The 532520-nt window shown below is 36.7% G+C and overlaps 2 protein-coding genes across 5 annotated transcripts; one reads left to right on the top strand and one right to left on the bottom strand.

Moving 5' to 3' along the window:
• Positions 1-49295: 49295 nt before the first annotated feature.
• Positions 49296-339572, bottom strand: PRKCE (protein kinase C epsilon). Of its 2 annotated transcripts, XM_039347470.1 has the most exons (16): positions 337277-339572; positions 198203-198266; positions 132471-132548; positions 130099-130258; positions 128875-128909; positions 124909-124994; positions 123919-124048; positions 119395-119537; positions 116418-116514; positions 114957-115168; positions 110072-110245; positions 82610-82764; positions 69088-69226; positions 67211-67399; positions 63196-63342; positions 49296-56250 (listed from the first exon to the last, which is right to left on the bottom strand). In XM_039347470.1, exons 1-16 carry the CDS (start codon positions 337622-337624, stop codon positions 56104-56106), a joined length of 2304 nt encoding a protein of 767 aa, XP_039203404.1. In that variant the 5' UTR covers positions 337625-339572; the 3' UTR covers positions 49296-56103. The 2 variants fall into 2 exon arrangements, with proteins under 2 accessions (XP_039203404.1, XP_039203405.1); XM_039347471.1 differs by lacking the exon at positions 132471-132548 and having other exon boundaries at positions 56104-56250.
• Positions 339573-355647: 16075 nt separating this feature from the next.
• Positions 355648-513636, top strand: SRBD1 (S1 RNA binding domain 1). 3 transcript variants are annotated; one of them, XM_039347469.1, is made up of 21 exons: positions 355648-355783; positions 357928-357986; positions 359186-359363; positions 360717-361031; positions 362598-362764; positions 364373-364490; positions 366385-366523; positions 368949-369045; positions 371674-371809; positions 380184-380287; positions 381838-381945; positions 394176-394333; positions 396821-396911; positions 397784-397891; positions 418452-418543; positions 441131-441213; positions 486944-487050; positions 490124-490300; positions 492285-492437; positions 508173-508357; positions 512046-513636. In XM_039347469.1, the coding sequence occupies exons 2-21, from the start codon at positions 357928-357930 to the stop codon at positions 512333-512335; spliced, it is 2865 nt and encodes a 954-aa protein (XP_039203403.1). In that variant the 5' UTR covers positions 355648-355783; the 3' UTR covers positions 512336-513636. The 3 variants fall into 3 exon arrangements, with proteins under 3 accessions (XP_039203403.1, XP_039203402.1, XP_039203400.1); XM_039347468.1 differs by lacking the exon at positions 355648-355783 and adding an exon at positions 355805-356048; XM_039347466.1 differs by lacking the exon at positions 355648-355783 and adding an exon at positions 356078-356628.
• The last annotated feature ends 18884 nt before the right edge of the window (positions 513637-532520 follow it).

Below are 532520 nucleotides of genomic sequence, written 5' to 3'. Positions count from 1 at the left end.
AAAGACAAGATCTCTGGTGACCAACTCAGATTGGATCCTGCAAAACACTTTTTGTTGCCCCCATGCAGCCAAATTTCAACAATATATTTGCCTAAAAATTTTCAGATCAGTGTCCTAATGTTTTGATCAACAGAAGAAAGCCAAAAACTGTACTGAAGTCCTCCATAGAAGGGAGACAGTAAAACACACTCACACCATTCCAAAATCTCTATATTCCTGAATCTAGCTAGGTATGCAACATTGGTACTGGCTACTTTGTCTTTTATATACCCCATAATGGAGCAACTAGGCCCTGTCTCCTCAGCAGGTGATAGCACCTAGCCACCCTTGGCTGATCTTACAAGCAAAGCAAGGTCAACCCTGGTTTGAGAGACTCTTGGGAAATCTAAGGGAACTGGCTGAATGGGGAAGGGGAAAAAGAAGGTGGAGTAGGAAATTATCTTCATAACACTTCTAGGAAAACTGCATGGGTGCAGCCATCTGGAGTCAAATTTGGCTTGGGGTGTCTTCTTGGAAAAAAAAGATGGGTAGGCCTAGAACTTTCTGAGGACAGGGGTCTGGGGAATAATGGTGGAATAGTGCCTGGGTTTTCTGTCCCCCCCTTCCTTATGCTATCTTTTCAGAAGCACTGTCCTCCCTTAACAAGTAAGTAAGTGCCAACTGTGTATGGTGACCATATTATCCTGGAAAAAATAAAGGACTCATCTGAAAAAGGGGCAAGTCTGAAATAAGTTCATAAGGAGAAAAACATAGGCAATTGTTTACATTTCTAACTTTGCTATACAAAGGAAAGTTCAAGAGTAAAACCAAGAAAAGCTTTACAAAAACACATATTTAGTAATAGTAGTAAAGTTGGAAGGGACCTTGGAGGTCATCTAGTCCAACCCCCTGCTCGGGCAGGAAACCCTACACCATTTCGGACAAATGGCTGTCCAGTCTCTTCTTAAAAACTTCCAGTGTTGGAGCATTTACTGCTTCTGGAGGCAAGCTGTTCCACTGATTAATTGTTCTCACTGTCAGGAAGTTTCTCCTTAGTTCTAGGTTGCTTCTCTCCTTGATTAGTTTCCACCCGTTGCTTCTTGTCCTGCCTTCAGGTGCTTTGGAAAATAGCTTAATTCCCTCTTCTTATTTGAATAAAAATAAGATGAAAAATGTATTAAATTTACTTTCAAAAAAGGCATTTTTTTCACATGAATGTAAAAGATTGTATTAAGTGATATCAACTGTGTGATAACAGTTAAATATCCAAAACAAGGGACAAAAGTAAGGTTTTGAAAAATAAATAAATTTAAAGAAGAGCTTTCTAAAATAAAGAACTGTGGGGCATTTTTTTAAACAAAGGGTGTCTGATCACCAAATAACTGTGCAACATGTGCTACTATGAGAGCCAAAGTATTGAATGGCACCTCAGCTAAACTCATCAGAAGCTCCCTTACAATTACACTGTTAATAATATTCTAATAATAACATATATTATTTTTGCAGCATATATTTTATGGTTTAGCTCATGGTTAACATGTTGGAACTGGAAACCCTTGTGGAGGTAATTGTGTGGCTTCCAGTTATTCTCTTTCAGCCCAACCTCGCACACAGGGTTTTTGTTACGGAGAAACATGGAGGAGAAAGTACTTCCTAGGATGCAGAGCTCCTAGAGGAAAGGCAAAACGCAAATCTGACAAATAAGTAAACGCTTGGTAGGTAAACTGGTTTTGTTTTAACAATGTCTTTTTAATTGAGTTTGTGTTTAGTTTTATTGTTAGTAGCTTTGGGCACCAATCTTTGACAGAAAAGTAGGGTACAGATTCAAGAATTACATTAAATCTCCCATGTATTTACTTAGCAAGTAAAATCTTATCAGCTCTTATTGTACATAGCTGCATATATTAATTTTTGACCAATTTTTCTATGGCCATATCATCTTTTGCATCCTCTGCATCCTTTTTGCTTTTAGTCTGAGAACTTTCTCTTTGTCAGAATGTACCAGCCCATAGGCAAGCCTGCATTAATACAGGACAGTAATTTATTGATGAAAGGGTGAGATGGGAGGGGAATTTCCCTCACTCAGCCACTAAATAATGGCTCCCTGTTCCCGCTATCCTTTACCGGCTTGACAGTTTCCTGGCTGGTTGAATTTATTAACCAGCCATGCTTTGCTAATGAGATTGTGTCTCCTTGTTTAAGTCAGTCTCGTCTTTCCATTATTCTTCCATATCTTAGAATTTCCAATTTTTGGCTAGAACTCCAGCTATGTCAAGGCATTGCATCCCTTGCAGTTGAAAGGGGCACCAAACACCTGCTGATACTGTTTGGTTGGAAATAAATAATATTACTGTTACCCTAAACATTGGCTTATATCTTCCTTTTCTATCAGTACTATTTGTGTGCATAACTACTTCCCTTCTTCTCCCCCACTGGAACACTTGAGGTTTGTCTTGATTTATTTTCATGCAAAGCTGGCTAAATCCCTTCACCCCATTCCCATCTTCTTTCTGGTTAAGAGAATGTTTGATCCTAAATATGAGGGTCCAGGATGCCTAAACATAATGTCCCTTTTTTGTAAACAATATTCCTCTTAGTAACAAAAAATCATTATGATTTCAACTCATATGCTGAAATTTCAACTCTAACTTAAACAGGCCCGCAAGGCAGCATAACCTCTCCTAAAAATAACATTTAAAAATATACTTTAAACATCCAAAGGTCAAATATCATGACAGGAGAATTGTAATATTATCAACAGTAAAGCAAAATAACACTATTCAAAATAAACAGTTTTTTTGAAAGTCCTAAAATAACAAGGCTTCAATCATCTTTCCATCTAAGGGAAGCAGGCAGACTTGGTGACTTCAACTACCCAGATATCAGCTGGGAGACAAACTCTGCAGTAAGCAGGAGATCAAACAGATTCCTAACAAACCTAGCCAACAACTTTGTCATCCAAAAGGTAGAGGAGGGAACTAGAAGTAAAGTTATACTGGACCTAATTCTTACTAATAGAGAAGTGATAGAGGGAGTTGACGTTGCCGAAATCTTGGGGGAAAGTGACCATGTCATACTGGAATTCAATATAATGCAAACACAAGCAATAGAAAATAATTCAACCAATGTCTTAAATTTCAAAAGAGCTGATTTTAACAAACTCAGAGAGAACCTAAAAAAGATTCCATGGATGGAAATCCTAAAGGGGAAAACAACTCAAGAAGCATGGGAAACTCTGAAAAATGCTATCATAAAAGCCCAATCCAGCACAATACCACTGAAAGAAAAACAAGAAAGTCAAGAAGAAACCAGCATGGCTGCACAAAGATCTCTCAGATAAACTGAAAGACAAAAAGGACAAGTACAAAAATTGGAAAGAGGGACGCATAACTAAGGCTGATTATCAGCAGACAGCCAGAACATGCAAAAACGAAGTCAGGAAACAAAGACTCAGAATGAACAAGACTTGCAACAGAAATCAAGAATAATAAAAAAAGTTTTTTTTTTCAAAATATTAATAATAAGAAAAAAGGAAAGGAAACTGTAGGTCCACAAAAGAGAGAAGATGGAAAGGAAGTAACAAGCAATAGGGAGAAAGCAGTCTTCACACAAAAAGAAATTATAGCACAATATATTCCCCAAAATACTGCAAAAGACAAACTAGAAACAAAAATTAAAATAAGCAAGAAAATGGTAAGAGAACACCTATCTAACCTTGACGAATATAAATCACCGGGACACGGCAGTTTACATCTCAGAGTTCTGAAGAAGCTGGCAGATGTTATCTCAGAACCATTGCACCATATCTTTAAAAAATACTGGAGCACAGGGGAAGTACCTGAGGATTGGAAAAGGTCTGATGTGGTTCCCATCTTCAAGAAAGGGAAAAAAAAAAACAGACTCAGGAAACTACAGACCAATCAGTCTAACATCAATACCTGGGAAGATCCTGGAAAAGATAATCAAAAAACGTATCTGCGAACTAGAAGCAAACAAAGTTATAACTGGTAGCCAGCATGGATTTGTTAAAAACAGATCATGCCAACCAATCTTGTTTCATTCTTTGATAAAGTGACCAAATTAGTAGACCAGCGAAACACTGTGGACACGGTATACTTAGATTTCAGTAAGGTATTGAACAAAGTAGACCACAATCTTCTGCTTGGTAAGCTAGAAAAAGGTGGAATAGACAACATCACCACCAGATGGATTTGTAGCTGGCTGACAAACCGTACTCATCAAGTAGTCCTCAATGGTACTACCTCCACACGGAGAGAAGTAAGTAGTGGGACACCACAAGGTTCCATCTTAGGCCGAGTACTCTTCAATATCTTCATCAATAAGTTAGTTGAGAGAATAGAAGGGGAAATCATCGAATTTGCAGATGACACCAAACTGGCAGGAATATCCCAGAAGACAAGCTCAGGATTAAAAAATATATTGACAAACTTGAACAATGGCTGTATCCAACAAAATGAGTTTTAATGTGGAGAAAAGCAAAGTTTTACATTTAGGCAGGAAAAATCAAAGATATAAGTACAGATTAGGTGAGACCTGGCTCAAAAACAGTAACAGTGAGAGGGACCTAGTGGATGATCACTTGACTATGAGCCAGCAATGTGCAGCAGCAGCCCAAAAAACTAATACAATCCTGGGTTGTATAAACAAGCATAGAATCAAGATAACACGAAGAATTAGTACCGCTTTATAAAACCCTAGTGAGACCACACCTGGAATACTGCAACCAATTTTGGTCACCATACTACAAAAAAGATACTGAGACCTTGGAAAAAGTTCAGAGAAGAGCAATTAAGATGTACCAAGACCTGGAGACTAAAACATATGAAGAATGGCTGCAGGACTTGGATTTGGCTAGTCTAAAGAAAAGAAGAAATAGGGGTCACATGATAGCAGTATTCTAGTATTTGAGAGGCTGCCACCAAGAAGAGGGTGTCAAACTATTCTCCAAAGCACCAGAGGGCAGGACAAGAAACAATGGTTGGAATCTGATCAAAGATAGAAACAACCTGGAATTAAGGAGAAAGTTTCTAACAGTGAGGACAATTAACCAGTGGAATAGCTTGTCTTCAGAAATTGTGGGTGCTCCATCACTGGAGGTTTTTAAGAAGAGATGGGACAGTCACTTGTCTGAGATAGTATAGGTTCTCCTGCTTGAGTGGGGGGCTGGACTAGAAGACCTCCAAGGTCCCTTCCAGCTCTATTCTATTCTAAATCTAATCTCTGAAAGACTGTCACAAAGAAGAAAGGATAGGCTTTTTCCCCTGTTCTTCTACAAGCAGTGTTTCTTAAATATTTTTATTTCAGGATCCTTCCCATTTTTAAAAATTAAAGAGCTTTTAAAAGAACTTTTGTTTGCATGAGTTATATTTACCAATATTTAGTATATTAAACATTACAATTGATGCATTCACTGCTCTTCCGGTTTGCACAATTGTTTAATGGGATTTTAATGTTATATTATTTTTCAAGATATCCTAGCAAATAATTTTGATTTTGCGAACTTCAGAGACACGTTTGAGAAACGCTGCTATAGAGCAACATTTCTCAACCTCTGCAATTTTAGATATATGGACTTCAACTCATAGAATTTGCCATCCATCAGGCTGTGGGATGTGGATGGGGCCGGGGGGGGGGGGATTGTAGGATTTGAAGAGGTTGAAGCTGAGAAATACTGCTCAGATGGCAGAAAATATAGGAAAATACCTGAAATGCATTTAAGAAAATATTGAAATAAACTTCCTAATAGTAAAAGTTGCTTACCTCTGGACAGATGGAAGACTCCCTTCTACTGGAAATACTGAAAAAAAAGCCAAATGGGATACTTGGGATACTTCTAGCATTGTACTCCTAGCACTGCAGAACTTGCAAGAAGTTGGAGTAGATTGCCTCCAAAATATCTTGTAATTCAGTGATTCTGTAGAAAATTTTCCCCTAAGTTGGTGCTTATCAAAAAAGCCCTTCTTTTACTGGATCTAGAATTTATACAATTATGAACAATCATAATTTTAAACCCAACTTTGCTTCCATTGTTTGACCTTTTTCTTCCTACTGTTTTGTTGCAAAATAATAATAATAATAATTAATAATAATAATAAAGTTGGAAGGGACCTTGGAGGTCATCAAGTCCAACTCCCTGCTCAGGCAGGTAACCCTATACCATTTTAGATGAATGGCTGTCTAGTCTCTTCTTAAAAACTTCCAGTGTTGGAGCATTCACCACTTCTGGAGGCAGGTTGTTCCACTGGTTAATTGTTCTAACTGTCAGGAAGTTTCTCCTTACTTCTAGGTTGCTTCTTTCCTTGATTAGTTTCCATCCGTTGCTTCTTGTCTTGCCCTCAGGAACTTTGGAAAATAGCTTGATTCCCTCTTCTTTGTGGCAGCCCGGAGATATTGGAACACGGCTATCATGTCCCCCCTCGTCCTTCTCTTCATTAAACATGCTTTTAGAATTTTGTTTTATTTAATTTAATGTAATACCACTTTATAATGCCTTGATAAAACCACACTTGGAATATTGCATCCAGTTTTGATCACCACAATATAAAAAAGATGCTGAGACTCTAGAAAGTGTGCAGAGAAGAGCAACAAAGATGATTAGGGGACTGGAGGCTAAAACATATGAAGAATGGTTGCAGGAATTGGGTATGTCTAGTTCAGGGGTATCAAACTCAATTTTTATAAATAACTCAAGGTGATGAATAACCTAGTATGCCTTCCTCTTCCTATTTTCCTTATAAAACAGAGGTGTCGAACTTGCAATGTCATGTGACATGTCACGACATATCACAACTTTTTTGCCATTGCTGGCAATGGGGTGAGTGCGATTTTGCTATGATGCATCCGGCCCGTGGGCTGGCAATTTGACATGCCTGCTATAAAAGAACTCTTGGAAGTGAGTTGGGCTGAGAGAGAGTAAATGAAATCCTATGAAATTTATTTCTCCATATTCAGTAATGGTTTCTTCTTTTTCAAAGATGAATAGCAATATAATGCTGTGAATTGTTTTCTTTTAATTATTTTTGTTTTTGAAATCTGTATGCCATCCTTGAAAACCAAATTTTCCCAGGTGTGGCTTCATAAACAATGCTCTCAACATTCATTTGGGAACTAATTAATTTCAGCAATTGCATTATTCATACTTCTTACATCACAAATAAGCAAGATAACCAAATAGCAAATGGTATTCATTAATCTATATGTGACTTCCGGTCTTGCGCAGTAGTGCAGCAGCCAAGGGATTTCGGGGTTCCGTGCCCTTTGACTGAAATTGTTCTTGTTAGGGAACCCTAAATGGGCTAGAAGCCGCCCTGAAGAAGTGGCAAAGAAGGAAGGAAGTCCCGCGGACTACGGAGAGATGGCGGTCGACCCGATCGGTCCAGGAGAAGCTTTCCAGAAACCAACAGGAGAAAGGCTAGCCTAACTTCAGAGTCTAGTCCAAGCTATAAGCAACCAAAGTCAAAAAGCACTATTTTAAGCTGATTGTAAATAACATGTTTGAATCTGGGTAAGATCATCGATTTTCTCTATCCTACTTATTAACTTTTCTGTGGAAAAAAAATTCCCAAGAAACAAAAAACCTCCGAACATGAAGGAGAGGGATTTTTGCCCCACCCTTTTACTAATGGAAGCGGCGAATTAAACCTTTTATGGAGGACCAAAACATATAGAAATGAAATGAAATGAATATGAAACCTAAATCTGGATAAGTTTGGAATTGTTGAATGGTTAAGATTCTCGTTTTAAAGGCAATTTTCTATTTTGATAATTTGAAAAATAAACTGGTGCTGACATCTAGTGGTGGATAAAGACTATGACAGTTATGGCTTTTATACAGGACTTGGCAAAATCTGGAAAAAACTAATCTGTGCTTCTGACCTTCAAAGCTATAACAATAGAGAACAGCTGTGACAAAAAAAGAAAACAATTTGGGTTACAGACAAAGAGAGGATTATAAACTTCAGGAAACCTTTTTGAACCTTTTTGGATTATAAATATCTACTAAACTGTGACTCTAAAGCAATTTGCAGAGAAAAGAAAACCTTGAGTCTTGACCACTATGGAAAATCAGAGATTTGCAGAAAGAACTTATCAAGAAAAAATAAATACCTTTCAAGAGGAGACATATGAGATGCTGCAACTAATTCAAAAAACAATGATTTCAAACCACAAAGAAATCCAAAATAACTTTGAAAACATAAACCAATTCATCTCCAGTTTAACTTTACAACAAAAAAATCCCAGGAAATAACAATAGAGGAGGAGCAGATAAAACAGATAACTGAACACAAATTCGAGGGTAGAGACTCAAAGATAGAACTTAATACAACAAAGAAGTATGATTTAACCCAAGTGAAAAAAAATAACAAGAAATATTGGTTTTGGAAAAGGCAACTTATACTTTAAAACCACAAGACAAATTTGAGGATAAGAAAAGCACTGGTCAGAATGGATTGCAAAGATGTCAGGAACACCACAGAACTGGAGAGACAAAAAATGATAAGAGATACAGAGAGAGAGAAAAAGAAAAAGATTTTCAACAAACATGAAAGAGCAAACGCCTCTTACAAAGATATTGTACTTGACTTATTTTTTATATCTACAGTGACATCTACAAGAATATGGAAAGACTCTTTGATTCAGCAGAATATATTGATTAAAGATATTGGGCAAAAGAAGAAGGCTAAAGTGAAAATTAAGAAAATAGATGATGGGACTTATTGGAGAGAATATTTAAAAAAGAAAAACCTGTTTGAATATGGTTAAAGTAATAGAAAGACTTTGAATATGAATTTTACTTTAAGAGGGACGAGTTCCTCAAATAGCATAGTACTCTCTCTTTCTTCTCTTTTCTTATCTTATCTCTTGATATGAATAATATAAAAGAGTTAGAATGGCTTATACATAAGGACATATTTTAGATATTTAAATGTGATTGATTTTAAGAAAATTACAATGGATTGAAAAAAATGTTTTGAATAACAGTTAAAAGACCAGATGACTAGATTTATTAAATGGAATACTTAAAGATTAAATATATTCTTAATTGTAGTAAAAAAGAATGGGAAAAGTTTGGAAATAAATATGTATTAGCTTAGGGGAAACATGGACTTTCAATAGTATACTATCTTTTTATCCCTCTTTACTCTTGTTCTTTTTTCTCTCTTTTTTAGTCTTATTTATTCCTTAAGTAAGGTAAAAGTTATGGGATGGTTTATATGAGAAAAAATAGAATCAAATATTTAAATGTAATTAACTTTGAGAAAATCTTAACTAGTAAGAATGTCTTGAATATTGTGGGAAAGACAAATGTAAACAAGAACTGTAAATAGGATCTATGATGAAGCAACCAGAATGACTAGATAGAAAAGAAATATTATATTGATGTGATTATTATTTGTGGAAATATTAGAAAAAAATTATATTCAATTGTTATCTATCAAAATAATAAGAATTGTATTAACTTCAAGTTGGTAAAAGAGAACATTATGGGAAGAAGAAGAAATCAAGTAAAGCTATTATGTGGATTATAGATCATAGAAACTAATTGTTAGCGAATGTTTTTTTAAATGTAAACCCAGACAACACACTGTTTACCAAATATTAAGGTGACCATGTTAAAAAATTAATAAAATATATTATATATATATAAAACAATCTATATGTATTACCCACTAATCATATTTTCATGAGTTTATTATGTGAATGAAAAAAACTAAACTAAATAAATAAACTGAATATTAACATGGAAGTTTTTATCACTGACCAAATCAGCCCAAATTTTATATGATGTGTGAGCTTCTTAGCTGAACTTCCCATGCCATAGAGTGTCTAACATTTGTAAATCACTACATTTCATTCTTCTTGAAAGTGAGAAGGGTGGTACCTAAGTCTGACAAATAAATTAAATAAATAAGAATTCCCTAGTATAGATGTGTTCTCCCTTCAAATCATTCATATGTTGTACTTGGATTGATGATGAAAGCAATGAGGAACCAATAATAAATTTTGCTGATATAAAGTTCCTTATCAAGAGCCACGGTGGCACAGTGGTTAGAATGCAGTAATTGCAAGCTAATTCTACTCAGTGTTAGCAGTTCATTTCTCACTGGCTCAAGACTGACTCAACCTGCCATCCTTCTGAGGTTGGTAAAATGAAGACCCAGATTGTTGGGGACAATATGCTAATTCTGTAAACCTCTTAGAGAGGGCTGTAAAGCACTATGAACTGATATATAAATTTAAGAGCAATTGCTATTGCTATCATTGGTCAACACCACCTAAATTCTCAGATTCCCCATACTTGTTTTGTTATAATCGGCAGAAAATCCAGATCAAAAGAGTATCTAATCCAACCTTCTTCCCATGTTGGCCAACAGATGCATCTGGAAAGTCCACAAGCAGAGCAAGAAGGTAATGTCTCCTTTCTCCTCTGGATCAGTGGCTCCTAAAACTTAGAAGCATAGAGCCTGTTCAAAGCTGGTACTCAATGACAGTCTTACCCTATCTGTGATTAATGGTTGATGCATCTTGTTTTGAGACACTCTGAAGAACAGGAGAAAAGAAATACAGATATTTTTAAGTAATGAAAAAGAGCTATTCTACATGAATAGACAAATTTTAGGCTTTGATTTAAAACTGGCTTACAGTCCTGACTTGAATGCATGCAATAAACATAATCCTGGCTTTAGATGTTATAGTAAGTTATCTCTGGCTGGATTGTTTACCAACTTACAAAGCAGGAGCCAATGTTCTACACCAGCAGGAATTTGTGGTTTGATGCAGCCTGGATTCCTATCTTTTTCTTATATGCCAGTATGGTCATTGTCTTGTGGCATTTCTATTTAAATAACATAGCAGTAAATGTAAACTTTAAACAAAAAAAATAAGTTATTTACTTTCTATTCTGAAAACCTAATTTTTACTAAGGGATGAAAATTACGCCTCCTAATCTTTATTCATTATTGGTTATTATCAATATGGGTCTACATTCCAGCAATTGCATTCTCTTTATAAAACATCCAGCAGAATGTTGCTTTCATCTATCAAAAGATACTATAAATCCATATTTGCTTATAAAATTGCAAAAAGCCTCAAAACATGACCATGATATATATTGAAACAGCTGTTTCCTTCTGGAATACTTTTTAAAGAATTGGTTTTCAAGGACCTTGGAAGAATAATGGTGATGCAGTGGTATGAATAGAGAGGTATGGGATAACTTCATTCGCTTCCTTTTTTCATTGTGTTTTATATAATTTGGAAACCACCTTTCTGCACCATGCAAATGTAGAGGTTTAAATGTCAACAAAATTTTGAATAGAATGGGATGGAATGGAATTGAATGGAATCCCTATAAAAGTGAAAGCGTAGATGCTACATGACCATATTAGCCTATTTCAGTAAATGATAAACTCTGTTTTGGACACAAAAAAAGAGAACAGAAGATAATAGGGTATGTCCCTTTCTGACAAAGATTTATTGAAAGCTGCTTGCAATCAGCCGTATACTGAGAAACAGTCTGATCTGAAAACAGAAACAATCTGATCTAATCTGTGCAGGTCCTATACAATGTACAAAATTGCATGTACAATTAGCATTAAACATTTTTCAACCCTCCACAAGTGGAAAGAGATATTATGCTTAAACACTCATCTCATTTCTCCCTGTGGATTAACTTTTATTTTTCCATATTGAGTCAAAACTCTTCACCTAAAATGTTATCTTAACATTCTCAGGCACATCAGGCTGACTACAGATTTCTGAATCTTCCATTTGTAAACATCTTTTGTAGGATTTCCCAGTTCAAGTCCAATTTAAGGAAAAAGAGGAGACAGTAGGAGGTTGAGTTGCCCATCGGGATTTAACAACTGAAGACTAATTGAGCAGACATATTCTCCTGGTCCCAATCTTCTGTACTTTGAAAACATATAGTGTATTTCTATTTAAACAGAACAGAACAGAACAGAACAGAATAGAATAGAAGAATTGGAAGGAACCTTGGAGGTCTTCTAGTCCAACTACCTGCTCAGGAAACCTATATCATTTCAGACAAATGGTTGTCCAGTCTCTTCTTAAAAACTTCCAGTGTTGGAGCATCACAACTTCTGGAGGCAGGTTATTCCAGTGGTTAATTGTTCCACCTGTCAGGAAATTTCTCCTTAGTTCTAGGTTGCTTCTCTCTTTGATTAGTTTCCATCCATTGCTTCTTGTCCTGCCTTCAGGTGCTTTGGAGAATAGCTTGACTTCCTCTTCTTTATGGCAACCTCTGAGATATTGGAACACTGCTATCATGTCCCCCCTCATCCTTCTCTTCATTAAACTAGACATACCCAATTCCAGCAACCGTTCCTTATATGTTTTAGCCTCCAGTCCCCTAATCATCTTTGTTGCTCTTCTCTGTACTCTTTCTAAAATCTCAACATCTTTTTTGCATTGTTGTGATCAAAACTGGATGCAATATTCCAAGTGTGGTTTTACCAAGGCATTATAAAGTGGTATTAACACTTCATGTGATCTTGATTCTATCTCTCTGTTAATGCAGCCTAGAACTGTGTGGCCTTTTTTGGCAGCTGCAGCACACTGCTGGCTCATATTTAACTGATTGTTCACTAGGACTCCAAGATCCCTCTCACAATTACTACTATTGAGTGGGTGGGAGTGGGAGCATTTGTGTAGGGGAGATTCAATTATGAATATTTAACTACAGATTTTTAACGTTGCACACTACCTGGAGTCACTCTGGGAGAATAGGTGACTGTATAAATTTGTTTAATAAATAAATAAAAACTTTATTTCTAATGGATATGCACATGTTCCGCAAAATTCTCTTCTCTTGCCCATCATTTCAAAATAATCTCTAAGCTGCTAAAATAATGTTTTAGCGTACATACTAAGTAAGCCCCTTTTCCCAAGATTTCACTTCTAACAAGCTAACTAAATAAAGCAGTAGTATGTAGTATATACTAACAGGAGCTAATATTAACAATACATTAAAATGTTTTTCTTTAAAAAAAGGTAGTAAAAACAGGATTTCTTATAGCTCAGAACAGAGAATTTAATTATAGTTCTTTTTACTGATCCAATGACAGTTAAACATGCTTCCTCTGCAATGATTTGATTGTGTGGTAATAGAATGGAAAGCAATGTCATCTGCAAATATTGGAATCTTTGGGTAATCAAAATACATGTATGTGCTAGATTTCTAAATGTAGCTCCCAGATGACAGAAGAACAGAACAAGATCAAAGAACCAAGTCACTTATTTCCTAGATTAGCTAACCTTTAGCTTTTCTACTGATCTGAGTTGGATTTAAAGCTTCTCTTCTAGAATAAACACTCAATCTCACAGTCAAGAGACAAGAAAAATATTTCAACCTGGTTTAATGGAAGATGTACATTCAGAATTCAGATAGGCCTGATATATCAGCCACTACTTAGCTCAAGAAGATACACTTCTACTGAAATGTCAGCTCCTATTCTCCTAAATCCTTTGGCCACACTTCAGAAGGAATAAAAATTGCTTGGTAAATTTATAACTATTTCTAAGTATCTGCCACTGAATCTTTTCCTGTCAGCTGGTCTCTATTCTCTGATCATTTTTCCTTCCTTAGGATATACACAAGACCAAGATATAGGTCTGAACTCTGCAAATTGTATGCATACTGCTGAGAGCCATGCACATGTGTAAATAAATAACAGCAACAAAAGGGCTATGGCTGTAACCCAATGATAGTGCACATGCTTTGCATGCAGAAGTTTCCTGCTTCAATACTTAGCTTCTCTAAATAGGTCTGAGAATAACATCTCTCTTCATACAGACTCACTGGGTACAAGATTATCTATCTATCCAGATACATAATTTGAAAATGCCTATTCCTAAAACAACAAACACCCTTCAAAAACTCATTCTGTATCTTGAACAGAGAAGCACTAGCCACAAAATATTCATTTCCTGATCATCTTAATTATGTTACTGTGGCACTGCATGAAAATTATTTAGTACATATAACAGGAAGAAGATGCAGCACACGGGTTTTTAAGTAGTACTGATAGCTGGGGACAAATGATGTCTCTGCTGACATTGGTCCTGGATGTCAAAGCTCTTTTGATGGCCTAGATCACGGGTGTCAAACTCACCGTGTCACGTGACGTGTTGCAAAGTATTGCAACTTTTTTTGCATTGCCGGAGTTGGGGTGGGCGCGGCCTCTGTATGGTACAACCTGCCCACGGGCCAGCAGTTTGATACCCGTGGCCTAGATTATAGGAAGGACTCCATTCTGCTTCTGTTACACTTGCTGCTTTCTGTAATTACTGTTCCAAGACACCTCTCTTATAGTAGCATCTCCATTATGGAACTTCTTCTCCAGATAGTGCTATTTATTTATTTATACACTACATTTATATCCCTTCTGGGTCTAGGAATAAAGAATGGCTAACATCCAAACGAAACACATAAAATAACAATAATCATGTTAACATAAACATAAGAGGAAAGAGCAAACACACATATAAGGATTAAAAATGTCCCTCAGCTCTCAATCTTTAAGTGAATTTTTCAAAAGAGCCAAGACTTTATTGCTCTATGAAAAGATTCATGGAGAGGAAGGGACCCTCCAATTTTAGGAGACAGCATAATATACCAGGAATAGTTATCTAGAAAAGAAAAAAGAAAAAAAAAAAGCTTGCTTTCAGATACACTCATCCTGATCTGTGGAAGACAAGGAATCCATAGCATCCTCTCCTAGACAGGTTGAATGGGATAGGTAGAATCCCTCTGGAGAACTCAGGCCCAGCAGGACTTTGGTTCTAAGCCTTGTAGGCAATTTTATATTTATTAGGTAGAGGATACATTTATCTGATTTTTCCCAAATATCTAACCAGGTTTTTATATTTTTGTGAGTTTTGCATGAACATGATAACTTTTAATTACAAATACTTCCCATCCCCACATATTTTTAATGGAATAACAGAATATTTTTACATTGCTTCTTATTGCTCTTTGATTTGCAATGTGAACCATATTATCTTGTATTTTTGCTGTTCAGGCCTATGTGACTTGTTTTATTTGCCCAAAAAATGTATAAAAAGGACACATTTAAAAAAGAAAAACTGAGGAAGATAGATCTCCTGAAAACAGCCTAATAAAACCTGAGCATGTTCACCACTCTGGGAATACTGTACTTACTGGTTACTAATGGATATGAAAAAGTGAGAGGTGGGAGGACATAAGGCCATGAAAAAGAATAGCTGAATTTGCAGTGAATTTTTGATGCAAGTTTCAGTTCCAATCTATCAATTGCTATATTTAACTTTTCCAATTTTTGTGGATAATAACTTAAAAAACCAAACTAACCAAGAATAAGACCAGCCTAAACTCTTAGCATCTCTATAATCAAAGGCTGTCTTTTTTTTTAATTCTACATATAAAAACTGACATGAATGACAGCTGAAACTTTTCTTTAATGAAGGCATTTTTGCATCATGGAAGAGAATGTCAATTTTGTGGTTTGTAAATTAATAGAGCATAATAAAGATTGCACTTTTATACTATGAAGTAAGACCAAGACCATCTGAATGAGCAGCCAGGCATTCTGTCAATTTTTGGGGTCATTAGACAGGTACTGACACCTGCATCCTCTGTTTTTTTTTTTTTTGCCCAAACAAGTATTAGACAATTGAGAGGAGCTCTCATTTTAATTCCCACAATGCATCTGATGTAATGACACTACGAAGAATTTATTGCAAGGTAAAATGAAAGCCCAAATCTTCTCAGTACTCTCATCCTACTTGCTATTTTTGTCAGATGTTGATTCTGGACCTGGATATCTCAGACAAGGATTCCCAGAGAACATTGGGGCATTCTACAAACCAGGATTTGGCTCTGATAGTAACACTATAGATGGAAAGGAATCCAGAGATGGTTAGCATTATTTCAATTATTGAGGCAAGCAATGTCCAAGGTAAGCTCTTTTTAAGCTGGTTCTGTTTGTTCTTGACATCATCTTCCAACAGTGGGATAATCTTATTTTTCTACTGATCTATTAGGTTATGAGTCACAGCTATAAACTCACCTTTTTGTGTACTGTTGACAAACAAAACAAAGAGGCAAGGAAAACTGACCACACTTCAGGAATATTTACAGAGTTTCAACATGGATTCTATCAGTTTTGGATGATTTACTAATGAAAAATGAGCAAAACTAGATAATCCCAAATGTGTTTCCTATCTCTAAAGAACTAATTATATAGAATACCATTTTAAAGTGACCACAATTATTTAAAATTAAGTAATTCACAGCTTTTGAAATCTTATTTACAGTTTTCCTCAAGCAGCCTGGTGGTTACTATGTAAGAGTCTTACATAACCACATTACTGACATAGCTCCAAATTTAACAACAAATATGAAAGGTCATGTGACTTATGACCTTGTGGTATAGGATAACAAGGTAAAGAAAATGTGACTTTTAAGACATGCAAAATTTCAGAAGTGGTGGTTGAGGTGTAATTTTTCAAGAAAAAATATTTTTTAAAATTAGATGCTGCTGCTGGTCACAGTACAAAACAGTGATAGGATCATGTCTGTAGAATATTTCCCAAAGAATGTTATTGCAAAATTCTATTAGGATCATTGAATTAAATCTTGACATATGACATCACATAAAAAAATGAACTTGTCTAGAACATCTGAGGGTATTAGATTGGGGAAAGGTGATCTCAGACTATCTGTGTCTAAAATCAGCAAAAAAATATAATAAATCATAAAGGGACTGCAGGACTGCTGAAAATGCAGGCCTGTTGCCAAGCAGCTAAAATGAGATCACATGACAAGGCAACCAGTGGATCTTTGAATCTGGATCATATGCATTTCTGGGGAGGAGGTCTATCATAACTTCAAATGGTTGCTAAGCGATCACTTGTAAGTCAAAGACTACCTATATAGTTATTCCAATATAAACCCAATACCAAATTCTAGTTAGCTGCCTAATGGTTGCGTTCTGAATTCAGTGCATATTTCACACTGTTCCTAGAGATTCACTTGCCTATAAATCAAGGTGATGTATGAAACCTCCATATCCAGAAACACTTGATCTTTGAATAAAGCTACTGAAATGCTGCAATTGCAGAGGAAAGCAACATGCTGAAATTCAGAAGACCTTTAGTTTGAACCATTTTAGCATTTACATGACCATTCTTTAAGAGGTAAATTTACATTTTCCAGTTGAAGAAAGTCTATACATTACCTCAGGATAACAGAGCAACAACTTTCATATAAATAGACTGAGCCCATTCTGAAAAATCAAAAGATATGGAGTATGCTATATTTTTGCTGCATTCTGAAGTCCCCCCCCCCATGTTTCTTGTCTTAGTTCATAGTAAACAAGCCTCATCTCTCACCTGAGCTATTGCATAGATGTTCAATTTTTGGTGTTTGGCTTGGTCTTAAATCAAGAAACATAGCGATCATTTGAAGTTATAATAGACCTCCCCAGGGCTATTTATGATAAGTATTTGAAAATTTGACAGCTGCCCTTCCCCCCATGGTCACATGATCACATTTTGGGCACTCAGCAACCAGCCTGCATTAACTGCTGTTTGCAGCATCCTTCGGTCACATGATGGCAATTTACAATATATTTTTTTTTGCCAGAAAACAGCCTTTACTTCCAGTTGCCAACAAATAACATGCATTGCAGACAATGGATTTGCTTAAAGAATGCCATGTTCACTTAAATAGGTCATAAAATAGGGCATGGTCACATGGCATGCTTAACAACTGGCACGACTTATGATCATAATTCCAGGATCAATGATGGTCATAAGTCAATTGAAATTATGAGCCACCAATGATCATTAAAAAGCTCTTATTAAAGGTCAAGAGCAAACTAAAGTATTTCTTGGCTTATTGTGCCTCATATTTTTGCCTGGTTAAACTCAGGTTAACTGTATTCTCTTTAAGCAGAGCAATGGGATGGAGTGGGATAGTTTTCATCCAGTCAATGAGCACAAATATGACCACGTAATCTATTTAAATAACAATGTTTGTGCTAAACTCAATTCTTAAACATACTGTAAGATAATCATGCTATCCAGAGAATTCTGAAGTTATAGTCCAATACATCTGGAGGCAGCAGTTTGAGAAAGTCCTCTCTCTATCTTAAGTAAAATGCTTTCCCCTGCCCAGCACTAACCTTCTAAGTTATGGGAAGAGTAGAGTTTCATATAACTGTTTATTTGCATGTCCCATCGTGAGGAACGCTGGTAATAACCTCCCCTTTTATTTAAAGAGACAAGGATATGTATCTTAGCAATCCATTTGTTGATTCACTTCTGAAAGCAAAAAATATTGGGCTGACCGTCGGCCATCCTTGTCAGGTGTAGCTGAAGAGGTATGAACAACTCAGTTTTTAAGCTGAGTTATATTACTGAGAAGGCTTTATACATTGAACTTCTAAGCAAGTAAGTTAGAACGGGAGCAAATATTATTTTTGAGTAATATGCTCAACAAAAAATGATACAAATTAGATGTCACTAAATACAACTAGCATTGTTATCACATCAAGCTAAGATGAGAAGGCACATGATGAAACAGGTCTAGGCTTCTGTCTGTTACCTTTTTCCAGAAAGTGAAAAATCCATTCACTATTTTGTGTGTGTTCATGCTAGATTCTTGGCTGCAAAATACTTTAATTAACGTAAAGTAATCTTTAAAGTCTCTGGGTCTTGTAAGGACTTTACATAAAATGATGAAATAAAACATGCTAGAACCTGCATTAAACTCCAAAACAATGTTAACTCATAAATGCGCCTCAAATAATGTCAAACTAGATAGAGTATTACTGACTTTTATTGATGAACAGATTAGGCAACAAGACTAAGTAGGGCAGAATTGTATGTGTATGTTGTGCATGTTTGTCTGTATATATGCATGCACATGAATGTAAGGATTTAGGTTAGCATGGCCACATTCATTTGGAATTCTGGCGGTTCAAATACCAACCTAACTAAATGCCTTAGATTGGAGAAGATGAGTATAAAAGATCAAAATATGTTTTGTTCTTTCTCTTCCCAAATCACTTGTTTTCAGCAATGACTATCATACTTAAAACTGGATAATAGTAACCCCTAGTATGTTTAAAAGGCTGGAAAGGCAAAAACTTTAGCAAATTAAATTATCCCTAGCAATAGGCAGCTTCTGACATTTTCAAGGTTCCTTACAGCAATTAAAAATGCAAATTGCAATTTTAGAATTTAAGAATCAGCACAATACGGTAAAAACCAAGACAAATTTAAAATCAGTATCAGAAAATCAAAACTGAATTTGATTAACAATTAGAAGTTTGATGAAAGGTGGGATTTCCCCAGTTTCCTAACTTTTGGAAAAATAGGAGCCAATGTGCCTCCTTGGGCCGTGCCCTTTGGAATGATGTTCACCCGGTTCATCTTGCTCCTGCCTATATTTAGAAAGAAATTAAAGATTTGTTCTTTCTCCTCGGGCATTGGGTCTGGGACTGATATGACTCATTGGATGAGTTTTGTTTCCCCCAGGACTTTATGTGTTTGTATGTTCTGGATTATGTTTTTATGCTTTGTTCTCTTACACAGTTTTTATTAGCTTGTAATTGTTACTGGTGATGTATGCCTCCCTTCCATAGTCTGAAGAGGGCCCTCCCCTATCTTCAAAATAGATAAGCTTTTGTCAGGGTCTGATCTTGGGGAAGGAGGCTGGACAGTTAAAAGCAGATACAAAGATGGCTTATAAGGTCATGGATTATTCATGCTTGATCTAATGGATTTTTGTATTTTAATTTTGTCATTCACATTTCATTTTATTGCTCCTTTCTTTAATGATTTTATTCCACCATTTTTTTGATATTAGTGTAACTCTTGGGTTGCAGCAAATTGTCCCACAGCAAGTTGGCTGCAGTGAGTTGGCCATGGCAAATGATGCTCTGCAACTTCTTTAACATGTATGTGATGATAATTGGGAAAAGGCTGCTGCTATGCCCCTGTATAAAATTCCAGCTAACAGGAATGAGACTAGGAGCCATGGTGGTACAGTGGTTAGAATGCAGTATTGCCGGCTAATTCTGCCAACTGCCAGGAGTTTGATCTTGACCTGCTGAAGGTTGACTCAGCCTTCCATCCATCTGAGGTCAGTAAAATGAAGAGCCAGATTGGTGGGGGCAATATGCTCACATTGTAAACTGCTTAGAGAGGGCTATAAAACACTACAAAGTGGTAAATAAGTCTAAATGCTACAGCAGAATTCTGATTCAAAAGGACTGAGAGAGGAAAATGAGCAAAGTTTCAGAACCACAGAATTACTTTACGCTGGACTGGGAATAGGCAGAAAAGATTTTTGTTGCTCAGTAGAACACCGAGGAATATATGAATGTTAGAAATGAAAACTGTTACTTATTTGTTGATTGTCACACACTTTCTCTTTTCTGACTCATAATAAAATCAGTAGGTTTGAACTATGAAATGTTTTACATGAATATGGAGTTGAAGTTTAGATGCTGAATACAATATAAACAGTATTTGATGAATTAAACCGTGCATGCTTAGGGAATGGTTGAGTATTGAGTTGGGAGTTAACAAGAATGTGTAATGACCCCTTTATTGTTTAATATAGACAAATGTATAAGGAATGATTATTATGACACTAGAGATGTTATTCACATGGATGTGCTTTTGTATGCAGATAATGTTATTGGCTGGAAACCAAATAATTTGCAACAACTGTAAGATAGATTAAATAATTCAAAAAGGCTTATGGATTTTAGCATTAATGTACCAAAGGCTAAACTATGTTTAACTGGAGAAATAGAGTGAATAATAGTAAATACTATACAAATAGTAAATCATTAGAGCAAGTAGAGAAATTTGTATCACTTGGTAAAATGTTTATGAAAGATTGGGAAGTCAATACAGAAATTTTAAGATATGCAAATGGCTGTGTATAAGAATGTATTTCTGCTTATTTCTTTATATGGAAATGAAATTTGGTTATAACAGGAGGACATCAACTAAATTATAGGAATAGGTTATTTAAGAAGTGTTCAATAAAGAACAGGTGTTGAATGAATGTGGATTGAAAACAAAAATGAGTAACCAATAGGGAAAAAGTGTATTGGGGTAATTTGGTCATGCAGAGTGGATGAATGAAGAATAAATTTCAACAAAAATATATAAAGACAGATCGAAAGGGTTAAGATGAAGGAGGAGATTGAGAATGTTGTGGTGAACAGAGTTGATGAGAGCTTCAAAAAGAGAGGTGAAAAGAACCACCTGAGTGAATTTGGATCTATCACCTTCTCTCAGTCCTAGGAAAGAAACAATAGCAAATCACATCTGAAAAACTTTGCTAAAAAAACTGCAGTGACTTGTCCAGGCACTTTCAGGAGTCAAGATTGAATATTATCGGTTTAAACTATATTTCTTTCCCCCCCTCTCATCTCACGTTTAATTGGATGGGGGCTTAACTATTTCTCTTTTTTTATGCTTTGTATAAATTGCTTAGTCCACAAGGGAACAGCGTGATGAGTATTATAGTATGTTTGTTAAAAAAAAGAGAGAATTACAAAATGATGCAGGAGCGAGCGGAAGAATGGAAAAATAAAAAGCAATGAGGAATCAAAATTGACAAATCGTGCATTATTTTTGCAAGATACCTCTAGGAAACTAACCTTTGTGTTATTGTGAGTAGTTTTGACTTCCCCTCCCACTGCAGGAATCTCTTTTGTGACCTTCATGGAAAATGCTGATCAAATGGCGCAAAGACCAAAGAGATATAGAATGATCAACTTATGTTACCAAGCCAAGGAAAAGAGGTGTTAAAAATGGGCAAGGCTGAGAGTTTATCAACTGGCCACCAAATAAATAGCTTTCAAGAGGTGTCCTATCAGCCAGCTATATCAGCAAACAATTACAGATGGTAAACATCTACATGAGTTGGCAGCAAACATTGCAAATATCTATTTTCTGATGTTAGGCTTGTTGCCTTTTGCTAAGTTCGGTTTTGTTGGTTTGCATAGTCATGTGCAGATCACATTTTAGGGTATTATGTGCCATAGGATGATACAATGATTCTATTTAGCCCTATTAAGGAAATACCTTAAATGCAAACCTAATGGACAAAGGAAATGGAATCTATAGATAATAGGATTTAAACACATGGTTATTGATGAGAAAGATGTAGAATAGACAGTATTGTGGATTTGGGATTTTTTCCCCCTCATGTTCAAAATATAACTTCAAAAACAAATATAAGACAAAAGAAGAAACACTCATCAGTTACATAGTATATCAAAAGCCTAGTGCAATATATTAATTATTACATTTCTTCCTCTTTTTCTTCCTCCTTCTTTAGAATTTAGGTATGCCTTTCTATTTTAAGAGGACCACTTGACCCGGGAGAGATACTGCAAATAGAAGAGTAGGAAGGCCATTTTTGCTAATGTCAGCCTCACAGATAGTCCCCTGCAATATAAAAATCTACTGCAGAGGATTGAATAGCTCCCAATAACTAGGTAGAAGGGCTTCAAAGAGAAATGAGAATTACTTTTTCTGCTCTACTACTATTTTTCTATTGACAGAAAAACACTAAATCCAGCCTAACATCATCATCATCATTATCATCATACAATTTTTATGCTATATATTTAGGGCAGTACAAAAAATGATTTGATGGAACACAAGAATCACACAGTCTCATGTAACTATAATAAGGAAAGAGCAGAAGGTCAGACAGGACCATTTCTGCAGATAACAAATGCCAGTACTTATGGAATATTAAGGATTCCAAATATCTATCTATCTATCTATCTATCTATCTATCTATCTATCTATCTATCTATCTATCTATCTATCTATCTATCTATCTATCATCTCTTTCTCTCTGTCTGTCTGTCTTTCTCTGTCTCTCTCTGTCTCCATCTATCTATATCTATATCTATATATCTATATCTATATCTATATCACCTATATCTATATCTATGAATCTGCATCTCAATGCCCTATTCAACTTTGAAGCCCCTAGCTACTTAAAGTTTGAGATTCAGAAGATGGGCATGCACAAGAGGGTCTTCTTTCTCGCACACTTTTGTTGTGGAACATATTTTACAAGGAAGTCAGCATGGCATACTCTTCCCTGTTTTTGTTTGTTTGTTTGTTCTAGAACTCTCACTTAATATTTCTGAGAGTATTTTGGCAATGATCTAATTATCTGAAATATTCAGTATTGAAATATTGAAAATATTTCAGCTGTATTTATTTTTTCCTTGAATTATGAATTTTGTTTCATATCATTGCTTATTAGATTGGTTGCTGCTAATTTGGAGATCAGAGTAAATGTAATTATATAAATTAATAGGCATTCAGATATTCCTTTTTAACAATTGTTTCCTGAATTCATAGATATTTTCTGCATCTTTACGAAATCTTTCTAGCTATGTTAGTGCTGTGTTATGTAAGACAACCTAAATCTCCTTTAGCTAGTTTTCCAGGCCAAGGCCTTCAATTGATTTTCATTTATTTTGCTAAGCAAATATTTGTATTTGTGATTCATCAGGATACATTCATAAACTCCCAACTCACTATCTACAGGGACTAGCAATGTTGAAGATTGACATTTGGCTGATAGAGAAAAGCTTAGCAGGATATCTGTTGCATTGTTCCCTTTCCGCTCCACCTGTGGAGAGGCCTGTGGGCAGGATTTGATTGGCTAGCTCCTGGTGGTATCTATCATAAAGTTAAAAAATAAGGGTAAAGAGAAAGAGTAGGATACATAGCTATAGCCACTGATCCTGCCCCTCTTTTCAACAATTTTGATGCATCAGGTCAGTGTTTCCACTGATGAGTTCCCTCCAGGTGTTACTGAGACAAAACCCCATTAGCCAGAAATACAGTATTTCAGCTTTGCTTTCATTCTTTCCTCAGTGCACTTTTTTTGGGTGGCAAGGAGAAAAAAAGCCAAAATAGTTTATATGTATGTGTCTATGTATACTATAAACAGTAAAATCACTTCTGGTTGCAACTATGGAGGACAGGGAAGTGATGACAAAGTATGACATTTTGATACCTAGTGTGGTGTGGAGGAACCCTCAAAGCTGGATCAAGGTAAGGAAATCTCCCACCCTGCAGATCCACAGATCTTTATTTGAAGTGCTTCTTCTAAATAGAATGTGAGCTGAATTTCCAAGCTCAATAGAAGATCCATGAAAAAGGGAAAAAGGGTAGCACTGATCTTTCTAGTCATGTTATATGTGAATGGCTTAATGAGACATAATCATTTTTCTCATTGCTTCAGCCCCATCCACCATCCATTCAGTCAACAAATTATACATAAGACAATGTGGTGCATCAAAGAAAAAAAATGATCCTCTTCAAGTAGCCTTTCCCACAAAATTGCAGACTAAGTTCCACAGAATTCTAGAACAAGAGATTTGCAGGAGAATAACAGTTATGCTGATGGAGCAAATTCACTTTGAGCTCTGGGGTCAATCTGGATGATACCTTTCACTAATCTCATCCATAATGATAAGACGGTGCAATTGCCCTCTGCTCTGCATAAGTCAACAGCTTGAATCTGATGACTGTGCTTTGATTTTAGCAATCAGTGCTGTACGCTAAATAAACAAAATAAACACATTAGTATTCAGTTTTATTGAATGCTATGGAAGCTGCCAGTCATACAGGAGGAAAAAAAAAAACACACTATTTTCTGTATAGACACATGGTGGTTTGAGGAGAAGTATTGACTAATCTTCCAGTGTGGATGCATGATTGTGAAAGCTGGACATTGAGAAAGACCAAGAGAAAGAAGCTAGATGCCTTTGAATTACGGATTTGGAGACTAAGAGTAAAATGGACTGCAAGAGAAACAAATCTATCAGTCTTGGAAGAAATAAAGACTATCTGCCCTCTCAATCAGCAAGAAGTATTTCTCATTTTTTTAGCCATATGATGCAAATAAATAATGCACTATTATAAGGACAATACAAGTAGTCTTCAACTCATAACCATTCGTTTAGCAACCGTCTGAACTTACGAGGGCACTGAAAAAAAGTGACATATGACTGGTCCTTATACTTACAACTGTCTCAACCTCCTTGTGGTCATGTGATCAAAAAGTGGGTGCTTGGCAGCCAACATGTATTTATGACAGTTTCAGCATCCTATATGGTCATATGATAACCATTTGCAACCTTCCCAGCTGGCTTCTGATAAGCAAAGTCAATGGGGAAAATGCTTAACAACATTGTGAGTCACTTAACAACTGGGGTGACTCATTTAACCAGGGCAAAAGATAACAACCACCTTGGAACTTCCAGTCTCAAGTAAGGTCATACGTTGAAGACTACTTGTGTTGCCCTTATAATAGTGCATTATCCATTTGCATCATATGGCTAAAAAAAATGAGAATTACTTCTTGAGAGGGCAGATAGTACTTGGCAAGACTGAGGAAAGAAAATGAGAGGAAAAATAATGGGTAAGTTTAATGGATAGGATCAGGATGTCACTGGAATGTCCTTTTAAAAAATGGTCAGTAGGGATAGATTGAAATGCCAGGTGTTTGTCCATACAGTTGCCAAAGGAAGGGCCTCACCTGAAATCTATATTATATAACTGACCCAGGGGTCCCAACCCATGGCCCATGGCCCAGTACCGGGCTGTGACATGCCAGCAACCGGTCCACACAAACAAGCAAAGCCCCACCCATGAGATGCAGGCAGCACACAAAACCATGCACTCTCTGGTCCTTGGAAAAACCTTTCTCTACAGAACTGGTCCCTGGAGCCCAAAAGGTTGGGGCCCTCTGACCTAACCTGTCTTTTAAGTGATGAAACCACATGCCAGACAGCACCAGATGAAATAACAATATTAAATGTGCATTTCAGTTCTGAATTTCATTACCCAATAAGATTCTTCCTAAAATATGTAAGATATTTTACTGTATGTGAAGAATACCAGAACCAGAATAATCTTAAGGGCTTTTAAAACAAATCGAAGTCCCTTTCTTAGCACTCTTCAACATGTCATCTGAAAGTCACTACAGTCTTGGCTTGACTTGAAACAATCCAGACACAGAGATGCAGCAGTAATTCATGAAAGGTATGACACATAGGAATGAGAAACACCAGGGATATCATAAGCTTACTCCCCTCAGATGTGGAGTTTGTCTCTTATATTTGATGCACAATCTGGAAGTATTTTAAACTCCACTAAATCCAACTCATTTCGGTGTGCAAATTAAGCACAAAGATCTCTATATTTCCATGAGGAGAATTCAAAATAACAAATATAATATTTAATTTTGTCATGACAGCTGCACTGCAATTTCTTGAAACCTGTTTTTAATGTCTCCTGTTTGTGATTCCTTTGAATTATTTGATAAAGATAGTAGAGAGTAATACTGTTGGATTCCCATAATAATCTTTGACTAGTGATGCTGTCAAGAGAGGATTTGGGGAAATAAATCCCCATTGGCAGCAGACTGAAATATAAAACAATAAAGGAGTTTATGCACATTGTTATCTAATCCTCATCACCTATTCCAAAAAGACCATTGCAGTCATCTATTCCCAAATTCTAATGGTATTCAACCAGAAAAAGTTGAAAGGATCACGTACCTCGGTTCTAATTTACATGGAAGTTGGGACATGACCGTTGAAGTAAAAACAAGGATAGAAAAAGCTCGAACAGCATTCTTCAAAATGAAAAAAAGGTCTTCTGCAGTCACGACATAAGCCTAAGACTGAAAATCAGACTTGTCAAATGCTATATTTTTTCTATCCTGCTCTATGGAGTAGAGAGTTGGTCTCTGACAGAAGGTCACCTGAAGAGACTAGAAACATTTGAAATGTGGATTTACAGGCGGCTGTTATGTATAAACTGGGTTGACAAGATCAGAAATGAGGAGGTGATAAGCTGCCTGGGAAAGCCAAGGGAAATCATCAAAACAATTAAAAAATTAAAATTAGAATATTTCGAACCTGTGATGCGACACCCAGAAAAATACGGCATACTCCATTTAATTCTCCAGGGAAAGATTGAAGGCAAACGAGGTCCAGGCAGAAGAAGAACATCGTGGCTTCAAAATCTAAAGGACTGGTTTGGACAAAACTCAGCAGCACTTTTTTGTGCGGCTGCTGATAAAAACAGAATCGCCAACATGATCGCCAACATCGGATAACGGATACGGCACAAGAAGAAGAAAAAGATTCCCAAATTGCCCCACTATCTTTTAATAAAAGAAATAGATTTAAGACATGATTAACAAATCAATCTGGATTCTTTTATGGATGGGCTCTATCTAAACTGGAAGTACCACTTGTGCAGATTTTATTTAGGAATAGCTTTATTCCTTGCTGATGCCAAGACTTAATTCTAGACATTTTACCTGTGTATGCACGTATAAATATAAATATACATAGCTGCTTCTGGAGGAACTACATTAATTTGGATGGGATTTATTTATTTATTTTTAATGTTATTTTATTTTTTCCTGTCTTTATTATTTTTACAAATAAATCAAAGTGGTGAACATACCTAACAGTTCTTCCTCCTCCTAATTTTCCCCACAACTCATGTGAGGTGAATTAGGCTGGGAGAAAATGATTGATTCAGATTCAACCATGTCTAACACTGGACTAGAACTCACAGTCTCCTGTTTCTAGACTGGTGCCTTAACCATTAGTTTGAATTCTCAAAGTAAGGTACCTCACAAGTGAGTGGCTTGGTATTTCCAGTCTATTACACTTATTAAGGCTGAGATTCACTGATCTCTTTTGCAAGTGTTGTCTGGATCTGAACCCCCCCCCCTCAAAAATGGTATTCATGATTTTAAACTCCTCTGAATGTTAAGGACTCCTAGATATTGCCTTGTTTTTGCCTTCATTCTTGCATTTTGCAGGTCCAAAGTTTAGGCTACTGACGTCACTGCTGGCAAATACAGCTTCAGAATGCACCATCTGGTTTAAAGGGATTAGGAAAAAGACATTCAAAGTTAATGCATCTCTATCTTTGGTTATGTTCTTCCTAAGAGTAACACAAAGCCCTTGAGCAAAGTCCAGTATGCTGAAATGGTATATAAAACCTGGGATCTGCAGGAATTTGAGTGATGCAGATTCCATTGAAGTTAAGTCTTTGAAAGTAAGATGTTTCTTCTACAAAGGTAAACTCTGGTGGAGGAAGAAAATACAATGTCCTTAAATATATTATCTTCAAGCAGCTATTCTGGACCACCCCCTTGTAGGAGAGAAGTTTTCTATATTCCAAGTTTTTTTGTTTGTTTTTTGCCTAGTAAGGGATGATTAACAAAAGATCTCACCATCATCTTTCCCTACATACACATCTGAAATTTACAGTAGTCTGAAATTTTATTCTGCAACCTCAGGGATTCTGCCATTTCATTACAATCTCTTTATCCTACATGTATAAGCCCAGGCTTTAGAGATAAATATAATAAGACTTCTGGAGACAGAGTGTCATTCTGTCCAATGTTTATTTAGCACTATTAAAAAAAACAACGATTAAAACATCCCCTTAATTTTCCGTCAGGGAACTCATTCTGATTGCCATTCTTTTTCTCTTTAAATTCTTTTAAAAAGACCACATTTCATAGGGTATAATCCAGCATATTCTGCATGTGGACAAGATGCAAAGCACCTTTCTATCATTTCCAGACCACCCTGCATCCTGAACTGTAGTTGGCAGTTCATTATTAAGGTAGTGAAATTTAGTAGGATCTGAAGAGCACCAAATTGTGAAAAGCTAGTCGAGGCACAATTTGGGAATGAAGCTTACAGGGTCAATTTCTGGAGCCTCAGTGCAAATCTATTTTAAGCTATTTGATAGATAAGTCTTTGCTTCTAATTCAAGGCACGTTAATAACAATGCCTGTTTCTGTTTTCATACCAAAGATTCACACTGATGTACTGTTTTTAGCCATACCATTCGTACAGGTATTGGCCAATGTCAGACTGAAACTTTTCCCCTAGTTCAAATTTCTCCGAAGTGGGCACCTCCAGTTATGCTGGGACAACTTCCAGAACAGTCATGCTGGCTGAGAATTCTGGAAATTGACAACTTGTCAGGCCTGTTGTAAATTTCTCATATTTGGAGGCCACTATCTTGGAAAGATAATTCAATCTGCACTAAAGGGGAATGGCTGTTGGCCTTTTGGTGTAAAAGTTGCACAAAGTATGAATGCTGTTAGGTTGGCCACAGGCTCACTGGAATATTGAGGAAGAAGACAGCAGATGATAGGAACCTGTTGATCCTGTCAAACTTGTCAAAGTTGTGGGACATACAGGTCTGACCACCTGACAAGCATTTGGAAAATGTAATTGAAGGCTTTGTTTAGATGCCTGGAGCCTTTTTCTTTCTTTCTTTCTTTCTTTCTTTCTTTCTCTCTCTCTCTCTCTCTCTCTCTCTCTCTCTCTCTCTCTCTCTCTCTCTCTTTCTTTCTTTCTTTCTCTCCCTCTTTCCCCTTCCTTGCTTCCTCCCTCCCTCAATATAGTTGCTCTGTTTGTACATAGAATGAAGGAAAAAATAGAGTTCGTTATTTTAATATGCAGTTATTTAATTTTTAAAATATATATTTAATGAAATGCAAACTGCATCATCAATACAAAAATATAACTGTGTGTGTGTGAGAGAAAGAGAGAGAGTGTGAGTGTGTGTGTGTGTGTAGAAACACACACACACACACACACATATACACATGTGGTATGGTTAATGTGCAGTTGCCAACTTCTCTCTCTCTAAAAATCTTCATGTAACTTCTATAAAATAAAAGAACAGGAAAAAAAGAGAAAAAAGAGAAAACAAACTCCTAGCAGTCTGAATGCCTCATAAAAAGAAATACAGTTTCAAATAAAATTGGCAGGTCCTAATTTAAATTCAGAGGTGCACCATTTGAAATAACTATACTTTAAACAAAACTACTTATGACATAATATTTATTGTGGCCTGAGAATTTCTGCCAGAATACTAAATATTGATGGACAATTTCAGTGCAGTTTGTACTCTCTTCTTGTTTTCTTAAAACCCAATTGGAGAATTCTTGGAAACAGAGTGCCTTAAAATAGAAAACTATATTTTGTAAGGTGAAATGTCCAGGCTGTGTTTGCATGTCATAGCCAACCACAAGCTAGCTAACCATATTTTAGTTTAGCATGTGGTTAATTTGTATTCAGAGAATCATGCAATCAAGTAGACTGTTGTTTAATTAATCACGGACAAGCATGTCATGCAAATGCAGCCACACTCACTGCATTTACAATGTCTCAGTAAGGCCACACTTGGAATACTGCATCTGGTTTTGGTCACCGTGATGTAAAAAAAGATGTTGAGACTCTAGAAAGAATACAGAGAAGAGCAACAAAGATGATTAGGGGACTGGAGGACAAAGCATATAAGGAACGGCTGCTGGAATTGGGTATGTCTAGTTTAACGAAGAGAAGGACGAGGGGGGACATGATAGCAGTGTTCCAGTATCTCAGGGGCTGCCATAAAGAAGAGGGAGCCAAGCTATTTTCCGAAGCACCTGAAGGCAGGACAAGAAGCAACAGGTGGAAACTAAACAAGGAGAGAAGCAACCTAGAACTAAGGAGAAACTTCCTGACAGTTAGAACAATTAACCAGTGGAACAACCTGCCTCCAGAAGCGGTGAATGCTCCAACACTGGAGGTTTTTAAGAAGAGACTGGACAGCCATTTGTCCAAAATGGTATAGGTTTCCTGCCTGAGCAGGGGGTTGGACTAGATGACCTCCAAGGTCCCTTCCAACATTATTATTATTATTATTATTATTATTATTATTATTATTATTATTATTATTATTATTTTATTTAAACAGGGTTGGGTTTTGGTAGTCCTTGAATAGAAGACTGGCTATTGAATGGTAGGAAATACCAGAGCCAAAGGTTAGACTAGGAAGTCAAAAATATACCAGAAGAGGGTATAGGGACAAAGTACTTTGTACTACTGCCAGAGAAACTATATGATATATTCATGAATTCAAGAGACTATACTTTATACAAATAATGAAAAAAATCAGCAGTGATGAAGGGATGTCTATAAAGCTAACAAGCTATCTTACTACTTAAGAACCTGTCAGTAGGATTCTGCGGTTTCAGTTGAAGCCCAGGAAATAGGAAGCAGAGCGAAATAAGGAAATGATGGGAAAATGCCAATACCAAATATTGAATATTTTCTTTCTTTCTCTTTTTGATATACTGCAATTGAGTTAGAAATGAAGTAGCTCGGCTTCGAACATGGATTGCAGTTTATGAACACATAGCTCAATTCAGAGACAGTGCAAAGATCCCCCACATGTAAATTTCTAGAAAATTCTTTCTAGATTCAACCTGTCTCAAAGAAGCACTAAGACTTGGTAATAGCTGCTGATGGTTGTTCACTTCTAGGAGGTGAATTGGGCAGAGGCTAGAAAACATTGCTTTTCTATGGTGGTTGTGGCAATTCAGGGATCAGACATGTCTGCTAGTTTTCAGGAAATTATTGAAAACTATTTTGGAGGGCATTCTCTTGATTTAATGCATAATGCAATTCCTATTTTTATTTTATTTTTATTTTACATTGTGTTTCTTGGTTTTGTTGGGGTTTCAGGAGTGTACTTACTGAGGATGTTTTCACTGTTGTCACATTGTCTACCTGCTTGATTGTGGCAGGCTATAGAATAAATAAATAACCATTGTTGTTTGCCATGTTGCTTGGCACCAGTTTTCACTACCATGAAAATGGAAGGATAAAGTGAAAAGGCAACTAAAATCCTGATCATTCTGATCATTTACCTTCATTTCCGCAATCTCATATCTCCTCTGGTGTGTCACTGGAACATTTTGTAATATTTGGTAGGAGGGGGAGCTTCCTTTTCACACTGAATGGGAACTATGGCCAGATAAATGGATTGCAGCACAAATATGAACCATTTCATGAATGAGAATAAATAGCAAAAAGAGCCCTTTACCAAGTATGAGAAAGTCAATTTGATCCAGATGAGAATCATGGTTGCTTCTGCTCTGCAGGTCTTGACAGACTGTTATCAGTTAAAAACATGCTATTACCAAAACATTATCAATTCCTTCATCTCAGGAGCTCATTTTGTGGAGACTGGAGAAGAGTCAGACAGTTGCATAAATGATCCTAACTGCTGGACCTATCAAGAGTTTAACTTAACCAAGCTGAAATGTAGGGGAGATTTGCAAGGCTGATTGACAGGACAGAATGTTGACCTTATATCAACAGTACACATGAAGGCCTTTGGACCTCACCCCATCCAGAGAAGAGTCTGTTTGGTTGGAAAAATCTGAAAAATTAAATAGGATCTGTCCTCAGGGTGACAGGTGAGGAGTTCCAAAAACTGCCTGATAGTGAATGATTGGCCTAATGATAATAGTGTATCAGTAGGAGCAGACAAGACAGGATACAGATAGGCAGACATGGAATACAGGATATCAGAAAATATGCATGTATTTCAGTCCAAGACTGACATTCAGCATTAAGAATATTTTCTTGTTTTCTTCATTTGCTACTATGGGGAAAATCTTCCCAAGAAATGTCTGTGGTAGGCAAAATCACAGAAGTCTAGATTCTTTGAGAATTTTTAATGTTTCCACTAGACCATTCTCTACAACTATAATCACACATGCTTCATTGCAACGATTTAATACTTTTTCTTTATCTGAAATTCAATCTCACAATATTTTATGTGCTTAAAAAACATTAGGAAAATGTTGGCTATAGTCCCTATATGTCTCTTCATATATACTATGTACCCCATTCTTCCAGGACAGTCTTGTGGAGGAGCTTAGAACCTCTGGCTGCCATCTTGCAAATATCTTTTTTCAGTGTACTGTTTGGTTTACAAATATATCTTTAAAAATAGATTGCCTTTCTTAATATGTTATTTACATTGCATACATAATTCTAACTAGAAATGACCGGGATTTCATTGCATGAAGCAGTCCTAAACTTGCTCAGTGGGACTTAAATGAGTTAGTCCATTTATGGTGTATTATGTCAAACTTACCAGGGTGACCAGACAGGGAAGAACAGTAGGATAAGCTAATTCTACTTTATTGTAAAGCTGTATTAACAGAATCTTCCAAGTCTGAAAATATAATTCTCCTGGTGTCCCTTTTACAGTCACATAACTTAGGGAGGGCCCTCCTGACTTGCTATGTAGCTCCGTACCTTGCTCCCTCTTAACTGACCATTCCCTAGGTAGCATCTCTTCCGGGGTCTCCCAAGGTCATTCCCACATACTGTTAGAGTTGTAAGATCCACTGAGCAATTAAGGCAATTAAAAGTGGCAGAACTGATTTGTGAGATAGGAGGTATGTGGTGGAAACACTGGGCACTAACTAACAAAATTAAATTCAATGGTGAAAAAAGCAAGGTTCTACATTTAGGCAAGAAAAACCAAATGCACAAGTACAGCATAGGTGGCACCATGCTCAATAGTAGTAACTGTGAGAGGGACCTCGGAGTCCTAGTAGACACTCACCTAAATATGAGCCAGCAGTGTGCTGCAGCTGCCAAAAAGGCCAACACAGTGCTAGGCTGCATTAACAGAGGGATAGAATCAAGATCACGTGAAGTATTAATACCACTCTTCAATGCCTTGGTAAGGCCACACTTGGAATACTGCATCCAGTTTTGGTCACCACGATGTAAAAAAGATGTTGAGACTCTAGAAAGAGTACAGAGAAGAGCAACATAGATGATTAGGGGACTGGAGGCTAAAACATATAAGGAACGGTTGCTAGAATTGGGTATGTCTAGTTTAACGAAGAGAAGGACAAGGGGGGACATGATAGCAGTATTCCAATATCTCAGGGGCTGCCATAAAGAAGAGGGAATTAAGCTATTTTCCAAAGCACCTGAAGGCAGGACAAGAAGCAACGGGTGGAAATTAATCAAGGAGAGAAGCAACCTAGAACTAAGGAGAAACTTCCTGACAGTGAGAACAATTAATCAGTGGAACAGCTTGCCTCCAGAAGCAGTAAATGCTCCAACACTGGAAGTTTTTAAGAGGAGACTGGACAGCCATTTGTCCGAAATGGTATAGGGTTTCCTGCCTGAGCAGGGGGTTGGACTAGATGACCTCCAAGGTCCCTTCCAACTTTACTATTACTATTAAGCTGTATACAAATTCACATATTTCAAATCCATACTGGATTAAATGAGGTCTATCTTTTCCATGCAGCCAAATCTTTTTGATTTCTAGAGCAAGTAAGATAATTTATCTGTGCATTTAAATGAGTTTTTAATGGGAATAATGTAGATCATTAAAAAAGCAAATGACTGTAGCTCAGTGGAAGAATATATGTTTTTATGCAGAAGTTTCAGGTCCAGTCTCCAACATCTTCTAAACTCCTGGACAGCTGCTGTCTCTCTGAATCTCCATGTTGCTGCCAGGAAGAGTAACTGATTGAACTAAATAATCAGATAATCTGATATAAGGGTATTTTCTGTGTTGATATAAAGGATCTTTTTGTTGATATCTCTGTACTTGGAATAGGAATGGGAATTTTTCCTAGCCTTGGAAAGAACCACCAGTGCTGGGAAATTGGTATCTTTCTGCATAAGAATAAAGACAAAAATGGGATAAAGGTTTGGCAGCAGAACTAGTTAATCCTGAAATAATGATATGTGGGAATATCCCTCCAGGGAAGCTAAGCTGCATCTGCAGAGATATACTCCAGAAGTTAGTAAAACTTGAACCATCCAAAGCTTCCCAGGAACATTTAGTGCAAAGGACTTTAGTGTCAAAGAGGGCAGCCAATATACAGCTTAGACTAATACATGGAAAAAGAAGAAAGAACAACATTAAAAAAGAGGAGGCAATAAAGGATCCCCCCCAGAATTAATTGGACCTAAATTAACTGAAATGCCTTAACATTTTTTTTAAAAAAATAAGTGAATGAATCAATAACTTAGGTATCACGTCCCCTTTCCCTTCATTTTAAGAACAAGCTCCATTAAGCACAAACTAATTGGAAGTCATGCATCATCATATTTTCCAAATTTTCCAATACATGATGGAAAATATGGTAGTGCAGTTTTGGTGCAGTTTGGTTCAACCAGAGACAAATGTCCAATGTAGGTCTAATGTCATTTTTTTTGGGCTCAGGAGAGACTCTGGAATTCAGATCCTATGAATATGTTGATACCTTGCAACATGAGATTGCTGTTTGGAGAAGTGAGATTGTTATGTGATAAGCAGCAGCAATATGCCTTGAAGGATGGCTGCACCTTTCTTCAAATTGTACTTGGCAAATTATTCCAGCCAATGCTATGTACAATTGCTTTATTCTAATTCCTTTTCCTAGACCTTCATGTTTATTTTGGAAAATCCTGAATCTGGAGGTGCATCATATGTTCCCCAAGATTTTTGAACATCAACTTTGGCCATCTTTCATTATCATGTAGTGCCATAGAAGAACACTGAATGTATTCATGGAACACTTTCAGGTTGTCATGGGCAATGTTCAAATCCAGTTTTACATGTGAACCATCACAGGCTGTGCTAAAATATATCCCAGATTTTCTTTTATATATAGAGAGAGGCCATTATATGTAAGAGATTCCTTGAACTTTTTAAAAATCACATCTTAAGGATAGTATACCTAGTTGGGAAATCAGCTGAGCAAAAATCTTATTGTTTGTTTAGCTAATACTGCACTGCATTTATCAGGTATGATGCATAATAGCAGGCTAATCCAGCAGAACAGGAAAAACTCTAAATAGTACAACTGGTAGATACCAGCCATCTTTAGCTTTCCTAAAAATGTACTGTAGTCTTCTAATTGTACAGTACTACAAACAAGGCACAACACTAAAGATATCAAAGGAAACAAGGTAGGGAAAGCAGGCTTATGACCAGCATATAGACGGATGAAGGACTATCTGCATAGTGAAGTGTGATATACTGGGGCATTTCTTATATTAGGGAGCCCTTAAAACTTGCCTATACATTATACAGGAATAATGTTCCAGTTAGACACCAAAGACAGACAATTGCCATCCAATTTTCCATAATGGATTGGAAGCATGATTAGAAATTATAGTGACTGCTTCGAGAACATGGAGATTCAGAGAGATAGCAGCTGTCCAGGATTTTAGGAGATGTTGGAGACTGGACCTGGGACTTCTGCACAAATATATATATTCTTCTATTGAGCTACACTCATTTGCTTTTTTAATGATCTACAGCAAGCTTGTCAAACTGTCGGCCCGCAGGCTGGATGCATCATGCCGAAACCGCACCTACCCCATTGCCAGCAATGGGGAAAAGTTGCGATACGTTGCGTGACGTCACGTGACATCACAGGTTTGATCTACAGTATTCCAATTAAAAACTCATTTAAATGCACAGATAAATTATCTTACTTGTTCTAGACATCAAAAAGATTTGGGTGCATGAAAAAGATAGACCTTCTAGAAGCATCAGTCTGATGCTCATTAGAATTTTTTATGGGTTGAAAAGTAAGTGGCAGACTTGTCAAAGTGATACTCCAACACCTTTGGATAGAACAAAGCGGGTATCGATAGTGGATTTGCAGAGAGAAACCAGTTGTCTAAAGATTATAAGCTAACTTGAGACTGATAGTTTTTATCTTTCACAGCACAGTATAAGTAATTATGGGACTGATTCTCTGAAACCATGTTCAGACTGAGAAGGTTTACTTTTAGTATTTTTTGGTTAAAAGGGTGATACTGTATGTTTTTTGCAAATAAAATTGAGTTGATTTAATAATTTGGAAAACCGTATATTAAATATTATTTTTATAATTATAATTATTTGTATATTCAGAAAAAGATTTGTGCAAACCATTCAGAAGGATTTCACAGCCAAATGATATTCTTGCAAAGTCTCTGCATTTCTCCCCTTTTTCTGATCAGAGCAAATTAGTCATTGCTCTGAACGTATATTTAGATTTTCAAACCAAACAAGAGCTATTTAGGGCACAAACTGATTTTTCTTCCTGATTAAACAAACATCTGCTACTGGCCCCTGAAATTCACTATTCACAAATATTTGAACAAAACAGAACACCAACTGATGAGAGAAACAGAAACTGGTACTCAAATATTTTAGCATACCAAGCCCATGTTCCTGTGCTATTTTTTTTAAATTCCCATAGCCAGATATGAGTTTTCCAGTTATATTGTGACAATATTCAAGAAAAAGGATTATATTTTACTCAGATTCTAGCTATAACTATCAAGTGCCATGTTGATTGAACTGTGGGGTCCTTGATGCTCGCTGAGCTTGGTTATTGGTGCTCACCGACTTTGATTGTTTTCTTGCAGATGTTTCATTATCCAACTAGGTAACATCATCAGTGTTTAGAAGGAAATGAGGTTTGCTCTCTGTTTACATACAAGTGATTTGCCCTATCAATGGTGGTGGGAGTGTTTTTGGTGGATCCTTGATTAGGCAGGGCTTTTTTTTCTCATAGAATGCCCAGAACGGAGTTCCGGCACCTTTTTTGGATGGAACCTTGTAGGGTAAGCAAGGCGGGTTGTATTATGTGTGTGAGTTCCGGCACCTTTTTTTTTTTTTTTTTAGAAAAAAGCACTGTGATTAGGTATATTGTTTATATGCTAGAGAATCCCTGAAAGCCTGGCATTTAGACAAGTCAACCATCAACAGACCACATAGAGATAACTGGGTAGATAATCTACCCATTATTCAAAAGAGACAATAAAAAGCACCTCCTTGCCAGCAATCAACACCCAGATAAAGCAAAGATTAAAACCAAGATTAATACTAGACCAACAGACAAACTATAAATAATATCTCAATCAAGGAATTACCAACTCAGACAAACAAGTTAACAGTAAATGCCTGATCAACCACCAACCACCTGACTGGTAAGCCATTTGTATATAAACAAAGAGCAAAATGCACTCCCTTCTAGAACTGATGATGTTACCTAGTTTGGTAATGCAATGTTTGCAAGAAAAGAATCAAGCTCAGTGAGCACCAAGGATACTACAGAATATTATTAATCCAGGACATCTTGAAATGAGCACTTTCTATTTGTTTGTTTGTTTGTTTAGTATCCCATCTTTGTTATTATTATTATAATAAGTTATTATAACTCAAGGTGAACAACATATCTTCATGGAGACTTTTGCTTTAGTTTTGCCCAGAGAAAAACAGAAATGTTACAGATGAAAGCCTACAATAACTGGGCAGCAAAAATTAGAGTCCCCCCCTCTCTCTTTGCTGCCATCTAGTGGACATCTGGAGTTTTGTATCTATGGTGCTATAAAGTGTAGATTCTACACCAGGCATGTCAAACTCGCGACGTCATGTGATGTCGCACGACGTATCGGAGCTTTTTTGCCATCGCCGGCAATGGGGTGGGCACGGCTCCGGTATGATGAAACCAGCCCGCAGGTCTGCAGTTTGACACCCCTGTTCTACATGCAGCACAAAAGGCTATGTTTGGTCTTGTTGCATCTAGAAGCCCAACTTGCCTTGTTAGGGCATCATTTATTTATTTCAATTTATATAGTTGCTGTCTCATTAAAACAACTTTGGGCAGTCTTTTAATTAGTACAACTAGAATTAAACCTGGTAATCTCAAAGATGTCTGGGTAATTCAGTGATTTGGAAATTTGCAAAAAGATACATGGAATGTTTTTAGAAAAGTAGAAATAGAAGCAGTTCCACTCATCCAAGCTAAAAAAGTGGTCTGTAAAGTGGCCTGCTGTAAGCATATTGTGCTCAACATTGAAGCTGCCTCATATTTTGGGCAGTGGGGGAAGGTTAACATGATTGCTCCCAAGGATGTGCTTGACTCTATGTGTGTGTGTGTATGTGTGCAGTCGCTCTGATTTGTGAGCACTAGCAGAATAACTGGGGACAGCCTTTGAAGCAACCATGCAAGCTCTGCAAAAGATATGACTCCTTTAAAGCTTTCAAAAGATTCTTTGTTCATGTTACATACTTCCTGTGCTCCCCTTTTGAATGCTTCATATTGCCTAATGGCAAACATAGAAAACCAGTCCATACACAGTAAACCAGTGATCCATATCCCGAATCATCTGAGATTCCTTAGATTTACTTTAAGATTATTGTGGTTTTCTGTCATACACAGCCAGTCCTTGGAGTTACCAACTTTGTTCAGGGTACTGATACCCAGGAAAAGTATTAGCAAAGCAAGTTATGAACTTAACTTGATTAATCAAAACTATAATATGGAGCTTTTTTCCATTCTTTGCCTCAGTCTAGGCTTGTTGGAGATAGATTTCTATCTTCATTATAAGCTTTCCATGTGCTCCTTTTAGACCCGTTTAACCTTTCTATGTGCACTTTTTTCCTCACACCATTGGGATGTTGATGTCAAACAGAGCCACATTTTCAATGAAGAAGGGAAGCTTGTCATGCCAATGGGGAACAAGCACAACATAGCAACAAAAATCTCTTAACCCTGGTTACTATCTCTTAAGCAATAGCATCAACCTTCCTGTCAAAGAATGCTAATCTTTTAAAATACGAACATTTTCCCTCCCGTCTTACTTCAAATGTGTCCTCTTTCTTTAAAGAGTTCATTATAGATAACTCTCAGCCAATCATCAAATCTGTCTCTTTTTCTTGAACAAATGGCAGATAGTCTTAGGAATGGAAAAAGAGAAGATATAGGCACTTTCTCTTTCTAGAGACACACTCAGTTACTGATGTTGGGTCTCCTAACCTATGTTTCTTTCAGCCCATTTAAGCAGCCTCTGAGACGCCTTCTGCTCACAACATTCCAGCCTGCATTCCTTGGGGAATGCAAAAACTATCTCTGAGGTTCAAAAGCCTTGAGGGGAATGTCATGCAGGCTTGGGTTGGCTTTTTAGGCTCTTTTAACTGGGGATGTTTAGATTGGTCTAATGCCAATTTACATAAATGTCACAGGTTTTAAAAATTATTCCTCTTGGTTGATAATTAGGACAACTTGTCTTTGTTCTCACGTATATCTTCCCTCTAAAATACAGAGTTTTGCAACTTTCTCCCATATGTGCTTTAAAAATTCCACCTTTCTGTTAAGGAAATCAGTAAGCAAAAGGAATATATTACTGCAGATGTACTTTCCAAGGGCCCAGGGAAGAAACTGAACTCAGTACCAAAACTGAACAGATTCCCTTGTTCCATGATGCTGAAATAGGTTCGTTTGCTGAGATTAAAGATATTAGCAGCCTCTCTAAAAAGACATTGTGTAACAAATGTAGCAGTTGTTAAGTCTAATGAAAATGCATGCGCTGAAGATGCACTGTATATTTTGTATTGAGGGGATTTTATTTTCCATTGAACATCACTACATAATCCTTTAAAATTTCAGTTGAAAGAAATAAAAGAAGCAAAAGTCATGTCTCTATCTTTTAGAAGTTAACTTCTGGGAGGTGGAACACATGGTAGGTTGTTGTTTGAAGTGTTGAAGCACTTGCTACTAAGTCAATTTTAGGTTTTATATTTATTTATTGGATTTCTTTGGGTTGCCCAATTCCAGAAAGACTCAGGGTTGCTTACAATATGTCCAATACATATATTAAAAACACAATTTAAAATACACGACTGCCTGAACTAAAACAGCATGCAGGAAAACCTCAGCCTCAAGATTCCTCCACAAACACTGTCTAATCCCATAACAAGAAGCACTGTTTCTGTTGGTATCATTGTGAAGGAACCCACTGAAGCATCTGAGCTTGACTCTACACTACAGTATAGCCAAGGAAAGCGTAACAAGTCAACCTATTACGGTACCTGCTTCATGCTATGTAACCTACTGAAAACTTCATGACAGGAACTCCAAAATTTATCTAGTTCAAATGCAATTGTAAGCAATGTGGCTAGAGGCTGAAGTTGGGTGAAGTAGGCTTCATTTTTTGCTTCTGCATTTGCAGCCTGATGCAAAGGAATTGCCAATTCAGAATGTAAAACACATGATTCTAGATTAGCAGTTAAAAGGGGTTTGCTTGAGGGAGTATGCCTGTGTGACTGTCTTACTGGTGCTGCTCCTCCCCAAAAGACATATACTATAAATATCTGGTGAAATTGTCCAGTAAGTGACTGTAGGCATAAACATTTAATTTACTTGAATTTTATATTTTACTTTTGGGGAATGAATACTTTATCATTTTTTTATGAACTGCTATGGTAACTTTGATAGGAAGCATGTAAGATATAAAAATATGAAAAATAAGGACAATTTGATTGTTTCTTTTATGCAGGACTAAAGCACTATAATTTACCCCTATTTTTGTATGTTGTTTCTTGTTCTCTTCATGAGATCTGTACATTTTGCCTTCTCATGAAAGATAAACTCAGTTTTATTGGGAAATCATTTGCTTGGTTCTTGCATTTTCTTCCCTATGATGTCTTAGGTTTACCTACTAGATTAAGAAGGCCTGGTCAAAGAGTAATGGGATAATCTGTGACATATTGGGCAGTATTGGTTGGGAAATTCTAGTTTTATTGGGGATTTTCTGGTTTTTATTATTGTGAGCCACCCTGAATTATTGTATATAATATGAACAGAACTATAATTCAAACAAACAATTAAATAAAAAATTACTTATGAATAATAGAGTGCCTTTCAAGAAGCACAGAGAGGCAAAAACTTACATTACCATAATATTTTAATTATTTTTAAGGCAAATAACCTGCCTGGTTATATATAACAGGATGACTGTTAGTCATGTAAACTCTGAAGGTATCCTCAGTGTGATTTCAAGCTATTTGTCATCCTTTGGAGGGCAGGTGCACCTTTTCCAGCTTCCACACATATACTCAAATATAAAATCTGGGCTTGGAGTATTTTTGAACTCAGAATTTGAGTTTCAGTCTAGCTCTGAAGAGCGCTGCTTTTATTCCAGCCAGGACAGCAGGATATTCAGCATCCTGGGAAGAGGACTGATCAGCAGTCACGGCAGCTACAGGCAGCTTCCCAACTATTTATACAAAGTCTCTCCCCCTCCTCCATAGAAAGATCTCTTTTGAAAGCAGTTCAAAGATTCATTTGGTGTTTCGTCACTGGGCATCTGTGACAGAACATGATGGCTGAATCAGAAACTTGTTTCCAGGGTCTTCCAGAGCTGTGGCACAAAAGCTGATGGCTTCCTATATTGTGCTGGAAACTGTCTTTCAAAGCCAAGGAAGAGGCATAGGATGGTCTTTAGTCTCTCAATCAGTGACTCCCTTTCCAATATCCAACATGGTACATTCCAAAGGGACAAACTAATGTATGAAGTGCAACCCTGTAATAGCTTGGATAGTCAGATGCTTTAGGAAATCTGCTTCCCTTAATTTCATCATTCCTTTTGCCATGTGTGAAAGAAATGATGAAAAAATGCCAGCTTTCTCTTGGCTATTTTCTTCAGTGTGTCCTGCCACCTTTTAAAAAAATAGTATAGGCAGTGTATAGTATGTATTCACAAAAGCAAGAATGCAGGATTTTTGATAGGTATAGGTAGATGATGATGATATAGATAGATGATAGATAGAGTTTGTTTGGGTTTGGAGCTAGGCAGAATCAGATCTGATCAGAAATATTAAAGCAGCAGGCTGAATTTGGAATTTGGAAAAAAAATCTCAGAAGGCGGCAAGGATGAACTAAATCCGCACTAATTTGAAGGAGACTCTACTTCCTTCGAAAGGCTTGAATCATGGATTTGTGGATGTTCATTGTCAGTAGTAGAAACATGTAGTAACATCTGGAATCTGCTTTGTGAGATGTCAGTAAATTTTCATCACCTCCCTGCAATTTGGAACATTATCTGAGCATCAGCCTTATTGCCAGGCATCTCTCCTAGTACAGTTACAAAAGGGACTCTGGCTATGCTGAATAAACTGGAAAAAGTCAACAAACAAAATATACAAAAATTGCAGATTAGCTTTTTTTTAATGTAATCCCAGCCTTTAGGTTTGTTTATGGTTTATTGTACCGGAAGACCCAGAAACAATGCTTTACATTTACAGTTAAGGGTATTATGTGTACATTGCTTAAATGAACTTCACTAGGAAGGGAGTCATGTTATGCTGTGAAAAATGAAGAGGTGCCACCTTGTGAGATACGGGTAGAACATGATTATTTACTTTATGTACCTTGCTGGCTCTCAATTAGAACATGCTTGTGTGGGAAATGGAAGAAATATTTTGGTACTTTGACTTTAATAGTAAATGATGAACAGTTTTGAATTTGTCCATCTACCTATCAGGCACCAGGACCAGAATGGATAAATACTGTAGATAATACAAATTCTTACTTCTGGAAACTTGCTGATTTAAAAACTCACAATATCTGAGTTGTGGAGGAATCTTCATTGTTGATACTTTTTCCTCAAATCTATATGCCTGATTTTACATATTGAATGAATCCTGTTAGATTAGTTAGATCCTAACGGCTCACGTGCTAATTGCATATGATACTGTATATAGATCTGTTTTTTAAAAAGGCAAATGTTGTTTTGAAAAAAATGAATAATGCTGAGGATTGTTAGCTAAGCTTTCAAAGCTGGTTCCATCAGTGATCACCAGAACACACAGGAACAATTGCGATTGCTGATTTGAAAATGATGGGCTCTTTTGTGGTTGCCTAATCATTCACAGCAACTATTAAGGGTTATATCAACTGATGCTTTCTCCCCCTTATTGTTCACTCATTTTATATTTAATCCATAATAAGTACCTACTCAAATTTGGCTTGATCTTTTCTTATATTATCACACACACTTCTTAAATAATCTAATCTCATAGCACTGAACATTTTAGGTTTTTCCTGACAACTCTCATTTCCATGTAAGAAAATGAATAAATGCTCACACTAACATATACAGCTATTTCCATTTACTTTAACAAACATTTCTCACAACAGATCACATGATATCTGCTATCTTTTTATCAGCATAAGTATATATTAAACTTTATCCATTTTAGTAAACAGTCTACCAATAAAAATCGTTTTATTTGATTTAGTTTTTCACCATTTATATGTATAACTTGCCATCCTTCATTCAATTCATTCTTTCAAGCATATCTTATTCTTTGATACAATAATTTTAGAGTCACACACCTTAGCATATCATTCAGTCTATCTAACACTCATGGCTAAGAGTTTATATTGTCCACCAATAAAACAGCTTTATCTACATAAACATCCATATCCCTAACCAATAGGCTCTAGCATTGTCATAAGTATTCTATTATTTATCCATAAATACATTTAATAGTCAGGGGGACATCCTCATCTTTTTACTACCTGTTCACTTTTGAAATATTTATTAAATATTCCGTTTATTCCAATTCATGCTTTATTCCCATTATATACTACTTACATTTAACAACAGAACTTCAGTTCCATAGTGAAAAAGTCAAGTAAATCAAGCTTCATGTTTTCATACCCTTTGTCTAAATAGAGGAGTGTACAATACGCTTTCTCACACTCCTGCAGTCTTTAGTAACCAGCAGAAGAGCAATGTTGTTTGCACACCCCCTGCCTGACATAAAACTGAATTGCAGCCCCCAAAGTTTGCTTTGCTCTTTTTCCTTTTCCCAAATGGAATTCTGCCAGGTGAACTTTACCAAATACTGCAGGCCTTCTGTAGTTTTTGTATTCACTCTCACTACTTTTCTGTTTGCCTACAGAAACAATTACAGCAATTTTCCAATGAGCAAGCACAGCGGCAAGCTTCACGTTAAAGAAATTGCACAGCCGCTCCATAAATAAACTACATCCATATTTCAATGTTTCTCTAGTTATACCATCTGCACTTTTTACTAACATCTTCATACATAAACATTGTTTATTGATTCCTTTCATACCATATTAAAGACAACAACTTGGTTTTTGTTATCTGTCTCCAGGTTCACAGGCAATTTCAGTTTGCCTGCTTTGTCTAATATCTACTTCAGCAGCGTATATGTAAGGATATCAAATTATTTGTGCTCTACAACATGCACAAACCTCCATTGCTACTGCTGAACAGTTTATGTAAACATTGCTTAAGTCAAAACTCAAGCAAGCACCATAACCCCTATAGGTGTGTTCAGGAATTAGATTGTTACAGGTAGTCCTTGACTTACCTTCTTTTATTGAGTGTTCAAGTTACAACAGCACTGAAAAAGTGATTATGACTGTTCCTCACTCTTATGACCATTGCTACATTCCCACAGTCACACGAGCAAAATTCAGGTGCTTGGCAACTGGCATATATTCACAACAGTTGTAGCATCTTGGGGTCATGAGATCATCATTTGTGACCTTCCCAGTTGGCTTCTGACAAGCATAGTCAATGGGAAAGCTGAATTCACTTAACAACTGTGCAATTCATTTAACGACCATGGCAAAAAGGTTGTAAAATCAGGTGATGCTTCACTTAACAATTGCCTTGCTTAGCAATGGAAATTCTGATCTCAGTTGTAATTGTAAGTCGAGGGCTACCTGAAAAAGGTCAAAGACAACAAGCTCAGGGAATATAGTCAGTGAAACACTAATGCCAGGCCTGTGTGGATGTTTTTCATTTGATTCACAAACCTCTCTCTCTCTCTCTCTCTCTCTCTCTCTCTCTCTCTCTCTCTCTCTCTCTCTCTCTCTCTCCTGCCTCAGGCAATTTTAGTGTGTTCAAGTGGAAGCTAGATAGTTTTCTATTTTAACAGCTATTTCTTCATTCAGCAGAATAGAATGGAGTCAGTGGCTTAAATCCAATTCAATCCAGTCCAATCCAATCCCACCTCTGTGATTTCTCCAATTCCAATTCCAATTTCATCATTTTGTCCTTTCTTAAAGCTCTCATGACAGAAGGCTTTCCCAGATACTGTGGGCAAGAAGGCCAAATGTTGTCCTAGTGATGCATCTCAAGGTCTCCCATTCTTCTACTTCCAGCTTCTGGTTATTTAAGGAGAGAATTTATGGCTAGGCTTAGTTTTTGCCTTGAAATGGTAGAGTTCTAAGGAAAATGCATGGAATCTTTTTTACAAGCAAGGATCAGGGGGTCAGGTGGGCACAAGAGGAACTATAATACTATAGTTGTACTCTGCCTATTTTTGAATCATCATTTAGCTATAAACTCCACTGCTTTCAGGGTCATTTTATTTCACACAAAGTTATGTGTGTGAAATAAATTATCCCAGATTTGGCTGCTCAAATTTTATATAAAATAAATACAGCACAGTTCCAGAATGTGACAAAATTCAAACCCTCTAAAAATATTAAGATGCTTTAATTATCAATTAAAAGCTGCTTGATGAACATTATGCTTCTTGAAAGTATGGCTGATGTTCACTTTCAGTCAATGATGTCAGAACCTTTTCAGTACAGATTAGCATTTGAGTGCAACATCACCAGGAAATTCTGGGCTACAGGCAATAATGGAAAGTTGGATATATATAAAAAAATCTGGAACAAATTCTATACAGCATTGGATGTGCCCATATAGACACCAAGAATCAGATTCATCTCAGAAGAAACTTTACCTTTAATGTCTGAATCAGTAACTTCCATTTCAATGGGTTATTTATTTAATATAAGGCATATCATACATGGACTTGCAATATTAGTCAATTCAGAAATATGCAGATTTATACCACACATGTTAAGGATGCTGGCAGCTACAAGGTGATCCTCACATCCTGCATATGCATAAAAGTCAACTTCATGCTTTATTCAGTACACATAAACACCAAGCAGAGCTTCAATTGCACCCTTGCAACTTCCTTCTTGATTTCTTTTTATCATACCCTGTAAATGTTCCTGGCCCTCAGGGGTGCCACAGAACCAGGGAGTCCTGTTTCCTCATTTATTTCATATATCCCTCAAGCAGGGATATAGGAATGCCGCTTCTGCAACTGACATGGCAACTTCCTTTCCATCCTTAACCAATGTCTGTGGAAGGAAGGTAAAAGAACATGCCCTCTTCTCTATATCTGCATTGGACACTGCTCCACTTAGTCTCTCTGATCACTGTTCTCCCAAATCTCTGTAGCATCCATTGCTGTACAAGTTTAAAACCAAATACAGTTTCTACTCAGCAGCTCATGATTTAAAAGATAGGACATGAAAGGCAAAAAGGGAGTCAAAGAGACCCTACAAAGCTAAGATAGCTTATTGCTCTATGAGAAAAACAGCAATATACTTCAAGGCTTTTTAAGAGGGCAATGGCTGGAATTTGGTAAGATTTAGATGCTGGCAGTCTCTCCAGTTTTAAAATAGATAAGCTGAGGAGTGAGTTGGCAGGATTTAATGTCAAACGATTGTTGGGCTGTCTTGAAGATAACCTGATTTCTGTAAGGAGAGTTAACAAGGCAGCTGTTATCCAACCGCAAATTCTCTCCTAGAGAGCTTTAGCTGAATGATCTTGCTTGCTTGATTTGCTTATAGCTTTCCTCTGTGGACATCAATCTGTCAGAATGAAAGTTGGTAAACTTTGGGTCTAGAAGTCAAGAGGACTTCTTACTAAATCTACATAAATATGCCAATATATTCAAGGTTATGCCTCTTTTTACACACTTTCTTCAATAATATTCTATGTTTTCTCATTATTTTATGAGGTACAAGTTGCCATCTTATTTAGGGATAAAAACAACTGAGCTGGATATTAAGGAGTTGATGGTTAGAGGCAACATGCTGCAGAGCAGTTTCTCAGCCTTGGCATTTTTAAGATGTGTGGATTTCAATTCCCAGAATTCCCCTATCCACACATTTTAAAGGTGCCAAGGTTTAGAAACACTGCCCTAGAGATGCATTTCAGCTATTTTCTTACATATTAAATACATGCATAAAGTTATCAGTACTCTCACTCTTATCTCCTTGCCAAAAAAAACCAACCCCCACAGGGAAGCATTTTTCACGAATGAAGGCAAATATACGTGTCCCAGAAATCCAGTCTGGGTCAGCCACTGGGACCAGAGGTTTTTGTCTTCTGACCTTTCAAACTCAAGCTAGAACTCATCTTCAGGGAACTTCTCTCTAGCAGAGTGTGTGCTTGTTCTCTGTGTGGCATTTATATGGTGCCTGTTATATATGGCTTTTTAGATGGTGATTGGGGTGTTGATGGATGGCTAGTAAGTCGTTGGCTGTCATTTGCTTGTGTTGCCCAGTCCTTGCCTTCTAAGTACTTGATAAGCTGCTGGTAAATCAACACTCCTGTTGATTGATAAGCAGCTGTTTTCCACACTTCAATCACTTCCCTGGCTGTTTTTGTACCTGCTCACCCAACAATCTTAATCATCTAAAAAGCCACATACACAGAGCAGCACACACTCTGCTAGAGAGAAATTCCCTGAAGATGGGCTCCCAGCATGAGTCCAAAAGCTCAAAAGACAAAACCCCTGGTCCCAGTTGGATCCTGCAAGCATTTTTTAAATCCATTTTAAAATAAAGTTAATAATGTATGGTAGTCTGTTGTAGGTGGCAGTGTGAAAGTTTATAACTTGTGTTCAGTCCTTCAGCTCTTTCACTTCTCCCTTTTATCCTTCTCACTCTAGCCACTTTAAAAAAAAATCCATTTTTTTCTGCTGCTTGTTTTGGGGCTGAATAAAGCTCCTTTACTGCATACAGTGTTCTTTCTGTTAGATTGTTGCAAACCGTACATATTTTTACATAATACAGTATTATACACACAATAGTCATATTACACACACTTCATTGATTTTTAAAAAAACAGGACTGCTCCACAAGGCAGCACTATATCAGCCCCAGAAAAGGCTAACCTTGCTAAAGAGCCACATCAACAAATGTGTCCATCCAGGAAAACAAATGGTGAGAAGATCGTGGATTCTTCCATCTTTCTTTTTTTCTTAAAAATTCTGAATATTTTTCGGGTTAAGGTAGGACACTGTCCACCTTGATCAATAAATAATAAAGGCACTCTTGGTTGATTTATGTATCCTGGAAGTTTTGCTGGACTCTGAGCCTATCCAGCAATATGGTTACCCTGAGTTTAAACCAGATCATCAAGTTAGAAGGAAATAGTATTTGGATGGAGCACTAATAAAAAATTCCAGAGAAGTTTAAAAATATCGAGGAAGAAGGCAATGACAAACCACTTTTGTATTGTTGCCAAATCAGTGGAATGGATCTATCCGTGTGACCACCAGGAGTTAAGATTTAGTTGAAGTTCTTTTTACCTTTTATAGGAGTAGGATTTCTGTGTCAGGGAGTTGTAATGGGGCTCTTAAAGAGTTATGCTCTTTATGAATATTCCCTATTGTATCATTCACTGCTTGAAAAAGTCTTTGTTCTCAATTCAAACCACTTATGAAAACTGCAAAACATTCTTAACATCATAGTATTTATTAGCTTCTGAAACAATACACATTCACATACTTGAGAATACAGTACATTTGGCACAGTAATAATGGCTACAGTGAAATAACCCTAATGAATGGCAAGAGATTTAAATTACAACTGTAGGAAAAAGTTTGTACAAAAAAATCTCACAAATAAAGAAACAAAACAAAACAAAAACAAAATACTACCTGGTCCTGTAGCACTCAGTAAATTTCATATTTTTTTTAAAGCCTTTCCAGAGAGACAGCATTAGTTTTATTGTAGAGAGAGAGGCAATACTATCCCCATGGACAGTGACTTCAAAAAAACAAAGCAAGAAAAAGTGGTCTGTTGTGATTTCTTCCCATTTTTTCATTTGGCATTTTGCACATTTTTTACGTATCCTTCTCCCATCACTTCAGAAGGATAAGGAAAAAACTTTACAAAAGGAAAAAACTTTTAATCACCTGCTAATTTTTTTGAAAATTTGAGGAAAATGAGGAAGTTGCTAAATGGACCATTTCAGGAACAGAACTCACCTATATGCTGATGGCAGCAAGAGGTTTTGCACGCAACCAAACTGCTTCAGTTCTGTTGGCTTTCAGTTCAGTTGGTGTCATGCATCCTCTTTAGTGGCCTTGCATGCTGATAGATTCACCCATTTCCATAAAAAAAATAATCCGAACATTAACCCAGACAACTAAATATACATTCAGGTTCAGGTATCATGATACAGCCTGAGATATACTTGTTAGCCACATATCTGCCATGGGCAAAAGCCATCAAAGTTTAATTGCATGGGTTTCTGTTGCAGGATCAAGGTGGACTTCAGGATTACAGCTGAAATATCTTTGCATGCAAAAACATTAATTTTTCCCATTCAGCATCCTAAAGAGAGAAATGCAGGAACTGGGGCATTTCTTATTAGCATAAATGTTTCTCAGAAATTGTGCATGCCAGGAAAGGGAAGTCATATACTCCACAATTTTGCTTACAGAAGCTTTGTGGAATGCATGTTTCATTTTCTTATAAAGAACCACTAATCTCCATTTTGCATAAAGACCTTTGCATGCCATGCAAACAAGTGCGCTGGACAATCATTCTGCAGTTTAGCCAACCTACAAATAGTTTTGGGAGGCCTTTTGCAATCTCCAAAGTTTCCATTCATCTATAGAAAACACTACTTGGCTTTGTTCATTCTTGCACTGGATGTTCAAAGTTAACACCAGAAAAAAAAATATACAGAACAGATATGAAACTTCAAAAACTAAAGGACATTTTTACACTCTTTCCCTCTAAAATGAAAATACAATGAGATGATGTGTCCTTTGTGATATTTCTGTGCTTTCACTCTAGAAGCCAGAGGGTGAGGAGATGCAATTTATTCCCCCTGCCCCAGCCCCTTAGTTTTTATTAAAAATAAAATAAATTATTTAACAATGTTTGATACTTTATTACTTTGGTAAGCCAGACAACACATGACTTGGTGTAGCATATTTAATATTCTGAAATCCTCATATGAATACATACATATATGTATATATATTTATATATAATAATAATTACACCTGAGTTTTAAAAAAAAACACAACATAAGGAAATTAAATTTCTTTGTCAGCAAAAGTGGCTCTGAACAGCTGCACACAAAACTGATGTAACCTAATCTGTCCCTTTAAAAAGATGCCTTGCACCACCTTTTCAAGCTACTTTGAGGCCTGGGAATCACTCTATGTGGCTTCTTGCCACATTATGGGAAGTTACAGGCCACATGGGAGAAGCCCATGACAGGTGCTTTTTCTGGAAATTGGGGCATGGTGTCTATATGCTATGGATTGTATGCCCTGAGGCAATCCTGCTTTGGTTGGTGGGTTCCTCTGGACTCATCTGAAGGCACCAATCTGCTACAATTTGACCAATTTTATCCATGTATCAAATAGTTAAGTCTTGCTCTTTGTAATTTACCACATAATATTTTATATGACAGATTATCCTTGCTCAAACTGCTGACAAAGCATTTTTAAAAGGGGCTTCAGAGCAGGCTTCTGTAACTGTTCAGGGATACCCGGTTTGGATGCTGTTCCTGTCTACTAGCATGGAAGGTCACTTTTGATAGCCAGGAGGTTCTATGTTCTCTGAAGAAGAAACCTTTCTGCAACAATTTTCTTCTCATAGAGATCACATGAGATGGGGACATGTGCTGAAAGATGTGCTTTGGTCAATAATGGTCCCTTCTCTCCCCCTCTCCCCACTCTCTCTACCATTCCATATACAGTTTAAGAGAACTATACAGGAGAATCATTACAGCTTAATATAGGTTTACATCTGTCCTATAACAAAAAAAGGGAGGGAAATTCATCTTTGACAATAACTTGAACCAATACACAAATAGAGTATTGCACATGGACATAATCATAATTATTCTTTCATAGGCTAATTTTAATAATATGCCTGAACATGCAGCAATTGATACCTCTATATTCATTGAATTCCACAGGCCTTGCAATAAACATCTATATACAAATCCTCACTTGTACAGAGAGAGAGAGAAAGAGAGAGAGAGAGATCCTCACTTGTACAGAGAGAAAGAGAGAGAGAGAGAGAGAGAGAGAGAGAGAGAGAGAGTTGGGAAAATGCTTTATGACTGCCACTCTATCTCCCCATATCCAAAAGTCAGGCTCCATAGCCAATACACTTTAAGCACAGACAATATGCTTTATTAATTTTTTTTCAGAGAAAAAGGTCATATATTATAAATGACAGATGTTAAATGACTAAGGAAGAGAAGAAAATTACAACCAATTCAAACATTTTATGTAATTTTTATAATAAAGTGTCTATGGGGCTTCACTTTTGGTACACCCTGTATGTAAGTGTGCATGTACGTTTGTGTGTGTGTATATGAAAAATCCAAGTGCAACAAATAAAAAAGATTCCCTTAACTGCTCATTCAGTCTATATATATAGACTGATCTATACACACACACATGTATATATATGTGTATATATATATATATATATATATATATATATATATATATATATATGAATGATACATATATAAGCACGCATGTCCACGCTCACATATACAAAAATGCAGTATTCCCAGAAATATGAGTAAATAACACTATCAGCATATCTACAAGCAGTAACTTCACATTTCTTTCTTAATGTATTTTCCATATGAGTTACCAGTTTGTCATGATTACACAAGAAATCCATTTACAACCTTCAACAATGTCAGTTTTTGAATCTTGAACTTAGTCTCTCCATCCTTTTTCGTTTCATGAATGGCTTTGCTTTGCGGTATTCCTATTGACCAGAGTTATCATGTCAGCTTTTCACAACCAAACAGTAGTACTACTGGGCTGACCCACAGTACAGTAGTATGGCATTCCAGGATCTCCGTCTCCAACCCTCTGCTGTTGACCAGGGCCCCTTTACATGGGACCCCAGAAGAGGACAGAGGTAACTGGAGGTGAGCACTCAGCAAAGAGAAAGGGAGGACAGAGGCTATGTACAATGAAAGATGGGTCGTCCCATTTTTGTGTGTAAAAGCCTGCAAAAGTAACACACTGCTATTGAAATTAAAATTAAATAAGCAAAGCAGATAACCATTCAGGTTCAATACATGAAAAAGAGGCTCCCCCTCCTCCTTAAGTCTCCTTCACACCTGTCAATGCACCAGTGACATAAACGATTTAGGCACACGTTTTTAAACAGTTTTTACTATGGAAGGATTATCATGAATATGGCAAAGCAGCTGTAACAACTGTAGGAAACCTATGCTGCTTTATTAAAGCTAGTATAGGCTTTTGGAGAATTTGTCCATTCTTAGCCCTTTAAACACCTGTCTTTGTAGCATTTGTGTTAGTGATTTTTTTAAAAAAAATTAGTTATAATTTCTAAATAAAAACTCTTAAAAAGTCATGTATTCTTTAAAAAAATAGCTTTTTCCTGAAATGTTTTCCATAGCATTTATTATTTTAATCACAATGCTTTCAGTCAAGACTATTTGTTTTTTCAAGACCCACCCTTGCAACAAAACACTTTTTAAAATATACGTTTTTGGGTGAGGTGGAAAATCGTTTTGCCCCATTCACTGCAGTATCACCGCATGGCTTGTTAATGTTTTAGCAAGCTGCTCTACTATAAGTATGGATGAGACCCATAGAAAAGAGAGGAGTAGGATTTCTTCCTGTCAGTTACTTGCATTTCTAGAAAAAAAAAAAACAGTTGCAAGAAACAGATTTCAAGAAGAACATCATAGAGTTTCTAACTATGTTTTCAATGAGTGTTTGCTTAATAATAAGTTCCATCGTGTTTGAGGTTTACTTGTGGGTAAAAGTGGCACAGTTCAGCCTCACAATCATAATATGGAAGTCCTGCATAGCATACAATGGCTTTTTCATCCTAATGACACTCTCCTTCTAGGCTCCCATCAGAATTAAAAGGAAACAATCCCCAGCAATTGACTGCCTTATTCCTGGGCAGCCATCAACTCAGAAGCTTAGAGCAGCCCTTGCCTCACTAAACCCTGGTTCTGACTATGGACAGTGTAAAACCAAGAAGCAGCTAAAGGAAGAGTTGGCCTTGGTGTATCCATCACTAGCATTTTCTCTGCAACTTTCCCATTTTCTCTGCATCTGATGCAGCTTAATTAACTCTGAAATAAGTCCATATATCATGGCAACTTCTGATTGCATGTGGAACACTGTCTTTTCCTTTGATCTGGTTGTGAAGCAGATTAGGGCAGATAATCTTGTTCACATCTTTGAATTCTGAGAATTCAAATAAAGAATTCTGTCGCTTCTAATCGCAAACAGAGCAGGAGTTTTCAATCGACCAAGGCAGTGTATTTTTTTTAATCCAAGTTCTGAAAAATTGTAGTGTATCAACATTTCAGTTACCTTTTCATTTAGCCTGGATGAAAGCCAGTCTGAGTTCAACTGAGATCTCAGATGCATGATAAGCTACCAAACAGAAACTGTTTTCAGTTGCTTTTGTGGATTTCAGCCTCTACACAGTGGACTAAACTACTTATGTGTACTAGAACTAAGTGAGTTTCTAGAATCTCTTTCCTCACCAGGTAAAGAGCAAGCAGTGTGGCAACAATGCCTTGTGACAGCAATTAATGAAGGTGTACATGACATTATACCTGGACCACCAATTAGGAGATATATTGACCTAGACAGATCTCAGCTCTCATATATTTAAAATGCTTGCCTTTCAAGGGTAAATGCTTCATTCAGTTTATTTTGAATATTGGAAATCTGGCATCTCCATTCTAAGCACATGAATTGAAAAGAAATGATTACGTTGGGTTGTATAAATTACTTGCATGATTAGCCCAAACATGTAGAACTTTTAGCCTAGAGTTGGAGCCAGACAAACTTAAAACACGCCTAATAAAGGAACTGAATTGAAATTAGCTGAGCAAGATGAAATCTGAATTATTTCAGTGAGTCTAAGGGGAAGAATATGGGGGGTTTGTTCCCCATCAGACTAAATAGAGTTGCTTATATCTACAGTAGAAACTACAATCCAAATTAGGATAACAGCAGGAGACAAAAAGTTAAAGCCCCCCCCCCCAATTTATTCTTGTTATGTTTTTAAAGCAATCTTGAGCCTAAAATTTTAAAATATGTAGTCCTAAGAGTGGAGAGGTGCCTACCACTTAACTTAGAGCAGCTGCTTTTTCCTCTTCAAATGGTTCCCAGAGGTTTTGCCTCTCCAGATAAGATTTAAAATCAGTGTTTATCTTCTAAGACATAGTTTTTCAATCTCAGCAACATTAAGATGATGTGGTCTTCAACTCCTGCATGCTGGCTGGGGAATTCTGGGAGTTGAAGTCTACACATTTTAAAGCCGCTGAGGTTGAAAAACACTCTTCTTTTTTGAGGAGAAGGTTAGATATTTTGAGGAGAAGATAACATTTGACAGATTAGGGGCATATTTCTCTTGCCTGACACTAAATGCAAAAACTTCAATTTCCTAAGATTGCATTCCATGCAACGTAACATGGAAAGAGCTGTCTATTGAGGAATTGAAGGTCACTCCAAATTTATCCATTTGAATGTTAAGGGTGCAAGCTTAACCATTCCTATTGACAATCTATTGAAATCAATGACAAAAGGGTTTTATGTTAAATCTCCCATGCTTCATAAGGCCCCGGGCAATCATCACAGAATGCAATGAGCTGATTCCAAGCTCAGTAAATCTTATGGCTGATTTATAGATTCATATCTGAGTTGAAAATAAGTCATAAAGAAGTATTCCTCTCTCTCCATAATAATATAACACATATACTTATCCCTCTAGCACAATGTGATGAGATACCTATTTATGGCATCTTGGAAAAAAGTTATCTAATCTTCACTACATACTCTAGACCATAATTTTAATCATTAAAAATGAAGCTAAAATTCCTAGTGATTTTTAAATGTTAAAAATGGTCGAACAAATTACTTTTGACAGTGCTAGGTGATTTTAAAAAAGACAAAGCCTTACTGAAAATAAAAGAAAGTGTGAATAGAAAGAGAGAAGGAGAGAATGAGACAGCAGCAAAAAATAACAGCAATGTGTTACCTTTACAGTTTCTAATACAAAATATTTTGCATTGCTCTGTAAAACAGCTATTATGAGTGCCTCCAGATCAAAGAAATATAACAATAAATAGACAGTAGAAAGTAATGGGTTTAGGCTCATGGTCAGAGAAGCAGTTCTTGATGGTGTAGCTGGAGGATTTTTCAGAACACAACTTGCAGCATCTGTGATCTGGCGGTTCCAATTTAGGGGTTGGGGGAAATATCTTATGGCAGCAGCTCTTCTCCAAAATATGAGAAGCCTTTAAATTCTTCTTGGTTGATTTGCTTTATAATTGTCTCATCCACCGGTGTTAATATTGGGTCTTCTCGTGTAAAGTCTTGATCAAAGTTATTTACATCCCTTTTGGTTTTCTGAGAAACAAAAGCAAAAGATGAAGAATGAGTGGTGTTCTTGCACCAACAATCAACTTTTTTTTTCTGGGATTTGAAAAGAGTGATAGTGTATTTGGCTTCTAAAGGAAGGCAGATTCATTTCATACACACAGATTTCTCTCTCTCTCCCCCCCTCTCTTTCTCTCTCTCTCTCTCTCTCTCTCTCTCTCTCTCTCACACACACACACACACACACACACTTCATACAGGAGAAGAAGTGAGGGTGCAGAAGCAAAAAATGGTCCTGGATAAGCCCAATAGCCTGTAACTGAGAAGTTGGAAGCAAAATGATGGTATACCAGATAACGTAAATTATACTATACTGCAATAATTTGGATAAATGAATCATGAATTCAGACAGATCTTGTCTGGAAATGGCATAATGGATTGATCACAAATATAGGGGTGAAGCATATGATCTGTATTTCTAATGATGAATCTAACATAAGGTAAGCAAAATCTCACAAATTCGCAGCTTTTGCATCTTTAGGATCTAGCAGTGATTATTTTTCACAGATATAGAATTTTCACAACCAACCTGTGGAAGATCCAACATCTACAGTCCTAATATGCTAGTGCCAGTTCTGATCGTGACGGCAGCTATTATATATAGAAGCACATATTTATGCTATTGCTGCCGATATATACCTCATCCCAGCCAAGAGCAAAATCCCAGTTCTAACCTAAAAGGAAAAGAGATGGATAGCCAGTTTTCCAAATATCTCCTTCTTGTTACAGTCCCTTTGCTATACCTGAGAAAAGCTTGTTATAAAACCAGACCTCAATCATTAATTTACTGAGTTTAGAAAATATGACAGATACCAGATAAATGTTTTACTCTGCTTTTACTCACATTCAGGCACACGGACCTCCTTCTCTTTGCTTATGAAGGCAAGCCATGGATTGTTTTCTGGAGTAGGCATGAGTCTGTGAAAGGGCCTAAGAAGTTATGGCTGGATCATTACAGATAGTCCTTGACTTATGACCACAACTGAGCCCAAAACCTCTGTTGTTGTGCAAAACAGTTGTTAAGTGAGTTTTGCCCCATTTTATGACCTTGCCACAGTTGACTTGCTTGTCAGAAGGTCGCAAAAGGTGATCACATGACCCTGGGACACTGCAACATCATAAATACATGCAAATTGCCAAGAATCCGAATTTTGATCATGTGGCCAAGGGGATGCTGCAACAGTTGTAAGTGCAATCACCAGTTGTGAGTCACTTTTTTTCAGTGCCATTGCAACTTTGAATGGTTACTAAACAAATAGTTCTAAGTTGAGGACTACTTGTATATTATGTCCACCTTTTGTCCACCACTAATCTCAAATGGTTTTCTATAATTACTGAAAGTAAAAAAGACATCATTTGATTAAAGTTTCCCAAGCAAGAAGAAATCACAGTGTTTTCATTATAGTTCAGTAGAGAATTAAGCACAGAAATATAATTAAAAAAACTGGAGTGTGCAATGTTTCCAAGGAAATTCTTCCCACAGAAACTTTCTTGCAACTATTAGCATTGTATATCCCACAAGTTGTAGGGAAATGAATGAATTTGCATGGACTTTGGAAGCCTGTACAAAACATGCATTGTCTCAGAGATTTTTGTACAACCTTCACGATAGTCTTCTTCAAAATGATGCTATTCAAATGTCTATGGAAATTCTCAGTCATCCAGGTCATGGTTGTCCCAAAGGTGCTTTTTCAAGAGGCAACTGGACTTTCTTGTTTTTCTTTGAAGATATTTCGCTTCTCATCCAAGAAGCTTCTTCAGCTCTGACTAGATGACTTCCCTCCAGTCAGAGCTGAAGAAGCTTATTGGACAAGAAGCGAAATGACTTCAAAGAAAAACAAGGTTGAGTCTAACGCTGCTGCTTTGTGCATTGTCTCAAGGCTCTACTTTCTTGCCATTTCTATTTACCATCTCCTTGAAGCTGCATGGGGTACAGTATCACCAGTATGCTGCTTTTACTGTTGTATATCTTTATGCTGGGTCAAACAAGTGTTGCAGCTAAGGTCCTTTCCCAATACCCACTCTTGCAGCTCCACTTGTGTGAGCAGCGGGCACTCATACTTGTGCATGAAGCTTCATTGGTGGGCGCATGTGGATGCTGCTTGTGTGGAGCTGCCTGTACTCATGTGCATGCCTGCCGCTCACATGGAACCATCCCCATCAAGCCAGAAAGGTGAGGGACTGTTAGGGGGCCTTATTCATAGTGACTCATACCTCAGTCACCTGCCATTTGGATGACTGTAATGTAGTCTATATGATGAATACATGGAAGCTGCAACTAGTCCATGCAGCAGTATAGGAAGTTTTTGGAGTTTTTTGCTACGCTCATATAATGCTACTGCTTTGCAAGCTGCTCTGGCTTCCAGTAGGCTTCTGAGTGCAATTTAATATGCTGTTGTCATCTATAAAGGTCTACATGGCACAGGGCCTGGCTAGATTTAGGAAAAATACAGCTCTCTTCTATCAAACAATGTCGTTTTTTTGGAGCCTGGACTTGCGTTCTCTCAGTGGCAGTGCCTGCCCATGAACAGCATCTTCTCAGAGAACTGGATGGCCCCGACTCTTTTGGCCTTCCTCAGCCATCTGGACCAGGAGGTTAGATGAGCTCTGTATTGGTGTGGGTTTCTTTTTACTGGGATGCATGGTTTGTCTCAAGTGCCATGGCACTTGAGACAAAGTATTTGTCAAGTATTTTTTGCATACTGCCCACAATCATTGAAGTAAGATGGGTGGGTCATATAGATTACATACATACATAAATACATGCATGCATACATATAGTACATACCTACTTAAAACAGTTGCTTTAGATATATCATCAAAATGATATATAAATGTAGATCTCACTATCATCAAAAACCTCTTATCAAAGGGACAATCAAACTTAGTACTGTAAACATTACAAGCAAGAGAACTAGAATCTCTGGATGGCTTCAGCCTGCACTTTTATAGTGCAGGCTATGATGATCAGAGGAATGCTGTGGACATAATTTACTTGGACTTCAGTAAGGCATTTGATAAAGTAGATCACAACCTACTACTTGACAAGATAGAAAAATGTGGGGTAGACAGAACCACCACCAGATGGATCCGTAGCTGGCTGACCGGCCGTACTCAGCGAGTGGTCCTCAATGGAACTGCATCTATATGGAGGGAAGTGTGTAGTGGGGTGCCCCAGGGCTCTGTTCTGGGCCCAGTACTCTTCAACATCTTCATCAACGATTTGGATGAAGGGATAGATGGGGAACTCATCAAATTTGCAGATGACACCAAGCTGGCAGGAATAGCCAACACTCCAGAAGACAGGCTTCAGACACAGAAGGATCTGGACAGACTTGAACACTGGGCACTAACTAACAAAATGAAATTCAATGGTGAAAAAAGCAAGGTTCTACATTTAGGCAAGAAAAACCAAATGCACAAGTACAGCATAGGTGGCACTATGCTCAATAGCAGTAACTGTGAGAGGGACCTCGGAGTCCTAGTAGACAATCACTTAAATATGAGCCAGCAGTGTGCGGCAGCTGCCAAAAAGGCCAACACAGTGCTAGGCTGCATTAACAGAGGGATAGAATCAAGATCACGTGAAGTATTAATACCACTCTTCAATGCCTTGGTAAGGCCACACTTGGAATACTGCATCCAGTTTTGGTCACCATGATGTAAAAAAGATGTTAAGACTCTAGAAAGAGTACAGAGAAGAGCAACAAAGATGATTAGGGGACTGGAGGCTAAAACATATAAGGAACGTTTGCGAGAATTGGGTATGTCTAGTTTAATGAAGAGAAGGACAAGGGGGGACATGATAGCAGTATTCCAATATCTCAGGGGCTGCCATAAAGAAGAGGGAATTAAGCTATTTTCCAAAGCACCTGAAGGCAGGACAAGAAGCAACGGTTGGAAACTAATCAAGGAGAGAAGCAACCTAGAACTAAGGAGAAACTTCCTGACAGTGAGAACAATTAATCAGTGGAACAGCCTGCCTCCAGAAGCAGTAAATGCTCCAACACTGGAAGTTTTTAAGAAGAGACTGGACAGCCATTTGTCCGAAATGGTTTAGGGTTTCCTGCCCGAGCAGGGGGTTGGACTAGATGACCTCCAAGGTCCCTTCCAACTTTACTACTATTACTAAATTACTAAAAAATTGTCCTAAAATCATGTCTGACTCGATTTGCAATTGCAATGACTTACAATGGAAATTCTGGTCTCAATTGCGGTCAAGAGTTGAGGACTACTTGTATATTCTTCCTAGCATTTCCCCACAACTGCAGGGTCCACTTTTTGGGGGATTAACCAAGTTATCCAAAGATATACATAAAATTTTGGGGTTTGATGAGGTTTGATGAAAAAGCAATAATGGAATTGGGTTAGGAATAATCATATTTACAAGTGATGTACACAAAATTAAAGTGAACTGGCCATCCTTAATCAAATTCTGTAGAGTTGTCTTTATTTACAATGTAAAAAATAATTCTCTGGCTATATTTTCAGGCAGGAGATTAACTTGGGATGTTGAACCTGGTAGCAGAAAGGCAAATTTCTTTGCGGACTTGGCAATATTCTTCTGTGATTTTACACCATAACAAAATGAACATGATAATCTAACATAACCCAATTACCTCAAACAGCAACAGTTGATTAGAAGACAGCAATTAGAGGAATAGATCCCTGAGCAGCCTCTATGAATAGGTATTTTGACTTCATAAAAGAAATCTACTACAGGTTTTTAAAAATTCATTTTGCAATCCAATAGTCCAGTAATGAATGCCGATTCATCTGTATTCACCCTCCTGTATTTCAGCCTTAACACTGAGCACATCTCAGTGTCCTCCCTTTCCATTATTCTCCTTGACATCATAAGTATCTAGACTTTAGCTTAGAAGAGTATCTCTAAGTCAATGAGATGATCATTGAAAGCTCCATCTAGCTATATACTGGTGGTATACGCTGAGAGTAAAAACTTAGTGGAAGCAATTAATTGCCTACAAAATGTCTACACTATTTCAACGATTAGCCGGAGAAGCAACAAAAGTATAAACAGAAGAACAACACATATCTGTGTTAACCACTTCTTCCCTCTTTTCTTGCAAGTCTGAAATCAGTGCAATATTTGACTATTATTAATTTGGCTAAGAATGATAAAATATGAAGGAGAAATAATAAAATAATGCCAGCAAGTAGCATACTTCATCCTCAGAGGAAAAGAGGGTATCAATACAAGAAAATGCAAGTGTTTTACTCTATGTTCAATTTTTGTCAATCTTTTAGTGAACACTAGAGAAAAAAGAAAGTTTAAAAAACTCCCACATTTAAATGGTATGAATAGATTGCCTTGGAATTAAATAGCCTCAATTCATTCATTTATTCAGAAATTTTATATGGCCACTCAACTCACTTTTGGTGATTCTGGGTGGCTTAAAATAAAACCAAAATACAAAACCCAATAATTCCCTACCCACAATCAATATTCAAAACATATATAAATAACATACAAAAAGAGCTAGAACTGAGTGAGAATAATTCAAATTGTGTCAAGGGAACAGAAATGAGGCCCCACTTTAATATGCATGTTCTAATCCCCCATCATTCAAGATTTCATGGCGTTTTATCTGTCAGAGAGAATTCTTTCAGATGTGCATGGATTAACATTAAGTACTGTGAAAAAGAGCACTTTATGAGAAATATTCTGAATGGTTCACTCAGCCACAAAAGTAAGTTCTTATCTGATAATCATACATAGACACAGAATAAATGGGAATCTTTTTTAGGAAAATGATATTGGACATTTGTTGATGAACTTTATTACTGGGAAATATATTCTTTTGAATAAATAAAATACATTTTGTCAGTACTATATATTAATAATATTAGGATCTTGAATAAGAAAAGAGACCATAAATTGGATTTCACTATAGCACCTGCCAAATCCCCAGTGAATCATGACTAAGGAAAAAACAGCAAGGGGATTGAAAGAAATAATAATCCACATTTATTGCTTTATAAATAACTTAAGGCATTGAACATACTAATACTTCCTCCACCTTCTGTTATCCCCAAAACAATAAATTCTATGAGGTGAGTTGGGCTGAGAGAGAGTGACTGGCCTAAAATCATCCAGTCTGCTTTCATGCCTAAGGTAGGACTGGAACTCACACTCTCCTGGTTTCTAGGCCAGTGCCTTAATCACTACACCAAACTGAATTTATTGAGTTTTCATAGAATTAGAATGTATTTATTTAGAAAATTTATATGTCTGCCTGCTCACTAACAGTGACTTTGGGTGGCTTACAAAAAATAAAAAACCCAATATATAACAATAATAATAAACAACATACAACAATAAGAATTCAGAGTTACTAGTTGTATTACTTAACAATCTCATTCAATCTGAAACAAGAGTGCAGCATCTAGCATCTAAGCAAAACAATGTATGACAGTCATAAATATGATTCCCAGTTGATGCAGGTATTGATATATTACATGAACGAATATATATTCCAATATGAATTTTGGATACTGAGGGTGCCTTCACATATTTAGATTAATATGTGGCACATGATTATCTTAGCTGTGTATTCAGTGACAATAGGTGGTAATAAGACAAACATGGTAACTTATCATTCCATAACACAAAATTAATGATTTTAGATATAAAGGTTATCAAATGATAATGGCAATATTTTCTGTGATTTACTCTCAAAAACAGCATAAGCTCTTGATCATTTCCACATTCAGTGCTTCATTAACAAGTACGACACATAGTTCTAAGGAAAATAATTAATTCACTTTCTTTGGTATGGCATAAATTTGACCATGTTATCAGTTCTATTGCACTTCTGCAACCTTACTATCATAAAGGTATTCAACCAGTTTTTGTTATCCAAGTTCTCTTGCACAACTCAGATCAATACTTACAATCCGAGGTTTGAAAGGTGGCTTAATTTTCCTTTGTTCTAGAAGAACCCAGTCAATTTCTTTGAAGAATGGATGCTGTTTAATGGCATCTTCACCGTTCTGAGATGCCACACAGCCCAGACGTTTGTTTGGGTTTTTTGTCATGAACTGCATGAAAAAAAAAAAAAACCTTCAGTTACATAGTGGAAAAATTATATAAGGTGGCAAAATACAGCAAGACAAACTCTAGAAAAAGCAGAGATATCTTACAAAATATTCTATTTGCATTAGTCTTTCTGATGCCTTTCCTAACTCAATATGGTTCTGACCTTTCTGTTATTCTATGGTAACTGCAGTAGTCTTTATTGAGCTAGTGCTAGACCATTTCAAAACATTATATAGTAATAGCTACAACAAATCTTAAATCAGATTACTATGTACTTAAATCCATGTTATGTTTCACTGTGCTTTTTATTGTATTCATATTTATATACAAGGGATAAAATTTTAATGTACAAAGGAGTGAGAAAAAAGAGTGCATATGGCTAATATAATAGTCCAGAATATGATCCAAACACTGTGCAACTTTTGAAGGCGAGAATTGACAAATTCACTAAATATTTCAAAGCTGAATGTCACCATTTTACTACTTTTTATTAATGGGTTCATAGAGAGCATATTGTTTGATCACTGAGAATGCAAACAATTGATAGATCTATAGCATAAACAAAGGAAGAACAGGACCATCCGAATAAAACAAGCAATCTCGTGTATTTTCTTTTAATTGAGATGGTGAAATCCAAGCTGAGCTACTTACAAAACCATGACCTCAAAAACTGGGGCAGAGTATATCTTGGTGTAACAAATGCCATAGATGAAATTGACGGTTCAAGAAGATGGGTATGAAGACTCAAAAACAAAAACCACAGTAGAACAAAAAAAAAAAAAACCAGCAGGTGTTGTAAAGGAAAAAAACCAGGCAATTTTTCAATTAACACAAATACATTTTAATCAGCACAAAATGTGTTTGACCTAAACAGGTTTTGAAACTAAAAAAGCTACTAGGTTAGTGACATCAATAGAAGAAAAGCAGGATTGAACAGCAGACTCCTTAGAGGAATGAACCCTAACTAGAAGCTTGGCTAGCATTCCACATTCCCCTTGAAACAAAGAAATAAACCATCATGGAAGGGCCAGGACACTGAAATGATTATTTTTTTAACATGTGATATGGCTGATAGAACAGACTATGCTTACATTTAGCACTTCTTGTAGGGATAGAGATAAGGCAAAATTCACCTGTGACATGGGAACATAAGGAAGTGCTGGAGATTGGAAGAAATACATATGCAAAGAATCTTGTTCTATCTTAGTATATTGTGCCTTTTAAACATTAAACAAATGTCAAACCGATCCATTTATTAACTATACTGCATATTAAAGAGGTAACTGCAATCCCTGTCTGCTTCCATGTAATCTGGCAAAAAATTATTTACATTAAAAAATATCTTCAAGAAAAAGATGCTATATCTAAACACCTGCCCCTGAATACAGCAGCACCCCTGTGCTATTCATTACATCAGATACATGTTTTTATATGAACATGAAAAAATATGATGGTGCTTTAAAAATGGCACTAAAGTTAAGATTCCTTAAAGCAATAGCCTCCTTTGTTCAGGCTTTATTCAAGCCAGAGAAAAGTCGAGTTGCTTGAATGAATAAGGAAGAGATACTGTGCTTTACAGAATCATGTTCAAAGAGTGCCCTACTCTTCTGAAAATTTCTCGTTAATCAACACATTCTATTCCAGACAAGATTGGAAAAATCTGGAAAGCAATTACAAATCAATATAGAACATATTGCTGAGGGATCTAGAATAGGATGCTTTAAAGCAGGGATGTCAAACTGCCGGCCCGCGCCGGTTTCATCATACTGGAGCCACGCCCACCCCATTGCCAGCAATGGCGAAAAAGCTCCAATACGTCGTGCGACGGCACGTGACATCACGAGTTTGACATGCCTGCTTTAAAGAGTTTCATAAAGCTTGGGAAGGTCAGTTCCTTATTTAAAGTATTCAGTGATAAGAGCAAAACTCTCAAAACATTTTTTCCTTATTTCAGTGATTACCAATTCATTATATACATCACAAATATATGAACTGATGTGGACAATTTTGGGGAGGAGAGGACTGAACTGGATAAAATTTCCAGTCTTTCTTTCCACTTCTGGAAGGTTTTTTGTTCCCCTCCCACTCTAGGCTTTAATACTCTTAATTTTTTTTTAAAAAGAAACTTCCTGCCAATAATTGATGGGAAATTACATTAATGTTTGGTTGTTTGCCAGAAAATTATAGTGGTACAATCTTAGTGGTCTCTAAATGCTGCAAGAAAGGTGATTGGGCAGCTTATGCATGTTACTTGGCAAGGCCTCTCATAAAGCCTGTAATACAGATTTGCTTTAATCAGAGAAGAAGACAACTGAACCTACGTTGTTTGGAATGCAAAGTATATTTTCCACTGCCAAACTAAGGCTCCTTTATTTCTCATTTTGTCTTATTTTCAAGGGAACTAATATTAAGCTTTAAAAAAGTAAAAGTGTTTTTGAATTCCACAAAGTGTAAACATTCTAAAAATTCAGATCTGTAGCTTTCACAAAACCTCAGAAATTAATCCATCGTCCCAGTACTGAATATCAGTTCAGAGAAATTAAACCCCAGGTTTCCCATTGTTGTTTCTGCCACCCTCCCCAAGTTTCAAAACATCTTCAGTTTCAGAGTCTGGATATTTTTTGTTTGGAAACTGTAAATAATTTGCACCATAAATAGTGTAATAAAATAAATAAAATTGAGTAGAAAGCAAAGATCATTCTGCCAAAACTACTCAAAGTACTTTTAAAAATCTTAACAGAATTCCAATTTAAAGTGCCTGAAGAACAAAGCCCTCATCTAACAGTACAATGTAAGGAAACAAAGCGTTCCAAAGCTAATCCCTTGTTAATATTCAGCAGTCAAGCACATAGACGCCCCTCCATTTCCTTTGCTTTTCCTGCTCTTCGGTTAATTCATATTGCTAAAGAACAAGATTAACAACCCAAGTTTCAAACATTAATCTAAGCCTAAAACTCAGCCTAGAGAAATTGTTGTAGGATGCTATTTGCATAACTGGACATGGACTATCAGGGTATAAATATTCAAAGTCCAAACCCTCAGGAAATTGACTGGCTACATTCTTATCCCCAGTATGACTTCCCATTCCACATACAGCCTTTTTTAGCTGCTTTGGGGAGTACTGCCCCTAATAATTTATTTTTCCCAAACAGTTTTCACTAGCTTACTAATCTTCCCCCTATACTCAGTTGTTTTGACAATGTAAGGAACAGCATGTATATATATGGCTGTTACAATATTTTGTTTTGAGCAAAGTACAGTGTTACCTATTTCAGGGAATTAACTGGCAATTAACTTTTGGTTAGGAACTGATCCATTGAACATAATTCCCTTGTAGAACCCGATAAAGATATGAAATGTATTGAAACTAACTTCATCCTTATTTTTCATTCTTCAAGATGAAGAATTTTTTTTGAATGCTAACCAATAAAATTCTAACTGACATTTGCCCAGAAGCTCTGGTGGTCAGAAACACAGAATTATCTCCCAGTGAAATCAGTTGACTGATATCATTTTGTTAAGTGTCTTTTGGATTGGGGCCCATCTGTGTGGGATTTGCATTCTCAGTTGCATAATTCTGTCTTCAGTTTAGCCAACCATACAATTTGAGTATTCAGCTTGACAAGGCATTTCAGTTTGCTTGTGTTTTTGGTTCTTCCTGAAACATGATTCTCAAGTGCAGGCATGTATATAGATATTCAGATGCAAAGAACACAAACATTTTGTCTCTTTCCCACAAGAAGTTTAATTCATCCCAGAACCTTGTATACTGACAATGGCACTCTGAACTGTAGCTGAACTCCCAGAGGTGGCTGTTTCTCAAGTGTTCTAGGAAAACTCAAATTTAAAAAGAAAAATAGATAATCTTACAGCTTTCAAAATGCTGACAGCTTCTTTGCTAAGCCATACTGGATATAGTACATCATCATGGAGGATAGACTCAAAGAGGTCATCTTCATTATCAGCTTCAAAGGGAGGCTGTCCGGCCATCATTTCATACATGAGTACCCCCAGTGCCCACCAGTCTACGGAAGGACCATATTCTAATTCCTGGAGGATCTGTTAGGGGAAATCATGAAAAAGAAAGAGAGAAATGAATGGATAAAAATGCACAATATGAACAATTTACATTGCCTGCTATTTGAAGCAGAAAGAATGCAGAAAAGAGCAACAAAGATGATTAGAGGTCTGGAGGCTAAACCATATGAAGAATGGTTGCGGGAACTAGATATGCCTAGTCTAGTGAAGAGAAGGACCAGGAGTGGCATGATAGTAGTTTTCCAATACTTGAGGGGCTATCATAGAGAACAGAGGGCCAATCTATTCTCCAAAGCACCTGAGGGAAGGTTAAGAAGTAACAGGTGGAAGATTATTAAAGAGAGATCTAATCTAGAATTAAGGAGAAATTTCCTGAAAATTAGAACAACTAATCAGTGGAACCACTTGCTTCCAGAAGTTGTGAGTGTTCTATCACTGGAGGTTTTCAAGAAAAGATTGACCAACCATTTTTCTGGAATGGTATAGGGCCCTGCTCAACCAAGGGGTTGGTCTAAAACAGTGGTTCTTAACCTGGGCGATATTGCCCCCCAGGGGGCGATTTCAGTTTTCAGGGGGGCGATGGAACCAAAAGGGGTGACAGGGGGGCGAAGGAACCAAAAGGGGGCGATATGGGGGCGATGGAGCGAGATGTTTTGGGGACACTTTTGAGACTTTTTCATACAGTGAATGGCTGTATGTCTGTCGTACAAAAACATCAGATCGCTCGCTATTAGTGGATTGAATTGTGTTTTCAAATGTTCTTCTTCTTCAGCACAGAATGCGGTACATATGTGAATACGCATCGCTTATCTTCATGCGCGTTGCGCAGCAGCCTCTACCCATACAGTGACACTCCATTGACCAGAATATGGGAGATATGGGAAAAAGACTGGAAATAAATTATTTGCATTGATATGTCCTGATGACAATTTTAAAGAAAACAAAAAAAGTGTTTGCATAAATTGAAGAATTATTTCCTATGCTGTGATTGAGAGGTTATGTTGGGGGAGGGGGGCGATGACAACTTCCTCATTGGCTCAAGGGGGCGATTCGTTCAAAAAGGTTAAGAACCAATGGTCTAAAAGACCTCCAAGGTACCTTCCTACTCTGTTTTTCCACGATTCTATGAAATTATTTTTTTAAAAAAGCCAGTTTCAAAGAAACATACTTGTACCTTAAATTAAAACCTATACATTCTTTGAAAACGTTTCAGTATGACACATCTGCTGCAGGATTCACTTAGAAAACTGTTAACTTACAGAATTTCATATCAAATGATATGATTAAATCTGATGATGGACATCAGCTAATTCTACTCCAAAGGAAGCTAGCATATTCATGTGAAAAAAAAGGCTGAAAAGTCACTGATACTATTAAATTCCTATCATGGTTGTAAATTTTATGGTTGTTGGCTGCAATATGAAAAAAAAAATATTAGAAAAGATAGGCCTTCATTCTGCTCCAACAGAGTTTTTCCTGTGTTTTATGTGTTTCACAACATGGGATTGTTTTCTGAATGGTACTGGAAAATTTGTATCACAAGCACAAATCTATCCTATTTTCTATTGTGATGTACTACAGTCATCAGCATACTCAATCTTAAATAGGATTACAGAGAAAGAATTTGGTTTCAGTTTTTTTCATGGAGGGATAAGTAAATTAGCATCATAAAAATAGAGTTCTATATACTTCAATGCATACTATTATACCTCTGGAGCTATGTAGTCTGGTGTTCCACAAAAGGTAGTAGTTGTTACTCCACTCAAGATTCCTTCCTTGCACATTCCAAAGTCAGCCAGTTTGCAATGACCTTCTGCATCCAAAAGAATATTATCCAGTTTCAGATCCCTTGAATAAGAAACAACCAGGAAGATCTTAGCAATAAATAAAGGGATGGGGGAGGGAATGAATGTATTCACTGTGAAAAGAAACAGGTTCCTTTGCTATACTCTAATAGAGAGATAAAAGTGTTAAACAGAGAATCTGGAGTACTCTCAAACTATATCCTACTTCACAGTATTTTAAGATAGAACTCCTTTGGAAAAAATGGAATCTATTTATCACAATTGTAATCCCATAGTGTGGACACACAAACACATCAAACTAATTTCATCAGAAAATTGGGGTTTTTAAAAACACTTTGCAGTCAGAATTTTATGAGCTAAAAGCTTCCTGAAATCTGCTTAAAGGAACATCCAAATATTCTGTTAACAGGGAGAGTGCAGTTGTATGCAAAAATGTAGTACACTTTTATCAAATTGCATATTTTAAGGAAACCCCAAGAAAACAAATACTAACACAGTTTCTACAGATTTCTATAAGTTTGAACGTATACTTTCTTTATAGAAGTACAGTTCTTTACAGAACTTAAATAAAATAGTGAATATGGCAGATATCAAATTCTGAATAACCTTTCAGTACTTTGTAAAACCTCCAAACATTTCCTGCAGCACAATAAGAATTTTTCTATTTTTGCTTATCATTGTTTCCCCCCTTCTTCCTTGCAGAATTCTTCTAGCTCAGAAATATTCTTAGGTCTCCTTGCACCCGCTGCACATTCGAGGTCTCAGTGACATTCAGATCTGAGACTATGAAGGCCATTCCAAAACATTTTTTTCTTTCTTGCTATTTTAAGATTGAAATAGTTTTCAAGTTTAATTTCTTCACTGGATTAGGATATTAATTTCAAGGATAAACTAACATTCTTCCCTTCCCCTCACACAGTATTTTCTCTGCCACTGGCTGCCATGCAACTCTAAAATATAATAGAACCATCCCCATGGTTAAAATTAGCAAGGTGCTCTTTTTAAAAATTTCACTTTTTTTTCTTGCCTAGTTGTGATCAAACAGTTCAAATTTTGTTTCACCTGTCCAAAGTACCTAGTCCAAAATGTTTCAAGTTTATCAGTTTTCATTTGCATATTACAGATTATGACTTTTGTGATGAGATCAGAAAAAAAATTCCTTCTGACAACTCTCCCAGATTATTATTATAAACTTTTGAGTATTTCCAGTGAGGTTCTGTTTGTTTTCTTGGGGGTTTGTTTTGCAAATCTAACCACTGTGGGACAGTTCTAGCTAAGGTCTGATTTAAGAAAACTGAAGCTGAATACAGCTGTTGGCTGTTTCATAAGACAATTGTCTGAAACATACTTTTAAAACAACGTACTAACAGGAAAGAAAAATAAAGGTTTTGAAATGGCTTTCATATACATAGGCTTGAATATTACTGAGAATTTATGGGATGTACTGAAACATGCAGTTTGAGGAGGGATGCCTAATTTTGTATACAACTGCATGTCTGTCTCAAACACCTAAAGAATTATTTTTTCCCTTTATTTGGTTCCTGTATACTGATGATAAATACCAGTCTTTAAATCTGTATCCACAAAAATCCATAATGCTGGTAGCTTAGACGAAAGTAAGCTTTTTCAAACATTTCTAACTTGGAAATCAAAAGAGTCAGCCTTAAATAAGCAAAAGCAAATTCTGTCCAGTGACTAATTTCAAATGATAACAAACAATAGTGCAAATACCAAATGTTTAACAATCACTTGAAGTGGTTGGAGCAACTTCTATGTAGGTGCTATAATGTTTCTATTTTTCTTCTTTCTGTCTTTTATAGAATATATTCTCTAATGTTTTAGTAGTCTACTTCTCCATTGAAACTTCAGTGGGTTTAAATAAGGATAAGATGAATTTATCCAATGATAACTTTATTTTTAAAAGGTATTTTACATTAGCTACAAAGGTATCTGACTGTAAACTGTCTTGCTGTAATTACAAAGCAAATAAAATAAAAGAAATGAATAGAAGCAGTGAGGTGTAAGTTAATTATACACTGTGCAAGATAAATAAAAAACCTTAATCCTTTACAGTAAAACAGCTTATTTTTTTATTTGAAAAATGACACGTTATGGAACAATGGTATGAGATTATTAAACTACAATCTGATCAAGTTCAAAGATTGAATGCTTCAAAAGTAAGATTAGACAGGTCTTCAGAGACCATATTTATTTATAGACATTATTGCTGAGTTTACATGCAACTGAGTTGTAAAGTTTAATTTAACTTATCAGACACACCATTGCTTGTTCAGTGCTTATTCAAGTATTTTCAGATAAATGCCAAATGAGTGTATCTTGAAAATAAAACAAATACAAATGTTGAAAAAAAAACATATCTACTAACTGGGTTTCATGAGCAAGATTATCTCAGATCACTTTTTCTAGCTTGCCACTCTCTAGGAGGATATCAAAGGCCATTGTGGCTGGGGATGACAGGAATTGAAACCCAAACACATTTCGAAAACATCAGGTTAGTGGAAGTGGCCTTACACATAAACTAGAGTATCTAGGAATTTTAAACCAATGTTGATTTTACCCCAATTTTTAATGGGAAAATACTGAAAACAAAGCACACACACTTTCCCAATAGTTTCATACTGATATTCTGTTACATGGAAGAACCTCGTGGAATACTATATAGCAGTGGTCAGTGTGTCAAGTAGAATCTATTCAACATTGCCTTCTGAAACTGCCTTTGGGGAAATGCAGCACAATATTATTCAGTTTCTTTTCAGAAGGATGAACTAGATACAGGGGTTCTCAACCTTGGCAACTTTAAGACTTGTGGACTTCAACTCCCAGAATTCCTCAGCCAGCTTTGTTGAAGTCCACAAGTCTTAAAGTTGCCAAGGTTGAGAACCCCTGAACTAGAAGGATACTATGGTTAAGCACTAAGAAATCCAGCCAAACTAACAGAATTACATTCTCCTTGTCTAGTTCCCAGCACAGATCCATCAAGGTGACTAAAGCTGTCTCCTTTTTATAACTGCATGCAAATCAAGACTGAAATGAACAGGGATTCATCTTGATTAATTATCAGTTATCAAGATAAACTCTTAACAATAGGCTCCTTGATAAAGACCTCATCAGAGTTCTTCAGAAAAAAGGTAAAGAGATTAGACAGACAGACAGATATAGAAATAAATATATAACAAAGTGAATAACTTTGAAATTAAGGGAGACTCATTACTAAAACACAAGCTGCACTGGATGGATTTTGACTTTGAAAGTAACCTTTACTTTACTTGAGAGGGACCTCGGAGTCCTAGTCGACAATCACCTAAATATGAGCCAGCAGTGTGCTGCAGCTGCCAAAAAGGCCAACACAGTGCTAGGCTGCATTAACAGAGGGATAGAATCAAGATCACGTGAAGTATTAATACCACTTTACAATGCTTTGGTAAGGCCACACTTGGAATACTGCATCCAGTTGTAAAAAAGATGTTGAGACTCTAGAAAGAGTACAGAGAAGAGCAACAAAGATGATTAGGGGACTGGAGGCTAAAACATATAAGGAACGGTTGCTAGAATTGGGTATGTCTAGTTTAACGAAGAGAAGGACAAGGGGGGGGACATGATAGCAGTATTCCAATATCTCAGGGGCTGCCATAAAGAAGAGGGAATTAAGCTATTTTCCAAAGCACCTGAAGGCAGGACAAGAAGCAACGGGTGGAAACTAATCAAGGAGAGAAGCAACCTAGAACTAAGGAGAAACTTCTGACAGTGAGAACAATTAATCAGTGGAACAGCCTGCCTCCAGAAGCAGTAAATGCTCCAACACTGGAAGTTTTTAAGAAGAGACTGGACAGCCATTTGTCCGAAATGGTGTAGGGTTTCCTGCCTGAGCAGGGGGTTGGACTAGATGACCTCCAAGGTCCCTTCCAACTTTACTACTACTACTATTATTATTATTATCATGTGGAGATGTGAAAGCATTCTATGCCTCCCTATGTCAAATGAATTTAACCAGGTTTGTATTATAAACTTTTAAAACATTTCTAATAAAGAATGCCAATTCTGATATTCAGAATAAATATGGGATTAAAAAGTTCCATTTACTTTATGAATAAATTTTAGAATATTATTGTTATTATTATTATTATTATTATTATTATTATTATTAGTTTATTATAGTGAAAATTTTATTATATTGTATTTATGAATTAGGATTTTAATTTGTTTATATGATCAAGTTTATTTGCAAATTGTTTATTCTGTTTTAAAGGGGAGTTAAAGCACATTATATTTGTTTATATAGTTGGTTAACGTTAGTTAGATTATGATTATGATATTTGTTACCCTGTATTCAGCTCTGGGAAGTGGGGGAGAAGGAGGGGAGGGGGGGTAGGGTGGGTGGGTTTTGGGATATATTTTGTAATTTTTATAAAACTTTTTAATAAAAAAAAGAATGCCAATTCTTAAATAAGATTAAGATTACATATGGATGTGAATCTACAAATTCATAAGCCTGTTTCTGAACCACTGGTATTTAAAAGAGAAGAATCTGAGATATCTTTTTTTTTTTTTTTTGGCATGCAATTGATACTTTTTGCCAAGTGCTCCATTCTCCTAGGAAAACACAGTAAGAAACCAAAAATCTTGCTACAATGAAACACTACAGGTAACCCTCAACTTACAACAGTTCATTTAGTGAACGTTCAAAGTTACCACAGCCCTGAAAAAAGTGATTTATGACCATTTTTCAGTTACAACCTTTGCAGCATCCCCATGATCATATGATCAAAATTCAGAAGCTTGGTAACTGGTTCATACTTATGAACACTGCAGTGTTCCTAGATCATGTGATCACCTTTTGCAATCCTCTGATAAGCAAAGTCAATGGGGAAGCCAGATTCACTTAACAACCAGGTTACTAACTTATCAGCTGCAGTGATTCACTTAATAGCTGTGACAAGAAATGTTGTAAAATGGGACAAAACACACTTAAGAAATGTTTCACTTAATAACAGAAATGTTGGGCTCAATTGTGGTCGAAAGTTAAGGACTACCTGTATTGTGTTATTATTCTTTCCTTTTCTTTGGTCTAGTTTGCATGTTGGTAAAACCAAACTGTGATGAATTAAGTTACCAAAAGTATATTGTTCCCATCATACTATCCCAGGCTAAAAAAGGAAATAAATCTCAGCTGTGCTTTCAAGAGTATCCTCAAAAGGATGAAACAAATAGTTTTTAGTCAATAATATTTCCTCCCCTAACAAATTTCTGCTACTGAAGGGGGGACTTAAAGAGATTTTTGCAATTAAAAGTCTTTCCATGGGCAAATAGAACTGATTGTTATATAACAACTGTTATTTGTATTATTTATAGAGCAACATATCAAGTACATTGTACCATAATGAACTGTTGACATAAGTACTACTGGGATGAAGCTTTTAATTTCCAGTAGTAAAGTTCATGCTCCTTTGCTTAGTCTATGTGCATACTTTTTAAAAAATAAAATGTGTTGTTAGAGACACGTTATACTAAATAAGTTTTTAGTATTACCAATAAGGCGGCTTGTCTGTCTATCTGATAGATCTCTACTTTATAAAAATGTTTATAAAATGTTATTCCTCTATTATGATATAAAAGGGAATGGGGTTCAATCAAATAGAATACTGGTTTTAAAATACCAGTATTATATGGTTAGTTGAAAACCTTTTTGCTCTCTAGGGCAAAAAGGTAACAATCTACCCATGCCTTGTTCAGATCCAGCTGAATATTTATACAAGACTCACAAAAGATAAGTCTTCTCAGTCATATAAAGGATTGGAAAATATATTTGTAGACAGCACAATCATCAACTACAGCTCTCTCCTTCTATACAATTTTATCACCTGACTCCTGCATGCTTCTGTTGCAACTGGCTCATTCTGCCTACTGGTAGAGCCTATTCTGAGTAGGCTTATATCTTATAATATAGAAATAAATATGCTATTTTTTTGCTAATCCCATCTATGTGTGCTGGCAACTAAGTTTTCTAAGAGTTATATGAAAATGGAAGGTGAGTCAAGCTCTTAGCAATTGCAAAGCTAGCAATCTGGTGAAATAACAACAACAACAACAACAACAACAATGTTGGAAGGGACCTTGGAGGTCATCTAGTCTAATCCCGTGCTCAGGCAGGAAACCCTATACCATTTCAGACAAACGGCTGCCCAATCTCTTCTTAAAGACTTCCAGGATTCCCAGCTTCTGGAGGCAGGTTGTTCCATTGGTTAATTGTCCTAATTGTCAGGAAGTTTCTCCTTAGTTCTAGGTTGCTTCTCTCTTTGGTTACTTTCCATCCATTGCTTCTTGTCCTGCCTTCACGTGCTTTGGAGAACAGCTTGACTCCCTTTTCTTAACTGCTACCCTTCCATCCTTTATTTTTGACTCAAAACTGGCAATTGCAGATGGTACCTCTGAGAGGACAGATTTCAGTCAGGGACTGTCAGTTTATAGTTTCTGAAGAATTAAGCCTCCCAAACTGCATAGCAGAGATAATAATGTTAAGCAATTTAATATATCATGTTTGGAATATTGAAAGCAGTTGTGCATTTCTGTGATGATAGAAGGCTTGAAAAAATACATAGACTATTTGCTAAATACTGGCAGGTAAAAATTGTACAGTCAAAGGGGATCAATAATGATTTTTAAAAAAGATTTCAAACACAGCCTGAACTAATAGCCCTGGAAAAGCTCAGGAGATCTGATGCAGAAAAATAAGATGCAGCAAAAGTACTGCTTAAGCTCATAGCTACTTAAAATAATTTGAATTATTGGGCTCTGAGCTTTGCACAATAAAACATCATACAATTTTAGAGAAGGTGATTATTGTTCCCATGTGAAGAATGATTAGGGAAATCCTAACAATATGATCTGGAGAAAAGAAGAGATCTAAAAGTGTTGATTCTTCTCCAGTTTTCTTTGAGTGAGATAAGCATTGCTAACTGAGGGGTGCCACTTCAGATACATCTCTAGCACCAGGAATAAAGTGTGGTTGTTGTGGATACCAATGAGTAAATGACAAACAGATTTTCTGAGAACCCAAACCTTAAACCTAACTAACCGGGTTCAAAATTTGTGGCAATATAGCACTTCCCACAATGTATTATATAAAGTCCTTAATACCACATAGGATTCATTGGTTTACTCTAACAGAATAGCTCCTTCTACAGTGAGATGGTTAACATTTCATATTGTTGTTCGTCCATCGATTTTCGATGAAGACCTTGACATCTTGTGGGTTATGGGCCATCAAGAATGTGTCCGTAGGTGGCTAATAAGACCGATGTTAGCACGGAATGTTTTGCCACATACTGAACAAAGAGATGTAGACACTGTTACTTCAGCATTTGCAGCTCTGGCTTTGTGGAGTGCTCGCTTTTCTTGTGCCAAGATTGTCCTTCTGTGTTCATATGTCTGGCAACTCTGGTACACCAAGGTGCGCCATGTCAGTCGATCATGCGCCAGAAGCTCCCGAGAGATGGTGTTAATATCCAGGGACTTAAGAGAAGCTTTCAACGTGTCTTTGTATCGCTTCTTTTGTCCCCCGTGCGATTGCTTTCCTTGAGACAGCTCACCATAGAAGAGCTGTTTAGGGATGCGAAGATCTGGCATCCTTACAACATGGCTTGCCCAGTGCATCTGGGCTTTCATCAACAGAGTGTAAACTGATGATAGGCCTGCTCTGGAGAGGACATCTGTGTCCGGTATCTTATCCTGCCACCGGATCCTTCTATGAAGGCAGGTCATGTGGAAGTAGTTCAGTTGCCTAACGTGCCTCCTGTACACTGTCCAGGTCTCACTAGCATACAATAGGGTAGTTAGCACTGTTGCCTGGTAAACTTTAAGCTTGGTAGCAAGACTTATCCTACGGCGGTCCCACACATTAGTCCGCAATCTGCCAAATGCAGAACTTGCCTTGGCAATTCTACAGTTGACCTCGATGTCAATTGTCACTGCACGGGAGAGGGTACTACCAAGATACGTAAATTGGTCCACTGCTTGCAGCTTTTGTCCCTTTACTGTGATGGTAGGCTCTTGATATTGGGCTTTTGGAGATGGCTGGTACATCACTTCAGTTTTCTTCGTGTTGATGAAGAGGCCAAAGTTGTCACAAGCGGCTGCAAATTTGTCCATGCTGGCTTGCATTTCCTGCTCCGATCCTGCATTAAGAGCACAGTCATCAGCAAAGAGGAGATCTTGTAGCACAGTCTCTTTTATCTTGGTGACAGCCTGAAGTCTTCGCAGGTTGAACAGTTTCCCATCGGTTCTGTACCTCAGATTAACTCCAACTGAGCTGTTCTGAAAGGCGTCTGACAGCATGGCTGAGAACATCATGCTGAACAGGGTTGGTGCCAGCACGCAGCCTTGCTTAATGCCATTAGTAACAGGGAAGGCCTCTGAGGCTCCAACGTTACTCAGAACATGAGCCACCATGCCATCATGGAACTGTCGTACCATCAGAATAAACCTGTCAGGGCACCCAAACTTCGACATAATGCGCCATAGTCCTTCATGACTAACTGTGTCAAAAACTAACATTACATAGACACTGATCAGAGTGACTCAGTCTCCTAAAGGTCAGGGAGGGCCAGCAGGATCATCTATACAGCCACTATTCTGACTTTCTGATAGATAAAGTCATGTAAATCAGCTCTGGTTTGAATTCTAACTGGGCAGTCCAGCTGAGGTGCCTAGTGCCTGCTTTTGTTATATGATCTAAGTTTGAACTGATGACTATTAATAAAATGGCCAAGATTCTCTGTGCTCTCAGTTTGGCCACATGTTCATTGGACCTGACCACCTCCTGATTACAAAAGCAGCCAGGGAGTTGCCAGGTTTAGATCAATGTGTGATGTTGGCCTCTTTGAGAGTCAGGGTAGTGCCTTCTCCCTTGAAGGAGACAGTATTGTAGCCCCTCTTGGACCCAACATTCTTAGGTAACTATAACCATATCTCCAGCTTTCCCATTTTATGGAAGGTTATTGAGAAGACAGTTTGTCTGCAGTTGATGAGAAGTCTAGAAGTGGATTATCTAGACCCCTTAAGAATACTTAGGTTGCCTTCATTCTTGTCAGGATATTTCAAATTGTTGCAGGAAAAAAAAACCAGTCCCTACTGTCATTCATTTTGGATCCTTGTGAGGAAAGCAAAAACAGTTCTAAGTTGTTCTGGCCTCACTTCTGCTGCTGCCTGAACTATTACTTCTAGCCCACAGCAATGATGAGTATGTTATTCCAAAGAGAAGATCTTGCAACTAATCCTCTATTCACCTAATCACTACTAGTAGATTACCAACAATGTATCTGGATTTCAAGCCATACAAGTGTTTAACTGTAAAAGATTAAAATTGTTCCAAAGCATCTGGATGAAATGGGCATAGCACAGTAAATATTTAAATTCCTGATGATAAAAAATATCAGTGCAAAAATACTATTTTAGCTCAAAATTTTAAAGGTCAACTACTAGGTATGGTGAAGAAATGTAATTCTTCTTCAGTTCTCTTGATACCAAACTATTTCACAAGCAGTCTTCATTATTCTCCAGAGAAATATTAAAGGGAAGTTCTCTCTCTCTCTCTCTCTCTCTCTCTCTCTCTCTCTCTCTCTCTCTCTCTCTCTCTCTGTGTGTTTGTGTGTGTGTGTGTGTGTGTGTGTGTATAAATAAATAAGACATATGTGCTTCTGTCCCTTTCTGTATATAAAAACATATATTTTTCAGCTCAGCCAGGGAATACAGGCTCATTTTTAGTTTCTTGTTAAGTAAATATAACAACCAAATAAACTAAAATAATTGACGTTTAAACAGAAGATAAATACTGCTTCCCAACTTCCTCTTCGTAGAATTAGTGTTATCAGGCAGAAAGCACTGGTCCCCTTCCTACAAACTCTACAGGAAAACGACTGCCCTCTCAGGAATGTAAACTTGGCATGCTTCTTGGTTGCCTTCTTCGGTTTCTCCTTTTCCCTTTTAACAAAAGGCCCACCCTATTCTTCCCATGTTAATGTCAAGTCCCTATTTTCATGATGATCTGTTTACATGATGCAGATGAATATTAAGGAAGGTATAGCTCTTACAATGGCACAAGTGCCACTCTCCAGTAGCCTTTCCAGTTGGAGGTACAAAGGGAAGGTAATTTGGAATGGGCCAAATTCTAGGAACCCAGAAAACTCTTCTTCAAATGTCACCTCAGCCAAAGGCTTACTGGGCTAATTCAGATGGAGTTGCTAAATCTTGTTTTGATGACTGTGACCTCCAGGCATGTGTACTTCAATTTATTATCTTTCTTCTATTGAAGAACTGCAGTTGGCATCAATATATGAAAGGCTCTACATTCATGAAAAATCCTTGAGGTTTATGTTTCCTTGTTTATCTGTTCTCAAGAACCAGGCTATGGTGACTGCAACCTGAAAAGTAGTTGCTATTTGTACATCCTACAATAAGCCTTCATCCACATTAAACATTTTTTATGTGTGTCAGTTATATTTCAGAGATACCAGTAATGCAAAATTATTTGGGGAGAAAGGGCCAGAGTTGCTGTAGTTACATTCTTTCAAAAAAAAAAAAATCATATCTTCTGAAGTGCTCGGAATTCAAGGAAATGAAAAAAATGGCTTCCTTCTTTGATATTTGTTAAGGACCCTTCTCACAGTCATCCACGCCATGGTCACCTCCTGTTTGGACTATTGTAATACATACAATAGGGCACACATTGGGCTGCACTTGAAGAGTAACCAGAAGCTTCAGTTGGCTCAAAAATGCACATGATTTTGTGCAAATCCAAAGAGAGTGTCATCTCTTTTGCAGGAACAACATTTGTTACTGATTTGCTTCCAGGTGTTGACTATCACCTTTAAAATCCTACAATGGCTTGAGATCAGGTTACTTGATGGGCCACCTCTCCTTAATTATATCTACCAGTAAATCCTCAGTTTAATGGACACCATTCAGCTTAAACAGATATTCTTCCTTCTGTAAAATCCAGTAAAATCAGAGAGTTATTTTATTGTTATAAAGAGTGATACAACACTGAAATTCTCAACTAATTCTTTTTTTTTTTGCCAGTCCCCTAGTTTTTCATCATATAAGGAAAAGGCATGAAGACAAAAGCCACTCTTGGTTTCTTTCCATTGGAGAAGAAAATGTTCATGGAAATTTCCACATTGCATGACATTGATCCTTTCTCTCAGCAGGAGAATGCAATCTTTGGCACTCCAGATGTCACTGAATTACAACTACTAGTAAGACTAGTAATCTTTGCATTTACACAGGCAATGCAGAGAAGAGGTACTTTGTTTGGCAGCTGGCTATCTGCTTCTTAATTATAGCGATGGGAATTTTGACAGATAGGAGCAGATCCTATTTGTCAACTTTGTTAAAAACAGCCATATTCTTTCTGTACAGTAGCACTAAATCGAAAATAGGTCATGGACACATTCAAGGCCATTTTTTTTAAAAAAAGTTTTGATTGTAAATAATTTATTTGTGTTGAGTACACAACACAAAAGATATAGGCAACACTTCCACTTGCTCTTTACTGATTGGTTCTATGTTTCTAAGATTCCATGACTTCATCTCTGTTCTGTTTATTTTCAGCTCAGCTATATTGTATGTTACACTGCTAAGAAACTAGTCTGTGCCCTGAAATACTGTGGTTCTTAGGCATAACAGTTGTTTCCATTTGAGAAAATCTTAGTTTTATCTCACTTCTTAGTTCTTTGGCTGCAACCATATTAGCAAATCCTTCAAAGGAAATGGTGGCTTGGCAGCTTTTCAGCCTTGCCTCCTCATATGATCTATTTTTTGTGGTCAAACTTTTTTATGGACAGACATATGAACACACAAGAAGTGAGTGTGTTTCAGATGCAGATAATTTATTGTAGTTCCCTTTTATATGATGTGGAGTTGAGGGGGATTGTTGTTATAGGACTTTTGGCAATTTGAGAGAAAGTAATTATTTTTGCTTTTCGTTCTCAGCATTTCTGAGTATGTGATGTAAACACATACAAATACATATTGTCTTCAAATTGCTTCAGAGGGATTGGGAAATGGAAGTATCAACAGCATAGAAATCAAATTTTCCAAAGTAAGTACAGAATCAGAATTTTTCTAGGAATTTTTACGTACCAGGGTAAGATTTTTTTTCCTGAAAAGAACTGAAAGACGAAGAGGGGGAATAAAATACTGTTTATAGAATCCTTATTAAAATTTTTCTCTTCCTCTTTTTCTCTGGAATATAGTGTGTATTATGTATTATGTGTGACTTATTTTGCTCTTAAAATATTGTAGTAAGTTTTAAGTTGCTTAGCTCTCTTTCAAAGGAATAAATGGACTGACGTACATGACACTGAATTCCCAGTACACTGACTTTCAAGCTGACAAGATACAGATAGGAAAAGCAACAAATTCTTAATTTTCTCTCCCTTCCAATACATATTACTATGTGCTTCCAAACAGGTATTATTTTTCTGCTTCATTTTTACTGGTAGTTGGCAATGATACTGTATATCTGCAGCAACCTCCCTGTGAATAGTGCTTTGTGACTGCCTTCTTCAAGTACTTCATGAAAGAGAAGTGATCCCACAGCCAACTTCCCTTACTGCAGTTTCTTCTGTATATGCCTGCCAAATTTTATCTGAAGTCATGAAAAACTGCCAGTTTCTTTTCTTTGTTTTTGTTTTAAAGGGAAAAGAAGGAGAGGAAGAGTGAAACGACAAGATAAAGGCCTTAATAACATATGAGAGATAATAGGTGAAAATGTATTAAGAAGTTCCTTGTTTCTAATAATAAATATTTATCTCTAAGTGTATTCTTCATGGCATAAGAAAAGTTAGCAATTCAGATTTTGTTATTGTTCAGCCAGATGCCAATCAGGGGCTACAGGGAACAAATTCAAGTTGTCTCCAAAGAGGTTCTTCCTGTTAGTGGCTGAGCCTTCACCCTCACCATCAAGACTTTGTGTACAAAGCCTCATCAAATGATTATCCCATCTCAGACTGGAGACAATTAAGACAAACAAACCCAGGAAGTGGCAGGGAGTTCCGAAATGAAAGGAAATCCATGGCAGAAGAAGAAAACTGAAGAGATTGCCCTGATCCACAACCAAAGTCAACGATGGGTCACAGCGTGCCAAGTTTTTAAAATAAGCGTTGCTTGTTTTATAATACAAAACTGGCACCCACAGCTGGCAAGGTCTGCAGAGACGATTCAAATGCTAACATTCAGAATGATAAACAGTCTTCTCCCCACCTCAAAAAGAGTAAGAAAAAAAAATTCTGTGTTAGCAAGCAGAAACTAACAGCCAATACGGTTGCTAAGAGACCTTGGACTTTAGCCAACACCAATGAAATGAAGAGCTTTAATAATTCTTTTTTTATAACCTCTGAAAGAAAAGTACCTGTAGATGACGCCATGTTGATGTAAAAACATGAGTGCCGATGTGACTTCTGCTGCATAGAAGCGGGAGCGAGGCTCGTCAAATTTGCGTGAACGTTGAATCTGAAACATTAGGTCTCCTCCATTGACATATTCCATGACGAAAAATAGGCGGTCCTAAAATTCACAAAAAATAGAGCCATTTCATTGTTTTTTGCCCGAGTTTCACAAAGATGCTACTATACATTCACGGCACATCAGGAAATTAGATCTTTATCCAAAAATGGAAGAAACAGCAAACTACAGCTTTCTGAACAAGAGGAGCAAATGCTTCCAAATTAAAGTATGGGTACTTCAGCTAATGCAGAGTGGCTAAAAAAAATTATAGATTTGTCTTTCATATCGAAACTTTTAGTTTTTTTAGTTTTTAAAGGAAAATATAATACATGTATGATGATCTTTTGCTTAAGTGTAGCTTTAGCAAAACAATTCATATGACATTGTTTATTTGCTATGAAAAAATGTCTACTTCACCTCATTTTATTTTACTTTATTTTTTTAGTTTTTAACATTATGAAATAACTCAAAGCCTCATTTTGGCTTTGCCAATAAAATTCTTGAACTGGAAGAAAATTTGTTTGCAGATACAAAAGAAAAGAAAAAGACTGCTCTTACAATTCTGGGTCAATGGATGAATATTATAAAGTCACTTTTTGTCATTTTCCTTGGTTCTCTAAAGCAGGGATGGGCAAGTTGTGACTTTTGTGGCTTGTGAGCCACAGGTTATCAGCTTAAACTGGAATCAGCCAAACTACATTAGGTTGAGTTTGGGGTGTATATCCTTTGACAAATTAATCACTGCTGGTTGCATATTACTGAGAGGTCAATAGGCGATAATAAGAGAATTGGAAAAGTTGACAAGAAGAATAAAGAAAGATTAGGTCAAATTCCTATATTTTATAAAGACAAATGGGGTATATTTGATTTAGAAAACTGTATGCATTCAAACGTTACAATTATATATATATATAAACACAACAAGAATTCATTGGTGATGGGGGGTTATAACAAATTTGAATAAGGTAAATCTTAGGAATGGGGAATCTGGGGCCCTACAGATGTTGCTAAATCACAGCTGCCAGCATGCCTAATCAAGCTGTCCAATGACTGGAGATACTAGTTCAGCAATATCTAAAGGACATTGATCCCTCATTCTATAGATTTAATGCTGAAAAACACAATTCTCTGCTGTACCAGAGACAGAAAGTTTCACCTTCTGATATTTCTACAGCTTAATTACAATTCATTTTAATTCAGTTAGCTAGTTTGCAGAGACATTTTCACTGCTTGCACTTTATTCAATAATAAGATTAGGGTGTTCAAGGTATACAATTATTTTAAAAGTTTGTTTTGCTTTGCTTTTTTCTAATACCTCTCCAAGTTCCATCAAGAAGCATTCAGTGTTCTGTATGGTTTCCCACCGGTTGGTGACATGCAAGTTGCTTAATATGTCCTGTTTATGCAACACAATGGTAATACAAGTCAGCACTGAGCTAAAACAGAACCAAAAGAGACTGGATTGCGGTAAGGATAGTGAGTTTTATGCTGGTCAACTCAAGACCAATAGTAACTTAAATTTGGCAAGAGGAATAACCTTAGAGTCAGTTATGAGGATTCTCAAGATCTCTTCAAAATCAAAACACTGAAGAGCCAGAGGGATAACTATATGGGGAAATAGTCTCAGGGTGTTAGAGCCTCAGTCTTGCAGGGTTTTTTACTCCAGTATATAAGATAGAATTGTTCTGTTCCTTCACATGCTTTTTTCAGTTATTACCGGATCAATGCTTCCAAATGATTGACTAAAATTTTAGCAGAAATGAGCTGCACTTCCTTTGAGGGTAAAATAATTCTTGATTAGGCATATATAAGAGCTTTTGCATCCATTGAATTGGATGTGTTGTAATATCTGGGGAGATTACTGAGAAGAATGGCTAGACCAGGGAAACAAAGAACTGTCTGTGTACAGTTCATTCTTCATTATCAAGTCATTTTTGTAATAAGATCTCTTCTATAATATTTGGTTGACTTAGCCTTTCCTCAGAACCTGTACTTCTGCCCATTTTTAATTTTTCTTCTCAAAGTGTCCCTTTCCTCCAGGCTCTTTTATATTCATTTTGTAGTTTCCAACTGTTCTAAACAAAACCTTACTTTTTGAATTCATCTACCAAATAAGACTTTGGTTCCTCCATCTCTAAGTTCTTTTTGCTTGTCTTACTTTCTTGATGCCATATGCCACACATCAGATTTGAATAATGTACTCTATGACCCTCATGCTGAATGCAGTCAACGTCATGTTCAATAAGACTTTCTTCCCTTCTATCTGCTGGGGACTGCCAAAATAACAATAACTGACAGGCTGTTAGCCTCAGGTAGGTTTTTCTAGAAATTTATGTATTTTTTATTGCAGCTTATATTCTACTACATTCCTAAAGATAATTTTTTATAAAAAGCTAAATTCTTTTTTTATTTATGTTTGGAGGAAAAAATAACTCTTTCAATTAAAAAGAGAGATATTTATGCCTTTACAAACTTTTTAGACACATTTGCTAGCTTTACACAGAACCTATCCTGAGAAATAAAAAAAGTGTAAACTTCCCAGGACTGTTTTGGGTGTATAGCTCTGTGCAAAACATGCTACTTAGTACATATCTCATGAAGAGTTCATAAGTAAACATGCAGATACATTTAAATAATACTATAATATATAAATGACTGTGAAACATACATTGTTAATTGTGCAAGCAAACCGGAACAGAAAGGATTGAATAGAAGAAGGAAATTGAATCACAACTGTGTCGGCCTTCAACCAGTGAGCAATGAGGTACTTGAAATACCACACTACTCCCTTCTCCCAATGTACAATTCTGAACACAATCCTTTGGGATTATAATAATCTATAAAAACTTTTAATAAATGAATAAACATGGAGTTGACATTCCCTATTTTTGCAAGCCTGGACTTGCAGATTTTAAAGTTATTGGAGTTTATGCTCATGTATTTTAGTATACAAATTCCAAGTTGAAGAATGGTTTAAGTAGGTGATTCCTCTCTCCTACCCCACTTCAAAAATTCTTACTGTTGTACAATTATTGGCACAGGACTGCCATGAAATCTCTTTGTGATCCTTGATTGTGCTTTGCCTTAAAAAGAATTTACTAAACTCTCAACTCATTATACAATCCATTACTTCTTAAATCTCTCTCTCTTTAATTCTGCTGCACCGAACTGTCCAGCAGAAGAAAGAAATGATGGCTTTAGTGCTTACAGTAGCTCCACCCTTTTATCAGTTCTTTGACAGATTTAATCAAAGGGAGATTTGTGAGTATTCCTACTGTGAGATAAAACAAATCTATTTATGGTACAATAAATCACTTAGGGAGCAGCATAACCTCGGGAGCAGCTGAGCTACTAAATCTTACCCTGGGAGAAGTAACATTTCTGCCACTGTTTCTTTGAAGTGTGCTAGAACTAAACATGCATCCCTACAATGATTATTGTGGTAGGGCATTTAAGAATTCTATGAAGAATAGTTTTTATGAGTGCATTGCTCTTCTCTGTACATCTCAATCACAGGGTCTCCTTTAAACCCCAACTTCATCTTCACATCCATGAGAAAGTGTTGAGTACATTATCTTTGTTACCAGAACTACCCAAATGTAAACCATGAAGAACAAGTTTGGGAACTCCTCATGAGAACTTGTGAGTGATGGCCACAGCTTCCTGTGAGGAGAAATAAATCCTCAAACTACTTGTTGTGTGTATCTAAAAATGACAACTGAGCATTTAATGTTTACATTTGGAAAGATATTATCAGTGGGGAAATGAAACTTCATGTAAATTCCAGACAAAAGGTAATGTCTTTGATGTATTGTGTTCAGCCTGAGAAAATCTGCATAAAGAACTTTCCCTCTCACTGGATTCTAGCAGAAATCAATTCATCTTTTCTTCTGCTTGTTTTTTTTTCACTTTTCTATGTAATGATTACAGCTAAACAAAGATACTGAGTAGCAGACCAAAACATGAATTGAGAAAAGCCAAGACGGACAATCTTCCCTTGCTTTCAGTTCAACACTGAACATTAGGCAGCCTGTCAGATAGCCAAAGAGAGTTTAATTGGCTGAAATATCACAAAGCAGAAACGAATCACGCAATACATTTTTCACTTTCAAATCTCAGACATGTGTCCGTGCTATGTGTCAGGCAAGCAAAGGGTGTCAACACTGGTCCTAAACTTCAGGAGCTACACTTGTACACGATTCAAACACCCAAATCAGGAAAAGCATCACATACACACCCCTCAATCACTAGAATCCACAACTGATAAGACTTATCAGTATTTTCCAAGTGGTATTTTTCTTTTTATATATTTCGCATATAAATGAGTGTGAAGATTTTTTTCCCCTGATTCCAAGAAATCTTTAAACTTGGGTTTGCTTTGTCAATAGATCCTTTTTTTCCTTCCTTCTTGGAAACCAAGTATATTACGTTTCTTCTCCAAATGCTAAAATTGTTCATGAAATAGAAGTATGTCTGAAATCTGAATAATGGGAGCTCCTGGCAATCGGAGTCCACACACTGGCAATCTAACAGGAGTTCAAACTAAGGCTGTGGTGAATTATCACCCTTCTCTGTGGAAATGGAGAAAACATTCAATGGATCAATTCTAAGAATTTCAGGTGTTACTTCAAATGATTTGTTAAATACTGAAGCCAACCATCATTTTTTCAAAACATTTCCTGGGAGCAATGATACTGTATAACCTAGTGCCATTCCATTGATATGCTTTATGCTTGGAATGCTGCCAGGCTCTTCAGAATAGCCACACAACTATTTGAAGTGGGAGGAGAGGAGAGGAAAGGAGAGGAGAGGAGAGGAGAGAAATAACAGAATAACAGATTTGGAAGGGACCTCAGAAGTCTTCTAGTCCAAATCCTGCTCAGGCAGGAAACCCATACTATTTCAGACAAATGGTTGTCCAATCTCTTTTTGAAAACTTCCAGTGTTGGAGCATCCACAATTTCTGGAGGCAGGTTGTTCCATTGGTTAATTGTTCTCACTGTCAGGAAGTTTCTCCTTAGTTCTAGGTTGCTTCTCTCCTTGATTAGTTGTCATCCAGTTCTTCTTGTCCTGCCTTCAGGTGCTTTGGAGAATAAGTTGACCCCCTCTTCTTTGTGGCAACCCCTTAGATATTAGAACACTGCTAACATGTCTCCCCTAGTTCTTCTTTTCATTAAACTAGACATATCCAGTTCCAGCACCCATTCTTTATATGTTTTAGTCTCCAGTCTCCTAATAATCTTTGTTGGTGTTCTCTGTACTCTTTCTAGAGTCTTTTTTACATCATTGCGACCAAAACTGGATGCAGTATTCCAAGTATGGTCCTACCAAGGCATTATAGAGTGGTATATCAATGCTGATTAGCAAGAATCATGATTAAGTACATTGTATGGAATACTTTATAACCTTCATCATGTTTGTTTATTTTAAGAAGCTCAAACGCCTTACACTCAGAAGGTCTCACAAGGCAGGGAACAGAATCTTACATGTACATCCATGTAACAGAACCTTAGCAGCTTATAAGAAAAAAAGTAACTCTGGAAGGGAAAGTCTGAATGAAGAGCTACTGGGTAGAGAGGTGGGTATGCAACTCCTTATTGCTTCTCTGATCCAAATCTCTCTCTAGTGCTGTTTTTCCTTAGTGATATGGAAGGCTGCTCCATTTCTATAACACACTCATGTAATATGTAGTTCAGCTTTATAGACAAGCTGCCAGAGCACTGCTACCCAAAGCAGAACTCATCTCCATCCCCCTCCTCTATGACTATGTGAAGTGCTTCAGCAATTCCCATGTACTTATGCACAAAGGTCAGCCAGTGACAACAGTGGGCTCCAGCTTCACAGCACAGCAAGAGACTTCTAAAAGGAACTGTGATCATCTTGAATGGAAAATTTCAAAAAGAGTCCTGCCGGGTCACAAACTTTAGCCTAACTCTAAGCAGTGGATTATTTTCATGATTTATTTGAACACAGTGTTCTCAGTAACTTAAAATTCATTAAATTTCCATAAAGGCAGATTTCTCTTAATGACCTGATACATTCTGCTGGGACAAAAAGTTAGCCTAAAAGAAATAGCTGGAATGTACAAGGGCTGAAACCATGCATGATTTACTACAAAGTATCTCCCCAGATATTAATAGCATAATGGGCCTGCTCAAGAGATCTGCAGCTGAGGTCTCATTGATTTCCTATTCACAAATCATAGAATAGTGTTAAGGCTTCAATATCACTATATTCCATGCTAGATCTGTTGTACTTCTTAGACAGTTATTGTCTAAGTTAGAGTTTCTTTTGAAAAAAAAAATAATTCCAAACAATGAATTGAAACTTCATTGCATTTTTCTACCCTAGAGCTTTTATGCCCTTTGTTGTTTATGTTTATTTTTTAAAGTATTCATTGTTTCAATATGGATCTATAGGTTGGAATGCAAAGGTACACCTTATCCAGACTTTGTGAGATAAAACCATTTAGTAGGTTTCAAGATAAAATTATTTACAAGGGACTTGTAAAATGGAAGAAAGAAAGGATAGGAAAAATATGCCCTTCAAAATTCATGTTCTTCAGGATTTTAAGGTTGTTTTCAAGTAAAATAATAATAATGTGCCATTCAATAAAAACAAAAAAAAATATAATTCACAGCTGTATGTCTTACAGGAAAGTGTGCACAAAAAGTATATGTTGATGGAAAGAAAGTATACAGTTTTCAGAAATGTTGGCTTGATATACAAAATGCATATATTAAGAGCAATGTAAGAAATACAATTTTAATGCAGTTAAAAAAATTCAAACTGATTCAAACTGAGCCTAAATTCTAAATGCTGATTATTTAAATATTTAAAAATCGTTTTTCCTATTATTTTGCATCATGTCATTCTATACTTGGAACTGAAAAACCTAAAGGCGAAAAGTGAATTTGCATTTTTAAACAAGCATCATTCATATAAGGGCGGCCAATAACAAAATATTGCATTGCAGTGTATTCCTAGAAAGTCTGCAACCCATAACTAAACCCTTTTCCAGGACATTGTGTTTGCTGCCATCTTACCTTGTTCCATCTGTTTCATTCTCTTGTCTAGATACTGAGCTGTCTATAACCAATTTAACATGCTCAATGTACTAAGTGACATTTGCAGGGAAAGTTGATTCCAAAAGAGCATAGTTATGTTTCTGAAGCTTGTTAAGGTTTCTATCCTCTGTTGTGTATGGATGATATGTTTCTGACTCCATTAAGGTGATCACTTGGAAAACTGATTTGCAATTCTTATATCTAATAAGAGACTACTTGCCAATTTTTGATTAAGAGACAAATTGACTCTATGTTAGATTCCTGGGGAAGCTAATGTTCTACCTTTCCCTACCCCCAACAAGTGTTTGTGTGTGTGTGTGTGTGTGTGTGTGTGTGTGTGTATTTTTCTTTAAAAAACCTTGGCCTTAGTATAATCTTCTGAACACAGAAGGAGCTAATTGCTTTCATTCCAAAAAAGTTTATAAGTGCTGATTAGGATCAAATAATATAAAAACCATTATGTTTCAGTTCCCTAAATAACTGAACTAAGAGGGCACTTTAAGATGAACTTAATAAAGCAAGATTTACAATCTAAATAACTTCATAATACTCAGACTCATTCTGCAAACCGGAAGTCTACTTCAAGCTCAATATAGTTCATATTTAATGTCATGGAAGTTTTTTTTCTCTTCATCATCTACAGTAGATAGGAAAAAAATAAACTTGAAATTAATTCACACAACCTCAAATGCCTCTTAGACAACCAGTTCCGCTCTCTCATCAGGTAGGCTTTTAAAAAGTCTAGCCAAAGAAAACATGTCTCTATGTCTATGGTGAGCGAGAATAAAACAATAAAAAATTATTTCAGCTGTTGCAGCTCAGGAAGGAAAACAAAAACATTACACAGGAGCAAAAAGAAAAAAACATATTCCTGGCTTTCAGACTCCTTGTTTTCTTTTGTAAATGATTGTCCAGCTCTTAATATAGGAACCAGGCCAAAGTTGAAAGTATGTCTTTAGAAAGACAAAACAAATAAAACCAACAAAATAAACAAAACAGACCAAGTTTGGTTTTTAATCTAAATCCAGTCTGCAATACTCTGGAATCAGAGTATTTAAATCAGACAATTATATATATATTATATGTAGCATGCATTAATTGGCATCTTTGCCTTCAAAACAAACCTGCTCGTCCAGAGGAGTTCAATGAGATATCCCTGCTTTTTTTGCATTTATTCTATTTCCCCTCCCCACTTCTTGGTATTTATCTCTTTTCCAACTGATATACAATAGAAATAGAATTACATCTAAACTATCAGCTTAGGTATTTGTATTTGTATCAGCTTTGTATTTGCAAAAAAAAAAAAAAAAAAAAGTATGAATCTGTCTTCAGCTATAAATTTTTTTCCCAAAGAAATGCTGAAGTTCAATATTACATAAACATAGATGGGTTTGACTGAATATTTACTTATTTTCAAGCAAAAAAAGTATTTCTTTCAAATAGTTCATACACATAGAATAATGCCAGGATGATTCTAAGGAATAATTTTATCCCCAATGAAAAAGCAATTGAAAGGCATCTTATTAAAACTCTAAAGTCTACCACACAACTGCAATGATTTCATACTGAGATGAAAATCAACCAAAAGGGCTTGCAAGCCAATTTCTCTGCAATACCAGATTCTGGATGGAAAAACATGGCTACCATTTTATTCTGATAATGCCGATCACACTGTTGAAGCAATTCTGTATGTGACTTGCATGTTTCCAGTAGCACCAGATTAACCATTGTGGGAAACAGAGTTTTAGGCTAACCGAGTCATCTCAGGATTCTTTCTAGATCATCTGACCCTCTGGGTTTATTCAGAAAAGGAGTGCAATTCCTGCTCTTTCCTTTCAAATTAATGGATCACCATAAAATGTTTAGAAAATTAGCTCATGTGAATTTGGGAAGATGAATGAGATAAAACATGAGAGGTGTTACAAAAATGATGAATCATAATTTTGGGAGGTGGAAGGACAAGGTGAAGAGGATGTAGCACTTCAATGTTAAAGAAAAAAAAAGAATTAAAGCCAATATTCAGGCATAGTCTTCATTTTCAAGTTTAAAAGATATTGCTGTAAATATCTAGGGAAACATTACAAAGGCGGCCGCCAATGTAGGAAAGCATGGTTAACCTTGACCAGAAGGAAAGGGCGAATTTCAACAATAAGCATTTTCCTTTTTCTAAACAGCTGGTTTCTTGAACTTCACTTAAGCAGAGGAAATACTGTAATGTTGTAACATTCTGTTACAAAGACTTTGTTAACTCCCCCTTTTTAAAATGTGGCTATAACAGAGGATGATGGTAAGAAGACTTGTATATTCTCACAAAACATCCTTTGTAAACATGCATGCTTTATGCATTTTAAAGACTGCTAAGGCAGTCTTTTTAAAAAACTGTACTGCAATGATCAGCAAGAAACTTTACCAATCTTCAAAACAAATACTTCAAAATACACCATCCTCGAACATTTCAGAAACAGTTAGAAGTCACATTAACAAACATATGGTCCAAACTAAAGAAACATGTGTGCATATGTGTCCATGTATGTGTGTATTATTCTATTTTATTTCATCAGTATGTTTCATCACACAATAATATCTTTCATCTTCCTCAATAAATTCCTAATCAAGATAAGGGATATCTTCAATGTTTGGTCAAAAATATCACCATACCTTAAAAAACCAGACAGGGATTTGATCACATTGTCATGATTACTATATTAACTTTTTTTAAGCATTATGAATTAATATTAATGAAAATTTAATGCATTCTGATGATTGGAAATTAGCAATCATCGCTGACATTTATATAAGGAAATAAGTGAGCTTTCTTGGAAAAAGTAGCAGAGAGTGAGAAAGTGCCACTCTTAATAAGAACAAAACAGCTACATATTTCTTGGGAGAAAAGGAGAACTTTGGCCAACTATTGTAATATTTACTTTGAATGACTGCCCACCTGCCCTTTGTTAAACAAATGGCAAGGGAAAACAGGGTGTGTTGGATGATTGCATACCAGCCACTATGCCTTTTGTTCAAAAGTGCAATCTGATGTGAGGTATAAAAAAGATTTTTTTTAAAGACCAAAGAGTTCTTAAAAGGAAAACTTCACTTGTTTTTTTGATGATGTAGATCCTGTAACTTTGCTGGCAACTAAATAGGATCTTAGTTCCCACACAAAAGCTTGTTGATGAGGGAAATGTTGCGTCTAAAGGACATCTAAGTGCAGTTCATACGTACATGATTGTGAATTATGTTGACTGACGGTTTCACAAGGTGTAAGTGCAAACCTCAGATGTTTTAGAAATGTCCAGCTTATTTACTCATCTACTGTAGACCTGCAGCAGACTGTCTGTCACAAACATGTAGCACAAGCATGGCAGAATCCATTCATAAGAACTCTACTCTCCCATCCCCTCTACTTCATTTCTGGTTTATTTGGGTGTTAATTGTCTTCCCAGGTGAAAAATAAGTTAAGTTGCCCCCAGACCTCTGGAATCTGAATGGCCAGAACAGAAGAATTTCCCATTCTTCAGCAGGAGCCCAACTTTGAAAAAAAACAAAACAAAAAAGAACAATTAAGTAAGCACCTAGAAAATAAAATAGATGAACAAGTTATAGGAGACTTAAATCTACATACAAAAACTAGTAACCACTTATCAGCAGACAAAACAATGAAGAAATAGTAGGAGAGAAAATGTACGCAAGGTTAAACTACACAACTGACTAAAGCAGCGCTGAAGAGACAAAATGTCCCTGATGGTTCTGCCTAATGCTTATCCCTGAAAACTTTACCATGGTGGCTCAATGTTTTTGGGCTTAGCACCTAAATCACCAAGCCCAGTTAGAAAATCTGCTTCTATGTGCTATTCTGAGGAGCTGCAGCCAAGATGTGTCAGCGAAAAAGGAAACGTCCAGTAGCTATTCCCAGTTTGAACCCCGCCTCTGTGTCTCTCATTGAAAAGGGTCAGTGACTTTATAGAATAATACCCATGATGAAGTTGCAATTCAAAATATATTGCCTAGTTTAAGTTCAATACAGTGTTTAACAATAATATTAAACTATTTAATAAATGACAAATTCATTCTTTATATGAAAGTAAGTGTAAATTTTAGATTTAAAAACATGAGTCTGGTGAAATATACACTTCTAAGAATTCTGAACTATAGTTTAATAATACAAAAGTACAAATGAAGTGTAGGTATTGGGAGATATAAGCATGAAATTACATGCACAAAAGTAGATACAAGCATATTTTGTATGCTCAGATATCTGTAAGATCATCTATTTCAAACAGAGATTTGTCTAGTTTATTTATCCCATATAGGGATATTGAGAATAGCCCTTGTGAGATTGTGGGGTGGGCTAGACAAGATGCTTTGGGGGTATGCCCCAGGACTATGTTTACTTCCAGATATTCATTTTTATTTATTATTATTTTTTTTGTGAGCAGCTTATCTCTGGTAGGCAGCTTACCTCCAGAGATTTACCATATTTTTGAAGAGCAGTTAAGACAGCTTTTCCATAGAGCTTTTCACTGATGAAAAGCTAGGGAAACTGCTTTCTGTATATTGATTGGGGGGGGGGGGAGTGAATTTTGGAATTTTCAAGCAGTTTGTTTGGCATGTTGTAAACCATGAGGAATTCTTCTGAAGTGGGCAGCATACAAGTATCACAAATAAACAAACAAACAAATCTCCAAACTCTGGAAACAATACTTTTAACAATAAAATTCATGGGCTTCTGTTCACATTTAAAGAAAGAACCAAGCTAATTCCACCTGCTGCCAAATTCTACCAAACAATGGCAGAAAGGAAAAAAACAAACACTGGTTGTGCAAACTTATTCATCATGCTGTCAGACTCCAGGTCAATGGTGGAAATTTCTGTTTATTTTACTGAAATATATTGATGTTTCTGGAAATGGGATATCTATGACTTCCCTCTGGACACTTACTATGTTACCAATTTGAAGGTCATTGGTTTTCAGCTCTTTTTATACATACAAAGAAATCAAACTGGACAAAACATGGCCTCAAAAGAGTTATTTTTGAATATCATTTAGAAAGGAAATGTCAAAGAACTATGTTAAACCTATCATTAATCTATTGTTGCCATCATCTTCATCATAATACAGTTCTTCAGCTGCCAAATGTAAGTAATATGATCTATTTCACATGGTTATTGTAATATAAGTGCATTTATAATTTATTTTGAATCAGGTATAGTTTTACTTGAAATGATCTTCCCTGTTAAAGACAAGGTCATATTTAAATAAATTTGGAGAAGACAGGAATATTAGAAGCTATTACTCTTATTAGCCATATACCACTTGGAAACCATTATTTGCTCTTATATGCTGTTTGTGAGCTTCACACAGAAAATATGTACAAAAGTCCATTGTGCTGAGGATGTAGGATTTCCAAAGCCTTGTTGGACATAAGCAGCAATTTATTTATTTATTTAAAAAAATAAACCTGAACTGCACAATCCAAATTCTCCATTTACCTTGCTCAAGGGAAGAAGGGGGAAGTAGGAGTGAGAGAGGATGTCCTTGCAAATGGCAGGACATGCATGTTGAATGTAGCATTTTTCATGGAAGAACACTTTGTGTCTGATTATTTTACTAGATAAAAATCATGGCTACTATTTTCTCCCTTTTGCTCCTGCCTCTTGGACACATATAGAGTAATCAATCATTATGAACAGAAGCTGACAAAAATCTGTTCTTTATACCCTACCTTCAAAAAATTGCTAGGAATGCAGTTGGCTATTTTCAATTTAAACTTTTGTTAGTCTCTTAAATAAGTCCATCAAGTTCTCGGCAGAAGGTTTGAAAACCCTATAACAGAGGACCAAACATATGAAAGGGATGCTGTCCTTAGGTCTTTCCACCAGAATTTGGTTGGACTGCTTGATTGGAATGTGGGACAAAACAGTAGGAATAACACAATTTTGTTCATTTTGCAAATCAACTAATTTTGTCCTTCCTAGAGTATAGTCAACTTTTGGAAGGCAAAAGTCTTGCATATTGAGAGTTTCATGCTATCTCATTGCAAAGTATGACTTGCTATCAATGAAAAGGAACATATAGGAATTTGGCATCCTTTGTGGGTCTTTCTAAAATCTACACTGTCATCCTAAACAGGAGTTATTCAGACAAAGGAAAACAAAGTATAGATGTTGGATTACTCGCATGGTTGAGTTCACAAATCAGCCTTAAGGATATATGAACTACACCATTTTTTATATATATACATAACAATGCACCTTCAATCTAAACTAAACAGATGGCAATTAATCTTCTTGGGCACATCACCAAGAACAATTCTTTCTCAGTATTTCCCACAGATTGATCATTTCAGATATCTACAAAAGTCAGTGGTTTCATCTAATGAAAATTTTCCAAGAATCAGTTCTTCAACAAAGGCTCAAGAGCTATTGTCTAGTTTGGACATTTCACACTAACATTAGTTGTCTATACTTTTCAAAATTTAGGGAAGGGAATTGAAAACATATGACTAAAACTAAAAATGAATAGTATTTTTTCCTACATGGATCGCAAGATACATCACCTGCCTACAACTACAAATGTAGTATTTACAAATAGATAACAAGATATATCTAATTATTTTGTCAGGAATACCAATTTCAAGCCTATTCTTTCCTCTTAAATTCATCCAGCCTATTCATGATTGGTGTCATATCTCCTTGAGGCTTCTTCACTGATATAGCAGCTCTTTTTACATTCAATATTCCCTCCAAACAACCTCTCAACAGACTGGTAGCACAACTTTAGAATCAGCTGTCCAGTTGCTGCTGAACAACATTTAGGTTTTTTATTCCATGAACCGAGAGGTATGTGCAAAGCACCATATCAAGTACCTTCTCTCCTCAACACCAACTTCACTGCAAATGACCGATAACTTGCACTAAATGCAGAATCACAATTACAATATCAGCTGAGGCTTGTGGGTCATATAGAATTAATCTTCATATAACTCCTTTATTATTTTTAAAATGAAATCCTATTAGCTCTTCAATGGTTGGTTTAAAAAATCTTATGGAATTAATTTTTGGACAGAAAAAATGTGATATATTTGCGTTTGCCCTTTTAATCGAGGCAAAAATAATTTGTGTTCTGTCAATCAATTTAAACTCTTGGTTTTTTATGTAAGTTCCTTTGGAAAAAGTATTTTGAAAGACAGGATGGAAATGTCTCAGACATTTAGAAACATACAGACATGCATATCTTTTGACTGTTTAAGGCAGAGGAGAATTTTTATAATAAAGAAATTCTTGTAGTGTAAAACTATTAGTTTCTCTAGCTTACTTCTGCCTCCTTCTTGCAATGGCTCTCTTTTCTAGTCCCTACCAACAGCTATCAGGGATAGGATTGGGACTATTTTCATACAAAGTAAATCTTTACACCAAGTTCTGCTATCTCCATCTATGAATGATACAGGTGATATCTAAATAGCAGTAGCGATAACACTTAGAATTATATACCACTCCATAGTGCTTTACCAATCTTTGAGTGGTTTGAAGTATCAGCTTATTGCCCCCAACAATCTGGATCCTCATTTTACTGATCTTGGAAGGATGGAAGGCTGAGTCAACCTTGAGCTGGTTAGGATTGAATTACTGGCTGTTGGCAGAATTAGCATGCAATACTGCATTCTAACCATTGCACCGTCATGGTTCTCTTAAATATAACAGATAGATAGATAGATAGATAGATAGATAGATAGATAGATAGATAGATAGATAGATAGAGTCAAAGTAAATACCAGAAGCAATCACAATAGCTACCACCCAAACATGTATTGTGACTAAAAAAAAGATTTGAGTTCCCAAGTTGACAAGAGCAATCTCTCTGCATTTTGATTATTTGCAGAAAGAGGCAGCTTAAAGCCATGTCACCTCTATAATCCCGCACAGTTCCAACTGTGGGGACCACAGCTTCTTTCAAAGATCTTCCCTAGTTACTGTTATTTTAAAACATAGCACTTCAAAAGCTAGTAGGACTTGGCATATGCAAACCATGTAATCCACAAGAGAATTAGCCCTTCTTCTGAAAGAGAAACAAAGTATCTGTCCTTCCCAACATGAATACCTTTACATGAGTGGACTAATTCCCCAAATTCCAAGTCAGCAGGCCATTGATAGGAATTCTGGGATTTGGTCCAGAGAAACGGAGCGGTAAATCCAGGTTGTAGAAGGCTGCTCTAAGTACTCAGCTATTGAGTATTTTTGATTTATAGACATGCAGTTAATGAATGCACAGACAGAAGACAAAGGGGAAGTAATTAACCTGAAACTTGGCAAAACGAAAATATTTGACAAACTGCCTAAAACTATAGAATGCATTAATCTTAAATTATATTCAGAGGAAGAAGCTCCAGAGTTTCGCCATAACAAAAAATATAGCGTTTCTGAAAATTTTGAAACACTGGAAAAAAATGCTGTTTCCAGCAAACTGAAATTCACCCATGCACTTACGCACATACACAAACACACAGGCACAAACATACTCCTTTTTTTAAAATGACCACTACAGATTTAAATACTATACATGAATGTGGTTGCCACTATCTTCTTTGTGTGATGGAGAACTGATGTCCATATTAAAAGTTGACAAAAGAACACCAGCCCATGAATATTCAGTCCTCCATTTAGAAAATATAAGTTGATGCTCCCTAGAGAAAGAAAGGGATTTTTCCTTGCATTTAACAATCACACTGTATTTGCTAATCCTTTCTGTAGAACAAATATAATAAGCTGATACTTAAAAAACAATACATAAAAGCCTATTACAATGTTTTGACTTCCGGTTTTGACATCGTGATGATGCAGATGCAGGAAGACGGGCTCTGTCTTTCATGTTTGGTTTCGCCATGCTGGGGGACCCTGGAAAGAGTCAAAAGTCGCCCCATAGAGGCAGCAAGCAAGGAGGAGACTCTCGTTGATTTGGGGGGGGCAGCATCCCTCCTGTTTGATCTGAGGAAGCCCTTCAAACCAGCGGGGGAAAGACTGGCTGCATTCATGTAGCCAGTCCAAAGCTGCTGACAGTGGAAGTCAACAAGCACTACCAAGCAACTTTACAGCAACATAGATGAAACTGAGTGAGACCTGATCTTTTCTTTATGATTTTAAGATCTCTTCCTGAAAATCTGCCCAAAGCACGCCCCTTGATGAAAGAGGGCAAGGGAATTTCCACCCCATTCCCTCAGAAAAGAAAAGCAGCAAATTAATTACTTGGGAAAAATGGCAAAATCTGTAAGACTTATCTAGAATTAATATATACATACAGCTTGAAAATTGGGGGGCTAAAAGTGTTTTTAAGATCTTTTAAAAAAAAACTTGAAAAGTTTACAATGTAAATTTTGGATTTAAAAACTGGAAAGCAGTGTTGATGGCATCTAGTGGTGAATTACGGCACTACAACTTAAAAAGAAACTTGGCTTGAAGCCCAGAATTAGATAAGACTTTGGCTGGCCTTGGAAGCTTTTACTATTGAGAATTGCAGCCGAGAAAAAAGGAATAGGCTTGGGGGCTGCTTATCTGTGTGGCAGAGATAATAACAAATATTCTAAATTTGGCCTGTCTGAATTCTGAACATAAATATTGACTTTCAGAACTGTATTGTGAATTTATTTTCTTGCAGAAGAAACATATGGAACACTTTAGATTATAAATCTTGATTGTTAAACAACCTTCAATGGTTCTTTTTTCTCCCTGGACAGAAATTTCTTACTGGACAGAAAAATTTGAATGTTACTTATATCTGCTTAGGGGAGATTCAGGAATGGACAGTTGGTTGGATAAATCTATAAAGGCTACTTATTAAAAAATGGATGTTTCACACTCAGCTTTAAATAGTAAAATGCCATTTTTAACCTGTGTTCCCAGTAGCCTTAATTTGCCATATCATCAAGAAAATACTGATGAAACACAGAAAGAAATTATCTCCATGTTGGAATTAATACAAAAAACAATTACTTTAGCTTGTGAGCAGGTTAAAAATAACACAAAGGAGATAAAAGAACAATTTTCTAATTTAAATCTACAAACTCAGAAAACAACTACAGAGAAGGATCCAGCAACCCAGAAAATAGAAGGAAAACTAGAGAATGGTGACACAAACATTGAAAATCTAAAGGAAGAAATTAATGACCATACTCAGATAAATAAAATCTCAGAAGACACAATGATAATATTGGAAACAGAAAAAAACATTTTATAAACCAAGGTTTCAGAACATACTGGATGACAAGAAAGGCGAGTTGATGGAATGGAAGATAAAGTCGTTAACAGAAGTGTGGGGAACTGGAAAAGGAGGGAAGCGGATAATAATAATAATAATAATAATAATAATAATAATAATAATAATATTGGAAGGTACCTTGGAGGTCATCTAGTCCAACCCCCTACTCAGACAGGAAACCCTATACTATTTCAGACAAATGGCTGTCCAGTCTCTTCTTAAAACCTTCCAGTGTTGAAGCATTCACAGCTTCTGGAGGCAGGTTGTTCCACTGATTAATTGTTCTAACTGTCAGAAAAATTCTCCTTAGTTCTAGGTTGCTTCTTGTCCTGCCTTCAAGTGCTTTGGAGAATAGCTTGATTCCCTCTTCTTTGTGGCAGCCTCTGAGATATTGGAACACTGCTATCATGTCACCCCTCGTCCTTCTCTTCATTAGACTTGACATTCCCAATTCTAGTAATCATTCCTTATATGTTTTAGCCTCTAGTCCCTTGATCATCTTTGTTGCTCTTTACACTTTCTAGAGTCTCAACATTTTTTGTACTTGTGGTGACCAAAACTGGATGCAGTATTCCAAGTGTGGCTTTACCAAGGCATTGTAAAGTGCTGTTAACACTTCATGTGATCTTGATTCTATCCCTCTGTTAATGCAGCCTAGCACTGTGTTGGCTTTTTTGACAGCTGCAGCACACTGCTGGCTCATATTTAAATGATTGTCCACTAGGACTCCGAGATCCCTCTCACAGTTGCTACTATTGAGTAATGTACCTCCTATACTATACCTGTGCATTTGGTTTTCTTGCCTAAATGTAGACCTTACTTTTTTCACCATTGAATTTCATTTTATTAGATAGCATCCAATGTTCAAATCTGTCAAGATCCTTTTGTATCTTAACACTATCTTCTGGAGTGTTAGCTGTTCCTGCCAGCTTAGTGTCCCTCATCCAAATCATTGATGAAGATGTTGAAGTGTACTGGGCCCAGAACAGAGCCCTGGGGCACCCCACTACACACTTCCCTCCATGTAGATGTGGTTCCATTGAGGACCACATGCTGAGTACGGCCCGTCAGCCAGCTACAAATCCATCTGGTGGTGATGCTGTCTAACCCACATTTTTCTATCTTATCAAGTAATAGGTTGTGATCTACTTTATCAAATGCCTTACTGAAGTCCAAGTAAATTATATCCACAGCATTCCTCTGGTCCACTAATTTTGTCATCTGGTTAAAGAATGCAATAACATTTGTCTGGCATGATCTGTTTTTGACAAAGCCATGTTGGCTTTTGGTAATGACTTTGTTTGTCTCTAGGTGTTTGCTCATTCTTTGCTTGATTATCTTTTCCAAGATCTTCCCAGGTATTGAGGTCAGGCTGATAGGTCTGTAGCTTCCTGGGTCCATTTTTTCCCCCTTTTTTGAAGATGGGAACTACATCAGCTCTTTTCCAGTCTTCTGGTAGTTCCCCAGTGCTCCAGGATCTTTGAAAGATATAGTTCAATGGTTCTGAGATCACATCTGCCAGTTCCTTCAGAACCTTAGGTGTAATCCATCTGGTCCTAGGACAGACAGGTGCTCACTTACCATTTTATTTCCTGTCTTAACTTGTGTTTCTAATCTGTTTTTTACGGTACTGTTTTTGATAGGTTGGACTATTTTTTCCCTTTGTGTAAACACAGATGCAAAAAATGAGTTCGGTAGTTCTGCTTTCTCCCTGTTGCTTCTCACCTTCTTGCAAATTTCTCCCACTAGTGGACCAATCATTTCATTAACCTTTTCCTTGTTTTTTACATATTGAAAGAAGCTTTTTTTGTTATTTTTTACTTTTGTTGCAAGCCTTAGTTCATTTTGAGCCTTAGCTTTCCTCACTCCATCTTTGCAGGCTCGGGCTATTTGCTAATATTTTGCCTTCGTTATGTGCCCCTCTTTCCACTTTTTATATTTGTCCTTTTTGTCTTTCAATTTATCAGAGAGTTCTTTATGCAGCCATGTTGGTTTCTTTTGAGAGCTATTTTTCTTCTTCGTTGGTATTGTGCTAGACTGGGCTTTTATAATCTCACTTTTCAAAATTTCCCAAGCTTCTTGAGTTGTTTTCCCCTTGAGGATTCTCATCCATTGAATCCTTCCCAAGCTCTCTCTATGTTTGTTGAAATTAGTTCTCTTAAAGTCCAAGACTCTAGTTTGACTGTGTTCTATTGCTTGTGCTTGCATAATGTTGAATTCCAATATTGCATGGTTATCCCCCCCCATGTTCCTAGTGGTTTCAAAATCTTCTATCATTTCATCTCTGTTAGTGAGAATTAAGTCCAATAGGGCTGATCCTCTCATTCCCTTCTCTACTTTTGGGGGGGCAAAGTTGTCTGCTAGGTTTGTCATGAGTTAATGAATATCAATGGGCTAGTTCAGGGGTAGGCAACCTTGACTCTGGCCAAGGTTCCCTACCCCTGGGTTAGTTCTTCCAAAAATACTTTAACCAAATTGTTTCTCTTGTTTCAAATAATATATACAAAAATAGAGGAACAATTATTAGATGATCCAAATGCACTGACTTGGAAAATTAGTTGGCAAAGAAAGAAAACTAGAGTAAGACTGAAGGAAACAGAAGCTTTGACCTGTTAGAGGGGATGCTATATTATTAATTAGAGGTTTGAATATGGTTAAGAATAGATTGTTAGAAATAGAAGTATTATTATAACTAGATAGTTAGGATTATAATCAGAATATTATATCTTGGTATGAAAAGGGAAATAAGAATATGTTAAGAACTTTGAATAAGGGATGGTTTTGGTTGTCCAAATATAACTTGTTTTGAAATTATAAATGATTGGGATATTTTGAACATGGATGGGAAATTAAAATTAAAAAAGCAAAAATAGGATATGGATTAAATAAGTGGAAATTGAGTGCAAATACAATTAACATATGCTTTGGCTAGAAAAGATATTTTGAATTGATATTATTGATAGTATTAAAAATATAACAAATGTTGATATACAATTGCATGTTTACTAACAATCATAAGAATTGTATTTGCTTAGTGCGGAAAAATGGTTATTATCAGAAGAAGAAGGGATGTACTGCTGGGTGTAATATTGGACTTAGTTAGAAGAAGCTTATATGTACCACAGAATCACTAATGGACTCAGTCGTTACATTGTCTATTGAGCACTTGTTTGTGAAAATAGAAAATTAATAAAACATTTATAAAAAACCTATTACAATGTTTTTAGAAATCATTTAGGAAAGTAATAGTGGGTAGCAATATATATTTCAATACTCCATTTTATGTAAAAAAAATTTTTTTTAAAGTCTTAGTATTTCCTAATTGTTATAACTGCTTTTTTAAATGCAGCAACAGAAGAGAATCTCTCCTGTTTTCCTTCTGTTCCTTTGCTACCTTAGTGCAATGTCAGAGTAACTGGTTCATTTGTTAAGATTTTTTTGCACAGCTGTATGGTCCAAACTTCCTAATATTTCCCATAACCTGTTAGTATATACCAGTGATGGTGAACCTTTTAGAGACTGAGTGCCCAAACTGCAACCCAAAACCCACTTATGTATTGTCGGATGCCAGGTGGGTGTGGCCCATTGGGTGAACATGGCTGCAGTGGTAACGGCAGACTGGGTGGGGCTAAAAAGTTCAATCAATCAATTCCAACTGTGCAAGATCTTTTTTTCCTGCGAGAAATTGAAATTGATTGATTGATTGAACCTTTTTTTTTTTGCACATGGCAGAAGAGGCCTAAAGCAAAAAAGTTTTATAAAACTCAGCTGAAGGCCTAGGACTGGGGCGATGTTATGCGTGCCCACAGAGAGGGCTCTGTGGCATGCATACCATAGGTTCGCCACCACAACTATATACCTATCTGAACAAGATGTTCAAGCTGTATCTTTGAAGTTATTCTATGTAAGCAATTAATATGAAATTGTACAAAAATGCAAATGTAATTACCAACATTTGTATCAGAAGTCAGAAAATTAACATTTCATATGCATACAGCTAAAAGAATCAAGATTTCTAGAATTGTTAAAACAGAGATTATTTTTATACTGGACATGAAGTTCAGGAAACATACCTGGGTTTCTTAAACAGAGCTACATATAGTTATATATGAATAATCATGTGATTATTCTTCAGAAAGACACAAAAGCCTTGCAGCCTACCTCACCAGTAGCATAGATGCCAGTACTATTACTAATGCCATGCATATTTGAATCACTCTAGGATGGATTCCACCTTCCAAGAAAAAACACAAGTTGTATTTCTATATTAACATTATAGAAATTCTGGTGGCAGTAGTATTCTGTTATGAACACAACCAAAAGTTCTCCACTCTTTATTGTCATGTATCAGTCATTATTGAGTCACATCCTAAAATTATTTCCCTAGAACTTTTTAGGGATTTTCTTTTTTTTAAAAAGGAGGATATTTGTGAGCTTAAATAGAAATACCCCCACCCCCAAAAAATCATTATAATATAGAGATACTTGGCAATCCTAAATGATCCTCACTGTGGTACAGAACATGAAATAGAGCCTTGACAAAGGTCTTACATGACACATGGTAGAATTATCAGACAATGTAAATGCACTTTAAGTGGATTACATCCATATAACAAAATCTTCACAACAGGTTTAGCTGCCTAGCAACCTACACAATAGATGGTTGGATAAAACGGATTACAAGCCATTGATTAGTCCCAGACAAATATACGGCCAGCCAGCCAGTCAAGCTAATTTTTACTCTAAATCACAAATGACACATCTTAGCCCTCTGGCCATTATTACTAGAGAAACCTGGACTGCTGTCAGTACAGATTGGTGACTGGAAAGTTGTTATAGCATAGTTTGTCAATGGGATCTGAATATAACTGCAAGTCCAGAGACGTTTTTCCTAGGAGAAACTAATCCATTTGTCATAATGAGATGAACACACTCATTTGAGATGAACCTAATTTGTACTGCTATGAGGTATCTATATAATATCCATTTTATCCTAAATTTATTAATATTGCCACTTTTGAGAAATTGTTTTGGCCCCACCATCCTACCACTGTCTGTCTCTCTTCACCTTTAAAAAAAAGATACATAGAAAAGAATCAATACCCATTTTTTGTCAGAACTTTTTCTATGTACAGATTTTGTATACAACTTGATGTGTTTTATATATTTGTAAATTGCCCAAGAATCTATATATTAAATATCTATTTTTCTGCTTAGGTAAATTAGAAAAAATGTTTAGAAAATGGAGTTTGTGTATATGATATGCCCCCATATAAGTTATTTTAATGCAATTTGCAAGGTGTAAGTTGCTCTTTAAAAAATTGAGTACAACTTATTCTGTCTCTCATAAACAAATGATATATATACTTTTTTGATTTAAGAAATATAGGACTCTGTACAATCTTTGATGTTCTCTGAGCTTGGTTGTTTTCTTGCAGATATTTCATTATCCAATGCTGTTCATATACAAACAATAAAGCAGTAACTAACATCCTAATCAAGGAACTACCAAGAAGAAAACAGCTCTCTCATCAACACTGACAAGGCAAGCCACTGAATATAAACAGAGAGTAAATTCAAGTCCCTTCTAGCACTAAAGATGTTACCTAGTTGGGTAATGAAATGTCTGCAAGAAAACAAGCAAACTCAGAGAACATCAGGGACCATATAGTTCAAATCCGAGCAAAAAATATTCTCTTTTCTGGTCAATGCTATGAATGGATTTTGTGGCCAAATTCATTTGGGTAGATTTTTTAATTTCTTAGTTACAAACCAGGATTTTAAATTTTTCCAAAATGTCCAATAAATTATTTATTTGAAGGTTTCACGATTTTAGGAGAAAGACTAATCACTGCCTTTCACTAAGACATTTTTGTTAGAAAGTCTGTGACATTCACTGACCTTCATGAAAAAAAAAAGCTATTTTGAACAAAATTCTCCAAATATTCTGTTTGAGGTCTTAGATGATGCTGAATAGCTTATTTCCCTTCTTTCCAAAATACTCCAAGATGAATATATCTCTGGAGCATTCACAAAGAGGTAAAACGGTAGCCAAAATGACAAAAGTATATTTGCTGATACCACTTGAAATAAAAAAAACCCTCAAAGACAAAATAAAATAATAAATAAATAAAATAAAATACACTTTTGGTACAAATTGCTGTGGTGAACTAACTGTCCTTTTTTCCTGTTCCTGATGCACAAGATCAAGAATTTTGTAAAGCTCTGCCCTGACATAGAGAGTTTTGACCTGACAAATTGGCTTATTGGACTGAGAACAAGAGCTGTGCTCATTAAGAAATTATTCGTAAAATAAGCCAATGTTAACATTCCTGTTGAAAGATACAATAAATATTAGCGGGTGGGGCAGTAGTGGAGCTTGTCACTCTTCCAGAATGAATGGTGTAACTGAATTTCTGATGGTCACAAAGCTTTTGGGGAAGGAGACAGACAAGTTAATGTAAATATGAAATCCCTAATAGGTGTTCAAATGTGCTTATGAGCAGTTCCCTTGGCACCCACTAAACACCCATCCTATTTAATTTTTTCTTAGATTACTTTGACTTGAACTAAATGTTATATGCTAGAACAATCTTTATCTTCAGGAAGGCTTCATAGGAGGGTTTAGGACAGGGGTGGGGAACTCTAGCTGGCTCAGGCATTCTGGGAGTTAAAGTCGACAACTCATAAAGGGGTCATAGTTTCCCACCCCTGGTTTTTCAAATAATGAAAATGCCCTTGTGGTTTGTTCAGAAATATGCCCTCCTAGCTAGAAAAAATTCAGAGGCGAGGTATGATTGAACTTTAATCTCCTTGTGCTTAAAAAAAAACCTAGGCAGAATGAAATTTTTTCGGTTTATCTTCTGTTTTTTTAACTGCTAACTGCTGAAGGGCTAAGTACCGTGCAGTATCCATTTTCTTGGGAGAGCCCACAGCATGCTCTCAAAAAATCAAATATGCCCTCAGTGTCCAAATGGTTATTGATGCAGAAAAACATTTATCCTGCCATCTTTCTTTCCTTTCAAAATTCCAGAAGTTGAGTCAGCTTGGACACTGAGAAAAATTTTAACATACATTCAATGCCACTTTTGTTATTCCACCCACAATACAATAAAAGGACTAAGAGCACTGTGGATACATAAAAATGATAGCTGGAAGCTACCTGGCAGAAGCCAACCAAAAATGTTTTGACAAACCATTGTTTTTGTTTGTTTTAAGAGGGGTTCTTCGTGCTCTCTGAGTTGGTTGTTTTCTTGCAGACATTTCAATAACCAAACTAAGTAACACTAACAGTTTGTTTTAATTAAAGAGTGTTTAATTAAACACTAAGCTTCAGCACTAATCCTTGAAATTTTGGACTCTGGCTTTTGCCTAGAATGCCGAATGCCAAATACCAATGTTGGTATTGACCCCTATTTTTATTATTATGAATAATTTTATTAAAAATTAAAATTACAACAATAAAAACTAATACAAACTTTAAAAAAAGAATAAAAAGAAACATTGAAGGTACAGAAAAGAGAAAAGAAAAGGAAGAAAAATAAAAAATATAGTAAAGGAAAATAAAAAATAAAAAAAATGACTTTCTCCTTCATCACAACATATAAACAATTTCAGTAATTTCTCCTAAAATACAACAAATGATCTCTTCTTCCCATATCCTGACGTTATAAACAAATCTTTAAAGCCTTGTCATTTCAGTCCCAATGTCAGCAAAAGTCCATTAAAGGTTACCAGAGACAACAACAGCTTTTTGTGGAGCTGTCTTCAATCTGCCATTTTTGGCTGCTAGACCAGTATTTTTATTAGCTACTGTTATTGCCTGGTGGACATCTTAAGGTTCCTAGTCCAGCTCACACTTCTGGGACTGCCTTCTAATCACATAGCTGAAATTAGCAAAATTCTCTATAATTTTGAACAGAAAAAAAGAACATCTTACAGTCTGGAACCTGCAACTGGATTAATGTTGTTAAACAAATGCATATGAAATGTTATTAAAAATATAAGGGAATAAAGACAATTCCATCTTTGAGTTAAAAAAAAAGTAGCAAGTCTCCACCTGCTTAGCATTATCAGCCTGAGACCTTCGCACTCAAAGACACCTATGGCCTCTTGATTCTAAACCTAGTCTATCCCTGGTTTTAATTATGTACTATACTGTAGTAGTTTGGACTGTGATTTGGAAAGTTTCCAATTCAAATAGGACACCAATATTTTTTTTACTAGACAGCCAAATCACAATATCTCAAAACAGTAGATGTTGCAGAATATTGATCTGCTTACAAGACTGTACTTCATACAGTATATGTGAATCACTAGAAAGACTGATACAGCTATATAAACTACTAAGTGTTATGCTTTTCTGAGGAATATTATTGCATCTACTATAAATGAGATACGTAGATTTAAAAATCTGAAAGGCAAATTTCAAACATTCTGATTAAGGAATTCTTTCTACATAAGTTTAATAACAGAAATTTCATTATGCTCGGCACAGCACTCAATTCCATACAAGTTCTGTGATATTCTTTTGCCTGCAGTTCAAAAAAAGCATTTCACACCAAAACATTTAGAAGGCAATCTAAAATGAAAAACACAACAGAAATCCACAAATTGCAGCTATTATCATTTCCCCAGGCTTTGAGACTTGAGAATAATAAAAAAAGTCAATTTAACTTTTTATATTACTAACATTATTTTAATCTGGAAGCTTTTAAAAATCTATTCTAATAGATTTTTAAAAATGAAATGTGTAAATTTACATTTATATCTCTACATCCTCATCAAACCTCTTAATACTTTTTCCCTGAATTTGCCCAGCCCTAAAATGATAGTGGGAAATTCATGGTCCCCCTCTACTCTACCCAAGCACGACTAAAATATAACAATAAATATTATGGCAACAAGTTTGATTTTTTTAAAGCCATTTTCATCAAAACACATATCCAGTCATGAAAACATGAAATTTGGTGGAGACCATTCTTTTGTGGTCATCTCAGTATTTAAATATTTTTTAAATAAAGGCATGACCTCAGCCAGGTTTAACAGTATCACATTTTTTTCAAATATAAGAGTTTTCAGATCTTTAATATTAGACTATATCTATTTGCTCTCGAGACCCATGGCACCTGAAATTTCCTAAAAGCAGAACACTCAAATTTACACCTAAGATAAATCAGGTTGGAATGCTTACGTTTCTATTGAACCAGGGCTCTAAAGTGACATTTTGCCAGCCCATATCATAAAAATCACAAACTTTGTTTATTCTGAAAGTTTAGAAATTTAATTTGCTTAGAATGCCATACTTATCAATATTTCTATGAAGTTATGTAACAATTTCAAAAGGAGAAACAGAACTGGAAGAATTCTCTTTTTTGTATTTTTTTTTTGTATCTTTAGTGCCGCCTTCTGGCATTTCAGGAACAATACACTTATTTTTATATTAAAATCTATTAAATTCATTTGTAAAGGAGTTTACAGTACAGAATTAGGTGGAATCATTGAAATAACTTTCTAAATATGGTTTAAAAAATAAGTTTTCAATATCTAAGTGCAGAAAATCCCAACAAAGAAAGGAATTTCTACTTAAAATTTCACAAAATAGGCAAATGAAAGCAACCTTCAGCAAAACACAATTTTGGGAGAATCTTAAGAATCAACCCCTCCCTGGGAATGGATGAATTAGTCTTCCACCAATCTATATCATCGTAAAATGTGAGACAGACTCTCAAGCTTCATGCAAGATACATAAAATCCATGATTCTGTTCCATTTCAGTTCTCTGCTTATGTAATTTTAAAAATGAGAATGCAACTTTGCACTTAATTATATATTTCAAAAATACCTGTTAAAATATTTGCATTTCATAACTTATCTTTCCAGATGTCTAATTCCTCTCCTACTAACATGTTTTGACAATCGTAAATGTTAAGGCATAATTAAATTATTAATTGTATGACCATCCAGGTGGTGAGTATCATTCAGCTCACAGGAGACTTCAAACACCTTGACCACATCTGTAGTTAGGTATGGGATATATCTAGATAGCTTACCTTGGTCTGGAAGCAGCAGTAGAGCTGTGTTAAATAAGGATGCTTTCGTGCTAATGCCAGAATCCGCTTTTCTGTCATTGTACAGTCCACATCATCATCTTGAAGAATGACATCTTTCTTTAAGACTTTCACAGCATATACTTCATCTTTACCTTTGAGTTCCGCCAGCATGACCTAGAATCAAGGACAATGTCCCATTTATAAAATACATTTCACACTTTTCAAAAGTTACACCAATAACAACTGGGGGAAAATAAACAATCGCAAGCAACCTTGAAGCAAAATATTTTACAAAGGTCCTATGATCAATATCTATCTGCTCAACTGCACACAAATTTGTACATACAGTATCACTTAACAATTCAAGATGTAGTTTGACTTAGAGCTGTGAGCCCAATATAAAAAAGTAAGCAGTATCAGCTCCAACTGAGAAATCAGCTTTTCATGAAAGATATAGAACCAAATTCAGTACTCGTCATAGAGTTTAGTATCCATGTGAACAAGTAGACCCATTTATTGTCAGGGTACCTTTATAATTTAACATGAAGAAATTCTTGTGAATGATGAACCATGAAGAAATTTTTGCACATGTTCAAACAACTTCTGGACAGCTCCTATAGATGAGAGTATATTTGTAATCAATAGCAATATGCACATTCACACACTCAGAGTAGGGGGTTTCTATTGTTAATAATGCATTATTCTTAAATAAGTAAATGGAGTACTCCTACAAACCTAATTTTGAGCAATTGTAAAGGAATATTACAAAAAAGAACATATTTTTATCTTTAGAAGGCACTTATAAGCCAGCAGGAAAATGATACAGGGATACACATATAAGTATTTGTAATCCAGGATCTCTGGCACTGATTAGAAAACCAAGGATAAACACAATGATTCTGCTTTGAACCTGACTGATAAATTTCTGGTTTCAGTTCCATTAGAGGTCTCTCCAAGTAAACCAAGGCACATGAGGCTTATAAGATTTGCAAGTAAACCAGATAGCAAGCCTGCTTTATCACGTCTTACATACAGTAGCCATAAACTTTGGCCCCTTTGCCAACGTGGTTCAACATTCATTTCATTTCCTTGGTATAGTTTCCATTACTATACCAAGTCTTTCTGCTTCTGACTGCATGATCCTTATCCACTTGTTCATGAACTGACTCTGGAATGGATAGGGTGTGATGTGAATTTCCTCCTTAGTAAGTTTCAGTCAAATAGTTTGCATATTCCTTGCACCACACAATTTCAGTCTATGAATGCAATTATAACTGGAATAATCAAACTAGGTATTAGCTAGGTATAAACTGAGTAGACCACTATAGAGTTCTGCAAAGTCATTGTGTGATGACTTCATAAATAGACCATTAGTTGATCTAAGTCCCATAGATCACATCAACACAAAACAATTGCAAATAAAGTTATTGGACATGTAGTAAATAGTGTTCTTTAATTATGTTCCGTTAACCATATTAGTATTTAATAACAAATGAGATCATCAAAGACATTGAAAAGCTTATAAATTAGCCTTTACATTTATACTTCACAATACAGATGACAATGTCATCAAAACCAATCTACATTCAATATGGACCTAGATTTTGCTGCAGATGAGAGCCAAGATCAAGGCTTAGCAAAATTATACACTTACCAAAATTATACACTATGGGTTGGGACAGCCTACAGCCAAGTGATTCCTCTTTACCATAGCAACTTGCCTATTCACTCAGGCATGATAGTTGGTGACATGAACAGACACTGTAGTATGAAACTTATTGCCAGTACTCAACAGCAGTAGGAATGATAATGAGGAAGACGTTGAGCTGCAGCAGCTACCCTAAAGAACATGGATGCAGCATTGTCCAGATACATCAATGTTTGCAGTACAGTACTAGAACAAGCAGCTTTCTCCAATCATCTGGTTTCTAGTTTGACTAGAAATAACATACTTCCTAATCAGCAGTTGCAGATAGAAACATATAAAGGAAGTGAACCCGGAAAACATTCAAAGAATGTACCCTCACACAAGTGAGGGAATCATGGCAAAGTGAGATCTCTTTTTAAAATCGCACAGGTCTTCTTGAGTAAATACAGTATATTGGTCCCAATGAAAATGTTTGGCTCATATCTCTTCACATTTAGAATTGTAGGTATCCCTGATTATCTTGCATAGAGCTGAAGAAACCTACAATGGTTCTATAATTATAAAAAGTGAGATTTGTCATTACTTTTTTTCACTATTCTGTAACTGCTTTATAGGGTGTAGTGATTGGAGCTAGAACAAATACAGTCTAATATCTCATGCCATGTTATATTTACATGGCTGGTAAGTTGAAAAAATAAGCAAAAATTTGAATTGCAAGATCAGAAAAAACAAAATAGGAATCATCTACACAGAGAAGAAATGTCAGTCACCTGACAGAACACTTTCTGCAGTTTGGCTCATTGACAAACATAATTTAGCACTTCAATAAGTAGATATGTATTCAACTCACAGTATAATGCTGACATTTAAAAAAAAATCAAACTTTGAAATGAGAAACATTTCTACCACAGGATTTGAGGAAATTCACAGATATAGATTCCTGCTATAGTTCTTTTCTGTACATAGATGGCAACATATTCTTTTATAAGAACAAGTAAAACAATACAATATGATAAATTGTAATGTGTACAAAGATAGCAACTGAACAGAATGAAGATCTTGATCTTCTGCAACTACATCTCCAACATCAGGTTTTGTCAAATTACTCTCCTGAAGTTATATTGGCTTATGATTTTATCTAAGGTCAGAAATTCCTAGAAGGCATCATGCCTACGTTATCTATTGATTCAAACTAGCTCACAAGGCAGCAGCATCTGAAGGAGACTGAAGTCAGGATGATCTGACAACAATCCATTGTACCTACCAGCTTAGAACTGAAACCACTTAATGGATCATCAAGTTTGTCTGTGCAACCAAGTTTCTAAAATCAATGCACAAAGTATATTTGTACTGAGTAGATAGGATAGAAAAATTTAACAAATAGTGTCATAAACAACTGGAGAAACCAATGTCAAATTGTAATTTATTTGTAAGATTTATACAATGGCAGAGATTGGTCTCCTGTTGAGAACGATCACATGACTTTACAAATGACTCCCCCAACTACTTCCAGATCCCCAAATCATGGAAACAAATATCATCAATGTAGGCTGGGTATAGAGTGCTATGAATTTCCTATAATATTTCAGGCATGCATTTAGCTTTTCTTGTCATTCTATTGGATTCCTTTCTGTTCTATTTTTAAAAAGTATTTACATTTAAATCCCTAGAGATTTTGGGCAATGTACAAGCAAGAAACAAGGAAAAATAATATAGGAATAAAATCAAAACATAAATTAAGACCGATGACTGATAACAATGAATGAGCTGCCAAAGACTCATGAAATAAAATGGATTTAATTGGTTTTAGAATGTCAGCAGTTGGGCCTCGTGTACTTCTGGGAGCAGAAGGTCTGAAGGATGGGGGCCACCACAAAGAAGATGGTGTTTTATCCTTATTTAATGGGGAATGTATGGGGGGTGATTTTTAACAGCCCTTCTATAAGTGAACAAACTGGACAAGACAATCTAATACTGATAATGTGATGCCTGATAAATCCTATTTACTGAGCTACATATTTTGAAGGAAATAAAAGCACTTTGAACTGGCCCCAGAAGTCTAATACCAACTAATAGATTGATATTAATATTATTCTATATAGATAAGTATTAACAAGGCACAGTAATACAGTCCTGTGTAGTATAAACAGAGGCATAGAATCAAAATCACGCAAAGTATTAGTATCACTTTATAAAACCCTATTAAGACCACACCTGGAATACTGTAGCCAATTTTGGTCACCATATCACAAAAAAGATGTTGAGAGTTTGGAAAAAAAAATCAGAGAAGAGCAACTAAGATGAACAAAGGCCTGGACATATGAAGAACGGCTCTGGGGCTTGGGTTTGGCTAGTCTTAAGAAAAGAAAAAATAGCAGAGACATGATAGTAGTATTCCGATATTTGAGGGGCTGCCACAAAGAAGAGGGAATCATGTTATTCACCAGAGCACCAGAGGGAAGGACAAGAAACAATGGTTGGAAACTGATCAAAGAGAGAAGCAACCTGGAATTAAGGAGAATCTTCCTGACAGTGAGGACAATTAATCAGTGGAACAGCTTGCTTCAAGAAATCGTGGGCACTCCATCACTGGAGATTTTTAAGAAGAGACTAGAGAGTCACTTGTCTGAGATAGTGTAGGTTCTCCTGCTTGAGCAGGGGGCTGGACTAGAAGACCTCCAAAGTCCCTTCCTATTCTATTCTATTCTATTCTATTCTATTCTATTCTATTCTATTCTATTCTATTCTATTCTATTCTATTCTATTCTATTCTATTTGCAACTTCTGGATCATGTTCAAAGACATATGCCATTCCAAGGCTGTTTTTGGCAAAACAGAAGTTGCACATCCTGACCTTAATTTCATGTGACAAAGAATGTATTTGTATATGGACAGTAATTATAATGGTACATGAGAAAGATTTAGAGAGGATGAAGAGATGGTGCCTAAGGAACAGTCAGATAGGGGACCCCATAGCCTGCAGCTGGATAATAGATGAAGAAAGAGGCTCAGAAGGGACCCTCCCAAGCTTCTCAAGCTGTAAAGGAGAATGGGCAGGAGTTCTCTACTTTCAGACTTGCAATATTCTGTTAATGTTTCCTTACAATAAAGTAAAATTCGTTCATCTGATCATGTTATCTATCTAGTCTACCTGAGAAGCCTGTAATATTTTAAACTTAGGAGTCATGATGAGGCATGTGACCAAGAAGAACCAAGTAGCAATTGTAGGGTGCTCACCTTTCCAAAGCTGCCTTTTCCTAATACTTTAATGAAGTTAAATTCCTCAAGGCCCATTCGCTTTGTCTGAGCTTTGACTTCTCCATTTTCCCCATTCTCCCCAGGTGTGTTAAGTTGGTTGTCAGTTGAGCTGGTTGCTGCTCCCCTGTGTTCTTCTCCCCGATTGTCAAATGATAATGCTTTCCTAATGTTATTTTCAAGCTCTTTGATTTCTGTGTGAAGACAAAAAAAGTACTGACAGGCAAGATATTTTACAAAAACCTCTGCAGGATTTTATATTAATTTTAGAGACAGATGAATTATATCAGATGCTTTTTGAGTCACAAACAATGAGAGATTATGGTCCATCCCAATTTTATGCATACTTTCTTGACTGAATTTAAACTGGTCTAGGTTTATGGGGAAACGTATGCCTCAAGTAGAGAGCAGCCTATCAGATTTTGGCTCTGCTCCAGGATTCCTTTGGGAGATTCTGAACCCTTGAAAGATTCCCTGACACTGCACACTGGAGACTTGGGATGTGACATAGAATTGGGTTGTTTTGTCATTTTTAGGCAGCAATGATAAACTGAGGCTCCAGGGCTATCTATACCTCCAAAATGTCTTCTAAGTATTAATATTGATAACTAGTGGTATAATTTTTTGCCATTTTGAAATTTAAATACAAATAAAAAGCTCTAAATGCATCATAAAAAAGAAGAAATAATCGAGTGACAACTATTTGTCTCTTAACTCCATTCATTGTGGACACACAAAAGACACTGCCAAACTTTGGTTTTTCTTGTTTGAGATTATTAATTATTAATGGTTTAATCATTGGGATTTTTTAAAAAATAGTTACAATGTTGGGTCAGACAAGATTTTAAGGCTTTTTGGAATGCTATCAGCATGGGAGGTATACAATGCTTAAGGGGACATCATACCAGGCACTGCTACAAGAAAAATATGCTTCCTGTATCCCAAAATATGACACTGCTTAATTGAAGGGATCTGAAATAGGCCCACTCTGCCAAATCATATTGGGCAGGCAGCAATCACAGAAGATAGGCAGTCCTGCAAATAGGTAGACCCTGTGCCAGGTAGGGTTTCACAGGTGATAACCAGGACCTTGAATTACACCCGGAAGCACAATGGCAATCGGTATAGCTGAAGAAGCAGAGATGTCACATTAGTGTGCTGAGACAAAGCAATCACTGCTAATTCTGGACCAATTGAAGCTTTCAGGGAAGGGGGGTGTCTTCAAGGGAGCCCCATGTAGACTGCACTGCAACAATCACACTGTGAAGTGTCAAGGGCACGAGTGACTATCTGAAGGCTGACTGATTCAGATTATGATATTGTTTAAAGGTTGAGTGTTCTTTAAATTAGAACTGGTGGAGCTGCATTTTTAAATGACTTAGTTTAGTCAAACTGTTAAGGTAAATGCAATTTATTTATTAGCAAAAAAATATGTTCATGAACCTTGATCACATGGGGAAGTTGGTGCTGACTTTGATCTGTCATCTTCTCCTGGTGAGGATCCAGGAACTGGCGGTTGAGATTCTGCACCTGGAACAAGCTAAGAATAATCCAACAAAAAAGATACTTAATCATGTGCTCTTCTGACATGGCATTTATGAGACAATAAAGATGTAACTTCACATAACAATGCTTTTCTGCACTGGAGAAAGGCAATTGAAAATACATTTTATCTTTAATCAAAGTTTAAATTTGGAGTTCATCTTTAAAAGGTATTCAACTTTTAAACCTCTTTAAAAATGTTAACTTTTGAAATAGGATTTTAATAAAATCTTGATGGAAGCAATAGATATACTTCTAACAAAATATTGATGACATATGAAACTGTGCAAGACTAAAATCTGAGTGGGTTTTAGATAGATTATGTTCACCAAAGCATAAGGATGCTGATTTAATAATTTTTGTAGGCACATGAGCCAAAAGGAAGATACAATTTCATGCTAAGATTTAAACATATATAGCTTGATCAGAAATCATCACTGAGCCCAAAGTACCCAACAGCAATTTCAAGACTATGATAACCATTAAGAAATCTGTGCTGTTTTTTGTGCAGAGCCTCTCTTGGAAATGCTCAGTGTTCCATATAAAAAAGATGTGAGAATTTATTATCAATAAATATATTTTTCTGTGTCAGCCCCTCCCCCTTGCTTTGTGGTACAGCTTCCCTTGGAGGACTGGTTAGCACCAGTCATGATGTCATTCTGCAAGGCTAAAGAGAACTCTTCCTTAAGACTTTTCAATTTTGATATTGTGTTGCTATGACTGGTTGGCACCACCTAGTGTTATTATTTTTCTGTTTTTATTGTTCTATACTGTTCTTTGATCCACCATTTTATTTGTATATCTGCTTTATGTTAGAAGTGACTGTGAGTTGATCCATGCTTGCTAATATTAAGTTCATTAAATAAATATATATATGACAATATTAAGTGAAAAAGCAGCACATGCATGCTATTTCTCCTTCACTATTAAAGTCAATGAAGCAACTGCAAAAAGCAATGTTTTCAATCCTTTAGACACCTAGCTGGGAGAAAGCCATACTATCCATAATAGGATTTACATATTGGTGTACACAGATTGTATTGAACATATATCTCTTGGTACAACTAATATATTAGCTGTATGTATGTTATGCTTTCCAACTGATTTGTATTTGTGTGGAAGGATCAGTTTTGCAAATATCTACTGAATTGTTTCAGAAGAATGTTATTTTGCTGTGTTTCCATCTGACATCATTGTAATAGCATGGAGGGCAGAGAGTTTTTCAACTAGATAAGAATATTTACATTTAAGAGTATTTACATTCATGTGTGTTCTCAGAAAGGGACTTCAAAGCAGTGGCTATGATGTTTATGTGGCTTCCTGACAAGAAATGTTCTTTCTAACAATTGATAAAAGAATGCAACCATCTGTGACTTCACTGCTACTAAGGTTAAATGAGTCTAAGGGACAAATTGTTAATAATTGTCCCTTCATATGTTTCATATGCATGATGCAGCTTCAGGTTTTGATTATAATTTAATTAATTACAGAGATGGAAGACAGGAGAAATTGGGGAACTGGAAATTTATATCTTTCCTTCCAGTATGTAGAGACTTTCTCACCCAAAACTCAGATCCTTTATGATCTGATTTATGATAACCATAAATTCATTTCTATTGGATTACTTCTGTGAGGAAAATTGTTCACAGCTAGCAAGAGAACAGAACTGTACCCTCCCATTCCTGTTGTGCTGCAAACACCTACCCTTAAGATTTTTAATCGGGAATAAAGGGCTTTTTGTCTGATGTCACATATATTTTCAGGGTATCCTTTAGTTTTCAGTCTCTTCAAAGAATTAATCTGGTATTGTTGTTCTAAAGCAGGACATCGGGTATTTACTTGGGCCATGTAATTTAACAGAAGGGAAGAATAAATGTGTGGACGGTAATCATATTCATTTTCTTTAATTAAAATAACTAAACTTATTTGTGTTAACCTACAACATGCCAGTCAAAGGGTTAAAGTGGCTTCAGATTGAAACAGGTTATGTACCCTGATTGATGGTGCTTGTGTACAGAAACTCTAGGTGAAATGCAAATTCATGGACTTCAAATTCAATGTCAAGCCTTATTCAGAGGTAACTTGATACAGTTACTACGGTATGTCAAGAAAAACTTAGAATTTGTTCAAAATGCAACAGTCTAAATCTAATTTCTTTCTGTCATAATTATTTAAAGCCAGAAAAAAATACAGTATACTATAGTACATTATACGTGATGCAGGTTTGTTGTAGCAAAAGTCATCTGCAAATCAGGAATTCAGCAATGATTAAAACACCCCTGTCCAATTTTTTATCATCTAGATACATTATAGATGGATTACAGCTCTATAATTTAGATATCACCAAATTAAAGAAGGTTATTTTAAATACTTACCTTGACTTATGACAGCATTATCTGTTACCACTCCACATTACTGGCTGCTATTTTGTAAAGAAAGGGAGTAGGCCAACATTTTCAGTGGCACCAGAAACACATAATTGGGATGGATGAAATATTTCCAGGTCATTGCTACTTTTACACGTTTTATCCAGATAACACAGAAGCATTGTACTGTCATGCTTTTACATTAACTTACAAATTTCTCTCTAAAAATGTATTCTAAATGTATATTTTAAATTGCTGAAGTCTTTTCAGCAATTCGTTGTTGTGAAATCTGATAGACAGCTGAAGTCCAATCTGCCCATTGGTTTGTGAAGGTCAATATCAGGTCATTTTGTTTAAGAATTGACCAATACAGTCCTTGAGGATCCTTAAATCAACCAGAATATATAGTTATGCTCTGAAATTCAAACTAAAATAAAAGGACACAAGATGTCTCCATGCTTCACAGTGCAGAGCCATTATTAGTTCATATTTTAAACTGTTTCCTTGGTTACCTTCTTCCTCCTTTGTCCGCTATTAGTGATCTTATCTGGAGTAACGCCGAGATCCGCAAGTACTTTAGCTATCCCTCTGGCATCTACTCCACAGTTGGGTGCTACGTTTGTTTCACAGCGTCTATGTACATTCATCTTGCAAACTGTAATTTAAACCAACAGAAGGGGAGAGGGCAAGAGAGATCCAGGTTAAATAAGATTAAGCTGTCCTGATATATTACTATCTGTTATTTATCTTTATTATTTATGAAATCCTCTTTATAGTCCCTGTAGCGAGAATCTGGTTTAAGTGAAAATAGACTAAACAGATTTGTGACAATTCAGATATGTTTTATTCTATAAAGAACTGGCTTGCAGGATCAAACTAAAGAGTAACTCAGGGATGAACAATACTCTCCTCATTTTGGGTCTTACAGGGCCCTTCAGATTACTGCTGAATTTGGGTAGGATCCAATCCAATTCATCAGTACAATTTTGGGGCCATTTACAACCCCCCCCCCAATATAGAAAATAAGCTCAATAATTGTTCCTTACAAAACAAATTTCCTAACTCACCAAAAATGGTAAAGAAACTTGGGAAATTTTGACCTTGCATGACATTATGGTTGCTTAGAAAAACAGAACACTGCTGGGGGGGGGGGGAACAGAAATTAAGCATGGAGTCTGATTGAAAAAGTTCTTTAATCTGGCCCTGTTCTCATTGCAATCTTTTGTACAACAGCAGTCAAATAAATACACTCTAGGGACTTGTTCCTGTCTCTCCTTCAAATGTTTGGCTACAAAGGTTCAATAGTAGTCTTTCTGGAAAATAAATCAACACATCCATTGTGGTACAGAAATAAGAAGGATCATGAAGATCCAGGTCACATTGTCATGAAATTCACAAGCTGACTCTTCAGTCGAACCTAGGACTTTTGTGAGGAGGGAACTACTTGAACCTGCTTGAGTTCCTGAAGGAAATATGGGAGACAAATGCAATGAACAAGGAAAAGAAGAAAGCAAAACAAGCAAGATTTTGTAAGATTGTAGAGTGAATTATATATAGCTAAAATCAATATGAGGACACTTCAACATTTTTGATAACTCAAAGAGTTTTAATATTGTTAAACAGAACAATATTTTGTTGCCATTTTTTTTAAAAGCCAGTTCTAGTAACTTTGGTGCATATTCCTGATTCTCTACCTTCATTCACAGAAGTCTTCACTTATCTATAAGTTCATCCCGTTCTCTGGGCTTTTATCTTATCCTCTTTTGGACACAGCATGTTTTCATTTCAGCTTACCACTTTGATCATCATATCTCAGTCACTCCTCCAAGATCTCCCTGAAGTCCCTTCTTTCAAATTCCCCTTATTTTATTTTCCCTCCATCTCTATATCACAGCTACCTCTGAACTCCATTTCCTGCTTGCTAGAGGTCTCCCTTTGCACATCCCTATAACCCTCTCATCCTCTAATCACCCCATAGTAGTCTTCTTGTTATTTCTGTGCCACAACAGCTCTCTGAAACTATGTTTCAGCTTTCATTTCTTTATTTGGCTTAGTTTAATTCCCCTTACATTATCTCTGTGTTTCCTCTGTCGAGATTCACTTGTTCTCTTTGCCATCTAACCAAAAACCTTTACTCCCTGAGTGGAAAATAACTGACAAGCGGGGCTGTGCATATAGCTAACTGGCTTTCAATAAATAGGGATAACTGGCAGCAACTCCACCAGTTATAGCTGTTACCATGGTCATAGGAACACAAGCATTTCCCACATCATCCTGCCTGTTTGCAGAAGAAGCTGCAAACAACCCTTAAATTAAGACAAAAAAAGAAATAATATGCTTCACATAAATATATTGATTTCAAATGTACAAGTAGAAGCAGCTAATAAATGGGAAGAGATTATTTAACATCCAACCTCTTTTTTGGGGGGGGGGATCACTGTCATTGCACTTGTTCAAGTGCTTTCTTGAGGAGGAAATTGAGATAACATATGCAGATTTTGCAGAAATGAAATAAAAAGGTAAGGAAATTTGTGGGAGAAAATTTCTCTGTACCAAATTGATGCACAGATTGCTACAAATCCGGTGGAAAAAAAATAATTTGAGTATCTTTATGTCCATCTTACAATCCTATTCTTTCCTGTTTTGTTCTCATTATGACTGGAGCAATGCCACAGAACGAAAGAATATTAAAAAGCTGAGATTTCTGTTTGCCCTTTTACCCAAAGAAAAAGGTCATTGAGTTTCCAAAACAGCATCCTTCTAGAATGCCCCTTCAGTTATTCAGAAATCAAAATTCTCACATGATTGATCTCTGTTTTTTCTAAGTCTTTATTGAGAAAAAGAGACCAAAGCTTACTGTGAAACCTAACATGGCCCAATATTGCATTTTATTAAAACACTCAGGTTACTAAGGAAAAGTAGAAATATCTCCCACCCAGATTCGAAAAGGCCAGTATGAAAGATGATAGCAGTGGTTGAACATGCCTATTTCCCCTGGTCTTTCTCTTTGAAATATTTGAGATTCTTTCTGTGCTGTTTGCAGTGAGAAAGAAATAAGTAAAGGGAATATCTGAAGTAGTAAACTTTTTCCCTTACGTGTGCTTTGGCAGATATAACAGAGTATCAATGCAAATATATAACACCCATTATGAAAATGAAATGGCAAAATAGAGAATGCCATGACCTTGACCACTAAAAATTTTACATTGGAGTCAAAGTTTATAGCATTTCTCTGTACTCTAGCATAAATTCTAATACTGGCAGAGATGTTTGGACAGGTTTTCAAAGAAAGTTATTTATTGCTTTTATTTTCTAGTTTTCAAATGCATGCAAAGTTCCATACAAAAATGTATATTTTAGAAGAATGCATATAGTTCACGTTTTCATGCTGAGTTGCGTGGTGGGATATATGCATACCTACTGATGCCATAATAAAACAAAACAGGTTCATGGATCTATAAAAATATTAAATTGGTGCAAAGATCTGTGGTAAGACTATGCTGTTAAATATCTAATGTTGGCTCTCTTCCCAGTCCAACAAAAAACATTAATGTCAGCATTTAATAATCAGAGATTTTTGTTTTAGCTTTGGAATATAACCTTGGTGCTCTTGGATTTATATTTTAATGGAAAGACAAAAAATGAAAAGAAACAAATTTGGGATATTTTGGTTTAAGTTGTGTGTTTGCCATGCGTTCATTATTTCATTTCCATCTCTCTGTTTTTCCACCTACAAAATAAGGTAGTGTCCCATTTCCTACGAATTGAAGTAGTGACTATATTGCAAATTCAAACTGATATGTAAGTTATAACCAGGAATGGATGTGCCATATGAAAGCTAGATAATGTTATTCCTAATAAAATTTAAGAGAGATCTTAAGTTTATTTAGCAAGTATGCTAGTTCACATCAGATGTCCTCTCACCCCATGAAGCTCATGTGGGGATTGTGCTAATTTAACATCAGTTGTAACTAGTGAAAAGAACATACCAACGAGAATAGATTAAATGCACACAACAAATACATGGTTGTGTATACAGAGTCAGGAATTATGTTAGAGAATATAATAACTTTTCTGATGTTCTCTTTGCCTTCGCTATGTGATCCCAATTGTCCCACACTACAATTTTCCTCTCCGTATTGATCACTATCAAATAATGCCATTAACTTAGGGAGATTTATATTTTTGCATATCACTTTCTGAATTTGGCCAAATTGTCTGCCCTGTGCATGCAATTTATACTGCTCATATGGACAAAAATTCCCAATGAAAATGAAGAATTTTATTCTAACATGCAACAAATGGGTAGGAAAGCAATTGGGACCTAATCAACCACACAGGTTGAGAGTTAAATCTGGAAAACATTTCAGTCTGGGGAAAACTTTCTCTGAATTCAAGGCCAGAACTATATTTCAAATTATTCCATTAACTGGGTATTACATAATTTTCTGAGAACCCTGTTTTAGTTGTCACATGCAAATTAGTGCATTACTGTGTAATTATACATGGAAACTTGTCTATAATAAATAGGCCTATAAAGCTTGATCTTCCTCAAGGCTACTGACTTGAGCAGTGCAAGGACATTTGACTCTTAAGGTTTAGGTTGCACTTTAGATCATTTACTTGTAAGAGCTTAATTACTTTAATTACATAATAGTGTTGTACCAACGAAAGGGGAAGAGTAAATTCTCTCAATCCTCTAAGCCAGGGCTCCTCAAACTTGGCCACTTTAAGACTTGTGGACTTCAACTCCCAGAATTCCCTAGCCAGGCTGGCTGGGGAATTCTGGGAGTTGAAGTCCACAAGTCTTAAAGTGGCCAAGTCTGAGGAACCCTACTCTAAGCTCTATTTTGTTTCAGTTTAATGTCCTACAGGTGCTTTTTCAAAAGGCAACTGGACTTAGGGATAACCATGACCTGGATGACTGAGAATCTCCATAGATGTTTCAGTTTAATGTACATCAAGATAGACATGAATGGGAGTAAGCTATAACATTAATAGCAAAATCCTGCTTTTAAAGAAAAAAAGTATCTTACCTTTGCATTGTAAACCTTGTCTCAGAAGACCCCAAAGCAATGAACCACAGTGGTCACAGAAGGTGGGCACTTTGTAATTGTGAATGCTAAACTTATGAGGCATGTTGACACTGAAACGCTGAGAACCCACCTGGAAGATAAAAAGTGCAAAAGGACCAAAGTTAGCATGCTACTGTTTAATCCAGTGTGGCTGGTTGGTGAATTATGGGGGATGCAGTCCATCCATCTTACAGTTGCCAAGGTTAAGAAAAAATAGAATTAATCTCAACTACTAGAAAAATAAAGTTACTACCCTCTCAGGTTTTTTTAAGTTTCCTATTGCACTTAAAGATATATAGTATTAATCACATTGACACAGAAGCAATTTTGATCTATCCTTGGGTAAGTGGTATTGTAGATATGGACAAGAAACCATTGTGTTGAGGCAATGGCTCAGATATATCACTGCAATATATATCAGCCCTATGCTTGAAGGGACAGACTGTATGATCACTGGATAACCTACCATCGTGTAGGATCCTTCCTAACAGGATGCTGACATAATTATGAAAACCAGTAGGATGGCATGCAGCATTAGGAATTAGGAAAATAAAGTGATGGACATTTGCCACATGGGAAAGCACTAGCAATTTATTATCTTTTATTTTTGTGAAGAAGCCAGGAGAATGAGCATTTAGACATGGACTTGAGGGACAAGGCAAGTGACCAGCAAACAAACACTGACTGGCTAAAAGTCCACTGTGGTCAGTCATTGGTCAGAAAAGGCCATAGCTAAGTAATTTCAGCTCCCTAAGAACTCTAGACACATCATGTCTGTGCTCACAGCATCTTGATGTCTAGATCTAAAGAGAGTCAAAACAACCTAGATCAGGTTTATGTGTATTTTAAATCGAGAGATGGAAAGACTGGTGGTTTGGAAGAACCCTGACTTAAACACATTAACTCTGCACAGTTTCCTTTTATTTAGGCATTCCTTCTGTAAATATTTACCTCATCATGGGCTTCCTGCTTCTTCAAGCCAGCACACTTTGTTATTATAAGCTCATGGCATCGCTTGTGGACTACGCAAGTACAAACTGTAAACAAGAGATTATTTTATCCATTATGAAAAAGAAAAAATAAATAAATGAGAAATTGTGGGGGATTCATCCCTATCCTCATTCCTCTTCAGGAGTCTCCTAAAAGGCCTAAATTAGATTATGGTCTGTGTGAAAAGGGGGGCTGGACATAAGGATAGTCTAGGTCTAGGAATTCTATTGGAATTGTGAGCAAAGAAAATTCTCAAAATGTTAAGAGTAAAGGTAGTTCATATTCTTATGACTCTATCACATTTTAAATAGTTTCAAAATATCTGTTTTCACTTTCACAGAAGAGAAATTAAGCTTTGAGGCTCCATAAACATTCTAAATCAATGAAATCATATTGAACAATCTGGAAAAGGCAACAGACTATTCCAAACTACCATATAAGGAAATATTTCTAGAACATAATTGCCTCTTGTTCAAAATGAGCTGTTACAGTGTTATTGTCCACTGGTTTTGTGGATGTTTATTGCTTTAGAATTGTAAGCTACTTGGAACAGACTGAGTAGATGGTGTAAAATAATACAAAGAAATATAAAATTTCATACATTAAAAACATAAGAGTTCCTTTGGACATCTTCAACCTTAATGCAGTGATACTTGGACTTGCACCCTTCCGCCCTTGGCATGAGAACAAAACATCTGAAGTGTTTATTTCTGTTTAAGGTTATTCATAATTTGCTGTGTCATCCAAAGCCAAGCAAATTGTAGTTAACCTTAATTATACCTATCTGAAACAAATCAACTTCTAATTGTGTATTTTGACTCATCACAGTAATAATCAATCACTGAGGTGAAGCTAGGTAGCATCCAAAATTTTAGTTATTCTGTAAAAATACTGATCAGTTTATTTGAAGGAGAAAACTGGGTAAGTTGTAGAAGCTTCTACACATGAATGACCCGATTTTACCAATTGTTCTGCAGCAGTTATTAAACAAACACCACAGTTGTAAAGTGAACACAGTGGGTATTAAGATATCAATGCGGTCCTATGGGAAGTTTTTGCTGGAAATTGACCCAAAGACCAGAAACTGACAAAATACATTATAAATCATGGTGATATGACTCCAGAGTGCTACAACCAATTGTAAAAGAGAGCTGGTTGCCATGTGCCCAAAATGTAGTCATGTGACCATAGGAGGGTCTGAACTTCAGAACTGGGTCATAAGTATTGTTTGGGAAAGTTGTCAGAACTTTGAATGGTCATTAAGCAACCAGTTGTTGTTAACCAGTTATATTTGCTTGCTGTCAAACCATCATGGATCACCATATCAATACACTAAACTTACAACTACAACTACAGTTTGGCACTTGAAATATCTATTGTACTTAGCTTCTGAGTCTTAGTCTTTTAAGGTTCCTTGGATTCTAACCTCTTTCCTGTATAATATTTTCAACATACTATCTTTCTTTCATTTTCATTTTCTTTGAATTGGCCAATTCTTTGAATTGGTTACTTCCTGTCCATTGTCATCCTTTAGCATATGAATTTGAAGTGGGAACCTTTTTCTGAGTTTAGAGATCTTTTGGAAGACTATCCTTATGTCTATTCCCATCTTTAATGTCATGTTGTTGTACTACTGTACTGCTTCTTGTCTTTTCTAATAGCACTTTTTGATACATTTCTTTCTGAGATTTTTGTCTTTCTTGACTTTGGCTCCTCTTGTCTTCTTGATAATATCCATGCTTTGTATTGATGTCTACTTTTTTTCTTCTGTTTGTTCATCTTTGGCAGTCTCATATTCATTCTCAATTACTTCTTTAAATTCATTCCAGAGTAAGTCTGGTTCTCTATCAATAAGTTTTAGTACTTCAAAGTGATTCCCAATATTCTTCTTGAAAACGGTATGTATATATTGAAGATCATATTGTGCAAATTAATTGGTTTTCTTCTTCTTTAGCTTAATTTGGAATTTGTTCCACAGTCAGCACCTAGTCATGTCTTTGATGCTATAACTAAATTCTTCCATATCCTGTTGACAATGATATAGCCAATTTGATTTCTATGTATCTGGTAATGTCCATCTACAGAGGTGTCATTTCAGATTTTGGAGGCTATGTTTGCTTTGAAGATATCCTGCCAGTGACACTCTATGAAAGTGAAAGTTGGACTTTGAAGAAAATGAACAGAAAAAAAATATTGACACTTTTGAAATCTGGTGTTGGAGAAGATGTCTGAAAATATCATAGCCAGCCGTGAAGACAAAGAAATGGATTGTTGAAGAAATTAACCCAGAGTTTTCATCCAAGACACAAATGATCAGGCTCAAATTATAGTATTTTGGAAATATTATGAGTTAACAATCAATTGATGACTCATGATAAAATTCTGAGTCTTAGTAGGAATGAACAATCTTGTTGTCAGAGTCTACGCAAGGAAATCTTTAAAAATATTAAAACCTACAACAGATAACTAATCTTAATGCCAAAAGGTATATTAATATCAAATACTATGTCCAAAAGCAGCTAACAATTCTAGATATGCACTGATGATGTTACCTAGTTTGGGTAATGAGAGCACCAAGTTTGGGTATCAGAGAGCACCAAGGACCCCTCAGATCTGTGTATCTTAATAATATAAACCAGAGGTCCCCAGCCTTTTGGGCACCAGGGACCAGTTCCGTGGAGAGAGGTTTTTCCAAGGACCGAAGGTTGCATGATTTTGTGTGCTGCCTGCATCTCACTGATGGGGCTTTGCTTGTTTGTGTGGACTAGTTGCTGGCATGCTGGGCCTGGTACTGGTCTACATACCAGGGGTTGGGGATCCCTGATATAAACGATACAACTATAATTTTCCTATTGGTTTACCTACAACTTTTAAATGAAGAATCCAATAACAACTATTTTTGTGTTATCAGTTTATCCTGTCTGCACTAACACCTTCTGTATATTCTGCATGTTTTCTACTCACAGAGTAAGTTGAGAAGGGGTGATAGTAATGTCAGTTGCATGTAACCACAGACTGTATGCTTCTGAAAGACATCTGACCAGCCACAGTGGGCAGCTGTTAAAACAACACTACTGTATTGTACTTTAACCAGGACTCAATGTTTATAAGGGCCATCTGGGGATTTTTATTAATTGTATGTCATTTTGTGTTTATTCTCTAATTTTGCTCTGTTGTATGCTGCGCAGATGAGATCTGCATTATAAAAACTGTGAAAGAAGCAGACAAACAATGTTGCTGGATTAAGACGAATGTATTCAGCAAGGCTCAACTTTCATCCAAAATCCATGGAAGCTCTTCTGGGGGAAGCACCAGAATATCCTTCATTATTCTCTGTTCCCAGACATCTCAGGTGCTCCGTACTCAGAACAACTTTTGTGTTTGCTGAAAAGGATTGAAAAAACAGGTTGACCATATACACTTTTTTCTTATCCATGTAGGGGCTTCCAAAATTATGGGGAATTTAGAAAAAACTGCAAGAAAATTATTTCCTCTAAGTCCCTAATGTGGTTGGATGCCATGGCATGCCAGCAACCGGTCCACACAAACAAGGAAATCGCCATCCGTAGGATGCAGGCAGCACATAAAACCACACACCCCTCTGGTCCATGGAAAAACCTCTCTCCACGTAATCGGTCCCTGGTGCCCAAAGGTTAGGGACCTCTGGCCTAGGGAATGATCAGATAAGAGATGCCATACCCCACAACTGTCTAATAGGCAGAGAAAGAAACTCAGAAAGGAACTTCCTTAACTTATTAGGCTGTAAAAGAGAGGGCGAGGGATTTTCAAGATTCTGTTAAGGTAGCTTTACAATAAAGTAGAATTAGCTCATCTGATCAGGTTTCCTGTCTTAAGAATCCTGACACCTAATAATCAGGGTTCCTTATAGATTCCATACTTATTCATAAAATGTACAATTTTTCTTACCTTGACATTGGTACCCTTGTTTTCCTATTACTCCCCTGTTGTTGTTGTTTTAAAAAAAAGAATAGTAGAGAACACATTAGGGATAGACCAAAGATGTAATTTCACATTTTCATTTATCATACAGTGAATGGCTAAGAATGAATTTACAGTATGGAAGACCATGCTGGCTACATTTCTATTTATGCACGAATATTCTCTTTGAATTCCACCGATGCAGTTAAATAAATAACTAAAGTGATCAAACTTACTTTGCCTTCTTTCTATCTTAGATTTTTTGAAATGCCACCAAGCAATTTTCTTTGCATTGTCTCTGCTAACTCATATATCTCCTAGTATTGATAAGACTTTGCCAATCTTATCCCTAACATCTTCATTATCTGTGAAACTTCAGAATGTTTGGCAAGGGCTACCTTTGTTTCAGCACTGCAGAAACCGGAAAAGCTATCGCTGAACTCTCTTTACCACATATCTATTAGAAGTGCAGATGTAACACGATGAGGCCCTATAGTCCAAATTAATCTTACATTAATCTAAACATGACCTTCTGCTGTGCTTCAATTACAGTTCTAACAACAAATTAGATCCCACTGATGATTGCTTCTATGTAAAGATATATGGATCAAGTTCAGACAAAGTGTTTCTACCTTACACTGAGGATGGTTGCTTAGCAATAGAATCAGATGGGATGAGATAAGCTAAAGGAGTTCACTGAGCTACAGTTTGTGTAACCCTCTAATGTGGGAATGCCACAGTAGTGGCTATGAAATTCACTGTGGCTGAATATTCTTGATATATTTAATTCCTTTTCACTCTTTGGAAATGAGAACATCCAAATCAAGGAAAATCTATACTAATTGCCTTACAATGCAACTCTATACATGTCTCCTCAGAAGCAAGTCCCACTATATTCAGTGAGTCTTACCTCAATAATGTGTTCGCCTGATTACAGTCTTAATTTTTTTTACTAGAGTACAAAGAATTTGATATCCACTATATATGCTTGCATAATGTATAATTATTTAAAAGGTACATAACCACAAAGTTACAGGAAGCCTTTGCATATCTCAATGTATAAAATAATGACACCATTATTTCATTAATTATTACTTTCCTGAAAGGATTAATGCAAACAATTTCCAATAGCCAAAACAGAATGGTAATCATGTTACCATGAAAAAAACAAGCCAGATGATATGAGAAATGTCTCCATATAATAAAATTTACCATATAAAGTCTCGGCAGTGTGAACAATAGGTTGGTTGTCTAAGATAGGTGGCCATAAACTTGTGCCCATTAACCTGATGGACCCTGCGTCGCACTGCCCCCTGGCGCTTCCTGGGGCGCATCCGTTCCCTAAATACTCTTTCTTCATTGTCTTTTGGTGCTGATGGGAATAAAAAAAGAGAGAGAGAAAATGGAAGAGATTAACGAAATTTAATATTCCAGCACAAAGCTGAAGAACAGAAATAAAAAAGCAGAATGCACAACTTCAAATCAATTCTCATATATCCATGTTTCTATACGTATTCCACCATACCTCCATACTCTTTTCTGATTTTAAGTATTGTAAATCCATTTGTTTTAAAGCAAATTTTTAATATGTATGATTGTATGAATAGGCTTAAATGTATGCAGAAACTTCATTAATCTAGTGTCTTTGAATGCGCTGAACTTCAACTCATTCCCAATGGGCATATTGATTGGAGAGCAATGCATCCAGAGACCACTAGGCTGGAAAAGGCTGGTGAAATATTTGAAATCATAAAGGATTCAGTGATGGATATATAATTTTGAATTCTTTGGGGATTAATAACTGATAGTTGGGAGGGAGAATTCTGAGGTATTAAATTAAATCTACTATGTTCCATCTTTCCTACTGGAGTTTAAGAAGATTTACATGGAGATCTTTTTTCCTTTTATCCTTACAAAAATAGCCCTATGAGTATGTTAGGCTGAGAGAAAGAGAGTAGCCCAAAGTCATTTAACAAGTTTCCCTGGCTGAGGATGGATTTAATCCAGGGTATCCCCAATTCTTGTCCAATACACTGATCGCTACACCACAATAGCATATTTTCAAAAGCTTGGGGCTCAGTGGATTTCGTTAAGAGACCTCTCCACAATTGCTTGGAAAGGTATCGATAATAGATCTTGCTGGAGTGAGCCCTTCTGAGGATTCAATGTGCTGAGGGAAGCTGTCTGCAATTTCAGTATGGAAAAGCTGACAAGGCTGAATCATAACATTGTCACCTACACCCGTGTCCAAGGTCCAGCACCCAATCCCTTCATGACCATTAATTCTCAGAAGTCTATATATTGATTGATTGTAATAAAATAAATCACATTATATCTCCTCCCTTAATGAAATTGCAGGATAATAATGCAAATTAAAACAGCATGAATGTAAAGCATCAGCACCCTAGCTGCATTAGATATATTGAAAATTAATTATTGCAGTGAGGTAAAAGCTAATTCTATCAATATACCTCCTTTTAAAGGAATAAAAATCAGCATTTTTTTTCTATAGTTGCTTTAGGCAAGTAGGATATAAGAGTGAACCAATTTTTCTTGTTGAGAAATTCCCATTTGTATATCATAATACTGGGTTTTTGCACTTTTCATTTTTTGTTTTTTTAATGGAAATGCAGCACTTTCCCCCTTTATCTTCAGCAATTGCATTAATCACAGTTGCTGTAGAAGCCATGACGTGTAGAGATCTTTCTCTCATACACATATGCACGTTTTGGCTACCAGCTGTGTTCCCAGCATCAAAGCAAAGCCACGCTGATGCTATGCTGCTGCTTCTCGCTGTGTTACATTTATCTGAATAAGAATCTCACAGCAGTTTCAACCCAGTTTTGCTCTTTGGGTTTGCAGGAAGGAGGGAATTATAGGAAGGATTTGCATCATCCAGCCCAGTTGAAGAGGGATATCTGTGTGAGTAAACCCAAAGGATTCAACCTGCAGGTGATGAACTCAGAAAGCTGCCTCATGTCAGAATGAAATATATAGGATGAAGAGGGATCAGGAAATATTTCCAGACTTGATACTTTGGGTTTCAAAATGGCCAACATTCGGTTAATCCTGAGCTAACACTATCAAAGCCTTAATGCTCTTAGGAAAATTGTGAGTTAACACAATGTGAAGGGTAACATACCTAAAAGTTTTTCGTAATTACTGAGATCTGCCTCTGAGATCCTGCTTTAGTCTAAATGTGTGGCGTATGACACCCTTTGGTGTTCTAAGTTTTTACTGAGGCAACTTAAGTATCTCAGAGCACCACAGCAAGACCTCTGGTAAAAAAAAAAAATCCTCTGGAATATCTATTATCTTGTATTTTCTTTAATTTTGTTCAGATACACAATAGTTTTAGATCAGAGATAAAATGCAAAGTTTGCATGAGTTTGATCCATGGACTTTCCAGCCAAAAGAACTGGTAGCAGCTGAGGAGGAGTATGCCTGGAATAAATTAGCTTTTCTATGGATTATGATGGCTTGCAATTATAACCTAACAATTCTGGAAGTTACTTGGTAAATAATCTGATTCAGCTCAAAATTTGACTCAACTGAATAGTGAGATGTTAGAGGTAACAACTCACAGATGATTGAAGTTCCTCTTCTTTGAGTGGGACTCCAATGTACAGAATTTGATCTGCTATCTTCTGAAGTTCCTTCCCCTGATGTTGTAAGACAAGATAAGCAACAGTTCAATGTGCAAGAAAAAAAATGGACAATCTTGGTAATTTTTTCCTGCTGTGTCTCTTTAAATTACTACTGAATATTACAATTAGCTCTAGACAAGGTACCATATAAGCTGTAGTCTAAAATATCAAGAAAAAAACTGGTCACATCCTTTTTTTTAAAAAAAAGTAAAAATCATTGATAAGCAGCTGGACCAATTCTACTTTCAGCATGTGAAAAGTTTACTGCAGCCCATCTTGGAGAATATCATGGCTCATAGTGGAGAGAGATTATAGAAATGCAGAAATGTAGGGAAGCTCTGAACAGGAGAGTCAATAACAGGATGCAAATCATTGATCCAACTCAGCAGAAGAAAATTGAAGTGCCCGTATCTCCCTAAAATATGTTCTCTGTCTTCTTTTCTCAAAATGTAGTAGGTTGCTCTATGTAGGTGCCAGATTTGGAATATGTATGCTATACTTTACTTAAAACTGAAGTAAACTAAAACTAAAGAAATATAGAGCAATGTATTTCCAACCTGTTTTATGGAACTCTAAAGTAGTCACTTGAGCCATAGCAAAATCAATAATCTAATGAAATTTAATTTAATTTTGGGTACACACTCAATGGAATTTAGGAAGGAATTTAGTAACAAAGTTTGATCCAGCTAAGAGGTGCCAAAATGCATTAGCTCAAATCTAGATAAAGCAGCTGAGCTGAAATGAAGTAATTTAGAATTAGAAGTCAATTATCATTGGGCAAAGGACTGAAAAAGAGTGTTGCTTGCACCAAAAATATCTAAATCTGATCCAAAGATGAGCTAGTCTAAGTCTCACCCCATTTTAGAATGCAGCATAGCAGCAGGCCTTGTGATGGCATTGTTCCAGGATGCAAAACAGAAATGGATTATTTTGGAAAAGTCATGCAAGATGCACTAATTCTGATCTTTATGTACAAGTTGACCAGGGGAAGACTGACCATCTCAAGCATCTATACTATAGATCACTTAAAACATATACTATAACCCATATATTAAGAGATGTAATATTTTTAAAAATGTTTTAGTAATCAGACAGATCCTGTCCTTCTGCTGGCTGGGAAGTCTGAAGCTGTAATTCCTATACACCTAATCAGATAACAGTTATTTATGTTATCTGATTTTCAGGATTTTGGACTTGCGATCCAGTTATTCTCCAAGAATACTTGCAAAAGGAAAAGTGATGCATTTTCTTTTACCCAATGAAATGCCTTCTGATTGTTCTTGCTGCAACTATTGTTTTGTACATGAGAACATTTTCTGAAATTTCTCCAATATATTTATAAGGCTACAATCTAGACAAAATTAATACAATTACTATGGTTGAAAAAATAACTTTCAGAGCAAGAAAAAGGTCCATTTTATTGGAACTTAGGGGTAAAAAAAATCAAGCTTCTCCATTTAAATATAAACTAACTCTTCTTGACATATACTCTGCTTTGGCCATAGCTCACCAAAGTAGTAGGCAACCTTTTAAATTGAGCACTGTGCAGTATTTAAAGCTCACAAAATGGCTGCCCCTGGAGGACTTGCCTACAGTATTCTCTAAATGGCTGCCACTGTCAATATGTTCAGTCACAAAATGTCCTTTTACTAGAGAGTGAGCTACTCCCTCTGTTGATATTTTCTAAATCTGGTGGATTTTTTATTGGGCTCAAACATATTCTTACACACAATTAAATATGATGCTAGAAGCTAGTGTTTTGCTTTGTAGCATGGAAGTTTATTTAATTTATTGTTTGCTATTAGTATATTTTTTTAAAAAAAAAATCAGGTAGGACAGAAAGTCTGAGCTAGCTGGAGGACAATTGAGTGTCCATGGGTGCCATGTTGCTTATCTGTAGATTTACTTGGTTAGCATGATGTCCAAGCAAAGCCAACCCACCTGAGTGATATTGTATATTATGTACCTATACCCTGTGAAGATTCCAAACACACATGTTGATATCATATGGGCACAGAAAACTGTTCATTCATTTTCATTTAACGTATTTATTTCTCAAGATTTCTCTTCTGCCCAAATTATAAGGCATGTGCCTGAAATAAATTCTGTGGGTTTGCATGACATTTCCCTTTTCCCAGCCACTGCAGAAGGGCTGAGAGAAAAGCAAAGGATGGAAAGCCATCTGGGCTACAGAAAGGTTGGTTACTGCTGCTGACTGTTGCTGACTTAAAATGTTGTTTTGTTGTTGTTGGTGGTTTTTTTTTAAAAAAATCAGCTTGTTTATATAGCTTGTGCACATAGCTTAATTAATTACCTCCTAATTTTATCACATCACAATTTGTCTACAAATTAGACTAGGATCACCCCTCTGCAGGCAAAGGACTAATTGATTAAACCAGACAGTAATTTATTAAGACTTGCATTCAAAGAGAGGAAGGAGAAGTTGCAGAGAAACAGAAAAGTATAAGGATAAGGTTCAAGCATTGCTTTGGGGGTCTATGTTAAAGCTGGGGACTAGATTCTCTCAAATCCATTGGGGCTCCCAAGTCTGTTGGTCAATATAGCAGAAATCTGGAAGAACCAGAATGATGTCTGTACATATCCTTGTACTTGGAGCATGCATGTAAATCCTTGTACTTGGAGCATGCACAACTTTTTCTGGGTTGGCATGAGGGCTGCATTCCAAGCAAATTGATAGGGCCAGGATAAAACCAAAAATAGTTTTAATTCATATTTAAATAAACTTGAACAAGCTAAATACCATCAATGCAACCATTTACAGTTAATAATTCTACCTTCTATTACAATTTGAGGGCAACTTTTGGAGAGGTCCTTAGAGCAGCAGCAAAACTTTTGAGGGCCATTGGCAGCCCAGGACTTCCAACTGGGTTCCCCTGTTGTTGTGGTGCTGGTAAGTTTTTTTTGTTTTTTGTTTGCTTTTTAAACATACAGTAAGAACATTATTTGGTCACTGTTAAGCACTTTGAAGTTTCATTAATTCCAACAAAATCTTTCCTGTTCAAAATAAGGAAGCTGTTATATTTTCCCAGAATGTGATTGATGTTTAATATTAGCTGGATTATGTCCCAAGTCACATTATTACACTGTTACTAATACCACAAAAAAGTTCGACAACTTGTGCTTCAATTTATGCTCCTGTGAATAAAGTGGCTGGATTTAAGGCACTTTGTGTAATTGACGTGTCAAACAAAAGGGAATCCAATTCGAGAGACACAAGGCATTTAGTCTCTCTAATGTTTTTAACTATACGTAAACCCCCATAAAAGTATGAACAATACTTATGATAAAACTATAAATCCTGTGGACAAATGTAGTTATTAATTGGGAGCCAGCAAAAGTGTGTGTGTGTGTGTGTGTGTGTGTGTGTGTGTGTGTGTGTGTGTATTTGTACAGTATACATGTTTTAAAGTAAAGCAGGATTACAGGAATACCTGATGAATAATCATGGAGAAAAGAAATTGAAATGGGAGTAGCAGATATTTCAGAAGAAACAGAAATTGGTATCATATGCAGACTTGACTAAAGTGTAATGAACCCAGAGAATTTCCATTTAATTTGGCTTTAAAATGCAAAGCCTACAGGTGGAAGGTATGACACAGGCATAAAATGATGAAAACCAACAAAAATACACTTAGTTTTGTCTGTAAGTATAAATCAGAAAGTAGTGTAAAATCTCTTTTCTTGACCTCAAAATCTAAAAGATACTATAAGGAACCATAAGGAAAATACATAACCATTGAACTTTTTGAAATTATGGATTTTAGTTTTTAATCAAAAATTGATTCTGGACTATATTTACTGATAAGCTTATTGTGGATATTGATTTTTGTTAAATGTAGGGTTAAGTATATGAACACTGGTATCCAATATATTTAATTGATAAGTTACTCTTATATACAAAGCATAACATACTTAATTTTAATAGTGACAATTTAGATACTCTGGAGAGAAACGTAGAAACTGTAAATAAGTGGGGTGGCTGGTTTGAAGAGCAGAGAAAGATGACAAGCATTCCTAATCTCACGAGAGTTGGAATAGGGAAGAAGCAGACAACACATACTTCAACAATGGAACCAAGCCCAGCTAGGCAAAGATCCCTGGAAGAGGTGACACAAAGAGATAGTGCAAACTCCTGTAAAGATTTGCAACTAATGTTGCAATCAATGCAAGAAGTGATGTGTAAAAAAAGAGATAAGGGGAGTGAGAAATGATACAGGGGAACTTAAGGAAAAGATGAGGTCTATGGATGGGAAATTTGAGTGCTTTCAGAAACATCTCATGAAAAACGAACAAAAATTACAGGAAATGAAAGAAAGAATGGGAAAAGAAGAACAGAGAGTAGATGAAATGAATGAGAGATTAGTTCAGGAAAACAGGGAATTAGAATTGACAGTTATTTCCCTGGAAGGAGAGAAGGCTGCCCATTACCTACGGATCCAAAATATTAGAGAGACGAAAGGTGAAGATTTACCAGTAATGGAGACAGATATTCTGGCCAGGGCCCTGGGGACTAGTAAAGAGGAATGGCAAATGAGATCGATGAGACTTATAGAATCCACACAAACTATGCAAGATGGCACAATCTCCCCAGAGAGGTCCATATCAGATTCGTTAAAAAATCTGTCCGAGATGAAATATTATTTAGGACCAGAGACGATCCACTGGAATACCAAGGCAGACAACTAATTGTGCTTAAGCAAATACCAAGAAGGGTGAGAGATATGAGAAAACCTTACCAACAAATAACCTCTAAATTGATAAGAAAAAATATTAATTTTAGATGGTTGGTACCGGAAGGGATTATGGTCGTGTGGCAGGAAAAGAGGTTTCGGCTGGATACAATAGACAAAGTAGAGGAATTCTATAGACAAAATTTTGGAAGTGAGGAGGAATTAGTTGAAAGACAGGCAAGAGAAGAAGGTGAGATCCTGCCACAGGCCACAGAAGGAAAGGAATTACAAATTAAAGAGAAGGGAACTGGGAGAGGTGATGATATAGAGACTGAAAAAGACAATGGGAAATATGATGAGGATAAATTTAAAGCAACCAAAGAGGTTAGATCGACAAGGATGCCAGTGGAAAGAGAAGTACAAGCTAAAGAGTCTAGGCCGACAATAGTAACAAGATCTAAATATAGATAAAGAGGCAAAAGAAGGAATTGAGATTATATCCCTGACCGTTAATGGTTTAACTGCTCATTAAAGAGGATTTTTTTAAAAATAAACTGGGCAAGATGAATTTGGACATAATAATTCTGCAAGAAGTGCATATTAAAAAACAGCATCAACATTTATTAAATTGCCCCAAATTGGAAAAAATGTTTGCAGCGCTCTCGCAACAAAAAAGCAGTAGTAGCATATATTAATGAGGAAATTCCAACAAAACATATATATATATAATGCTGAAGATGGTAGAATCTTAATAATAGAAGTAACTTTGAATAAAATAAAAATAGCTCTTGTGGGAATCTATGCTCCCAATGAAAGTCAGAAACAATTTTATAAAAAACTACATAGCATTATTAGTGAGTTTGATTATGACAACATTTGCATAATGGGAGACTTCAGTGCGATCAAGGATAGACAATTGGATTATAAAAGTGATAAGACCAGAAAAGGAATTAGACCAATATTACCTAGTACTTTCTTAGCAATGGCGGCGGAGTTCAACATTCAGGATATTTGGAGGGAGAGGAATACAGGGAAAAAGCAGTATAAGTATTTTTCGGGGTGACATCTCTCATGGTCCAGGATAGATATGGCGTGGTTGTCAATAGACCTAAATTTGGAAGTGGAAGATGTCATAATTGATACAAATTCGTGGGCTGACCACAATCCAATTAGAATTAAATGGAGAGGGCAAAAGAAAATGAGGAGGTGGACTCTAAAAAGAGCAATTTTAAACCACAAAGAATTTAAATTGAAATTGGAAGATCAAATGGGCCTATTCTTCTAGATGAATAAAAAGGAAGATACAAATTCTCAAAACTTATGGGACACAGCCAAAGCCTACATGAGAGATGTCGCAATTGCTTATACGGCTAAAGAAAATAAAATTAAAATACAGCGACAAAGAAATCTTGAAGAAAAACGTAGCAGAGTAGAGAAAAATTTACAAAACGAACTACAAAGTCGTGACCTGAAACAACAAATAGATTTAATTAAGCATAAGATAAAAAGAGGATTAACAGACTATACAATGAAAAAGGAGAGATGGTTTATTAGAATGAAAGGACGAAAATGGTGGCCTATGAGTTTTATAAGAAATTATACAAAGATGTAGAACGGAAAAACAAGGATGATATATTAAAATATTTGCAATTAGCTGATCTACCGAAAGTTCCAGAGGAGATTAAAAATATGTTAAATAAAGAGATACCACCTTTGGAACTATTTGAGGCAATCAAGAAACAAACAAAAAAAACACAATAAAGCCCCAGGTCCGGATGGTTTACCAACAGAAATATACAAAATTATGTAAGAATCTCTAAGTCCAATATTAATAGATCTATTCAACGAGGTTCTGAAGAATGTGAAAATCCCGATCTCATGGGAAGAAGCAACTATCAGTTTGATCCCCAAGGACAATTCAGATTTGGCGTTCATTAAAAATTACAGGCCCATTTCATTACTAAATTCGGACTATAAAATTTTCATGGCCATAATGGCTAAACGTCTTGAAAGATTCTTAGTAAAATTCATACATACGGATCAAAATGGTTTTCTATCCAAAAGATATATAAGAATCAATGTTAGGATTATATTGGACGTATTGGAATATTATGAAGTCCACAATGAAAAATGAATGGGATTAATCTTTCTTGATGCACAAAAGGCATTTGATAATGTTAAATGAGATTTTATGTTTAACCAATTGGAATACATGGACTTTGGGGAGAACTTCATAAACATGTTCAAAGCAATTTATTCCAAACAGGTAGCTAAAGTAATAATCAACGGAGAAACTACTAAAAGCTTTCAAATCCAAAAAGGCACAAGGCAAAGTTGCCTGTTATCTCCACTATTGTTTATATTATCCCTGGAGGTACTAAACAGAATGATTCGGAAAGATAAGTTTATTAAAGGCTTAGAGATTAAGAAAGAAATTTTCAAATTGCAAGCCTTTGCTGACAATCTTGTTTTCATACTCGAAGAGCCTTTACAATCAGGGACAAGGCTAATGGAAGTACTGGGTGAATATGGTGAAATGGCACGCCTAAAGATAGATAAGGAAAAAGCCAAAATGCTTGTGAAGAATATGATTAGAACACAGAAAAATGAATTAGCTGATATTTTAGGCATTCAGATCACAAAGAAAATAAGATACTTAGGGATACACTTAACAGCTAGGTGTGTAACAATTAAAAGAGACAATTATGACAAATTAATGGAACAGATTAAAACGGACTTGGACACCTGGACAAATCTCCAGCTCTCTTTCATGGGTAGAATTGCCGTAATTTAAATGAACGTACTACCTAAAATATTATTTCTATTTCAATGTATACCAATTAGATTAGAAAAGGAATTCTTTCTAAATTTCAACCAAACCATATTTAAATTCATTTGGCAAGGGAAAAAATCAAGGATTAAATTAAAATTATTACAGGATGCTAAGGAAAGGGAGGGTCTTGGCCTCCCCGACCTGGAAAAATACTATCAATCTACAATTCTACTATGGGTGCAGGATTGGATTCGACTGGAAAATTGGAGATTATTAAAATTGGAAGGTCATGACATGCAGACTGGATGGCATGCCATGTTATGGGATGAGAAACATAAAGTTCACCAGTACTTCTGGAGGCACCACATTAGACGGGCGCTAATAGATGTATGGACCAAAATCTGGTGACAGAACTATAGGCAAGTTCCCAATTGGATTTCAACACTAGAAATGTATATACACCCAAGGTTCATGCAGTTGAGGAAAGTAATAACCTATAAAAACATACTAGATGAGAGAGGAGAATTAAAATCAAGGAAAAATCTCCAAGATGCAGGGATAGAATTACAATGGTGGGCATACCTCCAACTACAAGCAAGATATAGGAAAGACAAAAAAAAGTGGGGTATAAAAATGGAACCGACAGAACTAGATAAAATTTTATTAGGTCCTGAGGATAAAATGATTAAAAAAAATATCACTTTTTTTTAGATCAGGCAATGTATGAAGAACAAGTCAAGGAGACTATGTTAATTTGGATTAGGGATTTTGATTTCAGTATCGACCTGCATATTTGGCAAGAACTGTGGGAAAGAAATAGGAAACTCACTCTAGCTACCTCGTATAAGGAAACTCTGTACAAGATGTTCTATAGATGGCACTTCCCACCCGTAAGGTTAGCCAAAATGGGTTCAAATATCTCACCCCTATGCTGGAAATGTAAATCAGCAATAGGATCATATTACCATATGTGGTGGGAATGCCCAAAGACTCATGAGTATTGGAACAGGACACGAAGCTGGTTGAAAGATATATTAATATTGGACTTAGAGATAAAACCTGAACTCTTCTTGTTGGGAATAACTACAGAGAAATACGATAAGGGAACAATCTACTTGCTGCTACACATCTTGACTGCAGCTGGGCTTGCATTTGCACAAAAATGGAAGAGCAAAGAAATCCACACAGAGGAATAGTTACTATATAAGATATTAGCATGTGTGGAAAGGCTCACAATGGCATTGAAAGACAAGTGTGGATCAGTTTATTTCGAAACCTGGGATAAATTTTACCGCTGGAGGGATTCGAGGAGGATGGTTTGGATTAAAGACTAGTATTAAGATAGAAATATATGTTATTTTAGAATAAGTACTGTATATAAAACTTAGATGTATATCTAGAAATGAAGAATCGATTGTAAAATGTGGAATGATTTGATAAGAATGTATATACTGAAGAATGTCACGTTATATCCAATGCTTTTTAATTGTATTATAAATACAATTTTGAAAAAAAGAAAAGAAAATCAACAAAAGTCCAAATTCTCTACCTTATTCCTAACTCCATACCAGAAGAAATGTTGCTAAAAGGATGCTCCTTTTCTATAATTATACAAATATATGAACCCTACAGTTATATGATTATTTATAGCAAATATTCATGCTGGAGTGGGACTATACAATTGTTACTTCAAACCCACACAAGTGAATCATTTCCCTCCAGGCAAACAATTTAAATAATTCCTTCACACCACTGGGGGTCGCTTTAGTCTGGAATTTAAAACAGCCTCATCACATGTTTTTCTTTTCCATTATTAGATTTTGAAGCCTTAAAAGCCAATTTCCCAGTAGCAGGCACCAAGAATGGACTTTCACACAAAATATATGAAAAAAAAACCTGTTGAAGACTCAATCGTGTGTAGGAGAAAGTCTAATTCTAAGATTTGGTCAAAAATATCTATCTACAAAATATATACTATATTGATTTGTGAATTCATAAAGTGTGTGTGTGAGAATGTGAGTATGAGTGAGTGAAAGAGATAGAGTCAGTGACAGAGAAAAAGAGATTTTGTTATAATAAATTGTCACTCAGTTTCTGTCATGAAAACCTTAAGATGCTATGCAACAAGTATCAACAGAGAGACCTTAACAGCTAAGAACACAAAAAGACCCTTTTTCGTTTATAAAATGTTGGAGAGACTTAAACTGCAATATTAGCATTTTCATTTTCTATTATTACATGCTTTCCTGGGCATCTGCTAAAACCAAAAAAACCAAAAAACAAACAAAAACCCCTCCCACTTTGAGAATAGCTACACAAAAATGTTCAATTATTTTAGGGGAGATCCAAAATATCCATATTTAATATTTCTATCAAAAGACAGAAATACAGATGGAGACTATTGTTTGTACTGTAAATTTGCTGATGCAGGTAAACAGTGAGATCAAATGTGAACAAAATATGGCTCAAGAATTTTTCAAAACTCTTTGCTGCTGTCCCAAATGTGCTTTTCAAAACGCATCTGAGTTGGTTTTTCCTTGAAGACATTTCTCTTATCATCCAAGAAGCTTTTTCAGTTCTGAATGGTGGGGAATGAAAGAATTTAAATCCTTCCATTCCCCACCATTCAGTCAGAACTGAAAAAGCTTTTGGGATGAGAAGTGAAACATTTTCAAGGAAAAAAACTCAAGACAGTCCAATTACCTTTTTAGAAAAGCATCTTTGGGACAACCATGACCTAAATGATTGAGAATTTCCATAGAAACTTCATTTACATTTCCCAAAATACCTTCTAGAATGACATTATTTGGGGGATGTTACAGAAAATGAAACAGCAACTTTCAGATCCCACAAAGGAGAGTGATGTTATTGATAATTTTTTTCCAATTATCACTATTTGGTAAGTAGATTAGTAGGTGGAATGTGTGTGGGTTGTATAAGTATAGTATGGGGAGGGAGATAAATGATGGCCCTTTTATGACTTGTGGACTTCAACCATGCTGGCTCAGAAATTCTGGGAATTGAAATCCACAAGTCATAAAGCAGCCTGTTGTTCCCCATTTCTGTATAGGAGAAGGCCTATAACATACCCTAAAAATACTCCCTAAAAACCTTGAACTGACATTGATTTGTGGCTTGGACCTGAATTATTTTCTTACACTGAATTAGCCTTCCCTAAGGATTCATTTTATTCTATTTTTATTTTGCCTGTTTTGTACTGGTATGTGAGGAAGATTTCCATTATTGCTCAGAGATAGCTGGGAGTTATTTATTTAAAATTATCTCTTGGTTTTTTAGTCTGTAACTTTTATTTTTTCAAAAACAGCTTACATAAGATCAAAATGCAGAAAAACATCAGTGAAAAACAATCAAAGCCGAGCTAGCAGTCAAAATCAACAGAATAAAAGTAATCTTTGGCAGGTCTGAGTAACAACTGTATGCCCTGAAAATTTATTTGCATTAAAAAAAGTTATGTAAAAATCATTATCAAGTTAACCTGATAGGCCTTGTTTAGTTGGGGAACTCCTCTTAAATGTTCTGCCCTTCACTGGAAAGATATATGAATTCAAATGAAAAATAAAAAACGTCTTGGTGTTTTTATTCTTTTGAAAACCTTGGTGATCCTATGGTCACCATACCTTGATGAAGCTATCTCTGTGCACCAATGGTGTAGTTTTGGCTACAAGTAGGAATGATTGTAGCCTGAATTATGGAAACAGAAAATAACTCAACAATTATAGAACAGAACAGAATAACAGAATTGGAAGGGACCTTGGAAGTCTTCTAGTTCAATTCCTTGCAGGAAACCCTATACCATTTCAGACAAATGATTATGCAGTCTCCTCTTAAAAATCTCCAGTGGTGGTTTCTGGAGGCAAATTGTTCCACTGATTAATTGTTCTAACTGTCAGGAATTTTTTTCTTAGTTCTAGGTTGGTTCTCTCCTTGACTAGTTTCCATCCATTGATTCCAGACTGTGCTGTTCTTAAAAAAAAAAATCTGTGTAACTAACCAGCTCCAAAACAAATCTAAAAATTAAAATATCTGCTGAGATTTTAAAAAATAACTCTACAATTAGATTTCCTTCCATCGTATCACTAAGTACTCCAACTACTACACTGTAGAAAAAGAATTAGATTTATTTATTTGTCAGTGTGAGTGTCTATATGAGTCTAACTCTTACATTTCACAACTCCCACCTGAAATCTTACAAAATAATATTTCTTTTCAGGAGGAATTAAATGCTTTTCTGGCATGTCAACTACCAATTCTGCTTTATTTTGTACATTGCTTGGCTCTCCAAAACACTGCAGCTGTTATCGGAGGCGTCATGGCTGTCTCTATGTTTGGTAACTGCATCATTGGCAGATTTCACTCATCTACCATCATTCTTTCCCAAGTATCCTGACATCAGAATAGTATCTGCTGTGAGAAAACACAATCCCAGCCGCAGAATTTGGGGAGTCTGCTTAGCTTGACAGCCCTCCCTAATATTCTCTTCCATTTAGTCCTATGTTGGTAAGCCAAGCAGTTGAAAGTAAGATGACTCAGGAATGAGAAGATAGTCAGGTAGCCTCTCCCTTGAGTTGGTCTTCTCCTTGTTCACTGTTGTGAAAGCCTACTAGTAAGTATGAGGAGAGATGTGCAACAACTGAAATAGAAGGGTCATTTTGGAACTAAATGCCAATTGAAAGCAAACAAAGTACTGTAAAAGCTGGATGAGTTCTCTTGTAGTATATGTTTCCTGGAAAGCTGCTAATATTTACTGGGCAATAAAAGTATTTATAAGACTTATATCTGGTCTTGTTTTAAGAAACAGCTAGTACTGCCTATCTGTATGTGATGTTAGTCTCAGATGTGTAAGAGGAAAGCTTTGTCATACCTGGATCCATCTAACAATAATAATAATTTATTAAATTCATATGCCACCCAACTCCCAGTAGCTCTCCTAGTCCATATTTAATTTCCAAGTAACAGAAGAAAGATTAACCAACTCTTCTACTTTTCTTCCACTCATGGATCTACAAGTGGATGTTCATAGCTTTAATTTGGATTCAGAGCTAGATGACTGTAAGACATTAAGCTGTATTGGGCAATGTGAAGTTATAGAATAATCATCTGCTTCTACTTTTCTTCATTTTAATTAGGTCTGATTCTCAGAGACTGCCTGGACAAGTCCCTGGAGTTTTCTTTTTCAGAAGTGATTTGACATTCCTCCTTTCCAAAGCTGAGAGAAAATGACCAGCCCAATCATACCCAGCTGGCTTTGTGCCCAGGGCAGAACTAGAATTCATGGTCTCCTGTATGTTTCCTTTCACTGGAGGTCTTCAAGCAAAGGCCAAATAGCCATCTGCCTGAAATGTTCTAACAGATCCTGCATGGAGCAGAGGGTTAAAGTTTGGGATCAATATCAGATCTTCATTTCTGTGAGTCTATGAAAAAAAATCTTAATATTCATTTGAGCTAAAACCTATTGGCCTTGAAGTAGATTTCTCAGCAGTGGATCTTAAAGCACTGGTAAAAGCATATAGGACTGGCCCAAATAGGTATGTTCCAACATTTCAATAGACAGTGCCCAAACAATTTCACACCAAAGAATGAAAAAGCCAGGAAATAAAACAGATGTTTTAGGACAGTTACAGGAGATGGTTTGGCAGAGCACAACATTAGACCTAACAGCTTTTCAACAAGAGCAATATATTCTCCTCCTATGCCATCCCTTCCTTACTTTGAAAAAGATACTCTGTCTATATCTTGGTAACTAGCCAAATCATACCTCAACAGCAAACAATGATTTAACCAAGCAAGTTCCGAATGAAATGAATATTCAGTGTTTCTTAAGTATGAAACTGCAGGTGTGCCGCAGCTGCTAAAAAAGCCAATGAAGTCCTAGACTGCATTAAGAAAGGAATAGTATAAAGATCACATGAAGTGTTAGTATCACTATATACTGCCTTGGTGAGACCACTCTTGGAATACTGTATCTAGTTCTGATACAAAAAAGATATTGAAATTCTAGAAAAAGTGCAAAAAAAAAAAAAAGCAACAAAAATGATTAGTGGGCTGAAGGCTAAAACAATGACGGCCAGTTGCAGGAACTGGCTATGTCTAGCCTAACAAAGGGGTGACATGGTAGCACTTTTCCAATATTTGAATCTGTTCTTCAAAACACCTGATGACAGGGCAAGATGTAAGGAGTGGGAGATTATTAAAAAGAGAGCCAATCTAAAATTAAGGAGAAGTTTTCTGTCAGTGAAAACAACTAATCACGGAATGGCTTGCCTCCAGAAGTTATGTGTGCTCCAATACCGGAATTTTTAAGATGAGATTAGACAGCCATTTGCCAAAATGGTATAGGGTCTCCTGCTTGGACAGGGGGTTGGACTAGAAGACCTCCAAGGTCCCTTTCAACTGTTATTCTGTTAAGTAAGTTTAAAGTATATGGATGGGCACCTCTGAACCCCCAGGGAAGACAAGAATGGAACACAAGTGCTTGGCTGGCTTCTTCCTCCAACTCTTTTATTTTTATGTTTTAAATGGAGCCATCTTTACCTGCATGTTAGAGAGAGAGAGAGAGAGAGAGAGAGAGAGAGAGAGAGAGAGAGAGAGAGAGAAGGAGAGGGAGAGGGAGAGGGAGAGAATTCCCTTTCAAACAAATATATATGTGCCTCACAATATACCACATTTCTCCTTATCAAGTCTCCTATGTAACAGTATGGCAATGAAAATAACTGAAAGAAGGATAATGGAAAGTGGAATAATTTAAAGTGGGATACTTAAGTTCATATTGTCTGTAACTGTAACTTCCCCAGTAAACTCCCTGAAACGTTAGAAATTGATGTACGACAGGCTCAGAGTCTAAGATTATGTCCTCCCCCCCCTTTTTTTTTCTCACTGAAACACATTCATCTCACATGCATGCACAAACTTTGCATAATGGCTGCTATAAATGGTCAAAAATGCACTGGAGGCAAGTTACCCCAGATAACCATAATCAAAGTGGTTTTAGAAATAATGCAATTTATTTACTTCATTGATTGGATTTACATCCCATCCTTATCTAATCTTGGGAGAGAAGCAACTGCTGGCTATAAAATCAACAACAGTGCCCTTCAGATCCATGTGATCAGAAACACACATAAGGTACATTGTTAATAACTTTCTAATTCTTGTATTCAGCACTGAGCCAGATTATGTTAGAATGTAAGAAGACTCCCAAAGCTTGCCTACCCCAGCAAACAGATGATTCTGGGAAGCCCATAGGCAAAAGATAAAAGCAAATACACTTTTCCATTAGTGCATGCTAATGTACACTTGCTCTGATACTGGAGGTAATATCTATCCCCAATGACTAGTAGACAGCCTTGCCTGAAAGTCCTTGAATTTAAAAAGGATTTTCTTGCTCTCTTATCTAAAAAGGGTACCAGCTACCACATCACAGCTCTATTCCCAAAGATGTGGGAGTCACAATGATCCATAAACATTAGTGTAGTCAATTGGAATATTTTCTCTCCCTTTGTGCCATCAGACAGGATGAGATTAAAATCTAAAGAGCAGAACTCAGGAACCAGAAATCTTTGCAACAGGAGTTTGATTTAAATGCTACTTGTGTCTAAAAGAAGGGGAAAAAACAGCATAAACTTTTGGTGAACTGCAAACATGTGCCATTCACCAGTGTTTGGTTCTTTTCGTTTTTGCAGGGTTTGAGCCCTGCAGAGAAAAAAAAATGATATAAGTACATTTTCTGTCTTTTTAATGGATCATCTTTTTCAGAAAACCTGAACCACATGAGAGAAACAAAGGCCAAATATTATTCTTTAATTCTAACCAGTAGTTTGAAGACATGACAGAGCTTATTAAATATGGGCCTCTGGAGGCAAAAGAATGTTCTGTGGCTGACTTGGACTAAGACAGCACCATGGTTTATAACAAGACTGCATTTCTGATGTTTACATAGCCACTGAAACAAAAAAAGCACCGCATAACTTGCAAACTAGCACAACAAAATCTGTACATACAACACCTCTTAAAAAAAACAGAAATAAAACATACATGTACGGAGGAAACAGCCAGGCATCGCAAAGCTTAATTACTCAACTTTCAGCTAAGTTCATGACCTTGCAAACAAACAATCACCAATATTTGAAGGTTTAAAAATGTTTCATGGCTGCAGAGCTAGGGGTATATCAAAACTAAGATGGAACATTTATATAATGATATAAGATGAGTGATTCAGCAAATACACAGTCTTGTCTTCTGGAGAAAAGTTATCTTTCTTAAATGTACCATCAATAAGCAAAAATAATAGTCTTTATCTGTCCAGAACCAACATGAATTTGGTAAACTATGAAATTAACATGAAATTCCTATACTTATTTTTTCCTCACAGTGAACTGACAGTGGTAAATAGACACAAGTAAAGTGAGCAAATTACACAAAGGCTAACACCAGTATATGGTTTTAAATCTTACTGGTATTCTACACATTATGTTGAAATAGATTTACATCCTAGCTGAGAATTCTAGGAATTGCATTTTCAATGTATAAAAAATGTTTCAGATTAGGGAAGGCTGCTTTTAGCTTTTGCAAAAAGTATCTTGCAGAGAAAAGATTGCGAAGACAGAGTGAACACGCATGGCCCCAGTATAAATATAATATTTATTATGGACATTAAAACCCAGCAACTCTTGCAAGTGCAAATAACCCCTACTCTTTTCAGGCAGGCTTACAAATACACTTTAAATGATATCCAAATAATATTATTTATATAAAAATAGACATGTATTAAACTAAATGCTTTAAAATGGGAAATCAAAAGGAACAAGCATTGGAACTATCTAAATCTAGAGGTTAATAACTTATATAAGTTATAACTGTTAGAAGTTACTTATAACAGTTATTAGGCATTTGACAAAAGAACTGTATCCCTATTCTATTACGGTTTTCCTATTTTGATTTACTTTGGGGCCTCTTTCATATTATGGTTGCTTATTTTTCATTTGTAAACAATTGTTGAAATAAATAATACATTAAATACAGACATTTAAATGTTTGTCTTTCAGATACAATCATATTACCTGAAAAAAAAAAGGAAAACAAAACCATCAATGCACATACATTCACCGTATCCACAAAAATGCTGTAACTGCTACTGTTTTCTTGAAGAAATGCTCTACATGTTACTGGCACATCGTGGCTTGCGTGGGCTAACTCTGCTTTCTGAAAATTTCCCATCTGGCCTATGAATCTAGTAACCTTTGCTTGTTCCAAACTACCTCTTCTTCAGAACTAATTAGTAATAAAAGGGTGCAGTTGAAAATAGTCTGAAAAATGAGAGAGGTCCAAAATGTGCAGTTCAATAGCATCCTTTTAGCCTGTACCTTGAGCCTGAGAGTACTCAGCAGAGCCACTGCCAAATTTTAGCCATCCCACTAGAGGGGTCACCTGGAACCTGACATGTCTGCTTTGGGAATGTGTTCCTTGACATGCAGTACAAAATATAGAGCTAATACAAGTTTGACACTCCTGTTATATGGCAAAGTGTGACTAACCCTACAAGACTGATCTCCTGGATGTAAGAGCTGGGCATGTGTCAAAACCAAGGTTTTGGCTAGGTTTACAGGATAAATCCTAAACTCAGGGTAATAAAGCACAAATGCCATATTCATATGTGCCCCAAATAATAAACTATAATGTAGCGTGAATGCTGCTTCACCTAACATACTAAAACATCATAAGAGGCTGAAATATAAACTTCCTAATCCCATTTTAATGGATTCTAATACTTACACAAAGTCAGCCACTACAGATACATATTATCCTTCCCTTTATGCCAGCTGCCTCCAATCTAGTATTCTCCAGATGTTTTAAAACTACAATCTCCACTATCCACAGCTAGTTGAGCCATTGTGTCCTTTACAATTAACTTTGACCTTTTTTTAAAAGAATGCAGAAAGTCCTAATGGCTGATCTGGTTGGGGAAACCCATCCTAGACCTGAGAATAACTGTCTTCGGCACCAACAGATATTTGGCAGCTTTTGACTGCTGGGAATGAGAGGCTACCGACGGTATGAAAACAAGAAAGTCAGTAGATTATTAGCTATTTTGAGATTCTCATAATGTTCCAAATTTGGAGTGGTGATGAGATAACTAAAACTTCTTATAGTGGTACTTCCTTTTTCCCCCTTAATGAAGATCCTGGTGGTGCCATTATCTTGAACACTGCTGGCAGCTGGGTGTTCTACTTTTTTCCGATGTAAAAGACTTTTCCAAGTCTTTTTGCAGCTTGAGGCAAAGAAGTGTCAAGCTTCCCATAGACAAGACCAAACAAATCAGAACCCTGAGGCTTGAAATTTTCTCAAATAACATGTTTATTGGTTACATAGTATTGGCACTGTCAAAAGTGAAACCAAGTCTGAAATCCTCTTCAAAGAGAAACAATATTACAAAGTTAAACTTCCTACCCCAGTGCTATGCAATCAGCTACGTTCCCCATAGAATGGTTTGGAGGGCTTTCTAACCAAATACTCACACCCTCCATCTAACAGACAGAAATGATCATGGTTCCCATGGGACAGTAAAATGTTTAGACTAGTAAAAATCCTCCACACCCCCTCCCATTCTGGTGGCAACCTAGAATGAGCAGAATGCCTGCAACCAGGTTTGTTGTAGAGTTGACAATGATATTCCAGGTAGCAAAGCAACTGAACAGAAGCTAAAACTAACTCTGGTGACGGAACAGTGTCCTTCACAAAAGTCCAGGTAACAGTTTAGTTTGGGAAGCCAAGGACAAATCATGTGGTATACAAAGCTAGCCAAAGCCTCTGTAGTATTGCCATATCTCATACTTTATGTGAAGTATGTTTGCTCTAGCTAAAAGTAGGTATACGTCTCAGTCCTTTGATCTACATTAGCTACTTATGAGATATTAAGTATCCTATAAAAGTTAGCTGACCAGAAGATAAATGCATGCATGCAAACCATTTACAGGTAGTCCTTGACTTATGACCACAACTGAACCTAACATTTCTGTTGCTGAGACATATGTTAAATGAATTTTACCCCATCTTATGACTTTCCTGCCACAATTGTTAAGTAAATCACTCCAGTTAGTAACACGGTTAAGTGAATCTGGCTTCCCCGTTGACTTTGCTTGTCAGAAGGTTAGAAAAGGGGATCACATGATCCCAGGACACTGCAACTGCCATAAATATGAACCAGTTGCCAAGCATCTGAATATTAATCATGTGACCATGGGGACGCTGCAATGGTCGTAAATGTGAAAAATGGACATAAGTCTGTATTAGTGCCATTGTAACTTTGAACAGTCACTAAATGAACTGTTGTAAGTTGAGGACTATCTATATACCAAACAGGAGGATCAAAACTGCTATGAACAAAGCAGGCTGCCAGAATCCTGCCATAGGATGGCAATCCTGGCACTAAAGACAAAATATTTTAATAAAACAATAAATTTAATTACAAGTATGATGGAGAATGCATTTTCAGAGGTTAGGAGAGATGTTTGTTTTTATATACCCATTAGCCAGAACAGATGGAAGATGAGCCCAAGGCAGCCTTTAATTTCTAGCAAGAAAGGCAGAGGCAAAGACATAAAAAAAATAGACAAAGGCCATGGGGAACTAGAATAAAAGTCTTCTCGTACATCCGACATGCAATTAATTTTGAAAAAAAGTTTTAGATTAAAAAATACTATAAAATAATTCAGCTACAACATATGCTGCAAAGCAGCAAAAGTCCAAATAATATAATTATCAGCAATTTGGGGATTAGAAAACTATTAGAAAATTATTTCTGCTGGAAGTTATGAAGAAAGAGAGCAATAATCATTTCTTTTCCTCTGTGCCATCCAGACAAAAGAAATCTACTGTCAAATATGTCCAATTCAGGGACAGCTGCTGTCTCAAAGCCGTATATAGTTTTATAAAATAGAACAAAGATAAAGGAAATGACAGGATTATAGTGTTTTAAACACTACAGCCATAGAACAATATCTTTATTAGTCATTAGAGATGTCTCTGGCCAAGACTACTTTTCCTTAAAAAAAAACAACTGGTCAGGAACATCCCTTATGACTAATTTGGTTATTTCAGACTAAAGCATTGCAAAATGATCAAGCATGAAGTAATAACCATTCTTGGATCATTCCATTATTAACAACAATGGCTCAGTCTGGATACAGTTGTGAGTACAGCAGCAATGCAAAGGTGTGCTCAACATGTCCCTTTCAATAGATATGCTTCTCAACTTGTATTATAATGTATGCTTCTCCTTGAAGAGAAGTGGATGTCTTGCATATCAAGCAATGCTGTAATGCAGTTGTTAATCCAAATAGAGATCACTCTCCTGCTATTATAGATGGTTTATGATTTACAAGGGATTTTTTCTTGGATAAGGAAAGATTCTAGGAACTGCTGCAACTACAGAGTCCAGACAGGACTTTAGTAATACATTTTTAAAGTGAAATAGCCTTGACAGATTAAAAAAAATGTTTATGGAGATAGATTTTAAAAACTCTCAGTGTTAAAAGTAGAATAAAATAGAAGGAACTGAATCCAAGTTTTCTTTTGTTAACTGTATAATTGAGCAATAATTAATCTGACAGTCACATTCAAGAGTAGATGAAACAGTGTATGAACCCAAAGTTTATTCATAATGGCCCACTCAATGGGTGAATGTGGACAATTGCATCTTGATGTGCATTTATTTCACGTCTCTCTTCAGTGAAGACTCACGTCAGTCAAAGAATAGAATAAAAGGATTAGATATTGGACAGTAAAGGTTTTAATTTAAGTTCCAGCTTATTGAGATCCCTCTAATTCAAATTATTCATGTCATTTATATTTAATGTACCTGACAACAAGCATCTGTAGAAGTTCTAGAACTCCTTCATACATTTTGCAGCATTTAAGGCGTGTTTTCTACCTCATGCACATATAGCTGAGAAAAATAACACCCACATTGCCAGGGAATATAATTGTGTAACACATTCATTTACCACTTCCATAGAGTTACGTAAAAGATTTTAAATATACATGATAAAAAACAATGGATAGCAGCACCATTAAGTGACATCAATCTTCCCGCACTCTCCAGATTTTCTTCAAGTTAGCATAGACCACTCTGGGGTTTGTAATACACAATAAGGAGCATCAATTTAGACAAGGCTGTTGCATAGATAACACAACATTCATTTTTCTCCTCCCCAGTAAATAGGCACAGAAATCTACCTTGAAGAGGACATGACTTTTGGTCTACAGTATATAACTTGGTATGAGGTCCATTAACCAGTGGTGGTTCTCTAGGGATCCAGTGAAAAACATCACCCAGGTCTTTCTAGATATACTAAAAAGTTATCCTTAAACATTCAGTATCATCCATATGCTTTTTTCTTTTCACATAGTAAATTCTTTTTCTCTTTGATAGTCTTCCTCATTATGTTTAAACCAAAATTCTGCCCATGCAAACATTTGATGTTTCTCTAGTGTTTTGATTACAATGCAATCAACACTGCTCTTTTTGTTTAACACCCCCAGCAGCACCTTTCATTTATATAACCTTTTATTAAAGGAGAGCATCTTAGTTGTTACACCAGCAGCATGGCTAACGTCAACACAGTTCTCAGAATAGAATTTATTAGCTACATGAATGTCAGAGGGCCAGCAATGGAAATACACATTAATGTATTGATGTAATCCATACTAACAGAGTGACTATGGTTTCTGCTAGTCACTGGCTGAGGAAGCAGGGATGCTCCAGGTAAACTCAGGATTTCTTTGCATGAAATCAAAGGGCTGGAAACCATTGACTGCAAGGTGAGGGGAGATATCTTGGCAAATCCCACAAATAAAACACAAATCTTCCCAGAAAAGAACTAGGAACAAACCAGAAATGCTGGAGAACAAAGTATGTGATACAAGCAAACAACCTAAATGTAAAGAACCAAGCACTAAACTGGGGGTGATGTGAGATCATAATTAAGAAGGAGATATGAAAACAAATACAAATATTACAGATTCTGTGAGGGTAGGATACAGGGGTAGCCCAATAAGACCTGCCTGAAGTGGGAAGAGCATCTATTGCACCACTGGTGCTTCCACTCTGCATTCTTTCACCAATGAGAGCAGCACTACCACTCACCCTTTGACTGCTGTCCTACAAATCTCTTACTAATAGCACATTATGGAAAGCAGCATGCCTTAAGTACAATGAAGCAGCTGTTCTAAGCAGCAATTGGGAACAGTTGTCTACAGTAATAGTAGTGTGGTTCTGCAGTCAGACAGATTCCCAAAAGTCTTGCTTGGGTCAAAAAAGTCAATCTAGTGAGCAAGGTATTTTACTGAGAGGTGTGCTACCTTCAATTCAGTAATTCAACAGATGAGACAGCTACAGTAATTCCAGCTCTGTGTTCTTTCAACTGCAAGAGAGCTCAAATAAGGGACTTGAATTCTAAGTCCATTTGTTGGGCATGAGTAGACCTCTCCATCAGTTTGAAATCTGATATCAATAGAACTCTTTTGACTATGACATAGTTGGAGAACTCAAGAGGTGGGAATATTACACACAGTAAGATAGAAAGTGAAACTGAAATGGGACATATGTGTCCTTAGTTTTATGCTTCAGACATTCAGGATAATAAAAGAACAAAGCTTTAAGTCTTTACTGTTATTTGCCAAAAAATTCTGAGGGCCAAATGTGACCTAACTTATTAAAGAGAGTTGTACTAGAGTAACAGATTGGTTTAGGATTATGATATCAGGCAAAGCATTTAACAGTTGCTCAAATAAAATTACATCCAAACCGCTCAAAAGCATTGAAATCTCTGAAAATGAGGAAATAATTTTAATTAGGAAAATATGGAGCCACCTATATTCACCTTCCTATAATCTCTGCATTTTGCTGGCCTGAATTATAACATATATTAGTATCTCATCTATTTTGGAGGGTCTCAACTGTTTGGCCTACATGTGTGAACTCCTGAAAAGCATTACTAGCAAAACTGAACATACTATTGGGTTCCAGCTGATACAACAAGCAAGTAAGCAAATCCTCTTCTCACAATGTAAAATGAACCTGTTTAATCTAAATATTTATTGAGACTTTCATTTTTTTACCTTTTTATACATTAATAATAAAGGGCTTTCAGATCAGTAGGCAGGCAATTAAAAAAAAGCTTGAGCTGATTTATAAAATACATCATAAATTTGCTTAAAGAATAATCCATTTTCTAGGAATACCTAATGGTTTTCTTTCTCTGTATTGATGAATGTCTAGTTGATCTAGACATGAATATGAGAGAATCAGCTGCAATAGCTTTTGAAACGTCAGTGCCTCAGAATGGATTCTATGCTTTGCTATTATTTCCTGCAGCATCTGATATTTGCTCATTTTAAGACTGAACAAAGCATGCTTGCAAAACATATAAGCATGAGTAAAGATTTTAACAATTTGTAATGCGAATGTGGCTGCTTCCAAGGCTCAACCAGTCTGTTTCTATCTGTGTGTACAAACACTTCTGCTTCACTTTGCACGTAGTCTCATAGTGGCAACCAAGAATTTAAAAAATATATATGAAGATTTTTATGGAGAAATTAATATGTTTTCTGAAAACCTTTGGTACATATTTTTCAACAAAATTGTATAGAACAATGGTTTCCAAGATGTGATAGAAGGATAATTAGTGCTTGTGACAGTAATGCAGTTTCCGGTGCAGGTGCCACAACAAGAAAAATGCCTTCAAAAACGGACCCAATTGACAAAGCTTGCAAGATGGAGTTTCTCATTGAAATGTATATTTTATAAAATATATTCAAGCAGTGATTGGATTAATGCCATCAAAGGCTTTTGCCATAATCTGTTCAAATTCTTACAAGACTTTTTAGCAAGAATATTAAAATATAATCAGATAATGGAAAATGTAACAAAAAAGTAACAAAATAATAAGATTTATAAACTGAAGTTGAAAAAAATTGGAAGAAAAAAGTCAACCATAATACTAAGAGTAATTGCAGGCTTTGGAATGATACCAAAGTGTTATTCCATATATTGAAAGTGCATGGACTTTAAATGAGTTTGACTTGCAAAAACTATTTTACTAGGAACTTTCTACATACATACTATGGCAACACCTCCAGGTTAGAACACCAATCAGTGGAAAATGCCTATCTAAATATCACAATATTTGATGGATGAACAGATAATAACAATAGATGACAATCTAGTGATTTGCATGAAGGAAACTTTTGGGAATCACTGAGATAAATGAACATAAATAAGTAGAGCTATATAAAATCTATTATACCCTATAAATGGAATATAATAAAACAAGGTATTATTGGAAGTCACATCCGATAATAACACTTTGCTGCTTGTGACCTACCAAGTTTAATGTACCTTGCCAGCAACATATCACACCACACTCAATTGTTTTATTTCAAATAAGGTGAAAATGAAGAGGTTTTTCAAGTTCCTGTTGGACTGCCATACTTGGATTGCAGGTAGCAAACTGTGAAAGCTTCTTCTAGAAGTACTGTTAAATACAATTCACAGATATATGTAAATTGTATTTAGCGGTAACTGATTTCCATTATGTAGATATTCATGGAAACTATTTTGAATATAGATGTACTTTGACATATTTTGAATATTTAAAAACCAGAGGAGAAAACCCTTCACAACCCTAGCCTAATTCACTGTAGCTTTCTGTGAACAGAACAAGACCATCTAATCTTAAATACCATTAATTTAAAACAACAATACCGATGTGGAGGTGGGCCTTTTCCCCAAGAACATTGCCTGTATGTGATATTCCAAGCATTGTGGATTAGCATTTCCATAGCAACAGCAGCTGGATAAGAATTTAATTTTCAAAGCAATTCTTAAATAAAACAAGTTACAAACTGCAGACTGTATGCCTACAAAGAGAAGAGAAACTAAACCTATGGCAATGAAGGGGAAATTGATGAAAGAGCATATTTTTATTTGGATGGAATGAAATGCCCTGTGAATGCTCTGATTGCAATGCAGCTGACCTTAGTCAGAAGCTGGTGAAAACCTTGGTAGGGGGCATACCACATTTAATTCACCAGGGGCCACTTCTGTAAAATATGTTTAGGATTGTCCTTTAAGCCTCAGAAACCAATAGAATAAATTAGGGCCAAATTAGCGTAGCACATGGCTATGTAGCAATAGCACTTAGACTTATATAACTGCCTCAAAATGCTTTACAGCACTCTCTGGACAATTTACAACATCAGCCTATTGCCACCAACAACCTGGGTTCTCATTTTACTGACCTTGGAAGGATGGAAGCAGTGGTGGGATTCAAATATATGAACAACCGGGTCTCTGTGTGGATGCCGCTACTGGAAGACCGGTAGCTAATTTTTTGGGCAACAAAAAATTAGCTACTGGTTCTGCTGAAGTGGTGCAAACTGGCTGAATCCCACTGCTGGATGGAAGGCTGAGTCAATCTTGAGCTGGTCAGGATCAAACTCCTGGCAGTGGAATGCAGAGTTAGCTTGCAATACTGCATTCTAACCACTGCGCCAGCACAGCTCAATGTACCCTCTGTCATGACAGAAAAGATGATTAGCTTTCAATCCAATCACACATAATGGAAACTGGGATGAAATGTATAGAAGGTTATTCCTAAGGCTTGAAGATCAATGCTACTCATATTGCTTTCTCTCTGAAGAAAGTCTGAATTCTAAGAACAAACTCTAGTAGTCATATTCTCACTGTGCTTCAAGCCACACTTGAAAAATACAATACAAAACAATACTCCAGCTAAGCTAAGGGACATGATCAAAGCCTAGATGAGCAAACCATTAAGCTACTTAGTGGTTTGCACTGCATTGCACTTTTAACTATTCCCTTGTTGATACAAGAAACATATCAAAATATAACCTAATGCACTGTCCAGTAGTTGGGGGAAAATACACAGCTAAGTATTGCCTGACACAATAGAATAAACAGAATGTTTGTTGTTTCAATTTTCAGTAACATGAAGAAAACTTTTCACCAAATACACAAACTTAGCAAGATACAAAACACCTTTCTTGGTTAATACAATTAAATTAGTCTAGACATATTATCCAGTTACTTCAACTATTCATCATATGTTTCAGCCTCTAGCTCTGTAATCATCTTTGTTGCTCTTCTCTGCACTCTTTCTAGAGTCTTTGCATCTTTTCTTTTTGTACTGGATGCATAATTCTAAGTGTGGTCTCACCAAGGCAGTATATAGATCTTTATACTATTTCTTTGTTGATGCAGCCTAAGACTGCATTGGCTTTTTTGGCAGCCAAGGTGAGTCAACCCCTGCTCGAGCAATGTAGATTGATTTGGAAATAAGCTAATTAAAAACACCAGAAAATGGTTCAACTTTTTAAAAGAGCATTCTAATTCAAGGCAATTCCCTTCTAAATTCAATTTTAAATAATAATCTCTCTCTGTCTGTTACATCTTACATCTTACATAATCTCTCTCTGTCTCTCCCTTACAAGAAGCAGTCAAGCTATTCTCCAAAGCGCCTGAAGGCAGGACAAGAAGCAACGGATAGAAACTAATCAAGGAGAGAAGCAACCTAGAAATAAGGAGAAACTTCCTGACAGTTAGAACAATTAACCAGTGGAACAACCTGCCTCCAGAAGTGGTGAATGCTCCAACACTGGAAGATTTTAAGAAGAAACTGGACAGCCATTTGTCCGAAATGGTATAGGGTTTCCTGCCTGAGCAGGAGGTTGGACTAGATGACCTCCAAGGTCCCTTCCAAATTTTTATTATTATTATTATTATTATTATTATTATTATTATTATTATTATTGATCATCGCACAGTCAGCCAGATGTTCAGACTGGATTTGGCATTTTGTCTACCTATCGAGTCCTTACTCAGGACCTGGGATAGGCAGATGTGGATGTTTGATGGTATTACAGATATCGTCGCAGGATGGAAGCAGTTCCTAGTAAGGCCGCCTTTTGCAATTGACTAATAGCAAATTTGTAAATGCCAATGGTGTTCAAGTGGTGCTCCAGTTGTTTTGGGATTGCACCCAAGGCGCCTATTACTATTGGTACTACCCTTGCTTGCTTTTGCCACAGTCTTTCTATTTCTATTTGTAGGTCTTTGTATTTTGTTATCGTCTCCAGTTCTTTCTCATCTATTCTGCTGTCTCCAGGCACTGTCACGTCCACTATCCAGACTTTTTTGTCTTTCTTATTGACAATTGTTAAGTCTGGGGTGTTATGTTGCAGGTGCTTGTCTGTTTGAATTCTGAAGTTTGTCCAATTCTGTTTCTGTGAATACTTTATTTCGTATTATAAATCGGCATTGATCTGCTAGTCTCTGTTCTGTTATTTCTGATTCTGGATGTTCTTTCCAGAATTGGTGCATTCATTTTAGATATCCTCTTCTTGTTGGATTTGATCTGTAGTAACAGATCATTATTTCTTTGTTTTCAATCACTGTGTATCTGCGACGGGTAGACACCTTTTCTTCCAGTAGTTCTGCAGCTGCTGGCCCTGGTTGCTCAGCCAACAGTCCTGAGTTCTGTAACCCATTTTTCACCAGATATCCAGGAACTCCAATATCTAGCGCGGACCTTGTTAACCCGGGCGACATCCGAGCCGGTATGGCATTCTGAAATTTACATCTCACCATATTTTTTATGGGAGAGACACTCTTTGTCTGACTCCTCTGATGAGACCTGTCCAGTATGGTTGAACCTCTGGCATAGCTCTCATCTTCCTCAGAGTACACAAGCCCCACAACCACGTCAAGGTAGTGCCTCATTATTATTATTATTATTATTATTATTATTATTATTATTATTATTATTATTATTATTATTATTATTATTATTATTATTATCTCTCATCTCTCATCCAATACACACACACACACACACATAAAGGAAGCATTACAACTTGATACAGTCCTGTCTCTAATACCAGTTCTTCAAATTTCAAATCCTTGGAGCAGACCCTTTTGGGAACAGAGGAATATATACAGTAGATACAAAGAAGCAATCTTTCATACTAGTGCTGTATTTACCACTTAAATAAAAATAAATTGATTTTTTGTCAAGTGTCAGTTATTCATGTACTTCTGCTCACATAATATTGCCTTTTCCTTCAAAATTATTTGCTTAAAACTCTTGTGTATTCTAATGTGCATCACAAGGCAAAACCTTTTCAGTCAAGATACCTCAAATGGGTTAACTTAAAAAATGTATTTAAAAAATCCTCAATTCATAACTCCTGTGGAATTGAAAATTGGCAATTTTATGACATTTTATGCATATTATCACAAAACATTTCCTGATATTTGACTGTGCTGTACAGTTCAACATTGGCTACTTTCAAGTGAATACATCTCCAAACATCTCCCTAAATTTTATGAACTTTTCAAATATATTAGAAACTCTTCCGTTGTTGAAGGACTTGAGCAATCTGTTGAAGAATATCTGCAGGAGAAAGATTGGTAAAACTTGGGGCAGAGTGGGAAGGGGGAATCTGCCTACAATCATTACATAGCCACAAGTGAACTCAGTCCAACCCACTTCAAGTGCTATTGGCCCTTATCTAACTCTAAGTAGGTGTCCACCTTTAGTTGAGAAGATTCTTATGCATAGGCTTTAGCAATACATCAGTTTAATTGAACCTTCACACGTGGACCTGGTCATTTGTCATCTGACAATAATTCTGAATTAATGACCCCATGGGAAATGGGTTGTCTAGTAGTTCCTGTATATACAACTAACGTGTTTTGATAATTTTTATTTTTCCGTTTCCATTATAAGATAATCCCACTGATTATTCATAGCATAGTAATAGTTCAGTAAGAAAGTGGGGGGAAGACATTGTCTTTGTACTTGAAGCAGACCATTTAACATAAGCAGATTCCTGCTCAAATTTTATGCTATATTATTCCCCACCTTCCCCTCAGCACCCCTTAAGAATAAGCTTTCTGACAGCAATCTCCTATGTTGATCCTCTGTGAAGACTGGGCCTGAAGAAGAGACAAATATGGTAATATATTAATGAGAACTTCTTTCCAGAGAGAGAAAGAGAAATTAAGAGCGAGAGAAAAAGCAGCCGCTAGCAGAGATTTCAAACACTTGGGGAGTGGGGTTGTCATATGGCAGAGTGCAAAAGGAAGGAAGGAAGGCTGCTTGAAGAAAAACAGCTTTTTAATAATTTTTTGTGCTGAATTAATTAACAAAGGACACACACACACACACATACACACATACAGCAGCATGTTAATAACATAACTTCAAACACAGTAATACAATCATAGTTAAAAAAGGAGGAAGAAAGGAAAAAGAATGCCGAATTATGTTGCAGCCAGAAAAACTCCTACAACTTTAAAAAGGTTGCTTGAAAACTACTTTGTCAGAAAAAAATCTAATTCAAATAATGAGAAACAACATATTATCAATAATCAGCTACTGAAAATTAGATATAGATTTCTCCTTCCAGTGTTATATAATAATGCTTTAAGACTGTGTGTTTCAAATTTATCAATATTAAGATGTCTCCTTTCAACTCCATGAATTTCCCAGCCACGATGCTTTAAACCAAAACACATGCCTGAAAAAAAAAATCACAGTTCTTGATATCTTGAAAAGTATCACGTAATGGAATATATCTATGAAGAACATTTTCATGTTTAATGCTTAGCAATTATCCATTTTCATTTTAATAGTCCTGTTGGCCTCAAATCTCACAGCAATACGACAATACTACCATGCTTATGAATTATTGCTCTGAGCTACAGTATATCTCCAACAGATCATAACCAACATTTATTAAACATTCTTCATTTCCACTATGTATAAAACAATTTTATGTTATTGTGTTAACTTTATTTTAAGATAACAGAAACTAATATTTAAACTAGTCTTTCATTGTTTACCATGAAAAAGACTCTAAGCTCACATAAATTCATTAACTTTCTATAGAAATGGTTGCTAGTTTAAGAGCTACAGTCAAATACTCCAAAAGCTAAAAGCAATGTAGCAACTGGATGATATAAACCTATTAATAAATGTTTAAGCTAATTTTACTGTCAAGAAGCACTCCAATATAAACCAAATTCAGTTTTTAAATTGTTGTAAAGAATTTAAAGTACTTTCTCAAACTAAGCTGATCTGAAATAATGTCAGGAGAAGTTTACAAAAAAAAACAAACCAGCGCTAGATGCCATTTTTACACCAGGGTGATACCACAACGTAAACACTTTGTGGTAGAATGAGTTTAAATTATATCTGCAGCCCGGTCTTTCCAAAGTATTTCTTGCAGCATTAAGTACAGAAGTTGAAATAATCTAAACAGAGCTGAATTCCTTATTACAATCAATAACCGAAAAAAGATACTCAGACAGTCATAAGCCTGAAAATTTTGGTAGTTAAACCCACCTGTCTCAACTGGTATAATGAAAATTTTGTAGAGTGTCCTTACCAAATAAATTTTTCAATTATGAAAAATAACTAAATGCCTTGGGAAGTAAGGAATCTCTCAAAGAAGCATGAATCTGTTTTAAATGAAAACTGTTTACTTTTCAGTAGCAGAAACTGCACTTAAAAGAATAAAGGATATTGACAATAACAATGGCTAGAGATGCAAGGATGTAAGATAAAAGATTGTGGCCCCTTTCCCTCTTTCATTCAAGAGGTTGCATTTAATGTGACCATTTACTTTTGTTTGTCATCCAAAAATCATGCAAATTCACATTATTTCTTATGGAAGAGTGGGCTGCCATATTTTCGTGGTATAATTTTGGAAATTCAAGAAATGCCTGTGGATTGCTCACCGCTGGTTTAAGCCAAGCACTTTTTCTTCCATGAAAAAGCAAATTCAATTTTTCTTATCTTCTCCAGCAACGTCTTTTGTATTTTTTTTTCCTATTCACTGTTTACCTTTTCTCTAAATCTTTATGGGGATTGTAAACAATTTCTTCTTTTTTGTGAATAGGGATAAGCGATGATTAAGTTGGAATATACTTAGAATTTTATGTCTAAAATTCTAGGTGGAATAGAAATTGGCCATTGGGGTATTAGTAATAGTCCTCATCATTCCTGGTCATGGACCATGGCAGAAATGACCAACCTATTAAAAAAATGTTATTTGTATAGAAAAGATGCAACACCATTCTGACATTTCAAAAGAGCCTTAAGACCTGGCTCTGCCAGATGGCTCGTGGACCCATATTGAGCTAGTTGATTAATTAAAATCTAATTCCACCTTTCTACCACCTGTGTATCCACAGGTGGATACTCTCACCTTTCCCATCTAGTTTTAATGGTTTGTAATTGTCAATGATTTTATCTGCTATGTGTGATTTTAATGTCTTTTCTGCTTTAAAGTGTTATAATGTAAGTGGCCCAGAGTCGCTGAATATGAGATGGGCAGCAAATAAATTTTCTAAATAAATAAATAAATAATAAAATAAAAACATCTGCTTATTGGGAATTGTGAGAGAGTATAATACCTGTTACTACTTTTTAAAATATATTTAAATAAATATCTTTAAATTTATTTCCTGACAATGAGAGCTATTAATCAACAGAATAGCTTACCTACAGAAGTTGTGGGTGCTCCATCAGTGGAGGTTTTTAAGAAGAAATTGGATAGACATTTTTCTAACATGATATAAGATGTCCTGCTTCAGCAGGAGGTTAAACTAGAAGACCTCCAAAGTCCTTTCCAACTTTTATTCTGTTAAATATTCTTTCACACACAGCAGTCACATCTAAGGATATGCAAGTAGATGAATCAGATTACATTTCTAAGTATGAAGAATCAACCAAATGAAGTTTCCATGCAATTCTGCAGATTAACAATAAAATGAATTAAAAAGTCCTAGCTTTCTTTTATTTATGAAAGGCAGAGATCTAAAATAAATTCATTAGAGAGTTCCATAAAAGTAGATTTACAAGTTCTGTCCAAGTGGACTTTGCTATAGCACAGATGACAATACTGAATAAAGTTTCCTAGTATCTATCTTTTTTGTTTTTTGTATAATTGCAAACCCCCTCCCTTGTTTTTTGTCTGATAAAGGACATGCAGTTATAAAATGTAGAAGCTTTTTTTAAAGCTTCTGTTGTGGAAATTTATATAACCAAAATGATTATATATAACCCTTTTTTAAAAAAGTAAAGTTCTTTTTTAAAAAAAGTTCTGAATTGGGCATAAGAGGAAGTATGCATTGAAAAACTCAATGGGATTAATTACGTTTCTTTTTTAAAGAAACAATACTAACAAGGACAACAAAAAATATTAGATATTTGCCAGTCAACGGTGATGTTAAATAAGTCTAAATCATTCAGGCTTAGAAACAAAGGAAAGTACTTAATATTTTCTAAGCAAATCTGAAGTACACCATTACTTTCCCACTTTGCTACCAAGCACCCCACCTCACATGCACCTGCTTGATTTATTCCTGGTTGCATTGGATATGCCTCTTTTCTGCTATTATATTTTTAGATTTCTCATTCAATACAGCTGTTGATTTCTATTGCTTGGGTTTCAATGTGAAATTTCCCTCAGAATATGTGTATTTGCCCTTAAAGCAGTGGTTCTCAACCTGTGGGTTGGGACCCCATTTGGGGTCGAACGACCATTTCACGGGGGTTGCCAAACAATTCAGTCCACCATTTTTTCCCCCTTTTCCTTAGCTGTGCTATTCCCTTTTATTCTATTGGCTTTTGAAAGCCAATAGAATAGACTCTCTTAAATAGAGTCTAATTCTATTGGTTTTCAAAAGCCAATGGGAATTGTCCAGGCTGTCTCTGCCCTGCTGAGCCCGCCAAAAGTCCCATTCTGCAAACGGTGCTGCACCAGTTGAGTAGTCCTCGACTTACGACCGGTTGAGTAGTCCTCAACTTACGACTGGTTGGGGGTCGCGGCATTAAAAGGTTGAGAACCACTGCCTTAAAGGGAAGAATATGGTTGAATTTATTGGCGCATATAATTCCATGATGAGATGTTTTTTATGTTATTTCCTTTCTATAACAACTATTTATGAACCAGATATTCTAAATTTCCAAGGAAGTTCAGTTAAGTTTAACTTAACTGAATTGTACTATTAGATGCAGCACTTGGTTATAAGCAGCTCATTATGTATAAAACTCTGAAAGACAGAAAAACTGTTCTTATATTTTGATGTGGCATTTCAAATATATTTATATCTCCCACAAAAAATCTGCTGTTAAATTTAGTTCATGCTGAGGCACTGACAGTCTGAATACTTCCAAGGACTAGACCAAGTTATTTCTGATAAGCCAATCAGAGTTTGGAGACATTTTATTTTCACATCTATCACACACATTTTCCTTTTCTGGACTCATCCAATTCGAAGTTGCTTTAGCTCATTCTTCTTCCAAGTTTTTTTTCCTTTAACATAGTTGACAAAGATTTGGTTCAAAGTGGAGAAGGCTCTACAAGCCTTATCCATTGTGAAAATACATTCAAATCCTTATGCAATGAAATAAATTCTAACTAAACACAAATCACAGTTAAAGTTTACTTATGGGACTTCCTGTACTGTTATAAACAAGGAGCCATTACAGAATAACATGTATCCTGAATTCGGGAAACTATTTCTTTCTATGTTTTATCCTTAAAAAGGAGTGGGAAGATCTTCCCCAAGTGAGCCCTATGGCACCCACTCTTATGGTTTTCACAAAAAGCATTAAAAAATAAATAAAATGAATAATAAATTAAAAGCTCTGAGGAACAGTTAATTTATAATTGAGCTATGTTTTAGTCACTCGTAAGAATTGGGTATTTTATGGTCTGATTTTAAGTGAAGGATTTTATTTTGTGGTTCATTAGCTTTCTATTTCCAGGAACTAGTCCAGTGGTGGTGAACCTATGGCACAGGTGCCAGAGGCAGCACTCGGAGCCCTCTCTGTGGCCACATGTGCCGTTGTCCCAGCCTTGCCTTCCCCCGCGATCCCCTCCTCTCCAGCAGCCCCCCTGAAGTAGAGTTGCCCTTGAGCGTGCCCACACGGAGCAGAGCAGCAAGGACATGGCAGCCAGGCAGCATAGACAAGACTCTGCCCTCACACGCCATCATGCAGTTAATGCTGTAGGGCGCGGGCAAAGGATGTGGCCGCCATAGTGCTGCTGGGCTGCCTGGGCGATCTGCAACGGGCTGTGGAGGCAGTGAGTGGTCCTGTGGGCAGGGTGGTGGGGGATGGGGGGCAGAGCAGGGGTGGGGCAGGAGGATGGAGTGGGGGTGGGGTCAGTTTTTGGGCACTCGATCACTAAAAGGTTCGCCATCACTTATAATTATGGTTTTACAGAGACACAGTCTCACATAGTAGTACCCTAGAATCACTTTCTAAAATCATTTAATATTGTTTTAAGGGGGCTTCCAATCATACAAGGAGATAACTATAAGGAAGAAAATTTGATGCCAACCAAAACCTTGCATTTCCTTCCACTAAATTAAAGATGAGAAGTGTCTTGTCAGACTGAACAATGGCTTCCCTTTCTTTACTCCTCACAAATATGGAGAAATGCAGAGATATTTGGCCATAGCATGAATTAATTTATTTCTCAAAGGGATGATCTTTCATGGACAGAGCAACTATATTACAAATAGTTCAAAAGGGACTGCTTGTATAATGTTTTTTTTGTGTGTGTGATTATTGACTTACATCCATTGTGGAAAAAGGTTAATGTTATTTTATTGCATATCTTCTTTTTAGGAAACTAGCTAGTCCATTAATCTCATCTGGGAATGCACAGAAACTGTAAATACATGAATCAAATGTTCATTGATACGATTATTACTGAAAAATGGGTTGGGGAACCCTTGGGAAAATAGTATAATTGAAGCTTCATTATATCTTCTTTCTTAAAAGCTAATGGATGTTACTATCCAAAATGAATAATGAATAACGGAACTGTTAAAAGAATCACATCAAAGTATCACTACAAAAGAAAGGAGTTGGCCTGTAACAAAATTGTAAACCATTCTTCATTCCAAAGGTTCTTCTAGAAAAAGCTGTTTCTGGAACTGAAAATGTTGATATAATCCCTACAACTTTTTCCAAAAGAAAGAATTAATAGTGATTAATGGTGATAGTATAAGGACAGCCTTTATTTTCCAGGTTTACAATATATTTCATTTAAAAATAAATTAATTTCAAAATATTAAGACTGGTTACAAGTGTATGGATTCTGGATGGGAAATACAGAAACTTTAGAATACAGGAGCCTTTTTCTTCTGTCTCTGGAGAGGACAGTCTTGTGTTTTTTTAAAAATTTCCTGTCAAAGAAGAAGACATTTTTAGAGAAATTCTCATGGGTGGCATGTAGTGTTCTTGCTCTTATTTATTTGATAAGAGCCAACTTGTGTTGTGTGAATGACTGCCTTTTACTGGACAATTCTCTCTTCAGCAGCCTACAACCCATCAGACTTCTATGCTTTGGTTAAATCCCAAGAGAAACAACAAAGCAGAGCTCCTTAAACTGGTCTTTTTTCACTGGTGGTGTTATTGGCATTGCTAATGGACAATGATGCCTTTGGGAGATAAAAAAATCACTCCCTTTCTTGGAGAAACAGAAAACGTTCAATCAATTTCTCTGCCTAAAAATTAGGTGGAGGGTTTGAAGAATGTCTGGTCATTTTACACCTTCATTTTTTTCAAGAGAATCTAATGAAGCTTTACCATAACCTTGCCTCTTTTAAATTGGTAGAATAATTATGCTTGTTTATGTGGATTTCTTTTTTTGCTCACAAATGATAGCAAAAATGCCATTATCCAAGACTTTAACAATCTCCATCTTGCTACAATTCTCATGTGCATACTAATTCCTATTTGAGATTTTGGTACAATTAATATTTATATTTTTATTACCTGTTTATCTACCCACCATTAGAAGGAACATCCCCAAATTTAATTACTCTTTCTGATTTTTTTGTACATAGGTCAATTTTTTAAGAGTTGCCTAGCAGATTTATAAACTGGCTAAATAATTAAATTATCTACTTTTTTCTTATCAAGTCAGGAATAGGTATCAGCTGATGAATAAAGAGCTGGTATTTATTTTAGCATGGAAGCATACCTGATTTATAATAAGTGCTAAGCTAGTGAAAAGCCTAGAATTATTAATAGGGAAATTATTATTAGATCTGTCCATTGAGACACTGACGAATATACAAACAGCATTAAGAAGACTGCGGATGGGGTATCTTTTTTATATATAAAACTTTATTAAATGTTATAAAACCCATTTCATTTCTCTAGGTTTAAATAGATGGAAGCAGATGTAGAATAACAAGGAAAGTCTTCCAAAATATCTCTGAACTGAGAAGGAAGCTCTAATCTCGACTCAAAGGCTAAAGGGCATCAAAGTATATAGATAGGAATTGATTCAAAGAAAATCAAATAAAGACTGAGGTGGCTACACTAAAATTCTGTACAGTAGACATGTCAATATCCAAGCTGTCTTACAATATATTGTTTATAGGAATCTCTGCTACTAGAAGATGAAGTTAGATCAGCACTCTAGTTGTAACTAAGTAAAAAGGATGCAGGAATTTATTGCTGAAATAAATTTATTACAGAAATATGCAAGCAATAGAAGAAGGATCAGTAAATGTTGTAAGTATTGATGTTTTTTAATTTTGATGTTGGACAAATCTCCTGAGAACAGCATGGACAGTGTAGAAGATAAACAAATGGATCATAGAATAACTCAGTCCCAAGTTTCTGAGGCACAACTGAACAAACTCAAATCATTATAGTTTGGACACATTTTGCAAAGATTTGGCTGTCTTGAGAAGTTTATAATTCTGGAAGAAAAGAGAATGACCATAGCAATGACTCAATTACAGCAGCAATATATGCATCATTGGAAAACCTGAGGGGCCTTGTTGGGCACAGATTATCTTAGAGAAAATTTATCTATGTTGTTGCTAAGAGTCCTATATGGCTCAGGGCCAGGCTATTTGCGAGACCGCCTACTACCTCATAGTTCCCTTCATCCGGTTAGATCCCACAGGCTGGGCCTCCTTCAGGTCCCGTAGGCCAAGCAGTGCCATTTGGCGGGGTCGCGGAGGAGGGCTTTCTCTGTGAACGTCTTGGAACCAGCTCCCCCAGGAGATTAGGACCGCTCCCACCCTGTTGGTTTTCCGAAAGCTGCTTAAGACCTGTTTTTTCCGGCAGGCCTGGGCTTTATAAAATCTGACCCCTGGATGACTGTTATTGTACTGTTTGTTTTGTCATGTTTTATGGTGTTTTAATTGTTAGCCGCCCAGAGTCCTGCGGGAGTGGGGCAGCTTATAAATTTTAAAAATAAAATAAAATAAATAAAATATAAGAGTCAACACCAACCTGATGACTTATATTTAATCAATCAATTTGGAATAGATAAGTATCAGCTATCAAATTTAAATCTGCAAAGAGATATCTAATTAAGTCATTACATGTCATATTATGGATGTGGTTTGTCATCTTGTCCCAGGATTATAAAAGCATAATTCTTGGCAAATGTGTTTGTTTCCATTGAGATTATGGTGCTAATTTTTACTGCAATCACAGAGAGAGAAAAATTCTCATACTGAAATACCTTTTACTGCCAATTGTAGCACGGAGGTAAATTTTGTGATTAAAGTTCCCTCTGTGCACTATAGTTCTGATAGAAACTTTGGTACTTCAAACACAAAAACTAATATTCAGGTTAATAAAAATGACATGTCCTTGAAACTTAAAGATATTTACAGGTGTTGTCATTTTTTTATGATTCCAAGGCACTGGTATTTTATTTGGCAGCTTAGACATGATTCAGTATTTGCTGTGGCCATTATACTGGTGCCTTGAGTATCATTTCTACAAATGGTTCTGCTATGCTTACAAATGTGTCTCACCACATCTCCTGATGCTTTAATTTGATTACAAAATTTGTTTCCCAGCCATCTGACTATATCTAAATGAATCTCAAATTCCCTAAGGATTCCTCAAGAGCTATTATAGAGAGAGAGTGAAACTCCTCTATTGACTGCTGCTACCTTTAATGGATTCATTACATTAAATTCATTGTGACCTCTACAATTCTACTCTGAAGGTTAATCCTTCAATATGCAAGTGCAACACTTGGGATCCAAGATGACAAAAACAGAAGCATAGGAAATTGCCTTATATGAGGTCAGAGTATCAATCCATGTAACTTGCTCTTATTTACTCTAATTGGGTATGGGCCTGCAAAGGTTTTAATTTTACTTCTTTGGACTGGAGATGCCAGGATTGAATCTGTGACCTTCTGCCCATAAAACATGTGCCATATCTCTGTAAAAGAGTCCTTCTCATAAGCAAGGATATAAAAAGACTGCTCCTGGTCAAGAAAACTGGAAAGACTATTTTGGCCATTCAGAAGATACCATTACTGCCACTATAATTTATCTTTCATACAATGTGCTCAAGTCAACATACATTTTTATTATCTTAAAAATGGTCTTGAGGAGTAAGTCAGGCTGAAACATTGTTCACTGAGTAAACTGGGAATGGAATCTGAGTCTCCCTAATCTAATTCTAAGACCACGACTAGAACATTGCCTCACATACTATGATGATGATGATGATGATGATAATGATGATAAAGTTGGAAGGGACCTTGGAGGTCATCAAGTCCAACCCCCTGCTCAGGTTGGTAATCCTATACCGTTTTGGACAAATGGCTGTCCAGTTTCTTCTTAAAAACTTCCAGTGTTGTAGCATTCGCCATACTACTACCTTGCTCAATAGTAGTGAGAGGGATCTTGGAGTCCGAGTGGACAATCAGTTAAATATGATCCAGAAGTGTGCTGCAGCTGCCAAAAAAGCCAACACAGTGCTTGGCTGCATTAACAGAGGGATAGAATCAAGATCATGTGAAGTATTAATACCACTTTACAATGCCTTGGTAAGGCCACACTTGGAATACTGCATCCAGTTTTGGTCACCACGATGTAAAAAAGATGTTGAGACTCTAAAAAGAGTACAGAGAAGAGCAACAAAGATGATTAGGAGACTGGAGGCTAAAACATATAAGAAATGGCTGCTGGAATTGGGTATGTCTAGTTTAATTAGCTTTTGATAAAATAACACACAGCAAACTATTAGAAATCCTGAAACAAGGGGGACTAGATGACAAAGACATCCAAATAATAAAGAATCTGTATTGGCATCAGGTAGCAAATGTGAGACTAGGCCAAAAATACTCAGCTGATGCAGAAATAAGAAGAGGGGTCGGACAGGGATGTATTCTGTCTCCACTGTTGTTCAATATCTACTCTGAGTCAATCTTCAACGAGGCACTGGAGAACATTGATGCTGGCATCAAAGTAAATGGTGTTTGGATCAACAACTTAAGATATGCTGACAATACAGTTCTGCTTGCCAATAAGCATGAAGACCTTCAGCTCCCCATCAACAGAGTCACAGAAATATCTGAAAAATACGGCTTGAAGCTTAACACCTCAAAAACCAAGATCATGGTTATCAGCAAACAACCCGTTAATTTACCACCAATAAATTCAGAAGGAATACCACTAGAAAAAGTTAAAGGATCACACACCTTGGTTCTAATTTATATGAAAGCTGGGACATGACTATTGAAGTAAAGACAAGGATAGAAAAAGCTTGAACAGAATTCTTTAAAATGAAAAAGGTCCTCTGCAGTCACGACATAAGCTTAAGACTGAAAATCAGGCTTGTCAGATGCTATATTTTTTCTGTCCTGCTCTATGGAGTAGAGAGTTGGTCTCTGATAGAAGGCCACTTGAAGAGACTAGAAGCATTTGAAATGTGGATTTACAGGTGGCTGTTACGTATAAGCTGGGTTGACAAGATCAGAAATGAGGAGGTGATAAGCCGCCTGGGAAAGCCAAGGGAAATCATCAAAACAATTAAAAAATGAAAATTAGAATATTTCGGACATGTGATGTGACACCCAGAAAAATACGGCATACTCCATTTAATCCTCCAGGGAAAGATTGAAGACAAAAGAGGTCCAGGCAGAAGAAGAACATTGTGGCTTCAAAATCTAAGGGACTAGTTTGGACAAAACTTTTTCGTGCGGCTGCAGATAAAAACAGGATTGCCAACATGATCGCCAACGTCCGATAATGGATATGGCACAAGAAGAAGAAGAAGAAGTTTAATAAAGAGAAGGACGAGGGGGGACATGATAGCTGTGTTCCAATATCTCAGGGGCTGCCACAAAGAAGAGGGAGTCAAGCTATTTTCCAAAGCACCTGAAGGCAGGACAAGAAGCAATGGATGGAAACTAATCAAGGAGAGAAGCAACCTAGAACTAAGAAGAAACTTCCTGACAGTTAGAACAATTAACCAGTGAAACAACCTGCCTCTAGAAGTGGTGAATGCTCCAACACTGGACATTTTTAACAAGAGACTGGACAGCCATTTGTTCAAAAAGGTATAGGGCTTCCTGCCTGAGCAGGGGGTTGGACTTCCAATTATTATTATTATTATTATTATTATTATTATTAATAATAATAATAATAATAATAAAAATTCTTATATTCATATAATATGCTTTATCCCCTAACAGCAAACAAATTAATGAGAAGGCTCACTTCACACAGCATGCTAAGATAATACCCTCAAGTTGCTAGATCGGGTATTAGCTCCCCAACATTGTCTGCATAAGAAGCTAGATGAACAAATAACAAAATGTGTGTTCCAATACAAAATTTGTTCCATTCAGGTTTGCAGCATGATAGCATACCAAGTATTAAAAAGATATAGCTAACCTTATGACTTAGCAAACTGCATTTCATTTTGATGAAATCTCAATTTGTTACAGCCTCTCTCCAATGTTTTTTTTTAAAGACAGAAATCTGAATATGCTCTAATATGGGACAACAGACTAAGAATGAGTGACATAGAGCCCTCTGGAGCATATCATCTGTTTTACCCCAATCCAACCAAGAGAAAAAGACCTCAGAAAATGACAATTGTGTCCAAATTTCTATTTGCAAATTTAATGTACTTTGACTTGTCATCTCATACTAGTTTTATCCAGCAACACTACAGTAAGGGCTTATCATATGACACTAAAAGTAACAAGCATTGAAAATTGCCATAAAGCATCAGGCAAATGAGTTAATATTAACTCAATGCTTATCTTAGCAAAACAATTTCACTTCTGCTGCAACAGCATTAGCTGGTTTCACTGATTTCTTATGTAAGAAATGTAAATGTCATTGTGCTTTACAAAAGTTAAAAACATATTCTCTTTGCTATGGCAATGCAATGGAACATACAACACCATCTCCCCTCCTGCAACTACTAATTGAAACATACTCCTGTTTCTACACCTGTTTTCAGTTCTTTAAAACAGAATGATGGGGAAAACAAACCTATCCTCTCTTTTACATTTTAATATAGAAAACATGCAGTAATCTAATACCTAAAATAACAAGAGGTATCATTACAAACATGTAATTAGACTTCTGCTCTTCAGTTGACTCTGGGCAGAAGTGAAGCATCCCCAGAGATGGCAACCCAGTAATTTTCATCACTTTGCAATATACCTTTGTTGCCAGAAAAAAAAAACTCAATGTCCTGTTTGTGGTATAGAGTTGTGTATACCACTGCAATGGAAGTGAGGAAAAAGCAGCCTTGAAGTGGAAGCATACACACCTGGCTGAGTTTCTTGAGACATGAGAGATGATACCTGCTTTATTTTATAGTTCTTTATTTTATATTTCTGATGCAATATATCAGATCAGTTCTCTCCAGGGGCTTATGGGGCCTACTGAAGTCAAAATGTGAGACTGTCATTTCATGGAGGGCTTTGTTCTGTTCTGATTCAGCAGATGCTTTTCAAATTTCATTCTTTCCAAATCCAATCTGAAAGAACTTATGAGTTGAATCCAAAATATCTTGCATGTAAAGTATGTAGTCTACTAATTTTCTCTCTCCAGATCTTTGCCATCTTATCAGGACATAAGTCTGCACTCTAGTGCATATCCTGGACCAGTTGTTTTATTTTTTCCTCTGCAATCTCTAAAAAGTTACAGGACAACTGTCATTTGTAAAAGTGATACCGTATGATTATAGCTTAGTTTTTTTTTATCATTCTTACCAACTTCCAAATTAAAAGATTTATGCAAGCCAGGCCAAAGGGGACACAGTTGTGAGTTATATTAGAATGAGCAAAATCTTGACATACTAACAGTGAAGCTTCTTTGGCGACTTGGAATCAGATTTTGTCCCTTGGACCACAAGGAGATCAAATCAGTCAATTCTAAAGGAAATTAACCAACTCTTCTTTGGAAGGACAAATGCTAAAGCTGAAGCTTAATATTTTGGCCACCTAATGAGAAGAGAAGATTCATTGGAAAAGACTCTGATGTTGGGAAAAATTGAAGGCAAAAGGAGAAGGGGACAGAAATGGATGAAATGGTTAGATAGTGTCATTGACGCAATGAACATGAATTTGGCCAAACTCAGAGAAGGAGCCTGGTGAGCTATGGTCCATGGGGTTGCAAAGAGTAGGACACACTTAGCGACTAAACAACAACAACGGCACCATTTACTTCTCTCTAATGCTCCACCTGACTAGGGAGCATTAGCTGACTACTTGAAAGTCATACCATTTTCTGTAAACTAGGATCTAGACCAAACATGGGTAAAAGATCCTGGACATAACCTATTTTGGCTTTGTTAAAGTGATTGTTTTTTCAGTATGCTACAAAGAAGTATAAGAAATGACTGAATGATGGATTCTGGGCCATCATATCATGTTGACTCTTAGCAATCACTGAAGATAGAGCTTCCCCAGAAAGATCTATCCCCACATGGTCCTTCAGGCCTTTCAAGAGTGGCTATCTCTACTGTAACTGAGTCCATCCACTTTGCTGCTGGTTGTTCTTTTCTTCAACTGGAAAAAAAATATGCTAGTTTTTAAAAATATTGCGACCTAAAAAAACCCCATGATTTGATGGTCTGAGTGCATCAGCCTCTAGCATCAGCTTCCAAAATGAATTGGGGGCATTAAAAAAAGGTTTGAAATATCTGTGCTAAATACACCTCCATTTGAATGCAACACTAAAGTGTCCTCTGGATAGTTTGATTTTAAACAACACATTTGGTACTTGCTGAAAATGCAGATGTGAAGAAACTGTAAACCACATATCATCCTCTAAAATAAACTTCCCCGAATGACCTGAAAACTTCTAGCTAATTGCCACAATCAGCAAACATTTTTTTTAACGACCAGAAAGAGTAACTGCAGCTTTGCTTATCCAGAAACCTGGTTTAAAAATGATTCCTCGGCCCTCTCTCCCTTCTTATGCCACATGCAATAAAACAAGGTACAAAATAAATACCCTCGCTTTTTTTTTTTAATGAAAACTGTGTACTATGTCAAAATTTCTTGCACAATGTTACGCCTGCCACTATGTCAGAAACCAGGCTCTTTTGAGGTACCTTGCTGAGCACAATGTGCTTTTTTGTTTTTATTTTTATTTTTTGCTTTAGTCGTCCTGTTTTCCACTAGGCCTACATATAATTTGCTTCTTGGGACAATCACCATATAGGTCTAACAGTGCAAGACATTTAAATAATTTGTTTACATCATTATGTTTACACTGAGAAATAGAGAAGTTTTTACAGTCCACTTTTTGGGAAAAGCTTCAAAGGCCACATTCCAGTTTTGGTGGAACCAAAGTTAAAGAAGAATCCAAAATAAACTAGGAGCCTGCTTAGAAATAAGAGAGGGTGTCAGTAGAATAATTAGAATAATTATTCAGGAGTGAGAAATCATCCTGGGAAATGATTACTGAATTCATTGAGATTCATTCTTCTGTGGGCTGATTAAATACTTTGTTCTATCCCTACAATTATACTAGTACAATTGAATACATAGCATGCCTATTCAGATATGGACCAGCTAGGCTGAAGGTTATGATGGTAGAAGGGCTGAAGTCCTCTTCAACAGAGATAAATATAATAAGTTATTTAATAAGATAATACTGACTGCATTTGCAACTTTGTGGCAGCTTATAAAAGTAAGATACGTTTTATTTGCTTCCTTCTATAGTTATTTATAATATATAATGCATTCAATAAAGAAAAAATGCATTTATAATTTGCCCCTGAAGTTGCAACCAGAACTTTATCAGGGTAGCTAGGCTGATCTACCAACCTCTTTGTTTAGTTCCTAACTATTGCTCAAGCAAATAATAAATCTTGAGATTGTGGATGCAAAGAGAAAACGTGAATTTCTATTTTCTGAATCACCCAGAGGGCATTCTCCAGTACAGGACAGCATCTCCTCCCAGAGCTAATAAACAGAGTATAATTTTAATGAACTCTCCGGGGAGGTGGTGTCCTAATTCCCAAACTAGATTGGGAGAGTTCAGCTCCATTTAACTTAAAATAAATATTGAAAGAAAACCTTATAAAATAAATAACAAAATAAAATGAGGTATTAGAATTCAGGAAACACTCTAGGTCAGGGCTTTTCAACCTTTTCACCCATTGTACCACTTTTAGGATATGGCAATATCCGAGTACCACCAGTCGCCTAGCAAGGTGTCAAAAACTTGATGACCCCCCCCAAAAGGAAAAAAAGTGATAAAGTACAGGTAGTCCTTGACTTACAACAGTTCGCTTAGTGACTGTTCGAAGTTACAATGGCATTGAAAAAAGTGCCCCCCCCCCAAGGCACAGCTGAGCAAGAGACCTGCCTGCCCACCCGGCGGTGCTCTTCCTCCTGTCCGAGGTTTTCAGTGTTGTGAGCATTTCTGTTGAGGATTGGCAGTGGGGGTGGGGGTGGGAGGATGTTTGGTTTTTATTCCCCCCGTTTGATGGGTGGTTGCAGCAGGGTTTGGTCACTTCACATGACCCTGGGACATTGTGACCGTCATAAATAGGAATCAGTTGCAAAGCATCTGAATGTAAATCACAAGACCCTGGAGATGCTGCAACATTCCAGCTGATTGGTTCTTATTCTGGGCTCAGTAGAAGGGCCAGGATCAGTGCCGAGCTCCAGCTAGAGCCTGGCGCTGATCTTGGTGCTTCCACTAAGCCCTGACAGCCCCGAAGTGCTGATCCTGGTGCTTCTTCTGAGCCCTGACAGCCCTGCAGCTCCAGCCATCTCTCGCTCAGGCTTGTGCGTTACTGCTACTGGTTTAGCTCATTCCCCTCTCCCGCTACCACTTTTCTAGGATGGTCACGTACTACCTGCCAGGTGCCAATGTACCACAGGTGGTACCCATACCACTGGTTGAAAATCCCTGCTCTAGGTGAAGAGGGAAAAATAGAAGAAAATCTCCGTAACTCTCATCCATAGACATGGCATACGTTTGAGCCTGAAATACCAGAATATTCCCCAGAGAGATTCTAGACTTTGAGATGTGTCAAAATAATATTAATTTAGGATTCGAAGACTGATATATTACATTATTAGTATTACTTTCTGGAAAAATCTGCTGACCAAAAACTAAACTAACCTTCATTGTAAAGGGAAGTTTAAATCTAAATAGCATCGAACCTTACAGAACATCCATAATTTAGGTTGAAAAGAAGGTGTCCCCAGTTTTGACAACTTCTTAACCAGTCTTGTAGCCACCAAGGAACTGTCTTCAGTATGAATAAACTCACCAATTCATTCAGAGGGGAAATCCCATTAGTGCTGTCAATACTGAAATTAGATTCTGGGAAGGGAACCTATGAATCACAAAAAGATAAAGCAAGACATATTTTTCAAAAACTTACTCATATAGGAGTGAGTAGAAAAAGGCTTTTTCTGCCTTGCAGAATAAAACATTATTAAGAAAGATGGCCAGATAGTGCAAATATTCAATTCACTGACCCCAAGGAATGCCAGAAAAGTATCTGTATTGAGAGAACCCACAAGATTCAGCCAGAACAGATTCAGAGGAAAGCATTGTCTGCAGAATTTTCCCTCCTGTGATAAAGGTCACTCCCAGAATAAAGACCTGTGCTCTCCCTTATTAAGGCTTAAGACATGATGTTTTCAAAGTGCATTTGGTACCTGAGGAATGAGCAGTAGGTGTAGTAGAATGAATGAATGAACTAAATATTATGACTGTTATGAGATTATTTTGACACTACTGTGTACATTAAACAGTTTGTTTCTGATAATCTGCTAAATTTCCTTTGAAAACTTCTTAAATTCAATTGACTGAAGTGGTATAAAAGTGCATATAATGAATTAATATTGACAACCAATGCGTTAAGGTCTTAAAGAACTTTAAGCATGTGTCTTATGGTCTTGAACAGGGTTCTTCAAACTTGGCCCTTTTATGACTTGTGGACTTCAACTCCCAGAATTCCTCCGCCAGCATGCCTAGCTGAAGAATTCTGGGAGTTGAAGTCCACAAGTCATAAAAGGGCCAAGTTTGAAGACCCCTGGTCTTGAAGATGAGATTGATTCAGCAAAAGATCTTTTTCTCATTGTTTATTGGACACTCATGGGAATTTTACAAAAGGATTTATACAAATTTATACAAAACTTAACTTTATATGATTTTGGAGAAAAATATATAGTTTTAAAGGTGTGAAAACAACTATGCATTATGTACCCTAAATTTGAAATCTATCAATGTATGAAGAATTGTGGATCATAAGATGTGGCTGAAATGATTCAGTGATGATGGACAGACTGTGCCACTTAGATTGATGGATTACATGCGTTTGCTCTTTCCTTTCAAACTAGCCATCTATCAACAAAATGAACAATTAATTGATTCTATGTGGTCAATGGTTAATGAGGTATTTTAAAATATAAAATGGTTTATTAATGCTGTATTTCTTTTTAAAATGATCTTTTTATTGCAAGTATTGCAACAAATTGCCAGGAGTTCAATTCTTTTGATTCTCACTGGCTCAGGTTGACTCAGTCTTTCATCTTTCTGAGGTCGGTAAAATGAGGACCCAGATTGTTGGGGGCAACAGGCTGACTCTGTAAACCACTTAGACAGGACTGTAAAGCACTGTGAAGCAGTATATAAGTCTAAGTGCTATTGCTATTTTTCTTTATCTTATCTTGTGGGGAAGGGGTTAATTCTTTCTGTTTTGAAACTATTTTTCTTTATAAAAACTAAATCCAGTATCAGGTTCCTTAGGAAGAATGTGAGTTTTTTGTGTTTGTTTTTCTCCTGGGATCCTTCCATAGCATGGCTTTGTCAGTTTGACCAGATTGGAAAATCAGTTTTAATGCAGCCAACAGAACTGCTATCACAATAAACTTTTTTTATTCTGATCTTAGGATTTCAAGGAATAGGAACATGAAGATCTGAAGATGTCCACTGGTCACTGGATGATCAGAACATCCATTTTGCTTGTTTCTGGATTCAGAAACCTGGAGAAATATTGAATTTGAACATTGTCCTTGATCATTAACAAATATTGTGTGCCCTTATTTAATAACAAATTCCATTGAAATCAATATGTTTACTTTCAATGAGGAGATATATATATTCTAAAATTTGGATTGCTAGCAAAGAATTAAAGGAGAACTGGAATAGCTATTTCGAACTCTTTAGTTCTTATCAACTAGACATACCTTTTCTGAGATTCGAACCTGGGCTGTCTGCATGTTAAGCAGCTATGTTTAACCTCTAGGCCACAGGCTCTTTCTCACTTTGCCAGCTGTATCAGGGAGGGAAGAGACAGGGGAGGAGAATTATCTTGAGTGCTATTTGATACACCCTGTCGACACAAATATGGGAGAAAGAAATCTTTTGCCTTGTATCAGCTCAAACTAGAGCCATCCACAGGCATGTCAGTCACAACTGCGACATCGTATATATTCTAATATTTGTTAGCTAGCAAAAAATGCACGAATATCAGGAAATTATAAAACTATAAAAAGTTTTAATAAGTTAAAATACCAAGCTTTCGCTGGTGCCTGCCAGCATCGTCAGGGTAACTTCCAGTCAATGGGGGAAGCTATTTATAGATGTGGCGTTCTTTGCGCCCGGCTCCTAGACCTTGCTACAGGTCCCAGCCACATCTATAAATAGCTTCCCCCATTGACTGGAAGTTACCCTGACGATGCTGGCAGGTGCCAGCGAAACCTTTGTATTTTAACTTATTAAAACTTTTTATAGTTTTATAATTTCCTGGTGTTCGTGCATTTTTTGCTAGCTAACATACGTTTACCCAGGAATCACAAATAGGCCGCACAGTAGTCCCATTTAAATTTCAAAAGTTGCTTTGGCTTAGTGGGAGACAGATATATGGCTAGTATATGTCTGCTACTTTTTAAAGTAGCTATGTCCTTTTGATGCAGCTGCTTCTAAGAATTGTGTTTTAGGGCTCTGAATGCACTCTTCTGTGCTCTAAACTATATTTCAATCCAACATACTATACAGCATTTACATAAATTCATCTTCTTCACCTGAATGGTCTCAATTCAATTTTTCTGAATATTCTTATAGTAAGACCAATTCTTCATAACTCTAATCAGGAGAGATTGGATGCAAAGGGTTAAGTTTTTTTTTTCAGATTTTGCCCCCAACCAGTATAGCAAACCCATTGTTTCCAAAGCAGTCCAGATAACTGAAATAACTTATTTTTGTAAGTCAATGTATGTCAAGTGCATAATTACATAGTCATAATGTTTTAAACCAGGGGTCTTCAAACTTGGCCCTTTTATGACTTGTGGACTTCAACTCCCATAACTGAAGTCCACAAGTCATAAAAGGGCCAAGTTTGAAGACCCCTGGTTTAAACGTTTAATGAACTTCTCTTGCTAACTCAACAATCTTTCCATCCTTTCAAAGTTATTTCAGAATTATTATGATACTGCAGAAGGCAAGAGGGTACTTAAAAACTACTATGGACTCCTGGTGATGGATGCTCTGCTTTGGACACATGGCTTCATTATGTCCATGCTGACAACTGAAATCTCTGTTTTGTCATCAGGCCTCTATCACACTCAAGCATTTGAAGATTTCTTTGTTAAAGCTATCTATGTACAAGTGTCTGGAGCTTGGAAGAAGAATCAAGAACATAAGGGCAAGGAACACAAGGCTACGGTAGTGCATGGTGTTCTTATAAAATGTAAAATCTATGATACTCACTCTCTGTAGTCATGTATATATTACTGCAGCCTTAAAAAACTACATATATTCATTTTTTGTCTTATCTCCCTTTTTTATTGCATGCTGTTATTTTATATTATGAAGTCATGCCTTGAGAGGACTGGCAATAAAGTGCAGAATGCTGTTTCTACCCAATTCTTTCTAGAAGTCAGTTCAGCTGGTATCTACTAACAGAATAATAAACAAAAGTGGTTAATGGAAGACCAAGAGGATGGGGTCAGTATCCTCAGAGGAAGGATACTTGAAAGAAATTTGCAAAATTTAAAGGAGCCACATAAACTACCTAGACATATCAAACAGGAACTGAAGATATGAATATGGCCACAGAAGACTGGATGTCTAGTAAGAGGTGGGGGGCAGGAAGAAATTGGAAGTGAGCATCCTGGGATGGACTTGGGTGGTGGAAACCCTGAAAAGAACATTCCAGACATTATTTTCTTCTCTGCAGAAGCTCCCTCTCTTGAACCTCATTCTTGGCCAGTTGTCCTTCCTGTGGAATAAATGACCTCAATACCTGGGAAGATTCTGGAAAAGATAATCAAACAACGAATCAGCAAACACTTAGAGGCAAACAACGTCATTACTAAAGGCCAACATGGGTTTGTCAAAAACAAATCATGCCAGACAAATCTTATTGCATTCTTTGACCATGTGACAAAATTAGTGGATCAGAAGAATGTGGATATAATTTACTTGGACTTCAGTAAGGCATTTGATAAAGTAGATCACAACCTACTACTCAATAAGATAGAAAAATGTGGGTTAGACAGCATCACCACCAGATGGATCTGTAGCTGGCTGACCACTCAGCATGTGGTCCTCAATGGAACCACATCTACATGGAGGAAAGTGTGTAGTGGGGTGCCCCAGGGCTCTGTTCTGGGCCCATCAACATCTTCAACATCTTCAAAAATGATTTGGATGAGGGGATAGATGGGGAACTCATCAAATTTGCAAACAACACCAAGCTGGCAGGAACAGCTAACACTCCAGAAGATAGATTTAAGATACAGGAGGATCTGGACAGACTCAAACACTGGGCACTATCTAACAAAATGAAATTCAATGGTGAAAAAAGTAAGGTTCTACATTTAGGCAAGAAAAACCAAATGTACAGGTATAGTATAGGGGTACCTTGCCCAATAGTAGTAACTGTGAGAGGGATCTCAGAGTCCTAGTGGACAATCACTTAAATATGAGCCAGCAGTGTACTGCAGCTGCCAAAAAAGCCAACACAGTGCTAGGTTGCATTAACAGAGGGATAGAATCAAGATCACGTGAAGTATTAATACCACTTTACAATGCCTTGGTAAGGCCACACTTGGACTACTGCATCCAGTTTTGGTCACCACGATGTAAAAAAGATGTTGAGACTCTAGAAAGAGTACAGAGAAGAGCAGATGATCAGGGGACTGGAGGCTAAAACATATAAGAAACGGTTGCTGGAATTGGGTATGTCTAGTTTAATGAAGAGAAGGACGAGAGGGGACATAATAGCAGTGTTCCAATATCTGAGGGGCTGCCACAAAGAAGAGGGAGTCAAGCTATTTTCCAAGGCACCTGAAGGCAGGACAAGAAGCAATGGATGGAAACTAATCAAGGAGAGAAGCAACCTAGAACTAAGGAGAAACTTCCTGACAGTTAGAACAATTAACTAGTGGAACAACCTGCCTCCAGAAGCGGTGAATGCTCCAACACTGGAAGTTTTTAAGAAGAGACTGGACAGCCATTTGTCCAAAATGGTATAGGGTTTCCTGCCTGAGCAGGGGGTTGGACTTGATGACCTCCAGGGTCCCTTCCAACATCATCATTATCATCATCATTATTATTATTACTTATCATATCTTATTCTTGTTATCACTGAAATTCTCCTGCCATCCATCTCTACTCCTCTGGAATACGCAAGCAGGAATTTACAAAGCTGTTACTTTATATTATAGCACCCTAATTTTTTTCCTTATCAGTTTCTGAAGTGGAATTATAGATTTTTAACAACAACAACAACAACAACAAATCTAATGCAAAGTTGAACTGATCATTGTCCAAAACCATTTTGAGGTAAAGATTACTTAGAAGGAATACTAGAATGCCAGTATGATTTTGTTTTGGGCCAGGTATTATCCAACACTAATAAAAAGGAGCTGAAAATCACTGCAATGTTATTCTTCTTGTCTGATAGCAAAAGAAAGCTACCTTTGTGCATTTGTATCAATAGGTGTGAGAGGGGCGCGATGGCTCAGCAGTGAAAGATGCTGGGTTGTTGGCTGGAAAGCTGACAACTCAGGTTTGAGACATGATTACTGCATGACAGGGTGAGCTTCTGTTACTTGCCCCAGCTCCTGTCCATCTAGCAGTTTGAAAGCATATCAATGCGAGTAGATAAATAGGTCCGCTTTGGTGAGAAGGTAGCAGCGATCTGTGCACCTCAGCATATAGTCATGCTAGCCACATGACCACGGAAGTGTCTTCAGACAATGCTGGCTCCCTCGGCTAAGAAATGGAAATGAGCACCGCCCCCTGGAGTCGGACATGACTGGACAGGGAAAACTTTTACCTTACCTAGAGTATACACACAGATACATGTGTATATTCATCTATTCGGATGATTACTGGAGGGTGTGGGATTTTTTTCCTATCACACAAACAGAGCAGATAAAAACTTGTTCACCTAAAGCACATAAAATTTCACAGCGTTAATTGCAGTGGGAAAGCAGCCATCGACTCTCTGCTGTACATTAATTATGCTGATCAGATGGATGCAGGAAAAGGAGGTGCAGCTCAAAATAGACTGCAGATTACCCATCCCTCTGTCTTTTAAGAACCATGTTTTAAGAGTCTAATTATAATGCAGGTGATCAATATTTTGAATTTGTGTGAACAATATGTTAATGCATAAATAATTGAAAAGATTATTTGTTGTGTGAAGCCGGTCCAAATTGATTTGCATTTACATCAGAGAGGTAAAACAGATAATAAAACAATTAGAATGAGGATTCATAGAATTTAGAGCCTTTTGCACACAGGAGAGAAATAAATGAAATAAAAGGGACATTAATTTGGAAGAATGACTATATCCATAGGCCAAAGGTTGCAGTAGATCTAATGACAAATAGCCACTGTTCTGTTTCAGGGCCTGTAAGTGAGAAAATAAAACTCAACTATTGAATGGCTTTAAGAGAGCAAATAAAATTAGCTTTGTTGAAAGAGGAGTAAAGAATTGTTCAATATCATTTGGTCTTCTACTATTTTATTAGACCCTCATCTTCATCAATATATCTTTCAACATTTTACAATATGTGTTAGAAAGGAATGAATAATGGTGTAAAAGAGTCTTGAGATATTTTAAGGAGGGGAAGGATACCATACATTGATGGACACAGAGTTTGATGCAATGATATAAAGCTTAGAAGCACTATACTGTTTCAAAATTCCAGGAATTATCCAAACTTTAGTGAGGGCACTAGGATGAAGAAGGCTCTTCGACATCAGTGTAGAGCAACTTGAGGGAGTATAGTGTCAGAAAAATACTTCATTCACAGATAGATATAATTAGTCATAATTAATTTTAAACCCTTGAGATCAAGTCTGGTTAATCACTGCAAATATTAAATGCCAATTGCAGGAAGGAGTGGCATATCTATGATGGCTTCTGTGCCCAAACATGGCGATGATTATACATAATTCACAGTAGGTTGTTAAACTAAGAAGAACATCCCATAAAAAGACATTGGCAAACAATTGACAAGCTGCTGCCAAGAAAACTGCATGGTAGTGCTCATGCTATCACCAGAAATTTAGCTCAATTCAAGGGCACTCTTTGTTTTCTTTGAGTTGCTCCCTTGAAGTTGAACTTCAGACTACACTTGGCTAGCCAAATCAATATCTGGTTCAGTATAAAGCAGCAACTTCTTAGGGCAGGGGTCTGCAACTTTGACAACTTTAAGACTTTAATTCTGGGAGCTGAAGCCCACAAATCTTAAAGTTGTCAAGGCTGCATACCCCTGTCTTAGGGCATCAAGCTCACACTGGCTGTCCTACTACTCATTAAATGTATAACACTGCACTGCACTTAGTATTTCGCCATCCATAAAACAGAAAACAAAAGCCAACCTCTGCAGGCCCTCCCCCCAAAGAGTTCCTGATGCAAAGAGATCTTAACCATTAAAAGGTAATTGTAGAAATCTAAAAAGAAGGAAATATTCATAATCCATTGGGTAAACAACAAAAAAAAGACCGATGCATTCCTTAAGTTCTGGAAAGGGAGACAAGATTAAGAGTTTCAGGCTGATTCTTCTCTAACTTAGTGGGGTCCAAGGGGGAAGGGAGAAAAAGCACAATCAGACTTGGAAGATTAATGTAGCCCAGGCATGTCAAACTGCCGGCCCACAGGCCAGATGCGTCACGCCAAAACCGCACCCACCCTGGCAATAGGGAAAAAGTCACAATACGTCGCGCGAAGTCACCTGATGTCACAAGTTTGACATGCCTGATATAGCCTATCTCAATAGTCTCAATAGCCTATCTCAATAGTTATAGTCTTCCAGTGGAGTTGGTTTCCTTTTCTACCTTGTGGGGCTAACAGTAATAGAAGGAAGTTGGAAGTCATTTTTATTTAGTTCCACAATAAAGGGGCACAAGGAGAAAATACAAAATACAAACAGACTATGATTTATTGCAATATTGCTAGGCATATGCACAGAATCTTATTTTCTCATTATTCAATGGAGAGCCTGCATTAAAAATTAATTATGTTAAAGTTATAAAGTTATATAAGTGTATTTGAAATGCAGACACACTTATATAATGTTTGCATTAGATAATTACATATAGAATTGTAACTACTGTTGTAACAATGTATATATATTTCTTCTTTTTACTTATTTTTAAATACTTAGTATATTTATAATATAAATATCTTTGTGTTTTGTTTCAGTTTTTTTATTTTTCTATTATTTTAAAAACAATTTTTTAAAAATGAAGGCCTGAACTGACTTTTCCCAGATTTTGCAAGCAATGACAGTTCCCTGCCAGACCATAATCTCTTTCTTGAGATTTACCGTTTCTCAAGTAATAGGGCAAATTAGGAAATTTTATGTTTCCAGTTGTTTGACAGTCAGTAGCCAAAAACAATGTTACCCAAATACTTAGAAGGACCTCAAGATTTACTCCTGCACTAGAGTTAGCAAAGAACACAGAACAAGCCATGATAATATAATTATCCAAATAAACATGCAAAAAATCCACCCATGGTTAGAAGAAGCCAAACTCAAGTCTAGCTGCATTACAATAAGCAAATTATTGCTCCTAAATTACTCCGACTATTTCTGTTAAACATTTCAGTCTTGTTCCCTACTTATTATGCAACATTGCAAGACTTCAGCAGCCAATGGAATTTTATTATCAACAATTTGTCCCAAAGGAACAAGAAAAGCTACATGATAAAGCTTTTATCATCTGTACAACCCTTAAAAAGTACAAGAGTGCAGTCTTTCCTATCTTTTTATTTAGCAGATAAGTTTGTTTTAGAACAATAGTGTCCCCATCCAAATATAATTTAACAACTCTCCGAAACTTACAAGTACTGTCACTGGATGATTGAGTTAGTCAGACGTTGACTCCAGATTTCATTGATTTCATGATTTCACTTCATTTGAGGAGCCAGTGTTATTTCTTTTATTATTTGCTCTGCATTCGTTTATTTGAACCAGAGAAAGTTGGCTATTTTCTGCATTACTTACAGCTGAACAGAGCTTATTGGCAGTTTGTATTCTCACTGGCAAGAACTCAGGCCTTTCCTAGTCTCCAGCTCCTGGGCTGAAGTAAGTTTTAACTCTTTCCTCTCCATCCAAGAAAGACTTAGCATCTCATTTTTTAAGCCAGGAATTCGTGATTAATTAAGGTTGCAATGGAAGGGTGAGAAAGAGGTACTGGCAAGATGACTATATGAATAACTACATAAAGACAGAGCAGATACAGACCAATTCATACATCATGGTCCTATGCTAGGGTCTTGTTCTGGTATAGATTCTTAAGAGATTATGAAGTAAATACTGTATATAACTGCTGGCTGGGTGTAGTTAGAAAACTAATACTCTAAGCTCCAATACAAAGATATCTCGGCTTCTACCCAGTTATTAGTCTATTGAAGCATTTCTCAACTTTAAGATGTGTGAACTTTAATTCCCAGAATCCCAGATTGAGAAATACTGGTCTAATATATATAGTTTTCATTTCAGGGGTCCTTGGTGCTCTCTGAGCTTGGTTGTTTTGTTGCAGACATTTCATTATCCAAACTAGGTAGCATCATCAGTAGCTTGCTATCAACCAAGCTCAGAGAACACCAAAGACCCCTCATTCAATCCTAAACTAGAAATGTTTTCTTTTATTGGTAGTTGTCATTTCAAATATGAACAGCTTATTTAAACAACAGTTATAACAGTAAGGCATCCCCAGTTGATGGCAATACATTTCAGGGACATCTTAGTTGGCAGGACACTAATTCAGCTTGCAAAGTATTTTTCAAACTAGAGGTACTAGTTTGCATAGAACAGAATGGGTATGATTAGATCAGTGGTTCTCAACCTGTGGGTCAGGACCCCATTTGGGGTCGAACGACCATTTCACGGGGGTCGCCAAACAACGCAGTCTGCCATTTTTTCCCCCTTTTCCTTAGCTGTGCTACTCCCTTTTATTCTATTGGCTTTTGAAAGCCAATAGAATAGACTCTCTTGAATAGAGTCTAATTCTATTGGCTTTCAAAAGCCAATAGGACTTGTCCAGGCTGTCTCTGCCCTGCTGAGCCCGCCAAAAGTCCCATTCTGTAAACGGTGCTGCACCAGTTGAGTAGTCCTCGACTTACGACCGGTTGAGTAGTCCTCGACTTACGACGGGTTGAGTAGTCCTCGACTTACGACCAGTTGGGGGTCATGGCATTAAAAAGGTTGAGAACCACTGGATTAGATAAAGCTGAGCTTTGGTTGCACTTCTGGCATACTTGCTCAAACGTGCCAAAACTCACTGACACTGTGGTTACGTATAGCAGGGAATATTGCATTTGTCACAAGTGCAATCAAGGTTGGTAACGTGGCTTATGCCTTCTCTGTTTCCTTAGAAAGCATTATATCAAGGGTGTCAAACTCGATTGTGTCATGTGACATATTGTGATGTTTTTTATAACTTTGCAAAGCCAGGGTAGGTGTGGCCTACACGTGACGCATCCGGCCCTTGGGCCACCAGTTTGACACCCTTGCATTATATGAAAGTCTGCCATTCTATCCTTAGCATGAGGATAGCAATGTCAGAGCTAGCAGAAGGTTTTTTTTAATATAAGGGAAGGAATGGCATTTGGCTTCTGGCCACTCCGTATAACAACTGGTCATATTGGTTAATCAATGGCTTAAAAATGGTCACAATTTATTTTTTTAACACCAACTAATCCAGGGACTGTATTAGCTCAAAGGATGAGATACAATTTGAGTCACATTTTGTGAACTTTTAAACTATCAGTTTGACGAAGAACTGACTAGCTAACAGAGCTGCTTATTTTCTCTTTGCATTTCAAAGTCAGCAGAATGGAAGACAACTGATGGCCATCTTTAAATTGATTTTTAAAGGAATTGAGGTGGACACTGAAATCTACCATGTGAAAATGTCCATGATTTCTGTTATTGTCAGGACTACCCCATGGAAGGAACATTTCAAAGTGTTATTTTCTGAATAGCTTACATTTCTTCTAATACTGTATAAAGTTTGGATGAGTTATCAGAAACAGTACTTATTTTTTAATTTAATGGTGAAATCTCTGTATGTGCTTGCATGAACATGTGCAACCACTAACAAAAAAGATAGTGATTATATAGTGAAAAAAAGAAAGCCTAGATATACAGTATTCAAGTGATTAAAATAAACTAAAAGTGACAAAAAAGGAAAATTAATAGGAAAAAAGAAAAAAATCCATTTCAGTTCCTGTTTGAATTAAAGAATTGTGGTTAATATCCTGTATTCTGTACAGGATATCAGCCAATCTCAACAGGCTTTGCAGGATGGATTTGAAAGAAAAAAAAGCAATTAGCAGTGCCTTAATCTTAGAAATTGTAGGCAAGGGAAACAGATGGTTTCTCAGTTTGAAAAAGAAGGCACAGGCTGTAAGTAACATTTACTGAAATACTCTGAGTAGGAATCAGACAAAAGTAGATGTAGATGAGTTATTTATTATTCTACCCTTTAGTACCCGTTTTCTTTAAAAAAAAAAAGTCTCTTAGCAACTGCAGCAGCTAACACAGGTATCTGGAATTCAGTTAGATAGTTCCCATGGCCTACCATGATCCTTCACAATAAACTTTCTAAAACAATGTTTCTCAACTTTAAGATGCTTCTCTTTAAGATGCATGGATGTCAGTTCTGAGAATTCCCCATGCTGGCTGAGGAATTCTGAGAGTTGAAGTCCACACATCTTAAAGTGGCCAAGATTAAGAAACACTGCTCTAGATCATTCCCATTATTCACTAACAGCAGTCAGAATGTAAATAATCCTATTTACAACCTGCATGTGTTTTTGCAGCCCTGGTTTCTGACAATAATTGACTGTCTAATACGAAGCAAGAGATACTGTTAGTTTTATTAAAAATGTGTGCTTTTAAAAAATATCCTATTGTTAATCAGAGACCTAGAAAGGTTGCATATCCTGAATAAAATAGATTTTTTTTTAATAATCTAAGTGATCAGTGGTGTCCCTGCTTTTCATACCTAAGATCCCAAGTCCCAATCTTAGTATTTTCACCTTTAGGAAACTATGAGCAGGAAACATTTTCCTTCAAGGTGATGGGAAGCCTGTGCAATTTACTGGGATAAATTTTCTAACCTTTACCTAGGACAACTTCTCTTTTTCTAAATTCTGCAACACTCAGAATTCTATTGGATGTATGACAACAGAATATTTTTTAAAAGTTAAAATAACTGAAACTACCCACAACAAAAAGTTTTTTTATTTTTTTTAATAAATGGGCATTTTAGAATATCCACAAGAAGATCAGTTCCTTCTGTTCAATAAGGAGCATTTTCCAGGAATTAAGAATTATAGAAAATAGAAGATACTAAATGATATGAACAGTAGCCATCTTGATGTGAACAGATGTATGTGCATGATCTTGAGTGTTGGAGGTCATCATGCTGATGGAAATTTTCAAGAAACTGGAATGCATTCAGACACATATACATTGCAGAATATCACCCAAGCAATACTGGGCTTGCTTACCCTTTCTCCATTTTAAACTTTGGATCCAAAACAAGGTCCATTTAACTTGCTCTACATACTAAAATTATAATGTGCCTTTCACATTTGGTGTTTACTGTTTTCATTATGTACAAAAAAGGAGCGCTGCCAGAATTTTTAGGCTGTTGTTCAATACTTAGATGTAACCTGCGTGGTATCTGAAGTGGGAAACATTTTATCCGTTTCACAGAATGTAATAATTATCCTAAATGCATGGTGGGAAAAAAAGAGTAGGCAGTAGGTTCTTTGGGTAAAGGAAATGCACCTTAGGGATGCACAATATCCATTTTAAATGACTTTCTATTAATAAGAATTCTTAAGAGGGCACTCCATAATAGTTGGTATGACAAACTACAATTGTTGTGATACTTTTTGGATATTGGACATCCTATAAAGGTGCTATGCAATGGTTCAGTGAGTGCAGGTTAAAATGAAACAGTTGTACTAAAGCCATGATTTGAAAGTAAGGAAACTGTAAGATTTCAGTGTGCTGGTGACACGTAACTATCCCACCTACATCTCTGAACTATGATATTTTATTGAAGACTAACCTTCCCACTTGTATGCTGAAATCAATTTAGCACATGCAACAAGACAAACATAATCCATTGCCTTCTCTTTCAGCATTTAATGAGAAGGCATCTAATTCTCAAAAACATGCATACAGAGGAAGAAAAAGATGCAAGTTGAAAACCGCTATATAGTTTTTCAAGCAACTGTAGACAGGAAGAAAATGGTCATATAGTCTCAAACAAAAGGAATTACTTGTCTATAGCCAAGAGCATTTTTCCAGAAAGTAAGTAGGTAAACTCCATTCATTGGAATTAATCTTATAAAATAAAATTCTTAGTCAGATTTCCTAGCTATTCTAGCCAGGGGCACATATATCCCTAAAGAATTAAGGGAGACGAGAACTCATTTACTTTCTGAACAAAATTTAGAAAGAAGATGTGAAATTCATGACCACTACTGAATTTGAACCAGACCTTTCATTAGACCTGAGCTAAGAAATGCTTATTTTAATGATGGGTGGTTTCAAGACCCATTATTGTTGTGGGTTTATGTCTATTGTCTATGGGTTTGTGGTTTATTATTGTCATATTAATGTAAGCCTAAGGGATTGAGAAAGATTACAGAAGTAGTTAGCAATTGAATTTTGGTGGCTGTTTTGTTACTGGCAGAAAGCAAATTTATAATGTCTGCTAATCAAGGAGACAGATGCTCCTGGAATTTCCTTCAGTTCTTGAAAAAGATCTTAAGATGCAAACACTATATATTCAAAGTGTAGCCTTTCTAATATAATGTCCCCAATGTGTTCTACTGAATTTTCAAGGACCATGTTGCTATGGTCTTCAATCTTTTATTTAAGAAATCTCAGTGTTTACAAATATAAAGCCTTCAACTTGTACAACACTTTCACTAATTGCTGGTTTGTTTCTGGTCCCAATTTAAAATTCTGATTATCACTTTATGTACATTCAGTGACTAAAACTCAGAGCACTTTAATAGTCTGTCTCACCCCATCTCTCCATTGTTAGAACAATCCTTCAAGACATCTTATCACCAACACTATTTGCTAAGAACAATATGAAATTTACCTTTCTGATGGCAACAAGAAATCTGTAAATAGCCTGCTCTGAAAAACAGGCTTATGACCTATCATGATTGGTTTTCTTTTGTGAAATAAAGAATTGGGGAAAAATTGATTTGTCTTGGGTTTTATTTTATACTTTATACTATTCTGCTCTCTTATTGTTTTTCTTTCTTGAGTCATTATGGGGAGGTTCAATTGCAGGATTTAGAATCCATATTGTCAGACACAAACAACCTGGGTGAGACTAGATAAGGTTCAATGGCATTTAGGGGTGTGTGTGTGTGTGTGTGTGTGTGTGTGTGTGTGTGTGTGTGTCAGTGTCAGACTGTACCCTCTTGTGCCCACAAATGAATTCTAGACTAATTCCCCACTTGATTCCTTCCCCCTGGCTTAGCTAGTCTCTCTCTCTACCACATATATGGAATTCTATGTTGTGAAAACTAGTTACCATTTAAATTCTTCTTTATCCAAGTTAGAAGATGGCTAATTTTGTGACAAAAGAGAGGCTAATACAATTAAATGTTACTTTATTTTAATTCCATGGCACAGAGTGACAAATGAGGGCTGTACATGAGAGCACAGTGGGATTACAGTATGTGCACATGCACAGAACAGAAAGTTTAGATTGAGGTTTCATACCAAAGCCACTTTTTAGGATGGATACCCCAGTAATGGGTCTTCTGTGCTTCTAGGGAAGAGCAGCATTAATAACATGACCTGCCCTGAGCAGCCTAAGGAGATCTGCAATCTCAAGGTACCAAAATGCAAGAAGTGGCTTAAAAGGCACTGCTTTTTTAAAATCTCTGGACACCTTTCATTTAAGAAATAATGCTTACCAAAGAGGAAAGTCAGCTTACTCCAGAAAATCAATGTGTTCTTGGGATAATTGCCAACCCATTTAAAAAGTGAGCTAAGAAGAAGAAATAACAGTTAAGACTATTGTCTTCTTCAGAAGAGAAGCAAATGGGGAAGTACTTTATTCAAACTGCTGACTCAAAGAGAGCCAAAACTGATTATTATTAAGGTCATACAGGCTCAAATCAATGTCCTCAGGAGGCACACAGAACCAGGAAAAACACCTTCCATAATGAGACAAAAAGTTTACCCACAAAAACATTCAGACTAAGACAGAATGACAACAATGCTACTATGGATAATGAATGAGTTGAAACTGTTTCTATGCTTATCTTTTCCTTCTTAACGGAAGTACCACTATAGAAAAATTGGATGGTTATAAAAAAGGATATATATCTGTGTGGAAGGTTAGAATTTCTTTCAGAGCTGCTATAACTATCACTTACAATCTTGATCAATGGAGGACAGGGGTCAGCAGAGGTCAACAAGACTTTATAGGATGTTTCAGAAAGAAACTTACAATATTAATCTAACATATAATACTGAAGTCCTTTTTGTTCAGCCTGAAAACCAGACTCTTATAATTCTTTTTATTAATACAAATTAGAAACAGATGTTTACCCAGAGTTTCCCAAGACCACTGAATTATATACCAGTTAAAATCTCTCTGAATCCATTCTGATCCACCCAGATACAACATAGGTTTGTACTAATGAATAATGAAGATGAGTAAATGTAATAAGGATAGCATTTATTTTTTAAAAAAAAATAGATTGAATATGTTATTGAATTGCATTTTACTAAAATAATTCTATACTGTCCTTCATCCAAATGGATCTCATAGCAGATGTACAAGACATACAAAACTCTTTGAATTATAGAAAATAGCATATATACATTAAAAATTAAAAAAAACCAAACCCAACTCATGCTTTGGATGCAAAACAGACCAAATCATTATAAGAATAAAAATGATTAAGCAAAACTGATCCAGTAATATTATAATGTTAGTGCTAATTATAATTCAATTATTTAGAAAACTTACATGGCACCTTGTGTTGTACATGATAATTGTAAGTAGTTCACAGCAATAGTCCATAAAAAATGAAATATAAAGCCACAACATGCAGTACATCATTCTTCCCACCAAAGTACCAAAACATCTCCTCAACTCCACTTTCGCTGGGCTCACTTCCATCCTAGCCTAGTGCTTGCATGAACAGGCAGGTCTTCATGGCCCTCAGGAAGGATAAGAGGATGGGGGAAGAGCTCAATAAGATTCTGGATATTTCTGTCTGCCTGAAAAGTGAAATCTGATGTGGTGGTCAAGCAAATGATAGGATGAAATACATGGTTGGTTGCTGGATTGCATTTTGTGCAGATCAAATCTAATGTCAGGTTATGTCACCTCTTCTCTTCTAGCCAAATGAAGGAAGGGGAATAATCTATCACTGTCTCTATAGCTTGTAGAGGACAAAAGGTATTGAATGATGCTGATTGCTCTTTTGATACCACCAGAACGATCACTGTCAGTGGTGTAATTCCTGTTCATTAATACATTAGAAACTTCAGCATTTCAAATATGAGAAAGAAGCACCAGAGTAATCAAAGAAGGGGTGGGATTTCAATATTGCTGTTAAAATTTACTTAGTTGAAGTCTAGCTGTTGCTGAAGTAACAATGCTCTTGTTGGACAGCTCCCTTCATGAACCTGAGTAATCTGATCTCTGACCTACCACTTTGATAAAAGCAGAGGTTAAACCTTTTGGCCAGAACAAGTCATATGTATATTATCGCTCTTCTACTTTCCAACAAGAATATTTAAACTCCAGTATAAAAATTCAGAGATATCATAAGCAACCTGTCACTATGATTCCAAAAAAGCTACTTGTGAATTTAAAAATTAGTAGCTCGTTAGACAAATTGAAAGTTCTTCCAAGAGTTGACTGCTACTTCTAACCCATAGAGTCTTGCTAAAATTCTGAAAATTGCAACTTTCTTTTGGAAAAAGAAAGTTCAGCTCTTGTGAGTACTTGCTGTGCCCGTATCACTCACTACAAGCAAAAATAGAAAGGCATCCATTTGTTTCCAAATGCAAAACATACTATTTTTAAATGTTCAGAATTGCAGAGGCTCTGCAAAAACCATAAATTTGCAACTTGCACAAAGATACATTTTCAGTTAAAAAAATGAATAGAAATGTCTCATATTGAACAATTAACAAAGTGTGAAGTTAATAGTAAAGAAACAATATTCTGCTCATGTAAATATTTGTGATATTAAGGAGGCTAAAATCCTAAAATAACAACCAGATTAGTTAAATCAATTTGTCTTGATTCATTTGTGGGTTTTTTTAAATTTCCAGGTTCTGTTCAACAGAGACATGTTTTATTCATCCTTTTTATTTCATATACTTCTAAAATGTTCATTTTAAAAGTATCTGACATCCAGGGGTATGACTGGAAGTCAAAAGATGCCCTCTTTTTCTTTTTTTTAATTCTTAAACTTTAAAAATTTAACACTTAAGCAGTGTTCTTCCCCTGAAGTTGAAGGTTGCTATATTTGCCCATTTTATTTGTCTTCATGATGGAATATCATTCTAGAAGGGTTCTGGATATAGGTGCCATGAGCATAAAGTCTCTCTCATCTGGCCACAAGTGCACTAAGCCTCGTTAGTTTTCAGCATCATTTAAATACATGGCTGACTCCATGCTCATGTGTCATTTAATGCAGGGGTCCTCAACCTTGGCAACTTTAAGACTGGCTGAGGAATTCTGGGAGTTGAAGTCCATGAGTCTTAAAGTTGTCAAGGTTGCGGACCCCTGATTAAATGTGTACCATAATTCTGATTTCTGGCTTAACCTTTGCAATTTGGTACAAATTTAATTTTTTTGAATTGAAGTGAGTGTCCTGGTTAAAATTATTTCATGTTCTGCTTTAAGATTACTACTATATGATATTGCTTTTAGGATTGTGTTAGTAAAAAATTGACTATAAATATATAGGGACACACAAATACACAACATAAACTGTAGGAAAGGAAAAGGGGAGATAAGAAAACACTGTTCAAACAAGCATACTAGAATAATACCATGTCCCTGGAGGCTGCTCATTGCAATTATAGAAACACATACTAAGGAGGAACAATAGAACTTAAAAATAGAAGGAAAGGAAGAAAGGCAGCTACTCCTTGTCTCCTGGAAAATTTTATATCCCAGTTTTAAATCTATCTTTTCCCCTTCTCTAAAATGGCTAGGGAAGGAGTTTGCATGAGTTGGGATAGGCTTCCTGTTTGGGTCTTCTCGTAAGGCCAAAAGTCCACTTAATCCAGCACTTTGTTTCTCTCAGTGGATTGCCAGAAGGCTCTGGGAAAGCTCACAAGCAAGACAGGAATACAAGAGTGGGTAAAAGTGTGTAAGTTTACTCCCAGACATTTCAATGTTTGAAGCCAAGGCAAGGCACACTCTCAAGTGAAGTTAAGTCCGAGTATGTTATTTTGGCACATGGGACAGAAAATTCCACGAGTGCCTTTTCAATCTCTGGCAATAACGATACAATAATAGCAATAATAATTTAGTTTACAAATTGCTTCTTTTTTGTTATCAATACTGGCTGCTTAATGGGTCTACTGCTTAATTTGCCTAATAACAGGATTGATCTGAAGATAGGCCCAGAAGTCTACATACTGATTAATATTTGTGAGTAAAAGTACCACTATAATCAAAACATTCCATTTTAAAGAGCCAAGCAAATATACCTTACTTCCCCCCCCCCCGAGTGATGCCTATGTGAATGTAAATAATACCCATCTAGAAACAGCCTGTTTACAAAATACACAGACATTCCTACTTGCTGACTGGGTAAAGGACAAAAAAAAAAAAAAAATGCTTACATCAACATTTGAAATCAAAACACTCTTAGCTTTTTAATAAATATATTCCAGCAGTTCAAAACTCTTCTGGAGATTATTATGAAAGAATAAAATCCAATGTACTTTTATTTACAATAAAATCCAGATTGTTTTTGATTATGCAGAAGCAGCTAAAAAAAACAGGTGTGTTTGCAAGAAAGTGGGCAAATGAGGGAATATAAACTTCATTAGCCACTGACCATTAGCCAATATACATATAACGGTATGTGTGTGTGTGTGTGTGTGTGTGTGTGTGTGTAAACATTATTGCTTTTAAAACTTGTTAGCTGCCCAAAATTATTTCATTAAAATGGGCAATCATATATATTTGTATAATAAATGTTAGAGATTTGTTTTCAAATCAATATGCTGGTTCTATTTTGCTTCTATAGTCTTATGGTCATAATAGTATAAATACCAAGTTCAATAGACAAATCATGCAAATACAGTTCAAACTAGTTTATGTTCCAAATGATGATCAATGAACCAATGCATTCAGTTTCTCTGAAAAATCTTATAGACTGTTAATAACATTCTACTGCATGGTTTGGGTAGGGGTGTATGTTTTGGGTCTGTGTGTATATTCAGGCAAATAGCTCTGAACTTTCTAAAAAAAAGAGAATAAAATAATCAGCATTGAACATGATACACGTATATCCTGACAACATGCTGTACACTCATTATTGTGATATATATATTGTCAGTCAAAACTTGTACCATCTCCCACAATAATTATTATTTTATTCTCTTTTTAAAGAAAGTTCTAAACTACTTGCATGAAACTTTCAAGGTTGTCCTTTAGGCATTGATCAAGGGTACAATCTCCTGACTGCAGAAAAACACAGAAAGAAACACAGTATCAGATTTATTCCATCGCTGGCTGAATATAAAAAACTAACCTGTGGCATGCTGCTATAGCAGAATCACAGAGAAGAAGGAGCCATTTAGGCCAGACTCTAACCTCTTGTTCAATTAAAGCATCTTTAACAACTGGTTATTTAATTTCTGCTGGAATACATCCAGTGCCCCGGCACTTCTCTAATAGGTTCCCTATCTAAATGCTCTTTCTGCTGGGAGCTGGGTTTTTTTTTTCATCTGTCAATCATCTGGGAACTTTGTCCCAAAAGTGCTTTCTTTCAATAAGCAACTGAGCTTTCTTGTTCTTCTGAAGAAGCTTCTTGGATGAGAAGGGAAACTCTTCAAGCAAAATAAGAAAGTCTAGTTGCCTTTTGAGACAACCATGACCTGGATGACTGAAAATCTCCATAAACATCTGGGAACTTTCTTCTTAGAATGTGTGCATGCCCACACATATAAGGGAGTCCTTGATTGGCTTAGCTTCCTGTGCCCCAGACACACAGAAATCTGTATATTTGGATAAAGAGCTTTTGATCAGGCTGAAATATATGTGTATATCTTTAAGTGAATACAATAAAATCTAGCAGTCTTACCTTCACCTGAAGAGCCTGAAAGATCTATGATGACGTACACTCTTCCTTCTGGCTCCAAATCAATCTGCAAGAGAAAGGAAGCAAATATTTATTATTAGAATTCCACTGTGTTCTTTTCATAGGGTGTGTTGTTTTCCTGAGAATTCTTACAGGATTCTTAATGCACTCTAGGCAGGCATTCGCTTAAAGGATTTGGGAAGAAAAAAGAATAGATGCCATTGAAGTATCATAAACCAACCTTAGAAAAAGTAAAACTATAAATATTTAGCTACGTTTCTGGATTTGGATCTCATAAGGCCATTTCCTTATTTAGAAAATGAGTAAGGATAATACTTCAATTGCTTCAGTGTATAGTTTTACCTGTTCTAGAATTTTAGAGGAGATAATACAAATTAAAACTCAAATTTAAATAATGCAGACCATGATATGTTACAATAATGAAAACAACCGATGGCAAAATCTTCATAACTTTTGTCTGTTTAAGAGTGGTTGTCAGAGATCTGCCCAAACTTTTTTTGATAAATGAAAAATGGGTCCAACTTTTTATATCGGAACTGTTTAAAAAAGAGATTATAAAGACTCATGCAGGCATTGTCACATTTCTACAAATAAGGTATTTATGGAGCTCATCCCTGATGGGCTCTGCAAATATCTGTTTGCTTTTACAAATGCTAAATCTTTCCTTCTAGGTTTAAGGACAGATAATTTCCACCAGATATTACATGAGAGGGATAAAGATATGTAAGTATACATTACTATGCTGCTTTATGCCTATACTTGATAGATGTCAGAAGGAAAAATGTGCAGCGTAAAAATACCTTGGAAATGGCATAGACAAGGAGCAACTAAGGAAAACATATCTTTAAATGATTTTTAGATGCCTTCTGTTGGCACACAGTTGGTAGTTTCTTTCTTTCTTTCTTTTTGCTGACCTTGGAGATTTTGATGGGACATGAGAGACATTTGAATTTCATACGTTATGGCTATTTTTCAGGCATTTAACACAAGATGTGTGCTTATTTGTCATCAATATATGGTTCCTGCAAGGTGCAACCAATGTCGCAAAAAAAATTCTTATTATTATTGTTGCACTTTTATATCAGGAATGGACATTTTTAAAGCTAGTGTGATCTACTAATTCTATGGTTCACCAACCAGAATCAAATTAAAAACAAAGCCATCGAAGCTGAAATGAAGGAATGAATAGATTATTATGTTCATAGATCAGCATAGACACATTCCAAATAAAAATCAAATATTCATATACAAACTAGTTTGGAAAATCAGTAAAAAAAATAGAAATTCAGGTAGTCCTTGACTTATGACTACAGTTGAGGCCAAAGTTTATGTTGCTAAGTGAGAAATTTGTTATGTGAGTTTCTCTCATTTTATGACTTTTCTTGCTACATTTGTTAAATAATCACTGCAATTGTTAAGTTAGTAACATAGTTGTTAGGTGAATCTGGTTTCCCCATTGACTTTGTATGTCAGAAGATTGCAAAAGGGGATCACAAGACCCCAGGAAACTGCAACTATCACAAATGTGAACCAGTTGTCAAGCATCCAAATGTAAACCACATGACCATGGGGATGCAACAATGGTCATAAGTGTGAAAAATGTCATAAGTCACTTTTTCAGTGTGGTTGTAACTTCGAATGGTCACTAAATGAACTGTTGTAAGTCAAGGACTACCTGTAAACATAATACATAAATAACCATCTTATGAACAGTTCTTTTTATTTTGTTACCTGAGCAGAATTCTTAGCCAAAATTTAGCCATGAAATTGCCTAGCTTCTGTTTCTATCAGTTCTTTCTAAATTGCTAGTGGCTTCACATAATCTTTCAGCCAGGAAAAAAAAGGTGTTTTACCAGCTGCTGCCTGGCTATAGGCTTTCTTTACCTCTTTTGGAGTGGAGAAACTGCTAGGTTCTGCTTTTTCTTTAGTTTTTAGAGTTCAATAAAGAAAAGAACAACCTTCTCTGAAACCTGCCTCTCTTTGATCAGGATGTTCTCAGTTATAATCCAGTGCAAATTCACAGTCCTCTGCTGCATATAGCAACCTAAAATGGTGATGTAGAGAGTATAGAGAATGGCCTTGAAGGACAGTGGAAAGATCTGTTATCAAGGCAATAATCAGACAGGTGGGGCTTAAGTCCATTCCAAGAAACTAATTTGAGAAAACAAGTCCCTCACTAATTCACATGAAGATAAAGTGAAGGAGGAGAGAATTTAGAATTGCAAAATTCAGTCTCTATACCTGTTCTAATCAATTGTGACTCTATACCTGTTTAAACTGATAAGGCATTTGTTTTTTAGTCTGATCCAACCTATGGGTTGATAAGTGAAGACAGGAATTAGAAGCAGTGGGTGAAGGATGTGAGGCTCTGACTAAAGAGTTGTAAATTACCAGAACAGAACTACATATCTGGATCAAGAGGCATATATCAATTGGTTTCTTGTCTCTCTCAGGGCCTGCCTTTTTCTCAGTCCATTATAATTGTTTATATGTCTTTTAAGAGATAGCACATCTTGTACTGAATGAGGGGACTATTTTTACATTCTCTAAACTATATTCATTTGTTTCTTGAATACCTGACATTCATTGTTAAGTCATGATTGGTCAAGGAGGGACCAATTATTAACAATTATATAAGCAGATCTAATAAAAACAGATAAAATTGACTGAAAGAGCTGCATCAGAATGACAAGAGACAATAAATTCTTCTTCCAGAATATCTAATTGTAATTGGTATGCAACATACCCAGACCCTTAAAGTCTCCAATGTTGTCCTTGGATTCCCTGAATCATTCTACCTCTGTGATGGTTGCAAATATTTCAATAGCATATTGTCATTCAAACCTAATCTGGCACTGATTAGGATCGGTTTCACCTTGGCTGGCAGACAAGAAAGCCCAGGAATACATAAAAACAGTGAAGCAGGGAAGGAGACCAGTCACTGAATACATTGAAGAATTCAGAGAACTGACCAATCACCTTTGCTGGCCGGAAGACATCCTGGTAAGCTGTTTCCAGGATGGACTCAACAAAGAGCTATATAATGCCTGCGTAGCTTGCGGAGCCCCGGGACAGCTGTACAACTGATGCCTGCTAGCTGAGGAAGTAGAGATCGATCAACACAAGCACCTATATTGCCTGGTGAGACCCTGGAGAGAGATCTCTATGGATTTTATCGTGGAGTTGCCTGATAGTGCTGGAAACATTATAATTTGGGTTGTAATTGATTTGTTCTCTAGATAAATTCATTTCATTCCATGTCCCAAGATCCGAACTGCAAAAACTTTAGCTCTTTATGCAAAACTCTTTGTGCAAAATGTATATCATTTTCATGGGGCCCCACAACTTATAATTTCAGACAGAGGGGTTCAATTCACCTCTAAATTCTGGATTTGATGGGTTCTAGTCAAGGGTTATCATCTTTGCCTCATCCTCAAATGAATGGGGGGACAAAGAGACTGAACTCAGTTCTAGAACAATACATGAGATGTTTCATTAATTATCAGCAGGACAATTGGTCTGACCTGTTATCATTTGCTGAGGTGGCTTATAATAATGCTGTGCACTCCAGTACAGGTTTCACTCTATTTCAAGTAGCTAATAGTGAAACATTTGTGGCCATGCCTGAACTTCCTATCAAAGAGCCTGAAATCCCTTCCTTGCAAGAATGGATTAAACAGTTAAAAAATACATGGCCAGAAAAGCTCTGGATGAAGCCAGAGAAGCCTATAAGACACAGGGCGATAAATGGAGGGTGGAGCAAAAACTATATAAAGTTGAAGACTGAGTATACCTCTCCATGAAGTATTTGAAAACTTGACAGCCTTCTAAGAAATTAGGCCCTAAATTTGTAGGACCTTTCCCTACAGAAAATCCACCGTTTTCCACTGCAGTTCACTCAAATCAGAGGTTACTTCTAACCTTAGGCCTCCTGTGCCTCAAGCACCCACACCTATCATGATTGAGGGTGAACAACACTTTGAGATTAAGGACATTTTGGAATCTCGAATACACCATGGGGTGACACAATACTTAGTAGCTTGGAAGAATCTCCCTTCTGCCCAGAATGAGTGGGTGTACAAGAAACATGTTAGACCCCCTAAACTTCTAAGATGTTTTCATTCTCAATATCCTGATAAGCCTAATTAATATGCCTGTATTGTTTGTTCCCCTCCCTTTTTGTCTTTTAGGTGGATTTCCCATTCTTTTAGGAGGGCCATATGTTAGGTCCCTAAATCCTTATTGTCTTCCTTGCATATATACTCTTGTGTTTTTGCTTTGGGGCCTGCCATTCTCCTGGGGGGAGGGGGATATTTGCTTTCACTTGGGACAACTTTCGCTTTCTGTTTTTCTTCTCCCACCTCTATCCACTTGAGAAAGGAATGTGTCTCCCTTATCAGGGAGACAGTTACAGAGAAACAAAACTGGAAAAGATCTTGAGATGCGCACCAACTATACCAGTTACCCACACATCGTGCCACCTGTGGATTGGCTGGATTTCAAATGGACATTATGACTTTGGTGGGAGGAGGAATATTGCTAGTTTAACTATAGCATTAAGTGGGATTTCCCCCAGATCTCACCTTGACTTCCCTACTGTCACTAACCCCTAATAAAAATTTCCTTTTGAGACAATGCCTGTTTCAACAGTTCTGTTTTCTTGGGTGGTTAGCTGAGATAGATTCTTACACTTAGTATAGCTGGATGGGAAGTGCAGCTGAACATTATTAAAGTAGATTTTTGCTTTTGACCAGATTTGTACAACTCAAGGATGATGGTTGTTAAGCAGTACTGTATACTATATATACATTCTTAAAGAGCAAGCTATCATGGGAGAAATTTAGGGTGATAGGTTATACAAAAGTATCAAATAGATGTAATGGAATGATTATTGTTTAGAGACTGAGATATGGACATCCAAGATTGCATGAAATCTCACTTATTCTGTTCCAGGAACTGTGAAAAAAGAAAAAGGTTTATAATCCTCAGTATACGAATCACTAATTGCCAATTAAACAAAAGCAGCAAAAGGTAATATAACTCCTGAAGATAGGGTGTCCTGTTCAGCCCTTCCATCCAGTAGTATTCCAGGAGAGCAGTCACAATGATTTAGGTAATCTTACAAATCAACTGGGCCTTTCAGAGTTATAGAAAGGAGGGCCCTATATGTCATGCTTTGAACTAGGCTGGAGGAATCCAGCATTCTTAAAGAGCAATTAGATTTTTTGGGATCTTTACCAGTGGTGGGATTCAAATATGTGAACAACCAGTTCTCTGTGTGGATGCCGCTTCCGGAAATCCATTCAGGGCTTGGGCAACAAAAAATTAGCTACCAGTTCTGCCAAAGTGGTGTGAACCAGCTGAATCTCACCACTGATCTTTACTCTGTAGCTATTTATTCATACAGTCACAGGCACATAGCTCAGTTTGGAAAAAAACATGCAGATAGAGAGTTTGACTCATCCCTGGGGCAGTTAAGGAAGAGCAAAGACGTATTCCTGTTAAAGATCAAGAAATGAATGTTTTACCTTATGAAGGATGGCTGAATCATTATGTAAATGAGGTGACTAGATACAATTAGGCTCATGCCAAGTCAGGTTGCGTTCAGCTATATCGTCACCATTTAAGCAGGGAACAAAGCAGACAGGTCTGGTTTAGCAGACAGAGCTCAAGAAGGCTTAGGTGGATGGTTTGACTGCCATCACGTAACTTTCAGCTTTTAGATTTTAGAAGGCAAAAAGCTCTGTCTGAAGCCAGAATTTAATGCCTACTACATTCTTGACTCATATAGAGAAATGAGCTGCATAGACCAAGCTATATCCAAGTTCCTTTGGATTTTTCTATTACCTTTGTTATATAATTAGAATCCCAAAATCTTTGGGAAATAATCTGCAAATCATCCAGTGAATTTACACCCAAGTCTATCTCCCCTTCACCCTACTTTACGTCATAAACACTGTCAAAAATGTAAGACAGTCTTTTTTGTCTTCTGGGTTTTAATTCAAGTAATACTTTGAAGGACTTGGAATCTAATTTCCCTTTCTTCCCTTTCTTGAACAGTCAGCAAACATCTTTGCCACCAAAGGATCCCTAGCAGAATTTGAAAAGACTCTACAGTAGAGAAATATGTTTTAAACAAAGCAGGTATTTAAAAGCTTAATCTAAGAGAGGGAGAAAATCATTCAAAGCAGGTCCACATATACTCTCAAGTCCCTTTATTGACTATGATTATTAGGCCTCCTAAGGCATAATATGGTCTGGGGTTTTGCTTAATGTATTGTGTGAACTTAGCTATAGTTGTTTGAAAATCATTCTTTATGATCTTTTGTTGCCTGAAGTCCAGCTGTGGTTTATTTAGTAAAGGCCTGTTAAACCAATCATGTTTATTTCATTGTGGGGAATCAGCCACTGTGTATTTTTTCTCATGTACCCTGATCTGAAGGGAAAGGATATCTTTATTATTTGATTTGTGATGGGTAAGCTTTCCTGAAATTTCCTGGGAAAAGGGATCAATTAATTTTACGGTAATGAAGTTCAGGTCTAAATTTGCTCATTGTAAGATCAGATTCATCCCAAATTCCATGTTTTGTTGAACTATTATGTCATTGGCATATTAATAGATTTTGAGGCTTCCTATCCTAGTTCCAAACATCCTTCCATTACTAGGGAATAGTAATACTCCTCCAGCTGTTCTATTATCTTCTTCCCAAAATGTGCATACTAGTGACAGCAAGAGTGATGCAGCCTTACTGCAGGCGACAGGCCCCTTTAGGCATTCAGTTTCTTAAGTCATTAAGGAATTGTTCAGATTTTTATTAGCCCTGAGCAATTACAATTCCAGATTTCCTGGCACAACTCCTAGTGCCTTGTGAAATCCATGGCAACAATCTCTTATTCACTCTTACTACAGTATATAGATAAATTCAACAGGCTGCATGATGGGTACAGTAGTAAACTCAAACTTCAGAGCTTTGCATGCAATCTGCAATGTGCCACATAGTCCAAAATGTTGTTATTCTGAAATCAAACATTCCGAATGTTGTCTAGTTAATATTCAAAATCATAAGGTTCCCCTTTCCCGTGAGCCATTCCACTTAAGCAGGTGAACAAATATTCTGCTCTGTATAAGTGAAAAGGAAAGAATTATAACCTCTTTGTAGAAAACAATGGCACCAACGACATTCAATAAAATATCACTATTTTAATAAAAAAAAGGCAGGCAACAAGAAAGTTGAAATGCTCACTTGTTCTCTTTTGCAAATGTTTTAAGTGAAGTCTGTTAGAAGATTAGAAGAGCAGGGTGCTAGGTAAATGTTTTGAAGTCAGAGATGATGGTTGTTTTTGAACCGTATCAGTAATATTATGCAGATGGCCTCTGGGAAAGGCAAAGAGGGGAACTCTCTACTCATAGTTATCCAGTTAATGCCACACAGAGATATTTATAAACACAAAATGATTGTACTGTGCTGTATACGCAATTTCAAGGCAGAGGGCCAACTTGCACTTTAAATTACAAGCACGTGAAACAAGTCCCATTTTCTTAGGAACAGTGGATAGTTTCTAGCAGAGAGCATAGATGTTCACTCCTATGGACAATCAGAGTAAGGTTTATCTGACAAATGTGTGAATCTGGAACACAGCACCTCAGCTTGACTTTCAGAGGGGAGTTTAAAAAGTCTGTTTGAGAGACATAACGTGGGTCTATATTATATCTGTGCATCATCTTAGAATAAAGCCTGAAATCATAGCAGTTCAGATCAATTTAGAAGAGTATCTAGCTCCAATTTACCTGTCCTAATCCAGCATTCTTCATGAATCTTGTCCTAGCACTGTGCTCCATTGGAAATAGCAATGTGCAACACCAAAAAATAACATTAAAATTATGTTGGTTATATAAATGAGGGGGTGGCTTGAGGTATAGAGTATATAGATTCATCTAATTTGGAGAAATATATCTATGAAAGCCTCATGTTGAAGATAATCAGAAGGGTGAACAGATGATTTTATATTCTGCTTGGAAGCTTCCCAGACCAGACCATCTTAAAAATGTGGCTGTATTCCATGGCTTTCAAATGGCCTTATTTAGAAGAGATTTTCCATGGGTTTTCATATAGGAGTGATGTTTAAAGCTCTGGTTATTACCAGGGCCAGGGATACTTACAGAGCCAGCAAGGGATAATGAAGAGGGCACTTCCATGCACACCTGGGCCAACTGAGCCCATTGTAAAAAAAATTCAAACAGCTTTGTGTTTCTCTTGACATTTCACTGAAAGAATTAATATCCTCAGACTTATTAAAGATGTGGCTAAGGTAAAATATCAAAACCTGGAATGTTTCAAAAATTTTAAATGAGTTTTTTATTCTGAAAAGCCTGAGATAAAAATAAGTACTTGAGAAGAAAATCGAAATGACACAACAGCCACCTTAATTGTTTCCTCTTCTAGCTCTTCTCAGAAGACCTCACTCATTGAATAAAGGGATTGATAGCAATCTGGAATTAGTATTAACTTACAGCACTAAAATAAAATTGACCTTGCTTGCTATTGTTTCTGTCTTCCTCTGACATTCATGATCTATGTGAAGCCATAAAATTAAATGGACCTGACCTCAGCCATAGCAGCAAACACAAATAACCTCCTCTCATATGGATTATATGCTGCTTTTTTTCCATAGAAGATTCTACTTGTGTGACATTAATGCATCATGCAAGGTTACGTCTGAAAATTCTGGGGCATTGCAGATGACCGCATTAGTAATGTTGGACTGCAACCTCTCAGAATATGTCTGATTAGAGCATGCTAAAAAGGCAAGGTTTCTTTGTGGACTAAATAAATGAATTGCTACTATATATGAAAATGCTTTTCCAGATTGAAATTAGAGTGTCTCTCCCTCCCTCCCTCCCTGTGTTTATGTGTGTGTAGATAGATAGATAGATAGATAGATAGATAGATAGATAGATAGATAGATAGATAGATAGATAGATAGATAGATAGACAGACAGACAGACAAATAGATAGGCAGGCAGACAGACAGACAGACAGACAGACACACACACACACACACAGAGGGTCAGGGTCGCGTCAGAACACTATTTCTGAAAATACTTCAGTTGAACATGTTTTGCCATATTCTTCCATTCTACAAAAGGAGTCATACAAGTGACTGATGTGGACACAGCTACGGTAATGCTCTCATTAAACTGTCAGATTTATCTGGAAGCAAGGTTTGACATCCTGGATTTCACTACAGTTGCTACTTCACACTCTCAGAGATCTAAATGCTCTGATGCAACAGGTATTTCCATCACCCTGGCTCACCTGCCATAATGAATAAGAGTCCAGGTGAAAAAAACACATTTGGAAACATAGATGCCACTGTAGAAGGAGAAAATCAGTTAGGAATAGGTAGATCTTCAATATGTGGCTGCATCATGTAGGGCATCATGTAGATGGAATCACTTCTAGATCAGTTCCGAGTTGAAATCTGATGAAACTAAAAGTAACTAGAAGGGTTTTTTTTTAACCTAAGAACTATACCTTCAGAGCAGTACTGTATAACTTGAGATGAGGTTATATTGCTTAGGAATCATTTTAACAAAAAGAAAATTCATAAGCATTTGATTACATAATGTTTAACTGCAGAATAGACAATCCAATCTACTCAGATGTTGGTTGAAAAGAACATGACATATGCTTTAGCACCTGGTAATCTGAACTTGAGAATCTCAGTTTTTTGCATCTATAACAGAATACAGGATGCATTCAGTTGCAAACCTATGGCTATCTCTTAAGGTAGGCAGGATATATGGGAAAGTAACAAAATGTATTGATATGACATTATTTATTACATCATCTTGTTTTACTGGACCTAATGTTTTCCACAGACCTGGAAACAAATGCTTTGATTGCAATATATGATGAGAAAATACTTTGTTCCTGGTCAATACACATCAAATTTAATGATTAAATGACTGAATAATTTATGTTTCCTACTTCGGTTAGATGGAGAGCTAGTTATGTCAGCTCCACAAAGATCCATGCAGTCTTTCCTATCAACCTCCTGGATGAACAGATAACTAAGAATCTAGATAACAGTTCAAGCACCAACAAGGCCTTCTTCTATTCAAAGAACACAGGATATTCAGAAGTTCTTAGAAACTTGACTGATCCAGCAGGTATCTTGGGGAAAAAACATTATTGTAGCAGAGACACATACATTTTGTATTATTATTCATATTATTAATCATCATACTGATGTGAAAATTCCTGTATGACATGCTACAATGAAGCAACATTTTGATACTCTGTGACTAAACCCTTTTCCTTCTGCAGCTATGCAGCCTGCCACCCATTGCCAAACATTTTTCTTGAATTTTTCATCTTCAAAGTGTTTGCATGAATAATACAAAAGCCACTAATTGAATAAGAAGAACAGGAATCAGAATACAGCAATTACAATCAACTTAAACAGCCTGTGTTTCATCTCTGCCTCCACCTGAGAAAGACGTTTTAAGGCATTTTCACTGAGGAAATATAAATATTGCTTCAATTTACATTGCAACGCAGAGATCAAGTTCAGACAGGCCAGAATCTCAGTTTGTGCAATGTAAGTAATAACTCAAGAGACCAAACAAAATAGCACTGGATTGGGAGGAATTAAAAGCTGGTTTTAGTTCCGCACAAGAGCACATGTTAGTAATGATTCTTAGCAATCACATAGATAGGCCTTCTCAAGATGAGTTGAATTTGTTCCTTCAGGTCTTCCAGTGGTTCACCCATGTTCTTCAACCTTACTGCTGGTCATTCTCTTTTCTTCCATTTTTCCTGGCAGTAAAATTAGATCTTACCCTAAAGTGCCCCAAACATGACAAATTGAGTCTCAGGTGGTAACTCTGGATTGGTTTGTTCTATGATTCATTTAACTCTTTTTTTGGGGGGAAATTCATAATATTCTTAAGAATTTTGTCTCAAGGTTTAGGGCTGGATAAAGCTCTAAGATAAAGTGAGATTTCTGCAAGTGATCTCAAAGCATTTTCCTATATAAAATGACTTACTCCCCCTTCATGAGGGACATTCAAGAACATTAGTCTTGTGCTGCATGTTAAGTCAAAGATGAGGCTCATGAACTAGATGAAGTCATATGTTTTTTTTCACTATAGTTTCATCCTGGTTTATTGAACCACAACCGTAGTTTGCTAGTTAGCCATAAATTGGTAATGGCTATATTCAAACATATACTCAAGCCAAAACTAAGACAATCACATTTTATGATTTTGATGATTAGACAGGATAGATGTAGAAACAAGAGTCATGGTGTGACTTTAGAAAGAGAAGGTAAAATATAATTCTACTTATAATTACTGTGACAAAAAACAGAAGCCACTTTTTTATAGCTTCCTTTGTCTTTTTCTTTTTTATATATACTTTCTTTTTTTCCCTCCATTTTAGTTTGTACCACTTCTTACTATTGCTGTTAAAACTTCCATATGTGTGCATGCGCGTATGTGTGTGTTTGTATGAACCAGGCCCTAACACTAGATGGGATGATAATCTCAAACTCTTGGTTTACTATCAGAAGTTCTCAGAGAGTGAGTGAGCCGTTCAGGTCATTGGCAAGAGTAATCTAGCTTCCCTGGCAACCAAATGGGCAGGGATGAAGAGAAAAATTTAATTATGCAACACCCAAGCCCCCAGGAGAAAAAGGATCCTGACAGCTTTTGAATTCAATTTAATTTCAGTAATGTGTGACCAGCCACTAATAGGCCTCCATGAAATTCTCCATACCCCTCCAAAAATTGTCTCCTTCCACAACTGTCATTCACTGGTACATTTCTTAAAAGTCCCAGCTGACAAACTGCAAAGTAACTGGACATGGAAACAATTACTCAAAGAAAGGTGAAATATTTGTAAGTCCAACTGTGTGTATCTTTTTCTCTTACTGAGAGATAACTGGAGCCTTCTGAGAGGGAATGGTACGATTGCAAGGCAATGGTATAATGTATGCTGAATATGAATAACTTTGGAATAAGATCTTAGTTTTTGTTAGGTGCCAACAGAAATTCTACAAGTACAACATTTTGATTGAATCAGGTTTTAAAAAGCAACAATGAATGATATGCCTCTGGAGTATTAAAACGTCTTGAGAAAGAGGAAACTTTCCTGTTAAAATGAATATTCCTATTTTAGGGTAAAATGGCTCCTGGATAAAAACATAAGAACCCAGCAAAACCCAGTTTCATCCAGAAAAAGAATACAGTCACTGATATGAATTGTAGCAACACAAATTACTTAGGTTGAAGCTACAGTAGACATTGCGACAAGTGTAGCAGATCCATGCTTTGTCTCCCATATAATGGGGTTCCTGGCTACATTTCCAGCAATGCAGTCTCCTCCTGTCCTTGAGACAAAAACAAGGTGTACAGCTGTCTCTGCCGTGTTTCTCTTCATTGCCTCCTTCATAAGAATATGTCCTCAGCAAATACTAAGCAAATACTGATAGGCTGGGACAAGAAGAGTGTGAGATGAACCAAGGAACTAGTTTCAAAATGAGCTGCTGCAGTAGCTGATTGACCTTCCAGTTAGGATCTGGAAAGGAGAACTAGACTAGATTGAAAAGTTGGGGGGGGGGGAAATGGGAAGAAGAAAATGGCAAACACCTTTCACACTATTGCCAAGAGAAGTACAGGGAAGTGCCCTTGAAGTCCCAAGTTGGAAGTCTTTATTTGTTTTATACACAGTGTATGCTGTACTTGTACTACAATTACAGCTTCTCTTAAGTGAATGCCAATGCAATAGCTTTCATATCTATTGACTAAAATGTGTATTAAGTATGTCTACATTACTAATCAGAAATGCATTATATACAGTAAGAGAACCATTTGAATGGAGAGAACCACTCATCTTTGTCTGTTCTGTCAAAGTTCCCTGTCCCCTGTTCCTTCTCAAGACTGGCAATAGAAAAGCCAAAGCATTACCTTATGATGCAGTAATACATTATTATTTCAATTCAGTTGAGAATATGTTTCAAATCTTGCTAGCAAAAAAGGAGACAAGAGAGAAAAGCAGCTGCAAGAAAAGCAGGATAATTTTCTATGTGGCACATTGTGCTTCATGATTGCCAACACGTTCATCAACAAGATAGGTAAATGAAAGACATCTGCTAATTATGTGCCTCACAAAATTCCAAATTCAGCCTTCCAACATTTTCCCTTTAGTTTTGTTAACTTGAACAGAGGGGCCCAATCTCTTTCTTAGCCAGCATTTGATAGCCAGCCAAGGAAGTAAAATAGACTGTATGAATGCAAACATTTAGAAGTTTCTTCATAATGTACTCCTTTCCATTTCCATCCATTACTGCAATGAGAAATGATTTGAATGTATTGAAATAGATTGTGAATTACTGATATTCAGAGCCACAGCCAACTTGCTTGCAGGATTTAACTGGTCTATTAGGTTAAAAACAAAACTCAGGAATTTACTGGGATGACAGAGTTGGAGGTGTAAGCAGCTCCTCTTTATGAACAACAAGAGCAAAAACTATGGAAAGTGAATGAGGCACTACTACTGAAATGCATTTAACTATGCACTTAAAATACAAAACAGAAAAGCATATAGGCTTCCTAAGTACTTATATACAAAATTTCTCTTTGTGTTTATGAAGGCTGAAGCCATAAATTTACTCAAACCAAACTGTTTCTCCAAGCTCTTCAATATGCAACAAGGGTTTAAAGAGAAAGACAAGCTTTTAAGCCTACACTAAAATAAATATTAATAGTTTTAAAATAAATATCTAATGATATACAATCAGAGCAGTGACAGAACAGAACTTCCAAGGGACTGTTTAAGCAATGTATCCTTCTCTGCAAATATTTGGACTCAGGCACCCAGCTGTTTGCCAAGCATTTAACTGATTTACATGCTCTTAAAAACATCTGTAGCCAGCATTAATATCTATGTTTCTTATGGAAGGAAAAGGAAAGTGGAAAGCTAAATTTATTTGTAGGATAAATTCAGCTTTCTCTCCCTTTTTCAGTTCACCACAAAGTGGCTCCTAATGGAACAGTCTTCTTGAACTCAGTCCCCTCCAGATGAGTATGATTCTAACTTAATATATGTATGTTCTTCATAAAAAATATATATACTATACTAGTCACAGGAAAGGGATAAGAAATAATAAGCCCAAGACATTAAAGGCATAGAATAAGAAAGAGAAAAGGAAAGAAAGCTGAAATTAATTTGTATTAACACCATTCAAAATACCATGTCTTCCTAGCCTTACAAATTTTCTTTGCTTATATTATGCCTTTTTACTTCTGGCTGAATGTAACATGTGTGTGTGTGTGTGTGTGAGACAAAGGCTGAAACTTTAGTCTATGCCTTATCTATCTTATTAAAAAGCATTGTGTGATGTTTGCAGCAAAAAGCATCTTTCTAATAAGCATTCACCTAATCCAGTGTTTCTCAGCTCTGTCAAATTTAAGATGTGTGAACTTTAACTCCCAGAATTCTCCAACCAAATTTTCCCAAAACACTGGCTAGGGAATTATGGGAGTTAAAGTTCACACATCTTAAAGGTGCCAAGGTTGAGAAACACTGCCCTAGTTAACTGTGTTGAGAATGGTTTCAAAAGACAGGAAATTTAGAAAATTACTTTCAGGTAGAGTATGAGCACTTGAGTAATATTTAAGGACTTTTAGACTAGTTGGACAACAACAACAATACAAAAAAACCTGGAATGTCAGTAATTCAAAATGTTACATTAAGTGAAATGTCTCCAAAGTCCTAATCATCACATGCACATATTTTGCATGTCTATGCTCTGGAGTGGTTAGCTCTAAAAGTGAAGATATTATCACTCCTTCCAGTGAATGTATTTTTGAAGATTACACCCTCTAGTATATCTTCCTCCCAATAACAAAAGTTGGACTTGAAAGCTGTTCTGAGATGTGTCAATGGATCACTTCATTATCTTCTTTATTTACACAGCTTTTCTCTCAGTCTGAAGCTGGTGTGCTTTTGTTTACTTTAGAAGATTAGAAAAGGATTAATGAAGCCAATTCTCTTCACAAAATAGACCTGTTTGCCACACATTGCAAATTGCTGATGATTCACTACTGCTTTTTCTCCAGTTCCTCAGCCATAACAAAACCCAAGCAATCCCCTGTCAACCAACTGGGGCTAAATAAGAATTTCCTTCAACTGGTGCTTAAGGACAGGTTGGAACAGCTGTTCACTGTCGAACACCAGCTGCCCTAAAATGCTATAAGCAATTTAACAACACATTGGCTATGAGGCAACATTACATTTCATAACTGGGGCAGTAGAAAGCAGGTATCAAAACAATTAAAAATGTACAGCCTGGAGGTGTACTGATTTCAGAGAAAGAAAAAAAATATAAGATTAAGTAATCATTAGAACACAGAATGACAGAGTTGGAAGGGACCTTGGAGGTCTTCTAGTCCAACTCCCTGCTTGAGCACCATTTCAGACAAGTGGCTATCCAGTCTCTTCTCAAAAGCTTCTAGCGATGGGACACCCACAACTTCTGAAGGGAAGCTATTCCACTGATTAATTGTTATCACCGTTAGGAAATTTCTCCTTAATTCTTGGTTGCTTCTCCCCTTGATTAATTTTCATCCATTGTTTCTTGTCTTGCCTTCTGGTGCTTTGGAAAATAAGTAGACTTTCTATTCTAGATTGAAATAAGTAATGGATATTCTAGACTGAAACTTTTCAGTTGACATAGAATTATCTTATGCTAACAAGGAAAAAAATGAAAGAAGACTAAAGACAACATTATCAGACTGGGCATCTGTGTAGTTGAGTTACTTAGCCTTTTAAAACAATCAAATGAAAAGCTGTATGAAAAGGATCACCATAAGTGATACTCTGATGAAGCAAATGAGTTAGCTCAGCATCTTAAGAAACAGACAAATAGATAGCAACTAATTTTAATAGTTTTAAAAGAGGATGAGGCAAATTTGGAAGATAAGCCTATCAGTGTCTTGTGTACCATCAAGATCTGAGTCAACATGTACCCACATATCTTAACAATGGGACTTCAGGCTTCCCTTGGTCATTGTGAGAAGAAAATGCTGGTTTACACCTTTACTCTGAGCCCACACGGAATTCTTATGTTCTTAAGGCTGGAACAAAAGTGTAATGGGGGGGAGGGGGAGAATTCAGCCAGAAAGTGTAAAGAAAGTTCACTGTAGGTCTAAATGGTTTCCTGAAATGATTGGATTTGGAGGAGTTCCATGGTCATAAACCAACAGCATCTGATACTTTATTACAATTTCTTCCAAGTATAACACAGTTTAATCTAAGCTAGGGCTGTCATACAAACTATTTTCAGTACCAAGTCTCAACCTCACACCTATATCAATCCTTCTTTGGAAGAATCATTTTCTAGTCCCCACTAACGCTTTACCATATACAGCTAATTCCTATTCTATCTAAGGAGAAATGTTTCATATTCACATGTGGGGCCAAGTTCATCAATAATTTATGATAAAGATTGGGATGTGCCATTTCAGATAACAGATCATATGCTCCTCTACATTTTAAAAAAAATCAAACTCTATATACATACCTAGAGATCAGGAAAAAAAAGAGCTTAGTTTTCTCTTTGCTTTTTTGTCTTTGTCAGTGTGTATGTGTGTGTGTGCGTGTGCATGTGTGTGTATTTAGGATCCTTCTCCCTGCAAAGATAGTCAAGGCTTCAGTTGTGTAATTTCCACTTGCTGTTTAAAGTACTGCAATCCCCAAACAGTCATTTTATTTCATCTGCTTTGGCTAAATCGTATTACCAAACATATTAAATACCATTTACTTTTGCACAGTTATGTTAGTTTATACAGCTGGACAATTTTCCATAGCTAAAAATTCTAAATAGGCTTATAAAAATGATTATTTAGTCCCATATCTTATCTTTGAATGGATCTTCAGAACAGTTAAAAAAAACCCTGAGAATCAAGCTGTTCAAAAATTCTATCTATCCATGGATATGCAAAGCCAGTTTATTCTAGTGCAGTGGTTTCTCAATCTTTTTAATGCCGCGACCCCCAACCGGTCGTAAGTCGAGGACTACTCAACCGGTCGTAAGTTGAGGACTACTCAACTGGTGCAGCACCGTTTGCAGAATGGGACTTTTGGCGGGCTCAGCAGGGCAGAGACAGCCTGGACAATTCCTATTGGCTTTTGAAAGCCAATAGAATAAAAGGGAGTAGCACAGCTAAGGAAAGGGGGAAAAAATGGCGGACTGTGTTGTTTGGCGACCCCAGTGAAATGGTCGTTTGACCCCAAATGGGGTCCCGACCCACAGGTTGAGAACCACTGTTCTAGTGGCTAAGGCACCAAACTAGCAAGCAGAAGACCATGAGTTCAAGTTTCACTTTAGCCAAGTTTATCTTAGGCCAGTCACTCTTTCTCAGCTCAATGCAACTCTACAATGAACCTGGCTGCAGCCATCTTGCTCGTTCTAGATTGCCACATTTATTTATTTATTTATTTATTAATAAAATTTATATGCCACCCAATCCCTAGGGACTCATCCCTAGGGACATGAAAGGGAGGGGGGATGGGAGTATCTCTGTTAGTCTAAACAATGCTGTGTCCTGTGAAACCAAGGTCATTCCTTCGCTGGGGAGAAGAGGGTTGGGTGTTTTGTTAGAATGCCTGCCAAACTGCTCTATTGGGTAGCACAATTATTGCGTAGCCCTGGGGTGTGAACTTTTACTTTGTAATAATGTAACTCTTTGGAGGGAATTTCAGACTTGGTTCCACTTTTGACTGTGCTGATATTTTATATCCAATAAACAAGTTTTTTGAGGAAGATTCAAGCCTAGGAGTTCTGATTTATTCAGCTCTATCGGAACCATAACATTCAACCCATTTGACAGGGTTCTTGTTGTGGGGAAAATAGGAGGAGGCAGGAGTATTAAGTATGTTTGCTGCCTTGAGTTATTTGTAAAAATAATAAAGATGGGATACAAAACAAAACAAACAATGTATGGAAAGGGAAGAAGGGCTCTGTCCACTGCCCCTGAATTTCTGTCATCCCATCTGACCTGTAGAACAGCTTTCACCAATGTAAATATGTACATAGCATGCTTCCAAGCTATCCAATGCAAAAGGTATTTCATAAAAAATAAAAAGGGGGTCCAGTTAACATTCACATTTCATTATATTTTCCCATATTCAGATTTCACTTTAATATTGAAATTCACTGAAAACTATAATTAAAAAAAGCAGCCAGCTATATCGTATGTCTTATTTTAATTCAAGGGTCTGGAGAACTCTGGCCATTTTTATATGGTTTCAAATAGAGAATTCAAGAATTGGAAAGGAAAGGAAAGCTAAAACCTCAGTAAAGTACTTTAGGTTGTTTTGAATTAATGATGGGGAACAGATGACATCTTTTCAATTTTGTACCTCCTACCTCCCACCATTATTAGCATCACTATGGAGCACTGTGAGAAATTACATGGTGCCCAGAATGATCCAAAAGTAACATGATAGATAAGCAAGTGCACAATAAATGAAATCTCAGGCAGCTATCACTGGAAATTTCTGCCAGAGAACAGGCAGTTACCTTAAAATGTTTTATTTTGATTTACACATAATTTTGGTTGCTTTTTATCAAATAGCTAATGAGAGATTGTGTCCTTGCAAGAACTTTTCTCTGCACCCCAATCCTTTTTAAATCTAAAATGACCTGATTTAACTCCCTCATTCCAAAATGAAAAGAAAAAAAAGCACCTATCATGGATTTCTCAGAATTTTATACTTACTGGCTGTGTCCACACAATACATGAAAACCTAAACTTGGGATAACATAGTTCAGTTGCTTTGTTCACATATCTTGCTATCCCCAAACAACTGAACCATATAATGGCTCAATGTAAAGGCCTTATTGTACAGCATGGTAAACAAGGATGGATTTCTGGAACATGTTTAAACACAGATTACTAATGCCATTGAAATACTGTTGCATAAATGACCCACAGTAGGCTATGGATAGAGATGGTATGACCTCAGTCTTCATACATAAACAGAACTTTCTCAGCTTTCTCCAAGAATATTCTCTCTGATAGAATCTAACTCTGACAAATACAATCCCAATTTATCTGGAAAATGCCAAGTTGAAGAACATATTTATCAGAGGATTCTGATGAATAATACATATAAAAACCCTTAGGCATGTGCATGGGCCTGCTCATTATCAGGGCAAACTTCTTTGAATAAAGTCCTAAGAGGAACTTTACAGAAGTCAGTGGCACATATTAATCATATGAGTGTAAGCTTTGGACCAATTCAATGTAAGTTACACTGACCAGTGTACTGCTTGTAGCCATATTCAATATACAGCATGCTAAACATTTCCCATGAGCTTGTAACATTTACTCTTTGTTCTTGGCTCCTCTTGATCCTCAAAAATCCAGCTGTTTCTAAATGCCTTTAGTCCATTAGTTACTTTCCTTCCCTTGCTCCAGATTAGAAAGAGTTTGTCATTCTCACCTCCATAAGCATCCTTTTAATTTTTAAATAAACTTATTTTTATAATATATTTATTTTTTAATCACTGAAAGAAATTTGAGAAGGCATTTAAGGAAGTTTAGTCATCTATTTAGATTACCAACTGTCCTATGATAACATTTATTGAATTCTCTTCAATTTCTTCTGTTTAACATTTTTGTATATTCCTCTTTGAATAATCTTTGAAACAATTAGTCTCTCTTGCCTCATTTTTGAGGCTGTTTTTTCCAACATTTACTCAAAAGAAAATTGGTCTGCTTACTTTGTATAAAGCCAAACCTGATTCTGAAATATTTAAAGATAAAAATAAATAAATCTGCCCCACATTTCTACAAGAGTCATGTAGGGATCTGTAAAATAGATTTCACTATAATAGGGACAGTATAATAACAGCACTGAATAAAGTCCCTTAGCACTCATCTTCCCCTGGTTAAAATTCCATAAACATAAAGTGTTTGTGAAGTATGGACCCTCCCTATTATGTATTTCTAAAATGGTTAGGCACAGTTGAAAGTTTACCTCAGGAGCATTTATGAAACCAACCATGTTAGAGATAATCACATTCTTGGAGAATTTACACTGATAACAGTATAAATTAAGGGGAAGTTGTGCATCCTGTGAACAAAAAAAAGAGAGAGCCTTTTTAAAAATTCTCTAAGCCCCCCCCCCCAATACACTAGAATATAATAAGCAGAAAATATATTCCTAATTCAGGCCTATTTCTAATTTCCCCTGATTAGCAAATTTTAAAGTATAACTAACAGAAATTAAACAGTGCCAACTACTGTACATACCTAGGTTTAAATAATTTGATCTAAAATCTATTCTAATCCAAAATATACTTTAAATTTTATCCCCCCAGGATTCTTTATTTTGGGGCAAATTCACCAATTTGTAAAAAGCCAGTTGTGGTTGAATAACCATTTTCAATATATGTCTTCATTTTATAAATATTTCCAAAAGAAACAAAGAACTAGAGAAGATATATCACAACTAATATACTGCTTTATAAAAGGAAATCCAAATATGTTGATTAGCACTCACAATCTCATAAAACAAGAAGTAAGTATTGTGCACTATTTTTGTGAGAAAGCAACTGAGATAGAACTTCTTTTCTAGCAGGAGCAAGTAGACAGTCGCCTCATTATGGAAATTGTGATTTGGTTAAATAATTGCAGAATAAACTTTGTAAGAGGTGATCCTTCTTTGGCCTTTTTCAAGCACAAAAGGGGAGTGGGGATCAACTTTTTACTGAGTATATTAGATAGGAACCCTACTCCATGAAGAGTTAGTGCCAAATATAGAAATTTAATTAAACCATTCAGGCGGAAAACAGAGTGTGATTCATTCTATTTTAAATAGAAATCTTAATACAACCATAATCTATCAAATTACTGTTGTTCTTTGTTACCTCTGGTAAAAGTTGAAGGATTCCTACTTAGACCATTATATGCATTTTACATGCACTATAGTTTAACTCACCTGGTGTTATGACAACTATAGGAACTAAGAAGATTCGTGTTAGTGCTGGTGGTGGGATGGTAGACACATTTAGAAACGTGGTATAAATATTTTTTCAATTCTCTATCACAATAGATCATATTTCTTTGTCCTTTCTCATGTGGATTGGTAATAATATGAGAAGAAACTTATGAAAATAGCAGTCCATCTACATCTGCCCTTATGAATATTTCATCAGTTATAAATAAAAGTCCTCAGAGAAAATTTTTTTGTAAGATTCCAGAAGTGTCCTCCGACAACAGGTAGAGGAGCAAAAAAGAATTTTTGAAAGTCTACAGTCATCCTCAAGATGTGGTTACCTACAACTAACAGGAACCACAGTCAGCAGCATGAGTGATGCTGGGAAGTGCAATTCAGCAAAATTCCTGCTGTATTCAGCTTGGCAGAGGCTATATTGGGCTGCAGACAATCTACTGCAAACCTAGATGGAGATGCCATTGATATTGCTGATTGGATCTGAGCCACTGAATTTTTTAGTGTATAAAGCCTTTGCTCTGCTGCAAAGCTGTAGCTCTCCTGGAACTTAGATATGTTAAAAAAAGCAAACAAGGATATCCAATTGCCAGAAACAATATTTGAATTCCTTATTTGCCACAGGCAAAGGAGGTGGAGGGCAAGACACTATATCTACCAGATCTATCCAGTAAGACACAGCCAAACACAGCAGGGTTCCCACATCTTGGATTAGTCTAGTCCAACCCCCTGCTCAGGCAGGAAATCCTACACCATTTCAGACAAATGGCTGTCCAGTCTCTTCTTAAAAACTTTCAGTGTTGGAGCATTCACTGCTTCTGGAGGCAGGTTGTTCCACTGGTTAATTGTTCTTACTGTCAGGAAGTTTCTCCTTAGTTCTAGGTTGCTTCTCTCCTTGGTTAGTTTCCATCCATTGCTTCTTGTTCTGCCTTCAGGCGCTTTGGAAAATAGCTTGATTCCCTCTTCTTTGTGGCAGCCCCTGAGTTATTGGAACACTGCTATCACGTCCCCCCTTGTCCTTCTCTTCGTTAAACTAGACATTCCCAATTCCAGCAGCCATTCCTTATAATAAGGCCCTGTCCCAACAGATCTTTCAGATGGTGAGAAGGTGCACTCTCTTTTGATCCCAAAGAAATCCTGATCGGAAATTTAAAAAAAATGCCTGAAAGAGGATTTGGAGAAGGAAAACTGACATTTGGTATCTCTGGAAAATTGCAGGTGGCACCTAGGATGCACAATCTACTAACCCACAGACAAGCCATATTAGGGCTTAACATAATGTGGAAATTTGGTTTATGCTTCTGAATCTCTTATTCACATATCATTTGAATCACACTAAATAGGATCCTATTGTTTACAATTTAAAATATAAATGGGTAGTTTTTGTATTTGCGTGTGGAATTCTCCCATTCTGAATGCTGAAGATTACTTCTGGAAGAAAAAAGAAGAAGCATAAAATTGTCTCTGCCCAAGTGTGATGTTAACATCACGCTGGCATAATTTATGGTTTACCAGCAATGTATGGTTTACCAGCAAGGACTACAGTAATAAACCACATTTTTTCAGCTCATTCTATATGAGTTCCTTTTTCAGGATTACCTAACAAGATATCTGAAGATTACCTCTTGTCATCTGTAAACCAGACTTGCCTATTGCACAAACAACAGTTTCAAAGCAAGTCGGTGCTCTGCAAAGGTTCCTGTGATGACCTAGGGCCCCAAACGGAGACAAAGCAATTAGCTGGTCAGAATAATTGTCTTTGTAAGCACTGCCAACATTCACCCAACAGCCCCCACATATGCTGGCACAAGTTCAATAAAACAGTCACCGGAGTTAAACAGTTCTTTAAAGTAAAACAGATAAGAAACAAATTATGATCTTTTCAATGCCTAGCTTGCCTGTAACCAGCAAACTGCAAAACTGAAGACAGCAAGGAAAACTCAGCAGGAAACAGACTTGATCCAAAATACAAAGAGTCTAGGTACAAGGGCTCACATCACAAAAGTTCACGTTTGTTCCGGAAAATGCCCCACTCCACAGCATCTCCTTAAATCCCTACTCCCCATGTGTGCCTTGTGAAGTGGGGCATGATGCTTTCCTCCGTTGTTCCCTCCTCCTCTCTGCTCTCCTTGCTTTGGGATCAGGTGGGGAGGGGCCTTGCTCCTCGTCTGAGCTCTGCCTTCCCTGTTCCAAACTTGAAGGGCCCTGGCCTGCTTCAGCCTGCTCCTCCCCACAGTCCTCCGAAGCCACAGACACCCCCTCCTGGGCCTCAACAGGGAATTCCATGTTGTCCTCAGGGAGGCATGACAGTTCCCATGACTTTCATGAGTAGCTGAAAAATCTTGTGCCTACATAGACTTCTTTCTCTGCATTATGACCTCTGGAATCTGGCCATTCTGCTATCTAAGTTGGTGTGCTGTATAACTTCACATTTTCTTAAATTCTTAGTGCCATAAAACCTCTAGGCCTGGGGACCTTAAGCTTCATAACCTCAGACTTCAATGGGATGTAGGTTCACATCCATGTATAGTCTAAATTCAGAAGAAAGCCCCAAGTAAGTGCAAGTAGATGTTCTTATCCATCTGGCTTAGTACAGTTAGTCCTCAACTTACAACAGTTCGTTTAGTGACTGTTCAAAGTTACAGTGGCACTGAAAAAAATGACTTACAAACTGTTTTCCACAATTACGACCTTTGCAGCGTCCCCCATGGTCATGTGATCCAAATTCAGACACTTGGAAACTGGTTCATATTTATGACTGTTGCTGTGTCCCAACGTCATGGGACCCCCCCTTTTGCAACCTTCTGATAAACAAGTCAATGGGGAAGCCAGATTCACTTAACAACCGGGTTACTAACTAATCAACTGCAGTGATTCACTTAACAACTGTGGCAAGAAAGGTCGTAAAATGGGGCTAAACTCACTTAACAAATGTCTCACAACAACAGAAATTTTGGGCTCAATTGTGGTCGTAAGTCGAGGACTGCCCATATTGACTCCAAAAGGCAACAGGTCTTACAAGGCAGGCTTTCACATTATTGCCCATCTAATTCTATTTTAAATGGACATGTTAAGGACTGAACTTGTATTTAATACCATGGGCTCTCTCACAGATGCATGGCCATCTACGTTTTCATTTTCCAAATTACAGACTTCCCCATCCTGGTGGCTTCCAGATGTGGTATTTGCCATTCATAAATAAATGTGAATGAATGAATGACAAAAAGTTGTAATCCAATACATCTGGAGGCCCACCATGTGGATGAAGGGTAACCTAAGCAATAGAAAACATGATGGCAGGTAAAACACACTCAGAGCTGCCAAATGTTTTTTGATACTGTGGGGATGGTGCAATTTTACCACAGAATACTGTTAGGTTTTCTTATGTTGGACCATAAGAAAGGCTGAGCGACAAAGAATTGAGGCCTTTGAACTATGGTGCTGGAGAAGACTCCTGTGAGTCCCCTGGACTGCAAGGTGATCAAACCAGTCAGTCCTAGAGGAGATCAACCCCGACTGCTCTTTAGAAGGCCAGATCCTGAAGTTGAAACTCAAGTACTTCGGCCACCTAATGAGAAGGAAGGACTCACTGGAGAAGAGCCTAATGCTGGGAAAGATTGAGGGCAATAGAATAAGGGGACTACAGAGAATGAGGTGGCTGGATGGAATCACTGAAGCAGTAGGCATGAGCTTAAATGGACTCCAGAAGATGGTAGAGAAAAGGAAGGCCTGGAGGAACATTGTCCATGGGGTCGCGATGGATCAGACACAACTTTTAGGTGTATTATTCCTGCATGTAGGATACTGATACTCTTCAAAATCTCTTCTAGGCAGAGAGAGAAAGAAATATTGCATAGGAGATGGTGCCAAGTACCAAAGCTGGAATCTTCCAATATTAGCCAGGTGCTCTGCAGCTGAGCTATCAGCTATCCTCCCTGGAAAATATTTCTCTGTATTTTTCTCCCTTGAGAAAGAAAGGGTGTGTGTGTATGTGTATGATTGTGCAAAAGTTAAACAGCAAGAAACCTCTGGGACTTTTTCTTTCATGCTTTTTTTTCCTCTGAAGTGATCCATACTTGGCAGCATATGTACAGTAGTAGTTCACAAAGACAATTGCAACACAGCAAAATAAGTACCTGTCTGAAGCACACAACAGTGTGTTCATAATACCATCAATTAATATTAGATATGTGGAATTTTGAACTAACCTCTGTGGTGCTTTATAAAGAACTGTATATATCGCCTCCTACAACATGCTATATATAATAGTTTAAATTCACCTTTGCAGTTACTGCTTTTAATGACCTGGGGTTTTTTCCCCTTGCTTTCTTTTAATCGTTTTCCTTTCTTTTATAGGCTACTCTCTCTCTCTCTCTCTCTCTCTCTCTCTCTCTCTCTCTCTCTCTCTCTGTGTGTGTGTGTGTGTGTGTGTGTGAAACAATCTAAGTGATCAGATTTAAAGAATGCTGTTCCCAGGACAGAAGGATTTGGGTTAGTTGATGCAGTCAAATAAGCAAGTAGATACACAGGATACTCACTATATCAAGATGTAATTGCAAACATCCAGTTGGATAGTTATAAAAAGGGATTTAGCAAATTCACGAAGAATTGATCTCACAGTTGCTAATTGTCTTAATGGCTGTGTATTATCCCCAGCATTAGATAGAAATAAACAGGAGAGGGTTTATGGTTCTTCACAAGTGTCAACTAGTCAAGGCGGGAACAAAATAAGGATTAGATCAATATTTCACAAGTTCTGCAACTTCTACTGAACTTCTACTTCATCTATATACTATATACTACTAACATTCTTGTGTTTGTTTATTTGTAACTTTTAATTGCTTCATAGACCAATGTACCTCAAATGGGTTAACTTAAAAATGTGTCCAAAATCTGGGGCCCATGATTTCTATGGGACTGAAATTTGGCAAAGATTTAGCCCCTTCAGTGCTGCTGCACTGCTGCATACAACTGCAGTCAAGTGATAATCATTTCCAACACTCCTTGCCAGCTTATAACAAGGAAAGTCAATGTGAAAGCCAGCAGGAAGTTGGAAGTTGTTCCCAATCCCATTGCTTTTTTTTTGCTTGCCTGTGGTTGTTCTATTTCTCTGTTTAGGTAAGAAATATCTCTGAAACAATTACCCAATGGGTCATGTGCTGTTTAGTACACATTAAAACACTATTTTACAAAAAATTAAACAAATAAAAATGGTAAACTCTTTAAATCACTGTATGTCACCTATTTTTTATTTTAATGAAGAGAAGGAGGAGGGGGGACATGGTAGCAGTGTTCCAATATCTCAGGGGCTGCCACAAAGAAGAGGGAGTCAAGCTATTCTCTAAAACAAGAAGCAATGGATGGAAACTAATCAAGGAGAGAAGCAAGTCTGTCAATGTCACTGCGTGGATGAAGCGCATGATTCATTGTCATTATTTTTCTGGTCTTCCTATCCATTGCTTTTAGTTCTGCTTGAGTCCAGTCCACTATTCCAGCTGTGTACCTAATGACTGGAATTGCCCAAGTGTTGATTGCTTTTATGGTATTTCCTCCATTGAGTTTGGACTTTAAGATCTTCTTCACTTTCTTGATGTATTCACCTCTAATCTTTTTCTTGACTTCAGTGTGCTTGATGTTGTCAGCTTGAAGGATACCCAAGTATTTGTAGTACTCTTCCTCCTCCAGACTCTTAATGTTATTTTCGTGGGGCATCTTGATTCCTTCAGTTTTCATTATTTTTCCTTGTTTGATAGTAAGTGTGGCACATTTGTCCAAGCCAAACTCCATTACAATATCTTGGCTATATATACGGACAGTGTTGAGCAGCGATTCTATTTCAGATGATGTTTTTCCATACAGCTTCAGATCATCCATGTAAAGGAGGTGAGATAGTCTGGTAGATGTTTTTGATGTTTGATAGCCATGTCCTGAGTTATTCAGTATTGTTGACAGAGGAAACAGTGCAATAACACATAGTAATGATGACAATGAATCTCCCTGAAATATTCCTTTCTTGATATTAACCTCTCCCAGTCTCTCACCATTGATCTGCAACTGTGTCTTCCATTGTGCCATCGATCTTTGCACAAATTTTCTGATGTTTCTACTGACTCCTGTTATTTCTAGGCACTTGATTATCCAGTCATGTGGCAGAGAGTCAAATGCCTTTTTGTAGTCAATCCATGCCACATTCAGGTTGGTCTTCCTTTTCTTGCAGTTTTTCAAGATCATTTTGTCTATTAGGAGTTGATCTTTTGTTCCTCTGCTATCGGGGAGGTTTCCTTTCTGCTCAGGTGGAAAGAGATTGTTTTCAACTAAATGCTGTTGTACTGCATCAGTTACCACACCAGTTAGTAATTTGAAAGTTGTTGGTAAGCAGGTAATTGGCCTGTAGTTGCCTGGTGTTGCCCCTTTTGCTGGGTTTTTCATTATTAGGTAGGTTTTCCCAGTTCTTAGCCACTTTTCAATTTCTCCTCCTTGTAGTATATTGTTGAACTGCTTGGCAATGAGTGGATGTATAACAGTTAGATGTTTCAACCAAAACCCATGCAGTTCATCTTCACCTGGTGCTGACCAATTTTTGGTTTTCCTTGCTCTTTTTTCTACCATTTTTGTTGTTATTACTAGTTCTTTCATTTCAACTTCTGTTTTATTTGCATCCACCTCTTTTAACCAAGCCGCATCCTTGTTGTATTTCTTTGGTTTATCCCATATCTGCTTCCAGAACTGCACTGTTTCTTTCTTGTCAGGTACTGACTGATTCCTTGCAGTTTCTCCATTGATGGATTGGTAGAAACGTTTCTGATTGGATTGAAATTGCAGGTTCTGCCTATAGTTTGCAATTCGAGCTTCATATCTACTGATTTTCCTGGCTATAGCTGTTATTTGTTGCTTTATTATTTCCAGTGCTTCCTTGATCTTCCTTGTTTCTAAGTGGTATTTCTTGATTAGGTATTCTTTGGTATTCTTGTTCTTCAGCTTCTTTTCTTTCATCTGTTCTAGATTGCTTGCATGTGATCTTAACTTGCTGATCTTATTTTCTAGTCTAACCTTCCATTTTTGTGGTGCACTGTTTGTTTGTTTTTCTTCTTTGTTGATTTTGCATCCCAGGTATTCAGTTATAACTGCAGCTGTGCTGTACATTAGTTTGTTTGTTTCTTGCAGTGAATTGGTGCTTATACTTGCTATTGCAGTATTTGCATCTTTTAATGCTTGTGCTAGCTGTTTCTTTGAAACAAGCTTCAATGCAGGCAGCCTTATTCTGTTGTTTTTGTGCTGTTCTAGATGCTCAGTTATTCTTTGTTTCAATTCTTTTATTTCTTTATTTAGAGGGTTTTGTTCTTCCTGAGGTAGAGGTGCCTGGTTTCCAAATGAGAACAGTTGTATATCTCTGCTGGATTCCTTCACTGCCAACTCCCCCTGGTTTGCCTCTACGTTCTGAATTACTTCTGGTAAGGCTTTGATTTCTTTGCCCTGGGTAAACCTTTGCAGTTCGTCCAATTCTGTTTCTGTGAATACTTTATTTTGTATTATAAATCTGCGTTGATCTGCTAGTCTCTGTTCTGTTATTTCTGATTTTGGATGTTGTTTTTTCCAGAACTGGTGCATTCATTTTAGATATCCTCTTGTTGGGCTTGATCTGTAGTAACAGATCATTATTTCTTTGTTTTCAATCACTGTGTATCTGCGATGGGTAAACACCTTTTCTCCCAGTAGTTCTGCAGCTGCTGGCCCTGGTTGCTCAGCCAACAGTCCTGAGTCCTGTAACCCATTTTTCACCAGATATCCAGGAACTCCAATATCTAGCGTGGACCTTGTTAACCCGGGCGACATCCGAGCCAGTATGGCATTCTGTAATTTACGTCTCACCATATTTTTTATGGGAGAGACACTCTTTGTCTGACTCCTCTGATGAGACCTGTCCAGTATGGTTAAACGTCTGGCATAGCTCTCATCTTCCTCAGAGTACACAAGCCCCACAACCATGTCAAGGTAGTGCCTCACTGGGGGTTGTTTTTTTTATTATTATTATTATTATCGATCATCGCACAGTCAGCCAGATGTTCAGACTGGATTTGGCATTTTGTCTACCTATCGAGTCCTTACCCAGGACCTGGGATAGGCAGATGTGGATGTTGATGGTATTACAGATATCGTCGCAGGATGGAAGCAGTTCCTAGTAAGGCCGCCTTTTGCAATTGACTAATAGCGAATTTGTCAATGCCAATGGTGTTCAAGTGGTGCTCCAGTTGGTTTGGGATTGCACCCAAGGAGCCTATGACTATTGGTACTACCCTTGCTTGCTTTTGCCACAGTCTTTCTATTTCTATTTGTAGGTCTTTGTATTTTATTATCTTCTCCAGTTCTTTCTCGTCTATTCTGCTATCTCCAGGCACTGCCACATCCACTATCCAGACTTTTTTGTCTTTCTTATCGACAATTGTTAAGTCTGGGGTGTTATGTTGAAGGTGCTTGTCTGTTTGAATTCTGAAGTCCCAGAGCAGTTTCATTTTATCATTTTCTATGACTTTCTCTATTTTATGATCCCACCAGTTTTTGCTTACAGGCAAATGATATTTTTTTCAGATCTTCCAATGCACCATTGTTGCTACTTTGTCATGCCGTTGCTTGTAATCAGTCTGTGCAATCTTCTTGCAACAGCTTACCAAGTGGTCCACTGTTTCTTCAGCTTCTTTGCATAGGTGGCACTTACTGTCTGTTGCTGTCTTCTCAATTTTGACTTTGTATGCATTTGTCCTTAAGGCTTGGTATTATTATTATTATTATTATTATTATTATTATTACTATTATTATTATTATTATTATTATTATTATTATAGTAATTCCTTGGCTGCCTTGCAGGAATCCTCAATGCATAAGAATCTCTTTTCTCTTCTGAATAATTTAAAATTAAATTATTTAACAATTGCTAATTGTTATATTCTATTTAAGAAATTAAAACATTTTTTTCAAACTGGATCACAACTAATAGGAAAAAATACAGGTTTCTTCCAGAATTTTGCTTGATCTTTAGAATCTTAAGACTTTCCCTCCCTGGAAACTTTGAAAGGCCATCAAGTGGATAGGGGCTTACTTGCGGTAAGGAAGCTGTGGATTTTTTTTACTCCAATAGAAGAGAATCTATGTAGCTCAGGGCTGAACTGTGGAATCTTTCACACTGATAAGGTTACCTAGTTGGGTAATGAAACATCTGCAAGCAAATAACCAAGCTTACAAAATACCAAGGACTCCACATTTTCTTTTCTACTGCGAGTTTTGGTTTTATGCCAGGACCATAGCATTCCAAGGGAGAGGTAATAACAGATCTTATTATACTTGTATCTGAAATCCTTTTCCCTTGTTGCTTTTCATGTCTTGTTGGTTTGCTGTTGGCTTCTTTGGATACCCTAGTTTACTCTGCAGCACAGTCAGAAACTATATTTTAGTCCTCTAGTAAGTACACAGACTGGCTGCTTTTATACTGTCTTAGTTTTGAGCACTTTGTGGTTAGTTGTAATAAGAGCATTTTGCAGATCATTTGTTTCACATTGCATTTCATGGGACTGTTCAGTAATCCAATTGCCTATTTTTGGATTCTTCAGAAATCCCTGTTCTCATTTTAATCTTTTTTTTCTTGCCATGTTTTGTGCCATTCCATTCTTTTAATTTGTGGAATGTACAATATAGTTCTCTTGGCCATTTTGCTCTGCTGCTCAATGAAATAATGTATTTTAAGACTTTTGTCTTTAATTCAACAACTCAGATTTGGGCTCTGATTTCAGTGACACTGGGTAAAATCATAGTTTTTAATACTTTATCTAAGCAGTGTTTAATTACTGCAACTTTTTTATAACTTGTGTTTCTCCTTTGCGGTTTTCCTACAAAGTCAATTTATTAATAAGGCTTGATTTGAAACAAGAAGCCCTTTGCTATATTGCTGTTGCTCCAATGGCCAAATCTTTGATGACATAAAATGAGAATATAATTTTCCTGCAGAATAGGTTAGTTCTACAAAAGTTCAAAAGCAGCATCTAGACAGTATCTCCCACTTCCAAATCTAAAGACAGAGATAAGAAGTGCTTTAATAATAAATATTTGGAAGAAGATAACTTTGATGGAGATATAGCACTTCTACTGAAAAAACTTTCAAGTAATCATGTTGGGGAATACATACAAGCTAGGAAAATGAGATTGTTTTTAAAAAATAAAAACATAAAATGGATTTTGAATGCATTACAGTATAACCGCTTGGACTTTGGAAGAAAATGGACAGAGGTTAATGTTTGAGTCTATGTTCACTGAACATTTTAACTAAGTCCTTTATATAAAAAAGGAATGGGTGTGTTATTTGAATATCAAATGAAGATGAACTCCAGCATGAGTCCAAAAGCTCGGAAGACAAAACCCAGATTGGATCCTGCAACATTATCCTGGGACACATATAAGTATTTGCCTTCATTCATATGAATAAATTATGGATTGTCAAGAATTAAAGATGGGGATTTGAAAAATAAGCCCTTTTAAGGGTACAGGTCATGCATTCAACCCTGGTGCAATTAGAAGTTATGGAATATTATTTATGACCACATACATAATGAGGAACACTCTTGCATACAGGTACTTTTCAACACAGAGAAAACTTTATAAATGCAGTTACACAATGATCTCATCTTCTGATGTTCAGATAATGGGAGGAAGCAGGCACATTGCTTCATCACCACATTCAATTAATGTATAGTGGGGAGGGAGAGATATCCGTAAATTCTGCCTATACAGTAGCCAATCCATAGCAAATTGACTTTATATTTTGGCTAATTCACCTGTACTTCACTAAGTCAGAATGTAGCTTGGTTATGGTTTAACATGTAACATGAACCCAGCTAATTATGGCTTATTTAGCAAACCAATATTACACAAACAACATTTCAGAAGTCAGGACAATATGCATTAAATTACAGCTCAAGTTTTGAGTAAGATATGAGTCACTGTGCACCAAAAATGAATCATTAACTGTTTTCCAGGTATATCAAATCTGACAATGTAATACATGAAATAAGCTCCAACAGAATATAATTAATTCTAGACAACTGCCATAGCCTTGAACTAATTTTCCTATTATGGTTGGTCAGAACATACAATGGATTTTGACTACTAGGCAAAAATCTGTTTATGATTTCACATTTCAGCTGCTTGACTCAGTGCTTTAGCTAAGCTCCAAATACTGTATAGTGCAAGTAAAGAAGGGGAAAGAGAATCAATAATAAATAAGGATTCCTTAGAGGTCAAGCATGGAGTAACAGCTGCCAATTGCTGGGTGAAATGTTCTTATTAATGAAATAATAGTATGCACAGAAGGCTAGATAATCAGGAACTCCCAGAATTGTAGGTCAGACTGGGAAATAAAATCAGTGACAACATAGTGGCTGGATTCATGTATGTTAAACCAAAATGTGCTCTCGTCTTCCATCTCTCCAGAAAGGTTAAATTTCAGTTCTCACAATTCCTAGGTGCAGAGCAAATGCTTAGGAATTTGGGGAAATAAAATAAAGAAATAATAAAATAAAAATTAAATTAAAATTAAAAATTGGTCTTATAAAGGGAACTTAGGACAATCTGCCATTTTCAAGAATAGTCCCATATTATTGTAACATACAGTTTTGCCCTATAATCCAACGATTAAGATGAAGGTGTGCAAAAAAATATCATAGGATAGCTAATATGGAAGATTATTCACTGTATACTTATTTATTTGGGGCCAAATTTTAGGCTACCAATAACATTTAGTGGGATGGCCACTGGATATAATGGTCAGCTACACTGTAAACCTGTTGAACATATAGCCACGGACAATTAGCAGCTCCAGCAGCAGGTTGTAATATAGGCAAAATGCTACTGATTAGAATATATCCAAAGTATATATTAAGTAAGTACTGTGTCCTGGCAAATATTGTTTCTAGTAAGTAACCAGTTCTGTCATCAGGAACAATAAGTGGAAGGATGTGGTTGAGGCATATCCTGGGATGAACGATATACCAATGTAACCTGGTATAGAACGCAATGGAGTAGCACTGGGCTACATGTTTTGAGGAATCAGCAGTGGCTGAAAACTAACATTAAAGCACAGATGGCATTGATGGTTGACAGCCTCCAATATGGGCAGTATTAAAAACAGCAGATTATGGAAGTCACTAGCAAAACTTCCAGTTGCCTGATAGTTCCTGAATTGAAAACTGGTTATTGTACTGTAGTAAGTATTGTACTGAAAACTCAAATGGTACATAATCTGCATAAAAATCTTAAGGCCAGTAGACTTTAAACAAAAGATCTTTAGGAAGGTAACGAAGATATTACTCTGAACTGGATTTGGCATTTTATCACCTGGTTCCAATGAAAACTGAGAGCTGCTGAAACCATTACATCACCTGTGGTATAGGCAGACAGAGCCCAATTCTTCAGAGGGTTGATGGTTTGCATGTGTATTCACCAGGACCTAAGAAACATCAAATCCATCCTCCCAAATACAATCCATCAACCATATAACATGGTATTAAAAAACCCCCTTGATATATTTCCAAAATTTACTGTGTGTCTAGGTCTGTGAGAAGAGAACAAAGCAGACTATAAAACTCAATTAACCTTCTTTGGTTAATTGATTAGGCTTTGTTCAAACCACATTTACATCTATAGACTTTGAAATATTTATCACAGTGAAAGACCGGGACAGCATCTATGGACTTGGCTGACTGTATCTGCCTGGGTTAAGTAGCTAAAGTTAAAAAGTGTAAATGTATTTTATTTGAATAAATTAGCCATCCAACCCTAATAGACTTTATGATTATATAATAAATATTACATAACTGATCATTATATTGTAAATATTTAAAATATTTTAAACATTTGATCCCAATCATAACTGAAAACTAATAATGGTTTTGAATTATCACATAACAAAGGCCATTTGCATCATGCTGAGGCAATGCAAAAAAGTCGTGATATGTACAACATGTCACGTGATGTGGTGAGTTTGACACCCGTGCTGTAGTGGATCTCTGCTCAGAATAAGGGGTTAGAATAGATGATACATTTCCAGCTCCATGATTTTATATAGCTGATTCCAATACATATACTTCCTGAAATATAATTCTTTCCTTTGTATTGGAAGGTAAGGTAAGAGCAATTATTCATTTTAAAGCATCACACAAAGACTTGAAAAGCTAGATTGCATTACTAATAAATGATGTGCACATGTACTAACACAAAAATAAAATAAGTTTAAGTGTAAAACCCTTCAGAGGACTTGGATAAAATATGTCTTCCCTGTGGTTTTAGATCTCAGATTCTGCTAGTGGGATTTTATTCCAAGCTGGAAAGAAATGCAGTAGAATTATTGTTTCCATATCTTGTAAAATTGTAATAATCACATGAATACTTTTCTCTTCTTCAAAGCCTTTGCTTGTGATAATCATACTCTGATCTTTGAGCTCATGCAAATATTTTTCTTTGCTGGTAGAAACCTAGTTATTTTCTATGGTTCCAAAATTAGCTTGTCATAAAATTTTGCAGGTCAAATTTTATGATACATATAGAATATGCAGGTCAACTAGCTGCAAAATAAGAGCTATGATTTACATTTCTATGGAGATTCTCAGTCATCCAGGTCATTGTTGTCCCAAAGGTATTTTTTCAAGAGGCAAATGGACTTCCTTGTTTTTCTTTGAAGACATTTCACTTCTCATCCAAGAAGCTTCTTCAGCTCTGACTGGATGGTGGGGAATGGAAGGATTTATATTCCTTGCAGACAATTGGTCATTTAATAAACTTCCAGAATTCTTAATTATGCTCGATAGTAAATAAAGCTAAAGGGATCAGAAAGGAAAAAAACTTGCTGATATTGGCCATTTAATGTACATTTTGCCATTGCCTTATGATGTAACAAAGGATGAGATTGTATATATTCAAATTAAGCTCTCGGAATGCTCTGATGGTGCCAAAACAAAGGATTATCCCTTGAGATGAAGAAATAAATGATGACTATGGGTTTTTAAAATATAAAATCTAGATGTTATCTAGATCTCTCTATATATTTGAGTAAGAGATGAATTTTATTTTGTCAAAAACAAAAGTTCAGACATTGCTTACATTTATCTCAGCATCTTTGGAAAAAACAGTAGCAAAATAGGTGCATCAAGAAACATTCCAGCAGCAAGAAAAAAAAAATCATTTAGGTGATTGAAAGATTCTCCCATAACTCATTATTAGACAATGACAAAATAAAGCTTCTTGGCTTTAGCTTGGCCTGCTTCCTCTCCTGACCCCTGATCCCACTTTATTTATCTAGTCCAGGGGTAGGCAACCTCGGCTCTTTTATGACTCATGGACTTCAACAAGCTGACTCAGGAATTCTGGGAGTTGAAGTCCATGAGTCATAAAAGAGCCGAGGTTGCCTACCCCTGATCTAGTCCCAAAATGAAAACCTTTGCAGTACTTTGCAGTCCCCTGGGAGAGACTAGTCCCATTGTGATCCTTTTTATTAAATTTCTTTTATGTTGTCCCATTTGAAAAATTAACAATAGAATACAGATAAAATGTAAGATTATGGTTAAAGCTAGAAAGATGTCTGGAAGCACTCACCAGATTATACATCCAAGTCAAGTAAGTTTGGAAACTAAATGATGGCCTGAATATAAATGTCTGTGCATATTCAATGGAAAGACAACAAAAACATTTATTAGCCTTCCTTAACAGGGAGCTTCAGAATCTGGGAACAGATACTGGAAAATTCTCCACTAACTCCCAACCAATGTGTCTTCATGATGAGGATAAGAAAAAAAAGTCCCTTTAGAAAAAATACAGCTTTATATGATCATCACTGAGTATAAGCTTTATGTGCAGAGAGTTTCTAATATGTATATTTTTTAAAAGAAAAGATAGTGATTGGAAATACCAAAGATCCTTGAGCATTCTCAAAATTAATCAGTGTTATCAATCAGTCAATTGATAATGAGTGAAATGCTACACTAATGGGGAGGAAGACAACCTCTGCTGAACCTATGATAATTCTTAGTTTGTTGAATATTAGGAAAACCAATTTTCTAAGAAGTGGGGAAAGGAGGAGGGTCTTTTCCTGGCTGGAAGGGTTCAAGCAGAGGTTGGACAGCCATCTGCCAGGAATGCTTTAAATTCAGTTTAAACTGAATTTCAGCATTGACATGGCCTGGATCTGATGCCCTAAATGGGCTATTGTAACTCTATGAGTCTTACAAATGAAGACAGTACTTAGACCTTCTTAATTAATGTAATGGTGCTATGAGAACCTCTGGTGTCACTCCAGAGTCCCTGTAATAGTTACCTATATGTCATTATCATATCTGCCCATCTCCTGTTTTTGCTCCTGAACAACACTTGCCAGCAATTTCATGCTAGATTCACCTCCCTGATTTAATCTTATCCTCTTTAAACCAACTGCTTTTCCATATGGATGCAGCGTAATTGCGATGAAACATGACTTTCCATTTTCTGGTTGCCTAAACAGTGTAGGCAGAATCCTTGTGTGGGAGACAAGATTTAAAAGAATACCAAGTCATTTGCTTGTTCAGGGGAAGGGGAAAAAAAGAGAAGAATTTGGTTTGAGTAGAGAAAAGCAATGACATTTGCAACTGATAGCACACACCTCCTACATGCAACCTCATAAAACAGACAAAAAACAGCCAGGACATGGAAAACTGTATACTGAAATGACAGAGAAGGCAGAGTAGGAAAGAGCTGGTGGAATAAGAATTAGGAAACCAAAGATGGGCATGTCAAACATACATTGTTTGCTCTTCTCTTCCTGGTCAAAGGAAGAAATAGAATTCATGACCTTCTGGGTAGCAAACATGAAGAAGAATGAAATAAAGAAAACAATATCTTTCTGAGAATCAATTTTAGAAGTAAAACTTTAAAATCATATTTTAAAAATATAAATGAAAACAAACATAAGCACATATGGACCTAGAACTATAATCTTATTCTACATTTTTAAAAATATAGGAAACAAAGTTAAAATACAGGCCTGAACAAATATATCTTGCAGCTGCTATAGGTACTTCCAGAAGGCATCAAAATATTGAAACATTTATTTAGTCCAACTCACCAGAAAAAGAGAATCCCACAAATATTTCTGTGAGGTATAATTAAATAGTTTACCTGTTACCACAATTGTTTTATAGGACTCTGTTTATAGACAAGGCAAATTTTGTTAAAATCAAATGGCATTCCAAAGGCATCACTCAAGAATAATGTTCATTTAGTTGTGTTTTAAGTATTTTTTATTAACATGTGTGGTAGCTATCTGGTGATGAATATTCATGTGTGTAAATTACATTGTTTCAGTTCTTGTCATCAATGTCTAGATTTTAAGCTTTTCAGAGACTTTCTTTCATGTACTATCTGAAATGCACTGGGTAGTAATTAGATGTAAGTATTTGTGATAGATTTCTTTCCCCAGAATAGATCATCTGATCTTATCAGGGTTTGTATCTGTAAAAAAAATGACTGTTGTAATTTGTATTTTGTTGTATCAGTTTTATCCTCTGTCTATTGTATGAACTATATATTTCATAGATCCTGCATTTATTTTATAAATATTTAATGTACAGTATCCATTTTTCTTTAATTATATGTTCAATTTACTTTGGTTACCAAGAAGCATTTAACCTAAAAATGAGAAGTATTTAACCAAATGCTGAGAAGCATTTAACCAAAAGAAATGAAATAAATGCATGTATCATTATTATAGGCAAATGTGGTTGTAATTCTACCTTACTTCAAGACTACTGTTTTTTACTTAGTGCGGAAAAATCCTTCCCTTTCTGCCTCTAATGGGAGAAAAATCAATGTATTGAAGTGACCTTTTCCTAAACTCAGCTTTCATCTGTTATTTAAACTAGCTCTGCACTTCAGTTAGACTCTGATATAGCTTCTGTAGGTAATTAAATGATTCTAATATCATCATAAATTCCATTTTTAAACAAAGAAAAGAGGAATGAAATAATCTCTGAAGAGCTGGTTTCATGTAAGATCAAGCACTGTTCAGTGTTATGGAAGCTAAATCAGAAACAGGTGGGGCATGCAAAGCAAGACTTATAGACATAAGCAGCGACCTTAAATAAAGATTTGGAAGAACCAAAAAAGGAAGACAAAATTGAGACAACAGATGTTCAGTGGGTGTTCAAATCATATCACATCATTATCCCCCCCCCCCAAAAAGCCTATCTTCATTATTGAAATGTACAGATCTTGCCAGGCTTTTGATTTTCTGGTTGCCTAAACATGGCCAGATGTTTCATTGCAGATATAACCAATGCACTGGTAATGAGAAAGGCTGTGGGTGCCCTTTCACTTTAAAAGGAATCAAAAGGAACAGCTACTTTGTTATGCTATATAGTGTTAGCCTCCTTAGAAATGCACTTAATTTACTGAGCTACAACAATCTGTGAAGCATGCACTATTTCTACGTGGGTTCATAGCCATTTGGCCATCTATACTTTTTGTTTTATTTTGCAAAATATTCCTGCCCTTTGGCTCAGTTTTCCCTTCCAATTCAATCCTCAAAACTGCTTACCTTAGTAGGTGAGTAATAAGCTATTCATCCTTTGCATTGTGTCCATTCAATATTACCCAATCCAACTTTATCACAAGTTGGGATAAGGGATAAAATGAAGCAAGCATTTCCAATAAAAGAGAAGGCAGGAGGATAGGACATCTGCAGGCCCATGTCATAGTAATTAGCATCATCCCCTAAGCATTTATGTTTATTCCGTGGTCTCTAATTAACTGGGGTAATCAATCCAATGACACCAATGGGGAATAAAAATGACAATGTAAAATGTTTTGCCCCAAGTCTCTAAGGAAGCCCTGCAAATACTAGCATACTGTATATCACAGAAGACAGGCCAATAGCTTTACTGGATGAAATGATGTATGGCAGAACTGAAACTAGCATGATGTTGTGGTTCCGGCTAATGAAACATTCCAAAGAACTTCCAGGCATTTATTTTCCTAAAAGTCTTTTATTGTTACAAAATGTGGCACAGGCACAACAGAAGGATGCTAGGATCTAAGTTCTCTTCCTCTGAGCAATTAAATTATCAGCATGTTCCCTCCCTAAATTAGCCAGTCATATCTCACATTATCCAATTAGTGTGAAGGTCAAATGTTTTCTTCCTCTTTCTTTCTCGGGCTTTACCCCCAACCCCCCTTCTGCTCTGTATTAACCCCATAATTATCAGACAATTCTACATATTGTCAAAAGCAAGAATATACAATATTTGCAGCGTTGACATCATGGCTTTCACTTCTCAAAACCTTGTAATGACTGCAGCACAGGAAAATATTTTGGGCAAGGGAATATACTTGATATTTTAAGAGAACACAGTATCCATAGGATATTTGCTGCTTCCCAACTGGCCATTCATAAAATATGTATTTTCCAGTTAGGTTGAAGTTGAGCAACCTTAACAGATGAGTTTCCTCCTGACAATCTTCTGGTTCGCAGCATACTTATTTATCTGAGACTGGATGCCACATTTCCAAATAAAGCATTGGTGTTGTGTATGTGTTGTGTATGTTAAAATCTGCAAGATGGCTCAGAAAGGAACTCTTGCTTGAAGAATCCAATCCCAAGAATAGCCCTAAAAATGGACCTGTGCTGAACTATCATAGGAACAAATATTATTTAGAGGCAATATTAAATATACTTCATAGTCCTATATTTCATTTTATTTAAATGTAGTTGAAACTATTGTGCCGTCAGGATATAGTATGCAGAATTAGAATTAGTCATGACTCCATGTATAGCATACAATATATTATTACATCATCTCTAATCTCTATTTCATCTTGGAAAAAGGAACTTTACTAAAAGACTTTGAATAAGATGGACATTTTTTCAAGTATAATAATCAAAGTTATAGTTGACCCAGGGAAAGAAGTACAAAGCAAAAATTCTGGATTTACTTTTCTATCTACTGGCGAAACAGATATTACAGCCTCGTGGGAGTATAAAAGCATCTCCCAATAATTCCTTTTTATCACCTTGAATAAGAAAAGGATTTGCTGATACAAGGGGAATGAGGAAGGCAGGGCAAAATCTCCTTTCCCACTAGATGGCAGTGTTGTTTTCTTTGGGGGGAAAATAAACTAAAAAATAAAACTTGCTTATAAACAGTGAATGAAAGGAAAAAGAGGCTATTCTATGAAAGTGAAAACTGAGGATCTGGAGAGAAGGACAGAAGAGAACAAGTGCATATTTCCAACACCAAGTTCGCCCAACAATCAAGAGCCAATAAATAATTAGTTCAAACAATGCCCAAGATTTTGCAAATTGGATAGTTTTAATTAGGATTCTCTAGCCATGCCAGCCGATAATTCAAGTGATTGTAGTATCACTAAACCATCAGTTCAATGTCTCACATGACATCACAATAGGTGTGAATAGCACCACTGAATCTGCAGAATCAACTCCAGGAGCAAATTATCTTGATTCACACTTCACCTCTCATTGTGATTTTTGGCAGCTGGCTGAAGCATAATTTATAGAGTTTCACAGGATTTAACAGTGCTATATAGAATTGTGTTTAGAGAGAAAACTTCAAGAAAAAGAAATTGAGAGGAAGAAAAAGGAATGAGGTTTCCAGGTTTTAAAATATTCGGGCATTAATTCAAAATGTTTTTATCCCTTTCTACTACTAATAATAATATCCAAAGCAACATCAACAATATAAAAAAGATGCATGAGCAGCACTGAGAGCCAGTTTGGGGTAGTGGTTAAAGGCAGTGGGTTAGAAACCAGGAAACTCTGAGTTCTAATCTTGCCTTGACTACAAAGCCAGCTCAGCCTAAGAAGACAAACATAAGCCACTTTCAAAAATTATACTAACTAAATTGCAGGAAATTATCCAGGCCGTCACCAAAAGTCAACATTGATTCCACGATATGTGAGTTCACACACACAGAGCAGCAGCACTAGAAAACAGAACAGGGAATAAAAAGCAACAAGCTGTTTAAAAGGATTCAAGAAAATAAAATGCCTATGCAGTGAGATTTTTCCTTTTCCGAATTACCACCTATTTTATTTGGGGCAGGGGAATCTAGAGGATTTGGGGCAGGGGAATCTAGAGGAGTTAACCTCCTACAACTTGATGATACAATATTATTTCAAGTGTGATCCAGCTATTCAAACCCCAGATTCAGAGTACATTTGAAGTTCTCTTCAGGATCCCATCTGGGAGTCAATTAGCCTTTTTTGGTTGTAGCATGAAGCACCTGCTTACTGCTCACCTAGTACTCACTCTGATGTTCTCAAGGCCAGCTGAGGATTTCTTCTCAATATTTGCTATTTTATCCAATCAAGTAACAGATTTAAATGGTTTGGCCCAGTTTGTTAATGATAGACATTGTTTTGGGTGGTTTCCAAGTATATAGACACAAGGCATCTTTTGTAACTGAAAAGGATTTCTCCCCTCCTTCGTTCCTAGAATTCCCTAAATCCAACCAATATGCTCTCCAGAATAAAAAAATAATATATGGAATACTACGTTACAGGGGTTATGCAACTGCCCAAAATTGGAAAGAGGATTTTTATACCGATATGGTCTAATATGTCAAATATTTTTTCCAATTTCAGGGGAATTTGCCTGCACTGGATACAAGTTTTTTCTTGTTTTATTGTAAGTGTCAGCTGTCCCAACTTGGTCAGTTAGAAAAGAAAGACACTTGAACCCATTGATAATGAAGGTACACTTTACTAAAGCCAAGTACTTACCATGTAGCAAAGCCGGATCTGAACTTTCATGCCCAAAGCATCTGGTTAAGTTTTCCCTTCTTCCCCCCTTCCCCCCTGATTATCTCTAGCTGTCCAATTACATTCAAACAAATTGTTTTGGTAACAGTCCCTGGCTTGGCTGACTGGAAGGTGTTGCATTCCATTGTGTGAACTTGGAATAGCCGGCGCCTCTCACGGGATGCCATGACAAGTAGTTTCAATTCCCCTTATGCTAGCCCCCCCCATCCTACCCTGCAGCTCCCTTCCCCTGTTGCATATGGCAGACTGGCATCTAGTGAAGCAACAGCATGGCAGTCCTGACAGTAACGTTTTCTAAGTGTTTTTTTTAACTATTTAGCTCCCTAGCTGCATGGAAGAGGACTTCATAAATTTCCTAAAAGAAATAAATTAACAAAATGAGGAGAATCTCCATTGCACTGGCAAACAAGGCAACTCAACTGAAAAGTTGGCAGGAATAGCCAACACCCCAGAACAGAAGCCTGGGATCCAAATAAATAAATCAATAAATCTTGGCAGACTTGAACAATGGGCCCTATCCATCATCATGAAATTTAAAGAGGAGAAAAGGTTTTACAGCTAGGCAGAAAAAAAACCAAAGGTACAAGTACAGATTAGGTGAAATCTGGCTCAAAAACCATAACTGTGAGAGGGACCTTGGCATCCTTGTGGATGATCACCTAAATATGAGTTACTGTAGCAGTGTGCAGCAGTAGCCCAAAAAGCTAATAAAATCCTTGGTTGTATAAACAGAGGCATAGAATCAAAATCACATGAAGTATCGCTTTATAAAGCCTTAGTAAGGCCACACCTGGAATACTGCATCCAGTTTTGGTCACCATATTACAAAAAAGATGTCGAGGCTTTGGAAAAAGTGAAAAAAAGAGAAACTAAGATGATTAAAGGCCTGGACACAAAAACATATGTGTCAACTCTACAAACGAGCATGGCTGCAGCCATTTTTTCTACTCATTTTCGGTTGCCACATAGAATGGATGGAGGGGGAGTTGTCCAGGTGTTTTGCTAGTCTAAATAATCTTTGGTCCCATGGGAACCAAGGTCATCGGCTGCTCCTGTGACTGCAGGCTGGGCGTTGCGTAAAAAGCCCACCAAGGAGATGTATTGGGGAACATAGTTGCTTGCACAGATTTAGGGTAGGATTTTTTAAACTTTGTATTGGGGAATTGTTATGTGTGTCTCCAGATTTGGTTTCACTTTTGATGTGCTGATACTTTGTAACTAATAAACATGTTCTCTGAGGAATTTGCAAGTCTTGGAGTTCTGCTTTATTCGTTTCTGTCTCTCGGAACCATGACAATATGAAGAACAGTTGCAGATTTGGGTTTGGCTAGTCTAGAGAAAAGAAGGACTAAGGTTGACATGACAGCAATATTCCAATATTTGAGAGGGTGCCACAAAGAGGAAGGGCCTAACGTATTTACCAAAGCACCTGTAGGCTGGACAAGAAACTAATCAAGAGTGAAGCAACCTGGAACTAAGGAGAAATTTCCTAACAGTGAGGAAAATTAGCCCAAATTAGCTTACTTTCAGATGTTGTGGGTGCTTCATCACTAGAGGTGTCAACCTCCGGCTGAAAAGCCCAACTAAAGCAGAACACCAGAGCCATTGCATTTTCTAATGTATACTTTATTGAGCAGATATAAACCGGCAGGGTTAAAAGAAAGCTAACTCTGAGGAAATGGCAGGAAGCAGTTAATGAAAAAGATGGAGCTTTCCCTCCCCTCTCTGACAGGTTCGGGTCACATTGTCCAATACATCGTTCAGTAATTATTATGAGAAGAAACTTTAGTTCACCAAAACAACTCTTCAACAGCTCTGGCTCTCACACTGAGAAGAAACCTGTGGATTGAAAATTCTCCCTTCTCTCCCTCCCATGCTGTTGGCAAGATAGAAGCATGTAGTGGTCTTAAAGACCATAGGCTTCGTAGCTTGACAAGAGGTTTTTAAGAAGAGGCTGGACAGTCACTTGTCCGAAATGGTATAGGTCTCCTGCTTGAGCAGTGGATTGGACTAGAAGACCTCCAAGGTTCCTTCCAGCTCTATTCTGATTGATTGATTGGTTGATTGATTGATTGATTGAAAATAGCCAGGGTCTCTCTCCCTTCCTCCCCCAAAAACTAATATACATGGAATCTGCTTGAGAAGGAAAATGCCTCTTCCTCAGCTACTCTCCTTCACTTTTTACCTTAAACCTTCCCAACCAGCTCTTCTATTTTGCTCACCTTATCAAAAGCAAAGAACCAAAATTGACTAATTTCATTTAGAATTTACCAGCCTTCCCCAACCTTCTATTCTGACTGTGTTGGATTTGTCACAGAATTTAGATCCAATGGGGGAATCTGAGTATAGGTACGTTGTTAGACAAGGCAATTCTGTGGAATCATTATTTCATGTACATTAAAAAATCTATAGCACATACCCTGTGGGTTGCAGGACAGAATGCAATTTTTTTAAAAAAATGAAACAAAATACAAACTTGCAAATTTGTAGAAGCATTAAAGCGTCATACAGATAGTCACTAATTTAATAAAGATTTATATGCTTCTGCTCTTTCTGTATATAGTATGACATAGTATATATACAGAAAAAGATACTGTGATATCTAAGTTACCTTTTATATATGTTCTGGTTTGAAATATATCTTTCTGGGTGGTGTTACAACTGAAAATATTTGGGAATCTGGTAATGCAGGAAATGGCTACATCAGAATATTTCTGGCTGAAAAAGAACAGTGGAATTTTAATGCATATACATAGCATAGGCACTATGCTGCATCAGAGGGCAAGAATTTTTTAATCAAGTACCTCAAATAAGCTAACTTACTGAATGTGTCCAAAATCCAGGACCCCAAGGGACTGAAATTTGGGGATGTTGAATAGAATAGAATAGACTAGAATAGAATAGAATAGAATAGAATAGAATAGAATAGAATAGAATAGAATAGAATAGAATAGAATCTGGAAGGGACCTTGGAGGTCTTCTAGTCCAGGCCCCTGCTCAAGTAGGAGAACCTATACCATCTCAGACAAGTGAATATCTAGCCTCGTCTTAAAAATCTCCAGTGATGGAGCACTCATGATTTCTGGTCAGGAAGTTTCTCCTTAATTCCAGGTTGCTTCTCTCTTTGATCAATTTCCAACCATTGTTTCTCATCCTTCCCTCTGGTGCTTTGATGAACAACCTGGCCTCCTCTGCCTTGTGGCAGCCCCTTAGATACTAGAACACTGCTATCATGTCTCCCCCATTTCTTCTTTTCTTTAGACTAGCCAAACCCAAGTCCCGCAATCTGAATGGATTCAACCTCCAATGCTCAACATTGTACTTTCATTTCAACCTATAAACTTCCACTCTGCTTAGTGACTTTGAGCTCATTCTGAGATGCCCTAATAAAGATATTGCTGTAATGGGTTTTTTATTTTTTTTATTTTTTGGTCAATTTTTAATGACTATGACAAATAGAAAGTTAAAAAGGTTCCAAATGAAACTCTTCATTCATCAGTTCACAATGTTCTGTGATGCTGATTAAAGTGTAAGAACCTCTTCACACAATTGGATGGCCAGTGCAGAAATTATATGGTACTCAAATGGTTCTGTGAAAAATTGGCACTTGATATATGGAATCTTCCAAATGCATGAGTCTAAGGGGAATACAAACAAATTCACAAAAAGTGTTATGAAAAGATTAACAGGAGAGCACCCTCTATTGGGTCAGCTGTAACTATCTGCCAACACTTCAGCTTCTATTCTCCATGGGATATTTGAGTCATCAGCTATTCCCATTCTGGCTTCACCAAGGAAAGAGGTAATATAGCAAGGATGGGACCAATTGCTCCTTCCAGAAATATTTTCCCCAATCAGTCACTGTGAGACTGTATACTGTATATCATGTTTAAAAGCTGCCTCCGAGTTGTTCGCCTTCTTTTCCCCTTATGATTGTTTTTGCATTTTGTGTTATGCCTGTAGACAGAATAACCTCGAGAAAAAATTGACTCTTTAATATAGTACAACAAAACAGATAAAATAACTCGAAATCAGGAGATTGGTGGCACCTTTTCTGATTAACACATTTTACTAAAAGCATAAGCTTTTGTGAGCTACAGCTTATGCCTTTTACAAAACTTGTTACTTGGAAGTGGTACTACCAGGCTTTTGATTTTAACTATCATACATTAAGATGATTTTTTTCCTATACCATGGGTGTCAAACTCGCCACATCATATGATGTGTCACGACATATCATAACTTTTTTGCACTGCTGGAACTGGGGTGGGTGTGGCCTCTGTATGATGCAACCGGCCTGCCGGCTGGCAGTTTGACACCTTGTCCTACATGGTATAAAATGATCTGACAATTTACGATCAATATCTGAACTGGCTGTATAATTCTATTATGGGAAAAATTAAATCACATATTCCTTACATGCCATGATATGCTATTTGGCTATATGCAATGGTGACCACGGATCAGCTTTCACTAAATTGTCTTATCACTGAAATATAATATTCCTTACCCAAGCAACTGTGATTTCTTCAGCCTACTGTCCTCCAGTTACGGTACATCTTGGGCTATTTTATCATTTGACTTCCCAGATAAACATAAACTTCTCCAACGTTTAAACTGAAGTTGTACTTTCAGACAAAAGCATGATTTTTCCCTATTGCAAGACCATACATTCTAGACATTGACAATGATCAGTACAACTCCATTTAAGGGCATCTGCAGGAAGTAATTGGCAAAGGATTATTGCAGATTTACACAATCAGAACCCCTCATAGCTGGCTCAGGAATTCTGGAAGTTGAAGTCCACAGGTCATAAAGGGGCAATAGTTCCCTACCCCTGTCTTACTGCTTCAGAAGTGAAAGAGATTCTGACTAGATGGCTTGTCTTCATATACTGAAGATGTGCTGAAGCCAAATCTCTTTTTTCCTACCAACCAAATCCCTATTTGTGAGGATAGAGATGAAGTGGGAGTGGAAATACATGCTTCTTCCACAGAGCTAAGACTGGCTGCCATGGAAATCCCTGTATATTCTCTGCTGATCCTAATTGCCTCCTCACAATCACCCTCTGTTTCAAACATGTCAGAGGCTACATTTAGATAAAGTCATGGCTGATTATAATTATTGTTAGTTGTATTTGTTTTTAGTGATATTTACAAATCTTGTTCTCATTTGAGCTTCAGGAGATAGAAGGAAGAACTAATGACTGGCATGCATGTGTCAGTTATTTGCATTAGACCAGCAAGGTTTTTGCTTCAACCTTTTTTAAACAATAGCATTAAAAAGTTCTCCCACCTACCCAGCCCACTCACTTCTAATAACACAGTTAAAACCGAAGGTTGGGGTGAAACATTTTTTGTATTCTGCTGAGGGGAGGGAGGTTTTTTATATGTCTCTGACCAGAAAAATGATATGTACCTCAGATATAATTTGGTACTTGGTTCTGTTGATAGATCTTGGGACCATTTTTTTCAGAGGCCATTCTCTCTTGAGGCTTTACAAAGTGCTGTCAATGAAGTCTTACTGAAATGGAGTCATCCTTTTATATTTGTATATGATAATTTAAACCTCCCAATCTAATTTAATCTTTCTACTACTAATTATATGTCATCAACCTGGTGTCAACTCTTAGCAACCACATAGATTAATTTTCTATTTTGTTCATAACAATTTGTCCATCACCTGATCCTTTAGATCTTCCAACAGTGTACCCATCACTGCTATAATTGAGTCCATGCAACTTGCTGCTGGTCATTCTCTTCCCCCTCCCCCCATTTTACTGATTTCAGCTTAATGTACTTTTTTTTTCTCTTCCAATACTCAGCCTACATTGTGAAAATCTACAAGTCCCTGCATTTTCTTGACAAGGTTTTTCAAAAGTGGTCTGCCGTTGCCTCCTTCCTAAATTTGAGACAAAGTGACTGTCTCAAGGTACCCAGTTGGCTTTGTGTCTAAGATGGAACTAGAACTTATGCCTTAACCTTTATACCTTGAGGTTGAAAATATTTCTTCCAAATCATTTTTTTTCTGGAACTGGCTCATATATTCTTTTTAAAAGAATTTAATAATAATATATTCAAATATGACAATGTGAACTTGGTCATTTGTTCCATCTATGCCTTGAGTAAGACCTCTAGGTTGATTTGTTTGAAGATCCATTTGTACATTCCTGATATTCTCAGAAGTTTTCTTTCCACAGCAAAGTTCAAACACTTTGACTCTCTTTCAAAATCCAACTTTCACTTACAGTCTGTCACAAGAAAAACCGTTGCCTGTACAATTCTGATCTTTTTAGGCATGAACACACTATGGCCTTTTAAAGACCTTTGTTTCTACTCTACAAGTCCTATCTGTAATGCATTTCTTGACTACTTGTGTCTTTAATATTGATAGTTGATTCTAAAAAGGAGAAGCTGTTCACCACTTTTGTATCATCATCATCAATACTAAAGCTGGTTGCTGTACTTATTGTCATGAGATTGGTCTTCTTTATATTTAAACATGATCTTATTTTTTTTCACCATTTTTGATTTTTTTACAAAAGCTTGCATTTGCTTCTATTAAAGTTGCATCATCAGTTTAGGGCAAATTATTTGTTTCTTCTATAAGCTAAATTATAGATTACAAGGACTGCAAGTAAGTCCTTATTCAACTTAAAAATGTTTATTATACCATGGTACCATTTAATTACAAATAAAAAATGATGAGGATAATAATAAAAACAGCAACCTAGTAACCAGCTAGCACTTGACCATTAGTCAGAGATGTTGTAGCATACCACTGTAGACTAACGTGCTTTCCATTTAATAATCTGGCAAAACAGGAGAAATGCACTGCATTTTTTTTTAAAAAAAGTGATATTCCTGGAAGTTAGTATTAGGAGTATGATTTAAAAATGATTTGGAAGAAGTATTTTAAACCTCAAGAGAATGCAGAGTGCAGTACTGTACTGTTCTGTTATTCATTAAAGCCATCTGATGTTGTTTCAGGATTTTGCATAGGCCTGAAAAAGAAGACATTATTTTAGGAATCCCATCAAAGACATGCTGCTTTAATGATTCCATTTAATAAAGCAATGGGTTTTTTTTTTCAGCAGATCCAGAACATTGAAAAAATATGTCTGTGCTTTAATGAATAGCGAAGAGGCATTTTGCACACATGAGCTCCAAAGCATTTCTTCCAAATCAGGCTGAAGTGTGCATTGCCATAGATTAAAAATTGTTTTAGATGACAAGCCAACATGAGTTCACTTAAAGCAGAAAGAACAGAACCAAGGATCTGTACAATTCAATGAATTGTATCCTGCCAATATGGTTTAGAACAGTGTTTCTCAATGTTTGTGTGACGGCGACCCCCGTCACACGAACGTGCCGCGCATGCGCGGGGCCGCCCATGCGCAGCGCGCATGCGCAGCGCCGCCCTGTGTGCAGCCCGCATGCACGACGCCGCCCCGAGGGGGGGAAATGGCGGATCGCATTGTTTGGCAACCCCCATAAAATGGTCGATTGATCCCAAATGGGGTCGCGACCCATAGGTTGAGAACCGCTGGTTTAGAATATTATTCAAGCATTGAAATAAAAATCCACAATGTATATTAGGTGCAGTTCTTTATCAAAGTATGACAGTATGTTCAGAAAGAAACTTCGTAAACTTCTAAAGACAATTCATTAAATGTTGAAGTTTATTTGTTTATCAAATTAATATGACATCTCATAAGAAGTGATTCTGGATGGTATACAACAAATAAAACAATATATAAAAACAATTATTATTGAAAAATCTAAAAATATTTTTTTAAAAAAACACCAAAGAGTAAATTAAACACAACGATGGAGCCATAGAAGAATATCATCAGTCCACTAGATATGATAACACACTCAGTTTTTGAAGGATTTATGGAACATCAAGGGGGATGGATAGGGAAGGAGGACAATGTTCCATTCAGCAAGAACCATGGCAAAGAAAGCCTAATCTGCCTGATCTATTGGGACAGGCAAATGTAGGGGAGGGGAGAGGGGAGGGAAGGGGAGGGGAAATGGGAGGGGAGAAGAGAGAAGAGAGCACGAACCCTGTGTGGCACCCCACATAGTAGCGGCCGAGGGTAGGGCCTCTCCTCTCTAATCACCAATGATGATCAACCAGCACAACACTGTGCCTCCCACCCCCAAGCTAATCCAAAAGGATACCATGGTTGATGGTATTGAAAATGTCAGAGAGGTCAAGTAGGGCAAAGATGGATGCACAACCACCATCTTCCCTTAGCCCGAGGTCATGAGAAAATGCAACCAATTCTAGCCCATGCCTGGGCCTGAATCCCAAGTGAAAGGAATCCAGATAATCCATTTTTCCAAGATCCTCTGAAACCACCTTGGCAATCATCTTTGCCAACAAAGGAAAGTTAGATATTGTATGAAAATTGTCCAGTAGGGTAGGATACAATGTTGTCTTCTTGAGGATGAGGCAAACCAAAGCTTCCTTAAGAGGTAAAGGAACAACTCCCCTTATTCAAAGAAGAATAAATCACTGCTAGAACCCACTCACACAACATTTACTTTTATTAAATGAATACATACAAGAGAAAAAAGCAAGTATAGGATGATTATCAGAGGGAAAAGTCCTGGAAAGAAATGAGTTATGGTAAGAAGCATTCAATCTTATTGGGCTAGATTTGTAGGAAGGGGAAAGCTACCAAAAAAAAAAAAAACCTAGCAACAAAGCTTCCAATGCTACAATCAATACATTACATCTCTCTCCTTAACAAATTTGCTGCAGAAAAAAAAGATTAAAGAAATGGTAGGAAAATCTACAGTAAGCTATATCAGTTGTATTCCCACAACAAAATAATTGCAAGAGCAAACCAGAACAAAATACCCCTGTTTGGAAGGATGTCATATGCCTATATCTATAAATAACTAAAATACGGTGGATATATCCTCTGTTTAGGTGCAATCCTACACATACATCAGTATAAGAACAATCCACAAATTAATAGGTTTTCCAAATCCAGATGGGTGATTTTGGGCCAGTCACTTTCAATAAATCAGAAAATATCTGGAAAGGACCTTGGAGTTCTTCTAGTCCAACCCCATGCTTAAGCAGGAAACCCTATACCATTTCAGACAGGTGGCTGTTCGGTCTTTTCTTAAAAACCCCCAGTCATGAAACACCTACAATTTCTGAATACAAGCTGTTCCATTGGCTAATTATTTTCACTGTTAGGAAGTTTCTCCTTAATTCCAGGTTGCTTCTCTCCTTGATTAGTTTCCATACATTGTTTCTTGTCTTGCCTTCTAGTGCTTTGGAAAATAAGTTGACCCCCTCTTCTTTGTGGCAGACCCTCAAATACTGGAATATTGCTATCATGTCATCCCTAGTCCTTCTTTTCTCTGGACTAGCCAAATCTAAATCCTGCAACCATTCTTCATATGTTTTTGTCTCCAGGCCTTTAATCATCTTAGTTACTCTTCTTTGCACTTTTTCCAGTCTCAACATCTTTTTTGTAATGTGGTGACCAAAACTGGATGCAGGTGTGGTCTCTCTCAGACCTACCCATATCACAGGTTTGTTGTGGGGAAAATAGGTGGAGGAAAGTGTGTTGTTTATTGCCTTATTTGTAAAAATAATAAAGGTGGGATATAAATAAATAAATGGATTCACAGTTGGGTCCATATAATACTAAACCAAAACAAATAAAAACTCGTCCCCACTCCTGCTTAACGTTATATTTGAACCACATGCTTACAAGAAACCTGCAAGTAAAACATGGTTTCAAGGATTATGATTCAGATTTCACTGAATCCAGTGGGGTTTATTTTTGAGTTAACATGTACAAAATTATATTAAGCTTTTCAAAAACCATTCACAATATGATCATTGTAGTCACAGATAGCCATATACCTACACTATCCAGAAGGCTGCTCCATTGAGTTCAACAGGGTTTACTTCTAGATAAGTGGACATCTGATTGTAACCTTAAGCTAACAATTACTATTAAATGTCATAACTGACTATAGATAATGTGAAAAACTAATATTTTATTTGCAAGTTTTCTTAGTAATTTAAAAACTCATACAGAGTGTTTTATCTAATTTATTATAAGAGAAGAAAGCTGATCACCTGCATCTGCAACCAAAATATTTCTTACACTTGACTAAATGAAGAGGTCAAGTAAGTAGGATCATTTAAGCCAGTCTTTGCTTGATGACCATCCACCTGAGCTGAATGTGGAAACGTACATCTACTAAGAGATATTGTCACTGACTTCCATAGAAACAACTTGAGAGTCACAGGTTTCACTACTGTTTATTTTCTTCTAAAAATAGTCAGATCAAAATTAGCTATGGTTCAATTGGTGAGAGAATCTGAAGATTCTGCATGTAAGAAGACAATTCTTCTAGGTTTAAACTCTTTAATTCTTTACAAGAAAATGGAGCTGGAAAACTGAACTTTTATCTGCTATGTCTAATTTAATGAAGTTGCAGGATGGAAAACCTTGGATTTAAATGGAATGTATAAAAATAAGAAACCCGGAATGATCCATTGAATGTGCTCATTAGGCAAATGATTAAAAAAAATATACCAACAAAAGTATAGGATAGAATATTTGTACCTTTTTGCTACTGTCTTTGGCAAGCATACTTTAGCCTAAGGCTATTGCTTAGTCTGGGCTTCTTTTATAAACAGAGTAAGTCGCATCAGTGGCTGAGCATGCAGCTAATATAGGCAGTCGTAATTGGAACAACAAGCCATCTTTATGTATCTGTGAACCCAGTCTCAAGGTACTATTGACCCCAGAGCCAGAGAGCCACTTTTTACCTTAGAGTTACACTGGTTTATCTACTTTGGACCTTGGACTGAAGACATGGCTCAATTTGCTTGGAATGGAAGTAGATCTGTTGTTTCATATTTCTGAGCTTTTTTCTCCTCTCTACCTTTGCACCTTTTCCTCTTATTTGCAGGAAAATATGGCATCTGACCTAATGCCTGCCCACACTATAAAGGCTGCTAACTCAGCAGGCAGTAAGTAATGTAGTGTAAGATTCTCCATTTACAGATCCAGACATTGCTTCTTGATTCCTGCTAGTAGGTTTGGTTGCTTGCATCTGCTTCCTAGTCACTAAAATCAATTCCTTCCAAGTTCAATTTCCCTAAAAATGATGCATTTCAGTTTATCACCCCAAGTGGCACACACTACAAAATTCCACAGACTATTTTGTTGGAGTAAAATCTCCCAACACTGCATAAAAGCTGAAAATTGTACTAATAATTTTGATTGTATGCTTTTAAACTTCATTACTGCTTTCAAGCCAAATTGGAACACCTAATTCCTAACCATTCTTGGCTTTTATAAAGCCTTCATTAGCCAACTAATATTTTCAACTATAATTTTATTTTGGAAAGCTTTCCAATCATAAGTGTATTTTTTTTTCAAGATTCAAGATACAGTAGCTTAAAAAATCTCAAAAATCAGTCCTGGGTCCGGACTTCCGGTGGATTTTGCGTGCGTGATGGCGGCTACTTTGTAGCCGTCCTCCTGGGTAAGTGTAAGAACCGCTATGAACAGCAGATATCAGCTGTTCAGCGGTTCAAAATCCCCCTCCCGGGCAAAGGGGGGGGGGTAGAGAGTGTCTGAATAGTGGTAGAGCCTCTTTCGCACCCCCCAAGTTTTTTTTTTTGGGGGGGTGAAAGGAGTGCTCCCACGGAGTTCAGACTTGTCTCCGCTTCCCAGCTGTTTTTGTCCTCAGGGACAAAACGAGCCGCCGCAAACACCTCCGTGCTTAAAGAGAACTGGTGAGTTTTTTTTTTTAAATGGACAGAGCTGAGTAGAGGATTTAGTTTTTGCTTTCTTTGACTTATTTGGATTTTAAGTTTTAAGATTTGTTTCTATTTTTATTCTCTCTTTTTATTTTTTTTCTTTGTTGAAAGGGAAAGTAAAATGGCGATCGGCAAACTCCTCGGTGTTTTTTTTTCTGGAAGTTAGAATGCTGACCGGCAGGCTTTTTGGTGTTTTTCTTTCTTTCCTTTCCCTTTCTCTTTTTATTTCCTTATGATTGGAATGGTTGTTTTTGGTATCTCTAAGTATTTTTTTTGGAACGGACTTTTTTTATTTAATTATTTTTTTTTTCCCTTCTCCCTTTTTTTTCCTTTGAACTCCCTTTTTTTTTTTATTGTAATGACCCTTTTTTGAAGGACTTTTTTTCTGTTTAATTTTTTGTAATTTTTAAGAAGGAGTAAAACTTTTTTTTAATTCTTTTTCTCTTCCTTTTTTTCCCTTTTTTCTTTTTATTATAATGACCTTCTTTGGAGGGAGTTATATTTTTGAAGGAATTTTTATAATTGCTTAAGAAGGACTAAAGGTTTTTCTTTAAGATGGCTCCAAAGCGTCCAGGGATTTCTACAGCTTCTAAATCAACAGTTTCACCCTCTTCTGGGGGTCAGCTAATAACTATGAAGGACTTGCAAGACATGATGGGAGATGTTATAATTCAAATTAGGGCAGAAATGAAAAAGATTTTAGAGGAAAACAATAAGATCTTGAGACAAGATTTTGTTTTGGCTTTAGAAGGTGTTGCTTCTGTTCTTGAAAAGGTGAACTCCCATGTGGAAGAGGTAGCTGAAAAAGTGGACATAATGGAGGGGAAAATTGAAAGTATGGAAAAAGAAATGGAAAATGAGATTCTTATGCTTCAATATGGACAAATGGAATATGCCTTAAGAATTAGAGGTCTGGGAGAGTCTTTGCAAGGAGATCTGAAGGAGATGGTTGCAAAGGACTTTGCATTGATTTTGAATAAAGAAAAAGAGGGAATACTTAATGAAATTGAAAAATTATTTAGGGTTAACTCTGTGGTGGCAGCACAGAAGAATCTGCCAAGAGATGTGGTAATTTACTTTGGTAAAAGATCTTTACGCAATGAAATTGTGCAAGCCTATTATAAGAAGAGATTTCAAATTGCTTCACAAGATGTTATAATTTTTAAAGAGATCCCATCTAAAATTTTAAGAAGAAGAAAGGAGTTTGCTTTTTTAGCAAATGAACTTAAAAAGAGAAAAATTTCATTCAGATGGGATGTTCCGATTGGAATGGTGGTGAATTACCTGGGGACATGTTATAGACTTAATACTGTTTCTCAAGCAAAAGATTTTTATACTTCGGTCCTGGGGGTATGTGCATCGCCATCAATTAAGTTTAAAGCTTTGGAAGAAAAGAATGTAGAATCACAGTTTGAAGAGCCTATATTTATGAAAACTGGAGAATCTTTGTGTGAGAGGCCTCAACAAGTCCAGGTTGAGGAGCAGAAGACAACTTGTGCAGTATATAATCCCAAAGAAAAGCAGCAACAGAAGAAGGTTAAGGAAGTTTCATATTTAGTGGTTTCTGAATCTCTGGGAGATGTTAGACCTACAAAGTCTTTGGAGCAATCTTTAAGGGTGGAATTGTTGCCTGAAATGGAAACTGGGAAATCTCAGTCTGAGGGGCATCAACAAGAGAGGAACGGGCAGAGGATAACTTGTACAACTTACAATTGTAAAGATCAATACAAGGAGGAATTTAAGGAACCCTTATTGGCTTCGGAGTCGATGGGAGATTCAGGAATTTTGGAGCAGTCTCCTAAGGCAGAACTTGCAGCATTTCTTACGAGTTTGATACAAGAATGGAGAAGGGAAATGGAAGAATGGAAGAATGGAGAATGGAAAAAACTGGAATGTGAATAATTAATAATACTAATATAATTGAGATTGATAAGGATGTAGTTTTTTACGGATGGAATTAGTTATTGGTGAAGATTGAAATGTTTAATGTGTTTATTAACTTTGTTGTTTTAAGTTTTGAACCTTTAATGATAATATTGTTTAAATTTGTGTTTTGAAGGGATTATAATTTGCTTATTTTAGTGAGTGGATTCTAATATTTTAAATTTTAAAAATTTGTGGTTTTGGAGGGAGTTTATATAGAGTGATGATTGTATTTAGATTTGTTTAGGATTTAAAAGTGTTTTTAGTTTTTAAATATTATTATTAATATTTTTAAGACAAAATAATTTGTTTAATTAAATGTGCTTAGATTTGTTTAGGACTTATAGGTTTTTTAAGTTTTTTGTTTTTTTTTTTTTTTCTTTTTGGATAGGAGAGAAGATTATGAAGATTGAAGGAAATATGTACTTACTTTAAGTTCTTTAAGAGTATTTAGCTTTAATGGTATAACAAAGATTTGTATGTTTATTTTTTCGTTTTAGGATAAAGAAAGAGGGAGAAATTAGATTTTATATTATAGATATAGATATTCAAAGAAAGTAATGTTTAAATTTGTGTTTTTGGAGGGAGCTTATATAGAATGATGATTGTATTTAAATTTGTTTAGGTTTTAAAAGTGTTTTAAGTTTTTTTTTTTTTTTAATTAAGCCTGTACTCAGCTCTGGGAAGTCCAGGGGAGGGTTTGGGAGGTTGGGAAGGGGGGGGGTGAGGTAGGGGGGGGTATGGGAAGGGGATTTGTTTTTGTAAAATGTAAAAATTTTCAATAAAAAAAAAAAAAAAAAAAAAATCAGTCCTGGGTCCTATCTGCACTTCAAGCAAGAGTTTTAATCCAAGAGGGTCCCCAAATTGCATATAGCAGTGGTGGTGAACCTATGGCACGCGTGCCAGAAACAGCACTCAGAGGGCATGCGCACCATGTCCTGGAGATGACAACTGTCCCTCTTCAACCAGCTGCCTGCTAACTCACCGAGGTCCCCCCTCCCATCCTTCCTGGCCTCACATGCTCTCTTTTTCCTGGGCACGACCCACTGCATTACTTCCTCAGTTGTCGGCCGGCTGGCAGGCTGTGGCTGCTGACGGATATTGTCAGCCCCCATGCGCTTGCTGACCTCTGTGTGCAGGGGGCCAATGATGTCAGGCAGCAACTGCCCCGGCCCCTGCCTCGCCTTGCCCTGCAACAATGGCACCCCCGCCCTGCCTCGCCTTCCCTCTCCTCACCCCTCAGGATCAGCCTCCTGCCCACTGCTCCACCTGCCAGAGACCCCCTGGATCTTCCCCAACCTTGCCCGGCCCCCACAGGCATCTCTCCCGACGAGCAACATCGAGGTGACCACACCCACCTTGACCACACCCACCCAGTCTGCCATGACCACAGCCACACCCATCCAGTGGGCCATGCCCACCTGGCACCCAGCAATAAATAAGTGGGTTTTGGGTTGCAGTTTGGGCACTTGGTGTCTAAAAGGTTCCCCATCACTGGCATATAGGCTCCGAATGGGAGATTATAACCTTACTCAGAAGGAAGGAAATTCTCTAGTCTTGGGAAGAAAGCTTTCCTAAAATGAAAGACAATAGGAAAGGACAGTCAATTAATAAAAAGCTTGCTTGCACAATTGAGAGAGATTAAACACACCATACACTAGCATACACAGAAAAAGGCATATGGCCATCCTCCCTTTTTGCAAACTCTGGCTTATTTAATTACTAGCCTGACCCAATTTCCTTTTTCCAAACAATTAGTTTCAAGTACTCCTTCTTGCCCCTACTCCCATGAGTACTGACTCATACAAAGCTGAAGCTGAAAGTAGATTGCCCAGCAGATGTTTGCTACAGTATCCATTACTAGCTGAGCTAAATTCCTTCTCGTGTTTATAATTTGGTGAGGATTGAATGAAAATTATTCAGCATAACAAGTAATAACTTCTCCCATTGCTATTACCAAGTTACTATCATTTAAGAACAAAATAAGGAAAAACAAAATGCAGGCAGTCAGGAAGGAAGGGAGGGAGGGAGGGAGGGAAGGAAGGAAGGAAGGACTGACTTATGCTAAAATAAATTGAAATAACTGATGCTCTAATAGCAATAGCACTTAGACGTATGTACCACTTATAGTGTTTTACAGCTCTCTCTAAGTAGTTTACAATGTCAACATATTACACCCAACAATCTGGGTCTTCATTTTTCTGACCTTGGAAGGATGGAGGCTGAGTCAACCTTGAGCCAGTCAGGATCGAACTCCTGACAGTTGACAGAATTAGCCTGAAATACTGCATTCTAACCACTGCGTGACCATCGCTCTTGACTACATGTAATAATGTAATATTATAATGATTGAATTTTTATCAGCACCAGTAAAAGGCAAGCTCACATGTAGAAATGTTTTCATACAGGATTTTAAATCAGTTGTAATAAGGGTCTTCTTCAAGGGTAAAACAATCTTTTTAATTGCAGCTCCTGCATGATAATTCTAAAGTTCTTCATACTTAAAACAATTTCCAAATTTTCAGGATCTAACTGAAAATCCTGTTTGCATCTTAAACCTGTTTTTCTTTTCTTAACAGTCTGTTAAAAACCTTATGAATATTAGACCCCAAATGGTCCCAGTACAGTCCAAAACATATGACTCAGTATCTCCTGTGAAATATTACCCTCTATTACATAGAGTTTGAAGCCCAGCCCAGACTTTACTGCCCATCCTCTGGGGCTTCCACAGAAAAAATATTTCATTGAGTTAATCAGTTCTTGAAAACACAGGATACTAATTTAATACACTTTAAAACTCTAGCCCACTGTTTTATTAAAATAGGATATTTCCGTTGACTTTTTCAAGTTGCTTGCAGATAAACACACATACAGTATACACCCCTGCAGAAAAAAAATTGTTTCACATGACTGAAAACCCTGAGTAAAAACATTTTTACATATTAATTTTAGTTGTGGATAAAAATTAATGGTAGATTTTAGAACTTTCAAAACTTTTTCCAATACTTTTAGTAGTTTAGGAATTTCAGATCCTGTAAACTGTTTAGAGCCAAATTGTAAAATCAAAAGATCAAACATATTGCCATTTAGTAATAATCCAAATTCTTTCTGCAAAACAATGAATCTCAATAGCCATAAGCTGGTACAAAGTATCAGCTTATGGCTTTATCCAGGAAGAAATATTTACTATCAATTTTTCAGATTGTCTGAAATGTCTGATTCTTGTAAGAGTTAGAATCAAATTTGAGACTTCATCTCATCATCTATACATGCCTTATGGTGTTTAATGAAAAAGCACAACTGATTTGTAATTAAAGCAGGAACCAAGTCCCTACCAAGTATTTATGGATAGAGATAATTACTAGTGTCCATGAAAGCCATTTTGAGATGAAGAATACTATAAAGCAGTAGACATCAAAATATGATCAAAAATACAGTTGGAAATTAATAAAGTTTAAATCTATCCCTTCATATGAAATTTGTAATTTAGAGTAAGAAAATTTAGAGGTTTGACCATTTCATAAAAATATTCTCAAAATCTTATCACGCTGTTTCGATTATTTATCTAGTATTAACATAGGGTTATTTCTAAGAATATATCAGTCTTGAAATAACATTTATTCTTCCCAAAGACTCATGGACATTTTTTTAACCATCTATTTGTATAGTACTAATCTGAGATAGAAAGATGAACCTTTATCTTCTCTCTTTGACAAACTCCAATTTGTGGTATATTGGAAATGACAATGCATGCTTTATGTACTTCTAATTTTCAATGGCAAGAGAAATGCTCTTCTGGGCAGATTTAAATTAAATACCATCTTGCTATTGCCAAATCTTTACCACAGCCTCTTCATCAGAATGAAGGCAATTTTAATCCAACAATAAGACATCAGATGTATGGAGTGAAATTGGAAGGGCAGAACACAGTGTTTCTCAACCATGGCAACTTTAGGATGTGAAGTCCACACATTGTAAAATTGCCAAGGTTGTGAAACACTGGCATTACAGTATTAAAGCAAATCAAGCTAGCAAATCTATTTGTCAACAAGATCAAATGCTTTACAATATCTTCAAAAGAATACCCAAGAATCATGGAAGAAGCCTAGAATTTAAACACTATAACAGAAATCTACATACATGTTTTGACAGAAATGGACAAATCAGTACATATGGTTTTTGTTTTTTTCTTGCCTGAGATAAGTGTCAGATTCTATCAGAATCTTGTGCCAAGACAGCAAAATGAGTAATAAAAGGTTAAGCATCTAGAAAACCAGTATCTATAACTAGACCTGGCATGATGATCAACATTAGATTGGAAAAGAATATCTACAAAAAAGGTAAGTTTGCATGATTTGGTTTCTTCTTATAAAGGTGTTCAGAATGGAAGAAGCTTTTTGGATGAGAAGCAAAACTTTTTCAAAGAAAAAACAAGAAAGTCCAGTTGCCTTTTGAAAAGCACCTTTGGGACAACCATGACCTGGATAATTGAGAATTTTCATAGACATTTGGACACTTAAAAACCTACAATCTTTCTCTCTCAATTCTCATCAAATTTAGCAATCTACTTCCCCTCTTCCCCTAACGGTCAAAGCAATAGGTTGTTTTCCAGTGACTCTTGTCTTTGCATTTTTTGTGTTCAAAAAATTTAAGCTTTAACTTTTTATTTGTGCTTTCAGTGAGCATTTGATACTAATTTCACCTAATAATGAAAAATATGTATCATACTTTCCAGTGTATAAGACGACTTTCGCAAGCTTTAAAATTGGCGCTGAAGACGGGGGTCGTCTTATACGCCGAGTCATCTTATATGCCAGAAATAATGGTATTTTCCGGCATATAAGACGACTTTCTAGGCATGCGACTCGGTGCCGAAGACGGGGGTCGTCTTATACGCCAGGTCGCCTTATACCCCAGAATATATGGTACGTCTTGCTGTCCAAGTTATTCTCAAATGTTTTGTCCAGTATCGTTCAAAAATCAATACACTTTGTTCATATTACTTTCTGATGATCAAACTTTCATAGCCATATATTACAACTGATGTGATCATCACAAGAAAAGTTTTTAATATTTCCACATATGAACTGATCATATCCAGTCCATTGGTCGCTGTTGGGTTTTTAATATCTGCTTACAAACCATAAGTTGCAATTTCAGTGCATCATTATACAAGATCGTTCTGTTGGTATTTTATCAACAACTGCAGCCATCTTGTCAGCAATATTTTTAGAGCCAATTACACTTTCTAGAATGTCAGGCTTTAATTCAGTGAACAAACATTCATGCAACAAGTCTATTTATTTATCTGCTGCCATGTATCAGGTGGTGATTTGGAGTTTTGCAACTCGTATCTGATTGCTAATTAAAATTTTAAGCTGTATTATTTTTAGATTTTATTATTCATATTGCAAGCCATTATAGCTTCCTACCTGACATGTGATAACAAGCCTGTAACTACAAATACAAGACCAATGTATATGTAATTGGCATCAACCTTTTGCCACTGCTAGTTGAAGAATTTCATTTAAAAGCACTTTATTAAATAGACTATTGTGAGAATTCATTAACTTACTTTCCACTTTTCCAAATTCCTTCCTTTGTGTTTTATAATGAGCTATTGTCTTGTCTTGAGGATATTCAGTTTGCTATCAATGTGTATATGGATATTCTTTCGTTGCTGTGGAATCACCAGAGCTGACTGAATATACAATGGTGGGGAAGAATTCCATGAATAAATCAAGCCTTAGAAACAATAAGATACAGATGGCTTTTTTCTTAGTTCTGCCAGGATGCTGTACAAGCCAATTTCATGGGATTCATTAATCCACAATAAGCAAATTGCCAGTAGCATCATCCAGCATGTATATCTTCAAATTACATTATATTTTTAATTAATGAATGTTAACAGTTAAATATTGTCTGGACCACCTACTAATCACTAAAATTTGCAAAGCTTTTCAGAAAGGAGCACATATGAACCCAGTCCTTAAAATGAACGCAACTGCATTATTTTCAAGGCTATGTGAATACATACATGAAGAGACCCACCCAGAAGCAGATTTCGACAGAATTGTGCAAGCCTTGCAAATGTATGTTGTTATACTATATATGTTGTATCACTACTGTACCTTCGAACAATGCCTTCAAAAAGTGCATGGCCCTATATGTTATGAAGTAGCCTCCTGAATTCTTGACACAACCTTAGTAATTATTCCAACACACTGGAGAAAAGCAGGGGTATTCGATTGTATTTTCTGAGAAATTAGATGTCTTAGTTCAGTGGTGGCAAACCTATGGCATGCGTACCAGAGGCGGCACTCGGAGCCCTCTCTATGGGCATGCGCACCATGCCCCAGAGATGGCAACTGTCCCTCTTCAACCAGCCACCTGCTAACTCACCAAGGTCCCACATAGCCGGATGCATCCCAGCACGGCTGGTTTCCCTTCCCCCATCCCATCCCTCCTGGCATCGCATGCTCTCCTTTTCCCGGGCATGACCCACTGCATCGTCTCCTCAGCTGTCGGCCAGCCGTCCAGCTCAGTGGCGGCTTCTCTGAACTGCTGGTGGCGGGCTACAGAGCCCCAGAGTGCTGCTGACGGACACTGTCGGCCCCCATAGGCTCACTGGCCTATGTGTGCGGGGACTGATGATGTCAGGAAGCCACCTTGGCCCTTGCCTCGCCTTGCCCTGTGAAAATGGCACCCCAGCCCTGCCTCACCTTGCCTTGCCTCAGGCCACAGGATGAGTCTCCTGCCCACTACCCCACCTGCCAGAGACCCCCTGGATCTCCCCCAGCCCTGCCCGTCCCCCACAGGCATCCCTCCCCCATAAGCAACATCAAGATGACCATGCCCAACTTGGCCACACCCACCCGGTCTGTCATGACCACCACAGCCATGCCCACCCAGTGGACCACGCCAACCTGACACCCAGCAATAAATAAATGAGTTTTGGGTTGCAGTTTGGGCACTCAGTCTCTAAAAGGTTCGCCATCACTGTCTTAGTTCTTCTCGGTTATTGCTAATCTGGAAGTTATTTCACAAAGCTACCATATGATTTCATTCCAGATGATTACAAGAAGTATAAATGTAACAACTCATAAACTCAGCCAAGGGTTTTTTGTTTTACTCCTCTCTCCTTATTCATTTTCATTGTCTAACATACTTTTAGAATGGAAGCAAACAGAACTCTTAGAAAATGGATCTGGGTATCTACTTTAGCTTACAAGTAATATAAAATACATGATAGATGCAAAAAATGTTTCCTTCTCTTGCCACCATTCACCAAATCCACCATATCTATTCAGCCTATAAGGCAATGACCTTTTCATCTGACATTTGGAAATATCCTTCTCATATAATGCTTCAAAACAGAATTCAGATCAAAGCTCTAGTTGCTTTTCCAAGTGGAGTGCATGATGACTACAAGATCTGAGCTGCAAACTCCAGATGCCCCCAGGCAGAATGCAGTGAAGAATTAGACTGAACCATAGATTGCCCTCTTGCTAACGCACTCTCCCCCTCCAAGTTTAATTTTCTGCATTTCTTTTCAGCCTGGATTGCCTGGATTTTTGCAGCCCATACCTGAGAACCATATACTACATGCTACTGCAATTTAAGGAATGGTGCCCACATTACAGCAGCTATTCAGAGGGCAGTTCAAAGCAACCTATTGACCAAAGTTAATGGTGTAAATCAGATTTTTGTTTCGTGTAACTCAGGACATGGGGTGACATGGTAAAAACTGACAGATTCTTAAGAGCATCATGTGATCTCCACTGGGTATGATTTAGAGTCACCTGAATGCAAAATGAACTTGGAGGATTCTGGACTCAATCATTTTGAATGCTCAGCTTCCCCAATCCAGCATTTTCTTGGACATGTTGAGTCTGCAACTTCCAGAGTTATTAGTCACCATATTTTAAAATCAATGAGTTTTTAAACACCCTCTCATCTAAATATGCAGTATATGGATGAAGAACATTAATGACTGTGACATACCAAAAATATTAAACAAAAATAATATAGATCAGATTACTTTCCCCATAAGTGCCTATCAATGCTGATGAAACTTTTTTAATGCAGATTGGGTTCACACATCATGCTAAGTAGTGGATTGCTTAAGCATGGTTTATTGAATAAACAAGAGCTGACCAAACTCCCACAAGTCTTGAGCCATAGCTACAAACAATGGATAGGGTTGCAGAATATGATAAACTAAACCTGGCTAAGCATGATAGATGAAGTAATTCAGCAAAATATACTAGAAAGGACCATCAATGCTAATGTTTGCCAAATAATCACCATAAACGAGTAAATATTGGACACCAGAGATACCTACACATCTGAAGATTTAAAAAGCAGCAAGGAGGAGACTGGGATCCATGAATTCAAGACTAGAGACATCCGTAAGGGAGAGGCCAAATTCAGGATGGTAGCTGTGACTAAACCTCTTCCCATATGCATTGCAGCTATCATCTTATTAGCAGAGGACGCAGCATTTATGCTTTATGATGGAAAAACATTTCTACCTTCACTCACCTGGGTCAGATCAGATCATTCAAACTACCACCTGCATGCAATATAAAACAACCTGGTCTCCTAGTATACAGAAATCTTTTACAACTATCCCCCCAGAGATCTGAGAGTGACATGGAACACAATATGGTATATTCTTATATATCTGAAATCAAGGGACCACTATGGCTGCTACTGACTCCACTCAAAATGTGCATTTGAGCTAAATTAATATGAGTAAAGGATTTTTGTATTTTATATTCAGAGGAACCATGAAAGTAGCTACTCCTGCCATTCCAAAAAACACATAACCTATATCCAATTGAACTGTGTCATTTCAGATGTGATTTGCAGTTGAAGTCAACTCTTTAAATCAACCACTTCCCCACTCTTTGCCACCAATCACATTCCAAGACACCTTTGGGAATCAAACCCAAATGGCCCTACTATGTAATCAAATCATCCAAACTGTTTTTCAATATTGTTTCAAATACTCTTCTTTCTAATGGGATGTTTTTTCAGGATTATTTGGAAGAAAGAACTGGAGGGTAAACCTTAGATTTATCAGTTTATCTGAGAGACTGTGTTTAAATGTAAAGAGATTAGGTTTGCCTGTAGAGTGATGGGTGAATATCTGCATCCAACAATTGAAAAACTGCCATTGTTGTATCCCAAGACTAAGGGGAAGGAAAAAAAAGATTGAAAAACTACAAGAGGATTAACTTGCTATATGTGTCTGCATGTTTGGCAGAATATGAAAGGTGAGAAAAAGCAAAATTGAGGTACTGTCCTTTGCCTTCATGCTGGGCAGAGATACTGTAAACTTTATTTTTGCTCTTCTTCAAGTCATCAAGAAATAAATGAATGTGAGAAGGAAAGCTTATGATACATTTGTTGATTAGAAAATGTGTATGATAAAGGATGCAGGGTTTAATTAAACTAGTGTTTCTCAACCTTGACAGCTTCAAGATTTTGGGAGTTGGTCCACATATCTTGAAGTTGCTATGATTGAGAAAGACTGAATTAAACAATGTCATGCAGAAATATGAAGGTTAGTTGCTGAATGGAACAAAGGCAGTATATGATGGATGTAAAATGCATGAAATTAAATGCAATCATTAGTGAATGATTCAACACTGAGCTGGGAGGAAAACATGTGATGTTCCTGGGAATTTAAGATATTTACGGATAAATATGCAATGAAACCTTGTATATGTAAGTTGGGAATGGTGTTTATGTATATTTTCTTTTCTCTTACCTCATGCCTTTAATTTCTTCTGCTTTCTATTTCTTATTCTATTTTTGCTATCTGCATAAGATTGCTTATAATAGTCAATGGAATAGTGCAATGTAGCATGCTTTAAAAGCATGCTGCTCTAATTTTGTCTGTGACTTTAGATGTAAACCACCTTGAAAGGACTGTATAGTCCCAAAAGCATAATATAAATACTTCACTAAGTCTATTATATTTCTGCAATCAAAAGCTCATTTCTGGTAAGGAAAAATGTCATGAAATGTTAAACACATTTATTATTGTATAAAAGAGTTTGTTGCCATAACAACTATATTAGTTTTTAAAGGGCCACAAGACTATTCTGTTTGCTATGGCTAATTCTGTCTCTGGGTTTCAAAATGCCTCCCCCCCCCCAGATACTGGAGAGTTTATCTGAGGGCAGATAGCAGGTTATAGACCTGGATCTATTCTGAAGTTCTATTTATTGTGGAGGTGAAAAATTACATACATTTGTTTTTATAACCATCCTCTGAGTGCAGGCTAGTATCTTATTGGTCAATGATTTTGAAAAGTAGAACAACTAACACCAGTAAACACTGATAGTCAATTATTAAAGACTATTATAAATGGTAATCGTTGAAGGTAGAAAATTATTAAGAAGCCAGTTTCATCTAGCGGTTAAGGCTTCAGAAAGCAGGAGACTGTCAGCTCTAGTTCCACCTTAGCCATGAAAGCTAGTCGGGTGATCTTGGGCCGGTCACTCTATTTCAGCCCAACCCATCTTACAGGGCTATTGTTGTTGGGAAAATAGGAGGAGGAGGAGGAAGGTGTCTTGGATATTTTCGACACCTTGAGTTATTTGTAAAATAATAAAGATGGGATACAAATAAATATTCTTAGTAACAGAAGCAATAAACTTCTCAAAACAAGTTGCAGGGAGGGAGTGCTACTGTCTTTACTGTCCTTTTTAGGGGGCTAAACCGACTTTTCATCTTGTACAGTTTTCCTGGTTTTGATAGATTGGCCACATTTAAAAGTATTTGATTTCCAAGTATAATGGGAAGCTTAGGAGAGCAATTCCCTTTTTTCTGCAACTCAGTTGTGTCTTCAACTTATGAGCATTTACATTGTTTGAATGAAAAAGAATCAAGAGGTAAGGCCAAGGGAAAAAAATAAAACATGGCATCTGAAACACTAATTAAAGTATTGTGACATAAGCTTTTAGAGGCTACAGTCAGTTGACAGGATAATAGCTGACTGGTGTTTATGTTTATGTCTCACTGTATATATACACAAAAAGGGAAGCGTGGATAGAGAAGAGGAAAAATCAAGAGATCAGGAACTAAAGATAATCGAAAGTCAGTGGTAGTACCTGATGCATTATCAACTTGAAGTAAGTTCTGTAGAAGACAGATGTAGTTCAGTAATAATCACATTAATCTTGTTAAAAGGTTCTAAGTAGTATGTTCCCTTTTCCACTCTTTTTACTCAGTTTGACACATGTGGTATCCTTGCCTTATTTAGTTACAAGTACTCCATGAGAGTTACAGTCACGCCCATCTGGAAAGCAAAAAAATTGTCAGCCTACAATGATAATTGTCAGCCTATGGTGGACAATATAAAGCAGCTTCCTAAATTCCTAAGGAGTTAGAGGGATCATTTATTTTACAGTTGTATCTTAAATAAAGAAGTGTTAGGGTTGGGGGGACAGATAAAATGTCATTAAAAAAATGCAAACTCTACCCTTTGGTATTTGCATCAGGATGCAAGTAGGAAAAGGAAGAGTTTGTACCATGATGCTGCAAAGCACATTATTTCATCATTTTTAATTTTATTTTATGTGTATCCTGCCTTTTATCATTTTTACAAATAAGTCATATGCAAAACACCTTCCTCCTATTTTCTTCACAACAACCCTGTGTGGTGGATTGGGCTGACAGAGAGTGACTGGCCCAAAGTCACCCAGCTGGCTTGCATGGCTAAGGCAGAAACTGAACACACATTGCCTACTTTCTAGCTTGGCTCTTTTGGCACCAATGTGGATAGGAATGAAATGGTTGAGACAACAGGCTAGGATAGTAATTTGTCTTGAGCTGTTTGTGTGTTCCTCTACTGTTCTTTGTTTTTAAAAGTTAAAAACCTCTTAGAAGAAGGTTCCTGGGAAGTAAGTTTTGGATTTATCAGTTTCCCTGAAAGGATATGTCTGAAATGGAATTCTAGTAAGCAAGGTTTGTGACTGGGTTGTAGGTATGGACTATCAATATGTCAAAGGTGTGATTACACCTTTGACATGCACTGGTAAAAAGTCTATTATGACAGGGGACTTTTTAACTGTCTTAGTCTAAGAAAGCTTAGTGGCATATCTGTTTGAACACCTTCTGTCAATGCTGGAAGGCAAACACAACTGAATCTACACAGTATTTATGATCATCCTCCTCTTCAAGTGATCTAAATTAATCTGCTTATTTTGTAGCTTAAATCAAACTGCATGCATTTTTATTTTTGTTTCTGAACAGTGATTGTAATAAAAACAAACTGAATGCAAATTTATATTTTTATGCTAATATATATTGATTTTGTATAGATAGTTAAGGCAGGATCTGATTACCAACAGTAATAAGTAATTACTTCATTTTTCTGACTATACCTTGCAAGTTTTCTTCTTCCAATGGCATGCAGATTAGCCATCATGGGAAGTAGCAGTTTTACTTAATATAGGTTGTTAATGTGATACATATGATTTTGGCTTAGCATGCTGTTTGAATCTGGTCATCATGATGTATGAACCATGGTTGATGGTTTACAACAATGCATGAATTTATTCAACTGTAGCTTACACTATAATCCATGGTTCGACATTAGAATGTCAAATGAGATGAGCTTACAATGACCCAACACAGGCAGTTCTTATGCTACCCATTCAGGAACAGCTTGTTCAATTTGCATTCATAATTTGAAAACTTGACATTTTGCAGAACCTGCAGGCGTTGACAAGGAATATTTTAGTGTCTGAAAGAGTAACAGATATAATTGAAATTTAGGTAGGGTATGTATGTGTAGGATGTGTGATTTTTGTGATAAATATTCAACATGGGTTCAAGTTTTGTTCTTGATTTTTTTTTCTCTGCAGACCTATGCCCTATAAAACATTCCAATATTACAGGAACCAACTATATGCAATTCTAGCATGGCTACAGTAAAACGTGTGTTTGATTTTAAAGAATCTAGATTTCTTCAAAGACACACATTACAGCTGGTTTCTTCTTAATTCCCTGCCACACTGCAGGTAATTAAGGGAGCTCTAGAATATTTGGTAAACATAGATTGAGGAACACTGGCCAACAGCCAAACAGAACAGAAGCATTATACAGTATAGGGGGTACCTTGCTCAAAAGTAGTCACTGTGAGAGGGATTTCAGAGTCCTAGTGGACAATCACTTAAATATAAGCCAGCAGTGTGCTGCAGCTGCCAAAAAAGCCAACACAGTGCTGGGCTGCATTAACAGAGGGATAGAATCAAGATCACATGAAGTATTAATACCATTTTACAATGCCTTAGTAAGGCCACACTTGGAATACTGCATCCAGTTTTGGTCACGATGATGTAAAAAAGATGTTAAGACTCTAGAAAGAGTACAGAGAAGAGCAACAAAGATGATTAGGGGACTGGAGGCTAAAACATATAAGGAACGGTTGCTGGAATTGGGTATGTCTAGTTTAATGAAAAGAAGGACGAGGGGGGACATGATAGCAGTGTCCCAATATCTCAGGGTCTGCCACAAAGAAGAGGGAGTCAAGCTATTCTCCAAAGTGCCTGAAGGCAGGACAAGAAGCAATGGATGGAAACTAATCAAGGAGAGAGAAGCAACATAGAACTAAGGAGAAACATCCTGACAGTTAGAACAATTAACCAGTGGACAACCTGCTTCCAGAAATGGTGAATGCTCAATACTGGAAGTTTTTAAGAAGGGACTGGACAGCCATTTGTCCGAAATGGTGTAGGGTTTCCTACCTGAGCAGGGGGTTGGACTCGATGACTTCCAAGGTCCCTTCCAACTTTATTGATCATCGCACAGTCAGCCAGATGTTCAGACTGGATTTGGCATTTTGTCTACCTATCGAGTCCTTACCCAGGACCTGGGATAGGCAGATGTGGATGTTTGATGGTATTACAGATATCGACGCAGGATGGAAGCAGTTCCTAATAAGGCCGTCTTTTGCAATTGACTAATAGCGAATTTGTCAATGCCAATTGTGTTCAAGTGGTGCTCCAGTTGTTTTGGGATTGCACCCAAGGAGCCTATGACTATTGGTACTACCCTTGCTTGCTTTTGCCACAGTCTTTCTATTTCTATTTGTAGGTCTTTGTATTTTGTTATCTTCTCCAGTTCTTTCTCTTCTATTCTGCTGTCTCCAGGCACTGCCACGTCCACTATCCAGACTTTTTTGTCTTTCTTATCGACAATTGTTAAGTCTGGGGTGTTATGTTGCAGGTGCTTGTCTGTTTGAATTCTGAAGTCCCAGAGCAGTTTAATTTTATCATTTTCTATGACTTTCTCTATTTTATGATCCCACCAGTTTTTGCTTACAGGCAAATGATATTTTTTGCAGATCTTCCAATGCACCATTGTTGCTACTTTGTCATGCCGCTGCTTGTAATCAGTCTGTGCAATCTTCTTGCAACAGCTTACCAAGTGGTCCACTGTTTCTTCAGCTTCTTTGCATAGGCGGCACTTACTGTCTGTTGCTGTCTTCTCAATTTTGACTTTATATGCATTTGTCCTTAAGGCTTGGTCTTGTGCAGCCAGAATTAGTCCCTCGGTCTCTTTCTTCAATTTTCCTGCTCTTAGCCATTGCCAGGTCTTGTTAATATCTGCTTTCCCAGCTATTTTTTTAATGTATTGGCCATGTAGTGCTTTGTCTTCCCATGCCTCTATTCTGTTCTTCCAACTTTATTATTATTATTATTATTATTATTATTATTATTATTATTATTATTAATAATAATAATAATAGATGAAAGCTTTTTTTAGTAGCAATATTTCTTCAAGATCTTTCTTTTTCTCCTTTAATCTTCATTTCCTCTCATCTTGGATAATCAAGCAGTAATATAGTCATCAGCTTGGGCTGTTCTATCACCAGCCTGACATCCATCTGTGCTGACATTGTACATCAGCCCAACAGGATGAACTAATCAGTTGCTATCTCTGCCCCATGCATGAAATATTGGTATTTACCCTGTTTTGATTTGTCCAGAGTCCTATAAACAGAGGCATTTTAGGATACAAAGAACTTCTGGATTGTTCTGAAAATTCTGCTTAGAAATGTGGAATGTGAGTTAATATGGCTCTGCTTCTTAGATAAATAATGGTAAATACCAAGAATATTACTGCTAATTCTTTAAATTATAACGTAGTATTTTTTCAGAGAGTGAAAATGGGCATTCCAATTTCATGAACCAATGACAGTTCCTCCGGTTCATCCAAGCTCATTGCTAACTATGTGCCTTGTCCTCCCTACACCAACATAGTAAGATTCAACCCCAACGTATAAGATTTAAAGAAAAGAAAATTAGGGGGGGGATGTCTAGGAACATATAAAGCTGTGTGTATTCCATAGTGATGCTTATATTATTCAACAGATGCTCAGATGGAAGGGAAAGTCACCTTTTAGCTAGTTGTTGTCATGCTTGTAGTTCTTCTTCCTATTCCGCAATGTTATTCCTTCATCCCATTACAGAGTATGAATTAAGAAGATGAAGAGGAGAATGTCTATGGAGACTCTCAATTATTCAGGTCATGCTTGTCCCAGAGGTGCTTTTCAAAGAGCAACTTTGAACTTTCTTGTTTTTTTTTCCTTGAAAAAGTTTCACATCTCATCCATGAAGCTTCTTCAGTTCTAAAAACTAAACTGAAGAAGCTTCTAGAACAAGAAGCGAAATGTTTTCAAGAAAGAAACCTAAGAAAGTTCAGTAGCCTTCTGAAAAACATCCTTGGGACAATAAAAAGGAGAAATAGAGCAAGCAAAAATTATGAATTCTGAGCATGCTGAGAAACTAACTTACTAAAAACAACAAATAAAACCAGTCTGGCAGAGAGTCTGGACTGAAAAAATTGAAAAGTTGATAGGACCACTATGATTCATAAAATTAAATTAACAAGGACCACTTACTAAAATAATAATAAGTAACAATATTTTATGAATACAGTTGCTCCTAAGTCTTCCTCTTTTCAGATTTCCCAGCTCAAGAGCTAAACTACCTCCTTCCCTCCAGAACATATACTCTAATTGCAATATGACCAAGTACTGGTTAAATTTGTGGGTGGAGGAGGGATATATGTGTTTCACTGCATAGTCACTTATTTGCACCTAATACCATGTTCTAAATGTTAGCTAGCAAGCAGCACTGTCTCATTCAACAATACCATATGGAATTAACATCTGATACTGCTTGCGCAAGATTCTCTTCTCATTGAAAACACATCAAACAGTGCGGTAGATTACACCGTGGTATTTAAATAATAATAATTTGGATGTGAAATCTAAATTAAAAATGTGTTGCACATTAGAAGCATAAATTCCTCCAAGTATGGATGGAAAAATACCAATTAGTCACTTTTAACAGTAGAAGCCAAGGTACACAACTGAGATCCTCTGTAATCTATTATAAAATCCACGCTTCTTTTTACCTGAAAGAACAATGAAATTTAAGTTCTAGTCCAACACATTATTAAGTATGTTCCTGATTGTATATGCTGCAGAATAACACCAGTTTTATGATGGATTCAGTATGGAATTCCCAAGACACTACAGTAGAGTTTTATTTATTCATAACAATGTCCCATTTGCTTTTATAAATTATGCTTAAATCTTAAATCTTTCTATATATACTTCTGCCAGTAAAGAGGAATTAAAACATTTTTGTTGACTAGAAGTGATGTATTCTGAAATAAAAGGTATCTATAACATTAAGTATGAAACTTCCTCTTCATGCTTTCACTTAAATATGACTGTGACCAATGAGCCCAAATGGCTGTGTTAATTTGTATACCATGCAAAACACAGCATCCCTTGACTCACACACATGAAAATCTTTACATTTATCCACAATGGCTGAGAAGAAGGTGAGATAAAGGAAGGGTAACTACTCATGGCATTAAGGAGAATATAAGCAGCCTGAGTTCATTATTTTGAGAACCAAGACTGATAAATCAAACAGGTATCCAGTTGATGGATCCACAAAAGGGAAGGCATCTTACCCACTGTTAATTTAACATTGTCTCAAAGTAATACTTTTCATTTATCTGTGTGGGGTCTGAATGCATTTTACAAAAACTGCCAAACCTATGAATGGGAGGAATGGTATTCAGCTGACGCAACTGAAGAGCGAGGGAAGTTTTCATCCTTTTCCTACTTGCCATTCTGGATTCTTCACCCATGTTTGCACACATATTTACGGTGAGGAAAGCTTCTGGCAGAAGAGCTAGTGAATGGACAGGAAACCAATCAGTATGACTTCCTTATTACCATTTTGCCATTTTTTATTATTCCCACTGGAAGACATACTGAAGTTCAAAAACAACTTCATCTTGAAGTTATGGTTCTATCAATAGAAGACATGGCTTGGGTGTAAACACCTAAAGGTATCTTAATCTATTAGTACAAGCACAGCTGACAAACAGGCATTGTTTATATTGTTCACAAACAAGTAAGAATTCACATGCCTCATCAAAATTTATGCAGAATTGAATTCTTCATTACAGAAGCATTCCCCTGAATAGTTTCTGTGGGGCTATAAAATTTCCAGAGATGATGTCCAATGGTTATTTTGATATTGATAATATGACAGAGGTCTGATTTTGAAGGTCCTCGATATCATTTTAAACACAGTAGTGAATGCTGACAATTGCTGGTTAATGCAGCTACAGTTTGTAACTATTAATACTTGTAAATGTTTACTATGTAGTTAAAGGAGATTTTTTTCAATTTTTTATATCATAGGGACTTTGCGACCGTATCGTTCGTTCCAGGCCTAGCCTACCTTTGTGAAAAACAACAAACATATTATAAATCAAATTACTATAATATTCTGAGACAAGCGTTCCCAAGTCAGAAGAAATATTCTATTTTCCTTTAAAAAAATAAAATGCCCTAAGGAAAGTCTAAAACAGCAGGCAATTCTATTGACAAACTCTTCGGAACCCCATCCAAGAAAGATGAAATAATCTGCTTCATTATTTTCTTCATTCTCTCATTTCCTCCCCCATGCTGATTTGCCCCAAACAACAATAAAACAAAAAAGCTGTTTATCACATAATTCACTTGCCAAGCAGGCCATCAAGTATACAAATCTTCTGTTACTCTGGCACTGTGGAAAATGACATCACCTTGAATCTGGAAGAAGGCTCGGAAGTGCCGTTTCCTCCATTATTCCCTAGTGTTATTGGTGACCGTGGTACTCTGTTGCAGTTCTTAACCTAAGTCAAAATCTTCTTCACAAGACTAATGTAAGACTAAAAGTCTCATACATGCACCCTAGTCTGCCTGGGTGAAAGTAAAAATAACTATTAGAAAATTTACATTCTGTATTATAGCCAGAGTCCATTATGGGTAGAAAACTTTATTTATAGACCTGTGAGTCTTTAGCAACACCTTTTCTCCAACCTATGATTGCTAACAGTAAGAAATTAGTCCTAGTGGCAGCTACTCTGAAAACCCATTTTGTAAATAACTTTCTCTGCGTGCTCCTGAAATCCTTCATCCAGAAATGCTAATATCTACACTTGGGACTTTCTGCATCAACAGTGATCTCAGCCCAAGAATTATGTATACAGCTTTAATAAACTACCACCAATGTAGCCACCATTACAGACATAAATAATTTAGGATATGGCCTGGCTGGGTCTTTTAAAAAGCTGCTTCATACAGTATCTTGGCTTTATTTGTCTGTCTCACCCAGTTCACAGAAACTCTCCAGTTTTTCAGAACATGATGATGATGCTTTTTTTCTTAAAAAAAAAAAAAGCAATACCATTATCAGAAGAGAGATTGAAAATAACATTCAAAAGACTGCAATGTTTTAGTAAAAATCTGTGATGAAGGTGCAATTATAATCCCATGAATAACTTGGACCACTAGTTCACAATACCTCATAGGGCTGGGGAAAAAAACAGGATGAACTAAATGAACCAGGGTCTGAATGAACTTTTTTAAGAGAAGCTGTTATAGCATCAGAGGGAGGGGATTGCTCAGGGAAAAAATGTAAATAGAACAGGGGGAGACAACCTTTTAAAAAATGGAGACTTTTCTCGCTTTTTCATATCTACAATCCAGGAATATCCATTAGAGAAGATTCTGGATAAATAAAAGGAAGTCCTTCTTCACAAAGCACATAATTAATGCATGAAATTTACTACAAGACATAGTAATGGTCACAAGTTAGAGATGTTTAACAGTAAATAAGACGGTTCTGCATAGTATAAGGTTATGAATGGCTACTCCTTTTGATGACTGCTTCTCATATTAGAATCAAACCAATCTCTATGAGATGCTGGGAACATGAGTGGCAAGCTGGTATTGCTTGTGGACATCCCATAGGCATCTAGCAGACCAGTCTTCTACTCCAGAGATATGGACCATCTCTCAGAATCCCCAGAGACATGCTGAAGTGCACATATCTGGAGGGCATTTATATGGATCAAGGATAAATCACATTATCTTCTCAGTTTAAACCTAACATGGTCATGAAGTGCCTTATACGGGTGGTACAAGTGACAGGTACAATTTCTTCCATTCCTCTATTTTAACTTGTTGTATATAGGTATTGTAAGCAATGTTCTCTTTATGCAGCAGTTCTCATGCTGGAAGTCAGAGAAAACACTGTCTAAAATCCAATGGTGAATGGAGCAAGTAATAATGGGGAAAAGCTTTTCTTCTACCTCCCTTTTCTGTGTAAAAAAAAAAAATTCATTCCCTCCGTGATATCTATGGAAATAGGACAGGCAAGTGGATGAAAGACACATGGCAGAGCCCCTTTCATTTCTCAAAGCTTTCAAAAGGCATTTATTGAGGCTCATAAAAATCTACAGCATGTAATGGAACTGTAGATAACAGCATGAAAAAGAAATTTCTCAAAAAGTCACTTAGTTTATAATAATACTTTAATACTTTCAGCTGCTGCACTCAGAGAGAGAGGGGGGGGGACATAAGAAAATTGCCTACCAAAATTTGAATTTTTCTAATGAAATCCAGAACAAGTGGTCTCTAGGACTCTTTCTCTGTCTCATGCACAAAATACACAGAACAAGGCAGCAGAATCAAGATGCTGTCAAACCAAAACAGAAATTTCTCTCATCTGCTATTTAGAATAGAACAGTCAGGGTTAGTAGGTCTCCTGTCAACTCCAATTTAACCGTCCAAGGTTGTATTGGAGACTTCACATTCTGCACATTTGTACCTAAATGGAAAAGATTAACCCAGAAATTCTTAGTGACCAATATGCCAAAAAGAATAAGTGTTCAAAAACCCAGCTTCTATACTGCAATCATTAAATTGTCTTTCCCTTATGCTGGTATACTGCTTATTTTCTAAAAGAAAACTTCCTACATTTCTTTTGAGGTCTCTGTTTGGGAGATGCCACCACAGTCTTCCCATCATAATTTTTTCATATAGCAGAAATTTTAGTTTGCTTCTGTAAGGGCTATTAATAACATTTTTATCAACACCTACAACAGACCACCTCTGTGGTAAGAGACTCAACAGCTGCAGTACACGTAGAAAAATCATAAGGAGCCAAGTCTGGAACTCAGCAACCCAGCCTTCAGTGCTGAATTTCTAATGCCACTGGCACTCCTAACAGGCTGCACACTGTAAGGCAAAAGCACCCTGTCGAATGAGGCAATGACCTGAAGGCTGTTAGCTGGCTTAGCAGAGCAACGTAGATACTTCAGGATGCATCAAACCTTCTTTCCAGGCAACTCCAAGAATCAGAGTATCTTAAGATGAATAAAGCAGTAAAATCTTATTTTATATTCAAGTTGTTAACAGAGCAATAGTAACTATGACTTCATGTCTTGACTCTGCTTTTGTGCGTCTAGCCAAAGTTCTTGGCAAGTAAGGCTTCAGCAGTCACATGCTAAAGTTCTTTCCCATCCAGTATATACCACTGAGGAAGGGGAGCATTAGCACAAAAGACCAGTAGAAATGATCTTCTTTTCCAACTCTAGTCTTCACAACTTGATTGTGGCCTACATGCTGTTGCAGCATACATACCCTAACTGTGTATGACTCATGATACTGTCCTGGTCCAGACAGTATGGCCTTAAAGACCCATGTTCCAGGAAGAAACAGAAAAACCTTAATAACTTCAGAATTTCACCCGGAAAAACCAGTAAGGCCATCTTGATGCTACAGATGTAGAGACATCAACTGACATTAGTGCCATTTGAGCTAGTGTGAGGTTGGGCTCTCAGGAACTTAAAGAACCCAACTTCTAGGCAGGTTGTTGGAACAACATTCTTATATGTATCCCAAAGATACTTTTTCCGAAAGGCAATCGGACTTTCTTGGTTTTCTTCTTTGAAAAAGTTTCACTTCTCATCGAAGAAACTTCTTGTGAACTGAAGAAGCTTCTTCGAAGAGAAGTGAAATGTTTTCAAAGAAAAAAAAAACAAAGTCCAGTTGCCTTTTGGAAAAAGCTCCTTTGGGACAACTATGTTGATTGACAATCTCCATAGACAGTCTCATGTGTGCTTCAGACCTCAGATCCCTACTATTGCTGGTCTCAAAAGTCTTGACTTTCAGACTGTCACCTAGATATGTTGCTTACTAGCACCCATGATCCCCTTATATATTTATTAAATTTACAACCTCCTTAATCAATCTTAGTTGTTTACAATAAATACCATAAATGACAATATTCACAATAAAAATATAACTCAAAACATCACAAAGATAACAGTAAGAATACTAATGACTATTTACACCATCAAGGATGTCCTCTATAAACCCTCCAAACTTTTAAATATTTTTTTAGAAGGCTGATTAGGTGGGGCAAATCTGATTTACAGAGGGGGGTATTACATAATACAGGCACAGACCCTGAAAAAACAGCACTATGAGATCAATCTGCCAAAATTCATGGAAGTGGGAGGCCACCAAAAGTTTCTTCTGGGATACACAGGTTAGGTCAGTGTGTCCCAAACTTGACAATTTTAAGGCATGAGGACTTCAACTCCCAGAATTCCACAGCCAGCGTTGCTGGCTGTGGAATTCTGGGAGTTGAAGTCCTCATGCCTTAAAATTGTCAAGTTTGGGAAACACTGGGTTAGGTGAATCAATAGCAAAGAAGAAGGCAGTCCTGCAAGTAGTTTGGTGCCAAAGCCTATAGAGTTTTATACATAACTCTATACTCTAATTTGTAACCAGAAGACAAGAGGAAGCCTTTGAAGGACCTTAAGCATCAATATAATGTGTTCACGATGGTGAATGAAAACCAGTGACAGAATCATTGCATTCTGAGCTATCCCTTCCCTTCCTGATATTTATATAGACTCTGTGTGAGTTAAAAAAGGTCAAAACATACAACACAAGGCCACTTAATGAAATAAGAACACATATATAACGTATCTAAAAAAGTAAATTCAAACAAAATTATTTTTAGTGTTTGTGAGAAGCCAACAAGATTGAAGACATCTGCCCTGTTCAGGGGAGGATATTTTAAAGAGAGAGGGCATCATGGAGACCATCTGTTGCACACTGAAGTCACTCAGCTGAGTAATGAAGAGTGCATGAGTCACTATTGTGAGATTCTCCCACTCAAGGTAGGATTACAACAGGTTTACCAACATATGCCCCTTTGGCCACAAACTTTTCCCTTCCATAAAACAGTAGCCATTACTCCAAGAGGAACTTCAGATCACAAATCTGCTCTTGCTGGGGCAGCTATTACCCAAACTAGAGATAATACAAGATCTATTTAAGAACTTGAAGGTCTATACTAAAGGTTTGGTCTTAGAAATTGGAACAGAGTTGTCTTCTTCTCTTGTGTTACTCTCTTAGTGGACTGATACTTCTGCTATGAACCTAGAATATCATTTGTCAAGAGAATGATTCAGAGAAGAATGGTATACGCTGAATCTACAAGAGAAACTGGCTGAGGCATTAACATTTGAAAGAGAAATACAGATAGTCCTCGACTTACAACAGTTCATTTAGTGATTGTTCAAAGTTACAACAGCACTGAAAAAAAGTGATTTATGACCATTTTTCACACTTACAACCATTACAGCATCCCCATGATCATGTGATCAACATTCAGATGCTTGGCAACCAGTTCATACTTATGACCGTTGCTGTGTCCCAAGGTCATGTGATCACCTTTTGCAACCTTTTGACAAGCAGAATCAATGGGGAAGCCAGATTTAACAACCGTCTTCTTAAGTTATCAACTATGGTAATTCACTTAACAACTGTAGCAAGAAAGATTGTAAAATGGGGGAAAAATATTTAATAGCTCGAGTCACATAGCATACTTAACCTGATTACTGAACTACCCACTTTTGAGTTTACTCGGACAGTAATCATAAAATAACTAAACAGGCTTGGTTTAGGCAACTGGGTAAGACATCAAAAACTTCTAATTAATCAAGAACTCAACATCTAGCACACACTATTGCAATATCAAGCAACACTTGCCTTTAGGAAATCCTCACAATCCTAGTTTCTACTTCCCCATAATTTAAAGTTTTATGGTTCTAATCTTGACCTATGAACAAAGAAAAATTATTCTGCTCTCTGTCCTCTGCATTGCAACATTTCAGATATTTGGAAAACAATCATAGCTCTTCTTAATAATTCCACCATTAGCATTAACAACATATCACAGTATAACAAAAATTAAGAAGTGATAGCTGCATAGTCCCACATTATTTCACATCAACTATTTGCTAAAATGTACAGACCAAAAGTTTAACACCCATCAATTCTGAAACAAAGAAAAACATTGGAAACATTTTAGAAACAAGGACTTGAGTTTTCAGAAGAAAACTTTTCCCCAAAACATGTATTTTACCTATTTCAGGCCAAAACGTCACATTTTTTAAAAAAAAAAGTACATTATTTTTGTTAGCCAGACGTGTTTGATAAAGCTATAGTTACAAATAAATACATTATGTAATTGTGATTTGATAAACAATTTTATCACCTCATGGATTATACTTCTGTGTGTTATGTTGGAGGCCCTGGCTGAAAAGCTAGAAATATTAATATTATTAAATATATCATTAAGTGAATGAAAGCAAGCATATTCTGACGATGTTGTTAAGCTTTTCTCCATTAGCGGTTTTGCCAAAATAAGTTAGGTATTGGGCTATGGGGTTTACAAAACTGTAAATCAAAATAGAAAACACTCAAACTAACGTGAAGAGCAGCACTATTACTATCGAGTACTTACTGTGTTGTCATAAATGGCCACCACATTTTGTAAATAAGTGAGGGAAGGAAAAGGCTTCAGCTTTTATAATCAAAAGGGAAGTGAATTCTTCATGGAGACAACAGCCTACCATGCAGGTGAAGCCCAAATACTCAGAAATCATAAGGCTATTTTTAAAAGATCCGGCTTCCAGTTCAGTTTTGAGGGAGTGGGAGAAGCACTGGCATCCACAATCAGCTTTTGAAATTGCCCTTCCAATTATCTGGATCAAATTATTTGGCTAAAGAGTAACTGTGCAATCTGGATTCGGAGAAAAACCAATTTCTCCATGATTAGTCATAGAGAAACATAACCATAGAAAACATTCCATATGGTTTGCAAAATATATAAAAACCAGTGGGAAGAGAGGACAGGAAAATATGGTACAATTAAAAAAATATACCCTCAATAAAGAAATTTAAGGTACTCTATACCAAGAGGTTTTAGATGTGTGAACTCACTCTAAGGACTACCGTACAGATGAATGGTGCTTTCCAGTAGGTCCCATTGGCCAGAACAGTGGTGATACCTCAACAGCTGAAGTGGTTGTAATTAGAAATGGATTATCTAAAAATTTTGGAGGGTGGCCTTCAATGAGATAACAATAGCCAAACAAAGGATTGGATTTTGACCAAATATAATGTTGGGAAAATGCCCAGCAAGATAGGGATCATGACTCAAGCAGGGAATTAGCCTTGAATCATTGCACAGTTTCAAGAGGTCCAAGACTGACCCCACCCCCCACACCAGATCCATAGAATCTTATCTGTCTGTTCTCAAGAGAAGGCAAGAAATCTGGGGAGATTCCTAAGTAACAGGCAGAACATAATAAAGTAGTTAGTTTGAACACTACATATGTGGATCTTGTTGTTTGTGCCTGACATATAGGCCTACCATGTACTTTTTGATGGCAGAAATAAAACATTATAAAGCGCTAAAGTTATTTTTTACTGTTTAAGTGACAGGCCCACCACTGGGAATATCCGGATAATTTTTTACTTGAAAAATTGCTTGATAAAATTTGGTTTATTAACCTGTTTTAAAAAAAATTCAATAAAATTCACACACTTAAAAATCAAAGTGGAAAATTATTATTAGAATTGCATTTTATCTGTTTTAGAAATGATAAACTGATCATTGTGGTATTTAAATGGTATTTAAATGTCCAGTAGATCTCATTGGCCAAACAGTGAGGATACCACAATAGATATCAACACTGTTGTAACAACTGGTGTCAAGCTCAAATTAGTCACCTGCTACTTTAAGGGTTCCATACTGCCTTGATATATCACCACTCTGTAGCATTGCAGGAACATCAAAAAAGGGATATTTACCCAGTGGAAGCGCAAAACCACAGAAATGCGAGTCTTAGCATTAAGCTCTTCACAATTACTCTACTCACACTGGGAGCAGCCACTGGCTCTGAAACTATAAGTGCTTACAGTCAATAGTTGTCAAGCATTGCTCTGTGGCTGAATATGCATATCATTTGCATAAATCCATCTTTCTATAAGGCTTTACAGAGAACCGGAGAGATACTTTAACCTGAATCACATTTTTCAAATGAAAGTATATTACTTCTAAAAGTTGGATCTTCTTTGTTATGATTTTAATTATTGATTTGTTAACATTTATATCATTTTTTCCTGTGGTTCTAAGATGATCCACAAAGCACTCTCCATTTATTTTATTTCTGCAGTGTAACCCCATGAAGTAGATTGAGCTAAGAGAATGAGACTGGCTCAAAGTCATCCAATGAGTTTCTTTATCAGTGTGGATCTGAAGCTGGGTGCCCCCATCCACCACTCTTATCTTTGTCCTTAGTTTTAAGCTTCAATTATCATATGAATTCCAGTAACAATCCAGTGTACCTATACATTCATTTGGAGAACACCTATAGTACATTCAACCCCAATTATAATTCAAACTTGATAGCAGAATCACCCACAGCCTTGGGGCTACTGCATAAGAGACAGCCAGAAGTATCATATACGCATGCAATAACTGCATGGATCCTATTGTGCCATGGAATATCACCTTAGACACAATTCATTAATGGTGCATTGGGAGGACTGGAAAGTATGTTAAACAGAAGGAGGTAAGTGTACCGTTGATCTCCATATACATTTTTTCTTTTACACAATTCTTTCAGCGATTCTCCCCCTTGCTATCAACCATTCAATTTCCCCATTCTTACCCCCTAAGTTGACCCTATAATTTTCCAACGAATATAACATTGAAAGAAAAATTAACCGCTGCGCTCCCATACTTGGCTTGTATTAAAGGCATACACATATACTGTATCAATGCATAATTGTTTCGGTCTTTGGTCTCTGAAATCCTATATGGCTTACACTAATCTCATGGACTTCAATGGAAATTCCAAGAATTGAATGATACAAGTACCTAAAACTCCCACCATTTTAGATTATTTATTGAATATGGTTTCACACCTCCATTTATGGAACACTAGCAGCAGCTATTTCTAAGGTTCAAATGTTAATCCCACACAGAGATGGCTGAGCAGTAACACATGTCTTCCATCTTAGCTATGGAGACTCATGCTCAGGATATTTTGAAAGTATTCTCATTTGGGAATTTTGCCCAAAATATCCATAGCCGATGCTTACATGAATGCCCATCTGTTCGTGGTTGGGTGCCAAGCCCAACCATAGATACATAGAATCACTATCTCTCCCTGCACCAAAAAAACATATCTTGGATTCAGAGTCCAGTTATGTTGAATAAACAACAGTTCTTTGGTAGTATATGAATGAAGAATGCTGCTGGAAGATTGAAAAATTATGAACTGTGTAAGCAAATCTATACAAACATTCATACTTCCTTGAATGATATAGAGGTAGAACAAGGATGTAAACTTTATATAAATCTGAGCTTTGAAGATGACCTGCTGTTTCAGTGCCCATGAAACAATTATTTTGGAGAGTATTCACTGTTACATTCCATTCAACAGATTGCTCTATACAGCAGATGCTTCTCAGTGTGGCTAGCAAATATTCAAACAATAAAGAGATACAAAAAATGTCAAAAAAAAACAACAACAGAGCACCAGTAGGTAAACAAGCCAGATTAGGACACAGGTTTTGGCACCAATAACCATAATAGCAACAAGTGAAGGCTGAATCACCTTCGAAACAGACTGATGGGGCATGATTCTTAAAGCAACCTGCTTCAAAGGTATTTAGGGCTTAAAAAGTTAAACTGGGCTCCAAAACGGAACAAGAAAATGTTTAATGAAAGCTATTGGGATATCACGGCTGCTGCAGCAGACATGTTTAGTGGCTTTCCAGTTGGTGAGAGGATAGATCAACTTCTCAACTCACATGCTGTGATTCCCTCCTGAAAATAACTCTGCTGTGCTTACAGCAATGAGAAAAAAGACAAAAATAACAATGTGCTACTTATTAAATATAACATGTAACTTTGCCTTTCCTTTTAAAATGTGTGTTGATATCCATTTTTTTCTGTAAACATCTAGATACAACAGGTAATCTGAAAAACAGATCTTTGCAGTTTATACTGTCAGATGGACTGAGCCGAGCTATTTATGTTTTATCTATCATAACCATCATAATTATAATTTTCTTCTCTACTTTAATAAACTAGACTCATTTTTACAATTACAATCCTACATACAGTACATTCTTTTACAGTCCTAGAAGTCTTTCAAAAATTAAAAAGAGCAAATGGTAGTTAGCTTTCTTTCAGAATTATGAAGAATGTACAGAAGACATATAGAAGATTAAAGGAAATAATTTAATGCTTACCATTTCTCTACCCTAAAAAAATTGTGTCTTACTTTACTTTAGTGAAACATATTAAAAGGCTGAATTACAAAACAAGAAGAGATTCAAATCCAAAATCACTGACACATTAGGAAAATTTAGGAAAGGCATTCAGCCTTTGATTCCTTACCTGTAAAATAACTTAAGAACTTAACAAAAGAGTGAGTTTTCAAATAGAGAGAATAATCATTAAAATCACCTACAAGGCAGGGCTGAGGGAACTGTAACTCACAAGATATTCGCAAACCAATTTTCATGAGTCCAATCTTGCGTGGTTGGGAGTCAATAATCAGGGGAACTACACTCAACAGCTTGTAAAAGACTACAATCTCCAAACATGTATGGTGAATAATGAATAAAGTTTATAATAAATAATAGTTCTAATGAATACTATTTTATAACTTTACTTCCCAGGGTATATTCCCCATTCTGAAGTTTAATATATAAACTTTGCAAGGGAAACTAGATTCCTTTTATTGCAAATCTCCTCTTATATTAAAAAAATGCAAAAAAGTGTTGTTTTTTATTGGCACAATCCCACCTGCAGGTGCAAAAAATCTTTTAGAAATTGTTTTCCAACTATCTCCTTTAAAAGCAGACAAATAGATTCATGGTTATATCCATGCTGGCTCAAGCTTTTTTTTTTAAGAGATGACAAACATAAAATTTATTTATTCACTCATCATTTTAAAATACTTTCCCCCTAAAACTACAAGTTAGGTTTTTTCAAAAAGAAACTGTTTTTACCATATTCATCCAAATACACTTCTCTTCTATTCTTCACTGCTTTCAGCCGTAACATTACTGGGGATTTCTGCATATCTATCACAAAACCAATAAATACTATAGAAGATTCTGGAAGTGGGAAATAACTAGGCTGAACTACATACTTTAAGAAAAATATTACAAACTCTTCTTTGCCAATTAGTCCCAAGACTGGAGTCTAACTATCTGTAGAGCTTTAAGAAATGACAATCTCTGAAGATCTTTACAAGGTTAGACTAATATCTGTCTTACAAAGCATGTATTTTCTGACATGTTGTGCAAACAACTTTCTCTTTCGAAGCAAAAAAATATTTCAACTATTCTCAATAGTGAAGATTTAATTGTGGATATGGACAGAGAAAGAATCACAGGAATACTGAGAAAAAAAGTTACTATGGAGTTCTTTGTTTTAAGAGAAAGTAAAGCTGGGTGTAGTCAAATGTGTATCTTGGATTTCAAAAGAGCAAATTGTGATAAACTCAAAGCAATGATAAATAGATTTCCATGGCTGGAAACACTTATATGGAAAAGAAGTCCTGATGTTGGGAATTGCTAAAACTGGAGATCTAGAAATGGAATTGCAAACAAATTCATTAATAAGAAAATGAAGGACAACAGAAGAAAAAACACAGCGCACAGCAAAAGACAAGATAGCTGCACAAAAAGCTTAGTGAAAAATCTGGAAAAAAAGGGACACATATAGAAGACAGAAAGAAAGCTAGGTCAACCCGAATAACCACATTTAGTTCATTGACACTATGAAAAGGTGTCAGAAAACTAAAGCTCAAAATGAACTCAGGTTAGTGAAATATGCTCAGGACAGAAAAAGGTGTTTTTCCCAAAAAAAATATGAAAAGGAGGAAAAAATCAATATACCAGATACTTCATGAATATGGCAAAATACTAATGACAATGAAGAAAAGTCAAAGAGTCAGTGAAAAAGGAAGTAAAACTCAACTCCTATTTCAGCTCAGTTTTATTCCAAAAAGGGGACTATGCATTCCATCAAGTAGTTACGAAGAGAAAAATGAAGGTATATGATAGAAAATCAGTCAGGCAGTGCTCTTTCTTACCTGCAATTTTATAGATATAATGAAAGGTGACGATATTCAGAAGAATGGAATAAGATCTCCAATCCATTCCTACTGCTCAAGCATGAAAAGTTGGCACCTGCTGGTATGTGGACTCCCCCCCCCCGATATTTTTCCATATGTATCAAGCAGGATCCTTTATGTTAGTACCCAGAATGCAAAAGCATAACTAAGTACAGAATGGGCAATATAAGGCCCATCTGATGTTGCTAGAATGCAACTCCCATGATCCCTCAGTCCTAGCCATACAACATGGTTAGTAGTATAGCCACTAGGAGACGTTTGTCTTACTTGTGTTGTCAGAGAAAGTCTACTACGGATCTCATCAGTCAAAGAAGTCTGACTATCGTGATCTAGAAGAAGAGTTTTCTCTATCACAACACCTGTCCTCTGTAACATCCTACCCTCTAAAGTAAGATTTCCCCGCACCACCACCACCTTATCCTTCTGCAGGTGCCTGAACCTGGTCCTGCTGGCTGGCATGGGGATCAAATGGGCAAGTTCCATGCTAAGGTGACTGCTGAACTGATGGCAGATTTGACCTCCCCCACCTTGCTCCCTATTCTCCACCCATCCTTTTTGTTACACAGATGTATTCTCATTATTTTCGTTTTTATTGTTTATTTTAATGTTTTATTAGTTTACTTCTTTTTGTTTACTTTCTTTTCATTTCTTCCTTTTTATTTTTGTAAGCCATCTAGAGCAGAAGTCCCCAACATTTTGGGCACTAGGGACCAGTTCCACGGAGAGAAGTTTTTCTGCAGACCAAGTTTTTCTGCTTGCACCTCACAGATGGGGCTTTGCTTGTTTGTGCGGCCCAGTTGCTGGCATGCCACAGCCCAGTACGGTCCACAGACTGGGAGTTGGGGACCTCTGACCTAGAGTAGCCCCTCGGCAAGAAAGATGGCAAATAAATTTAACAATAAATAAATAAAAACAGATGGAGAGCTACATGTTGCCCATTCTCAGTTTAGCATTGTGCATGAATACAGTCAGTATTTGCTGCATCCATAGAAAGCAGCACTGGGAGGAAGACAAAATAATGAAAGGAAAAAGAAGGCCTATAGGAAACTGAAATCAAAGCTCCAAGTTAGATGCCAGATGTCTCTCAGGGCACATACTGTATAGTAAGAGACAGCATGACCAGCCTGGTTGGCAAACTTCTAACTCAATTACTCCAGTTAAAGCTGGCTTAATGCTGGCATTAATTTGTACCCACTAACTTGTCCCTTGTCATGCATTTATGAAACCACATTCTAAGAATTACTTTTAGTTTGGGTTACAAATTGGTTCAGGGTTGCTGTTAAGTCATCAGTTGCTTGTTGAAAGAATATTTAAAATTGAGTGGTTTTTCACTTTAAAAACCAACAAAATGTAGACGGCTATGTATGCTGCCAATAAATTCCATAACTCTTCTCTGTCTGATAGGCTTAAATAGCCACTAGGATGGATGAAATCCATCTTCTGAAATGTGAGCTTGAAGTGCACAATGCAAAAGCAAAAATGGCACAAAAGGGCTAGATGCTTTCTTGACTATAGCAGACTTTGTTGCAGCATCTTCCCACCCCAGTGTACTTTTCACTAAAAGAGATGCCAATAACAAAAGCGAGCATGAGGTATACCATATGTAATGAAAACTCTATCCCTGTTTCTGAGTCCCTCTGTTATTCTCACGCACTGTCTGCCATTCACTAGCAGTCTGTTGTAAGTATCTGGTTTCACTAGAATCTGCAGAGACACAATTCTTTTACTTTACACATTCCTTTGAGTTGGGGGAAAGTCTCACCTGTGCCTCCCTTCCATGAATGAAGATTTGGTTCTTTCCAGTGCCCCCACTTCAACCTGTAGTTTGCAAACTCTGACAGCAGAGAGAACTTGTGCCTGCTATTAAATCAGCTGGCATTCTAAAGGTGTTGTAGTATAGTCAAGAGAAAAGAATGACTGTAGAAGAGAGAGTACAAGGAACTATGGTGTAAGTTTGAGTGGGTGGAGGAAAAGTTTAGTCCCCATCATTCGTGTCCCTTGCTTATAAAGTTGCTCCCCACAACTTACCTTTTCATGTGATAAAGCAGACACAAGAATCTAAAGATAGGTTTGCTGCCTTTGTATTTAATTTGTGCTCCACTCTCACAAAATACTAGCTATCACCCAAAGGGCAGTACATCTTTATAGCTGAGGAAAAAATATATATCTACTTAGATAGACATGTATAATTGAAACTGAAAGGCTGTGTGTAGGAAGAGACTTCAAACAATTCAGTAGAGCCATGGAGTCCTTCCTTGACAACCCCAGTAATGGAAAAGAGCTCTGCTTGACAGTCTGCTGAACCTGTCAGTCAGACAAGAAACCTAAGAAGAAAATAGTTTGGTACTTTATATAGCTATTTTTCTAACCCCATATTGATAATGTGTTTTATAATGAATCACTAACATAAAAATTAGCCTTGATTCAAAAGGCTAGATATACTGTATTTTTCCATGTATAAGATACTATTTTTTCCTGCAAACACCCTGTTCAAAAATCAGATGTGTCTTATACAAGTGCAGCATCTTATACATGGAAAAATAATGGTAACCTCCGCAGCCCAGGGCATGCCTATGCGGGTTGCCATGCTGCCTGGTGCAGGTGTCAAGCCCCTGTGGGCTTGCCACTGACGGGAGAGGGGAGGGGGCAAGATCATCGGCCAGCTGAACTTCCGGATTTGCCAGCTCAGCTGTTTGGAGCTCCAACGAACAGCTGATTGGCGGAGAGAAACTCACATGCAAGAGCGTCTTATACAAGGGTGCGTCTTATAGATGGAAAAATATGGTACTTCTCAGAGAAAATGGAATTACATGCTTCCTAAATTCTTCAGTTTTTCTAACATTAAACATCCAGGTATATAGATATGAGGAGGGAAGCAGCCTGAGGCCTGATTTTCAATTGTGAGGAAAAACCAAACAACAACTAAGCACTGAAAGAATGTAATTTGTATTAGCCCTTCTATGTACCCTCTTACTATCTCCATATTGTTATTCTAGATCAAGGGTGTCAAACTGCCAGCCACGGTCTGGATGCGTCACACCAAAACCACACCCATCCCATTGCCAGCAATGGGGGAAAAGTTGCAATACGTCACGACACATCACGTGATGTTGTGAGTTTGACACCCCTGTTCTAGATAAATCACTGTAACATTCCATCTCAGCCCCATGACTTAATTTTGTAGCAGAATTCTGACAAGACGCATCAGTGATATAATCTGCTCAATATTCCAATACTAAAAAAGGAATGGATGAGTGAGAACACAAGAGTTAATGTCATTTTCATCTGTCAGTATATTCATACTGTTGTTTGATTTCTCTGCCATTTCAACTTCAGAAAATGAAAATAACTTTATAACCAATAAAGAATTCTATTCTATTTTTTTTTTTAGATAGCAGTGGTTGATAATTTGGGAAGAACTGTAGAGAGAAATAATGGCAATTCAGTCATCAACTTATGACCACAATTAGGACCAGAATTTCTTTCATAAGTTATTGAGGTTGGAAATTGGGAAAAAAAAAGACCACAAAGTGTGGTCATTAAGATACTGGACTTGTTGAACAGAAAGTTGGCAGTTCAAGATCTAAGTACCATGTGACAGAGTGAGCTTCTGTTACTTGCCCAACTCCTGTCCACCTAGCAGTTTGAAAGTATGCAAATGCATGTAGATAATTAGGTACTACTTCAGTGGGAAGGAAATAGTGTTCCATGCACCTCAGCAAATAGTCATACCAGCCACATGATCACGAAAGCATCTTCGGACAATGCTTGGCATCCTTGGCTAGGAAACAGAGATGAGCATCATCCCTAGAGTTGGATATTACTGAACAGGAGAAACCTTTACCTTTTTTTTTAACCACAGGATGGTTGTAAATGCAAGCCAGTTGCCAAGACTCAAAATTGTGATCACATAACCTGGAGTAGTATGATAGTTATAAGTATGAATACAGATTATAAATCACTTTTTTCAAGACCTTCATAATTTTAAACCATCATTAAACCAACAGTGGTAGGTTGAGGTCTACCTGTATAGGAATTCTGTTATTGCTTATTTTTTCCAACTATTACCATCTACTAGCTTCAGTTCCCCATCTTTCATTTGCTATGAGGAAAGCTAGCTTCTTATATTAAAGAATCGTGTATAATATCTGGTTTACCAAGATTTGGAACTTTTAAAATCCTACAAGGCTCAGAACCTGGTTGTCTATGAGGTCATCTTCTCACAATGGCTCTGACTAGCCTATATGATCAGGATCCAGATTCCTTCTTTGAGGAATTGTTATCTTCAGAGGCCGCAGAGTCAAGCCTTCTCAACTCCATTTCTTCTTCTCTGGAATAGTTTACCACTGGGATCAGAGTAGCTCCTATCCTGTTGAGCTTCTGGAAAGCTGTTTAAACTGGATTTCTAAAAAAAAAAAAAACAGCCTTTGGGATAGGAGAACCAAAACCCCCTTTATGGGTGTTTTTTAATATATGAGTGCTCCTAGGTTCTAAATGAACTCATATACATACACGTTGAAAAGAAATTTCAAGCTATGCAATAGTTAAAATTATGTTTAATCTCCAATAACTGAAAACATCTGGAAAACATTACAATATGAAAGTTTAAAAAAAAGCTGGAACTCCAAAAGGGGAAGCCACTGTGCCAAACTCTCTCAACCTGTACTGCAAGAACCTGAAATGGAAAAACTGGAGAACACCACCTGATATCTTGCAATACCAATTGCAAAAATGCTGCTGATTTATTTGACAACTCTGTATCTATTGTAGCAGCCAATCAATTTCCATCAGAATCACAAGGAGCCTGTAGACAAGTTGCGAGTTACAGATTTCCTCTTGCATTCTTCTCAGCAATTAGTGATGGCATGACACCAAAATTCAGACTGAACTGGCTCAGAACGTACATTTGTCCAGCTTGTAATGTGTAGCAGCACTGTGAACTAAGTGCCATTTCCTTGACAAGTTGTCTGGCTTAGATGGTAACTGGAGCATCTGCGCCCCAATTCCTAGTACTGTGAGTGCTGTGATGAAGAAAAATATTTGCTCAGGATGCTTCATCCTGGAAGTTAAATGATCAATATATTCAGCCAGGAGGGAAAGGAACAGGAGTTTTTGGAATATCCTACAACTATAGTAAAATTGCAAAGGGCCTTTAAAAATTGCTTCTTAGTCTTCCAGATAACAAGGAGAAAAATTCTGTAAAGGGAAGTCGGCAGCTGCCAGAAATGTGGGAAGAGGTGAAATAGGAGGCCAAGGTTTGGGGGAAACAGAGAAGCAAACAGGCTGTCTTTCAGCTTATTATCCCAATGAGGTACAATCAAGCACACTGGAATCTGAATTCTGAACTGGTAGTAAGAACAAATTTAATCACTATCCTGAAATTAGGAGAAAATAGCTGGATTTGCCAGTTTCAATCAGAGCCAAGTCAAGAGAGGATCAAACATCCCTAATAAGATTTTTATGAGAATAAGAACTGTATTGTTAACTGCAGCTAGTATCAGTTTTGAAAGGTGGATGCACAATAGGCCATAATATAGAAAAGAGAAAGACAAGTGTTAACTGTCACTTTTACAGCCTCTTCATGATTTGGGCAACAAAAGATCTGGCTACAACTGCAGAGCTACCAGCCAGGTCTCTTCAATCAGGTTCCCCCATTTTTCCCCTGTCAGCTACAAGGAGTTGCTATGATAGCATTGAATTCAATGCAGCAAAATAATGGCTTTATATTCCACATCCTGGAGGAGATGCTGTGCAATTGTCAAACCCCCCTTCAGAGAAAAATAAAAATAAAAACACAGAGCAACTGGGCCAAGAAATAAACTGAAACCAAATTCATCAAGTCAATTCTGGGGGATAAAGGGGAAGATTAGCATATGCTTACGTCCATAAGAAAATACAATCCTTGATTGTTTAACAGAATAGAAACAAGAAGGCCTGAAAGAAGACTCTAAATTCAGGGCATTAAATCTCTGACAGGTAGACATGACATTTATAGCACAATTCAAAGGTGCCAGACATACAGCAGAATTACACCTTAAGGCAGACAGGTTATCATTTGCTGCTGCTCCAACTGTGAATGGAGGAGAGACAAGATTAGTGCTTCTCAATCAGAAAGAACAAATATATATATCATGGCATCATAATAAGCCATAGTATGGTCTGAGTTTAGCTTAGCATATTGGTTAAATGGTAGTTTGCTGCAGTGTGTAAACTTTTTTTTTTTTTGCTTTGCTGGCTGAGCTAATAAACTTTAGTTTGCTGTGTAGAACTTCACTTTTAGACATATGATGTAATCCAACAATCAATATGAATATATTCTAGTCAAGAAGCAGCTGAGGGGCCTTTGGTTCATATCTTCAGCCCCAATAAGAGAATAAGAGAATACTTGCAGTTATTTCAGTCGGCAGCACTATGAGACATTCTCTTGTCTACTTCTGTTGCTGTTGATGAGGAAGTTTATCAGATGGCACTCTTCAAGGTTTCCACTCACAAACAATATTGGTCCCAGCTCTACTTATATTCTCCTTTTTATTTACAGTACTTAACTTCTGATTATCTCCATGCAAATACTAACTCAGCTTCAATAGTAACATTAATGGGCTCTCAGAATATTTATTGCTATTGAAGAAGCATCATATTCCACCTTTTCATTCTTGGCATATTTTACCTTTATCATTTTTTGATTTTATTACAACTTGATTATTATGAGTAACCTAGAGTCATTGAGAGTTTAATAAATCATCATTATCTTTATACATAATTGATAAATGTCCTTAACAACATGAGAGTCCTTAACTAAGGCTGCAATATAGAAATGCTAGTTCTACCTCCATTAACAATCTATTATTCATAATAACCATAGCAAATAATCATTACAACTTGAGGTAACCAACTGGAATAACTTTAGGCAGGTGCACTGCATTGCACTGCACTGCCTTCAATAGTTGCATCTCAGGGCAATGAACAACAAAGCAAGAATAAAGGAAAAAACTAATAATGCTGAAGCTACTCATATATACCCAAATGATGCACACAACTGAATTAGATTAAAGGTATTATATGGTTCATCACACAGTCTGACAGAAGTTCAAAGGATTTGGCATTTTTTTCTTCCTATTAAGTCCTTCCCAAGGACCTGGGATAATCAATCTATCTATCTATCTATCTATCTATCTATCTATCTATCTATCTATCTATCTGTGTCTATGTGTCTATCTCTCTACCTATGTGACTATGTGTCTGTCTGTCTGTCTGTCTGTCTATCTATCTATCTATCTATCCTTTGCTTTTATTGTTTTTTTAAATAATTCAAGGCAGCAAACATAGCTAATACTCTTTCTTCCTTTTATTTTTCCCATGCTAAGAAGCGTGTGAGGTAGATTGAGCTGAGAGAGAGAATAACTGTCCCAAAGTCACCCAGTCAACTTTCATTCCAGGGTGGGACTAGAACTCATGGTCTCCTGGTTTCTAATCTGATGGCTTAATCACTAGGCCAAACTAATTGGGTTAAAAAAAAATCCTGTTTTTATAGCTTTATGAATTCAAGCAAGTAGGGGCTAAAAAGCATTTCTAGGGGAGTAGATTTCAGAGCATGAGAGCCAGGAAAGAACACTGTTTTATTGCTATTTATGCATATATCTTTTCCAATAGTAATATACACCTGATCTCCTTAATATTTTGGACAGATTCTCATCAGTCCCAGCCAGTGTGGCCCATAGCAAATGACAAGTGATTTTGTACATCATGTACTTTTGCATGGGTGTGTTTGCAGGTGTTTTCTTTGAGGTCATTCATGGGTCATGTCTGGATCAGTGTGATGTTAATCCATTTCACTGTTAGCTTCATAGCACAGATGTCCAGTCCAACCATTTTTCTCTCTGGGGTTTTAATTAAAAAATCAAGAGGAAGAAAAACAGCTGGTAGAGGGTTACTTTTAAACATGGCTGAACTGCTGTGGCTCTTGTTGTTTTTTTCTTTTAAAAATAATGTGCTATGCAATCATTGCAATGTGAGCTATATGCAGCAGCTTCTTCCCCTTTGCAGCTCTTCCTTGAATGACCAGATCAAGGCCTTTTTCCTATCATGCATCATCTGCTGAAAAGTAGTCTATGCTGTTGAAATTAAGCTGTAAATTTTGCTTTTACTGCTTACCACTGTAGTAAAAAACAGAACCAGGAAGGATGATTTGCCATGTGGCTGTCTGGGAAACAGCAATTATTGCCGATATGACTAGTTTCCTGATTCTATGCCATAAACAGCTGAACCTCAAGGAAACTTAAGGTATTGTTGTACGTTAAAACATCAAGAAATTGCAATACATACTGTATTGTTTCGTGTGCATTTGATGTCCTCTTCCTAATATTATTGCTTGTTACATTTCTATAGAAACTTTAAGGAATAAATATACAAATTAGAAACCAAAGCAGAACAATACCACATGCCACAAATATGGAGCTAAAGAAAAAGTTCATGAATCAATAATATAACATGCAGATGTCCAAACTATGCAAACAAGTATCTTCTCTTTGGAGAAACAAGGGCAAGATTCACACCCAAGTCCTTAACAGGAGCCCACTTTCAATACAGCATCTTGATAAATTCAGGGGAAAGACTCTGCTGGGCACATGTGCTCTTTTGCTTGGCATGTGCATAACTTGGCATCTCAGCATAACTTCTGGAAGGATAGAATGCATGTGTGATTAATCCAATTGCTTGACATGCTTCATTGTTTGCCATCAGACACAATCTAGAACTGGTTGGCTGTGATTGGACACTTAATAGGAACAAACACTAGCCCTAGGTCATGTGAACACAAATCAGGTGCTTGGCAAGTGGCTCGCATTTACGATGGATGCAGCATCACGCAATCAATCACTTGATCACGATTTGCAACCTTCCCTGACAACTTCTGACAAGCAAAGTCAGTAGGGGAAGCTGGACTCAATCATGGCATAATTCACTTAATTCACTTGATTTGCTTAATGACCATGGTAAAAATGTTTGTAAAATCTAGTCCAGTCGCATGATGACTTGTTTAATGATTGCAGTGCAAAGTGACTGAAATTCTGATCCTAATTCTGGTTGTAGGTCGGGGCTACCTGTAGTTTTAAAGCAGCAGCTTTCTAGGATTTCAGCAAAAGATGTTTCCAATCATCTGTGATATTTTTCACTGAAGATATTTATTTATGGTATTTATATACTATTGATTCCCTAGGCTTCTGGTAATTTACACAATTCTTAAAATCCATCCATCAAGCAAAACAGTTACATAAAAGACTTTACATATATAGCAACAATTTACCTCAGCACTCTAAATATAAAAATCTGCAGAAGATCTCCATCTTAACTACCCTCCTAAAGTTTATTCATTTATTTATTTGTTTGTTTTATACTGCCTGACTCTCAGCGACTCTAGGCAGTTCACAGATAAAAATTCCCAGAACAATAAAATAATACAATGATGAAGAACAGAAGATGGCACAAACTGAACAGTAACCAAAGGAAACCTGTGTTACCCACAAAGGGGTTCAGTCACCCCGATCTGAGGCCTGAATGAACAGGGATCTCAGGGAGAAAACTATCTCGGAGGGCAGGGGCTATTGGAATATCCAGGAGAGGCCATTCCACAGAAAGAGAGGGCATACTGAAAAAGATTGTCTCCCAGTTTCCCTCTCTTCCCTTGCCCTGACTCCCAATTCAGGAAGAGCAAATTGGGTAAGATGGTGTTACTTGAAGGAGGCCAACTTGATCAACAAGCCATTTTGAATGGTTTTAGCATGAATCAGTAAGGAGGCAGTTCTTTTTCCTGAAAATGACTGAATCTGCAGATGTCTGTTTATAAAATCATCTCCTGAATACTTATCAGGCTGAAAATCCACCCTCAGAGGCTGCCTGCAGGGTTCAAAAGACCCAGTTCAAAAGAGAAAGACAGTATGGACAACCGCAATCATGTTTTTACATACCAGTTGGTTCAATCCCCATATTTATTGTACCAACAGAATAGTGAATCTTGTACTTTGTGCAGTTCATACAGTGCTTCAGAAGATACCTGGATGAATCAAAATAAATTAAAGAAGACAGATACGGCATTGTTTATGGAATATGTTACTATGGGCTCCATAGAGAGGGCAACCACTCTATATTTCTAAGCAATCTGGCATTTATCCCAATTTTACAGGACTTCATGTACCAGGGCCAAGATTTCAATTATAAATAATAATAAAAAAATTATTAAGAGAACAAGATGAGTCACTTGCACAAGATTCTTGCTGATCTTGGCAACTGATCCTGCTGCTTCTATGTTTTTAGAAGGGCACATCAGCACTTTGAGAACTTCACAGGATAATTACTTTGCTTAAGTGACTTGCGAATCTGAAACTGCAAGGAATGGTGCTTCCATTAAAGCAAAGACCAATTTTCGTAGTGCTTGTTCACCCACAGCCTCGAGGATGGAAGGAAAAAGGTTGGAAAGAAGCACATTCTTCTTTCCTTCCTCCTCCCTCCCACATTTAATGAAACAAAGCTTCTATTGCAATCTAGCCAGTGCCCTTCTAAATCTTAAAAATACATAAATAAAATTGTTCATTTCAGTAATATAATGGCTAGGTTTATATACTGAGTTAAGTCATAGGTCTGCTTTTGGTTTAACCCATTATGGGAATTTAGCCATCATTTGTAAGCTATGGTTTATGGATTCAATATGAAGTCAATTGAGATGAGTGGACTTCAACTCCCAGAATTCCCAGTAATAGCCATTTTGACTGGGGAATTCTGGAAAATCAAATCTACACGGTATAGAGGGTGTCCAGATTGAGGAAGGCTGTTTCAATACTATGTTTGAATCCAGTCACTCTTCTGTAAATACTACAAGTCTTCCAGGACTCACAGTTATTTTTGTTTTTGTATATACTCTAGCTTAAAGATTGGATTTAGAAGCAACTACAAATACATGTTTGACCTTTGGATTAATTTCTTAATATATTTCTTTAATCAAGGAGAGAAGCAACCTAGAACTAAGGAAAATCTTCCTGACAGTTAGAACAATTAACCAGTGGAACAACCTGCCTCCAGAAGTGGTGAATGCTCCAACACTGGAAGTTTTTAAGAAGAGACTGGACAGCCATTTCTCTGAAATGGTATAGGGTTTCCTGCCTGAGCAGGGGGTTGAACTAGATGACCTCGAAGGTCCCTTCCAACTCTAATATTCTGTTATTCTTTGGATGTAAATCTAATAATTTCAATGGAATTTACAGTATCCTTATTTAAAGTTTATGGGATAGTTTAATTTTTTGTTTAAAAATATTAAAATTATATTTTAAGGATTTCACACATGATAAGTTACAAACTTCAAAGAACTATATATTTGACAAATAGGGAAGAAGATTTTATATATCTTTTATCTGCCTCAACCAACCAAACCATTGAGGCCAACACTATTTTGCTAAGCAGTGATGCATATTCAAGGTCTCTTTTGCTTGTAAAAAATCTGGAAAGTTTTCATAAATTACACTGAATCTATTTGATGTTCAAATGTATTTACTGCATAAACATTAGGGGTGCAATTACATGTATGCTTATGTAAGCATGACTTTATAAACAAAGTAAAAATCTAAGAAAAACACATTATTAAGACATATACATTCCTTATTTGGATAATCTTGGCAAGATAATATTAAAGCAAACTATTTCATCATTTCCTTTATTATTGAAAACCAATCTACAAAATTTTACACTTGAAATATTAGATGTAAACCTTTAAAATGCAAAGATGACTAACTAATCAGAGGCTTTTTAAGAACTCAAGTGTTGCCTTTTGTAGCTTTGAAACTGGTAAAATTTATCACCTCACATAGTTTCCAACTCCAATTTCTATTTCAAAGAAGAAAAAATGAACATGTAAATGCCTAAATTAAGGCTCATATTCCTGTCCCTTCCCTTGATTGATTATTTTTAAAGAAAAGTAAACTATTTTTCCTAAGGAGGCCTTAGTTTTATCACCCGGTATAAATATAACCTGTATGCATAACAGCAACTGTTTTCTATTTAAATCATTAAAAAATCCTAAACAATAAACACAGTTCAGATCTGATGCATTTGGGCTGCAGGCATTTAAAAATCAGAAAACACTGTAGAACTTAAAAGTCCAATGTTTTATTAATGTACTACAATTTCAGTTTCCTCTAGCAGTCTATTGTAAAATTAATTAGAAATACTGTTCCTGCTCCTTTTCCTTCTATTTCCTAGAATATAACTTCCTTGTCCCCTGAGTAATTTCCTACGGACTGTTTCCATAACCTATTCTGTACCAGGATGGTTTTTGTTGACACAAAAATCCCAGTGAGGTCACTCAGGAATTCTCTTTAACAGAAGCCAATTCTGTCCATCAAGCCCCAGGGATGCCAGGAGAGAAGCCCAATGGATTTCTGACATTCTCAATAAATGATCATGTAAAAAACAGCCACTATAATAATTGTTGTACTGAACTGGTATTTGAGCACAAAGAATGAATACATTCGCTAGATCATTTATTCTGTCCTGTTTTTTTGGATGGCAGTGAATTACTATTAGAAGGAAAGAAAGATGTGATTAATGGTGGGAGCACTACTAGAGCTCCCAATACTTAAAATAAGTTTCTGAATAAGCCAAAAATGTTCTTGAGGTCCATAAATGAACAAATGACAGCAAAGAACACCCTTAATTCACCCCTAAGCAAAATAGGTACTAAAACTGTTCATGGACAAAACCTGCTCAAGTGCAGTTGCGGATTGTGGCTGATTGTGACTTTCATTTTTAACTCATATGTTTCTTTTTAAGAAATGTCAGCAATCTTGGGATTTCCTTATCAATAGGACAAAATGGTACAATTCCATTTAAATTGTTATGGATGAAAAATATGTAAGGAATAACTTCCACTACTTTATTCTCTGTTCCTCTCCAAATTTAGACCTCTGAGTCATGAATTCTACTAACCCAACAGCTTAATTATAAGCCTTTTATTATATATTTTGTTTTACTAAGTGTTGCTCAAATCCCAGAGTTAAAATGACTAGAAGTAACCTAATGCTCACTTATTAGATCACTGTTTCTCAACCTTGGCAGCTGGAAGAAGCGTGGACTTCAACTCCCAGAATGACTTTGCCAGCATTCCAAGGTTGAGAAACATTGTTAGATTGAAGGGCCATTCAAAAGCTCCAGCTATAAGAAGGGCTCTTTGTAGCATCCTATTCTCCAGCAAAGATTTTTCCGAAGAGTCTGTTTTCTATATATCACCAATGGCATAGTTGCAACTGGCCATGAAAGCACACTGATTTGAAAATGCCAGGATAATGAACAGAATACTAATTGGAATATTAAATATTAACCATTCCTGAAATCTTCCCTACTCTGCCTGAATATTTTTCTTATTATTTCAGGCTGGCCTAATGCTGAACCTATGGTGTTCTCTTTGTATTGGAATACAAATCCAACATCTTTTTGAAATTATTTTCACAGTTAACAGAGAGACATAAATAAATACTTTCTTTCCAAATGCTCCATTGAAAAGTAGTTTTCGGTCTGTTGATTTCCAGTTCTTTAATATGCCACACAGAAGTTGGGATTCCGTGAGAGCTAGAGTTCAGATATGTTCTTGGGGCTGTCAATCAATTCGGTAGCCTTGGGGCCAAATCCAATAACAATTTCTCTTATGTAGCAATGACCTTATGGTTCCTTTGGATACCTCCCCAAGGCAACTTGAAGAGCAAAAAAAGTTTTTTTAAAGTGAAACTGCAAAAGATATGCATTTGGGACATTGTTTGTGTCTAAAACTACACCATTCACATGAAAAAAAGAGTTGCTGTGGTCACTGATGATGGTGGCACTCCACTTTCTCTAATTAAGCAAAATTTAAAACTATTGACTTTACCAGTAGGATTTATAAACTGCCCCCTATACATCAAACATATCTACACCATGCCAGCATCTGCATATCCCTTTACTGATAATTCACAGGCAGGAAAAGAGCCTTTTGTGCACACACAGTTTTGATTCTTCATTTCTAAAGAATCCTAGTGGTCCAAGGTTGCATATGGAACTGAGTTCCGAAGGCTATCTGAGATATCCGAAGAGTGGGCCTCTGGTTAAGCAAATGTCAAGGCAGAGCTGATGGTGAAGATGCTACTTCTTCACATGTCTGGTGAAAACTTAACAACTTTACTATAGAGTAGTGGTTCTCCACCTGTGGTCCACAGAGCCCTGGGAGTCCACATGGGGGGGGCGTAAAGGCCTGAAGAAATGTTATGATTTAAATCTTGAGTTAAGTCTTGATGTCCATGGCCATGGTCTGTGGCCATAAAATATACTTAAAGGTTCCGTGGTGAAGAAAAAATTGAGAACCACTGCTACAAAGCATAATAATGATCTTACTGTACAAAGATAATGTCCTTCCTCAGCACATTCCACAGGGCTTTATTTTTCCTCATTTCTCAAGCATAATCAAGCACAGGACATAAGCCAATACTCCCAATTACAGTCACTGCTGCTATTAATACCCCCAGCAATTCACTCAACCTAATACCAGGCTAGTACTACTTAACAGCACAGCTACCTGCCAGCCAATCACTATTGTTATAAAAGATTCAGTGAATGCATCAATTAACTCTGAAGCTCAAGGGCTAATTCAAATGTTGAACCTTACACAGATTACATGAACATGATGTAAAAATATCTACAGCACTTTGACTCAAAGGGTACAGTTTTCAAATGGACATTTTGGGGCAAAGCAATCTGCCCAAACCATTACATAATATATCCTGACTAAAATCCATATTTGGCGATCCTGCATTTTGAAACGGATACACAGCCATGATGAACCTCATTCTGAAGAGAAAAGGAATTCCTGTTCAGTTAAGGTCATGCGTCAGAAATACCCTTTTCTGCACATCAGGCGTTTGAAAGGCAGCATCTCAGTTCCTGCCCTCATCGGCAGTCACAGTATTTTTTTAAAAAACAAAAACAAAAAACATAATCATGAGGATTTAGAATAACTTTTAATTTACTCCACAATATGTCTAAAATTATGGTTAGGTCCTATAGAAATTTTATAATTTTCTTTATAAACAACACACTTAAAGATAGTTATTGTTTATAAATTTGTTAATTTATTGTAAAACTAAAAAATATGTTTTTAAAAAATCAAACTAGTTACTTATTACTCAGGCAAAAATATAACTGAATGCTTTTCTCCTTTTTAAAAATCATCTTAGGGAAAAGTGTTGGAGAAACTACTGATTTCTGTACTTTGAACAGCATACTAAAAAAAGAGAGGATCAATATTTTTATGTTCTTAAGTTCTTTAGTGAAAAGAGAAAACTGAAAAAAAAAAGAAAGACCATAATATTTCTTTTAGATGTATTTTTTGTTACTTTTTAATTCATGAATGTCCATCTTGATTAAATTAAATCATTACTATAATATATTCTGAATCTTGCAATCTTAATTGCAATCTATGGACTGCTGCCTTGTTTATATTCATTTATTTCATTGTCTGAGTACCAAATAAAAAAAAACACAAATACTTCAGTGCAAATATATGATTTTTCTCAAAGACTCCTGGGAATTGCAATTATGGAAATTATGGTCACAGTCTAGTATTATCAGGTATTTCTAGCCTCCAACTCAAAGAATTACAATTCTCAAGATTATCTGAAAAGATGTGTGACTTTAAAATGACTATTTAACCCTTTATGTTTTCAAGTGCAAATGCATAAAAATGGTTAAGCATCCCTTTAAGTGAGTACACTGAACATTGCTTCAAATGATACCCAATATTTCTAGCATTTTAGAAAATGAATCTTTAATTCATACTGGTTACCTTCCATTTCATTTATACTGAACATAATTGTTACATAATAAGAATTATGACCAATATTGGGAGAAGGGGTGGCAACAAGCAGCTGATGGTAATGACAGCTTGTGACAAGGCAAGAATAATTACTCTAATCTTGATGGGACTCCATGCAACAGAGCAGCAAGGTCCGTATACAGTATTTCAAAAGCTGCAGGCTACCCTACATGTGCTTTGTTTATTGCTCACTTATCCCGATCTGCAGGGTTTTTCAACATGCAGATGATTTAGGAAACAGGGGTTTTATTTTGTTTTGTTTCCTTTTCTTTTCTTTGATGGCTTCAAAAAAAAAAAAAATCTCTCCCCTTCAAGAGAGCTAAAGCCAAACAACTGAACCACAGAAAACTGCTGTTTGTCTGTGTGATAATTGAAGCCCATTTAATTCAGTTGACCTTTCTTGGCCTTAAAATAGCTTGTCTTTTCCTTGTGAAAAAGTATAACTTCTAGCTGATCTGGAAGCATAATTCTTTATGTAGAATTACCTTTCCAAGAACACCTTAAGTTAAAAAAATTGAACTAATAACAAGATTTAAAGACCACTTATGCTAAAATCAACGCTGAAGTGAACCTGGTTGACCCTCAACTGTATTATGAGGCACTGAGATAACAACCCCCTTTGAGGTTAATTGATTCCCATCCCCCACAAATTATAATTAATCTATTTTAGAAGCTGGCATTAGTTTGGGCCTTTTGTTTTTCTTTTGCCCTTCATTAAATGATCATCTTAAATCAGGATAAAACCAGGCAAAGCAGGCAGCCCTGTAAAGATGCCTGAAGCACAGTACTGGTATATGCATTTAATTACTTACATATTTTATTGGAAAACCAGTCTTATCTTTTAAAACTAATACATAAAACATATGCATGTATTTATTTATTTGTCATATTTAAGAACTGCCCACCTCCCTCACAGAGGGACTCTAGGCGATGTGTAACGTAATATGAAAAGCATAAATGTAAAATTTAAAAAAGGCAGGAAATGATTTAAAAAAAAAAAGATTAAAAGGCAGGGTGATGGGGAAGGCTGCAGGGTGGCCAACCAGCCCCAGAGCTGCATCCTCATCTGCAAGCCCCAGGCAAGAGTGCAGAGCTATGTTTTTAAGCCTTTACAAAAGGCCAAGAGAGTAGGGGACCACCTCAGCTCCAGGGGCAGAGCGTCTGCAGGGCAAGGGCAGAGAAGGCTTTCTTTCAGATGGAATTGTTTGACTGCCAGGTCTGCAGTATACCTTCCCTGGCTAACCAGGTGGGGAAGGGATGATACAGCACAGAGATGCCCCCAACCCCCAGTCCGTGGACCAGTACCAGCACAAACAAGGAAATCCCCATCCACAGGATGCAGGCAGCACACAAAACCATGCCCCCTCCGGTCCATGGAAAAAAACTCTCTCCACGTAACTGGTCCCTGGTGCCCAAAAGGTTGAGGACCTCTGATATAGCAGGACGAAGATGATTCCATAGACAACTTGGCCCCATGCCATGTAGGGATTTAAAGGTTATAACCAACACCTTGAACTGGGCCAGGAAGTAGACTACCACTCAATGCAGCTTGCACTGCATTGCCAACCCATCCTTCTCTAACCTGACGACTTCCTAAGGCATTTCTTTTACAAGTGTGGGACTACTACTCAGCCTATCTGAAGGAAAGACTGCTACATAAAATAATATTTTAACCATAATTTATAGTTTTTTTATAAAATTACTGCATAATAAAAAAAAATCTTTTGATGATTTTATAGTCATAATATATCCATCTCTTTGCTTTTAAAAGTTTATTTTTAAAAAATAGATTGAGAATATATACAGTTGAAAGGCCATTATTTAACATCTGGTCTGCATAATAAAACAATACTGTAGCAGGAAATCATTATACTGTTTGCCTGTCAAGATTGACAATTATTTAAATTTAATTTTGGGATATATTTAATAGCATTTCAGCAATTGCATTCCTTTTAAAAGAACAAATACCAAATGCTGAACTTTTTTTTTCACTTTCTGTTTAAATACTGTGTGAGTAACTTGTCGCAAAGAATCCTTGCAGCTTAGTCCAAACTTTAGATCAGAAGCCAAGTTTTTTCAAAGTAAAATTTGAAGTATAAAAAGGTCATTTGGCAAAAACTGCAATATGTGAAAAGCTGGGATGAAAGTTGGCGTGCAAATGAATCAGAAGGCTTAAAAGGTGCATACTCTTCAGGCAAGCAAACATAAAGCTTAATCATGATACACAAACTGTTTTCAAATAATGATTTTAGATCATAGTTTGTAGTGAGTTTGCATCAGGGGTCTTCAAACCTGACCCTTTTATGACTTGTGGATTTCAGCTCACAGAATTCCTTAGCCAACGTTCCAGATTGAGGAATTCTGGGAGTTGAAGTCCATAAGTCATAAAAGGACCATGTTTGAAGAGCTCTGGTTTACATATTCAAACCATGCTTCTGAATGTTCAAAAATATTTCAAAACAGGGTTAAATGCCTGTGCAGAACCAGAAGGAATATCAGATTATGATAAATGAGTCTCTACCTTGCATATCCCCTCCTCCCTACACAGACTACTTGTAGCTCCTTTTGATTTGAGAAAAATTACAGCTTCTTATATCTAATTTAATGAAATGTGAACCCTGAACAAACCAGGATTATTAACCAGCTCTTGGAAGTCAGAGTTTACCTATATATTATAACTAATGCCCTCAAATTGTTCTTCTTAACATGATTTCAGCATACCATTTTAAATATCCTGAAATATTTGATGACCAATGACATTCACCCTTCTTAGTAACAGGTTTGTTACATTTTGCTCTAAAATATTATACTAATTTTCAATTTTGGCTTGTACAGAGAGAGCTTCCCTGGTGAAGGGAAGCTTTGTTTTCAGTTTTGTTTTGTTCAACATCAAGGCTACTATACTTCTGAGAAAGGTTCAGTAGAATCTCTTTTTTTAAAAATATTTCTGGAATAACTTTCTTTGAAGTATTCCATTTTTAAAAATATCTTTCAATTAAGATATACTCCAGTTAGAACAGAAACACTATGGCAGTCCTTAATTGAGAGCATCTAATGCTGCCTACATGGTAACTGAATTGCCAAGAATACGCCATATGCTGTTGGACAGTGACATTTTCATATTTCTATTATAACAGGCATTCTGGAGGGGGAGGGAGATGCACATTTTGCTCCTCAAATTAAATAGGGGCTAAAGCAGGGATGGGCAACTATAGTAACATTATGACCTGTGAACTTCAACTCCCAGAATTCCTGAGCCATTCCTGGTTCGGAAAATTGTGGATCAACTCTATGCATGACATGTAATTTCTGTACTGATTTAGTAGAGGCCTAAATTTAAGCAGGCTGAGAAGAGGGCAAGTGTTTTATGGTAAGCATAAACCACTGGAATCTTGTTCATGTAAGAACCCACTTAAGGCATTATATGGATAACTTGAGTAGACTACTGTTTGCTCAGTTACAGCCACAAAACTGTTTGAAAGTCATTCCAAACAATTTCACTATCTGAGAAAAGTGGAGGAGCCCAAAGTTTCTGACATTTCCTGCTTTCTAGGGAGTTTTTTCCCCTCTTGTGGAGGGGAAAAAAATGAGGCTATTGAACCTGGGAGAAAAAAGTTGTCAGTGCTTTTTTTAAGTTTTTGACTTTCCTCGCTGAACAACTTGTTTAGAATATTTTAGTAATGTATAAGAGATGTGTGTTTCTTTTTCCAAAAATGGATGTACCACAAACGCTAATATAATTCCAGAGCTGGCATAGTTTTCAAACTCTTATGGACTAGATACTTCTCTAAATATATTGATAAGCTTGAGATGTCTCTGTTCATGGGGAGCTGCATTGATACTTTTAACTTTACAATTTCCATCTATAAACAATAGCATTTGGCTGATAAACTGTTTACTTCATAATTCTCTAATAAACCATATTTATAATTTCTAAAAAAATCTATCAAAATTTGTCCCTTTATAACATGTTTCTTGTCAAAACAAATCATATAAACTATAAAAAACCCTGATAGGTTCTTCTCCCCACATTTTTATTCTTCCAATAAAAGCTTAGAACGCTTTCCTACGAATCTGCCACCAGAGGTGGTTAACCTGAGTCTAGGGGTTTATCACAGCAGTAATACAGCAGACATGACAGACTTGTATTTCTGAGAGAGAAAGAGAGAAGAGAGAGTGAGAGGGAAGAGTATGTGAGAGAAGTATATTTGCACATACGGAGTTTGCATACAGTATTCAAAGAAAGCTGTGTTGATGGGATAAAAAAGAGTTAAGGCACTGCTAACCTTGATTCTTGCTTCCAGAATTCTAAGAACATCTGGCACTGATTTTAGGTAATCATGGTGTCTCTCTGTGTGTATATATGAGTGTCTGAGTGTGTACAAGAGTAACTCCATCACTTTTTTTTTAGAAGAAGGAGTGATGATGTCATCTTTTGGAAGGCCAGAGTAACTGACAGATTGCCCTTGTTCTTGCAAGTGAATGAAGTGATCAAAATGTTTTCCATTTTTTATTTACATTCGAATCAGAATGGCAGACAGAAAATCAGACCATCAGGAAAATGGCTGAGATGCTTTTTTGCTTTTCTCTGACAGAAAGAATTTGGAATTTGTCATTTAAACAGTGACAGTTCTTTGTAAGATAATTTGGCAACTGCAGCTGAAACTAAAGCTTTTCACTTTAGCTATTCAAAACTCTTTTCTTAAAGTTCAAAGTGTGTTAATAGCTGGAACTGACACAGCAAACTCAGCAATTGTGTTGAGTGTAATAAACTGATTATCATAGACCTTTTTTGGAGAGGGGATTAGATTGTAAATATACTGCCAGAGGAGTACCTACACTTATCCAGAATTACTTCACTGACTGAAGCAAAGGAAGAAGCAAATAAATTATAACATTCACTGACTGTAGGAAATAAAATGCTGAATATAAACTTATCCTTGGTTCTAACATTGTATTAGTTTGCTTGCTTGCCTCTCACAATATAATTGTGAGAACTTAAACCTAAATCTGTTTTATACCGTTATAAAACAAGATTAGGAGAACAATGCGAGTAAGACACTAAATAACACCAGACCATAAATTTAGTTTAAGGCTTGGCAAAACAGGTACATTCTTAATGTATCGCAAATGGCGTTCAGCATGAGCCATAAGTGAAGAAATTTCATAAGCTGGGCATTCATAGTCATCTGAATGCGTACTTACAAATATGACATTGTTTTGATTTCCCCCATAATTACTTGGATGAAAGAGGAAGAAAAACCTTTTCTGCCATGTTATTTGTCCAGTCAAATCACCTTGGTATTCTTTGACCTATTTAAAAAATACAAGACAATCTCCTCGCCTTCCAAACTGGGCTCTCGTATTGAACATTTAATCAAAACTTTAAAAGAAAGAGGTTGGATTGGATATTCCCTTTCGTCTGGACATTACAAGGAAAGATTGCCGATTTTCCATCAGGGAATGTAGAATAAACTTAAAGCTGCGGGTATCTTTGTTCTCATCCTCCCTATCTGGATCTTCCCATCTCTTGCCTTTCAACGATAATAGCAGAAAAGAACAAGACAAAGGAACCCTTGGCAGGCCAAGTCAGGAACAAGTCAGCAAGCGGAGTTTGCAACCTGAGATAAGTAATGCTTTAGAGGAGATTTTGGCAAGCTAGACAAGTTTGCTTCTAAAGCCATCTCTTCCCCAATTTTGAAATTCAACTCCACCCTTATTCTGTCTGTCATGAGTGAAAAGAAGGGAAAAGGAGAAACTGAAACTAAGAAATCCAACTGATTTAAGCTGTATCTAATCATAAAAGAAAATTGCTGGTGTTAAGAGTTTTATTCTATTTCCTTACAAAATTGAAATCTTAATATAGTATCCATTTTAATAATTGTTAGTAAATTCCCCAAAACCAATAAGAACAGCAAAAAGTCTTAATTGATCATATTGAGGGTGATTCCGGTATCATATTCTCAGTATTTATGTCCGTGCAACTTTTTTGCTTTGTGACCTGCACTGGTTGCCAGTGTACTTTTAGGTGTGATTCAAGGTGCTGGTTATGACCTACAAAGCCCTACAGGGAATAGGGCCTGGTTACTTGAGCGTATCTGTCTGTCTAACCAATTTGAGCTGGCAGGGTTGGCATGTTCTGGGTTCCTTTGATTAAACAATGCATCAATCAGGACCTAGGAAGCACACCTCCCCTCTCACAGTGCCCACGCTCTAGAATGAGGCTCCTCCGGAGATTGAGATGGCTCCCATCCTATTGGCATTCCAAAGAGCAATTAAGGACTGGGTATTCTCCTTGGATAGGATAGCTAGTACCCCTTTTGTTGGATGCCAGCTGTTGGTGTAATGCTTTGGAATTTATACTGGGTGTGCCATTTTTGCTCTACCTTTTCTTGGGTGGCATCAAATAAAATGAATGAGTCAATAAATAAATCCCACTTTGGAAGTTCAAAGCAAGACATATTAGCTGTATCCTATAGTGATAATTTAAAAGGAATCTATCACTTATCAAGTGCAAAATTTACATTATTTTGGAAATGCAAATAACAGTTTATAACGTAAATATGAATATCTCCGGTGAAATAGCTGACGTTCTTAGGGATACCACTTTGTATACTAAGAAAGATGTTTGTCCTACTTACTAGAGGTCCCACTTCCAAACCCAAGAGTTTCTTAGTCCTTAGTCTTCCATTTCTTCTTACAATCTATACTCTACCTATTCCTTCTGAAGTTAAAAACTGAATAGAAATAATCTCTGTTTAAACTGTTATCTATCTATCTATCTATCTATCTATCTATCTATCTATCTATCTATCTATCTATCTATCAAACAGGGTTGTCATTGTGGGGAACAATTCTTATTCCCATCTCAACTATAAGTACATGCCAATTAAAAATATGAGTATTAATATTACTATTTTTTCAATTGGCACTAATATGATTTTTTTATTTGATTCATATTGTTGAATTGATTCCATTTGAACCGGATATCTGATTTAGAAAACTGGCTCAATTCAATTCTGAATGCAATTTTTGAGCCAAGAACTGTGCTACGAAAACTCAGAGCAATGTACAACCCAAAGGATAATTGTGTTTTGATCCACGTATAAATCCAGGAATTGCAAATTCAGTCAATTTGCTTCAAATGTAGATCAAACAAAATTCTCTAGCCCAAAGGCCTTCCAGAACTTGAAACCTGTACATGAAAAGATTAGGATTCTAGATGAGGCATGTTTCAAACAGAAATCTGTAACACATTCCAGCTCCAGCTATTTCATTCAGTTTATGCTGCAACTGAATACATCTTGGATGGATGTAAAATGTGTAGTTACTCATGCCCTACATTAGGATAAGAACATATTCCATATTAATCCCTGAACACTATAAAATCTTCTGTTTTCTTTCCCCCTGAATTTATTAACATACAAGGTGCTCTGCACTCCTGATACAATGCTGAGCTTTTATTATGATTCCATTTGTCAGTTCTCCTTAGACTCAATAGAAAGGCACCTGCTTTATATACTAGAGGTCTTAGGTTTGATCACTGGTATCTGTAGTGAAAAGTATCATAATTAGCTGTTGGTATGAAAGATCTCTGCCTGAGAGTCTGGAAGAGCAGAGCTTCTGACTAAAGTGGATTAGATGAACCAAGTAATCTAGCATAAAGAAGTTCCCTATCATCCAATATAAGGTTTGCTTATTTTTAAGCAGATGCTTAATGTATATAGCACATGGATTCAGGTGGATGTCCAAAGTAACATTTTTCCATATGATGTGTTGAACTTCAAAGCTCCTGATTCCCAGAGGGTATGGTCTTTGTTCATGGCTGGGGATAATGGGAGATGAAGGGCATTTGCAGGGCTGAAGAAAGGAGAAGACTATCCTTAAGATATAAAGTATTGGTCAAGAGACTGGATTAACTCATCCCATATGCTATAATTTATTTATTTATCCAATTTATATGGCCATCTATCCCAACATGGGACACTGGGCAGTGAACAGAAATAATAAATAAATAAAATAATAAAAATAATAACAAATATTATTGAAGTTAAAATACAGGCAGTCAAGAAACAACCCAAATAATGAGCACAACCAAGAAGTGGATCCCTGGAGACAATTAGGGCCCCAGACTTGGGCATAGAATCAGGTCTTTAGGGCCTTAAAAAGGCCAGCAGTCAGGATCACCCTGATCCTTTTTCATAAGGTGTACATGGCAGAAAAGACATGTCTTCTAAGCCCCACTAACCAGTATTCTTTTGGTCAACAGGACCTGAAGCATGTCTACCCAGCCTGACCACATCAGATAGGTAGAAACAACTGAGAGTGATGATCCCTCAAGTAACCCAGTTTTAAGCCATGAAAGAGTTTAAAGTTGTAATGTGTAAAAAAAAAAAAAAGCAAGCCAAATGGCTATCTAAGCTACAAATCATCTTACTGGATATCTCTCAACCCCCGGACTTATGCAATCCATGGATCTGCATTCTAAGTGGCAGATATTTAAAAGAAATTTAGTGTGGCTTGCAGAAGTTCTGAAAATACACTAGGATTATTTGGAAAAGGATTAAAAAGAAAAGTGTTTCTGGGTTCGTGCAATGTGCTTGAACCATATTATGATTTGTTTGTAGCTTGAAATATTGTGAAGACTTAACCATTACATTAATAATCATGTTTTATAATCTGTAGATATATAAATACTTCCTATCTAGATCAATGTCTTAACACAGTTGTATAGTACAGTTTATAAAAGTACAGTTCTGGGTTCACTGTTTCTAAATGATATTGAGCTAGTATAGTTGACCAAAATCTCCTCAATAAGTTGACCTTACAATAAGGTTTTACAATAACTTTTATATTGGAACAGTTTAGGCAAAGATGGACAATTATTTTGGTTTATTTTGTCTCTGTCTGTGTTTATGTATGTGTGTATTTGCAAGGTTCAGTTGGCAAAAGAGTAATGGAAAGATCCTATTCCCATCTGTCTTAGCCATCACTGAAGAAGTCTAAGCTTCTGGAAATTTGCAGCTTTTCACCTTTGCTCTAGTCTACAGTCCTAGAACTCAGGAACTTCAACATTTGAAATAGCACAATTTAGCAGCAGAATTACAGAAGGCAACAGAAACCTCTTGCATCCAAAATAGCCTCTTTATTATCTCCTCTGTTGCTTTTTTATCACTTTTGTTTGTACCAACGCCAGGTTGTGCCCTTTGCTGGCCAATGTTATTGACATTTTGGTACTGGGAAAAGAACTGTTTAATTGCCTGGACATTTCAGCATGTAATCTTAGTTAGCCTTTAGGGCAGTTTAGTTCATTCTGCTGAATTTTATGGATTTGTTTTTAATTATTACTTTTCTTGTTTATTTGTGCAGAAAATATTTCACTGGATAGCTGGCAAAGCAGCTCTCTGAGCAGTTTGGAGAGATCTAATTATGGTTAGGTGCACAGAAAATACTTATTGAAATAAGAAAGGAACACATGATTTTACAGGAAGATCTGTAACCAATGGTGGGTTGTCTCTCACAAAGATGGATATCTTATATCCATAAGGCAATGTATGCAGAACCCATAGCCCATTATTAGACTTATGTACTGTTTTTATTTATAATAGTACTCCATTCTTCCTATTTTCTCCACAATGACAACTTTGTGAGACTGGTTGGGCTGAGAGAGAATGACTGGCCCAAAGTCACTGAGACACCTTCCACGCTTTTAACAAATTACTAGAATTTACAGTCTCCTAGTTTTTGTCTAGCACCTTAACCATTGCACCATGCTGTCTTCCATTTCACAGTCATCCACAGAAATCACCCTATGACATTATGGCAGTAAACCATCCAAAAGTGAGCAAATAACCAAAACAGTGCATAAACCTTTATTTTTAGCTCTATATGAAAAAAAACCTCTCTCCAAAACTTGAGATGTCATCACTCCCATGCCTACACTGTTGTTTTTGATTATCTGATTAAAGTGATGCTCACTTTGATCTACAGCTTACGATCATAACTGTCACGTGGAAAAGAAAAAAAAATACTGCTAAGAAGATGTAGCTATTAGCAGGGAAGGGGCACTCTCTACTTGGTGCCAGAAATGAACTACAACTGAAAATAGCTTCCTTTCAAGAATATACTGCCATGATTGTTACGATAAGTCAGCCACAAGTGTTGTGGAACCAGAGCAACAAGGGAAAAGAAAGGGATTCTGCCAAGAGTCAGAAGGAATCCAAAGAGGCAAGTAGACATCACAGTAACACTTAAGATACAGAGAGAATTTATTGCGATACATTATGTACTTATTAACGTATTTCAAAACTAAATAAAAAGGAATTGCATGCATATATACAGAGAAAGAAAAAAGTTATATTCATGTTGTACTATATCAAGTTTTCCACAATGGAAAGTAATTTATAATGATGTGAATATTGGGCAAGAGCACTTATTGATTGTACTGCATTTTACTTGTCATAATCCTGAAGCAAACTCGTTCTGAAATATGTGGGGTATAGTATGGGAACCCTTCTTCACATGAACTTGCACAAATTCTCATGAGTCCATCCCAATGCTTTAGATTAAGCAAGGACTAAGACTTGAAAAATAACTTATTTAGTCATTCTGCTTCACTTTTGAACCTCTTTCTCAGAGAAATATGCCTGGAACCCATTTTGCCTTTTTGGTAACAAAGACCTGCTATTTGTCCAAAAATTAAAATGCTCTGCTTTAGAATTATTTTACAGCTCTGATCAATTTTTACTGACTTCTATGCTGAAACTCCTCCGCTTTGCATCTTTTATATGTATTTCACAAAAATACACGTTTTCAGACTTAAATTGTACATTGTATGTGGCACATTTCTACTGCACCTATTTAAAGCTACAATATGTACTTTTCTCATATGCATTAGAACTCAGAAATATAAACATTCTGAATGATATCTTCTTTATTTATTGTGGAAGAATTTATTAGACTCCAGCTCACTTCCAGCTTGTCTCCCTATTGGCTTCTATTTCCTTTTAATAGTGATTTAAGATGCTGAGGGCCAAAGCAGGATTATAGCCAAAGCAGGACTACTGGAGAATGGAGCATCACAATTGTTTCATTCATCCCAAATTTTTCAGAAGTAGGTGAGAATTCCCAATAGGAAAGAGAATTGGAGAGTGAGTGTCCTTCCTGGCTACAATGTGACTTATGAGAGTACAGTAGGCAGAAACAGAAAAATGGGATGAAGCAGACATTTTGGACACAAAGAATTATGGACAAATGTGTGGCTGATTAGAACATGGACCAGGAGTTCTACTTCATTCGTTTTTCTCAATTCAACTGCATGGAAATATGCAAAATGTTCTTAATGTAATCAATTTGTCCTTATCAGAAGTATTCTTATGCTATTTTTTGTTCTGGCCACTTCTTAAACCACAGAATGCGGTAGGAGCATTTGCAATAAGATCAGAACACCTATTTAAAACTCATAGTAGGATGTTTCAAACTTGTCACCTTTTAAATTTGTTTAGCACAGCACTACAAATAAAGAGCTTTGTCTATAAGTCCTTGTCTACTATATTAATGTTTCTTCTGTGGCCATAAAATCTGATTCAAGTCATCAGACCAGAGCAGGTTTTTAACCAGAGAAATGTTATGGAAGTGGGGCCAGGGAATGATAAAGCAGTATTTTAGATATCAACAGTATAGAATGTGTCTTGTGCTAATAGGAAATAACAAGTCAAGTGGTCCCAAAAAAAGTTCCAAGTCAGTTTGTCTCTACATTATCTTAATGTTCTTATTTCTGCATCTTGCTATAGAGATGCCTTTATTTTTCCCTTATATGCCTGCAAAATCTTTGATGCATCTCTATTTTAGCAATTTGCCTGATTCCAACATGGACTAGCTAGCTATGAGCTGCCTTGATTCATGATAGTTGCCAGACCCAGGTACATGTTCTCTTAAATGTTTAGTTTGTTGCTACACTACACAGCTAGATCTGGCTTGCAAAAACCCAGATATCATTGGGAGGCAGCAGAGATACAGAAAAATCTAATACTTCATTTTTTTTCTAGCAGCTGTCCAGATTTTTGGAGTCCAAATCTGGTAGCCCTATTGCTGGCCTAACTCTTTGATTAAATTGCAACAGTAACAGATTTAAAAGCATTGCCATATATATTAAACTAAATGCATAAAAAGAGACAGAGTAATTTAAAAGGAAATGCACTCCTAAATCTGTTACCAATAGACCATATTAAATATAAAAAGTTAATGTGTCAGTTGACCTGCGCTAAAAATGATGGCAGTTTAATTCTGTGCCTTCTACTTAACAAGAACTTTATAGTGAGTAATTCCAGAATTCTGGGAGATGTAATGCATGAATTGACCTTTAGAGTTAAATTAGGCGACATAACAACTCTACTGGCTGCACTACATTCTTTGCGAGAGGTATTGTTATATTCTCCAAATGAATGTACTTTATCTTACCTTTACCCCCATTTTATTCAGTCTGTTGTACAATGAGGGCCTATTATTCTCAGTGAAAAGTTTAATTTAGGCAATATAAAATAACATTGGGGGATGCAATAAAAGAGCACTGAATAGCAGATTCTGCAGACCAATGTCAAAGTATGGCATTTTAAAATCCAAGTGGAACAAACAGCTCTTTTCAAGCCTTTTTAAAGGTATTTCATTCAATTCTCTTCCATGCTTATCAATTCTGAAGCCACCAAATAAGTTTAGTCTTCTCTGGGTTATTTGGAGAAGAGTTGTTTCCTTAGTTTTCCTTTATTTGTGTATTTATTAAATGTATAAGCTGGCCAACTCTTCTGCTTACTCTACTTTTGCAAATATTGAGAATCTTCCAAGAATCTTAATACTTGCCTCTTATTTATTAATTTAATCCTCTTGGTTGCACTGAAATGGAGTTCTGCTGGCACATACATCATATTCTAACACTTAATATGTTGTAAAACTGTTCTGAAGGGTATAGCTTGTTAATCTGAGTTGCAAAAATCAAGATGACCACTAGATAACAGCAAAGAAATTTGGTTATATTTCTTTGTTGCTCCTTAGTTGTCCAGGTTTTTACAGCTCACATTCAACAACATTAGCTGTACTTGTTATTGGGGGGAATATACAGGTCAAATCTAAAAATCCCAAATCTGTTTTAACTTGGTCTACACTATTTTATACTCTTTTATATGTTTCTTAAGAAGTAGGTAAGGGTACATAGAGACTCAAGGTCAGAATGTCTTGGGTATGTGATTTGAGCAATAGCTCAACATGTTATATTTTAATTTATTATCAATATTGCTATTTATATTCTTCAAGATGATTATAAAAATAACAAAACAAATAAACAGAAGTTACAAGACACAAAAAGCACTACAGAAACAGTAAGATTAAAATTGAACTTATCAAGCTCATTTTGTCTAAAATCGAATGGAGATTCTAATGGGGCAAATGAATCTCTCAAATTTTTCTCAGTTTAGAACACCTTTTGAAGATCTTACAAATAGTGAACTATATAAGCAATAACAAAGTATTTCAAATTCTATGCACCCCCTTCAAGTAATTCCTTTGTCTATAACTTTATGAACAGTTTTGATGGAGAGCACATAAAAGGAACTTAGCTCTAGGACTATGATAGGAACATTTCATGTGCTGAATTTTGACAATTCAATCCTCTTAAAGTGAAAGGAAGGAGATATGATATTTCATTTTCAAACCAATGAGTTACTCTGTTCCAAATAACCTTTCCTTAATTTAGTGAGAAGAGCTTGTTCCTAACCATGCTTATTTGGAAGGAAATGCTTATTTTATTTGTAAAGACAGCATCCTGACATATGGTTCAAGAGGTACATAGCTCAAAAAAGAAATGCTAAAAGGACATTGTAAACACAGAAAAATTCTGAAGGTGTTAATAAAAGTAAATGTTTATATGGCAGAAGGAAAATGTTTCTCAGATATAGAATATATCATTAAAATCTTGTCTTTATCCATTCTCACTTATCCCCCAAAAAATGTCAGAACAAAAAATGGTTGTAGCTGCTTAAGATTTAAACAATGAAAAATAATTTCTCCAGGGGCTTCAAAAATCTCTGCAAGTTAAAATCCTGCAGGAAGACAGGAAAGCTTGGTGCAACATATGTAAAAAAAAAGGGGGGGGGGACGGGACTTGATTGAGAAGTTAGGGCTGCCATTTTGAGGTTTTTTTAAAACACCCTCTGATAGGGGAATATGTGGAGTGAAGATCACCTGAGTGAAAAAAAGACTATGTAGGGCAGGGATGTCAAACTCATGACATCATGTGACGTGTCGCGAAGTATTGTGACTTTTTTCCCATTGCCGGCAATGGGGAAGGTGCAATTTTGGCATGACACATCTGGCCTGCGGGCCGGCAGCTTAACACCCCTGATGTAGGGTGTCATGTTTTACTGCTTTCTTGTTCTTTAATTGTTTTTCCAAAGGAGAGGAAGGGGAGGGAGAGGGAGAGAATGAGAGAGAGAAGAATTTCATAGGTTGTAAGAGAAAATCCCATCTTCAGTGCATGCAGATGCTCCCCATACTGTACAAAACATATCCAAATGATCTGCCAACTGTACATCTATAAATTATATTAGCCTCTACTCCTAAATAGGATGATTCAATCCAGTTATATTCTCAGGGCTGAACTTAAAGTCCAGATATGGGCCAGTTTTATGTCCCACCCATGTTACTTTTGCATGTTTTATGCATAAATCCATTTAGTTCTGATCCCCATGTTAATTCCTTTTTTAATACTCTCAAAGCATGTATTTAAAAATATTGTTCTGCCTCATAATAGCTACCTCAATGTACAATTTGAAATTGGTGCTGAGAAGCATTAAAGTTTGTAGTCTGGAGAAGAAGCGCAATTCCAATTCATTCGTACACAGAGAGAAATGAACAAGTGCGCAAGCATCTCTCATTCAGAGTGATATCACGATACACTGGACCTTCACTTCACCTTTCAACACAGAGAACTTATTTTGCTCTTCTCCAATTTGGCACTTTCTGGAGATTCTAGGATTGCAACTCCAAGAAATCTCTCATTAAGACACAGCTCAGATTACTAGGACTCATAATCCTAACATCTCTGAAGGATGCCAGATTGGGACAAAGAGACTTAATTTGTTCTTCTGCTAATCAGAGCAGTCATAAATAAAGTAGTCCAGAGTTATCATGTTTATGCTGCAAAAATCTGGATGACCATTAGATAATAGAAAATATTAGTTGTATTATTGTTTGTTGCTAATAGTTATCCAGAAGTTTGCGGCCCAGATCTGACAGCCCTAAATTAAGGACATTACCATTATTTGTTCATGCATCATTACCATATACGTTTTCAGTGCAAAGAAATGGAGTTGAGCAATCCTATCCTATCACTAAATAAACCAGACAGAGGAGGAAAGCAGGCCACAGATTGAAAGGATAGAGCCTTGCTGATTGTCTCTGGAGCCAGCAAGAATGTGGCAAATAGCTACAAAAGCTGGAGGGTGTGTGTGTCACAGTTCTGAAACAAAACTTAACTAACAAGCTTCCCTTCCTCCATCTCCTCTCTCAAATATTCCAAGATGGGAAGCTCCTTCTTTTCCTAGAATTTAAAATCAGGGCAGCATATAAAGCTTAAGTTCAAGCTTTATTGCATTCTTACACAGAAACCGGAGGAATGTACTATAAAAACCTGTGGTAACTCACTTTAATTGGAACAAGCAATGTGTTTGCATTGCAGAAGCTCCATCGTCAGAGGACCTGTACAGATTTTTTTTTATACACACACACAGTATATCAAAAGTCTACCTCCCACAGGCCAATTAAGATATGCTTTATTAATTAATTTTTTTCAGAGAAAATTTACTGTGCTTAGGAATGTTCAAAAACTATGCATCAAATGAGTAAGAGCGTGTGTAGAAAAATGGCAACTTATTCAAACTTTCAAAGCAATTCAAATAACACGCTGTCTATGGCACTGGACTTTTGGTGTCTATCTATCTCAGAGTTGATGGTGTTAAAAATTGGCCTTAGGCCCCCTGAAAAAATCACTGCCAAGCAGAACAGCTTACTCCTCCCTCTGTTCTCTCTCCCTGCTGCCTGTTGTTCAAATGCCCTCTCAAAGCTATTTAACAACCTCAGCAGTAAGAAAATGCAGCAGCCTCTCTTGTGGGGTAGTAGTGCAGGCTGGACGTAAGGCAAATGAACAAACAGGTATGAGAATGTCAAGATCCACTTGCTTTCCACAAAACATTTACCCTCTTCAATAAAAAAGAATGTTCCAATTAAGATTTCTTAATGAGAGGGGATTGGATCAGGGACAGTATTCAAATAAAGTAGTCCTGTAGTGGTCTCAGTCAAAAGTCTCCTCCCAGAAAGTTGCATTATGACTTTCCTTCTCTTTAGGCATTTTTGCCTTTGTGGTTCCCTCCCACCATAAAAATAATTGTAGTACTATTATAGTTCATATGATTTTTCAATATTTTATTTAGCCAATTTATATGGCAGCCCATCTCAACAAGTGATTTTAGGCAACCAACAGAGTTAAAATGAAACAATTATAAACATTTCAAAATTTAAAATACAATATCAACCCAGTTCAATAGAATTTAAGGAAACAGAAAACAAAGGAACAGGAAATAATAATTATAACATAGGCAATAAGAGCTAGTTTGGACTTGTGGCTAAGGCACCAAGCTAGAAACCAGGAGACTGTGAGTTCTAGTCCTGCCTTAGGTGTGAAAGCCAGATGGCTTTGGGACAGTCAATCTTTCTCAGCCCATGTTGTTAGGCTTTGAAGACAAGCTGGTCAGTCAATTCCTGTCACAATGGATTAACACTTGGTTGATGAAAAAAAATGGACCCATAAGATGCTAGAAAAAAAACAAAAATTAATAATATCCACCTGTTCCTAACTAATTATATCTGTTGCAGAGTGAACTGTAAACTCTACTAAATTTTAGTATTTATGCTATCCCAGTTACAAATAAGATTATCAGTTTGATGTTCAAGTTGTATATATTTCTTACCTATTTTTTATTAAAAGATACAAAAATAAATAATTATTAAATGACACAGAAATAAACTCTATTTCATTTGTATTTTTCCTGATCTTAAAAAAATAAAATATTTTATTTGGCTATAGGCACTGTGCCTATTGTACCAAATGGATAAGCTGGTCTTCCTCTTCTAGTTGCAGCAATGAAATTTGGGACTACAATTTGCCAATGGAATTTGGAGGCAAATCACTGTTGTAGCACTTGCAACAATTGAGTGTATCTGGATTTGCTTTCTTGCAACACTTTGGGACTGGTAGGATTTGGGAGAGGGAGATAATTCATTTTTCCCACTGGCCCAGTCCAATTTGTCATCCTGGCTGTTGTGACTATGAGGGTATCTTGATTCTCCAAAAATTACAGTAAGTATAATAAAAAAGTAGATACCATCCCTCTGGATAATAAATTAATCAGAATAGTAGGTAATTAGAAGATAATAGTTACCATTTGTAGAATTGGTAGAGGTGATCTAATTTTTGTATACTGTTTATAAATAATAAGGATCAAAAAAGGTCATATTAGATATATAATATTATATACGCTAGACCAATCAATTGCAGCAATTTCTAAACACATTTTATTATTGCAAACCGGTTTAGCCTCCCCCAGTCTGGTGCCTTCCACATGTTCAAAATTCAGAGTCATTTTTCTTTAAAATATATTGCAAAAGTGATTTGCAGCTTTCGAATATTAAATTGAATGTTCCCAGATGCCTTATCAGTACTATTAATAGTTCCTCATTAGGTAATACTTTCCAAATGGTTATACAATTTTTCTAATTAGTGCTTTTTGTTTGATTTTTTTTTGAAAAAAAGTTGTTCCCAGTTTACAAAATTCTAGCTTTAGCCAGAACATATAAAATGTGTTTTTCTTATTTTCTAATGGAAAATAATTAGGGATAACTACTGGATTTGACCAGTCCCTAAATCCTGGAACAGAATGGGAGAATCAGAACAAATTTCCATTTCTTCAAGATGGAGCATATAGGCAAGAATCTGTTCTGATCTAGTTCCGCAACTCCCTATGAGAACCATTTATTGTTGTTATTTTGTTGATTGTCCGTTTTAACTCTAACTCCAAGATGAAAAGGCAAAACATGGTAATTCATCTGTGAATACAAAATTCAGCACATATAACAATAGGCTATATTATTTCTGTATAATTTAAACTCACTCTTTGGCAGAATATCTATGCTTGCCACTGTGATCAAGCTAAGCAGACATCAGCCTGACTGTCCCCAGATGGAAAATGATTGGAATATGGTTATGACTAGGCTGGAGCCCCAAATATCTGTTTTAAAACTGCTTCACGGTTATTGTAACAATCCTATTTATTCTTTTTAAAAAGTATATCTATGTAGCAATTATTACAGATAGTAATAATTACTGAAATTAATTTAGCATGAGTGAAAATGACTCAGAAATATATATTTGGCACCTCTCAGCTGTTCATTAAAGTACCCAGTCTTTTTTTTTTCAAGCTTCTATACAAGACTAAAAGAAGACGAGGCTGCTTTAAGGAGATCAGTTCTTAACACCAACTGCTGTGAAAACTTAAACAGCAAGGTGACTTTATTGAATGGCAGGAGGAAGCTGCACACATGACAGGTCAAAAGCATGACTTTCAAATCTTTTTCAAAGCCCTGTTACTGATACTGAAACTGCAAAAGATTAAACATGAAATATATTATTAATAACTCCATTATATAAACAGAAAACATGGAACATGTCATTAACACATTCAGTGTGACTCAAGATTATATACACTGTTTGTTATAGGGATGAACAGCACTTCAAAATTAAAGAAAAATAAGGTGTTTTGGAGGGGCATGGGTCTATATATTGCTTTGTGATCTGCACTGCTTGCACAGTTTGTTTCTGGGGTAATTCAGGGTCCTACCTGTTATCTATAAAGCCCTTAATGGCATAAGGCCTGCCTCCTATAGCATCTGCCTGGCCAATGCAGTTTTGCAGGATTGGCATATTCCAGGTTCCTTGATTAAACACTGTCATCTCTCAGGATCCCAGAAGTACATTTTCTCTGTGGCAACATCTGTCCTCTGAAATGAGGTTCCCCTCCAAATCTAGACAGCCCACACTCTGATGTTTTTTAGAAGAGCTATGAAGGCTTTTGGTGAGATCCTTTGCTTCATTCCATCTCATTGTCATTCTTGCCATCTTTTATCTTTGTTTTCCTTTTGTTGGTTTTATTATATATTTTTTCATTCTTCTGAGCTGTTCAGTGTCATTGGGAGTTATATGGCATACAAGTTTAATTATTATTATTAATAACCTCCCACTGGTAGTCCCCATGAGACACTACCTTGATGTGGTTGTAGAGCTCACATGCTCTGAGAAGGACAAGAGCTATATCAGAGATCAAACCATACTGCACAGGTCTCATTAAGGAGCCAGACAAATGCATAAACAATATGGTGAGATGTAATTTATAGAACCCCATACCAGATTGGTCGTTGTCAAGGTCAACAAGGAGTTGGAGTTCCTGAACATCTGGTGATATAGGACTCAGGACTGTTGACTGAGCAACCAGGGCCAGCAGCTGCAGGATTACTGGAAGAAAAGTTGTTTACCTATCACAATATACAAAGGTCAAAAACAAAGAAATAATGATTTGTTATTACAACTCAAGTCCAACAAGATGAAGATATTTGAAAAAAAAAAAAAAGCACTATTCTGGAAAGGACAACATCCAGAATCAGAAATAACAGAACATAGGTTAGAAGGTAAACATCAATTTATAATACAAAATAAAATATTCACAGAAGCAGAATTGGAAGAACTACAAAGGTCTACCCAGGGCAAAGAAATCAAAGTCTTGCCAGAAGTAATTCAGATTGTACAGGCAAACCAGAGAAGTCAGCAACAGAAGCTAGTATTGTTACTGAACTATATTCATTCCTAAACCAGGCATCCTTTCCTCAAAATAAACAAACTCTTCTAATTACAGAAGAGATATTGAAAGAAGAGAATAACTGAGCATCTAGAACAGCCGAAAACAGAATAAGGTTTGCAATGAAGCTTGTTCCAAACACACTAGCACAAATATTAAAAGGTGTCAATACTGTAATATCAAATATAAGCACCAGTTCACTGCAAGAAACACACCAATGTACAGCAGAGCTGCAGTTATAATTGAATACCTTGGATACAAAATCGAAAAACAAGAAAAGAAGTGCACCACCAAAGTGGAAGATCAGGTCAGAAAACAAGATCAGAAGCAAGAGAGATAAAAAAGAAGAAACGAAAGAAGCTGAAAAACAGAAAGAACAACCAATCATGAAATCACTTAGAAAAACAAGGAAAATGAAGGAAGTACTGGAAATAATAAGGCAGCAAATAACAGCTATAGCCAAGAAGATCAGCAGATATAAAGCTCAATTGCACAATACAGGCAGAATCTCCAATTTCAGTTGAATCAGAAATGTTTCTACCAATTCATCAATGGAGAGACAATGAATCAACACTCAATGAACCAGTCAACATGTAACAAAGAAGAAACAGTTCAGTTCTGGGCACCAAAGAAATATAACAAGAATGCAGCTTGGATGAAGGATAAATAAGAATAAAAAGAAGCTAAAATGAAAGAACTAGTAATAACAGCAGAAATGGTGGAGAAAAGTCAGAATAGATCAATATTTGGTCAAACATTGGGTAAAGATGAACTGCATGGTTTTTGATTGAAAACATCTGACTGGTCTGCACCCACTCACTGCCAAGCAATTTAACAAAATATTGCAAGGATGTATCATTAAAGATAGGATAACAACTAGCAAAATAATGAAAGGACCAACAAAAGGTGTTGCACCAGACAACCCAGACCAATTACCTGCTTTTAAATTGCTAACTGGTGTGGTAGTTGATGCAGTTCAACAGGATTTAATTGAAAAAAGTTCTTTCCACCTGAGCAGAAAAGAAATTGCCCAAACTGCAGAGGAACAAAACATCAGCTCTTAAATGACAAGATGATTCCAGAAAACTGCACGAGAAGGAAAACCAACTTGAATGCAGCATGGATTGATTATAAGAAGGCATTTGACTCCTTGCCAGATAATTGGATAACAGGTGCCTAGAAATGCCTTGAAATAACAGGAGTCAGTAAAAACATCAGAAGCTTTGTGCAAAAACCAATGGCACAATGGAAAACACAATTGCTGGATAATGGTGATAGACTGGAAGAGGTTAGAGAGGAATCTTTTAAGGAGCCTCACTATTACCACTAGTGTTGGTCATTGCATTGATTCCTCTGTCAACCATATAAAACAAATTAGGCCATGGCTATCAAATATCAAAAACATCTGCCAGGCTATCCCACCTTTTTTACATGGACCATCTGAAGCTGTATGGAAAAGCTATCTGAAATAAAATCGCTGCTCAATGTTGTCTGAATATATAGCCAAGATATTATAATGGAGTTTGGACTGTACAAATACGCCACCCTTACCATCCACAGGAGAAAAATAGTAAAAACTGAAGGAATCAAGATGCCCTATAGAAATAATATCAAGAGTTTTGATGAAGAACATCACTATAAATACCTGGTCATCTTTCAAGCTGACAACATCAAGCACACTGAAGTCAAGAAGGTTACAAGAGAATATTTCATCAGAGTGAAGAAAATTTTAAAGTCCAAACTCAGTGGAGGAAGTACCATCAAGACAATTAACATTTGGGCAATTCCAGTCATTAGATAGTGGGCTGGACTCAAGAGAACTAAAGGCCCTGTATAGAAAGGCCAAAAAAGCAATGACAATGAATAATTCCCTTCATCCATGCAGTGATGTTGACAGACTTATTTATCAATGAAATAAGTGGATGTAGAATGTTTCAAACACATCAGAGAGTTGAAAAAGAAAAAAGGGCATTGGAAGTATATCTGAAGGACAGTGAAGAGAATGCATTGAAACTAGTACACCGTGAAGGGTTACTCAATACCAGATAGACCAGACTGACCTACAAGAAAGACCAAATAAAGAAAAGAGACATGGCAAGGCAAAGTTTTACATAGTCAGTACATTAAAAAAAAACAAGCAGGCAAAGCATATAACAAGACATGGTAATGGTTAAAACAGGAAAATTCAAGAAAGAGATAGAGGGTTAATTCTGGCTGCACAAGACCAAGTTTAAGAACAAATTTACACCAAGCCAGAATTAAGAAGACAACAACAGACAGCAAAAGCTGTCTCTGCAAAGAAGCTGAAGAAACAGTGGGCCACCTGATTAGCTGCTGCAAAAACATCTTAGACTGATTACAAACAGGGGCACAACAAAGTAGCAACACTGATGCACTGGAATATCTGCAAGAAATACCATTTGCCTGAAAGCAACAACTGGTGGAACATAGACAAAGTGATAGAAAAAAAAAGAAGCTAAATTGCTCTGAGACTTTAGAATTCAAACAGACAGGCACCTACCACATAACATCCCAGCTGATAAGAAAGACAAAGTCTGGATAGTGGATGTGACAATACCTGGAGACAACAGCATAGAAGAGAAAGAACTGGAAAAAATAGAAGTGGAATGACTCTAGCAAAAGAAAGTAAAGATAGTACCAATAGTGATAGGCACCATGGGTCCAATCTCAAAATATCTGGAGTACAACTTAAATATCATCGGCATTGACAAAATCACCATCAATGGCTAAAAGAAGTTTTACTTGGAACAGCTTAAGTCCTGCAACAATACCTTTGACACCATCAAATCTGCCTATCCCAGGTGCTTGTGAAGGATTTAACAAGTGAATAAAAATGCCAAATTCAGTCTAAATATCTGACTATGTGACCAATAATCATCATAATAAGTAATAGTAGTAGTAACAGCAGTAGTAATAGTCTGTGGCTCTTTAAAGCCTCTGTGCCTTTTTGGGGCTCATGCAGTATCTCTGGAAAATATGTATTGGAAATAAAGAGACACCAACAGGTGTGACCAGATGCTTAGGAATGGGTGTGGAGGTGCAATTGTTACCCCCTTACTTCAAAAGCACATTTTCCTGGAATCGTATTGCTACCATGAGAACCCAACTAAAAAGAGATGTTTCTTTAAGATGATGCCAACAAGTATAATCTATGCACTCAGACCCTGTCTGAAGCACCTTTTCTGCTTTGAATCCAAAATGCTGCTCTTCCTACAAATCAGATGGCTTACACTGCAGACTTGCTTTTACTTCATGCTAGCTGTTTCCAGGAACTAGAGATCAAATTGCCAACATACGCTGGATCATGGAGAAAGCTAGGGAGTTCCAGAAAAACATCTACTTCTGCTTCATTGACTATGCAAAAGCCTTTGATTGTGTGGATCACAACAAATTGTGGCAAGTTCTTAAAGAGATGGGAGTACCAGACCATCTCATTTGTCTCTTGAGAAACCTATATGCGGGTCAGGAAGCAACAGTGAGAACTGGACACGGAACCACTGATTGGTTCAAAATTGGAAAAGGAGTCCGGCAAGGCTGTATACTGTCACCCTGCCTATTTAACTTATATGCAGAGCACATCATGAGAAAGGCAGGGCTAGATGAATCAGAAGTTGGAATTAAAATTGCCGGGAGAAATATCAACAACCTAAGATATGCAGATGATACCACTCTAATGGCAGAAAGTGAAGAGGAACTAAAGAGCTTCTTGATGCGGGTGAAGAAGGGAGTGCAAAAGTTGGCTTGAAACTCAACATTAAGAAAACCAAAATCATGGCATCCGGCCCTCTCAATTCCTGGCAAATAGATGGGGAAGAAATGGAGGTAGTGACAGATTTTATTTTTCTGGGCTCCAAGATCACCTCAGATGGAGACTGCAGCCAAGAAATTAAAAGACGCGTGCTCCTGGGGAGGAAAGCTATGGCAAATCTAGACAGCATTCTAAAAAGCAGAGACATCACCCTGCCAACAAAAGTGCGCATAGTCCAGGCCATGATTTTCCCAGTTGCAATGTATGGCTGTGAAAGTTGGACCATAAGAAAGGCTGAGCGCCAAAGAATTGAGGCCTTTGAACTATGGTGCTGAAGAAGACTCCTGCGAGTCCCTTGGACTGCAAGGCGTTCAAACCGGTCAGTCCTAGAAGAGATCAACCCCGACTGCTCTTTAGAAGGCCAGATCCTGAAGTTGAAACTCAAATACTTTGGCCACCTAATGAGAAGGAAGGACTCACTGGAGAAGGGCCTACTGCTGGGAAAGATTGAGGGCAATAGAAGAAGGGGACGACAGAGAATGAGATGGCTGGATGGAGTCACTGAAGCAGTAGGTGTGAATTTAAATGGACTCCAGAAGATGGTAGAGGACAGAAAGACCTGGAGGAATGTTGTCCATGGGGTCGCGATGGGTCGGACACGACTTCACAATTAACAACAACAACAAGCTGTTTCCAAGGACAGTATATTTCTTTTTGCATAAGAGCTTACTTTTAAATAAAAATGAACAAAGCATTAACTGTATACTTCCATCATATTAGGTAAATATATCTAAAATACTTTAACTGCAGCACATCAGGCTTGCTGTTAGTGCTTCAAGCACAAAGATAACATCACAGGCCTAGGAATTTTAATTTCTATAGTTATCACATAATTACAAGGCATATTAGACAATGGCATCAGTAAAATAAAATAGTATGACAATTATCCCTCCCATCTGCAGTGGATAGGAAAATAATACAGAAAAGATAGAGGACATATGTGAATTTGGTAATTATGCACTACTGTGTTGGAAGAAAAATCCGAATAAAAAGTTAGAAAAGTGAGACAACACCAAACATGTATTCTAGTAATATATTGTAAGATAAATTATCCAACATCTTTGTGTCATAATTAGGATGAAATCATTATAGGAGATTTGAAATTCTCATCCATCCTGTATTATGGCCCTAAACCTTAGCCGTACTGTTCAATTGTTCACCATTATTGAGATCACTGTCCAAGCAAAAAATAACATTCAAGCTCTAAAAAAGTAAATCCATTCCAACATAACAGTGTAGCCTATAAATTACTTTTTAGCACTTGTTTCTCATCAAAGGGGCCACTTAATGGGAAACTCAGAAGTATGTACAAGAAACAGCACTATAGAACTGCTTTTGGAGAATGCTGGAAGTTGTAGATCCAGAACATCTGGAGGGAGCAGGTTAGGGAAACTGCCCTTAAACACTGCTGGGTGTCTCTTCCCACCATTAACTATCTGAAACACTGGAACAATCATATTACACAAAGCCCCCCCCCCACTGATTATACTTTCGGAGATACAGATATAAAATGGCCAAGGTAATCAGTAAAGGGGCTACATTATTTGGCAGACTGCTACATATTCTGTAGCCTACACTGCCTTTTAATAAATGTTCTCTCAGTGCAATTGTGATTTCTAGCTCCGTATTTGTGTATTGTTGCAAGCATTTGCTCTGTAACCATGGAATCAATCTACATCACAGCCCTAACTGAGAGGAAAATAGCTAACGTCTCCCTACAGGTGAAAAACAAACATGCTATGATCTTTAAAATTACTGGTGTTTAATGTGCAGGATGTGACCTTCTCTTTCAGAACATCCAGATGCAAAGTACCAGTGGTATAAGCTTCCTTTTTTTTTGTTATTTATGGGAGGAGCATGGGGGGGGGGGTGAGAAGAAAAGGAATATTCAAATGTAAGAAGATTTAAGATATAGAGCTTCTTACATTTGAATATTCCTTTTCTATCTATCTATCTATCTATCTATCTATCTATCTATCTATCTATCTATCTATCTATCTATCTATCTATCTATCTTACAGATCACAGGAACAGAACTTAAGATGAATGTGATTACTAATGTGATTCATGGTGCTGCTTGCAGTGAAAAATGTCTATGATTCCAAAATTTGATTATTTACAATTAGTTTTACAAATAATTCAAGTTGGCGAACATATCCAACACATGTTCCTCCTCTTATTTTCCTCACAACAACCACTCTTGTGAAGTGAGTTGGGCTGAGAGAGAGAGTGATTGGTCCAAAATCACTCAGTTGACTGATGGCTAAGGTGGTAGTTGAACTCATGGTTTCTTGTGTTTTAGCCTGGTGCCTTAACAACTTAAAAACTGTCTCAGATCACCTATTACAACAAGCTTAATAAGCTTTGATAACTAAAGCAGGAGAATCAATTAACCAAGAGCTGTGCTGTCACTACCAACAAAACCATTCCTAAGTAGAGAAGACATATAGTTCAAAGTTCAACTGTTGAATTATTTGTGATTAGTTCCCTGTAGATGTTACATTTTCAAGGTAGATCATATCATCAGTACTTGGGAGAATGAACCTTGATGGTTGTTTTCATGTAAGAGGTTGCCCTGCCACTCTTGGTTAGGATACATTGATGCTGTTACCTAGGTTGGTATTGAAATGGCTACAGAATATGACCCAAAGAAAATGAAGAACCCAAACAATACTGTGTTACTTTTAGTATGCAGAATAGACTCTGATGCTATTCTACATACAGGTTCTTCACAATTCTTCTATGATACAGAAAAAAATAGACATTTGTGATTGGGAAAATTCTGATCATTTGGGAATGATTAGCCACCTTGAGTGTCTATGAGAAGAAAGGTAGAATATAAACTGAAATGATACAAATAATAAGTCAATGACACCTTAGGTCCCCCCATTGTTCCAGAGTCGTTCCCTCATTGTTCCGGGTCCCTCCATTGTTTCAGAGCCAAGACCCTAAAAATGCCTAGCTGTGCTTTTAAAGAATATTTTAATTTATAAACACAATAGCTTGTAAGTAGTTCTGGGAATAATATTATCCTAGAAAATGAGATAGAGATAATTACAATTAATAAATGTTTTAAATGATCCAATCACTACATTAATCAGTAAACTAAACAAGATAAATGAACTTCTCAAGGCATCTCAAAATTTCTCTTTTGAACTTCCCCCATGCCTTGCCACACCTATCAGGGGTTCCCAGAAACCTTATTAGTTCTGCAAGATAAAGAAACAAATATATTTAAAGGAGAGCAGCTATCCTGCCACAATTCAAATGACAAGAAAATAACTTAAATCTAATACCTTCCATTAACACACACACACACACACACACACACACATATATACATATATATGTTTTCTGAGGTTTTCGCGGGTGTTTGTATGTAGGTCTTTGGTTGTTCGGGTTTTCTCCCGCGTAAAATTGGAACTGTCTTGGCGACGTTTCGACGAAGTCCTATTCGTCATCTTCAGGCTGGTGCTTTCAGCTTTGTGCTTCGAGGAGCAATGTGTTGTCTTAGCTGTTTCTTCCTTTTAACTGCCAGTTGGGGTATGAACTGATTGGGTGGGAGCTTGGCTGTGTTCTGATTGGGTGGAGGTGTGTTCTGATTGGTTAAGGGTGTGGCTGTGCTCTGATTGGCTGGGGGGTTGGCTGTGCTCTGATTGGCTGGGGAGTGTTCTGTTTGGTTGTGCTCAGGTTAGTCTGAGTTGCAGGGGGGTTTAAGATTTTGGGCTGCCTTGCTATTTTTTGGCTTCACGTTCGTGGTCGTGCCTCATCTTCATGGAGGGTGTTAGTTTGCTTCATGTATGGATTGGAGGGGTTTAAAGTGGCTAATGGTACAGCTGTGGTCTGGCTTCCGGTTTGTGGTCGTGCCTCATCATTGGTGTGGCTTTGGGTTTGTTTTTTGCGTGGATGTGTGGTGGTGACATCCTGTGTGGTTTTTGTGAGTGTGGGTCTGGTATCATTTTTTGTGTTAGGGAGTCGTTTGTCAATAAGGGCGGGTTTCCAAATGGCTGGTAGGTGGGAGGTATCATCTCTCTTGTTCATGCTGTGTGGGCGTTTTTCTATCTTGATGGCTTCTCTGATTATTCTGTTATTAAAATGTTCACTTTTGGCAATGGTTCTGGTATTTTTAAAGTCAATTTCATGTCCTGTGGCTTTAAGGTGTTGGACCAGGGAAGATGTTGGTTCCTCTTTTTTGACTGAGTTCTTATGTTCTTCAATGCGTGCACTTATTCTTCTGTTTGTTTGTCCGATGTACGTGTTGGGACAAGCAGTGCATGGGATTTCATATACTCCTTGATTTTCTAAGTCAATTTTATCTTTGGGGTTTCTAAGGATGGTGGATATTTTTCTGTTTGTGCAGAATGTTGTTTTGATGTTGTGTTTATGGAGGATCTTACTGATTCTGTCTGTGGTGCCTTTTATGTATGGGAGAAGGGCTTTGCCGTTTTCTTGTTCTTTGTCTTGGATTTTAGTGGGGGTTTCTTTTTGGATTAGGTTTGTAATCTTATTTCTTTGGAATCCATTGGATGTTAGCACATTGGTGAGAGTGTGTAGTTCGGTTTTTAGGTGTTGTTCGTCAGCTAAGCGTTTTGTTCTGGAGATGAGTGTCTTGGCTACGGAATTGATCTGTGCTGGGTGGTGGTGTGAGAGAGCGTGCAGATAGCGGTTTGTGTGTGTTTTCTTCTGGTAGATGGTGTGTCCTAGGGAGCCATTGGATTTCTTGTAGACTAAGACATCCAGGAAGGAAGTTGGTTGTTAGCTTCTGTTTCCATGGTGAACTGTATTTTGGGGTGTAGGCTGTTGAGGTGTATGAGGAAGTTGTCCAGTTTTTCTTTCCCATGTGGCCAGATTATGAAGGTGTCATCTACGTATCTGAGCCAGAGTTTGGGTTTGTGATCCGATTTTTCTAGAGCTTGGGTTTCAAAGTGTTCCATGTAGAGGTTTGCAATGACAGGTGAGAGGGGTGATCCCATGGGTGCTCCTTCTGTTTTTTGTATTTTTGTCCATTATAGATGAAGTATGTGTTGGATAGGCAGTGGTTGGTCAGATCTAAGATGTGTTTGGGGGGGTTATATTTGTTTTGGATAGCTGTCAAGGCTTCTTTAATAGGCACTTGGGTGAAGAGGGATATGACATCGAAGCTCATGAGTAGGTCGCTGGGCTGTAAGTTTTGTTTCTTTATGATCTCTATAAACTGGAATGAGTTTTTTACGTGTGAGGTGATGGATTCTGCATAGGGCTGTAGTTGTTTGGCGAGAAATTTGGCTAGGTTTTGTAGAGGTGAGCCGATGGAGCTGACTATAGGTCTGAGTGGGGTTCCTTCTTTGTGTATCTTGGGGAGACCATAGAGTTTGGGGCATCTGGATGATTTCTCTCTGGGAATGATTCTTTGCTGGATCTCTTCGCTAATGGGGGAGGCTTTTATTTTGGATCTGGTGGTTTTTTCCAGGTAGGTGGTGGGATCTGTATTTAGGTGTTTGTATGTGGAGTCTTGGAGTAGGTTGGTTAATTTGGTTTGGTAGTCAGATGTGTTCATAACCACCGTGGCGTTGCCCTTGTCTGCTGGTAGGATTATTATGCTGGTGTCTTCTTTCAGGTTACGTAGTGCTGTCTGTTCCTCTTTGGGTAAGTTGTTTTTGGGTGGCTTGCTGGTGCAGAGGATGTTGGTGATTTCGAGTCTGATTTTGTTGGCGTCGTCGGGGTTGATTTTGGTCAGGCTGGTTTCAACTCCACATATAATGGTTTCAGTGGGGATGTGTTTGGGAGCGACTGCAAAGTTGAATCCTTTGGAAAGGACATGGGTTTCGGCTTTGGTGAGGATCCTATCACAGCCACACATGAAACAAACAGTGCATAACATCTCAGATAGGATCCTCACCAAAGCCGAAACCCATGTCCTTTCCAAAGGATTCAACTTTGCAGTCGCTCCCAAACACATCCCCACTGAAACCATTATATATGGAGTTGAAACCAGCCTGACCAAAATCAGACTCGAAATCACCAACATCCTCTGCACCAGCAAGCCACCCAAAAACAACTTACCCAAAGAGGAACAGACAGCACTACGTAACCTGAAAGAAGACACTAGCATAATAATCCTACCAGCAGACAAGGGCAACGCCACGGTGGTTATGAACACATATGACTACCAAACCAAATTAACCAACCTACTCCAAGACTCCACATACAAACCCCTAAATACAGATCCTACCACCTACCTGGAAAAAACCACCAGATCCAAAATAAAAGCCTCCCCCATCAGCGAAGAGATCCAGCAAAGAATCATTCCCAGAGAGAAATCATCCAGATGCCCCAAACTCTATGGTCTCCCCAAGATACACAAAGAAGGAACCCCACTCAGACCTATAGTCAGCTCCATAGGCTCACCTCTACAAAACCTAGCCAAATTTCTCACCAAACACCTACAGCCCTATGCAGAATCCATCACCTCACACGTAAAAAACTCATTCCAGTTTATAGAGATCATAAAGAAACAAAACTTACAGCCCAGCGACCTACTAGTGAGCTTCGATGTCATATCCCTCTTCACCCAAGTGCCTATCAAAGAAGCCTTGACAGCTATTCAAAACAAATATAAACCCCCCCAAACACATCTTAGATCTGACCAACCACTGCCTATCCAACACATACTTCATCTATAATGGACAAAAATACAAACAAACAGAAGGAGCAACCATGGGATCACCCCTCTCACCTGTCATTGCCAACCTCTACATGGAACACTTTGAAACCCAAGCTCTAGAAAAATCGGATCACAAACCCAAACTCTGGCTCAGATACGTCGACGACACCTTCATAATCTGGCCACATGGGAAAGAAAAACTGGACAACTTCCTCACACACCTCAACAGCCTACACCCCAAAATACAGTTCACCATGGAAACACAAGCTAACAACCAACTTTCCTTCCTGGATGTCTTAGTCTACAAGAAATCCAATGGCTCCCTAGGACACACCATCTACCAGAAGAAAACACACACAAACCGCTATCTGCACGCCTCTCACACCACCACCCAGCACAGATCAACTCTGTAGCCAAGACACTCATCTCCAGAACAAAACACTTAGCTGACGAACAACACCTAAAACCCGAACTACACACTCTCACCAATGTACTAACATCCAATGGATTCCATAGAAATAAGATTACAAACCTAATCCAAAAAGAAACCCCCACTAAAATCCAAGACAAAGAACAAGAAAACGGCAAAGCCCTCCTCCCATCCATAAAAGGCACCACAGACAGAATCAGTAAGATCCTCCATAAACACAACATCAAAACAGCATTCTGCACAAACAGAAAAATATCCACCATCCTTAGAAACCCCAAAGATAAAATTGACTTAGAAAATCAAGGAGTATATGAAATCCCATGCACTGCTTGTCCCAACACATACATCGGACAAATCAACAGAAGAATAAGTGCACGCATTGAAGAACATAAGAACTCAGTCAAAAAAGAGGAACCAACATCTTCCCTGGTCCAACACCTTAAAGCCACAGGACATGAAATTGACTTTAAAAATACAAGAACCATTGCCAAAAGTGAACATTTTAATAACAGAATAATCAGAGAAGCCATCGAGATAGAAAAACGCCACACAGCATGAACAAGCGAGATGATACCTCCCGCCTTCCAGCCATTTGGAAACCCGCCCTTATTGACAAACGACTCCCTAACACAAAAAATGATACCAGACCCACACTCACAAAAACCACACAGGATGTCACCACCACACATCCACGCAAAAAACAAACCCAAAGCCACACCGATGATGAGGCACGACCACAAACCAGAAGCCAGACCACAGCTGCATCATTAGCCACTTTAAACCCCTCCAATCCATACATGAAGCAAACTAACACCCTCCATGAAGATGAGGCACGACCACGAACGTGAAGCCAAAAAATAGCAAGGCAGCCCAAAATCTTAAACCCCCCTGCAACTCAGACTAACCTGAGCACAACCAAACAGAACACTCCCCCAGCCAATCAGAGCACAGCCAACCCCCCAGCCAATCAGAGCACAGCCAACCCCCCAGCCAATCAGAGCACAGCCATGCCCCTAACCAATCAGAACACACCTCCACCTAATCAGAACACAGCCAAGCTCCCACCCAATCAATTCATACCCCCACTGGCAGTTAAAAGGAAGAAACAGCTAAGACCACACATTGCTCCTCGAAGCACGAAGCTGAAAGCACCAGTCTGAAGATGACGAATGGGACTTCGTCGAAACGTCGCCAAGACACTTCCAATTTTACGCGGGAGAAAACCCAAACAACCAAAGATCTACATACATACATACATACATACATACATACATACATATATATATATATATATACACTATATAAAAAAATGGAAAAATAACCTTCTTAGTAGGAACAAAAGAAATAGCTGTATATTTCCACTGGTCTATCTAACTCAGCAATGTTTATATTCACTGGCAACAGCTTTCCAGAATAGGATAGACCAGGGTTTGGTCCAAGATCTCTCTGCATGCAGTAAAAGTACTGCTCAAATGAACCTCAGCTTTCCTTTATAAATCTTATTGCAATAACGTTGTCAAAGAAGTGGTTACAAAGTAATACACATTTAAACAAATCCTAACATAAAAGAAGAATGAAACAGACCTTGGAAGCTTAATAAGTATGGATTTATCTTTTCAAAATCTATTTTTTGTTATTTGAAATTATTAAGTGAAAAGATCCATGTAAAATGGATGTAATAATTCAAAGTATGTATATATGTATGTATGTATGTATGTATGAGGTTTTCGCAGGTGTTTGTATGTAGGTCTTTGGTTATTAGGGTTTTCTCCCGCGTAAAATTGGAAGTGTCTTGGTGACATTTCGACGAAGTCCCATTCATCATCTTCAGGCTGGTGTTTTCAGCTTCGTGCTTCGAGGAGCAATTGTATGTATATATGTATGTGTGTGTGTATTGACTAATGCAACTTGATTCAAATCATCTATATTTGGATTTTAACATGAAATTTATTACAATGTAAATACATGCTAATATGGGCCTAGGTTTGCTTTATATATGGGACATAGCTGTTCAGCTTGTCTACTGGGGGGGGGGGGTGACGGAGACCTGTTTCATAGGCAGATGTAAAGACATAATTACAGGCAGAATATGCAGTGCATCACTTTCAAAGGTTAAAGGAATCATTATGGCCAACTAACATAATTATCTGCCAAGGAAGGCAGAATCAGAAATGGAGCAAAATACCTTAAATGTCACTAGTTTCTTTAAAACGATTCATATATATCGCATATCAACATATGTTGACATCATTTATTTCTTCAACTGATTTTAACATATTGGTCTAGCACTGAATACCCAGCCTAGAAATATCTGATTTATCATTATTATTTTTTATTTTCAATCAGGAAGCTACTGTCAGGAAACCATAGTTATAATTTATTTCAATAACAGACCTGAAAAAACAGTTACTGTTTCTCTTTCAAGACCTGGAATTGGTGTTATAGATTTAAATAAGCAATTATGGTAATATGGTGTTGAAGCTCATATATCTATTTCCTTTTGCTCCCTGTTAAGAACAATTTTAACTACTCTCATGATTTCTTTAAAACCATTTCATTATATCTGCTTTGTTCTCTGTTTCATTGTGCTAACATTGTTGAGCATTTGCTAAAGATTAATTCATATACTATAGTTGTATAATTTTTTAAGTATACACCAACAAATATAACACATCAAAATGTTATATAATTCAGTTTTACTAGGATTGGTTGTAATTCTTTGCTGAATAGAAATCAACCCCAGATTTCACTCTGCACATCCCATGGAGCAGCTCTATTGCCTTATATCTAAACTGTCACACATCACAGAACAATTAAGAACCTGTACACTGAATTGCCAGGCTGTTTCCTATCCCCTCCCTGGTTAGATTGACAGTTTTAGCAAGGTGGCTACAGCACATGTCTTCAGCCATGTGATGGTTAGAGAGCTCTCGACAAAGGTTCCAGAAGCCATGTTTCCTCTGACTTCCATGAAGTGCTTTCTTCATCATTACCTGTCCTGCAGTTAGTTTCTAAAGACCGAGATATAAACTTAAACTGAAGCAGCAAGTCATTTTGTAAAAAGGAAACTCCTGCAAGCCACAGCTTCTTTGTGCTTCATGTGAAATGAGAACATGGCAGATAAACCTAAGCAAATACATTTGTTGTTTCACCCTCAGTTCTGCCATACCTGCAAAAGCAAACTGAAAACATTTCTTTAAGTTTGTGGACTATCACTTCTCCAAAACACTGATTCCTTGCCATCTAGAGTCTACTTGAACTCTTTGAAGTATTACTGCATGGCTCATTTAAGATGGGTCTTTTTCCTTTGAATCTTTGATATTTTTTTCTTGTACCCAAAAGGAAATTTTGGTCCCAAGGAACAGAGAGCATAGGCTTTATAATCAATCCATTTAAAAACAATAGTTACCTAGTTACATGATTGGGGAAAGCCTTTGCTTCAGACTTCGGCAAAGCCATTCTCAGTCTGCTGAGAGAACAAAATAACCCAAATATCACAAGGCTCAATTTTTAGTTGCAGCTTCCTGAGAATCTATATTAATGATCCCTGACCCAGAACCCATGTACGACTTCACCCAGCATCATCTGTTTTCTTGTAAATGTTCCTGAAACACTACATTTGAAGCTATAAATCAGTGCTTGGTAACATCCTTCTCATTGGAACTTTATGCTATTGTAAAAATGCACTTCTTTGCAACTGGGCTTGGAAAGCTACTGAGGTGCAGGAAGAGGAGTAGACTAATGTTGAGCAACCAAATTCAGTCTCTCTCTGCTCATATCATCATCATCATCATTATCATCATCATCATCATCATCATCACCATCATCTTCCCTGGTCCTTGGGAAGCAAGGTGGATAAAAATGCCAAATCCAGTCTAAACATCTGGCTGACTGTGAGGGGAACCATAATAAATAATATGCTGTGTAATATTACAATGTTATAAAGTCACTCTTGGGATGGTTTCAAACAAAATATTACTAATGCTACCCATCAAAATATGTTATTCTGTTTCTTTGTATTTTCCCTTTAGTTATTTTGTGTGTGTGTGTGTGTGTGATGAGAACAAAAGATGGAAGAAGCAGTAAAAAATATCATAGGAGGTTCTAGATAGAAGATATCACTGTCTGGAGCACCCACCCAAGAAAAATAGGCACTGCCTGACAAAAAGCATCATACTTTATTAGTCTTGGCTTCAGTTCCCCCATTTATAAAATAGGAACAGTGATGAGTCCTAGCAAAGGATTCCTAGGTGATTAAAGATTGCAAAATGTTTGTGCATCAGATGTGTCATACACTTAATTAATGTCATCAATAATGACTTCTAGAAGATTCTAACAAATTTTAGTTATTTATTTTAGTTCAGAAGTATGCACATGTCACAGATGTGAAGAATGAGGTTTGTTCTGCTACCTTAATAACATTCTGCAAGTTCAGGAAATCAGAATTAGTGCTCTCATACCAGTTTGAATTTTTGCTGACTTTTCAGCTGAACCCAAAATATACTACTCTTCAGATAAGAATTCAATAAATGCATCTAGTCAAGTGCTGGAAATAGTCCAAGAATAGTCCAAATTGAACTTACTCAATTCTTCTACCACTGAAATTATCATCTGAGCTTTAAAACCTTTTGAACAGATATACACATTTTATATAATACAAAGAACTACTTTAAAAAACAAACAGGAATTACATCAGAGGCTTCATCTACTTCCCAATGGATACTCACAGCAGTCTTCAAGAACTTTACTTTTTTTACAGCATACAATCACTTTTAATTGGTTTATATCAAATATTATATTTTCTTATACCCAATTTTATTTGTGTTCTTCTGTACATCCACACTACCAGAGTTTATCCTTCCCTATATTGAATTTGACCCAAAACTATCTTCACTCGTGCCAAATGCAAAAAAAAAACAACCATACCATGATCTAATCTGTATCCAGCCTCTTTCCTTTTCTGATCAATAAAGTGTAAACGCCCTCTTCCAATCTGTCTCTCACTCTGTATTAGCAATTGTGATAGACAAAAGCCATTTCATCCCTATTCTCAGAAAAATGGAATAACATAACTGTTAATGCCCCCTCCTCTTATTTATATTTTTTCCGTGCATTTACTGGTAAGTATCTTTCCAGTTGTCTGCAAAAAATCTAACAGACTATTTGGATGGCATGAGGGAAGATCAATTGTAAATAAATATGAACAGAAGCATTGAAATATTCCAAAGTCTTCCCTATTACTTTGTCAGCAATCCTCTATTATACTCAGCATCCCTGTGAATTGTGAAAGTAAAATGCAACCAGTCATTTTCCCCATTAGTCTTGACCACAGATGTATCTTGCTATGGTAGAGAAGATAAGTTTTAAACATTTTGTACAGGAAGAGAAGCTCTGGGAACTGGACACTGGACCTCTAATTGTAAAATTTCCCTTAAGATTGGTATTTCTAGCAAATTGGAAACAATTATACAAAAATGGGCAAAGAAATATTGTGAGACTGTCAAATTTGAAAGTGATCCCAAGATGATGCAAAACAGCACTGTGGAACTGTCCATAGTTATGCTGTATAATCCTTGTCAAAATCACCTAGAACATGTTATGCTTGTCTATTTAAAATGTTACTTCTTCTGTATGAGATTCTAGTGCTTTCTCTATCCCACATACTATATGGATAGAAACAACTGAGGGATGTGAAGATCTATGCTGATCTCCCAGTTCATTTGTTACTCTCTACCCAAAGCGAGGTTAATAAACAAATGGACATATAAGCTCAAGTATTTTTAATAAGGTTACCCTATGTAGAATCTCTGGGGCAAATGGATCTGAAAGAAGCTCTGCCCAAGCTCTTGCTTAGCCTGAAACAAGATCATAATTAATTTACTTTCTAGATTCATATCTAAAACCAGTGTTCATATTCTATCAGTCAGTCCCACCTTACTATGCGGTATTCGATAAAGTTTGTCAACCCAATCCTGTTGCATCATGACTTCCTGAATAGCTAAATAAATGTGTTGCCTGAGTATAAGTTACAGTACTTTCTAACTGTCAGCCTGTCCATCCTGATGGCTAAAAACAAAGCAGATGAAGGATATCTCAGAATCTGGAGTTCCTGTTTTTCTTTCCTGATTAGGAATACATGCTATGCATGAAGGGCACAAAAGAGAGAACCTCCAGAACCTTGATTTTACAACCAGCGCTTAAAAAAGCTGAGCTGGGTTGCAATGGCAAAAAAATTTCTTAGCTTTGGGAAGCAAAAAGAGCAAATGTGACATCTTGATCCTCAGAAGATGTTAGGTTTGGTTCAGGGGGAGGGACTTATTTATGTCTGGATACTTTATTTATATTGTTGTGGAGAGTTGCGTTATGAATATGTTTGTTAACTGCTGGGAGTCCTAGCAAATTACAGTGGGTTAGAAGTTGAATGAATAGATGATCAAATAAATAAATGGCAACAATCCCTAATCATACTGAGGCACTAGAGAAATAGAAAATTTAGCTGAATGTATTTTGGGGTATTTAAGTCGGTGGCAGAACTGAGGACCCTAAATCCTGGCTATCAAGATTCAGCTACATTGTGTGTTTTTCTTCTTAAAAAAATAAAAGGTGCATCTTCATTTTCACAAGGCAGATTTGAGACACCGCACCTCACATACTTCCAAGCATGTTTCAGCCACCTGCTTGAGCCCTCCATCCAAGATAATTGTGTAGCTGAGATACATCTGTCACACAAAAGGATAACCTTCATCTAGCTCAAAGCCACAAAAACAACCTGACCCCGGTATGGACACACTCTGGAGCACTCACCCAGTCCTCGAAGTGCCGGCTCCCGTTCTGCAGCAAGTCCTCAAACTGGATAGTACAGTTAGCTACAAAATCGTCGTACCCGATGGGGGCATCGTGGAAAACGGCCATTTCAATCTTCCTGCCATTGCTAACATCGGTAACAAATTCGTCGTTCCAGGCAGGGCTGTTGGTTTTCTGCTTGGTGGAGGTCTGCCCGATCCTGAAATCGTCCACATTGAGGGCAATGTATGGGTCCAGTAAAAAGGTCTGTGGCCTTGGACCCACCGCATGCCTTAGCGACCAAGGGGTGGGTTTGAGATTCACCGCTTCGCAGATTTTAATTTTCAGCATGCCATTAAAAACCACCATGGTTAGATGGCTTCACTTTTCCTTGGGATTAAGCACGCTCCGGAGCCAGGAAGGTTTCTAGGAGATGTCTCAATAAATAAGAAGGCAGGTTTAAGTGAAGTGGGGGGTGGGTGGGTGTAGGGGGCTCCTTTCGGTGGCTTTGGCTAGTTTTTCCTCTTGCGACACCCAGTGAATGCATACAGGCATACATATATATATACACACACATGTGTATATACACATGCATACAAACACACACGCATATATTTAAGAGAGATTGGCCTGTGTGTGTGTGTGTTAACGGAAAAACAAAGCGGGGGGCGAAGGGAAGGGGAGAGGGATCGCGTTCCTGCTTGCAGAAATCCGAGATGCAATCGCAGCACATTCAAAAGATCCTCTGAGCGGGGGATACAGGAGTGTATCTATATCTATATGTATATGCATATATATTATTTTTCTTAAAGAAAGACTTCCCCACCACCACCACCACCGGTCGTCTTTCTCTCTTTAGAGCATAATCCTTGAGCAGTCCTCCGCTGAAAGCAATCCGGCGCTCACGCTCTGCTGCTGACTTGCCTGTGCGGCGGCGGCGGCGGCGGCGGCGGCAGGAACAACAGGGGAGGGGAGGGAGGGGAGAGGAGAGGAGGGGGAAGGGGGTCGGAAAGAAAACCAAACACCCAGGAACACCGAACCTAACGCGCAGCCCTGCCCACTTCGCAGCCTTCCGACTGAAGGGGAGGGGGGAATCACACAGTCCGAGGAACCTTACATCCGCCTCGGCTGTCGCGGGAGCTTCCTCGCCTTCTCCGCCTCCTCCTCCTCCTCTTCCAAGGCCAAGGATCCAGGGGATCGAATCCAATGCATGAGGAGAAACTGCTCCCGATCGACCTGCTCGGGAAAGGAGGGCGGTTCTTTTCTGTTGTGTTCAGAGGATCAGTTAAAAAAAAAAAAAATCTCACGCCGTCAAACGAGGTTCCAGCCCTTCCCTCCCCCCTCCCCAAGGCCGCTGGTCTGGCTTGTGCCACAGGCTAAGCTTGCCTGATGCTGGGCGAGGAAGGCTCCCCCAGCTGGCCCGCTCGCTCCCTCGCTCGCTCGCTCGGTGTGTCTATCTCCCCAATGCAGGAAATGCGCAAAAGACGTCAGTGTGTGGATCTGTGTGTGAATAGAAAGTTTTGCCTGTTGGGGGAGCAATACGCTGCAAGGGATCACCGGCGAGAACAACAAGAGCTTTCCCTGCCGCCGCTCTTCGGGATCGTGGCTTTGGACAGAGACACACACACCCTTCCCCCCCCCCACACACACACACGCTGCCCCTTCCTCCTAGCGCAAGGACTCGGGCTGGGGCGCTTCTTCCGCCGCCTCCTTCCAGCACGCCCAAAGCTCTTCGGGCGTCTATGGGGAGGAGGGGCTGGCCAGTTCGTGACACTGCTGTCCCTCTTCCGCCTCCTCCATTGCCGCCTCCCCCCCCCCCAGTCCCGCGCGGGGAGGCAATTTTAAAAGTCGCGCTGCTTATTTTGCTTCGTTTGCGCCTCATCTTTCAGCCCCGGGTCGGAGCGGCGGCTGGCGAGCGCTTCAGGCTAAGGCCGCCTCCATGACACTCCAGGTAAGACCAAGACACAACTCGGGACATCCAAAGTCTCTTTCCCGGCGCCAGCGGAGCCGTCTTCAAGCTGGAGACTCTGCGTCGGCACATCTGGAGACCACCAGGTGGGGGAAGGATGCGCTGAAGCCTCGAGGTCATTCCTTCAATGGATCGGAGCCGCGGAGGGGACAGAATGCCAAGCTGGACAGCAAATGCTTGATCTGGTGTCCCGGGATACATTTCCATTGTCAAGGGCTCGGTCCATTTGCACTGTTCCAAACAGTGGGGTACAGGTAGTCCTCAACTTACAACAGTTCGTTTAGTGACCGTTCAAAGTGAAAAAAGTGACAAGTGCAGCATCCCCATGGTCATGTGATCAAAATTCAGATGCTTGACAACTGGTTCATATTTATGACAGTTGCCATGTCTTGGGGTCACGTGATCAGCTTTTGCAGACTTCTGACAAGCAAAATCAATGGGGAAGCCAGATTCACTTAACAATTATGTTACTAAACAACTGCAATGATTCACTTAACAATTGTGGCAAGAAAGGTTGTAAAATGGGCCAAAACTCACTTAACAAATGTCTCACTTAACAAATTTTGAGCTCAGTTGTGGTTATAAGTCAAGAACTACCTGTATATAGTTATTTTAGACAGTGCACTTAATGGTCCCTGGAGGAAAAGGAAAGTCACTTTCTTGCTGGGAGATTCACCAAATGAGCCTGCGTATTCCTGGGTAGGGGCAAGACTGACAGTACTCTAATAGTCTAGAACCGAACTAAATATCTAAATCAGTGGTTCTCAACCTTTTTAATGCTGCGACCCCCAACTAGTCGTAAGTCGAAGACTATTCAACCGGTCGTAAGTCGAGGACTACTCAACTGGTGCAGCACCGTTTGCAGAATGGGACTTTTGGCGGGCTCAGCAGGGCAGAGACAGCCTGGACAATTCCTATTGGCTTTTGAAAGCCAATAGAATTAGACTCTATTCAAGAGAGTCTATTCTATTGGCTTTCAAAAGCCAATAGAATAAAAGGGAGTAGCACAGCTAAGGAAAAGGGGAAAAAATGGCAGACTGCGTTGTTTGGCAACCCCTGTGAAATGGTCGTTCGACCCCAAATGGGGTCCCGACCCACAGGTTGAGAACCACTGATCTAAATGATATTAGCAGTCTTTCCAAAGGCACAGTTTCTCTTGCGGATACCACATGAGAATAAAATGTTTTTAAATATAATTTTAAAACATTAAGCATTCTTTGCTTGACTATGTATGTACAATATATATTTATAGCAAGTAAGGATAATGGATCCTACACTGTGGGTCTTGGGTCTGGCCTCAGTGGCTGGCTTTACCTGTGTTATATGGCTCAAGTTGTATTGGGAGCTATGGTGAGATTTCTGGCCTTGTATGTAATTATTCCTGATGCAGTATATAAAAATACCTCGGAAAAAAGATAAGTTCTTTATGCCTGCATTTTTCTTCACAAGTGCTTATTGTATGAATTTTTCCCATATGTGGATCCACATTGCCTCATTTCTCATGACACAGTGCAGTTTTCATAGTCCAAGTAAACCATTGCACATAAAAATGACACTGTAAAGATACATATATATGTTGTTAAAAACTGGGCTGCAGAATGCACAAACAGTACAATGCAAAACAATAATTGTATTCCCGTTCAGCTGTTTCCACAGGAAGCTCAGGTGAAATGGATCCCTATCACTACAGTATATGAACTAAACCAGTTTTGCTGCTCATCTTTAGAGTTCCTAGAATTGGGAAACTAAGACTAGTAGTGTTTGGACGGGAGACCTCTAGAGCAGTGTTTCTCAACCCTGGCAACTGTAAAATGTGTGGACTTCAACTCCTGTGGATTTCAGCTCCCATAATTCCCCAACCAGCTCTAGAGAACAGCTCTAGAATGGCTGAACTGTAAATTGGGAAATCAAAAACATCCAAGAAGAAAATAACTTCCCTACTGTTGCCAAGAAAATTATATGAAGATTTCCATGGAATCACCAAGAGAGGTTGACATGGGTGGATGTCAACTCTCAGCATTCCTTAGCCAGCATCTTAAACTTGTTGAGTTTAAGAAATACTAATATAGTCTACAGGATGGATATAAAATCAAATAGTTATAAAATAGTTATTAAGTCTATTTGAGCATGCACATACCACATACACAATATGCCATATACACATTTTTCATACAATCTTTCCATTTTTTTCAGGAATGAAATGTCTAAATAACATTATATAATGGAAAATGGCCAGAGCCCTGTGCTATTCCTAGCCAAAACAAACACAAAAAAGGGGAAATCACTTCATGAAATAAGAACATATGCTAATTTAAGTCATGCTTTAGTTTGAGATAAGAAATTATAGCAAAAGAAATAAGCAATGGCTTGAAATACAGTACTTCAGTAAACTCAGCCTTTAAGATGCTTTTTGTTCTCATTGTGAAATGTCTGAAGGAAAACTTGCATCAGAAGTAACAATGATTTGATACATGTTTATCTTGAACTAAATGTCATTTATTTAATTGTAAATATTCACACAAACTGACTCAAGCCCTGTAAATGAAGAATATTATGTATCACTTACAATATTTTAATATGTGGGTTGGGAAAGATTAAATAATTTAGTTTACTTCCATTTATCATGTAATTGTATTTATTTATTTGTTTATTTATTTAATTTCTATGGCTGCCCAAGTCAACTGAGTGGCTATATATATATTATATATATATTATATTGTATATGCAGGTTGTCCTTGATCTATGGCCACAATTGGGACTTAACAACTTTCATTGTTAAGCAATTCAATCAGCAAGTGCCCAATTTATAGTCATTAAGCAAAGCATGTGGTTGTTAAGCAGATCTGGCTTCTCCTATTGACTTTGCTTATCAGAAGTATCCAGGGAAGGGCATAAATGGTGATCATAAGACCCCAGGATGCTGCAACTGTCATAAATACATGCTTGATTGTCAAGCACCAGAATTTTAATCACATGACCATAGGGCACGGCAATGGTTGTTAAATGCAAGGGCCACTGATAAGTCACTTTTTTCAGCACTTTCCTAACTTCAAATGGTTGTTAAATGAATGTTCATAAGTCAGGAACTAGCTGTAGTGTTCATTTCTGTTTTAAGTAATTTGCTTAACCTATACAGTGCCATACTATAGGAAATTACAGGGAATAATAATAATAATAATAGTAATAATAAGTCCTTGGGAAGGACTCAACAGGTGGATAAAAATGCCAAATCCAATTTAAACATCTGGCTGGCTGTACAAACAAAAACAACAACAACAATAATAAGCCCATCTTCCCCTGTAAACGTCTCCAGCTAAGGAAAATATGACAATATGTTGGGATTTCGATGCTCCAGACGTGACTCGCAGCTACTTGATTATTAGAAGGGGCAGAGCTTTGGCTTGGCTGTGACTGAAAGAATTTCCTCAGCTCTCTCCCCCTCGGTGCCTGGGAAGTAGAGAGGAAACCAAAGGAAAACTTAGTTCCTCATCTGGATCCAAGGCAAGGAGTTTGAACCACTCTCTCCTGGGAGAGATGTTGAAGGGAGGAGGAGAAATGCTAGCCCACAAAACAATTCAACAGGATGACCTGGAGTTTCCATTAGTCCCCCCCCCCCCGTGTTCAGCCGTGACACTGGTGAGGAAGCGTTGTTCCAGTCAGAAGATACTTAGGCAATTGTAATAAAATATTACTTTCATGTCAAATTATTTTTAATTGATTGATCAGATAAGTTCAGAGATTTTTAACTCCTTTCTCTTCCTTTCCTGTGGATGCTGGAAATCTGTTAGGCATCACAGCAGTTCACATAAAAAAAATTTAAAAAAGCAAAACAAAAGCTTTTTATGTATCTCAGTAGCGTTTACTCCATCAGTGCCAAAGTAAATGTTAAAACCAGCATTTTGTATGGAAATGACTAATTCCAGGCAAGGCCACTAGGAAGGGTCCCTTTAACGGAGACATTTTCTGTCAAACTCCTGACAAATAGAGAACCTGCATTATGAGCAGATATAGAAAATTGATTCTAAATTGTGTGTGTGAGAGAGAGATTAAAGATGGGGGGGAATGGTCCAGTGGACTGGCATCATATTATGAAAACCAACCTTTTAGTCAGTGGTTTTGTTAGTCTTTTTGATATTCCAGCATCACATTATGAAAACTTGGCCTCTCCTATGGGTTATCCAGCCTCACTCAGTATCATAAAAATAAAACAAGACCAAATCTAACATTTACAATATTCCCAGCATTGTTTCTATGAACAACCCATGAGAACCTTTGATTAAATGAATTATTTTTAAAAATGTAATGATGTAATTTTAAAAAACCATTTAATACACAGACACATTGTGTATTAAAGACACACTGAACAATAAAAAACCATCTTAGAAGTACCATATCTTCATGTTGTTTTACAATGTGGGTTAGTACTTACTGTATGATGGGTGTGTTGTTATATTTACTAACCTTCCCCAACCTGGTACTTGCATGTTTTACACAGGACGGCATAAAGTTCTGTCATTTCCAAATATCTGAGCCTCTGACTGATGGTTTCTATTTATGAGAACTGAAGACCAACTCAAGTTGATGTACTAGGCTCGGGAAATAATACTCCATGATTAGTGGATTTTTTTGTACCAGTTTATGACAATTACTATGTAACTAAAATGTGGCTGCTAAGAAAAAAAACAGTATTATCATGCTCTGGAATACTCAACAAAATCGAAACAAAATCTTTAGGCTACTACAATGTATTTCCTTTTGGGGTGGGGCACAGCAGGAGAAGGAAAAATAATGTAAAGGAATAATAGGCGTGGTTGGCTTGAACATTAAATGAAAGCACCCAAACTGTAAGATTTTGTTGCAGGTCCCACTGAGCTAAACAAAGAATATATGCCTTGTTCGTAATTACAGGTTTACAAGATTTCAAGTAAGAACATGGCATGCATATTTGATAAATGCATGTGAGTCACAGTTTAAGATTTTCCTCTCTAGGGACAATTTTATATTTCTAATGGCATAATGTTCTCTGCTGCAAGTCATATTATTGAAACATGCCAACCAGTACTTTAGATACCAATCAATCCACACTGATAATCTCTTAAATATGCTACTGATGGAAGAGAATATTTGTTGAATTGTGGGGTCCTTGGAGCTCTCTAGGCTTTGTGGTTTTCTTGCAGACATTTCATTACCAAACTAGGTAACATCCTCAGTGCTAGTAAGGAGTGGAGTTTGCTTTCATTTTATATACTATTGGTATTGATGGGAGTGGACTTTGTGTTTTCTTGATTAGGATGTTGCTTATCATTATAGTTTGTATTATTATAGTTTGTCCGAGCTGCTGGTTCCTTGATTGGGTATTGTTTACTTCATGATTGTTGCTCTAATGTTAATCTAGGGTGCTCAGAGTTTCCCAGGTGAAACCATAGTTAATTCTATCTATATATTGTGAAATTAAGGAGTTTTCATCATACTTTCTGCTAGTTGGTGTTCATGCATGTGCTCTGCTGGACTTCTCCGTTTTTCCTACACAGTGGCTCTTGCAGCCCTTACACTGTATGTTCATGGTGAGATGGGTGGCAAACAAATTTAATAAATAATCATAATGTTTTAGATGACTCCTGTCTTTTTTTCCTGGGGCTGTTTCTCCTCAACCAGTAATCAACAGCCAGATGAGCAGAGGTGACAAAAGCTTTCCTAATTTCTGTGTAATCAACAAGACCATAAAACATAGTCCAAGGGCTATATTTTGGTGGTGCCTTGTCTAGATATGCTTCAACTTCTGTGCCTAAAACTTTTGTTAGAAATTATTGAGTTAGACAAATGAATAAACAGCTGAACTTAGGAAAGGTGCCTTCATATATCCATTTAACATAGACACAAGAAAATGAAACCTGCCAATTTTATTTCTTGGGAAAATTAGGCTATTTCTTCTTACCTTTAATGTAGAAGTCTGCAAACTCAGTTAAATCATAACGGGTTTACAAGATTTCAACTAGGAACAGGCAACTGTATTTAAACTGTAATTTAGAGAGATTGGCTTTTACTTCCAGCCCCTGACCTTTGCATGGCCTTTAAATCCAAACCAGCTGTGTGTGGGGGAACAGCATCCCCTAGTGGAGGGAGTATGCAAACATCCAACCTCACTCCAATGTTGTGGACATTTTCCTTATTCACGGCCTGCAATTTGACCACATATATTTAGTGCTTCCCAATTACTGATTGCAAGCAATTCTTCAGACACACCCACAACAGTCTTTCATTTATATTTGTAAATCATCTTTCTAAATCCCAACTAAAATATTTTTCAAGCCACCAGTAAAATCTGAAGTATTAAAACCAAACAAATAAAAGCAATTTCAAAGGCAAAGTTTAAAAAATGTGTCACAATGTTTTTTCTCCCCTAAAAGACTAGAAAATACAGAGAAGTCAAAATTATAAGTAGAATAAATATTGCAGTTTTCAGGGGAACACAAACTGACAACTGAGCTTTTTGCAAGTCTTTTCTGATGTCTCCATTGTCACTGACAATGTGATTAATACATTGTTTTCATAGGAAATGTCACTGCAAATAAGATTCAGTTCCTAAATAAGAGAACAGACTCCCTATTTGCTGGTAGATTCTCAACCTATGCTGACCCTCTCCTTTGTAGAAAAGACACAGGATGTGCATGAACCATCTCGACTCACATGGAAAGCTCACCCAGAAAATGCTGACAGTCAGCTCAAAACAAATCAGATATAGGTGATGCTAAATATTACATAATTATAATAATTAGATTTAATTTGCTAAACCTTTATTTACAGATTTCCAATTGCACCGTATCATCATGTTCTACTTAAAATTGCACATTTTCTTTCATAATACAGAGAGGTATCTTCCACCTGAATCAGGTTGACATTCAACAGGTTCATAATCCTTTTTTCCACAACAGAAGCCCTGTCTTTGGAATGTTAGCCTTCTTTAGTGTCCTTTCTTTAGTGGGTTGTAGGAATCATTCAGTGATAGTCAGTCTATCCATCTTTGCAGTTTTGCCTATCCCCACAGTCCAAATTTTTTAAGATAAAAGGGGCTAAAGGAATAGTAGACACAAAGCAGGTCCATAGTATAAAGATACCTCTGGGTAGAACTTTTTTTTTGTTTTTGCTCTTATAATCAGTTTCACCACTGATAATAAGGTGACATAAAAATGCGGCCACATGTAGATTTTAATTTATAGGCAAACTGTATGTAAGGTCATTATTCCCAATCTTAAAAAAAAAAAAAAAATACTACCAGCATTTTGAACTGGGCCCTGGAATATTTATTTCTTTACTTAACCTGATGTTTCTAGCTGTATGTCTTAGTTCCAACAGATGAAACTCTTCAAAAGAACTTCGAGGCATTGTTTACCTTAAAAGAATCTTTGATTCGAGAAGCAAAGTATCACCGCTACATAGTCGAAACCAAAAACTGAATCACCCTCCCCTGGATACAAAGTAACAAAGCACAATTCCCTCCTCCAATAAACAATCATAAATCACATTCCCCATTTAGTTTGAAGCGCGGGCTTTCTCCCCAGCTCTCCAGCCCAAAGCCCGCCAAAACTCTATCGACTCTGGGCCCAATGACCTTGGGTTCCCATGGCTGAGTTATTATTGTTATGACTAGCTGGACTCTCATCCACATTCCCCCTCCCAGCATCAACTAACTCTAAAAGCAATAGAGAAAATGGCTGCATTTCCATCTGTCCTCAAAGCAAGAACATCCAATGTTAGCAGTGTTGACACTGTAACTGCGCATTTTAGTAAGTAGGCATTTTGTTTCCTACTTTGTGCACACACACAATTTAACTATTGAATAATTTTTAAGATCAGTGCTAGTGATTAACACATTCCTAAATCAGCCTAGATATTAACTCTTCCATTATCTGCTCAAGGTTGGCAGGAAAGCATATACAACCGTGGGTTTCGGCTCCATAGCTATTCCTAGCCGAATACTAATTAATATATGCCTTGAAGTAAGCCTTGCTCATCTTAATGTGATCTATCTTTACTGAAATAGGCTCTGGTCAATATTTACTCTCTGCAGACATTGTACAATATTTAGAAGTCTGACCTTTGCTATGGAGCACATCCTTTGCGTGGACAAAAGGTGAAAAATAATTATTTGCAGATGCTTTCAAAGCACTCAATCCTTTGGCCATAATATATTTTCCTTCTCTGCTCTCTTGGCCACTTCCAATTATTGATCAATGCTGGCTTAACTGATTTCATAAAGAGAAAAGATAGGAATTAGGCATGAGCAGACACAGAATTTTGCCGCTCATAGAAGCAATGATAGTTAGAATGAAAAGCAACTTCTATGATAAGAATCTGATGCTCTTATATACTGTATGTATGCCACAACATTTAAATCCTGACCTCCTTTCTCTAGTACCTGTGTAACAGATTGCTTGAACTTCATTTCTCACACTGGCCAGGTCATTTTACTTATTCCAGGCTTACCAAATAATCTTTATTCCATAACCCACCAACTCTAACCTCCATAGATGATTTGAAAAATTGCCCCTGGTTACCTAACACTCTCTCACTCTCTCTCTCTCTCTCTCTCTCTCTCTCTCTCTCTCTCTCTCTCTCTCTCTCTCTCTCTCTCCCCCCCCCCCGCAGCTTTAGTCTTTAACAATGTTTTATGCAGGTTTTAAAAGCATCTGTGAAATTTATTGATGGTTCAGTTGGACTGCCATTACAAAGAATTTTCCTAGGTTCCAACTAAATATTGCTTTGGGATTGTTGGAAAATGATAGAGGGTCTCTAAAGGAAACAACAAGTAGAGTAGACCAGCCTGGAAAGCCTGCCTTTGAAAACAAGTATTTTTAAACAGTTTTCTAGAGAAGAAAGTTATTGTTCATTTATCCTCATCATAAACCATTCACAGCCTTGAAAATCATCAACAGCTTTGAATTGCTGCTTGGAACCAACTGAAAGGCAGAACAACAGAGCAGGTAGTTGTATTCTGGATATCTCAAAATCAATTGCATGCAGAATGAACTCCAAAAATCAAGATGATATAATTAACACATATCACTTTAGCCTGAATTGCATTCACTCTTGTTAAATAATGCCTCTGTTGCCATTTTGAGTGCACTACATTAATTCCAGTACAAGTATTTATTGATTGGACCCTCATATACACATAACACTACTATATTCTACATTTAATAACTCACACAGACGTGCTGGCTCAATCTCAATTCCAACCAGGAATTAAACTGGTTTTATATAATATTAAAACAGATTTCAACTGCAAAGCACTGCCGGAAGTTGATGACGCACACAGCTATTTGGAGGTGTACACAAGCCTTCAATAATACATTTTAACAAAATATAAAAATAGCTACATCATTTACATTTACAACTTAGGCTATTTATATTCACACATTGTATTTGCATACCTACAGAAAGATCATGAATATATTTTTGTTCAATACAAAGATTATATTTGGATAATTTACAGTTGTTCCTACAACTTTAGATTTGCCTAATTCTAAAATGTTACAGCAGACATAAATCCGTAGTTATGCATTGATATTTGTTCACAATACGAAAATATTTTTAGATTATTTATTAAGAACACAAGTACAGAATCCAATTAAAAAAACCTTGGCAATCCTGCCAGTGGTCTACATATGATCAATTGCTGAGCTGATACACTATGTCATTGTTTAATGAATAGGCTGTGGTTGATATTTATCAATGGCTTCTTGAACACTCCAACACAACTGACATTTATGTCTTAGGACCTTTCTCCAGTTCCAATAGCATTATGCAAACTTGATTTCACAACATGAAGTCCATGGCCTTCTTCCATGGCCTTCTAGGGCTTCAACTTATGTCCAACCCTTGAATGAGACAGCCAAGTTATTTAAAGTTGAACTGGTGATAAAAAAGTCCCCCCCCCCACTACTTTCCCCCTGCTGTACTGTTTCATTGTGTTGGTAGGCAATGGCCGGGGGGGGGGATGTTCCTGGGAGGAGTGAACAAAGAATGCTGGGAATGTACACCAAGAATATATATTCCTAAAAGGTTCACCCAAGTTATGAAGGTCATTCCAGCTCCCCAGCAAAGGTAAGAGGCATCTACTTTGGATAGCAATGATATAAGAAGATATCAGCAATAAATGATTACTTTTGTAACTATGGCAAAGGCATCAATTTATGCTGTGAAGCAAGTAATGGTAAACTACTCCTGTACTTTTACCAAGAAAACCACATGGGTAGAAATTATACAATTAATAATGTAGTGTTGGATGACAGGTCCCTCGGATCTAACGGCATTCATTGTTGTACTGAGAAAAGGCTAAAGATATTTTGGAGTACTAATGATGTGTATGACATCAGTAGATAAAGCTCTTGGAATAGCTAGTTCCTGAGGGCCAGTCTGGTTTAGTAGTTAAGGCGCCAAGCTAGAAAGCAGGAGACTGTGAATTCAAATCCTGTCTTAGCCATGAAAGCCAGATGGGTGACTTTGGATCAGTCACTCTTTCTCAGCCCAATCCACTTCACAGGTTTGTTATTGTGGGGAAAACAGGAGGAAGGTGTTGATCACAGGAAAGCTCAACATAGTGAAAGATGAAATAACTACAAATTAACATGTTAGGCATTAGCAAATTGAGATTGGACATTTTCCATCAGAGGATCACACAATTTACCACTTTGGATATGATAAACAAAGAAAGAACACTGAATATTTTTATATTTAGGAAAGATGTAGAAAGAACAATACTTCAATCAATGACCAAATCTCAATTAAACTTTATGGACAACCCTTTAATATGATGATTATCCACGTTTATATATTAATTCATGAAGAAGAAGAGGCTGATGATTTTTATGATCAAGTTCAATTTAAAATTAACAGAACATCAAAACAAGAGACTGGAATGCTAAAGTTGGAAATACTAAAGAGGAAAGTGTATTGACATTATATGGCGTAGGAAGCATAAATGAAGCAGAACAAATTACTATTTTCTGCCATTCCAATGATTTCTTCATAGCTAACACTGTCTTTAGCTAAGAAAACAATGATTGTATACATGGATATCACCAAATTGGCTAGGAGGTAGATGAGCTCAATTATAACATCAAAAGCATGACTAGGTGCTGACTGTAAACATATCACAAATGTCTCATGTATAAGTTCCAAATTAAGCTAAAGCAGAATGAAAAAGCCCACCAACTTCCAGATTATGAGCATATGCCCATTTTCAAGGAGAACTTCAGGAATTGCTCTGAAGTCCTGGACCTCATTCATAGACAACCCAAGTAACTTGGAATGAGCTTAAAGAGGGTTAAGGATAAATACTGAAAAATACTGCCAGAGATCAAGAAACAGGAAAAAAACACAAACTGAATATCATGACAAACAATGCAAACTATGACCAAAAGAGACACCAAAGACAAAAAGAACCTCAGAAAGAAACTTAACAAAGAGTTCCAAAGAGCTATTAGGAGAGATAACAAACAGTATTAGAAAACCATCTTGAAAGACATTGAAGATGAAAACAAAGGGGAAAAAACAAGGAAAGCCCCCCCCCCACAAAAAAGGCTTCTGAAGAAAATTCATACCTCAAATTAATATGCCAAAGAACACCAATGGACAGCATGTAATTGATTCAAAGGAGATCAGAAGAAGATGGAAGGCGTATACTGAAATACTGTACAGTAGAGAGGTCAGTATCAAAGATAATGAAAGATGAAGTTATATCACACTCCTGTCATTACCAATTCAAAAAGCTATTGGAACTGATGGAAACCCACAGAAATAAGGCAAACAAAAGAAGAAGATTCAGTAAAGATTCTAAACAAGCTATACCAGCAAATCTAGAGAAGAAAGAGTCACCAATACAAATAAAATTAAAAGCAGAAAAACCTGGTACCAGAGCTATACTTCTCTGATGAATCCATATTTTTTTTAATTGAAAATTTTTACAGTTTTACAATAAAATAATCCCCCTCTCCCACCCATCCCTTCCCTCCCTTCACCCTCCCCCCCTTCCCAGAGCTGAATACAGGGTTAATAAAAACTAGAAAAAACCTTACAACTTAAATAAACATCAAACAATTATAAATACATTCAAAAAACAAAATTTTAAAATACTTTAGCTCCAATATATAAAACCAAAACAACAATTCTAATCGTTACCTTAAACATAAATTATTCAAAAGCTAAATAATACTTTTTAATCTCATATTTATGCTGTATAAAATTCACCCATTTTTTCCACGCCAAAAAATATTTCTCTTGTGATTGATCTTTCAAATAAGCCGAAATTTTTGCCATTTCAGATAAATAAGAAACTTTAAGAAACCATTCCTCTAAAGTAGGCAAAAACTCCTTCTTCAGTATTGCCCTATCAACAGCCTTGCCGCTGTTATTAAATTCAACATTAAAATAATTTCTTTATCATCACAATCAACAATAATACCTAACAAAAACAATTGTGGTGTGAATTTTATCCTTCTGTTAAAAAATTTTTGAATGTTCCACCAAATCTTAATCCAAAAAGCCTTTATATTTTTACATGACCACCAAATATGATAGTACGTTGCATCCAAACAACCACATCTCCAACATTTAGGCTGCAGATTTGGATACATATGAGACATCTTTTGTGGATCAAGGTGCCATGAATCCATATTTTTGTTCTACCCCTGACCTCATCCTATCCCAATGCCAAGGATAAGAACCAGGTTTTAAACGTTCTCCAGAAGGACAAGGGCAGAGGCCTGTAGGATTTTGGGTGTGTGCGTGGGTGTCTTCCATAGGATATAAACTGCACTCACAAGATGGCAGTGTTTAAGGGAAGTAACCTGGATATACAAGTGTCTTATTCATTATTGTGAGATGGACAGATGTCTTTAAGGGGAACTTAACTAAAGACTTAACAAAATGCCCATACTATCATACAATATACTCAATTTCACATGGTAGCAAAATAAGACTTAGGATTGTTTAAGGCAATTAGAGCCCTATATGTAAAAGTTGATGCCAGATGTTCAAGCTGGCTTTCGAAAAGGCCAAGGAACATGAGACATTATTGTTGATGCACATTGGATAATCGAGAAAGCCAAAGAAAACCAGAGAGTCATTATGTGTTTTATTGATTATAGAAAAGCTTTGGATTGGGTTGGTCAATGTTAAGCTGTGGAATGTGCTTAGAAAAAATGGAAATTCCAAAATATCTCACTGCCCTTATATCAAACCTATATATCCTCCTATGAAGCAAGTTGGGAACTACAGTATGGATTCAGCATTGTGAAACAGGTTGGCAAAGAAGTGCTTGTATACTCTCTCTTATTTATTCAGTCTATATGTTGAGCATATACTGAGGATCTAGATTTGAAGAAGATGAATGTTGTTTTAAAATTGGAAGGGGAGACCATAATTTAATGAAATTAATAATATTGAAAAAATGGTGGAAGAAACATTAATAACCTACACTATGCTGATATTATTTTGTTAACTAATAATCAAAGTCAAGGACTAAAATTAAATATATAGAAGATCAAATTAATGATAACAGATAGAACAATCAGCCTTAAAATTGACAATGATAATATTGACATGATAGATAGCTGTTGCTTTTTGGGATCTATTTATTTATTTGTTTGTTTGTTTAGCATACGGCATCTACAGCGGTGATGCAATTATTGATATACAAATTTAGTTTAAATAAAGCATCAGCAAATGTATATGTAAATATGTATATTTGAATATGTGGACAATATAATATAGGAAATAATATATTAAATTAAGATAAAACCATAATAATATCACCATAATATGGAGCCATAAAATTGCAATTGGATAGATGTTATAATTCAATATCCAAGAAAGCTAACCATCTAACAGCTTCTGGTGTAGCTGTGATGCTTATCCCTGGTGCCTTGAGATTTCCTGAGGAGACATTCTTGAACTATACGTGTTATAGTTTTGTTCTGGTGTACCAGAGTCACACTGTGGTCTCTCAGCCATTCCCTACTTAAAGAGCTTTGCCTTCTGGCATAGCCTGTCCTGATTCTATTCAGGTAGCTCCATATTTTTCAGGGCAACTGCATTCCTGGAAGTATTTTTTTGGGATCTGTGTGACCTCTTTGGCTGTGATTATTAAAAGTCACCCATCTTAATCATCATTCTTCATCTAAATCGTAAGACTGGATCAATCATCAACAACAAATACCTTGCAGATAAGCACTTGGTAGAGGACCCAAGAAGGTCTTGGAAAAGATACTCAAATGTCATGATGTGTCCATATTTACAACAATCAGAATACCATAAGCAATGATATTCCCTGTACACTGGAAGCAAAAACTGGATTTGAATAAGCAGAATAGGAATGGTATTAACACTTGTGAACTTTGGTAATAGAAGATTCCTGAGAAAAAAGTCAAGAAATGGATCAAATGGATCATCAAACAAATCAACACAGAATTCCCACTTGACGTACAAATGACCAGGCTAAAATTTTCTTACTTTGGAAAATTTATGTAAAGATATAGCTCCCTGAAGAAGGCTCTAATTCTGGGAAGGGTGGGAGAAAAAAGAAAACCAGCAGCAAACTGAAAGGACTCAGTTAAATAATGATAGGTGCACAATTGGGAAACATGAAAGATGCTTGCTCCTGGGGAGGAAAGCTATAGCAAATCTAGACAGCATACTAAAAAGCAGAGACATCACCCTGTCAACAAAAGTGCGTATAGTCCAGGCCATAGTTTTCCCAGTTGCAATGTATGGCTGTGAAAGTTAGACCATAAGAAAGGCTGAACGCCAAAGAATTGAGGCCTTTGAACTATGGTGCTGGAGAAGACTCCTGCGAGTCCCTTGGACTGCAAGGCGTTCAAACTGGTCAGTCCTAGAAGAGATCAACCCCGACTGCTCTTTAGAAGGCAGATCCTGAAGTTGAAACTCAAATACTTTGGCCACCTAATGAGAAGGAAGGACTCACTGGAGAAGGGCCTAATGCTGGGAAAGATTGAGGGCAATAGAAGAAGGGGACGACAGAGAATGAGATGGCTGGATGGAGTCACTGAAGCAGTAGGTGTGAACTTAAATGGACTCCAGAAGATGGTAGAGGACAGGAAGACCTGGAGGAACGTTGTCCATGGAGTCGCGATGGGTCAGACACGACTTCGCAATTAACAACAACAAAATCATGGAACATATCTATGTGGTTAATAAGAGTCAACAGTGACTTGATAGCATATAATGATCAATTGGTCAGTCAATTTCTTCTTGAAGCAATTTTCAACCAGTGGCAATAATAAAGTGCATAACATCTGATGTGTTTTTGTTCTCCATTCTGGTGGTGATGAAATCAGGTGGTTGATAGCAGACAGGATCTACCCAGAATTTACTGAGTAGTTTTAAATTAATGCAGGCCTTATCCCTCCCCTCTGATTCCCAGGCAGCTCCCCCTCCCCCCCCCGCCCCAATGTTTCCTTGGTTCCAGACAGTGAGATGCTGTTTTTGAGCAAAGGAGCCCCAGCTGGTACTTTTTCTTTCCAGCTTCTGTACAAAACAGAGCTGGGTTGTGGAGACTATTGTGTTCAGCTGATTTATGGAGTCAAGAGTTGGGAAATAGCATAAAACCTGTGCCTTTTTCTTTCGCCAACATTCATGGTAGGTCTTCGATTTCTCCTTTCCCAAACCCATTGTTGTAAGACAGGGGTCTCCAACCTTTCTTGGCTGGCAGCCCGGTGCAGGTGGGGATGAAGATGCCTTTATGCATGCACGCATGCATGCACGAACGGGGCCAGGATTGCATGCGCAATACAAATAGGGCCACAAGATCTTGAGTAACACCAGCGTCCACACGATGCTGCAATGCTAGCGCGAGTGGGGGAGTTCGCAGCAACAATAGAGCCCAGGCACCGCTAATGCTAGTGCAAGTGGGGGTGCATGTGTGGTGACGCTAGCTAGCGCCTGTATGATGCTCACAGTATCACTAGCATGAATGGGTGTGTGTGCATGGACACACGCAAATGCACTGGCCAGCGACTCAAGTGGCCCAGTGGCCAACAGCCCATGGTCCAGTAGTGGGCCGTGGCCCACAGGTTGGGGATCTCTGCTGTAAGATGAGTAAAGTAAGAGAGAAGGAAACCACCGAGTGACTCTGAATTTGCCAACTGTTGTTTCAACCGTCTTGAACCTAGGAATAACACGGACACGGGTGTTGAACTCTTGTTGAACATGCGAGATGTACACCTATTAAATAACTAACGAACTGATGGTCCAGACTGGAATCCTGAGTAAACAGTAGCACCTAGTGGCCAAACGGGAAAACAGCAGAAATATTTTTCTGTTGGAAGTCAGCTTTCTCGCGAGTCTTCCAAGACATGCTTATTAGTTTATTAAATCACATCCAATGAACGCAGCAGAGGAGGATTCTTTCCATCAGCATCGCGTTAGACTCCGCTTCGCTGGAGCGTCTGCGGAAAATCAGGGCGTGCCGCTCCCGCCGCCTTTATGTCATACGCCTTCATGTCGGAAATTCTGGGAGTTGAAGTCCATACATTTTAAAGGTGCGAAGTTTGGAAAACACTGGGCTAATCCGAAGAGGAACCGACTAACCGGGACTTCATTGTAACCGAAGGCTGCCGGAGGTTCTTCGATGCGTACTTCCTGCTCCTCCCCTCTGTCAGAGTTGCCGCTTCCTCAGCTTTGAAAACCTGGATTTTGCTGCAGTCGCTGCTGGAGCCGGTTTTAAATATTAACGCAGGTTTATAAAAGGGAAGGCGAAACGAGCAGCGAAATTTCGTATTCTCTCGTAGCCAAAGCTCGAAAAAGGTGAATGGGGAGGTTCCGGCGTTCGGGGACGTGCCGAACGTGGAAACCTCTAGCCTGCTAGGTTCATAAGAGTTGCTATCCATCTGTTTTGATTTTGTTTTTAATATTTATTTTCGTTATCCTTGCAGTTCGGTGTTACAGGATTTTTGCCGATTTATGAAATATCGAATTTGAGAAAGTTGGTCTCGGAGCAACCACACAACTAGTTCATGGTTCTGTTTCTTTAAAATTGGTTTTCAAATATTCTGGACCATGCATATCTGGACAGGTGTATGCATAGTGATAAGGCACACATATTAACACAACATGCATATTAATACGACATGCATTCCATAGGCTACAAAGGCTCTTTTTCCTTAAATATGCAAAAACATGCGAAATGCCAGTCTAGATCATGGCAAAGGCCCATCTGGTTAGTGTTTTATGTTGTCCAAGGCCCATTTGCAGTATATCTGTACAAAGCCCAAATCACTTATTTACTTACTTACACACGCACATAGCCCTTCTTTCCATACCTACAAGCTTTTTTAAAATGGCTACAATTCTTTGTGCTTCCCTTGCACTCTCTCTACTCTGTAAGGTAAGGGTACTTGTATCTTTTGTTATCTGGCCTTCTCTTAGGGCTAAGTGAATTCATATATTTAGATTAAGTCAAAAATATCCACCTTCGATTGTGTTGTTGCCAAATGTGTGGGAGCAGTGAACAGCTTAGGTAAGAGTAATAGTTCTCAATGTATAGTTTGGAGATCCCTGGGGGTTCCCAAGGCCCTTTCAGGGGATCTGTGAAATCAAATATTCTTAAAATTTGTTTTAATTTCTAATAGAGTAGATATTGGTATTTAAAGCCCTCATAAACCAAAGCTTTTTTTTGGGGGGGGGGGTCCTCAATCATTTTTAAGAAAGTAAGAGTCCTGAGACCAAAAAGGTTGAGAATTGCTTTGTAGTAATCCAAAATCATTATTGCTCCAACTTTGTTTTCTCACACCTTATTCATTAAATACGTTACTAAAATGAAATAATGGGAATCCTCTTGGTGTCTTAAGCTTTCAAAGGCTGAATTTGACAATGCATGCATAGATATAACTATATAGTAGTCTGTGTGTGATGAGCAACAAAAAAATTAAAATGCAAAATGCATCTTCATTCTCCTCTTCTGGCTCTTTTCCTTCATGATCTGCATTTTATGATCACTAGTCATTTCTCATTTTTATTAGGTTGTTTTGTTATCTGACCCTTTAGACCAGGGGTGTCAAACTGCCGGTCCATGGGCCGGAGGTGTCATCCGGAAGCCATGCCCACCCCATTGTAGGTAACGGCAAAACTGTCCTGATACATTGTGTGACGTCATGTGACATCGTGAGTTTGACATGTCTGCTTTAGACGCACACACACACACACACACACACACACATCATGCAAACGTTGAAATTTCTTAATTTATTTCTTATTTCATTTAAGAAATAAGGTATTTCATGTTACATTCCCCAAAATCCAGTGAAATCTGTTAGGCTGACTTGATGAATGGAGATCTAAATTTCTCACATTCTCCATCTAAGACTTCAAACATGGCCCAAGAGTGATTTTTCCTTGCTTATAGCTACTTCTTTCTTGTACATTGATGGTACTAGTGATTACTTATGGATCCATACACAGATAACATAAAATATAATGAAAGATAAGGGGACATTGTTCCTATGAAATTGCTTTCAGATATATACAAAATCAGCAGAGTTTTCAATTTCATGTGTAGAATCTGTAGTTGATACAGATGTTCAAGGATGCCTGTTAAAAAATGTCAGATTTGCAAGTGCAACGTCCAACTGTATTTTTGCAGTCTCTTAGGAATGAGGAAAAACAGGTACGCTTTTTCTTTTCTCAGATGTCAGCATTCTCTAAACGGACAAGAACTACAATTGAACTACCTTCCTTCTTTACATCGTGAGTTAAAATTTATGATCGATGTGTTCTAATTTCTGTTCAATTTTTGTACCTGGGGATGGTATTAGGACAATATCTAGTGATATTTCTAGCATTTTGGGATTGGCTGGAGTTTACAAGCATAGGTGTGTACATACATTGATAACACCTGTTTACCTGACTTGTTTGATTTGTGCATAAAGCCTAACAAAATTAAAAAGTTTGAAAGAAGAGTGATAATGTCAGATGAATTAAGAGAATCGTGTGTATGTTGATTCACTATGTTCACTGTTCCTGATTTTGGCCTTTCCTCTCCTATGAACTCACAATTTGAAAACAAGAAAGGAGAAAAATGGATGAACACAAATATGAAATTTATCCATGCAAATTAAAATGTCGTAGATATGGAATTTAGGGATGGAATTGCAAGAATTGTTGCTTTTGTGTACTTTATATTTGTCCAGCCATATTAAATAAAAGGTTGCTGGTTTGTTACGTTTTTTTATTCATTTAGTTTTGTGAAATCTATGCAGAGAAAGTTTGCTGTGGGCAGATTGGAAAAATGCTTGAATCCATGGACTGATTGCCAGCTCCAAATACAAAACCAGGTTATGAGTAACTGCTTAAAATTGTGTAACTTTGTATAACACTGGAGTGCTTTTCCAGCAAGATTGCTAGTAGCAATATTGTATCAACAATGCATTGGTGCAATTTCCTTCTATCTAGAGCAGGGGTGTCAAACTGCCGGCCCGTGGGCCGGATGCATCATGCTGAAGCTGTGCCCACCCCATTGCCGGCAATGGCAAAACAGTCCTGATACATTGTGTGACATCACGTGACGTTGTGAGTTTGTCATGTCTGATCTAAAGCGTTATGGGAATGTTGAGAAAACAGGTGTTTCAGGTGTTGGGAAAGACTGTTCTAAAGATAGGCAATAATGTACACAAATTAAATGTAATTGGCATTCTGTCACTTGTTATAAATAAAAGGCGTATTTCGTTTCACCATGAATTTTGATATTTTTGTGTCATAAATTCATTTACTGATTGTGGATTTAGGCTATGTAACTGTGAGCTATGCAAGTCTTTTGTCTAGGATAGCATATACATTTTGGTGTATAAATGCATGCAACTTTTTATTTAAATGTGGAGGCCTGCATATCTTAAGGACAGCGCTCTATATAATTCCATTTATTACAAACTTTCCCATATCTTGTGCAGATCTTCAGAATCAGAAGATGAACAATATGAAGAGGAATGGGTCCCCCAAAAGGAAGTCTCACGTAAGGCCAAAGTGCCAAAACCAAAAGTGCCAAGAGTTGAAAAAAAACCATTGACCAAGAAGAAAACCACTGTAGCTAAGAAAGGTACTAAGAAGCTAGTGATAAAAGAGGAGCCGGTAAGTAATTGAAGCTAGGAAGCCATTTAGTTTTCAAAACATTTGAGAGAGAGTAAGAGAGGGCATAAATTATTTTGTGAGATTTATCTGTATTTGTCACTGTTCCAATTTCCTCTGATTTGGTTCAGTTCTTTTGCATAGATCCAACAACCTGACTTACCTAGAAACTTCTAAATTATCTGATTTATTGGAATGGAAAAATGGGAATTCCAGATGCATGTACGCTGTGCTATATGCAAGAAAAATCTGCCCCTATTTTTTTTCCATGAGTCAGATTAACCTCTGTAATTTATCCAGCATATTTGATGTGAAGTATGTTCCTTGAAACATGCATTTATATTTGTATTTGAACCTTCAGGATGTATGTTGGAGCTTCTTATCATAAATCAAGTAGAAATAATAATTTGTTCACATTGTACTATCATATTGTCTCAAGGAACAACTAAAACTCAAGTCCTGCTAGAAGGGATCCAAGTAGTCCTCAGTTTACAATAGCAGCTGTTGTATTACCATTACTAAACTAAGTGGTAGTAAAGCGGAGTGTCACGTGACTACTCTGCTTATCAATGACTATTACAGCAGTCCTATTTGCCGTGATTGGGCAAGGACCAGCTTTCTGTAGGCTTCCCTGTTGACTTGTGGGAAATCAGTAGGGAATCTCAGAAATCACAATAACATGATTGGGCAGGTTTGTGTGTGCGTACTGTGATGGCCAGAACTCCCAGGACTAAGTCCCCTTTGTTCAGCGCCATCGTAACTTTGCACTGTCGCTGAACAAATGGTCATAAGTCGAGGACAACCTCAAACAAGGGGACAGGCAGCAACAGAGAAACATGGACCACCGTTGTCTTCCCTTCTCTCCGAGTAAGGACCCCTTTTAGGTCTTATTGGATAGGCAGCAATTGTTGAGAAAAGGCAGTCCCAAATAATCCTGCTGGAAGCTACACATGTGGTGCATAATACTCTTAATTGCAATCTGTTACCAGAGAAAGCAAATTTTATTAGGGCAAATTCATTTTTTGTTCTAACTTTGTGACTGAAAACTGATCTTGAATCTTGGATTAAAGGAGAAAATAGGTTGGCTTTAAGAGCAGTTATCTTTGGGTGCTTCTGATTGTTTATCTGTAAGTGACAGTAACAATGGTCTTTCCTGAGGCACTCATGTTTTCTGCAGTTGCATTTTACTAAGCAGGATGCTGATATCTAGTAGCTTTTTCCCCACTTGATGACATTTGTTCCATTCCTCCATCATCCTAAAGGATATGATATGTAGTAAGTCATTGGTGCTATTTATGTTCAGACTAGCTGTGGTCAGTACTAATATCTCTTAATGTATTTTGATGGATTGAGTAGGACTTATCTTTGCCTATTGCCGTACCTGGAGGAACAGAAAAAATGACAGAGGAAGATGTCAGTGTGAGCTGTTCAACCAAAAAGCTCCCAGTGAAGAAAGTTGGCAGCATTAAAGGTGAACCTGGCTCAGTAAATGCAGATAAACCATCCACAAGTTCTACAGTATCTAAAAGAAAAATTAAGATGGAAGAAGATTTTACATTTGGTGAACCTCCCTTAAAAAAAAAAAAAAGATGTCCTCAGGAGAAATGTGTAAAATATGCCGCAGTTGGCAAACTGAATGGGGACCATAAAATGAACTGGGACATTGTACAGGTATGTAATGTTTGTTTATAATTCTGGAGGAAACTCTCTAGAGTGAAGTACATTCATTTTATTTCTGATATATATAATATCTCATTTGGAGGTATTCCAAAAAAATGATTGAGTCTGCCTTTATTTTTATAAAACAAAGCACATTGTCTTCCCTCTTTTTAATGAGAATTTATCCTGAGCCTTAGCTATGGTAAGGAAGGTTATAGTTAGTATTACATTTCACAAAAAAAGTCAAAAATATTTTGTTATGTGTAAGTAAAAGAAAAATTATGAAATACTTTTTTTTAATTCTGACTCTAACTTTTACTTGTCAAAGATTAGAAAACACTCCAGGATTTAAAAAGTGGTAATTTGGTATATGCTGTGCTAAAAATATATTCCAGCCTCAAGGAAATATTTTTATTATACTGAAATGAAAGGCATGTTTCAGTTTTCTGAGTGCTTTGGGAAACATATACAGTTTTTTTTAAAAAATTGGGGAAGAAAGGGTTTATCATTGTTGTATCAGATGAAAGAGGGTTCCTTCTATTTCTTTTTTGTCTTGTAATTTATAAGAAAAATACTAATTGTTGCTGTTTTTAGTGTGTGTGGTAAAGCTCTTTGTTCATGTTTCCAAGAGCATGGTAGGCAACTTGATGCTATAGGCCCCCATTAAATAATAAACATTTTTCTCAGTTGCTGAAACTGTTTAACTTTATTTTTTTAAGGTAATTTTTAAAGGAAGCTGCCATTCTAATAAACATCTTCATCAATGATTTTATTTATTTCTATGAAGTTTAAATTCCTCTCCCCCTTTTTTCCATTCTAGCAAATATCTGCTTCAATGATTTTATTTATTTTTATGAAACTTCTAATCCTCTTTCCTCCCTCCCTCCCAACATTGATTAGTTACAGTAGCCCAAAGTGCTGGGGAAAGAGAAAAGTAAGTGGAAGCTGAAATGTAGAAACTGCTCCTCTAGTAAATGGATGGATGCTTGCTCCTGACCACCTCAGCTATAACAAAAATTTTGTGGGTATGTTAGGATTATTTCAACAGTTGGATTGTGGCTTTCAGTTCAAAAGTCTTACTTTTGAAACTGGGCTGACAATACCTGTGAACATGTTTTTCTATTAGAACCCCAGGAAATACAATTAAGATACTGTGCTTAAAGGTTCACCTCTCAGATGAGTAGCAACCACAAGGGTTTTTTTCCCCCCATTCTCTTTTTATAAAGTATCTATTACCTGGGAAAGGAATATTCAAGTACGTTTTTATAATGGTGAAGATCTTCCCAAAAATATTTCTTAGAGTTTTGCTTCCTTTCCACTCTTCAGATTTTCAGGAATTCTAGAAAAAAGCTGGGCTGAATGATTCAGGCCTAGTTTTCTTGTCAATCGTTTTGGGGATATGGTTTTAAGAATGAAAAATGAGTAAAGTTTGTAAATAAACATAGTTATTCTCAGATGTTTGCCTTATTAAGCAGATTGCTGTAAGATGATAGCCATAACCATTTCTTCTCCAAGCTTAACATTTTCAGAATCTTTTGTGAGAAATTCATACTTGGGCCTTTTTACTGTTCCTTACAGATTTTGTCACAAAGGACTGATATTGAAGAATGGGTGTGTGCCAATATAGTCAAGCTTTTCAATGATGATAATACAATCCCTTTTATTGTTCGGTATCGGAAGGAACTTATCAATAATCTGGAAGCTGATGTGCTGCGTGAGGTGCAACAAATAATGGAAGAACTACAGTATGTATTAAAGCATTGGGATGGGGGGGTTAGGAAAGGAGAGTTACAATGGAAAATAATATAACATATAATATAAAATAATACAATAAAATAATATAACATCTAAAACATATAAGGAATGGTTGCTGGAATTGGGTATGTCTAGTCTAATGAAGAGAAGGACGAAGGATGACATGATAGCAGTGTTCCAATATCTCAGGGGCTGCCACAAAGAAGAGGGAGTCAGGCTATTCTCCAAAGCGCCTGAAGGCAGGACAAGAAGCAATGGATGGAAATTAACCAAAGAGAGAAGCAACCTACAACTAAGGAAAAATTTCCTGACAGTTAGAACAATTAATCAGTGGAACAACCTGCCTCTAGAAGTTGTGAATGCTCCAACCCTGGAAGTTTTTAAGAAGAGACTGGACAGCCATTTGTCTGAAATGGTATAGGGTTTCCTGCCTGAGCAGGGGATTGGACTAGATGACCTCCAAGATCCCTTCCAACTCTATTATTATTATATATATGAATTCTGAGTAGATCTAAGTTGTCTAGACCAGCCACATTTATGATGTCTAAAGGAAGGTGCTGTTATTAACCTGAGATCCCATTTCAGTACTGGGAGCTCATTTCAGTGGGAGAAAGATTTCTCAATAGTGAACAACTGACAGCCTGAGAACTGTAGCACCTTATTATTTACCTTTAAATTTCCTCAAGTGCAAAAAAAAAAAAAGTTTGCATTCCTACCCATTTCTTCAACTCTTATTGTGTAATGATTAGCCTTTCTCTGCTGCTCTTGGTCTCACTCTAGCGAGGTAAGGCATCTGATTATGTTGGATAAATATACATTCACAATTTTCTAAGGGAACATTTAAATGAGCACAATTTAGCTGGGAATCAAGAAAAGGAATTTAGAGACTGAGAGATAGAAAAAAGAGAGAGAATCTCCATTCATGCCTACATAGGAACACATTGACTAAAAACAAGAGAATGGAGCTCTGTCTTTAACAAAAAAGTTTGGAAGCTTCCTAGCAATTCCTCAATTCTTGAGACAGAGGTGTCATCCAGTAATATCTATCAGCAATCCCATCTCTGCCTACAGAGCAAAACTTTAGTTTTTTTTTAAATTCAAGAAAACTGAAATATTTTTTTTAAACTCGATCATATAAGTGAGTCAAGATTTGAGTATAATGTGAAACTGAGTAATCATCAGAATCCAAATCTTCAATTTTCTTCTCGAGAAATTGACAGTTTTAAGAATGTCTATGGCCCATCTAATCTTCCCATTGTGACTTTTAATAGCTCTTCATTGTGTCTTTTAGGTAAATTTAAATAAAAGGTTCATTATCATTTAAGTGACTGACTTGAAAACTCTTTCTCAGTGAAAACTGTCTTAATTGTGTTTCTGCAAGAAAAAGCTACTCATCCATTGGTTATGATTTTCACATGAGAAAGTGCCTTTTCTATTGAGCCAATGGAACAGTTCAGTCTGAGAGCAATATACTGTATATGGAAAGTTTCACAGTGAGGTGATACTGGCTCAGGGATGCAGCAAAGTTAGGAATAGTATTTATATAAATGTGCTATTAAATACAAATTTTTAATTCTACCACCTATGCTTGGTTTTAGGACTTTAGCAAAAAAGGTTCATGTCTCAATACAAAAACTTGAAAAAGAAGGAAAATTGTCAGAAAGTGTTTTAACCTCATTATTAAACTGTAAAACTTTGGAGGAGCTGGATCATGTGGTTAGTATAATATTTTAATGTAAATTTTCATATATCTTACTGTGCGTTTGATTTTTTTCCAAACATTTGCAGATCTTTTTATGGAAATTGTGGCCATAACCTCTTAGAAGCCATTTTATGCTAGGTTAGATCATTACTATATTATCTAATAACAGTTCTACACACTTTAAGATTTTAATTTTCCCAGTCTTATTTGGAAGTGCAAACAACTGAGACCGCTTAACGCAGCACATGTACTGAGCCACTGAAATATGGCTCAATCCTGGTTCATATATGATACAAGCTATTTTCTCAGTCAAGAGAGTATTATAAAGGCAGCTTACCAAAAGCAGAAAAAGGAAGGAAGAGGCAGACTGGTTACTGGTAGTGCAGTAAAGTCTCCTTTTAATGGAAGAAATGGAAGAATCTGTTATTCAGCAATGTCCATTGAATTAGGGCATAGGGCTTTTGATATTAATGCCAAGTACATTAATTTTACATTATTTGCATCATTACAACATTATACAAGTGATGAAAAGCACAGTCAAAGTTTGATCTGCCTCATTAAGCTTTGGTTTCACTGTAGTTATTGTTATTTTCTTTGAATTTGAATTTCTTTGAATTTCACCCAGGCATTTTGTTTTTTGGATCCAAAATCTATTATACCGATTGGAACTAAAATAGATCTGAAGTGGAAAGGATTTAAGGCAATTATAAGTGTTCCATTTCTTTGCTATTTCATATAGTGAAAATTGAGTTAAGACTGTTTCAGCCTTAGCTGAAATACAGTATTTCTTTCCTTTCAATAAGTATAGTATGTACAGAAACGTGAACATTCTTTACTTTTGAAGAAAGCATTTGCTCAAAACATTCTCATTTCGTAATTGCTTTTAGTCAACAGTTTGAAGCTGGCTTTTATAACTCATTAGATTTGAGACCCACATTTTTACTCCCTGTGAATTGCTATCCTATTCCCCTCAGTGGGATATTTTCATAAGTATATAGAATTACGCTATAAACATGTACTCTAAAAATTAGACTTGAAATATCCTTGGAGTTATGAATCATAGGAGAAGATTAAGGATTACAAATCAATTCCTACCCAGGAAAGATTGTTAGCAGTTACTGACCTTTTCATTGATAAAGACTTCCTAAAGTTTCAGGAAGTCTGGGTTTCATTTTCAGCATACACTCTTGGTCGACCTTATTATATAATCCCAATATTAGAAATAATGTTTAGTGAATTTCAGTAGTGTTTGCCTCTAGCATTAGAGTCTCTCTCACACACACAGTAGTCAATGTTTATTGAATAAGTGACACTCAGATTCTCACTTTATGCTAAATATAAAACATGGGTTAAATATTAGGTTGGCTGGTTTCATCAGCACACTAAGCTGAGCAAAACCAGCTATGTCACAATTCAGCATGTGTGAACTAACTTAATTTAAAAGAAGAAAGATGACTATAACTATTTTTTCATATTTTAAATAAAGCAGATTAAGGATAAGTTACAAGTATACTGAATATGGCAGGCTTGCTCACTGTGTGAGTCAGGAGGGCTTTGGCTATTCTGGCTGGCATGTCCAAAACAACGAAGAGGCAAAAATGTAATGATAGATTTAAATTAAACAAGGTAGGTTCCAATTGAATGTTAGAAAAAAAAAACCTTGAAATGCTGTATAGGTAATCAATTACCTAGGAGGCTATTGGATCAGTTAACATCTCTGATAACTGTGATTCTATATACTAGATATCATTACCTTGTTTGCATCCTGAGGACAGAAAAATTTGAAAACTTGGGACAACAAAATTATGTACATACACATGCATGCACAAACACAGACACAATGTGTGTGTGTGTGTGTGTGCGTGTGTAGCCCTTATGTTTAGTCTCATACAGTATTATCTATTATAGTATGCACCATATAAAACTGGAAGCAAAGGAACTAAAGCACAAAGAGCTAAACAGTTGGGCTTGGAACAGGCAGCCAACTTGCTCCTTGAGAATCCGAAGGAACTCAACTTATTCTTTTATGTCAAGCCCAACGTCGAAGGTAAGCGTGTATCTTTTAGAAGCATTAGAGTATATAAACAGAAATATTTTACTGAGTAGGAGTGGCTGTGTAAGTGTGGTTCTGCAATTTGGTGGAAAGGCATTTGTAGGCAGTGGTCACTAGGCCCTTTGAGAACAGCAAAAGGCTTTGTTTGCAGCAGTTCCTGCCTTTTTCTGAATTATCTATTGTCCTGGTTAGAAATTCTGGAGGCCTGGTGATAATCAATAGAGACAGTACTGGGTAAATTAACTTGGCTTGAGATAATATTCTCAATGTGTCTTTTCTTCAGATGCTTGCTGAATATGAATAGAAACTAGGTAGATTGGAGAACTCTTCCCCCCATCCCAATTCACTAAACTTCTCTTTGTTATTTTAAAATACTGTATACTGTTGGCTTTACAGTAGGAAAGCTACTTGTTCATGTATAACATTTCCATTCTTCACCAATAATCCTCAGGCTTATTCAAGCATACAAAAGTTTTTAAATATGCTTAATACTGTTGAATAAAATGACTTGAGATTTATTATGACAAAGAAGTTAGTTCCAATAAAGTTGGAACTTGTTTTCTGGCAGGCTGGTAAAAAAACATGTGCTGTTTTCTACCATCCCTAGAGATCTCTATGGTGGAAAGGCTGAGGTAAATCAAGAATATATAAATATCTTTGATCCCAAATGAGCCTCAACAACATCATCTTCCTCCTGATTAGTGAAAATACTTAGAAGATACTGAAGCCTGCAGCCATGTTTTAGTATGCTGCCATACATACATACATTAAAACTACAGGAGTTTCAATACATTGTAATATAAAATATAAAAAGATTAATGACTGTGCTTAAAAAGAGATAAAAAAGAGGCAAATCTGAACTTAATCAATAAGGGGATGACTGAAAGAGATAGATGTCAGCTCTTTGTGGAAGACCAAGTTAGGCAATAGGCAATGTAAAGATTGTTGGAACTCTACCCTATAGTTGTAGGTCTGAAAATAGAATCTTTAAAGCTTAGCAGTTTTCCCCTGTCATGTCTTATACCAAAGTGGCTTTTTAAATCTCATTTTCACACTTTTTTATTTTCTCCCCCCCCCCCTCTTGCTAATGGTACTTGGATATCTTTGCTTTATCTCTGTTTTCTTCTATAGTAGGACAGGATGGTTTGGGAAGGAGTTAAGGAAAGTGTGTGGGTCTGTAATTCATTCCCAAAACACTGTTCCAGGGTTTTCTTTGCATTCAGGAGGGGGGACTGAGTCTAATAGAGCACAGATATATAACCTTGGATAAAATATGCAGTGACTACTAGTAAAACATTAATTTAGATCAGGGAAACAATAATGCTTTGTGGCAAAATGAGAAAAACAGTGTTATCATAGATAAGATAATCTCTACATCTGCTTTGTCTTAAGCCAGATTGTCCAGGACTGGGGAGTCAAGGAGTCATGGATTGTAATAATCATATTATTTACTACTTTCCCCACAGAACAGTTAGCTTGTTAATCATTTCCATTAAGGTTTTTGTTAATTTAAATGCTAGGATAATAAAGCTGATGGGCAAGTGTTGTAATTCACTGCTTCTGACCTCTGAGACAGAAGAAAATTAATTTTGAAAGAGATTTGTATTTCATATGTTAGACTATAATGTGTATACATGTTAGAGTATAATGTGTATAATACATTAGAGTATAATTACAGTTCAGTGTAATTATAGATAAATCTGTGGGGGGCAAACTTAGATAGCAAAATGTACTGATTTTTTTTATATATATGCTTCTTATAGAGAATGATCTAAACAGTGTTTCCAGTCCATCTTTTAACAGGATTTTTCTTTTTGGGAAAAAATGCTTTACTAACATTTTGTTAAAATAAAATTCTGTAGCTGGGAGGTACTGTTAACTGAACTTTATGATAGTTTCCACAAGACCTCCTTGTTGATTTTAGCAACAGGAACATTATTGGTTCACACTTTTTGCATAACTCTCTTGATGTTTTGTCACCAGGCTAGGTCTGGCACTCATCAAAAAGACAAGAGGTGTCTATTCTGAGTGTATTTTAATGGGCAGGAAGTGGGTTTGAAGCCATCAGCTGTTGTTACACATATGCTGTCTGTGAAAGGGTAATTATATGGTTGAGTTAGCTGTGAAATGTTTCAGTTCAGGTGCAGCATAGACGACAAATGTGCAACATTTTTTTTTTTTTTTTTGTGATTGGGAAAAGGATGTGAAGTGCCTGGAACAGTTAGGCCTGGTGTAAGTAGAAGTGTGACCTTCTCTTGCTTGACGTCAGAACAATTCTTGCTGCATGGTTCAGTCTTTACTGTTATATAACTTTTATCTTCAGTTGATTTTTGGATTTTGTAAGCTCCCCTTAAAGCTTCGCATTGTCATGTTTGCAGGGTATTCTATTTGGTATTTTAAAACAAATATTTTCCTTTAGGACTTTCCACCAGTGAGGAAGTAAAATCGGGAGTGCAGCATATCCTGGCCGACATGATTGCTAAAGATAAAGAAACACTGGATTTTATCAGAAATTTGTAAGTAATTTTGTCAGAGACATATCCTTATCTTAGAGATTGGTAACATTGCATTTTGCCAGTCCTATAGATTTGATGAAAGTCTTTGTTCCTGGGTTGAATATATTCTTCCATATGATCAGACACATTTTTTTGAGGAAGAAAGGAAGACTTTTGACATTTATTGCCAGTTTCCCACAAGGAAATTCAGTGGGGAAACTGACAGGAAGTCAGAAATTGTTCCCACTCCCATTGATTTTTTGCATTCCTGTGGTCATTCTGTTGTTTGGATGGATGGATGGATGGATGGATGGATGGATGGAAGGAAGGAAGGAAGAAGAAATGGATAGAAGAAGTGGACAGGAGCGAGCAAGGAAGAAAGAATGGAACGGAGGGAGGGAGGAAGGAGAGGGAAGGAAGGAAGGTTTCCAATCTGCCTGCCAGATTCCCACAAGGAAATGCAATGGAGAAGCTGGTAGGAAGTCGGAAGAGGCTCCTGCTCCCACTGCTTTTTTGCCAGCCTGTGGATATTCTGTTTCTCTATTTAAGTAAGGAAATGTCTCTGAAATGATGTCCCAATGAAGCATGAGTTGTCTAATTCTTCCCTAAAAGAGATCAAGTTGCCTTAAAAGGAGCTATTTAGCCAATGCAGACAGGGTGGCAAAATCCTCTTCTCTTCTCTTCTCTTCTCTTCTCTTCTCTTCTCTTCTCTTCTCTTCTCTTCTCTTCTCTTCTCTTCTCTCCTCCCCTCCCCTTTCCTTCCCTTCCCTTCCCTTATCAGACCGTAGCCTCAGTGGAAGCTTGTATCAACGTCCAGTCAGGATAAAGCAGGAAGTCCTCTTGGGTGTTTTCTCCATCATTTCATCTCCCTGAATTCCCCAATAAACTAAGAGGTTGTATTGGTTCTGCATTTTGGGCACTTTGGTGCAATCCAGTCCAATGATCTTTATTCCACTGGGCAACCTGATCTTTGGTCAAACTGCCCACTAGATTCTCAAGAAACTCCCCAAAGAGCCCTCTGAAAACCCATAGGATTTATTGGAAAGCCTTACAAATGAGGCCTCACATCTATGGAGATGCATAGAAACATAGAAGCATATGAAGAGCTGTGGTAAGGCAGTGGTTAGAATGCAGTATTGCAGGCTAATTCTGCCCTCAGCCAGGAGTTCAACTGGCTCAAGGGTGACTTCCATCCTTCTGAAGTTGGTAAAATAAGGACCCAGATTGTTGGGGGCAATATGCTGACTCTGTAAACTGCTTAGAGAGGGCTGTAAAAGTACTATGAAGCGATATATAAGTCCAAGTGCTATTGCTATTGATTGCCAATTTAGCTATTCATCCCTCTGATGCCAAATCTGAAACCTAAGTCGGCAAATTACTGAGAGTGGAACTCTTTCCTCTTCCACCACCCAGTTTTCAGAAAGATAAGGCAGGCTTGCCCTTCAATTAAATTGAAGACCAGGGATTAGTCCATAATCCTCACAGGATCTAAGTCAGGTGAGATCTCTAAATTCTTCTGCAGGAAGCCATGATATATATAGTTTGACTTTGGCTTACTATACTATGAACAACTATTTTGTTTGGTTTGTAATTTTTTTTTTCTTGGAGAGGTTTTAACCTAAGACAAAAGCACAATCCACAGGATCACTTAGTACAGGGTATTTTTTTCTGGATTGAAGACAATGCTTCGATTATAAGGGTCATATCACAAAGGTCTATTCCAAAGAGTAAAAGATAGGATCAGGATGAAAAAAATAAAATAAATTTCATTCATTTATATCAGTGGTTCTCAACCTTTTTAATGCTGCTACACCCAACCGGTCGTAAGTCGAGGACTACTCAACCGGTCGTAAGTTGAGGACTACTCAACTGGTGCAGCACCGTTTGCAGAATGGGACTTTTGGCAGGCTCAGCAGGGCAGAGACAGCCTGGACAATTCCTATTGGCTTTTGAAAGCCAATAGAATTAGACTCTATTCAAGAGAGTCTATTCTATTGGCTTTCAAAAGCCAATAGAATAAAAGGGAGTAGCACAGCTAAGGAAAAGGGGGAAAAAAATGGCGGACTGTGTTGTTTGGCGATCCCCGTGAAATGGTCGTTCGACCCCAAATGGGGTCCTGACCCACAGGTTGAGAACCACTGATTTATATCTAATTAAAGTTAAATGTGATAGTCATTAAATATAGCTGTACATTTAATAATTTATGCTATCATGACATTAAAATTTCTATTTTCATATCAAATGTCTATAGAGATTCTCAATCATCCAGGTCATGATTGTCCCAAAGGTGCTTTTCAAAAGGCAGCTGGACTTTCTTGTTTTTTTCTTTGATAATGTTTCGCTGCTCATCCAATACTTCTTCAGTTCTGGCTGAATGATGAGGATTGGAAAGATTTATATTCCTTAGCAGTCACATGGTCATTAAATTTTTTTTTGGGGGGGGGGTTATTGGTTTTTGGAAAGCACCTAACACATTTCTAACTTGGCATTATGAATGAAATATATCAGATTAATTTTGTAAAATAAGTTTGTTCTAATATACTATGAAATTTAGAATGATAAAGAAATTATTTCTATTAATGTTGCTATTATTCAGATGTACAGAGAAATTTTCTTGACTAAAGGATTTTGTTTGTTTTAAAAATATAGATGTCAAAGAAAATACGTTTGCATTCAGTCATGTTTAGCAAAAGTGACTTCTAAAAACATCAATGAAAAAAATGTCAACAAATTTCATCTGTACCAAAGTTTTTCTTGCTGCATAAAAAGCATTCAACATCACCAGGTATGTTTGCAAATTTTCTAAAGAAGTACCTCTTATAAGAAATAAGAAAACAAAAATATATATTTCTTGCAAGAAATTTGTTACGTGCTATGGTAGTTAAAGTATTGACTACTAGTGGGGAAACCTGGGATCTAGTTCATTCTTAGCCATGGAAACTTAGTGAGTCACTTTGAGCCAGTCACTCTCTGGCAGCCCAGCCTACCTCAAAGAGTTGTTGTCTTATGGGGAAAAAGAGCAAGAGAGTACTGCACCTGGAACCTTGCGGTCCTGAATGAAAGGCCAGATATAAATATAGTAGATAAAATAAACAATCTAGTTCTTGAATTGTTTTCCTGTTGCCTAGGCAGTCTTGTGCATGGAAAGGAAAACATGTTTTGTTTTAAACCTGAAGCAAGCAAATTGTGGCTTTGAAGTTTCCCTGTACTGTTCTCGATCAGTCTCAGCTGGCCAAACCAATATTTGGTGCATTTGGATTTTTCCAGATTTTAACTGTAACAAATTGTGGAGAGGTCTTTTTTTTTTTTTAGATATCAATATATTTATTAAAACTGCTTAAGAAGTGGCAGGACAAAGGGTTGGCCGCCTCAGAGTAAAATGCAATCAGTTTGTAATGTAAGCCTTTGCTTTGGAGAAATTTGAAGTTCATTTATTTAACTATAAGCTGTTGAAAGTGTTTCTTAACACAATACTTCTTTCTATTTTTTTTTTTTAATAATTTTTTATTTTTCCAAACTCTCCCCCATACATATACCGTAATACTTATCAGGTATTAACATACATTCCCTCCACACTCACATACAGATACTTTTAACAAAATGAAATAAATACATACACATAACTTTGGTGTTGCTCGCCCATTTCCCCTTTCACCGTATCCACACTCCTTCCTCTTTACCTTCTTTCTCCCTTTCTTCTCTTCCCTACTTCCCTCTTCTTCGTCTTGTGGAGAGGTCTTAAGGTGTGAGTAGAGATGAGTTGGTGTGGCTTGCCCTTCTCTCCTTCTTGCCAACCTGCATCACTTTTGAAGTCAAGCTTGGTAGTTCATGAAGAAGACTCAAGTGAACTGGTTGGATGTACAGTACCTTGTTTGTGTGTGGGGGTAAGCCAGGGGCTATGCTCCATGGGTTTCAGGTCATGATAATATCACGATAAACCTGATTTGTTTTTCCTATATTTTATAGAATAAGCCATAGAGGCTCAGTAAGCTATACAAACCACAATGGCTGGGTTTTCACATGATAATAATGTAAAGATGAGTGGAGAGAAACTATTTGGGAGTACTTTATTGTGGTCTCCTCAGACTGACCATGTTCCTATAGCTTTAGGAAGAGAGGGATTCCATTCCTTCCCTTTATTTAATGATTTGCTGCCTTTCGTCTCTTACATTCTGCAGTGCAGCCCAGCCATTGATGCCAAAGATATGGCTCTTTGACAGGAATCAGAAGTAAATGGCAAAAAGTAGAAGTAAAATTCTACTTAGGCTTAGCAATCAGGGTCTGGAACAGCCAATGCCAACCAAGGGGCTCTTGTGGTTTCATGATGAGCGGATAAATTGAATCTGTCATTCAAAGAATTTCCTAACTCACTATCTCCTCTCAACTGAGTTCCTGAACAAGGGATATAAATAGAGGGGGCTGACTTCAAAGAATCTCTGTGGGAGGGATTTGGGATTTCGATAGAAGGATGGATATAGTGAAGTTCTGCTTTCTTACCCAAGTATAGCTTTCTACTGTCTGAATAAATGGTTTAAAGCAGTCCTGTCCACAAGAAGTGAATCGTTAACCTTATCTTCACAGATAGACAAAAGACTCCACTCTCTAATGTTCAGTCCTATAAATAAGCTCCTTCTTACAAAAATACTGCCTTGCTATTCTTACAGCACCACAGTAGAGATTTTTTTTAAAAATGGAAGTAGGTTGTCATCAAAATGGTTTTTTAAAAATGTGTGGACTTTGCTGCTGAATTTTAGTTTAAACTCCTATTGTAAATATATGTAAATATATAATGTAGTGGACTATCCTACTGGATTACCCCCAAATGCCTCTTCCTTCCCTTCTCCTTTGATGGCAGGATCCCAGCAAGGCGCCAGGCCAGTGTTGGAGATCCTGACAGTAAGGGTTATATAAACAAATTCCTTCCCCCAGACATACTTGCTATATAATTTCTGTATTTAAGGAGTGAATACTAAACAGCTTTGCATGGCAACATAATATTAGTTTATACCAAGCATTTTTAAAATTCAGCTGAAATTTACCTACCAGTAGTCCTTGACTTACAACAATTCAGCGATGTTTGAAGTTATGGTAGTGTTGATCCATCCCCATAGTTACAGTTGTTGTAGTCACATGATAGCAATTCTGGCACTTGGCAGCCCACCAGCACTTAAAACTGCAGGGGTGCTTCAACTTCCCCTCGCACCTATTTCCCGCCATCTGTGGTCTTTTGGTCCCCTGTACTCTGCAGCCTCTGCTGTCCTAGCTCACTTTTTGTCATCTGCTCTTGCTGCTGACTATGCCTGCCTGCCCTGACTTTTATGTGGTAGCTACTAACCACCAAGGCTTTGTTCCTGAGGTCTTGCACTACAGTTTCTTGTGAGACTTGAGGAAGATATTCTCTCATGTGGTCAGCAAAGTATCAGGATGGGCATGTATCCTACTATCAAGAAGATGTAGGACCAGATATATAGTAATCATACCTCCATTCTCCACCTCTAAGGTGATCAGAAATACCAGTTTCTTTGTTGAGATTTGTGCCTGAAGGAATATAGGTTCTCCAATCCAAGCCCAAATTGTAAACCTCATTGGATTTTTCAAATCTGCTGTCTGATTTTTTTTCAAATCTGTCTGTCTGATCAACCCCTACAAGAGTTGTTCCTGAGATCAACCTGTGCTTTCTAAGGTTTTTGGAAATTGACTTATTGAGTCACTTGACCATTTTGAAACATATCTAGCCTATGGACATCAAACAAGGAAGGAGAAAATGCAGCTGTGGTCTAAAAGGGGGTACATTTTCCTGTTAAGAGTTGTGGCCATTAGCCAAGTGAAAAGAGTTGCATTAGGCCTTTTCACAAAGAGAAAATGTTTTCTCCAGAGATAAAAGTGAACTTGTACCTTTTATTCTAGGATAATGGCTGAGGAAGATGGAAACATTGTAGATTTCCCCTTGGGATCGACAAGAGTTCAAAATGTTTTCTTTGCTCTTCCTGCCCATGTTTTGAATTATGCCCTGAATCCCATACAAAGTTTCCAGTTGTTTCACTCTTTTCTAAGCGTGACTATACGGAATCATATTATTTGGTCTTGCCTCTCTTCAAGGTTTTATGGAACACTAATAAGGAGGGGGCTACATGAATTTTAGAGATCTCATCCCAAAGAAAGGTACCATAACAGAGAAGGCATGCTTTCTGGGTCTTGGAAAATAACACTGTTTAGTGAAAGGAACCTGGAGAATACTAGCTCAGCCAACATGTCCTGGCTGGGCAAAGGCCATAGGAGATAGATAGTCTTTCAAATAAGCTGGTCGTATGCCATATAGGGCTTTCATAGGAATATAGGAGGCAAAGGTATTAAGTATGTTCCCTGCCTGGAGTTCACCAAATATATTTTAAAAAATATTTTTTTAAAAGGTGAGAAAAAATAATAATAACAACATCGCTTTGAATCACACCTGGAAGCATACTGACAATCACTGTGGCTCATAAACCAAATCACCTTCCACTAAGAAATACTGAACCAGATTTTTTGGGCAATCACGGAAAATGGAGATCCTGACATCACTCTGCAAGAGGTTCCACTGTTGTAATCTGGAGCCCAGTAGTTCTGCCTTACTCTTAGGCAATTTCAAATCCCTGACCAGGTCATTTAGTTCACTCTGTGAAATTAGATGTGGTTCAGGAGGAACCTAAGGTGGGCTAAACTTTGGGTCTACTGACATCAACGGCCCTGGATCAGCTGCATCCCGCTCATCATCTTTATCATCCTCTGAGTCTAGAGAATAGGATTCTGGTGGATCTGGAATTGACAAATCCTCACTGTGTGGTATAGGACGCAGTGCGGATGGAATGTTTGGATATTCCATGGTCCATTTCTTCTTTCTTGAGATCCCTTTTGCAATTGGGGGAACCATGCAAAATAGTCGCTACTATGATTGGTGGTTCCCTCCATACCACTGGGACTGCAAAAGCATGGACTTTTTCTTGTTTAGCCAAAGAGGCAGATAATTTGCACATGTAACGCAACAATAATGAGGGGCCCAACTGTTGTCCTGATCCCTATTTTTTTTTACCTTTTTTACCACTACCGTCATACTGTATTTTTGAGATGCAAATGTAACCACGCCACAAATGTAACAGAAATTATCTGCATTGTTTACACAGTTTTGAGTCATCTTGGCTTCTGATAGGGGAAAATATCATACAACTGTTCCTTGGAAATGTTAGGCAATGACACTTTCACAAGCCACCAGATGTAACTGTGTGATGTGTAGATCTGACCAAGACAAATGTACCTTCCAATAAAAGAACAGTAAATTACAGTTAGTTAATAATCTTTAGTCACAAAGTGAAGATAAATTTATACACTTCCCTGTGGTACCATTTTTATTGTTCTATCGTACTTTGTCAAGAAGTTATGAGGCATCATCATCATTAGACACCTCCCTCCCTTGTAGGCAAATATACTCACCTATGTATAAATCGTTATTGTGAGCTATCTTTTTTTTTATTGAAAATTTTTTAAAAGTTTTACAAATAAACGACCAACCCTCACCCATCCCTCCCAACCCCCCCCTCCCTCCCCCCTCCCCGAGCTTCCCAGAACTGGATACAGGCTTATTTAAAATTTTAAAAAACCTAAACAAATTTTTACAACTTATAAAATAATTAATAATAAAATATATATAACATAAGCATTAAAAAAAATACTTAAAAAAGAAAGAAAAAAAAAGAGAGGAAAGAGAGAGAGAAAGAAAAAGAAAAAGGGATAAAAAAGAGAGAAGAAAAAAAAAGAAGAAAACAAAAGACGGGAAAAGAAAAAAAGAAACAATCTGTAAAATATCAAAAAAATTTTATACAATTTATAAAAAAGCTAAATGATATTTTTCCATATCCAAATTATATTGTATAAAATTTATCCATTTTTCCCATACAACAAAAAATTTCTCTTGAAATTGCTCCTTTAAGAAAGCCGAAATCTTTTCCATTTCCGCCAAATAAGAAACTTTATAAAACCACTCTTGTAGGGTAGGCAAAGATTCCTTCTTCCAATATTGTCCTACTAGCAGCCTTGCTTTTATATTTTTACACGACCACCAAATATGATAATAGGTAGCATCCAAACAACCACATCTCCAACATTTAGGCTGTAGATCAGGGTACATAATAGACAATTTTTGTGGGTCAAGGTGCCATCTATAAAACATTTTATAAAAATTCTCTCTCTCTTGTGAGCTATCTTGAAAACTTCAGCCAACCAGCACTTTTATCCACTGTTTTCTAATTCATCTAATCAAAATATGTAAGAATTAACACATTTTATCTTGGAGGTCAATAATTTCCCAAAATTTGTAGATCAGTGTAATGAATTACAGATAGATAGCCCCTGTGACACATGTATCAAAGATCTTTTAAATTTATTGTAGCTCCAGCATATAAATGATGAGAGTGAACCTTTTATAAATGTTCTCTGAGTGATTCAAAAGACTATAAAATTTTTTCCTTGCTGAAGTAGTTGGTTTTAAGTCATATAAAATAAATCTATTGTCCTTTAAAACTAAAACCAAGGTAATAGAAGATACTCCAAATCTGTATTCCAAATTTAATTGTTGCATATTATTCATATTTATTTTTGATGTTTTTTTTAAAAAAAATCTAATAAAACATAGCCAATGTTACTTCAGTAGAGGCTTTCTCCAACAGTCTTAATGTCTTTGAGGTTTCAGAGACTGGTGATGCCCATGAATTGCGCCTGTTGAACTGTTTTGTCTTAAAATGTAACCTTTGATGTCATTTGAGAGAGGTGTTTTAGTTTTCATCCCTCTTGTCACAACGGAATAAACCTGGCAGCACTTTGCTTGGGGACGTGCCTCCTCTTCCTCCTATTTGCCCTTTGTTTTGGCAGTCTGGGTACCTGATGTTAAAATATTTCACATGCAATTTTTATTGTTTGCTGTACTGTTCAGTGATATGTCAAGCCTGGTATGTCAACAAGCACTAGAAAAGCTGAAGAATATAAATTGGTGTGATGTCTTCAGGTCACTTTTTAGACCATTGTGTTTAACATATGTGACATGTCTGAGTTAGCTAGTGATTGAATTAATGTTCATGATGGACAGGGAATGCTTGCTTGTGACAGGCAGAGGCCTATAGCATCCATCAACGTGTGCAATGACATGAGTATATCAACTTTTAACAGCTTTTTAATGGTTTTTGCAAGTCTAATGTATTAAAAATGCATGGTTTTGTTAACATTTAGGCGCACATGGACAGCAAGTGTACACAGCAATCATCTGCTTTCTCTCTCTTGGCAGTTTAAATGCATGTTTGTTTTATTTAATGGAAATCTTCCATCAAGTGAATCAGAAAGCGAACATAGAGAGCAACCTTATACAATTTTACACATTCTAAATGTTTTGGACAGCAGTTCTCATTATCACCCAGTCAGCATGGCCGTTCGGATGATGTTAGTTGTAGTCTGACATATCTGAAGGATACTGGTTAGGGAATACATGCAGCATAGTGGTTAGCTTGCTGAACAAGGTTTAGGCAGGCTTTTTCTCAGAATAACCAATTGGTATACTTTGTGACAGTCACACTATTGTAGCTAAAACCAATAAGTTACGATTGTTCTGAGGGAAAATAGGAAAAAAATGGATCTTGAGAGAATTAATAAAGTAACTGCTACATTTTAGCAATTTCTTTGAACATGCAGTATTGTAGAGGATATCACGTGCAAAATTTAAGAAGAAAATTAGAGTTAAATTCTTTATCAGCGAAATATCTGGAAAAGAACCAAAATATGTTTAAAGGAACACTGCACAGCTATTGGGAATATGATTGATCTATGTAAATGAACAGCAGAATAATGATATCTGACCAAAAATATTTAAAGACCTGAAAAGATTAGATTAGATTAGATTAGATTAGATTAGATTGTTTGCTCAATGGTGTAATTTGGTAGTATCACAACTTTCCTGTGAGCATGTTGAGCCATTGAATTCTGGATCAACTGAAATCAACAAGGACAGCAAATTACAGCAATATAACTGACAGTGGTCATGGGCAGAATTGACTGTATCACAGTATCCTAGTCCAGATGAGCAACAGGTGCACCAGCCATAGCTGAGCATTACACCATTGTTGCAATTTTGCCTGCTCTTTGACCAGAAGCTAAGAATCTAGGAAGATTGTGAGTCTGCTTTTTCTGGAAAAGCACGAATCCATTGAAGAGTAAAGTTGGTACAATCCTGGAATGGTAGACTTCTGAATTCTTTTTTGCTTGAGTTTGTTTTAGCCCATTCAGATTCTGCCAATCTCTAGACACTGAATTAAGACTTCTCATTAGGTTCAGGGTGAAGTTAGACAGCATCTTGACACTTTAACCTAAATCAACAGCTTCCTGATGTTGGAAGATGGAAGAAAGATTCAAGCCCTGAGTCACCCCATAATAGAATGCCTGTTGGCATATCCTCTTATCCCCTGAACAACTGCTAACAGGACCTGCCTCAAAATGATGCCTTCAATCCCCAATTCTCACAAGCAGCCCAGAAGGATACTATGGTTGAAAGTATCAAAGATTGCTTAGAGTTCTAGGAGGAAATGTTCCTTCTCTCCCTTCAAATCCCATTATAGGTCATCCATGAGAGTGACCAATATAGTTTCCATGCTATGCCCGAAACCAGACTGCCCCAGGTCTAAATGTTCCATATTTTTCAGAGCTGTAATTGCCACCTCTTCCATAGTTACAATCCCCTAAATGGAGAGGTTAGAGATTGGAGGATAATTGTCTAGTTTCCTTGGATCAAGGATTAACAGCTGCAGCTATGCCATGGATATATATCCATACAAAGCCTGCAATCTAAGTATCACAGACTTAATTCCAGGAAAAACTGGATTCTGCCATTTATGTATATTATGCAAATTTAGCTGTATAGTTTATCTTCAATTGTCAATGTTTTATTTTGCAATTTTGTTGTGGAAGAAATGATAACTGAGCATATCATCACTTTTCTTTAGTTTATCTCGTAACACAGATTTATAGGTTTTGGAGTTCAGAAATATTGATTGGCTGACATTTTTAATCTTTTGGCTATCAATCTATCAGTGTATATCTCTATCTCTATATATCATAAATTCTTGCTATTTATATTTGGGATTTAGATTCTGGCTATTAACCGAGGAGAGAATCTGAAAATCTTGAAAGTAAAGGTCAACATTCCTGATGGAGTGAAGAATGAATTTTCTAGGTGGTGTGTAAATGAAAGGTTTGTATAGGGGTATAAATATGTCTATGTCAATGTTTTGTGGTTGTTCTCATTAATGAAGCATACTGAATGCATGCATTTTTTAAAAAAAATCATCTGAATTTGAGTTTTTCAAGATGAGGATAGGCAATTGTATTCTGGCTATCTGCATGGTAGAGATGCTAGCTTCCCACATGGAATAGGGAGTTGTCCATCATTAATTCTAAGCCGCGTACAGGTAATCTTCAACATATGAACCTGAAATTACAGTTGTAACTTCTTGTGGTTGTAAATCAAAGCATCATATGATCAGACCCAATTTTTGGGGACATTTTGGGGGCAGTCATTAAATGCTGCAGTCATTAAGCAAATGTAGCAGTTGTTAAGCTAATACATCAACTGTTAAGCAAATCCAATTTCCCCAATGGGTTATTTTTTTTTTTTTTTTTTGCTAGAAGCCAAAAGTAAATACCGGAAACTGATAAAAACCCCATCACAAATTGCAATTATGTGACTGTGGGACAGTGCAAATGGCTGTAAAGGTGACTTAGTCACTGCAAATGGCTGTAAAGGTGACTTTGTTGCCGGACACCCAAAATATCATGTGATTATGGGGGCAACTTACACATTTTCTGTATAAGTTTTCTTATCTACTTGATTCTAGTACCAAATATTAAAGTGCCAAGAATTAGACACATTGGATGATACATGGATGCTCTGAAAACATTATTTCAGAATTTCAAATTATTAGTTTTAATTTTGTAAATGCTGTAGTATACAGTTTAGGCTGTAAACTCATAGATTTGTCTTTTTAATGGAAGACGTTCCACTAACTACATAGGGGTTTTGAGTCATATGTTGCTTATTTTTAAATTGTTTATTATGTCTTCTGTGAATATTTGTATATCTTACTTCTTGAATCACTGACATTTGTATGTGATATATCATAAACAGACAAATTATTCCCCCACTCCCAGTTCACTGTTAGGTATATTTTTTGTTCTTTAAGGTAGATTTTTGGGCCTGTAAGAAATAAGTGTAGAACAATTATTTTTCAAATGTAGTAAAAGATTTTCTAATGAATGCTTAAGTTATCCAAAATTAGAACTAAACACTCGGCCACATTCATGTTTAACATTAAAAAGTGTTCTATCTCAAATAAGGAAGAACAGTAGTATTAGGGCTGATAATGGGATAGGATAGGGATAGGGGATGATGAAGGAAAAGGGGATGGGGATAGAAATAAGGATAGGGATAGGGATAGAACAGATCCTCAAGAGGTTGGTCGAGATTTGAAGTGGCAACTGCTAGCTCACAAATGCTACCCATACTGCTCTTGTATTATATCAGCAAGAATTACCTGGATTGATTTTGGATTTGTAATCTAAGAAAAGACTTGACAGTTCCATAGAAATTAATGATTGATCATTGTCATGGATATTATAAAGAAAAGCACTTCTTGAGTTTACTTAGTGGGTTTACCTATATACCTGTTGTTATTGTTATTTTTGACATGGTTTGATTTAAAAGATTGCCAGAGTGACTACAATTTAAAATTTTCTGATTTACAGATGGAGACCAAAGGCCTATGCTAGTCCTGAATTAATGGAACTACTACGCTATTCAATAGAAGATTCATATAAACGTCTTATTTATCCCCTTCTCTGCAGAGAGTTTAGGTAAAACAATATATCTTCATTATTAAAAGGATAAGTAAAAACATAGTAGTCCTTAATAGTCAGACTACAAACTTAGCAAATCTAGCATCCTGTTTTTCATAGAGGCTAAACTAAATACTTATGAAATACTCACATTTGTCTTCCAAATCCACAGAAGACATCCAAGAAGGTCTTCCATTCTTGCCTTCCAAAAAATGATAGTCAGTGACATACTGCCTTTTGACATGTGACTTTCTAGATAGTCATCATGGCTATGAGCTTAACACATAGAGGTTTCTCTAATTTTAAAATAATTGAAGCTGGATAGTTTTGACTGAAATGCGTATGCATTCTCACTGAAAGTGAAAACCCTGTGTATTACTGGTGTTCCATGCAATCATGCAAAGGGGTATTGACTCTTTGACTTTGATACTTGGGAGAAATAGATGTTAAGAGATACCATATCAAAATTCCATATGACTGTTTATCAGTCATTTAATCTAGATTTTGCTATAATAATGTATTCTTACCAATAGTCAATTGATATATGTTATATTTTACCCAAGTTTATCCGGACACACAATGTTTAATGTTCACTAAAACCCATAGGATTTATTTCCAAGGAGGTTTATCTAGGATTGAGATAGCAGAAGGATTTTTGACACATGTTGTTTTTCCATGAACAGTTTCATGTCAGATACTTAGAATATGCAAGCACTGGCAAGTTAAAGATATTTTTTCTTGGTAGTGCAAAGGATAAAAAGAAAAATGGGAAATGGGAAAAGCTGACAGTTTGTGTATCCAATCTGCAATTTGCTTATGTTTTTAATGATCATGTCATATTGTGTATTTTTTCTCCTCTGCTATCATTGAGTAAGATTGTTCTAATGGTCTTGATGCAGACTGCTGAGTTGCTAAAATTGTTTTCATTATATCCATTTCACAATCGCTGTTTCAGTAGTGCTCTCCATCATGTTGATCTAATCCAGTGCTTCTCAAATAGTGGGGCGCGCCCCCCAGGGGGGGCGCGAGGCTTCGTAAAGGGGGGCTCGTTTGACCTCGGCAAATACTGTCATATTGGATTTCTAGATCAGATCATCCGACTCACTCGCAAGCGGCAGCCCGACGCGGAGGACAACATGACTGCCAACGCACGTGACACATGCAAAGGACCCGATTGGATAGACATGATGCTCTATCCTGATTGGCCAAACCCTCCCGTGTGACTTTTAGACCCGGAAATCGCTCCTCTGTACAGAAAAAAATTTTTTACAGTCGCGCGGGGGGCGCGAAATGTTTTCTTCTTCCTAGGGGGGCATGACAGAAAATAATTGAGAAGCACTGATCTAATCCCATTTGTCATACTTCTTTTAAGAGAAGTGGGGAGACTAATTGCTCCTGCTATAAATACCTTAGTGTCTGTCATTTTTCACTCTTAGATTAACAATCTAATTGGAATAATATTGGGCTCAACTTTGCTATGTAATGACTACAGAGTCGGAAGCCATCTGTTTTGTCAGTGACAATATAATGCCTTCTTTTACTAGCTGAAATTGCAATTTTTGATATTGTAAGAATAAATTGTGATTTCAGGTTCATTTATGGGCACAGGTGTTTTTGTGGGTCCTCCTCCCTAATAGGTGAGAATTAAAATAAAGCTTCATTTGAGTCAAATTCAACAATCAAATGTCTCTCATATGAATATGTCCAGGTGTATTTGTTTATGAAATAAACTAAGAGAAGAAGTCAGAAAAGGAACTTTTCAATGAGAATCAAAAAATACTATTTTGCATATTTATGAAAAACTCAACTTTTCTCCAGCATGGAAAAGAATGGAGAATTCACGAATGGGTTAAAGAAGTCCTCTAGCCCAATCAGACCAAATCAATCAAGTTGCCACGCCCCTGCTGGACTGGACCTTGCCCCAGTTTCGATTTGGTTTCAACCCAGACGTGAAAAATTGACTCCCAAAGGAGACTTTTAGGAGGACAGGTCATATTTATTTTTATTTGATTCCCATTTGTGGATTTTTCATTCTTTTGCCATCGGATCAGTGCTTTTCCAGTTCGGCAAGTGTTTCAAAAGAGGTTTCTTAGCTTCCCTGAGGCAGTCTCCTCCCTGCATTGTCAGCTCCGTTTTAAACGCGACGCAACAGGGCTTTTTTCCTCCGGATTCATGCTGCCTTACTAAACCTCCTTATTTTGCAATTCGTCCTTCTTTCTTATTAATTACCAGGCAGAAGGCTGTTCCCTTTGTTTTTTTCAATTACTGCTTTCAGTTATTTACCTGGTAGAAGGAATTTGGACCGCCACATGGTCCGCGGCCGTCCTAGTTTCTGTTTCCTTTTTCCAGTTGTTTTCGCTCTGGCTATTAATTTATTGCTTCTTGGATTCCTCAATTGTTTTCTCTGTGGATATTATTTTATTGCTAATTGGATCCTTCAACCTGTGCTGTAGAGGTGATTGATTCAGCCCCCACAGTGTGATTGACAGGGCAATCCTTCTCGGGAAGTTGCCTTTTTGGCAGGAACACCCTGCAATTCACAGTAATCTGCACTTAAAATAAACACTACTTACCTCTCCCAGCCTTGAATTGTTCCATCTGTCAGCTGGGCTCAGTTGACTATTCAATCACAGCCTGTTACCGCTGTCTGCATCTAGTGGACCGACCACTCCTTGGTTATAGCCACCACTAAGTGAGACACGAAGGATCCGTCAATAAATAAATAAATAATAATAAATAAATAATAATAATACTAACTGACAAATTGTGATCCACTGGAGAAGGAAATGGCAAACCACTCCAGTATCTTTGCCATGAAAACCCCATGGACAGAACTAAAAGGCAAAAAGATATGACGCTGGAAGACGAGCCCCTCAGGTCGGAAGGTGTCCAATATGTTATTGGGGAAGAGCAGAGGGCTAGTACTAGTAGCGCCAGAAAGAATGAAGCGACTGGGCCAAAGCCGAAAGGACGCTCAGCTGTGGATATATCTGGTGGTGAAAGGAAAGTCCGATGCTGTAAAGATTTTTTCTCCATAGGAACCTGGAATGTAAGAACCATGAATCAAGGCAAGCTAGACGTAGTCAAAAAAGACATGACAAGACTGAACATCGACATCTTAGGAATCAGCGAACTAAAATGGACAGGAATGGGTGAATTTAATTCAGATGACCATCAGGTATACCACTGTGGGCAAGAATCCCTCAAAAGAAATGGAGTAGCCTTCATAATAAAAGAATAGGAAAAGCAATACTAGGATACAATCCCCAAAATGACAGAATGATCTCAATTCAAATCCAAGGCAAACCATTCAATATCACAATAGTCCAAATCTATGCCCCAACCACTGGTGCTGAAGAGGATGAAATTGACCAGTTTTATGAAGCCCTACAGCACCTTATAGAATTAACACCCAAAAATGATGTCCTTATCATCATGGGGGATTGGAATGCTAAGGTAGGAAGCCAAAAGATAACTGAAATAACAGGCAAGTTTGGCCTTGGAGTACAAAATGAAGCAGGGCACAGGCTAATAGAATTTTGTCAAGAAAATACGATAGTCATAACAAACACTCTTTTCCAACAACCCAAGAGACGGCTCTACACATGGACATCACCAGACGGTCAACATAGAAATCAGATTGACTATGTGCTCTGCAGCCAAAGATGGAGAAGCTGTATACAGTCAGTAAAAACAAGACCAGGAGCTGACTGTGGCTCAGATCATGAGCTTCTCGTTGCAAAATTTAGGCTTAAATTGAAAAAAGTAGGGAAAAGCACTAGGCCACTCAGGTATGAACTAAATCATATTCCTGATGAATATACAGTAGAGGTGACAAATAGATTTAAGGAATTAGATCTGATAGACAGAGTGCCTGAAGAACTATGGATGGAAGTTCGCAACATTGTACAAGAGGTAGCAACTAAAACCATCCCAAAGAAAAAGAAATGCAAGAAAGCAAAATGGCTGTCTGAGGAAGCTTTGCAAATAGCTGAGGAAAGAAGGGAAGCGAAAGGCAAAGGAGAAAGAGAAAGATACACCCAATTGAATGCAGAATTCCAGAGAGTAGCTAGAAGAGATAAGAATGCCTTCTTAAATGAACAGTGCAAAGAAATAGAAGAAAACAACAGAATAGGGAGGACCAGAGATCTCTTCAAGAAAATTGGAGATATGAAGGGAACGTTTCATGCAAAGATGGGCATGATAAAGGACCAAAATGGCAGAGACCTAACAGAGGCAGAAGAGATTAAGAAGAGATGGCAAAACTACACAGAAGAACTATACAAGAATGAGCTTAACATCCCAGATAACCACAATGAGATGGTCACTGACCTCGAACCAGACATCCTAGAATGTGAAGTGAAATGGGCCTTAGAAAATCTGAGCAACAACAAAGCTAGTGGAGGTGACAGTATTCCAGCTGAGCTATTCAAAATCTTAAAAGACGATGCAGTAAAAGTGCTACACTCAATTTGCCAGCAAATTTGGAAAACTCAACAGTGGCCACAGGATTGGAAAAGGTCAGTTTACATTCCAATTCCAAAGAAAGGCAATGCCAAAGAATGTTCAAACTATCGCACCATTGCACTCATTTCACATGCTAGTAAAGTTATGCTTAAAATCCTACAAGCTAGACTCCAGCAGTATGTGGATCGAGAACTACCAGAAGTACAGGCAGGATTTCGAAGAGGCAGAGGAACTAGAGATCAAATTGCCAACATACGCTGGATCATGGAGAAAGCTAGGGAGTTCCAGAAAAACATCTACTTCTGCTTCATTGACTATGCAAAAGCCTTTGATTGTGTGGATCACAACAAATTGTGGCAAGTTCTTAAAGAGATGGGAGTATCAGACCATCTCATTTGTCTCTTGAGAAACTTATATGCGGGTCAAGAAGCAACAGTGAGAACTGGACACGGAACCAGTGATTGGTTCAAAATTGGAAAAGGAGTCCGGCAAGGCTGTATACTGTCGCCCTGCCTATTTAACTTATATGCAGAGCACATCATGAGAAAGGCAGGGCTAGATGAATCAAAAGTTGGAATTAAGATTGCCGGGAGAAATATCAACAACCTAAGATATGCCGATGATACCACTCTAATGGCAGAAAGTGAAGAGGAACTAAAGAGCCTCTTGATGCGGGTGAAGAAGGAGAGTGCAAAAGTTGGCTTGAAACTCAACATTAAGAAAACCAAAATCATGGCATCCGGCCCTCTCAATTCCTGGCAAATAGATGGGGAAGAAATGGAGGTAGTGACAGATTTTATTTTTCTGGGCTCCAAGATCACCTCAGATGGGGACTGCAGCCAAGAAATTAAAAGACGCTTGCTCCTGGGGAGGAAAGCTATGGCAAATCTAGACAGCATACTAAAAAGCAGAGACATCACCCTGCCAACAAAAGTGCGTATAGTCCAGGCCATGGTTTTCCCAGTTGCAATGTATGGCTGTGAAAGTTGGACCATAAGAAAGGCTGAGCGCCAAAGAATTGAGGCCTTTGAACTATGGTGCTGGAGAAGACTCCTGCGAGTCCCTTGGACTGCAAGGCGTTCAAACCGGTCAGTCCTAGAAGAGATCAACCCCTGACTGCTCTTTAGAAGGCCAGATCCTGAAGTTGAAACTCAAATACTTTGGCCACCTAATGAGAAGGAAGGACTCACTGGAGAAGGGCCTAATGCTGGGAAAGATTGAGGGCAATAGAAGAATGGGACGACAGAGAATGAGATGGCTGGATGGAGTCACTGAAGCAGTAGGTGTGAACTTAAATGGACTCCAGAAGATGGTAGAGGACAGGAAGACCTGGAGGAACGTTGTCCATGGGGTAATCGGACACGACTTCGCAATTAACAACAACAAATACTAACTAAGGGAGGTCTCCTCTCCCTCCTAATATATATATATATATATATATAGATATATATATATATATATATCTATATATATATATATATAGCGTGTAGATAGCGGTTTGTGTGTGTTTTCTTCTGGTAGATGGTATATATATGTTTTCTGAGGTTTTCGCGGGTATTTGTATGTAGGTCTTTGGTTGTTCGGGTTTTCTCCCGCGTAAAATTGGAAGTGTCTTGGCGACGTTTCGACGAAGTCCCATTCGTCATCTTCAGGCTGGTGTTTTCAGCTTCGTGCTTCGAGCAGCAATGTGTGGTCTTAGCTGTTTCTTCCTTTTAACTGCCAGTGGGGGTATGAACTGATTGGGTGGGAGCTTGGCTGTGTTCTGATTGGGTGGAGGTGTGTTCTGATTGGTTAGGGGCTTGGCTGTGCTCTGATTGGCTGGGGGGTTGGCTGTGCTCTGATTGGCTGGGGGAGTGTTCTGTTTGGTTGTGCTCAGGTTAGTCTGAGTTGCAGAGGGTTTAAGATTTTGGGCTGCCTTGCTATTTTTTGGCTTCGCGTTCGTGGTCGTGCCTCCTCTTCATGGAGGGTGTCAGTTTGCTTCATGTATGGATTGGAGGGGTTTAAAGTGGCTAATGATGCAGCTGTGGTCTGGCTTCTGGTTTGTGGTCGTGCCTCATCATCGGTGTGGCTTTGGGTTTGCTTTTTGCGTAGATGTGTGGTGGTGACATCCTGTGTGGTTTTTGTGAGTGTGGGTCTGGTATCATTTTTTGTGTTAGGGAGTCGTTTGTCAATAAGGGCGGGTTTCCAAATGGCTGGTAGGCGGGAGGTATCATCTCGCTTGTTCATGCTGTGTGGGCGTTTTTCTATCTCGATGGCTTCTCTGATTATTCTGTTATTAAAATGTTCACTTTTGGCAATGGTTCTGGTATTTTTAAAGTCAATTTCATGTCCTGTGGCTTTAAGGTGTTGGACCAGGGAAGATGTTGGTTCCTCTTTTTTGACTGAGTTCTTATGTTCTTCAATGCGTGCACTTATTCTTCTGTTGGTTTGTCCGATGTATGTGTTGGGACAAGCAGTGCATGGGATTTCATATACTCCTTGATTTTCTAATTCAATTTTATCTTTGGGGTTTCTAAGGATGGTGGATATTTTTCTGTTTGTGCAGAATGCTGTTTTGATGTTGTGTTTATGGAGGATCTTACTGATTCTGTCTGTGGTGCCTTTTATGTATGGGAGGAGGGCTTTGCCGTTTTCTTGTTCTTTGTCTTGGATTTTAGTGGGGGTTTCTTTTTGGATTAGGTTTGTAATCTTATTTCTATGGAATCCATTGGATGTTAGTACATTGGTGAGAGTGTGTAGTTCGGGTTTTAGGTGTTGTTCGTCAGCTAAGCGTTTTGTTCTGGAGATGAGTGTCTTGGCTACAGAGTTGATCTGTGCTGGGTGGTGGTGTGAGAGAGCGTGTAGATAGCGGTTTGTGTGTGTTTTCTTCTGGTAGATGGTATATATATATTTTCTGAGGTTTTCGCGGGTGTTTATATGTAGGTCTTTGGTTGTTCGGGTTTTCTCCCGCGTAAAATTGGAAGTGTCTTGGCGACGTTTCGACGAAGTCCCATTCGTCATCTTCAGGCTGGTGTTTTGAGCTTCGTGCTTCGAGCAGCTGCTCCTCCTCCTATTTCATCTACAGTGGGGGATCCCTGTCCCTCGTCCTTTGTGTGGGCTTGGTCTCCAGAACAGAATCTAAATCAGGATCTCTCACCTGGGTTCAACCAGGATCACCTTTCTCTTTTTGAGCAGGATCTAAGAGTGCGGACCCAGGATCCACTACCAAGGGCCGAGTTCACCCCTCCCACAGTGGCAGGTGGAGTCTCGGAGAATTTTTCCCTCGCGGGTCCATCTCAGGCTCCGTCAGCTTCATTCACTCCTACAGTGGCGGGACTCCGCCCCCTGGAGCAACCTTTATTTATGGACCAACTCCAGGCCATGATTTCTCAGGCTGTTGCTCAAGCTATGGCTTCTTCAGCACGTTCCTCAGCGACCCCGAGGACGTCACACCCTCTCCCTTGTGCAGGGACTTCATGGTCCAGGGATTATCAGTACCCGGATCCGGCTTTTCCACCATATTCCTGTGGGAGCGAGGTATCTGAACATTTGGAGCAGGTCCTCGAAGAGGGTCAGTGGTCGAATGATGAGGAGGCACATATGGAGGCACCTCCCTTGTTTGGTTTGTTCAACCCTACTTCTTTCTCTTCTCTCTTACGTAAGGCTTGCACCACTGGGAAGATTGAACCGGAAAAGACTCCGCCCCCCCCTTCAGACACCCGGTCAGGTTACCAGCCCGCTGTTCTCGGAACCTATAGCGACACATCAACAGATTCCTTGTCCTCCCATGTTTCTGAAATCGGTGCGGGATCAATGGGGTTCCCCAGGCACCTTTTCTGCCCTCGGGGGGGATTGACTATAAACTCATAGATACGGTTTCGACCCTGAATGAGGCGTTGGAGGTTCCGGGAGTGGACAAGTCCCTTACTCCCATCCTTTCAGAATCCAAGATTCCAGGCGACATGTCGGAGGCACTGAAGGCCGAGGACAAAAAATCAGAGGTTTCCTTCTGTAGGACATACCAGGCCTCGGCCTGGGCAGTAAGAGCTTCCACATCAAATTCCTTTTTCACCAGGATCTCTCTAATCTGGCTACATGAACTTCAGTCCAGAATCTCCCCAGAGGAAGTAAGGATACACTAGGATGTGACCAAGTTGCGGGCAGCCTTGGAATAAATGGCAGACGTGTCCCTCCAAGTGGCTAGGTTCTCTTCCCGTTCCATAGCCTCCAATGTCGCCGCATGTAGATTATTCTGGCTTAGGAATTGGCATGCCGACACCAAGCATAAATGGAGGGTGGCTGCGGCCCCATACCAGAGTGGTCGCCTCTTTGGAGAGCTCTCACTCCGTACCTGGTAGAAAACAGGGAAAAGAGAAGGGTACTTTACCATCTGTCTAAAAGATCGGGCAGAGGTTTCGCTCCATATAACCGTCGTCCTCCCTTTTGATCGGGATTGGAACCGGTCTCAGGTAATGTATCACAGCCCTTTCCAGCAGGACCGGACCGTTCCTTGGATAGGTCTGGTTACAGAGACAGGCCCAGACAGCAGGTCCCGAACAAACGTCCTTTTAAAGGCAGAGGAGATCGCCCCTTCCATAGGTCAAGGTGACTTGGAGTGGATCCCTCCCATAGGCGGCAGACTGACTCATTACATTCGCAAATGGGAGGACACCACCACGGACGCTTGGGTGCTCACCACCATCAGGGATGTCTTGTCCCTGGAATTTGTGACAACCCCCCCTCAACGCTACATCACCTGTCCCCAGTCGCGGAATCTTATAAAAAAGGGCCTCATGCAGGAAACCATTCAACATCTCTTAAGCATAGAGGCCATCGATACTGGACTTCAAGGTTCTAAACTTGCATCTGTCGTATCGCAGGTTCAAGATGCAGACACTTCAATCCATCTTGGCCAGCGTACGGCAGGGGACTTCCTGACATCAGTAGACCTTACAGAGGCATACCTTCACATCCCCATTCATCCGAATCACAGAAAATTCCTCAGATTCAGGTACTCCAACCATCACTTCCAATACAAGGCTCTTCCGTTTGGCCTATCTTCGGCCCCCAGGGTCACACATCTGAGGTCGGTCCCAATTCGTGTTTAGTGTTACTTGGACGACATCCTGATCCAGTCGTCCTCTGCACCGAACGCACTGACGGACCTGTAGCTAACCATAGGGACGCTTCAAGGTCATGGGTTTTTAATCAATTTTCAAAAGAGCCACTTGGTTCCAGCCACTCGTCTATTGTACTTAGGCACTATAATAGACACAACACTTTTGTCAAGTATTCCTATCGCAGGAGCGCCAAGTCAGCATCCGTACTCTGGTCATCAAGGTCCGCAGGGAACAACGGGTGACCCTAGCCCTGCTCTCCCAACTGTTGGGGAAACTAATTTCCTACATTGCCATAGTTCCTCAGGCCAGATTTCACACACAACAGCTACAGTGGTTCTTACTTCCCTACCAAAGGCAGGGCATAAGCTCTTTTCCCCAGAGGGTAAGAGTTCTAGCACAGACACTCAGATCCCTTCTCTGATGGCTCTCCGCAGCTTTGTCCAAGGGGTCCCTTTTCAGAGAGCCCATTCGTGTGACCTTGACCATGGACGCCAGTTTATTCGGCTGGGGGGCACACCTCCAACTTCAATTCGCCCAAGGCCGGTGGTCCCAGCGAGACCTCAGACAAAACATCAACTGGCTGGAACTCAGGGCTATACACCTGGCACTTTCCCACTATTGCAGAATGATTGCGGGGTGCCACATGTTGGTCCTGACAGACAATGTGGCGGCAAAGGCCCATGTCAACTCGCAGGGAGGTATTCGATCGCGGGCTCTGATGTCCGAGGCCCGGTTACTGGGATCATGGGCAGAGCGGAATCTTCTTTCCCTGAAGGCAGAGCACATTTCAGGGGAGGCGAACCGGCAAGTGGATTATCTGAGTTGCTCTACGGTAGACTATTCAGAATGGAGTCTGCATCCACATCTCTTCAGAGAGATCATGTAGCGGTTCGGTCAACCGAGTGTCGACCTATTCGCCTCCCCGATGAACACTCAGATCCCACGGTTCTTCTCCAATTTCCCCTCCCAGGGGTCGGAGAGAGTAGCCGCTCTCCGCACCTCTTGGCCTGGGGGACTGCTATACGCCTTCCCACCGTTTTCCCTGATTCCGGCGGTCATCAGAAAACTTACAGGAACAAGTGGAACTGATATTTGTGGCTCCACACTGGCCGAGGCAACTATGGTTCGCGGATCTCGTGAGCCTCGCCATAGCTCTTCCGTGGAGGATTCCTCCAGAGTGGATAATCCTGCTACAGGGGGTCATACCACATCCAGACCCGCAGTGGCTCCAGTTGACCGCCTGGCATCTGAACACCAGTTCCTGACATGGGTTCATACTCCTCAAGAGTGATCTCAATGATCCAGGCCTCTTGGCGGCCGGCGACAAATCGGATCTCCGATGCCACCTGGCAGAATTTCTGTCACTGGTGTGACCAAAATAGTTTGTCCATTTCTTCTGTTACTATTCCGAGGATACTCGAATATCTCTTGGAAGGCGTGGATAAGGGTCTAGCACCCAACACTATCCGTAGGCAGGTGGCGGCTCTCTCCACGGTTTTCACCTGTGCCAACTCTGTGCCATTGTCTCAGCACCCAAGGGTTCGATCCTTTATCAAAGGGGTTACAAACAGTAAGCCTCCTGTAGTCAATCGTTACCCCACTTGCGAGTTACCACGGGTTCTTCAGGCTCTTACAGGAATCCCTTTTGAACCCATCAGACCTTGCATTCTACAACTCTTGTCCCTTAAAGTAGCCTTTTTAATAGCAGTGACATCGGCAAGGCGCGTCTCGGAATTAGCAGCTCTTTCCGTGAGGGAAGACCTATGCACCTTTCATCAGGACAGAGTGGTCTTACGGTTGGACCCCTCATTCATTCCCAAGGTTAACACCTTAGTCCATAGGGCACAGGAGGTTGTATTACCGGACTTTTGTCCTAACCCATCACACGACTTAGAGAGGCAATGGCATGCTCTAGATGTATGCAGGCCCTGCGATATTACATTAAACGGACAGCTGCCTTTCATAGATCGGAGGCGCTCTTGGTATCTTTCCATCCAGCTTCTAAAGGTCAGAAGGTCTCTTCCTCTACTATTGCCAGGTGGATCAAGATCTGCATCGCGGAGTCGTATCGGGTACGCTCCCTGCCTGTTCCAAGCCATCTGACAGCACACTCCACTCGCAGTGCCTCTACATCAGCTGCGTTGCACACTCAGGCTTCTATTGTTGACATTTGTAGGGCGGCGATGTGGTCTTCACCTTCCCCCTTTATCCGTCATTACAGGCTTGATAAATTTGCCTCTGCAGAGGCCTCCTTCGGCTGCCGTGTTTTACAACAGGTAGTTCAGTCAGCATCGACACTTGACCAGCCTGTTTCCCACCCGTAGGGTCACATGGGCTTTGGTATGTCCCATTCGTGGATTCTCCATTCTTTTCCATGCTGGAGAAGGGGCGTGTCTTACCTGAATGCCTTTTCTCAGCAAGAAGAATGGAGAATCCACTCCCTCCCCTTTTTGAAATTCACAGTCAGGTCAGTGTCAGTAGCTGGGAGCCAACACGTCACACAGTTTTTAGCTTCGCCCTTTTTGAAACTGGGGCAAGGTCCAGTCCAGCAGGGGCATGGCAACTTGATTGATTTGGTCTGATTGGGCTAGAGGATTTCTTTAACCCATTCATGGATTCTCCATTCTTCATGTTGAGAAAAGGCGTTCAGGTAAGACAACGCCCCTTTTTCTCCCTTATCAGGTCAAAACTAACTTCAGATGCTGAAAAGGAATCAGTAATGATGTTTGGAAGGAATCTTCGTCAGTTGCTTCTAACAAGCCCTGTGAGAGGGCGAACATTGATGGGAGTTGACCCTGGGTACACACATGGCTGCAAACTAGCAATTATTTCACCAACCAGTAAGTCTACAGTGCCATCTGAGAGAAATGCTACTTTTCATATGGGTATAAAATATATTTCTTCAACTGATGTTCTCCAGATTTATTTGAACTTAGCCTCTTCCATTCAAACATAGAAACTTATATCTTTGATATGGAAAACTAAATATAGTACATTAAGTCTATCCATATTAAAGCTGAGAGTTTTTAGACTTGCATCACATGTTAAAGTGATGTATTGACTGATACTCAGTAAATGTGGCTACTATGAACTTCTTGAGATAAAAAAGAGTTTGATAACATTTAAAGATCTCTCTCTCTCTCTCTCTCCTTCCCTCCCTCCCTCCCTCCCTCTCTCTCACTTTTGGATAATGAAATTGCCCATACAAAATCTTTGCTCATGAGTTTATCAGCAAAAGGCAGCTTGAGTTAGACATCCCTCATTGTTACTGGAGAAAGGCCTGTGCCCCTTCTTAATGCATTCTGTAGCAGAAGACAATGAATAATTATAATTACTACTTGCTCCTAGCATTTTTACCAGCTGGGCTGCCTTCCTGGAACAGAACAGAAGCACATGCAATATATTTGAGAAATGCATATGAGTGTGATTTAGACAATAACTGATTCCAATGATATTTCTTCATGTTTGCTTTTTCAAATGAGAAATATCAAAGTTGTTAAGCATATTACAACAATTTGTGGTATGTGATAGGACAGTGATGGCGAACCTTTTAGAGACTGAGTGCCCAAACTGCAACCCAAAACCCACTTATGCATCATAAAGTGCTGGGTGGGTGTGGCTAATTGGCTGGGCATGGCCAATTGGGTGGGCGTGGCCCATTGGGTGGGCGTGGCTGCGGTAGTAATGGCAGACTGGGTGGGACTAAAAAGTTCAATCAATCAGTTCCAACTTTGCAAGATCTTTTTTTTTCCCTGCGAGAAGTTGAAATTGACTGATTGAACCTTTTTTTTTTTTTTTTTTTTGCACATGGTGGCGGAGGCCTAAAAAGAAGAGGTTTTATAAAACCCAGCTGAAGGCCTAGGACTGGGGCAACAGCGCGTGTGCCCACAGAGAGGGCTCTGAGTGCCACCTGTGATAGGAGTTTTGATTGGTGTTGACCCTGCTAGCCTTAAAGAAAGTACTAAAAGCCTTGTTTTTCCCCTTGGCATTTCAGCCTGGATATTAGATGTGCCCATCTTAGGAGATAGTATGATGTGTTTGATAGTTAGAATGCATGTTTGTTTTTCTTTGTTATTGCTGTTAGCATTTCATGTTAGTTGCCCAGAATTGCTTTAGTGAATTAGGCAGCTGTATAAATTAAATAAAACAATAATTAATATTTTTAAAAACTTGAATAATTTAAAAAAATGTGATTCACAACAGTATTAGTAACAGGGATTCTTAAAAGCTATAGTGCCAGATACCCCAAAAAATATTCAAATAAGTTTGGCCTTTCTTATCACCTCATATCACAAATTCAGGACTCATCTAAATAATAATATTTTAACCAAATTGAAACTCTTGAGCAATGGCATGATTTTCTAATGAAAGACTAATAAACAACATCTTGCAGATAAAGCAGCATAGCATTTCTTGAAAATAAAAGGTTAGAAAAATGTTCCTTTTGCTTTTTTCGGAGAACTGAAGACACATGGGAAATAATTTGATACCCCACTTGATGTGTATGATAAAGCATGAGAAGAATGTCTTCCTTATTTAACTCTTCCCTTTTCTAATATTGCTGACATTGTATACAACCAAATAATTAAAACAATGTGAAATATTTTATTAGTTGAAGAGGCATCAGCTGCAATCCTAAATCTAAGTGGCCACACTTCTGTTAAGAATGTCACCCTGTTGATAAGCACTCAATGCTTTTCCTCAGATTCTGCTGAGCTAAACAAGTATATGTATCCATAAAATAATGGGAGAAATTTTTGTCCATAATCCACAGTCATGCACATTACTTTCTACTACAAAGAAATGAGTATATGTTGAATGTTTCATTCATATTTTCAATAGAATTGTAGCTAAATCCACATGTTCCAGATGGGTGACTTTGGAACAGTTTTTTTTTCTCTCTCTGCATGGTTGTTATTGAGGGGAAAATAAGAGACAAAAGGCCCTTATTATGTATATCACCTTGAGTTGTACACAGTAAAGGCAGGATATAAATGTAATATAAATGAATAAATACAACTGGACCAGTTGGCTAGATAACACTCTTGGTAACACCTGGGTAAAAATATCGGACAAAGCAACACTTGAACAAAAACATGGCACCATGATGATAAAATGCCAACTCCCATTAAATTCATTTGTATGACATTTGTTGAGGAAGGTGATATAAATTCTTTGATTGCTCTTGATTGATTGAATAATAAAGTGGGAGGTGGGAACTGGAGAACATAGATGCCCAAGGCTTCTTGAAGTTTGTTCCCACTATGTTCATAGTTGTTACTTGATCCTAGGAAAATAAATTTACATTTCTTTTATTCTCACCTTAGGTCAGATACTCTATACAGATATTGTCTATTTGCATTCTGGTAACGGAATCCGTGAAGCTGAGAAGATACGGAAACTTCTGTTGGATCACAAGTATGTTCTTCTTCATGTTGTTTTTCCCTATACAGTGTGTATTACTGCTGATCTGCAGCATAGAAGACAAATTAGCTTGCTTCTGATATTTTAGAATCTTTATAGGAAGTATTTGGAAGAATATAAATGCATTAATGAGGTAACAGGGCTACTGTTCCTTGTCAGGCTCTGCTAATTTCCCAGAGGGAACAAAATGGTGAAATTAAGTTAGAGCCTTCTGTATATAGTTCAGGAATGCCACAAATGAAAGAGAGACGGGATTACAGATGAAGGCAAAAGGCCTGTTTATATTTCATCTGAACCAGAATAGTGAGTTTGGTCCTTTGAAAAGGAGGTATTGCACTTCCTCCCTACATCAAAGTAGAAAAGTTTTCAAATTGCTCCATTAATTTGGGAGCTAGCCAGGTAATCTGTGGTTAAGAGAGTAGCAGGTCTCATATTCCACCTTCTTTCTCTAATGTGAATTCCCCGTCCCTTCCCATATTAACAAAGCAGCTTCTAGTTGCAGGGGTTCATCTGCAACATGTATTAGGTCTATGGCCAGCTACTGGCTGCCTTACCTTTAAATGTCAAGAATAGATGTAAGTGCATTTTGGTTTCATTCCCATTGCATGTTCATACGCCTCATACCTTCCTCACTTGTGTATTACTCCTATCAGAACTCTGATAAGAAAAGGAAAAAGTATATAAAACTCCTTTTGGAGTTTTTAAGGCAAGCAGATTTCCTTTTCCATATTACATTGGAAGAGGTTCTGTGGGAAAGGAAACAAAAATGTAAGAAGGAGGATGATGGCCTTAGATGACTTTAATTTTAATGCGCTCTCTCCCTCTCTCTCTCTCCTTCCTCCTTCCCTCCATCTCTCTCCTAAAAGCTGTGTCACTATTGTGATTGGCAATGGAACAGCTTGTAGGGAAACTGAAGCTTACTTTGCTGACTTAATTATGAGGAGATACTTTGCACCTTTGGATGTCACTTACTGGTAAGAAAATATATAAAATAGTATTTTGTTATTTTCATTGGAGTCCAGTAGAATTCGTTTTTATGGAAATGTTTTGGGATCATAATTACTTTACCTATCATATCACCATCTAGTCCACTGGGCTGTTTTTTAACCAATAATCCATTCCTGTGCTCATACAACTTGCCAAAATTACAGGCAATTACACCAAAATAAGGCATCCCCTAATAGCTTGATTCACATAAGAGTGCGTCAGTTCCTATAACACATTGAACACAAATAATTCTGGCTAATATATGGACACTGTCTTTAAAGTAAATGTATATCTAAATAATACCAAATCAGACTGCTTTTTTTCTTTTTTATGTTTTTTGAAATATCTTTTTTGTTGAAAGACTAAAAAAAAAAAAAATGTCCATTTCTTGTGACTTTTGAAATGTCCAGATAAAGAGATTGTTTATACAAAATTCATATACAAGTCCATGTTTGTTTGTTTTTAGGATATATTGTATTACATAATGTAGAATAGCACAAAGGCTAAAAATGGAAACTGCATACAAACAGAGAGTATATTTGGTGATGTTATTTGGTGGATCTCCTTAGATTTTGGGAGGGATTTATTAAAGTAGCCCTACCAACTATTGTCAGCATTTCTTCCTTATCCCAGAGTAAGACATGGCAGAATTAGTTTCTCTTCCAAGAAGAGTTAGAGAAAAACAAATAGCAGCTATCGCAGGCATTGATGATTATTATTATGTTTTCTACAGAGGGTCTAGTGTTGGTGATAGCCTTGCTAGAATGTTTGACCCCCAAGAACTTCCTGATGCCATCACCACCTTGTATTAGACCTAGTGCTGGAACCCAACAAGGAGGAAGACTTGCACACTGGATAGATATTTGGCATGTAAAGGATGTCTCAGTCCATAGAGGAGAGGGAGGGTAGGAAGCATTTCAGAACACCCCCTCCCCTAATTTTCCATAGAGTAAAAGGAGAGGAGGGAGAGTTAGGTTGGTGTAATGGTTAAGGCATCAGACTAGAAATTAGGAGACTCTGAGTTGTGGTTCTGTTTTAGGCATGAAATTAGCTGGGTGACTGCAGACCAGTCATTTTGTCTCAGACCTAGGAAAAAAACAATGGCAAACCACTTTTGAAAAACTTTTCCCAAAAAAAACGCAGGGACTTGTCCAGGCAGTTGTCAGGAGTCAAAGTTGACTTGAAGACTTACACAAAAGAAAAGGAGAGGAGAAATATTTTCAGTCTTGCAAGATTCTATTAATGTAAACTTATAATAAATATAGAGTTAGTATTCATTGTTTTGCTTTTAGTCTGTACTATCTTGAAGGGCAAGAGATAACACTGATGCTAGCAGAGAAAAATGATGTACAAATTTTCTTGCTTTCATTTGTTTGGTATAGGCTAAATTCTTATTTTATGAATCTGGTTTTTATAATTGTTCATTGTTTAAGGATCTGAGCATAACAATAAAGTACGTGTAACTAAAAAATAGGTGCAAAGCTTTTGACACTGTGGTTAAGAAAAAGACTAGCGGGAAGCAGGCAAGGTTATTGTGAAGACCAAATATAATTTTTAAAAAATAGAAAGTTGAATATTAAAGATTGCAGTCTGTGCTTTCAAGATACCTTGAATTATTAATCCCATAATCCTTGTTGTGTATACTGAAATTTGTGGCGGCAGTAGTCACAAACATCTACCTCCCCTTCTGCATATATGTTCTGAATTAGCTCCCACTGATCTCAGTGGACAGTCTTAGATGAGTCTAGATTTAGTCTAAAATAAATAATTGTATATATTTATTTTAAATAAGAATGAATCATATGTACCATGATTTGTAAATCTCTTAAAAGATATTAAGCTTCTTCCTACATACACTCAATGGTTTCTATGATACATTTTTAAAAGTATTTTTCTTGACTTATAATTAATTAAAATCATGTTGAAGTGTATTTATTTGCTTTATTTATTCAATTTGTATACCACATGATTCTGGACAGCTCGTAACAATAAATAACATAAAAAAAGCAGAGTACAAAAAATAGTTCAAGTACATTACAAAAATAACTACAAAAAACTTAAAAAGCAAATACAAATAATAATAATAATCACTAAACAGGAGAGTCCCATCCCTGTTTGCTTATAGGCTTATATGTAAGACCCTGAGGGACTTATATATCCTATTTACACATAAAAAATGAAATTACGTAAGGTTAAAAATGCAGAACTTAAAATACAACATTTATATATTTATTAAATGTAGAAGGGCATCCAACAGACTCAGGACAGCACACAAAATTAATTATTAAAACATGAGGAGAATAGTGTACAATCAGATGAACAGTCCAGCTAGCTGTTAAATCCTGTGGGAGCATGATGCCCATCATAGCCTAAGGTCTAGGGAAAGACTTTGTACTGATTTTTCTGTAATCTTTTCTTATTTGAGATTATTTTTGTTGTACTATTCATTTTAAATTTTGATCAAACCTTTTTCTCCCAATCCCTCCCCCCTCCCTGCTGCTCTAGAAATGGGCAACTATTGATCATCTTTTATCTTGCCAAAATTAAGCAAACTGCACCTAAGAACTAGTTTCCAATAAACTGTATTCAACTGCTTTGGTGTTTCCCAGTGGACTTGCTTCTTGGCTTTCATACGTGGCCTTTCATTTGCAAACATTTTGGTTTAATGTTCTAATTCTCTGACATTTCATAAAACCCTGTCTAAACCTTTGTGCACCCATTTTGACTCTAATGTGTGCTATATTGCTGAAGATCTGCCTCATTCTCTCTGGATTTTTAAGAAATGCCACTTTCAAGTCCTCTTGCTTCCTCTATATCTAGTATTTCAGCTCCTAGCCTAATTACCTTTACTTTTCTGCTTCACAGCACTCTCTCCATTTGAATGGCAACTTAACATTTAGGTTCACATTATGATAATTATATTTCAAGACTGTGGTGGGAGGGATTAAAAGGTCTTTGCTCTGGTTGCAGATAAAAAGGGTTCAGATCCACTTGTAAAACTAGATTGGTTAACAGCCCATAGTTTTCATTATGTTTGCTACTCATGCGGCATTAATTCTTAATTCATCAGGTACCCAGGGTGCTGTAACTCTAGAGGTGACCTTGGGACTTGATTTACCTCCACTCGGTTTTCTTTGTTAATGTACCATGAAAGAAATACATGAAAGATAGCCAACTTCAAAGCTCCTTTTAAAGTAAAATGGCTGATACAAATCCCCTGGCGTTTAATGATGTCTGTCAAATATTTCAGCTGTCTTATATCCTTTTACAAGCTTTTGCTTGCTACAACTAAATCAGTTTGTTTCATGTTTGGATGGAGGTATAAAAGGATCGAAGAATTTTTCTTTGACATTTTCAAAATTATGGTGAAAATTTATTAAGAGTACAGTCTCTTTAACATTGCCTAGAAAATTTGTTAAGAATACAGTCTCTTTAACATTGCCTCTCTTTAACATTGCCACTGAATTTAATAGGGCTTTCTTGCAGGTAAGTGTATATGGGATTGTAGGCTAAGATTTACTTCAGAGTAAATATCCAGTAGGTGTTGCAGTCAACATTATTTGATGCTTTGTAGGAAGCCATATTAAAATTAGATGTACAAAAATGGCAAATAAATGTATTAGTAATATTTTTAAATTGGGAATAGATTATTATAAATCAGTGGCATCAGGGACCGGTTTCATGGAGGACAATTTTTCCATGGACCAGGAAATGGTTTTGGTTTCACTTGGTCACCTGCTGCTCACTTCCAACTGTGCAGCCTGGTTTCTAAGAGGCCACAGACTGATACAGGGGACTCCTGTTATAAATGACAGCAAATCTTAAATACAGATTTTGTTTACCAGTATTTAGGACATTTTGGAATATTTTATTTTTAAAAAGGATGTTCAAATTGAAATCTGGCTGTTCTAAATCAATGTGTTACAATTATTAAGACCATTGATTGCACAAGCCCAAGACATGTTATGAACACATGTGCTACAGCAACCTTTCTGAAGCAGACTATATTTGTCTCTGGATGAAAGATTATCTGGCATTCCAAGGCTTCTCAAGTTGAATTCCATCATGGAAGAAATAAAATATATAGATGGAATAAAAGGAGTAGTATGCTGACTTTCACTTCCTGACAGGAATACCCAGATGGGTCATACCATTGCATTATTTTTTGTTTCTTGTAAATGTGAAAAAATAGAAATGTAATTGAATGCAAGAAGAAATATTCCTTAGCAGAAGATTAGTGGGAATGTAAATAGTGGTCTTCCATAGTAAAAGATTGGTGTGTATTGCTTTTCAACCTTGCATGATAAGGTGCATCCCCAATTTCTCTGTTTAGAGTTATTAAAAAGAGCATCCACCATTCTTCTCCTTTTTAGCCTAATTATTTAACAGCATATGTGAGGAAAGCAATCACAAGAAAACCTTTGCATATATAGTGATGATATAAAATCAAATTAAAACTGGCACAAGGTTAAGAAAAAAAAACTAGGCATCAACCTGGCTGGGTGTTTTGAATTCCTTGGATCCCAGAACTGATTCACAATTACTTGATATTGGGGTGGTAGCTATGGCTAAAGGATCCTTTAGTACAGGCATGTCAAACTTGCGATGTCATGTGATGTCGTGCAATGTATCGGGATTTTTTTCCCCATTGCCGGCAATGGGGTGGGCACAGTTTCGGCATGACGCATTTGGCCTGCGGGCTGGCAGTTTGACATGCCTTGTTTAGTATGTCAGTGTGCCTCTTTGGGGATTGGTAGGCCTGCTCATAGTCACTCCCACTTTAGTCACCTCCCATTTAGATTCCTGTAATTTGTTCCACATGGGGCAGCCCTTAAAAGACTATCCAGAAGCTACAGTTGTTCCAGAATGCAGCAGTTCAATTATTGTTGTCACTCCTTGCCATGTCTATATGACACCACCACTCTGCAATCTGCACGAGGCCCTAATTGGCTCTGGATAGGTACTAGTTATCTCCTTTAAAACCCTACATGGCGTCAGCTAGTTATTTGAAGACCATCTCTTCTGAGTATCTATATGGTCTGATAGGAAAGACACACTTCCATTATTGAAACAATGCCATCTTGTGGTAACCAGGAAGGACCTCTTTTAGGTGACAGGCCCAAATTTATTGAATTGCCTTCCTCCTGATATATGGTTGCTCTCAACCCTTTATGCTTTAGAAAAACCAGGGCTTTTTTTGTCATAGAATGCCCAGAACAGAGTTCTGGCACCTTTTTTGATTGGAACTTTGTAGAGTAGGCAAGGGTTGTATGACATGTATGAGTTCCGACATCTTTTTTTTTTTTTTTTTACAAAAAAGCACTGAGAAAAACTATTGATACTTTGCTGCCTTGGGGTCTGTGTAAGGCAGTGGTTCTCAACCTTTTTAATGCCGCGACCCCCAACCGGTCGTAAGTCGAGGACTACTCAACCGGTCGTAAGTCGAGGTCTACTCAACTGGTGCAGCACCGTTTGCAGAATGGGACTTTTGGCGGACCCAGCAGGGAGAGACAGCCTGGACAATTCCTATTGGCTTTTGAAAGCCAATAGAATTAGACTCTATTCAAGAGAGTCTATTCTATTGGCTTTCAAAAGCCAATAGAATAAAAGGGAATAGCACAGCTAAGGAAAAGGGGAAAAAATGGCAGACTGCGTTGTTTGGCGACCCCCGTGAAATGGTCGTTCGACCCCAAATGGGGTCCCGACCCACAGGTTGAGAACCACTGGTGTAAGACATAGGTGTCAAACTCACCACGTCACATGACATGTTGTGATATATCGTGACTTTTTTGCATTGCTGGAGCTGGGGTGGGTGCTGTCTCCATATGATGCAACTGGCTTGCAGGCTGGCAGTTTGATACCCCTGGTGTAGGGAGTCATGGAGATAATCTTGGACAGGAAATTCAAAAGTTGTTAGGTCAGTAACAGATATTGAAGTAGGCTTTAAGCTATCAGGAAAGTATAAGAGATTCATATTGATGCCTCCCTGACTAATGGGGATATAAGTGGGTGGGAAGAAAAACTATAGCCCAGAGGTCTTCAAACTTGGCCCTTTTATGACTTGTGGACTTCAGCTCCCAGAATTCCTCAGCCAGGCATGCTCAAGAAACTATAATTCTAGTTTTCTGATGAAGTCAGCTTCCTGATCAGGTCTATGTTGTAGGGTTGACTGTAATGTGTTGGAGCCCTGATTGGATGATGATGTTATTTATGTTTGCATTGCCAGTGTATTTTTTTTATAGTTTAACTATTTTTATAAGATCATATACTGTGGTTTTGTGTTTTTTCATTAAATTTTATTTAATTTTTTTTATAGATTGCTTGGAGTTATTTTGGTGGAGTTGGGCAATCAAAATGTTTTAAATAATTGACCTTCTACTACAAGGAACTTTCTATAAAATGAATACCATCATGAAAAGTCACTGTTAATTATCTTCAGTTTATTAAATGGATTACATTAGTAAAACAAAAAATAGATGAGGAAGGATGTGGGGACTCCACTTTATTTGAGTAGAATTTGAGACTAAGGGCCCCAGTGACTATGATAATGATGCAGATTGATTGTGGCCATATTATATAATTGGACAAGACTAGGATTTCCTGTTTTGCCATGTTTCTTGGGGGGGAGTGGGAGTGATGTTCATCAGCAGATTTCTGATGAAATGGTGAAAATGGATTAATACCATGCACCTGGACCATCATTGATTTCTCCATATGGTTGAAGTGCTTTGGGCTAGTTGACTAATATCAAAGTCATTTTGGCTGACAACTCATCAGAAGCAATCAGAGCTTTACAAATTGAGGTTTTTTTTTTTTACCCTTCACTTGTTACAAATACAAATAAACATGTTATGTGTGATCCTGATTTTCAAAAAGCATCATCTTGAAATGTATATTATAGAAGTTGAAATTGTTGTGTGACATGATGCAGAGAAGTTGATGTGCATTGTTGTTAAGTTAATATGCTATTCTTAAAAGATTTCACATAGCAGGCTATTTGAAAGTGTGTCTGCATATGTGTTGTAAGAAAGATATAGGCTTTTTACTTACTTCACAATGTAATCCTGTTTCTAAGTAGCTCAGATATAGGATGTGAGTTTTGCCCTTTGAGGTGGGGTTGGGGATAAATCCAAATCAAAATGTCTTTGGCTCTTCCTCCAGATCATGACAGAGTTGGATAGTCTTATACATTTATTAAATAATATTTTTCATTTGAATCAGTCTGTGCCTTATATTTCAATCTATCATTAACTTTCTTTTTGGGATCAAAAAGGACACATATGTTTTAACTAAATATTACATGGCATTTTTTAATTATTAAAAAAGGCAGTGTTTTAAACATCTGAAGAAATAATAAATTATACCTTGCCTCAGGTTTAAAAGATTCTCAAAAAGTCATCCTCCATGATGCCTGATCACCAATATAAATTTCTTACAATGCTCCGACTAACACCATAATGTAGGATAATCTAGCCATGTGGGAAATTTTTAAATGGTGGGTAACTGAGTATCACTCTCAGTTATGTGTCTGTTTAGGGTACATGGTCTCTAGTTACTGTTGGCATATGTTATGTTGTGTTATGTTATATTACGTCATGTCAAGTGTTAATATTTTTCTTCCAATCCATTTCTGTAGTCTAAATCTCTTGTAGTGCTTTTCTATAAGTGAAGCATAGGGGAAAAGTACTTAAATTTGAGAGGGCATGGGAAGACATAATCAAATGACTTACCTAGCATCAATTCTGCTTGACTGCAAAGAGCAAATAAAATAAATAAATAAATAAACAGAAATGTGGGGATCTTAATTATGGATTTTACATGTCATGTTTGGTAGGAGTCAGTGGCTGATCTAGTTCAATATGGCATTGTTCTATTTCCAGGCGTATCTGCCTATGCCTCACGTATGTAATTTCCTAAACTGCCTTAAAAGAATGTCTGAAGATCTACCTGATTACAGTAAATCTATGATGTCATTGAAACACCCTGGGCTAATTTAACACTGCTTTAATGTGAATCTCCCAAAGCAAGGTTGTATCTCTGCCGTTCTGTCTTGAAGATCAGGGCATTAAGGATTCTCAGATTACCTGATATTTGGGGTCAGTTTGGATTCAGATCTAGATCTGTCATGACAGCTGCTGAACATATGTAACTGGGGAAAAAAACATTTGGTATTGTGACAAGGAATAGCAGAGAAGACAAGGAAAGAGGCTGCATATTTTCAAAGCTTTTCATAAGATCCATGTATCTAAAATTGGGTGATGGGGACATGGTGACAATAGGTCTGTCAGGTTGATGAAGAATGATTCAAGTTCTGCTTTAAGCATGTATTTTATAAATATGTGCTTAGAGGTTGGCTGTCCATCAGTTAGCTGTCTATTAATGTAAGCTTCAATGTTATTTTATTTTTCTAACTGAAGATGCAATTTATATTTTGAGCCTGGTATTCAATTGCTGTTCTGCTGACTGTTAAATATATTATCTGGATATGCTCAATCCCATTACTGCCTAAAAGTAAACAGCAATATATTTATAATAGATGAGACAAGGTTTTTTTTAAAGAAAATCAGTGGTATACACATGCTGTAAGCAATAAAAGAGTTATTATATTATCTTTATAGCATTTAGTAAGCAAAATAATATAAAGAATGTAAAATGTGAAATATATACTATATATCTTAGAAAGATTTAGGAATTACAATGTAGAAATTAATGAAGCATACAAGAATTAAATATTTAATATATATACAAAAAGAGGGAGCTATACAGAGACTTTGGAATGCATGGGAGCACCTATGCAGCACCTGTTTTGAAATTGTTAAAACAATTATGTTTTTTTCCAGGCTGGTGTGATTCGTTAGGAAATTGCCCCTGTGTATATAGGCATAGCCACTTCACTTTGCTGATAAAAATATGCAAGTGGACACAACTTTCAAACCAGTTGTGTGAGCTTGAAAAAAGACACTTCTTCACATTACAAATTTCCTCTTTCAAAGGATTTGCATAGCCCTACTAAGCATCACATTTTTAAGTTATAACACCAGAACTTTATTTTGCAGATTCTTTGTTATGATAACAGCATCTTTGTTATGATAACAGCATCTGGCCCCAACTGATTTAACAGATTCTGAGATTTGCTCTTTTCAGATATGTATTGTACAGCAACCAGTGTGCCATTCTGACATGGCCACATACTGCTGGTGGTTTTTCTGCCTCTGAGCACCACATGTGAAGCTAATGCTCTCTGACACCTGCCATTTGAACCCCTTTCTTACACAATGAAGACAGATATCTGACCGTTCTTCTCTTTACAAATACATGCTGAGGACATGGTTCATAGATGAATGGATAAAGGATTCCAGTGTCACAGTTGCACAGTTTGTTTTTATGTGGTGGAACTGAAGAACTTACAGGAGAGGTTTAGTTTTATAATAGTACTAAAATTGTTCTGCTGTTTCCACTTATTTGTCTGAGAATAAATAATTAACAGTGTGGAAACTGTTGTTTTATTACACTGTTTCTTAAAAAAAGAGTGGAGTCAATGAAATCATGTAATGTTTTTGTAATAGTCATGTTACAACCTAATAAGCTGAATATTATGAATGAGCTTTCTATTAGGCCTTGCAGTTCTTTTCCTCTTTTCTTCACAGAAAGGCCAAAAATAAAACCAAATACTTTCTATCATAGTTTGAAATTAAAATATCATGGCTGATCTATTTTGAGGAAGAGAAAAATTATGGTTAACTAAAAGCTTCAATTTCATTTTTAATGATCTAAATGAAAAGAGGAGCTATGAATTTGCAGACTTGGAGAAATGGATTCACATCTCAGTTTGTGAAGGAAAAATATTATGTTTTGAGCTGAAAATTATCTGTCATAGTATAAAGTGCCCATTGTGCTTTCTGTCACGCCTGAAAGAGATGAGAAACTGATTTCACTCTGCCTGCAGTCTCGCATGAAAATCCCATGTGGAGCATGGCTGTTACTGGTTAACAATCAGTGAACTATTAAAACAAAAACATACAATGTCAGCATCACTCATTCTTTAAATTTATGCTTTGTGCATAACAAGAATTTGAAAACTGCTTGACAGTTGCTATGGCTTCTTTAACACTTAAAAGCAACAGATCAATTATGCAGGGCATAGTTTAGACCTGCAGAGCAAGCTTGCTACTCCTGTTGGTGCAATGAAGAGAGAGAAAGCAAATCCTTGTAAAGGACTGCAATTTATTTATTGTTTCTTTAAGCCAATGATGGTTCAAATATTTAAATTCTGTTTTTCTTTTAAGAAAACCTGTTGTATCTGAATATATTATTTTATTTGTTTAGTGTTTTGCTTACAATGCCTTGTAGAATCATAGAATGATAGGGATAGAAGGTACCTTGGAGTACTTCTAAGCCTGCCTTGAGCAGAAATCCTTAGACCATCATAGACAAATCTCTGTAAAATCTTTGTTTGAAAACCTCTGGTGACTAACCATCCACAATTCCAGAAGGCAAGTGTTTCATTGCTAAATAGTTTATTTTGAACAATTACTACTTAGTTTAAGTTTATTATTCCTTATTTAGAGTTCAAATCTCTCTTTCTAAAGCTTCCAGCTATTGGTTCTTGCCCTTGATTGAGGCACTGCAGAGAATGAATCTACATCTTTTCCCCTGTGACAAGCACTAGAAGACTGCTATCGTATTTTTCCTTAGACATCTCTTTTTTAGGCTAAACATACCCAATTCCTTTAACTATTTTTCATAAGATTTTTACCTCCAAACTGTTTACCATCTCTTTGCTCTTTTTCCCATTCCCTGGCATTCTTCTTGTGTTGTGGCAACCAAAACTACACACAGTATTCTGGGTATAGTCTGACCAGTGTAGTATAGAGCAGAACTGTTATTTTCTATGATCTGAACATTATACCTCTATTAGATTTACTTCAACATTGCATTTGCTCTTTTGGCAGCTGCAGTCTACTGCTGACTCATGTTTGATATGTGGTCCACAAGGACATTAGATCCTTCTCACAAATCTATTTAAACCAGGTACTTATTTTATACATGTACATCTGATTTTGCCTACCTAAGTGCAGAAATCTACATCACTTGTTACTAAACTGCATTTTCCTGGATAAGGTCCATTGTACAAGCCTAATAAGAGCCCTTGGAACCCAGATCCTGTCTTCAAAGGTTTTAACAATCCTCCATCCCCCCATCCCCCTGTTTGCTTTCATCTGAAAATGTATTGAGCATCTCTTCTATCCCATCATATAAGTCATGTATAAAAATGTTGAATATTCTGGACCCAGGACAGAATTCTGAGGTATCCCATTCCATATATATTTCCATGTAGACATACATCCATTAAGCCCCATGCATTATTGATGAAACTTCTTGTAATTATTTGAATATCAACATACCTTCTTCTTGCCTAAACAGTGTCTAATACTTTACTATTTCTTATAGGACCATAAAGGGTAAAGGTATTAGGAAAAATTCATTCTGTGGTATTACTATAAATTCATGACATAACAGTTTTCAACTCCTTTTACTCAAAGAACTTCTATGGATTGGCCATCACACCATCTTTCTATTATTTGATAAAAGTAAGATCTAGATAGTTGGGTTTTTCGCCACCTCCTCCTCTGAAGCAGTTTAATTTTCTGTGGAAATAAAAAAGGAATCAAATAATTTTTATAATTTATAATTTTATAATATATAATTATAGTATAAGAAATACTATTACTTATTAATGATAGCTTTTTTTCAAATTCATAAATTTGTTGCTTGAATGGCTTACCTTGACTGTTAAAAGGAATCCTGCACTCTTTTAGTACAACCTATACCATTCCAGACAAGTGGTTATCCAGTTTCTTCTTAAAAGCCACCAGTGATGAAGCACCCACAACTTCTGATGGCAAACAATTCCACTGGTTAATTGTTCTCATTGTTAGGAATTTTCTCCTTAGTTCTAGGTTGCTTCTCTCCTTGATTAGTTTCCATCCTTTGTTTCTTGTCTTGCCTTCTGGTGCTTTGGAAAATAGACTGACACCCCCCCCCCCGTCATTGTGGCTGCCACTAAAATATTGGAACACTGCTATCATGTCACCCCTAGTCCTTCTTTTCACTAGGCTAGACAAACTCAATTCCTGCAACCATTTTTCATATATTTTAGCCTCCAGCCCCCAATCATCTTTGTTGCTCTTTTCTGCACTCTTTCCAGAGTCTCTATATCATTTTAATGGGGGACATGGGAATATGGGGTTGTTGGTAGGACAGGAGAATATACTATGCAGGGAGCTGCTGAGGAGAGAGGGGATGGTGTTGCCTTGCTCACTTTAACCAAATTGTGGTCTTCCTAAAACCTGGAACAACCAAAGCATTGGTCTCAGGAAACTCCTTCATAAAAATGGCAATAAGTACAATTCATTACTAACCTGTACAATCCACAGTTTACAACATTTACAAAAATAGGAAGCTGTTGCAGTACATAAAGATTGTCACCATTGTGGGTACTAGCATTGCAGAACATATGAAGTTAAAAAAAGTGGTTATTTTCTGTTCAAGCGTGACCTCTTGCAGAATTCTGGTTAAGAAAGACCTAGTTGAGGAAATCTGGATTCTGGAGAAAAAAAAAGATGTCCCGGCATTCAGGGGTCAGTCTTTTCCTGCTCCCTGTATCTAGCTCTATAGGTTCAGTGGCTTTCAGAGTCACTTTAGCTCAGCCTCCTTAGAAGAATAGGCTATCTGAAAGGACCATGACATTAATAGGTCAGCTTGTTGAAATTGACATTTATCATGATGTTCAGATGTTTGTTGGGCTGGTATTTTTTTTAATCCAATGCATTTTGAATTTTGATTGCATCTGATGGATTTTACCATACACACACACACACACACACTATGTTTTAATTTATGTTGAAAGCTTTATCATCTTCTGTGCTTTGTGAGAATTGCTCACAATGGCAAGCAGTAGCATTAGAAATAAGCTCTACATTATTGCAGTTTTCATGTTGCTTTTGACTGAGGGTAATATTGAAAATCTGTCCTCCTTTTGTGTATGCATAGAGATACATAGTTGCAAATGTGTGTTCTTTTCACTCACCTGTACAACATTTACAGGGCATAATCTTGGAAACATATTTTTGCAAAGCGTTTGTATTGCTTTATGGGGAGAATAATGAAAAGTGATGAGTGAGCTCAAGTAGGGATTTAAATCCAGTTGAGCATATATGGGAGTGTGTTTGTTTCATAAGAGGGATTTTCTTTTTTAATTTAAAGCTTTGAGAATCCACTCAAAGAAAAGAGATGAATGAGATGGAGTGATATTTTGGCATGTGCACAGAGGATGTTTCTAACAGGGACTCTGAGTTTTGACCAAGCAAATGTGCTTGTTAGGGGCAGCTAAAATACATTGAAATGAGAAGTGCTATAATATCACATAGTAAAAGAATAAGATGTTGAGGCGCTAAAGAAATTATCAAAATTGAGTGTGTGGTGTTTCATTTACCTTGTATATAAAAAAGGTGTTGTTTTCACAATGATGACAAATGAAACTGACTACTCACATTAGGACTGCTGTTGAAAACCACCTGGAAACTAAATTGGTATAGAATGCTGCAACCTGCTTGCTAGTGGCCAGCATTTTTCAGGACAGTACATACAGTATACTGCAGGCTCTGAATGTAGTGCCAGTGGCGGTGGGTGTTGTTTATTGGCTTGGTCTTTTCCTGGCTATTGCCAGGACAAGTCCCTGCAGTTTTCTTGACAAGATTTTTGGAAATTGCCATTGATTTCTTCCTAGGGTAAAGAGAGAGCAACTGGCCTAAATTCTTGCCATGTAAATCCTTTGCCTTGCCATATCTCTTTTCTATTCTTCATTTGTTCTTTCTTGTACACCATTCTCCATTATTCAGTAAGCCTTTATGGTATACTAGCTTCAGTACATCTTCTTTACTGTCCTTCAGATATTCTTCCAATGCCCTATTTTCTTCTTCAGCTATCTGGTTCATTTGCAACATGCCCACCTAATTTCTCCACTGAGTTTGGACTTTAAGATTTTCTTCACTCTCATGATATATTCACTTCTAACCTTGGTGTAGTGGTTAGAGTGCAGCATTGCAGGCTAACTCTGCCATAGCCAGGTGTTCTATCCTGACTGGCTCAAGGTTGACTTGGCCTTCCATCCTTCCAAGGTCAGTAAAACGAGTACCCATGTTGGAGGCAACATGCTGACTCTGTAAATTGCCTAGAGAGGGCTGAAAAGCACTATGAAGTGGCATATAAGTCTAAATGCTATTGCAATTCTTCTTGATTTCAGTATTTTTGATGTTGTCCTCCAGAATCTTTATGATATTTCCATAAGATATCTTGGTTCCTTTAGTTTTCACTGTTTTTCCCTGGTTGATGGTAAGGGAGGAAACATTTTTTTCAGTCCGAACTTCATTGAATATTTTGGCTGTATATCCAATTTTGAATAGCAAGTCCCTTTATTTTTCCATAAAGCTACAGATCTTCCATGTAAAGGATGTTGGGTAGCCTGGCAGGTGTTTTTGATGTTTAATAGCTGACTTTTCAGCATTGTTGATAGAAGAATCAGTGCAATGGCAACCAGTAATGGCAAGACTGAGTTTGAAAAAAACAAATTATATACATTAATTAATTAATTATGGTTTCATAAAAATATTTAGTATTTAAATAGATACAACTTAAAACCAAAAAGTACAGTCAAAAATGTGGATGGGGTGCAAGTTAATCTAAAATAGGATCTCCATATTTTAGCAAAGCATGCTATAAAATTACATCAGTTGTTAGAAATAAGATTTATACAGATGACAATAAAACATAGTATTTTATTGCAACATATCAATATGGTAATAGAGATATTCCTTATAGAATATAAAATTCTCTTTATAAAATACAAGGTTGTTTTGATACCATTCCTGTATATGGGAAATATTTTTTTAAAAAGTGATGAAAGTGATACAGAGGAAGATTTTGCTTAATAAATTTAGTTTAAAAGCAGTCTTGATGGAGAGTAAATTGCATTAGTTTGGTAGTTCATGTATTTATAAACCAATTTGTCCAGTGCTGATCTTAAATATTGAAGCACTCCATGTTTTCGTAGTATTGTAGTTAGTCACCAGATGGTGCCAAAACAACACTTTTAGATATCTAAACTCTGATATAACCATTATTCTCTTCATGCCAGTGTTTTTTGATTTAGCTTCTTTATGCATTATTCAAAAGGAAATTATGTGAAGGTGTTTGAATGAATTTTAGCTAAACAATAAGTGAAAGTATGACTTTGAAATCTTGTGTAGGTAACACGTCAAATGATGCAAAGGACACCAAATATGGGCAACAAACTAAATATTTATTCTTTAAAGAAAAATACAATATTAAGTATACATTTCAAAGACTCCAACATTGTTGTATATGTGTAAAAATAGCTTTGGAATATATTTTAAGAAGAAAACAGGAAGAACAAATTGCCTTAGTACACATATGAAATCCAATATCACATTAGAGTTCTGGCAATGGATTTTTCTTCTCCCCACTTTCCTGAAATCCTGGCCCTTTGCTCTGAAAGGTTCACAGAGAAAGTAGACAGTGTAGCTACAATGATGTGTAATAATTTTTATTTTGCATTTGTGTAGTCCAGTCACTATGTCATCCACATGTGTGGTGATCATTATAGAGAACATATTGATTACATTTTTCTCACCACTGTTACAAAATACATTTCACACAGAAGAGTTACAGCTAATAGCTTTTTGTTATTTTTTTCTCCCCTTTCTCTAAGCACGCATATCTTTGATGACCATACAAATGGATTTATAGATCTGTAGGAAACTTTTTTTGATGAAATGTTTTCTCAAAGCTATTTTAATTCCATAGGTCAATTTTTGATGTCACATATATTGTCATTTGAGGACATGTCTGACAGAGCAAACCAAGCAATCATATGCATTAGGTATGGCATTGCCATTATGTAAACTTTTCAATGGGACACTATATTAGACTTCGTTTACAAAATTCTCAACTCGCATGGCCTTTGAATAATAATTTTGAATAAGTTTTATGTAATACAAAAGTTATTTATTCCATATAATGGAACTGATTCCAATAAATATTTTCTACTTCACTGTTTTATATATTTTAACTTTAACTATGAGTAAGACATACAGAGAATGCCAAATTCATCCTCAATTTATTTTGCCATTTTAAAACAGATTAAAACCCAGGTGATATACACTTTTTTCTTGCATTATTGCTAAAATTTATTTAAATGATTGTCTTCCACTTATTGAACTTTAAAGTTAAAATATATATACTGAATTAATTCTAGAAACCTGAAGACTTAAAGTCTCTTAAAAGTCTAAACTGTTATTGTTTGTTTATCACTTGTATTCTAATGTGTGAAGTGCTTTATCTTTATCTCATTTCAATGATCTGCAGTATTATCTTCATCAGTATCTCTCTGCTGAGGGCAAGCCATGTTCCAAACACAAGATTCTGTGCTTGAATTTCTCAGACCAGATATATCAGTAGCTCAATACAGAAAATAATCCTTTGCTTCCAGCAGTTGAATGCCTTGAATCCAAAATAAATGTTGCCTGATCCTCTCTTCTGGGTGGTGAAGGAAAGCTTTCCACAGTGATTATAATAATTTAGTACAGATTTATCCTGCTCTTCCTCCAAAGAGCTCTGATTATAAATCTGAGTTCTCCACACCCTGCTTTCAATTAATCCTACTGTCAAGTAGAACTGGATCGAGATGACCTAAAAGTGTTACATGTAGATGAGGATTCTGGTCCTAGTTCAAAGCTATTCAGTATCATGATTCCGCAATTGGATGTTTGAACCATAATTTGTAAAATTTCCAGTCTAGTTATTTAAGAATTGGAAGAATGATAATCCCAATAAACATGAAGAGATCAAGATGAGGAAGATTGCTCTGGAGACTGTCCCAAAGGTGCTTTTTCCAAAAGGCAACAGCATTCTCTTGTTCTTTTTTCTCGGAAAATTTTTCACTTATCATCCAAGAAGCTTTTTCAGCTTAGTTCAGAACTGAAGAAGCTTCTTGAATGAGAAACGAAATGTTTTCAAAGGAGAAAAACCAAAAAAGTCCAATTGCCTTTTGGAAAAAGCACCTTTGGGATAACCATGACCAGAATGATTGAGACTCTCCATAGACATTTTGGTTTGGAGACTGCTGCTTACCAATAATAATTTTTATAACAGCATTCCATGATTTTAATATCCTGTGGAGTTTGTCATTCTCTGATGAGGAATCAAAAAATATATACACACTTTTAAAATACAACAGCATAGTATTCTTATAATTTATTATCAAGCCTGCAAATATCTGCTCTTTGATAGTCAATTTTCCTGATCCTTTTTTTTGTTACTCAGTTCAGTTCTTAATGTTTCTAATATCTTAGAACCACAGGAAAAGAAATTAGAAGAGATGGTATACTTTCCAGTTAGATTTAGTTGTATCCACTGAAAAAAAGTCAAAATGTCTAATTCCCAAGTTTCATCCTTCCCATGTTTTATTCCACTTTAAGCATTACCCAGGATCAAAAGATTGCCATCTGTGATTGCTGGTATGTTGCTGGAAGCATGTGTAATTGATAACTGTAATCAAGAATAGTTAACCCTCCTTCTCTCTCCCACCCCCATCCCTGCCTCAGTTGACATGGGCAGGTTTACCTATGTGGTTTGGAAATAAATCATGGTAAGCCTGTAAAATCTTGGCTTAGGAGGGGATGAAATTAATACATATTTTTTATAAATGTGCCCTTCTATTCACAATATCATCCAGTTTCATGGGAGAGTTTTCAAATTTGTGCGGCAATAAATGTAATTACTTTGGAGCTCGGCATACTTTTCATCAAAAGTTATGAAAGTTCCTGCTCAGTATTATTTTTATTTTTCCAGCTAGTAATTGGGCGAAATAATTAACATTTCTATATTGTATTTGCTACTGTGCATTTTGATATACCAGTTGCATGTTATGCATGTTTTGCAGAATAAAGTAAAAATTGCATTTCTAGATTAGAGTATTTTAAAATAATTTACATTCTTTGCTTGAAAGTATGTTCCATTTGTTCTAATGTTTCACATTTGAAAAATTGGAAGAGTCAATATGATGCAATTAGGAAACTTAATATAAGTTTTATAAAGATATATAATGGAAATATAAACAATGTCTATTTCCATTGAAACAGTCCCTGTTCTTCTATTTTATCATTCTATTAATGTTTATTATGAAATTTATTTAATTTGTCATGAGTAGTAAAATAACATGTTTAAATTGAATAACTTCATTATTTAGATTTAGAATAACATGTGTATAAAATCAAGTGGCTTGGACTTTTGTTTACTGGTTTGGTTTTGTTTTTAAAGCATTCACAACTGTGGCAATAGTGATGTGAGGATAAAAGGACCTTATTATGAGGAATAGTGATTTGATTATTTTTTTTTGCTATTGTGTTAATCTGCGGATTCTCTTCTTATATGCTTTATTTAAAAGACAGAATGTATTTTTGAAAGCATTATCAGCTGTGTTCAGAAATAATTGACAATATGCTGAGAGAAATTACTGAAAGGTGATTCCTTTTAGACTTCCTAAAGAAAATCTTAGGACACATTTTCTGTGCAATGGTTTTAATACTGCTGTGTCGGCTCTTTTTATTCATCATAATTCAACAAAAGTAATCTGGGTTTTAGCAGTCTAGAGCAATTTTAAATGTGATACTAGAATCTTTTTTTGTAAATTGTAGCACAAGGTAGCTTGTAGAAAAAGGATTTTCTGAAACATAGTAAATGCTTTGATCAATGTTGAGTACACTTTTTATTAGCAATTTGGAAGGGCAAAAGCTAAACAAAGCAAAACAGGCAATATAAATTAATTAAATTAATGACAAATGGCTAATTATTTCAGTAACTTGTAAAAGTTAATTTTTCATGTCATTTTTTTTACAAGAATAAAATGCAAGGTAACTGGATCATATTCCTTAGGTATTTTCTTAAGTAATCTTAGCTATTGAGAAGAATTTCATACACACACAAACACACAAATTATTTTTTAAAAACAAGATTTTAGTTTTTTCATGCACCTCTGTGATTTTATATGCCCCATACATTTGTTCAGAGGCAGTTTATATTATTTTATATTGTATTAGTGTATTATAATATTTTGTACTATAACATTTACACTTAAAATATTTAACAACAAATGCTTCTTTATCAACAGAAGCAATTGTATGCAAGTTGTATTTTCAGTAAATGGATAAAATTGAGTCCAGTTGCCTCTGACCCATAAAACTTGAAGGGCTGGTTCTTTTCTATGAACAGAAATGCCATTGTTTTCTTTCTTGTGCATTCAGCCTGAAAGTTTGCACTAGTAGGTGAAAAGGAATTCATCTTGTCTTAGCCAATCCCCTCTTCTGGATTTCTGTGTTAATCTTTTTAAATAAGATTCAGCTCTGATCCTTATTTCAGTTCCCCTTTGCATCTGCCTCTGTCTAAAGCTGTAGAGGCATTTGAAGGCATCTCAGCAGTGGATAACTGATAGTCATGCCATGTAAGTTTGCATTTTGTGTTTGTAACTTCAGCTGTTAAGGCTGGCCTTCAGTGATGCTGTGATTCGGATAGCTTTCAGAGGAGACTTGGTTAGCTTTTGAAGGAGATAGTGGTGGGAGTTATTGTAGAGACTACGAAGAAGTAGTTGGTTCTATCCTAATTTAGGAAAGGCATGTTTAATTTTATATTGGGGGAATGTTGTAATATAAATATAAGTTATATTTGTATAACCTTGTTATGTGGATGCGTACTGCCTTTTTGAAGTGACAGGCGTGTTATTGCTGCAGATGAAGAGCTGCTGTTAACATTAGAGTTACCTACAATTACAGAACTATAGTTCAAAATTCTAAATGCATCAATGAGAAACTCAGTTATTAAATGTTCTGATGAAAAGGAACCTGTGCTTGTCACAATCATGTCATTCTGGCTTTTAGATAGTGGCCTAAATCTATAAAATAATACAACTTGAATTTAGTTAATGATTGCCTGCTGTTTTGTTCTTTTCAAAGATTGTATTTATTTTATCTAGAGATCTATATTTCTTCGATCTGTTTTACTTCAACTACAACTACATATTTGATGTGTTCCAAATACAATGTTCACTTAGAAATAGTATGAAAGTTATGTAGCCCAAGATATTCTAAAGCAGGATGTAATGTTGTCAGATTTGTTCACAAATCTTACTGAAATAAGGCCATCTACGCAAGTGAAAGTATTCTAAACAGGTGATATTCACATGAATTTGGTGTTTCGTATTCAGGTTGTGAAGAATGAAAATATACCACATATATTTAAATTTGGGAATACACACAAACAAACACAAATCTTGCCAAGTTTCTCTTTTAGATAATGGTTGGTGCATTTTTGTCTCTAAGAGAACTCTGTTTTTCTCAACCTTTGGTTTTTGTTGCTCATTTTTTTCATCAGTTATTAAAATAAAAGATATGTTCTATGCTTTTTATTTTACAGCATTACCAATGAAGCAGGAGCCTCCATATATAGTGTTAGTCCAGAAGCTTGTAAAGAGATGCCTGATTTAGATCCTAACCTACGAAGTGCAGGTAGCTATTGCTTATATTTTTACTCCTTTCAGAAACAGAATATATGTGTGTTGTAACCATTAAAAGAGTGACTTGAGCTTTAGACATAGAGATATTCTCCTTTCGTGAGTATTTACTGAATATGAAATTCTGAACTAATACTTTTATAAAGCCATACAAATAAATTATAGGTGGAATAATTTCTTTTGTTTACAGATCTTGACTACATTTGTTGGCTAATCCAACATATGCTTGGGAGAAAAATCTCATTGTTTACATGCTGTTACATGCCATTTACATATAGCAAAATGTATCTAATCCTATTATACATAGCATAGCATATCTTCTGTCTCCCATTGTAAAGGACTTAAGTACACAATATTTTTATTAGACTTTATTTTATTATACCTGCTTCTTAAATGGGAATAACTAGAATAGGGAAATTAATAGAGGACGGATGAATGATGAGTGATACATTTTTCTTTCTGTTTTAATAAGGACACTTGAGACCCACATACTTTTATAATAATAGAAATTTTCAGTCTTCCATTCTTTTTTTTTTATTTGCTTCCTTTGAAATTTTGGCAGATTTAAATCAGAAAAAATAGACAGTACAGAACGAGCTGAGGCATAAATGACTTGTAGTTTTGTAAACCAATTTCAACTTGAGTAAAGAAAGTTTTGTAGGACTCTCTCCTTTACATAAGCACTATAATTTTTTCTTAGTATTTCCACTGGCAGTCAGAAACATACGTGAGCTTACATAATGTTATTGAAATTGTGGTTAGAACTCTGTATCTTTGAAGTTTTGCAATTTGTTTCTACATTTTTCGTGATATGTTTCTAGATCTATCTCTTTCAGCAGTTTCTAAACTGGAAATTTATATATAAACATTATTTTAAGCCATAAAATATTTCCTCATCCATTATGTAGTCTTCTTAAGAAGCTATTTAATTCCCTTCTAAATCAAAATGCTATTAACCTTTTGGCTTTGATTCTCTATTCTAACCCTAAGTTCTCTTCTGGCCAACTATATTATTTTTCTTTTATATATGTTTTTATTAAAAGTTTTAATTTTAAACAATCCATGAATGAATGAGGCATTACTTCATAACAGAGGCAAAAATGGAAGATGCCTGCTATGACCTGTGTTGTCAGAGAGATTGGAAAGAAGTCCAGAAGTTACGTTTAGCATGCTTTTTCTGCCTTATTATGTATTGAGCTGTAGTGAACATGCATACCTGGCTGAATTGGCTTTCAGATATGTGAATATTTTAATCACAGATATAGACTTTACCGTGTTTTTTAATTAAAACTGAATAAATATAGAATATATTAGAATGTATGAGTTATTTAGTTCTATTGATTTATCTCTCTTCAGGAAGATTTCATAAATGGAACTTAGGGAGTTTAAGGTCAAAATACCAGTTTACTTCTGCTGCCAGATAAACTGATGCACTCAAACTATTTGAGTGCTTTGTATTATTAGTGATCTAGAAGCTCCTGCTTCGGTCCCCATTTCCTCTGTTTCTGTAGTTCAAACCTAATAGCTGCTAGGAATCCAGATAACAGGTGTAATGTGCTGTGCTCTATACCATGAATATTAAAGTTCGAATGCTTCTTGTAACGATTAGGGATATGGAAGTATGGTGGAAGAAGGAAATAGCACATGCCTTATCTAGACAGAGCTGAATGCCGACCAAAGATAAACAGACAAATTCTATGACCCAAGAAGCCTGGAGACACCATTTTAATGTTGGGAGACTTGTGAGAAGAGGTAGAAGAAAGAAAGGATGAATAATTAATAGTTGTAGAAAACTGGCTTGAAAATTATTATTTAGTAAAAGGTACAGTACATCCCAAATGTTTTTGTTCACAGATTTGTAAATTTCTGAAAGAGAATGAAATTTCTACTAATTTGCAATCATATAGATGAGTGTGCTGTAATCCCAAACAACTGTTATATGAGAGTAACAAATATGAGAATTTCTTCCTACATCATTTCTGAAATCTTAATTAGCATCTTTCTTCCAGATGCTGGTGATGTGTTAGTGATTCCAAACTGCTTTTACTTGAAAATAAAATAATCATTTTTTTAATCTGGAAGTAGTTAATAAGTAGGTATAAACAAAAGCATTCCGAATGGACTGTTTTAATTTAGTTGGATTAATTACCCTGAAGCACCATTTATTTTCTTTCTTTCTTTCTTTCTTTCTTTCTTTCTTTCTTTCTTTCTTTCTTTCTTTCTTTCTTTCTTTCTTTCTTTCTTTCTCTCTCTCTCTCTCTCTCTCTCTCACACACACACACACTCACTCTTTCTTTTCTTTCCTTCCTTCCTTCCTTCCTTCCTTCCTTCCTTCCTTCCTTCCTTCCTTCCTTCCTTCTTTTTCCTTTTTCCTTTTTCCTTTTTTTGGGGTGGAGAAAGGAACAGAACCAGTGGAAAGATTAGATGTAAACCACATTCTTAAAATCCTGGCCTAATTCAGAAAGGTGAAAAACCCACAGTACTCAGAAAAATCATAGACTTGGGGAAAGTCTTGAGCATTCTTTTGTCCAGTCTCCTGCATTCCCTGAATTTTTCTTTAAAGACAAGGAAAAGTTCACTTTCTTGATAGGAACTTGGGTCTCTTTTCAAATTGCTATTACCAAGATCCTAACATTTCAACCAAGATCTTTCCTCCTTTGATTAATATCATTAGTTGTAGTTCTGCTTTTTTAAAGAGTGAAATATATCTACTCAGATCCTGGAGGTAAAGATACAAATAATGGGTAACTCTTCAGCTATTTGATGAATGCTGTTGTGTCTGTCTTCAGGGTTCCCCTTTTCATGCAAAACATAGTTGGTGCCTTCAACCTGTTCCTATAGGATTTGTTTTCCATATCTCAGACAATATTAAATTATATATTCTACCTATATTCCATGTCACCTATGCCACAGTTTTCAGCATAAGAAAATGAAAACATTATTTCCATCTTTTAAAAAGTCATGTTTTCATTTAACACAATCTAAAATTTTACATTAGCCTTTTTTTGTAGCCATATGCACTGGTTCGTGTACAGTTTATGATTAGTTGTAATATCACAGTAATAAGGCAGGATCATAAATACATGCACACTACCATCATCCTCTGTAATCCATTCTCCATACTTACAGGACAAATGAGAAAACTAATGCCAAAAAGTCAGCTGTGTGCACTGCAAAAAAATAATAATTTGTGGCCACTTCTTGTCCTGATCCACATTTGTGCTAGTACAACATACAACTTAAAAATACATTTTCAGTATTAATACATTTATATGGCTGTGCTTGAAAAATATTGGAATAATTCCCAAGTTTTATTTTAAAAGCTCCATGATTGCTTCTCTTGAAAAGAATATAATATACTTGCAAGCACTGCATAGTATGTGTTTGGTTCTATAGGATAGAGAACAGATATATAGTGAACTAACTTCTCTGCTTACGTAATTTCAGCAGCAACTGTTTAAGTGGTGCATTTGTTTTAGCTACTGAATACAGAAAATAACTTTTTTTTTAAATTATTCTTTTATTTTTTCACCATAATAACCTGAAGCAGTTGTACTGCTGCCAAATCATGGAGATGAGCTGCCTTAAAACTGAATGTGGTAATGGCTGTTATGAATTAGTAAAATTATTGAAAAATTGCCCTGTGTGTTTTGATTGGCAGTTTCTGCATTGGTTTAAGAATTCTTGCTATCTGAAGAGTTTTTCAGCACAGTTTTCAATTTTGTTTTACAGAATAACAAATGCCACCCTTTCCACAAATTTCTGCATGTGCTTTTTTTAATATAAAAAACCAAGCTAGCAACTCTGTGCTTCATTGCACTAAATCATAGAAAATAATATGGACAAGCCACAGTACAAAATTTTCTTCAGACTTGGATAGGAAAGGACATTTCCTCTTAGTGACAGTGACATTTATGCTAGCCTGTCTCAAAAATAACTCCTTGGTAAAGCTTGTCTATGTTACTTGTATAAGTCAGTGCAATGAAGCACGGGGAATACTTTCATTTTAATTTCCATTTCACTAGTTACATCAGAGATTGTACTGTATACTTTTCCCCCTTTGTTTCTCCCAACTGTGATGCCTGCAAGATGAACTATTTTTTAAAGTTAATAATGAGAACTGAGGTTTAGGTCCGGTATTAAAACAATGTATTCTCTTACAAGGTCTCTTTGGTGATATGCCTTCTTTTCTGACAAGTAATATTCATTGCAATTGTCTTGGAACTGTGTTCAAAATTTACCCAGCATGCTTTTTATTAAGAAAACATGTGTTTTCTTTAAAAGAATTATGCACAGATGCAGTATCTAAGATGTGGTAATTACAACAGCAACAATAACAATATATTACTACTAAATGCAAATTTGATACCTGCTCTCCCTGATCCTTGTTTGGTATGTTTTTAAACTGATTTGCATTTGGAAGCAACATGTGAACATATGACAAAAACATACAGTTTGATTAAAAACATGGGTCATCTTCTAGTTAAATCTCTTGCTCAACTGAGTTTTGCAATGCAATTTGTTTTGTCCAGGGCACTTTCAGATATGCGGGCTCCCAGAATTTCCCATACTAGATTTTGGGCAGTTAAACGCTACATAGATGGAGGGCACCCATGGTGGATAAGGGTGAGCTTCTTCGTTCTGATGTTGCCCTTTGAGATTCCCCTTGTAAATTCTCCAGTACAGAAGAGCTTTCTGCCTCCCAAGTTAATCTGTGCTACATACTGGTAGGGAGTGACTCCTAAAGAATCTGCAAAATGTTTTTTCTTCCAATTTTTTAAATTAATCCTATGAATTAGCACAGAACAAAACTGGTCATCTTCTTCATACTAACCCTCAGCTAAGTGGCAGTGTTTGTCTTAATCTTAATCTTAAAATTAATCTTCCTTTGCTTGTGCCCAAAGTCAGTGTAGGTAGCAGTATCTGAAAACATCACTGCAAATGATGAAAGACAGTTTGGTCTAGTGGTTAGAGGACCAGGCTAGAAAGTAGGAGACTGTGAGTGCAAGTCCTGCCTTAGGCATGAAAGCCATCTGGGTGACTTTGGGCCAGCCATTCTGTCTCAGCCAAATCCACCTCACAGGATTGTTGTGGGGAAAATAGGAGTAGGAAGATGTGTTGGAAAAGTTCGCCACTTTGAGTTATTTATAAAATTAATAAAAGTGGGATATAAACAAATAGCAGTTTGCCCAATAATTGCTTCATGAATATACCCTACCACATAGAATTACATAATGTTAGCTTATTAACATTACATAATGTTAGCTTACTAATCTGCCCTTTCCTCTACTTGGGCAAATGTTTCTTAGCAAATTTCCTTTAAAAAAAAACAATATTTTTGACAATCTAGCAATTTTGATTAAGAGACACTTTTAATTCTTCTGGTAGGGTGTCTTCATTTCATTCTATCATATATAATTGCAGTTACCAGGCATCTTAAAGTTTTCATTCATGTAAGATTTGGTTTGTTTTGCTATGATATGATAAAATAATAAATGATTATTTATTATTTTAGATGTAACATTTCTTTCTCCATTTCTCTTTCTGCATTACGTATACAGTGTTATAGGGATTGATTGTTCATGTTCATTTGCAATGTTTTAAAACTAGACAGCAATGTGTGTCAAAAATAACTCAAAAATATCACATCAGTCTTATGAATTAGAAACATTTGAAAAGTGAGAGAAGTGAGGAACAGTGAAAAGTGTAATGAATATATCTGCAGAATTCTTTATCATGAGACATAGTGATGGCCACTAATGTCAATAGTTTTAAGAGAAGATTGGGCAAATGTTATTGAGGTCATGTTTATCTGGTACATTGAGTCTTGAACGCTCAATGAAACTTTCAGATTGAGAGTATTTTACCTCCAAATTTCTTTTGCAAGTTAACTATGGTACATCTCCATATTTTGCTTTTGAGCAATCCAGAGGCATCTTGTTGACCATTATGAGGCAAGGTTATTCATGTATTCTTATATAAAACTTGGCATAGCATCAGTAGGCGAATGGTAGGGCGGAGCTATCTGAAATTTATCTGAAATTAGAAATGTTAATATTTTTGGGGTGCAACAGAGATGAACGTATATAATTTTTCTTTGTCTTGACGCTGTCCTGCATCAACAGAGGGATACTGTCAAGACAACAAGAAGTGATCGTACTGCTTTACACCACACTGATGAGACCACAGTTGGAATACTGTGTCAAGTTCTGGTCACCATGATACATAAAAGATGTTGAGACCTGGAAAATGTACAGAGAAAAGCAACAATGCTAAATAAAGAGGCTGAATCGTACAATGAGTGGTTGAGGGAGCTAGGTATATCTACTGAAGAGAAGGATTAGGGGATACATGACAGTTGTCTGCCAGTACTTGAGGGGCTGTTACAAAAAAGAGGGAATTGACTTATTCGCTAAGAAATTAGAGGACAGGAAAAAGAAGTAATGGGTAGAAGCTTGTTAAAGAGAAATCCAGCCTAGAAGTAAGGAGAAATTTTCTGACAGTGAGAAAAATTAATCGATAGAACAGCTTGCATCCTGGAGTTCTGGGTGCTCCATCACTGTAGGTGTTCAAAATTAGATTGAACAAACATTTGATTGGGATGGTTTAAGCATCTTTGAGCAGGGAGTTGGACTAGAAATCCTCCAAGTTCCCTTCCAGTCCTATGATTCTACAGTAACACCTTATAGCTGGAGATTTGGATGAGAATTGCTGTAGTTTAAAAGGCAGCTTTTGAGTGAAAGAAAAAAAAAAGGAGAGCAAAAGGTCACACAAGACAGCTTTGCTCAGGATTGTCAAGTCCCATCTGCTTGTCTTCTCTCCACAGGGCAGAATTCATTGGATTATTGTACACTCAAAAGTTCAGCAAACCACTTGTACTTTTCATTGCAAGAAAATGCCTTTTAGGTATTTGGGGCTTGTTGGGACTTTGAAACTGTCATGCTACAGGGGTTTATACCCTTGGGTGCTTCTACAGATAGAGACATACTGTTCAGAGCTGTCACATTGCCCCAAAAATGGAAGGAAAAGATTGGAGACAATATAATTTCTTCTGACTATCTCAGATAAAGTAAAATTGTTTGATGATTAGATGTGTGGAACATAGTGCCTTTATGTCTACTTGAGCTAATTTCTTTAGCTTCTTTCAAAGATCATTGCTCCCCTTTGGCTGCTCCAAAGCAAAGGTCACTTTTAGAAAACTTTATCACTGAAAAAGCTATAGACTTAACATCGAACTGGAGAGGGGTTGTTATAAGTGGATGAAACTTGTAGGTAACCATAGAGTGCCAGTGTGAATTAATGCAGGATTAGAAATACATTACCAGGATTTAAAAATATTATTAGACAAAAAGCTGAATAACTTGCTGTCATGTGCTATCAAGCATTTTCAGCACAAGTGCAAAAATGTAGTAGTTTCTTTGAAGACAACAAGAGTACATGTGGACATTTTAATACAGAAAAACCTTTAAAGATAGCCCCATGTAGAGTGCATTGCAGTATTCCAGTCAGGAGATCACTAGAGCATGAATGAATATTGAGGAGGACCTCCCCATCCAGGAACAGGCACAATTGATACACAACCCATAGCTGTGCCAAGGCTCTCCTAGCCAAGGCTGACTCTTGAGCATGAGCATAGGACCAGGAAGATCTCCAGATTGTGCACCAATTCTGTCTGAGGCAGTTCAACACCATTCAGAACCAAAGATGGATGGTCCCGTCAGCGTTCGCAGATAGAGCAGATAGGAAACAGATCAGGTGAGCTAATTCTCATCTACATTAGCAATCTTGAAAGAGTGAAAATACATCTCTCCCGCCATTTTACAGTCTGATAGGTTACGGCAGGGGTAGGGAGAATCGTTTCTGAATTTCGTTCTCTGCCTATTATCCAGGTGTGAATTCCTCCCCCCCATCTGATTGTTCCTTAAGCAGCATCTCTTCCCCAAATCTCCCAAGGTCATTCTTACATACATTACAGGTTCCTAGAACTGTCTAAAATGCAGAGGTACTCAGTTTCCTAGGGTTGCAGGGTTAGGCTACAACCAGTTGTGACCCATCCAGACCCTCACAGCTTCCAGGCATTGAGACAAAACCTCTACAGCATTACTCAGATGTCTTGGGGCAGAGATAGAAAGCTTGATAACCGTGCTCAAAGGAGAATGTTCCACCTTTTTTGAAATGTTGGCTTAGATAAGCTTTATAGGAAAAATCTTTACAAACATGAAATATGCTGCGAAACTTAGACTAATAATAACATTTATATCCCTTAAAGTACACTGCTTTTTTTGAAGATTTGGATAGTTAGCCCATTTTTGCTGTATTATACAGAGGCTACAGTACAGTTTACTCCAGCCTAGCATCCCTCAGCTATGTTAGAATTACGATTCCCAGAATTCTCACCCTGCTTACCCAGAACTCTGTGGGCTGGCTATAATAGGAATTGCAGTACCAGTTGGAGAAAGATTAAGAATTCTGAAATCTTATCAGACATTAATTATTTATAATGTGTGAGATTGTGGTGGTAGATAAATTGCATAAATCAAGCTAGCCAGTTTAGCTTAAGTCCAAAGAACAATGAGCAAATTCTGTTAGCAGAATACAGCTTCTTTGTTACTCTTGCAACTCCTTGCAGCCCTAAAATTCTGTTTTCAGGATAACTTGTGGTGCAGTGCCTTTAATTAAACCTTGGCAGCAACTATTGGAATTCTGTTGCTCCATCCATTGCACAAACAAGAATGTATCCTGCTTTTTTAAGGTACCGTACTTTCTGGATCCAAGCTATTGTATATATTTAATAAGCTGCAGTGTAAAGACATTCTTACTTGAGTGAGACTCATATCATCAAAATAAGCATCTGGTTTCTGCCATACTGTATCTAAATTCCTTGGACCCAAAAACAGAGGTTTATACCCTTCAGCCAGCACTGGAGGTTATCAAGACTAATTAGAATATTGCAATGTATTAACATTAGTTGTGGTACATTTGTATATAACTAAGCGAATGGGGTTGATTTTATACTGAATGCTCCCTTCAGACAAATTAAATGGGAAATCATTGTGTGTCCTGAAGCAAAAGCTTAATCCAAATCATATGAGACAGCTCTCATTCTGAAAACAGAGTTTTGAATCAAAGTCTATTGTGATTAAATTTGCATTCTTTGGAACTCATAAGAGTTTTTCCTATGGTTCCGTTGGGTAGAATCTGTTCTGCATAATTATTAGAAAACCTCAGAGGGAGTCAAAATATTGAGTATAATTTACACTTATGGTAGGGAGAAATAAGGCAAGAATCTTGACAAAATAAAATTAAATGATCTGTCCTAGTAATAGGATAAGTATTTTGCATATGCTACTATTCCCAGTATTGCAGCCTGCCACAAACGCTATAAACTTTGTAAAACGGTATTCACTTTTCAGATTAGTTTTACTGGTAATTTTGTCCTGAGTTAACAAAACTTACCAACTTGAACTTAATTTTGGATCCTTGTGATATTTAGATGGTTACCAAGAACAACAAATACTATCACCGATATGCTGCAAAATGTTTAAGAATTGGCTCTGTCAGCTCTGTTGCTGCCAACTGCAGAACAGCTGATTGGTGCACTAGGTTTCAAGGCTCAACATTTGCCTCAATTAGCTCACAAAATTCCAGAAAAAGTAACAATTGGCTCTTGCAAGCTGGTGAAAGCTGGCTCCAACACACTATTGACCAATATTATATGCATATGTTGTTCCAATTCCATTTTATTCTGCCAAAATATCATGCTGGAAAATTAGATTTATCTCCATTTAATTGGAGTGAGCAATGTGCAAACCTTCAAATGTTGAATTCCAGTTCATGTCAGCATTTGCCAATGTGTCCATTGGTGAAAGATAATGGCAGCTGCAATCCCTGCCAGAGAATATTCATAATAACTTTGAGTCAGTATGGGGCAGTTATATGTCCAGATGTCATTGATTTATAACTCCAGCATTCTTCAATCCCATTAATATGGCTGGGATTGCCATTTAACAACATTTGAAGAACCACAGTTTTCCATTCTTGCATTTACAGACTCTTGGATATTGACAGGAAAAATGAGACCTAAACATAATAATTAATTAATTATGAATCAAGTACAAAAGCTACTTTGGAATCAGAATGAAAATGATGCATTAGTAAAGTGCTAAAAGTTAATTAAGATGATGGTGCTATCTCTGAAAGAATCTGCTGGGAAAAAAAAAAACTATTACCAGAACTTGTACATATTAACTTGAAAATCCAATGTCTCCAGTAGGAGTTATTCACCATTATTTCCTGAAATTAAACAATAAGGAGAAATAATATTTTAGTTGGCATAAGTCAGAGGTATTGCTAAATTTAAATTTTCTACATTATAATTCGTCTTTAAAAATGTATTGTGATCACTCTGTTGAGAATGCTTAAATGTCAATATTTCATTTTGAAACCACGAGTAAAAATACACATTTTAGAGAGTTTTGCTTTAAAGCATATGGTCTGTATTTGTACAAAAAAGTGTCAAAGTTTACATAATAGCTTTGTGTACTTTATTTTTATTTGTGACTGTTTTGTATTTTATTAATTCAGGTTTTTTTCTCAAATTCATATCAAGAATTAAACCATAGTCATATTATATTGTAAACCATAAACCATAGTCATATTATATTTTATTGATTTTATCATGTCAGAGATCATCCAAATAGAAACTTAAAAATTATTGAAGAATTTTGAACAAGCTATAGATTTTGGGCAGTTGCTTAAATTAAGCCTTTTTGGTCCACTAGAATTCAGATTTGTGTCTATAATCCTGTCGTACAGAGAAAAAAATTCTTAACATGAAAATTACTATATTCTACTATATAATAATAAGTTGAAATTCAAGTCTACAGGAATTGAGCATTCTGGTTCACAAGATGTTTGAGCAATAAATAGTGAGTAATATCATTGTGCACTGACAAAAATTTCCCTGAAAATTGACAAATGAGAGGAGAAGCTGTGATGGATACTACATTATTCCGGTCCATATCAAATCAGCTCTCCGTTCCCATTTGAAAGCTATATATCTTCTTGTCTTTCTTTTCACAGAATTCCCCCAGCCTTACCTATCTTTTTTCTCTCAAACACATTTTATCTATGGGAATAAATGGCAACTATTCATTTATTTAAGAGAGAGAGAGAGAGAGAGAGAGAATAAGACTGGGTGACACTCTAGCACTATATACAGTTTTGGGTGTTGTCCTTTAAGATGGCTATAAATGCATTAGAATGTTTACCTCATATAAACACAGATTTAAGGAATTACATAGAAGAGAGGTTTACCCAGGAGGACTAGGGAGCAGTCTAAAAAGATTCCAGCGCATTTTACATGGAAGAAGGCAAGTACCTGCTTCATCTTTGCTATAAATAGCAAAACTCCCTTTTAAGAACACATGTCAGATAAACATTAAAAGAAATTATCAATGAGAGCCCATCTTACTTTTATACCAATAATCAAAAGGATGCGAGTCCATTGTTTTTCATTGCTTTTAATATGCCTGAAATCTTTAGCCTGCCAATAGATATACTTAATAATGTATTTATATAATCAGTCAGAAGTCACTTTCTTTCATAACAGAACAAATCTAATCAGTAACTGAAATGAAATAACATTGAATATGTCATGGATGGATTTGAGATGAATTCTTGAGTTAAGATATCTGGGTCAGATTGGATTACCACCCCCCCAGAAAATGACAGCCCTTTATGTGACAAATTGATTATGGACAAGTGCAGGATTTCATTGGTCTTTCTGTTAAAAGTTCAGAAAAAATGAAAAGAATTGTCCTAGCTGTTGAGAAGCATTTGGAATTCAATCTGTTCTATCATGCTAGAATACAGAGATGAAATAAGGAGGAAATAGGATAGAATACTGGGTTCATATCTCTCCTTATAGTCTGATATTCATTTCAATCCCAAGTAATACTGTCTAAAATTATACCAAATTAAAATATAGTCTGCAAAAATTATTTACTTCTTTTAAAATTTTTTGGGTGTGCCCAGATCCAAAGACATTGGGCAGTTTACATGATGTAAACCAGGTTGGGCACCAGGGATTGGTTCCATGGACAGAAGTTTTTCCGTGGACCGGAGAGTGCATGGTTTTGTGTGCTGCCTGCATGTCGCGGATGGGGCTTTGCTTGTTGTGTGGACCAGTTGCTGGCATGTCATGGTCTGGTACAGGTCCACGGACCAGGGGTTGGGGACCTTTGATGTAAATAACTGTTCTTTTTTCTCTCTGTACTCTGTATATAGAGAGTTATTTAAGAATTCTTTTAATGGCAAGCTAGATTTTTACAGTCAAGGAAATACAATCCACAGGCAATGAACATATATGCTGAACTGGAACACTTCAGCATAAAAAATTCAAGACTTTAAAAAAAATACAGAGTATTCTTCTTTGGGGGAGATTGAGGTTGAACTAATTATATCCTAACAACTTGTGGTTGACATATATTTGTTTATATGGCCATTTGTAAAATATATGCCCATTCTGCTAGCATCTGGAAAGTTCATAATATTTAAAATATATAGTTCTTGTTGGGTTAAAATGTTGAAGCCATTTTGATGTTGCTTGGAAAATAGAGTAATTATGTTTAGAGCATTTGGTTTATGAAAAAGCACAACTCAGGAAGATACTTGATTGCAAACATTTGATCTGTCCTAAAGAATTAATAGAGGAGAGAAAAATAATAAACTGGCACTGTTTCTCCCTATGGAAACTCTTTGCTATGCTTGTCTTAAATATCCCAGGAATTTAAAAGGAAATCTTATTATTTATTTGTTTGTTTGAATTTATTAGTAGCTCAACTTCTTGAATTCTGGGCAGTGTACAATATTGGAAAAAAACATAAAAAAATGGCTAAAACATTAAATCAGACAGATAGCCCAGACTAAAATGATCTAAAACAATCTTTGTTTTTTAAAAAGGCATAATGCTTATTTTTTAAAAAGGGATAATCCTTATAAAAGCACCATGATCAGTAAAGGCATAGATCCTATGAGCCAACTAATTAATTAAGCTATTGTAGGGATATTTTTCCTATTTCTGCTGCCAGTTAGATTTATTTATGAGTAATCTATTCTGATTTTTTTATTAAGCTCTCTTGATGACTTCCAGGTCCCACTGGAATAATATGATATTATGGAAAATATATGTGAACCAAATTGAATGAATTTATTGCCTGTTTAATATGATTGAAAATACCTTTTAATATTTATTTATGTGTTTAATTTCTTAGCATTTTAAGATAAATCAAATCCATACCATTATAGTAAAAATGTTCTTCATTCTTCCTCCACCTATTTGCAGCTAATGCTTTATGTCAGTATTTTATACATTGTTTTGGGGAGGATTTGCATATCTCTTTTCTGCTTCTTAAAATGACATAGATTTAGTTTTTTAATGTATCATGCATGTTAGAATCAGTTTTGTTCTCTTTTTTTGTTTGGTTTGGTTTTTTGTTTGTATGCTATTTGGTATCATTTGACTTGATTTTCTTGGCGGCCCTGAACCTTTTAATGAAATAACAGCTTTGCTGTTGACATATACTGCTCTAAACAACTTGGAACCAGAGCATGTGATATCTGGTTACATTAGAAGAAGAAGAAAAAACTGCAGTAATTTGCAGGAAACCCTTTTTTTTGTAGCACCCATCATTCGGAATTTGTTCCTCCTTGAAATAAATGGGGCACCTACAATTGCCTCTTTCAGTCATCTGTTGACTATTGGATAAATATTTCCTTTTGGTCTTTGTCTCTGCCTGCATTTTTAACGAACATGTTTTTAAATTGTTTTGATTTATTATTTTTATTTTTGTATTTCAAATTATTTTATTGAAAACCCTTTTGAATGGAAATGTGTATAGATGGGCCAAATAAATGGGTAACTTTAGGCCAGCACTCCCTCTCCCTCGGACCCTCATTGCCCTCCAGATGTGCAGGGTTCCAATTCCCAGAATTTTAGTCCACGACAACTGAAAGAATCTTAACAAGCAATCATCTTCACTTTAAATCTTCAGCACCTACATCGATGTAATTAATATTCCTCCTTAACAAAATACACTGGATATAGGGTGCCTGTTCCTGATTACTAGAAAACTGTTGCAATATAAAATAAAATTGGTGTGGCTTCCCTTCCTCACCCTAAAAATGTGAGTAATGCAGTCCGTTTAAAAACAATATATAACACAAATGAATAATGAAAGTTTCAGCTTTGGATGCTTCAAAACGTCTCAAATGATAGGCTACAGGAATTGCTGCTGCCAATGCAAATAGCTGCCACTGAACAGTTCAGTAAATGACTCTTTCTCACAACAGGATGCTGAATATGCCCAAGTCTAAAAATGGCTTGAGAAACATGTATATACCACATGCATATTGGATATGCGATATTGGTGATATTTATTTTTTTTTCTCTTTACCATCAGCAGCATCATAACTGTCTGAAAACAGACATACTGCATACTATGTAATAAGATTAACAATAACAAAGCCTTGCCTGCAGCTAAACCATCTGATCGAATGTATAATGGGAAGGAAGGAAGGAAGGAAGGAAGGAAGGAAGGAAGGAAGGAAGGAAGGAAGGAAGGAAGGAAGGAAGGGGGATGCTGACAAAGCAAGGTGGTGAGAGTAATTCCTCCATTTATAATAAAAAGTTGGTTGTCCAAAATATAGAATTATTAATTAATGCCATGTGAGCTATGGAAACATTTGCAGTTCTGGTGTTGGTTTTCATACTTTTGATTGTAAGGTATTTTGTAGGATCAGTTACTGTTATTGTTAAAAAATAAGTTAAAATGTTAATCTATATTATTCTGGTTAAGTAGAACTTTAGGAAAGAAGAATATAACTTAATTTGGTAGCTGTCATAATAGACATAAGCAGCCAATATTGTTTGGTTTGTTTTGAGTTTAGTTTTTTTTTTTTACTTTTTACATAAAAGAGCTTCTGCCCCTGCCCACTCCTTCCTATCTCCTACAGCACTGTCATTGCACTTTACTGTTTATTGGCAAAAACATTATGCTAGATAGTGGCTTTGTCATATCAGATTTGCAGCAGGTAGTGGGCTGAGACCACCATACTGATGTTGAATTGCTTATTTGAAAGGTGGCTCAAGCAGGTTATAAGACAGGATCCTTGCTGAAAATCTGCATCATATGCCAGAGGTGCCAAAGTGAAAAGTATGTGCATGAAATTTGCTTTGCCATTTGATTCTTCTCCTTTTTTCCAGCTAAGAAGATGTAGATGGACTTCCTGCCTGACAGGACAATATGTTGTTGTCATACCAGATGTTGCAGTTGTGCCCTACTCTTAACTGATGACTTAAAAGATTTTGTCTCAATTTGATAGGAAACGTCTTGGGGGGGATATTTCCTAAATACTGAATTAACCTTCCATAGAAGTCAAGGAACAGTTGTGTTTTTAAAAAATAGTGAATAAAATCTTCTTTGAGTTCTCATTTTTCTTTATGTTTTTATCCCATTGGTCTAAAACATCTTATTTGAACAATAGTTTTAAAAAAATAATCCTAGATGTTTGACCTGGATATGTTGTTGTTGTTAATTGCGAAGTGGTGTCCGACCCATCGTGACCCATGGACAATGTTCCTCCAGGTCTTCCTGTCCTCTATTATCTTCTGGAGTCCATTTAAGTTCACACCTACTGCTTCAGTGACTCCATCCAGCCATTTCATTCTCTGTTGTCCCCTTCTTCTATTGCCCTCAATCTTTCCCAGCATTAGGCCCTTCTCCAGTGAGTCCTTCCTTCTCATTAGGTGGCCAAAGTATTTGAGTTTCAACTTCAGGATCTGGCCTTCTAAAGAGCAGTCAGGGTTGATCTCTTCTAGGACTGACCGGTTTGAACTCCTTGCAGTCCAAGGGACTCGCAGGAGTCTTCTCCAGCACCATAGTTCAAAGGACTCAATTCTTCGGCGCTCAGCCTTTCTTATGGTCCAACTTTCACAGCCATACATTGCAACTGGGAAAACCATAGCCTGGACTATACGCACTTTTGTTGGCAGGGTGATGTCTCTGCTTTTTAGTATGCTGTCTAGATTTGCCATAGCTTTCCTCCCCAAGAGCAAGCGTCTTTTAATTTCTTGGCTGCAGTCCCCATCTGAGGTGATCTTGGAACCCAGAAAAATAAAATCTGTCACTACCTCCATTTCTTCCCCATCTATTTGCCAGGAATTGAGAGGGCCAGATGCCATGATTTTCGTTTTCTTAATGTTGAGTTTCAAGCCAACTTTTTTGCACTCTCCTTCTTCACCCACATCAAGAGGCTCTTTAGTTCCTCTTCACTTTCTGCCATTAGAGTGGTATCATCTGCATATCTTAGGTTGTTGATATTTCTCCTGGCAATCTTAATTCTAACTTTTGATTCATCTAGCCCTGCCTTTCTCGTGATGTGCTCTGCATATAAGTTAAATAGGCAGGGCGACAGTATATAGCCTTGCCGGACTCCTTTTCCAATTTTGAACCAATCAGTGGTTCCGTGTCCAGTTCTCACTGTTGCTTCTTGACCCGCATATAGGTTTCTCAAGAGACAAATAAGATGGTCTGATATTCCCATCTCTTTAAGAACTTGCCACAATTTGTTGTGATCCACACAATCAAAGGCTTTTGCATAGTCAATGAAGCAGAAGTAGATGTTTTTCTGTAACTCCCTAGCTTTCTCCATGATCCAGCGTATGTTGGCAATTTGATCTCTAGTTCCTCTGCCTCTTCGAAATCCCGCCTGTACTTCTGGTAGTTCTCGATCTACATACTGCTGGAGTCTAGCTTGTAGGATTTTAAGCATAACTTTACTAGCATGTGAAATGAGTGGAATGGTGCGATAGTTTGAACATTCTTTGGCATTGCCTTTCTTTGGAATTGGAATGTAAACTGACCTTTTCCAATCCTGTGGCCACTGTTGAATTTTCCAAATTTGCTGGCAAATTGAGTGTAGCACTTTTACTGCATCGTCTTTTAAGATTTTGAATAGCTCAGCTGGAATACTGTCACCTCCACTAGCTTTGTTGTTGCTCAGATTTTCTAAGGCCCATTTCACTTCACATTCTAGGATGTCTGGTTCGAGGTCAGTGACCATCTCATTGTGGTTATCTGGGATGTTAAGCTCATTCTTGTATAGTTCTTCTGTGTAGTTTTGCCATCTCTTCTTAATCTCTTCTGCCTCTGTTAGGTCTCTGCCATTTTGGTCCTTTATCATGCCCATCTTTGCATGAAACGTTCCCTTCATATCTCCAATTTTCTTGAAGAGATCTCTGGTCCTCCCTATTCTGTTGTTTTCTTCTATTTCTTTGCACTGTTCATTTAAGAAGGCATTCTTATCTCTTCTAGCTACTCTCTGGAATTCTGCATTCAATTGGGTGTATCTTTCTCTTTCTCCTTTGCCTTTCGCTTCCCTTCTTTCCTCAGCTATTTGCAAAGCTTCCTCAGACAGCCATTTTGCTTTCTTGCATTTCTTTTTCTTTGGGATGGTTTTAGTTGCTACCTCTTGTACAATGTTGCGAACTTCCATCCATAGTTCTTCAGGCACTCTGTCTATCAGATCTAATTCCTTAAATCTATTTGTCACCTCTACTGTATATTCATCAGGAATATGATTTAGTTCATACCTGAGTGGCCTAGTGCTTTTCCCTACTTTTTTCAATTTAAGCCTAAATTTTGCAACAAGAAGCTTATGATCTGAGCCACAGTCAGCTCCTGGTCTTGTTTTTACTAACTGTATAGAGCTTCTCCATCTTTGGCTGCAGAGCACATAGTCAACCTGATTTCTGTGTTGACCGTCTGGTGATGTCCATGTGAAGGGACATTATAAATCCTGATACATACCTACATATTTATTTTAATTCTTATTTGTATCCTGTAGCAAGAAAAATAAAGTATTTGAAAATATGTTCCAGAGTATTATAGTAAATGAAAAGTAATATGTCTGTGTGACTATCAAGAAGTTATTGTAGACTGCGTTTCATTTCATCCCCTTTTATTTATGTACTTATGTATTTTAAAACTTTTAATATTTATTGTACTTTTTATGAGGGCAATTTGGAAATAAACCTTCATTTGGTTATCAATGATAGACACTCGTAGATACAGAACTTTTATTATACACATTAGAAAACTACAACATTACATTACTTTTCAACATAATCGCCATTCAAATTAAGGCACTTGTCATAATGTCTTACAACATTTGAAATTCTTAGTAGTAGTCTCTTGGCACCAAATCTGGTGCCAACAGAACTGCTTCAAAAGTTCTTGGGTGCATCTAGCGGTATGTGGGCAAGCGTTATCGTGAACCAACACCACACCAGAAGTGGTGCCATAGAAAATCCCACCAAATGTGAAGATGCCAAAGGAGTACTGCTAGTGAAGTTCATGGAACAGGGTTCAACCATCAATTCAGAAGTCTACTGTGAAACGTTACAAAAACTCAGACGATCCATCCATAACAAGCATCAGAGCATGCTGACATCCACTGTGGTGTTGGTTCACGATAATGCTTGCTCACACACCACTAGATGCACCCAAGAACTTTTGAAGCAGTTCTGTTGGGATGTTTTTGATCACGCCCCCATAGCCCAAATTTCGTGCCGAGCAACTACTACTAAGGAATTTCAAACCTTGTAAGATGTTGTGACAAGTGCCTCAGATTGAATGGTGATTATGTCAAAAATTAATGTAATGTTGTAGTTTTCTAATGTGTATAATAAAAGTTCTGTCTCTGCGAGCGTTTGTCATTGATAACCAAATGGAGGCTTATTTCCGAATTGCCCTCGTATTAATTTGCTTGTATGTTTACAATGACAAATAATGTTATGTTCTCCAAAAGGAAGGATCTCTATTGTAAATTCCAGAAGCTTACTCCTTACAAAATACTAATGAGCAATTATATGTCTCCTAGTATGATATGATATTAATGATATTAGTTGTTAAAATATTGTTTCCAACTCTTAGCAACCACACTAAATGTATGCATATATATAGTACATGATATGTTATCCAGGTACTCCCACTAAATCGTGATTTAGTCTTTATTTTTTTCATCATCTACTTTCATCAGGTTTGTGCTTGACTGGCAGACAATACAATAGTCCTCAATTGACAACCACAATTAGAACTGAAAAATTTGTTGTTAAGCAGTGCAATCGTTAAGTGAGGCATGATTGAACCAGATTTTATGACCTTTTTAACTACAGTTGTTAAGCAAATCATCACAATTGTTAAGTGAGACATCACAGCTCCCCATTGACATTGCTTGTTGCAAGCGAGCTGGAAAGCTCTCAAATCACAATCATGTGACTAGAGAACCATCATAAATATAAGCCAGGTGCCAAGTGCTAGAATTACAATTATGTGAACATGGAAGTGGTACAATAGTCATAATTTTGAGGATGAGTCATAAGTCACTCAATGTACCAAAGTATTCATCTTACCTTATAGTTTGGTGTGGCTTGTTTGAGGGCTTTCCTATGTTGTTTGAGCTTGCATGTGCTTGCACTCAGAAGACCAGCAAAAGATTTTAGGTTGTACCTTTGAGAACCATGGCTAATTCAACACTGTAATGATTAAGGGTTGTGGTTTGCACAGCTCTACTTAATATATAATTCCAACTTTGTATATATATCTTGCCCATTAGAATTATGCTTTGTGTTCTGATTCTTTGTGCTATTTGATTTCTTTTTGGTTTCTTTCTGCATATTCTTCTGAGCATTATCATGAAATATGGCAATACTGTTTAGATCAGTCCTCCCAACCTGGTGTTTTCCAGATATGTTGAGCTTCAATTTATCATGGGACTTAAAATCTAATATATCCAAGGGATGCTACTTTGGAGAAGATTGTTTTAGATAGTAAATGCTTCATTTTGTATGCTCAGATAAATTCATTTTGCAATTCTGCTTTTTCTTACATTTTAAATGTTATTCATCTCTTCTCTTATTGTTAACTTTACCGTCATTCTTTTCCTCTAATTCTTTTTTAGTAAAAAAATATTATCTTTTAAAAGTTGTCCTTGATCTATACCATCAGAGTTCCAATTGGTAATTATAAGAGAGTTTATTATAAGAATGCATTTCTTTTGTAGGCTGTAGTACTTGTACTGGTTAAGCTTTTGTGATTTTGACAAGAAAGGCATATGCAAAGTCTTTGAATTCACAAGTTCTCTGTTATGGAAGCTGACAGATCAGATGTCACTAGCATAGTTGTTTCTAAGTCAGGTTGGAAGCTGCCATTGTTCATGTATGTTAAAACTTGTATTAAAGGATGTGAAGTTTTGTGTGTGACCGAACCATGAACTTTAAATTTTAGTGTATAACTTTTTCTTTTACAAAAGAAGAATATGTGGATCTTTGGAATAAGAGATAGGTCATGACATGGATTAATTTTATGTGAATATGTGGCTTCTGTTCTGGAATTTTAAATATTTCAGATAAACAACAATATCCTATATTGTATCTGATAAAGCACTTATGAACCACTCTATCAAATCAATCAATAATAGTAGGTATTCTTCAGGTATTGTAAATTTATGTTATCAACACAATAATAGAATGACAGAAAGTTATAACTTTCCCCTGGTTCTTTATTTTCGATCACCATCTCTCCCACCAGCCCATTTAACTGTAGATTTCTGAGGCATAGAATGAGGATATTTGTGGAGGACCATGTCTTATTTATTTATCAAACTTCTAAAACTGCCCATTTTCCTCTCAAAGGGACTCTGTGCAAAATATATTAGTCCCATAGCGGGTTGATGAGAACAGGAATGTGAGACAACTAGCATACTCATTTTCTCTCTCTCTTCTTTCTACTTTCCTCCTTCGCACATCATTTGTGTGTTTTTGGTAGTTAGGTTTGAATGATAGGCAACCAAATATAAACAAACTGCCTTAGTGTGCCAGTCTTGTCATTTTTTTTTACTTTTTTATAGTTTATAACTAAGAACTTGGAAGATCACATTGTTGGAATATCTTTTTTTTTCAGAATCCTGCTTCTTCCTTTTGGTTGCTGGAAATTGCTAACATTGAACTAGAAACCTTTAGTTATGGTTGCAAATTGTAAGGGGCGAGACTGGTTGGGCAGAAATATTTTGTATTTTGTAAACAAGCGATTGATAGAAGAAACCTTCAAGGCCAGGAAACAAGTAGACATAAACAAGTAGAATCAAAAAGGGAAGAGATCCAAAATTCAAGCTTTGATACCAGTATATGCATATATGACAAAATTTCTCAGTGTTGTTAAATAGAGAACAATCTACTCAGTCTGAGTCTCTTTGGAATTGTTGAATCTAATTGCTCTATTTGCTATGAAACCTTGATACAGATGCTCCGTACTGTGAGTATAGAACATGATTTTTGTTGTGTAGTACTCAGACTCTTGGCTAGCCCCAGTAATTCAAGTTGGCCACTGAATTTTCCTTGTCAGAAAGTACTATTCAAGGGTTCCTAATTCTTTCTGGAATAACTGTGTTATGCTATATTCTTGCATAAACATGCACAGCTCAACTTGCGCAAGCTGAGCTGCATGCTTGTGCATGCTGACCTGCTGTTCTTGTGGCCTGATTCTAAATAGGCCATGGCCTGGTAGTGGGCCATAGCCTGGGGGTTGGGGACCCCTGACCTAGTGTTATATTTAGCTGTAATGCAAATGAGAGCATACCTAAACAATTTAAGCTAAAAAATAGAAGTCTTTCAAAAGGATAATTATTGTATACTTTGTGTTGCTTAAAATGAATAACTGGACTGTCCTTTCTCAATGTAGTACCCTTCAGATATTTCAGAATCAAAGATTTGATGCACCAATATTAAGAAACCTGGACATGTTTGTACTATTTCTATAATTCAACCCGAAAGTCAAATTTGTAGTTAATATTGAATTTGAAAAAAGTTAGTTTCGTAGAATACATTAAATTCATTCATTCATTCATTCATTCATTCATTCATTCATTTAATCAGTAACTGTACCTGACTCCAAATAGCCCTTTGTACTGACTTAAACATGTTTTTTATTTCTAATGATCTACCATTATGTTGTATGGCCATATAGCATAGATTTTTCAATGTTATTTTTATGTAAAATTACATAAAAGTCTGGCCTCTGCCTTTGTGGCATTTAAGCTGGTATTTTATAAACTGTTCTGAGTTGAGGAAACAGGGAATGAGAGAAAATATATGGAAATAGAGGCAATGAGAAAACACAAAAACTCCAATTGTTTATATAATTTGTCTAAACTAATTAATATTACTGTGGCATGTGGTCCTCGTAATGTGTTATTTGCATTCTTATAGTATAATCACTCTATTTTCCACTGTACATGGCTGGCAAGATTTTTTTCAAGTTAAATTAATGAAAATATGCTGCTTGTCTTCATAACAATATGTTTTTTCTCATTTGAGGCTTAATTTTAACTTACACTACAGCTTTATTTTCTGTGCAGTTAAAAAACAGAATGAAAATCCATTCCACTAAATAAACCTAGTGAAAAGTACTTTATTAGCCTTACATTTCACATAATGCCATTTTTTGCCCTGTTTTTCTCCCAGTTTCCATTGCAAGACGTGTACAAGATCCCTTAGCTGAGCTAGTGAAAATTGAGCCCAAACACATTGGAATTGGAATGTACCAGGTAAGGCAAATGTAAAGCATTTTAGTCTAAAGACTCTTGGACTAGTCTTTAGTTCAATATGAAATGTAATAGAATTGTGCTTGGCAATTAAGTGTCAGCTAGATACAGTATATGTCTGTTTTAAAAGTTTCATGGAATAGTAATAAATATTTATAAATTGTTGTATATTTTAAAAAAAATTCTAGGGTTAAATATGTGGACGGAGGCTTAGGGTTGCAGCCAGATGTATTGCCTATTAAAAACATCAAATCAGGCTTCTAACTTGATCTGCAAATCTTCCTTTCTTTTACATAGGTGCAATGGTCATTTTGAATTTTTTAATGTCTCTTTAGAAAATGCTGTAGGATTTACAGTTCAGACAATTGGCCTATGCCCTCTCTTGCAGTTTTTTCATATAATATTTGTAGAAGCACTTAATGTACTTTGCATTAATTAAATGGCAAATTAATTCATTAATTAAATTGAAAGTTTTTAAATTCTATATCTAAAAGGTATAGATATCTATAGATATCTGGCTAACTGTATGGTTGCATAGTGCACGCACACACATACGCAGATTAGATAGATAGATAGATATCCAGTGATTTTTTAAATTGGATGTTGAAAATTATATGTGCCATAGGTATATATAATATAAAGCCACTAAGAATTGTTTATAAGATGGTAGCTATATAAATGTTTTAAGTAAATAAATGCATAAATAAAATATGTGCAAATGCAATGTATTTGATAGAATATTGAACTGAAAAATGTTTTTTAAAAAATAAAATTGCACATTTTTTCTTTTGAATATGCTCTTGAATATGACATTGCATGTATTATTCAGAAATGACAAATCCATGATGATCCTTCAGAGCAAGGGAGTTACATAGTCAGTGGATCTACATCAAAGATTGAATGAATATAGTTATTACGTCATTGACCAGAATTGCAAACAAAAACACATTAAAAATAAAGCAAAAGCCAGATAAAATATTTCAATTAGCAGTGGGTTTATCAGTAAATAATAAAAGTCTCCCTGGTTGTGCTTGAGCCTTAGCTGAATATAATTTCAGTGCTGGTGGGATATGCTCTATTATTCTGGTGAAGTGGAGAGATTGAATTGCAGCTGCTGTTTTTTGAACATTTTTGTATAACAGTAATTTTGATGTGACTTTGTTTGGTTCAGCTATGGAAAACCATTCCCAAATAATTAAAAAGATTTCACTTGTTTAGCACTTTGGCCATTTATTCTTCATGTTTATTCTTCTCTTTAAAAAGACCGGGAACTTAGTTTTACTACAGCACTTGATTTCAAGTGCTTCCTCATAGCAGTTAATTGGCCAGACCATTCAGAGCTTTAACTCCCAGAATTTCCCAGCCAGGGTGCTGGCTGTGGAATTCTGGGAATTGAACTCCACACATCTTAATGCTGACAAGGTTGATAAGCACTGCTCTAAAGTGTTCCTCCCACATAGATGCAGGTAAGAGGAGGGGAAGTGAAAGGGATTTGTTAATAGGATGGGAAGCTATCAGACGCCAGAACATAATGGGATTTCTGGTGTGAGATGTTGTTCAGTTCTATCAGGAAGCCCTAGTGAATTCTCTTTTCTTGCTTTGTAATATTCCATCACACCAGAGCTGAGAGAATAAGCCTTGCCTCCATGTTTTTCTCTTTTACTCGACATCTGGGTGGAGAACCCTGGCTAGAGTAACTGAATCAATCAGGTGAATGTCTGCAGAAAGGAATTCCTAGACTTCTCTTTAACTGTAGCAGAATGGAATTGCAATGCTGCATTAAACAGAAGCAGCTGAGAAATTTGTTCATTGAGTTGCTGAATCCATCTGGCATGGACCAACCCTAGCTCTAGGTCCATTCCAAAACTGGAGTAGATTCTACTTCTAGAAAGCCATTGTTAAATGTTTTTATAACTAATACAGGGAAGATGGTCACTATCAAGTTGATTGTCAGATGAAAATTTCTGTACAAGAGTAATTAAATTCCATTGAAATTAAAGTGTAATCATTCAGGGAAGACCTTGAGCCAACCCAGGGGGAGAATTTACCAGGCAAATCACTACTGATAGATCCATTCAATAGACATAAAGTTTTGTCATGTACACTGCCCCTTCTAATCCCCTTTTGAATTTTTAGATTGCTAGGCTTGTGGGGGGGGGGGGAAATGCAACTAATTCTGAAGAATGTTGATGGGACTGAGTAAAAAGCATCTTATTGTTTGCCCTTTGCATTTAAGTCACCAGAAACTTTTACATAAGTAGAGGAGTTATTAATCATAAGTCTACTAATGTATGCTTCAAATTTGGTCCACAAGTAATAGAGCATTATTAAATTTTAGCAGCACAGATATTTCACTCCTATTGGTTTTAACTATATAATGTTTAATTGTAGTTTACTTGAAATTTGTATATTTAAGCCACCATCCGAAAGCTGCTGCAAGTGGGACTTTCCCTCAGTTACAAATTAGCTGTTTTCTAGCCAGGTTTCTTGTATGTCAAATTCAGCAACATAATTCATGAAAGCAGAGGTTTTAGATTTAGCATTCCAGCCTGCAGTATTCCATGAAATAATTGTTAGGGTTTTAGAACTCGGACGTCAGTCTGAGTTTCCAGTAGTGGACATTGTAATAGGCAGACCCTCAAGAATGGTGGGAATATAAGTTGGTTCATACTGTTTGGTGTTAAGATCAGTTGCCAGAAAAATGGGTGTATTTTAGATGTCAGAGAAAATAGTATCTATATCAGAAGAATCAGGGATCTCATGAGGCCCAAAACCAGACTTCTTTCTGTAAGTAGTTGCTAATAGCTGAGATGAGAATTCTTCTCCTTTGTCAATTTGATCTTCAGCATATCCATCTAACCCTCTTAATAATTTAAAAAATAGTTTCAGTGGGATACAATTGGGGAGCTACACTACAGGAGGTATTGGCATTAAGAAGCATGTCTGGATCCGATGAAGGCAAGAAATTAGCATTTTTCAGGGTCTGTAGATTCTGCCATCAATGTAGCATTTTGTCAAGCTGCAGATTGTCAGGGTTAGACATTAAAAGTTCTCCATTGGTGGTCAGTGTGCCCGGACTTTTTGCAGTTGTGGTAGCATTAGCAGTTTGTTGATTGAGTTTATTACCACAGTCCTGATATAATGAAATTAATTAATGATTTTGCTATATTCTCACCAATGTTTCTGTTAATTTATCCAATCTCTACATGATGTCTGTTTGCTCTGAATCTGGCAGTGTACCGATGAGTCAATCAACTTTTCTTCCAGTGAGTCCTCGGCAGACTCTCTAGCTGTAGATAATTCAATCTGTTACTTAGAGCTCTTCTTTATCAAGGTCATTGCTGGTGAAACATCCCTGATGTTATCGGGATACAAATTGTTAGATTTAAAGTGATAATATCCTTTTGGGAAAACTGATCCAAAAATGGGCTGGCTTTTTCTGAATAAAAAACATGTACTGGGAATATTGAAAAGGTGCTCAAGAAGGGCTTCATTTTAAAAAGCATGCTGTGGATTTTAAATTGCTTAAATGTTAGCAGAATTCACATGCAGTCTCTTTTATATGGCAGCCATTGGTGTGTAATAGATCTATCAAAGAGCGGCTGGGTCAGTCAAGGCTAGAATAACTACCTTTTTGAAATCTTATCACCCTCCATTCACTGTATTATTGGAAATCTGCTGAGTGATCTGATCTGTCTGTAAGTAATAATGACACTTATTTCATTTTTGCCTTTTTTTGACTTGAGATTTATGACATTCCTGGATATTTCCTTCTGTCCTAGTAGATTCAGGAGTGGGGTCAGCTCTAAATTCCCTGTTAGCTGCTTGTTGGCGTGAACAGCAGGTGTCTTTACAGCTTCTATTGTTTAATTTGGGTGATTATGAGTATAGTTTAGAAATAACTCTTCTAGTAGTCTTATTTTTGACTGAAGTCAAAGATTCGAAGATCATGATGACAATTTGCATGTGACTAGGCATTGCCATCAATAGTTATAAACTGTTACATTTTCCCTTTTTAAGTTCATATCATCCCCATCTTGCATAAGCAATGCAGCTGCTGAACAAACAGCAGCAGTCTGTGGAGGGGAGAGAATTCTCCATCAAGGAAGAAGAAAGTTCTATAAGCTGTTTCATTTCAATTTCTATCTGTAGATCCCATTCTGAAGTGTTATTAGAGTTCCGTGAGTTATGTCTGTCTGGAGAATATGTAGAGTGAAAATTACTTATTGAAATTATCTATTTATTACATATTCATCCATTTTCTACTGCTTGGGTAGAATCTGTGTTGTGGAGTCTCTTCTTCCTTTTTCCCGTTCTTGAGTTCTGCTTTATATTTTATGGAGTTGTAACTAGAACAGATACAGTAGATGACCTCCCAGGCGTTACTGTTTATAAAAAGTAAATTAAAAGAATATAAAATGAGAATAGCAAGTTCAAAGATAAAGTAAAATAAAATAGATATGGATTCAAAGCTGTTTACCCATCACCCTCTTTAGACCACTCCCATCAAAATTTGTTTGTGACCAGATGACTATGTTTAACAAGAAGTCTTAATATGTTCTCAAATAAATTGTTTTGACATATTTTTTGATATATTCAGTAGTTCTAAGCTTAAAGAATTGAGTGACCTTTCTGATAGCCATGGGAGAGGAATGTATGACTCCCCAGATATTATTGAAATATAACCTGATTTCTGGGCCATGGCTGAATTGCTATAAGATATAGATCTTCATCCCAGCAAGTGTTGTTGCTGCTGGACCTGATACCTAGAAAAGTTATTCTTACAAAGAAAGGCATCTCAAATTTATTTAATTAGAAAAAAACAGTTCTAAAAGAAGTTATTTTATTGATAAAGGAGAATGTTTGTAGCTCAGGGTTGAAATGAGGGGTCCTCGGTGCTCTCTGAGTTTGGCTATTTTCTTGCAAATGTTTCATTACCTTAACTAAGTAACATCATCAGTGCTGTGAGGAAGATGGGTTTACTCTCAATTTATATTCTAGTGACTTGTCCTGTCATTACTCTGAAGTTCTGTATGGTCAAACATGGACTATAAATTAATAAATAGTTTAATGTAGAAACTGAGCAGTTGATGGGTCAGAAAGATGAATACTTGACCTCTGTTCATCATCAGCATCTACCACCTATGTTAGGTAGCAGGTACTGATTTTGTATAAGGAGATTCAAAACCTTACCAGGAACATATGAATCAAAAAATGATAGGAAGAATCTTGCTACTGCTAATGGTTGCTATAATGTTGATGTGAATCTCGTCAGAGCATTTTTCCTGTGTTATAAAGGTTATATAGGGTCTTTTTGAGAGAATAATGTGTTTAAATGAAATAAATTTTATGATGTAGGCATGATGACAAGTGTGCCTTCTGGTTTACCTTTAATCCTCTGGTGACAAAACGGAATAAATGATAGCTTTAGGTAACCCAAATTGCTTGCTTGTCAAAAGTTTTTAAATAAAGCATAACTCTAGAAGATATGTAAGATGCGTGCTCAGTGATGCAAAGGAATTGTGAACCAACAGAGCATTCAGCGCAATGACACTTTCGGAGACAAATTGTTGAACTTGTGTGTCAAAGGAGTGATTATCCTTGGGCACAGAACAAATCTAAAAAGAAAAGGATTAAGTGATTGTGATCTTTCTTCCCCTAAATATAGTTCATTATTTGTTTTCAACAGAAACATTTAAGGGCAAATGAAGAAGGAAGACTTGTATAAATCTGGGATAAAAGCAAAAATTCTAGTTCTAGTTGATAGTTGTCATTTGGTTCCAAACTTTTTATTTCCAGTGTTGATGAGAATTACATAAATTTCACTTGATCCAACGTAGGAGATTCATGGAATAGGAGAGTGGATATTCTGCCATTCATGGTGATCTAAAAAAAAGGCCAGTGATGTGTGTGGCACAGAGTTTATTTATTACAATAAAACTACTCAATTAAAATGTAAAGGAGAAGCATTATGGTGCTTTTTATACTATCTATGTAACATGAGTAAGAATATCCACTATTTTAAAGTTACTGCAGTAGATTTTATTGTCAGGCCATGCATAAACAAAGTATACATTTTTTTAGCAATACGTTCCTTTTCTCCTTGACACATTTGGGAAATTAGCATCTTTTAAATATACGAGATATAAAATTCCTACTTTTTTGAACATTAGAAGGGAAACATAGTTCATTCCAGATGTAACTACAGCAAATTGTGTCAGATAAAATCTGTGAATAGTGCTTCAAAACATAGGCTTCTTAAAAGGAAACAGTTAACCTTCTTGGTTCCATGTATTGCTTCAAAATCCTGATCAATAAGAATTTTATGATGTTTAATGGGAATGCTTAACGTAAACACAAGGGGGAGGTTATGCTATACCTTTTCCTCTTGATCTTTTGCCTTTTTGTCTTCTCTTGGTAGTTTAATGTGCAAGATATTTATACCCTTACTTCTTTCACTCTTTAGTTTTAGACATTTTGTTTTCTACAACAGTAACTTGTCAATGGTTCCGAAAGAAAGCAGATTTTCAAAGAATTTTGAGGCTTATTCCTCTAAAAGAATCTTTTATTATTCTGCATTGCTTCGGCACTAACAAAGTTAAACCAGAAACTGAATCCTCCCTCCCCCAAACATCCATAACAAAGCATAACTCCATTTTACAGTCATCAATCACATTCTCCAATTAATGTGAAGTGTGAGGTGCCCCTCCCATTGCAGCTGAGCTGACCTTGGCCATACTGTGCTCAGACATTGTTATGGTTAACTTGCATACTTTCCCATCCCCTAGACTACTACTATCTGCCTTAACTCTAGAAATGCTATACAGGCTAAATAAAACAGGTTTGCTTCTTCATATATGGCAAGCAAGAACATCCGATGTTAGCAGTCTTGACATAACTATTGTAAAATAAAACTGGAAATTTTATAGAAATGCTTTTGAAATGTTTTTGTGTATGGATAGATAGATGATAGATAGATAGATAGATAGATAGATAGATAGATAGATAGATAGATAGATAGATAGATAGATAGATAGATAGTACCAAGAACCCCAGGGCAACCAAAAACACCAATGGATCATTGAATGAATCTACCAAGTATTCTCACTCAAGGCACAAATGACCAGGCTCAACTATCCTACTTTGGGCATATTATATGAAGACCCAGCTCTCTGGATAAGATGTTGGCAAAAGTAAGAGGAAAGAGAAAAGGATGACCAGCAACAAGGACTCAATTATAGTGGAGATGGAAGACCTGAAAGATCAGTTTGGGGATAGATCACTATGGAGAAAATGTATCTATGTGGTCGCAACTTGATGGCACATAATGGATCAATCAGAGAGAACAAATATAAATGGAAAGAGCTCAGAAAGCTATTAAAATTTAAAGAGATGCCACTTCCCTTTAACTGACTTTGGAAGATTCAATTTTAATTGTCTCTACTTCTTTATGCATTTCATGACTATGAATGGGCTGATTGAAGTGACATGAGATCACACTGAGAAGCCTTGAATTTTTCATTCCTGAGAAACAGAGATTCTCCAACACCCAATACAAAATGGAAGTGCTAGTGCCAAGCCAGTGATAGGCAGTTAGGTTTTGCATGACATTTTTCCCTTGTAATATTTTCCCCTTATTTTACACATTTCTTTTTCTTTTATTCAAATAAACATTCTCAATAAAAGTTATAAAAACAAACCTCTTTATTCCTCTTTTCTTAATTATTAGCTATCACATCCAATTTTGCTCCTTATAAACTTGATAAACATTCTTTCAGCTTCTTCACTGAAGTCATTGATACAGATGTTGAAGACCTGATTCCCAGAGGTGATCCTTATGACATTCCACTCCACCTAAATTTGATAAGGAGTGATTGCTGAATATTGGAATATTTTTTAATCAACTATCACCCCCCCTACAATTAGCCGAATTGCTAATCAGAATATCTTTTCATGAAGTAGTATAGAGCCCTGGTTTGATGGTATCTGATCTTCACTGTGATAAAAAATAAAAGTAAAAACAAAATATATAATTACACATAAATAAATTGAGCCTGAAAGAACTTTGGCTTTTTTAAGAATCACAGTAACTTTAATAGATCAATTAAAGGGCCTTTATATTTTTTTTCCAGTTAATGCAGAAACAAAAAAAATACTCGCTATTTCAGTAAATATCAAGGTCAAAAACACTTTCAGAATCAAGGTCAAAAACACTTTCAGAATCATTATCAATATTTTCACAGCCATATTAATTTTACTACCCCCATTTGTGTTAAATATCACTAAGATAGTACCTAACACAACACATCTACCAAGTGTTTTTATAAAGCATACATTTTCTTTTTGTTTTGGTTATGCATTAAGATATCTTTATTTCATGATTTTATATATCAAATATAACCTGCAGGTGGGTTCCCTTCTCAACAACAACCCTCTTGATATAGAAACATTTTTTTATTATACAGTAATTATCATTGTTGATGCTTACAACAACAAAAATAGGCACTTTTTATCAGTCATTCTCTAAAATATCATTTTTATTCTGCTTTTCATTTCATACCATGAATTATATTAAATTAAATTAAGCTCTATTTTAAACAAAAATTATATAATGCCCTAATCCAGAATTACGTTGTTTGCTTTTACAACTGTAAGTCATAAGCAATTAATTTTCCTTCGAAAGTTAATTCACTTACCATTCCCAGTAGCATCATATGTTGACACAGGGTTAAAGATAGTTTAGTCTTTTTGTTCAGTAAGTTGGGCTCAACTTTGGAAGATTTCAAGTTAAAGTAAATTTTGAATTTTCTTAACAACCTACATACAAGGTTATTTAAGATGAATGCTGACCTTCTTACTGTCATCTAGATGATTGTTCTAAATTTGTATTCAAGATTTACAAAAATATAATGCTTGTGGGCAATCAGCTTTCTCTTTCTGTTTAATTTTACATTTCTTCCAATGTTTAGTTCAACAAAGGTTGACCACTATTTAGTTAAACAGGGGGATTCCCTCAAATCCACATGAGGATTCTTCAGCAATGTAGTAAAACCTAAAATATTTAGTTTGATTGTATGAGATTAGGGTAAACAAGTATAATAACAGATTCTTTAATTGTCTGGAACCAATTATTCTTTTCTCCTGTTATCAAAGGAGGATGGTAGACTAAACTGAGGCTATAATTTTCAATGTTAACAGAGTAGAAGAAGAACCCAACTCAAAGATGACTTTAGTTTTCATTAAAAAAGGAAACCTTTGAATCAAGCTTATCATGTTTCAACCTTTTAAAATATATACATGTCCTTTTGATAGAATTCAACAGATTAATTCCTATATATTGACAAGTATTTGTGGGAAAGTGCCTTCTAAATAAATGAATCTGAATAAGTAGAACAATATTCAATAGTAGATATACTTTAATAAAAGCATTTTTGTTGGTTAGACTGCAACAATGCTTTCATCAATTCTCCTATTTACTGCTCTAATCTGGATGCATCACAGTGTTTACTTAAGGACACAGTTCACTAAAGTAGAGTTATGGAGGTGACATAAGATTTAAGAGGCTTAAATAATTTTGAATTCCTAAGCATCCAGACAGAGGCAAAAGACAAAATTGAAGCTTTTGCATTTGTAATGTTTTATGTCAATTAACCATGATTTATTGTATGAAAATAAGGGCTACTGGTTTGTGTTTAAGACACATGTAGACTAGATTGATCAGTATGAAAAGAAATGAGGTTAACTATCATAGAGAAGACACAGTTCAGAAAAGTAGAGTTGTGGAGGTGACATAAGATTTAAGTGGTAATATGAGCAAATATTTGATGGTCCAACTTTCTGTTAAGATAAAATCACATTTTTCAACAGTTTCTCCACTAGATATTAATGGATGATAACTTGGTTATGACAAAATAACTTATTTTGCTGTATCCATTTAAAAGTATATTGAAAATGCTGATTATACAGTTTCATTTAAATTTGACTTGCCCTGGATATTAGAAAAAGTATTTGTTGTTTATTTCAGTTATTCAGATTTCATAGTTATGATGTACACCTTTAAGCTAAAATGATATGTATTACAAGAGTAACAGTTGAAATGGAATAATGTGCTATATTATTTGTGCCACACTAATTTTTTATAACAACATATAAGTCTTAGAATACCACTTAGCAAGACATGGGTTTAGAAGTACTAGATTTGTGGGATTTGATGTGGCTTTATCCAAGCAGTCATGTTTCCTTAATTGTGCATTTTAAATGTTATAAGCTGCCCAGAATCTTTTTGGAGTTGGATGGCCTCAAAAATCCAATAAATTAAATTAAACTAATTATAGCTTAAGGCTCATTTTAGATATCATGTGTGATAAATTTCCTCACTGATAAGGCTTTTTAGAACCAATTTAAAACTTTTCAGAATTGAGACTACTTCCAGCCTCAGCCTGAACCCTTGAGAAAACAATTCATATATAAGGACTTTTTTTCCTTTACCCACTGCCCAGCTTTCTAAATCTTTTTCATTTCTTTTACCTCTGCTACTTGTTTAGGAAAGTCTTTGTTATCGAAACATCTGTCTCTTATATTCCTTTACTCCATCTGAATCTGTCTCCAGTATAATTTATATTGCATTTTCTGCAATTTGGTCTCACCAGCTGTTCTTAATGTTCTGCCATGGTGTTATCTCCATAATAAGGTAATTATTTTTAGGTGATGTAATTCTAGCAACAGGCTTTCTCTCTATGCATAACATCTCATACAATCGTAGATAATATGGGCACCACTTTTCCTACAGACACCTCCTTTTGTGCCTACCAGTCTCTGTATCTCATTTAACTTTAATTTGTTTTTAAATTATTTAAATTATTTTTTAAATTACAAACTAATAAAAAGTTTTAATGCCAGAAAATGAAACACCAGCCAAAGTAATAACCAAAGAATTCACAGCTAATGGTGAAGAAGTGATGGTACTAGTTTGTGTTTTTTAGAATCAAGAATAAATAAAGATGACAATGTGCTGGAAAGTAAATTAAAGATTAATAGAGAGGAAGGCAATGACAGAATTTCGCAGCACCATGAAGGGCAAGAATACTTTTATAACAAGAAAGAACAGCAGTAGAAATGTACAACTATACTAATTAAACACTGAAAAAACAGTAAGTTAAAGAATATAGATTCCTTCAGATTACAGATCTGGAGACCCTTACAAAAGTACCAGAAGAATTATTCAATGAATCCTGGGTAAAATAAAGATTGCCTATTCTCTTTAATGCAAGGATGAGCAAGCAGAAACTTCTGTCCTTTGGCCATGTGGTTTAAGCAGATTATCGCCTTTAAAAGGATGCCATCCATAGCAAGAGTAAGGAAAGTAGAAGACAGTAGAGAGGCACCTTTGGTCATGCCTGGTGATGACCTGTGTCAAAGCTGGGATGAGGATGGTGCATGTATCTTGATGTTCCTTGGTCTCTCAGTGGCTTTCAGTGCCATTGATCATGGTATCCTGTTGGATCAGCTTTGGGGATTCCAATGGAAGCACTGGTTTGCTGTAGCTTTCTTCCTTTCCACAGTGACTGAATTTAGTCAATGTTAGCAGTGTAAGAGATTGCATCCATGGCTCCACACTTGTGGGATATCACTGGAGGTCACCTCTTTCTGCACTGTAATTTAACATCTAACATCATTACCATGAAACCACTGGTGAGATCATCTGACAGTTTGTAATCAGGTGTCACCAATATGCTTATGATACCTGGCCCAGTGTTTGAGGCTATGCAGGTCTAAATGGAGAGAAACAGAGCTGCTTCCAAAAATAGTCTTGCTTCCTAGGATTTATCAAATGTTTTAGCCTTCTTTGCTTAGAGCAGGGGTAGAAAACTTTGGCTCTTTTATGACATGGAACATGTATTGCATACCACAATAGTATCAGTCACCTGTTCCATGAGCTTGTTGTTTGAAAATCCTTCTTTTTGGTTGGTGGATGTGCTTTGCTTCTTAGCCTTGTTTCTAGCTTCTCTGTTCCAGGTCGTTATGCCTATTTTTTTTATGCCCAGTTGCAGATACTATACAAGTACTATCTTGTTAAGCCGTGGTGGTGAAATGAAATACTGCAATACTTAGAATGCAGTATTGCAAGCTAACTCACTGCTCACTGTCAGGAGTTTGATACTAACCAGCTCAAAGTTGACTCAGCCTTCCATCCTTCCAAGGTCAGTAAAATGATTGTTGGGAGCAATATGCTGATTCTGTAAACTGCTTAGGGCTGTAAAACACTATGAAGTAGTATATAAGTCTAAGTGCTGTTGCTATTGCTATTCTGAACCACACTTCTGAACAAGTTTGGCCTTATGTATTGGTATCCTCAAGTTCAAACTGTGGTAATACATTTTATATAGGACAGCCCTTGAGAAATCTTTCCAAGCAGTGCAGAATGTAATACTTAGGCTGAGTAACATCTCTTTACCACACATTAGAATGTCTACTCTGAAAGAGCAGCAGTGCCTGCCAAAAAATGTCATTTTGGTTTATAAGGTTATAAATGACTTAGAATTAGATTATTGAAGAACTGACTTTTTCCATATGGCCTTGCCTAGTCTTTATAGACTACAGAATATGCCATGCTGATCGGACACAGTCTGTTCTTACTTCTTTAGTAATGGTGCACCCATTATGTAAAATTGTCTCTAATATTATAAAGGTCCCCAATGGGATGTGCTTCCTCTAGCAATGTTTGGGTGTTCCCCTGACAATTTTACTGCAATAATCCAGAGTATTTATTTTTTTACATTTTTATTTTGCTACAATGTATTATATTTGTGCTGAGTTAATTGCAACTCTTTTTAATATAATAATTTTATTAAAGGTTACAATTTTTAACAATAAAAAAACTAATACAAAGTAAGAAAAAAGAATAAAAAATAGTACAGAAATGAAAAAAAAGAAAAAAACAAGTATAGTAAAGAAAAAGAAATATATAAAGTTTTTTAAATATATTTTATTAATATTTACAATAACAGTCTTTGGTGCTTAATGAACAATGTGTTGTCTGGGTTCATATATTTCAAAACAATAATAATTATTTTCTATAGTTGATCAATATGTTAGTTGATAATATATTTCCTTGATTCTCTGTTCTCCTTTTGTCTACATTAAACAAATATAATTCTTAATACTTTCAATACATATAGAGTTAGGTATAAACATTTTTCTAGTATTTATACATATAACAATAGCATCAACATATAACATCTTTTCTAATCAGCTTATGTTTCAATTGTATTTATAGAAGTCATCTTATTAAATCATTATATGTCCTGTTTTCAAGATTCTTATTTAAGCTTTATTTCCCCTCAGTATTGAAACCACTCTTATCAGTCATAATTTTTTCAAAATTCATTACCTTTGAATATCCAAACTTTTCATTCAAATACACCATCTCAATATTTTTACATTTCATATATTATAAAAATATTATACTACTTATATATCTTAGCCCTCTTGCTATAGGGCCCCTTTATGTCCAAGTTTTATCTATTCTTTTGACTGTGTTCAAATAAGTATTTAATCATATAATACATCATCAAGCAATCTTACTATAGGGCCTCTTTATATCCAAACTTTATATTTTTTAACCATATTCAAACAGATGTTTAGTCATATAGTACTCCATCTGGTACATTGAATCACATCTCTTAAATCTAATTCTAATCTTCTTCTTTTGCCTGGTTTCTTTCCAAATCAGTCGGTTTAGCTTGCCAGGTTGTATTTTTGTAGATATTGTTGTGGATAAAAAAGACAAATTAAGCAGAATATTCATTTTTTGTCTCCCATGCTATAATGATTCTCCTGACAGCTCTTTAATCCATTTTATTAAATCTTCTTTTTTGTCCTCAAGTTTGTTTTGAAGTCCTGGAAGATAAAACATCTTTTTTTATTTCCTTTGTTGTATCAAAATTTTGCAGATTTTCTTTTGTTTGTATTAAGTTGTAGTTCTCTTCATTTATAGCTTTCATATTTAAGTCATTTTCCTCTTATTTATATCTTATTGTCTGATTTATTTGTTCATTCTTTATCATCATTTTTTGAGCGTTGTTTAATTGTGAGTTTAGATTAGAGATATGTTCATTTATGTTATCAAAGTTGTTTTTAAACTCATCATGATTTAAGACAATTGTTTAAATCTGTTGCAGCATTGCATATATTTTTTCCTGGAATGTATTTGTTTTGTCTTGAGTCATTATTCCTGCAGATTTTTGATGTTCTACGCTGGGGTCTTCAGGAGGAGGTGTTAGGTGTGGTTTTGTATCATTTTTAGATAAATATACAACATCCATTTTGTCTCCCTCCTCTAGGTAGTCTTTCACCAGTGCCATAGTCTCTTTAATTAGCTTTATCAAACCAGCCCATCTTAAAATCCAAACAACCAAATCTTGTGTAGTTCTTTTCTTTATATATGATTTTTGTAATCCAATATGTTCCAAGTATGAAAGCACCACTGAAAACAGTGTTTGGTAACAGTTCTTTTTTTTCAGGGATCTTATGATTATCAGCCAGACAGATTACAGTCCAGAGTGTTTAACCACCTGAAAGCTTAGAAGATTAGTCAAGGGCCAAGGCTTTTTTTTCTCTGCAAATAGTTGTTAAACTTAAAAATGCAGCTCAGTGTGTTTATAATCCCAAGTCAACAGTTTCTAAACATATATAGTTTCACTCTCTATTAGCTAGCCCAATGCTTTGTTCCCAGCTGTTTTTTGCTATTTCTGGATGTCTTGCCAAATTTTAAGTCAATGCAGCTATAGTTTTCTCTAGTCCTCCACTAGGTGTCAGTAGTTGTTCATTTTCCATCTTTTAAAGCAAAGAGTTATTATTATTATTATTGATATAATTTCATCAATTTCAGGTATGGAATTTTAACAGTTTTCTTAGTTTTCAAATTTGTCCAGACTGTAGTGTTTTTAACCTCATTTCAATATATTTTTGTTCCCCATAAGAGTTTAATTCGCCGCTTCCATCTATGGGAGGGTGGGGGTGTAGTTCCCTCCCTTCTCACTTTGGAAGGATTTTTGCTTCTTGGAGATCTTTTCCAGGAAATCAGATATAAAATAGGAGAGAGAAGATCGAATCCCTCACCCAGTTTCAAGCATACTGTTCTCCATTGTTGTGGTTGGTGCCTTTGGATTTCAGCTGCAAGTAGCTTGGGTTGGTCACCGAGGTGTGGCCAGACTTTCTCTTGTCAGATTAGAGGACTTTCCCCAGATTGAACGGGACGACCACCATCGTTCTGTGATCATAGGGGCACCCCTCTTTCTTCGTCGCCTCTCCAGGGTGAATTTAGACCCATTTAGGGTCCCCTGGCAGGGCGAAACTAGCCATGGGGTGCAGAGCTCCTCAATCTCTCAGCCGTGTGCTACGGCGCAAAACCAGAAGTCTCAGAAAAATATATAAAGTTTTATGTTGTAAATCTTGTTGATCCAAAGGTTCCTGTTAGCTGAGAAGCAGTTTAAACAATTTTCAAAAGTGCTAAGAAAAGGAATTATATGAACCCAGCATCCTTAAAGGACTGAGTGCAGTTTCAGCAAGATAGGGTATTCCCTGGTCTCCCTGAGCTCTAAACTGCCAGAGATCACTGTCTTGCAGGAAGCAACTGTGTGGAGCACTTGTGGGCAATCCTCTTGTCCAGAAGTGAATTATTTAGAGCTGGTTTACTCACCACTTCTTTATTCCACTGTGGTCAAGTTTGCTTTTTGTAGAACTGTGTTCAATTCAGCATTTCACCAAGTCTCATTTAGTTGTAACTCTAAAACAATAGCAGTAACCCTAACCGTAACCCAGTTGTAAATTCTTGTAGGCTTTTTGATCTTCAGCTTTAAATAAAATATCTCTGTATTAAGAACATAACATATTAAATAGAGATATTGAGGGTCCCAAATGCATTTTTAAAAGCTTCATACACAGAAGATTTATGATGCTTTTGTTCTGTTGCATCTCACAAGTCTGATGAAACTTGACTAACAATGTAATAATTATGTGCTTTTTTAAAAAATAAAAATTGTAATATTACAGTGGCTTTTTTCATATCCCTCACTGAATAAAAGACATGACTGTGATTACTAATTTCTTCATTCATGCAAATGCAACGCTATTTATCAAAGGTACATTTATAAAATAAGCAGTGGCATGTTTGAATGGTAACATTGCTACCACTGGTGTTTCGCCTTAGAGATGTAAACAAATATAAATAAACTAAAGTAATAAAATGATGTATTTTATGGAGCTGTATGAACCTTACAAAAATTCTTTGTCAGGCTAACAACATTTTGGCAAGTGAAAAAAGGAAGAAAAAAATAATTTTGAGTTCCCAAGCAGCCAGACAGAGGCAAAAGTCAAATCTGAAGTCCTTGCATTTGTAATGTTTTATGTTAGTTAACCATGATGTATTATATGAGAATAAGGACTACAGATTTGTGTTGAAGACACATGTAGACTAGACTGATCAGTATGAAAACAAATGAGGTTAGCAGATTACTCACCATAAGGAGCTTGGAGAAATATAATTCCTTTCTTCCTTCCTTCCTTCCTTCCTTCCTCAATTCAGGTATTCAGAGGAGGGATAATCATATCTGGGAGATGGTTTATATCAGTGGTTCTCAACCTTTTTAATGCCGCAATCCCCAACCGGTCGTAAGTTGAGGATTACCCAACCAGTCGTAAGTCGAGGACTACCCAACCAGTCGTAAGTTGAGGACTTTCCTTGCCCGGGAGTGCTGCGCATGCGTGGTGCTGCCCCCTGTGCCGGCCGAGGTGTAGCTGGCAAGCGGCAGAGACGGAGCAGGCCGACCACCGGCTGGGCCATCAGCTGGCCCAGCCCAAGGGAGGTAAGGCACCCGCCGGGCCCCACGTGTGCCAGCAACCCTCCCTGGGCCCGCCGACCTCCCACCCCTGGCCCTCTTTTACTTACATTTTTAGTAGTTGCTCAGCAGGGAGGGGTGGAAACTTCCAGACAGCTCGCCTTTGCTGCAGACAACTTGCAGCACCGTTTGCAGTCTGGGGCTTTTGGCGGGCTCAGCAGGGCAGAGACAGCCTGGACAATTCCTATTGGCTTTTGAAAGCCAATAGAATTAGACTCTATTCAAAAGCCAATAGAATAAAAGGGAGTAGCACAGCTAAGGAAAAGGGGAAAAAATGGCGGACTGCGTTGTTTGGCGACCCCCGTGAAATGGTCGTTCGACCCCAAATGGGATCGCAACCCACAGGTTGAGAACCACTGTTTATATAGTACCTGTTCCAAATGGTGGAATGTTTCACTGAGTCAAGTTCAATAAAACATGATGTATATTCATAATATGACATTCACACGTTGTGTAAGAATTCTGAGAATTGTGGTCACAATACCTTTAGAAGGTATCAAGTTGGGGGATGCTTGCATGGCCCTGAATTTAAATTCCCAATTTCCAAGCATTTTAAGAATCTGGCTTATGAAATACTACTGTTAGTGCAAAATATATATGTTAGATATTAACTAGCATTTTTTAAATGACCTTTAAAAAATGAAGGCTGTGAATTCCCTGATTTGAAGAAAAGGTCTTTTACTTCTGTGCTACCTCAGTTCTCACTTTTTATGCAGCTTCATTTTTGTCTCTTTTTAAAAAATGCATTAAAGACTGCATTTAGCAATGAACTTAAACTCATGAATGATTCATCCACGCATTTAAATGTGTTAGGATTTGTTTACTTATTTTTGTTACTTGAATCATGCAAAGAAAAAAGAAAGTTATTACAACTAGATAAAATCAGGCTTGGGGGGGGGTTAAGACTTACATTTTCAAATCAAAATGCTGTTTGAGATGACATGATTGAATTGGTGATCGCTTTTGAAATAAATATTGGAGATGTAAATTCTAATAGAAGGGAAACATAGAGGAAAAATCAACAAATAATGTACAGTGTCTCTTGGGTGTAAAGGGTTGCCTCTGCACAGGCCACCAAGAAGCCTGAAGTGATTGATAGACATCCAGGTTGAGTGTTTTTTTTTTTTCCCCCTGCAGCAGCACTGAAGTCAGTTAAAGTCTATAGACAAAGTGAAGTGAATACCAGTTTCCCCAGTACAGGGGCTATTTTTTTAGGAAGTCTAACTGAAACCAGATGTTTTGCCTAGACTTAGAGTTTGTTTCTGCCAAGCATCTCATCAAAGGTCAGAGTTCTGGACTCAGGGCTCTGCTAGAATTCTTTCACAAATTGCTATTTGGTGAGGTTTTAATCCTAATGGAAAGAATAATGCGCTTGTAAAATATGCAGTTATTACAAACACAATATACAAATTGTGGACTTCAAATGACTACATATTTCATTCCCATAAACAGGGAATGTAGATGAATGCTGATTATAACAACTTTGGACGTTCATATTGAAAGCAAGTTTAGAGTTTATACCGCTCTTGCCCATTTATTCTTAACAATCTAAACAGTATGATAATAGCTAAAAACACTTAATCTTGCATGAAATACTTTGAAGAAAATATTGTTTAAATTTTGTAAAATTGGAAATTTGCTATTCAGGTTGACAAGTTTTCTTAAAGTGTGTCAACTTTATTACATCATGTTTGCACTGCTATGCTAACATTTTTATAATACATGCTTGAAACACAGCAGCTGTGGGTACAAATAATAGCTTTTTAAGAAAAAACTATTTTTTAAAATGCAACAGTAATTATGAGAGCCAACTAAAAATCTTTTGCTCCCTTTGCAGCACAGCAAATAGTTTCACTCAGATGAAGCCACATATTATCCAAGTCATATAGATTATATCAATACATGCATCAGAATATCCAGAAACTTTTGCAGAAACTCTTGCAGTAATAATAAATTAAATAACGGTTACTTTCTCTTTTTTCATAACACTTTCAGCCTAGTCCTAGAACTAGTTTTGTGAATTACTAAAAAAACTATATAACATCCCACATTTAAAAATATGTATTTTGCTTTATTAAGTAAACTAAAGAAAGATAGTTTTAATAATATAATTGTGGAAAAAATACAAATATCAAATTTTCATGTTAAAGTTACAACTTTAAAAACTCTGTAGATTGAAGTAATATCAATATTTACACCCATGAATGGGAAATCAAAGTCTGGAAATTTGCATCATAAACGAACTTGACTACATTGTTCATAAATCCTCAATCCATTAGTTTAAAAAACTGAAAGATCCACTGCCAAGATATATTAGCACAGAGCTAGTGTGACGCTGGTTAAATGTTGGATTAAGACCCAGGTTTCCTCAGCCATGAAAACGCATTGTATGACTCTGAACCAGTCATTTTCTCATTCAGTCTCCCTCAGTGGGAATGTGTGAGAGAAAATGGCTGTTCTTTATTTTGTAATCTTTATTCTGACTATTTAATTTCCCTGCACTAAATGGTGGGAATCTCCATTGCCAATTTTCATCTGCAAAAATGGTTTTAGTACTGCAACTTGTTCACCCCTACTGTAATGTCTCAACCTGGGAACAAAGACTCTTCTTTTTTAGTTCTCTAAACTATATCAAGAGTTTGTGAAATTGAAAATAAAGTTTTGATATATTATACTTTAAATAAAAAAATAAATCTGCTTCCTGCTTTTATATAGCAAAACAGTTTAGCATGGATTATGACAAGACTGAACCCATCCTTTTTATGAAATGAGTTCATAACTCCAATTTTTCACAACTTGGTGCCATGTTGCACTAAGGACTTTCAAAGTAGTTTTTGCAAGGGTTCCAGCGGCATTAGGAGAGAATGACATCAGTTGCCTGGATGATTAGCAGTACTTTAGCTAAATACGAATGGCTATGCTGCTGATTTAAAAAAAAATGTCCATATATGTTGCATAATACATGGTATCAATCAATCTCTGATTTTGACAGTAGTGCCCTTAGAAATGCTGCAATGAGATGTAACTCTGTTATCTTAATAAAACCATCATAGTCAGATTCAGATATCAGTATTTTAATTACCTGCAGCAGCAGCAGCAATGCTAGTTTTCTCTTTCATTGAATGTATCAAGAAGCTGTAAGAAGCAACTTCTTCTGCTTGTGGTCCTACCAATCCTATCCTGTTTTGTAGCAAACAGTTGTTTCTTCTGCTCATCATCATAATCTTCCTACCTTCACATGAAAGAAAAATAAAAACAATCTCAGTGTGATATTTTATTTCTGTCATCTTAGATTACAGGGATATTTAATGTATATTTATTTATTTTAAACTTTTTAAATCCCACCTTTATTACTTTTATACATAACTCAAGGTGGTACACATACCTAACACTCCTTTCTCCTCCTGTCTTACCTACAACAACAAGGTGGTGAGGTGAAGTGAGGTGAGCTGAGAGAGAGTGACTGATTTAGATCTATCTAGATAGCTCTCATGCCAAGGCAGGACTAGAACTCACAGTCTTCTGGTTTCTAGCCTGATGCCTTAATTGTTAGAATAAATTGCCTCTACATCCACTAAAACTAGCCTAGAAGCAAAAGTGAAGTATCAGGGCTTTTTAATGAACAATAATGATTTATATTTAGGGAGGAATTCATACATCCACCTTCTCATCTTCAATCTGAAATGGTATTTTATTTAATTCATTTGATTTGCTATGGCCACATATTGGCAGTTTACCAATCCACCCACAAACCCAGTAAAAACAATTAAAAGCCACATAAACTGAAAGCCCTGACTCAAAATATTACAGAAATACAATTCATAACCACAATTAACCCCAGGCCTGAAAACAGAATTAAGGCTTTCAGGAACCTTATGACAGTGAGCACCATTTGTATCTTGGGGGGGGGGGAGTGACAAAGAAACCTGAAATATGCATAATAATAGAGAACTAGAAACCGATCAGAACCAAAATTGATCCATTTGCCTGTCTAATAAAAGTAATTCTTATGGCATTTTTTAAAAATTGAGGCTGTTTAGTTTTTGTTGATATTTAATCCAATCAAAAAATACATACTTTGTATTATGTAAGTTGGAGCAGCTACAGAAAAAGTGACAAATTTGGGGACCATTCATTCTGTGATGTAATAACTCCTTTTTTTGCCTCCCATGACCATTTCATAAAAAGATTTTTGCTGCTGTTGTTCATATTATTGAATTTCCATTTGCTTGGCAACTAGAATTTGCCACTTCTCAAGCACTACTTTTTAAGGCATGACCAACTTTGTTTTGTTTTTGCTCTTAATGTTACTGTTGATCTTGTTCTACAGTTACAGGATTGAAAAAAAGATCCTATTCAGATATCTTTCATTTTTTCCACTTTCACCAAAGAAGATGAAAAAATGTTTTTCAAACCTGCAGCTGGTTATTTCTGCAGGAGTTCCCACTTATATTCCATCTTGATTGACATTTTGAAATGGCAGCTTTTCACAAAAAGCTGTTAACTTGTAGAATTTGGTTATGGTACTAAGACAGACTGACTTTGTTCTACTGTTGGGGCTTATCCAATCTAAACGGAATATGCATTTGAATTTAATATTGCTGCTCGGTTTAGACTGCGAGGGCCTAACACTGTTTTTTCTGATTCATTCTTGTACGTGATCCACTGGATATTCTTTTGGAAAATCTTTAGTTTTATAATTACTGTAATTTGATTTTCTTCTTTCTTTGTTTTTCATTGAGCAGATAATGCTTCCAAAGTTTGCCTAAATAATAGAAAATATATAATTTGTCTTTTGGCAAATAATATTTTCAAACTTTTTAAATGTACTGTTTCTATACATCACTCTTAAAGCATTAAACATATACAAATCCTGGTAGCTTTTTTTCTGCAATTTGCTAACAAATGCTAAACAGAACAAAAAGGTTATACTCTTAACTGATTGTTGTAATATGATTACATTTTAATTTACAGTTGAAAACTAGAAAGCTAGTGAGCACTATATCATAATTTTCTCTCAATCATTGCCAATCATTTCTTTAATGGCTTGCCAGCTGTTTGAAAGTCAAGTATATAAAGAAGGGATTTGATCCAAATTCTCACTTTTCCTTTCATATCTATTACCATGCTCAAAATACAGTATGCATGGAAGTATATTTTGAACATCAATTTACTTGATATACAGCAATGTCTAACCTGTGATTTAAGGCAAATGTCTACAAATATTAACTGTACTGATATGCCAGGGGTGCTATACTGCTGGCCCATGGGCCGATTGCATCATGCAGAGGCCAAGCCCACCCCAGTTCCGGCAATGCAAAAAAAGTTGCGATACGTCGGGACACATGATATACCATATTCTCTTACCTGTCTTAGCACATTGAGTTTTACAGTTTCTTATATGTTAATACCACACAATGGTTAATTTTTTAGATTTATAATTGATGAAAATATGGGGAATACTGTGGTTTGAGAGGGTTTTGTTATTTTCTTTTTTAAAAAATTACTGCTATTGTTTTAATACTGGTTTATGATAGACAAAAACTAGGCATGTTAGCATCTATGAATTTTCATGGAAAGTTTGCTTTGTATAGCTCAGTCTGCAGCTATGGGTATTTCTAATTTTGTAGATTTTATTTCTTAAGTTATTTTTCTCAAAAGCAATGATACTATTTTTGAAAGTCCTTCCAGTTCTCATGAGCATCTATCACATTGTGAAATCCTTATTTCCCTCTATTCTATGCTGGTGTGATCACACCTGGAATAGGGTGTGCAATTAAGGGAGCCACATTTCCAGAAAAATACTCAGATTAGAAAAAGAGGAGGGTTACAAAGATGACATAGGACATGACTCATAAAGACAAGCTGGGGGAATATTGTATGTTCTAAAAAAAAAAGAAAACCGGGAAACGCAGTATCAGTGTTCAGGTAAATAAAAGCTGCTATAAGGAACATAGTCTGGAACTACTTTTATTTGCTGCAGAAATTACGCCAAAAAACACATGAGTATAAATTGCAAAGATCTAGATTTTGTTTAAATATGTGTTTTTATGGTTATAAACTAAGTTATTCTTAGATCTACTACAATAGGGGTCCTCAACGTTGGCAACTTTAAGACTTGTGGACTTCAACTCCCAGAATTCCTCAGCCAGCTGGCTGAGGAATTCTGGGAGTTGAAGTCCACAAGTCTTAAAGTTGCCAAGGTTGAGGACCCCTGCACTACAACCAAGTATACAAAAGAATTCCCATTCAGTTCTTTTCATCCACATAGGCAAAGTTCTTATCACTGGAGAAAATACCGTTACACACAGGTCCTCTTATGTACATTTAATCCTTAACCAGAGTTACTGATCATTCTTGTAAGAATTCCAAATGCTAGCGTCTGTTACAATCTTTTCACAATCTTCTTCATTGTAATATAAATGCCAATTTTGGTATTACCATTGAAAAGAATCAAATCCACCTTTCCTATTAAAATACTTCTATCTTGTCTAACAATGTGCAAAATATTATAACCTATCACTAACTGAGACCAAGAGATATTACTGATACTTTTCAAAGAACATCCACTGCAGGGCATTGCATTCCACATACAGAATTGAAGAACAACACAGTTCAGCTTGAAAATTAGAAAAATGCTGGGTAAGTTCCAGACATCCCCTCACCAGCTGGAAAAACAAAATATACATGCTCCCCTGCTAACAGATGGGGCTATTGTCTTAAAAGTACACTCCTTCAATATAATTATTGGTTTGCTAGTGTAAACTCATTTTTATATATATCAGAGAACCTTCCAGCTATTCACCATAAGTTTCCTTCCTATTAAAATGACAAATTTATGCACTGATATAAATATTTTTTAGTAAATATAATGTATTTCATTATTTCTAAAAATTGAAACAGAAGACTTGGGTAAAGTAAGAAAAGAAAAATAACTCTATAGTTTACAGCAATTCTCAGAACATTCATCTGTTGTAAAGTAATTTGCTGATTTCTAAATATGGATGGGTTTACAATCTTTTTTTTTTAAACAAGTTTTATTAGTTTTTTTCATTTTACAAACAAATGCTTAAGAATCAACATGGTGGCAGGATAATCAATTGTCCAAAAGCAAAGTCATACTTATATAGTTCAGATTAAATCATTAAAAAACCCCTCTCTATTCCCTCTGATAATATATTATATTCAAATTAATGTATTTCAATACAACTAAGTCAATAAAAACAATCATCAATAACATTTCATCTAAATAAGTCCAAATCCTGTGTTAAGCTTTACTATTTCAATTACTATATTCCATTTTGCTAGTATAAATACATAATTAACACTTCAGGTGTCTCTCCATTCCCTTTTTCCTTAATCAATAATCATTTATTATCATTTCTTCTTTTTTCTTATTCTTCTTCCGTTACAAAATAACTATCATTTCTAATAACAAAAAATATTAGTTCAAAAAGAAAAAAAGTACCTTTCTACTCTATTATACTTTATGATCTATCAATCCCTCAATATCTATATCAAACTCCTTTAACCCCCTCCCAAAATTACTATATCCACAACAAACATGTTAATACACAAACGAACATCTTCTTATTAAATTCAAATCTTTAATTAATTTTTATTCGGTCTAACATCTTATTTGACTATCTTAAACCATAAATCAATCCATATCTAATAAGCCTTTTAAACGATGGGTTTACAATGTTAATACATATTGCATTTTTTTAAAACTTACAGTTTGGATGAGGATACATTACTCAAATGACTTAAATTGTTTCCATGATCATTTAATAATAGTTTTATTTGGGTTGTTATTCTAAAGAAACAAAATCTCAACCTGAAATAAATACTGGAAGCAATTTCAGAATGTACATGAAACTACTCAGAATCAGGGTATTCTATTTTCATACATAACAATATTCTTAAATTCAGTTGTACATGCATTGTCTTTTCTTTTACTATTCTCCCATTATATGCATTTTTCTCTGTGTGTGTCATTCTTTCATATGTATATTCTTGTACAATTTTTCATTTGCGAACTGATTTTTTAAAATTCTGAAATCTGCAGTTTATTCTGATTGTATCATGTATTGCATAAAAAAAATTCAAGTAAAATTTATCTACCATTCCTAGTTCAAAATGTAGTTATGTATGCTACTAAACCTGCGCATGTTACATTTCTGCTCTGTGAGCTATACTAGTTGCCAGTTTGCTTCTTCAATTCAAAGTGCTGGTTATGATTTTTTAAACCCCTGTATGGCATCGGGTCAGGTTATCTAAGGCCTACCCCTTCTCAGATATATCTCCCATATCATCAGATCTGGGAGAAGGGGTGTGATGTGGGTCCCGTTGCCAAGGAGCTTTATTTGGTGGGACTCAGGAGGAGAACTTGCCCTCTGGAACATCAATCTCCTTGAGATGAGATTGGCCTTAACTATTGGCCTTAGAAAAAGCCCTTAAAAAACTGGTTCTTGCCATTAGGCCTAGGGATCCCATGGAAGTGTGAGGCCTGTTAAATGGCTGTATTGTATGTACATTTAGAGTGCATTCTCATGTCTTTTCGTTGTTATAGCTTTGAACCGTTTTAACTATATTTTAATGTTTTGTTTTAATAATGGCTTTATGTTCTTATTTGTATATGCTGCATGAGATGGGCAGCTACATATACTAAACGATCGAACAAATCTCAGCATGAAAAGAGACAAAACTAAAGAGCACACAGAGGCCTCCTATCACTATAGGATGAGCCTTATTTTAACCATGGAGGATCTTCATACATTTTAGATTCCTGGAAAATGAGGATTCTGAATGGTGCAGAAATTTTTATAAAATGAAGAATGGATGGAAGCCTATGAGGATGAATGGACAACGAGCAGCACTAGTATGCTTTTCTCCATCTTTTTCTGCAGACACTTAAAAAAAGGTCATTGTCTTTCCTCATAAACTAAACTATGGCAGCTTCTACTATTTTGCTAAGGCACCATTAATAAAAAAAAATTTCTTGCCATATAGAAACACAAAGTTTTTCCGGACCAATCTATTAAGTTTCTCAGAGTGGATGGATAATAAGTCAACCCCTCTGCCAGTACTCTTGAGTATTTTTGTGATTTCTATTGCTGAGTGTAAAATTTTTACTTCCAAAATAGGCAGTTATCAAAAGAGGAAGAAAGGGAACAATGCTAAATAATCAATTTACTGCTTGTTTCCATAGAACTTAAGCCAGTTGGAGAACAAGATGCTACTACAGATAGGCATGATTACAGGAATATATAAAAGTGACTTTGGATGCACTTTAATGGTGAAACATCATGACAGACATTTTACATATTCTTTTAACCGGTCCATCTGTTTAGCTTCGGGCTTAAGGTGCCAAGAATTGTTGAAATAGACATATTAACAATTCTTTTAGTATTATTTAGTTCCAGGACACTTGCTAAGCCAAACAGACATTGTTGCATTAGATTTTGCCTTTTAGCAGTGTGGTAGAGTTCAAATTTTGGCAGGAAAGGTGTTTTGGAATCATTCTATATAAGGAAAGAAGACATGAAACTTAAGAAATAAAATATCCAATATTTTTATGCATAAGTGGGCATGGCTGATATAATGCAAAATCATAATTTTTCATAGCCTAGAAAGTATTATTTAGGTTATTTCTGTAAAATGCTTAGTCCGAAAAGATATATTTGAAATTAAAAGATAGATTGAATTATTAACTATAACAATAGCTAATCTTTCAAATGCCTGCATGATTGGTGGGTATTCTGGTACACCCTTACTATTCTCCCACCCCCTCCTCGGAGAATTGAGTATAAGAGCCCTAGCTAACAACAAGGTATTTGGGAAGTTCCAATCCAAAATATTTGAACTGCATCAGGTTGCCACTCATATTTTATATAATCTGCTGCTTTACAGAAGGTGTGCAATTGAGTATTGCTTGATGGGGACCAATGTCAAAACAATGCTTTTTTTCAAGCCTTAGTTGGCCTGCCTGTGGCATAAAAGACCTCAAAGATCTCTTCCAACTCTATTATTGTTATTGTTATGTTATTAATTAAGATGGGAAAGCAGGATGCCAAGTGAGATGAACTTTTGTTTTAAACTTCATACTGAATACTATGCCAGGATAAATAGTGCCTAGAGTATTTCACTATTCACTTATGTAACTATTTAGCAAAAAAGCACTGTATGTTAGCATTTCCATTCTACAATAATTAGCAAGTTAACAAGGATAAATTTTAAAAAAGTATAATCTATGAAATAAAAAATACATATCCTTTAAAATAACTAATGCATAATACACCTGAACTGATAAATAAAATAAAGTGGTTATTCCTGTGCCCAGTGCCTTATTTTCATTGTGGCAACACAGAATTTGGCTACTACACAAGTGGTGAAGGATTTCAAATCTTCTAGAAGATGATTCACATAGAAATTGTCTGGTTTTCCTATGAATTTACATATTAGGGACAAAATATAAGCAGACTTAACATCCCTATAGAATTTACAGTGCAATAATGTGTAAGAAATAAATTAAATCACATGGCCAGGTACTCTTGGTTAATGGAATTTGGGAGCATCTGCCTTGCAGCAAATACTGTTGGTAAGATATGCCTGGCTTTGAAAAATGCTAACCTCAACTTGGAGAAAGTTATATTTTGTTTAAGTATTTTATTGGTTCCCCAGTGCCCATATTTATTTTGCTACATTGGCACAACTAGTTTTTATTTTTTTTTAGCCTTAATAGACTTAAAGGGTATATATTTTCAACAATGAACAGTTGTTTGACTTGGTCTTACCCTAATTAAATTAGGAATGTGTGGGAAACCTATATAATATTAACTTCTGCTCCTTGATCCATTTCCAGGTAGAAGGAAAATTGAACATTAGAAGTGTCAGGCCAACTGAAAATAATTGGATTTTCAGCCAATAATTTATCATCCTCCTCCAGGGCCTTACAAGCAGTGTGGGTATTTCTGTCTCATGCCTTAACCAGGTATTTGCTGTTGCACTGGATGCAGTGACGATCAGTCTCAAGAATTTTGTTTGCCCCGATTCCAATGCATCCTTTATCACATAGGTTCCCATTTGTGCATTGTAAAGGATTGGATCAATGATTTGATCTCAAAAAGTTTTAATGCTGCCTGGATTAATTGTTCTCTGCTTATGTAGAAGAAGTACTTAATAGAATATGTTGTCATTGCTCTTTTCCACCCTAGAGTGGTATAATAAATAATGGTAGCAGCAGCAATATAGAGGAGTATAAAGATTTTGCATCCTGCGAGTTTAGGAGTGTGGAAGTCTAGGTTGTAAAGAAGGTCCACAATTGGATTGACATATAAGTTAAAAAGAACGGCAAAAAACCCTGCCTGTCACACTCCTTTCTGTATACTATTGTAATTGAGAGAGATTGTTGGGGATTGCACCTCATTCTTGTGGTATTGGAATATAATTTCTGTATTAGAAAAAAAATGAGATGACTATCAAGAGTTGTTTTTTAATTTTTCACATTTCTGGAAACTGAATTGAGGTACATTTAAAATTTAGAAAGGTCACAAAGAGGAAAGAATATTTTTATGGGTGTTTTTTGTGTGTGTGAAAGACATTAGAGCACCAATATATGGTCTATTGTTGACCTCCCTTCTCTTAATCCTGCCTGTCTTGAATTATACACTCTGTCTTTCTCCAGTTTTTCAGCTTATGATTTAAATGTTTAGCATGTAATTTGCTAATGACACTCAAAACTCTAGGTATTATAACAATTGCATAAGGAAGCTCTTGAACAAAGACTTAGAGGGCCTAATTTCTCTACTGTTACTAGAGTTTAATAGATTTGATTTTGGAAGCAGCTGTAAGAAGATATTTATTTTCTACAGCTGCCAGGTCTTTAAACTTCTGGAATACTATTTAATATTCTTCCCTTACAGAACATTACATTCAGAAGCCTGAGGGGGATAGCACAGTTATGACTTAATTGAACTTGCCTGAAAGGGAAAAAAAAGTAAATCTTAAAAGTAGAAAATGCAACATAAATTTTATCACTGAAATGTATATTTAGGCAAAATTGGAAGAAGATGAGAGGATTATAACTAACTTATTTTATCATATGCTTCTGGGTAAGCTAATGGTTTATGAGAAGGCTTCCTAAAGAAAGTCTAGCTTTCCCATTCATTGTTCAAAACAATTTGATTCAAATTGGTGTTTGTATGTGTGTGCGTGTGTGTGTGTGCGTGCATTGCAAGCCAACCAGCAATGAATAGAAATTTATTCCTATTATAGCTTAAGATGATGCTGGGGAATGCAAGCACTTCATAAACACAATGCTCACACAAGACTCCGGTTGGATGCAACTTATTATTTATATCCCAGATGGTATTTTAAGTACATGTTTATTAATATTGTATTTATTTTAAGTATTTTTTTCTTTAAAATTTTATGGAAGTATGAATTAAAATGAAAACTACAATCCTATAGAGATTTACTCAGAATAAGTCCTACTGACTTAATATGGTATACACTGAAGGAAACATCTATAGCAGTGGTTCTCAACCTTTCTAATGCCGTGACCCCATAATACAGTTCCCCATGTTGTGGTGACCCCCAGGGGTGTGGCCAAGTGGGTGTGGCCACCAATAAGAAGGAGTAGGACAGCTAGGGAAAAGGGAAAAAATGGCGGACAGCATGGTTTGGCGACCCCCGTGAAATGGTCGTTCAACCCCAAATGGGGTCCCGACCCACAGGTTGAGAACCACTGATCTATAGGATTGTAGTTTTGATTCAGTTCAAGCTGGGATGTAAAATTTAAGGGTTTTCATTACATTGCTGTCTGTTAGGTACTAATACTTTAGATATCCAATGCTACTTTTTTCCTTTTCCCAAAATATTGAAATCTCTAGTTTAAAATAAGAACTTAAAAATAATTGTTAATAAAAATAAATGAAAATATGAGAACAAAGACTGAACTAAGACCCCATCATTATCCTTATCATCTTATAAAAAAATAATGGAGTATGATTAGAGGAACAAAATATTTCTTCATATGTATATTGATTTATTAATGTAAATAGGTCAGTTGATTAACCTAAAGTTTGAGTAATTACACTGACTAAAAATTGATCCATTACTTTAAGCTGGGTTTAAGAAGTTACAATATGCTTCAACTTAATAACCAAAGTGTTTGGTGCCAGAATCAGATCAACAGCAAATATAAGTTCTGGTTCTTAGATTTCTCTAAGCAGAACTCCTGGATCAAGAGTAACCAAATAACCCCGCCCCAAAAAATTACCACAAATATATCACCAAATATATTTGTATAAAATTCCGTCAATAAAAACATGCAGATATTTTTATTAATGAAAATATACATATTTTTTATGTCTGCTGTTAATTAGCAATACTATTTTGTTTCACAATATTATTTTCAATCAAACAATAAAAACTAAAATATAGTGGAGCAGAAGAGGAAATGAAGAATTTTTTTATGAATGTATGCTGCTGTTAAAACATGATTTATATGATTTTTTTCAATTCTCATTTTCAGTAAATCTATTAAGGTTCTTACACCGAGTTTGAACTCTAATCTGTCTTTAGTTTGCTATTTTCTGTCATGGATCTAAATCAGCGGCCCCCACCTTTTGGGCACCAGGGACTGGTTCTGAAGAGAGAGGTTTTTCTGTGGACCAGAGGAGGTGTGGTTTTGTGTGCTGCCTGCATCTTGCCCATGCGGCTTTACTTGTTTGCATGGACAAGTTTCTGGCATGCTACAGATCCCAATGCATTGGGGGTTGGGAACTCTGATCTAAATGGCTTTTTTTCCTCTTGTTTTTAAGTGAATTGCGAACCAAACTGAATCTGAATTTTCATGCACAAAAAGTCTTTGTGCTACCACTAAACTATTTTCTGTCCTCAACATGCAAAAGCATGTAGTCATTGCAATTAGTTTTAAACATTTTTAAATCCACATTACCTATCAGAGTTTCTTTTGTGGTAGAAATCATCATTCTCTAGATACTATTGGATAGTTGTTTTTTCCCTTGGTCTCTCTTTTATTATAAGAACAGAACAAAGAAATCCTGATGTCACAGTTGATGTTTTACATATATTACTAAACATGTAAGAATCCTTTTCTTTCCTTCATGTTACACATGAGGCTTAGGACCAGCAACTCAGTCATTAAGTGATGCAGTCATTAACTGACATAAATGCCCACCAGTTTCAAAGTGCTCAAATCTCAATCACATGATTGTCGGGATGCTGTGATATTTGTAAGTGCGAGAACCAATCATTAAATTACTTTTCCAGCATCATAGTATCTTTAAATGTTTGCTAAACTGTCATTAAGCGAGGGCTACCTGTATTACCCATTACCTACCTTCTTTGGCTTTACTGAATGGGACTAAAGACAGCTGGAGTTGAACGTTGGGAGATCACTATTTTAATGATTTTGCAAGGTTATCTTTTAAAAATACTTCTGAAGAAAACTAAACTTGCATTGTATGTATATGCTTCTCTGGATTCTAGCCATCACAATTTTAAAAAAATTAGTGAGCTCTATATTTGAACTTTACATTCCTTTCATGTAGAAGAACTCCAGGCAATATCATATATGGTGGTTCTTGATATTGTGTTTGAAAGAGCAAGCTGCGACTTGATCACAAACTTCAGATGTATTATTTGAACTCAGATCTTTCTCTGAACTGTTAACGACATGATGCTGCTACATGCTATAGATAAATAAGGAAGGACTAGTCTCTAGCTCCAAAAAACCATGTGGGATTGTTAATCTAATCTATTGAAGCTTGAGCACACATATACTCACAGCTGAATAGTCAATTTAATCAGCATTTTATCTTCCCTCAAGTTTACCCAAGAAAGATGCTTGCATTCCAGCTGCAGTTGAAACATACTGTTGTTAATTAAACATTATGAGTTGAATACTTTTGATCAAACTATATGTTCTCCTCAGAGAAATTTCAAGTTTCTTTGTCCTACTTCTACCCCTCAGTTCACACTTTTCTTCTTGAGGCATATTGTAATTCAAGCCAGGGAGTCAGAGAAATATTTATTTGGGAATTAAGGGTCAGATATAGTTTGATGTTTTCTTGAAAGATTGCTATAGAGGTGGAAACATTATGTACACCATCTGGAATTGTTAAAAAAATAAAGGTGGGGTGTAAATCAAATAAATAATGTTCAATTTCAGTTTTTTAGTGTCAAGAACTTACTTTATATGCACCTTATACAATAATTAACAGTGATCAATAAAATGTGGGATCATTAGAAATCCCATTATCCCTAAACACTGACCATTCTGGCTGGGGCCAATGGTAGCTGCACTCTAATAATTATCAACCCTTGGCTGAGATCTGTAATAGTAAGGTTGGATGTCTTTCAGAAGTTCATGAAAGACTACTAGGCTATTTAGTAAGCATTAGTTCTTCTCCATCCTTAGTTAGTATGGATCTGGAGTTAATCAATCGCAAAAATACTATGATAAAAGTGGCATCAGTGAATGGCATCTGATGCTTCTTCGTATCATTATTTTTCCACAATGTCTATGGAAGATGCATCTCGAAAGGCTGTAGATGTTGAACAGTTAGCATTTGTTTAAAAATATATAAGTATATAGTGTGTATGCACAATATAGGAAATTATGTTAAAAACTATGCATTACAGACAGAAATAATTAGCTAGTGTAAATACTTAGACAACTGAGTATTTGATCACTGAGCTAGATGTTTGGTTTCTTTTTGATTAGCACTAAGTCTGCCCTGATTTTTTGATGTTCTAGATAGACGCTCTCCTCTGTCTTATTTGGAAATATCAGTGAAATGGTTGTGGGTTATTAGCTGAATGTAAGGATATGCTTCTCTCCTGCATAAGGTATAGGTATATAGCATGTATAACAAGAGCCGTAGTGGCACAGTGGTTAGAATTCAGTACTGCAAGCTAATTCTGCTGACTACTGACTGCCACCAGTTCAGCAGTTTGATCCTGATCAGCTCAAGGTTGACTCAGCCTTCCATCCTTCCAAGGTTGGTAAAATGAGGACCCAGATTGTTGGGAGGGTAATATGCTGACATTTGTAAATCGGCTTAGAGAGGGCTGCAAAGCACTTTGAAAGCAGTATATAAATCTAAGTGCTATTGCTAAGTGCTATTCACACTTATATGTGACAGGCAGAATTCAGATATAGGCACTACTGCAAGACTTTCCTGCTTGGATTTGTACAGTATAGGAACAAATAAATGTTGTGGTAGAAAATTAGTGAATGCTTGTACTGCAGAAATGTTTCTATAATTTAGAGAATTTGTAATTTGGATTGTTATGCCTGTGTGGCTTGCTTTGAACATCAGTGCTCAAAAACAGCTCATTTGGAATTCTATTCTTTTCTACAAATTTAGAGTTCATATTGTCTAATATAAAACATAAAAAGATAATAAATAACTTTGTTTTTCCAAATATATCTTCAGGGATTTTATATTTAGATAAATCTTTCTTAATTATATTAATTTGTGGTAATATGTTTGCATACTTGAAACTTTGGGGGAGCGATGATTAATTGTATTTTTATATTTTAATTTTTAAAAGTGTAAATGTTCAAATTATATTTTAGATAATATGTGCTTGATAAAAAAAGTAGTTCATTGATATTTAAAATTTATGATTATCAATTTTCTAATATTTATATTATATATTATTTAAATATATTGTGTAAATATTTGAATATGAGCATGTGTATGCTTAGGCATGTATATTGTATGTGTGTGCGTGTGTATACAGAGAAGGAGCATACTTTTATATACCCATAAAATGTATAAACCCAATTAAAGTTGTACTGATGTTTATACAATATCAGATATGTGTTTTTTAAAAAGCAAGTGGTTCTGTATGCTTGGCTGCTTGAACCGATATGATAAAAGATACCAGTAGATTGGAGGTTATTGATTAAAATAAAAAATGGAAAGTGTATAGTGAAATTCTGTACAGAAAAATGTCAACATCCTAGAACCTAGATCTTATAGACAGAATTCTCTATTTAAAAGAACCTAGAAGATACAATAGCATTCAGTCACTACCAAGTTGGACAGCTACAGGAATTGATGGAATATCTATAGAAATACATCAGACAACACAAAAAAAGAAATAATAAAGGTTCTAATGAAACTTTGTCAGCCAGTCTGGTGATCTCATTGCCTGGAGGCTGTCAGGCTCTGGATATTGATTCAGGCTCAATCCATGCAAGATGGATTAGCTGCTTGATTCCAGGACAATTCCAGTATTGATTCTAAATAGGGTTGTGCTATCCCTGAGGGAGAAGACTTGCAATCTGGGGATGTTCCTGAACTCATGGCTCTAACTAAAAAAACAGTTGGAAGACATTTCACCTGCTTTACCTGTGGACTCATGCCCAAATTACCTCTCAACATGACTGCTACAATTCATTCTACCTGAGCTACTCTCAAATACCTAGAAATTCCTAACTGGCTTTTTAAGGGATCAAACTGTTACTGTTACTGATTACATGTTTATAAGAGAAGTCTCACTGGCTATTAGCTTGTTTCCAGATGCAAATCAAAATGTTGCTTGTTATAATATAAAGCCACTTTGGGATCTGATGACCGCTTATTTCACATGGTATCTGTATGCCTTGTAAGAAGATATAATGAGACTGCTCAGCTGTTGGAAAATCCAAGGTGTTAAAATAAGTTTATTCTGTAAATTCCCATTCCACCTTAGATAATTTGCCCCTAGAGATATGATTATCCCAATCTCTAATGATATTTAAAAAGCAAGTGAATTTCAGAAACCACGTGACCTTAGAATGTTTGTCTTGAATATAGACAATGATATGGTTTGATGAGATTGTAATTATTGTGATTTTTCTCCCTTATTACATTGATTTTGTTGGTTGTATTTTTTATCCACTATTTTGACTTTAGGCTGCCCAGCATTGGTCAAATTGAAGCAACATGAAAATCATAGAAATAAATAAATTCAAAATTTATGAGTACTTTTACAGGCAACAGCTCTCTGTGATTACCATCCTTCTTGGTGTATCTAGAGATGGCTAGCATTGTCAAAAGGTAACTGACTATGCTAAGGACCACACCTGGAGATTGACAATGAATTGGCAAAGAATATATTAAAGTGTGGATAGCTTCTGCCCCTTAGGATTAACCATTAAAAGTAAAGAAATAATAGTCAAGAAATATACTAGACTAGAATTTGGTACTGCAGACATAAAGACCTTGGGGAAAGTACTCAGATGCTGTGATATGTCTATACCTACAAAGATCAAATAGTGAAGACAATTGTGTTGCCTATGACAGGAGTCCCCAACCTCTTGGCTACGGCCCACTGTTTGCAACTAGGTCATGGAAACTGTGGCCCACTGTTTGCAACTAGGTCATGGAAACTGTGGGAGAGCATGTGTGTACATGCATCTCCACTTTCTCGAGCAGCGGGTGACCATGTACACATGTGCTCCATTTGCATGCATGCATGCATGCCATTTGTGCGAATGGAGCTGTACATGCATACTTGCCAGTCACTTACTCTGAAACATCGCCTCTCCCCCTCCCCCCCGCCAGTCTGCAAAGCCAGAAAGTTTAGGAAACTCTAGCCTTTGACATTCCATGGAGGGAAAAGTTGTATTTTGAAGAAGCAGATTGGAAAAAATATTAAGATTTTTGAACTTGGTGTTGGAGAAGATTCCTAAAAATACCACAGTCAACCTAGAAACAAAAAAAATGGATCATCAAACAAATCAATCTAGAGTTCTCACTTAAAGCACAAAAGACCAAGCTCAAATTATCCTACTTTGAACACATTATGCAAAGACCTAACTGTCTACAGAAACCTATGATGCTGGGAAGAAAGAAAAGTAGAAAGTAGAAGGAAATAGAAGAAGATGACCAGCAGCAAAATGAATGGACTCATTTACAATGGCAATGATTGCAATATTGGAAGGCCTGAAAGACCAGATTGAGAATAGATTCTCATAGTTGACAACTTGATGGCACAATACCAATACTTGGAGATATACAGTAGAGTTTTGGATCTGGAACAAAATGCTTTCCAACTTGGAAGTAAGTTGGATAACAATTGAGTGTTAGAAACTCAAGAAATGGCTGAATACAATACCATTGTCATCAGAATGCTTGTCCATTTTGCTTTAAGACAACTTTTCTAATAGTAGCTCTAAGAATATCTTTCGCATCACATTTATACTTTGTTTAGCAAGAAATGCCAAGGACTACATGAGGCACCTCTGTCTGTAATCAGATACTCTACAGTTGAATTTAGGTTAAATCTGTGTATACTTTTGTTGTTGTTGTTGTTGTTTAAATTAACCTTATTGATAAGATCATCAGTCTCAGTTTTACAGTACCAACAAATTTACAATGAATAACAAGTAGGAATTAAAAGTATTCAATAAAGATGATGAGGCTGTTTGAATAATCTCTCTCTTCTCATCTTCTCAGAATGGTACATCAAATATACATTTATATATGTATGTATTTGAATTATGTATTTGAATTCAATCCCGCTGTTTATTTTGTAAGCAATCAGTGCAGTTATACTCATGACATATGGATTGATAGTGTTTCATTTTGTTTCAAATAAATGCTTGAGATAAATTCAACAGAGATTAATAATCCAGAACACAATTTAAAATGTAATAGTATTTTCAGGTTTGTCAAAAGTTTTGATTGATTGAAATAAAAATTGATTTTTTCTTTTGGCCTTTGGGGATATTTTCAGGTATCAACACTGGATGCACTTCTACACGAAACAAGCAGGATTTTACTTTGAAAAGCTAGCAAATGAAGCAATAAAAGTACAAACTGGGGGGGATTCCTAATTTGCCCACCCCTTGTTTTTTTTAAAAAAAAGTCTTCAAAAGGGAATGTTGAAGTAAAACACTTTTATCAAACATCAGAGGACTGTATATTGAAGGAGTTTTTTCCAATAAAAACCATTTTTTTCCGCTAATGATTAAAATTTATAGTCTGAATTTTCAGAAATGTATTCTTTAAAATGTAGAGTTCTTCCCCTCCCGCCCTGTTGATTAATTCCACATGAAAGTGTGAAAAATGTTTGTTGTCTACCAATCAGTCCACCCATATGCAAAATGTCATGTATTGACTGTAAATTTCAATTTTGGGGAGAAAGGCAATATAACAAGACATACACATTTGAAACTACATTCATGTTATTCACAGAACTATAGTAAGTATCCCAGGAGTGATTCCAGTTGTAAGTCCCTCCATGTACTATGCTTCAGCAAAGAGGGAAGTCCTGTCTTAAAGGGCTTTTTATGGAGATTCTTTGCTTAAAAGCTTCATTTGTTTAAAAGGCTGTTTAATCTGAGTCTATTTAGCAGAGAACTGTAAGGCAAAAGCTTAAAGGTCTTAAAATTGTCCCCAGGAATTGACACATCAGCAATAAAGCACTCAACCTAGAGGTCACCTGGAGTGCCATCCTAAGGAAAACTAACGCTTTCCTAAAAAACATGGAGCAGCTATTTTTAATTATTTTTCTGCAATAAGAACTTGATCATAAATCACAGGAAAGTTATTACATAGGAGGTGATGTCATCTGGGCCATCCAAAAATTTCATGAGTGATTGTGTGTCTTTGGAACAAACATTACTAGTCATTGTGTCCTTCACCTAGTGAATTGTCTTGTATTTCTATTTAAATTCTAATCTTCCTGTGTATCTGTAAAGTTATTGCAAATATATATTCCACTTTATTATACAAGTATGAGAGAAAAAAATGATATTTCTTCACACTCTGAAGGTCAATACTCTCTGACTCTGTCTTCAAATTTTGACTGGAGTATGGCTAATATAACAATATCTTAGCATTCACCACCTTTAAATGTAAGTTATCATTTGGAAAAAGCATGGTTGTTTACCTTGTGGTTTGTGAACACAGATTCATCATCCCTACTTTGTGTGTTAAGATGGCAGATTTGTCATGGAAATATTGTAAAGCAATATCCATGCAAACCAAAAATTCTTACAATCTTTCTTCTGACTTTAGTGAATAGTTTCAAAGGGAAACAAGAATAAAACCAGGTTTACAAGCTGCTGGTTATATTGCTTAAGGGTTAAAGTGTAATTTTAAAATCATCAAATCTCTTTCATGAGTAATTACAGTATATAGCATTGTTATTTTTATTGCTGCAGTTATGAGCAGACATTTCAGTGATCTGTCCTTCAAGATTTTCTGTTTTGCTGATGATAGCCTTAAAATATATGAAATTTTATTTGCAGTGCAAATTTATTTGCAAGCTCAAATTTTATTTGCAACCAAACTTAACAAGTGTGTAGTCAACAAAACAAAATATTCTGGATATTGCCTTTTTAAAAAAATCATTTTTAAAGATACATAATTCTCATAATTCTTCCAATATTTTGCAACATTTAACATTTTGGAAATGGAAAATCATCTCCAAGATTTTGATAATTGTTCTTTTAGCTGTTTAGTCTATGTGGCTTCCTAACCTTAGCATTTCTCATTTAAGATAATTGATAACTATTTGGAAGGTGGCTAAGTCTCCATTGTTCATGCTCCATGAGTAAGGTGTTTGGCTTTTTAAACCTTTACAACTACTAAATTATGTTCAAAGAAAAAGACTGCATTTGGATGGATAAGGATGAATAAGTAATGCACAAGAAAAATTGAAGTCTTTATGTTGTCAGTGTTGTGATAGCTGAATTCTAGCATAAGAATGGTAAAATATTCTACTGTTCTTTTCCATTCTGAATATTTTGCAAAATATTAGCAATCTGCAAAACAGTATTCTAATCAAAAATACTATTGCAGGAATCAGACTTTGGGCTCTTCTTTTCAGATGAGGTTGAAAGAAGAATCCCATTGTTTGCATTTAAATATGTGAAATTTTCTCTCCTGGCACAACACTCCATCATGCATAGATAGATAGCAGATGCCTGTTCCATCTGGTACAGCTGTTATCTGTTCACTGTTAGGAATTTGTGGTTGCTTCTTTCTTAATGGAAGTGTGAGAGCCTTATAGCAGGTATTAAGCTGCATGTATTTATTAGTCAAACTTGCAGCATACTGGCAATAATCTTTTTTTTTTTTTGAAGAATAAAATATATAAATAGCTGTGCCTTTCAAAGGATTCCTTGCTCTCTCTCTCTCCCTGTCTCCCTTTTTGCTTTGTTAACCAAATTACTTTCTCAGACAATCCAGTCACTCCCCAGAGTTACCTAACAAAATAAATAATTGGGTGAGTGGTCAGTATGACAGAAGTAGCAGTGAGTGCGTGGTAAAAGCATATAATGAAATTTCAAGATTTATAAAGGATGCTCACCTAGAAGATACATGTTACAAAAGAAAATTGGAATTACAGTTTAGATTGCTTAGAATATAATACATTCTATGAAACTACAAATTATAATTATTATTCACATGTACTGTATACCCAACTGCATAACAATGCTAAGCAGCTTGCAACACTAAAAAAGAAAAAGAAAAACAATATAATAAAGATCAGTGATGTCTGGACATAGCAATGAAATATACTCCTGTCTATAACCACCCACCCAAACCCAAAGCCTGATAGAAAAGCCACATTTTAAACAACCATTTCAATAAAAATGGAAAAGAGGCCAAACTCATATTGGGGGAGGGGGATGCTGTTTCAGAGAGGCCTGCTTCCTGCGTTCCATCAGAAGGCACCATTTGATGCAGAGGACCTGAAGCAAGCTGACAATCATGACCAGGATAGACCACAGGAGACAGATGGTCCCTCAGCTAGCAAGAGCCTATATGCCAGCGGTCTTCAAACTTGGCCACTTTAAGACTTGTGCACTTCAATTCCCAGAATTCCTCAGCCAGCAAGTCCCCTGCTATATGCTGAAGAGCTTTAAAGGTGCTAACCATCTGGAATTACACCCAGAAGCAAATTGGCAACCAGGGCAACCAATGAAGCAGAAACATGAGCATTCTGTGGCATGCCGTTCCACTTTAGGTGCAGTGTAAGTGATCTTTAAGAGCAGCCATACATAGTTACACTGCAGTAGAATTACAGATGATGCCTTTAGTTTGCATCTAAGGAACTGCTCTTCACAGTTCTTTCAAGATTTTGGATCATGTATTTTAAATGTGTTTACTCTGGAAATGCTGGTGTAGAATTGGGCCAGGTACCAGCTGTGCAGTATAAATTCTGAGGGCCATCAATTGTCAAATACTTTCATTTCTTTCCCAGAAGGTAAATAGAAAGTTGATTCAAGATATGTTGATAGGAACATTGATGGACAATAAAAATCCTTTTCTATTCTGATAGAAAAGCGAAAGTAATCTGTGCAGAACTTCCTTCCTTTCCTGCATACCAGATGAGAGGGATAGAAACAGCTCTACCTTTTTAATTTATTCTTTTATTGTTTTTAAAATAGTGATGAAAGCAAAAAACAAGAACAAAATGATTATAAAAATACAAAGATTATCAAAGAAAGAAAACAGTTGCATGACAGTGAGATGGGTGGCATATGAATTTAATAAATAAAACAAAAAGTACAATATATCACAACAGTAAATGGTACAATTAAAAGTAGTTACAATTAAATATAGTTATCTAAAGTAATTATTCAAATATGTGTACATTTCTCATAAATTTATACAACTGTCATTTTTTAAAATCTACTATGTTTTGCATAAATGCATCCAATATTTCAATATATTTGTCCATGCAAAGTATATTCCTAAGGGCACTCCACTCATAGGTGGCAAGTGCAATCAGGCCTTCAGTGCATTGAATAAAAGGAGCTGTGTCTTTATCTTTCCAATACTGCAGTATAGTAAGGCATTTACGTTGTCTGGTTGTCAGATTCAAAGTACTACTGTACTCAAAAATAAGACCCAACCAGAAAATAAGCCCTAGCATGATTTTTCAGGATGCTCGTAATATACATCCCATCCCATCCCCAAAATAAGCCCTAGTTAAGATCGTCAGCCAGATGGACGCATTTAGTACTGTATTTCCCTCAAAATAAGACCTAACCGCTGGCTGTGCAGTCTCTTCTTAAAAACTTCCAGTGTTGGAGCATTCACAACTTCTGGAGACAAGTTGTTCCACTGATTAATTGTCAGGAAATTTCTCCTTAGTTCTAGGTTGCTTCTCTCCTTGATTAGTTTCTATCCATTGCTTCTTGTACTGCCTTCAGGTGCTTTGGAGAATAGCTTGATTCCCTCTTCTTTGTAGCAACCCCTGAGATGTTGGAACACTGCTATTAAGTCATCCCTAGTTCTTTTCATTAAACTAGACATACCAAATTCCAGCAACTGTTCTTTATGTTTTAGCCTCCAGTCCCCTAATCTTCTTTGTTGCTCTTCTCTGCACTCTTTCTAGAGTCTCAACATCTTTTTTACACTGTGGTGACCAAAACTGGATGCAGTATTCCAAATGTGGTCTTACCAAGGAATTATAAAGTAGTATTAACACTTCACATGACCTTGATTCTATCCCTCTGTTAATCCAGCCTAGAACTGTGTTGGCCTTTTTGGCAGCTGCAGCACACTGCTGGCTCATGTTTAAATGACTGTCCACTAGGACTTCAAGATCCTTCTCACAATTACTACTATTGAGCAAGGTACTCCCTACCTTGCATTTTATTTTTCTTGCCTAAATGTAGAACCTTACTTTTTTCACCATTGAATTTCATTTTGTTAGATAGTGCCCAATATTCAAGTCTGTCAAGATCCTTCTGCATCTTAAGCCTATCTTCTGGAGGGTTGGCTGTTGGATGCTAGCTTGATGTCATCTGCAAATTTGATGAGTTCTCCATCTATCCACTCATCCAAATCATTGATGAAGATGTTGAAGAGAACTGGGCCTAAAACAGAGCCTTGAGGCACCCCACTGCATCCTTCCCTCCATGTAGATGCAGTTCCATGGGGACTACATGTTGAGTGTGGTTGGTCAACCAGTTATGAATCCATCTGGTGGTGATGCTGTCTAAACCATATTTTTCTATCTTATCAAGTAGTAGGTACAAATACAAATAATATTATCATCTGAAAAGTTTAGCTTTTGTTGCACAGTCATATTTATATAATCCATTATTTCCTCCCAAAACAATTATCTATAGAAACTTATATTTTTTTTAGTTTTAAAGGATTTAACAAATTGTCATATCTGATGTTTCAAAAGCTGAAAATGCTGTTGTTTCCAAAATGTTGTTAGCAAATGTTGTAATTGTAATGCCATTGGATTATATCTGGTAGATAATATTAACCTCTTAAAACAGAATATGATAAAGATTTATCATCATCATCTATCAGTTGACCCAAACTCAATATCCCAAATAGCTCTAACTTCTTAACTAGTTCCAAAAGTTGTCAGAATTTGAATAATCTCACACTATTATTATATTTGTTCTATTTTAAATTTGGAATATGCAGTTTCTTTACTGTACATTTCAAGATAAAATTATACAAAGAGGCCTCCAAGATAAATAATATATATTAGATCCAATTAAAATGATGAGTCAAATGATGTAAAGGAGAGATGCCTAACTCACAGAGAATATGATATCCTCAAAATGCCTTTTTTTGTGAGCTCTGCTAAACTCTTCAATATTATGTACATGTCTTCAGTATTCAGTGATGGGATTTTCTATGAGAGAAGTAAGATGCACTGTCAGGTAGTTTTAGCATCCCTAGAATAAAAAGACAAAACAGACTTCCCCCAATTGGCTATGACCACTTGTGTGATTTTTCAAAAACTATGAAGTCATAGTGATGCGTTATTTTAATTACACTGATATCTGTTACAAAAGAAACTTGGCCAAGCATGAATCTTCCAGGAAATCCCTGTGTTATCTTGCTGATTATTCTTGCCTTTAGAAAATGGATTATGGCATAAAAGGATCTGATTTAATACTAACCAACAGGGAAGATGCAGTTGAAGAAAAGGAGATAAGGGGGAAAGATGGCTATTGAGTTCTTGATGTTAAGAAGAGCAAAAACTAAATATGGTCAAAGGCATACTTTGGACTTTAAAAAAGCAGATTTTAATAAAATCAAAGCAATATTAAATAGGATTCAATGGCAGGAAAAAGTAATTGGGAAAAGATTGGTAAGAGTTACTAAAGAAGAAAATATGAAAAACATAATTACAAACATTTCCAATGAGGGAAAAATGGAGGACAGCTAAATAAACAATCTGGGTATATAATAGCGTAGAAAGGATCTGAAAACAGCTAACATAGAAAAGAGAATGAGAGTGAAGTTACCACGGATGTGCCCAGAACAGGTAGCTTGGACTCGGTAAGTGTATGTTAGGAAAGCTAGGCTCATAATGAGTTGAGATTATCAAACAAGCAAAAATGATTTCTTTAGATATATTTATAATCAAATCAATAAATGTTACAAGATGCTAATAAAGAAAATCTGTATTGCTCCCACTTCAATGATTTTCTGTAAACTATTTAAAACCAGACCTTAGGAAACTATGGTTCTGTAGCCCCTAGAGTTTCTGACCTAGAAATCAAATAAATATTTTAGTTAAAATCCACAGCTACTCAACTCCTATGTATTCTCAGTTCTATACTTAACAGATGTTGAAAAATCTCATGACTATAGATTAAACAAGGAAGTCAGAAACACATTCTGGAGGAAAGCAATATCAAATGAAGTAACATTTTCAGGCACAAATAAAAAGACATATCCATGAACCATTGGGATTCATGCTCAATTAATCTTTATTTTCCCCACAAGAGAGCATGTGTTCTATCAGTCAGTTGTAAAGAGCAAGATGAAAGGGCAAAATTGAAGCTTCGGAGTAATACAAATATGGTCAGGGAATACCTTATTATTCTGAATAAGATTAAATTTCCAGAGCCAGCTGAATTGCTTCCTAGGATACTGAAGCAACTTGGTGATCTGGATTTATGTCTTATCTTTGAAAGACTTTTATGTCTTATCTTTGAAAAATCCTGAACTTCTGATAAAGTGACAGATGACTGGAAATGTCATCAACAAAAAGGGAGAATCAATAGAGACTAAGAAATCTAGATTGACTTAGGGAAATATATAAGCACCTTAAAAGAAATATAGCAAATATCATAATGGATTTCTCAGAATTATAGAAAAATCAGAATGGGTTTATCAAGGATTGCACACTGGCCTAATGTCATTTTTTTATTTGGCTAGGAAATTCCATGAGCGGTTCACTGGGTGACATGTCTGTTAGGTAAAACATACCTGGCTCAAAAAAATCATACTAAACTGTTAATGAAATATCAAGTGGGATGCCACAAGATTCCTACACTCTTCAATATTTTTGTCAAAGTTTCCAGTGCCAGTAATTATTTTCATGGTATTGAAACATATCTTGTATGTTTTCATTTTCTCATTTCCCTTCCCCCCCCCCATTTCATTTCTTATTTTCATTTCTAAGTGCAATCATGTTACTTACAATGCAAGGCAATAAATTTCCATTCAAAAGTTCCATTGAGGTTAATCAGGGTTAATTTCAGGTATTCAACTGAAATTTCTATTATTTGACTTCATCCTGGGGAAGGGGGAGCTAGCTGAATAGTAGTTCGAAGTACTGAAATTCTGGCACGTTTTGAAGGCAGATTAAGGTTGGTTAATCATGTATTAAAACTCCATCAGGACAAACTTGAGGCCTAGTGACAAGGTGGTCACCTCCATCTTGCTTAACGATGGTGATTGGAACCAGAATTTCTGTCACTAAGGAAAGAATTATTTGATGAAAACTTTTTGCTAACAGTTTATGGCAACTTTGATGCACTGAATTCTAAATCAATCTTTTACACTTCTACCAAAAATTAAAAAAAAAAACATAAATAATATTTATTTAAAATTAATAATTATAACATGTTGTAACTATATTCTGTCCTTAAACTGAATATATATGTGCTGTAAATATACAGCCATTCAGTACATGTGTTTCTGTGTATTTTTCCCTGAATGTTGTTGGAATTGCACCAATCAATTGCTAAGCATCCAATTACTTAGCTTTCAGTTGGATTTGATTCAGAATACTCTTTTAAAGCTTTTAAAATAAATTAATAGGCACAGGCTAATATTAATCATATATTGTGCAGAAGTGGGAAACAGATTAAGTGGTAAAATGATTTTGGTGATGCATTATTTTTAAACCCCAACCCCTGTTACCTTGTATCTATCAGCTATTACTGTTACAAGATTCCAGTTTTTATATACTGTTAACAGAGAATTTCTCATAATTTCTGTTTCATGTTTTCTTTTTAATGTTTTTATAACAAATCTATCAAGCTATTAGGTATTCTTACCATAAAGCTTTAATATAAACTTCTTTACCATCATCTACAGAATTTAAAACTTTGTAATATGAATACTCTCTTAAATACTTTGCTGCATAATATGAACATTAGAGGAAACTGGCATGTGCAAAACCAACACTTCATTTCCTCTTTTTCATTCTTAGAGAAAATTGCATAAAATAGGCATGTGTCTGGCCCTGTTATGAGTCTCTGTTTTTAATGGTAACATGATAGGCTGTCTGTCATATATATGGTGCCTATCTGAAGTTCTTGCAAACTGGTTAGAGGGGGAATATGCAATTTAAAAATAAATTCAAATGAGTTCAACCAGTTCCACAATACAAACAGTGGCAGTATATCAGATGTTCATCTCTTGGGTTTTTTTATGTGTCAATGTTATATCCGCACATGTTTTATTAATACTGCCATTCTCTGGAATTCTCATTTCTGAATAGTTTCCATCATACAGTAATCAAATACTACTCAAGTGTTATTGGATTTCTCTTTCTCTCCCCCTCACAATTTACAGCACGATGTATCTCAGACACTACTCAAAGCAACCCTGGACAGTGTGGTGGAGGAATGTGTCAGCTTCGTAGGAGTCGATATTAACATCTGCTCAGAAACGTTATTAAGGTGAACTTGAAAATTTTCACTTACATAGTTTCAAATCTCAAAGTATTCATACAGTGGTTCTATATCTTTGGACTAGTTCCTTGGACCCTAGCTGTATTTTTATTCCTATGACTGCAACACTTGTTCTGTAAATGGAATCACCTTCACAACCAGAGCTAAAGTTAATTCTGTATCCACAGATAATGTCAATTCTTTCTTTATTATTTAGCAGTGAATATGCACATCTGAATGTTCTCCCACTCCCTTTCACCAACAGCACAGCCAAAACAGAAATAGCCATCTACGGCTTGTATATGGCATAGTAGTTTATAAAATTGCTGGAATTTATAAAGTTGCTGGAATTGGGTATGTCTAGTTTAATGAAGAAAGGACTAGGGGGTGACATGATAGCAGTGTTCCAATATCTCAGGGGTTGCCGCAAAGAACAGGGAGTCAAGCTATTCTCCAAAGCACTGAAGGCAGGACAGGAAGCAATGGATGGAAACTAATCAAGGAGAGAAGCAACCTAGAACTAAGGAGAAACTTCCTGACAGTTAGAACAATTAACCAGTGGAACAACCTGCCTCCAGAAGCTGTGAATGCTCCAACACTGGAGTTTTTAAGAAGAAACTGGACTGCCATTTGTCTGAAATGATATAGGGTTTCCTGCCTGAGCAGGGGGTTGGACTAGACAACCTCCAAGGTCCCTTCCAACTTTATTATTATTGTTGTTGTTGTTATAAATGCATTTCTTTATTTCATGATTTATATCCTCCCCTCATTCACATGGTTCTATTGGAACCATGACAATAGTCTAGACCAAGAAATCCAACCAAATATAATTTAAATATAAGCTCAAAATGCATATAAAATCAAATCTACTTAAAAATAACAGTCTGATGAGATATGACCCATGACAGGAAAGGCCATCCTTGTCATCTCGCAAGTTAGTAATGTAGGAAGGGGGGGCATCCATACCTTGGGAGGGAAACTGCCATTAAAAAGGTCTCTGTTCTGTGTACTTCGCTCAGATGATGCAAGTAAGCCAGAAAAAAGCTGTTTCCAAAGTGGTCACCAGGAAAATTTATTGAGGCAAGAATTCGTACTTCAGCAGGTCTTATTTCTATGACTTCTTAGTTGTCAATTTTTCTTTGATTCCTATTTCTATCAATTTCCCTGGAATAGATATTAAGCCTAGCAGTCTATAATCTCCCAATTCCCTTTTTAAAATTGGTGTCACATTAGTTACCTGCCTGTCCTCTAGTCCTTTTTTTTTTTTTTTTTTTTTTTTTTGCTGAGAGATTAAACATTTTCACCTCAGAGATTTTTTGAGAATTCTCAGGTGGATGTCATCAGGATCTGGTGAGCTGTTGCTGTTGCTGTCTCTACTTTCCTCAATTTGCTTAATTTATCTGAATTCCTTCTGATAAGTTTAACAAAGGTTCAGATAACTTTCTTGTTTCTCTGCAGTGTCTTAAACTTTCATTTCATTGCTATGTTGTCTGATGACCCAAGCACTTCTGTGCCAGCTTTTCCTTTGAATATGTTGATGGGGGGGGGGGGGTTTGCTTCTCTTAATGTGTTTTTTGCCTTACAGTTCTCAACTACTATTTTGCACTATTATCATATTACTGTTTTTTTCTGTTAAAGGTACTGCTCCTTTTAGTTCTTGAATAAGATTTCCATTTCTTGAAAGAAGCTTTAACTTCTATAGCTTCCTGAAAATTGCTAGAAAGCCTTGCTGGTCTTTTTGTGGTTAAACCTTTCTTATACATTCCAATTGGCCATCAGTCATTGTGGCTTTAAATTACTTCCAGGCATTATTAAGAGATTAGGCTCTCATTTACTTGCAGTCTGTTTTGCACCAGTGCTCTGCATTTTTCAGTTGTTCCCTATTTTTTAATCAACTGTGACTTCACATGACTTGCTTGCTATTTGCCATTTTTATGAAGGTTAAATATAACAGCATTGTAGGCACTGTTCCTATAAGTTCCATAACACTTATATCTCACCCCACATCAGAGTATTATATGATCAAATATTAAATCAAAAGCCCTCCAGCCTCAGATTAAAATCTTTGCTATTATACCTATCATCTAAGAAATGGCCCTCTTGTAGTAGGCATGTAGTAATGTTTCATCTCATAAGTGTTCTTTTTTCCCAAGATTTCTCTTCACCCTAATGGTAGGTAAGTTTTTATATTGGGAGTAGAACAAAGTTATTGCATTCCAAAAGATCCCTTCTACATACCAATCTGACTCTCTAACCATTTTCAGCTCAACCATCTTGGTTTCAAGGGAACTGACTTGTTTCCTGAGATGCAGCAGGCACAAGACCATGACCTAGACTCATTAGGCAGATAGTCCTGTGCATGGATTGGGAAATTCTTTATCTCCTGCTGGTTTTCTTTCTTCATATTGTTATGTTACTTGCTTGATTTTATTCTTTCTGAGTTTGAATCTATAACAATGGCCCCCAACCTTTTGGGCACCAGGGATAGGTTCCATGGAGAAAGGTTTTTCTGCAGACTGGATGCTGCCTGCATCCAGTGGATGGGGCTTCACTTGTTTGCACGGAGCGATTGCTGGCATGCCGCAGACCGGGAGTTGGAGACCCTCTGATCTATAAGATAGTCTTATGTTACAGTTTTACAAAATGAGGCTTCCTCACACAGTCACTAAATGTACTCTGATGCTTAATTTCTGTATTTGGGAAGTAATTGTGCTCCTCCTTTGCTATTCTCCATTTTGGTTTCCCCTCCCGTGCTATCTCTCAAGTAGTTCTCTTCCTTCTTGACTGTGTTTTTCTTAAACATGTGTGGTAAAGTTTCATAGCTCTTAAACTTTATAGGGAAACCAACCAACACTTAAGCTTTCAGAATTAGTAAAACTGCACTATTCTGTATTATTAACTGAAAAAGCCATTGTTTGAATGGAGATCTCTGGATTTATCACTTCAACAGTAAGGTAGCTACAATTAAGCTTTTTTCCAATCATCCTAGAGTAAGAAGTCTCTGTATTATGTTGCTTTGATGTTACTTATTGCTTCCTTTTATGAGATGTAATTCCAAATCTCCTTTTATTATGCTTGTTAGACATATTGCAGGACTGAATGCCAACAGAGCTAAAAATATTATTGAATGGCGACAGAAAAATGGACCATTTATCAATCGGGAACAGCTTAAAGATGTCAAAGGATTGGGACCAAAATCCTTTCAACAATGTGCTGGCTTTATAAGGATCGATCAGGAATACATCAGATCATTCTGCAGGTAACATTAAAAGGGTGTGAGGTTGATTCCTTATTTTCCACATGTAAGTAGAGATTTGATAAAAGAAAACCCCCAGCAGGTAATAGGTTAGAATCCTTGACTGGAGAGTCTGCATTTAGGATGAAAGTAATTTGCATTTAGTCAATTATAACATAAGAGGGGTCATAGAAAGCCAATATGATTTAGAGAATCAAGTGATAGATTCACATCTCAGCTCAGCTATGAAGTTCATAACTCAGCTTTTAGATACTAATTACCATCTCTTAACATAATGAAATAAACATTCAGATGGAGACAAGACAGTTTTTCCCCACTAATCTTCCACTACTCCAACCTCCCATCCATCCTCATCAACTGCCATGTGGGAAGACACGCTGAGTTGTTATATATTGATATCATTGATTTTGTATTTACAAAATAGTAAATGTTGCTTATGAATCACCTTGGAAGGATATGTGACATAAAAGTTGAGATATTGATCCATCTAACTTTAATAAATATTGTTTACTCTTGCAAAGAAACTATCAAATGTAATAAATATAATTAAATATGAGATGGTATTCTATCATTATAGAAAAAACATCCAGAGAAATTCTATTGGGAGTGCAGGGAGAGAATAAACAGAGTCTCTTTCCTCTCTTCTATTTCCATGTTATCCCACCCAGAGGTTGCAGCCCTCAATAATAATAACTACCTTATACATATTTGTATGTTATTATGTCTTACAATGCCAATTTGACTTTGGTCCAGTGACGAATATTCTCTGGCACGTAAAGACTATATGTCATAATAAAGTTTCTCATCATTTCCAAGGAAAGAAACACCAAATGACTGTTCAATTAAATTTTAAGCAAAACAGAAATGTAATAGCAATTTGATTGGACACCCTGGGACTAAGCACAAAGACTCATTTCAGAAGCTGAAGGTTAACACAACTTTGGATATAGAGATATCTTAAATAGTCCTCCCTCCCCCTCTCCCCCCATATTAATAACTTTGAACTTGCTGCACTAGTCAACCTAAGATATCAAAGGAAGCTGTAGCGGCATTTGAGATGCAGCTGGTATGGGGGGGAAGGGAAAAAAAACATATTGTAAGACAGTGCAAGAAATTCTGGCTCTCATATTGATGCACATGTTTTTAATATATGGAGTCATATCTTCCGATCTACGATTGGTCTTGGAATTCAATAAAACCCATAAAAATTAAATAGAAATATAAGTTGATAATAGTTCTATGCATGGACCACTTTGGCTGTGTAGTAGTAAGTTTATGAGTGAGGTTTTCTTTGGCATATAGGGTGGGATATCAGATACAATGACTGTGTACAATAAAAAATAAATAAAACACCAATTCAACATATTAAGGTTTTAAGTCAACAAACGCACCATACAAAAGCAGGGAAAATGAAAAATGATCTCAGTTATCAAGAAAAAAGCAGAGGGATTCTCAGTTTGATGTCTGAACTGTTTATAGGAAACATATGAATCAATCTTACAACAGTTCTAACCATAGTCTATTAATTTAGTGTTAGCCATACAGACCAGCAGTGTCATTTTAAGATTTTTCTCAAGCTGCTTGAGGATGTCAAAAATTGAATCTGATGCCCTCAAACTACAAGCCATGTATTTTGCAATTGCACTGTGCTTCATGAGTGAAGCTGTGGGTTGAACATTTACATTATTCTCTATACCTGAAATATTGAACCTGTTGTTTTTTTTAAAAAAAATAATTGCTCAATTTCAAGGGAGCTTGACAGAAATACAAATAATTAAATTAGAGCACATATTCTGCACAATATGCAGAATTGTTAGGATTAGCTAATTATAGTGCACATGCTCATTTGTTAGCAATGTTTGCAGAATGTGTATATTGAGTTTGAGGTTTTGTAGCTTTGCCCATTGGGCAGAAACGGAAAAGAAACTTATGATGTTCACTAGTTTAATGATAACTACATCCTTTTCTTTTTTGATTTGGATCTCAGTCAACAGAGTGAGCTTGCAGCTGGAGGTCATAAAGCAGTCACAAATGAGAAAGGGTGTAAAAAGAAAACCAAAGCTGCAGCAAATGTCATTCAGCAGCCAAATCCTTTGGATCAAACATGTATCCACCCTGAGTCATATAATATTGCAATGAGGTAAGCAATGAAGAAATGTATGCATTTGTTCTTAAAGCTTGGCCTTGTTCAGCCAGAATGGTCTCTTTGGTCTTGGTCTTTTTCTGCTATTAGTCATTGCCAGGTCTTGTTATTATCTGCTTTCCCTGCTAGTTGTTTAATATATTGGCCATGTAATGCTTTGTCTTCTCACACCTCCATTCTGTTTTTCATTTGGTTTTTCATGTAGGACAGTTTGGTCTCTCCAGTACTCAGTACTTCCTGATATACTTGCTGATGTCATTATTATTTGCATCTACTTAGCAAGCTTTTTGTCTTCTGATAGCTGAATCACTGTCACTTTGGAAGCAAAATGGATTTTTCCAAAATTAAGATGATTAAGTCCTTTGAATAATAATAACAACAATAATAATAGAGTTGGAAGGGACCTTGGAGGTCTTCTAATCCAACCCCCTGCTCAGGCAGGAAACCCTATACCATTTCAGACAAATGATTGTCCAGTCTCTTCTTAAAAACTTCCAGTGCATTCACAGCTTCTGGAGGCAGGTTGTTCCACTGATTAATTGTTCTAACTGTCAGGAAATTTCTCCTTAGTTCTAGGTCTGGGGGGGGGTCAAACTGCTGGCCCACAGGTCAGACGCGTCGTGATGAAACCACACCCACCCCATTGCCGGCAATGGGGAAAAAGTTCTAATATTGCGTGATGTCATGTGATGCCATGGGTTTGACATGTCTGTTCTAGGTTGCATCTCTCCTTGATTAGTTTCTGTCCGTTGCTTCTTGTCCTGCCTTCAGGTGCTTTGGAGAATAGCTTGACTCCCTCTTCTTTGTGGCAACCCCTGAGATATTGGAACACTACTATCATGTCCCCCCTCGTCCTTCTCTTCATTAAACTAGACATACCCAATTCCAGCAACTGTTCCTTATATGTTTTAGCCTCCAGTCCCCTAATCATCTTTGTGGCTCCTCTCTGAACTCTTTCTAGAGTCTCAACATCTTTTTTACATCCTGGGGACTAAAACTGCATGCAGTATTCCAAATTTGGTCTTACCAAGGCATTGTAAAGTGGTATTAACACTTCACGTGATCTTGATTCTATCCCTCTGCTAATGCAGCCTAGCACTGTGTTGACTTTTTTGGCAGCTGCAACACACTGCTGGCTCATATTTAACTATAAATATTTGTGAATAAAAGCTTTATTTAAGCATCAAAAAATGCTTGATAAAAATAAATGACTTTATGCTGATTGCAGCTGAGTCTACAGAGAGAGAAAGATAAAACTTGAGAAGTAAAAGTGAAACAATTGGCTTTTATGGATTAGTCCCTTGTGCAGGAGCATAAACCTTAGCATGTTTACACAGAAGTAAAGGTATTTGAGTAAAGCGGGAATTTTTGACTGATATCAAATTCCTCTTAATGATTTTAGTAGAAATATTTTCATCAGGATTACAGCAGTGAATTTAAAGTAAATTCTCTTTCCATGCTTGTTCTGATCCTATTTATTATCAATTAATATTAGATGAAATACTCAATACCACATGTCATTTTGACTTCTAAGTAGGAATGCTTAGAATTATGTAACATGTGCCCTACAATTGTTCCATACACATTGTCATAGATGTGTCATTTAACTCTGTCAGAAAGGCGGGGGGGGGGGATTTTAACAGTTTTTTGTATGCAGCATAATCCTCAAAGCATCTCCTTGTCAACACCCACTATGTTTCTGACGTGCCTCAAATAAGTGGGAGCCAGAGAAATAACCAGCTGCAACTTACGGAATCTGGCAAACAGCATGTGCTTAGTTATTAAATTATGACCCCCCCCCCCCAAAAAAAAAATTCTTTTCAGTTTATAAAGATTCAGTCTAACATAATAATGGATGTAACAATTAACTATCATTAACTGAGTACTATAGATGATCCCTTTATCCTTTGTTTTCAATGCAAATGTAATAAAATTTTGAGTTAAACTGAAACCTTGTTGAATTAATCATATTTTAAATTTTATTTTTTTTAAAAAAAAAACCTCCACAAACCCTTTCAAGACAGTGACTTAAATTAGGGTAAATTTAATGCTCATTAAGACAAGCTGATAAGTAAATCATAATATTATGAAACCAGATTGTAAGGTCTGGTTTATCAGTTTTATTTCCTGAGGACTTAGAGCATTTACATTTTAAGGGATGTATGCATGATATACATTTGGGTATATGTCTTTTTGAATATTACTTGGCTTTAAAGACCATTAATACCATTCCTTTCCTTCCCCTCCCAATCTTTTCTCATGGTCTGCATGGAGAATATCAGATTGGAAAAGCCTATCCTAAAAAGTAGTGTCAAAGCCATATTCTCCATTTCATATTCTAGAATAGTCTGCACAGCTCTGGGTCCTTGTGAATATTCTAGGACCACTGTGATAATATATGTTATTTGCTTTTTTATGTTTATTTCCTTACTTTTATTCTGCGGCCCTTCTTGTCTTGAATCAAAATCACGTGAGGTATTAGTGCTGCTTTATAAAGCCTAAGTAAGACCACACCTGGAATATTGCATACAGTTTTGGTCACCACATTACAAAAAAGATGTTGAGACTTTGGGAAAAAGTGCAAAGAAGAGCAACTAAGATGATTAAAGACCTGGAGTCTAAAACATATGAAGAACAGTTGCAGGATTTGGGTTTGGGTAGTTTAGAGAAAAGAAGGACTAGGGGGGACATGATAGCAGTATTCCAGTATTTGAGAGGTTGCCACAAGGAGGAGGGGGGGTCACCTTATTCTCCAAGGCACCAGAGGGCAGGACAAGAAACAATGGATGGAAATTAATCAAGCAGAGAAGCAAATTAAGGAGAAACTTCCTAACAGTGAGGACAATTAAACCGTGGAACAGCTTGCTGTCAGAAGTTGTGGGTGCTTCATCACTGAAGGTTTTTAAGAAGAGACTGGATAGTCACTTGTCTGAAATGGTATAGGGTCTCCTGCTTGAGCAGGGGTTGGACTAGAAAATCTCCAAGGTCTATCCATCTGTATTCTGATTGAAGAATCACAAATTGTAAACTACTTTACCTCTTAAGACTAAGGCAGTACGCATATTAACTGTCCATAGAAATAGTAGTAATAGCAACAAAATTAGGCTTATTACAAGGCTTACATTTTTAAAAAATCCTTGCAGGAAGCACCTGGTTTGGTTGATATTGGCTTTCTGAAGTTTCAGCAAAGCAGGCATAGATACATTTTTTTCCACTTAAAATAGTATTGTTAAAATAAGAGAATCCCTGTCTATTTCATGACTAACTAGGGATAGTAACATTTATTTGGTATCAGTACATTGAAATAAGATGTAACCTATCTTAGCACCTTTTATAAAAGTAATAGGCAACATCTAGTTGATTACAAAAACATGCCTTCCTATTTCCATATGCCTACCTTGCCTCCTACATCCAAAAGGAAAGAGCTAAAAGGCTAGGTACAGTTAGCGCCAGATATAACTCATCTTGGACAGAAAAGCACTTTACCTATATCAGATTTGCTCTTCTTTCGCTGCAGTCCAAAAACTGCAGTCCAAGCCTCCTACAGGGACATTCTGGCATTCAAGAAATACCTTTCTGAAGGTTGAGATACGTGCAAGAGGAAAAGTAGAGGGACTTCCATTCTATAGCTTAACTAGAGACCAAGCAGAAATGCACTCATATAGTATGGGATATAAGTGAAGAAATTTGTATTTTTGTTCTTTTAATTGTAGCTAGTAGGTTATTCTTTGGAACAGTTTTTTTTTTGCATAGTTTTAGAAATAGATTAAACCAAGGAAATTTCAAAAGTATGTCTTAAACTAGCCTCTTAGCAGTCAGTATTTATCTAGATATTTGGAACACTAATAGTATCTGCATTCAGATACTTAGTCTACACAAATAATTAGCCTATTTGCTGTATCAAACAGGTTCATTTGTTGGCAGATCTTTAACGTATACTATAGAAACTTCGGGAAATGACAATTTTCATTCATCCCAATTGATGTTCAAGCCTATTCATTATCTTTAAAAATTGTAACATGAATTAGCATTTCTTTTTATTATTGAAGCTTCAGCAAATTCACCTAGAATGCGGTAACATCATGAATTATGAAAATAAATACTAACGTACAGATTACAGTGACTGTCCAAAATGTGATGAATGCTGATATTTGCATGAGAATATTGACATTTTCAAGTAAAATTTTCAAAGTTGGAATCCTTTAAAAACTTATTTCAAATAAACACTAGTGTCTAGTGTTACTTTCCTAAGAATTAACTTCTGTATCTACCTATTGAAAAATTAGCTCTGTTTGATTCAATAGGGCAGTGGTGGCAAACCTTTTAGAGACTGAGTGCCCAAACTGCAACCCAAAACCCACTTATGTATCGCCGGGTGGGTGTGGCTATGGTAGTCACGGCAGACAGTGGGCATGGCCAGCGTGGGGGAAGAAGCAGTGAGGAGGCTCCGAGCGCAGCCAATCCAGCCCAGCCCAGCCCAGTTTGGATGCATGGCTGTGAAGTGATTTTGCGGCCCCTCAGCAACCCGATCCGGGTTCTGGAGGGTTGGAAAAGGCCTCTGGAGCCTGGATCGGCTGTGGGGGAGGGGCAAAATTGCTTTGCAGGCATACCTGGACTCGCGCTGGCAGCTTCCGTTCATACAACCTGCGTTGTATGACAAAAAAAGCCCTGCCTCCACCATCCAGCCTGGATCTGCCCAGCTCTTGCAGCTGCTCCGACTCCCAGTGCAGAGAGAAAGAGAGCGAGAGTGCTGGCACACGTGGTGAGGGGGAGGGGAGCGGCCCAGCCCTGCCTCCCTCTGGGCGATGGTGTGCGTGCCCACAGGGACGGCTCTGCGTGCCGCCTGTGGCACGCATGCCATAGGTTCACCACTATGGCAATGGGGCTTACGTCTACATAATAGCAAACAGAACTGCAGCCTAAATATCTAAAACCTCCAACATGCATCAATGATTTTTTCAATATACTTAATTATGAATGTCAGCCAAAATGGGAAGGTGGGAGAGAATACCAGATGATGATGATGATGATGATGATGATGATGATAATAATAATAATAATAATAATAATAATAATAATAATAATAATAATAATAATAATAATAATAAAGTTGGGAGGATCTTGGAGGTCATCTAGTCCAACCTCTGCTTAGGCAGGAAACCCTATACTATTTCAGACAAATGGCTGTCCAGTCTCTTCTTAAAAACTTCCAGTGTTGGAGCATTCACCATTTCTGGAGGCAGGTTGTTCCACTGATTAATTGATCTAATTGTCAGGAAGTTTCTCCTTAGTTCTAGGTTGCTTCTCTCCTTGATTAGTTTCCATCCGTTGCTTCTTGTCCTGCCTTCAGGCTCTTTGGAAAATAGCTTCACTCCCTCTTCTTTGTGGCAGCCCTTGAGATATTGGAACACTGTTATCATGTCACCCCTCGTCCTTCTCTTCATTAAACTAGACATACCGAATTCCAGCAGCCGTTCCTTATATACTTTAGCCTCCAGTCCCATAATCATCTTTGTTGCTCTTCTCTGTACTCTTTCTACAGTCTCAGCACCTTTTTTACATCATGGTGACCAAAACTGGATGCAGTATTCCAAGTGTGGCCTTACCAAGGCATTGTAAAGTGGTATTAATACTTCATGTGATCTTTATTCTATCCCTCTGTTAATGCAGCCTAGGACTGTGTTGGCTTTTTTGACAGCTACAGCACACTACTGGCTCATATTTAGGTGATTGTCCACTAGGACTCCGAGATCCCTCTCACAGTTACTACTATTGAGCAAGGTACCCCCTATACTATACCTGTACATTTAGTTTTTCTTGCCTAAATGTGTTAGATAGTGCTCAGTGTTCAAGTCTGTCCAGAACCTCCTGTATCTTAAGCCTTTTTTCCGGAGTGTTGGCTATTCCTGCCAGCTTGGTGTCGTCTGCAAATTTGATGATTTCTCCATCTATCCCCTCGTCCAAATCATTGGTGAAGATGTTGAAGAGCACTGGGCCCAGAACAGAGCCCTGGGGCACCCCACTACACACTTCCCTCCATGTAGATGCGGTTCCATTGAGGACCACATGCTGAGTACGGCCGGTCAGTCAGCTACGGATCCATCTGGTGGTGATGCTGTTTAACTCACATTTATCAAGTAGTAGGTTGTGATCTACTTTATCAAATATGGAGATATTATCTTCATTATTTCATTTTCATGTGGGATCATCTAATTAATAAAATTAGAATGTTGAGTATTTGATAAAAAGAGTTTACTATTTAACTTCTAACACTGATCTTTTAATTTGTATTTCAGCATTTAACATATGCTTTCATAAACTTTAAATATCTGCATAGTATAATTTTGTGTTTGTGTGCATTTTATATCAAATTAGTGTTTTTATGTCAGCTTCAATATATCAATTGTTCTGCCCAACAAAAAATAAATGAAGGCAGAGAGAAATTGCTTATAGCATTGTTCTTCCTTCCACATAGTGTTGTGTAGCATAATGATATTATACTATTATTCCATTTTCTGTGACCTTGGTGGAACTGGATGTTTTTCTATACCCAAAAGAATTTGCTTTGTTCTTAGCAATGACATTTAAAAATAGAGGAAGTCAATATGCATTACCGCTGAGATGGAGTTTTGTCTTTAATATTGATTTCTCTTCCAAGTGCCCTCCAAGGCAGTTTATTTGGGTGAAAATGAGCCATGAAGTGGAAGGAAGGAAGGAAGGAAGGAAAGAAGGAAGGAAGGAGGGAGGGAGGGAGGGAGGGAGGGAGGGAGGGAGGGAGGGAAGGAAGGAAGGAAGGAAGGAAGGAAGGAAGGAAGGAAGGAAGGAAGGAAGGAAGGAAGGAAGGAAGGACGTTCACTAAGAATACAGTTGATATAGGAATGACTGTTTTCCCTAAATCAAATGTTGCTCTAAAAGTGTACAACAAGTGGAATTGTTTCTTTGAATATAAATTTATAAGACTGACTATAAATTCTGAGCTTGGTTGTTGGATTGTTCCACAAACTTTCGTTCTCCTTCTTAAATGGGCAAATTAGTTAGAAACAACCAGGGCATTTTGCCCAACATTTTTAGTTTACTGCAATAAATTGGAATTTTTCCATGAAAAGATACCAACACATAACAAGGAAGGAGCTCTTAAATCAAATATAATTTACCATTAACCTAATAAAGGTAAAGATTTCTCCTGTTTCGTGTCCAACTCTAGGGAGCAGTGCTCATCTCAATTTCTTAGCCAAGGGAGCCAGCGTTGTCCAAACACATTTCTGTGGTCATGTGGCCAGTATGACTATATGACGGTGGTGAACCTATGGCACGGGTGCCAGAGGCGGCACGCAGAGCCCTCTCTGTGGGCACGCATGCCATCGCCCCAGTTCTAGGCCTTCAGCTGGGTTTTATAAAACCTTTTCGCTTTAGGCCTCCACTGCCATGTGCAAAAAAAAAAAAGGTTCAATCAATTAGTCAGTCTCAACTTCTCGCGGGGAAAAAAAGATCTTCAAAGTTGGAATTGATTGATTGAACTTTTTAGTCCCACCCAGTCTGCCGTTACCACTGCAGCCACACCCCCAATTGGCCACACCCAGCCAATGAGCCACACCCACCTAGCACCCGACGATGCATAAGTGGGTTTTGGGTTGCAGTTTGGGCACTCGGTCTCTAAAAAGTTCTCCATCACTGCTATATGCTGTAGATGTACCTTCGTACTGAAGTGGTATCTATTTATCTGCTTGCATTTGTATGCTTTTGACCTGCTATGTGGGCAGGAGCTGGGCCAAGTAATGGAAGTTCACTCCATCGTGTAGTGCTCAGATCTCGAACCTAGGCTGTCAGCTTTCCAGCAGACAAGCTCAGCATCTTTTACCTCTGAGCCACCACACTAAGCTAATCAAAGCAGACATTGTTAGCTAAGGAAAGATGACAGACCTGATGTTGGAAAGCTTTCTTTGTTGCTACCTGCAAATCTAGTGACCACTGACAATCATAGAACACCTCTGGGCTACAATATAACTTTACAGAATATGACTTTGCCCCCAAAATTCCTACATTCTGTTATTATCCACCAAAATGACCAAAGCAAACTATATATTGGCTGAAAGCCTGAATTTTAACAGTATTGGGGAAAAATGATTAACATTGGCAATGAAATGTTTTAAATAATAGTTATTTAAAAAATAGCTTGCTAACCATTAAAAAATCTATCCAAAGCTCTGTCAAAGTTTCTAACTGGAGTTTGAACTGCAGTGTTGTTCTTTACATTCCACTCTTCAAATGTATTTTTCCAGGAAGCTTTGAGTAAAATATAGAACTACAGCAATAAAATAGCAATCATGACCACATGGATTTGAAAGGAAAAACTAAAAATGCTTTATAATTATGGTTTTTATAATTTGTTATTTTTGCTTTCTCTTTAATAGAAGAGCAATGTTCATTTTTAAATCACTTTCTTACATTTTTACATCAAAATAGAAATAGCCTCATATTTTAAATATACATTGACTTAGTTCTCAAAACAACTTACTAAAATATGTCACTCAGTAAAATATTTATTCCCTCCATGTCAATTAATATTTTAATGTTTTAGTTGATTAGTCTAGCAGTTAAATAGATTAAATTTGTTAACTCTGATTTGTATAGTTCTAAGGTTCAAGGTACGGGTAGTCCTTGATAGGAACTACAAGTGGGAATGCCAACTTTGTCATTAAGTGAAGTCATCTCTAAGTGAAACTGGGACTATGCTTACAATCTTATTTCAGTTTTCCTTTGCTTTACAAACCTGCAAAAGTCCACCAATCCACCTCAGTAATTAAATAATATATGATCAAAAGTAGATATTAAATTTTGGAGATTGTGATGCAGAGAAATTGTTTACTGTACTTTTCTTCAAAGTCAATAACAATTTATCTGGCTAATAATTCTTGTTGCTTTGTAAATGACCTACCTAATATTCAAAAGGGCAGAAATAAATTTCAGACTGCTATTGATAGGTTAAAACAGGGGTAGGCAACCTTGGCTGTTTTATGACTCGTGGACTTTAACGCCCAGAATTCCTGAGCCAGGAATTCGTGGCCAGTAGAGGGATGAAGGCAACAACCAGGAAAGATGTCTTCCACCTTTTATACCTTTTCGGAACAAAAAGATCAGGTTTCTGTATCAGGAGCAAGGTAGCACAGAAAAACAATTCCAAGATGATGACTCATACACAGCAACCCAGGCTCCATCCGTAACTCCTTTCCCCCCTCCCCTTACCATGCTCTTTTCATGTAAGCAATCTCCTGCATGTTTAATATGAGACTTTTACTTCTCCAATATACATAAAGCATCCGCTCAGGCAATTGGCTACAAAACAATGATTACATAGTGACACTACAAATATCAATATAAAATGGTGTGTGTGTGTGTTTTCTAAGGTTTTCGCGGGTATTTGTATGTAGGTCTTTGGTTGTTCGGGTTTTCTCCCACGTAAAATTGGAAGTGTCTTGGCGACGTTTCGACGAAGTCCCATTCGTCATCTTCAGGCTGGTGCTTTCAGCTTCGTGCTTTGAGCGGGGGGGGGCTCCTTAGCTATGGGTTACTTTCCACCTGGATATTTGTGGGAGTTCCGGGGGGTTGGGGGTAATCTCCCGTTCGCTGGCTGCCCTTCCCTCGTCGCGCAATCGTTCCCTTGCTGTTTGGGAGCGTGTGCATATTCTCGGAGTGGGGGGGCCTCAATCGTTGGTTACCTCCCTGGATGTTCATAGATCATTTTTGGGGGAGGGGTTCACCCCCTCCGTAATTTCCACCCTACGGTGCGCGATATCACCCCAGGGGTGGTATCCATAGGGGTGGGCGATCACACGTGCTCCATGCCCTTAGTGTCAGATGTGCTGGGCACAGGTCAACATGCCGGTTAATAGAGTCCCTGTCCGAGAGCCATGCTTCCTTGAGTAGCCCCACGAATAAACTGCCAGTCTTATGAGCAGGCTTTCAAACCTCCAGCATTCCACTCTGATGACATTGGCAGTTAGCCGACGAAAGCTAAGTTTATCAAACAGTTGTTAGTTTATTAAACAGTTGTTTTTATTTATCCTGGTGTTCGACTACTTCTCTCAACATGAATATACCCGGGATTCGCATTTTTAGTATAATTAGAGACTATATATATATATACATACATGTAGATCTTTGGTTGTTCGGGTTTTCTCCCGCGTAAAATTGGAAGTGTCTTGACGACGTTTCGACGAAGTCCCATTCGTCATCTTCAGGCTGGTGTTTTCAGCTTCTTGCTTTGAGCATTGCTGCTCAAAGCAAGAAGCTGAAAACACCAGCCTGAAGATGACGAATGGGACTTCGTCGAAACGTCGCCAAGACACTTCCAATTTTACGCGGGAGAAAACCCGAACAACCAAAGATCTACATACAAATACCCGTAAAAAAAAATATATATATATATAATATTAAAAATATGAACCCTGGGTATATTTTTAATATATATTTTAAACATATATATATATATATATATAATATATATATATATATATATATATATATAGGTCTTTGGTTGTTCGGGTTTTCTCCCGCGTAAAATTGGAAGTGTCTTGGCGACGTTTCGACGAAGTCCCATTCGTCATCTTCAGGCTGGTGTTTTCAGCTTCGTGCTTCGAGCAGCAATGTGTGGTCTTAGCTGTTTCTTCCTTTTAACTGCCAGTGGGGGTATGAACTGATTGGGTGGGAGCTTGGCTGTGTTCTGATTGGGTGGAGGTGTGTTCTGATTGGTTAGGGGCTTGGCTGTGCTCTGATTGGCTGGGGGGTTGGCTGTGCTCTGATTGGCTGGGGGAGTGTTCTGTTTGGTTGTGCTCAGGTTAGTCTGAGTTGCAGAGGGGTTTAAGATTTTGGGCTGCCTTGCTATTTTTTGGCTTCGCGTTCGTGGTCGTGCCTCCTCTTCATGGAGGATGTCAGTTTGCTTCATGTATGGCTCACCATGGAAACAGTTCACCATGGAAACAACCAAACAGAACACTCCCCCAGCCAATCAGAGCACAGCCACCCCCCCAGCCAATCAGAGCACAGCCAACCCCCCAGCCAATCAGAGCACAGCCAAGCCCCTAACCAATCAGAACACAGCCAAGCTGTGGGACTTCGTCGAAACGTCGCCAAGACACTTCCAATTTTACGCGGGAGAAAACCCGAACAAGCAAAGACCTACATACAAACACCCGCAAAAACCTCAGAAAACATATATATATACGTATTTTCCAGCATATAAGGCGACCCGGTGTATAAGATGACCCCTGCCTTTGGCGCCAAGTCGCATGCCTAGAAAGTCATCTTATACGCCAGAAACTACCGTTATTTCCTGCATATAAGACAACTCAGCGTATAAGAAGACCCTCGACTTCGGTGCCAATTTCAACGCTTTCGAAAGTCGTCTTATACGCCGGAAAGTACTGTGTGTGTGTATGTGTGTGTGTGTGTGTGTGTGTGTAGAAATCTTATATATAGAAATCTTCTTTCTTTTTCTTTTTCTTTTGCCTGTATCAGCTCAATCTAGAGCCATCCACAGGCAGCAATCACCAACTGCGACATCATTTACATATACATTTTAGATTGCCAACAAAGAATAAAGGGAGAACTGGAATAGCTATTTCGAGCTTCTTAACTCTCTTTAGCCAGACTTAACCTTCTGAGATTCGAACTTGGGCTGTGTGCATGTTAGGCAGCTGTATTAACCTCTAGGCCACAGGCTCTTTCTCACTTTGTCCGCTGTATCAGGGAGGGATACAGCTCCCCCTGGTTCGAATCTCAGAAGGATATGTCTGGTCGAAATAGCTATTCCAGTTCTCCCTTTATTCTTTGTTGGCAATCTAAAATGTGTGTGTGTGTGTGTGTGTGTGTGTGTGTGTGTGTGTAAAATAGCTGCTAGTGTCAAGCTTAAACATACTAAAATCATAAACACAATAAAATCCCTTCAGTATGTAACAATGAGATGGGCAGCATAGAAATTTAATAATAAAAAAGAGCAGGAGAAATCACCTATCATTCCTTCTTCCTCACTGAGTGAAACCTTTAGAAATATGTGGAATGGAGTCCTTGAATACATAACCACGTGGACTCTTAACATCCTTCTCAGCAAGGCAGAAACAATACAGAAGTAGAAGCTTTAGCCCTCTTTTGCCTCCATTGCACTTATCTTCTGCAGTGTAGAGCAGTGGCAGAGGGTGAGTTAGAATGGTCTTATTAATGGGAGAAGACTATTGCCTAATTTTACAACTGAGGAGGACTAAAAATTCTAGCCATGCCTTGTAATTAAACCCATTGAATCTATAGGACTTATTGGCCCGTCCCACCCATGCCGGCAGAGAAAGCATGCTGCAGGCCCCATCAGCCAGGGTATTCCAGTTGGGGAGGGGTGTCCAGAAGAAGAGCCTTCTCTGCCATTGTGAGAGCCCTCTAGACTAGAACATCTTACCCCGCACCCCGAAGAGAGCTCAGCTCCAGCCTTCCTGACCTTCTGTAAGAGCTTAAAAGACCTGGCTCTGCCAGTTGGCTTGGGATGCCAATGGAGGGGCTTCATGTTGGGGGTGGTGGTTTGATCAACAACAGATTCCACATTGTTCCCCTCTCATTATATTCCCTTTCCCCATCTTTGAAGGTTGATTTTATAGTATTGTATTTATATTATTATAAATTATACATTATCTTTTAATATTGTAAGCTGCCCAGAGTTACAGTGTGGCAGGATAGGTGGCTATTTATTTTACAAACAAATAAATAATGTTATAAGGTATGCATCCATTTATTTATATTTGCTGAGCTCAGCATTAGCTTTCCATAGTTTCTCTCTTGCCTTGCCTTTCCTATTCGTGCCTTTTTCTTTATCACTTTTCATCCTAATTAGTATCCCTTCCATTTTTTTTCCTTTCTAATGGGGGTACCTCTTATTGTACCCACATTTTTTCTTCATCTTACTGTTTCTGTTGGAGGATGTATGAGTGTACTGAGATTATTGCATATGAGTGAGAAAGCTTGTAGGAAGCTGAGAGCTCAATTAATGTTATAAATCAGATGGTTTCTTTTGCAAGCATTTGACTTTAATCATACCTATTCAGTTCATTTAACTGGATTTTGGGTCCTGTTGCCATTTTGGAATGTATCTAAATGTGAAGTTATAAGGAAATATGTCATGTAGTAGAATCTTTGGGGTCTGTGGTTAGTTAAGAACTAAATGAATGCCAGTCCTGTCCTACTTAGTTGCATTGTTGCATCTTTTGTTTACTCAAAGATAAGCTGAAAGAGAAATTTAGGCTAAGCATCTAAAGTACATTTTAGAAACACATAGGAATTATTTTCTATTAAAGTTGCAAATATGTTATTTAAATAAACAAGGACCAAGATATTCCTAATATCCAAGTCATTAATTCACCACAGTTAAATGTAAGAAGGAAGAGATTCACAAGAGCAATACGGTGATATGTAATATAATTTTATTGACTAGTACAAAATACTATCCTTGCAGAAATCTTAATTTTTCTTCCTGGAACGTTAAGTATTAACATTAAAAAATTCCTAATTTTCTGGTATATCTTGCTTTTATTATTGTACAATTCGTGTGGGTATTTTCTAAAGCTGTGCAGATTTTTTCATTTCCTTTTTAATTCCCTCTGTTTGTGAAAGATGAGGGGAGATTAAAGAAAGCAAGGTAAATTTTGAATGGGGAGGATTTCTTCTGAATATTCGTTGTGGGAGGAGAAGAGGGCACCTGCCTTGCTTCTTCTAACATAAGAGAACAAAAACTTCCATCAGTTTGCAAAGACTTCTTGGTTTTCTTCAGAGGTTTACCAGTTGACAGGGCAGGTTTGCTTGCTAAACCCCAGAAGGCACCTGATAGGAAGGAAGATTAAGACAGTCCTCACAACTGCCCACGGAAGAAGAAAGGTTGTATTTTAAATCAATTATTATCTTTCCTATCACCTCCAACAAAGTAAGGAAATTTCCTTGCCTCCCACAACTTAAACTTTTTTATCACCTGCAAAAAAGCTGTAAAAAAAATAATTCCTTCATAGAATTTTTTTTTTAAAAAAATGGGCATGATTTGGCCTAGCAATAGTGATTTCTAGCTCTTAATATTATGTCAAATATATGTTCAAATAATAAAGGAACCAAACTGGGTATCAATTTGTGGTTCATTTCTTTAAAAAAAAAAAGATGCATCCAAACGTTAACGTGCCTGAAGTGCTCATTTCCCATAGCAAAGCTGTATGTTTTGTAAGGTTGTGCAGTGCTTCTGATTTGATTCCAAAAGAAAATTTGGAGCACAAAGAGATACAATTTTAAGACATATTGGTAACTTTTTTAAAGCAGCTATAACTCTCAGGATTTCTGTTTATAATCCCAGGAAAAGGCATAGCTAGTTGAACAAACCTCAGAGAGCTGCTAAATTCATACCGCTCCCCTATAAAAGCTGCAAAGCACCTTTTTGTTATTGAATATGCTGATCATCTCTGATATGTTCATCCAGAAAATGTTTGGTTGTTCATAGTACCAGATTGTCAGAAGCTGCTGGGAGCAAAACTGTGCTAACTCAATGATGAGCTAATAGAATTGTAGTTTGGAATGTTTTCCTGGCAATAAAATCATGACACTTTCTTGTGGCTTAGATTTGATACAGAAAAAAATTATTTATCCATCAAAAAAAATATTTAGCAAATGTCGGCACTGCCTGGGGCTGTTTCCTGATCAGGAATCTGCTTTAGTCCTTTAATTCCTGTAGTGGCAAACAACTCTTCTATATTTTCTCAAGATACATACTTCATTCTCCTTTCTCCCTCATAATTATGAAGTCCAGATTATTCAGTACAAAATTGTTCTCTGAACTATATATCCACATTATTATGCATTGCTGCAAACTCAAACTTTATGACTGTCAGTTTAGGACTGTTGTCAATAATGAGATTATGTATGCTGATGGTTTTGGTGTAATGATCATAAGAAACACATTGATGTATCAGCAAAAGGCCTATCTTTTCCAGCATTTTGTTCCCACAGTCATCAACTGCATGCTAAAACATGGCCATAAACAGGACATGATTTTGTTCATCAGAAATTGATAACTAAAAACATTATTTCTAAGTCTAGGTAATATGCAGAATTCATGAGTAGTAACCACTGAATTAATTGTACCCTTTCTTAAACATAAACTATGCATGCTAACCAAATTTATTAGACGGGGACTTCAGAAAAGTTTTCACCTTCCCAGTACCATAATTCAGGGGTCCCCAACCCCCAGGCCGTGGCCAGGAGCCATTTGGAACCGGCCCACAGAAGTAGCAGGTGCACACACATCCCCACTTGCATGAGCAGCTGGCAAGTGTGTGTGTGTGTGTGTACGCACATGCACTCCATTTCAGTGAGCGGCATGCATGTGTGCCTGCCACTTGAGCAAATGGAGCTGCGCGCGTCCTCTCCCTCACCCCGACAGTTTGCAAAGCCAGAAAGTTTGGGGAACTGTGCCATAATTGAATGTACATGTGTATGTATATGTATATGCATTAAAAGTTATTCTTATCTAAATGATGAGATGCAGATGGAGAGATAGAGAAATGTTCTTTTTGCTGTCTATTTGTGCTGCCAATTTCAGCTTTTTCTCCATGTAATGTAGGCTTGAAAGACTTTTCTTCCTTTATTTTTTTTTAGAATGATCTAATAATTCAAAAGTAATAATATTTTCTACTCTCATCCTGCTTCTATTTTATATAAAAGGTTTTTAACACTTATTGGAGAAAGTCACTGCCAAATAGGAAAATCAAAAATGCAGCAGAAAGTGAATTCAATAATTGATAGAGAAGGGATGGATGGAATTACAAAAAAATTGAATACAACAGAACAAACACTGCAAATAATAATTGATGGGTTGACTCAGCCAGAAAGTTTTGACATTCGGAAAGGTAAGAGGTTTGAAGATATTGTTCTTTTGCCTTTGATATGTCAGTTTTTGTTTATCATTTTAGTGACATTTTAGTTGGACAATTATGTACATTAAGCTGTTTGGGAGGAGACAAGTATTAAACTGTGAGGTAGATAACAAAAATTAGTTTTATCATTAAGAAATTTTATCTCTATTCTAAATCATGATACTTCAAAACCAGAGAAGTATGGTCCTGGTTAAATTCATGATACCTGTTTCACCTGACTTTGAAAATGAGTTTTAAATCTTTTCCATTATTCCTGAATAGTATGGAAAACATGAATCTAGCATTGTTTTATGAGGATCATTGTGTCCTAAAGGTTAGATGAACCAGAGAACATATTTTAGGCTTAGATATTTATTGCAAACCATGTTTATTTGTTTAAACTGGCCTTATCCTAAAATTTTCTAAAGACAGAGACTTTAATAATGGTAAAATGGTGAAAAGAATGGTAAAATTTGTTTCAGAAAATGCAGTGAGGCTGGTGAGAAGTGATTTATAAGGCTTTTACCAATAGGTTTCCAGGATATATGTACACTATTTACTTATTGAAATCAAATAGCTTTCCTGTCCAACCTACAATTAAGGCAACATAAATTATTGATTTTTTTAATATTTATGTTAATTTTTAATTATTCAATAGCTAAAGTTCTCTGGAAAGTTTACAATAAAACACATTAAAAATGCACTCTGAGTAAAGACATATATGATACAATTGAATAAAAATACAAAATAAAAACACCATATAAAGTCGACAGCAGCATGCTAATTATTTAGAAACTAAAACAATATGAATTAAAGGGCATTTTAAAAGCCTGAGGAAATAGAAAATGTCTTCATATGTCATCAAAATGATGCTGATGTCGGTGCCAGTTGAGCTTCTCTAGGGAAATATATTTAATATAGTATAAGGTTAGGGAATTCCTTAAATGGGATGGCACCACAGAAAAACCTCTCCTCTTGTAAAGGGCCACTCACTTACTTTAGCAAAGGGTCTTTTAGTGAAGGAAATCATTAGATAAATTGAAAATCCAGATGGTTACATATAGGAAAAGATATTACTTCAGATAACCTGGTCCTTAGCTGTTCAAGACTTTAAAAGTCAAAGCCAGAACTTTAGCAATAGCACTTAGATTCATATATCAGTCCATAATGATGTGCAGCACTCTCTGAATGATTTACAAATGTCAGCACATTGCCCCCAACAATCTAAGTCCTCATTTTATTCAGAAAGATGGAAGACTGAGTCAACCTTGAGCCAATCAGGATCAAACTCCTGGCTGTGGGCAGAGTTAGCCTGCAATACTGCATTCTAACATTGTGGCTCTTTTGATTGCATCTGGAAACAGATTGGCAACTAATATAGATGGGGAAGAGCAGGCATAAACTGTTCAAGCAGCTAGTCCCAGACAGCATTTTTGATGCTGTACTTTGAATTCATTGAAATTTCCATACTGTTTTCAAAGGCAACCTCATGTACTATGTACTGCAATTATCTAATTCAGAGGTCTGCAATCTTGACAACTTTAAGACTTGTGGACTTCAGCTCCCAGAATTCCTCAGCCAGCAAGTCTTAAAGTTATCAAGGTTGCAGACCCCTGATCTAACTGATAATAGTTAAATGCATTTATTTGCAGCTCATATCACAGCTTATTACACATAAGCTTATGACATTTAAATATATATTTCTAAAATACCTCACGAACATGAACTAATAATATAGTCATATATGAAATATATTTTCTTTCTAAATATCCATCTTAAAGCATGCTTTAGTACACTATTATTTAACCACTGAAACGTTTAGTAAGTATGGGAACAAGTGGATTTCAGACATTCTTTCAGGTCAGTTCATATCCAAATTCCTCAAACATCCCCAGTGAAGTGTTGACTGCTTTGAATAGACTCAAAGAGCTTTCAGGATCAGATTAACATTGACAATAGGATGCAGTGAACTGGACCATACTTTTAATTAAATTGCACTGAAATTAGGAGCAGCTGTAGACTCCGAACAAGTTTTTGTAGTATTGCTCTCAACTGCAATATAGATTATGGCAGTAACAGTTGCCATAGGAAGTCATACAAATAGGTTGCATTAGGCCGTGATGCTTGATAGAAACTCAGCAATTGAAATAAAAATAATTCCGTCATTGAATAGGCTATGGCTAACTAAATATATTTTTTTAAAAAAACAGTGGCAGGCACCCTATCAGAATGGGAGCATTCACAAGAGGAGTAAAGCTCATATTTCAATGCTTTTTTTTTTTCCTAGCACAGCAGCAAGGAGTATGGAAGTTTTTCTTTCATTTTTTTTAGAACCCATTGCTGTACCATTCAACTATTGCTTGAAACAAACGAACATCAATCTATAGGTTATAAAACTGACTTGTTTAAACAATCTATATTTCATATTAATTGTAGTTCAAATGACATTGTTAATGAAACATGGAAGCAAAAGTTTTTGAACTCGCAGCAGAGAAGCCAGGGGATATATATCTTAGTTTCACTCTAGTTTATATTTGTCATGCTAATTTATGAGCCAGTCCACCAACCTTGCTGACTTGTAGATGTATCACATTACAACCCCCATATTCGGCCAGCCTAATATAACAATTGACACTGCTGGTTTGGAGATGGTGGGCTAGGGAATGGTTGGCTTAATCTAATCCTGCAAACTATATTTCTTTTCTTGTCCCCAGCTACTAATACACACAAGAATGCCTCGGAGAATCTGTAAAAGTCCTTAGCTACCTGTTACTTATGGATCTTATTTATATCACTCTCAGACCCACTATCTGTGGGGGGGAAATAAGTCTTGAATGCCTTCCAAAAGGGCTGGGATTAAATTAATCTGGGGATGGGAGAGTGTTATGTCAACACTATTGTGGGTTTTATTTATTTATTAAATTTTTATGCTCCCCCATCTTCTTTATAAGGTGAAATTAATCCCAGTAAATTTCAGATCATTACTAACATATAATATGGTTTGACTGACCATGACTCTTTCAGAACCAGCTGTGACTTGCAAAATAAAAGGTTTATATTTGAAAAGATGGTTAGATGGACATTATTTTTGAGCTGACAGCACCAGTGAAAAGAAATAATAGAAATAATAGATGGTAGCAATATATGGTTATACAGCAGAATTTTTAATTATGCAATGAATTGCTCCCCAGCCCAGAGGCACCCTGTACTTTGTTTAACAGTCCTCACATTCATTTAATGAATGCATCAGGGAAAGGGGGGGTCATTAAGCAAGACTTTTTTTCATTTGCTGTTGCAACATGTGATGTTAATGGGCAGACTCATACTTCTCATAAAAATATACTTGGTCGCTGTGAGACAAGTGCTGATCTGATATACCATTTATGTTTTCATAGTCTTAGTGCCATCTAGCATGAAATAAAATTATCCCTCAGAATCTACCCAGCTACTGTACATTAGAAATTAATGGTTATGTTTCACTGGACATAGCATTATAACCATCAGTTCATGATGCTTTTCATTTATGGGAATCCAAACAAATCTGTAATGGAAATTGTGAGTCTGAAAAATAAAACTGAGGTCATCTGTAGATTGCCTAAACTGGAATTTAGAAAGTTCTCTTTCCAAAGTTTTACTTTAAAATCATCTTTGTGTTTTTATTTTGATTTTTCCTTTCATACAGATTTTGATCAACCCGATTTCAAAAAAAGCATTGTTTGTCCTGAAGATTTAAGAGTTGGAACTATTCTCACAGGAAGAGTTGAAAATGCTACTCTCTTTGGAGTTTTTGTTGACGTTGGAGTAGGTAAAGCAGGACTAATTCCAATGCGTAGCATAACAGAAGACAAACTTTCAAAAGCAAAGAAAAGAAGAAGCCTCGGTCTTGGTCCAGGAGAAAAAGTTGAAGTCAGAGTGCGTGAAATTGATCTTTCACGTTCCAGAATAAGTTTAGAGTTGATACGTGTATTGTGAGCAATTTGTAGACATTTTTCATAGTAAGGGCTACTATTTCAAACATGATGAGGAGAATGTAGTAGAAAAAGGAGGAGCAAGTTAGAATCTTCATTCAAATTACAACTAAAAGAGCATGTTGGCTATTGACAAAAAAGTTGTATGAGTTACTGTAGTCTAGATTGCAAAGTCTGTTAGCTATAATTACTTGTAGTGGTTCTTTAAAACAGTTGTGAAAGTCACTTATTTCTTACATCCAGCCCTTGGCTTCATGAAACCCACTAAAAGATAGACTACTTTCATAGGCATTTGTGAAACATGTATGTGGTTTAATAAGTGCCTGAAACAAACCATCATTCCTCAAGCAAAGGAAATGATTAAATTCCACTAATCAAAATGTCAAGCTTTAACCTACAATATTTTATCAAGGGTGTACTTGATTTCTAGCTGCTTGTTTTAACTCCCATTTCCATAGTTGTATATTTCAAATTTAACTGTAAAAAAGGTAAAAAAAATATTCAAATGTTTAAGTGAGTATTATGGAACATTGTATCTCCGATTGTAGTTAACAATTTGGTTATGATAGTTCATGTCTTTGACCATTTTCCCTTCCACAATCTTTCATTCCTATTAATGGGAAAAATCATATCAGAAAAAAATCCTTGATCAGAAATCTCTCTATGGTAAACTTGTGCCTGGCCTGTATAAAACATTCCCGTCATATAAGGATATCAGAAAAAAAAAATTCTTACTCTTTCCATATCAGCTTAATTTTGTATGAGGAAGGATTTTGTCTGCATGAAGGAACATTCAGCCACCTTATTCCATTACCATAATGTGAAATAATGCAGGCCTGACCCAGTTTTTTTATAAAATTGTTTAAATTTCAAGGGTAACTTGACCAATTAACTCCAGCATTACATTATGTGTAAAATTTTATTAGCTTCCATGTAATTATTGGCCGTTTTTGTTATAGAGAGAATCTGTCCTTTCCTTTGCAGCCTTGCCTCAGTAGTGGCTCTATGGATCTGTTCCTAAAAATGTTTCTTTAAAAGGTTTTAATTTATGCTTATTTTATCTTTGCTAGCTTATTCTTTTTAAAAGGAAATAGCAATAATAGAAATCAAATTTGTTTAGATCCCAAATTACAGGGAGTGTTATATCAACCTGGAAAAAGCTTTACAGCAGGTGCAGATTTTTTTCAATATATGTATTGAGTTACACAATATATTGTAATTTTGATAAACAGCATTTTCATTTTAAAAAAAATTGACCAATGTTTCCTTGAAAAACATGTTTATTAAAAAAATACATTTGCCTGAGTCTTTTTGTCTTAATTATTATTGGATATCAGCACATAGTTATTTTTGTACAAACATTTTTAGAACTAGTTTTGTTAGATAACTACTTTGTGAACTCTGCTGTGGGAACAGTTTTACCAACACTGTTTGTTTTTATTATTTATGGTTGTTTCACATTCCTCATTTATGATTAATATAATGGAAGCTAAATACTGTTAGACATGTTCAGGGGGCAGGTGATGGAGGAGGAGGAGGAGAAGGAGGAGGAGGAGGAGAAGAAGAAGAAGAAGAAGAAGAAGAAGAAGAAGAAGAAGAAGAAGAAGAAGAAGAAGAAGAAGAAGAAGAAGAAGAAGAAGAAGAAGAGGAAGAGGAAGAGGAAGAGGAAGAAGAAGAAGAAGAAGAAGAAGTAGTAGTAGTAGTAGTAGTAGTAGTAGTAGTAGTAGTAGTAGTAAGTATTATTTTGATGAGATTACTTATGCCCACAGATGGAAATATTCGAGATTACACTACATTGGAGGAATGGTAGTAAAATTGACAAATGTTGCTGAAATGGATAAATTGACTTTGATCAGAAAAGACATTTACATTTATTGATGACTGGAAGCCTCTTATGGAGTTTGTGTGTAAAAATGAAAACAAAATGTGATTTATGGTTTTGATGATGGCAAAATTATCTTTTCCACAGGAAAATGGGCATAATTTATTTTTCATACCATCTACATATATTTTAGGGATCAGCCATACAGATTAAATTTGAGGTCATGAGAGTAAAATTGCATTAAAAACTTACAGCATTTAAGATAAATAAAATAATCATTTTGCTAGCCCTTCATTGTCATAATTCATGAAAAGCTGCAGCTGAGAATGCAATTTGCTTAAAAAAAAGATATCTAAACTCTTTGTAATTTATACCAGGCATTGACAAATTTGCATAAAATATGAAAAAATGTGTTGGAGGCTCTAGATGTCTTATTTATTTTAAATTTTGTTATATAACTGATATCTAAACTTTGTCCACTGTTGTAAATGATACAAAAGGTTATCTCACAAAAAGTTCTGACATGATTTATGAATATAGGCTACTATGAACAATCTGCAAAGACAACTAGAGCTCCTTTGATCTGTAAAATAACTTACATATGGAAGCCAAACCTGGCTTGGATTCAGCTTACCTAAGAAAATACTGAAACCTACCTACAAACCTAAAGGTTTGGAATCAGACTTTCTATTATCCTCAAAGCCATTTCAGCCTTTTCAGTAGCTGCCATAGCTCTCTGGAAAGCCCTTATTGCTCAATTAAAGGGCACAACTTTTTGAGGTGGTTGTTTTTTAAAAAAAAATCTTGAAAATACCTCTCTTTGGGCAGGCTTTTTATTGCTGATCTTCTAAATTCATGTTTAATATTCCTGGTTTTGACTTTTTTTTAGTTTTTGTAAATGGTGAGATCACACTATCTGAATTGGCAATATTTGAAGTCAATCAATATTTAAAAAATAATGCTTTGGCCAGTTATTAACCAATCTGATGTACAGCCTTTCAAATGTGCTGGGCTATACTTAGGATTTTTATCATGGATGGATGGATGATGGACGGACAGACGGACAGACAGACATAGGTACACAGAAAGGCAGACAAATAATCGTTGATCCTGAAAGATTTAGATAGCTGCTAGTTTAATAATCTTAATAACTACTATAAATAGCTCTACAGGAAGCTACTTCCAAAACTGAAAGCAGTAGTTGAGTGAGTTTACTCTTGTGTATAGACCTTGCTTGCCAGTCTCCTGTGGTTACTAAGAATATATTTTATAGGCATAGGTTACCTAGCCCAGCAGGAAGGAAGTGTTCTCTGTGGCAGTATAATTTCTTTGGAGTAATCTCTTCCTCAGATGTAATACCGGTAATATGCCTTCCTCAAGTCAGCAGAAAACTATGCTAATATAAATTGCACTTCCCTAATGGCTGAATCCTACTCTGCCTTAGTGATGATGTTCTTACATTTTTAATGGATAGCAAAATATCAATAACTGATAGATACCCCCTGCTGCATCCCTCCCCACAACATCATTTTCCAGGATGAAAAACAAGAGCCAAATGCTGTCTTTCACAGGGCAGGCTTAGCTGACTCTGGACAAATTCTGGGACAAAAGTTCCAGCGATTTTTAAATTGCCTGAAAGACACATTATTGGTGTGGAGAACACAGGCATTGCTAACCTGTTAAGCTATTTCTGACCGCAGCCCTAACACTCCTCTAAAAGTGTTGGGCTGTTTACTCAAACACTTGGCCAATCCTCTTCTGGAAAACCACTGAAGACATATATAAAAGAACCTATGTAATGCTGTTTCTGAGCTGCCAGATAACCATTACACCAGCAGACAAAATGCCCGTGAAAGGCAGTGTCCAATGATAGATGGTTGGAGGAGGTATGTCCACATCAGCCTAAACTTGGAACTGATAGGAATCAGGTAGTTTCCAGTCTCTCCAACATCATCAAAGAGGCATGACGATCATATGTAGGAAAAAACTTTGGAGGAGAGGGAAAACATTACTTGGAACAATAATTGGAACAGCTAAATAAGATTTTAAGCTGTCACCACAGAGAGATAAGGAGATGCTGAAGGTAACAATTCTTTTCCTTATCTCTTCCCTCACAGCTTTTAAATGTTTTTATAAAGAAAAAAAATTAATGTAACAATAGGTGCTTTGTATTTTTATTTTGTATTATTTATTTCATTATGGGTGAAAAGGGTTTTGGTGATGGAGGACCTCATTCAAAGTTTCTTGAAGCAGCAAGGGCCAGACTAGACAGTAGGATGATGCCAAGTTTGTCAACTATGTCCAAATATATGAGTCAGTCTGCGATTATCCATTTTCTTCCTGAGTTTTTGACAGAATTTGTGGGGGATTTCTTAGAATGTTAGGTCAGGTTAAACTTAAAATAGTGGGAAATGGTCAATTTCTCACCAACAAGGATAAGACATAAGTCTCTGCAGCACTTCAGATCTGAATACAAAAGGTGCCTTGGAGTGTTCACATGGAACCTGGCCTTTATGTATTGTTTTCCTGTTATCTCACTGCTGCCCTCTGTAGCTATGGTTTTTCTTTAAGGAAAAATGTACTTGGTTCAAGAAGTTGCAAACAAATGCTTTATGTGCTGTGAAACATCTTTTTCCCTTTGGGTCCAGAATGTTGCTGCACATTCCTAGTAAGGAAGAAAGGGGCTTACAGAACTGAGGAGCTTGGTGTTATGGAAATAGTCTGGAGAAGCATTGCACTTCTCCAAACCTGCAATATGAGGCAGGTCTCAGGTTTTCAACAGGTCCCCCTTTATCTGCACATTCACGTGTCTGCATAGATAACATATCCATTGAGATATCGACACAGAAAAGGCAAAGGTGCAGAATTAGAAACAAAAGATGAAAGTCCTCAGTGAAAACTAAGCTCTATATGCCAGTACAGAGACATTAGGGTATGTGAAATCTTTAGTCCTCCCCAATACTGTCCGGTAAAGGAAATGCATTTCCCTGCTCCCTCCTCAGTTTGGACATCTGTGGCTTATAGGGGTGGGATAACTGAGGTGTGAGGACATGCAAAGATAAGGGGAACAAGACTCCTGCTTTGGATGGTTGCCACGCAGCTTCTATCATGTCTAGGTTCTGGACCAAAGGGTCTTTTATTGGAACATGATTTCACCCCACCTGTCTAGGACACATGTTGTGACTATGTGGGACAATACATTTAACGCTGTTATTATTACTGTGCTTCTTTCATTCCTTGCATGAGATCATCAGCTGGATGAAGACAAGCTGGCTGGAGCTAAGCTCAGACAATGGGGGGTGGGAGAGAGGAGAGGGAGAATAATGACTATTTTTATGGCCAGTATCATTTTCACTAGACAGCCTCTATGCACTACTCAGTTCCAGCGGTTCTACATTCTCAAGATCCTTCTGGATTTGTCTTTGATTCTGCTACCTAATCAGCAACAGCTGCTAAAAGCATTTTCTGATTTTTGTGGCCAAACTGCAGCCTATCCTGGCAAGATGCAGAAGTAGTCACATTGAGGTCTGTCTTTATGATTTCCAGGGCTGTTTAGCAAAAATGTGCCTTCCCTGGGAAGAAAACCATTGAAAGTGAAGAAGCATCACTTTGGCTGCAGCTAATTAATCCTCTCCTTTACAGGCTTTGATTGGGACTGACTATGTGGTGCTATTCTATAGAATAACAATTAGAAAATAAACATGCGGACTTGAGCACCCTTCAGTTCTCTGAAAAGAAAAAGTAAAAAGAGACTTGCTAGATCAAACCAAAAAGCTTCCTATTTCTGTATCATGTTTTCAATAATGCCTAGTCAATTCCTTTTAGGAAGCTCAAAGTCAGGTTACAAACACATTATGTTTCCTTAGTAGTTATTTTCCAGCTAATAGGATTTAGACATATAATGCTGTTGAACAAAAAATTCCAATTTGAATACTATTTCCACTCCGTCTCACATTTACTCTTTGAACAGAACAACACTGTCCACTTAGAAGAAGATGATCTCAGTTGGTTTGGAGGAACCCTTAAGTTATTCACCCTCTATGGAGGATCAAGAATTAATAAGTGCTGAATGAATAGGATGGAAATCTGTCAGATCCAGCCCAAGAATGACATAGAGCAATCCAGCAAAGTTCAGTTCTTTATTTGCTCACACCATATAGACAGAATTTTGCCAGAATAAATTTATACTACTTTCACCCTAATAGATACATCCTGGGAGATTCTAGGGAGTGGCTGTCCTAAATCTCTTCCTCTATCTCCTGCCAGCTCCAAGCTGTGCTGCCTCTTGTCTCACCTCTCTCCTTGGGATGTGCTCCCTCCCTTGTGCATCACTATAGACCATCACACCTCTTCCCTCTTAGAAACCATCCAATCACATATGCAAAAGTGAGTGACCAGGGCCACGAGCTGATTTGGTCAGTGAAGAGAGGATGAATAAAACAAATATATAAAGAGCGATTCTGTCAAGGAGATGTGAAAACTAAGAAAGCTTTGGTTAGATGGAGTTGATGGAATTCTCAGCAGGTGTATTCTCAGGTGTAAAGATATGTAAGAATGACCTTGGGAGATAAGGGAAAGCCAGAGTCAGGGAAACAGTCAAACAAGAGGCAGCTTAGGCCACAAAAGGATTGTGGGTGTGGCTAATATGTCAGAAGGGACCCTCTCTAGTTTCTTGGGTTGTAAATGTGAAGACTTTCAGACTTGCAAAATCAATGTCAGTCTAGTGAGATAGTCTAGATAGGAAGCACAACCAGATGGACTAATGCTACTTTACAGTAAAGTTACATTAATTGAATCCTGCAAGTTGGAAAGTACATTTACTCCTTTGCATTTTCAGCTAAAGAAACTAGAGAGGACCCTTCTGTTTGCCATACTCACATTCGTTTTGTGAATGTGAAGCTGGCTGTTACATGTTTTCCCTGTCTCCCAAGGACATTCCTACATACCATTACAGCAAGGGAGTTTTAAAAGTCAAGATAACAGATGTAAATGTGATGGAATTCCTAGGAGGGAGGGAGTGCATTCCAGAAAAGCAAAAGACAACTCAGTTCAGATTGTTTGTGTGAGAGAAAGAGGGGGAAGATTGCTTCTCCTTAATAGTTCCCAGTTTATATATTTTATATGGCTGGTGGTCTGCTTTAGTCTGATAAGATTCTGTCTTCAGGTGAAGACCAATAAAGGCAACCACCCAGAAGTAACTCCATTGTTGGTTCTTGGGGCCTGACAATGGGTAAGAAACAATAAGGAAATCAGCTTGGAAGAATCAAAATATGCCTGATAGTGCAGTGCTTAAAGTGCAGTACTGTAGGCAAACTTTGTCCACAGTCTGGAATTCAATCCTGACAGGGTCAAGGTTGACTCAGCCTTCCATCCTTCTGAGGCCACTAAAATGAGGACCCAGATCGTTGAGGGCAATATGCAAATAATATTTACTTTGCAAACCACCCACAGAGTGCTGTAAAGCATTATGGAGCAGTATAAGTCTAAATGCTATTTCTATTGCTTGGTTTTTGGAGTCTGATAGCAAATCTGATTCTCAGCAAGGGAGAGATGGGAAATTTAAAGAACAAAAAAAATGTATGAAGTGATGTATGGAGATGGGCAAAATAAGTCTGATTTACAAGGTGTGGAAAGGTATCATAAATGATTTAATTTCAACTAGATTTAGCTATTAACTGCCTTGAACTGTGAAATGGGCAGCATATAAATTTAAAAAATAAATATAATGTTTTCTTTTTCTTATTGAATGCCTTAATTTGTTTGGCTTCCTATTTCATACTTTTTCTATACTTTGCATAGCTCTGCTTAACACCAAGGAAATGACATAATTAGTATATGGTATATTTACAGTAAAGAGAGGGAGAAAGAATAGTTCAATCCAAGCCAGAGAAGAATGTGGACATTAGAAAAGTTTGTCTTTGAAAGGCACTAGACCAGTTTTCTCCTCTCCCCCTCACTTCTCTTTCCTTTCTCTCTCCCCATTGGGTCCTACTATTTCTTTTTGTATTTTTGTGTTTTATTTTATAATCCAAAAATGTGGTAAATTGGGGGGGAGGGCAATCAAAGAACAGACTTCATGCTTTCAGAAAATCATTTTGATTTCTTTGCCCTGTTGTTACCATCCCATAGTAAGCACTTTTTTCTCACTGCCTAAAGGTTTGGAATCAGACTTTCTATTATTCTCAAAGTCAATTTTCCTTTTAGATACTGCAGTTTTCAGCTTCCTATCATCACAGCCTAATTATTACCATTTTTAACATGCTTTTCTCAAGCTCTGAGAATTCAAGGACAATTGTGGTAGCAGTTTTTTCAATAAAACAGATGCCTTTGGGAAATGCAAACTTGGTTTGTATTTTTTTGTTCCAGTTGAGACAAAGGCAAGGGCACATTCTCAACTCCATACCATACACACAAGACTGAAGTGGTGTCTTTCTTCATGACTAGCAATGACACAATATTGTACGTGAACCCAGCAGGCTAGCTGTGACACACACTGATATCATATTTCTGACTACATCTTTCTGCTCCTCCTTGCCAACTAGCATTTGCTAACTGATGTGAACATCTTACACTCTATGCAGGGAAAGAGGCAGTGCACAAGCAGGACCTGAATCGCCCTTGCTTCCCAGGATTTGCCAGTCAGAGACTTGAAACCTATGAATCTAAATTTAGCATGGAGCTATCATGGTTTATTAGTTACTGAATCATCTTCACCTTTATATGTCTTGTAATCATCTTGCTGCCTAAGGGATTTTCCCATGATGACTGTGTGCTAGTATGAAACCATCTCCAGATGTCTTTAGTCCAAGGATATTGGCTTGGTTGAAAGCTGAATTGATTTAATTCTAGTAGTATAAGTTTTAGCAACCATACAACCGTAGTTTATTCAAAATGAATGGAGCATATGGACGGTCTATTTCCTGATTTTCAGGAACACCTGAAAATCTCAGCTCCCTCCAATTTCCCAGACTTCAATCACTCCTATTAAGTCTTTCAAAGATCAGAATAGCTTGATAGTTGTGTAGTCCTCCATCATAGGCACCACTCAGATTTTTTTAACCTTGACTAGAAAAATGTACTACAGTGTTAGTGTATTACAGAGAGGGATTGGATGTGTGCATCATTTTTATTGTTCTTTCCTTTTGTGTAGAACTGAGGTAAAGAGATTATGTCACTTCAGGATTTGCAGCAGTTTGAGATAGTACAAGCATTAAATTTTGCTAATTGTCTATGTGTTTTGAGCAGAAATCAAGGTGATAATGGATTTTTCAAGGATTGTAGATTAAAAACAGTAATAGAGTGGAATGGCCCAATAAAGAGACAGCATCTTAGGAAAAAACATTTATTCTTAAGAATCAATGAAAAATGAAAAATCCAAGGAAACACCTCACTCTACATACCTTCCTATTTATCTAGCTGGAGATGGTTCTCTTTGCTGTCTGTTCTCTCTTTCTTTATCTAAGAAGACAAGTCTTAATTCCTTCAGAAGTGCTTTCAAGATTTCTTTTTAACTTGGACCTGAGGAAGACCCACGCACAATTTGACTAGACAGAATGATACCATGAGTTTTAAAGTAGGTATTTGATTTGGTTTTATCCTTATCTATAGGTAGTTTTAGCCAGCTTCTATTAGTTTACCTAGTGCTTCCATTTTAGGAAGGATTTAGTTTGAGATTAAGAGAATGAAACTAGCAGTAGAAGATCAGATTGGATTTAAATCAGAGATAGAGTGGCTGGAGTAGGAACTATACTGCAATTGCTGGGGAAATTCCAGTGGGGGAGATGAGGATTAATGTGTGGAAAGTGGACCACAGGAGTGCCACCAGCCTCTTTCTAGGATTAAGAGTTACATTAAGTAGAGTTCCATGCCTAGAAATCTTGTATTAGGCTTAAAACTAAGATGATGTACCTGTATACATCACAATTTAAAAATAGTAGTATAAGAAAATGTTACAAGTGATATATTCAGAGCTTTGTTTTGACTTTTCTCTGGCAGAAGAGTCCTAACCATCAGCCACAGCATCCTAAATCTGAAATTCTTTGAGTTTTCTAGTACATCACTGGCTAGGGTAATAATAGTTATTTACATATGAGAACTTTATGCAAGCAAATCAATCTTGTTTTCCTTTTCCTTCCTCTTCTCCTTTTCCTTCTGTGTGGTGTCTTTTTAAAATATAAGAGATAATTACTTTTTGTAATTATTGCTCAGGAAGACTGAAATAATTAATATAAATGTTTTAAGCAAATGAAGAAACAAGGCAAATAAAGAAGCAAACAAACAGATGGGGGAGCCATTTTCTTTCATCTCCTGTTTATAAGATTTCATCCTGGAGGCATCTGGTTATGGTTAACAAATAAATGAACTAGCTGAAGGACTAGATGGATGCTTTGATCCAGCAGCACTCCTTATCTTCTCAGTTCTGATCAAATCTCCAAATTTAAAGGACTGAATGAAGCCCAGAAAATTCCAAAACAAATTAAAATAGTTTATGTTAGAGAAAAGAAATCTGGTCTTTCCCCATACTATATATATATATATATATATATATATATATATATATATATATATATATATATATATATATATATATATATATATATATATCTTTGTAATATATCTGTGTTTCATTACAGGGCAATTCAAATTAAAGGAATAAAGTGGCAAAAATTATTAAAATACTTCCTTCAACTTCAACTGAAGTTTCTATTAGCAGTGAAAGGTCAATCTTTATTCAAATTAAACTCAGCATCATGGATATTCCCATATTGTTTTCTTTACAACGGTGCGAAAGAGATTTGCCTTCCCTCTGGCTTCCTATCCTAAGCTGGAGCCCTGGAATTACTTGGTCATCTCCCATTCAAACCCATGTAGCTTTTTGTTATCAGCCAAGAAGCTAGGAACTCTCTAGCTGAGGAATCCCACAAGGGCAGTTCCACCTCATCCAGGGCAGCCTAGCTCCAGCCTGTTCTCCATGCAGCTCACCATTCTCTGTTGCAGTAGAAATGGTGAAAACTAGGAGGAAACTTTGTTCTCTTTGTCCTACATACTTACCTGGGTCAGAAGTAGAAGTATTATTTTAGACAGGTGGTTGAGAAAGTGACTGGATGAGATGGATTCTTTGGATTCTTTTCAGTGATGTGCAAGCCTGGCTTCTTGGTGGAAGCCATACGGGTTGCTCTTATGGATAATTTGCAGCAAGAAATGATGGGAAATGGTGCAGCCCCCTCCTTCTGTTAGATCTTTCAGCAGAATGGATAGCATCAATCAGATCTAATAGAACAGGAGGCTGGACCCACACTATCCTTGGGTGGCACAGTGGTTAGAATGCAGTATTGCAGGTTAACTCTGCCCACAATGAGTTCGATTCTGACCAGTTGAAGGTTGACTCAGCTTCCATCCTTCTGAGGTCAATAAAATGAGGACCGCAATTGTTGGGGGGGCAATAGGCTGATTCTGCAAACTGCTTAGAGTGTGCTGTAAAGCACTATGGGATGGTATATAAGTCTAAGTGCTATTGCTGAGTGCTATTGCTATCCATACCTGCCTGGCTTTAATCAGTTCATCAGAATATCATCTATTTCAAAGGAGCTGTACTGGTTGCCACTAGGTAGACCAGTTCAAAGTATAAAGCCTTTTACAGCTTGCTTGCCTATTGTCTCCAGGTAGGAATTTGCTTGCCTTTATACTGTCTCTATACCAGTGGTTCTCAACCTGTGGGTCGGGACCCCATTTGGGGTCAATTGACCATTTCACGGGGGTCGCCAAACAACGCAGTCCGCCATTTTTTCTCCTTTTCCTTAGCTGTGCTACTCCCTTTTATTCTATTGGCTTTTGAAAGCCAATAGAATAGACTCTCTTGAATAGAGTCTAATTCTATTGGCTTTCAAAAGCCAATAGGAATTGTCCAGGCTGTCTCTGCCCTGCTGAGCCCGCCAAAAGTCCCATTCTGCAAACGGTGCTGCACCAGTTGAGTAGTCCTTGACTTACGATCGGTTGAGTAGTCCTCGACTTACGACCGGTTGGGGGTTGCGGCATTAAAAAGGTTGAGAACCACTGCTCTATACTCTATGCTGTATACTTGCCTATATACTGTCTCTGTACTGTCCAGATTAGAGAGGATGCAGAGGCAGGAAAGCTGAGTGGTTTGCCTTGTCCTAAGCATGGCACTCTCGTCCTGTCACTTTGAAAGACAGGATTTCTATAAAAAAGCATACAAAGTCATTCCTTCCTTGTTCAGTTAACATGTATTAACTGCTTCTGTTTCAGCATTAATGCTTAAACAGAAACATTAAAATTTTTGGACAATGTTAACAAATTTTACTTTCTCCAAGTTTTCTTGGGCCAAATCATGTAGCTTTTCACCTTTGGGATAGAAGGTAAAATATAATTAAGTTATTCATTTTACAGCACATAATAGAAGTAAACATTTTAGGTTATTTCACATTTCTTTATTTAAAAAATGCAAGCATGGTTGTTATGTTATTTATAGGAAATAGAACTACTCATACAAATAACTAATTATTCATTTTCTTGAAATGTATTTTTATATAGAAACAGAAAATCTGCAGTAGCTGCCAACTTAATTTTCCAGATAGCTAATAGGCTTCAGTGGAGAAAATTCGTCTCTGAAACCACTTCTGGCACTTCTATTTGGAAAAGAGTCTATGCACTGCTCCTGTTTTTGAAGCTATTTAGTTCCTTACTCTCACTCTCCATCCTGCCTCAAATACGATTGAGGGGATGCTCTTCCAGACAAAACTGGGTGAGGGCAACATGGCTCAGACTCTGCTGAGTCTTCTTATCTTCCAGGATTGGTGACGAAATGAACTTCACAGCCATAAGACTTCAGACTGACAAAGAACATGACAGTCTAGTTCTGAAGAGAGTAAATCCCAGCCAACTTCCATAGCATTATAGCCATACATTTTAATCAACAAACACAGAATTTAATTAGAAAGAAAAAGTGCCTGATATTTATCTGTAATCCCAGGATTCCTTAGATAAGATCTGAAAAACGGAACATGTGAATGGATTAGCAAGGCGTGAAAGAGAAATCAATCCAAGGTCCTCAAAAGAGCTCAATGGATTTTGTTTTTCAGATAGCTGAGGCAGGAAGGCAGTGAATTGGAGCCTAAATCTGTATCCTGGGCATAGAGTCTTAGAAAAGAATTTGTCAGCTCCGTAGGTTTTCCAAGATTCCAGTTATTGCTTAAGCAAAGATGTTCAATGATGCCTTATTGATTATTTTGCTTGCTGTTTCATTTTTCTTTTATGCTCTAATTGGTTTCATGGTTACTTGCAAGATTTAACTGTTGCATGCTTTAAATTTTTTCAATTATATAGGAAGAAAGTTTCTTCCTATGGGAGAAGCAGAATGCCCAGAATTCTGTTCAAGGCCTTGCTGCAATTTAACCAGATGCCCTTGAATCATTTTTCTGACATCAATTTGTGCAAGGAAAAATAGTAACAAGTCAGGATTTCTCTAAAGCTTTCGTGCAGAGCTGAGCTGAGCAGTGGAAATGCTGTCGATGAATTGTTCCAGTTTATGTGTCTGACTCTATATTGCTTTGTGTAAGTACTCACCCCCATGGGCTTCACAATTGTGACTTCTCCAAAGTTCCTTCCAGCTGCAAGGACTGATTGAAAGACTCTGTAGGCAGATGCTCTTGCCAGATTCCAATAAACATGGCACCATGGGGAAAACGTAAGTCAATTATTGATGGGCAGCAATCCATTAATCAGACAATCTCAAAATTAATCCCATATTCCCTCACTGTATTAGCTTGCCTTCATACTTAGGTGTTAGTGAGGAAATTCACAATTTGGGAAGAAATTCCCTCTGGTCTAATTATGTCCTTTTGAGGGCATTACAGTAAGAAGAGATCTATTGAAGGTGGCTTGCAGTTAGTTTCTGGAGAGGTAGGATAGCCGACTCTTAACACTTTGGTGTCAAAATTTGATTCATAATCGTAAAACTCAGTGCCATTTCTATTAGTCTTAGCTGAATAATGCTGGATGAACATTAACCTTTTGCAAAGTTAGCAGCATATAATGTGTTGGAGAAAGATGTCTAATTTTGGAGATTTTATCAGTGCTTTTCTTCTTCTTTTTCTCCTTTTCCTTTGAGGCCTCTTAGAAGCTTGGGAATATGAACTTGGAAAAAGTACGTGAACTCTATTTTAGAAAACTAACACAAGAGTCTTAACGATATGTTTGCCTCTAATGTGCAAAGTGCTTCAGATTTGTGGGAAACACTATTATTTTTTTATCAATAATACTTGAACAACATAGGAATCCCCATGAGTTCCTAGGGTTGCAGATTGCTTACCCTGTTTTAGAATATCTCTCTGCTGATACTTTTCTCTTCCAAGAATAAATCATTTTGTGAAATGAGGAAAACAGGGTATGATTGCACATGAAAAAGCACAGGATTCAGTCCTGTTCTTTACTTTTTTCTTCTCTCCCAAGAATACAGCTTTTATTGAGCAATGGTGTTGCAGGCAATCTTGATAGTGTGAATCTAATGTTGAATCTTTTCCTTTTTTCTATTTTTTTTTTACTTAATTGATTCTGGATAATTAACCCAACTGGAACCCTGAGCATCTTTTAGAAGCTGCCAATATGCTTCTGAACTGAGTTCAAACTGTGAGCAATGACTAATCTCTAACATACTGTACTCTCTTTATTCTGTATATATCTGCTCAAGCACTGAAATCTGAAGAAGGGGTTTTGCTCTGCACCCATTGTGGAAATGAGAAACAGAGCATTCATGGTTGTGGGACCCGAGTTATGAATGGCTTCCAACCAGGAGTAACTTTAGTGCCATGGTTGCCTTCATTTGGGTAGCTAATGAAGACTTACTTATTTACCCAACATTTTGGGATTTAGTATCAGTTCGCCAATTTGTATTCAGACTGTACTATCTTTTTTTCATAGAGTTTGTTTCTTTGATTGTTTTACTGCTTTCCTGTGATGGAATCACTGACTGAATGGGAGAGGGGAGTTAAGAGGCTCACCAGTACGAAATTGCTCCTGGAGTGGAAATGTCATAGACCAGACTAGAAGAGCCTTGTCTGGTGGTTCCCAAGAGAATTCAGCCAGTCTGATGAGATTCTTGCAATATGATCAACAATAAATTAACTGCTTTGGCCTATTTGTGGAGTTGTTCTGGTTTCTTGCACCTGACATTTTTTGACTGAACTCTGAGATTTATCTATACAAGGTCTATTAGAAATATTTTAGTATATAAAAATAAAGATAGTGGAGTGGTAGCCCAGTTGTAAATCAGATCTTGATTGAGTCATTCACCAACACTAACTGAAATATAACATTCTGTGGCTGCCGAACCTCAGGTCCCAGCCTAGGAAGGGTCATACTGTTTTTAAGCAGCTAGTTGCATTTTCTCTTCCTTGTTTCTTGGCAAAGAGATTAATGATTAGATCACTTCACAAATGGGCCTGAACTTTGCTGCCTTAGGCAAAAGACAGAATGTCCTTTTATTCTGGGTACAGAAACCAGCTTGCATTGATGGAATGTCACCATCACACCAAGAGACAAAAAGGAAGCCATGGAATAGCCAGAAGGCTGGCATCTGACATTTCTGTGCCCAAAATTTGTACCTTGTAGGAGTAGTCGCGCTCCTAAATTTAGAAGCTTACTTATGCTGGATCTCACTCTGGTACCAATATGGAAGACTATTACTTTTAAGCCCCACAATAGTCTTTGTCAAGCATGTGCTCTGTATGCAAATAACATAGCTACAGAACACCATTCATCACTTGCTTATGATAACTGAACTGCTGTTTGGAGGAAGAAAAAACTGCTTTCCAAAAAGCAAAGCAATAAATGAGTTGACGTAGCCTGCTAAGTCATTCCATCTAGTTAACATGAATATATACACCATGTGGACATCCTTCAGTTATGTTGAAACTACAGTTCCTATGATCAATGGCCATGCAATATTTGGGGAACATGGAATTTATAGCAGGAAATGATTAATTGATTTCATTTTTGGTCTGATCATGTGGGCTTGTATCTGAGATCTGGTTAAACAATGCATAGAGGAATTAATTTTAAAGAGAACAGTAGGAAGCCAGAAGCAACTGTCTGGTAGCAAAGCATACATGAAAAGAAATTTCATATATCTTGTGGCAAACAGGGAAAAAAAGGAAACAATACCTGAAAAGCACAAGTGGGAGAAAAACTTCAACAATTAGAATAAATACATTATAATTAATCCAAAAAGACAAGCCTAGAAAGAATCAAATAAGATTAAACCACAACTAGATTAATTGAAATGAAGGACTCCAAAAGTAGATACTGTAAAGTTTGTCAAACAAAATCATTTGAGAATGTAAACAAACAAACTAGGGAAATTTGGGGCATAGCAAGTTGGGGGGGGGGGGAAGGATGGACAGCAAAAAGAAAGGAAACAAGTTTCTGTACATAAGATTGGAAATCATATAAAAACCTATGTTTTTCAAGAAAATATATGTTAGGTCTAATATTGAAAAAACATGTTTGAAAAAATGTATTGAAGATTCAGCATTTAAAAAATTTAATGAATAGCACAGATAAATACGAAGTAAACCCATCACTATTAAAGAAAATCCATAAACAGTTAAAATAAAAATAAAATTGGAGAGCCACCAGGCTCAGGCAGGCTGACAGTACAATATTATCAAGGATCAGAAGAAGAATTGGTGGAATCATTGACAAAAGCAGTGGGTGAAATAAAAAAATCAACTAGTATCACAAGCATGGGAAGAAGCATGCATTATCTTGATTTAATATGAAGGGAATGATCCAGAGAAACTTCAGTCATTTAGACCACTTTCTTTATTGAAAGATGCCTATAAATCTTTTCCCAATAATAGCTAACATTTAAGGAACTGTTTGCAGAAATAATGCATACAGTTCAAAGATAGTCACAAGAGGAAAATGAAGGATAACCACAGAATTATAATACTATAAACTCATTGGAATATATTAAGAAAAAATAGTGCAAATCTTGTTAAATGTGATTGCTTTTGACAACATGGTGTGACCATTTTTACTAGCAATATAAAATAAAATGAATCCTGGAGGTTAATACAAAACCCAGGTAAAAAAAATGTATCACCTGCAAAGGTCACAACTAACTGCAAACTTTTCCATAAACAAAATACTGGACAAGGATGTCCAATCTCTCCTTTACTATTTGTGATTGCTTTAGAAGTATTAGCAAGCAAGATTTGAAAGGGAAAACAAATATCAGGTATCAAAATTCAAGGTGAGGAATTAAATAGAAATATGCAGGTGATGTAACACTAAGTATTATGCATGTACAAAGCACAATAAGACAGGTGATTAAAAACAATTAAAGTTTTTTGGAGACAAAAATTAATATAAAAAACCAAACATGTGCAGAAAAAGTTTGGTTGCCAAATTACAAAAGACTCAATGAAATATCTGAGATTGTATCTGCCTGATAGCAATATATATAATTGAAAATATATAATTCTGGGTTATAGAAATAATTTTTTAAAACGATCTTGAAAAATGAAAAAAATTAAAACTCTCCTGGTTAGGATGAAAATGAATATATATTGCCTAAGATAATGTTTCATTTATTTTTTAATATTAAACAAATTTATAGAGCTACTCACACCAATTTTAATCTCAGATAAAATCCAGATAGATAGATAGATAGATAGATAGATAGATAGATAGATAGATAGATAGATAGATAGATAGATAGACGGATCAGAAGTACAACTAGAACTAGAACCAGAATCAGAACCAGAATTAGTACCTGACCAGTCATGATTGACTTTGGAGTAAATGGTAAAAAGCTATTCTTTCTTTAATCTCATCTGATCATTGTAAAGAAGTTTTGGTAGAGGGAGCACTATATATTCTGCAACTTCTGGAAAACAAGACCGTATCATCATCATCATCATCACGATCATCGTCATCGTCTCCATCTCTGAGTGGTAGAATTATTGTATCCTCTATTGAAACAGGACACCACATTTTTCCTCTTTCCATATGACAGAAAGTGGCTCCAAATAATAACAACAATAAAATAACAACGGTCTACATCAAGAGTCAAAAAGTATGAACAAACTATCAAAAGGAGGAGTCCTGGAAAGAGCTATAGCCAAAGAAGAAAACTCTAGAAAGAGTACAAAGAAGAACAACAAAACTCTAGAAAGAGTACAAAGAAGAACAATTAATTGTTCCTATGTCAGGAAATTTCTCCTTAATTAAGGAGAAATTTCCTGACATAGGAATAATTAATCAAAAACTTGCCTCCAGACATTGTGGTTGCTCCAACACTGGAGGTTTTTAAGAAGAGATTGGACAACCATTTGTCTGAAATGGTATAGGGTTTCCTGCCTGAGTAGGGGGTATGGATTAGAAGACCTTCAACATCTCTTCCAACTCTGTTATTCTGTTACATAGTAGAATAAACCAAATGTTTGTTGAAAAAGAAAATATTTGATGTCCTCACTGCTCCCATGCAGAAGTCCTTTACTGTAACTTTCTCTCAAGGACACACTGGGGTAGGTTTAGCCCCAAAGACAAATACAGAAAGGTTTTTCATTGTTAAATATAGCACCTCTCTAAATTTTTGACCTTTCCCCCAAGCATTTCAGGGCAAATAACTGCATACTTGTCAAACTTAGAAATGTCTCTTATGCATCAATGGAAGAACATATTACATCAAGAGAACCATGGAAAAATGGAATATGTGGCCTTTTCCCCCCTCAGAATAAGGGTGCACAACAAAAATGCTTCTAAAAGGAACATTTGTGTACTTGCTTTGTTTGCTACAGCTTTTCATTTGTGTTTTTCTGTTGCACTTCCTAAAGAGCAACGCTCTTTAATAAATACTATATTATCTGTATTACTTAAGAAAAACACTCACGTTACAGACCAACATTAATGAAGTCCCTGAACAATCAGCAGAATAGCCCAGCTATGATTGAAATGCAAAACCCAGCCTTGTTATTTTTATGAAACTGAGAATAATATAAGTATCCAATTGATAAAATGTTATTAAAGCTGACAGCCCTTAAGTGATCTAAGTGGTAAATATTGAAATTAAGTTTCTGCAGTGCAGCACTAGGCAAGAGAAGCCTACGGCAGTAATAAGGATTAAACAATGATTTAATGTTGTTCTACGAGGGGTAAAGATTGTGATTTCGATGGAGAGCAAAAGCTCACTCTGTTTAAATAATTAAACTGTGATTTAAGAAATTGATTGGAGAGAGTTGTAGCAGTTTGTTAAAAGTCCGAATGAGTGAAATGAAAGAAATCTATGCTAGGGCAGCTGAAAGACAGGTTCAGAAGGGAGGAATCGACAGCCGTGTCTCCTGATATAATCCTCAGAGGGGGATGGCTAGCTGCAACAAGCATATTTTATCATCTCTTTTCTAATGTAAACAGACTTTTGTCGCCAGAGGGTGGATCATAGCTAATGAGCAGAGGGGATTCCACAGGGTGCAGATTTTATTAACAGACTTTATAAGAAACAGAGAGAAATTAAAAATGCAACATCTTTGAGATAATGTGATAATCAGGGTCCCAAAGGGGAAGAGATTTACCTATGCACAGCGGAAGGTTGCAGAGCTTAACCACATGTGAGCATAGAAATCTGTAAATTATTTCCTTAGCTACATTTGACAATTATACAGATGGGGTGGGCAGAGAAAGGGATGGGTTGAGAGCTAAATTAGGAATATTATTTTTCAAGATAAATCAGATTGCTCAGACCTTTTAATGATTTTTGCACCTTTAAAAAAAATAATAAATGGGAAGTTTCCACTGTTTTCTTATATTTAGGACAGATTTGCTGGAGTGGAAGATTGATTGAGTTTTGATCCAGAATATAGGTTTTTACTTAAAGATACAGAAATAAGTCTCAGGTTGATAAAACATATCCAAAGGGGAGAGCCTTTTTAATCTTTTGCAGCAAGGATAAGGAGTAGGCAAAACTCCTTTAAAAGCTAACCAATTCTTTGTTCCATAAGTTTTCTCCATTTCATCAAAGGAAAATCACTGGCTTCTAGACATTGAATCTAGGCACTATATAAACATTTGCTTCACAAAGGATATTTAAACAGTTTGCAAAGGGCAAAGGAAGTGCATCTTTGACTTACTTCCTCTGCCCTCCATCCACAACCAAGGTCATCTGAAGGAAGATGTCAAAAAGTCATGGTGATGGTTGTGACTGTACATCCAAAGCTAGCCTGCTAGTCTGTCATACATGGTGAATATGAAAAAGATGTGTGTCTTTGGTGCAGAGTCAAAGCTCCATTTTGGCTTTTGTGACACAATCCTTATGGATGATCTGTCTCCAGATCTGCCATTTTGACAGCTA

Source organism: Crotalus tigris, unplaced genomic scaffold (genome assembly GCF_016545835.1).
Source record: "Crotalus tigris isolate CLP2741 ecotype Arizona unplaced genomic scaffold, ASM1654583v1 scf7180000018081.1164505, whole genome shotgun sequence".
Classification (NCBI taxonomy): Eukaryota; Metazoa; Chordata; class Lepidosauria; order Squamata; family Viperidae; genus Crotalus; species Crotalus tigris.
This window is presented reverse-complemented; position numbering and strand designations above follow the sequence as displayed.

What these genes read in the sequence shown, in the direction of transcription:
- PRKCE (XM_039347470.1), bottom strand. Translation starts at nt 337,624, where the DNA reads ATGGTGGTTTTTAATGGCATGCTGAAAATTAAAATCTGCGAAGCGGTG. An exon ending in AGCAGGAAGCCCATGATGAG is followed by an intron (nt 124,049 to 124,908) that starts GTAAATATTTAC and finishes TTTATCTTCCAG; the next exon opens with GTGGGTTCTCAGCGTTTCAG. An exon ending in ACTGCTGCTTCCAGACCAAG is followed by an intron (nt 82,765 to 110,071) that starts GTAAGCTATCTA and finishes TGTGAATTTTAG; the next exon opens with GACCGCCTATTTTTCGTCAT.
- SRBD1 (XM_039347466.1), top strand. Translation starts at nt 356,443, where the DNA reads ATGGCAAAGGCCCATCTGGTTAGTGTTTTATGTTGTCCAAGGCCCATT. An exon ending in CTACCTTCCTTCTTTACATC is followed by an intron (nt 357,987 to 359,185) that starts GTGAGTTAAAAT and finishes TATCTTGTGCAG; the next exon opens with ATCTTCAGAATCAGAAGATG. An exon ending in CTGGATTTTATCAGAAATTT is followed by an intron (nt 369,046 to 371,673) that starts GTAAGTAATTTT and finishes TTAAAAATATAG; the next exon opens with ATGTCAAAGAAAATACGTTT.